General features: G+C 41.9%; 21 protein-coding genes and 1 long non-coding RNA gene across 39 annotated transcripts; 13 read left to right on the plus strand and 9 right to left on the minus strand.

The window, feature by feature from the left end:
- Positions 1 to 736: 736 nt before the first annotated feature.
- nat8l2 (N-acetyltransferase 8-like 2) lies at positions 737 to 7,289 on the minus strand. Its single transcript, XM_047584243.1, has 2 exons — positions 5,317 to 7,289; positions 737 to 3,590 (listed from the first exon to the last, which is right to left on the minus strand). The coding sequence occupies exon 2, from the start codon at positions 3,577 to 3,579 to the stop codon at positions 2,908 to 2,910; it is 672 nt and encodes a 223-aa protein (XP_047440199.1). The 5' UTR covers positions 3,580 to 3,590; positions 5,317 to 7,289; the 3' UTR covers positions 737 to 2,907.
- Positions 7,290 to 7,487: 198 nt separating this feature from the next.
- LOC125007414 lies at positions 7,488 to 13,768 on the plus strand. 2 transcript variants are annotated; one of them, XM_047584241.1, is made up of 6 exons: positions 7,488 to 7,766; positions 7,921 to 8,069; positions 8,183 to 8,256; positions 12,905 to 13,006; positions 13,102 to 13,200; positions 13,354 to 13,768. In XM_047584241.1, exons 1-6 carry the CDS (start codon positions 7,659 to 7,661, stop codon positions 13,521 to 13,523), a joined length of 702 nt encoding a protein of 233 aa, XP_047440197.1. In that variant the 5' UTR covers positions 7,488 to 7,658; the 3' UTR covers positions 13,524 to 13,768. The 2 variants fall into 2 exon arrangements, with proteins under 2 accessions (XP_047440197.1, XP_047440198.1); XM_047584242.1 differs by lacking the exons at positions 12,905 to 13,006; positions 13,102 to 13,200; positions 13,354 to 13,768 and adding exons at positions 8,504 to 8,605; positions 8,701 to 8,799; positions 8,953 to 9,367.
- Positions 13,769 to 24,868: 11,100 nt separating this feature from the next.
- On the plus strand, positions 24,869 to 28,821 carry LOC125007019. Of its 3 annotated transcripts, none has more exons than XM_047583573.1 (6): positions 24,869 to 25,090; positions 25,204 to 25,352; positions 25,476 to 25,549; positions 25,917 to 25,994; positions 26,169 to 26,267; positions 28,361 to 28,821. In XM_047583573.1, exons 1-6 carry the CDS (start codon positions 24,983 to 24,985, stop codon positions 28,516 to 28,518), a joined length of 666 nt encoding a protein of 221 aa, XP_047439529.1. In that variant the 5' UTR covers positions 24,869 to 24,982; the 3' UTR covers positions 28,519 to 28,821. The 3 variants fall into 3 exon arrangements, 2 of the variants coding, with proteins under 2 accessions (XP_047439529.1, XP_047439530.1); XM_047583574.1 differs by having other exon boundaries at positions 25,917 to 25,985; XR_007112638.1 differs by lacking the exon at positions 25,476 to 25,549.
- A 178-nt stretch (positions 28,822 to 28,999) lies between these two features.
- On the minus strand, positions 29,000 to 30,882 carry LOC125006523 (adenosine receptor A1-like). Its single transcript, XM_047582616.1, has 2 exons — positions 30,254 to 30,882; positions 29,000 to 29,977 (listed from the first exon to the last, which is right to left on the minus strand). The coding sequence occupies exons 1-2, from the start codon at positions 30,580 to 30,582 to the stop codon at positions 29,320 to 29,322; spliced, it is 987 nt and encodes a 328-aa protein (XP_047438572.1). The 5' UTR covers positions 30,583 to 30,882; the 3' UTR covers positions 29,000 to 29,319.
- Positions 30,883 to 32,994: 2,112 nt separating this feature from the next.
- slc12a5a (solute carrier family 12 member 5a) lies at positions 32,995 to 170,768 on the plus strand. 3 transcript variants are annotated; one of them, XM_047582607.1, is made up of 26 exons: positions 32,995 to 33,518; positions 128,588 to 128,688; positions 129,136 to 129,273; positions 141,017 to 141,163; positions 148,236 to 148,290; positions 149,201 to 149,331; positions 152,494 to 152,741; positions 153,463 to 153,674; positions 154,482 to 154,649; positions 154,787 to 154,885; positions 155,784 to 155,841; positions 155,937 to 156,111; positions 156,235 to 156,353; positions 156,654 to 156,752; positions 156,830 to 156,949; positions 157,528 to 157,632; positions 157,953 to 158,121; positions 158,527 to 158,722; positions 159,216 to 159,385; positions 159,610 to 159,741; positions 160,469 to 160,576; positions 161,032 to 161,157; positions 161,889 to 162,121; positions 162,331 to 162,345; positions 162,573 to 162,706; positions 164,481 to 170,768. In XM_047582607.1, the coding sequence occupies exons 1-26, from the start codon at positions 33,344 to 33,346 to the stop codon at positions 164,570 to 164,572; spliced, it is 3,525 nt and encodes a 1,174-aa protein (XP_047438563.1). In that variant the 5' UTR covers positions 32,995 to 33,343; the 3' UTR covers positions 164,573 to 170,768. The 3 variants fall into 3 exon arrangements, with proteins under 3 accessions (XP_047438563.1, XP_047438564.1, XP_047438565.1); XM_047582608.1 differs by having other exon boundaries at positions 33,001 to 33,518; positions 161,928 to 162,121; XM_047582609.1 differs by lacking the exon at positions 32,995 to 33,518 and adding an exon at positions 83,494 to 84,142.
- ncoa5 (nuclear receptor coactivator 5) lies at positions 170,759 to 178,629 on the minus strand. 5 transcript variants are annotated; one of them, XM_047582611.1, is made up of 12 exons: positions 178,475 to 178,629; positions 178,000 to 178,059; positions 176,443 to 176,712; positions 176,101 to 176,208; positions 175,283 to 175,346; positions 173,238 to 173,510; positions 173,024 to 173,148; positions 172,696 to 172,825; positions 172,327 to 172,562; positions 172,038 to 172,242; positions 171,803 to 171,894; positions 170,759 to 171,718 (listed from the first exon to the last, which is right to left on the minus strand). In XM_047582611.1, exons 3-12 carry the CDS (start codon positions 176,609 to 176,611, stop codon positions 171,141 to 171,143), a joined length of 1,980 nt encoding a protein of 659 aa, XP_047438567.1. In that variant the 5' UTR covers positions 176,612 to 176,712; positions 178,000 to 178,059; positions 178,475 to 178,629; the 3' UTR covers positions 170,759 to 171,140. The 5 variants fall into 5 exon arrangements, with proteins under 5 accessions (XP_047438567.1, XP_047438566.1, XP_047438569.1 ...); XM_047582610.1 differs by having other exon boundaries at positions 173,024 to 173,151; XM_047582613.1 differs by having other exon boundaries at positions 172,327 to 172,526; positions 173,024 to 173,151; positions 178,475 to 178,628.
- Positions 178,630 to 179,846: 1,217 nt separating this feature from the next.
- capza1a (capping actin protein of muscle Z-line subunit alpha 1a) lies at positions 179,847 to 184,403 on the plus strand. Its single transcript, XM_047582617.1, has 10 exons — positions 179,847 to 179,988; positions 181,824 to 181,887; positions 181,986 to 182,037; positions 182,125 to 182,188; positions 182,305 to 182,511; positions 182,602 to 182,681; positions 182,774 to 182,852; positions 182,935 to 183,006; positions 183,121 to 183,183; positions 183,458 to 184,403. The coding sequence occupies exons 1-10, from the start codon at positions 179,953 to 179,955 to the stop codon at positions 183,596 to 183,598; spliced, it is 858 nt and encodes a 285-aa protein (XP_047438573.1). The 5' UTR covers positions 179,847 to 179,952; the 3' UTR covers positions 183,599 to 184,403.
- A 1,366-nt stretch (positions 184,404 to 185,769) lies between these two features.
- On the plus strand, positions 185,770 to 197,734 carry mov10a (Mov10 RISC complex RNA helicase a). 2 transcript variants are annotated; one of them, XM_047584195.1, is made up of 22 exons: positions 185,770 to 186,182; positions 186,279 to 186,384; positions 186,536 to 186,714; positions 187,038 to 187,279; positions 187,389 to 187,635; positions 188,242 to 188,382; positions 188,476 to 188,632; positions 189,140 to 189,291; positions 189,364 to 189,534; positions 189,912 to 190,059; positions 190,481 to 190,642; positions 191,281 to 191,384; positions 191,483 to 191,580; positions 192,283 to 192,381; positions 192,562 to 192,670; positions 192,764 to 192,881; positions 193,692 to 193,883; positions 193,977 to 194,048; positions 194,162 to 194,287; positions 194,400 to 194,488; positions 194,664 to 194,782; positions 195,002 to 197,734. In XM_047584195.1, the coding sequence occupies exons 1-22, from the start codon at positions 186,058 to 186,060 to the stop codon at positions 195,064 to 195,066; spliced, it is 3,021 nt and encodes a 1,006-aa protein (XP_047440151.1). In that variant the 5' UTR covers positions 185,770 to 186,057; the 3' UTR covers positions 195,067 to 197,734. The 2 variants fall into 2 exon arrangements, with proteins under 2 accessions (XP_047440151.1, XP_047440152.1); XM_047584196.1 differs by lacking the exons at positions 185,770 to 186,182; positions 186,279 to 186,384 and having other exon boundaries at positions 186,575 to 186,714; positions 187,042 to 187,279.
- rhoca (ras homolog family member Ca) lies at positions 195,468 to 210,151 on the minus strand. 2 transcript variants are annotated; one of them, XM_047584198.1, is made up of 5 exons: positions 209,992 to 210,151; positions 202,678 to 202,835; positions 200,713 to 200,833; positions 200,109 to 200,239; positions 195,468 to 198,392 (listed from the first exon to the last, which is right to left on the minus strand). In XM_047584198.1, the coding sequence occupies exons 2-5, from the start codon at positions 202,831 to 202,833 to the stop codon at positions 198,219 to 198,221; spliced, it is 582 nt and encodes a 193-aa protein (XP_047440154.1). In that variant the 5' UTR covers positions 202,834 to 202,835; positions 209,992 to 210,151; the 3' UTR covers positions 195,468 to 198,218. The 2 variants fall into 2 exon arrangements, with proteins under 2 accessions (XP_047440154.1, XP_047440153.1); XM_047584197.1 differs by lacking the exon at positions 209,992 to 210,151 and adding an exon at positions 207,869 to 207,929.
- A 1,947-nt stretch (positions 210,152 to 212,098) lies between these two features.
- ppm1j (protein phosphatase, Mg2+/Mn2+ dependent, 1J) lies at positions 212,099 to 227,792 on the minus strand. The gene is made up of 10 exons (XM_047583611.1): positions 227,246 to 227,792; positions 221,170 to 221,287; positions 219,502 to 219,831; positions 219,005 to 219,117; positions 218,794 to 218,878; positions 218,240 to 218,358; positions 217,725 to 217,788; positions 217,338 to 217,445; positions 214,914 to 215,065; positions 212,099 to 213,518 (listed from the first exon to the last, which is right to left on the minus strand). The coding sequence occupies exons 1-10, from the start codon at positions 227,500 to 227,502 to the stop codon at positions 213,371 to 213,373; spliced, it is 1,494 nt and encodes a 497-aa protein (XP_047439567.1). The 5' UTR covers positions 227,503 to 227,792; the 3' UTR covers positions 212,099 to 213,370.
- Positions 227,793 to 235,442: 7,650 nt separating this feature from the next.
- tafa3a (TAFA chemokine like family member 3a) lies at positions 235,443 to 324,660 on the plus strand. 3 transcript variants are annotated; one of them, XM_047581798.1, is made up of 6 exons: positions 235,443 to 235,728; positions 235,816 to 235,953; positions 288,895 to 289,004; positions 312,651 to 312,800; positions 313,599 to 313,723; positions 323,896 to 324,660. In XM_047581798.1, the coding sequence occupies exons 3-6, from the start codon at positions 288,896 to 288,898 to the stop codon at positions 323,905 to 323,907; spliced, it is 396 nt and encodes a 131-aa protein (XP_047437754.1). In that variant the 5' UTR covers positions 235,443 to 235,728; positions 235,816 to 235,953; position 288,895; the 3' UTR covers positions 323,908 to 324,660. The 3 variants fall into 3 exon arrangements, with proteins under 3 accessions (XP_047437754.1, XP_047437753.1, XP_047437755.1); XM_047581797.1 differs by having other exon boundaries at positions 235,443 to 235,953; XM_047581799.1 differs by lacking the exons at positions 235,443 to 235,728; positions 235,816 to 235,953 and adding an exon at positions 242,707 to 242,915.
- Positions 324,661 to 443,850: 119,190 nt separating this feature from the next.
- slc16a1a (solute carrier family 16 member 1a) lies at positions 443,851 to 453,078 on the plus strand. Of its 2 annotated transcripts, none has more exons than XM_047583218.1 (5): positions 443,851 to 444,149; positions 447,841 to 448,088; positions 451,040 to 451,183; positions 451,355 to 452,128; positions 452,224 to 453,078. In XM_047583218.1, the coding sequence occupies exons 2-5, from the start codon at positions 447,872 to 447,874 to the stop codon at positions 452,457 to 452,459; spliced, it is 1,371 nt and encodes a 456-aa protein (XP_047439174.1). In that variant the 5' UTR covers positions 443,851 to 444,149; positions 447,841 to 447,871; the 3' UTR covers positions 452,460 to 453,078. The 2 variants fall into 2 exon arrangements, with proteins under 2 accessions (XP_047439174.1, XP_047439175.1); XM_047583219.1 differs by lacking the exon at positions 443,851 to 444,149 and adding an exon at positions 445,533 to 445,685.
- Positions 453,079 to 454,928: 1,850 nt separating this feature from the next.
- On the plus strand, positions 454,929 to 462,361 carry sycp1 (synaptonemal complex protein 1). 2 transcript variants are annotated; one of them, XM_047583905.1, is made up of 33 exons: positions 454,929 to 455,034; positions 455,344 to 455,473; positions 455,727 to 455,799; positions 455,895 to 455,938; positions 456,037 to 456,201; positions 456,384 to 456,451; positions 456,564 to 456,637; positions 456,768 to 456,826; positions 456,913 to 456,979; positions 457,119 to 457,192; positions 457,289 to 457,397; positions 457,740 to 457,834; positions 457,917 to 458,101; positions 458,192 to 458,259; positions 458,329 to 458,390; positions 458,489 to 458,605; positions 458,831 to 458,934; positions 459,034 to 459,151; positions 459,272 to 459,342; positions 459,425 to 459,506; positions 459,605 to 459,667; positions 459,762 to 459,824; positions 459,908 to 459,970; positions 460,062 to 460,178; positions 460,249 to 460,359; positions 460,440 to 460,532; positions 460,624 to 460,698; positions 460,787 to 460,873; positions 460,962 to 461,117; positions 461,246 to 461,317; positions 461,409 to 461,516; positions 461,625 to 461,690; positions 461,801 to 462,361. In XM_047583905.1, exons 2-33 carry the CDS (start codon positions 455,345 to 455,347, stop codon positions 461,939 to 461,941), a joined length of 2,979 nt encoding a protein of 992 aa, XP_047439861.1. In that variant the 5' UTR covers positions 454,929 to 455,034; position 455,344; the 3' UTR covers positions 461,942 to 462,361. The 2 variants fall into 2 exon arrangements, with proteins under 2 accessions (XP_047439861.1, XP_047439862.1); XM_047583906.1 differs by lacking the exon at positions 454,929 to 455,034 and adding an exon at positions 455,065 to 455,200.
- si:ch211-105j21.9 (sialomucin core protein 24-like) lies at positions 461,992 to 464,041 on the minus strand. Of its 2 annotated transcripts, XM_047583908.1 has the most exons (4): positions 463,848 to 464,041; positions 463,003 to 463,513; positions 462,752 to 462,904; positions 461,992 to 462,668 (listed from the first exon to the last, which is right to left on the minus strand). In XM_047583908.1, the coding sequence occupies exons 2-4, from the start codon at positions 463,499 to 463,501 to the stop codon at positions 462,541 to 462,543; spliced, it is 780 nt and encodes a 259-aa protein (XP_047439864.1). In that variant the 5' UTR covers positions 463,502 to 463,513; positions 463,848 to 464,041; the 3' UTR covers positions 461,992 to 462,540. The 2 variants fall into 2 exon arrangements, with proteins under 2 accessions (XP_047439864.1, XP_047439865.1); XM_047583909.1 differs by having other exon boundaries at positions 463,003 to 464,041.
- Positions 464,042 to 464,200: 159 nt separating this feature from the next.
- Positions 464,201 to 470,570, minus strand: slc5a8l (solute carrier family 5 member 8, like). Its single transcript, XM_047583907.1, has 15 exons — positions 469,835 to 470,570; positions 469,474 to 469,539; positions 469,275 to 469,326; positions 468,594 to 468,661; positions 468,258 to 468,412; positions 467,814 to 467,954; positions 467,601 to 467,730; positions 467,419 to 467,507; positions 467,044 to 467,156; positions 466,050 to 466,117; positions 465,854 to 465,940; positions 465,558 to 465,736; positions 465,118 to 465,227; positions 464,914 to 464,999; positions 464,201 to 464,826 (listed from the first exon to the last, which is right to left on the minus strand). Exons 1-15 carry the CDS (start codon positions 470,186 to 470,188, stop codon positions 464,713 to 464,715), a joined length of 1,812 nt encoding a protein of 603 aa, XP_047439863.1. The 5' UTR covers positions 470,189 to 470,570; the 3' UTR covers positions 464,201 to 464,712.
- A 1,253-nt stretch (positions 470,571 to 471,823) lies between these two features.
- tshba (thyroid stimulating hormone subunit beta a) lies at positions 471,824 to 473,303 on the plus strand. Its single transcript, XM_047583911.1, has 3 exons — positions 471,824 to 471,946; positions 472,057 to 472,253; positions 472,739 to 473,303. The coding sequence occupies exons 2-3, from the start codon at positions 472,092 to 472,094 to the stop codon at positions 473,015 to 473,017; spliced, it is 441 nt and encodes a 146-aa protein (XP_047439867.1). The 5' UTR covers positions 471,824 to 471,946; positions 472,057 to 472,091; the 3' UTR covers positions 473,018 to 473,303.
- Positions 473,304 to 478,017: 4,714 nt separating this feature from the next.
- slc25a55a (solute carrier family 25 member 55a) lies at positions 478,018 to 483,272 on the plus strand. Its single transcript, XM_047582121.1, has 10 exons — positions 478,018 to 478,169; positions 478,824 to 478,930; positions 479,248 to 479,373; positions 479,737 to 479,792; positions 481,057 to 481,147; positions 481,238 to 481,356; positions 481,456 to 481,651; positions 481,738 to 481,892; positions 481,976 to 482,051; positions 482,143 to 483,272. Exons 2-10 carry the CDS (start codon positions 478,911 to 478,913, stop codon positions 482,300 to 482,302), a joined length of 999 nt encoding a protein of 332 aa, XP_047438077.1. The 5' UTR covers positions 478,018 to 478,169; positions 478,824 to 478,910; the 3' UTR covers positions 482,303 to 483,272.
- Positions 483,273 to 483,434: 162 nt separating this feature from the next.
- Positions 483,435 to 492,793, minus strand: tspan2a (tetraspanin 2a). Its single transcript, XM_047582122.1, has 8 exons — positions 492,548 to 492,793; positions 490,213 to 490,315; positions 486,062 to 486,159; positions 485,488 to 485,562; positions 485,276 to 485,368; positions 485,107 to 485,178; positions 484,649 to 484,732; positions 483,435 to 484,545 (listed from the first exon to the last, which is right to left on the minus strand). Exons 1-8 carry the CDS (start codon positions 492,614 to 492,616, stop codon positions 484,480 to 484,482), a joined length of 660 nt encoding a protein of 219 aa, XP_047438078.1. The 5' UTR covers positions 492,617 to 492,793; the 3' UTR covers positions 483,435 to 484,479.
- A 5,128-nt stretch (positions 492,794 to 497,921) lies between these two features.
- ngfb (nerve growth factor b (beta polypeptide)) lies at positions 497,922 to 518,793 on the minus strand. Its single transcript, XM_047583966.1, has 3 exons — positions 518,674 to 518,793; positions 503,054 to 503,205; positions 497,922 to 500,063 (listed from the first exon to the last, which is right to left on the minus strand). The coding sequence occupies exon 3, from the start codon at positions 500,050 to 500,052 to the stop codon at positions 499,420 to 499,422; it is 633 nt and encodes a 210-aa protein (XP_047439922.1). The 5' UTR covers positions 500,053 to 500,063; positions 503,054 to 503,205; positions 518,674 to 518,793; the 3' UTR covers positions 497,922 to 499,419.
- Positions 504,633 to 549,680, plus strand: LOC125007265. The gene is made up of 3 exons (XR_007112666.1): positions 504,633 to 506,284; positions 541,865 to 541,951; positions 549,498 to 549,680. It is a non-coding gene; the product is annotated as an uncharacterized LOC125007265 (long non-coding RNA).
- LOC125007261 (potassium voltage-gated channel subfamily A member 3-like) lies at positions 543,824 to 546,307 on the plus strand. Of its 2 annotated transcripts, XM_047583965.1 has the most exons (2): positions 543,824 to 545,296; positions 545,397 to 545,619. In XM_047583965.1, the coding sequence occupies exons 1-2, from the start codon at positions 544,063 to 544,065 to the stop codon at positions 545,468 to 545,470; spliced, it is 1,308 nt and encodes a 435-aa protein (XP_047439921.1). In that variant the 5' UTR covers positions 543,824 to 544,062; the 3' UTR covers positions 545,471 to 545,619. The 2 variants fall into 2 exon arrangements, with proteins under 2 accessions (XP_047439921.1, XP_047439920.1); XM_047583964.1 differs by having other exon boundaries at positions 543,824 to 546,307.
- A 6,098-nt stretch (positions 549,681 to 555,778) lies between the features above and the next one.
- LOC125007125 (potassium voltage-gated channel subfamily A member 2) lies at positions 555,779 to 563,372 on the plus strand. Its single transcript, XM_047583729.1, has 3 exons — positions 555,779 to 556,491; positions 556,603 to 556,694; positions 557,610 to 563,372. The coding sequence occupies exon 3, from the start codon at positions 557,748 to 557,750 to the stop codon at positions 559,242 to 559,244; it is 1,497 nt and encodes a 498-aa protein (XP_047439685.1). The 5' UTR covers positions 555,779 to 556,491; positions 556,603 to 556,694; positions 557,610 to 557,747; the 3' UTR covers positions 559,245 to 563,372.
- The last annotated feature ends 12,004 nt before the right edge of the window (positions 563,373 to 575,376 follow it).

Here is a 575,376-nt window from a genome sequence, read left to right on the forward strand (position 1 = left end):
GATTAGAGCATGAAAGGCAGAATATGAAAGAAGATCTCTTACTGGTAAAATACCACAAGATCAGTAACATTATAACACTAGAAACAACATAATTAAGCATAATTACACATAATCATTACACAAAAGTCCATAATCTCTTACACACTGATATGTGATATGTAGGTAAACTATAATTATCCAACATAACTATAACTAAATGCAGCAATATACTCAAGTGAAACCCTTAAAGTCTGTTTATGCTCGAATAAATTACTGGTACAAACTAAATGACCATATGTTGTAAACACAACACTACAGGAACACTTGAATGGTGGTTTCAGTGTAACATAGATAAACAGCGCCCTCTGGTGCTCATCGCTAACAACCATCTATATAAATCGATTATTTACAATCTTGAATGAAATTAAAGCAGTTTGGAAAAGTGTGAAAAGTTGGATTTATGTGATTTTAACCAAAATATTGACTCCCAATTTTATAGCACACTTAGTACCAAACTGGCAGAGTGGTATACAATTCACAAACATGTGTGTAAATTGTAAAGATAAGTGAAGGCTGTTAAAAATACATTTAATTCATAATGAACGTGATATTGTCAGATTGAATTAGAAGTACAAGTGGTTAAATTCTCTCTGTGTCAGTTTCAGGATCCTGCTATTGCACAGATGCACGGAGTGGCTCAAACGTCACACTGTCATGGCTTAACGAGACACACTGAATAGAAGAGAGTCATTGTTCGTGCTGTTAGTAAGACCTTTTAATAAAGGATGTCGGCACACAATTTAAAATCTAATTTAATGATTTCCCCAAGCAGCATTTTATACACATTTCTTAAAGTAAGATGCAGAACAATCACATCAGACACATCAATTAATTTCAATATCGTAATATTATCGTGATCATAATAATCACAATATAAAATGCAATGCTGCTTTAAATCAAATATGAGGTATAGGTTGTATTTCCAGATCCACACTAAACATAAACAGACGTGTGTAAAAACATACCAACAAACAATCAAACAAAAAAACATAAAATCCAACGTGAGGTATAAGCTTTGTCTTTAAATTTATCTTTCATGTTCAAAAAAATAAGACCTTTAAAAATATTTTTTGACAAAATCCAACATGTGTCGTGTGGAGTGAAACATCCTTTGGTTTGTTGTTTCTTACAGCTTTAAATGTATGACATATCGTAGTTATTTAGTCAGTAAAACTAATTGCTCCATTGATTTTCTTCAATACGATTTACCCCTCTGACATTTCCGTTGGGTTTGTTTCATCTGTTTGGGTGCAAGGTTATTTCATCTTCAATCTTATAGATTTGTTAAGATTGTAGTTACAACGTAGATCTGCACAACTACAATTACCTTAACGAGCAGCTTCCACATTCATATTAATATATACGTTGTGCTTGTGTGAAAGGTGAGTTTTTATGGTACTTTTGACTTTGTGCTACAAAGACTGGACGCAGGCTAACATGCATCAGCCATCAGTCTATTGCTAAAAGTAATTAAACTGTAATTTAAGGGAAAAGAAGCTGAAAGTGGTCTGTATTTTTAACTGGCACACATCAAACTCTGTAGTGAAAAAAAAAACAATGTAAATTATACACCATAGCAGCCATTAAATTTTCTTTCTATTTTGATTTATTACAATTATTAGTTATATCATTATTATATTATTCTGAATTAGTAAGTAGTAAAATTTCCAATATACCAGCAACATTATGTGAAGTCTGCACCTGTGTGAGTGTACTGGCCTTTTAAAGAGTTGTAACGCACCAAACGGATGCCTGGTTGTTCTTCAGTTTTCCAGTTCCACCACAACTGCTGCCGTTAATCGTACCTCTGTCATTAGCTTTTCAGACTATTTGACAAGTTGAAATTCTCATGGCAACAAGTCGGTCAGAGACAGCTGTCTGACTGGCTGCTCAGCTTTGTGAACTAGTGCAAGAGATGAGAAAATGAGGTGATGAACGAAAGAAAAAGGTTCAAAGGACACACAAGCAAGGCTCTTCCTGTTTTACATCTTAATCTCATCCAAACATTCAAAAAAATATAAAAATATTAAAAAAATCACAGCATCATGATCATCTAGAAAGAGTGAATTTAGACCAGCGGATCAACATGACGTTTCCTCATTTGAACTACGAACATGGACTACTGCCACCTGCTGGTACCTGCTGGCACATACAGCTAACTTGATCTAATGTCAAGTCAGAGTTTACTGCTGGTGGATATGTGATGTAGGTTTGGTGTGTCTGTATCTAAAAAAAAAAAGGCATGTTTCTTAATAACAGTCATCATTATATGTGGAATGAAACAACAGCACTTGAAACTAATATTCATAAAAGCAGATATACAGAACAACAATCAACAGTCAGTGAATCTTGGTCCAGAGCACTTATAGAAGCAGCAGCATGTCACATTTACCAAATACGAGTTTATCTGAATGTCTTCTCTTAGTTCACAGCTAGAGATCGACTGATATATCGGCTGATATTTGTGGTTTTTAGTGGTATTGGCATCGGCCGATATGCGGGTGCTTTCGCCTATATATATATGTGTGTGTGTGTGTATATGTATATATACACACATATGCTTGTGCTCTACTTCTTTACACCTGTTTATTTTGTATGCCTAAGAGTCTTACATGTTCTTTGAGTTTTTTACTGGGAGAAAAAGCAGTATCGGCTCCAAATATCGGTTGAGAAAGCAGCACATATCGGGCATCGGCCAAGGCTGATGTAACAAAATCGGTATCGGCCCTAACAAAATCCATATCGGTCGATCTCTATTCACAACTAAAAAAAAACTGTGTTGTTGTAAAACATAGACGTAATGATTTCTGTCTGTAAAAGAGGCACAGAACGGGAACATCCGAGCAGCTGATTGAGGTCATTTTACGTTTAAAGGTGTTTTTCCATCCTAATAACCGCAGCCCTGGCCAGATAAACAATCCAACTGTAAGACACTGTGTTGGTGTGGCTGAGCACATGTCTGAAACCCAGTTTGCTGTACAGGGCCATGGCAGCTGTCTGGGCGGAGCTAGTCTCCAGCATCACCTTGGAGAAGCCTCGGTCCTTACAGAAATTGATGACGACATGAGCCAACTTGGAGCCCAGGCCCAGCCGCCTGCACTGCGGTGAGATGGACATTCGGAACAGTTCGCCGTACTTCTCTTTGCCACTGTGTTTGCAGACTACAGCCACCATACCGACGATCTGCGCCCTCCCGTCAACCTCAGCCTCAGCCACCCAGAAACAGTCGTCCGGTCTGGTCAGATAGTGCGCGGGGATGTCCCGCATATCTGTCTGAAGCTTCCCACTGACGAAGCTGGCGTACAACTGGTGACAGCAGTAGTAGACAAGGCCCACCCAGGCTGCCGGTAGCAGTGCAGCCCCCAACGTCGAGCCGAGGAGGTAGCCAGCGGCACACAGGACCAGGGTGATGGCGAGGTAGAGAGGGCTGCTCATAGCATTGTGAAAACACGGACGGATGTGCTCCCGGATGCCGAAGCTGAACAGGTTCTGCACCGTGTCCTTGTCTGAGGGACGGTATCGGCGGATGACCAGCTGCATGATCACAGGAGCTAAAGGGAAAATTAAAGAAAAAAATAAATAAAATAAAATCAGAAATCTTTGGTTATTACTTAAAGAAGAGGCATTAATTGTGTTGAGTGGTAATGAATATGTTCTCTATACCTACTGTACTGTACATACACCATGAAATATGAGCTTGGAAACATACATGTTTTACCACTGTGATATTCATTTCAACCACATTTCACAATTATTACAAGACATGTTTGCAGACTTACAAACATTTAATGAGATCTGCAGAGGAAAACAGCCGGAGATGACTGTGTTTACATAGTAGAGGTTTAACAATGTACTTATTTCATTGCAAACATTAGGCCATTATTTATAATGAGACAATGTTTTTGATCATAACTCAATATCTGAATGATTACTGTAATAATTTAGAAGGTATTTAAGTCCTTTATAAAGCAAAACCACCAACTATTTCCTATTTCCAGATTGTCTAATGTGAGGATTTGCATTTCATACAAGGGTAATATGAGCATTACTTTCGATTTTCTGACGCAACTTCCGACACAACAGCAAACCCATCAGTGCCTTAAATGAGCAGGTAAACAAATGAATCATTGTATAACTATTTGTGACATTTGTTTTGCCTTTTGAGCGTCACATCGACATCTTCTGTGAGTTCCACTCTCGTCTTTCAAACATTAACTCAGTGACAGTCAACAAGCTTGGTAACTCACTCACTTATTCAACTTCTCAACAACATGAAACAGACCCACTTTTGCAGGTACTCGTACTTTATTTGAGAATTTTGTTTTAATGTCACTTCTGTTGCACTGTGGTTGTGAGGGAAATATTGCACATTTTACTTTATTGTGATGTATTTAAGTGGCAGTTGCTAATTACTTGACAGAACAAAATGTAGTAAATGCGTTTTAATTTTTAATGCTTTGGTACGAGAAACTGACTAACAGTAGAAGTAGATTTCACTTAATTGAATGAGTATTTTGATCCTAAGTTAGGTTTTCCCTATAAAAAGTTATCCTGATTTCAGCTTCTCGGATGTAAAAATGTGCTGCTCCTCTTTTAAATACTGTTCATTTATTATATCAGTCACATGTAGTGCTTATGAAATACAATGAGTAAGGAAGGATTAAAGAGACTGACAACGATTATGAATTTATACTGAAGATTAACTGACTCGTTTGATTAAAGTTAGGTTTTATTGTTATTGTTATTATTATCCATGCATGAAAAGATGTGGACTTCATCAAAATGTGTTAATTCGACATGATTCAGTAAAATGAATGTGTTAATATATGTGTAATAGTATATCTATATATCTGGCGTGGATGGGCTACTTTGAATTTTGACACTTAGCCTCAATACACTCGGAGTCAGTGCAGGCCTTTTCACATCTAATGTAGTATTTATTACATTAATCTGAATACTTTCTCTTCTTTTACAGGGTCCTGTAAATTGGCCGAGGTTATACGTGATCACGACAGTCACAATTTTGTCAAACAAACTAAAATAACGCCATGGTTTTATCAAACATGATGCGTTAACCCGACCCATGTCCGGGACTGCGGTCACTGAGCTAACGTTGCAATAAACTCGGTGTTAGCGGTATTAACTTTACTTCAGCAGAAGTCTGTCCGTGTGCCAGGGGCCGACCTAAAAGCAATCCAACTAACCAAAAACACTGTTACACAACTCATCGGTCTTCTACAGTCTACCACCGTTTACTTAATGTCGACGCTCTTTTACCTTCGGTTTGACTAGGAACAGGTCCGATCGACGTCAGCGGCTCGAAAGACAAGAACTAGTGTAAACGTCAGTTTACACTAGTCGACAGGCATGCGATTATTACAGTCTATGTCATATATTATGTCGGGTCAAAGTACAACAGCGGAAGAAGCTGAACCACAATGTGGTCCACGGACGCCTTTGTAATAAATGTAGCATGGCCGGAATTCTTCACAGATGTTCCCGGGGCAAACGTTCGCTGTAAGGCCCCCGAGGATCCTACGTTAACGATTGCATTCAGTTTCCACGTATGTCAGCTGGCTCTCCAAATACAATCTCAGTTTTGTGTCTGCAAATAAACACTGATATAATTTGGGGTGCTGCACAGGCGCTGTCTCTAGTGGATCACTACTGCTGTTTCAGAACCAAAGTGAGCTGATATAAGAGGAAACGCAAAGTCCAATCAACGTTAGCGGCTGAAAACATAAAAACTCGCGTGAAAGTTAACTTTCAAACCGGTTACAGTTCACAAAAAGGTGATCTTTACGGCCTATATCATATTTATGTTGGCTCAAAGTACAACACTGGAAGAAGCTGACCCACAAGGCAACCTATAAAAGTAACTGTCTCCAACGTGGCTGGTTTAATGTCCCAGACGGTCCAGGGGCAAGCGTTTGTTGTTAGGCCGGCCTGGCATTAAATGCATATCGACATACCATATGTCTCTAGTCAGCTATCTAGATACAATCTTACTTTGTGTTCTATATGCAAATACACACCATCATGTAGGGGGAGCAGCTTTACATATGTCTCTGGTCAAGTCTCCAGATTGATTTCAGTTCCTCTGCAAATAGACTCTGACCTGATTTGGGGTGCAGTTGAATATTATGACAGCCGCTGTCTATAATGGATCCCTACCGTTGTTTCAGAACCAAGAACAACACCCAGTGCGTTTACATGCAGAGCTGAATCGAGCTAAGCTCAAAATTCGACTTCCTGACTACAGTCCTTGTCCCAGTTTACATGCAGCGGATAAAAATCAAATAACTCATGGGAACATGTCCTCCTCCTCTACACTAGGTGGCGATATATGTCATCATTTATTGACCTCTGCCCAGATGTCAGTTATTTTTGAGACCTGCACAAAACTCTCCAGATTATCTCCAGTGACAAAGGTACACAAAGACAATGCTATTGAGGATGTATACGTAACACAGATTCTTATACATTAATATGATTGCATCAAGAGCCACGACACATTATAAGAAATGACAGATTCAAACACAGCATACTCGTATTAAATACTTTCTTTTATATGATTTATTTATTATTTACTTAGTCAACACCTACATGGACGCAATATTTTAAAATGATCTTATTATTAATGAACACACATCATTTATGATGGCTTGTGACTGTGTGTAAAAATGGGAAAACTCTTTGTGACATCACCCATATGTTTTGAACCTGAATCTTGGCATCCTCTCTACTATTGTTGTGAATGGAAGAATTAGCTACAGACTAAAACAGGTTTTTCTACCAATTTATAGCTTTTAGATTTTTAATTCTGCTTTAAATATGGACTCTTTGGCAGTTTTTAGCAGTTTTTTTGGCTTCATTCATTAATCCCAGAGCTTGCTGAAAGGGAAATGGAACATCTGATCCATGTGGCTTGCATGCTTTTGATAGTATGATCGTTTTTTTAGTAGCTTTTTAACATTCAACATTAGTTTATGTGACATAGGCAGAAGTCCTCGAATGAGCCAAAAGGCCTAGTTAGTTTTTCCAAAGAAGGCCTGACAACATTACAAGATTCAACCAGCAGAAATTTAAGAACAATACTAAGTGTCATTTAGCGAGGAAGTAAAAGTGGTGTTGGGGGTTATATATAACTACAAGCAAACCAATGAGATAGGCTCAACTGAAAATACAAGCCCTAAAGAACAAAGTACAACAAAATTATTTACACTTGTGATTTCTAGGTCGAGTTGCATAAAAAATAGTCTACTGTGAAACCACAGCTTTCTCACATTTGACCTGATTTATTTCGTACAACATTGCTCAAAGATACATAAGCTTGCTTTGAAAAACACACAAGTTTACTGAGTGATTTCTGAAAACATCCAGGTCTACAGGAAAGTTTCTGGACGCCCCTTTACTCAACTCTGTTTGTAAGGTTTGTTGGCAGAAGAGTGTTTGACGAGTAAATATCGAAGCTTTGCAGAATGTCACCGGCTTGTTTGCGGTCGTCTCTTAGACAGGGGTGGGTAGATGTGGGAGAGGAATAATTGGTCAGTGATTTTAATAAAGGACTGAGCTAAGAAGAGACAGAGCGGGAACAGGGAATACCTCACCGAGCAACAATGAAGAAGTTGTGCGTTGCTGTTGTCGTGTTGAGTCTCGTCTCAGTGTGCCGGCCTGCGCCACTGACCTGTGAGAAGCTGGTGAAGCCTGTAGACCAAGGTCCAGATGTAAGTCTCTTTCTATTTATAACTAACACAGCAACTTTTTAAACAGCTTAATCAGACAAATTTGAACCTGTTGACCTTACTTGTGCGACATTTCTTTTTGAGATGTGTTAAGGGGGAAATATTACATCAGCAATACTCTCTTCTTTCATTTCAGTTGACTGGGAGGTGGTACTACATTGCTTTCGCAGGAAAAGTCTGTTTGGCTACAACACTTATTAATGGGTTATTTTGGCCAAGTATCTCAGAGTACATTGCCTCTATGAACACACCGAATATCTACAGTAGCACCATGAACATTAAAATGTAAGAAATGGGTTTTGAAAAATTATTAGCATTAAAAAAAAAGTAAAAAGTTTCAGTGTATCTGAGTATTTGTTCGTCTTTCAGGTGTTAAGTCTTTAATAAATGCTTTACAGATTCGATTACTGCATCAATGAAACCCTATTCAGTTTCTATGAGAAAAACCGCATGATGGATGTCGACATAGACAGTAAGAATTTCAGACATTAGAGATTTTTTTTTCCTGCAATGTGTGCACTGTTGTGCTTCTCTGCTTCTGCTTATCACTAGTTTAAAGTTTTACTTCCTGTTCACATACTTGTTCTTTCTCCTCCTGTGAGAAACAGATTACAGAATAAATCTCAGTAGAAAAATTGTGTGTATAGACTTCTAATCTTAATGTGTAGTTCTGCACCATTTCAATGATGAATTTCTATGCTCTCTTCTCATGTTTCCAGCGGGCATCCCAACTGGTGACCCTGATGTGCTGCTGCACACGAGTTGTCCTGACTGCATCGTTGTAAAGAGTAGTGATGTCATTGACAGTATTTTTTTCCTCAGTAAGGACAGCTGATCAATATATATAGTAAAGTTAGCTAAAATGATACGATGTCGTCACCGGGCTTTTATCTGAAATGTGTCGAATCTTCACCAGGTAGGAGAAAGGTCATCACCGATGCTGAGCTGAAGGAGTTCGAGATGCAGGCACAGTGTTTCGGCTGGTCTGCGCCGCAGGCCTTTAACACTGATTTCGGTGAGAAAATTAAATAACTCTCAAATATCCACTTATTTAGTACAGAATGTGACATTATTAAATGTCTGTGAACATGCCCATGAGGTAATCTTATTTACGTGGCTGATATTTTTACTTTCTCTGTAATTTACTTCTTCTAATCTCCATTAACAGACTATGGAAACTGCCAGAACGAAACTGATATCAATGATGATGACGCTTCAGACCTTCAATTCTTTCTCAAAATATATGAGAGACTGAGAAGCACAGGTCACAGCATAATCAAATGTTTCACTGAGGTCCTCCTGTCCTATTTTTCCGATCTTCTTGCCACTGACAGTTAAATGGTCATCACTTGCATGCCGAACCTTGTTTATACAGCAAGTCTACAATACACATTTGTGTGCATCTCTGCAGGTGTGAATGAACATGTCCTTTGAATTCATCCTAAAACAAGTCTCAGTCATTCTCGTGGTTCTGATGTACACAACAATCACAATTTGGATTGTACCTTCATATTTGGTGTGTTCATTTTGTTGGTTCATTGTGTTATATCGTTAGATTAAATAATATGCAACATGGCAATGGACATTTTGTCATATAATATCCAGTTTTTGAACAGAGACTGTGTAGAGCTTAGGGGAAGTAATTGTGAACACAAAGTGTAAATATAGAGCGCTGCCTAGGGTTATGTTAGGGTCATTCAAAAATCAAGATGCGTAATAGTAGGGGATTCAAATTACTAAACATTTAAGTCTAATAACTGCACTCGTTGAAAGGGCACCACCTACAGAAATACACGGTATCCTGTAAAAATGAATCCATTAATGGATCAATATTAATTATTAGTAAATAATCAATCTCATCATATCTGGAGATTCTGGAGATTTCTCCCAGTGATCAGTTTCGACCGGGGGAACCACGGCTTAGGTGAAGTGTCTGATTTATCCAACAATGAGTGAAACAAGAAATAATGGTCAACGCTGGAATAAAGATTATATGACATAAAACACACAGATAATGAATGAATGAATTTGACGATAACGGGGAGGGGTCTAGAAAAATGGAGAATGTAAAAAGAAATTAGTTCCCTAAATTAATCAACTAAACGGATTGAAATGAGATTCTATTAAATCATATGGAGCACCCAATTCATTCAAATGTTGAAGAGACGAGCCTACTTTCTGTGTGGCGCCCAGACTCACAGCTTCTGAGGTCCAGAGGTATTTCCGGTGCCGGTTACAGCGGGAGTCTCGCCTTCAGACAGAACGGCTGTGATGGAGCCCGATAGAAAGGCAAACTGTCGCCGAACTAATCGATTGATCGTGCAAAAGAAGTAAAGTACAAAGAACCAAGAACAACTGAAAACTCAAAACTTCTGCAAACTGAAAACAAACACTTAACAACACTAAACTATTCCCGGAGGGGTGCTGGTTTATAAAACCCTTGGTCGTGTTTTGGTGAAACCTCGCCTCAAGGTAATTTGCATACCGACGCTCCTATCTATCTAACTAAAGGGAATTAAAAAGTGAGAGGTTCGATCCACTTCCCGTTATGGCAAATGCAGTTTTCAATAATTCACTTAAACATTACATTACATAAATAAACATTTCATTATTGCTAATGTTAATCAGTAGACCTATACATGATAGCATTATTACAAGACAACTACACCCCACATCAGTTTCTAAGGCTTCCCAACTTATGTCTTGACTATTTAACAAGAAGCTAATAAACTAAATAAAAAGGGAAAGAGAAACACGATTAATTAATATTCTAAGCACTTTCTAAATGTAATATAATTAACCTGTTACTAAGCATCATGTGAACGGGACAAAAGATGAAAATTCCTAACCTCTAGATGGCAGTAGAAGCATGGTTACCACGGACTGGATGTCTGACAACCTTCATAGATATTCCTGTTTAATTTCCTTATAAATTGGCCCAGAGAATTGGGACAAGGACTGAAACTAACCATTTTAAGAGACTATTACAATGACGTAAACATAAACATTGAATTGTCCATAAAACATGGACATCACGGTTAGTCATACATTGGAGATTGAGAAAGTGAGTTCAGAGAGATCTCACTTAAAGAATGTTCCTTTTTTATGGTCCTGCTGATGCTATCTCGCTCCAGGTGGTCCCAGGCGCTGAGAGGTCTCTTTCTTATCTGTGGAGGAGAACAGTACTATCCACGTTGCTTACGTCCCAAGAAGTTAATTAATGATCAGAATTAGTGATTTAGATTGTTCTTTAAGCCCCTGGAATGCATCTGAGGTGACGTTTTTACCACCTTGGTTTGGGTTCATCAGTTACGGCAAGCCAACCGTCCTTTCTGGTTGCTGTGGGAAAGATTGGTCTCTGCTACAGTTTTAAGTTGTTCTCTCACATTAATTAATGCTCATGAATCCACCATCAGGGCATGGCAGAGTAGCAAAGACAAAGCTACTGCTTTTCACAAAGAACCTTTCTGCCTGTCAGCAATTTTCTAAACATCATGTAAGCCAGAAGACTAGGGCGGAAAATGTTTTGTAGATGGATGAGACAAAAGTAGAATTATTTGGTTTAAATGAGAGGCTCATGTTCAGAGGTTAAGCAACATTCATCATGCCTGCAAGCATCAGAACCTCATGTTGTTTCTCAACATAGACGTGGTAATGTCTTTGTTTGGGCCCGTTAATCTGTAATGAGTTTTGAATTTACCACAAATTCTAAAAGAAAATGTCAGTACATCTGTCCATGATACTTAAGAGGAACTAGGCCATGCAACAAGACAATGACCAAAATAATAGTTTAAGAAGAACAAATTGAATGTTTTGGTTATTGAAAAGTCAAAGTCATGATCTTAATCTATTAGAAATTTTGCGGAAGGACCTGGAGCAAACACATATAACGAAACCTCTCAACACACATTTAGTGGTTGAGGAATGAGCTAAAACACCCAGCCACTGTAGACCACTTATCAGAGGTGCTTAGTTGCCTTTATTGCTGTACAAATGGGTCACGTCAGAAAACAAGGGTTCACTTACTTTTCCAACTCACAGAGATCTCCAAATGATTAATTTCTTGAATAAACAAATGAAAAAACAAAAATTCTGCTAGTTTCTGTTAGATTCTCTATATCTTCTGCATATTTGTGTGTGGAAAAACTAAAACCATGGTCACATGTATTATGACCATCTATATTACTCTTTGCATCACATTCTCCAGTTTTGTCTGCGGCAGAGAAGACATGATCACGAAGGGCACTGACTTCATAAAAAAGGCTTGTCATTTACCTCCACCTAGTCATCTTTGAGAGCACTGACAATTCAGCTTAAGTTTATTTTACATGTTATTTACATGTTTTGAAGCCTATGGATTGTGACAAACAAACAAAGTCACAGCTGCAGTGACCTGCCAGTATATTTGGAATACCTGAGAACCACCAGTATTCATTAAAATACATTAAAAGGCTTTAAGTTAAGTTCACTCACATATTTTGTTCTTATTTGTTGCCTCGTTTCACAAAGTAAATGTCCCTCTTATGATTCAGTCGTTCAGCAACTTCCAAATAAATGATTTGTTTTAACTAGAATAAACTAGTTTTCTGTGTGAGTACTTGAAACCATCTTGGCTGTGCCCCACCGAGCAGGAACGGAAACGCAGCATCAGGCAACTTTTCGCACTACAAAAAGGGTCTACAGAGGGAATTGTGTACATCAAATAAAAACTGTGGAAATTTCACTGGGGACAAGGTTCATCAACTTATGCGCAACAACATTTTTGACACAGGAAAACTTTAATCAAAAACTTTCATTAAAAAGCGTTTAATCCTCCTTTGCACAGCAGCACCCTCTGGTGGGCCATGCAAAGACTCCACTAATTGAGTCTCATCTCAGTGTTTCAGACATTAGAGATTTTTTTTCCCTGCAATGTGTGCACTGTTGTGCTTCTCTGCTTCTGCTTATCACTAGTTTAAAGTTTTACTTCCTGTTCACATACTTGTTCTTTCTCCTCCTGTGAGAAACAGATTACAGAATAAATCTCAGTAGAAAATTTGTGTGTATAGACTTCTAATCTTAATGTGTAGTTCTGCACCGTTTCAATGATGAATTTCTATGCTCTCTTCTCATGTTTCCAGCGGGCATCCCAACTGGTGACCCTGATGTGCTGCTGCACACAAGTTGTCCTGACTGCATCGTTGTAAAGAGTAGTGATGTCATTGACAGTATTTTTTTCCTCAGTAAGGACAGCTGATCAATATATATAGTAAAGTTAGCTAAAATGATACGATGTCGTCACCGGGCTTTTATCTGAAATGTGTCGAATCTTCACCAGGTAGGAGAAAGGTCATCACCGATGCTGAGCTGAAGGAGTTCGAGATGCAGGCACAGTGTTTCGGCTGGTCTGCGCCGCAGGCCTTTAACACTGATTTCGGTGAGAAAATTAAATAACTCTCAAATATCCACTTATTTAGTACAGAATGTGACATTATTAAATGTCTGTGAACATGCCCATGAGGTAATCTTATTTACGTGGCTGATATTTTTACTTTCTCTGTAATTTACTTCTTCTAATCTCCATTAACAGACTATGGAAACTGCCAGAACGAAACCGATATCAATGATGATGACGCTTCAGACCTTCATTTCTTTCTCAAAATATATGAGAGACTGAAAAGCACAGGTCACAGCATAATCAAATGTTTCACTGAGGTCCTCCTGTCCTATTTTTCCGATCTTCTTGCCACTGACAGTTAAATGGTCATCACTTGCATGCCGAACCTTGTTTATACAGCAAGTCTACAATACACATTTGTGTGCATCTCTGCAGGTGTGAATGAACATGTCCTTTGAATTCATCCTAAAACAAGTCTCAGTCATTCTCGTGGTTCTGATGTACACAACAATCACAATTTGGATTGTACCTTCATATTTGGTGTGTTCATTTTGTTGGTTCATTGTGTTATATCGTTAGATTAAATAATATGCAACATGGCAATGGACATTTTGTCATATAATATCCAGTTTTTGAACAGAGACTGTGTAGAGCTTAGGGGAAGTAATTGTGAACACAAAGTGTAAATATAGAGCGCTGCCTAGGGTTATGTTAGGGTCATTCAAAAAACAGATGCGTAATAGTAGGGGATTCAAATTACTAAACATTTAAGTCTAATAACTGCACTCGTTGAAAGGGCACCACCTACAGAAATACACGGTATCCTGTAAAAATGAATCCATTAATGGATCAATATTAATTATTAGTAAATAATCAATCTCATCATATCTGGAGATTAATTTCTCCCAGTGATCAGTTTCGACCGGGGGAACCACGGCTTAGGTGAAGTGTGATTTATCCAACAATGAGTGAAACAAGAAATAATGGTCAACGGTGGAATAAAGATTATATGACATAAAACACACAGATAATGAATGAATGAATTTGACGATAACGAGAAGAGGTCTAGAAAAATGGAGAATGTAAAAAGAAATTAGTTCCCTAAATTAATCGACTAAACGGATTGAAATGAGATTCTATTAAATCATATGGAGCACCCAATTCATTCAAATGTTGAAGAGACGAGCCTACTTTCTGTGTGGCGCCCAGACTCACAGCTTCTGAGGTCCAGAGGTATTCCCGGTGCCGGTTACAGCGGGAGTCTCGCCTTCGGACAGAACGGCTGTGATGGGCTCTCGAGGCCGATAGAAAGGCAAACTGTCGCCGAACTAATCGATTGATCGTGCAAAAGAAGTAAAGTACAAAGAACCAAGAACAACTGAAAACTCAAAACTTCTGCAAACTGAAAACAAACACTTAACAACACTAAACTATTCCCGGAGGGGTGCTGGTTTATAAAACCCTTGGTCGTGTTTTGGTGAAACCTCGCCTCAAGGTAATTTGCATACCGACGCTCCTATCTATCTAACTAAAGGGAATTAAAAAGTGAGAGGTTCGATCCACTTCCCGTTATGGCAAATGCAGTTTTCAATAATTCACTTAAACATTACATTACATAAATAAACATTTCATTATTGCTAATGTTAATCAGTAGACCTATACATGATAGCATTATTACAAGACAACTACACCCCACATCAGTTTCTAAGGCTTCCCAACTTATGTCTTGACTATTTAACAAGAAGCTAATAAACTAAATAAAAAGGGAAAGAGAAACACGATTAATTAATATTCTAAGCACTTTCTAAATGTAATATAATTAACCTGTTACTAAGCATCATGTAAACGGGACAAAAGATGAAAATTGCTAACCTCTAGATGGCAGTAGAAGCATGGTTACCACGGACTGGATGTCTGACAACCTTCATAGATATTTCTGTTTAATTTCCTTATAAATTGGCCCAGAGAATTGGGACAAGGACTGAAACTAACCATTTTAAGAGACTATTACAATGACGTAAACATAAACATTGAATTGTCCATAAAACATGGACATCACGGTTAGTCATACATTGGAGATTGAGAAAGTGAGTTCAGAGAGATCTCACTTAAAGAATGTTCCTTTTTTATGGTCCTGCTGATGCTATCTCGCTCCAGGTGGTCCCAGGCGCTGAGAGGTCTCTTTCTTATCTGTGGAGGAGAACAGTACTATCCACGTTGCTTACGTCCCAAGAAGTTAATTAATGATCAGAATTAGTGATTTAGATTGTTCTTTAATCCCCTGGAATGCATCTGAGGTGACGTTTTTACCACCTTGGTTTGGGTTCATCAGTTACGGCAAGCCAACCGTCCTTTCTGGTTGCTGTGGGAAAGATTGGTCTCTGCTACAGTTTTAAATTGTTCTCTCACATTAATTAATGTTCATGAATCCACCATCAGGGCATGGCAGAGTAGCAAAGACAAAGCTACTGCTTTTCACAAAGAACCTTTCTGCCTGTCAGCAATTTTCTAAACATCATGTAAGCCAGAACACTAGGGCGGAAAATGTTTTGTAGATGGATGAGACAAAAGTAGAATTATTTGGTTTAAATGAGAGGCTCATGTTCAGAGGTTAAGCAACATTCATCATGCCTGCAAGCATCAGAACCTCATGTTGTTTCTCAACATAGACGTGGTAATGTCTTTGTTTGGGCCCGTTAATCTGTAATGAGTTCTGAATTTACCACAAATTCTAAAAGAAAATGTCAGTACATCTGTCCATGATACTTAAGAGGAACTAGGCCATGCAGCAAGACAATGACCAAAATAATGGTTTAAGAAGAACAAATTGAATGTTTTGGTATTGAAAAGTCAAAGTCATGATCTTAATCTATTAGAAATTTTGTGGAAGGACCTGGAGCAAACACATATAACGAAACCTCTCAACACACATTTAGTGGTTGAGGAATGAGCTAGAACACCCAGCCACTGTAGACCACTTATCAGAGGTGCTTAGTTGCCTTTATTGCTGTACAAATGGGTCACATCAGAAAACAAGGATTCACTTACTTTTCCAACTCAGAGATCTCCAAATGATTAATTTCTTGAAGCAACAAATGAAAAAAACAAAAATTCTGCTAGTTTCTGTTAGATTCTCTATATCTTCTGCATATTTGTGTGTGGAAAAACTAAAACCATGGTCACATGTATTATGACCATCTATATTACTCTTTGCATCACATTCTCCAGTTTTGTCTGCGGCAGAGAAGACATGATCACAAAGGGCACTGACTTCATAAAAAAGGCTTGTCATTTACCTCTACCTAGTCATCTTTGAGAGCACTGACAATTCAGTTTAAGTTTATTTTACATTTTATTTACATGTTTTGAAGCCTATGGATTGTGACAAACAAACAAAGTCACAGCTGCAGTGACCTGCCAGTATATTTGGAATACCCGAGAACCACCAGTATTCATTGAAATACATTAAAAGGCTTTAAGTTAAGTTCACTCACATATTTTGTTCTTATTTGTTACCTCATTTCACAAAGTAAATGTCCCTCTTATGATTCAGTCGTTCAGCAACTTCCAAATAAATGATTTGTTTTAACTATAATAAACTAGTTTTCTGTGTGAGTACTTGAAACCATCTTGGCTGTGCCCCACCGAGCAGGAACGGAAACGCAGCATCAGGCAACTATTCGCACTACAAAAAGGGTCTACAGAGGGAATTGTGTACATCAAATAAAAACTGTGGAAATTTCACTGGGGACAAGGTTCATCAACTTATGCGCAACAACATTTTTGACACAGGAAAACTTTAATCAAAAACTTTAATTAAAAAGCGTTTAATCCTCCTTTGCACAGCAGCACCCTCTGGTGGGCCATGCAAAGACTCCACTAATTGAGTCTCATCACAGTGTCCACTGACCTGTTCGAAGCTGGTGAAACCTGTAGACAAAGGACCAGGACCTTTCCATATTTATAACATAACATTACAACATTGCACCAAAAAACATAATTGACCACATCTGTGCAACATTTCTTTTTCTCTGTTAAAAGGCAAAATATACCACCAAAAATGTAATAATCTTCTCTACTTTAATTGTTTTTATTTATTGTTATGCCCCGGCCTAGGGATACCTTAACATAACATAAACATGTAAAGTAATACAGAACACGGAGAGATGCAGTCCAAAAACGAAGGGATTTATTTACCCAAACGAACATAAAGTCTTCGGGGTGAGCATCACCTAAAACAATAAACAAAACGAGCTGGGTTTGAAAACTGACTTGCCTAGCCAAAAGAAAAAGAAGTCAACAAAACAACAGGTTTTCTACCCTCACTCCCTAACACCAAAACAAGAGAAAAGATGGACAAAAGTAAAAGGCTACTCACCCCTACTAATATGGTACTGCGAACTATTTCTACTATTTACAATATTTACAGGAGAGATAACAGATCTCATCCGCAACATAAATGAATCACAAGAATCACAAGAAGGTCGGTATGGATTGCGTCGGTGAAGGTCGCGATGCGGTTTGCAATGCTGCCAAAGGCGAACCAGCGAGAGAGAGAGAGAGAGTGTGTTGTCGGCTCCACTTTTGAATCCGCGGCCTCCGGACTTCCTCCAATCAGCGGCCTCCACCTGCACGCGCCCATCCTGGAAACACAAGGACACAGCTCCCCCCCTGGACAGGGAGGGACAACACAACAGAAAGAACAAGACATGCAAATTATGACCACTACGGTCATAACATTATTTATTTATTTATTATTGCAACTCACATTTTATTTCACTAAAATCTTCCATTCCATACATACAGTACAATGGTACATTTTTACATTACACTTTTCCAGTTGTTTATTTAAAATTCAAGTCATGCAAGCACTGAACAGCCAGAGGTAAAAAAAAAAAAAGGTTTGGTTACCCAAAACTGAAAAATAATGTACATTTCAGAATTATACAAAAAGGCCTTTTTCAGGGAACATGAAGTGGGTTTATAATTTAAAGCTGTTCTGCAGCAATGAAGGTTGAATCAGCCTTGAAAGCTGGTGCTACTAATTCCTACAGGTGTTTCAAATACCTCTGTCTGCATAAAAGCAGTGTTGGAACACACTGTGGTACCAGGCACTCATGAGCATTAGGTGAACAGTATTGTACTGCAGAAAGTAGTGTGTTGCTACAAAAATGGCATGAAAAAGGCAGTTAACAATGGAAGAGAGACAGGCCATCATAACACTTAAAATAAAATAAAAACTAATACACTTCAAAATGTAGGTCTTTCCTACAAGGAAATTGCAAAGAAAGTCAAGATGTAAGTGAATACAGTTTTCTTCACCATCAAAAGGCACTCAGAGACTGGGGGAAACTCTGACAGGAAGCGATCTGGCGGACCGAAAGCCACAACTGAGTCAGAGGACAAGTTTCTGAGAGTTAATAGCTTGGGCGGCTCACAGGACAACAGCTTCAAGCACAGCTAAATAGTAGTCGTGGCAAGCAAGTCTTAGTTTCAACTGTGAAGAGAAGACTTTGAGCTGCAGGTTTGACAGGATGAGTTGCAGCAAGAAAGCCATTGCTAAGATGTCAGAATAAGACAAAGAGGCTTTCCTGGGCCACGAAACACCGCCATTGGACTACTGAAGACTGGAAGACGGTATTATGGACTGATGAATCGAAATTTCAAATCTTCGGTTCATCACGCAGGAGTTCTGTATGCCGTCGAGTAGGCAATAGGATGGTTCTACAGTGTGTGACATCAACTGGCAAACATGGAGGCATAAGTGTGATGGTCTGGGGCTGTTTTTCTGAATCCATGGTCAGTGACTTGTACAGAGTGAGCGCCGCCCTGAACCAAAACGGCTACCACAGCATTCTGCAGCGCCATGCAATACCCTCTGGTATGCGCCTAGTTGGTCAGAGGTTCATCCTACAGCAAGATAATGACCCAAAACACAAGTCCAAGCTATGCCAAAACTACCTCAGGGAAAAAAGAACGAGATGGTAAGCTTGAAAACATGGAGTGGCCTGTACAGTCTCCAGACTTAAACCCCATCGACCTAGTTTGGGATGAACTGGACAGAAGAGTGAAAGCCAAGCAACCTACAAGTGCCACACATTTATGGGAACTTCTGCAGCAGACTCAGGGAGAACTTTCTGAAGGATATTTGATTTCTATTGTAGAAAGAATGCCCCGATTGTGTTCAGCTGCTATATCTGCCAAAGGTGGCTACTTTGATGAGCCAGAAGTTTAGAATACATTTTGGTCTACAAATTGATTCCATGATTTCTTTTTCTCAAATTGCTTATTTGTTCTATGATCTCATTTCAGAGTTTAATGACACAATAAACAAAATAATTTTCAGTAAAAAAAAAAAAAAAAAAATGGAAAAAGTGTGGCGTTCTAAAACTTTTGACCAGTAGTGTATGTTGGTGGTTCCAGTTTCAGCCATCTTATTGTGATGCACTTAATAGCAGCCCCCAACAGTATCTGTAAGAGAGATTTTTGGCTCTTCCATCAAAACCTTCTGGGGTTGAACCAAGGAGGACTACCCTCGGGTCATTAGGGATATTTTGGTGAAATACTTCTCTCAGGACGTCTAACATCTCCTTCCAAAAGGTACTCAACTTTGGACAAGACCAGCAAATGTGAGTGAGATTTCCACTTTGTGGCCCACAGTTTCTCCAACATTTATCTGAGGTGGTCAGGACCCACTTTGTGGTTATTTGCGGTGTCTGGAAATATCTTATGACTTTCCATCTGAACTCCCTCCAGATATTTGCATTAGTCATCTGATGCACCTCTCTGCAAATCTCTGTCCAGGTGTCTAATGAAATAACTGCATTCATTTCAACTTTCCATTTCTCCTTTGTTTGTGTAGTGTTGTCTGGGTTCATTAACAAAAAAGTTGAATATAACGTAGAGATCACATTTTCAACCTCATTTCCAGCTTGTAATTTAAAAAGAAATTCTTCAGCTGGACTCGGATTCTTCACTTTTTCCCATTTCTTATGTGTTGTAAGAAAATGCCTCAGGTGTAAATATCTTTAAAAAAGTCAGTCCTTGGAAGAGTAAACTCCTGTCTTAATTGTTCGAATGACTTAAGCTCTCCATTATGAATGCGTTGATATACATAATACAGTCCATATTCAGACCACTTTTTGAAGCCCGCATCCATATGTGGATGTACAAAACTTTTTAAGTAACGTATTGAAAGTCCCACACCTCCATTTGGTTTAGCTAACTGCAATGTTTTCAATCTTACTCTTGGTCGTTTTCCTTGCCAAATGAATTTTGAGACTATTTTGTTTAATTTATCAAATGTTAATTTAGGAACTTCTTTGGGCAGCATCTGAAATAGATACAACAACCCGGGTAAGACATTCATCGTATACTCTCTACACGACCTATCAGGGATAGAGGAAGTGTCGACCATCTCTCCAGATCCTCACTGATGTGTTTGACTATATTTTTATAATTAGCTTCATAAAGTTTTTCTGTAGAAGGAGGAATAAATATACCCAAGTATTTGAAACGCCTCCCCTCCTCTGGATTTGTGAATAGCTCATTATATTTAATAACCTGCAAGGAAAACTGGAAGATGGTACCACATTGCTTTATCCACAAAATTCCCTTTTTCTTCAGTATTACTTAATGCTTTATTTTGGCCAAGTGTGGTAGTCAGTCTGCCAGTCAGTTTAAAGTATTTTAAAGTATATTATGAAATTTTATATATATATATAAAATGCATACATAGCAAGAAAGGTGAGACTCCTCTGGAAGCAAGGAAAAATCCAAAAATTTGGACACAAAGCTGCAAATTATTCATTAAACTGAATGGATCTCCAGAAGAGGCCAAGGTCTTGATAATCATTATTTCTTTCTTTTGTATGTATCACAACAGCATATATGGTAATGACATTAACAGTAGGAATTCTAAAAGACAGGTCAGTCAGAATCAATGTGTCAAAAGTGAAGTTATCGATGTTCTGTTCTGGGAACCCATGCTCTTCCACGCCCTTGCGTAGAAAGCCGGGAAGAGCACACCTTCCTGTGGGAAGAGAGGTCCAGAGTCCAGACCAGCAATGTCAGTCATGATAGCAGTTGGTTCCCAGCTTTGTGCTGGTTTCAGCTGGTTTCTGGAAGTGGAACCATCTACAAAAGAGAATAAGGTCATGTTACGACCCCGGCTCGTCAACAGTAATCAATGCAATCCAAGATACTTTTAGTGTAGCCCTGAAATGACAAACCAAGTATAAAAAAAAGTCAACAAAGGTGGAGGCTGGTGGCCTTACCGCAGACCCAGGCTGCACTGTGAGAGAAAGAGAGGGAGGAGCTACGCAGAGCCCTTAAAGGCCTTCCAGCAGGTGCCAGGAACGATGGGGAGGAGCTTCAGCTCACCTGTAAGACTGGAGAGACTGGAGAGAGTAACCTTGCACATAAAAGGTCAGAATAGGGGATTGGTTTATCCTTCAAGTCAGGTCTGATGGTGCAAACAAGGCTAAAGATGGTTCTCCATCCTCCAGGAGGGGAAGAAGAGAGACTAGGTTATATTTGTTGTATCTTTTACTGATGGCATTTGGATGATTCTACAGTGTTGTGCGATATCTGATATATGGAGCACTAGAGAAATGAGAGGATTTCTGATCATTAAGAAGAGTTATTGCATGTGGGACCATAAGAGTGACATCAGAGTAGGCTACACTGTGCACGAGGAGCTGGTGGAAAGGAGCTTTCACCTACTTTCATGTTACTTCTGCACACAAAGGAGGAGGAAGTGTAGGTGTAGCAAAGTGAGACAGCGAAAGTGTGCAGTAAAAATAAAAATGTAATTTTCCATTACAAATGCAGAATAGTGTTTCAGAGGGAGTCTGCAGAATAGCAGAGGTGGCTAAGCCCCGAGCCGTGCTTCAAACATGGGTTCCCCCTCCTCCGTGGTGAGGAACAGCTCAGCTGGCCAGCCTCCCAAGCAGCAGGGTCTAGTCCCAGGAGGAGGTGACACCACTTGAAGAGGGTGACAACTCTTTTGGCCAATGATTAATGAGGAACCCCCAAAGACCAGAACATTTAAAAGGTCAAGAAGCCTTAATATGAAGGAGCAGCCCTGAGGAATAACATGCATAGGAAAATAGAGACGAGTAGAAAGTTAGTTCTAGGACATGGCACTCATAGTCTATCTGATTCGTTTTAATGTTTATGAGTGCAAGGAAGCCCACATGAGATAGCTATCAAATAGTCACATCAAAAATATTGGGTTGACACAGGATTTTCAGACCCATGTTGAACAGCCTTTGCTGTGCTTTCACATTGCCAGCAGACCTGGTCTGACCTCCCGCTGTAAGAGCTGTGTGCCTGTTTTTTCCTCCCTCTCATAACGTCATTGTTACACATTTAGGCACGCCGAATCTCCTCTTTTCCACGGATGCAGAGCAGCTCTGATCTCTGCAGATCTCACGGTCTTGTCAGAGCACTGCCATGATTGATAAAAAAGTGTGCCATATCGCTATACAAGCAGTATATAAACACACCCGTGCATGTGCAGTTCACATCAAGATTCCCCGGTGCGTTCCGAACATGATGTAGGGTTAATTCACCTATGGGCTTCCATTAACGAAGTGTAACAACACATTTGATTTGTTTGATTGAAAAGATGGACAAAAATCTTTGCCCTTCAGAGATCGGTCTCCTATAAAAGTAGACCAAAGCTTTGTTCTGTTTTTGAGCTGCTCACGGCCCTGGAGCTTCTACAATGACACAGTCTGACAGAACGTCCAGTGACAAAATCAGAATGTGACAGGCAGGTACATCAATGTCATTGTGTAAAATTAGCAGGTCGACACGACATTCCTGTTTACAGCGAAGCCGAGCTGAGCCAAGCTGATAAAATTCCAGGTTGATTGCTGGGTCATTTGATGCGGGTCGAAAACCGTTTCACATCGTATGAAAATCCGGATTGACCCACTTTTTTACTGACCCCCATCGGGTTTTTCATTCGATGTGAAAGGGGCTTAAGCACGTGTGTGTGCACACGAGTGTGTGTGTACATGCTAATTGATTAACCATATAGTTTAACCCTTTAAGACCTAAACATCCACCAAAGAAAAGCTTGCTGCATCTGGATTACCGTCACACACCAACAAAATTCAAAGTGTGGCTGAACACTGGAAAGTTGCGCTTTCTGGGAAAAAAAGCTGCCATTAAGTAATGATGTCCAGTAATGATGTAATCTGACCACTTTTTCAGTAAGGAGTAATCTAACACTATTTCCAAACCAGCAATCAGATTAAAGTTACTTATCCAAGTCACTGTGCATTAGTATTTTTTCCATTTTCATGCATAAAAAGAGATATTTTGGCTTTCTTCTTGTGGGACTGACGTCATGTATGTAAGTCACGTTTTCAGCATGAGGACAACTCACGTGTAATACCATGCTGGGACACAAACGTAAATAACAATGGAGTGAGGAGCGAGATCCCGTTTTCTAGCTAGAAATACTGCCACTATTTTGAGTTTGTGTCAGCTAAAGACAACAATATCAAGGTTCAATGTACATTCTGTGCTGGAAGCAAAGTCCTATCTAGCTTCAAAAACACAACATCGAATTATAAGAAACATCTGGAGTTGCAGCACTGCACCATGAAGCTAACAGACCAAGTCCCACCAGGTGGTATGAAGCAGAGAGCTGCACCTAATACAGGAGGTGCCCTGCCACCAAACAACAAAGCTGGACTTTGGTGCAAAACCAGGAATTTCTTGGGAAGAACGTAGTTAGTTACACCCTTGAGTTGTCAGGAAGGTCTTCCAGACAAAAGAACAACTTCCCAGTGTTCAGCAACACTTTCAATTTTGTCAATAACCCAAACCATTGTGAGTTACGGTAATTCCAAACCGTGAGCTTGGTTAAAAAAATGTTAGAACTCGGCGCTTATGAATACTCAATTCCGACTGGTCAATCGCCAGTATTCAGTTTGTGTGTCTGCGAGTGTGTGCTCTCACACTTACTATCATACTCTCTCACAAACACTACTGTAGTCACGCACACTTACTACTATAGTTACACATATGCACAGTTTGATAGTATGTGTACGTGACTATAGTAGTGTTTGTGAGAGAGTATGATAGTATGTGTGCGTGTGTTGTTCGATGCAGTGTGTTATTTTAATGGTTACCTTGAAAAAGTAATCAGATTACTCACTGATTACTTGATTTCAAAAGTAACTAAATTAGATTAAAAGTTACTTTATTAGTTACATGCAGACGCTGCCGGGAACTTTGGGAACAACAACTGCAGATGTTTGGGGAAGCTTTGAGTTTAAAATATTAATGCCACAGGAAATGTTTGCTATGAGCTCACATCCTCATCTGATAGATGAGTTCAAAAATAAAATCATGGTCAAATGTACTATGACCTGGGGGTGGTGTTAACCTCAGTGGGTAGAGCACCCTCCCCATGTGTTGAGGCTACAGTCAGTCCAGTTACTGATTTTGTCACTGACAAAGTTTTCTGTGACAAGTTTTCTGCTTTCTGTCTTTTTTTTCTGAGTGATTTCTTCAGTTACAGTTGTAGTTGTTAAACATGAAAACTTCACTCACTTTTGGACGTCCTTTTAGTCCAGTTTGGACAGTCTGTTTGCAAAGCATTATGTTTGACAAGCAAATATCAAAGTTTAGAGGGATAACATGAGGTTAACCGCGTGTTTACCGTCAACTGCACCGCAGTCACACAGACAGGGGTGGGGAGGTGTGGCAGAAAATAATTGGTGAGCGATATGAATATAAATCAGAGCGTAGTGAGCGTAGACAAAGAGGCATAAGAGAATAACTTAATCACTGAGCAAAAATGAAGAAGTTGTGCGTTATAGTTGTCGTGTTGAGTCTCGTCTCAGTGTGCCGACCTGTGCCACTGACCTGTGAGAAGCTGATGAAGCCTGTAGACCAAGATCCAGATGTAAGTCTCTTTACGGTGTGTGTCCAATGTGTGTCCAATGTGTTCCAATGTAAAAAGAAAAAGTGAACATTACAGTAATCAAACAATATTTTCTTTTTTTTTTTTTATCTCAGTTGACTGGGAGATGGTACTACATTGCTGGATCCTCAAAAGTCTGTTGGGCTATAGTACTGTTTAATACTTTTCTTTGGCCAAGTATTGCAGTGGATATTACCTCTACAGAAACACCGGATGTCTACAATTACAACGATCAGTTGAAAATGTAACAAGTCTTTTTTGTTTAAATGTTTACATCCACACATATATATATATTGTTAACAAAGAAAAAGCTTGTATAGATTGCTATTTCTGCATCACATTTGAACATTTAATACATTTTTTTCAGATATGGACATTGCCTCAACAACTCTCACTTAAATTTCTATAAAAACCACAGCATATTCAGTGTTGATGGATACTGTAAGATTTTTGTTTTCTAAACTACTTGTGATTTGAGTTGCATCTCTGCTTCGTCTTCTAATAACTGTCTTAAATGTTTACTTCATGTTCACGCACTTTTTCAATTTACAAAATAATTTGTTAGTAGTGGGTGGAAATGGGTGCTTGGAATCAGAATTATGAAAATCACATTACTTTATTGAGCCATGGGTCAAAAAATGGCTTTTAAACAATGGATAGGATGCTCTAAAAACTTTTATGTAAAAAAAAAAAAAAATTACATTAACATTTTGATTACAGTTTGTGGGGTTATGATCATTTAGCTCTACATTTTAACCATATATATTAAAAATTTCTTTATCATGAACTCATCTTGTGTTTCCCACAGATGCGGAAGTGCTGTTGCACACGAGTTGCCCTGACTGCATCGTATTAAATGCTCACGACTACACTCTTGGTATCCTCAGTAAGGACAGTGGAAATTGTTATATTCAAGATGTTCTATATCAAAATGCCATAGTAATAGACAGCATATATCAGTACGTAATGTTAAATGTTGTTGTGTGAGATTACAGTGTTAGCTAAAATGGCACGAAAACATCACAAGGCTTTTTTCTGATATCTTTCTAATCTTCACCAGGTAGAAGAAAAGCCATCACTGAGGCTGAGCTGAAAGAGTTTGAGATGCAGACAGAGTGTTTTGGCTGGTCCAAACCGCAGGTCCTCAACAATGAATTTGGTGAGATTTTTAATTGTATCAGGCTAAGGAACTGAATAACAATATTATATTCGACATTTTCCCCCAATTAAAAATAGTCACTTACTTTGTACCAATAATAAATTATAATAATGAATGAAATTTAACTTTCAAGATTCAAGATTTCTTTTGTTGTCATTTTTCACACGGAGGACATACCCCACTTAACTGTCAGAAGTGGGGTATGTGAGGGTGTATGTTTAGAAAGGGGAGACAGTCCCCTGACTGCCTGAGGATAGAAGCTGTTCATCATCTTGGAAGTTCTACAGATGATGCTTTAGGTATCTTCTCCCTGAGGGCAGTAGGGAGAAGATGTGATGGGAGGGATGATGGGAATCTTCAATGATGATGGCTTTATAGATGCAGCTTTATGGATGCAAGTGGAGCACCAATGATCTTGCTGACTGTCTTCGCAGTTCTGTACAGCTGCCTTTTTTCTGTTTTGCTGCAACCGCCAAACCAGAAGGTGAAACTGTAGGTGATGATACTTTCCACAGTACCTCTGTAGAATGAGATGAGATGTGAGGTGGGGAGGTCGATTTTCTTGAGTCTGTGAAGTGGAGCCGCTGTTGTGCTTCCTGATAACTGCTGTGGTGTTTGAGGATGAAAATGCATCTCCTGTAGCTCGGTTGACTCTGTAGGCATACTGTAGTGGACCTAGATCTGCGTGAAGACATTCCTTAATGTGTTGCATCAGCAGGTGTTCAAAACATTTCATCACTATTGGTGTTGGTGCCACTGGGAAAAAAATCAGAGCCTTGTAGGGTTTGGCTTTTTCTGAACAGGGATGATGGTGGTGCTCTTAAGGCAGGTTGCCAGCACTCCTTGTTGGAGTGAGATGTTAAAAATGTCTGTGAACACATCCCTCTGTTGTTCAGCACGCTCCTGTAGGACCTGGGATGTTATCAGGTCCTTCAGCCTTGGCTTGGTTGACTCTGGACAGGGTTTTTTGCTGTGGAGAACCTCCAACAGGTTCTACAGCTCCAACAGGGTTGGATACACCTGTGCAGTGTGACTGGCCTTGAAGTGCACATAAAGAGTTCAGCTCTTCAGGAACAGTGGTACAGGTTTATACTCTGTAATGGATCGAAATCCCTGCCACAGACGGCACGAATCCTTTTCATTGACAAAGTGGCTGTTCAGCCATAGTGTCTCGTTGCTCCCTTAATTCCCTGGGTGAGTTTACTCTTTGCCGAAGCGTATGCCGCAGAGTCCCTGGATCTGAATGCTGCAGATGTGCTTTGAGCAGTGAGCGCACATCTACTGGTTTCTCCATTTGCCCGCCTCTTGATGGTCTTGACCACTGTCACATCCTCAATGCAGTTGTTTATGTAGCCGATAACAGACTCTGTATATTCCTGTATATCTGTATATCACCATCATGTGCTACTGTTGCTGCCTCTTTAAACATGTCCCAGTGAATGGTGAGAAAACAGTCTTGTAGAGCCTCAGTTGCTCCTTGAGGCCAAGTTCTGACCTTACACACTACTGATCGTCCCGTTTTACTATGGGTCTGTAGGCTGTGAGTATAATACCTTCATGATCTGAATTACCCACATGAGTGAGAGACGCTACATTGTATTAGTCTAGATCTCGAGTGTTTTTTCCTCTAGTCGTCACGTTTACATGTTGGTAAAACTTGGGCAGTACAAGAAAGACTTGCCTGATTGAAGTCTCCAGCTACATGTAGAGAGCATCTGGTTGTTCCTTCTGCTGCTCAGTGATGTTGTTGGACAACTCCAAAACAGCTTCCTCCAAGTTTCCGCTTGGTGTTACATAGATAGCTGATATGAAAACAGTATTCATCTCCCGTGGCAGATAGAAAGGTCGGCATTTCAGAGATAATAGCTCTATATTTTGAGAGCAACTGGTGGAAACGGTGACAGAGTCTTGTGCTATTGAGGACCAATATTTTATTATGACATACCCTCACAATTTTCCACTGAATGTGCATTAACACATTTGTAAAAGGGCTTTTATACAAATGAACATGTATATCCTGCAGATCCTGTTTATGTTGCTGATATTTTTACTGTCTGTATCATTTTTTATTTTTTTTTTATCTCCATTTGCAGACTATCAAAACTGCAATACTCTTGATGTCAACCCCACTGAATGGAGCCTCGCCCTCAAGATTTTTGAAAGAGCGTACACAATGCGCCACAGTATAGCCTCTTGCATCATAGACACGTTTCTTCCTTCTTCCTTCCAGCTGTATAACAGACATAAATAGCTGTTATTGGCTTGCTGAATCTGTGTGTCTCCAATAATCTTTTGTTTGCATTTGTCCCAAAACATGTCTTCAGCCATGTAAGTGGTTCTGTGATGCTCACAAACATGATGGCGCTTCGAACCACTAAATACTAATATTCTCATGCTCAACCAGATTTAGAAATTATGGCGCCATTAGGTGTGCAGTAGTGCACAATGTTCACTGGATTGTGTTTTGGTTTTAAGTCTGTTGTTTCACGTGTTTGAGCATCAGTAAATAGTTTTAGGTGTTGTAACTGAAAAGCAAATAAAAGATTAAAGTATGGTTTTGTTGTAGCTGCAATTATTCTCAGTTAACATTCACGGTGTTCCATAGGTATCAGCAAAAAAGGTTTGTCAAAAAACGCCCTTATTTTCAGTATATGTAACAGCTTTGTATATTTATATAGCTGCTGTCTCAGTTGCAGTTGTTGAACTTGTTAAACAGAAACTCTCAGTTCCTACTTGGTTTAACGCTTTTATTGCCAGATACTATGGCCACATAAAGTGATTCAGTGTGTAGCCCATGCCTAAAGAATGACAGAAAACAAATAAGCTTCTCACACACTCAAGATTTTAAAAGTGGAAAAACAAAGGGCTCAGCAGTGCACAAATTAAAACAGATATACTGGAAAAGGAAACTTAAATTGATTTTTTTAAAACAAAACACAATAACAATCTCAACAGGATTTTTGCAAAGAAAAGCATATGTGGCGTTGACTGTGTGCCTCATAAACTTGGTTAAAAAGTGCGATCATTACGAAACAGGAAACAAGCAAACACCTCAGTCATTGTTTGTCACAGTGATGATGTTACTGCTGGGATAGCTGTCTGTTGTCTGAATAGTTGGAGATATCTGATTTCCTGCTGTGCACGGACCATGCCGTCTCCAAATATCCACATAGGCAGCCTTGATCTTTCGTATTTTGAACGCATACACAACTGGGTTGACGGCAGAGTTAGCATGAGAAAGCAAAATGCCTACATAGAAAGCTGTACCTGGTACATCAGTCGGACTGCCAAAGTACACAATACAGTTCATTATGTGGAGCGGGAGCCAGGACAGGGCAAACAGAACCAAGACCAGGCACAGAGATCCTGCCAGCTGTTTCTCTTTCCTCAGGTACTTCCGAGAGCGGTTCTGGTTTTGAGCTCTGTTGCCTGTTTTTTCTCGAAGGTTTCCATGAATGCTGCAGAATATATAACTGTACAGCACAGTCATGACTAACAGAGGTGTCAAGGTACAGAGAAAAAAGCTGAAGTAAACCAGGTAAGACATGGGGATCACAGAGACAAACTGGCAGACAATTGTAGAATTGGACTGAGACAGGTTTGTGTGGTTGTACCATCCAAGCATGGGAGCAAAACTCAGTGGTGTTGCAACAAGCCAACATACTGCTACCACAAGGAAAGAGTGTCTCTGTGTTACAGTCCTTTTGTACCTACAAAAAACAAAACAAATCAATAACGATCAAAATTTAATCAGATACATGCATTAGAGTTTTCTGACAAGAGTAACCAGAAAGAATTCCAAATACTACAACTACAATTTTGTTTTAAAAGTGTATAATCATCTTACAATATCTTTGTGATCACAGCTGAGCACATACACCTTTTAGATACTTACTTAGGTAGTTAATTTTAGCACGAGTATCAAATATCTGACTGCTTCAATGTTTTTTTTTACACAAAGCAATAGTATGTGTGAATAATCTTACCTTAGAGGAATATACACCCGGAGGAAACGGTCCACTGCAATAGCCAGCAGAGTCAGAACGGAAACCAGAGTCAAGAGGACGACCACACAGCAGATGAAGAGACAGTTGTTGAATGAAGTCTGCACCCGTCCGTCCACCACCACAGCCATCGGTATGGCCACACAACCGACCATAAAGTCAGCTACAGCCAGAGACACGATCAGGCAGAAGGTAGGCTGCTTAATGTTCTTACTGACCCACAGTGCCAAAATGACCAGCAGGTTACCCAGACAGCAGCTAACAGCGATCAGCACTTCTGCCAAGGTGTAGATAGTTTCTCCCAGATCCATTATGCTTCCTATCCAGGTGATGAGTTAAGGCTGATGACTCTGCGTATCTAAGCGAATGTGTGGTGTGCTCTTGTGCATCTTTTGAGGAAGTCCCTTTTAGCTGTCTTATAGATTTCCAAGCAGATGTACAAGTGTGAAAAAAAAGTAAACGACGGTAGTTGCCTTGGTGTGAACATGCGCATAGAAAAACAGAAGAAACCACATCCTGCATTTGCACTGCATTTACCCTCTTGATCTTATCTCATCTTATCTTATCTCATCTTATCTTATCTTATCTTACTCATCAGTTATCATCTCAAATGCCATGTTGTGACTAAATCGTCAACCTCTCCATCACCGCGTAAAGCACACCCAACAATTTGACTGGCCATGCAAATCAGTCTGGATTTTAAAGACTTGACTCTTCGCATACACCACAATCTTGAGAAACAGCAATATACATCGCAGTATACAAGTAAAACATTATGACCACTGACAGGTTCCCTAGATCTAACCATGCATTTCTTTTCCTAAACATTACCAAATATGTTGTTTCCTCGCACTTGTCAACTTTGAACTGGACTTGTGTCCACGGATGAATCGATAGATACATGTTGTGACTATTTCACAGACTGCTGTGAGACAGTGTTGAGATATTTCATCTGAAGGCTTTGTCTTAGACATGTTACCTCTTTACCAGGTAGGAAACAACACTTGACCCTCACTGCTCTTGAGATGAAGGACTTTCAGACCCAGTGACCCTGCAGTTGGCTGGCACCAAACAGTCTGTAACAAACAGACTTTGTGAGAGTAAACACAAAGGGTCCATCAATCAGCCTCAAAATAGAAAGGACAGATTAGCCCAAAAAAACTTCTGATGAAGTCAGCCCGGTTCTAGGGCACCATTCTTTGGACAGATGAAACTAAGATCAACCTGTACCAATGATGGGAAGAAGAAAGTATTCAGAAGGCTTGGAGAGGCTGATGATCTGAAGCAGACCACATCTTCTGTAAAACATGGTGGATGCAGGGCTTCCAATAGTACTGGGTCACTAGTGTTTATTGATGTGCCAGGAGACAAAGCAGAGCAAATTCCAAAGCATACAGGGATATACTTTCTGCTTAGATTAAGCCAAATGCACCAAAGTTTATTGGGCAGTATAGATGGACAATGACCCAAAACATACAGCAAAAGCAACCTTTGAGTTTTTTAAGGCAAAGAAATGGAATATTCTGCAGTGGCCAAGTCATTGAGCAGATCTCAACCCAATCAAGCATGCATAAGGCAAAAAGACTAATAAACAAGTCACGATTGAAGACAGCTGCAGTAGAGGCCTGGTAAAGGATCATAAAGGAGGAAACCACGTGTTTGTGGTGTGTTTGTGGTGTATTTGTGGTGACGTGGCTTCCAGGCTTCCGGCAGTCATTGCCTGCGAAGAATTGTCAACAAAGTATTAAAAATTAACAATTTGTTTATGGTAATGTTAATTTGTCCAATTACTCTTGAGTCCCTCAAATGAGAAGACTGTACATTTAGGAATTACTGTAATTCCTAAACATTTCAGGAGATATTTTTGTTCAACCCTTGAATTAAACCTCAAAGTCTGGGCTTCAACTGCATCTTAGTTGTTTGATTTCAATTCTAATATGGTGGCATGTAGAGTCCAAATCATGAAGATTGTGTCACTGTCCAAACATATATGGGCCTAACTTAGTAGCAACCATCCCAAAGGTGTCTGCAGTGAAAGCACTGGTGGTGCAATGTCATGACATATTCAGCCTGGTCCTGGTATAGGGACCTGATACAGTGAAAGCGGTTAACCTGGTAACACGGCCCTTGGGCAGGAATCACGGGGATCCTATTGTACCTCCTATTTTTCTCCCAGTCTCTGTGCAATGGTCACAGTTGCCAAGGCAACTAACTGGCCACAGATTTGCTGTGAGGTATAATGTATATAATGTAAGTATAATGCATGTACATTTCAATTAAGACAGCATCAGGACTGGGTAAAACCCAGCTTGTATAATGCTTGATGATATTTGTGCATCATCTCACACATATTACTACAGCCTGTTTAACAGATATTACACTTTTTGCAGTGCTGGCTAGCTCATGCTGAAATTCAGGCCTGAGCGACCAGTTGCTTGTTTCTTATTTCTTTTAACAAGTGCTCTCCTATCACCACTTTATTTGTATTATTTAATAAAGGCAAAAAACAAACAAACAAACAAAAATAAAATAAAAACGTGCACTATAACTGAAGTAAAAAAATCATTGCAACTTTCTCCGTTACCACGGAGCGACCGCAGCTGGTTCAATGACTGACAGTTGATCTTTAGCTTATTCTGCGGTTGCCTAGCAACGCCAACTCAGCAGCATGGAGGGCTGCGCTGCCTTGAGTGTTATGTTTAAAAATAGTAATAACGCAAAAATTAAAGGAGGCATTTCTTCCCCCTTTTCAGGCACAACCAAGAGTGTTATTAAATTATTAAAGGGTAATTAAAATTGTCTTAAAACCGACAAAAATCGGGGCGAAATATCGGCTCTAGGACCCAGGTGCGTGGCAGCCAGCAGACACCGGTTGATGAGATGGTCCGCTCGGCGTTTCACGTCTGATTCACCGACAAAGAGCCGCGGTTCGTCCAGGGTAGAGTACTCGGAGGTAAACTTAGCAGACTGTGGCCGTGGACTGGCGAGAGCGTTTCCCCCCGTCTTTGTCCGTCCGCGTCACCCCGCACTGTGGCCAGAAGACCCCCGTCGCTTGTCTCACCGGCGACAACCATGAGCCAGAGGTTCACCGTCTCCAAGAGCGACGGCGACCGGCGCCCCTCGGACATCCAGGGGGAGGTGAACCAGCTGTTTGAGGGAGACGAGCCGCCGACCAGCAGCGACGCGGAGGGGGAGACTGTTGCTGGTGCTGGTGGTGCTGGTGCAGAGGTGGTGGTGGTGCTCAAAGGTAGGGAGACACTTACGCCGGCTTCATTCATCCATCCTGTGTGTTAGCTATAGGCTACATGCTAGCAGCCCTGACTCTGTCAACGTGTGTGACTTGAATTTCTAATAATCCAGGGGTCAATAACAGAGGCACGGCAGCGCCTGCATTTTTTCTACAATATTTGAGTTGCCACAAGTGCATTGCGTAAAATATTGAAAGTTGCATGCACCCTGTTGAGAAAACAATAGGTTATGTTTGTGTTGTGTTCATTGGGTCTGGTAAATTTTGCAGACATGTTGCCTCTACTGCTGCAACATGACTTCAGTTATGTGCTTGATTATATTCTTAATAACCTCTCCGTTTTCAGTCAGTGCCATAAAAGCGCTGATTTATAGAATTATTTAAGTTTCATTTATGATTTGCCTTTTGGAACCACAGTGAAACTGTTTCCTTGTCTTCGGCTGGTTTTTGGATTCAGAACTCTCAAATCAGATGCAATCTTGCTGTTTTGTTATTGCTGAATGACACCCCAGGTTAGTGATTATTTAGTGTATAAGACATAGGAGTTGTTTATTGTTAGAGGAAAATTTAATCAATTCTGTCTCTACTGTTGAGAAAGAGCAATTTCCTTCAGTCCCCCTCTGACAAGACCCAGCACTGCCCCCTGGGAACCAACACCATTGGGGTCCAGTCCTGTCACCAGCTCACCTGATTGAAATAATCATGGCCCTGTCAGTCACTGAATGAACTGAACGCAGCAGTGCGGAACCAAAGGTCCCATTGGTGCAGGAGTGGAAGTCCTTTACCGTTACCAATGATTGGCATTAGAAAAATATGCAATAATTCAGCTCCATTCAAGTGCAAATACAGATTTATCTGCAAATGAATCAATTCATTGCGTTTGCTCTGCTTAACCACTAAGGGCTGCTACACTAATGACGTTTTCATATTAAGGGGTCTGGCTCCTGCGATTCACTGTAAATGCCTTTAGTGGGGCTGTAGATTATTAGCTGTGACTTTGGTCTAAGTGTGATCTAAAATATGCATTCATATTTGATTATATTCTGCTGTTAAAACTACTGAAATATGTTAATTTTATTTCTGGCCGCTGAGGGCAGAAATAAAAGCGTTTGATTACCAGTCCAGCCAGCGCTCCTCTTCATTGCTTCAAGTGGCCATAGAAGCCCTCTGAGGTCCAAAACACGCCACTGACTCCTCCAAAGCAATGATATTAATACAGAGATGCTTACTCAGCATTTCTCCACTCAAATGCCCCAGTGTGTATCAATCTTTCATCTGGATTGAATGATGCCTTTGCTGGCAGTAGGAACAAATTTCTCCATATCCTCGTGTTTCCCTGAAGAGACAGGGAGCACTTTATTGAAGGACTTCTCCTCTTATGTGCTGTGCCTTGCGGAGACTGGTGTCTCTGCATCCATTTTGCTGGTTGCCATGGTGACGCAGTACATTTTCACTGGAGTTGTCTCACAAAGGGTCTTGCAGTGAGGTGAACACACTTCAGAATGAGCAAGTACTATTATGGACTCAATCTCTTTTTGCCGTTTCCTGGTTACTGGCTAGAAATTGTTGCAGTGAAACTAAAAGGTAAACTGTAGATGGATGTCAAATTTGTGCACACATGGGTCTGAGGATGATAACACAGATAGCTACACTGTGAATAAGGAATTTATTGCTCTTTATATCAAGAAATACGCTGATTGTGGTATTATTTGATGACCAACTCATTGATTAATTGACCAATTATCCACTCGCTCTTAATCGGATTAATTGCTAAGTGGATTTAGCAGCATTGATGTGCATCAGTTTCAGATCTTATGTGTGGTAGTTCAGCCGAAGCAGAAGGTTTGTGTGCACAGAGGAAGGGGAGCGCTGAATAAGAATGTAAATGTGTTTGTGTATGGGTTTGAATCTGTCACTTAATTATGCCACTGTTGGCATTGCAAGCATAAATCCAGTATCAACAAAAATCCCATTGGTCTTGTTCTTATCTGGCGCACCAGAGCAATATATAAATTCCCCCTCTTGGTCTGAACCCATGATCCTGTTTCTATTGATCCAGAGGGAGGTGGGAGCTCAGCCAGTCAGCGTGGTTGATGATGACTGGATGCAGCAAGGAGGGACCTCTCCGTCTGGCTGCCAAGTGCCCTCTCTGCCCTCGACCTTGCAGCTGTGCAGAGAGATATATCTTAGTTAGATCTGTTGGGCTCAGTGCAATGGGCCGCAGATTGATTCGTGATGGGGCAGAGTTATTCTGAGGCTTGTTTGTCATTTAGAACCATTATCAGTTCAGATTTTTCAACTCACGGTTGACGTCTGGAGCGCAGTATTATTTCAGTGAAAGAAACAACAACCAAAACCCTGTACCTCAGACAAGCCCTGGCGAGAAAACTGTTTCCATTTGACCTTAAATTATTCATTGTTATAATTTGAGCGTGTGTTTTTTTTAGCTTTTACATCAAATAAACATAAATTATTAATGATACAAAAACCATAAATCTCACACATATCCCCTTTTTAGGATTGACTACTCTCAACAAACAACTCCACAGAGAAAAAGCAATGGGAGTGGCAATTTGGAGTTATGTTTAAGCTGAGTTATATTTCACCTGACTGAGCTATAAGTCTCCCTTATAGCTCGGTCTACTCTCCAAACCTCCACAGACATAAGGTGCCCATCTGGTTTACATGGTAGCTGGTAAGTGTCCGGTTATCTGGCTACAAAGATACGTCGTACAACCACAAGAGACACTACATTTATTTATGGCGTATGAAGGAAAACAACCCCAATGATTGTGCCTGCTCATTTGTATGAGAATTTGGTACACGAGTCGAAAAAAGTCTTTTAGACTTAGACTTAGAGCTACCGACGACCTGCTGCCAGTCTTTCTTGCATTAGCTGGACCACAGCACACACGCAAACCTTATCCCTAGCAGATGACAGTAAAGTGTGTGTGTGTGTGTGTGTGTGTGTGTGTGCATGTGCATGTGTACGTGAAGGAGGTTCTGAAGCAAATGGCTCTCGAGCATGCAATTCAGATGACTCATAAATCCAGCTTATCTAATTTTATTTTGAACTTTGTGCTCCTTTTTGCATTGTGTGGTCAGGTACTGGTAGTGGATTCAAAGTCTTTTTTTTTTCCTCTTTTGCGTTTTTGCTTTAAAAAGCCGTCTGGCGAGACTCTGAGGTGGAGGGCCACGACAGAACCAAAACAGTTACCTGAAAAACTGTAGAGCATGGCAGTAATAAACTGTAGAAAAGAATTCATCTACTCCTAACATATAAATATATTGACTAGAGCAACTTTAAAGATGAGAGTTTTAGCTAGTTTGCAATTAATGTTAAATCAGCACAACTCTGTGGTGTCTTTTATAAAACAATCTATTATTGATGCACTCATTAGCCTCCTCTTGAGGTTTCTGGCCAAGCTTTGCCTGTGAGCATGTGTGTCTGCGTACTAATGATTGACTTTTACTATTTACAATTTTGTTGCAAGAGATCTTAAAAGACAACAACAACAACAAAACAAAGAAAGAAAGAATACCATAGACATTTGATAACTCAGCTGGTTCTCTGTGTTTTAGTCTGCGAGCAGAGAGGCTGACTTGACTCAAGTTTAATCTGTGTCAGGGTGCTCTGTTTCTCTCCAGGCAGATGCAGTCCAGAAGAGACACAGTGCGGGCGGAGGGTGAATACAACAGTCATCATCACAAAACAACACTTCCTATCAGCCTTGCGGCAAAAAACACATTGGTATTTGTCTTCACCCGAGGAGACAGCCCATATCTATCCCAGACATACATATGTGTTCTTCTTTTTGTCTCTCAGTATGTGTCACCACTAACTGCTTGACATGTGCGTAAATGAACAGTAGCATAACAAAAGTGTGCTATTCCCCATCCGCATCCTTTCCCTTTAATTTAACCTAGTATTACTCTGTCTTCCACTTATTGTTATGTCATCTTGTTATGTCGGCCTATTTCCACGAAACTTGGAGCCAAGCAGAGCAGAGCAGGTCTGCATCATTACAAGGATAAGGCCAACAGTGCTCTGTATATTTTTTTTTTTTACTGTCATCAGAATGAAAAAATGTTTCAGACCCGTTCCCAGTACTTGTCTACTTTTTTAGCCTGTCTGTTGAAGCAAAGGTTCTGCGAATAGCCCACAAATATATAATTTCATTTCGAAATTCAATTAAGTGTTCCTCTTTCATACTGTAGCACTGAGGGAACATGTCTACCATTGCAGCGAATCGCTTTGTACTGTTAAGTGGCTGTTCATCTTAGCGCATTCGCGCATGAGAAGAGAAATTGACGTGCCAAAAAGCAAGCAAAATTATAAAGTTTAGAGGTCACACACAGAACTGTCTTTTTATTTTACATCTCTTTCATCATCTGGGATAAATAAACTGTAGACCAACTGATCGTGGTTCAGGTGAAGCCAGCCTTGAATAAGGATCTATTTCTAGCCTCTCAGCTAATGGTTGTTCTTCCTGTTTCCCCCTTTTGAACAACAAATACAGACTAATGCCTCCTGCTGGTACAAAGACTTAAATTCCTTTTAAGCTTTTAAGATGGCCATTTACTGTATTCCCTGGGGTGTGTTTAAGTGCATTTTTTTGGCCCAGACACACCAGTGTATGGTACAGTCACACTCAACCTTTGTTACTGTTAGTTCTTTGATGTCAGTTTTGTGTGTTTGTACTTTAACAGAGAAGTATGTGGTACAGGAACAGTAAAGTTGTTATTGGTTTTGGTATTTTCATGGGTCAGTGTTAATAAGAAAAATAATATAACCAGACTTTTTGATACTTTGAGATACATTTTTATTGGGAATATTAACTCAAATTTGACTGAGCTCCTTATCTAGTGGTGGCTGCCGACAATTGTTCCTCATGATAATGGACTGTTGGCTGACGACTCAAAGGATTGTTTGTGTGTTTATTCAGTCATTTTCTTCCCCTGTGCTGTAATGAATCTCATGTAAATAATGTACAACCCTCTTTGATATAGAGCCCCACTCCAATTGTAAAAAAGAGACATTGAGGCACAAAGGCCTATTGTGGATGGCTGCTATTCTGGGATTAATGGCTGTTTCAGTCACTTCTGGGAAAAGGTCAATGTGGCCACCAGACTGGGATTTGTATTTATTATATCTGAGAAATCATTGTGTTATCACACTTATGTGTTACCCTGTCATGAAATTAAAAATGGGATACATTTATGCATTTTTAACAACATACTGAACATCTGCTTCCCCCAAAAGAAAGTTTAAGTTTAAGTTTAAGATGTAAGTGTTGTTATAGATTACCGGTATTTAAATGTGTTTGTTATTGAAATTCATTGTTTAATCATTATATTTACTGTCAGTTCATCTGCTGAGTATTTGCCCAATTAACATATTGCAAAATGGTGGTTGTTGGAGCTCTTTTCTGCTGTTAACCGTCTTTAACGATAAGTCATAGAACCACGTCAAGTTGTCTGATTGTTATTTCAAGGTTTATGTTCGTTTCCATGAAGTGTCGTCTTATTTTGTCTGTAACTATAAATGTCTATATTTTAAGGTTGCTGTAATGCATCATAATCATAGGATTCGTACAAGTTTAATTAGACTTAAATTATTAAAGAAGGTCGTTTTACCTTAGGCCAATGAGGAGAACATTTAAGCTATTCTCAGCAAAGCCCTGCATCAGATTTGTAGTGTTAAGCCATGGCTGCAGAGGGTACATTGAATTCAGGACAAAGTCTAATATTGCACTTCCCTGTTTATCAGGAAGAAATTAGCACGTTTTTAACTGTTGTACCTGTGTGTGTGTTTGGTTGTGTGAATGTATGATCATTATGTCTTTGTAGGAAATCTGTTTGTTTTGTAGCATCTGATCCATCCTTTTGTTACAGTGATACTGCTCTTTGACACCTGTGTCCCAATTCTGCATTGTACATCAAGTCAACAAGGTTTTACTTAAACAATGCAGCCAATCGACATATGGCTTTTTGTTGATGAAGATACTGGCCCTGTGTGGTTTGGATTGGTCGGTGTTTCCAGTACGCTTGTGTCTACTTCTGTCTATATAGTAGTATGCAAGATGACACTGAAGTTTGTTTTATTTGTATGAGTCATACTTTGTTTACTTAGCCATAAAGTGACATCTTAAATGATTTTATACTACACCCATTATAGTCAAAAACTATACTTTACACAGATCAGGCATAACTCTATGAGTCATCTGCCAAATATTGTGTATTCACAGTACTGTGCCTGCAGAACTGTTCTCATCAGAGAATGGACCAACAGGATGTTGTTAGTGGGGGGCCCTTGGGTCTTATGGGTTGAGGGGAGGGGCCTCTGGGGATCATCCCACAGATAATTGATCAGTTTGGGATGTTGGGAATTTAGAGGGCAGGTAAGAACCTTGTGTTGTCCATATTATTTTGAGTTACTCATAAAGAGATTTTGTGGTTGTGTCTGTGTCAGGCTGCATCCTGCTGGGGATGGCTGCTGCCATCATTAGTGGAGTGTCATTAGTGTCTGGTCTGGTCTAGGTGGGTGGTACATGCGGATGCCGTTCCAAAAGTTTCCCAGCAGAACGCTGTCACAAGATGGTCAATGTTATTTAATTCTCATGTGGTTTTAATGTTGTGGCTGATTGCTGCACATTTAGTACATTGTTATCATTTACACAGCTACTAGAAAAATATACCAAGAGGACAAGCGATCTATATGATTACATTCTATGCAGTATGTTTCTGTAGACTTGTGAAACCTCTCTAACCTTTCACTTACCTTTCTTTTTCTCTCCAGCCATCCGTCCTCCCCCACTGTAATGTCATTAAATTGTGGAAATTTTCTCTTTCAGAAGAACCATTGATTTGTAATCTAACCAGCCATTAAATGCCATGGCCTCTGCAACATCACTCACCCTGTTATTCCCTTTTCTGTCAGAGGAGGAACCATCAATACACTGTAGATCAATGCAACTCATACTCCATCACCTACGTATGTCCAGTGCCTATCTAATTTTCAAAGGGGCCATTTAAATGGAATGAAATGATCACAGAGGTTTTCTCAGGGGATTGGAAAGCGTGTGTTTGTGTGGTGACTTTGGTCAGACAGCAGAGGGCAGCCTCCTTATTGTTTTTTTTTTTTTTTTTTAAACGATAGACTCACAAGACTGCGACTGAATGTGTGGGAACTGGGTGCTGATGGTATCATCGTCAAAATTAGGGAAAAAATTAATTATGACTAAGTTCAACCAAAGTGATGTTTACATGCACACAATGGGTTAATAAAAAAATGAATTGGAAGGCTGCACTTGAGAAATGACTTGCTCTGCAGTAACCCAGACACAGGCATTTCTCCTGTGAGACAACAGGGGGCAGTTGCGTCCTCTCATTTAATCAAGACTGCAAGCATCTATGTACTGTATATTCCCTTCAGTCTGAATCATGTGGTAGAAAAACCCGATATGAGACAGAGAGAGGAAGATCGGGAGCCCAGTGAATTACACAACAGTCTGCGTTGTGTGTATGACGAAAAAGGCTTGTTAAGCATATGGCTGGTGATGAGATAGAGTGGGTGTGCTTTTGTGTGTGAGGATGAAAGTACAAGTCGCAAGATTCAGGGAGAAAAGAGAGCAGGGGAGAGGGGGTGTAAACCTCCGTTAGCCCAGAAATCCTCGTGCCGTTATGTAACTGCGTCTGCAAACGGGGGGAGGTGTGAGCATAAATGCGTGCGGTGGTGTTGGGGGATAGGTCCCAATTGATAGAAAGTGACAAAATCCTCCACACATGCAAGCAGCCTGCAGGGTAGACCTCAGTGACACAGGAAGAATGGGACAGGGAGGGGGAGGAGAGGAAACATCATCAGGGGAGAGGTAGAGCATCCCTCTCTGCCACGCAACTCTTACAACGACACATCCATCACAGGTCCGCGCCTCCACTAACTTGGCTTCTTACTGCGGCACATAGGCTGGTCTCAATCTTGACACTCAGGCTTTCTTAAGTGTGCACATTCCTTAGCATCGCTTTTGGTGCTGTGCATTGTGGTATTCCTTGTAAAATTTACCACAAATGAAATAAGTGTATAATTTCTAAAAAGAAAAAAAAAGAAAAAAGGGCCAAATATGACCAACAACGAAAATATTTGCTGTTTTTGTGTTGGTCTTGGTATTAAACAGGTGATCTCTTGGTTACCTTTCATATGTAGCTGATACTGTATATCTTTATATGTAGATATTCACAGAGCTGCATTGGTTGCATTAGTGCATAATTTATGTATATAATTCTTCTATCTCAGCCTCTCTCTTTTTCTTTTCACCTTGTCTTTGCCTACCCATCAGTTGTAAGTATTGTGCATTTGATTTCTCTTTTTTGTTTTTTTTTTGCATTGCACATTTCACTGTCACGGTGTTGCAGTTAGTTTCGTCATCCTGTTTTTATTAGTCCTGTGGGATCAGCCCTCAGCTCAGCAGCATCAGGATCAGTGAGCAGCCATGTTTAATAGGACTCTTCTGCTCACATTGAACAGCCGAACCCGGAGAGGTAGAGAAATTTACCCTAAAATTCTCCACCACAACATGTATGCTTAGTCATCTACATTAGTGGAGATAAAAAAATGGAGCAATGACCTGGGACACAGTTGTTTTTAATAGGTCAAGATGATTCTTTATCAGACATAGGCTGCCAGAATTAATCACCACTGCCGGAAAGTGAGAGCCAAACACACTGGATTTGTAGTGGTTGTGTGTTATTTTGGTCTGATTTGGAGAGCTGTACGCGGTCCATCTACACAGGCGATGGAGGCAGAGAGCAGCGGGCCAGAGATGCAGGTCATGGATTCCCATGGGGCTGGGCTGGTATTCAGGAATTATACCAGGCCTTCTGGTCCCTCAGGACAACTATACACTGTTCGCTCTCCATGTTCCTGTCTCTCTCTAGCTGGGAAAGAGTTCAGGGCTGGGGTTTGTGTCGGTGTGTAGCTGGGGTTTTGAAAAGGTGAACTGTAAAAGAAGCCGATGCAGGAGTTGTGCTGCTAGCTAAATGAATTTTAATTATGTACTCTGAATTTGTGTTTTGTGTTGTGAATTTTAATAATGTTTTTTTTTTTTTTTTTTTTTTTTTCCTTGGCTGGCTGGCTGGCCACCAGGCTAGTTGCCATAGTGCTGCAGCAGGCGGGAGGGAGGAGGTATGTGTGTGCCTGGCTGGAGCTGTGCTTTCCACAGTCCAAAGGTTCTGTCAGCTCGTTGCACTCAGTTGGGGGTACACGCTCTCTCCATCACCATTACCATGCGTTCCACTGCTGTGGTGCAATGTCATGAGGGTGACTGCAGAATTTGGAAATCACTTGTTTGCTTATCTGTCCGTTCGACACACATCATCAACTCATTTAGGTTTCTAAACAGACTAAATAATCATTGTTTGCAGACAGTGTTTGGGACTACTTTTTTCCACTGTGAGATGCCTTATCACTATTACTGGTTAGGAAAGTAATTATACGAAGTAATCTCTGTTTTGTTTTAATTAATTTACTATGTAATTGCTGTTATAAAACAAAAATTATCTAAACATTTCTTATCACCCAGAGTTGGCCTGGGTGATAATCTAGTATTAGCTTTTATTAACTTTCAGTCAAAATTTATTATATCGCCCATAATAATGATAGTGTCTTTGACCCATATATACAGAGCGGCTCAGAGATCCTTAACTGTGGTCCAAGCACCACCAACCTGCTCAGTGTTCATTGCGTCTATTTCAATATAATTTTCCAACCCATCCCCCTCTTCAATTTATGTGTCCCTACCTTGCCTGCCTCAGGCAGATAGGTCCCCCCTATATGAGCTGGGTTCAGTTTTTTTCCTGTTAGAAGGGAGTTTCTTATTTGCCACCAATGTGTTAGTGCTTGTTCTAAGGTCTTGTGATAATTGTGTTTGGCACTATATACATAGAATTTAATTAAACTACGTTAATTGTAAATTAAATTCTGCTGTTCAAAAATTTTTTTTTGAAGCAATCACTTTGGCCCGTTAACTAAAATTAGCTGGCCTGTTGGTGTTTATTTTCTTTTTCCATGTAGAATTAGTTTCCTGGAAATCACCCTTCCGCATTTTTAATTTCTCAGTAAATGGTGGTCGCCACAAAACTTTCTTTTGCATGATGCTTAAAAACACATTCACGTGTGTTGGGGAACTACTTTATGCGTAACAAGTAAGCCAAGAACTACTTTCTTAATTTTAACATTGTAAATCTTCAGTGACCTTGTCTGCCATCTGTTCTGGGCAGGGTGTGCATGACTGGTTTGAGTGGAGCGGGCTAAGTGTGTCTGAGGTTGTACTTAATGAAAAGCCCACTTGAAAACCCCAATGATGTACCACTTACTGCCTACTGCTGTTGGCTAGGCTAGTTAGCTGGTGTTGCTAGTGGTAGCTGACTGCTAGCCTGCTGGTTGGGTTTCAGTCGGACTGGGCTTCTAAATGTGTTTTGCCTGGGATCTTGGCACAAGGGATTGTAACATCTTATCCTGTGTATTAATGAATGATCTGGCGTTTTGTTGGCCTCCCCGCCTAAACCACCATGCTGGGTTAAACTGCAGTGTGAGGCGTTCACAGTAGGGTCAGCAATAACACATGAATCACAATATCAAAAACAAAAGTGAAGAAAAAAGTAGCGGTTGTTTCAATACATGAATAGTAAAAGAAGGGTGCACCAGATCCAGCAGGAGCTTTACATGCACACTCATCCTCGAGCTAAACAATGAGTACAAGTACCAGCACACAATACCACACAACATACACATACTGTATTCACACACAGCACACACAAGCATTACAATGCCACATAGTAAAAACATCATGTATAGATGTGCCACTTGCTACTGAGGATAAGTAGGAGATAAAACATGGGATGCTACATTACAGTTTTAGCTAGTCAACGCCTTAATATTAAAGAAGCAGCTGTTGTATGTGCTGCACATTTGAATATGTGGTTGTATAACACTTATGAACATAATATTTAAGTTGAATCACTCAGACTTAGAATCTGAGCAAAGAATCGTTAAAGTGCTTATTGACTTGTTTTTATGCATGTGTTAATTTTATTCAAATTATGCTTCATGGAATAACGGTATATAAAGAAAATCACTGCTAGTGTACTGTTAAAGTTTTCATTTTTTATGCACGCATTAGCACATTTATATGTACACGTATATGTACTATTCTTCAGTGTAAATACAGTGTTTAAAACCGCGGGCCGTGTCTAGATTATTTACTAAATTACTTTCTATCGGAACAGTTTGTGATATGGATGATGTTAACGTGTATAAGGACAATATGATGTCTTGCATTAATGTTACACATCATGTGTTTCACACCATCAGTGTCATGTGTGAATAGATCTTTAAGTGCAAGTTGCAATTTAAATAGTTCCGGTTTCTGTCACTGTCAAGCAAAAGACTAGAAAACTTACTGTGTGGGGAAACTGTGGCAAGTTTTAGAAAGCTGTGTTGTTATGAACAGTCGATGGCTTTTAAAGTGTTACAGTGCCTCTGATCCTGAAGAGCTTTTGTGTCCACATAAAGTACTTCTTCTCTAAGATTGCGTGCTGTGCAGTGTCTGATTGTGCCTCCAACTCTGCAAAACTTAACATCAGAGTTAAAAATATGTTAACGTGACTTGACACGCATAGTTCCTCTAAATAAATAAGTATTCTTTTTTTTTCTTTAACACTCACACCAAGCAACCTAACTTTGTTGGAACTGAAACAGCCAGACATGTCATTTCGTTTGTAAGGACTCAATCAAAAGTAAAGCAGACATTTGTGTCGTTTCAAATGTGAATCTGTAATATATCTGCAAATAACAGACCTCGCATCAGTTCTTATGTGGCTTCCAGCTTCTCCACACATCATAAATGTTACATCTCAGCAGAGGGCTTTGACATGCATTGTGTATTCACCACTTTAATGGGTTGTTCATGTGTGCTCAGCTTACACTGTAATTATGATATTTCTGAGAGTGCTTCCAAACGGGCCAGGCTATCCTCAGTGGGGCATTCAAGCGAGATGTGAAATGTGTTATTCAAGCTTTACAGTAAAGTTACAGTACAAAGTGACTGGACTGAAGTCGTCATTTTAAGATGCTGTATAAAAGACAGCTTAAAGCTACAAACCGTTCTTATGTGTGCACCATCGGTTCTTTGCGAGTTTCTGTATTTGTGAAGGCTGTTCGCACAAAAGAACTGATCAGATACTGAGCACCCGGTCGACATGTGTGTAGACCATTAGCAGAGTTGTGCTGCTGTCCATGTTCTATTTTGTTCTTGTCACAAATGACAGTTCATAAGTAAGTTCATGGTGATCTTTTTTTTTTTTTTTTACCACAACATACTCTCGTTCCAGCTTCTCAACTTTTTACTGTCCTCTAAATCTTTTGCAAGTGCATTTGCTAATATTTTGGCTCCACATAGATCAGTGGAACAATGTGCCACCTTTGATAGGAACGTGCGTTGCATCAGTTGCCAAAAAACAATTGACATTTTATACCCTATCTATCTATCTATCTATCTATCTATCTATCTATCTATCTATCTATCTATCTATCTATCTATCTATCTATCTATCTATCTATCTATCTATCTATCTATCTAATATTCGTCCGATGATGGAGGAGAATACAATATTCCACTTTTTCCTGATGTTTGTGCACTAATTGTCACAGCCCTGTCCCCCGTCCAGCCATCCATTCACGTCTTTTCCTCCAAGTGCACTTTAAGTTTCCACAGGCACATGGCCACTATCCATTTTGGGCGTCAGCCCCACAGTTGCTCAAAGAGTGGATTGAGTCATGACAACTCATTAATCCTCTTCCTTTCTTTCCTCCTCTGGTGTTTGCTCTCCTTCTCACCTTCCCTTTTCATGTCTCTGTGACCTTCGCTTTATCTACCTGCCAAGTGCCGAGTGTTTCTGGAGTTGCTGTAATGACGAGTATTTGAAGACGGCACATTATGATCCTCTCTCCCCGCAGTCATTTGTTTTCTCACCATGTGCTTGCTGTTGGCGAGGTAAACTGCAGACATTACATCGCTGCCGTGTGCACTGTCTGTCTCTGTCACAAGTCCACCTGATGGATAGTTAACACCTGCTTTCAATCATTTTAAGTAGGATTTTCACACAACGTACTTTTTCACCTGTGTCCAAATCCTCATTTTTCTAACTACCACATCCCTCTCCTTCTCCCCCTCTCATCTTGTGTTCTGTTCATTCAGCTCGGAGCCACTTTGCTCGTCTGGCCTGCTGAATGGATGGCGAAAATCACTAGTGTGTGAATGGATGTTTGGTCGGCTTGCTTTGTTAATGGTGTGTGGAAGGGATGATAGGTAGAGTGCGCTGCCTGCATTTCGTGTGTGCAGTCGAAGAACGTACAGGCGTGTGTTTCTAGTAGCAGCAGGGATCAGGGGCTGTCTGAATAACAAGGTGAAAGAAAAAGTGAAAAACTGATATCTTGGTTTTTGGCCATTACCACCCCACCGCCCACCACACACCCCCACCTCCCACCCCAATTGTCAGCATCATGAGCTAAAGCTAGATGGATGGCAAAAAAGCTTATTGAGCCTCTCTCACACACACTCTATCACACTCCAGGTCTGCTTGTGTCCTCTCCATTCACACGCGATCCTTCTTGTCCTTTCTCTCTCTCTTGACGTCTTTTTTTTGCCACTGCCGTTACCCCTTCTCTGTATTTTTGACTCCCCTCTTTCCTGTCTTCTCTCTATCTTTCTTTCTCTCTCTACCCACCCCCTCACTCTTACACCCTCTCTCCCCTTGGTTTTGGTGCATTGCAGTGGCTCCACCATCACATTGAAGACACAACAGCCTTGGCAAACGAGGTCTCTCTCTCTCTCTCTCTCTCTCTCTTTCTCTCTCTCTCTCTCATACACACACACACATACACACACGGACAAACAGACACTCTTTCCACATTCACTTCTCTTATTTTAGCCCCAATTTCCCATCTCTTTCATTTTCCTACTCTCCCAAGGCTTATCGGGAGCAAGAAACAAAGCCTTGAGAATGAGCTGAACAGCAGTCTCAACCATTTCCATATCAAATAGCTGCACAAGATTTCAACTAAAAGGCAGAAACACAATCCTCTGCCCTAATTCTTGCTAGAAAGACTCGCACAGTTCCTTATGCACACACCATAGCCCCCAGGCACTTCTCAAAGATTTGCAATGCAACCACCTTTTTCTGTATCTGTGATGGATTGCTCTATGATTTCTGGTGAATAAAGACACTTCACGGATTGGATGGCCAAGACTTTGCAGAGATGGGCTGTTTGTCATTCATCACACCTGAATAAAATACCAGAGGAGACATAGTAGGTGACTGGCTTTGTGGCGTAGCATCAGTCCAGCTTGTTAACTAGTGATCAAACATATTTAATGAGGGATCCTTCCACACAATCATTTATTCTCAGTTGGATATACCAACAAGCTAATGAGTGGCTTTCAATAACATGTTGAGAGTATAATGATCTCTCATCTTGATATGTTTTATTAAAACAAAACACCTGGAAATAATGACACAGGTTTTTATTTGACTTTCTTTGGTAATTTATTTTAATTGCAAAAACCAAGTTATAATGCGACGCAAAAATATCAATCACCTAATTTCTTTCTCTATTGATTTAAATAAGACTTAAGAGATACAAAATCATTCATAATGGTATATTGTATTATAGTGAATCCGATTGTCTTTTCACACTCACTAAAATGATAGTTTGTTTTCTGTCATACATTGTTTTTCTTCCTCAATCCCGTCTCAGCGTTAAGGAAAAAAGAAAGACGACTGGAATTTATGTCTTTCGTCCGGCCATTTCTGGCCCTATCTACACCACGCTGTGCACTTCCAAGCTGTTGAGATTAACATCAGCTGTCGTAATGGGGCTGTTCCTGGGCCAACGTTTAATATCGACATGATAAGCAGCCAGAACTTACTAATGGTCAGCTTGCACCATCACAACAGCTCCTGAAGGGGTTACCACCAGAGGCTTAATTTCCATTCAATTTAAGGTGGCATCTGCTGTACACTGCCACTCAGCAGTGTCAGAAATCTCAGTGGAGTTTTAATATGCAGCAGTTGTTTGTGTGTAGCTTTGTTGTGGTCATTCCTTTTCCGGTGGAAGCAAGAATACATTCAGACATATTTTGCCCGTTTGTTGCACTTAGTTTTGTCCCCAAAAAATATGAAAATCATTAATGACATTCCCAACCTCTAAGCCCATCCTACTGAAGATGTGAATCTTAAAAAACGCGAGTCACAGTTAGAAACCTTAATTTTTCTAAAAAGCTAATTTAAAAAATAAAAAAATGCTATTTAATACAGTTACTGGAACCATAAGTCACACTTGAGTAGGATGCCACATGTGGAAAAAAACTACAGTGAGTCCTCATATATAGAATAACTCATAATACTATTGACATTAGTGGTTCTTTGTCCAAATGTTTCTCACTCTCTAAGTAGTTAGCAGCACATTAGCCCACCCCTCCTACAGAGGCATGCAGGAGTGGATGAGGCAAACCCAGTGGGAAACATCCCCGTTCTGATCCAAGCTATTTAAGGGTAACACTCCCACTTGTGAAAACCCTCCGCCGAGCCTGTGATTTAGAATTCCTTGCATGCGTTACATAATGCTTTTGTCTTTCATGCTTGAACTCCTCTCCAGGCTTAGGAATAGTTTATTAATGAAACAGATTGCATGATTGAGTAGTGGCTGTCTATGTGCATGTGCATGTGTGTGTGTGTGTGCGTGTGTATCTGCATCAATGAACAGTAGTAGTGTATCTGGACATGTGTGCGTGTGTGTGTGTTTGCTGTAGGATGTGCTCACGTGTGTCAGTACAAGTGGGAGGAGATTGTGGGGATTCCTGTGCACTTGACATGAGAAGCATGGAAACATGGCTGCTCTTCACCATGAAAGGTCAGGGTTTGTCTTCCCTGAAGACCGACTGATGGCCTGTCACAGTTTGCACGGAATGCACACTTATGCTAGGCGACATATGTGACATGTTGTTTGCGCTGACTAAAATTCCCATAATCCGTAGCGATGTAGACACTAATAACCAAGAGTTGTTATTCACTATTGTTGATGACAAAGTGGGGTTGTGCTGCTGTACACTAAGTGTTGTTGTTCTGTTTCTTCTTGTGAATTATTCAGACATCCTGTCTTGTAAAACGGGATTACTCAGTGAGTAAAATCTAAAAGTAAAATATGACATCACTTGCTTTCCTGGTCTAAAGGTAATCCGTGGTTGGGTTTACCATTTTGTCTACACTTTGTTTTTAGAAGGTTAAATAATGTACATTGTTTGTGTGCACACAAACACATAAAATTATTTGGGGTGCGTGTTTCTCCTCCTCAGATTGTATAGCTGTAATAGTCGGAGATGGAGATACTTAAAGAGAGGGATTTTTGTAACTGAACTTGGGTCAGATCTTTGGTGTGTATTATTATAGCAATTCTAACTGTTAAATTCAGCATCTGATTAATGTCTTGCTCTTTTCAAAATCACTTTTCAGCTGTAGAAGTGAACGTAACCTTGGGAGGAAAATGTCTTTGAGTGTTTAGAAAATTACACTCACAAATGGGATATTTCCAATTTATTTCAGCCAGGTGTATTGCCCATTAATGTGTCTTTTATGGCCCTGTGGGTCATGCTGACTTTGCGCAAATTCATTTGGGTAGCATGGGTAAATGAAAATGCAGGATGATTAGGTCACATAGTAAGTATCCCCAGATCACAAGCACCAATCCAAACAGACTCAAAAACTAATGTTTAAAAATTAATGTATGAAAATTACACTGTTTTAAAAAGCTACAGTTAAATCACTTTTTTTCCCCCTCAATATATAATTGTGTTCTGAAGTGGTAAGTTCAAAGTTAGCATCGTCCATATAATGGAAAATATGCCTGGTTATAAGAAACTGAAAATGTCCTTTAAGATGATGCTGGCTTGCAATAGAGGTATATAATGACATCACTGCCGGCCGGGGCCACGCCCCCCTGAGTGGTAAAAACATGGTGAAGTGTAGCAGGAAATACAATGAGAGTGGTGGATTGTTAGACCAAATTAAGAACAGTTGGACTTGAGACTGATCCATATGCACTACCAAATAACAAATGGTCCACGAACATTGACATGTGGCCAGAAACCAGTTATCCTGATATTTATATGGACCTGAGTTCAATGCTGGGAAATACTTTACTTATACTAAAGTACGAGGGCTTTGTTCTAGAATAGCCCCTTATTTGGAAAAGTGGACTAGCCTCAGTTTCAGTCAATTTAAGTTTTACTTTTACTGAGAATTATCATTAGTCGCAGTCACAATACTGTAGCGTCTGCAAATATTACGTTTATTGTTTTATTGTTGGAACTCAAATAGTTAAAAATCGGTCGTAGCTACGCCAAAACAACAGCATCGACAAACTAATCTGACAGCCCTCCAGAACATAACTTAACAAGTAACTTAAGGTATTCATCAAAAAATACAGCATAAATTAATATTACCTGACACAAAATATGAAACACAACACCAGGGTTCGGTGCCTGGATTACATTTGTTTCTTAGTAACGCAGCCATCCATTTACTTCTCTTTTCTTTGGCAGTCAGAGATATCTGTAAAAATATATCTCTGACTGCTTTTCAAATCTGTAGGTACAGTCAGTCGCACAACAGCTCTTCCCCAGTTTTCGTATTTGGCTGAGACAGTATTAAAGTCTAACTAATGCGGCTAATCTCTATGCTCATTTGTCACTTTTTGTGGCTGTGGCCGTAACCACGAAGCTCACTGTGACATCACGCCATATGAATGCAGCCTCTCATTGCAGTTTCATAATATTAAGGGTAAATGTGGTCGAATGTAATATTCAGGTCACTGGCTGTGTGTGCAGTAGTACTACAATAATAATTACCTACATAAATAACAACCTCAGCAAATGGAAATGGAGATGATGGTAGAGTGGACAGGGAGTTATGATAAAAAATAAAGCTTATGTTACCAGTGCGTACTGGGTTGTTTCTGGCAGTGCAGACTTCCACACTGATCAAATTTCTTTTTCTTGTCCTGCTTGTTATCTGTATGGATTGTGTGTACATTCTCTGGCTTGAGTTGAAGCAATAAAAAAAAAAATGATGTGAAAATAAATAAAAAAACCGAGACAACCCTCTAAAGGTCACCCGAGAGGAAATGGATTGTATAAGCTTTGATCAATGGTTTACTGAAGCTTTAACCATGTCGCGCAGGTCCATGGCTCGTTTGCTCCAACTTGTGGGTCAAATTAATACACGGCCCGTGTGCTTGTCAGCAGCTTATGTTGAAGCTGTCGTTCGCTATCTCCAGATGTCTCTCAGGTTAGACGTGGGGGCCTGTCATGACCACATTTGGCTTTAATTGAAATTGATTTTGTCTCCAGTGAAGGAAGCCTCTATAATAGATCGGCAGTGTGGCATGGCTGCCTGCGAATCTCGCATTGTGTCTTAATGGGTTTTGAAGCCTCATGAGCCTCCGAAACCTCTCTTGTTAACATGCTCGTCTCACGGACGGATGAAAACAACAGTATTGCATTTATGTTAATTTCCTCACACTTATAACATGCGTTGCCTCACTTGCTGTGCATACATCGCCGTTATTTCGTGCCGTTCCTTCACTCTTCTCGCATTTCGTTACGCTTTACTTCATATCCCTCACACACGTGTTATATTGCGACTATTCAGTGTCTGTGGAGGTGTGTGTCACTGGAACGTTGCCTGCTTGCTTTCCTCTTTGAGTGGCAAAGAGGCGTTGAAGTGCACGGAGGCTTGTCCTTCGCCATTAGGCTCAGGTTGTTGAGGTTGTTTGTGTGCACCTCTAATTGAATTGAACCAGACCAATTGAACCCCCAGACTGTTTTCTATTGAGTCAGATGTGAAGGTGAGTGAGTTTATCACTTTTTCAGCCTCCCTGAAAAGAAAACCACTTGCTTGTGTTCAGGTAACAAAAGCTTGTCGACAACACAAGTATCACTACCGTGGAGTTGTGTCGCCATTGTCGGTTTCTCCCTCAGAAAAAAACAACACAAAACTACTCTGTCTTAACAGCTAAAGATCTTGTCAGCCCTAATCTCTGATACGAAGCTCCGTGCTATGGACTGAACTGTTGAGTCCCCACGTTGTGGTCAAACATTTTTGTTTTCTCATTCCCCTAAGAGGCTTTGAGCAGAGAGGAAAAAACCCTACACAGAGAGGCTCGCATGTTCTTCCTCTCTGCTTTTCTTTCCGATTATTCAGGGAAGCATCAACGTCACATTGTGCTATTATTGGATTTGCTTAGGATGCCGTGTAGTCAAGGAAACCATTTAAAATGAATGTATTTATTGTTTTTTTTTTTTTTTTTTTTTTTTTTTTTTTACAGTGCAAGGGCTTAAATTGAGTGATTTGTGTAAAAGTTAAAAATGATGTTATGATATAAACTTAAAGTTCTCAAGGAAAACCTGCTCAAAGTCTCATTAGCGCTTCGTGGCTTAACGGAGTTCAGTAAAGTTCCTTTGCTTCTGACTTGTGCTGGTGTCATTTCTGGCTTCTACTTGGCAGTGAAGAAGATGTGGGAGAGCAGTGATTCATCCCACTACTGTGGTATCTGGCTCAGTCACAGAGCAGCGGTACACAAGATAGCCTACTCTCATCCTGTGTGTAGGATCCCGGCTCCAACGTCACACTGAGAGCTGCACCTTCAGAACAAAGGATATTTAGTTCTGTCTGTAAATCAAGATGTCCTTTCAGAGTCAGTGTCTTCACCCAAGTGCCTCCTCTCGTAATGTTTGTGCTGCTGGCTACTAATCAAGAATACTGCAGTGTGTAACTGAAACGTGCCTGCTTTCTAAACAGTGAAGTTATGTTGTGCAGCATCTGTACTGTACGGTGAATTTAATGCCTCAGACCTTCCACCTCCTCCTCCTCCTCCTCCTCTGGTTTTGTTTATCACGCTTGAACAAACACGAGTTAATTAATGAAAGAATAAGCAGCGGCGTTAACGAGGGAGCTGTTTAAATCTCTGGGAGTGCGTTCGTCTTACTTGGACACCCGTCCTTCTGCACACCTCAAAATAATTTGGTATGTACTTTTTTCCCTCGTGGATCTGTAAGAGGCTTATGCATCCGCCAAACATTGATTTGATATTCTCAGCTGACACGTGTGGGCTGTGATGGTCATGCTTGTAATCCTGTTGGCAAAATATGCTTAGCTGTGAAAGCAGATTAAGACATGACTGTGTTTTCTTGGCCAGATATTCCCAGTGGCCTGTGTGATCTAAGCAAGAGCTTTAAACAGCTGTCCAGTGTTGTTGTGTTTCTGTGTGACCTAAGGCTGCTGTTCAATCAACCCACCATGTAGCTTCCTACAGTGTGAGACGTGTGACTATTACTCATTTTGTTGTTTTGTTTTCAGTGAAATTGGAATTTCCACGTTGCATTATGTACAAGTAGTTTATCTAAACTATTGTAATAATAATCCATATATAAATTCACTATTATTTACTACAGTAAAGTCTGTTTTGCTGCAATGCTGCCAATGCTGCCCCGACTCCATCTGGGTTCATCCAAAGCTCCAAGTCCCTCTATCAGCATGATAAATTCAGTGGTAGGAACCAAAGTTATGGACAGGTTTCCTTTCTGGTTAACGTTTGGGAAATTCTGTGTTTATGTCATACGTCATTCAGCTGTGTCACATGCTCCTGTTGTCGTCGCTTCAGTCGTGTTGCCCCAAAGTAAAGAGTTCAACGTGGGACCTGACACGTTGGTGTCACGTGCTATGTGATCCCTACAACACAGGGTTTCATTAAAACCCAATTTTCTCTAGTCGCCACATGGCTGTCAGTCTCCTCCTACGTGAACAGTCGTTCATGGTGCAGATTTGTCATGACGTAATATAAGACTCATGCCTAATCAGATATCCAGTGAACTTAATCCTCATTAAGACCCAGTTTTTGCTTGTCATCTGTCTTATACAGAACTGACTTTGAACGTTTCATCTGTTGTCCCCTGCATGTGATTGATAGGGTAGACGTTTTCTGACTTTGTCGGTGAAAAATTTCAGAAACTTACAAGTACTTGGGGTTATTTACATTTTATGCAGTCATTTGATGCCTGTTTTTGTTGTTGTTAACATTGGCTATGACTCTGATTTAATCATAAAAAGGAACACTGCGTACTGTCCTGTAATAATTTCACCCTTGAATGCAAGAAGGTGATGTTCCTCCGTGAAGGCAAATCCTGGGTTCACTGTGCACCCGTAAACTATGCAGTACTATGCAGCTAATTGCAAATAGTTTGCAGTCACACTGTATGATATGAGGAAACCTGCAATAGTTCTATTCATACAGCAGCTGAATAACGCTTTCAGAAAAAAACTTCTTAGGAGCGTGCCTTGTGAAGGCAGCATAAGGCAAAAGAAGGGCAGTGGACTGGAAGAGGGCAACTCTCTGGCAGTGGGCACCTCAGCCTGGTACATGAACAGCCAGCCAAGTGGAAAAGGGCAGTCTGGTGAATCTAGGACTGTGCTGTGAAGTATAGTGTATTGAACTGAACAGGCACCAGCACAAATGGGTTGGGGCCATTTGATAAATTGAATGAAGGAGGATCAAGAGTGAGAAAAAGTGGAACACAAACATACAGAATTGGTGCGAATACGTAGAAGTCACTGACGTCCCATTTTATTCTGTGTGTAAATACATGATACAGTCAAAGCTTATTTCGGCGATAATCTATATACATTTTCTGAATGATCAGTAAGCGCTGTATAATGAGAGTGCAAATGCAGCTAAACTCACATTTCTTCCCAGACGAAAATCAGATTATGCCCAGTGTAAGAACTGTCAATACATATCCAATTACTCCGCAAACTGTGATTGAAAGTCAAATGCTAATGTTTCATCAAGTCGTATCACATCAAACATCATTAGAGCCAGCACAAAGTAATATCTAAAAACATGTTTTAAATCCCTACTTACAGTACTTAAATGCACGGTCCATAAATATTGGCTGTGTGAAGCCAGTCATAGTCCAGCTACCAAAAAAAAAGCAAACATTGCAGCAAATCCATGCTGTGTTATTTACACACGCGACACAAAGATAAAACGAGGAGGAAAAGAGAGGGCGAGAGAGAAACGGAGAGAGTGGCAGACCCACTACTTGCTATATTAGACAGGAGTGCCGTTGCCACGGCAACCAGCAGCCCTCGATTGGTATTTGGAGCAGCGAGTGGAATTACTGCAGAGGATTTGATGTTCAGTACACATCTGGGGTCAGCTAATATGGCACTACAATCAGCTACTCCTTTGCTCTCTGCACACCGTACTCGCAATCCCTTGTTTGGGACACAGAGGCTGGCGCCCAAGCAGCGGCGGCGTAAAAACCTCCCTCGGAGCGCCAGATTAACCGACAGCTCCGTTCATCCTGACAGATGTTTCTGGTGCAGCGTCTAATGTCGGAGCGGCGGACATTAAACCGAGCATGTGTCGTTCTCGTTTAAATGGCACCCTTTATTGGATTTGTGTGAAATTTGACGTTTACTCCAGCCTTTTTAAAGCCGCAGGGTTCAAGGTTAAAACAAAGAGCGGGGATTGTCTTTTCCGATCTGTGGTCAGGCTGTTGTTGAGTGTGTGGTCTGATTCAACATGATGCTAATTCACCACTGGGAGTTTTCCTCTCAGGGAAGTATGTCGCAGAACAGGAGAGGGACATCAGGGCAGCTTTTGAAACCTTGAATGCTGTAGTACAGTTGGGGCTGAATGGTCTAGTACAACTGGGGCTAAAAGTCTGAGCTCTTTTGTTCCATTAATTATCAGAAAAATGTGTTTAGTGTATGCGCAAAAAGAAAATAATCAATATTTTGCAGTGCATATTTCTGTGCTTTTGTTCTTCTGTAAGGACAGAGCATTGTCATAACACATATGAAATTTCACCACACGGTTTATGCATTAAAGGGTCTTTCAAATATTTAATGATTAGGTTGCTTTTCTTACCCAAAATTCCAACAAAAATTCTGCAATTCATGTCCCCCGTTGTGTTGAGAAACTGGACCGAAAACCTCAAATGTTTAAGGATGAGGTTTCCTGACATTCATTCACGTGAAAAGGCCAAAACCAATAACATCTAATCTCAATAACAAGTCTGGCCAAAGACTAATACAGTGTATCTTCGCACCAATAAACCTCCCTTTGTACATATTTAATGCTAAAAATACCAATGAGTTATTCACTGCCGCATAGCAAACAGTTCACCTTTCAGGCTTGAGCAGTACATGACATTTATTGTAATGAATATGGATACTGTCATCTATTTAGTCAAATTAAAGTCAGAAAATATTGATCTTCTTCACTGGTTTTGGGTGTCTTCATTAATATCTTGTGTTTTGTTTCATCACACTAACTGGGTATCTTCATCCTTTGTACCTTCAAACATATGTTTCCCCACAGCCTCCTTGAGAGATTACAAAGGTGTTACTTAATGTTAAGAGTCACTTTTTTAGTCGCGTCACTAATAAACCCCATTTTTAAGTATTTTGCAACCACACCCTTTTTGCTCAGCCCACACAAGGAACCACAGAGCTGGTAGCATTGTCTCATAGCCTTTGCGATTTGTTAAACAAGGTTCACATATTTGTGTAATGACATTTTTTTTTTCCCGTGCAGGGCATGCTCCACTAACCAGAACTTCAAATAAATAGCTTTTTTAATTTCAGAGCCAACACTCTTATTTTCCCCATGTACCCACTGGTTTAAACTTTAAACTCCCTTCACTCTTTCTACTTGAGTTGGTAAATCTGCTAAAAGGGTTCAGTGTCACACCAGCATTGTCATTTAAATATTTGAATGTTGGTTTCACTTCCAGCGGTAAAAGGGGATGGCAAGCACTCTGAGTATATTTTTAGTCTCTGGTGGAAGATCCGCGCCACTTTAATGTCCTTCGCCACACACTTTCCCTGCCCTCATACACTTACACTCACATGTGTATATAGTACACAAGGGGGCCACACACACGCACCCACAAACTGAGAGGAGATTTTATGCAAGCCTTTGAAGTTTATGTGAGCCTCAAAATGTTCAAGAGAAAAAAAGGAGATCATTTAGCATCAGCCCAGCTTGGATTAAGGTGGTCAGCCTCGTCGTATTGATGAATTCTGTCCATCTTCAAGTGCTTCATAATCTACGTCAGGATGGGTTCACTCAAGAGTGGCCATCAGAGACCCGGCTTTCATTTAATACACTGCGGTTTCATTAAAGACGTTGTGATTACCGCGCACCACTTTCGTAGATAGGCATGGACACATTGCGGCTGTAAAATCTCTCCACCCCACAGAGCTGAATTGGCACTTAGCAAGGCATTATGGCCAATCTGTGAGATTGTCAGTCAAACAGCGGACAGCGTTGTTTGACTACCTTTTCACTGAGAGAAATTCATAATTGTTTTGTTGTGTTATCAAGAGACGGGGTGATTAGTTTAGAACTGTGTGGCTGCATCATCTCCCCCATCATTTTTGTAAACTGAACAGGGTAAACAAACTCATTCAACGACATAATGCTCATGGCAATCAATTTTCCACAAGTAAAGCTCAAACAATGCACCGCTGCTGCTGCTGCTGCTGCTGCTGCTAGCATTCAATAAGGAACTGGAACACACTGTCATTGTTGAATTTGACATGGTTTAGGCTCCCCAATTTGTAGAGTGATTTTTACATTTTTGTTTAAGGGGACATGAGTGGACTCTGACCATGCGCGCTCAGGTTGAGAGAAATTTCAACCCCAGTTTGATGGAGAAAGATGAGTAAGCAGTGTTGTATTTCTTCTCCTCTTTCACATGTGCTTGTGGCTCTGGAGAAAGTATAGTGTGTTTTGGCTGGTTTAGGCCACTGGAATGCAGCTATGACCCTAGTTTTTGTGGTGTGTCCTGCACCACTGGCATTAGTCGGACCATCCGTGGGCATATTTTAAGATTCTGCTTAATCGCAGGCGGGAACGTGTCTGTCAATGAGATGTCCTTTTCACCGGTTGTTCATCTTAGCGAGCCTGTGCACAAGAGCAGAAATGGAAGTGACGAAAGTAAACAAAAATGACATGGTTCAAAGGTCACACAGACTGCACATCTCCTTGTCATCTTCAACTCATCCAATCATTAAAATAAACAAATAATTTCACAACAGCATGGTCATCTAGAATGAGTCAACTGTAGACCAAGTGACCATCATTATTCAGGAGAAGCCAACTCTGTACAACACTTTGTAGTCGTTGCTAGCCTCCTAGCTAACAGCATCACTTCCTGTTTATGATTTAGAATGACAAATATTCATTACTGCCACTTGCTGATATGAAAATGGCTTAAAGAATGGAAAACATACAAACATATAAATGCAGCCAAGATGAAGAAATAAATCAACCAATATATAATAAAATTCACTACAAAATGTCATAATTACACAGAGAACACAGAGAGCATACCGTCGTCTGATGTTTAATCAAATTCCAGGTGTTAAGTGATGTGACAACACGTGTAGCGTCGTCACAGCAATAGAGCTAAGGCGGCGGTAATTAAACATTCAGTGGCACCGAAATGAAGCACCGGAATCTGTGTTGCTTTTCAGTCTGGTTATTACCAGAGCTTGAGTTTGAGCACCGGTGCCATTATGGCCATTATCGGCCAACCCTACTTAAAACCACTGACAGGAGAAGTAAGTAACATTGACCATCTTGTGGCAGTACAATGTTCTGCTGGGAAACCTTTGTTCCTGGCAATCACGCGGATGTTACTTAGACATGTACCACCCAGTGAGACCAGAGCCAGCACAGCAATGACACTCCTTGATGGTAGCAGCCATCCCCAGGAGGATGATTTATGAACAACTTAAAAAACATGAAAAACAGCACAAGGTGTTGACCTGGCCTCCAAATTCATTAGACCCCAAACTGATCAAACATCTGTGGGATGTATCATCCCATAGGACCCAAAGGCCCCCAAAAGGCCCATGTCCGTTCTCTGATGAGTCACAACTGTTTTGGAGGCACAAAGGAGACCTACACAATATTCTAATCATAATGTTATGCCTAATCGGCGTATGTGCCAGCTGGCCTTTGGCGGTAGCCTAGTAGTTCTCCGTTGTAATTTCGGTACCTTAACAGACTGACCACAAATCACTACTGCCTTCCTCAATTCATACTTTCTTGTCTGGATAATGGCCGTCTAGAAGCGTTAGGTAATCCATATTGGCACTAAGAGCTTTTTCACTGGCATTAAATGAAATTAATAAGGTTTCCCTTTGTTGAGTTTAAAGAACAAAATGTACCTGTATTTATAGACAGTACAAAGTGTCTCAGACAGATCCAGAGGGATCAGTGTTATACAATGCGTTTCTCCCTTGCGTGAATATTTGATAGAAAGAGCTTACTGCATATCCTCTCTCTATGCATATAGTGGGGATAAAAGCCCCATATTTCTCCGCTGACCTCTCGGAAACCTGAATGGTTTTGTAGTGCCCTCAGTTAGACAAACCCAGCGTAAGGCATGAGAGACCACACTCTCATGCCTTACGCTAGGTTTCTTGTCTGCTGCCTCCAAATATTGATTTAAAAATATATATATAAAGAAGTGCAAAGGAAGACAAATTTATCATTGTAGAAATGAGATGGGTAATAAGAAAGAAGAAGCCCTGTAATTAATTAAATTATTATCTGAGTGTACCAGTGCCCCCTCCGCTCCTCCTCCTTCCTCCTTTGTGTATTATTCATCACAGAGGACTCCTGCCCTGCTTCCCTGGGCTATTTTTACCCAGCAAGCCCGTCACATTAACTGAGAGCCCCAATCCCCTGCTGCTCCCAACACAAGCCTCCCTCCATCTGGATCATAGATTACATCCCTCCATTTCCACCCTTTCTCCCACTCCTGGTACCTCTGAGCCCCTCCATCCCTCCTTCTCTGTTTTTATCCCCACTTCTGTTTCCTCGCCACTCCACTAACCCTCCCAATCTTCGCTCTCAACCGCTTCCTTATGTCTTTCAATCATTCATATTAGTGTTACTCGGTCCTCAGGGAATACACACCACTCCAGAATGCGGTCACCGCCTGCTGAGCTGGTGTAACGGCATGGCTGACATAACCAGCTTCACATATCAGCCCCTATGCCAGTCACTCAATTTCACAGTTTACAGTTAAATTCTTACTGCAGATCCCAAAGTAAGATTGTGCTTTTACAATTACTAATAATTTCGCTACTACTGTGTATAATATTACTTTTGGGTTTTATTAGAGATTGGGATTTGTGTATATGTTGGCTGAGGAAGTTGCAGAACATCACCTCAAGCACCTTCCTTGTATAAAACCATAATGCAACAGAGGGTTTTCCCTCCTGGAAAAACTTTCTAACAACATGGATGCGCCTGCATCACCATTTGGACGATTTGTTTAGCTGGAATTGTAAAGACGCACTAGACACTCAGATTTCGAAAACATAATTGATTTTGTCTTTATCGATCCCCTGTGATCCCAAATAGACAGTAAAATGCAGGCAGGCAAAGGTGAAGTCGAAGTCGGAAGGAGTAGGGTCCTCTGACCTCTTGCAGTGTCAGTTTTATAGACAGAAATTGATCAGACGTTGATGGAACCCACCACTGAATAACTTCATGCTTGTGAGGTGTTACACTTTGTAAACAGTGTTTTAAAATTGTTTCCAAAGACACCAAACATGTTTCCGTCAATGCAAAAACTACCTTTTGCCTTAAATCCATTCAAAGTCTTTTGCGAAAGTGGGTGGGTACCAGGCTGAAATAATCTTAACTATAAGATGACGCAAGGGGGAAAACCAATGAGAGCGCGCTATACAGTTGACATATCGCTTGATGTGGGCAGGGCTAGTGTATACATCAGGTAAAATGACTAATACTTTCATGATAGGTTGTAATTTTATTATTATTTTTGATAACTATTGTCTAACATGCAAACACAATGCTCATCCTCCACCTAAGAGCAGAGCCGTTTAAGGTGTTGTGTGTAGCCCTGGCTATAACAGAAGAAATGCACTTGTTATATTTAGTCTGCACAAAAATAAACTCAAAAATTGTCCCACGGATGACGATATAGTAAAGAAAGACAGCCAAAATGCAGAGGTGGAAATGCATCATATTAATAAAAGCAGCGATATAAGGAGTTTCTGTTTTATATAGAGCCCCTGCCGATATCCTCCTTCTATAAAAGCAGTCCTCCCAAGCACATCTTGAACTTTATCTTTTGGCTCTAATGGGTCTTTCTTTGAATCTTTTTTTTTTGTTTTGTTTTGTTTGCAACCAGGTTTCCAATTGGGAATTATACGGGTATAAACAGAGCTTGTTTTTTCTTTGCCTATTTGTGCTTTAGCGGCGACAAAAATAATGTAGGAAAACTAAACCCTGCATGTGGAGATATGCTTATTTGCTGTGTTGCAGTCGGATGAGAAGATCAATATGATTTTCACTGGTCCAGGATGTGTTGAGACTTCCTAAGCTTTATAGACTCACAACTGAAGAAAAAGGTTTGCAACAATCCTGCATCACCACACAGTTTTTAGTCATGTAGCAGATTAAAATATTTATCAACACTTATTAGCTGATACTTCCTTTTCAGGTGGCTCCTTCAAACAAGGGCACATTCACCATCTCTGGACCTCTTCTCCTTTTCCTTTTCTTGTTTACTCAGTAGCTAATGCGCGTGCATTTGTTTATAATTACAGTTCAGAGAGTCACTTGTTTATATGCTCCATGCTGACAGTGCACATTACATTTCAAATGTGACATGCATCTATGAACACGATTATGTACATGTGGACAAATGCAGCCGTCAGTGTCGTTTCTCCAGTCATGCCTCAACATATCACGTTTATTTATGTTAGACCGAACCAAATTCAGGATATGGATATTAAATACAAAATATATATATCAGTTTTGAATGTTCCTAAAAAATTCTTGTGTGAGTCTCGGTCAGGCTGCATCCTGCTGGGGATGGCTGCTGCCATCAAGGGGTGACATTGCTATGGGGTGGGGGGTGTCTGGTCTGGTCTAGGTGGGTGATGCCTGCCTTTTTGAAACCTGATGTTTGTGCTCTTGATTTTTAGACCATGGAGATTTACAGTTATTTAAAGAGCTGTTCAAAGCTAGCTAAACTTTATAAGCGCTAGCTCGATTAAAAGTCAGCTGTTTACTATAAATTAGATTTATTCACTGATTCTTTATCTTAATCACACATGCCCATAGAATGCCACGTCTCAAAAGCATCTAGTATTTTAGTATTCATGTCGATGAGCTGCACAGGCTGCTGTTCAGTTAATAATATATATGTGCCATATATAGTATAAATAGTTTTCAATGATTGGGAAAGCATCATAATAATTAGGGGCTTTAATTAAGACAGGAACACACAGTCACACACACATAAATCAAAGAAAAAAAAACAGGACCTCATGAACTTTTACGTTAATTACTTGTCAGTGTTTTTAATGTAATAGATGCATGATGCATTTGCACAAAAAAATGATTAATGTAGATTGTGAGACTTTTTGACGTTGGCCACATACGTTAATAGGGATTAGTTTTCCAGGGACACATTGTGCATCATTTCTGAAACTCTTGAGTTACGCGACCCATGTCTCTCGTAGATTTTTCGCATAAAACCAATCCTAGGGAACGATGCCATTTAATTTCCAATGAGGTCGCCATCCCTCATCAAATAGGGAAGATGGTCTCCGAGAAACCAGGGTCTTCTTATTACTGGTGGGTGTGTTTCAGTTACACAAAAAGCGTAAAGAGACAACGGGGTTCTCCTTTTGCACAGTAGCCAGCTCTTACATCAGTTTATGTTATTTCCCCCCAAGGCAGCATAGTTAATATTTTATAAGACCCGTGCTGTGACATCATCTCTACATCCGTAAGAGCTCAAAACAATCTCTTGCGGAGATGTTTGTGCTGAATATAAGCAGAATATAACCTATTGTCAACTTGTTTTTCTTCCCTTTGTGATTGTATTCAGGTAGATGATTCATGCACTGCAGCACTTAAGATTTATAGAAGCATATTGTGCATGCTAAGCTGTAATTACTGAACAACCTCCTGAAACATGTGATGCTGTAATAATAATAATAATGTTTTCAGGCTCATTAGGAAAACGTGCGCAATTGTCACCTCAGTTTCTATTGATCTTGCATTGCAATGTATATCCTCTAGAGAACAAAGGAGCTGTCACCTTAACAAGAGGCTGACATGACCCTAATCTATTGTGTATCCAACCAAATCAGGCTGATTGACCCTGGTCCACCAAGCTTAACATATTTATTTTTCAGAGCGTTCCTAACATTTCCAGATGTGACAAAAAAGCTATAGAAACCTATTTTCCACACAGCGTAATTACATCAGGGGAAAATTACTCTCATGGTGAAGATTCCTCTCAGGTCAGTGTACTAGCACAAGACAAACTCTTCCAACCACTGCCAATTTTAGCTGTTTAAACAGACACTAAAGATGAATTCAGAAAAGACAAGTGAATAGACCATTAACCGATCGCCTACGATGGCTTCAGCATTACTCTCCCTTTCCCAAGGATTCACTCCACACATGTTGAGGTCACCTCCATTCCTAAACATCTCACTCGGTTTCCCATGCCGGGTCTACACAGAAAACCTTTCAACTGAGTGTTTCAGTTGTCCATATAGCGCTGTCCCCACAAGCCAAGCAGCAGCTCATGTTTTACCCAAAGTGTATTTTTTATTTATTTTTTGCTTGCTGCTTGGGTGATTGTGTATTAGGCTCTAAGTGCTTCCAAACGCAGGGGACCTGCAGCTCAATATTGCATCTTAATGCGCTCTGTGTAAATACACACAGGGCATCGAAGCTCTGCGAACGTGCAGCTCACACTATGCATAATGTGTAGACACTGCTTAACTGAAATGACACCTATAGGAGCGAAAATAAATAAATAACTTAGTTATGGAGTGAACCACACAAGCGAGCTTCCAAGACTTCATTTGTAATTGCTTACATTACCACGAACGGGAATTCAAATGAAGATCTATTACTTGGAACGGATGCCAAAAGCTCCTGTTTCATTTTGTCTCTCTAAGAAATGAGTTGTGGATTTGAATGCAGTAATACAAGATGTAAATTTGCCCAAAACTCTCCGGTGTTTTACGACACAACAGCACGTGGCCATGTTTTGTGACACACATTGTGTCCAGTGGCTTGCGCCTGCTACGGCGGTTTGTTGCTGCGTTGACTGAAATGCACTCGCAGTCCGCTGCTCCGGGAGCTCGGCGTACACACCCGCTGTGCTGTGACAAATGCCAGTGTGACCAATAGAAAGCATCCAGCCGGGCACAGAAGGAAAAATGGTGTAAGAGTTGATATTGTATGTGAATTCCACAACACAAGTTTTTTTGTTTTGTGTTGAGCACTTGGATGGAAACACGTTCCCAAAGGTGGGGCGTTTCTCATGTCAGTACACATGATATGATCAGATGTGTTTTAAGAGTGAGGTAGTTTGTTGTAGACAGGTAATGTGTATAAATATAGCTTAACTTAAGTTTATTCCTCTACTTATTTATAATCTAACTATATGTGACGTTGTACTGCTAAACATTAACAAAGTAAAACTCTATTGCTTTATCCTTGAACAGTGCACTGAACCCAGCAGTGAGCACAACACCTCTGAAAGGGCCATAATGATTTCTAACACAGCTTCACCAACATGAGGACCAGGCTTAGAATTCTTCTGTGCAAAACAAGGTAAAATAGAGGACCATTTCAAGGACTGAGGAAAGAGCTTCTAAGCTCAGAGACCAAGATACTTCTGATGTTAATATGGGGTTAGAAATCTGAAAGAAGCATCAAAGGTGTGAACTCAGTTTTTAATTACATCGCACCCTTTAATGGTACGTGCACCCTCCAATATGTGACAGACGCAAACACAACGAGGTAAGGGCTCTTGAGGCTGATGTGTTTTTCCTCTTAACACTCCCTCTATTACATCATCTTTTTCTTCCGCTGCTTTCCCACTCATCCCATTCCTGTTCAACCTAGATATTTAGCTTCCTTCATTGAGCCACCACCACCACCACTCTTCTGTCTTCTCTGTAATGCCCCCTCTCTGACGTCCTTTCCACTTTCCCAAACACTTCACATCAGCTTATCTTCTCTTCCTTTGGCTTCCACCGATGGTTCTGTCACCGCGGCCCGCCGCCTCATGCCTCAGACCCCACTGCCCCCCTTTCTGTGCTGACTTAGCAGCTGGTTACTGAGCTTGTACCAGTTTGTGTGTCAGGTGGGAACAGGTGACGCCACAGGGTGCAGGCCGACCTCACTGTGTCACTTTCAGTCCAACTCACATCAAGTTTGTCTGAGACGTTGCCTTTCTCCTTGAGGCTCCTTGAAGCTTGTCCGAGCTGAAGTGATGGACGGCTAAAGCTAGTTGTAGGGAGTAAATACTGGCACTGAGGTTTAGACGACTATAAAACTTAATTTATATCTGCTCCGTCAATTTGTGATCGTCTTTTTTTTCAAAAAAATGACTAAAAGTCATACAATTCTCGGATAGTGGTAGATGACATTTTCCATTTTCACATTAAGGTCCACAATGTGTATTCCTGTTGTGCACTCTGATATCAAAGACAGCTGACACAGATGGACTGCTACGCAGTGAAATAGACAAATATGGTCCCACAGTTTGATTCACAACCCAAACACACAAATGATAATAATGATAGCAGCTGTCTTTTCTGTCTGTGTCTTGACCTCTCTCATTTGGCACGTAACACAAAAAGACACACATGCAGCACATAAACACATAGTTAATGCAGTGTGACAGAGTGGGTGCTGACAACCAGGGCAGGGATCAGTCATCAGCTTCTCCTGACTGAGTATCAGACCCAAATGTAAAAAATGTAAGTGCCATAACGTTCATATTAGAGATGCATTATCTTCAGCTTCTCTCATGAAACTTTTATCCTATCTAAATATTGCATGTGTTGGGACATTTTCTACATTAATCAAACTTTTATGTATAACTCACCCCTTCCCAACTACCCCTCATTGTGCCAAGGGGTGGTTGACTCAGTTCTAATCAAAATCTGAGTCTGGTAATGCACAGTTTGCACATGGAGGTGTGTTTCTACAGATTCAGAGAACAAAATACCTCTGCATGGGTTCTACAACCAGCCAAAGTCATTTTGTTGTAAATAAAATCAATTCAACATTTCTCAACAAAATCAGTTCCCAGCTGAGTGACTCCAGACCACAGGCCATGACAGCTCCTCATAAGTGAAGCCATGGCATGTGGAGCGCCCTCTGGAGACTGACTGCAGTACTGGTCATAAGCTCCACCTCTTCCATGCTAGTGGATGGGCCTTGGGCCAAACTAAAGCACTGAAATACATGTGAAATATTTTTATTTTTTATTTTTTATTTTCTGATACATGTTGAAATTATCAGTAAAATTTAGCAAACTTTATTTATTTCAAGATAAGAACAGGATGTGACATCGTGATCATTTACAGTTGCCATTGACAACTGCTTTGTGAATAATTCAGCATTTGAATGTAACTAGTATGTAACTAGTAGAGGTAGAGCAGGGCGCGGTATTAATTGAAGTGACAGAAGTGAGTCTAGTGGCCTCATGACAGGACAGCTATGACCAGACTCTGGCTTCCTACCAGCACGATGGTGCGGCCTGTATCCCCAGGACACTAACGTCAGTTTGGCCAATTGGAGGAAGTGGAGATGTGTCATCCATTTTTCTTTTACAGTTTATGCTCCAGACCAACCTTTACCCCCACAGAGGTTTGGGTGAGTGCAAGGACTAAAATAGAAATGTTAAAACCAGTCCACTGTCTGGGTCTGGATAAAGGAAAAAGACTTCTATTCCAATTCCAATTTTGTTTTTCATTCTAGTACTTTCTATGTCATCTGCAGTATTTCACAAGAATATGTTGATACATTATTAGATATTCAGCTAACTATATGCATGATTAATAGTAAACTGAAGCTGCTTAGTACCTCTTAATAAGTTGAAGCCCTGCTTGGCTACGGTGGAGAGCTCATTAGTGTACACACCACAGGGGAGATTTGAAGCACCAACGTGGGACTGCCAATGAAATTCTCCTCAAAAAGCTTCACATTTCTGCACTGTGTGCCTCATGTCACTGTTCCAAAATAGTTTTAGCACACCACTTAATGTTTTGCCTGTAGTTTCCTTGCAGCATTTCTGAATGATTTTTAATAATAACTTTCCAGCTTCATATATCAAAATAGATATAGCTGCCACCAGGCAGTGCTGTCTGATATATATCTGTGGAGGGAAATTAACATGAGGGGATGAAGAGATGGAGTAATGTTCATGGATTTGAAATTATCATTATTATTATTCCTGATTATCAGCGTAGGAATAAATAATTTGCACCTCTGTATTGAATATGTTATTTATGAATGTATTTAATAAAACTGACAAAGGTTCAGCTGAATCTGGTAACACATCTTACAATTAGCCACTTTGTCTTACGTGTTATTATTAAAGGTGCAAAGATTAATCACTTGATTTGTTCACCGACGGGAGAATAATAAATAGGATGTAACTGAATAATTGGATTTAATAAATTGATAAATATTAGATAAACTGATAATAATCGTTACTTGTATATCTATAGAAAATATTCTGATACAAAAGAAAATGATACATGTAAACATACATATACTGTGATTGTGCACCAGCCTTGCAGAAACTCGACCACATCTTTTAGCCAGCCATGCGGAAAAACAACCTTTTTAAGCAGATCATAGGTCCCCAAAACAAGGCTCTGTTTTACTACTGTTTTCTTATCGTGAAATCTTCGCTCTAAATTACAAAGGCGGAGGAGGAGAACCAGAGAAATTCTTTCTCTTCACTTCTGGATGTCCAATAACTCTCAGGTGAGTGGGTAAGACACGCTTGAGATGGATCCTCTGTGTGCGACTGTGTGTGTTTCTGTGTGTGTGTGTGTGTGTCAGTGAAGCTCTTCCAAAGACGCCGGAGCCAATCACCAGAAGGGAATTTAGTGCCTCTGTGCTTCCTGCTCCAGTGGGCAGATAAGATTATAGCATTTAGATTCAGAGGCAGACATTCTCTCACTTCAGGCTGCCTAGATCTACACCCATCCTGTGAAAACTTGAGCATCGCTATGTCAGCAACATGCTGCGGCTTTTTTCCTTTAATTTGTGGAGCCTCTACACCAGACTTGCGGTACAACACGAGATCCCTCACTGTCTATAGCCTCGGTTCAGTTTTTTGCTGTGTGTGTCCTACGACCTGCTGCTTACTTAGCAGCTGTGTTGACTGATCTTTTTGTGACTTTGTTGGCCACAGAAAATAGAGCAAAACCCCATTCTGCATGTACAGCCTCGGGCAGCAGCAATTTAATAGTGATGACGGATGAGGGGGCAAAGTTTTGTGTAGGATCACGAGATTTAATCCTCTGCAGCTGACAGGGAATTGCATTAATGTTTAGAATTTAGTTCTGCAGAACAAAAGGGGCTGCGCCGCACCAAACACTGTGCGTGCGTGCTCCCTTTCAACACAAAGACAGTGTTTACTTCTGAAAATCTTTCTGTCATGTCTCAAAGACAGTATTACAATATTAGTGAGTATGTCATCCATCTCTTTTATGTCAGTGCTGTCCTTTAGATTCTTTCTTTATCGAAAAATTCATATTGATTCAAAACAAGCTAGATATTTGAACATTTTATTTTGACTATTGCAGGATCTTGCCAAGAAATTTAAAGTCCCTGGCTGTCTGTTGTAATGTAGTAAAATCAGTTTTCTTTGACAGTTAACTTCCTTAATGTCTTATCAACTTCTAATACCGAAAGCACAGTTATGCAGAAATATGACCCTGAAATGCATTTCATCATACTGACACTGCTGTGTGTTTTTACTCTGGATGCATGGCCACTACAGCAAAGGTAAGGTGACAGACTGTCAGTGTCAGAGTTTTTGTTCTTCTGAAGCCAATGGCGTGCTGTAACGTTATGCGATCTACTTCCTTGATATTGACGTAATTCTATCAGCGACGGGCTGAGGTGTAATCTTATTATCTGTTGTTAACAGAGTTGGGGTTGGAGGGGCCTCTGCGATGATGGGGATCTCCACAGGGCAGATTACCTCTGCATTATCCACTCAGAATAGGACATTATCACCTATCACAAGCCAGAGGTGTCAATTGATCCAATCACATTGTTCCTCCAGTGATGTGGGCCACTCCCATTGCCAGTTAATTATAGAGGTGATGAGACACAGCCTGCTGGTCTTTCACTGTGCTGCAAGTTGCTTCATGGCAGAGCGACTCTTTTCACATGCCTTTTACATAGTCACAATGTTTTCATGGCGTAATTTTCTACCACTTTCATTAGAAAAATATGGATCCAAGCTTCTTTAACAGTCTATCTGAGTCAAGTACAAATGATGAAGAGAGTATCCCTCGACAGGTTGTCAAATTGTGTGCAGGATCCCTTCCTACCACACCAATTGTGTTGTGGCCACTTGGCTTACTGTTCCAGTGGTGTGGCCCCAAGAATGTACACTCTGTTATTGATGCACAGTTTTCACATAGTATGTTGTTTCTAACCTGGGAGTGCGTCCTGGCCATTGGGTTGTTCATTTGGGCTGGTATGAAAACAGCAGTTGCACTCCTTCCTAGAACAAGTCAACCGAGCTGAGACGGGTTAGAGAAGGTTGTCCCGTTTACAGTCGCTCCCCAGAGTGATTTGTTTGCAGCGATAACACATGTTACCCACGGACTGAAACTGTGAATGAGTCGTTATATAACTCCAGAGTATCCTTAGGTTCACTGGAAATTCTCTAGACCCCAAACTGGTCAAGTATTGGGATGCACTGGAACGAGCCTGATCCACAGAAGCCCCTCCCCTCAACCCATACAACCCAAAGGTCCCCACTAACAACGTCCTGTTGTCAGACACCACAGGACACCCTCAGACAGCCCATGTCCATTCACGAGTCACAACTGTTTCGGAGACACAAGACAGACTGACACAATATTAGGAAGGTGGTCATAATGTTATGCCTGATCAACGTATGAGCCACAGACTTGCAGTAAATGCCAGTACACACACTCCTGATTATTTCCTGAAACCCAAATGTTCTGCAAAGTTCAGACTAATGACGAATCGGCTTGCAGCTTGAAAGTGTTGAGACGTATGAGACCTTTGCCTCAGTTACTTAATAAAACCCTGGTGTGTAGAAGGTGAGAAATGTGGACTCAAATGGCAGGAAATTGTGACCTAAAAAGATGGAATCTCAGCCCAACAAATGTCCACCTCCCATGGGTCGCCTTGGCTATACTTGTCGCTCGCTCTCCTACTTTCTTTGAGTCCACACTGAGAAATGAACGCTGGACGAAAGTGGCAATTAAAGGGCTATTGTTAACACAAACACAAGGCTGCGTTAATATTAGCAACATCTGTGACTATTTTCATGAGCCTCCTCCCATGACTAAGAATTGTTGGCTGGTTGTGCGTTTGCTCTCCTATAATCTATACTTAGTGTTGAGCCATTGCACACAGTTTATTGGTAGAAATTTGAACAGCTGCACATAATCATGTGCCATGGTTGTAAAGATCTTCTGAATGGTGTCTAAAGTACCTTTTGTGATTGTGACTAGCTTACATTAAATTCAGCAGGCTGTGAACTTTACTAACTACCCATTCATCGTCTGACTGTTTCTCCCCCTGAGTGGAATTAAGAATTTTTGGTGGAAATGTCAGCTTAGCACCAACTAGCATAGGTGCACCGTAGCAGAGCAGACAGAAATAGAAACAAAGGTCAACGTGGCGTAAAATTGACATCAAATCGCTTAATGTGAGAACTGTAATGAGGTGACCTTTCATGAGTAATGCGTATCTTGCGAGCTGTGGTTTTAAAGCAGGTGATGATGATGATGACGAAGGGCAAGTTTATCAGATGCATCATAAACAAAGGAGGAGATTTTCATCTTAAGCATTTCAAGAAAGTTTTGCTCACATTAAGTTAAACTGCAATTTAGTCGGTCGCGAGACATTCTCTCTCATAATCGTTGACCTGTTTGTGCATGCCCTGTAAGTGTGTACAGCTGCACACGAACAAAGCAGATAAACGATGGCCTTTTTAAAGCTCTCTAGCTCCGGGCCTCGTGTCCCGTGGCCCTTTTTATGAGAAATAGTGCGTTACAAACTGGGCAGAGATCACACCTGCCTGCTTAACATGTACGGTTGGATACTTTCTCATTGATATATTCAGTTTTTATCTCTTTAACACAAAACAACAGCAATTTTTTTTGTTGTTGTTCGTTGAGGATTCACTGATTTGTTTTTTCCTTTTTAGATTTCCGATTAGGTTGCATGCACAATTCCAAGCCAACGTACCTCTGAGTTTATGTTGAGGCATTATGGTAAGTAGTAGTTTGTTTTGGGGTGATAGTCAAACAGCTTGTAATTACTGGTAACTCGTACACAGATGCCCGTTTTTACAACAAGTAGATGCATTGCGACTTTGCATTTGCATTACATAATTTTGGCCAATAAAAGGCTTAGATGCACTCTCCTTTTAGCTCTTGTTTGCGGCTTTCTTGCTGAAATGACTCACTACACTTACAGTACATGTAAATGTACGTGTCATCAGGGGGAAAAATCATTTCAGCTGCATTTAGCATCTGGGTTGTGTAGTTGGCAGTTGTCGTTCACATTAACCAGTGATTTCATTCAACAAAAATAGAAAAAGTGACTTCTGGTTTATGCTGTGAGTTTTGGCTGAAAAAAACACAGGTGTAACTAATAAATTTTACAGTGAATTTAGGCCATGCCACTGAGCCAGTAACACATTAGCCATTAAGTACATGTACAAGCCATTATTACATTTTAAGTCGACTTGTCAACATCTTTGCCAAGATCAGCTGTATCTGTGATAAATATACATATTTACATATGTTGTATTTTCAGCGCTTTACTGGTATAAACTAAAGGCATTGGTGGTACTACCTCCTAAAGAGCAACAACAGGAGTAAAGGTATACAAACAAAACCTTCCATATTTCCTTTTTTAGATGATATTCTGCCTGTCCAGCATCTAACAAACTCACTACTGTGCACATCAAAATATTTCATATTCCGACAGCCAAACGACCAAAAATACACTCATCTTGAAGGTGATTGAATTTTATTTAATTATTATTTGTATTATTATTATTATTTGTAGTATCTGCCAGAGCTGAAGGCTATATACATTCTTAAAGCCCACACACCTTTAAGCCTTCAGTGACCCTTTAAAACCTCTGAACAAAAACACAAATAGCACAAAATATATGTCCAGTTCTTCAAATGAATCTCATCAGGGATGTAAAATGAGAATCATTTCATTATTTTTAAAACGTGTGTGTGTTTTTCCCTCTACATGTAATTTCCACAAATTTCCCAACTACAGCTGCCAGCTCCTTGCTAAAGATAATCCCTGTGATCATGTTTCTGTGCAGACTGAACCAAACATTGATTTGTGTTACACTGGATAAATGGCCCCTTTCCCATCTGAGTCAAGTGTCTCCTCTCTGACGTAAACAGATGTTCTGTGCTCTAAAGCAGCTTACATGGGCAGCACATAGAAACTTTCAGCATGATTCACCGGGGAAGGAATTGCCTACAGTGCCTCCGTGTTCTTGACACGATGTATCAGTATATTGGTGCACTATTTAAGGGGCTTGTATCATACAACGCCCATCAGGACGTTTCATTTGATCCCGGTACATAGTGCGATTACAGATGGTCGCAGATGGTGCTCATGTATCTCCACTGTCACAAAAAGTAGTGTTTGTTTTTTTCGGTCATATTGCCAGTCTCCTTCTTGCATACATAACTGGGTTGATTTTTTTGTGCTATTTTCAGAAGAAATATTGCCTCCGGTGTGACCACACTGGCGTGCTGATCATTGTTGGTAGGCCAGAAGATGTAGAGCCATGCATAGAAATGAGCCCTCATTACTTTCTGTTCTCATTCGGGCCAATGCTCCCCACTCCTCTTCATCTTTTTCTCTCTCTCTCTCTGTTGCTCCATCTCTTTTCTTTGGAGAAAATTAAACTGGGTCATAGCTTCCTTCCTCATGCACCCCCCTCCTCCTCTTCAGTGTCTTAAACGGAATAAATCGAAAAAGAAAAAAGAGAGGATGAGTTAATGCAGCGCTTGTGGATGTATGGGAAAGATGGCGACATGTGGATGACCGTGAAGTCATGGTGCTCCACACACATGATTTAATCCAAAAGCACTTCAGAAATATCTCTGCTCTCTCAGAGCCTCTAATCCACTATCGTGTGCCTTTTTCTCGTACAAGGTGCATCTCACCGCTGCTTTTCTTCCTGCTATGTCTTTATCTAACCTTTCAGGGGTTTCAGCGCGGACTGCCTGCCGCCACAGCTCAATAGTCCTGTCAGGTTCACCTTTTTAATATGGGAAGATGTCAGAGTCTCCCTTCCCTCACACAAACACACACACACACACGTGCACGGTGATAAGCTACATACAGGAAGCCACGGTGTTTTCAACAAAGGTGAAACCAGGATAACAATATGTTTAGCGACCCGTAATAAAATTTGAGAGTTTACAGCTGATTTCTTTAACCTAACACAAAACACTGTTAAGAAAGAATCCTTCGAGTTAAATCACTTCCAAATAACAAACATGTCTTTAGCATGTGTCTGTGGAGGTTCCCAGTCATCCAGGTCATGGTAATCCCAAAAGTGTTTAAAAAGGCAACTGGACTTTTGAGAAGATGTTCCGCTGCTCTTTGGAAGTTAGCGGCGTGTATTTTTGTTTTGTTACCTACATATTCAGTCCACTGAGAGTGACATATTTACAAGAAACTAGATGATTTATCTGTGTACAATAGTTAGCCACATAATAGGTCATGTAGCTAACACGGATCATTTTGTGAGGTGCATTACAGTACGAGGAGAGTGGAAATGAATTGTGTTACATCTGTGTTGTAATGTCAGCGTAGTGTCAGAACCTTAGAATATGTATCTGTCTCTCCTCCAAATTTAAGTCTATACAAATAGACTGAGGTGGTGCAACAAGTAAATGTGCTAGAAGGCTTACATGACCCATCCTAGCAAAAGCTTCCACAAATCAACAGGTAAATACAGTATACTGTAGTTTCTGTGCTTACATGTGCATCTTTGTATATCCTTGGGCATACTGTAGGAGGCTATTAGGCGGTTCTTTGAGCAGTCTGTTTTACAGTGGGACATGGTGCGGTATGTGTGTACAGTAAGTGAAGTAAGAAGAAGTCAATACCAGAAGTCAATACCTGCGGACTTCAATGGCCTGCAGACAGTTTGAAAGTTTGTAGGTTGGAAATTCAGGAACAAAGAACGGTCTGCATTCATCTTCTGCTCAGACCTGGGCTGTTGCTAAATTTGCCAAGTGTTGTATTCTGAGTTCAGGAAGGGTTGGGTTAGAGTTCAGCACAGCTGCTGGCTGAATTTGAGATGCGCTCGTCGATGAGCAACATAGCAGTCATGCACACAAAAGCACATTTACTCCAATATAATTTTTTCTTTTAATACCACTTTAATTCCCTCATCGTCCTGTAGACATGCTTTTAATTCATTAGCAGATACAAAATTTAATCAGTGATTCATGCACCGGTCTAATAAATATTAAGTATTTCCATTTTAATTAGTGCTTCTTATGCAACAGGAAATCATATTCATTAAATACGCCACTTTTACTTGATTTGTCTGATGCTACAAAATTTTGTAATTCGGCAAACAAGAATGTGGCGTCCGCGTGGCCGTTCGTGAAAGCACATAAAAGGGATGCAAATATAAGAGAAAAATTACAGCAGTTTATTTTACTGATGCATCAATACTACAAACACAGTACACAAGGGCAACACAACAGTAAAACATTAGGTCAAGTGTATCAGAAATATTTGTTACATGTTTCATCAGGAAAGTGTAACGGCAGAAGCATTTTGCCTTCTGGAGGATTTTCATGTAACAGCTTATTCTATCTGATATATTGAAAGTCTGTTGAAACAATCTGACAATCTGCTGCTTTCACTGGATTGAAATTAAAGGGATAGCATAGACTGATGTAATGTTGCACTGAAAATAATGTTGCCGTACATTTCGTGACACGCATGAGGACATTTCCTCCTGTACAATGCATTGCCTTTAACACACTTGGCACAGTGCGAGTGTTTATGACCTCAGTGTTTTTCAGTTTCAGTTTTTTGTGAGCTTTTTCTTCTGATAGCCAGAGGCTGCCGTGGAAGGATTATGCGATTAGAAAGACAACAATCTGAGATTGGCTGGCAGGCCTCATCAGATAAAACATGTTTAGAGCAAACAAAAGCCCGGCTCTGCGGTGTCGGAACATCGACAGGCCGCTTTGATCTCCTCGCACTCTTCTTGCCGAGGCTACAAGAATCTCTCCTGCATCTTCCAGATGTCTGTCTCACAGTCAAAGCCTTGTCAGATGCGGGGTTCATTTCTCGAGACTGCTGCGGCTATTCTCAGATTAATTACTTCACAGCCCCTCAGAGGGCTAAGAGGTTCTGCTTACCCTGCAGGTTTCAACCACTCAACAAATCTCTGACACTGTACGCCGCTTTGAACAACACGTTATCTTAAGTTATATGACGATATCACATCAACTTGCGCTAACAAGAACGCGTCTCCCGCTCGTATCCGATGACGATGCTCTGAGTAGTTCTTCCGTGTTGCAGAATCCTCCTTTCGCAAAGGACAAAGTTGTGATTAGATTTGTTTGTGAAGGACAAATTTCAAAAAAAAGAGGGGGTCGATCCAATAAAGAGAATTGACACAGTGGGTGTAAACGCGTTATTCGATTGGGCAGTGCCAGGTAAAGTGATGGGCAACAGTAGATGGAATTTACTCAGTCTGCCTGGAATAACATCTGTTATCATCCACAGCCCTCTGTCAATTACCTCTCAGGAGACCAGCGCTAAATTCAAATACTTACCATGTAATTTTCCTGAGCTCATCCTAACATAATCTTACACACGTAAACCGGTAAATATACCCTGTAGTGTTTGTGTATGCAAGTGTGCCTGTAATTGTCCTAGGGCTGGCTGTAGGAGGATATTAGGTGGTTCTTTCAGAAGAGGTTGATCAGATTTACAGTTGAGAGAGAGAGAGAGGGAGTGAGAGAGAGACAATAAGACACATGGGAAATCTAATCGAGCCAAACTCATCAGCAGAAGTGCTTGAGCATTGTCCTCCTCAAATTGTTTCACGGTGGCTCTGACATAACAGCGTGTGTACATCAGCCACGCAGTACATTTATGAGCATCAATTTTGATGTTTGCATATTTAATTCCCAAAATAGCTCTGAGAGAAAAAGACTAAATGAATTATTTATCACGACGCGGCTTCAATTAGATTTATTCCAGTCGTCGAGTAAAGATTTGAGGCTTTTTGAATGAACGCGCCTGTAAAAAATGTCAGAATCAGCCCGATGCTGCATTGGCGTGAAGCAGCCATCAACTCGTTTTAATCGCTGTACATTTGTCAATTAAAATAGTGGCTTGGATTTGTGCGACTCAGGCTAAGTGAGGCTGTGCTGTGCTGCTGCTGTTTAAGCAAAAGTGCCCTTTCTCAGTCATAATGTTTTTTTAATTTCAAAGAAAATTCAAAGACAATATTGCAAATGCTGCTTCATTTCATTTTTTTTTTTATGGCACTTCTAGGCGTCCACTTGGGAAGCAGTAGCAGAGAACTGTGATTCAAGCTTCCCTGATCAGTTTCGCCTTGGTCTCTTTCTTTATGTGTCCAACTGAAGTCATATCCAGTGTCCGAGGCTTTTGTTTTTTTAGATGCCAGATGCTGTAAAATGCTGCATGCCCTTGTCAATGTCTGGAGGTGCTCAGACAGACCATAATGATCTGGCTGGAGTCCAAGACACTGCAACACACTATAAGGAGAGGCGCTGCTACTGAAACTGCAGGTTGGAACTGGTTGTCCCCTGGCTTTCTCTCCTCCTGCAACATTCAAAGGAGCTTCAGCAGCGCGTCATTGTGAAGAGATGGAGTCTAAGGGATTTGGTACAAACCTCACCAGCTGGGCTGTGCTGTGGAGTGACTGCATGGGCTATTGTGGCTCCTCCTTTCGTGTACAGTTGTGGAGCACATAAGAAACAGTGGAAACACGTACGCATTCGGAAATCCGTTTTCACTCGGCATTCTCGTCCGCATCTCATCTCACGAGCGTCTTTGCTTGTGTACAGTGTTGACAATCAGGTGGACCAGCTCTCCTCCTCGAAAGTGTGATAAAATATTCAACGATGATATCAATACAAGGGCTCTTTCACACGAAGTTTCGGGAGGCGCTGTAAGTGTGAACACAAATTCACAGCCGTGAGCCGCCGATGACGGCGACGCGTGTAAACCGCTTTGAACTACTTTCCACCCGCCTCCCGCGTCCTCTATCCAGGCATTTCCCCTCATGGAGTAATTTCATCTGGTTTCATCAGCTTCAGGAAAACTTTATTGTTGTACTTCATGCAATGTTAAAAATGACCTGCACAGAAGGGACTCGTGGAGGAGGAGTTGCATAACCAGCATTCATTAGATTTCGCACAAATCAGTGCTATACTACGAGTGAGTTTCAGATGAGATGATTTAGTTTCAGCACCAGACGTGTCTTTAATTAAAGGGCTGCATGTGGCTGTAGTTTTATATTAACCAGTGTGATTTTAATCTTCTTATGTAACACTCAGTGAGCAATCCAATAAGCACATTTACCAAAATGAATTCAAATACTATTCAACATACAGTGCTGTAGATTATTGTACTTTTTGTTTTTATTTATTTAATTACTGAAAAATTTATAATAACCACAGTCAATCATCTCGATTACAGTGTTTTTTTTTTCATTTTAGTGCACAGTACAGTCTAGTTAAGCATCATTTTGGATGTTTTGTTTAGGGCACAATAAACCCTGCTCCTTGCACATCTTACAGTTCGTGCCAAATGTCTTCTCCCCCATTTCTTCTCTCCCATTGCTCACATCATTTTACTCCTTATATCCCTCATATTCACCTCACTCTCTGCCTCCTCTCCTTTCCCCTTGTGTCACTTTCGATTGTCATCAGTGGAGGTCAGCAAGACCTCTACAAAAACATAATTGAATTTCTTTTGACCATTGCCTGTCGTCGTTAAAACTATTGTGTGAGTTCCTCTTCTTCATTAGTGAGCTCTTGAGCGAAGCAGACCTTAGCAAGGATCTGTTTAGTGAAACATTACTCAGCAAAGATCGTCCCTTTCCGGCTCCTGTTCAGAGCCCCACTCGAGGCTCATGACATTTAAATGAGCCCGCAGTTGAACTCTTGAGAATGTAAATTTAGCCTTTCTGTTTCAAAACCCCTTTTGAAATAGTGATTAATTGGTAGGAGCACTCCTCTGAACAAGACATGACATACAAGCGAAATTGCACATGCACGCAGGTATATTGAAGCATGAATGCACGCTCACACGCATGTAATCAGGGACTGATAACAGGTACAACTTCAGGAAAATGAAAATCATACATCAACATTTATGCATAATAAGCTCTAATATGTCAGTGTCCCCTTCAGCTTCCTCTAGTTTTCATTCTATGTTTCCCTTTCTCTTTGCCACCTCTGAAGAGCTGCACAGGTTTTTTGTATTTATTTATTTGCCAAATTTGCAAGTTGCCTGTAAAACCTCAAGGCCTCCAGCGCACTTTGTCACTCTTACACACAGGCACCAAAGAGAAGGCTCCTAATTTTAGCAGCGTAATGTTGTGGTGTGCATCCACTTTTGTTTTATAAGAAACTCTTTCCACCGCCCATAGAGTACCCAGCGAGTTCCTTTTGGCAGCGTCTGATTGCTCTAAAGGTTTGCGCTAATCCAATAACAGGAACCTGTTTGTAGACAAGATACTGTTAAGTTGTCAGTGAGCCATGCCGCTTAAGAAATGAGAAGGCCTTTAAATGCCTGAGTGAGTCAGCAGTACATGCACAGAATAGTGCCCACAGAAAATCTGAACTGTATAATGAGAATTTCTGGCCTCCGCGATTGGTCAAAACGACAGTGAAGTGAATTGCAGAATTTGAAAGTTTCTCCAGAAACCTTGGACTTGAAATACAACAGCACACTTAAAGTATGTCCTCCTTTCTCTGAGCCAAAGCTGTGTCCAGACCATATTGTATAAATATGGACAGCATGTCCCCACGTCCTTGTGTTGGCCAAACTGATGCTATTTTCCCGGGGATATAGGCAGTCTGCCGGGAGTCTTTAAAATTGTTTTTACAACTCTCAACGTTGGCATGGCAACTGGTGGTCACCGTTATGTCACATCCTGTTTCTACAGTATTAAATAACTAACTAAAAAGAAATTTAAACAAAAAAAAAAGACCCTTGAACATGCATCAACATTATATTAACTTCCTGAAATGATAGACAAGAGTGTAAAAAATGACCTCAACCTGCTAAATAGTTAATAGCTGGAAATAACATTATTCTGTGCTGTTCAAGAATGCATTCTAAAGTCGACCTTTACAACTTCTCTGTGTTATATCCTAATCCTCCATGGATTTTCTTCAATGTTGAATATTGTATCTGAACCTTCTGCTCGTTCGTACTCTCCATTGGAAAAACAGCTGCTGTGCCAGCAGGTCCCTTTGCTCCAGTGCACTCGGTGCTTGTCTGCCATTTTACACGTACATTCCTCTTTCTAATTGGCTTGAAGAACATAAATCCGTCATCCAACGTGCATTTGGCCGTCGGTCTTTCAAAATGCGTGAGTTTTCTATCACATCAACACAATTCGAGTACCAACACCAGCTCTGTTTGACATTTCATGTGGCAGGTGACTTAATGTTTTGTATAATCACAGAGAGAGGAGAGGGTCAATGAAAGGCTCTATTCAAACATCCAGCAGAGAGGATGAATACGGTCCAAGTGGTTAGCGGACATCCTAAGGTTGAGGTATTTCTTCGCCATCAGCTGCGTGGCGCATCCATATTGTTTATGTGATGTATTGAGCACTCGGCATTTCAACCATCTGCAAATTTGTGGATGGTTTCCTGTGTATCATACTCAAAATGTACACATTAGTAACTACACCAAAAGTGAGTCAACGGAGAAGATCCATAGATACTTGCATGCCACACACAGCTGCCCTTTTTAAAAGATTTTCAATTCAATGCATTCTGACCTATTGATTTAGAAAATGCTAATGAATTCACCATGTCACAAAGCAGCTCCGTTTCAAGGTCAGCGTTGTCAAACAAGATCTAGCATTGCTCAACACTGTAAAACATGATATTTCTCAAATTTACAGTTGGCCCATTGCCTACGTTGTTCCGGTCTTAATAAAAAAAGAGATTTGGCAGTCTGCTGGCTAACGTCAGCTGGTTTGTTTTTGCATGGGAAAAAAAAAAAAAAAAAAAAAAAAGTCAGCCAGCTCCCACAGAGCAGCAATATCAATGTGCGAGCTTTGTACTGTTAATGTTTGGCGACATTTAAAAAATGCACAGAGTGAGACGGGTGGTGATGATCACACCGTCTCTTTTGGGAGGAAATGTGAGACTATATGTGGAAGCCAGAGTGAATGCGGGCTGATTAAATGCTCTATTCGACAGCCGCAGCAATGATGCAACTTTGTAACGCTGCGGCTGATTAGGCGGACCGGTGGAGTGAAAATGTTGAGTTCAACTTTGGGACCACAATCAGTATTAAGAAGACATGTTTGCGCAACTCATTTCACTCGTCTGTGTCCCCATTAAAATGTTTTCTTACATACTGTAGCTTGAGGTGATGACCCCTGGCACAGCGTTTATAGCTTATGCTAGTGTTGCTAGATGTTTATTTAGATCTACTGTAAACCTTAAACAAAAACAACTTATAATCACTGAGTATATGTTACAAATCAAATCAAACTTTACTTATATAGCCCCACACTCACCCGCCCAGTAGCAGTAGCCTGAGCTAACAGGTAGCGGAGACTCAGCGGGGTCGGTCGGTAGAGCTCATCCAACATCTTCAGGCTTCATTTTCACGGTTCAGAATCCAATGGGTGACATCACGGTCAGTTTGTTCGTTGTATATGCACATAAAGACACATATCAGCACATTTACACCTACATGTGCACGCAAACATACAGAGACACACACATGTACACAGTCACGCTCACACACACACACACAAGTTGTTGAGGACCGGGGCAGAGAGAGGCGGGCTCCACACCTAAGTGCGCCACGTCCGACCGCCCAGGCTGAAGGGACCCAAGGGACGGCAGCACCACAGGCAGACAGGAACAGCCCCAAGCGTGGCAGGCGAGGAAACAGGCTCCTGGCAACCACCATAAAGAATTAAGTTAACCATTTACCAGTCTTCCATCCATTGGAACGACAGCTGTAATGATCAATCGGTGGTTAGTAAATGAGCCAGCAGCAACTGTTGCAGGGCAAGACATTCATCAGTAGTATGGATTGGTGCTACATCTCTATATAGCAGCTAGTGTTTTACAGCAGCAAACTGCATAAACTAGAGCGCTTTATCAGAATTGAGAGCACACTGCTATTAGAATTAATTATGTAAGTATTGTGCACACATCAGCAAAATACTCATTATGACAGTAAACAATTAGCCTGGGTTATTAGTAATGCGTGTGTCCTGTTTACCAAACAACAGAGTTTGCCTTCCTGGTCACCACAAAAAAACAAAGTTGTCTGATATCGTCTCACTGTACCAAAGAGAATGCTGCAAAGAAGAGTCGGCTGGTCACGTCACAGTCGTAGGTCCTGAATGTTTCAAATCTGTCATCATCGAATGTCGTAATTTAGTTCACAGAGATCTTTTGTTGTTACAAACTGCTGGCTACGATGTTGTGAATACTAATGAACCAAGACAGAGAAATGTATCTTTACACACAGCTCAGTTAAGAAATTTATTGCCAAGCTTCGGGGTGCCGGTTCTTTGTCAAGGTAATTGTACCTTGACAAAACCAGTTTTGCATGAGACATCGGTAATAAATTTATTCACCGGGGCCGAGCATGCACTTATATTTTCGCCCTCTTATCGTTGAAATCTACACTGTGCATCAGCGTTACCATGACTAAAACCAAGATTAATTGCTTTCATATCTCTGGTGTGGAATTGCAACCACTGGAACACAAATATACACACACACACTCACACGCACAGGGTGTCTTCATACTACACACAAATTTGCGCAGAGTACACAGTGTACCACAACAAAATGAATCTGCATGGATCAAAATGAGATCGTTCTAATTGACGGTGAGGCTTCAGCGTTGAGTGGCTGCTATACAGTGTGCAGGTTTCGTCATATGGAACCAAATGTCTGTGCTCCGTGCAGGTGGATTAAAATTGAAAGGAAATGTGAAACATAAGGAACAGGCTTGTTTTTTAGTGCACGTACACAAGGTGATAGGAGTGTGTTTGTGTAGTGTGACATGCGACATATCAGGTGGTGTGATAGGGGTGTGTGTGTGTGTGTGTGTGTGTGTGTGTGTGTGTGTGTTGTGTGTGTGTGTGTGTGTGCGTGTGTGTGTGCGTGTGTGTGTGTGCACCTGAGTACATGGCTCTCCGTGTTTATCATAACTGCATACAGATGATGTTGATCGGGACGGTTCATCCCTTGAAGGAAAGCGGTGGTCTATTTGCATCTGACATTAGAGTAGAGGGTGAGCGCGGCGGCTTATTACAAAGCTGACAGGAGGAGAAGCCGCTGCATAATGCACCTCTGTGGACGGAAAACATGAGAGCAGCGAGGCTGCCGCCCGCTCGCTCTTCGTACAGCATCAATTCTGCTTCCCCAATCACCTCTAGGTCTGACAGGCGCGATGCGAAGAGGGAGCCAGGAAGGGAGGGGAGAAATAGACATAGAAGGGATTACACCACTGCTTGAATATGCAATCGGTTTGGCTGCTGCGATGACTGAGCAGCGTCATGTGAGATGGGGAGAGTGTTTTAGCAGTGGATGAGATTGAGATCAGCAGTGACAAAGACAGAAAAAAGGCAAAGAGAAGGAAAGAAGGAGGCAGTTGAGCAAGTGTGCTGCTTTCAGGCGTTCCATCATCCACCAAACTCCTGCAGCTTCCCTCCTCCTCCTCCTCCTCCTCCTCCTCCTCCTAGTGTAGAGGAAGAGAGAGAGGGAGCAACAGAGAGAGAGTGAGAGAGAGTCACGCTTACAAGCCAGCGAAGAAGAGACGTCAAGAGGAGGATCCACAAAGAGAGGGAAAAAAAAAAAATCCTTCTCTCTCTTCTGCTGCCTCTCTCCGTGCATCCTACCGGCAGCGAGGAGCGAAGAGGAGCGAGGAGGATCCGGCTGGCATATTTTCTACGCCGCTTCCCCACATATTTCTGTGGCTGCATCACAGTGCGTGGAGCGCAGGGAGAGCCGCCGAGGGCTAGATCGGTGACACCGCTCCGCAGCAGAGGAAGAGGACGGTAGAGGAGCCGGTATGCTTAACAACCTGACCGACACAGAGGAGGGGGACGGGGGAGCGCAAAGCCAGGGTGAGTGATGGGATGTGTCACGCAGTCACACAAACACATGACCTGATATGCATAAATAGGGTAATGTTCACATGGCGATGCAAGACGTGCAGAGGCTGCCCACACACGCAGCGAGCGCATGTATGTTGCACAGAAATATTTCACGAAACATGCTTGATTTACGTACGCGCACGCCACCGGGTCGAAGTGGGTTGCGTGCGTTTGTGGGTTTTTCGAAACTGTTCGGTGGTCGGCCCGCTTGCCTCCTCTGGTGCTGCTCTTACTGCAAGGCTGTTGTGACAGGAATAGTAATGGGCTCGCTCCATACCATGGATGGTGAGCATAAGGGCATTACAGCTCTGTCCAGCACACGCACGTGCACTCGTTTTCACTGACACCCGCACACATGGACCCCAGCAACACGCACATTCACACACGCGCGCAAATAAACATACGCACGTGCACAATGTGTATAGAGCGTTTCATGGTGCAGCCATGCAGTGGTTGATCTGTTCTTCATTGCAACGTAAATATCCCCGCCGCATATGGCACTCTTTGAACGGGCGGTGTGGTATGGGCGATCGCTCGCACGGGCGCACGCATAAAGACGCACTCTAAAAATTACCGATACCAAGCCGCCATTGCCTCTAATCCCATCGACCCCCAGCTGTCAAAATCAGACCTCCGTCCAATCCCCTGCGCTCAGCCCAGACCTCGGGCTCTGCAGGGTTTCAGGAGAGAACCTGTAGGTTGCTGGTCGGCGCAGAGAGCTGTGTTGCGAGAGCCCTTACACCTACTGCACATATCTCAGGCGCAGGTTAAAAAATTAAACCGGCTCATCTTGGTGCCTGTGGCGAGTACATTTTAGAACAAATCATGAATGCAGTTTTAGTCTCTTGTAACTCCAGTTCTGGCAAAATAAATAAATAAAAAAAATAATTCAGGGAATCGTTGAAAGAGAGGATAATTCTGCAGATGCCCGTGCAGGTGCTCAGCAGAATTTCTTATTATTCTGTCTATATGTCACAGATTGTTGTAGCTCTGCACACATCTCTCTTTTAAGAATCGACTCTCTCCTTCACTGCCCTCTTTTTTCCCCCCTTTGCTCTCTATATTTGCCTTGACTGTAGTCTCGAGCTTTCATCTCTCCCATTCTGCACAAATCTCCCAGTCCTGGGTTCTAAGGGACAAACTGGAGAGACAGGTTGCAGATGAGAGAACAGTCACTACACTGCTTTTCCTACCTGTGAGGGCTTAATGATAAAAATAGACCGGCGCTGGGAACATGAATATTTAACTTAATGCGGGCATCTCTTTTTTTCCCCCCTTTTTTTTTTTTTTTTTTTTTTTTTTGGTAGTGGGGGGGGGGGGATTGCAATGGTGCGCAAAGAACCGCGGACAACAGTTGTGAGAGGTCGGCGGCGGGTGTGATGCATGACCTCGTTTATAAGTGCGACAAATTGGAGCCATCAAGGGCAGGTTAGCGAGCGTGACATAAAACCACATAACGGCGTGTGCAGAGTGTTGAGCTAATACAATTACTTGAGCATCGCTGTCTCTGTGTGCCTCTACCGAGTGTGTAGGCATCCATGGGCCGTTGGAAAGTTAACACATGTCCATACTGTGTCCTGTTTGTGGTTGTAGCTTCATGAAATCCCCAGCTACACATAGATGTGAGACTGTCCCCTTGACTATTTGTAGCAGGGAAACGCAGTACATGTAACATGCACAGAGCCATGTTGAGACTACCACCTCCTTCCAAGTCGTCTGTCTCCGTTTCTCTGCATGTCACTTTCTTCCCCGTCTATCTGTTTTCGTCACTCTGCAGTGGCAACATCTCTCAGGATGGGGCCTCATTCACGCACACAAACACAGACACACACACAGCCCCGTCCCCTCCAACTCTTTCATCTGAATCACAGCTCCGCTAAGCTAGCTGTGCAACAACCTGAATAAGGGTGTTTAGTCATCAGCGCTATGCAGGGCAGCCCCTGATAGGGGGGCCTTTTCATCTCTTCACAGTAGGAATGTCAGAGGCTGTCGCTGTCCGCTGCCCCTCTGTGCTGAACATGCCCCCCCCCCCCCCCCACCTCCTCTCTCTCTCTCTCACACAGGGCTGCGTAGCGCTGTCCAAGGTGCTGATTTGCAGCCTTCATTACATGGTTGGGTTACTGCCTGGGAGAGTTACACGCTGCATCAGGGTGGAGGTGTTTGTGTTTATAAAGGTCTATTTTTGCACCCTATAGGCAAAATGAAAGGGATAATTAAAATTTAAAAAATACAAAAAGTATGTAAGAGAACTAAAAGAACGGCATGAAAAACCACATTTACATATTCATAAGTTGGTGCGCTGCCCTCCCACCACATTGTTCATCACGTGCAGATCCTTATCTCTGGAGCAGAGGAATGCAATCGAGAGTTCAAAGGAAGGTGAGTCTTTAGTAGTCCTTTTGCAGTGGCGGAACGGTTTAATGGCAGAGCGCTTCTGAAACGCAAGAGGGGGAAGCTGTTGCTGTCTGAAAGATGGAGTGATGCAGAGAGATGGGTGGCAATATGGGTTGAAGAGTCATTCATCTCCTTCCTGGCAGGTGTAGAGTGATACTGTGGTATAGTGTGTTTAGCTTCCTTTTACTCAGTAGTAAGTCACTTTACAAATTTGCAGCACTGTGACAAAGAAACTACAGAAATGTGTAACCCTATGTTATTGTCATTATTACAATGATAGGCTGGTGTAAACGCTGTCTGTGACTGGCAGACCACTCACTGGTCATGGTGAACTATTGAGAGGAGCTGTTAGTGTTCAACTGCCTGGATTCTTGTTAGCAAGTGGTAGTGATTTCATGTTACTTCACCAAATGTTTGCTAATGTCTTTTTGCTAATGACTTTTCTATTTATGTATTTTTTATCATTTTTTATTCATTCAAGTTACTTATAACATGTCAGTTCATCGTATTCGGTGTGGGTTAATGAGTGCGTTTAACGTGGAGTGCATTTTTGTTAAGCGTGCATAATTGAATATTGCTGACGAATTGTGCCCGGAGAACGTTGTTGGCTCAACAGGGCTCAGCTGACAGCGGATAGTTGGCTCAGTCCAGAGGGGTCACCATCCACTCTCCAGAGAGCCATTTAGTAAACTTTGGAAACGTTATTGCTTCTTTTAGACAAAATACATTTTATTACTGCTGTGCAGAGTAGCAGCCTGTACATACATAACTAACTTTACCGACACAAAAAGGTATGGTCGATGTGTCTGTTGAAATATCTGTTATACTTCCTGTAGACCTTCCACTTGTAAATGTAGCCAATAATGAGATGTCACTATCAGCCTCATAGTTTAATCTCCAACGAAGCCTAACATATAGGTCTCGTATAACACAACTTGGAAACTGAATATCAAATGCTGAGTATAGAAAATTTGAGCTTAACTTAATGAGAAAATTCAGGATTATGAGTTCATATAAGAAACGTAAAAAACACAGCTTGCCATTAGTGTTTAATCAGCTTCACATATTTATGATGCTGTTTTATGTAGGAGGAGGCTGAAAGCAATCGTCTGTGAAGGCTAACATATTTAAAATGGATGATAAAATTGTAGATTAAATATGGAGATATTGGTGTTAAATGCATCAAATCTAACGGTAGCTCTTCATGTTCTTCTCCATCTACTAGATCTGCCCATTCTGTCCGGTTCATAAAGAGCAGGAGGGTTTAGTTGATTTGAACAGAAAATGAATAAAAAGTGATTCTAGAAATAAATTAAATTGCCAACCACTGTCTGATCCCATTGTTCAGTTGTGAGGAATGCGAATCCATTGTTGCACATGGTGGTAAACGCTTTGAGCAGCGACAAATTATAAGTGACATTTGTTTAACAGTTTTTCTGACATTTAGTGCAAAACATTTGGAGATTAATTGAGGAAATAACCAGAAGATTATTTGATATTGAATTAACCATTAGCTCCATCCATCCATCCATCTTTTCATCTCCTCTCTCCGTCCGGTTTGTGTGCTCAGTCCGGGTTGTGAATGGGGTTGTAATGATGTTTTAGTTATGGCTGACTGCATAATACTGCAAAACACTCCCTGGGGCTTCTCTCCTCGGGAAGCAGTTGTTGTGCGCGCTCAACGTCATTATTCTCTGTCTACGCACTCTGCGACTTGTCCACTGTGAATGGGGAGAGAGCGGAAACAGAAATGCACTGTAAGTGAGAGAGACTGCTGGCTAATACAGAACCACAGGCACTTGTTACTTGGAAAGGTAGCTCTTTGACTGCACGCACACACACACACAAAAAAAATGCATTTTCTGTAGTTTGGTGCTTAAGTGTATCAGCTCCGCATGAGTAGACAAACACATAGACCTGTTAGCCTGCAGTGTAGTACTGTATAGGTCAAGTTACCATGTTAACCAAGCAAATTGCTTAGAAGGACACTACTATACACTGCATAACTCATTAGACACTGCCTTCCATACAGAAAAACTCCATGTCATGCAGAAATAAATGGAACTGAAAATTAGTTTTGCTTGTGTTACCTCTCTGTTTTGTTTATGTTAAAGTTATTTACCCTGTGCCACACTCCTAAAAATCTGCTCATAAGTAAGTGCTGTTTTGCATCATCCACCATGGTACAAGTGGCTCATGAAATCCAAAGATAGATGATAATTACGTATTGCTTAATTGAATTTAATAAAGGTGGGTATTAATGAAACATGGATACAATGGCTTACTTCACAATGAATGGGTATTCTTGCTAATTAGAGTACGCTCGCCATCAGCAGTGGGTGTCCAGATATAATGGATGGATATTCATTCATTGGTTTGTCAATTAAAAAGCAGGAGAGTATAATCAGCGGTGAAGGGCTCCGCTCCCTCGAAGCTTGCTGTTGACTCACGCCGTTGTGCTGAAAAGCTCAGACAAAAGCAAGTACAAACGGCGTGCTCACGCGCACGTGCACGCTCATTTTTAAGAGGCCAACCATTACTCATGCATATTCCGGTGAACTACATGTTTTTCCATATTTAAAACATTTTGTGAGGACATTAAAACGTTCATTAAAAAATTTTTTTCCAACAATTATTAGAATTGTAATATCACAGAAGCAACAAACCTTCGTTTAACTACAGCCTCCAAGGTTTCCTGAGGTAAGATATTTCAACTGGATGAATGATCTTGGAGAGAAATAGATTGCCGGTTTTATGGAGGGGAAGAAGAGGTCATCTGACGTGAAGGAAAGAGATGAATCACACGAAAAGAGGCTCAACCAAGCTGAACATAGAAACCTTCATGTTCTCTGCCATCAGTCCCTTCTTTACCGTCCTGATACAATAGTTACTAGTAGCAGGATCTTGCAAATCGCTAAGTGGGCTACAGTACAGTTCAAGCAGAGTCCAGACAGTGCAGAAGTTTAAGGTTCAGAGAGGCTGAAGACATCCATTTATGGCTTATTTTTAAAGTGAGAGTCCTTGTCCTGTTGCAAAATGCATTTCAGAGTTAATCCGAAACCAAAATGAAGCTTCAGCTCTCTCGGTTAACCAAGGTTACCACATGTGCTTGTGTAAACCAGAACTATGTTCAAAGTATCCCAGTCCTGCAGCCCTTCTGGTTTAACTGTAGGTGATAACCTTCAACACAATCACCTTTTATCTTTTAGGATGATTTGTTGTTTTTTGTTTATTTCTTTTTGTTTGTCGGGGGCTCAACAGGGAACAGATTTCTGAACCGATATTAAAATTTGAGGGTTAAACAGGTGGCTTTAGGAAAAAATCTTTTGTTCTTTTAACTAAACTCCGACTTAGTATGAATCAAAAGGAGGCAGTAATACGTCCTTTAGTAAGAAGCATTGAGTTTTATTGAGGGGAATTTATTTCACTTCACAATTTCTCACAAAAAGATATGCCACATTGAAGACAAGAGCAGTGCAACAAAATACAAAAATACTGTATACCATTACAACATGAAAACGCCAAGTCTTTTGAACACATTACATGCGCTGCGGTGTTATAAACTGATGACTTCACGGCTTAACTGCAGGAGTAAAATTTATTTATATGGTCTTACAGATGTGAGGCTCCATTGAATAGTCGTGGTTTGTTCTTCAAAACGTATCCGTTTGGTTCAGGTGCACCAGTGTGTGACTCTGCACACAGCAGATAAAGTAAATCAAACGCTGACAGCGCACACGCTGCACCCATGGGGGCCTCTGGTGACACATCCCCGCCTTTCCTATGGCTCGTTATTGAAGAGGCTCAAGTCCTTGATGAGTCTCTCAATTTCCACACTATTTGACATTACTGTGAACCGACCTGTGCCAGGAGATGGAACCGTAATGAAAAGCCACATATTGATTTTCTCTCAATCATCAAACTATTTGTAAGCCGGTGTGTGGCTGAGTCCAACCTCAGAACCCACTCAGCAACGTCCACGCTGCAGTCAGCGCTGCATTGACTCTGAGCAGGAAGACTGTTCTCTCACTTGAGGCAAAATAAAAGCCACAGAACCCCTGTTACTACATCTGTGTCTGTGTAAGTCAGGGCCTGGCTTCATCCCATTTTATCAAGCTGTTTTCCTTTGGCTCAAGACAGAAAAACAACCAAGTAGGTAATGTGGATTGCCATGGTTACCGTCTGGGCGGTTGGAAATGTTCCATATGTTGACTAAATATGCACCCTGTACACCGAGGTTAGATATGACAAACAAAACACAGCGCGTAGTGCCAGTCATCGGCCTGAATAGTTTCTGTGCTCCGTTGAGTTTCACGCAGAATATCCACTGTTTCAGTCCGGGAATCTCCCTGGTGAATTAATCATTTGAATTTCATGAAACGCAGAGAGAGAAGTCACGTTTTCCTCTTTTCAAGCTCTCACACGTTTCTTCTGCGTCACGGCACACTATTTTTCTCTCTCCTTCTTTCTCCTTCCATCTCCCAGGAAGGCTAAACAGTCCTCTCAGCTCCATCTTTAATTGCCTAGGTAACCACCAGCCAGCTGAAAAAATAGTTTTTCTCTTTCATCTTAAAAGTAGTTATTATACATAAGGTGCTCGCATGCACGTGTGCACTTGGCCCCGGGCGTCTGAGTGTGCTACGATTCTCATATGTGCGCACGATGCCTTTTGCATTTTGCATTACTGGAGAAAATCAAAGTGTCTCTCATTGGCTGGAAATCAAAATTGCCGGCATTGAAGTCCACCACCAGCATCAGGGGAGAAACTCATTATCACGTACGTTAGAGGAAGTGAGGGGTGGGGCGATTGGACGCGCAGTTTCTACTGTGGAAACCCTAGTGGGTGTGCGTGTGTGGGAGGATCCTCCGTTGCACAGCCGAGCATTGTGGGATTGCTGCTTCTCTATAGTAGTAAGCGGCTTAATTGGTGGGTATGAGTGGGCAGAGACGGTGCACGGCGACTGCGAGGGCCAGCGGTGGAGGTTTCTGCGCCGCCACGAAACGCCTTGGATCAAAATCAAACACGCTGCCTTGTAATTGGGCGGGAGAGGGACGTTGGAGGAGGGGTGCAGAGGGGGATCAAACCCTCCCTCCGGCCGGCAGTTCGCCACTGTGCACACGCTCCGAGCACATGATGTTTGGAGCTTATAGGAGCCACTAATGAGGCAGATGGTCACAGAGCCGCACTCGCACAACTTTTGCCTACGAACTTCAGTGCACTGAAGTTCTGATTATGCAAACGATGTTCGCTGATTAATTACCAATACAGGGAGGTGAACAAGTTTGAGTAATGAGGAAATGAGGACACGTGGAATCGCAAGAACGGTGAATTCAAATAATAATAATAATGATTCAGAAGCAGGAAGTTGGCAGTTGTTTTTTTTTTATCATCTATGAGAACTGCACAGCGTGTTTATTGGCTTCATCCACTTAGTAACAGTAAGATTGAGTTAAAACAAAATGGACCGTGGTACCAAACTGAGTAAGTTGCAATATGAACATGCATACTACAGATCTACACAGACTTTAGGCTTAATATACGACAACAAATGACACTTCCCACAGACTTCAATGCAAAATAGCTGTACAAAACAAAACCAAAGAGACAATCACAACGATTGAAGTAGTTTCTAAATGACTCGATACACTACATCCAGTGAATATGTGTGCGAGTAAAAATGCAACACATCTGTCATCGTATCACGTCTACACCTTTGTGTGCTCTTCTGATCTATTTAAGGCTGAAATGATCTTGAGCCTCGTTCAGAATACCAGCTGATCGATCAAAGTTCTTCTGCCGGATTATACAGACTGTTTGTTTGCTTACAGTAAGAATTGTTTCAGTCTTCAAGTATCATCTTCACTATCTTATATCAGACCATCACGGTCACTGTTATTGTGTAAAAACATGTCAAACACTGACTATTTATTGGAACTACTCTTCCAAAATGCATTCCAATATAATACAGTACTGATATTGGTTTTCAGCTCGCCTACTTCTCAGCTCGACCTGGCTGAAGTGAACTGTATTGTGAAACAGTTCCAGGATTTACTTATCGAAGCAAACTCAACATGATTACACAATAACGTTTGGGAATTAAAAAGACAGTTTTATGATATACTTAGCGTTATAAAGCCTACATTTATATTAGTATACTAGTCAGGTTTACACGCTGTCATTTATCTGTTTTAGGTAACAGCTTGCTAATCGTGGAAATCAAAATTGATAGGGTTGTTCCCACTGATAAAAATTGATATCTTACAGGCACTGCAGCGCACATTCATTACAGCAGCGCACTGTCCAGATACTAGTGTCCTATAAAACCGATTATAAATCTTTCCACTTGCATGGCTGACCACATTAATGCCCAATGGTCCGTTTGTAACTTTAGGTTTTAGTGGTGAAATGGCCAAAAACCAGTGATGAAGGCTTAACTTTTGCTGTCCTTCCACATTTCCTGTTAGTTCCTGTTCATTAGGGTGCCCTGAGCAACATTAGAGGATATTAAGTTTTTTGTTTTTTTTAGTGGAAATGGTTTTCCTGGGCTTTGGGGGAGGAATGTGGGTGGAAGCATAATGAAATGTTTCTTTCCAGGCCTCATAATGCGGAGAACAGCAGGGAGCCTCGGAAGCACCTCTATCATCAGCCTTTTCCACTTTATTTTAAGCATCCGCAAGGTGATCCGAGGCCTGATCTTCCAAGAGAAATGTTTTTTTTTATTTTATTTTTTTGCCCAAGTGAATTAAGATTTCACTGCCGTAAATCAGATTATGACGCTGTATCTTCCCAGTAAGAATTTGTCAGTAAATGGTAGATTGTCCCAACAGATAACGACAGCTTAGTTGTATCCAGAGTTTCCCCTTTTTCCATTGCTTGAAGTGACACATAAATGTGCAAGGTCATTACTGGATTAGGGCCATTATGACCGGGACACAAAGAGCAACACTATAATTTGAGCATTTTCAATGGCAGGGCTATCAGCTGAGTTGTTTGGGAAAATAGTCATTCATTGTAGAAACAGGACACTTGTCCCCCCCCTCTCGCCAGAACAATGTGGAGATGGTTTATTCTATAAAACACACATACACACACAAAACAGGCTGATTACATATAATCAGCTAAATGGTCCGATCTGTTTTTAACGGCCTACGGGTCTCATAGATTTTGTTTGGTGTCTACAGCTGTAGTGGAGTGCGCGCCCACAGACTCTTTGATGCCACAAGGCTATTTGAAGACATTGTCTTTATTAGGGATCAAATGGACCCAACAGAGAGGAAAGGAGACACATGGAGATGTGGACTGAGGCATTCATACCATTTTTTTTTTTTTTTTTATCACCTCTCTGATTATGGCTAGAAGTCACCAGACGCACTCTTCTCAGTGTCTTGCCATAGAAACTGTAGCATAATTACAGTAACAGAAATAGTAACGCATGCTATTCGAGTTATTTAAAAGCTATCACTAACCTACAGCAACGCTTGCTGGTGTCAGCCATCGATGAGTGTCTGCAGTGCGTCCCCCATCGTTGCTTCCACTCGAACCCCTCCCGGCAGCTTCGTCTTATCTTCAAATTAACTAATATGACGCACCAACTGTCAGACTACTGCCACCTGCTGGAGTGAAGACGCTTTTTCTTTCATGAGCTGCAATTTTTGTGTTTTCACGTGTAACATTTTTCTCACTGCCCTTCGTCGCCGCTAATTCTTTGATAGCGGTCCGGTGTGTCTGGGCCTTAAGTATATTATTAATATTTGACTATACTTGTAAATTCATACATTTATATTTCAGGCCCACTTTTCATATAATTTAATCTGGGCCGATCACATACACAGATGAAAGCCCTCAGCAGCCACTCTCTGCCATCTTACTCAGTCCCTGCCTTAGACATATAGATGTAGTGTAATCTCACGATCAAATATTTATGTCAGTATGAATTTCACACACTATTCCCCTAAGTATACTGTCGCCTTTGGCTAAGTTGACCACTTAGCTCACAGCGCTACCTCCCCCCCTCCTGTCTATCCGTCTCCCTCTTTCTCTTTGATGGCAGCTTCGCTGACATGTCTGCATAACTCTCAGTCAGGCGAGTGTCTGGGACTGATATGCCTGTATGAATAGTATTTCCTATTTTGCCACGGCCCACGGAGCCTATCAGCATCCTCACCAAATGGAAATAAACCGTCTGTCTGGCCCTTTCTACAAGCGGCGGAGAGCTGTGCCACTTGCCCCGCGTCCCATCTCGCCCCTCAATAGGAACCCATTTAGCTATTGTCACATAGGAAATGGAGCAACTTAACTGGAGAGCTGTGGGATTGGTGTTGTGTGCGCTGCAGAGTAAATATAGAGAATTTCTCAAGGCGCTCTCACTGTTTGATGTTTTTTTTGCTTGGTGCTTTTCTGTCTCCACGGATGCTCAAATTACAGAAGTATTAGTGTTTGACTCTTTCCCCTTTTGTTGTTTTATTGTATGTAGAGTCTTCGGTTAGGTCATGTTTGCAGAAATTCATGTTTTTTTGTTTTTTTGTTTTTTGTTTTAACACTGGGCCGTAGGTGCAGCATGAAAGGGATAAGTCATACAAACCCACAATTATGAACCAGCTCTTTGTCAAGTAAATAGATCCTGTTATATAACGTGGTTTGTTCCAGTAAACATCCAGCAGCTCTTGACGTGCAGGAGGAAGTTGATAAAAGTGACCACTTTTCAGATTTATTCTCACCTGTTCTCAGCGCCGATTTCAACAGATGCTGTCTTTTCCTGCAGATGCGCATGCTGCAGTATTCAAATAATGGTAGTGACACTTTCCACCATTTTAGCTTCCCTATTAAATGACTGTATTGTGTTCTTTGGGTCTTAATGGACATATTAGGTCAATAATGCATTTTCAGACTCCTGCTGAGGGACATTAAACCCCCCAGCTTCCTAAAATAGAATTTTGCCTTATAATTCATGATCCATCAGTGTTCACACATCACCATGTATTCCACAAACGCCTGAAACAGAAAGCCCTTCTCGGTGGCGCTGCAGATATGATCATTTTTTCATGTTTCAATAAGCGTTGAGTGAAGTCTTTGGCCTGAGGTCCATTTGCTCTGTGCTCCTCGTCCTCCTCTAAGAAAGAGATTTCTGCATGTGTGTGCGCTCCCATCTGTGAGGGTGAGAGCTTTCCGTGACCTCCATCCAGTAATCCCTGGACCTCTACTTACACGCTGCTGATCCCTCCTCATTTGCTGTCTATCGCCGTCTTCCTTTCCCACTCTGCCATCTTCCTCCACGATGCTGAGATTATTGAACTCAACACGTCCTAATCCCCTCATCCTCCGATTCCGCAGCTGCTTCCCAGATTGGTCATCAGACCACTGCTTTTTTAGCGCGGCCCAGCACGTTGGTGCAGCAGCTCTTTACCACAGCAGGGCCTTGCCCCGAGATCTCTGCGCTATCCAGTCAATTAAGAATAATCGTGGTTCGGGTTCTTTCGAATTCGCTAATTATGCTGTTAATAATAGTGCGTTCGTCTTTGACAGCTTGTTTGTCCTCCAGTTAAAGTTTTGAGATGATTTGTTTGGCTTCCTGTTTGCGGCACTCGTTATCTACTCGTCTCCCTCTCGTCTTTCTGCCTTTCCTTCCTGAATCCCAGGTGCGGTTTGGACTCCTCTTGGACGTGATCGCTGCAGCTTGTCACACATTCCCTTAATTTCATTATCGCTGGTGGTGCAGAGGGAGGGACCGGAGGAGCCTTTGATAGTTGGGAGGCACAATGTGCAGGGAGAAAGAAACAGAGGGGCTCATGGGATGGGGGGGCTGCCATCACTGCTAAGGCACATCAAAGGATTCCTCAGCAGATGTCTCCAAACAAGATGGCTGCCAGGTCAGCTTAGTCAATTACCTCAGTAATAAAAACAGGTTGGTGTTTATGCGGCATGCTCGAGTCTGTGCACAACTTTGAGGGTTGTTATATGCTGCAGGCAGTTGTTTTTTTTCTCCAATCTTTGAACCGCTCTTCAAAATCGGAGTGAGGCTTTTTATTTGGATGGGCTGAAGTATTTCTTGATCACACGGGGAGAAGTGAAGGGCCTGGTGAATTGGTGGCTGTCCCTGCTTTTATTTAGCGGAAGAAAAAGAGAGTTAAAAAGCCTGCCCATGGCTTTGTTGGCCTCCCTCTATGGCAGCTGTCATCCTGTGTTTCAGAGGACGAAGCAACAGGGAGTAATAATCTGTGTTCGGTATGTTTGGGGCCTGAAGCCCTGACAGGCCTGATGGTACAGGGGAGACCAAACCACGTCTGACTGAATGAGGCCATCAGATTCATATTTGGGATTTTAGCACGGGAGGCTATACATTAACGCCGTCGCGCTGAGGTGACAGTGAGCTAAGTGTTGAGTCCGTGAACATATACTCGTTCACCGAGGAGCCCTATTGTTACTGCAGTCTCACTACTTATGCGGCTGCTCCTCTTTCATCTCATAAATATGGACACAGATGGCATCAAACTAAATGTTACGTAAACATCTCCGCAGCCTCCAGGGCTCCCAAATCTAAATGTTTTCGTCAGCCTCAGAATCACTCGGTGCTCATTGACTGAAAACAGCTCCTCTGCACAGGTGCATCCAAATAATCAGCGTTAGTAGTAATAGTGTCAGTAATAGAACGGGTTTAAATGTCATGAATGGGTATTGCTGCTCTTAAATTATTTCTCTGAGCTTCACTGCTGCTGTAGCAACCAGCCATCTCCCTGCCTCCATTATTCAACAACGCAGGCACTCTCCTCTAAAAATGATATAGGCAGCAACATTGTCTCATGCATACAAATGGGAAGGTTAGCATGTGATCCATCCTGGAATGGATCGCGCTCTCTGCATTTGGCACCAAGAAGAAGCATCGTGGCGGGATTAAAGTGCTCCCTCGGCCCCCGTGAGTAAATGTGAAGTGACACAGTCAGATGGCCGGTATACTTGTCGTGTTATCTGTTCACCAAAAGCATAAGGAAGCTTCTCAGATGGTCAAGCATCGACTCGGCTCGTGTGTCTGGGATGAGAGGGGGAGACGGAGGAAGAGAGGAGGAGACGGAGGAAGGAGCTGCATGCAACTCCAGCCTTTATCCTCGGCTGCATGGCTTGTTGCTATAGCAACATGACTTCGCATTCCTTTTCACCTGCCGTTTTTGATCAATTCTCACTCTTGCCTCTCCCTCGCCAACCTTCCTCTGTCCTGAAATGGCTCGCCACTGCGGCTGGCTAACCACTCCGCTTTTAGGGCGGACTGGTGCCACGTTACTAATACTCGCAATATTGACTTCCCCCAATGGCAGTTAATGCAGTCCACATGTCGTCACAACGCACTTACCCTCATCTTCAGGCGTACTTGTGACTACTAAGGTATGATACAGTGTCGGAGTGACTCCCCCCTCCACCCCACAAATTCCAATGGGGAAATAAAGCATCCTATACACCATCATTATCTCCTCACTAACAATAACTAGAACCTCCTTTTAATTCAAAGGGCCGTGTGTCAGTGTGGCAGCAACACTCCTACTGAGTTAATCATGCCCCAAGGTAATGATTGATCTGGAGTGTGCGCGGACCACCCCGGCTAACAATCCAGTCCATCATCATCTGTCCGTCCTTCAAGACAAATGACACGTTACAGGTGTTGGACAGATCCTTAACAAGCCCTGCATTTGAGTCGTCTGTTTGTGTAGCTGGAGGTTAGACCAATTAAATGCCACACACGTACCCTTTATTGCATATTTGAACTGCGCGTATGTGTCATGGGTTCCATCATTTGATGCCTTTCATCCCTGGAACGGTATTTCGATAATTAGCCCGTTTTAATCAGGCAAGTGAAAACAAAGAGTACTGTGCAGGGTCTTGTATAATGGGTATATAGATGGATAGTGACAGTCAGTGCTCCGTGAGGAAACCAGGCACGCAGAGAGGAAAGCCTGAGCTGGAAGCACTGAGGCATGATAACTTATCTCTCGTGTAAAGCACCATTCCTCTGTCGTGGTATCTGCTTATAGTTCTATTTGTATGTCTACGTATCTACTCATCTTCCGTATGAGTAGATACATAGGAGTAATGTTAATCATACCAACGTCACAGATGCACATTGATTCCTAATTTCCTTCTGTCTTACACATGCGCCCGCACGGAAAAGCACAAATAAATATATGGCGTAAAGTGCGCGGAGCAAAATGCTCCATCTTCCTCCACCGTGCTCCTCGTGTGTAGCGCAATCATGCAAGTGCCTCTTCTCATCTAATGCGCGTATAAATTTCTGCGGAGCCACTGATCATTACCGTGACGCATTATGGAGGAACGATGTGCAGTGGTTTTCATAAAACGTTTCTGATGACTTGGTTGTGGAGATGGGTAATTGGATCCTACATATCGCGCTCTCGGGATTGTGCACCGAGGTGATTTCACCGGGCTATTACAGATAAAACTTCGGCGTCGTTATGAGGAGGGAGAACAAACAGAAAAAGAAGCTTTGTTACTATAAATTAATGTATGTGGTGTGACAAGGCGACACTAATGCCCCAGATCATTAGCACGACATCTGGACTGGGTCACATGATCCGGTAAGAAAGCAAATAGAGGAAGTGACAGAAAAAAAAATGTAGTCTCGTCTATCACAAGGGAGCTGTATTTGCCACTGCATACATATATATGCATACACAGTCTTAGGGTTAGGGTTAACACACGCATGAACGCAAACACATCCTTTAAAATGGCCCTGTCTGCAGTAATTTCTGGGTTTCCAAAGAAAAGAAAAGAAAACGCAATTGTTGATGCCTGTGCAACTGCGGACTGTGACTGACAAGTGCAGGTACAGAGCAGCGGTGAGAAAACACAGCTCAGGAATGTCTCCTGTGTCATTTACACAACACCTGGTTTGCCCCAGGACAATTTGAGTGAAGACCTGTGCGGTGTGTTTGCGTGTACAGCAGGCGAACTCAGAGGGGGATTAATGAATAACCCTCCCCCTAAGTGTTTTTTGGCCTATATGTCTGAAAGGATGGACAAGATAAATTATATAGGCGAACAACAAAGCTGCGGAGGAGCTACTTAATGCTGAACCCTGACATCCCTGTGTTGCTGGTGTGGTCGTGCTGTGGGTGGTGTGAACTGAGATAAACAGACTTGGGTAAAAAAAAAAAGAAAAAAAAAAGTGGCAGGTTTTTATACTAAACAATTTAGTACCTCAAAGAATAAGAAAGAGTTCTAGAAAGTAAAATTTATTGCGGTCTACTATGATGAAAGATTGGCCAAACTCTGACAGAACTTCCTTCATTGACCTGATTGGTCAAGCACACTGGAGCAAACCAGGCTAACCAACCCCATGTGACGGGTTTCTGTACAAATTATGGACATAATTTTTTAAGACCATATTGGCTTATCTTTGTTTTTTGCAGAAAGTTATGTTGTCCTGGTGCCCATTAATGAGTTTTGTTGGCAGAACGCGATATAGGGAGTAGGCTTCCTTCAAATGTGTGGGTGCGAGAGACAAATTGTACGAGGAGTTAAGAAAAATCAACTTAGAAACGTTTAGTAAACCTTTATCAATTAAATTATTTCCCTTAAAGAGATACTGCGACTTGTTTATCTGATTATATGGCTAGTCAGAGATAGCTTTACCTGAGAAGCAAACACATACCATCCATCATTGATAACTACTCATCCTGCAGGTTGACAGGGGTTAGATGTCCACCTTCAGAAAGAAAAAAAGGAGAACGTACTACGCAGAATATCTTGGCCTGCTTCTTTTTTCCTCCCAAATAACTAGAGGCAATCCATTTGCTTTCCTTCTCATTTGATTCAACTCTCAGTTCATGGAAGATTTTGCATTTTCTGTTCCAAGAATGTCTAGCAGACCTTCCAGGAAAAAATCCTCAGTAAACAGGAAATTATTTCTCTGGTGAAGCATTTGAGATGAATAAGGGACAGTTTTCATTAGCAGCGATAGCCCGTGTGATTGAACAGACAATGAAGATTGCTACTTACATATGGACAGACAAATGAGTCCACCAGATTGCTGTTTTCACACCCAAGCGTCCGACAATATTAGAACCTGAATTAAATGGTCTGCTTTGAGTAAATGACCTTGATGATCTTATTAGAAAACCAGGGGACGTACGTAATAATGGATCTTGAATTACAAAGAGAAGCATTTCCAAAATGGACCAAAAAAATTGAAATACCCCTGCGGTATAATTTAAATGCTCCAGTCTGTTAGCAAGCATTTCGTTCTGGCATATAATAATACATTATATCTGATATTGGATTTTCAAAATGGAGGATGTTTAATATTGGAGCTAACATCATCATTTGTCCTATTGCCATCTTTTTGCAAGGTCAGGAAGCATACAGATTGGAAGGTGAGTGGTGAGTCTTTGTTGGCAGTGCCCGTCATGGGAGCCTCTCTGATGCCTACATCACTATGCCAACTCTCAACCATGCCAGTCAGCAGCAGCAGCAGCAGCAGCAGCAGCCCCGCTAAGTAGGTCACACTGCAGTCACACGAGCTTCACAGCTAGAAAAAGAGAGAAGACGTAGACAGGAGAGGAAGGCGAAGCAGAGGAAGGCTAAAGACAGAGGATGATGGCAAACTGGAAATGATGCAGAGGAGCCAGGGAGGCAGAGGAGGTGATTTATAGGAGAGCAATAAAAATTCAAGATTGCGACACGGATTCAGAGGCAACAAAGGTTGAGAGAAGAGTGTCAGAGCAGATGAAAGGAAATCTTACATATGCAAACCCAATCTGCACGGACACGCCAAGCTAATGATCTCAACCAATAAGGCAGCAGTGTTATTATTCCACTTGTATTGGTGCAGCAAGAAGCGTGCAATCGTCCCGAGCTCTCTTTTTTTTCCTGCAATGAAACCACTGAATGAGAACATCAAGAGCCCGTGCTGCGGCTGCTGCCTGCAATATCAATTTCCAAAATACTCTTTCTCGATGAAAATTAGATTAATGAAGTTCATAATTCCAAAATGGGCCGTATTCAGGGCTTTATTTTATTTTAAACCAAAGAGTTTGTAGGGAGTAATGGTGCTAATGGTTACATTTTGTGATTTCTGCGACATTATTCTTCACATTATTGCAATGATTTGCTATTTAGGTATCGGTTCAATGTCATGTTGAAACACTGCAGAGATGACAAAGTGTTTCATGTTGTATTTAGGAATGGTGTTCATCCTACATTAATCTACATCATGTTTTCTGAATTTGTTAATTAACAGCTAATTATTTTATCAAATAAATTGCTATGTACAATTTGTGAGAACCTGTTTGTGGCTGGTATTACTGACCATTGCGTAAAAGTACCAATTTGGTATCTACGAGCCAAAAAGCCACAAGTTTCTACTTTTCATTAAGTCATGATCTTGTTCTAGGACAAGATTATAATCAAGCAAATGCATGCACAGATACTGTTAAAGGTATCTTTCCTGTTATACAATGAGTAACTGTTCAGTTCATAGTTGTTCGGTTGTTTGTAATAACAGCTCTGAAAGAACTACACATTATCACACACTTAGATGGCAGAAAAAAATGAAATATTGAACTGTTTAAAAAAGGTCCATCAAAAATGAAGTGAAGCCGGGATAGACCAAAGCATGGAACAAATTTGAAGCTTCTGGAAAATCTTGAAGACTGGCTACTATGACGCTAAACAACACAATAGCAAAAGGTGTGGTATGACCCCACAAACTTTCAGAATTGAGCTGTTACTTTGATAATAAAACTGTAAAAACAATAGGAACTACTGCTGATTAGACGACAGATCAGTCACGTGATATTTTCATCGATCTAGGTATGTCACACATCTGTAAAACAGCTGTTGCTATTAAAAGTAGTGGTGCATGTCAACATCAGATCGGAATAGATCACCTCACATGTGAACAGTTGACCTGAAACCTTCAATCGGAATGAGAAAAAAAGTCTCCATGTAAACCTGGCTGCTGTCAGTTCATTAGATGTCTCATTACCACACTGAGACGGACGTATTACAGATTCTCTGACTTCAGCTTGAAAACTAATATTCTGCCTCTTAATGGTGGTACGTCAGAATGTTTATTACATACGACCTTTTATAGTGTGACTCTCAAAGCTTGAAGAACATTTGACTTTTGTGAAAATATATATATATATAAATAAAGGTTTTGAAGAATTTCTCAACGTATAACGAATAGATGAGATACAGCAGGTATAGACTCAGATAATAAATTATACACTTTTCTTTCTCTGGATCGGCTTAGCCTCGTTAAGGGCACTAAGGATGAGAAAACGTAAAGACTGATCGTCAGACACTTTGCGCTTGGACATCGGAAACCGCGCGGATGCATATCTGTAACAGTGACCTTACTATAGCTCAGCTCCACAGCTGTGACGTCTGATAAGCAGCGAGACATTTTTCTTCTCTGGGAGATAAACCTACCTCTGATCCCTGCAGATAATGCAGCATCATTTCTCTCCTCACTCCTTCTTTCACCGTGTTCTCATCACACGTACATGTGGTCAGACTTTCGCGGGACAGACCTTTCAGGAACACACGCGCGCACACGAACACAGTTTCACACATCAGATACACACAGTGTGTCAACCAAGCCCACTGTGACAGCTTAACACCCTCATCGTGTTATTAATACCTGTGGCCGTGTCAATAGCCTCTAATGCCAGCGTCAACGCCCTCAGATAGAATCACTTATTTTAGTGCTGCGTCTCACCTCCTCCTCCCTCTGCTTGAACTGTTTGCCATGCAGAGGGCGTGCAGTCCTGGAGCCCACCCACTCCGCCAACAACAGGGGGCAGGATCAGGAAAGAGTGATGAGGGCAGGAAGACAGGAACAGAGTGAAATTGTCTGCCATATTTCACAGATGCGGTTTGGATTGTTACAGCCGAAAGCAGACTTAAGCTTTATTGCGCCAGCTGTGAAACGATCTGTTCCTTTTCGAAAATGTATCGAACTTCCTTGTGATCACCATTTGAAACATCTGCCGTCATGCGCCTTCGCTGCGTCTGCAACTGCTGCGTCAAAAGTGGAAAGATAGTGTACAGTACGGTGCCGGAGCACAAAAGTCCTAAACGGTGATCTATCAATGGATTGAAAATGTCATGGCAACAGCTTCTCCATCCTCCTCACTTCCCTCCTCTTCTGTCTTTGGTCCTTCTGATTAATCTCTAGCCTTGAGCCCGCTGAATATTCACCAGAGATCGTGACAAGTGAAGGGCTGTTGACACATCAGTGGAACACCTTTTCTCGTCAAGATGCTTACTGCCACAGGCTCTGTGATAGCATCATAGGATATCCAGTATTTTTCTTTCTTATATCTTGTTTCTACCTACACTTCCTCTGGTGGCAAGTACACAGGTTCCTACTGGAGACGTACAGAGTCACACATCTATGGATTTGCTTCTTAAAAAGACTTCCCCGCAACAACCGGGCAGTAGCTTTCAGCGAATGTGTACTCAAGTAAATAATTAATGCATTCGCTGGATGCTCGGCGGCAGATTAATACACAGTTCTTCTAGTGAGCATTTATGGCTGCAGGACAGTGTTTGCCGTCCGTGGTAATAAAGGAGCACGTCGGCCAGAACAGCGGCATGGTTCACTGATGCGCCTCTCTTTGCCTTAATCGTCTGGATTAACAGATGCCAGAGCGAGGGGGAAAGAAAGAGGCAGCTTAGTCTTTAGACCTTCTCTCTTCGTTTCATGTTTCACCATCCCACTGTTGGTCTTCAGTACAGTTTGATCCAGTTAAAGTGCTCTTGGATGCCGGGATCCTAGAGCCTTCACTTCAGACGGTTTTGCCAGTTTACACCAGCAATGTATCAGCAAGTGCAGGACCATGGCAGCTCCACTCAGTGCTTCTGCTGTTCCAGTAGCATCATCTACCAAAATGAAACTGGCTTTTGAAAACCATGAGGAGCATTTTTCATCAGCACAGATTCTGTAGCAGATTTTTCTCTGAGTTGTTAACGTTCAGATGAACATCCCAATTTCTGGCAGAGCATGTAGTTTTATTTTTTTTTTTCAGCTGAGTTAAGACAATTCGCAGGTGGACAGGATAAATGACAACAGATGCCTTGTCTCCAGTTTAGTCTTTGCTGGTCTTTTACCCACCCGGCCTAGGTCTTCACTCTGTGATGCAGAGGAAGACGAAGGTTCAGATAGGCATGCATGCTGATTTAGAATTTGACACCCTACCAATACTTTGGTTCCAATTAAGGATACTGTGTATATGTAATTGTATACGTAATTACGTAATTCTCTTTTCTCCTAACTGCTTAACATAGCTTTCATTTTCATACGTCAGTTCCTTACGCACACATGTTTTGTATTAACTTCGAAAGAGTTTAATAGTAGATTTTTGCAGTTTATCTTCATTGATCTACTTGTTTCTTCAGACTGAAAACTGAGGGGCCAGCAGGCGATTTGCTCTGCTTGAATTGGCGACACACTTCAGTTAGAGTATCTACAGGGCTATAGACTCGGGCCATGTTCACATGAACCGAAACTAACTTTTTTTCTCTGGTTTTCCTTGGCGTCGTTTCAAGAATTTCTCCGTAAAGATGGAGCCATTGCAGAAAGGCTGTAGTACATATCCCCGGCCTGTTTCTACTACAAAGCTCAGCCAAAAGACAAAGAAGAAGAGGCGGAGCATGCATCAAACCTGCACGCCGTATACAACCATACAGTCTGCATCGCAGTCCATTATCCGTTTTAGCTCATCATAGTGACGAAGTAACAGTATATATTTCCCTAGCGACCCAACAAGGGGCAATGTATATTGCCGCGTTTCTTATTAATTAGAGAGTTGACACAGGTATCTAAAAAAAACACGGAATGATAAAATATTTACTGAAAGGAAGGAGCCTGTCTGCTGGATGGAACGAAGCTTGGAGATGAAACTAGACGTGATGCCTCATCCCGACATCACTTATTACTTCAGTCACCAAACCAGGACAGGATACAGCCAAGAATAGCACAGTCAAGCCTTTTAACCACATTTGAAAGTATTCCTTGAGTGCCCTTTGGTCCACAGACATGTCATATCTTCAAGCAGGATGCGATACGGTACAGGATGTGAGGTTGTTCCTTGACGAATCATGTCGGTACAAATCATTTTATCATGTTTTGTATTTTGCGTCTTCATGTGTTTGTTTGTTTTTTCTATTAATGTCAGAGAGTAAACTGTCATTCGAAGCAAACTGGTGCAGTTTCTTAAGGCACTGATTGATGACACCTCAAGAACCTAAGAGGCCGCCACACTACAAGCCGTTTTTCGATGCACTCAACACACGTTCATGCAAACGGACACGCGTGCACATTTTGTCAAGAGCAATGAAAATGCAACCAGCAGTAACTTGTTGGAACATTCAGGGGTGATACATCAAAATCCCCCCTCAAATGCAAACACTTGCAAAGCCGACACGTTTCATAAATCACCTGAGGAGGCAGAGTTGGTGTGTGTGAATATGTGTGTGTGTGTGTGTGTGTGTGTGTGTGCCCCTGAATCCTCCTCTGTTATCCTCCTTCAGGAAGTGACCTCTATTTACCTGTCATACATCGTTACCTCCCCCAACACACACGCAGTTACTGCAGTGCAGTGCAGCGTCAAGCCATTGCCATTCATTCCAGCTGTGCAGACAGTGCCAGCTCAAAACCCGAGGGACTGAGTCGACGCTATAACAAAAACGATGTTCCAGCAAAAGATTGATGAGGGAATGAAATAAATAAATAAATGACAAAAAGAATACAGACATCGAGCGGGACATTTTGGAAGCGAGGTTGTATTACTTTCGAAAGGACATCACGCACAAGCAGATGGTGAAAGAGAGCGAGCGTAGCTTTCAAATCTGCAGCATCATGGAGACTAAAGTGTCTTCCAATGCACGGCCACTGAGGACAAGAGCCTCTCATTTTGCTATGCTTACAAAAAGCATATGCACTCAGAGGCCCCCACACAACTACAAACACACACAGTCAGTCATAACCGCGCACTCTAGATGTATAACGCATGTAATGAAAGGGGTAGAGAGGGTGTCTCCACTGAGGCATCGGCCTTCGGTAGCTGAAGAGCCTCAGAGCAGAACAGATTCAGTCTGCCGCTTTGAGGTTCAGCTGCAACCGGCCCACTCTTTGAACTGTGCACGCGTCCAGCCTCGTGGCCCGGGCTAATTAGCATTTCACCGGCATCCATCTTCAAAGGCAGCGGGGAAAAGCAACACACGCGCCCATATCAAAAGGGCCCCTGTCCTCCGCGCTGAGTCCTAATGTCACAGTTTAGAAAGCTGCAGCAGTTAAACGCGGTCAGGTCATACAACAGACCCTGAAAACAAAACAAGACAGGGCCTCAAGGACAACAAGACCCAGGGGGAATGGCACTGTATATTTGTATTTATGTTGTTTATAGTAGAGACAAAACAATTAATCAGTCAGTCGATGGGCGTAAATGGCCAATTATTGTGAATGTCATTTCTGGCATTCTGTAAACTAAACAATTAATCTCTTAATCAAGGAAGTTGTCAGCAGATTCATCGATAATGACAGTAGTCATTAATCTTCGGGGTTCAGTGTATAGCTTTTGCTCAATTTAATGATTAATGAATCAAGAGAGAACGCTCTATGAAAAATGAGTTTAGTGTGAATAGTTTGATTTGGTTATATCATTAGTAGGCTTTTCAACAGTTGCTATGTTGGTTTTAACACATTTTAGAAAGGACTCTGGTAATGTTCTTCTTTTTCCTTTGTTTTTTCTATGCTGACAGGTAGAATTATTCTTAGACAGTTAACTCATTGGATCATTAAAGAGCTTCTTTTTAACATTTCTTTTTCTTCTTTTAAACAAATCACATTAACAGCCGCACCCTACCTAAAAATATTTCCTGGACAATGTGTATTAATGTGCTGCTGAAAGTAGTCCCCCCACATGTTTTACTCCTGACTGAGTAATGTTGGTAAGTAGCACAGGGCTCAACCCTTTCAGGAAAAAGAAACATATATAAACTGTATTGTGTCTAATATATTGTCACATAAACAGTGTTTGGATTTATTAAGAGTGCTGAAAATGACAGAAAATACCCAAAACCAAAGGTCACAGAGTGTGGGAATTCTTTAAACAGAAACCTTTCTAAAGTATCACCACCTCAACAGAAAAAAATGTCCGCTCTCTGAAGTCACTGAGTTTTGTCTGATTGTTGGTTTGTGTTCGGTGCGTGGATGACTCGTATATCCATACTTTCCAGCAGATTTGCCAGTTGGAAGCATTTTGTTTTGCACATATAGATCTGTTAAACTTCCATGCATGTTATACTGTTTAGGTATAAGCAGCCATTTGCAGATAAATAATAAAGGTACATTTTCACATATAGAATCATCAGTGAAGTTAAATCATGCTGAGTGCTTTCTTTGCTAATTAATGACAGAATGGACAGATTTCCTTTCCTAGGTCAGTCTATAATAAGCACATCTTAACTTTTGTAAAAAAATATTCTATTATGTTAAAATATGTCTTCGTGATGTTTGAATAAACTTTTAAAAGTTTAATAGGAACATTATGTCTATTATTTAGTCGTTAATCAAAGTAATAATACATTTTTCAGAAGAGATTCATTCTTTTAAATAATAATAGTTTGTTGCAGTTAAAGTCATACAGCCTCAAAGTCCAAACCCAAACAATAGTCTTTCCCAATCCCAATGAGTTAACTCTCATAAAATCACAACACAACATTATTTTGGAAGGCCAACTTATGGGGATAGGGAAGGAAGCAAGTTCAGTAAAATGTAATAATCATAAAATGAACTGTCTCCCGTCTTTGAAACAATCTGATAGCAAATCACTTCATTCTGCTGATTGGCTGATTGGCTTTTTGATTCAAGTTAGAAAAACGACTTGACTGCTTCATTGAAGATTTCACTCATCTTGTTTTTTGTGAAGGAGCCAACCTGATCTGGTGTCGGCGCCCTCGCAGTAATCAGTTGGCCCAGTCAACCTGCTCTTTGAAGGCTTCTGTCAGACGTGTACTTAAGTGAAGCTCAAGTGTACTTAGGGGGAGTGTACATAACACCAGGAGCACATCTGCCAAGGCTCAGTCAGTGCCAGGGTATCATCAGTGGGAATCCACCAACGGAGTGGCTAACAGGAGACCACCAGCTGCTTGTGACAGACAGGAAAGAGATGATAGATGGGGAAAATGTGAGGAAAAGTGTGAAAGAGGGGAAGGGGAGAAGAGGCCAGGGATGAGGACGTGAGGAGGCAGCTGGGGAATTGAAGAAGATGAAGTCAAAGGAGATTAGACCCAGAAAACCTATTGGTGAGAAGATGTTGTCTCATGGCTGTGGCATGGTTAAGCTGAGAGACAGAAGTAGTCATACATATCTAGCTGGAGGTTGTATATTTAAGGGCATGTTGATTTTTTTGTTTGCCTTGTGTGTGCATTTCTCTTCCCCGAGGTCTTATTTTGAATGTAGTGCATCTTGATGTTCTGCATATGCGCCTATATACAGTTTCCAGCTGTGTGCCTTATTACTGCACAGACTCATGTTTCATTTCACTTTGAGAACATCTGTGGCGTTGGTGGACTGGACTGCAACTAAACATTCATTTTAATGTTCACAGTGTAAAAAATATAGCTTAAAGTTCTTTGGGCACAAGTAAGGGCTAACAGTGAGTTGAACTAACAGTGTAACACAGACGGGGGTGAATTTTAACTTTGCTTTAAACTGCGACAAAAGAAAACTGTGAATCGTGCAAATGAAATGTCAACATGAACGTGCTGCATATTTAATATATTCCACCACATCCATAGTCACGGTTAGCATGTTAGCATTTGCTCAACTGTAAGCACAAAGTGAAGGTGATCCTGACACGAATACTTGCTTATAAACCAATATACTGGACAACCTTTTTGCCCAACATTGGCGCTAGTGTAGAAGTTAGGGAATCCTCAACGCTATTACAGTTCATCCCAGCGTTGCCATGGCAATATAGTCAATGTTTGTAGAGGTTATTAAGTTTGACGTTTTGTGCATTACACTACAGTCACAGTGTTAGTGTGGCTGAAACTTGGAAGAAGATTACGTCTCAGAAGATGAAATTGTCAAACTTTTGTAAATAAGCAAATGTTAGCGCTTTTCCTGGGTGTCGGAAAAGAAAGAAATCAAAATCTTTCGATGTAAGCTCATGAAGAAGCTGTTACACACGTGTGAACATCACGTCATGTCATCCTGCATACGCTCGTGTCTGCTGACAGTCTGAATTCATGTTTTATTCATCGTGTCTCCCTGCCGTCACTCAGACCGGCTAAGAAGATGTGCTGTGGATAGTCAAGCATGGACATCAGTCACATCCTAACTCAATCTGCACACACAATCATGCTCAAGGACACACACAGGCACGTACTCTTAACATACACACACTTTAACGGTACAGGGTGATTCGGTCTAAGACTTAGTATTCAGGATGCGGCGACAGGCGCGTGCACGCACACAGTTGGACACTCAGTATTCATAAAGCACGCAGCTGAGGGATGGGAATAAACTCAGCAGTTACGACAAGTCACTGACAGGCTAAATTCATCACACAGCCCCGATGCTTTACAGCGGCGAAAGAAGGTGGCAAAATGGGGGATCACTGACATCCAGAGCTATCACAGCCAAGGACACCTCATTAAACATTTTGATTGTTAAGGGCCAAATCGACACATTTCGACACATTTTGTCTCGCTGCATGCCAGCTGCTTCGCATTTTGAGGCACTTTCGACTGAGCCTGCAGGGACACTTACGGTGAGCAACTCTTAGTTTAGAGGGCAAAACAGTCCCAATAAAATATTCAAGAACATTGCGTCACTGACTGTCCCCTTTCTAACTAAGCGCTGTTCAAAGTAAAACAGACTTGTTCCAGTAAAACTAATTTATATTTTACCAGCAAACTTAGAGTTCTCACAAAAACTCTGCGTAGACGTCTCTCGAAAACCTCATCCCACTGTCTGGTATTGACTACAATCACGCTGTGTCATCATTGTCCATAAATATAAAAGAATCGATTGCTGATTGAGTCACTGACCTGTGAGCCATTCCCACAGACAGGACTACGCAAAATGGCGGCCTGGTTAACTACCTCTTGGTGGGAGTCCATTATATCTCACAGAGGGAGCCTCGCAGGCGGCTGTGCCAGTGCTGCAGCTGAAGGCTGGGAGCTGGCAAAGGTGGCTTGTCAAATGCTTGACAATACATGCAACCGGGGAGGACAGAGGGAGATTAGCAGCCCGCTGACTGGTCCAAACTGAATGGTACAGTCGGAGGAACATGAGTCGTATCAGTGGCCAACAGGAAACATCATCGTTTTGTCTGCTTTCTTCTTTTTTTGATGTCTAATGTACGATGAGGTGATGATATGCCTGTGTACATGTTCCAGTATCAGTATATAGATAGTTTAAGGGTTAAACAGTGAGCTGATGTACCTTAGTGCTATCTTAATTGAAAGCCCACTAAGTAACTCATCCACAGACAAACTAAACAAACTCCAGCCAACACTTTCAGCTTGAGTTAAACTCGGATTTTAACACCTCGAGGGAACCTTCAGTTTTCATCTACAACAAATTTTTACTTGCACAGGGGCTTAGTTTGTACTGTATATGAGCAGGAAAAAAAACAAAAAAAACAAAGGTGGAGGCCAAAGGTCGAGCTGAGTAATCGAGTAGTTTTACCAAATGCATTTGCATGAAAATGCAAATCACACCGATATTTTGCAGTTGGTTGCACTATTTTCAGCATTTAAATTGAAAGCCATTTATACCTAATAGCATTGCAGCATTTATTAAATATTGATCTCAAAATAAGACAAGAAATTAAGAAAAAGTTACATAACATTTAATCTTTAAAAGGTCAGACGTGTCCCCGTTCTCAGTCCGAGACGAATCTATGGTTTCTGCAACTGTGCAAACTTTGCTGTGTTCCAGGCTCTGCAGAGGAGCAACAACACAGTGTTCACTGAGCTCACCGCATCTCTTCCGCCTCGCTGCCAGTGTTAACCACATATGTGGCCCCGCTTCATTTCTGTCAGTTTGTGCGTTTGTAAGTAGTACGGAATTTAGTTTTTTTAAAGACTTGTTTACTCGCTTCTCGCATTTCGTAAGATGCGTAACATTATACAGGAAATGGTTTAAGTGCAAGGAAATGAACATACATCCACATCTGTTTTGCAATTAGAGCAGAAGTAGTGCGCGAAAGGTTTCAAGCTGATTATCTAACCTTTCTCCCCCTCCTGTTGCGACTGAAAGAATTAAACCATGGGAGATAGTGAGAGGGACGACAGGTGTGACAAAGGATGTTCAAACCTATAACCAAATTAGAGGGCTGACATTGTGCGTGCTGTCCCCTGCAGAGCTGCCGGGACAACTCACAGCTCTATATCTCAAAGACTGGATCTTTTATTCACTGTAAATGTGGTGTGGGCTGAAGAGACGTGTGCATTGTGTCTGAGATGGATGGATCTCGATAGCAGCACATGTCTGGACTGAATGGATTCTCTTTGTTGATCTCTTCCTCAATTTCTATCTCTGTTCTGGCTTTTCCCCTGAGCTCATATCCTGTACTCCATCTCTCCCTGCTACTGCAGCCATTTTTCTTCCACAACTTTGCAGTTAACCTTCCTCTCCTTTTATCTTTATCCCCAATATTTTTTACCCTTTTTGTATCTTTTCCACTTCCCCTCTGAATGTCATGTTGTGCGTACACAGATATTGTAGTAAAGGAAGGCAGAGTCAGGTTGCAAGAAGAACAGCAGAACAGTGAGAGGAGAGACAGCTGGGCCGATGCATCACCTGCTAGCTTGTCAGAAAGAGGTATGACTACGGTGCAACCAAGCAGCTACAGTATAAACCACTGCATATTTCAAAACATCCTGCCTTACTAATTCGCCTGTGCGCTCAGCAACCACCGTCTAGAGGGATTTCCTCTACTATCAGTGACGAGACTCTCCCTAATGTCCTGCTCAGCGGTGCGGGCCTCCCCCGGGCCTGAAATACGAGATAAGATGGACGGATGTGGCGATCTAACGGTGGCGGCTGAAGGCCACTTGATATAAAGTTGTTATCAATAGTGTGCTGAGTCAAAATACTGAATTTAGACCGAGGTTGGGCTGTAACTCTCATGTGGTCAAAGAAAAACCCGGGAATTAAAAAAACACCCTCTACCTAGTTTTGTTTGCTATGAGTAACCTATGGAAAGGCTTCTGTTGGAAATGGGCATAGTACATCAGTGATCTGAAGCAAAACTTCTGAAAGACAAAAAGACAATTTGTCAATGAAGATCCTTTGCTATTTATCCAAGTAGCTTCTTCGTGTTCTTTCTCTAGTGACAGTTTCAAACAGTCTTCTCCAACAACAGGTAAGCATCTAGTCATTAATAGTGAGTTTCTGTTGGGAAACACTGACAGAGTTTCCTATTTAAACCCCACCTCCCACTAGTCCGTTAGAACTGAAGAAGCTACTTGAATGAGTGGCGAAAGAAACTCTTCTTTAGCATTTTTTGATATGCAATGACCTGGAAGACTGGGAACCTTCATAGACACTCATGTTCTGTGCCTGCATTAAACAAAATAACTTATAGGTGGCATTAGTGTGTGTGAAGAACTGGTACTGGCTAAGAGTTTATGTCTAGTGACAGGTGCCATCACAAGTTGCTAACTTTCTACCTAGATGTTAGGCACAGCTTTTTTCAAGATGTCGATCACTAGAGCATCCACACTGAGCTTCAGTCATCTGTGACATTACTACAGGACGTCAAAGAGGCCTCATCCATAAACAGCGTGTAAATATGAACAGTAGTCAGGTTTAGCTAGACGTTCACGTGGCGTTATTGAGATATTATGCTAACATTGAAACGCTTGTGTGTGATACAATACCGCATTTACCATGTTTCGCTCAGTTGCAAGGCTCGACCTTGCAGCTAGATTTCTATAATGAACTATGTAAATAAAGAGTCATTGGTATAATATCCAAATATACCCCAACAATTCAGCACCTCATCTTTGTTTAAGAGACAAATAGGTTTCACATCGTGAAAAAAACCAACTGCATAAAGACTAGATGTGTTTTTATTAAGTCCCTGTATTTGCAGGCCTGCTGTTCATTGGGAATGTGTTCAGCCACAGTATATGTAATCTGAACTATCTGTGTCTGTACATCGGTGTCCAATCTGGGCTCATACCGTGAGTCAGAACTAGTGTGGATGCAATTTAATCCATTAGTGTTTGGCCAGAAAATTGATGATTTCAGTTCATTTCTGGCACTGATCACACAGAAACAAAGAGATTTGCTCGTGTTACTTGTGGCTCTGGGAATGTGTGGGGGGTTTGGACATTTTTTGGACATTTATATGATGACACTTTTTTTTTTTTTCTCACTAAAAATGGATTCTGTTTCAGTTTTTTGAAAAAGTCTGACAGCCTGAAAAATTGTACCTCTGACTCACACCCCCAGTGCAAATTAAAGTAATACACCTCTGTTAGTTTATTAAAGTAATACACCTCCATTACTATGTTACTTAAAGTTTTGGCCTTCATAGAAGTTCAGGATGTGATCTCTGGGGGCTAATGTGAGATGGGACAGTAAAGAACAAACAAGGACACGTATCAGTCACTAACTGAGTTTCTTGCTGTGTATATACAGTACACTGGTGTGTGTCGGTGTGAAAATCCATGATTGTATGTGTGTGAGAGAGAGCGCAGAGAAGGGCAAAGCAGCATCCGTCACTGTCACCAAGCACCGCAGTCTCTGGCTCGGGTCCACGCGCACACACTCTAAGACACACATGGACACACAAACAGAGAGGTACAGGATGCATAATTCATAGAAGTAATCAAAGGCAGACAAAAGCCACAGTCTTTGAGTCTGTGCGCCCACCAGGACGCGGTTTGACACACACACACACACACACGCATGCACACACAAAGGCACAAACACTTTATTCAATTGAACAGCAGTTCCTACCAGCCAGGCTGTAGTCTACAAAGGGAAGGGAGAGAGAGAGAGAGGGAGAGAGAAGGTGGTGAATAGGACGAAGAGATACAGAGAGAGAGAGTGGATAATTTTTCACATAGGCCTTTCACTTTCTTCCTCAGCCCAGAGGCCCTCTCTAACAACTTCCTCTTCCTTTTTTATTTAAAAAAAAAACTGTCTAGACCAAAAGAGACCAAGGAGTAGAGATAAACTCCCCAAGCTTTCTGGATTCAACTTCTGTTTCATTCGCCCCTCTTTTTACTTCTGTGCCTTTTTTCAGAGGGAGTTGCAACTAAGGATCCAAAGCAACAACAAAAAAAGTTGCATATCAAATGAATATTTTACAGAATGCAAATCGCTAACACCCATAAGAATTTGATACGCCGTCTTTACTGTTGATATTATTCTGTACAGCGATTCAAGGTATGTTACCAGGGCACACGATGCGGACTGCGGTCCTGGTTGTGTATCTTTGTTACATGGTTCCACATTTCTCTTTCTGTCACTCTGTCTGTCTCTCTCTCTCTCTCTTGGGCCACAGCTGTAAAAAGCTCTTAAAGCTTTCATCTCTGTCTAAATTCAAACCAGTGTTCCATTATTTATTTATCTTCCAGAGACTAGAAATATCCGCTAAGATCCGCCCATCCGCGACAAAATGAGCCTCGGTCTTGCGGTGGGTGTCTGGGCACAGTGCGCGCACACACACACACACACACACTCACACACACCAGTTCACATATAGCGTACACTATCAGTGAAAGACTGGAACTGCACTCAGCTGGACCAGGTAATGCACCTGTACTGAGGCACCTGATAAATCCCAGAATGCTGTAGTCTTATCAGCCCGGACCAGACTCGGGGAAAAAAGCTCTGGTGTTTTTGTGTGTGGCTCCGTCTGTCCGTCTGCCCCTCTGTTTACGTCCGTCCCTCTGTCCGCCTGCTGCAGTGCCTCAGTCTGCAGTCTGTCTTCCCTCCATTACTTCTGCCGTTGAAGTTGATAGGCTATAAACTCAGCTCATTACGGATGGTCTCTCGCTCCCCCCTCGCTCTTTCACTTCCTGGCGCTTTTTATTTCTTTTAAAATGTCAGGTGCACTGAGGCAGAACGACGACGCTCACAAGCTGCGGTCGAACCTGACGCTTAACTAATCAGTGTTTTGATTTCAACTAAGGGTCGGTTTATAATGATGAAAGGTGTCAAAACCTACAAAGAACTCCTTAAATCTGTGGAGGGTTTCAGCACGTTTCAGCCCATTGTTTGGGTTTACTGCAATGCAGCTTTAATATTTTTTTTATCAACCCTGCATCCGCTAGCTGCATGCAGTCACCACAGACAGAGTTAGCAAGGAGCTGTTGAACAAAGTGAATCGTTTAGCTGCTTTCAGTTTAGCATAACCATGACTATAATTTGCTGGAGTTAGCCATATCAGCAAGGTCTAATAGTCTAATCATTTCAGCAAACTAAATGGCCGATATATGAGGGAGTACATTATTTGACGGACTTAGTATTTAAAAATGTAATTGCTTAAATTAAGGTAAAAACAAAAAAACTCTTAGATAAAACAGTTCTGTCCTGGACTAACAGAATCGAAGTAATTATCATCAATTATTTGTGCATTTCATTATATTTCATAGTCAGTTGGGATAAAAATACAAACTCTTATCAACTTTAAAGGTTGAACATAAAGATGGAGGGTGAAAAGTGACTAAGTCATTCATATCCACGCTACATACTCTGTTGTGATGGTCCTGGTTTGGGGCAAATTGAAAATGTCACATGCCTGAACAGGACTGTGATAGAGTTGCCCGCATGAGTTTTATGACCCATACTGCTTGTTGATGTTGTTGCCTTGTAAATCAGCTGAATTTATGCTGTTAGTCCCTTGCAAATTAACTTGATGTAGATTTATGCCCCTCAGCATTGACTTTCAGAGAGCATGGTGGAGTACTTCACTGAAGTTATTTTTGGCCATGTTACATAATAAGTCTCTTTTTCTGTCTCTTCTGGTATGATGTTCAAATCATCAGCAAACTGTGGTGTGTTAGAGATTCAACATTTAAGGACTTTTTGGTTCAAACTCGCTGCTGTCACTGAGCCGTACTGGAAGAATTTTACAAAGTTTCTAATATTCTTCCATTACGGCTCACTTCTAATAGAAACCTTTTGCTTTTGTTAAACACAACGAGCGTGAAACTGACTGGTGCCAGGATTTGTGTTTAGTGCAATTGGAAAAGGAGAGCTTTAGAGTCCAGCAGAGGCAGACAAACCATCTGGGCTTGTGGAAGTTTTCCTGGTAGAGTGAGCCAAAGTTTCATGCTGGTAGGCTGATTTGGATTATTAGCCAGCCAGCCAGCTCAGTGATCATGCTCTGCGTAAACAACAACCGTATAGACCTAACAAATTCAAATTATTTTGCCTAAAAGCTGCCTTCTGCACATTGACCTTACTGGAATTTAAATAGATACTTTTACAAAAGGAATCCATTCAGTCCCCATGTACTGTACATATACTCTAATGTTTTAATCACCTCTTTTTTAATTTTAATTTTTTTTTTCAGTGGGGAAAACATTCCTCTACATAGCCACAAAAAATCCTCCAAACAATAAAGTTGAATGTCCAAAATTTACATGGAAGGATTTATTGCCGGTGCTATAATCTGTCTCTTTGGCAGCAACATAGAGCAAAAGACCAGACAACACAGGGGAGCTAAATAAATTAATAAATAAAATAAAAAGGGGGTTTTATTTAGAAAATTCTGGGTGGAGTTTGCATGTTATACGTGTGTCTGCGTGGGTTTTCTCCAGGTTTCCACCTGCCTCCGAAGACGACCTCATTAGGTTCATTGGTGACGCTAAATTGACCATAAATTTGAGTGTGAACTGTTGTTTGTCTCTGTGTTAGCCCTGCGATAGGCTGGCGACCTGTCCAGGAAGTACCCCGCCTCTCGCCCAATGACAGCTGGGATAGGCTCATGCAACCCCTGCAACCATAGTGAAGATGAGCGGTAGTAGAGGATGAGATGAAATGTTATTATAGAAAAACGCAAGACAAGCTCAACCCTATGGTGAGCATCAGCAACAGTCTCTTGTCTCTTTATCATTCCATGTGTGGACAATTAAAACATTTAAGCCCTTGCAACACCTGAAGCCCAACAACTGACGATAAAGTCATCACTGATGGTTTTCTGCTTGTGTTCATCTTTACAGCAAACTTTTTGTTTTTCTATTTCTGAGAACCCTCCCACTGTGATGACGTTTTCTGGCCATTTATTTATTTTTTGCTCCGGAGAAGAGAGCAAGTTTAGCAGAGAAGACTTGGGAGGTGAGAGTAAGGGCACAGAAGAGAGAGGTGGTGGGAGAGAAATGACCGCAGAGATGTAGTATCACACCTGAGAGGAGAAGACGAAATAAATGAGGAAAGTTGCTGTGAGAGGAGAGGAGGACGTGCCCTCCCCCTGTTTTCCTCTGGGCTTCGGATAGATTGCTTCCTCTCTGAGCTGGAAGAACGAGGTGGGGCAAGATGGGGAACACGGCCATAGCCCGGGGAGTCGGTCAGCAGAGAAGACTCTCGAGTGTTAATTTGCACCTCCATTCACACCTCCAGCGTTCCATCAGAAAGCCGAACAGCTGCGAGCCCGGCGAGATGATAGCCTTGTCACCTTCGATCAGACCCGGCGATCGAATAAACCATCGCTGCCATCTTTAAGGCTTAGCCGCGGTGGATTGGATCCCCAGCCGACTCTGTCCTCTGTACCCTCTCTCTCACGTTCTGACTCGGCCAAGATACCTCTCTTGTCCTGTCACAGGCTGCTGAACCCTCTTAAAGAAGCCCCCTTGTCCAAAAAAAAATGTGCCAAATGTAATAAAAGTGTGATAGCGCTTGGCTCCACAACCGGACCTGGCACCAGAGTACCCAGAAGGAAATTATGTTTCCGAGTTAAATTGCTTTCCTGGCATGTGATAAGTTGGGGTGAATTTATAATCCATGACCTCATGAAAATGTGTCAGTCTCCCAGCTGCTATCATTTCTTCCATCCCGCCGCGTCCCGTTCCCTCCTCGCTCCCATCTGCCACTTGCCCCTGTGTCCGTCTTCGCGACTTCGCTGTTCTCAAAAAAGTAAAAGATAGCAGGTGTTGGACACCTTTGCTCCTCAACCAATTACCTCACCAGTGTATAATCCCAGCCAGCCTCACCTCTCTTCCCACTCTATCCTCTTCCCTCCCCGCCGCTCTCACTCCCTCACCTCCGCCCACGCAATTCTTGTTTTTTCCATCTCTTCCCTTCATCCCTGCAGCACAGTTAGGCTTCGTGGCTTACCAATTACAGCAGCAATAGGCAGCCGGTTAAAGTTATTCCCACAGGCAGTTTCATGCATGCAGGAGGCATCCAGCTGACTGACATGACACGGGGTGTTCTCCCATTGCCAGCCCACGACCGGAGGAAGTCTGATAGCCAGGCTCCACTGGGGCTCACTGTGGCTGCCTTTACATGGCTAGCAGTTTGCTGCACCTCATGCCAGGCAGCCTGCTGCCCGCCTGACACTTTTCCTTTCAAGCGAACGCGCTGAAAGGTCCGCGGCTGTGCAAACAAGCCGAGGTACGGCTGCAGAGAGGCGTCGGGTTCTGGTGTAAAAGTTTACACGCTCCACTCCAGCGTGGTCTTATTAAATGAGGGTAAAATGGAGTGGATTAACTTTAGGGAGAGCAGCGTTTATACATGTTGGTTTCCTTATCCAACGCATTTTGCAAATTTGCTCAGTTTTATAGCATTTGTAAAATGCATAATTAATCGCCTGCTGATCCATGTGAAGGCGAAGCTAGCGATGTAAAGAAGCCTGCCTGTAAACCATCTTCTTCAAAAACACAAATCTATTATCTAAAAGGATTTCACAGTGTAGGAGTGACTGTGTCTGTCTCCGCCAGTTATTCTACCTCCTAAGATCTGATGTATCGAAACACAAGACCCTTCCACGGGGCTGCTGAAATGTTTGTCTAATCTGTGTCGTCACGTCAAATGGAAGGAGATTCTTATCCGTCAAAAATATTGCGGCCAGAGATTATTGAACGGTACACAATGATATTGCGAAGACAGATGCCATAACATAAACTGAATTATGTCATGCAATGATGCGGCTACTGAAAGTAGAAAATGTTATTTGCAGCGAACACAGTTTTCAGTCGGCTGTTGGCCATCTGCATGTTCTCCTCTGTCAAGATATCCCCGGTAGTCGTAGACATTAACAGGCGAAGAAGGGAGGGACAGCTTAGTTGCATTTGACTGTCAGTCTCCTCCTGCGCACATTCACCTCCTATGCCTGGTGCCAGATAGAGAGGCTGCCGCTTGGAAGGCGTTGCAGGGCCCTGCCATTTAACAAAAATTAATCCTGACATGCACAGTTACAAGGGACTCGGTGGCAGCGGAGGGAAATTGGACCAAATCCACCCATTCATCATCCGACATCGGACTGTGACATGCGCAGGAGGCCCGGTCAACACGCTAAGAGCCGCTCTCATGTGCATGTACAGGCATCCTCCTGCCTCCCTCCACTCTCAGCCAATCGGCTGCCGCCAGCTCAGGAGCCAATCAGGAGCGAGGATCTCTGCCGGAGATGTTGAGGAGCCGAAGAGAAGGGACCGTGTCAAAGTCGTACCCTGTGAGGCAGCGCCGCATTAAAATTCATACGCCGCTGAAGCACCGAACTGAATACTGATCAAGGCGCAGGTCCTGTCCTGCAGCACAGCGAGAGAGCGCAGCATTTTCACATCCACACTTGTGTTCCCCACATACATGTAACCATAAATACCCGTCACAGAGCGAGCAGGTGGAGAGAAGAAGAATAAAGACGGTTGGATAGTGGAGAGTGGGAGACGGAGAAAACGCAGAGCGTGAGATCTCGTTATACAAGGCTGTTGTGTCTCTGATGTGGTGCTGGAGCCACGATCGCAGGGAGGAGAGTGAGAGAATATCTGTTTATGACGGTGTGTGTGGGCAGATGTGGTCATGTAACCATACAGTGTTGCTATTTTTCCCCTGTACATTGTGTTTGTGCTCCTGATAGTGTGTAAATGACTTGTGAATGCAATATTTTAAAGAACAGGCATGCGCTCACTCCCGCCCGCCTGCCTGCCTGCGTACTTATATAGTTATAAATAGATGTCTACAGAGGTGCGAGAACATGATCGATAATTATGTCATAACCTGACAAATGTGGAGTTTACAGTTAAATGAATGATGTAACATTAAATTAATTGAGAATCTGACTTTGTGCTGATGAAGAAAGTGCATTTGATTTCAATGAAACATCACCCCAGGGTCATGGGTTGATTTGTTTTTTTGTATTTTTTTCTGTCTTTCAAATCAGTGACAAAGAAAAAGATCGATACAATTTAATAAAATTGAGAACATGTATAATATATATTTGCCAGTTCATTAGTTGCAGTATTAAAAATGCATTCTAATAAAACAGGCTTGCACTAAATACCTCTCATACCTGATATGATCTCATCTGAACACTGCTCACATCATCTTTAGGTCAAATGTCCTAGAGCTGTCAGACAGTGTCACGTTATTGTAGAAAAGTTTTTATGATTTTGGCAAAATTTTGCACACAAACCCATTCTTCATTCTTTTAGATTCTTGGAAGACAATTATTGGCTGTAACACAACAACAATCTGGGACAAAGATGAATCTTACTTGACTGGAAACTGAAAATTACCCAAACACACTGAAACCCAAGTAATAAGGTGGTGATATGAAATCATTCCTCCCTTATATCTGCTTTACATTCAGTAACACACTGACATGAAATGAATAGCTGTAATAGACGTGTTGGTGAAACACTTAATATTTAGGTCAAGGTGAATGTGATGAGCTTGGTTCTCTTTATGATTCTCTGACTAATCAATCAATGAAGAAAATCATTATTACAGACAGACATAGACAGTTGTGTATAACATAACTTTAATGATTTCACGCACTGGAACTCCTGAATACATGCACAGATGTGTAGATTACTAAAAACAAGTAACTTTATCAAAAGGGTCACAATCATCCATACAAAACAAAAGATTAAATGTATTAATCTAAACTAAATAATGTGAACTAGTGGAAGCTTCCATGGAATATAAAACTAAATATTGCACTTAAGTATAAATGTATATTTATCAGTACGATATTCTTCTTATTATGGCAACATGCAGTAGATTTAAACCACATTTGAGATAGATTCTGTTTTAATATGATGTATTTAAGGGTCAGTGAGCACTGGTGTGCCCTATCTGTATAAAATTAAACTGCATTTTAGTTGTAAGATTTTCCAGGTCAATTTTAGACAAACTTTGTTTTATTGATTTATTTTTATCCTGAACGGCACATGGATGTGTTTGTGTACATGTTAAATCGCTGCCAGTCCTGATTTGACTGGAATTTAGATCACAGTGACCTTAATCCTTCACCTGACTCCACCCAGTTTGTCCACAGGCCGAGACACAGAGAGAGACGGAGACAGAGAGGCCGATAGTGCTGATTGCTAGACATGAATTAATGTGTTAGTGTATTGACATTCAGAGGAGACAAGAGAATCAACGAGTGAACTCCTGACCTGCCTGGATTTGGCATCGCACCAAGGAACAATGGCAGGGGAACGCAGCCAGAAAACAAACTTTGTCTTTCTTTAATTGTTCATTTCCGTCCCACTAATTTCATTTAAACTCCCAGGATATAAAGAATCTTCCTCCAGATGGAAGCTAAAGGCATGGCCTGTGTTTACTTTAGTACATTAAGCAACTGTGAATAAATTTAGGACATGTACGAAAAGCCTCATTTTTTTTTTTTTTTAACAGCGCAGTGAGTAGTTTGTGTCCTTAAAATGGCGGAAACCCAGCCATCTCTGCCCAGACTAAGATTAATTAGCCGCTCTTCTGCTGCTGGACAACCCCGTGGGGTCCGAGCCAAGGATACGCACCATCACACATATACACACACGCTTGCACGGCGATACACACTCACCAAAACAACAGGTGGTCCCAGAGCCTCTGCTTAGTCAGCTCCTCAAGAAGGCAGAGCATCTTTGGCTTTTTTCCCCCTAAAGTCAGTCTGCAGAGAGAACTGGAAGCAAAGGCAGCGTGACACAGCACAGGCAGAGAGGAGAGAGAGAGACGCCACAACAGACTGTAAGAGAGAGAGGGAGCAATAACTGTGACTGTCGCCACCTCACCGTCGTACAAGGAGGATCAATAAAACAAAGTCAAATAGTTCTCGCCAAGTAATCCTCTGTGGCTCTGTTCAAAGAACTGTCGGAAAACTGACTTGTCGGAATGAGAGCGGAGGACCGGGCGTCCACTCGTTTGCACAAGAAGTTATATTTACCCTCAAACACCGGACGCGTCCCCGCTCTTGGTGCAGCTCACGCTGACGGACAAGAAAAAAAAGCAGAGTACAGAAAAGAGACATGTGAGAGACACCCATCAGCCATAACATTATAACCACTGACACGAGAAGTAAATAATATTGAACTTCATGTGACAAAACAATGTTCTGATGGGAAAATATTGGACCTGGCTTTCATGGGGATGTTACTTAGACATGTACCACCCACCTAGACCAGACCTGGCACCCACACAACATAGCAATGACACTCCTTGATGGCAGCAGCCATCCCAGCAGGATGCAGCCTGACACAGACACACACAAAACGCAAAACATGAAAAACAACACAAGGTGTTGACCTGGCCTCCAAATTCACTGGACCGATCTGTACTGATCATGTATCTGTGGGATGAACTGGAACAAGTCTGATCCACAGGGGCAACAAATCTGTTTTAAAAACTTTAGCCATTTAGGAAGTAGGATTTCAAGTCTATGATATTCTGTAATTTTGTGTTCCAGTATCAGATTTGTGAAAATTTCCCTTGTCAACTAAAAACAAGCCATTTAAAGGCGCCATTTTAAACTTCAAGAAATTATCATTGCATTGTAATCTGTATTTAATCTGGGAGAAAATCTGGGAGAAAAATAGTTGCACCCTTAATATAGTTTACTTTTTGTCAGTTAAGAATAAATAGTGTAAGACTAAAAACTCTGATAACTGACCAAAACCTAAATCCATTGTTTTTCACGATGAAAAATGAGCACCCGTCCAGCTTTAGGAGAAAAAAAAAAAACATTATTTGCCGTGTTCTTGTAGAAGCAATTATTGAAACGTTGAGCAGATCAATATAGAAATTGTAGGAAAGCAACAAAGAAATCTGTCTTTTCTTTATTTAATAAACCACGGAAAACCCCCCAAACCCATTTAAAGACTGCGTCCATCCAATCAAACACAAATGTTGGCGAATGATGTTCCCACAATATTCAATAATAATAATCTACTGATAAACAACGTAGTTTAAGAGTCAAACCCTCACATTTAAGAAGCTGCAAAACATATTTGGCGTTTTTGCATGAAAAAATACTTGATTGTTAAAATTGCAACAATTAATTTTCTATGTAGAGTCTAAACCTTTGATAGACTGACTATGAGAGTCAGACTGTGATCACGCATGGGATGGGGAACTTGATGTATTTGGACTCAATGCCACATAATTCCTCACTGTCAGGTGAACACCACTGCACTCGGATAGCCTTGTGCTGCGTAACGATAACAGAGCAAACCGAGACACAATTTTAGTTCACGGTGAACATTAAACAATAAAATTTTGAGGAAAGGAAACCAGTAAGTGTGTCCAAATACCAAAGTACTTGTACTGTATAATCACAGCTGTAAGAAAACAGAAGAGCATGCTCAGTGTTTGTGTCTAGCAGAGGATTTGGGGACCATCACATGCTCAGTAAATGAAGAGTAAAGCTGTGGGTTCTGACCACGGATAGAGAGAGGCTTTGATAGTGAGAGCCATTGTTGGACAGATCCCATCAGATTGTGGGAGGATAAGCTGCTTGGAGGATACGGTCAGAGCGAAACTGTCATTTTTGCAAATCGAGGGTATCCGTCATTCCTTTGATGATGGAGTTTTAATTATTAGATGATGAGGAGAAATGGGCCATGTAGAGATAAATGATAGGATTGAAAAGTTGTCTCTGGGGCATTAACCCACAGATATACGACTTTAACTCTGTTAAAGAGACAGAAAGAGGGAGATGTGGTCAGTGGGTTTTATGAAGCATGGTCATTTTTAGCCGCCATCGACAGGTGTAGCGTTGCATTATGATAAATTAGCGTGCTCGCTAAGCTGAAGCGCTGCATTGTGTGATTTACATCAAAAAGTGGAACGTGGCATTTGTTCGGGCCGAGGAGTAAACTTGCGCTTACGTCAGCTGACTGTCAGTTAATGTGATGTATGGTCACGGCGTTGCAACACAACTGAAACACTCTTTTTAGTCTCGTCACTCTTCAGTCTTTTTATGTGTTACATTACAGCAAGTACGAGAGTTACTGCTCAGGCACAGTATGTTAAGGAGGATATGCTCTCCAAGCAGAATAGTACATGGTAAATGTACACTTTACTGCAAATATGCTTCTGCATTTCAGTCATGTAAACATCATAAAGATTTAATGGAGATACTGCAGTGACGGGGAAAATGATTTTGAACCCTTTTAAACACAAATAAAGAAGGAAAAGTCAATTTTATTACATGAGTGGTTTGCCCGTTTCACTTTTGAGGAACGCTTAAAGCTGTGGGGTCTACATTTCAGCCGTCAGCCACACAGATATGTGTTCATAATTTTGTCAGTATTCTTTTGTGGGGTTGGTCACTTGGTCTGAATTGTCCTCCAGATGAGTTTCAGCCCGGTTTTACGTTGAGCTCCGAATGAAGAGATTAATAATTAATTGTGATTAAGATTAACGTAGTAATATAAGGTACACACATTAGATACCAGTAGTGATGTGGAAACAAGAACCCATGAAATATTGATGAAACTCTGAGTTGTAATTATAGGTGGAAAAAAAAAAAAAAAAAAAAACTATGCAAAGTGGTACCAGGCTGAACTGATCTCAGGTTCGAAGTAACTGAGGCGACAACCAGTGAGAGTGTACCCCCCAAACATATCATATATCCCCACACATTTACCACAAGGAAACGCCGTCCTCAGCTTCACCACGCTGGCAGCGGTGGTTGAACACATGTGAAGCGGCGCATATTTTCCTTTTAAATGTTAGAGCTTCAAATTGTGTCGATGAAGCTTAAACAGCACATAGAGAGTGTCACGTCTGTTTGTGTTCATGCATATTGAATTCTGTACTTTTATCTGTACAGCTCTTCCCCTATAAATCTGCTGTTTGCCTCCGGTGCTGCACAGAGTCGTATCTCCTTCACCCGGTCTTAAGAGCTGAAAACACAACAGCTAAATAATCCAGATGTTCTGAAAGCCCTCTGTTGGCTGCTCTGGCCTCCCTTTTAACAACTGTGCATGTTTTAACCTGCAGGTCAAAGTGAGCTGAACCTTAAGTGCAGCAGAAGCTTTTACATTTTGCAGCCGGAGGTACAGCGTGTGTGTGTGTGTGTGTGTGTGTGTGTGTGTGTGTCTCCCTCTCGCCTCTTCCTCTGTCCCTCTGCAGGTTCCCATTTCAGATCCTCGTCTTTGTCTGTATCGTATCTCTCTCCTCGTCACAATTCACTCTCACCCCATCTATCTGTGTCTCTCTCCATCTTCTCATCTGGAGCCTCTTTCCCCTGCTTTCTATCTCCGCGTATTAACCTCTCCACCGCCTTTTCCTTTGCTTTCTCCCCGAGCTCTTTTCGTGGCCCGAATCTTGGTGCTCGGCCCCCTTTTCTCGGCGTACCCCACGAGTGGCCCTATTGCTCCGTCTCGGTAGAAGAGCGTGGCGACTGTCAGCGACGCCCCGACGTCATGGCACATGGCTGCGGCATCCTGGCTATAAATAACCCGGTCTCGCAGTGCTCAGTCCAAGACAAGGCCGAGAGCCAGAGGGAGAGCAATCTGCTGTCTCCCTCAAGAGACGCTCAAAGGAGAAGGCGCAAATAAGACGGCTATACTCGGCCTTCCCCGCCTCGACTTCATTGTACTTGCAGAATAAAGTGGTTGTGAATTTAATTATTTTTCGGGAAGCAGTTCAAGTACTAAGGCAAATCAAAGGTTAAGGCTCTAAATATTGAGGTTTAATAAAGCAGACAGTATACTTCTTGAATTTCCATGAGGCTGTGCAGCGGGTCACCGGGGTTAAAGCCATTACAGTCAGCTGTTTTTATTGATTGTAAGTTGTGTGTGAGTTTCATTAGTCCTGTGCTTTTAATTCTAGACATGTTTAAGAGTCGGAGGACTTGCCTGTGCAGTAACTTTTCAGAGCTCAGAGTGGTGACAGTAACACATCAGTCTCTTACAGTTCTCTGTGGAGCAGATGTTCATTTTACAGCATCGTATTTACAGCACCTTATTTACAGTTGGACTCAGAGTTTCACATGTGCAGATCTGTTCATTTGGTCTTAACCGTAGAAAAAGCATATGTGCTCCGCTCGCTCAAAGTACCCAGTGTAACGCTGTTGTCGTAGCTCCTTTTCACTCTAAATTATCAGAATAAAGCCATGCACCATTATAGTCCTTAACAAATGCATCACCATGGCAACCAGTGGATCTTTCAGGAATAAAAAAAATAAACTGGAGCCATTTTTTTTTCTTATTCACTTACAAGCTCGTCAGCCACAGTCAGCTAACATATCGGCCTGATTTATTAGCATTCATCTGGACAATTGATCTATCTCCAATAAAATCATTATGTTATGATATATTTTATAATATAGAATATTTATCAGCAACAAAGATGACTTGCAACTATTTAGTCAGAGTTTGACTGCTTCACTTCAGCCTGAATGAACCAAACTAATGGTTGTCGGCTGCACCGAAGCGTTAATGACGAGTCATTGTTAACTTTTGTTTAGTTTAGGTGTTACTGGTTTATACCGCCTTTGATTGTGTTGTTCTCATATTCTTTGCGTCATAAAAAGAAGGACTGGTTTGGTTTGTTTGTGGGTAAGGCAGGATTATTTTTTTCAATTTCGACTTTTCTGCGATGAAATATATCTGCAGGAGAAAGATGACGTCGGGCAACAGGACCCTCCGTGTCCCCACTGAGACACCGCCGATATCTAATACAAAAACATGATTAAGCTCTTGCAATTCCAGATAAGGGAACCATATTTCTTACCTTAGTGATGTGTGATTCAGTTAGTGTCTGCAATCAGGTTTTTGATTAAAAAAACAAAACAAACAAACACTTGAGTGAGTGATTAAGTAAGTGTTGTTTTGATGGAAAAATGGATTGACTTGTACCCGATGCTGCCTGCAATAAATTGTCATATGTCAATTGGAAATCAATGATCTTGGAGAACGAGAGTCGATAAATCTGCCCTAGGGCTAGGAGCTGCCCTTTCGGTGCTTTGTGTTGTGAGGGTTTGTTTGTTTTGGAGCTTGGCCCTGCATCCTGAGCCTGTGAACTCATAGACAGATGCTTCTCGATAGAGTCACAACGCCTTCAGCGAGCTGTCACCTAAATAACATCACGCTGCTCTGTATTTGAGGGGTAAAAAGAAAAAAGAAAAAAAGACAAGAAAGCTGTCGAGTATTTTGAACATTTCTTATTATTTTTAGTCTTTAGTGATGTCGTCGGTGTAGTGAAAACCTGATTGAGGTGTTCCAGTTTGTGTTCTTTCCGTGGCCATATGGAATATATAGCACTGCACATATTGTGAGCGCACAGTCCATTAGGTGTGATTCTCTTTCTCTGCAGTTCTGAATGAGGGCACGTTATGGAGACAACAAGCCTCCTCTCTTTTGTTGGCAGACATCCTCTGCTTAAAGCTTTCTGTCTGTGTCTCTTTCTTCACTTAAACAATTAAATAATTAATAAATAAATAGTCATTCATTTTGCCCTACAAAAGAGTTATTTTGACACAAAGAAACTTGCATGAATGTGCGTGAGTCTCTCCGCTCTTGTGCTCTTTGTGTCTGCTTTATTTTCAGTCCGGTCTAAAAGTAGAGGTGTCTCTCGTTTCTTCCAGGCGACAGTAACCCCAAGGAGAGCAGCCCCTTCATCAACAGCAGTGATGCTGCCGCAGAGAAGAGCCAGCAGTATGACGGCAAGAACATGGCCTTGTTTGAGGTACAATCCAATATTCTGCTCCGCGCACGCACAGACACACACCCTGTTTGTTAGCACACACAATCAGGCATAAGAGTAAGAAGCAGAATGCACTCATTCACACAATTCGCGTGATTGAATGGGGACTCTGACATCGATTAATGGGGGTAATTACTGTGTGAAGGGCATCTGGGAACTTCAGGTTAATGCAAGTAAATCTCACACATCCGCCGGAAAGAAATTCAAAAAGGCAATTTGCCTCCGCTTTGCACGAATGTGTTTACTTTGTGTTCTCTGCGGGATTGTAGATTGAGATACAAAACGGAGACAAATAACGTTTCATTACATGAGCACACGTTTTTTTTTGTGGTTGAGTGTCTTAAATATCTTCAGGCGTTATACAGTTCAGTTGACTGGCTGAGATGACGGCGATGACCGCATCCGTCCTGTCTGTTTTTGTCCCTGCAGGAGGAGATGGACACCAGCCCCATGGTGTCGTCACTTCTCAGCAGTCTGGCCAACTACTCCAACTTACCCCAAGGTAGCAAGGAGCACGAGGAGGCTGAGAACAACGAGGCCGAGTCATCGCGCAAGAAACCCGTCAAGGTATTTACCAAGACTCACCAAAATACAGGACAGGAACAGCAGCTTTCTGTCCCTAAATCAGTCATTAATTCAGTCATGGGCTAAGTTTATTGTAATTATGTTAATTAGGGAACTTAATGAGGAGATATGCAGTATAAACAAACTTGATTGTAAAAACACATTTGTGGGCCAATAACTCACCTGGTTGAGTGAGGACCTCCATGAATTCAGACTATAGTCCTCACTGCAGTGGTGTAGGTTCACTTCCAGCCTCCACCTTCTGCTGAGTGTCGCCCCGTCTGTTCCGGTTCATTTCCACTATTCCCCGTCAAAGGAAGACATAAAAGGCCTGCACATCTAAAGATAATCACACGTCTCTGCATTCGGCCGCGTTCGTACCGCTCTCTCGACCCATTTCATCTCTCTGTTCCACGGATCCTGTCAATTAATAAACTTATTTGCATATCTAAAGCACGTAAGGTTTGTTGGTGAATTGTGGACTGTGTGTGTGTGCCTGTAAACCACGAAGATCTGTGTCCTCTGTAGCAGGAAACGTAATAACTTCTAGAGCGAGATGGTGCAATCTAGGTGGAATTTTACATCAAGCTACTTTTTAAAGCATATGCATCCTGTATAGATATATGACGCCATTTAAATGTACTTTAAATGCGATTGGATATATTTGCTATAGAGAGTTTAACGTTAGTGTAGCACAGATACACAATTAAAATTATTACTTAAGCTGTCTGCACAAAAAAGGCCAGGTTTATGAAAAATTATCCCTTCTAAAAAAAATCACTAAATGCAATTTACACCAATATAGATACATCCCGTTCCTGTGCAGCAGTAATATTATTTATTATGCGCCCTGGAGAAAGGGCTGTCTCTGTAAATTCGTTGCCAAGGGATGTCCACTAATTGTTGCTAAATATAGATTTGGACCTTACATAAGATCACATAATGAATGCCTAACAGTGCAGTTTTTGATTGTTTTGCTAAGACTCTCACTGGAGAGCCAGAAAACCTCCACCAGTTTAGAGGTTGTCAATCACACTCTGTTGATGTTATGAATCCCCTGTTCATGTTACTGGATTGCATCTTAAATGTCACCGACTAATGAGTTCCATCCACATCATCCCCTGGTATTTTCTGCTGTTGGGTGTTGAGATGCCAGCAGGAAGGAGTTTACTTTTCAGCCTTTTTCCTCAGCTCTTGATTGACAGTGAGCTTCATTATTAATCCTGTGAGAAACTGTGATTTTAGCTGAACAGCGAGATGTGACATAGCGAAGCCGAAATGAAAAGAGATGATAATAGTGAATAATGAAAGAAGTTCTGACGAATTAATATGACAGGCTGCTGGATAAATTACCGATCCGCAATATATTTCACACTGACTTTTCAAAGTGCGTGACTTAAGAGTCAGCCCGCGCGAGGTAAAACAAATGTTTAGACATTGAGAAGCTGCAGCGTTGACAGCTTGACGGCTTTTCTGTGACCTTCGACCCCGTCTGTCCAATCAGCTTGATATTTTCTCTTCCCCCTCTTTCTGCTTTGCTCTTGGTTTGTGTCAGCCACTTCCCACTCCTGTCCTGTTTCACTTTCACTCAGGTATTCCAACTCCCTTTTCACCTTGTAGCAGATCAATGACGACGACGACCTGCGAGGCCAGCGTACCTGCTACTTTTCTGCTGTGGTTCCAGATGAGTTAAGGAGATACAATGTAAAAGATACTGAACTCACAGTAGAGATAAGGGTTATAGGCACAGCTGAACTCAGGATTAATTGCATTGGTTTGAACAAAAAACAGTATAAATGAGACATTAAAATTGAAATTTACATTCAGATTTTTCCAGTAGAGTTTAGCCTCATCTCATCAATTAAACGAGTTTTTTGTGAAGATGGTTTCGTTGTCCAGTTAAGTGTTCTACTTTGGTCTTAGGGTTGGGTGTAGCAGCACCAAACTTAGTGACATTCATGGTCTCTAGACAATGTCACACTGATTTCCCCAAACATCCAACCCCTCTTCCAGTGCTTTTATAACATTTAATTTATTTCATTTCCAAAAGCCTCAGCTCTGCTTTGTATTTAGTGCTAATTAAAAAATGTCTTTGAAAAGTCTAGGCCTAAATGCGGGGTTTAAAAAGCCAGCTTCTCAAAATGACTGGAGAAGACATTTGGATGGTTGGTGAAATGTTTTTATTTTTTTGTTATTTTGGCTAATTAAACATGTGGGCATGCAAACACCTTAAGAGACTAAGCATCCCCATTTCAGTATTGTTATTGTTAACATGGCGCTGACATTATTATTAAGGCCAAAAAAACTCTGCAGAGCACAAAATGTGATACAGTAGTTTATATATATATATATATATTGATATATATATATATATATATACACTCATATAGATATGGTTTTCGAGTTAGCTATCTGAGCTTTCTGCCTTCAAGCACAATAGGATTCAAATTACTTTTTAAAAGCTTCAGCAGCTCCCTTTCTTTCCAGCAACAATTCCTCAGTGGATTTAGATAATCCTTGGACCTCACTGCAGATGGGCTTCACTGGAACTACTTTCTACGGAATAAATTTGTCCCATGAAAATAGCCGACAGCGAGACTTGTTTACTATCAAGGGTCAGGGCAGCACTCTTTCTGAAAACAAATGTAATTTGCTTGAACCGACCTCCAAACTGGGTTTATAGCTTTCTCTTTTAACAGTCCAGGTAGCAGTTTTAGAGAACAGTTGCGCACACATGGGAGTTCACCGTCGGCCGACCGTGTGGCAGTGTTATATTGGCCCGTCATCCCGCCCCTCCCCGTCGTCCCAGATGTCCGTGTATGCAGGTATATTTGTCCAGCTACCTCTCAGCTCGGTTAACACTGGGAGCAGACCTAATCTCCCCCCTGTCACCCCAACCCCTTCAATACTTTAATTAGTCTGCACGCTACACCAAGCTGCTGCTTCACCAATCAGCAGCCCATTCCACAGGCAATCTCTCCATCGCCATGAGAGGCTTTTCATTAAGGCAGCCTGTGGCGTTTTATCGCTCACACAGCGACCTCTCTCTCTCTCTCTCTTTCTCCCTCTCTCCCCCCCCTCCGTCACCTTCCCTCTCCATTTGTCGCTCCACTCCCCCTTCCTCACTCTCCATCTCCTTCATCATCGGTCCCTCGAGTGAGGGAGTGAGTGAGTTGTGAGACTGAGGCGGCAGGCTTTCTTTGTCGCAGTGAGAAAGCCAAGATTAGAGATTTGGCCGGTCTGTGACACGGGGGAGCACGCGGGAGGTCACGCAGGTTAAGACGGAGACCTCTCGCAGCAAATCAGCTGCCAATTTTCTCTTCTCTGATTTTCCCACTTTCATATATAGGAAGACAGCAGGTTTAATTGCCGAGATTCAATTCATAGTGCCTACATTAAGTAAATGAATGCACCAGAACAACATTTAAAGCTGCTGTGATCAGTGTTTTAAATTATCAGACGATCAGATGATCACTTTTATCTCTTGGTTAAGGTTTTAGAAAGAACTTTATCTGCATAAGAGACCCCTTAATCTTAACTTAAATGTTACCCAATGATTTGGACACACCAAACCAGCCACGGTGTCGCTCCTGTCTGGACTAAAAAAGTTGCTACCAGCAGACGGCCAACTGTCAGCTTTGTGTGTCACAGCCTTAAACCACCCCACACACCTGATTATGGAAGTGCTTCTGGTTCCAGCTTCTCCTCCTCTCATCCCTTCTCTTCCCTTTCTCTTTTTTCCTGGCCTCAAGCAGCTGGGTTCCCCCACATGAGCTGGGTTCAGCTGAACGTCTCTTCCTGTTGAAAGAGAGTTTTCCCCCTCGCTGCCTTGAATCGATTCACTGCGGCCAACATTTCCTACAAACAAAACCTCACTACGGCTCTGGCGCGGTCATGCAAATGAATGTAGTGCATGTATCACTTCATTCGCACAAAAACATTTCACAGAAATATTTCAGTACAATAGATGTACCGAAATTGAAATGGCTGAAGGCAGGACACCTGTGTGAGGCTAAATGCATCATCGTTCTTTTGGGTTTCTAAAGACCTTCTAGATTTAAACTGGTAAATGTTAGAAATGCTTTTGTCTTTTTTTTTCTGGTTCGCAAAGCCAATTTGTTTCGTAGCTACAGGAAGCCAGTGGTAATATTCAAGAACAGGTGCTCACTGTCCTTATTAGGAATCTGACAGCGGTGCTCTGAATGTGTTGCAGGTGTCTAATGATCTTTACAGGAAGACAAAAAGAGAGACCTTTGCAACACCTTTAGCTTCTCTAAATCGTGCCTGAACACGAGACCTTCAATTCCCGCTGTTTGTTCAACATAACGAGAAGACAAATTAGTTACTGCCTTCACATATCTGCTGAATCCGAAAATTTGCATTTAGAACTCAAGTAATAACTGGGACTCTTTCTTGTTGCCAGACACAGTAATTTATGTCCTGTCTTTATTTGGGCTATTTATTATTTTTCATCAAATCCAATAGCAGTGTGCAAAATGACAGCGAATGGGAATTGAAGGTCAGTAGCCTTTTATATTCTGTTCTTCCAGTACAACCCCAGATAAAATATGCAGCAGCATTTACTTATTGATATGTTGTGTACCAACGAAACTGAACCCAGTAGAAACAGTGAACCCCTTTACTTTTACTCAAGTCATTTTCTAGATGAGTGCCCTTGACAAGAACTACAGGAACATTTGTCCATACACTCTACGTCTCTGCTTTTTACTGCACAGTGTTCCGCTCCTAGTTATTTTATGATCCCTGCTCTTAGCTCTGCCCTCTCCCCCCTCACGTGCTCCCCGCCCCATTAGACCAGCGTATCTGATCAGTATTCCCATCAGCAGCCCTCTGAAGGATGTGTCCTGATTAATGTCATTTTGTGTTATTTATTACAGCTGCCTGCACGTGTTCACACCGGAGCTAAATCGAAATTTCACAGCTCACATATTGATCACTTAGCAAAGACACAAGGCTAACAGGGTCAGCAGAGGGTTCTCTGTTTTCCCAAATGGCTATTTTTTATTTTCGTCCTGTAATGATCATGAGATAATTTATTGATCGCTAGATCGATCATTTAGTCTAATGACAAAAAAAAAAGCTTCAAAAAGGTACATTTATTCAGTTTGTGATTATACAGTACATGGTGAAGAATAGCAGCGCTGCGCCTCATCTCCAAAGCTGTCACCTTCAAAAGAAACAGGAAATCTAATTTACAATAGATGCAGCTGATTTCTCTGTGAGTCTGTTCATGAGTTAACCGACTAAGTTTCTCAGCTCTACAGCGCGTCAGAAGCGACACTACAGTATATAAATTACCATCTTTAAGAGCAAATTAAGTTTTAAAAAACCTACATTTCTAAAGCCTCACTGCATATTCTTTACAGGTTCTCAGGTCAAACGGTGCTTCACTGATATTAAAGATATTAAAGAAAACTATTTGGTCCACTTCGCTGAAAGAGTTTGTGTTTGATAGCATCGGGCTGATCTAGATGTAACACTATTGTGGTCATTTGTAGGTGAGTTTTTCTAGAGTACAATTTCAGCTCACCTGTCCTCCTTTCTGCCAGGTTCCCATTAACCTGAATTTTAAGAAAGCAAAGAGACGGTGCAGCTCCTTTTCAGCGAAACAAGTGCATCAGTGGAGAAGGACTCTTTGAGCCCAGAACCTGATAGTGCAGCTGAACAGAGGTTTTGACAGCTGCTGATAACACATGAGACTTGGTGGAGTCTTTTAACCTAGAATATTCTAGTAACACATGTAGGTGCTATTTCGAGGTAGTGAGCCTTCAGCACCGCAAAGGACATTTGGACGCTGCTCTCTGTGTTTTACATAGAAGCACTGGCTTTTTACACACGGCATGTGCCGGTGAACGTGCCCACACCCGGCTGACCGCAGAGCGACTGGTTCATCCGCAGCCGGTCAGAGAGGCTGATGTTCGCCGGCCTCTCCTCTTGCTGTCTGTTTAATAATTCAGCACACCTGAGCAGAAACACATTTGCCCTATCAGCTCCGGTTTGGCCAGCGGAGCGTGGAGATGGCGTTACAAGCTCCCAGTCTGCCTCCCTCCCTCCCTCCCTCCGTTGTTGCCCTCCCCACCACCGACCTGAACTCACTCGCTCCACTTCACGCCTCTGTCTCTGCAAGTAATGAAATAATGAAACGGCGAGATCTCCTCTCCTTCCCTTCCCCCTTCTCTTTTCTGAGTTTGTTTTTTTCCTATCAGCAGGCCTCTAAAAACACGTCTGACATGGATTTAATAACAAAAAAAAATCAAGCTGTTTTTACTTGCAGAACATACTGATCCTGCTCATGAGCATAAGAAAATTCCTGAAACTAGCGATTTAAGAGATGATGCTGGTTTTGTCAGCCTCAGCAGGTTGGCAGGTTGTCCCAAACCCCGAGGGCCTGGACGCTTCATCTTCTCTCTCTCTAGTTACATGTAGTGTGCTATGTGTCTCCTCCCACATCCCTTTTTTTTCCTGGCTTCATTCCCTTTTAATCTCTACGCTTTCTCAAGCTCCAGAGAGAATTGCTTACCTCATCATTTAAGGAGATGTCCATTACATTAAGAACTTAAATTGTCATTGCGCACAAGTTACAAGAGAGTTTTTGTTTGGCAGCGATCTCTGGTAACAGCTTGAAGTCAAATTAAAATATACAGAACATCTACAATATAAAAATACTGCAGTATTTCAGATGGCATTTGAAATATATTCTCTGCTTTATACTGTGTAACCAATAATCTATTCTATGAAAATGTGGTTTAAAAGATGGATATGGAGTATTTATATTATATCTAAACAAGAAATGTGGTGTTCCTTGTGACAGAGTTGTGTCATGTTATGAACATGTGACAGAGCTCTCACTGAACAGACTCCTGTAGCATCAAAGTAGTCGAATCAACATACTTTTGAAGAACAGAAGAAAGAACCGTGGTGTTTGGTAATTGCTGCAGCGGGTTTCCATGGTTTCGACGCTCACTTGATTATTTGAATAAAGTGATGGAAGTGGAGCTGAAGAGACACACAGAGGTCCAGTCTGGTGAGAAGCTAGTGGTAAGTGGTAGGGCAGCAGGAGGCAGCGAATCTGAAGTAGGTGCCACAGCAGATGTATTGAAAGGTCCTGTTGTGCGTCTGGCACACCTGAGCCACGCACGCTGTGGGCTGACTGCACTTCCCAGGGGGTCGGTGGGCAGCTGTTGCTTCCCAGTTCAGCGGTGCCACGCTGGCCTACCTGTGGCTCTGCAGCAGTCAGCGTTCCCTTTGCTCTCGGTGGCTCGATCTCCAGGGAAATCATCACACCGCTGGCTCGCAGCCCATTAAATAGACACTCAGTCTGTGTGTTGGTGTGCGTGGGAGAGCGCGCGTCCGTAGGAGCAGACGCTAGCATGGACTGCAATCCTCGTCCACGAATGAACTAATGAAACACCAATTGGATGAAAATAGAAAAGCACTGCTTTCAATAAACATCCAGCCTTTTCCCCCAACAGGGTCACTGATTCGATGCATACGCAAGCGCTCCATCTGTTTTAGGCAATTTCTCAATATAAAGTCATTACAAGCATTCATTATTTTGCCAGATTACTGTGTTTGGTGACTGTTTACCAAACCTGCAGAGGTGTTTCATCATGTTCCGGTTCTCACACTCGGCTCAAGCCCTCTCACTACCTATTATCTGTGTCTGTACATCTTACGTAACAAACAGGATTTCGAGCAAACACTGTTCTTCGTAGCCTGCCTATTGGTGAATCTGGATTATAATTTGTCACTCAGCTGCGAGCTACTACAAACACTTGTGTAGCGGGCCAGCACAGAGGGTCTGCTTGATTGGGGTTCTCCATTGTGTGGGGGAACAGGCGTGGGAAAATGACATTTCGTCGTCTTTAGAGGGCCATTGCCTACTTTGGTTTTGTTCCTCTCCTGTGGAGTGTTGTGGGATGTAAACACCCTTTTTGTTGTGGTAATGCTGAATCGTATTTACACACCTTTTAAGGCAGATTACTATAATCTGCATTATTTTCAGCCAACATGCTTCCAAGCCTCCCTCTAAGTCTGCAGATGTGTGTGAAAACCATCAAACAAAAACCTTTTCTAACAAATTCTTTTGCCAAGATGTTATCAGTCTATGGATCCCACAGTGTAGCTATTTGAATTTACAAAGTTGTCCTTTTTCCTTATCTGTTTTTGATACAATCAACAGTCTAAGAAGTTGGCCACTTCCCAGGCAACTCTTTTCTGTTTTGATCTGCTGGAAGTCAATACAACAAACTCTTGAAAGGTGTTTGTGTCCTTTTAGATTAACTTCAGGTACCGCAAACCAAAATCATTTTGGAAATCCTTTTTAATCAGAATCACTCACCTCGAAAGGGACTTCCACGGCTCCATCCTCTCTGATGTGTTTCGTCTGTTGTTGTTCACTACTGTATGTAAATGCGCACAGGCTTTTCTTTAATAACGTACCTGTTATTACAAACTGACCTCGTCCCACTTTGTGCAGCGGCAGCAGTTTTGTGCCTAACAACAAAGTGCTGATGGCAGGGATACCTTTCAGCTTGTAACACCTGACTGCTAATGTATATTACACACCAAGTCCCTGAAGGGCCTGCCAATGGAAACTCCGTCTTTTTAATTACAGCATTGCCTCCGGGTGGCAAAAACGTTAGTTTGAGAGGTGAAAAAGGTGACATTGTCAGGTTTAAGAAAAAACAAGGACCAGTAACGTTATCATTGTTTTCTTTTATAGTCTGTTTTTGTTTCATCTGAGCAATTTTTTTGTTTAAATTAGACCCCCTGAATTTTTTATCTCACCAAGAACTAATGAAGGAAAATTGTGTTGCCGCCTCACATTGCCTGTGTTGCACTCGAACCCACCATGTGTGGCAGTAGTCTAGTCTGTATTCGCCATTCAAAGGGATGCTAGTTGCTAATTTCAATGAATTGATGCTGACAGACGGACAGGACAACCGTTGATTTGATGCGTCACAGCCTTTAGATTATTGGAGAAACCGTAGCCTGGCAGTGATACTTTACCACTTGTGTGATTGACAACATAAATCAACATGATAGCATTGGCGCACAGATAGTAAGATAGACAACACATATGTGGTTGTATACAGATTCATAAAAAAAACATTATTAAGACCCTTGACATGTGGACGATGAAAACGAGTGTCTGCCACACACTGAAGGGCAAAGTCACACAGAGTCACTATCTGATTTACATACCTTAGACAACAGACAAACAGTGCAAATCATTACTATGTAGTAGGGGTTGTGACAGAGATGAATGAGGTTTGTTCTCGGCTGTGTCCCTCGAGCAACCTGTGGAGGCCAAAGGTGTGCATCTTTGATTAAAGCACTGTGAGGCTGAAGGTTGAAAGATTCCCTGCTGTGAGGATTAAGTTGTTGACGGGGTGAAGCTGTAGGTTATGTTTCAGCTCTATGGAAAACGATCTTTATATAAACAGTCACTCAGAAACTACCAAAAGTGTGTTTGTGGCAAAGATTAAATAGCTGTCAGCCAACAAGGAATACAGAATATTAGAAAATCAGCGCAGTTTAAGATGTTTGTTGTTTAAGAAGAACATTTTTCTGCAGCAAGAGATGGTTCAATACATGGAATACTGAACTGGGACAAATAATAATTGTTTTCATAATCAGCTAATCATTTCTTTCTCAATTAATTATTAATGAACAAAACCTTTAAAAGTATTTTAATAACTTTGTTAAGCGCATACAAGCCTAAAAATAATTACTACAAATAACTGCAAAATAAAACAGACATTTAAATGCAAATTACAAAATTTGTAATTACTTACTTAAACGCAGGGAAGAAGACTGCTCAATACACTACGATACGATACGATACGATACGATACGATACGATACGATACGATACGATACGATACGATACGATACGATACGATACGATACGATGCGATACGATACGATACAATTGATTGGGGGTTCTTCCGAAATGATAAGCTTGCCAACTACAGTTCCAGGAGTGAGCTCTTCCTCTGTTGTTTAGCTAAAGTAAATTAGATGATAATTATATTTGTAAGACCTGTTTGGACTCGCCCTGTCTCTGTTATTCTATCCAGCGCTTGCTCTCTCTTCTCCTCTCTGCAAACATTTCATTATTAATGCTGGAAAATGAGTCTCTCCAAACAAATCACCTGCTGTAGCGTCACATGCAGTATTATTCACTCGATGTCAGCCACTTGTCAGAATGATTTGATTAAAAGTTTGGTTGATAAATTCAGCATCTGCTGTCACATCCCAGCGTGGGACTTTTTTTTTTTATTAATCATCCATCTTGTATAGTGCTCATGCTGTTTCAGCAAACTTAATAACCAGTGTTCGAACTGTACATAAGTGTCCCTGACTTATAACTGAGGACCATTTAAGGCCATCATTTTTCATTATGCACTGTAGAACCAATGCTGATAATGGGACATTTAATGTGCATTTGAAGAGCTCTTAATCCCTGTTTGAACGGACGTAAAGTAAAACATCTTCACTGAAATAAACTCAAGTTAATTTGCCCTCTGTTCATTCTGTTGGTCTGTTTGCAGTGGAGACATTTTGCCCATGTGTTGTCTGTGATGTAATGAGGTGCCAGTTAAGGTCTGTGCTCTTACTTGGTAAAATGGGTCACGGGTATTGGCATAATTACTCGTCACTGACTAAGCTGTCCTTGAGCAGGAAATGAATATTTCTCACTTATGTACAGGGTCAGCTGATGTGTCCTTCAGATTTAATACATGCCCTCAAGATGATGCACACACACACACACACACACACAGAGGACACATTCAGCACACAGACAAATAGGTGCAAACACATTCACATAGAGAACATATAACAGCAAGACAAACCTCCTATTAATCAATAAGAAGTGACTTGAACAGAACGGCCTTGAAACTGATTTTGGTGCTGTCCAAGGACATTCAGAGCAGCTCTCTCTTTGTCCACTGATCCACACCAGGGACGGCGGCACTGCAGCAAAACCTACTCGAACAAGTCAAAGCAAGCTGAGCCTGTAGAGAAATACAATAATATTCCATCCATCCATTGAACTGAATGAGTCAGAGGCTGCCTCCTGATCTGAGTGCCATCTTGGACTCAAAGTGGCTGTTATTGAGTTCAACAGAGTGATGTACGGACAACCTTAGAATAAAACAAGGAAACGAACAGTCTAGTAGTTTATAAGCTTTTGTTTGAGCTGTTGAAGTGTCACATACAGTAGAGTGTCTTTTGGAGCTGTGTTACAGTATAAAACATGATAAAAAACACATGTTGATAATACATTAAAGTAAGCGGAGCCAGTAATGTTGCGACAGCAGCTAGTTCAACCTAAATCACCCTTTTATAATTACAAACTGGGCTTTTAAAAGTAATAATGTGTGAAGTCCTCCAAGTAAATGTCTGCTTTGCCTTAGTGGCAGTATGACCATCTGGATTGTTTTCCCCATGCTCTGTTGGTTCTTTGCCCTCGTAGAAAAAAAAGACACGAACTAAAGCAAAACTGCACACTGTGTTTCCCAGCGTGCACGTCTGGCGTGTCGACTCTCATTGATTCACATGTCTGCCAAAATGGAGCGGAGGTCGTTCAGTTAGTGCTGCACATCTGGCGTGTCGGGCTTATAGGAACATTCGCAGAGATAAACATTTACCTTCTGTGGTCTGATGGCTGTCCGAAAACTTTGTCTGTTGTAACAATAACTTTTCCCTCTTCCAGGCCCCCCAGCTCGGCACTCTGATGGGCGTCTATCTGCCGTGCATCCAGAACATCTTTGGAGTGATCCTCTTCCTCAGGATGACCTGGCTGGTGGGAATCGGAGGAGTCATCGGGACGTTCATCATCGTCTTCATGTGCTGTGCCACAGTGAGTGATTTTTTTTGTTTTTTTTTTCTCTTTACTTCTATTTAATATGTGGTGGAAATCAGAATTTCACAGGTTTTTCTGAAGGTTGACCTTAGTGGAGAGCAGAACATTGTTATAAAGCATGCAGCAATAAAAGATGCCAAATATTATAACAGATATAAATAATTAGATAATATAATAACGTAACATAATACATAATTAGACACTATGAAAATTATATTAGATAGTATGTTACTAGCCCTGGCCTTATATAGGACATCCTGATTTAATTACGATTATATTAAAATTTATTGGTCATAAAATAAGATTAATAAGTAAGTATATTTTAACCTTTTGGAAACCTTTTACAGGTTATGAAACATGAAAAATAAAAGGTTCAGACCAAATCTAAGGTTATTTTAGCTTGATGTGTGTCTTGACTTAACCTTTGTTAATTATTGCGATCCATCAACTTCAACCTTGATGGTGCTACTGAGTATTTACAGCAGTAGAGCCGTGATGTGGGACCTCCTCAAAATAAAAATCCCCTCATCGTGACCCTTAGTGCGATGGTGAAGCTCTACAGCTCAGAGAAATAATTTATTTCAGATTTTGGATAAATAAACAGTAGTTGTTAGTAGGATTAGCTAATTATTAGTTCAGGTCTATTTTCAGATTTGTTGACAACCAGATAGAACTGAGAATATTGAGAATATATTTAACATTATTATTAAGTCACTAAACATCAAAAGACTAGTGAATGCGATGAATGTAATTAACCTCACTGGGCATATTACCCAGCTTTAAGCTGAATGACTCATAGGTAGGAAACTTCATCAATGTCTGATGTGTAGACCAGCATTTGACTATGTTTAGTTTAATTTCTGTTTCACTTTCTGTTTATTTTTTACTTGCCAGTGTTGTAGTATTGAGCCTCCATTTCAAGGGAGGATATTTTTAATTGTCTTAATATCTCCAGCCAGTTTGAGTGTATCATAGACAGCACACGCTCAACATGTGGAAAGAACAAAATGGATGACGAGACGCTGTGATGTTCTCCGCTCCCCATTTATGTCAGTGCCATGTAGCTGTAGCCATGTGTCAGAGTGACTTTGGACTGACACCCTGTCGTGGCCTTGGAAGTTGAATTACAACAGACACTGTCCCACAGGATGGACGGTGCTGCTGTCAGTGATCTGAGTGGCTGCTACGAACTGATTGTGTTTGACTTGTTTGATGCATTTGATTGTCAGGGAACATATATTGTGTCTCTTCCCTGAATGGCTAACAACTTATCTGGTCTATAAAGAGGATGTTGATTTATTTTGCCTGAACTGGGTCTCTGTTGAAAAACATGACAATGTCCCGTCACGGCTCACAGACACATTCAGTATAAATTTTACTTCTCAGTAAATAAGCCAAACGAAATCCTGTTTATTTTATTGTAAGTTTAATTCAAACTACGCAGTCTCTCAGCTGTCATCTTTTCTCAGACACGAATGTGCACTTGTTGGTGTATCTGTGTGTTTGTGCAACCTAGATTCTCCTCTAGCGCAGAGTGTATCTATAGAACAACTCCCTCAAATCCTAATCATGGCAACGTTGCCTTCACAGACACACACTGCTTCCCAATCATGTTTCTCTGTGACGGTATGAAGGGGTCTTTGAAGCAGCATACTGAGGGAGGTTTTTTTGTAAATGTATTTTCGAGAATAATATGTCATTGCCTCTGAACTAAAGATATTCAAAACGTATAGTAACTATGAAATTGGACAGTGTGTCGGTTAGAATTTAAAAAATAATAATGAGTTTAACTTAATTGGTGCATTTACTTCCTGTAAGATAAAATACAAGTATTGTGAAGTCTCTGGGGAGAGATAAAAAAAAAGAAAAGAAATGGCCCTCAGTTTTGTGCTAAAAATAGTGCAGGAGAAAAAAAAAAGGCTTTAAAGATCAAAGCTGGTTCGGTTTGACAGGAAGCCATGCAAACACACACAAACGCACTGAAATTTCCTGTGCTCCGGTTCTTATGCTTGCACGTACGCAGCACTACAATTTCCTTATATGCATATATACCGATGAATGCAGACATACACCCTCAGAAATGCGCACTCCTCCTCGGCCTCATTTTTATTTTATTTTTTTTCTCACCACACACACACACACACGGACACATTTCTTATCAGTCACACCAAGCTCATAGCTGAGCCCCGGGGCGATAAGCCTGAGCGTGAACGGTGTGAGAGAAACCCCCACCTCTCTCCTCCTGAGCTCCTTACATAACACGTAACCTCGAGAGGTTGCCTGCCTACAACACACCAGAGGAGTGCGTGTGTCTCTGTGTGTACATACATGTATGCGGCGACCCCCACCTGAGTGAAACCCACAGGACTTAAAGTGCAAAGCAATCAAACGTGCTGTTGGGCTTGATAATATGCAGCGTGACCCCCATGTTTTATTCACATGATGGGATCCCATTGACGGCGCACTTTTTCGTTAGATGCTCGATCACAGCTGCACATATCTGTGGCTGTCAGACACTTACACTGCTATTATTATTTTTCCGTCACGCAACATTTTGACAGCATATTAACAGGGCGGCGAGCTCTCAGACATTCGGGGAATCTTTATTAAATGAAGAATGTGCCTCCGTGTGGAACAGCGCTGACACATTAAATCATTAACCATGAAATTATATACCCACATCCAGCCATTTCAAAAGTCAGTATTTTGCCACGGACTGCTACATTCTCCATTCAGACATATGCTGGGAGTATTTTTATACCAGATAATGAATGCAGGCTTGTCACCAAGATAAAATGAGGTTTAATATTCTGGATGGAAAGTCATCTGTTGTTTGGCCTTCCTCATTACTTCCAGGTCCTGAATCAAAACGCTGCGAGGGGAAGGGTGTTCTGCCCTTCTGTCATGACTCATTTAAATGCTAAGGATGCTTTTCTCCCTTCATCTCTTTCATTTTTTACTCTCATCTCTTACGCTTCCTCAATTTCTCCAAGCCTTTCTTCATTTTACTGTCTCATTATTTTCTCCCTCGTCCTCCTCCCTCTCCGCTTTCATTTTCTTCTTCGCCTCTCCCTCTGTCTCTCTCTCTTTCTTCCCACCTATCATCCTCGCGCACGCAGCTGCGTCTCGTCCTCTTGCGCTCGGTCTTCATGATGATGTCAGTCTGGAAGTAAAAATCATCACCACCATCTCCCTCATCTGACACTTTTGCCGTCCACGGCGCTCCATCCACAGGGATTCCGAGTGATGAACCGCGCGCAGAAAATAGGCGTCTACTGTACGACTGCGTGAGAACTGATGAAATTGTGCTTGACAAAACTATTCTGCATTTGTGTAATGAAGCATGCTAATGGAGCACACTCTCGGGGCAATCGCAAAAGTCCCATTCCTGTCAAAATCGATTTCTGCTCGACTCTGAGGTCAGCAAAGGGCCAATTTGGAGTTTGTGTGTATAGCTTTCAGGAGAAACAGACCCAAAGCGTCCTTTTCAGTCAGCGTTAAGGAGTCTATTGGCTTAAAGACTCTCCTTAAAAATGAGAATCAGACTTTTCAGATACATTCCTCTTTTACTCGTCTGTAATCATGATGACTTGGCAGTCACTTAATCTTTCCCTGCATTAGTGCCGCCTCTGAAGGGAAACGTCTCTTTTTTTCCTCATAAATAATCTGTTGTACCTCATGTGGATGAGAGAGGTGGCAAGGCAGCATAGTCTGGCGTTTTGAGGCACTGACTCCGTGCTCATGGACTAAGACAGACGCATATTCTGTCACACAGTTTTAGGTTACCCGCATCGCTGGAAAGTGGGACGATAAAACAGGCCACAGGCTCTGGGTCAGTAGGAAAAAAAAAAAAAAAAAAGATGCTTCATCCCGCCTGCTACGGCAGAAGACTGCTGCTTTTATTGACAGTCCACCCGTCGGCCGCTGGTGCAGACGTGAGGTCATCAGGAAAAGGAAGGCTACTGCCCTAACCAAAACAATAGATACAAATCTTAAATTCAGTTACTGGATCTCCTACATGTCGTGTTATGATCCATTTAGATAAGCAGCAGACAGAAGTAAGACTCCTGAGATTGGTGCAAACTTTGCAGGGCAGTCAGCTGGAGTGATGTCTGTGTTCCTGACAGCAGCTGATTGATGATAGTTCTGCAGATGTCCTTGTGTAGAGTGACACCCAGAGGGTCGTATTAAATACAAGCTGGGTGCTGGTGAAACTGAAGTTAAAGTGACTGAATGGATGAATGAAAATGACTCACGGACAATCAGGAATTAACCTGAGAATACAAGTGAAGTCCCCAGTCTGACTGGAATTAAAAGGATGAGTTGTGAGAAGTTGTCAGCAGGATTCTGTGGTCCAGACAAAAATATTTCTGTTCCTTACATCTGTTTTCTGGTCAGATGCAGGTGAATGTGTTGATATTGCTATATTTCCCATTCAAAATAAAAAAGTGGGTTCTTGTTTTCAAAAAAACAAACGCATTCTTTCGATTTGCAGCCAAACACTGCTGATAACACCAGCCGAAGTCACATCTTACACTGTGATACTGAGTCTGTCAGCTGTAGCTAATTAGAGTTAGCTCCGTGAGCACTGGTTAAAATTGAAGAGCCTGTTAAAATATCTTGAACATGCACTTGATGGTTGCATAAAAGACATGTGTTAAAGCTCCAGCGTCCTGAAGCAGACGACACTGGAATAAAGGTACAACATTGTATGGTGTTATATTTTGCTCTGACATTTTGTTGCGCACTATAGCAACCACCTGAAATGAAAAGGAGGAGCCACTCAGACATGATAATCTTTGCAGCTTATATTCTGTCAAACCCACTGATTAAACGCGGATCTATAATTGAAAAATCACCGCTCAGGATTTAGTAAAGTATCAATTATTATTCTGTCCATGTGTTTTAAAGACAAAATCAAGGCTCTTAGTTACACAATACCGGTATACAGCGCATTAATCCTGTTTGACCGGTGTAAATCTGATGAGACCACTGTCGGCTCCTCTGTCGTGTTTCTGTGATTGGGTATGCGACACACTACCTCTGCGTGGCTGCTGCCCACATCAGATAAAACACTTAAACAATTACTGTCTTATCTGCTGTGGTGGGAGAAGAGCTTGTGGCCTCATTATGACCAGATTAGAGAGAGAAACAGGGCCCCGCTCACTCTTCACTCCCGACCGTCGGCCACCGGGCCCTCAGGTGACACTAACCACATTACAGTCTTCACAGATACAGACGTAATGACAGTAATAAATGTGAACACGGCGGTGACTTGTACAGTCTTTCTTCCAGCGTGGCTGATAACTACGCATAAAGCATTCAAATAATGTAAAAGGTGCCAGCAGTCGTGTGAATTTTCTGCTTCCAGAAATGCGGCGCAAGAAGCCACACTAATCACTGAATCATAAGTTATATGCAAACCCTTTCAAATCTTTTGTGAAGTTACGTACTGAGCAACAACCAGTAACAATTGTAAAATGTTCAGAGGATAGTGAAGCATTGACTTAAACAAAACAAAGGGAAAGTAACAAAGCAGAAAAGTAAGATTTGTTTGAGAGGAGGCCATTGTTTACTTCCCGCCTGCTCTCGCGTCTCCTCCTCAAGCTTCTCCTTCTGTCTGTTGCTCTCTTTTATGTGCAGACAATGCAAAAAGACACTCAGAAATTCAACAATAGTTTTTGAGGGAATAATAAATTCTTTGTCCTTTATCCTGTCGTCAGACACTCTGGCTCCGTCTGTCTCACTCTGACTTTGGCTTTTTTTATTTTCCCTCCCCTCGCAGCGTGCCTTTCTGCCTCCCTCCCTCTGCGGGGCGGTCAGGGATGACTGCTCGTGTTGCAGGAAACTTTAGACTCCCCGCTAGCCTGCCCTTACATTTCTTATGGTGTTTTCCCTCCTGCTCGACTCGTAACAAATGTAACTCCAGAGTTGCGTCGGAGTTGTCATTAATTGCCTGAGTGTGCACTGACGTCTGTCGACAAGGCCCCGTGGCGTTATTACTTGTCTCATCAACAAGGCACAGGCGGCTTTAGTATTTAGTATTGCTATAAATCAGTGCCCTTGCATAAACTCTGTGCCATGGTGAACTAGTACATGACTTGTTACAAGTACCACAAGTACTGGTGCTGTCTGTAGGACAACACTTGGAGGAAACTAGAATATGGGAAATTTACTTCAAAATGTAAACTCTTTTTAGCCATGCTAGTGGCTCAGTGGAAAGGCAAAGTCATATCAGTCCAGACAGAAATATCCCATCAATTGGTATCTCAATAAAGTGAGACGAAGTGCAAAATAAACATTTATGAGTAAAGTGTTTTGGCGTTAGAATCTAAGCTGAGATGCTGAGTGACAGCATCATGGTCCTGAGGAGAAGGTGGAGATGGGGAGAATTAATGAACAGGGACTTGGGGCTGATTCATCCAGTGGTATATTTGCTTCCGTCCCCTAAGCTAGAGTGGTGACGTAGACATGGAGACTGAAGTGATTTCGTCAGTGTTGGAAAGCAGAAGAGGGGAAGGGTAACCAGTATTTAGGAGAGGAACAAACCTTAGCTTCATGAGGATCGTCATGAATTTATCCACAGACGTTCGTGGTCACCAGAGGATGAAACCTGAACTGTGTAAAATGTCACATTTGGTTCCCACATTAATGATGACGTTGGCGACGATCTGTAATTGCGTTAGTGATTAATATTTCCTCTGGCTTTGTCATCAACTTCAACACTTAATTTGTGTGATACTTTGGTTTCCATCCAAATACCTGCAAAACTAATTCCATTCCCATCAGCCTCAGCTTTAGTGCTGATCATCAAATGTTCAACTCAGATGGTGCGGAGCCAGGATAGAGGTTTCCACTCTTCGTGCTAACTTGATTAACACTGTACCTGCTGCCGTGGCATCATGAGAGTGATGGCAGGCACACACACAAGCACGTGGTCTTGTTTTTACCCCCTTTTTAAATTCTTGTTTCTCCTCCCATGCTTCAACTTACAATCCACGCTGGATCTGGTAAATACGATCTAATTTTCTCCTTCTCTTCTGTCATTTTCCCCTCCCTCTCTGTGCAGACCATGCTGACTGCCATCTCGATGAGTGCCATCGCTACCAATGGAGTAGTGCCAGGTGGGTGAGCAGACGCTGGCACCACACAGTCATCACTGTTTGAGGCTGTCCGCTTCTAAATTTCTCCTTTCGCTGATTGCTTTTGGCACATTAGACCCAGCGCAGCTTGATATCTCCAGAAACATTAAAAGCTTTCGTCTGGGATCTCGTGCACTTTAACGTGTCGCCACACAACTTTATTTACACAAAATAAAGCATCAGCCAAATGCCTGTCACGGAAATCTGAGTCTGCATGTTTGTACCAGGATGCAGACACATTAATGTACATATGCAGCATTTTATAATGTGAGTTTACATCATAATGATGGCCTGCGTCTTAGCAGTTGGTGCGCATACAGCAGGGGCCAGAGGAAATTATAGGCTTGTAGAGAAGTGTGGAAGTGTATGCCAATTATAACTGTCTCTGTTATAACTGGTACCAGCCTTTATGCCGCTGCAAAGTGCTGATTAAGTTCTATTTATTTATGCTCTGTTAATTTGTTTCCACTGTTATACACAACTCCTCAAACAGTGAACAGTAAGATACAAAGACCACAAAAATTCTGCAGCAATCTCATTTCACGTAAAGCTGTCACTGCCAAAAGCTTGTTAAGTTGAATATTTTTTTTTAGATTTTTAGACAGAAAGCTGCACAAATTCAACATTTATCTTAAATAAAGCTCTGAAATATCTTAAGGAAAACTTGCCTTCGTTTTAGCTTGTTATAGATATACTTTGACATAATTCAACCAAACGTTATACACTGGTTTTATTCACAGGAACCAAGATGGATAACAACATTTATTATAGGGAAATAATTGCTACATTAACTGACTAGTGTTGTCACAGCTGACTAGTGAAATGTGACAAAAATAAATAAACCTTTTTGATACCGCACATATTTTTCCACTGACCACGTGTTTATGTGCAGCTGGGGGCTCCTACTACATGATATCCCGCTCGCTGGGTCCTGAGTTTGGTGGAGCAGTAGGTATCTGTTTCTACCTGGGAACCACCTTCGCTGGAGCCATGTACATCCTGGGAGCCATCGAGCTCCTCCTGGTAAGACGCATCATGTCTACTCCTGTCTCAGTTGTTGCTTTGAACATCAGGGCATTTCGGGGAGTATTCACTTTTTTGCAGTAGTGTTAATAGACAACTGGAGTCAAGAGGAATGTAGTGTGAGGGTTCCTGGACAACTATTAGTCTCAAACAGGAAACAGAGTCTGGAAACAAACCTTCAAACAAACACCTCAACCAGTCAACCACTGATTCTAGCTGAACAATTTGTGAATTGGTAAATTGTCAATTTCATTATTCATAATTTTGTTGCGTCCCTGTGAGCAAAAAGGCAAATCTCTGCAGTCCACTCTAAAACCTCACACTTTGACACTTTTGTCAAGGTGATGCTGCTGTCACATTTACAACTCTGAGAGGAAGTTGATGTCATTGTGCTGCAAGCGCAGAACTGCCGCCATTGAACATCATACCTTAGATTCGATTATGTTGGCAATACATCCAAGATTTTCACTCCATGCTGCTCTGGTCCAAGGAAATCTGGAGCCAATACTGGAAACGGTCCAAAGATTAGAGGCAAGGAGCCCAAAAAAACAGCAGTACGGAAAGTATTTAAACCTCATTCACTGAGAATGTAGCTAATATTTCTGCTTTTTACCGGTGAAAGTAAAATTAAATTAATGTTTTAGGTCTCTTTGTTCAAATTGTCGAACTATTCCTACAAACGTTGTCATGTCAGATGTAAAAATACATGATGTTGATTGAAGTGTAACTCCTGTTGCATGTTCTACATGCAACAGGATGTCAAATTTTGAACATGGCTCGATTGCATGTAGAACATGCAACAGGACATCCAAATTTTTGTGTTTTGTTTTGATTTTTGCTCAGCAACATTAAGACGACCCACCCCTTCATTTTTTATCCTGCCTTTAAAGCTCCATTGGCTCATTATTTCCTTTCCACGCAATCGGCCATCAGTCAGTGCGTTTACATGCTCGTAAAAAAACAAACAAAAAAAAAAACACAAATTATCGCTTTAATCAGACTATAACAGGACAACTCAAGTGCAGGCAAACATGTAACTCTGATTAAAATCGGAGTTCTCATTATCTGATTAAGACACCCAGATAATGCGATTGGAATTCGATTTTCTCCGGTATGTTTACAGTGAATCGCAGTTTTCAATTGGATAATGCGTATGCGCATGCTCCACAACCACTGCGCTGGCGTGTGACCCCAGGACAAAAAAATCCAAGAAAGCCCATTGCAGGAGAAGAAGAAAGTAAACGGAGCTGCTGGAAAAAACGTCTGAGGGATAGCGCACAACTTATCTGCGTCAGAAGTAGCGCGAACATTACGTACGAGATTTAAAAATGTACTACTGTCCCTATGGTTTTTGTTTGAAATGCTGGTCTGCTGCAAGAATGACTCTTGTTTATTATATAACGTAATAGGTCAACCAGAAAGTGAGCCGTATTAACGTGGTATTAACCTGCTTAAAAGACACATATCGCCACCTAGTGAGGAGGAAGAGGACATGTTGCCATCAGTTATTAGATTTTCTTCCGCTCCATGTAAACTAGGACAAAGACTGTAGTCAGAAAGTCGAATTTTTCTCGATTAAGCTCTGCATGTAAACACACTGAATGAGCACAAGAGGTCTGGAATTGGTGTGAATCTGGTCAAACGTTAAACCCTCCACGTACTGCATGGGCTTCAGTTAAAACATGCAATCAGGAAGCAGTTATCGATGCTCCTGTAATGATTGCAGTTGGTGCAAAGTCAAGAAAAAAACTGCAAGTCAAACGGCACCGCGTGTCACATCCTTTGGCGGAAGCAGAGTTCTTCTCCTTCAGGTTATTTTCCTCCTCACTGTGCTTTGAGGCTATTTTCTCACACCGTGTTCTTCAGCTTGAATTCTGATCAGCTGACACAATGCTGGGATCTTTCATCTCGATCTTCATTCCTCTCCTCCTCCCCCTCCTCTTATTCCACACTTCTTCCACTGCAGTCCCCTAATGCTGCATGGAGTATTAGGTAATTATGCAAAAACTGCATTAGCAAAAGATCAAGACGGTGGCAAGTAACGAGCCCATTCCTTGAAACCTCTCTTCACTTTGGTCCACTGTTATCAACATAACGTGTTTGTGTGTGCCTTTGTTTGTTTTCGTTCTTTTGTAATTCTCCTTCTCAATAACTCTGATGGATATGCAGGAGTTTGATCACACCTGGGGGTTAATTCTGTCTTCTGGGTCAAAGCTGGCTTAGTTTCCATTGTAAAATAACAATCCCTGCAGAATTGTAAGGAGCGGATCTGGAGAAGGCTGATTTGAATATGTTTCATCCTTCCACCCAGGCCAAGAACACAAACTGATGCTGCTATTTTAGGAAGCATGAACCGTTCACAGTGAAGCAGGCGGTTTGTTTGCCTAGTGATATGCTGTTCTTAGCATCAGATCCGCTTCTCCAGCCAAATGACCAAACTGAACCATGACCGCTTGCTTATTCCTCACATTTCTCTCGCTGCTCATTGTGATTTGATGCGGAAGCCGACTGAAGATTTAAAAAAATAAATAAATAAAAATAAGAGAAATTCCCATGCTTATGTAACTGCTCTGTCATGAATCATCTAAAGCTGATGACAGATACTGACGCGCTAATTAGAGGTGTACTGTTTTATATGTGATGGAGCTCTTCTTAGATGGAGCTATAGTAGGAGTGTAATAGTGCCAGTTCATATTGAATATTAATACCATGCCTGAGTTTTTAATGAAGCTGAATTAACATTGCAGCCAGTATTGTGTGTGTGCTGCTTCAAGCTCCAGTAGAGGACTGTTAATTAAGAGCATCACATGTTTTCAGGGTTGTCCTCGTTCCTCATTGCCTTTCTCACAACCTTTTATTATTATTTTCTTCATTTTTTCTTCTTCTCTTACTCAGGGTGACATATATTAAATTCAGCAGGAGTGAGTGTGAGCTAGATGAGCAGGTTTGTGACCTGAAATCTGCCAGTTTAAGTCCCCAGACACACCAGGGGAAATGAGGAGTGAAAGTGGATGAGTAACACTCACATTCCCTAAACAACTACCACCAAGATGCCCTTGAGCGACAAAGAGAGTATATGGAACTTTTATGTGAAAGATGGATGCGTATTTTCTCTGACTACCTAAAAGTGAAAAATAACCATTCAAACCCCCTCTACTTCAGATCTACATAGCGCCCAAAGCGGCCATCTTTCCTATAGAGGGCCTGGAGGGTGCTGAGGCGGAGGCCGCCCTGCTGAACAACATGCGTGTGTACGGTACCATCCTGTTGACCTCCATGGCCACCGTGGTGTTTGTCGGGGTGAAGTACGTTAACAAGCTGGCCCTGGTGTTTCTGGCCTGCGTCATCCTCTCCATCCTGGCTGTCTACGCCGGCGTGATCAAGACTGGCATTGAACCTCCCATCTTCCCGTAAGCCGTTACAGAGGAGACAGTCCAACAGAATACACGCTGCTAAATAAAACTTCAAAACTCAGACCAACACACATCTGAGCACACATAATGTAGTCAACGTTATATTAATGTTGGGTAAAGTTCATGTCAGTGATTTTATGGTAAATGCTCTTGCATTTAGATTATGCTTTTCTACCTATTAGTACTCAAAGTGCCTGATAGTCATAGTGACACATCTGCCCATTCAGTCACCGGTTCAAGCACTACCTTGCTAAAGGACATTGTAATCTAGTTTTAACCCTCTAGTTTTACCCACTGAACCATAGCCACCCCCAGTTCTCTCACAAAGTATTTCTAACCTGCTTCAACAGTGAAATGTCATTATTACGATGCTGATGGATTTGCAGTTATAGGCATCCCGGATGTCTATTTTCAACCCACTTTAGCAAATGTTTAATCCAGACGTCTAGACATGTTTTGACCTGAGGAAAATCACTAAATCAATGCTCTCTAGGGAGCTACTCTAGTCTGAGACCAGAGTGTCAAATTTAAAACAAAAGACATTCATTGACAAGGCTCTTCAGTGTTTATTTTACATTTAAGTGTTTACATATGTTGAATTGTTGCAGCGTCAAACCACAAATTTAGTGATTTATTATTTTCTAAAGATGTAAAAACTATTTTCTTGCTCACACTCGCCAGTGCTTCAACAGACATGTTGTGCCTTTCTTTCTTCCAGTGTGTGCATCTTGGGAAACCGCACTTTGGTGTGGAAAGGCTTTGATGTTTGTGCCAAGACGCTTGAGACAGCTAATGGGACCGTCACCACCCAGCTGTGGCGCCTTTTCTGTGATTCACCTTTCCTCAACGCTACATGTGACAAGTACTTTGCCGCCAACAACGTGTCTCAAGTGCAGGGGATCCCTGGGATCGCCAGTGGAATCCTGACAGGTGAGTTCATCGGCCTGCCACTGCACTGTCTGTATAAAGTGAGCACACAAATCCTCTCTTGTGTCTTGGGCTTTTACTTCCGTGTGTCACTGATAATAAAGTTTAGCACTGTAGCAAATTACTGTTAGGTATGTCTATTTTTACAAATATCTGTAAGAGTAGCTGCTGATTGTTATGGAGAAGGTACACGCTGAATCAGATAAGTTAAATGAAAAGAAACAAAAAGATTAAACAGAAAGCCGGTGTCAATATTGGTTCTTCAAAACTGACTGGACGCACCTGTAAAGACTGTGTCCCATTTAATGTGTGAATATGTATGCAAATATGTATTTTATATTTATTTAGATCACTGTGTTGTAATTTCTTTTCTCTTGAATTCTGTCTCATGCAACATGAAATTCACTCACCTGTAATTAACACGATATTAACGTGTGTGTGTGAGACATATATTTAAGTATTGATACTGATTTGTCTTATTGGTATTTAGACGTTTTGACCTTAGGACAGAGACAAGCAAGCTATCAATGAGTTAAGCTAACCGGCTGATTTAGTCATCACTTCATCCTTGTGATCCCAATATCATAGATATATTCTTTTTGTGTGTGTGTGTGTGTGTGTATTTAAAAAGTTACAGTTTAAGCACTATTTTTTGTTGGAAGAAGGACATGCAGTATCCCTTATTAATATTTCTACTTGAGCTAAGTTCGGTGTCTAACTCAGCTAAATAACAGCCAACCCCTGTGTTAGAGATTATATTTTCTCTCTTTTTTGCCTTACTTTGTGTTTCTATTCTTTATTCCAATCCAGAGAACCTGTTTGGGAACTACTATGAGAAGGGCGACCTGATTGCCAGGAGAAACATGGAGTCAGTGGTAGATCCTGACGACACCCTGACCAACTCTAACCGCTACGTGTTGGCCGACATCACCAGCTTCTTCACATTGCTGGTTGGCATCTACTTCCCATCTGTGACAGGTGAAACCCTTCTTTTAGCAGTGCCATTGTTGAAGTTCTCATTCATTTAATTACTTTTGACATTTGATTTCGGCACTGACAGACACTTCAGTGTAATACTGATGTAATGTTTACCTCCTGTCTTTCTCTTCTCTCAGGGATCATGGCTGGATCCAACCGCTCAGGAGACCTGCGTGATGCCCAGAAGTCAATCCCCATCGGAACCATTGCAGCCATCACCACCACCTCCACTGTCTGTATCCTCTCACTGCTGCCCTCCTCAGGAAAACACAAGCCACTGCACAAGTTATTCTAAACTGTTTTAAATAGTAATCGTTTGTGTGAAATATCATGTTTCTGGCCCCATTTTCACAAGAATTGTTGGGAGTAAATTAATTTGTACTGATATTTGAAAAAGATCTAGTGGCAACATTTCACAAATGACACTGGAAGAAAAGGTCTAAAAATGTTTAGATTTTAACCAGGATGCTTTCTCTGCTGAGGCAAACCCCATTGATTGGACTGCAGGGAGACTCGTAATTAAAGTAATCAAAGGACGGCCTTGTAAATTCTGAAAGGCTCATTATAGTACCGGTCTAATTCTAAATAGAAGCCTTCTATTTAAAAAAAAAAAAAAAAAAAATGATGACATGGCTTTTGAATCATGTTCGTCTCTTCCTTTTAAATTGATATATTTTATATTTCTCTTTTAATACGTATTTTCTTGCTGTAGAATTACTGATCAGACATCTTCTATACTGTAGGTCTCCACCACTGAAGCAGCCATCTTGAATAAGTTCTGGTACTCTATTCTGAGTAATCAGCTCAGAATCTGCACAAATTTGATTAGGACTTCTAATCGCATCATTGGGCTGCCTGTGCAATCACGAGTTAATAAAGCCGAAGGATATTGTTTACAATGTCACTGAATGCCGGTGTTATTCTAAACAAAATCGACAGATGCATTTTCTCAGCAAATATAGTTAACTGGTTAATCAGGTAATTAAGTACGTCCTCAGGAGGAGAGGTTTATCATTTTTATAATAGAGTCCTGTCACTCATTAAATGTTTGAATATTCAACCTGGCCGAGTGGGTATTAAATATCCACTCGTTTCTGTTAAAGAACTTTACTTTCCTGATCTACAACTGCTCAGACATGTCCAGCGTGTTTCTGTTTGGTGCCTGCATCGAGGGAGTGGTCCTCAGGGACAAGTAAGTCTGTCGTTTTCTTAGCTACCACGACTCTTGATTTTAATAAAGACTAAAGATGTTTGTATTATACTAGTCACTCTGTAAATCTCCTTCAGGTTCGGAGAGGGTGTCCACGGGAACTTGGTGATCGGCACATTGGCTTGGCCATCACCATGGGTGATCGTGATTGGCTCGTTCTTCTCCACCTGCGGGGCGGGCCTTCAGAGCTTGACAGGAGCTCCCCGTCTCCTGCAGGCCATCGCCAAGGATGGCATCGTGCCCGCCCTTCGGGTCAGTCTGTTCTTCTTTGCGTACTGCGTAGCGTCATAATGTAGTTACTCGGAACATGCTCTTCATGCAAATGTAGTCCTTAGCAGCAGTGGTGTTACTGTGTCTCCTGTGTTGCCTCTCCAGATTTTTGGCCATGGGAAGGCCAACGGAGAACCCACATGGTCCCTCCTGCTGACAGCTTGTATCTGTGAGAGCGGGATCCTCATTGCCTCGCTGGATGCAGTGGCTCCCATCCTCTCCATGTGAGAACTGAAACAAGCGCTCTAATTTATTGCCATTTTTTAAATCAACAGTGGGAGATTTCAGAGCAGCCAGTACCCTGCTATTTTTTAAGTGATGCAAATGCCAAATGTTATGGGCTCAGGATGTAGCTCGTCACACAGAGGGACGGTCCACTTTTCTGCCTAAGTATTACTCCCAGATTTCACTTAAAGAAACAAATAGTAACACAGCATTTGGTGAAATCTCTTCATTTTATTACAGTACATACGAATTGCCGTGCTTTGGACTGACGTTTATGTGTATCTGTGTTTGCCTTGCAGGTTCTTCCTGATGTGCTACATGTTTGTGAATCTGGCCTGTGCCCTCCAGACGCTGCTGAGGACTCCGAACTGGAGGCCGCGCTTCAAGTTCTACCACTGGTCAGTGTCAGCAGCCGATCTGTCGCATAATAAAATCAGGCTTCTGTTTTAAAACCTGTGTCTGTCCCTCTCTATAGGGCTCTGTCCTTCCTGGGGATGAGCTTGTGTCTCACTCTTATGTTCCTCTGCTCTTGGTACTATGCCATTGTTGCCATGGTAATTGCTGGCTCCATCTACAAGTATATCGAGTTTGCAGGGTGAGTGCAACGCAACCGCAGTAGATGATTGGATTCACTGGTGTGTGTACTGTATTGTATGTGTGATGTTTTCAATTTGCCACCTCTGGTCATCCTGCGTCAGAGCCTTGAAGGCAAGTTGGTGTTTTCTTGCTTTTAGTTACACTGACTGGAGCTCTTGCCACATCCTGTCAAATCCGATTAGTAATTCCTGACAGACCAAATAGTATATTGTGATTAAATGTTACCGTGCGGGTTTAATAAGTAAACTTTCTTACCTCAAACATTAATTTCTAACAGAGACTGAATCTCAGTTTTCCCCTGACCCCGTGGGTCTGAGTCTGTTAGACCTGTTCATTATTCAATCTGTGTTTATAAAGGAGTAGCACAGAGCCATGCTCTCTGAGTATGTAGGTGGTGTGACTCCCTGTGGCGAGTGACATTTACATACAGTGATGTCTGATATTTAATCACACTCTCATCTAAAAGTGAGTGTGCATGAGTAGGCCGGCTGTATCACTGTCACTTTTTAAATTTAGAAAAAGGCATTGTTCACGTTTTGACGGACACGTATTGACTGGCACCGCTCTGTGTCACAGTGCGGAGAAAGAGTGGGGCGATGGGATACGAGGTCTGTCTCTGAGCGCTGCACGTTACGCTCTCATGCGGCTGGAGGAAGGTCCCCCACACACCAAGAACTGGAGGTATGACACACGCACACGCAGACACTCTGCGTGGCTTCATCGTGACACTCATTAACATAGAAATTAGCAACATGTCTGTGCATGTTCAGTTTCTCAGCAGATATGATCCTTCTTATCCCTCCCGTCACAGCCGCAAAACGAGCCGTGTTAGTGAATTCATATTAACATCATTTCCTGCTATATTTCTCCATCGCCCTTTTCAAACGAGAACTTGGGCCATTTCTTTCTCCGTGGCTTTATTTGACTCTTCATCCCTCCCCTTGCACTTTTCTCTCTTAATTGCTCTACCTCTTTCTGCTCCGCTTTTTCGCCTTCCTCAGGCCACAGCTGCTGGTGCTGGTCAGTACCGATGCAGAGCAAAATGTGGAGCAGCCCCGTCTGCTGTCCCTGACCAACCAGATGAAAGCAGGCAAGGGTCTAACCATCGTTGGGACGGCTCTAGTGGGCACGTACCTGGAGAACTATGACCAGAGTCAGCGTGCGGAGCAGGTGGGGAGCCTTACACCGTCTGATGAGAGCCTGGAACAGTTAGATTCCCAGGACGCCATCACATATTAATGCTGTGCAGCACAATGAATTATTTCACCAGAATCAAAATGTTTAATTCATGTTACAAAAATGCTGCATGACTGTCACTTAAACTTAAGTTCTGTTCATCATAGGTTAATCCAAGGTGGTCTAAACTTTCAGTTATTATATCTATGTGGTGTCAGTGAGACTTTGCATAAATTCAGTTTTTAAATGAAAAATGCTGTAAATCCAAATATCAGTCAGTGTTAATGTGGTCCTCTAATCACAGTCAATGGAGGATTTTATAAACTGCTGCTGGTTTGACAGCGATCAAGCTCCTTTGCACCTCAGTGACAGTGATTTTTCTCCGTCCTACCTTCCTAGGCACTGCGTAAACTGATGGAGACCGAGAAGGTGAAGGGCTTCTGTCAGGTGACCGTGTCCTCAAACCTGCGTGACGCTACATCCCATCTGCTCCAGGCCAGTGGTCTGGGCGGCCTGAAACACAACGCTGTGCTGGTCTCCTGGCCACGCAACTGGAAGCAAGGGGATGAGCACCAGACCTGGAGGAACTTTGTCGGTGGGTTGCTGGGAAGGAAAAGTAACTGAAAATCACGTCCCACATGGCTGACACAACAAACGTGTTCTCTCCGCTTAAAAGCTGCCTCTGGCAAATATTCAGGCGGACAAATGGCACGGCGCTCAAAGACTCTTTGCTACAACCAAAAACTGCTGGTTTCAAGCTCTATTTGTGTCCAGCTGGTGCATCTCAGCATGCCAAAATCCCTGTCAGCTCCAGCGTTTGAGTAGCTTATCCTGCCTCTTTGTGGATGGAGGGAAGTCTGTGTTATAGTAAACACAATTAAAACCATGGAGGAAGCAGACCAGAATTGAATGAGAAGAGTCATTCACCTGTGATACAAACAGTGCTCAACGGAAACAAACTTATAAAACCCTCAGAAACACACCTCCAACATAAACACTCAAAGTTCGTTAAAACGGAGCTATAATAAAACCTTTGTTAAATGTGGAACAGCTAACTCCTCTTCTCCATGTATCTGTTGGAACCACAGAGTTGGTGAGAGAAACCACAGCAGCTCACCTGGCTATGCTTGTCCCGAAGAACATCGCAGCGTTCCCGTCCAATGGCGAGCGCTTCACAGAGGGTCACATTGACGTGTGGTGGATCGTCCACGATGGAGGCATGCTGATGCTGCTGCCCTTCCTTCTCCGCCAGCACAAGGTACCGTCAAATAGTTACTACTACGCACAAAAGAGGGTTGGAACAGATGTGCACTACTGGAAGACTGCAATCTGGTAAAACCCTGCTGTCAGATCTAGATTCCTCCTCTTCAAAAGACAGATTTCCCCCCGTCAGTGGCATCATATGAAATCAAACTGACTCACAATAAAAAATCTACATACAGTATTGAGAGAGCAGTCAGAAGTTACATTTGTGCCCTTTAGGTTTGGAGGAAGTGCAAGATGCGCATCTTCACCGTGGCCCAGATGGACGACAACAGCATCCAGATGAAGAAGGACCTGACCACATTCCTGTATCACCTCCGTATTGACGCAATGGTTGAAGTTGTAGAAATGGTGAGTTTTCTCAAGGCAGAACTCGCTCTTTTAAATATCTACTGTCACATTTGTATAAGAAAAACTAAACGACAAATACCTCATGAAAGTCCATTCATAATCACATTAACGTCAGCGTCACTCACAGATGGATACATAATCAGAAAGCACAGCGACGCCTCGGGCTTGGCTATTTGCTCCAGTGAGCACGACAACTTCTACAGCATTGTTTACAGGCAGGAAAGCAATTAGGATGCATGACTGCTGTCATCACTGCACTTCTGCAGCCCACTGAATGATGTGAGTGGCGGAATGAAATACAGATTGTTAATGCATCAGTGTGTTGCTTTCAGAATAAGTGTCTCTGCTATCTCTGCGTTCACGTCAGCTGCTCAAAGTGAGTGTTCAGGTGTACAGAGGTTGAAAACTGTGTGAGGATCTAATTAATTCTTCACCAAATTACTCACAGTTTTCCTGTGTATAACTAACTAACCTGAATATTTTCAAGGAAAGCCTGTCTGAAAGTCTCGGCAAAGTCGTTTGCGTCGACCGAACCTCAGCCTTTACCCTCACCAGATGAAACTTGTCCTTGTTAGGAGAAAAGATGCACCTGGTGACTGCATGTGTTTCTCGGTGTCAACAGAGGAAGCGGCAGCATTACGAGGGAGGAATTTGTCCATAAACATGCTGCGAAATGCAAAAACAAATAAAAAGCTCTTAAAATAACCTTTCGATCTCCTCTTCATAGCATGACAGTGACATCTCCGCCTACACTTACGAGAAGACTCTGGTGATGGAACAACGATCGCAGATGCTTAAACAGATCAACCTGACCAAGACTGAGCGTGAGAGAGAGGTAAGGACGGTTTTTAAAGTTTTGTTTTGCTTCGAAGGACACTCGAAGATGCACTCATTAACATGACATGACTTGACAGGCCAACTTGGCGTGTCTTGGCTTGATTTGACTTGGCATGACACATAAGCGCCTCCGGACAAAAGCATATCTACCGTTAAATTAGAGCAGTAGGGCACAATATCTATCCTCTCTATCAGCGCTCACCACGTACACAGTTTCCTTGTGCTGCTTTGTTTTTGTGTTTGACAGCGTGGTGACGTTTTGACGGACAATAAAACATATTGATCTCTTTGTTACTATTAGAGCCTCGATCAAGTTCATGGTTAAACATATGCACCGCTTGAATCCACAGGTCAATAAATTTAATCACTGTTTGTGAGTCATAGCAGTGATTTATGGTAAATACATCGAAATATAAATCAAGCAAATCTTTCCTCTCATCTGTGTAACAACAGATCCAGAGCATCACCGATTCATCCCGTGGCTCTATCCGCCGCAAGAACCCGGCCGCCGTGACCACCCAGCTGAGTGTATCCGAGGACCCGCCCGTAGCCAGCAAGGAGGAGAAGCCCGAAGAAGAGGTGGGACCAAGTTTTACACTAGAGCACATCCGGGTCTCCTTGTGGGGCGTAAGGTTAACCTGTAAAGTCATAGCAAGAAGAAAATGCAATGAAATGAAAACAACAACATGAAGTGGATAACACCACAATACAAACTAAAGGAAAACTAAAACAAGTAAATAATTCACAAAAAAACTGCACTCACTTGCCACAACATGAGGTACCCAAGTGAAAGCAACTGCATTCAGATAAAACATGACTGTTATAATGATCGGTTTATGTTGAAACAAGATAGGAAATGTGCTAACTCAACTGTGTGAAGGACGATGTATCTATTTTTTTAATGCACATGTAGATTGAGTCAAGCTAGCTACACATGCTAAGCTAATCAAAGCAGCTGCTAATGGTGTCATATTTACCACTGAGATATGTGATTGAAAGAATATTATTAGATCAGGGGGAACCAGCAGGAATCGTCTCTGTGTTTTTTGTGATTTTCTGTTTTTAAGCTATAACAGGATTCTCAGTTTAAGGTAAAGCCCATTATAATATTGAACTGCTGTTACTGACGAGGTAATGTAGACATAAGGCTCCTTAATCACACTTGTTTCACACTTGCTTCCTCCCCCTCTCTCAAACACTGTGGCTCTCTGTGACTTTACCTGCATTCCTACATTTCCACCTCAACTGTGACTCTTTCATGTAATGTACATGTAAATCCACATCCGTCCTCTTTTCCTCTCGTCTCATAGTCAAAGTCGGCCTCTCCCCCTGTGTCCCCCCCTGCTCAGGTTCAGCTCATCCATGACAACACCACTCCGGCCAGCCCTGAAACCCCGGCCACCCCGCTGACCCCCGCCGAGGGGGCTCAGAGCCCCGGGGAGCAGGTCCAGATGACCTGGACTGAGAAGTGTGATGGCGAGCCAGCCAAGCCGCCGGGAGCAGCCACACCAGAGGGCATCAAAGACATCTTCAACATGAAGCCGTGAGTGCTTTGCGATGCTCGTTGAACCTTTAGCTGTTGTAAAGGTGAACTACCTTCTTGTTTCTGACTAAAAAGCACCACACACCTCAACAATATACCACCAAAGAAGTGACAAGAAAGCACAAGATATTTGGCGTGTTTGAAGAAGGAGAAAATAGGTTTACTGTTACTCCTGATAATGATGTGTTTCTCTTCTTGCCATGCTGCAGTGAGTGGGAGAACCTGTAAGTACCACAGTCCATACAAACCTCATTCAGTCCATTGACGTCTTAAACCAATTAACCACATGAGCAGATGAGGATCACTGAAACGTGCGTGAATGAGCATCTGTCATCTCTGTCATCAACTCCTGGCATCACAAAAGGCTCTGACACCTGCTTCTAAACACACCTAGGGCCTTATTAATGTCACTCAGTGTGACCGCTTTGTCTTTTACTCTGTCTTCATTCAGGAACCAGTCCAACGTGCGGCGTATGCACACAGCACTCAGGCTGAATGAAGTAATCATGAAAAAGTCCTCGGAGGCCAAGCTAGTCCTCCTCAACATGCCGGGACCGCCCAAGAACCGGACAGGTGACGAGAACTGTATCCTTGACAAGGACGGAAGCGTCAGTCTCTAATATGTTAGTGACCGTTCTGCCCTCCATTCAGAACACAATTAACTATGACACTGTGCGCTCTGATCGTGACACTGTTTGTGTCTCTGGTATTATCTTGAAAATCTCATGATGGTGCAACTGCGGTTCTTCTGATTCAAAGATTTACCAAAGACACTGGAGGTCTAAAGGGTAGCTGTATCAGTCTGTATTAGTGAGTTTTTAGTTTCTTTCTAAATTGATCCTTTAGAGAATAGAAAGGTTTATACAAAGGTTTATATCAAATTGTACACTGGTTTCAAATTCAATCTGCATTTAATTGCAACGCCACAGATTTATACTGACCTACAAACATCAATGTAAAGTGACATTCAGGTGGTGTGGAAAGTAAAACGCTTTACCAATACAATTAAATTTGGTTTAGGCCTCCGGACTCTTTCTTACTCCAGCAATAAATCGTGATTTTGTGTTTCAGCAGTAAATGGTAAATTAATTGGCTCGGCTTTGTTTCGGGAATAGCTCTGTGATTTGTTATCTGTAAAAATGTCCACAGAGACAAAAACTAATTAGGATTTGTAAGCAGACAGTAAGTGCGTATATTCTCAGTCATTTGGGTCATGATAATCCAGAGTGCTAGAGAAGAAGGCAACTGGACTTCTTTATGAGTGACAGTCGAGTGAAATGTGCGTCTGAAATGTTTTATGTGCTGACACAGCATTAGGAGGAATTGAAAGTATCTCCAGTCACTTCTTCTAGTTCCTGTCATTTATTGACAGTTAATTTAGACCCGTTAAAGGGTTTGCTTTAATTATCATTGTGACATGTGATCTTGATTTCCATCTTATTGTGGTAAATAGACAAGACGATGTGTGGAAAAGCTCACAACTGTGTAATAAGATCCCAAAATCTCACACTGAATGTCATGGCACCAAACCATGGCGTCCAGGAAACTCTCGGCAGACCTCTGTGATAAAATAGAGGTGAGGCTGCGGGACAGGCCGAGGGCAAGGTTTTAAAAGCGTTTCTTGAGCTTTGAGTGTTCCCAGAAGCCCTCGATAATTGGGACATGGAGCTGACCAAGAACCCAGCAGTCACTGTAACACGGCAGAGATGGAAGCACTCACTGGAAGAGCAGCTCCTCATCAGTCAGGCCTTCATGGTGGAGCAGATACTGAAGACGATGCAGACAGATAAAGAGTCTAGACACTGGCGGTGGTGGAGAAGAAGAAGAAGTTGGCAGGAAGAAGGCGGGCAAATAGTTAATTGGATAGAAGTAGTGACCTAGTAATTGTGAATGGACTGATTTTAAAAGTGTGGGAGAATGAAAGAAATTAAGGGACAGTCCAGGTGGTGAGGGGACAGATCTTCCTAAAAAATAATTATCAAAATCAAAATCAAAAAAAAAAAAAATTTAACTCCATGGGTGGAACTTGAAGCACTATGTCTAGCTGGATACTACTACGAGACATGGTGGTGGCAGCATCATGCTATACGGGTGGATGCCACTAAATACAGAAAGGTCCTTGAAGTAGTCTCAGAGTGAGGTGACCTGAGATCCACCCATCAGCAGGACATCAGTAGGTTTGTTTTGCAGTGTGTGCCTTTTAAATGGGAATATTTCAGCTTTTGATTCTCAGTATTTGCTAATATTTTTAAAATCATCCACCTACTTCCTCCTTATGGGTTGTTATTGCGTGTGTGAACTTTCTGAACTGCTCGCGCTGCACTCTCTTCCTCCAGTTTCTTTAACCTTCCGCTCCCAGACATGGAGTTCCTCGAGGTTCTCACTGAGGGCCTCAACCGGGTCCTCCTGGTCCGCGGAGGCGGCCGCGAGGTTATCACCATCTACTCCTGAAAGAGCAGCCCCCTCCCCTCCCCTCCCCCCCATCACCACTCCTCCCTCAGCCCCGTTCCTGTGTCCGCTGTACTCCCGCCACCTCATCAATGCTGCTCCATTATCATGTCGTCCTTACCGTTTATTTCTATGAGATAGTCCTCTCACACTCCAACAATGACCCCGGCTCAGCTTAGCACCTCACCCTCAGCTCCATCCCCAGCAGACCGATGAGCAGTGTCACACATTCAGCTACGAATCCTTCCACTCTAGTCCAATAAGCTCCTATGACTATTGTAGGCTCTAGACTAAATTAGAAGCTATCTAGATTTGTTCTTAAGGAAACTTTTTTTTTCTTCGTTGCTCGTCTGTTATCTACTGTAGTAACTCGGTCGGGAGGTGGCGGTGGCGGTGGGCGCGGGTCGTTTGCTGAGGTGTGAGTCCACATGCATGCATGTGTGTGTCTTTGCTTTAATTGTTTTTATTTTTATTTTTTTTCTCGAACACAAGTGTGGCATAGACGCGGCTTCTGCTCGAAAAGAACGAGAGCCAGCTGAAATGAGCTCAACGTAGGATTGTCTGTTAAGTTCCCTCGTGGTGATCGGACACCTCCCACAGCGTTCCAGCCTGTAAGGCAAAAAGACACTGCTACCCACGATCAGGACCACCAGCTGGAGGAAGGAGTACAATGTAGTAGTTAAGTATGGACTGTGAAACTCACATCGATAGTCGAAGAAGACTGAAAAGGGGCGCGTGGATCCACCCGGCAGTATTATCTTTAACCTGGTCACCACATCACATGACATCCTTACAGCTGTGTGTGTGTGTGTTTCTACTCCACTTGGTTTCCCGCCTACCTACCTACCTTCCTTTCAACTCATTTCTTAGTGGCTGTTTAACCCTGTGGCCACTGTTAGTGCCAAAAAAATAAAATAAATAAAAAGTACGAGGATAGCTTAGTTCGTAGAGGTTGACACGTAATTAAACTGTGAATAGTGCGTTTACTAGCTGAAGGCTGGTATGTCAGCGGAGCGGGGTGACAGTACAGCGCCCCCACCCCCCTACCCCCCACTCCGGAGGAGATTATCATCGCCAGCACCCCTCAAACCCTCGTGTGGATCACTGTAAATAATGTACAAGCTCTGACGCGTTGTTCAGTATGAGTGTAGTATTTTTGTGACATACTAAAAAGCTTCTAGTGGAGAGAAAACGTTCCTTCGCTCGGAGGGACAGCTCAAAAATGCTGTTTTTAAAACAACTACACATGGTTGATTTATTTATTTATTGGATTTATTTATTGGATGGCATAGGCTCCTGTCACTATGGTAACCGTCATTGTAACCTCAACAAAGCACTGCACCTGCACTGTCCACCACTGTGCAAACGAGTGAAATTTTGATGATTTCATCAAGTTCATTAAAATATTTAAAAAAAAAAAGTATAATAATATTACTAAATGTTATTTTTTCATCTAGAGAACAAATATGTATTTATGTTTATAGACAGAAGTTACACATAATGATAAAATAGTTGTCTATCATACTGATTGTCACTCAAAGCTATATCATTGTTGTTTTGCCAAATTTAGATACATTAACTGTGCCATATCGACATACTTTCCAAATAGGGGGGAAAAAAATAAATTTTTATTGATTCAAATCAGAGAGAACAAAGTGCGCCGAGTGTCTACATGAAACTAGTATGATGATGACACTGTAGTTGGAAAGTCGCCCTATAGACGATTGAAGAATGCAGGTTCAGCCCCTCCATTTAAAAAAAAAAATAAATCGTATCCACCCAGGAGAGATTTTGAACATGTGTCAGTTACTTGTTTATAGGGTTTATAGAGGACAATGACTTCTGTAGCTGCCAAACTCGCTTTGTCCACAAGAATGAACTCTATGCAGTAGACTCTCCAGTGAGATTTTCTATCCTCCAGACTGATTGAGATTTGAGCCACACACGTCCCCGACTGAATGACTTGTGAGCAAAATCATGTTTAGGTTTGAAAAGTGCATTTTGGAAGGAATGTGCAATAGCTGAAATCCGGACTCATGTGATTCATGTTATTTATTTTTTTACACATATATTTTGTATATGTAGATTTCGTAAGTCTTATAAGAATCATCTCACTCTGACCAAGGACAGCTGTCACTTTACGTTCAATTATTCCTGTTTCTTTTCCTGAAGAAACTATTTTTTGGTCATTTGCACTTGTAGTAGAAATATAAATAAACACGTATATATATACAGTATATACAATATAGGGAAGCAAAAGTAATTAGTTTCTAGAACTATTTAAAAAAAAACAGTATTAAATGTTTTTAGTGTTGCTTGAATGTCGGATCATATGTTGTGAATGCTGCTAGTATCTATAGATTTATTTGTACTGTAAATAGAGATGATGAAAACTTTAAAATTAAAGAAAAAGTGAAAAAGGGTATAGACATACATATCAGCGGTGGCGGCGGTGGTGATCTAACAAGACAAGGCTGTACCTGTATCCATTTGGCCTGTGATCTCTGGACAGGGTTTGTGTTTTAGTAGAAAACTACACTGAATACCTTGATGCAATATTAAAAAAAAAAAAAACAAAAACAAAAAACAAACAAACAAAAAAAAAGACGAGAGCAAATCCTGCACCCTTTTGTTCTCTTTTTACGAAAAAAAAAAAACCTCCTCCTCTCTTGGTTATCTTAAATCCCTCGAGTAAAGTGAACAAATTTTAAGGTAACAAGTTTATAGCGCACGTAGTGTAATTGCCAAAAGGTCTAAAACGCCGAGCATTTCTGGTTCATTTGATAAATGTTTGCAAAATTTTTAAACACAGCTACCTTTGACACCTGCGACACTTAACGAGCAGCCACTCCTAGTTTTTCGAAGACGCTTTGGGGGTTTGTTTTGAGGGACACGGTTACTTTTGGGATCGTCTCTACAACATTGCCTGCATCAACTGAGCCTTTTAAATTGATTCAAGAAGAAGAAAAAAAATAATGATTATCTGATGTTTATTGGAGACGTTTATTGGAAATTTGTTTATTTATTGAATTCTAAATGTTTTATAATTGCTGTTTGCATGGTACTCCGTGGCAATATTTGTTTTTGTTTCTTTTTTGTTTTTTTTTTAGTGGTTTCTATAGTGATGACTTACATGTTCAAAGTGCAGAGCGGAGGGAGAAGGTGGCCAGAACTCGGGAGCGTTGCCGTAATCTCAGACCTTGAAAACAAGTCTTTGCAAAAAAAAACAACAAAAAAAAAACAAAATAGAAAAAGTATGAGTTCGCTATATTGTTACTTGTTATATTTGCTCAAATAATCTTGCGTACTGGGCGATTTTAAGTTTGTGAATAGATGGGCCTTAGGAATGGTCATTTCACCTTTGTAAATATATTTATCACTTAAGTCAGAGACACTGTAACCTACTAGTGTTGTCTTTTGTTGTACACTGTTCTATCACTGTGGACAAAGTCTTAGAGTTTTGTAAGATTATGTGCAATATTGTTCTCGCATTGCTTTAAAAAAGAAATACTATCATTTATTTATTTTGTCACTCTTGTGTTTTTTTTTTAATTTTCTTTTTTTTATTATTATTATTTTTATTTATATGAATACCTGGAGGTGTAAAGCAGTCACTTACTTTATAAAAATGTCTGTCACCAGGTCTTATGGACCATAAAGATCTAAAGTGTTCAACCCAAATGTGGCTGAGACAGCAAAGCACTTTAACACCGAGGGGGCGCTCTGTGACAGGATCAGTCTGCAGGAGCTGGAGGGTCCAACACCTGCTCTGCGCAGACTCTATCCCACAGCGGCCCCTGGTGGCTCAAGAGTGTATTACAGTCAGCTGTAGACTATGACATAGGATCGACGCCCGTCGCCCTGCAGTTGTGAACTGCAATAATTCCGAGAACCCGCCTGCTGATTTCGTTTACATCATTCGCGCATTTTTTTGGATATTTTAAGCATGCATCACCGTCTTCTTTCGTTTCTCTTGCCAAACTTCTTTTAAAAAAAAACACTAATAATAGTAACTGTTAAATTTATAGTGCTTGTCACTCAATCTGTGAGGTGAGCCTTCCCAGACTCCCCGTCCCTCCCCCCTCCCCTTCCCCTCACCCCCTACCTACCTACCTGCCCTCTGGTCTCCTCCATCCCAGCCACAAAATCCACCCCAGCTCTGTATTTTAAATGTGATTGCAGTATAATTCTGAAAAATGATCAAAGAATATAAAACTCGCGCTTCCAATCCTGGTACAGGCTCTGCTTTGACCACAAGAGATAGTCGACTTAGAAACCAGCACACCCCCCTCCCCCTCTCCCATCAAACTGATCCACGATCTCGATCGGATCCTTTCGCCTGCACAACTGTAGCATGAGACAAAACTTGCCGGTGATCATTACTCAGTCTCCATCCTTAAATGGATATTAAGGGCTCTGAAACACATCTGTTACCGGGTTGAGGAGGCTGTCCTTATAAGACACCAACAGAGAAATACAGAACAAACCCCAGATCACTGCAGAGAGGGCGCGCAGTCTGTAGCTGGAACAAGATCGTACCCTCCGGTTTCTCCTCGCGGAGGCACCGGACAGACGTGCCTGAGGTGATTCAACAGCTGCACTAACGTTTCAGTCGATTTCTCTCTGGGAGTCAGACGAGGAGAAAAAAAAAAAGAACAAAACTCAAGTGGCTATCCATGCAGTGCAAGCAGAGCCCCATTCCAGTTATGTTGTGTAACTCAGTGCATGCATGCAATTACCCTGAACAAGGTGTATTGAAAATATAATGGGTGTTTGTGGTATACAAGTATTTTATTTCTATCGTTTAGAGACTTTCCTTTTTAGTAGTATATTTTCTCTTTCCTTAGGACTGGCCAATCATTGTATCCGAGTATTATAGTACAAGAATCTATTTTTTAATGGTAGATCTGTTGGGACTCTCATTTGTGTCAAATTTTATCTGCAGATGAAACGATTACCAAAGTATATTTCAGTTGACTACATAAATGAGTGTGAAAATGCGTGCTCCAGTGAGTTAGACGCAGACCACGGTGTTCACCTTTCTACAATTTGTAGCAGTTAAGTTTAATTAAAAGTAAAAAAAAAAATATATATACATTTAGTTTCAAAGAACATTGGACGTGCCAAAGTATTTTAATGGAAGTTGCTTGAAAGTGCAGCGTCTGACGCTGTAGATGTACCTCTATTCTGTCACCAGCTGTGGTTTTATTCAGTGCGTTCCTCAATATTCACTTTTTTTCTTCTCGTCTTGTCAAGAACTTCGCAAGCACGCAGAGTGGAAACAAGTAGCCATCCTCTACCCAAAAGGTTAAAGAAACCCCCTAATAAACACACATCTTCTTTATTCCTACTAAAACAAAAACAAGTCTATTTAGCCGACCGATACCTTGGTGTTAGTCAATTATAATAAATTATCTGATGAGGAACGCCTTAAAAATGTTGTATTATTTAGATGAGATCTCATATGTTAAGTATTGTAAAATTGAGGTTTTAATTTGAACAAATTGTTTCCAGTGCTTATGCTAAGCTAACTTAGCCTCCTGTGGCTCCTTTAACCCCAGAGACACGAGCGCCTTTAATCCCATCATTTACCCAAAATGATTATCGTTTGATTTAAGAACCTGTGCCTCTGCCAGAGGAAGCTGATCACGGTCGACTTGTGTCTAACTCACTGGACTTGTGGGAAACATTTTGTATGGATGCTTGAAAACTGTAATGGATGTAGATGATATATACAGCATACACACAAAGACACACCTGTATCAAATTTCGCAAAATATGGAAATGTTCTTTCATTCTGAGCGGTTCATTACTTTTCCTTGATACTGTACCTGGTCTTATGGTAAAGCTGTAGTTCGTTCCTTTCAGTTCTGTGGGAGTGTGTATGTGTGCGTACACTTGTTAACTGCTGGGGGGCGGGGGTGGTTGTGGGCGCGGGTGGGAGGGGGCTACATGTAAATAAATGAAATACAGTTAGTGTGGAGGTGTTTATTTTTTGTGTCAGTGTAAGTTAAATATTCTAAAATAAAAAAAAGACATGTATTATTCTCTATTGTGATTCATGGTACATTTAAAAAGAGGAAAAAAAGTAGTTTTATCTTACATTTCAAATGCTTATCTCTATGGCTTCTGGCGATACCCGTTCCATTTTATAGATTTGTCAGCACAAAATGCAATAAACCAATACCATTTTATTACAGCAACTGTGTGTCGAGTTTTTATTCCCGTCTCGTTGTGACAATGGAAACAGCGTTACAAAGTAGAAGACACTGTCCTAAACGGTAAAACAGAACGGACCACTGTCGGGTAAGAACTAAGGAGTCACCAGGATCCAGGAGGTAATACAGAACTTCATTGTTAACTCGTAAGAAGACTATCTTCTGGCAAACAGTCAAAAAAAACGCATTATAGGGAAGTTTGAACAATCATCCAAATAATAACAATAATAAAAAAAAAAAATGTTAAAAGCTTTTACAAAACGTCCCTACGCTCTACAAATACAACACACAGAAAAGGATGCAGTGTCTAATCAGGAGGAGAGGTGGAGCTCCCCTCCACCCTCCTCATCCCCTCAGTAATGTCGGGGATACATCGACATCTGTGGGACCTGGCCCACGCTGGGCGCTGGCCTGGGGGGCTGCTGCTGCTGAGCGGCCCCCGCACTTACCAGGTGGTTGAGAGCCGGTCCGCTCTGGATCAGCGTGTCCAGAGCTTTCTGGACGCTTGGGTTGTCGAAATTTATGCCGGAAGTAGCGGCGGGGGGTCTCTGCACGGCCGGGGCCATCGGCATGCGGCCCTGTGGGGCGCCGTAGCCCTGGGGTGCAGCTGTGGGGGTGCCGGGCATGGCCGGGCGGGACGGGTTTTGGGAGGGAGACTGGCCGAGGGAGGTGTAGGAGTGAGACTGGGTGGTGGCGGAGGAAAGGCCCCCGGCGCCCGCTAACGACCCGGCGCCACTGTTAAATAGACTGAGGATCTTGGCCTGGAGCTCCTGCTGGTGGTTGGGGTTCGCTGGGGCAGCAGAAGCCGACGTCAGGCTCAGGTGACTTGGCTGTGAGGGGGTGTGAGCGGTGTGGGATGAAGGAGGGAGCACCGAGGCCGAGGGAGGGATTTCATGGTGCACTGGTGCAGGAGCTACAACGTGACTTGAAGCTGTGGGGAGAATGACTTTAGTTAGGATACATCACTTCATTCAGTCAAATAAATAAGACCTCTTCAAAATAAAGAAGAGTTTACCTGTGAGGGGATCTGCTGTGCTTCGTACCAGCCGAGCTCTTTTATCCTTGAGATACACGATGAGGCTGTCCAGCTCCTCTGGAGTTACAAATCTACAGAACAAACACAACCAAACATTGTTAACATTATTTTAAAAACGCTGAAAGTTTTCTTTGTGGCAAACAAACGCTGAATCTAATGACAACATTCAACCTGTGCCTGTGGAGCAGTTATAACTGGAGAAAAGCATTAGTACCTGTTTTCAGAGAGCAGGGTGATGCTGGTGAGGACAGAAACGGGATGGGCCTCTCGGTCCGGCTCCCTCAGCAACACGTCGTCTGCCATCTTAGCAGCTTTCCTGGCGATCTCCTCGCGTTCTTTTTCACGGTTTTCAACTTTGTAGGTGTCGTAGTTGTGGGCAACAAGCATCATGGCGTCCTGCATCGGCATGTTTCTATGCTCTGAAGACATAAGTGCACGGTGTTAGCGCCTTAAATAACAATTACTATAATAAAAACAATAATGTCTCATCCAGTCCTGTTCACCTTGTGGCGTCCCAAACAGGATGTTGACGGTGCAGGACCGGTGGACCTGGTGCTGCTGGGTAATGATGATGGCGAAGGGAGTACGGGCTCGACCCACGTCCTCCAGCGCCTGAGTTAGAGACACCTCCGTGTTGAGGAAGATCAGATCCACCACCATTCCTAAATCACGGACTTTCCTCCCGACCGTCTCAGCATACTCCCTACAGTAGTTATTTAAACAAGTACAAGCAGACAGGCAACACACACACAAGCGCGCACACACACACAGGAGCCATATGAAATAAAAACATGCCACGTACTGGTTGAACATGAACTGTGACGTTCAGGATCTTTGATCATCACCGTTCCCTGAACAGAGAGTGGACCTACTTCTGAGCCTTGTTCACGACGATGACGGAGCAGTCGACGGGACGATCCGTGTCGTGGCGCCGCTGCAGTTCTTCATAGTACTGTCGGTACAGCTCGTTTCGCCGGCGCTCTTCTGGTCGAGCGCGATCATCTACGGTTGGGGAGATTTTTAAATCAGCATCATTGTCACTGTTTCACTACAATTTCAAATAAATATAATGAAACTTTTGTCTGTCATAGATGTGAAACTGTAAAACTATGTCTAGTGACTTGATGAGGAAATATCATGACTATCTATGAAACAAGGCAACTTTAAAGTTTGAACATGTTCACTGTTTGGTCCACATACCCTCTGGCCCACGACGTCCATTCCAGGGGTCTCCATAAGGGTCCCTGTAGGACTCGTCCTTCCTCCGGTAATAGTCATCTGCACCACTGCCGCTGCGGTAGTATCGGTCATAGTCTTCTCTGCTGCTGCTGCGTGGAAACATTTCACATTCAGTTCAGACACATTCACGACCTATTAACTCTGGAACCCATGTGAACGGCTCTGTGGTAGTCACCTGTATGCAGAATCCCGCGGTCCACCCCTGACGTCCTTCTCTCTGCTCGTTGAGCTGCGGTACCGGTAGTCGGGGTCTCGGGGGGGATCCCGAGGGGGGTCGCGAGAGGGGCCGCTCGGCCTCGACTCTCGACCCGAATCCCTCCCGTCGCGGCTGTCCCGAGACTCGCGCCCGTCCCGGCTGTCGCGTCCGTCACGACTGTCGCGCCCGTACGCGGGCGAGCGGGACCGATGTCTGGGCTCTTTGCTGTCCCCATAGCTGCTGTATGGGGCCCTGGGAGAGATCGTGTCAATTAGTGCAAGAACAGACACGAGGTCAGGCTTCCTAGGACACACCACGAACGGTCCTGTCCTCAACTGCTGAGGACAGGACTAGAGTTGGTTTTGTAAATTGTGTTTATTCGAGTAAAAATGTGTTCGCAAACCAAAGCACGGAAATGGACGGCGGCTTTGTCGTTGGAAAAGGTAGTTTGAATCCAGGAAGTGATCCCGATAAGTCTCAGCAAAGAGAACGTCCAACGATGTGCGAGTGCATCACTATTCACTGTCTGAGGTTCACTGAGCACAGATCCAGCTCTAAAATGAGACCATGTCATGGCTGGTACTGGAACAATGTGGTATTTTTAACAGTTAGCTCAATGCGCCGACAAACCTTTTCCGTACACCACATTCTCGTACCACTGAGCAAAGTGACCGGAGTCAAATTCCTTGTATGTGAACACATACATGGCCAATAAAGCCGATTCTGATTCCCATTCCCCACATCTTTTTTTTTTCAAATCAGATTCTACTATAAATGTTATTTTTTTCCTATATTGTAACTAAGTTGTTTTCATCACGGCCGACAAGTGTTTGGAAGGATATTCATGTCACATATTTACGAACCGAACTCAAATGGGTCCAAAAAGAGTTTCAGGGTGAAAAAGTTCCACAAACAGAATTGTCTTGCTCCTTTGAAATACATTACCTTCCATAATGTTTCGCTTTCCTTTGTGTTTGCACTTTGTTTGTTTTTTTCAGTGTTGTAATAGCGTCCCATCATTTCTGTTTCCTGTTGTACCTGCATACTACACCAACACACCAATTGTTGAGATGGGTGAGAGGGGCCGCAAAAGCAATCTCGAAAAGAAATTCCCCTCCGTGGCAAAACCGCGCATCGCCATCAAAATAAAAGGCAGCTACATTGTGGAAAACAAGCTTCATACACATCGCGTGCACGCTCCACCCCGAGAAATAGTGTTCTTAGTGATGGGATGTTTTTAGCTGTGGGTGAACATTGTGTCAAAGTGGTCACGTGATCTTTTTAAAGCACCAGAGGACAGAGATTTCACTGCTAAACCTTCAGTTTGTCAGAAAATGCCGGCATCGGTTTTGTGCTGTAAAACAAAAATAGGAGATTTGAGCACTCAAAGCGCATGGAGCAAAGTTTCTGAGGATCGTGTTCACGCACGCGGGTAAAGCGACGGTTTTTCAGTGTTCTACCAACTGAGCTGTTGGTTGTAGCGTGTTAAGAAATGAATCGATAGGCAAAGAAAGGCAGGAAATGGTAAATGAAAATAAGTTGAGTCCCGAAGGCGCCTTGAAAAAGGAGTTTCATTCAACGTGGTTATTAAGACTCAAGGAAAAATCTAAATATACATTTAACAAAAAGTTCCAGAGCCTGTTTAGATGAAATTTCACTAATTTAAAGAATGTGGTTACCTGGATATGAAGTAGTGTGTGGTTAGCGTGACATTTATTTCCGTTGGAAAAAGCAAATTTTAGCTAAAAGAAGAAATTTGAAAGAACAAAAAAAGAAGCTTTTGAGACGACACTTTAAATTACATCCATGCCTCTTTTCCTTTATTTATTTTCTTATTTAAAATGCGTTACTATCAATAAACCATCACAAATCCATCTAATGGTGCAGCAGCTTCCATCAACAGGACGTCACCACTGGTGGAAATTACAGGTGAGGAAAAGGTTAAACACGCCTTTTTTTTTTTTTTTGTTACCGACACCTCAGAGGCGATGGTACTTCTTCACACCCATTTCGCGTTACTTTACCTTCGTGGAGGGCTCTGCTGGGATTGAGGTTTAGGTTGCCGTCGCTCCACTGCCATATTTACATCTGAAAATAAATCAATCCAAACGTTGAACATAACAGTGACATGTAGATCAGCTCATGATGTTGATCACGCAAAATCGAGCAGCCGCATCAACACTTTCACGATCCAAATGAAACGGGAGGATCCAAATCTGAAAATCCATAGCGGCCCGAAAGATCAAAATGCAGCAAATTGAGTTGCCAGATCTGTTGAATGGAGTTTAGCTCGAAAAAATAAATAAATTAAAAATGAAATTTAAAACAAAAAAAAAAAATGAAGGAATTCTTTTCTCGCATTCAAAATTTGCTAGAAAGTAGCAACGCTTTCTTGTGTAAATTAGATATTCACACAGAAATTGGGTTTTCTGAAACTTTTTCTTCTCAAAGTTCTTCTTAAATGACACATCTGAATCCACGTAGAAGGAAATTCCAAAGAAGTGTTGGAAATAAAACAAGCAATTTCTGAGATTTTCCCGAATTTGTGTCATTCGTTTATTTGCGTTGTTTGTTCATAATCGTACAATCCTCACAAGGTTCAGCTGTTGGCTAGAATAGGGTCCGCCTCCATTATACTTGTAATTAAAAAAGCATATTTACTTGTGTGTCTTTGCTGCCATTTTTAATGATCAAATTAAGAAAAACAGACGAGAGCATTCATCCTGCATGCAAAGGTTCTAAAAGAAATTTGCCCTTAATCTTAAATTAACTTTGTTTTATTGTTCGCTCAACACGCATCGTTTTTAGCCATACAATCACACCTTCTGCAATCAAGGCTTACCTATTTTATAACCTTTATATATTCGACCCTTTTGGGCCGCCTTTGCAGCTTCGGCTTCCTCAATGCGTTCAAATTGTACAAATCCAAATCCACGAAACATGGATACGCCTGGAAAAGGAATATTTTAAGTGGCACAAACTTTTTCAGAACATTTCGGACACCCACTCATAAAAACCTATAAGATGTAACATTCATGAATTTCATGAAAAGGCTTAGCTAAGCTAATGTTAAACATTTTAAATACTTTTTATATGTCAACAGCTGTGACATTCAGGGACAACCATCTTGAATCAACGTGTCATGAAGTAAAACTGGCATATCGCGTATGTTGCGTTTACTGACCGACTATCTTCCCGTATGGGCTGAACAGGTCTTCCAAATCCTTCTTTTCCATGTCGGAGGTCGGCAAATTCCCAACAAAAATTCTTCTTTCCAAATCTTTAGGGTCATTACTGCTGCAGGAGCGCGTATAACGCCCTGGTGATGAGCTGCGGCTTCTTCTGCGAGACATGACTCGATCCCACGGTTAACCAGTTTCTTTCTTCGTGCGTCTCAAATGCCCGAACGGGTTTGGTTTGTTTGCTATTAAGCGCCTTTAAATTGTCCACAACCCTGCAACATGTCAGTAAGTTAAGACATCAAACTCCTTGGAAGGAGAAAAGAGTTTTAGTGGAGCAAAATTTGCAAACCAAAATCACAGAGATCAGACAAAGCAAACGTTGATTTTCCACATGCATCGTATGTGAAATAAAAAGTGCTGCTTAAATCACGGATTCTCGTCGACAATTTTACACACGAATTCTGTGACGCGTCCTTTGTTTTAGTTGTGCTCTTTTCCACAGCAGATTGTTTTTAAAATGACGATGTGCATTTGCTTCACAGTCGGTATTTCGTATTAGTACCGCACATGAACCGTCCTAACGTCTGGTGTGACTAAAATGCACACTTTTGCAGTCGGGTAGCTATTGTGGAAACTACAGGTTCTCCTCGGATACTCACAGAAATAAATTCCGGGAAACATTTTAATACTCTAAAACATTTCGACAGGTGGAAAACTGTCTCACTTGGCACATATTATATGTCTATTATATTACATAGCGAAAACAAAACAACCAGTAGGCTATATGGCAGAAAGGTAGTGTTTACGCCTATATATGAATTAGTCATTATATGCTAAATACATCTAGATAGATTTCTCAGTGGCTTCGTATATAGAAGCATGTTACTTGAGTTTGCGCGCCCACTTTCTGGTAGACGGTATGTAAAATGTCCAATGACAAGAAACGCGTTTTTTTTTAAAGAAATGAAGAAACAGAACCAGTTGATCACATCCAGAGGAAATGTTTGAAAAAGAAGAAAATCCTGTGGTGCCAGGAGTAGCTCTAATGTCTGTATAACAAGAAAACAAAGCTGCTTCAATCGCTGGTATTCTGAATAAATGTGTTTTGTAAGTTAATGAGCACACGCATTTTTCTGTATTAAAGCTGAAGGCGCAAAAAAAAAACAAATAAATAAATAAATCCACGACATTAAATTCCAACGTTATACCCGGTTGTTGTGTAAATGTAAATTCAATGGCACAGTGTCAGGTGTAATAAGCTGCTCTGGAGACAGTGAAATGAAATCACAGGCAGATTTCGCTTTCTGCTCAGACGCTCCTCTTCTCTTAAAATGCTGCAGACATCTTGAAGGAAATCGCATCATTTGAAATGAAATCACGGGTTTATTTTCACTTTCAAAATGCCAAAATCAACATGAGTCATTGGAGTCAACTTGATTTTCTCTGAGAGGTTTTCTGTTCCCAGCCCTACACAGCACACACTAATAACAGAGAGGCACATTACATCCAGAACAGAGGTAATTTATGAACTGCTTTTCAAGGAGCAGCACCTTACATACCTTAACTTGAACCTGGGTGTCCTGGATTCGGTGTCCGCATAATTTAGAAAGGCCAATCGTCTGAAACAAGGGACAAACACATGTTAAGTTACTTCAAGTCTGCATGTGGGGGCTTTACGTACTGATTGCCAAATGAAAAAAATGGTCGCTTTCAACATGGATTCAAATTAGCTTTGGCGTTGCAAATGGCGCTCCTTATCGTCGATGAACCGATCACAATTGAATTATATTAAGATGGCATTCTCGTAAACATGCGCTGGCTGCATTTTAACCATGCCATTTCCCGATGTGTTAATGATTACACGACCGTGGGGGTCGCTACACGTATCTAGGCTAATGCTAGCTGTTAACCATTAGCGGCAAGGAGGGGAAAAACAAACGCACAATTTCGCAGTTACGTTGCCAAATATATTGGTTTACACGATAAAATGTATATGTTGCTATATGTGGTGTGACTGGGCAACATTTTAATTACCTTCAAAGTGTATTTTATCACCGTTTTCATCCGCAGAAGAGCACAAACAAACGGAAGCTTTAGCGCAAAACCCAAGTGTGTCCGCTCTTCTTCTTCTTCTTTTTCCGTTCAGTGGCTCCTCGCAGGGGCGCACAGCGCCACCTACCGCACCAGACTATCAACAACAGGGAGAATAAAATAGAATAATATAAACGCTAGTTTATTTCTGACATTTAATGTGTTCACCACTCAACTTGTTTTTAGCTGCGGTTATGCAAAAATGTTCATGGTTGCCACCACAGACTGTGTTGTCATCATACTGCCTATGGTTCTCACATGTTAAATAGGATTTACTTGACATAGATTATAATTATTATTAATAAATCATTTTAAACAACATCACATTGTTAGAGTCTATCAAATGAATTTTCAGAAAGAGGATAGGAAGGGATAAGGATAAGGACGTTTATTTGTCATTGTATTTCTACAACTGAATTATGTTGCCACTCAAAACACATATGTCTACACACAACATTTATCTTGAAATAGCAATAAAGTGGGCATATATATATATATATAAAAAAAGTGGCTTAAATATTAAAAGTGTAAAAAAAAGGCTAGTGTCAGCTTATGAAATAAAATTGGGAGGGGGTGAAGGAGGCCACAGCTCTAGGGAGAAAGCTGTTTCTAAGGTGCTGAAGGTGCAGTATCTCTTCCCTGATGGCAACGTGACAAACAGTGAATGTCCACGGTGGCTTTTGTCCATATTGATGGACCATGCTCTCCTCAGGCACTCAGCATTAACAGAGTCCAAGTCCGTGGAGCTCAGCTCCCACGATCGCTGCTGTCTTCACCACCCGGGACCGACCCAGTCCTCCACTGTACAAATTCTGTGCCATGGCAGAGGATGATCCAAGTAGCTCTGGTGGAAAACAAGAACTTTTTCTGTCAACGGTGGCTTGTAAACAGTCCATAGACACAGTGTGCAACATCTCTACATCTTAACAATGGCAGATTCTGTGCGCTTTCACGGTCCCATGTGAGGGTGGCCCACAATTTATTTGCCGTCAACGTCGTCTCACTATTATTTGGATGTTTCTCTGTTCACATCATTTGATTAAAGATGAAAAAGACACTATTGATACCCCGGAGAGGATGTTGTTTGCCCCACTTTTGGCCCATGTTTCTGTATTTTTCAATCACTCTCATAGTCTGTCAGGTTTTTTTTTTTTGTTTTGTTATTATAATAACCTTGATATAATGAAATGAGCTGTTGGTGAGAGTTGGTGTTTTTCCACAGGTGCTATATGTTGTGCCCCAAATACTTTAATACGTCCAATTTCCTCATTCCGACTGGGTGGAGGAGGAAACAACCGACTGTGACACAAGAGTTTATTTTATTTTCCGGATTGGGGCTCTGGTTGTGTTGGGAGGAGGAGTCACACAAACCTGGCAACATCCATTCACCGTCGCTTTTGTTAGCAGTTCATTGAGCCAAGATGGCAGATTTCGAGGAGTTCAGCGAGGAAGACAAGGTATTATCATGCAAATTTGATCTCATAATTGCTTTGTTACCTTTAACATTTGCCTCGGACTATATCGGGGCTCTGTTAAACCCCGTTAATGTTGCATAAATCTTGTCAGGGGCCGTTTAACGTGTCTCTTGTCGGAGGCAGCTCAACCGAGGCAGTGTTGTATTTGACAACTCACAGCTGAGCATCGCATTTTTTTCTCTTTTTTCACAAACGCAAAATGCGAGTTGTACGTCTGCGACTCTCTTGTGTTAATTGCTACCTGCGGGAATTTAGCATGACTGTGCGTTCAGGGCATTTTGTAATGGTTGGCTAACGCTAAACCGAGGGAAGTCGAGCTACTTCCTGCATTTACAGTAAGGATAACGACAGACCACCCACACCCATTTCACCTCATTTAATGTCGCTTCACAAACTGCCCCTGATAACACCAGGAGTTCAGGCTGGACGCGCGCACTCCAGCGTGTGCAGTCATTTAGCTTCGAGCTCTGTAATTTCTGTAACTTTTCACACCGGCCAGACATGGCAGATGGTGTCTCCCTTCCTGCGGTGCTGCTGGGCCTCGCACTAGATGGGGCTTCTGCCTGCATCATGCTACAACATGTTGGGAGATAACACTTTGCATTCCTAGAGCTGGAGCTGTGGACAGGAGCTTACACCTCCCTGTAAAAACCCACATTTAAAACGAATGCAAACCGCCCTTTTAACTACTTAAATATTTTTTTCAGATGCAAGCCTGCTTTTAAGTGACACGTTGGAGAGGCTGCGTCTAGCTGCTCTCTGAATGGACCGCAGTTTATCTGGGTTACCCACTGTAATGTCCTTCTGCCCTTTCAGCAGGACATCCCCTTTAGTGGGTCAGAGGCAGCTGCAGCCCCCAAGGCTTTAATAACCCCTGTCTGACAGACAGACAGACAGACAGACAGCATCACCGGTACACGTAAGCGTGGCAGTGACATTGGGATGCAGGGCTGGTTCGGCAGCGATTGTCATGGCACAGTGAATTGTTGTATCATCTACGTGCTGCTTAATATACATGTACACTCGGTTGTCAGTTCATTTGGGGATAATCAATGCGCTGGTCTTATTCGTTTGTTTTAAAGTGACTGTGTTTTCATTTTGCAGTCCGTGGTTTGTCGTACTATTGCACTATTGTACTATTATGCTGTATTGACACATATTATTTTGACCAACTCATGTGAGCCAGTCGGCATCGCAAACTACGTCCTCCTCCTAAACGATCCCACAGTTGAATCACCACCTTTCTCGGCCCGTTTCAGTCCCGTCCTGAATATTGTAACAGCGTTGAATGATTTAATGTAGGGCTATTTAATCACCTGTGAACGGAACATTTTGGTAAGTGAGTTTACGCCTTAAATAAAAAAAAAAAAAAATTACCTCATGGTCCTTGCTGAGTCTTAACTTGTGAGAGAGAGCAGTAGTGCCTCTGCAGCTTCGACACCACATGCGTGCACATGCATACCGCCTGCTAAGAAAAGCCCTTGGGTGATACATATTGCCTGCCATCTACGGAGTGGCCAGAATAGAGCTAACAAGCCTTCAGCCAAGAAAGTTAGCTCACGTCTCTCTGCTTCACTCTAGTGGCTATTTGCAGGTTTATCTTTTTATACTCCTCACAGACATCACCTGCTACATCTTAAACTACGTGCAGCATATTTCATGGAGCAGACTGTTTTAATTTTTCTCCACCGAAACTTCTTGGAAGGGAACCAAACCCTTTATTATCTCTGTATAATATGATCAAGTGATTCGTCTCACTATTTTTAGGTTTAATGAGAAGATGTTTTTGTTCGTTTGTTTTTACTTTTTGTCTCTAGATCCGCATCGCTGCTAATTTTGTGATGCACGCTCCCCCTGGAGAGTTCAATGAGGTTTTCAATGGTAAACCTTCTTTTTTTTTGTGAATTACATGTTTGGTACCACATGCAAATAGTGTGTGTAGAAAAACAATAAAAATTCTCATCTTGTGCCGTTTTCAGATGTGCGAATACTGCTCAACAATGATAATCTTCTCAGAGAGGGGGCGGCTCAGTAAGTTTTTCTTTCTTTCTCCAGGATTTTAAAATGTCGTTACGCAGTAGATTGTCATGCTTGTGGTTCTTTTCTTATTTCATGCAGTGCCTTCGCCCAGTACAACATGGATCAGTTTACCCGTGCTAAGATCGATGGATATGAAGATCAGGCAAGCTTATGTTTTTTTAAACATATTTATTTACGGATTGAATGTAAAATAATTAATCATAATTCTAAATTATTATTATAGCTGAATAACAGCAGGTTTGTCTGCATTGTCTGAAGGTCCTGATAACGGAGCATGGAGATCTGGGTAATGGCCGCTTCTTTGACCCTCACAACAAGATCTCCTTCAAGTTTGACCACCTGAGGAAAGAGGCCAGTGACCCCCGGCCCCACGAGGGCGAGGCGGCCCTGAAGTCATGGAGAGATGCCTGTGATTCTGCTCTGAGAGCCTACGTCAAGGAGCACTACCCCAGTGGAGTCTGCACGGTAAGATCCCTCTCTCACTTCGCTCTCTCGCTGCCAGGTTCAGAATGAAATACAATGAGTCATCAGCTCATCCTGTTTCATTTGCCTCAGGTTTATGGGAAGACGATCGATGGCCAGCAGACCATCATCGCTTGTATCGAGGGTCATCAGTTTGAGCCCAAGAACTTCTGGTAAGATGATACAATAATGCTCATTCTTTTGAATCTCCTAATCAGATTCACCCAACACCGTTTCACACGTTCACGCAATTTACTGCTTCCAGGAACGGTCGCTGCCGGTCTGAATGGAAGTTCAGTGTCTCGCAGTCTACGGCGCAGGTGGTTGGGGTTTTGAAAATACAGGTGTGTTGTATGATTATTTATTCAGAACCTTAGCTATTGAGTCAGTTTTGCTTTGTATCATTCAACTCTTAATTTATGTCAGGTACATTACTACGAGGATGGAAATGTGCAGCTGGTCAGCCATAAAGAAATCCAGGAGTCACTGACTGTGTCTGTAAGTATTCTGTCTTTGCTGTCTTTGTAGGTATTTTTAAAATAAAAGTAGAACGTCTGTTTAGATTCTTTAGTTGGTTTAATTAACCCCAAAATGTTTTTTGTTTTTTGACAGAACGAGAGCCAGACTGCAAAGGAGTTGGTGAAAATTATTGAGGATGCAGAGAATGAGTATCAGGTACGTAGGAGCTGCTTCCATATATGAATAAAATCCCAAAGCAGCAAGTTTTACATACTAGTTGCAATATATCCTCTGCCAGGTACTTTTTTTAAACTTATAAATACAGTTCTGCAATAAGATTCATAAGTCACTGAAAAGTAACAGTTGAAAAATCTGAATAAATGCTAATTAAATAAGACGGATTCTATTTGAACGAGGTACAGTCGTGATCTTTTCCAGAATATAAACTAATGAACCTAGAGAACATGATGTAGTTATGCTTGTTTTTCAGGTGGCCATTTCTGAGAACTATCAGACCATGTCAGACACCACATTCAAAGCCTTACGTAGACAGCTCCCGGTCACCCGCACCAAGATCGACTGGAACAAGATCCTGAGCTACAAGATCGGCAAGGAGATGCAGAACGCTTAGAGTACGGAGTCTGTCTGGGGTTACGACAAACTGTTTGGGGGAGAAGCTGATGCTCGTGCAAAGATGTGTGAAGCAGCATAACGTACTGTATGTCCTTCCAGAAAATTACAGTTTCTGTTGAGCACTAAGAGGGGATGCCTTTATTTTAAAAAGACATCAAGTGGTGTATCTGTCGCTCATTTATAAACATATATTATTATTTTTTATGAAATAACGCCTTCAGTGACACTGTGAAAGTTGACTCAAATTGTTACGTACGCAAATTGTTACATACACATCACACACACAGGGTGTCGGATCCCTCTGTGCTTCAGATGGACAAACAGTCTCCCAAACCCCCCCCCCTTTCATTTTCATGTAGCGACTAATTTACTCTTTCTATATAACATAACTAATATGCTTTGAGTGCTTCCACTATCTCTTTTTTGGGTGGTGACAGAGGGAAGTACTATATGCAATTCGGTGCGTTTCATGACTGGAGAGAGCGACAAATTATGCTGTTTTCAGTCAAAATATCCCAAATATATTTATGTATTCCTATGGTTGCGGAGTTGTTACCAGCAGCCATGTTAAAGCATAAATGTCTTTTCTTTTACCATCCATTTTGTCTTCCCTCTTTGAATTTATTTCCTTTTTTCCTCTCTGCTGGAGAGAGAAACCTTCACAGATCATTTTCCTATATCCCTCGGGACTAATTAAGTATTGGTGTTCTCTTGCCGGCTGTTTGCCTTGAGCTTGTGCTATATTTTTTTATACAAACTGTAAGTACATTTAATATTCATGAAATAAAAAATATTGCACCAGATATGATCTGTCAAGCAGTGGTGATCGTTAGTGTTGCATCAGATGTGTGTATTTAGAGAGCATCGGTGCCAAATGTTGAGTGGAGGATGCACTTTGTATTTCTGGGAATTTGAGGCTATTGATTCTATGAGTTCAATTCAATTTTAGTGATAACTCTGGTTTTTATTTTAAAAATTCAGTTTTTAGAGAAATCAAGTAGTCTACTAGATGTGTAGGATGGAGTTTGATCTGATTTTGAAAGTCGTGGCTACATGGCAAAGCTGTTCGCTGTATGGACCAAATAAGGATGGACAAACATATCCATAACCAAATATTCAATCAAACTTTATTTATATATAGTAAGTAACATTACAAACTCTCAAGATGCTTTACAGAACCCAAGGCGACGACAGCAAGGAAAGAACCCGTCATCCGCTTAAGGCCAGTCAGTGGAGCGACAGAAAAAAAGAGGATGTGAGAGAGACGAGAGTAGATAAAGACATAAATGGGACAAAATATGCACCTATCGGCCAAAACGGGAGAAGTAAATAACATTGGCCATCTTGTGACAATTCAATGTCCTGCCAGGAATCTTTTGGACCTGGTATTCATGTGGATGTTACTTAGACATGTATCACCCAGCTACACCAGACCAGACACCCCCACCCCATAGCAATGACCCTCATCCTCAGCAGGATGCAGCCTGACACAGACACACACAAAAACAGTTTAGGAATAACTCAAAAAACATGAAAAAAAGCACAAGGTTTTGAACTGACCTCCAAATTCATTAGAAGCCAGACGACCTGTGTCCATTCTGACATGAGTCAGCAGTTTTAGAGGCACAAGGTACAGGTACACAATATTAGGCAGGTCAAAAATTCAAATATGAAGATTTATTAAATTTTAGTACCAACTTTAGCTATTGAAAAAAAATAATGTGAGGAATTCAATAAGTAAAATGGAATAAATGATTAACTATGAAACTGTGAGGCACATAACTTGGGGTGAAAAAAATCTGTAAGTTGTTGGAAAGACTGTAAGTTGTTTAATGACTCGTTAAATACAGCCACCAATGCATATTTATTTACATATTGACAGGAAGCTGGCCGGGTCGTTTGCAGGACTACACTTCACACAGTTCAACGTGACGGTGTATGACAGTCCAGGGAGTGTCAACAGTAACATGTCCGAAGAAGAGGACATTGGCCAGCTGTAACTTACTCCTGAAAAAAATGCCTAATTTTAGTCTTTGAAGAGCATTTCACGTCTGAATAATTTCGCACAGGAGTTGTTCGTCTTTCTCTCATGTTGTTTCTCTGTAGTGGAAATGTTCCCCCTCTCGGTGTGCAACATATTTACACGCATTCCCTAAACTGGGACAGTTGGGTAGCGTTCACCGACTACAATTTTGCGCTACGTGCGCGCAAATATAGTAGATTTATATGCAATCTAAAAGCTGTTTTGGGGCAAATAAATTAATGATAAATCGGCGCGTGGCTTCCAAACTCTGCAACCGTGCGCTAAATACACACAACAAGCGGAAATGTCCTCTCAGCCGCATTACTAGCTGAGGGTTAATGGCAGTAGGCGGGTAAACTTCCTTCTAGTTTCAGTCTGTCAGTCGGGGACAGTCAGCAGCAGCAGCAGCAGCGGCCCTGTAACAACACGTCGACATGCCGTCTCTCAGAGAGTCGCTTGAATCCGGACTGGACTTCATTGAATTTCTGGGAGACAGAATATCCAGCAGCTTTACAAAAAATGAACTCCGACACATCTATAACTCTGAGTTTAAGGGCAGGTAGGCGGCAGATAAAACAAAAAGTGATGTTTAAGACATGCAGTCACACTGTGTCTGTTTGTACAACACCCCTCATTATCATGTCCGTGTTTACAGAGAAGGAATTAAAGATGCAAACTTCTCCAATGTTATCTATGCTTTGCTGAAATTCAACAAAGCCCACATAAGACAGGGGAAAATCTACATAAGCGTCAAGCCCGAGGTAAGATAGGATCTCTGCCATTTATCATGTGCTGTTTGTTGTTGAGGACTCCTGTCAAGTTAGGAAAGATAAAGGCTGGACATGTTTTAAACTTTGTCAACTGCCAGAAGACTGAGAAATAAAATGAGGAAGCATGGTGTTATTTTTGTAGGTCCGAGTGTACTGTGACCAGTGGAGGAGGCCCCGGGCCCCTCAGCCACACACCTCTGGTCCTGAGAAACCTCCACCCTCCTCCTCCTCCTCCTCCACCCCGGCCACCCCTGTGATCCCTGTACTTACTCCAAAGAGGAAGCTGGCTACAGAAATCATTCGCAAGCTGAAGGCCAACAGGTATATTGATAAGACATGATTCATAATGGAATTTATTCGTCTGTCAGAGACGACGCCTAAATTCTTGGCATGTGTGAGTGTGATTTGAGTCCGTTTGTCTTAGGGACATTTTTTACAACTGATAACAAAGATAGTTCCCACTGTGATATCTTTTCTTAGATTTAAAACCTGTCTGGGAGGCTCCCTGTGCTGTTCATCTGTACCAGTATCATTAGTCTAAACAAACCACAAATACTTAATATATTATTTTTAGATCATTAAATACCCAAATATTAATGTCAGCATCAGCCTCAAACCCTCGATCACGTGTCTCTCTCCGTCAGGAAGGACCTGACGGCTGACAAAGGGGGCGTTGAGATCACCTCAGAGCCTGCGGCGACCGGTGGAAAGGTTCAGTTCACTGTGGCCTGTCTGAAGGAGCTGTTCGTTGTCAGGTTTCACATCGAAAACAAGGGCCCGGACTGCGTCCACTTCACCTACTACACTGCCCTGCATCGCATGCGCTGCTTCACCTTGGAGGATGAGAGGAGAGTGACCAGAGCCTGTCCGCTGTACCTCTGTCCTGGTGAGAGGAACAAATGCACCCTCCTCTGCTTTTGAATGGCCACGAAAACAGTGTGAAGACAGTGCTACAGACTCTTCCCTGCTTTTCTTTTTTTATTTATTTACTGCAGGAGAAAGCTACGAAGTTGTGGTTCGGTATGTGCTCAACCACTATGGGTATTTCCCTGCCACCATGTACTTTGAGTTCTGCCCGGATCTGCCTGGATCGGCCCCTTTCTGCATCGTCAGGGAGATGGAAGCTGCAGCCCAGACGCCGCTGGGTGTGGAGCTGGGGCCCGTGTCTCCTTATAAACCTTTTCGGGTGGTCACGCGCAGGCTTGTTGACACTGTGGTAGTGGAGGGAGTGCCACCTGAGAGGTAAGTTATTGAAGACCTATTGCTAAACAGATTTCAGCGAATAAACCGATCAGCCAGAACGTTATGACAGGAGAAGTAAATGACATTGACCATCATGTGACAGTTCAACGTTCTCCTTGGAAACATTTGGGCCTGGCATTCATGTTGATGTTACCACCCATCTAGACCGGATAAAACAGCCCAACCCATAGCAATGTCAGCAGACATCCCCAGCAGGATGCAGCCTCACACAGACAAAGAAAAAAAAACGGTTCAGGAACAACTCAAAAAACATGAAAAACAGCACAAGGTGTTGACCTGGCCTCCAAATTCACTAGACCCCAAACTGATCAAATATCTGTGGGATGCACTGGAACAATCCTGATCCACAGAGCCCCCCTCCCTTCAACCCATAGGACCCAAAGGCCCCCAGGTGTTACCAGACACCAGAGGACACCCTCAGAAGAGCCATGTCTATTCTCTGATGAGTCACAACTGTTTTGGAGTCACAAGGGAGACCTACACAATATTCGGAAGGTGGTCATAATGTTATGGCCGATTGGTGTATGTGTTTTTTGTTTTTTTTTAACTGTTCTTGAGATCAACAAATTTTGTTCTTCTCTACAGTTCTTTTGCCCAGCCGCTAAAGATGACGGTGAGATTAGGGGACTACAGGTACCCTACTTACCTGAAGGAACTGGCTGACCGAAGGATGGAGGACTCCGACTACCTCTCTCCAGCTGCCAGACAGAAAGCTGCATCAGTGAGGTGAGGGAACAGCCTAATTTGTAAACCAGCTAAACATTTTATAGCTTTGACCTACTCTTAAAGGCAATGTTCTTCTCTGCACTCCATGTCCAGGGGTCTCCTCAACTGTGCCTTAAACATGAAGAACTACTCCCACCGATTTCACCTCCTGCTGCACCTGGAGGAGATACAGATGGAGGTGGACATCAGGAAGTATGACCTCCGAGGTCAAACCATGACACGAGACCAGGGGAAACTCCTCACGCTCAAAGTAAAGCCTACAGTTGTGTTTTGTGTCGGCTCTGTTTTTGTTGCATCTCACAAGCTTTGAAATCACTTGAGAACGTATATACATGTAATTTTTTTTTCTTGGTAGTTGACCTAAAATACATTTTAATAGCAGGGTTCTTTTGTTTTTGATTTTGTCTTCCCACAGTTAGAGCTAAAGTATTTACTGGGTTACCCTGCTCTTATTATATCAGTGGAATCTATGACACGGTCGTGCTCGTGCTCAGAAATGTTTTAGTTTATCTTGGCAAATATGATGTTACATTTCACGTATCATCATAACATCAACAGAAAAAGAATACGAAAACACAGATTATCGGAAGAGCCGCGCTGTATTTATACAAGCGAGCCAAAAAGAATCCGTCATCGTGTCAGAATGACTTGCAAAGTTAAGGTTTATTTGTTAAACCTGTCGTAAAATCCACTACTGACTGACTGAAAAGAAATAAAACACCAGGCAAGGGAGACTAATGATAATGTCTTCCATCAGGTCCCTGGTGTTGCTGAGAATCGTCCGTCCGTACTTCGAGGAGATTGTCTGAGGGTGTCCAAATCTGAGGACACTGTCGAGCCGATCACTGTGTACACTGGATACGTCCACAGAGTGGAGCTGGACAGGGTGAAGCTGGGCTTCTCCAGAAGGTAAGAGCAGCGGTAAGAAGGACACTCGACTGACAGGACAGAGAACCATCCTCACGTGTAAACACATTTCAGGTTGTTGGAGACTTTCATCAGCAACATGAAGTTCGACGTGGAGTTTACTCTCAACCGCTTCCCTCTGAAGCTGCAGCATCGAGCCGTGGACCTGGCTGTGAAGCATCAGCTTGGAGAGGTGCTGTTCCCGTCTGGTGCGGCAGTGACTAGTGTTCCCATGCCTAAACTCAGGTCTCTTCACATGTACACCGTCATCAACAAACACACAAAGTACTGCTTAAAGTACTGCATCTCATATGTGAAAGAGGAGTTTATAACGATGGCCCGAATACCCCGGCATATATCCACCATATTACACAACAGTGGGAGGGAGCATTTTTTGGCTTCAATGCCATGAACACTCAGGTGGAATATGAGATAATACGAAGGGGGTTGCTTTGCTAAAAAAACACACCAGGCAAAATTTATTGCATAATACACGTGGTACGAATAAGATTTTTTTTACTCAGCTGATTGGGTTCAACCTTATTCGTGGTTTCGGAAAACATTTTAAAGTCTTCCTCATGTGTTCAAAGTCTAAAGATCCATTCCCCCCTTCACTCTTTCAGGATGTTCAACCGTCAGCTGGAAGGAAACCCAGAACAACACGCCGCTGTCCTGCGGATCGTGGCCGGTGCGTCAAAGCCTGCTCCTCATCTCGTGTTCGGGCCTCCTGGAACCGGAAAGACAATCACTCTGGTCGAAGCCATGAATCAGGTACAAGACGTGATGTCATTTGTCGGTTGAATGACCCGGAAAACAGGTTCACGCAACCTGTTGACGGTTGTTGGTTTGTTTGCTTTGGCTGCCGCGGCAACGATCAGCATTATCAGCGGACCACACCCACAGTTTATCAATAAAAGAGGAGGCAGTCACTAAAATAATGCTTGTCCTTCGAGTGTAGGTTGCACTTTGTAAGAATGAGCACATATTTTAGGATTAATTTGTGTCCATAGAACAATGGTTACACTTATAAAATATTAAAATATCTCTGTGATGGAAGTTATTATGCATGACTGTATGATTGCTTCCCAGAAATCGCTAGCTCAGACTACGCTTCTAGTCATATGTTCTCACCAGTGTACTTTGTGAGAGCGTCATCATTAGGTGATGACGTGTGCTTTGTTGGCATTGTCAGGTCAGCAGGAAAGATCCGTCAGCCCACATCCTCGCCTGTGCGCCGTCCAACAGTGCCTGTGACTTGCTCTGCGAGAGGCTGATGGTACACATGGATCCTTATCAGGTTTACCGTGTGTACGCCAACAGCCGAGACCCGAGTACCGTCCCCAAGAACTTAAGGGTGAGCATCATCCAGACAGTACAGACAGAGATGATCGGAAAAACGACACGAAAGTGTGTGTCACGTAAATACTGCACGCAAACCGAAAGTTTGAATTGACTTCTTTATTGTTTAGATCCAAATTACACGAGTGACCTGATGAAAAACACACATAAATATACCGATCAGCCACAACATTATAACCACTGACAGGTAAACAACTTTGACAGGTACCACCCGCCTAGACCAGACCAGGCACCCTCACCCCTTAGCACCCCTGGGTGCAGCCTGACACAAAAACGGTTTAGGAACAACTCAAAAACCATGAAGCACAGCGCATGCTGTTGACCTGGCCTCCAAATTCTTTAGATCCCAAACTGATCAAGTATCTGTGGGATGATCCACAGAGACCCCTCCCCTCAACCCACAGGACCCAAAGACCCCCCAATAACAACATCCTGCTCCCCCTGGTCTGTGTTCATTCTCTGATGAGTCACAATTGTTTTGGAGGCACAAGTGAGACCTACACAATATTACGAAGGTGTTGATAGTGTTATGTCTGGTCGGTGTATGTGGTTCACAAATGTATAGTTGTAATAGACAAAAAAGACATCTGGATGGACTTTTTCTTTTTTTTTTTGCCTGTCATGTACTTTCAGAAATACAGTAACTGGGATGCGACACAAGAGGGCTTTGTGTGTCCAGAGAAAGAAATTCTGATGAAATACACAATCATAGTTACAACTATGGTCACAGCTGGCAGGTTGGAGCATGCTATTTGCATATATTACTCGGTTTACAGGACTAGTACGAGGCTCTACCTGATACTGGGCACGTCGAATGTGTCGTTTGTGCTTTTAGACTCGTGTCTGGAGGGATCCCAGTTGGCCACTTTTCACACGTGTTTGTAGATGAAGGAGGCCAGGCCGTGGAGCCCGAGTGCATCATTGCTATTGCAGGTAAACGCTGAATATCCTTTCCTTTTTTTTTTTTTTTTTTTTTTTTTTTTTTTTTTTTTTTTTTTTGTTGATGATAAAAACACATAAAATCCATCACAATTTCTTGGACAATATTTTAGTTTAAGTGGGTATAAACTTTGATGAAGTCTGTACAGTCATAATTCACAATCGTACAATGTGATGTCTCAGAGATAATTTCAGAGAGCATATGAGACAAGAAAAGTTTGACAATGTCCACCACATTGTAAAATCATAAAGTACTCTGTGAGAAAACGTAGTTATGATGAGGACTATTAAACATTGAACAGATTTGTCCACTCCCAGATTGCAGCAGCACACATGTCTTTATCGATGACAAACAGCAGGTCGATTCAGGCCAATAGTCACTAGTGGGAACCTGAAGGAAACAATGTGTAGCTTTGTCCATTTTGACAAAAAAATGCAGCAAAACACGTGCATGACTCCCGCATTTCCCCAAGTAAAAAGAAAATGGTAACCACTGTATAAAAGTCTGACTGTAACCCTGTACCGATTCCAAAGTTGTACAGTAACCTTTTGTCAGAATAGCAGTAAATCTGTAAGACTTTGTTCTTTACACTCTTTAACGGTGAATCTAGTGATGAAAGGTCAAAACCTTTACGCACTACATTAGTAGTGATGCTTCCTATTACTGACTGGCTGCATGTTTACTGTGTTTCTCAGGTCTCCTCAGCGTAGAGAAGGGTCAGTTGGTGCTGGCAGGAGATCCAAAGCAGCTGGGACCAATCCTCCGATCTCCTCTCGCGTTGCAGCACGGACTCGGTAAGACGAAGGTTTATGATTTTATTATCGTCCTCAATAAATTCTTTTCCATTACATTGTTTGTGGTGCACTTTTACCTGATGCAAGTCACAAATGTAAAAGTTAAATGTTGTTCCATTATCCGTTATTAGATTGCGTCTCCAGTCAACAACGTGATTTAATAATGTAAACACTCTCCAGGACTGTCTCTGCTGGAGAGGCTGATGAAACACAACTCTTTGTATCAGAAAAGCACCGACTCCGGACATTTTGACACCCGCTTCGTCACCAAACTGCTAAGAAACTACAGGTCAGTAACTTTTTTGCTTATTGGGAGTGTTGGGTGCTACTTTTTGGATTGTTGGTAACCCTCCAGGTTTTTTGTGTGTTTCTCTTCTTTCAGGTCTCACGCAGCCATTCTGAAAATCCCCAATGAGCTCTTCTATGAGAATGAATTGCAGGTCTTTGCTGACCAGTGGGAGCGCGAGACCTACTGTCAATGGGAACACCTTCCCAAAAAGGTGTGGCCGCGGAGACACGGTTTTATTTTTTTAATTACTAAAAAAAATCCATATTTTACATGTATGTATAATAATTTAACTAAAAACACAGCAAAAGATTGGGAGTTGTAAAATTAAATATTACCGTGGTAACATGCAGGTACGCTTAAAAACGTAGGATTTTTGTGTGACTTTCAATAAGAAATCAGTTTTATCCTAGGCTGATGAACGCATGCATTTCTGATCTACTACCTCTGCCTCTGTCCTTAACTTTACAAAAGTTGCCAAAGTAATCGGTGCCTTTAATTGTCATTACTGCCATCAGGCACAAACATCTATCTCAATCTAATTAATTAGGACAAATTACATCTTTTTATGGAAACCAGATAATTTGGAAACAAAGTGGGGCGAAAATGAAAAAACTAGGGGGGAAAAAAACGAAAACTCATGAGGATTCAAGAAAAAAGTGCATAACGACGAAGACTTAAATGAGCTGACGTGATACAGCAAAAAGTTAGGGGTGAAAAAGATAACTAGCTAAAAACTATTGTGCAATAATTCTCATTAATAATATATAAAGACAACTTTATCAAGCACAAATATCAAAGCAGCTGCTCTCAACTGGGTTTGGTTTCGTAATATTTTACTTGAAGTCATGTATCTTTTAGACGATGTGGGGTATGTGAACAGATCAGACTGAGCTCTGAGAACTTGTAAAAGACAATATTCAAGATACTATAGAATTAAATAGTTTGAGCTTCATTCTCAGCCTTTAAAGCCTTCTTCACCGCAGATTAGTGACAGATAACTGCTCCCTGCCCCTGAATACAGGGCTTCCCATTGATCTTCCACGGAGTGATGGGGAAAGATGAGAGAGAGGCCAACAGTCCGTCTTTCTTCAACGTCTCGGAGATTGAGGTCCTGATCGATTACCTCACCAAGCTGATGGAAACCCAAGGAAAGAAGGGGCTCCCGAAGCTCTCCGCAAAAGACATCGGCATAATCGCCCCGTACAGGAAGCAGGTGAGCGTCGGTTGCGTTTTAAAGGTGCGGAGAGGTAACTGGTTGGATTTATTTATACGTGGTCATCAGTAACGCGCTGACTCGTCTTAACAGGTGGAGAAAATCCAAAAGGCCCTGAAGTCTGTCTCAGCCCTGAGTCGGTGGAACGATCTCAAAGAGCTCAAGGTGCTGTCGAAAATACAAAAAAACGTCCTTATTTAAAGTCCGATGAAAAGTTTCATCATGTTCCTGGTTATATGACGTAATGCTGGATTACATGTTTTCTCTTGGTGGGTCAGGTGGGCTCCGTGGAGGAGTTCCAGGGACAAGAGAGGAAGATCATCATGGTCTCTACCGTCCGTAGCAGCATCAACTACGTCAAGATGGACCAAGACTTCAATATCGGATTCCTTTCAAATGAAAAGGCTTGTCACGTTCATTCTTTCCTGAAGTGGCTTTAAAACCTGCTGCATCTTTAACATTCCTCAGGAACTTATTAGTCTTTTTGTTTTTTTAAATGTATACATTTACTTTTAGAGGTTCAATGTGGCCATGACGAGAGCCAGGTCTCTGCTCATAGTCGTGGGAAACCCTGTGATCCTCAACAAGGACCCCACCTGGGAGAAGTAAGACGCATCAGACACCAACACATCATACCAAATGAGGAGGATGTGACTGTTGACTTTTTTTTTTTTTTAGTTGACATTTCAAATGTGTGAGGTTTGCTCAGTTGTGTTGAGAAATATCTCATTTGAATTTGTCTAACTTGTGTTTTATTTTATTTTTTTTCCCATTTTGCAGGTTCATCAGCTACTGTGTGAAGGAGAAAGGCTACACTGGATTTGACTTCAGAGACGCAGAAGGAGAGGAAGAAATCGTGTCAAGACTGGCAACCCTGAAGATCAGCGTTGCTTCTGAATGTTAGTGCAGTTTTTATATCTTTGTAACATTTACATTTTTGGGTTTTCATCCGTCGTCTCTTAGGAAAAAATGAAGATGTTGAACTAAAACCGAACAGAGAAATGAATCAGTGATGGAAATAACTGGTAGTGGAAATCTAAAATAAACCTGCGCAAAACATTTTTTCTTTTTTGATGCAAGAAACTACATTTTTTATGTCTTTCTGCTTTTTTTCTTAGGTCCTGCACCAGAGGAGAGTGCCCTCCAGCAGCATGTGGACCCAGGATGGAAGAACGAGCATTAACATGGCCTTTAGACACAACTGTGACATCGTGACAACATCATTACATTACAGTACATAAGACAGTCTCAGCCTAAGTCTCAGCTTAAATATAATTTAAGAAAATATACTTTTCTATAAACTTCTGTCAGGGCAGTTTGTATATTTTGGTGCAGTGAACTGAGCTCGATTACGATACCAAAAAGAAACTGTAAATCTTAATCACCATACGTCTTACTGCTGTTCTCACAGATCAAGATCTATTAGCTTCTTTCCAATAAAAGACTGTAAAAAACTTTGATTTAAATCCCATTCTGTGGTACATCATGACTGACCTCACCTGTTTCATCATCATCACCTTCTAAATGTTTAAAAAAGAAAAAAAAAACATCACGTTTCTTTAAGAATTGACAAGGAAGCTCATCTGTCTCATCTCAAAAATAGTTTATTAACAATGTTCATGTTCAGGTCGAACATTCACTACAACACTCTCCGTTTACAAAGCATTATAACAATGAGCTTTTATATAAATCTGGATACTTTATAAGTTCAAATAATTCCAGAGAAAGAAAGGAGAAAAAAAAAATACGTTACACAACAGTAGCTGAGCAGAAGCTGTTCCCAAAGAGTTTTTGTGCACATTGAACACTTGTGTTTTTCTCATGCATGCATCACCATTGTTTATAGACACTATTTTGACTTAGCGGGGCGTTATCTGCATACACATTAACGGCAGAACAGCACATGCTCCGAGTGAGACCTTCAACACCGGACCTGCTCTGTGGGAATGCTTTCATTATCGCGCCGTCCTTCCAGCTACTCCACGATCTGCTGACATCTTAATTCCCGAAGAATTCCTTGGCACTGAGCCCGTCAAGACCCGTGAACATCATGCCGTGACTAACACAAGGCCTATGTTTTCATTGATAAAAATTTGTAAAGAAATATCTGTTCAGTGTGCTTTTAGTCTACAAAAAAATCCATGGTTAAAGTAAAGATCCCCCCCCCCCAAAGGTTTGAGGTAACAATATTAAGATGGTGCTTGTGAACTGTGCTTCCTAAACTAAACGGAAAATGCTGATGAGCTGAAGAATTAATAATTTCACCCTCTCCGCCGGCTCGCTCAGTTAAATGATTAGAACGGACTCTGTTTGCTTTGCCAGCAGAGGGCTTTCATTACACACGGCATTACGACTGAGCATCCAGTCCCGGCCAGCTGGTGCATTTGCAGCCTTCACGTTTCGAGAACGTTGCCACGTAACATCAAAGACGCTGTTTGGCCACAGGTGTTTCAAAAACCCAAACTCCATCCCACCGAGCAGACATGCAAAGCACATGAATGAGCGACAGAGGCGCAGAGAAGGAATGATGTGAACAGAGTGTCTGAGGACAGCCGCCGCGCCTTTTCGAGCCATTATAATGTCAGGTCACAATCGAGCGCTCCGAAAGGACGCGTGGGCCAACACTCGGGGGTGGCGGACGGTCCCTGACATTTGAGAAAAAAAATAAAAAAGCCAGCACATCTCAGTGCACACCTTTGATGGTCCACTTTGATTCACACGTGTTGAAGTTTCTTGCCAACGAGACAAATGAGCCAACTTCTGTCGTATTAGATTTACATAATTTCTGGCAGAATCACACGGCTCAAAATTAAATATTCGTGGCTGCTGACGGATGCTTTCCTAGCAAGTCTGAGGATCACCATTTTGGGATTTGCCCGTGATCCATTCTTGAAAACTCCACCATGTAAACTGATGTAATCGTCTACCAGCGTAATGGAGATAAGGCTGCATTCAGAGACATAATCTTTACGCCGTGATGGCATTCACTTCAGCAAACTAATGACGTCCTCTGTCTTTTCAAGCCCTGTCAGGTTGGTCATGCAGCGGCCGGTCCATCTGGTCTATGGGAGGGGAGGGGGGAGAGGGAGGAGGGGGACAACCAAAGGCACGCCAGAACACAGAAGGCACCACGGAAAAACTAACTCCTCACACACATCTCAGGTCCTCTCAGACACGCAAAGCATGCCGTCTGACCGGTAGCCTCCACACGCAAATATCAGGCCGACAGCCCCGACGAGACACGCTTTCCCCTGACTGGGCGAACCAGTTCCGACGCAGATTCAGACGGCGGGTGTGACCGGCTCGCTTGTGCTGTAGCAAAATAAAGAGTTGACTCATAGCAGTCACTCATAATAGTCGCTCACTATAAACAAACAAGGGAGGTTTCACCATGGGATTTCTGTTTCAGCTACGTCATCCCCCCGTTGGTCCTAACAGCTATTGTGCATAGTTGAGTCATATTCTTCCATCTAGGACCACTGCACAGATCAGCAGCAATGACGGGTTCATGCGAGTAATCTCGCAGAGAGGACAGGGAGCTCCGTCCTCCGTTGTTACCATTTACCACATCACAGCAACGCCCCGTCTCTGTCCTCAATATGTGACCGTGGCTGGACTGACTGTGGAGGATGTACAGGGACGGCTGATGTTTCATGCGGGTAAAAAGACATGACACCAGGTTGCGCTTGACAAGTTGTCACCAACACTGAAGGCCTTACTTACGGCTTCGCTCAGGTTTCACAGCGGCCGCGCTGTGTAAACCGAGCTACGGCACAACGGAGAGGTCGACAAGTGAAATGTTAGCTGGCAGACGAACACAAGACGGACACGGCGGCGTAGAAACTTAAAAACATAAAAAAAGAAAAAGGCACTACCTCTTGCGGTTTGTCTCAACTTTCGTTCTCTATCACAACGGGTACTGTGATGAATGTAACGGGGGCGTCTGGACGGGACCTCACTGTGAAGCGGTTTTAAACAAGCGAAGAAGCTCGACCGAGCTAGTGAAGGACAACATTACATTTATGTGCACCTACCTACCACTGCCATGTAACACTACAGATATGAAGAAAAAGACGAGAAAAATGAAAATAAGGTGTACAGACTGAAAAAAAACAACAACATCGATTTCTGACCACAGCTGTATTACAGACCGAATCCATTTCCTGTATTGGGTTTGTTTGCATTCGATTCTTCTACCCGCCTGTTGTCGTGAAACACATGATACAGTACAAAGATCCATTTGGTAATAGGTCAGTCTTTTTTTTTTTTCTTCTTTTTTTTTGTACGTGTTGATTTTCGCATGTTGGTCGACGGATTGGAGGACGGTTGGACCGCTCACAGCAGGGTGCAGCCTCTTCCCTTCGGGCGCTTGCGGACCTGCAGCGCTGCTCTGGTGGCCATCTCGAACACTTCCCGCACGCCGTCCTTCGTCTTGGCGGAGCACTCCAGGTAGCCGAACGCTTGGATCCTGCTGGCCATGTCTCTGCCTTCTTCTGTCTTCACTGGCTCCTGCAGGGTTAGATCAGAGGATGTTAGAAGCTGGTTAACAGTGGGGAGGGAACGGGGCTGGTCAGTGTAGCTTTGGCTGATTAACCTTTTCTCTGAGACAAAAGAAGAAGCCTTGTTTTTGTGAGAGAGCTGCGCTAATAATTTTATTTTATTTTACTCACTGACTTATAAATTGAGACAATCTGCAGATAAAATAAACACTAGCAACAGCTGTGATTTACAGCCCTAAATGCAACATTTTGCAACAAAACACCTTGAATTTGTCCTATCTGAGTTTTTATCTTAACTTTCAACAGCAAATTCAGCCAACAGGTGAAAACTTGGAATCGGGGCATCAAGCATCGGGCACGTTTTCTGACCCACGGCAGGTATCGGCTCAAAACACTTGAACTGATGACTTGGTGCTACTCTTTGTCAAACAGTTCCTGATTTGGACAGAAAGGAAAAGCTGACGGTGGAGTCTGAAAGAGCTGGAGAGCTTTGTCATCGGGTTCCTATTATCAGCTGGACCTGGAGACAGAGGCCTGCTGTGCCATTGTGGGACGTAGTGGACAAACATGTGGCGGTCGGAGCAGAACGGGTTAAAGGGCAGTAAGAGCCTTTCAGATCAACTGTCGGCAGCTGCGTTGCGGTACAGTTTGTCGCGAGATAATGGCGATGTTTGAAACTTCGACTGAGCTTTGTGAAAGTCGTTGTGCGAATGAGATGTAACTCATTACACGATATCCCGTAGTGACTTCACTTTGAGGATGGACTTCAAATGAACTGGTCACATGACCCCCTGCGTCATTTCATCAGTGACGATGGTGATGAAGAAACGTCTCCATTGAACTTCTGCAATAAACTGTTATATACGATACATCTAAAAAACCACCTCATGAGAGCGTGAAAGTGTTTTAGTGATATATGAGAGTTTTTTCTAAGTGCAGCATTTCCATTACCAGTTTTTTATTGTGATATTTGGGTTTTTCACATTTCTAGGGGCAATGGAAAGGCAGCAGTTGTTGTTGGTTTCTGGGGCAAGTTAACTTTTAGTTACAGAGGACGGTATTATTGTAATATCTTTTAAGCTTTTCTTAAATAAACCATGTACATCTTCTTGAATCAGTTCCTCAGAAATGTCTACTGTCTGCTTTCCACTATTGTTTTATCTTTATATTAACCCGCTGTGCAGAGTATCAGAGTCTGCTAAGCCTTCACGGATGAACTGCTCAAACCGGCTCCATCGAATCCCATTTTATTGTCTAAAAAAACAGTCCCCTAAATATATATGTCCCTGAAAAACCATCTCTGGTGTGGTTAAAAATATTGAGCAGACTGATCATAAGCTGTAAATTGTGAGACGGATGCTGCAGTTTATAGACCGGTGGTGTAATGACTTGTAATAAACACAGGGATGAAACCCAGCAGAATAATGAATTTTTCCAGTTTTACACACAGTGCATCAGTGATTCTATCATCGGCTGTCAGTCCGTGGGACGAATCGTTCGGACATGACACCGAAACAAGAAATGTGTGATTCAAGTTGTTGAGCAGACTTCTCTAGAAGTGAAGGGAGATGCTGCTGGTATTTACGATCCGGCGGTGCCATGTGACATTTATGAACAGGTGCACGGACACGTGAGAACCCTGACAAATCACTCCACGCTGCATAAACCATCAGCGACGTCTCCTTGTGCCTTATTAGCCCGTTCTGCACGTCAGCGACCTTCGTACCTGCTTCATCTTGGCCAGCTCCCTCCGTGTGTGCTCATCATTCCTCAGGTCCTTCTTGTTCCCCACGAGGATGATGGGCACATTGGGACAGAAGTGCTTCACCTCAGGCGTCCACTTCTCAGGGATGTTTTCTGTCCCGGGAGAAAGCGAGAGAAAAGTGAGCTGAATTACTTGAGAAAGAGAGAGAGAGGGGGGACTATAAAAAGGGACAAGCAGCGAAGAGTCATGGCGCGGAACACTTCTCATGATGGATTGCCCTGCAGACTGCCCGAGGCAAAGATGTTTTTAGCTGCGCTAATCCTGCTCCCCATCAAGTCCATTAAGGCATTTAACAAGCAGCTCGTCTAGCTGATATGAACCGGCTCGACTGTGAGATAGGACGGATCAATATGTTAACAAAGGGCCGCTTTTATTCAGCACAAGTGGTGCATTTTATTATTTGTCTTATTGTGTTACTATTCCGGGACTTGAACTTTCAGCGTTGGCCGGGTTCACCCATTCTAAATGAACCTCTTTAAATAAAATGCAAATCTAAATTAACCTCTTTAAATAAATGCAAATCAGACATTTTCACACAGGCCACTGCATATCAGCGGCGTCTTACCTAAGCTGTCTGGGCTGTCGATGGAGAAGCACATGAGGATGACGTCCGTGTCGGGGTAGGAGAGGGGCCTCAACCTGTCGTAGTCCTCTTGGCCCGCAGTGTCCCACAACGCCAGCTCCACCTGCGAAACGCCAACAAAACACGTTCACTACACACGAGGCCGGATTAATCATGGTTTCAGAAACGGAGCCAGTCTCATTTTACTCCTTATTATCACCGTGACTCATTCAGACGGGTGCTTTTGCTGAAAGGAAGCATATGAAACCTCCTCAAGGGCTAAAATGAAAATCCATTTAGGCCGTCTACTCTGACACCATGTTGCTCACTGAGCCGGATGAATACGCTAACATTTAACTAGTCACGACATCATTAGCGATAAAGTTTCCGCTCTTATCCACTCAGACTACGTGGACAACGGCGTATGAACCCTGTGATACGTCTGAGTAATGCTCCCAAAGGCCAGGGCTTTAAATATGAGGAAGCAAACAGTGTTATTTTACTTGGACACTGTTCCTCCTCTGGGCAGCCTCTGTACCTTGCACCTTGATCATAACTTGTGATTTGTTCCTTTAACTCATGCTGCTTTACTCGATTATAGGAAAGACATTTGCTTATCGTCAGAGCTGCAGCTTTGACGTTAGCACAGCGGCGTAAGGCTCGTTATGCTGTCAGCGCTGAGGAAATGAACTCAGGGACTTGCCTCATCCCATCACGCCGCTGATTAATTCAATTAACGGAAGTGGGAGATTAACGTGCATCACACCAGTTACCTTCTGTCCCTGTATGGGCATTAACAGCCAGCCTTCATTCACGTCTGCTCTTGAGCTGAGTCACTGGATTCAGGGGACCAGAACTTACTAGAAAAGATTTTGGTATGCTCATAGAGAGAATCAGTCAACAGTCCCAAAAATAGAGGTCTGCAGAGGCAGAGGGTGGGAGGTGGCTCGACGCTGTGGAGACGACATGAGCAACATTATGTTCCCACTGGACTAGTCGTAAGCTACAGAGTTTGGGGAGGGAAGGAACGAGGGGAAAAAACTGCTATTTATAAAATCTACCCAATCCTCTGACGGTGAGAGAACTTTTTTTTTTTGGCCTCAAGCGCTTAAATTAAGGTGCTGAACACAAGTCTAATCCAGCCTGTTGTGTAAGATTCTCACCGGACGGCCATCTTCTCGAGAGACTTAAAGATTTAAGGACGCTCACATCCTTTCCAAAATTATCCCCTCCTAGGCCCGATGTTCATCACGGAGCCCAAACTCTACATTTCCTGCCTCGGAGCGCCGCAGTTAACCCCTCCCTGCCTCCCTCCGTCCAAGTGCAACCAGGACAAGGACAGGAAATGAGAGACGTTTATCGGGCGAGAGCAGGAGGAGGGTCCCTCGGGGAAGGATGGGGATTGCCAGGAGACATCCCCGTTCCCTGTCTGAACAGGAAGCTGGGAAGTATAGTCATTTCCTGTTTTGCCAAGTGGCGATCCTGCAGCGATGGTTTTGAGAACAAAACCCTTTGACAAAACAAGTCATCTGCAGCTCGGGCTAGAGCCTCTCTCACCGACTCCCTGTGACTCAGATCCAAAGGCCTACACGCATACAATCTGAAGCAGGAACCTACACACTGGACACCATGAGTGTGTAGGTTAACACAGAGTTCTGTATTTCCAAAAACAAGGGTAAGAAAAAGACAGTTGGGCTTTTTGGGTCTTCTCGAGGAGAATCATCCAAGCAGCTTCTTCAGTCCAAACTACAAAACCCCCTTTGTTTTATCTTATTTTTGTAGATGCACCATAACCTGGATGACTGACAACCTTCAAAGATACAGAGTTCAGACTTCATGTGCTGTGAAAGAACAGGAAGGCTGACAGACGTGGCAGGGGGGCAACTGTGGAGGCCGGGGGCTTGAGCAGGCTCATAGGCAAGACACCATCACTTCCACTTTGCTTACTTTAGCGTCAGCGGTACAAACCTGTTTTCCATCAACCTCGATATCAGCGATGTAGTTCTCGAACACTGTCGGGACGTAGACCTCAGGAAACTGGTCTTTGCTGAAGACAATGAGGAGACATGTTTTCCCGCAGGCTCCATCCCCGACGATCACCAGCTTCTTCCGAATGGCTGCCATGTCTGCGGAGAACGGAAAGAGTTGAAGACGTTCAAACGAAAATGTGGAAAATAATTAAATACGTCTACGTTGTCTGGGGGGACTGCCCTTGTCATCTCTTTGTGTGTTCTGTACTGCAGATATTTGAATTATTGGTAGAATTTCAACATAAATCAGAATCCCGGCTCCAAAGCCGCCCCTCCTGACTGACGGGACGGGATCACACGAGGGAGGGCTCTCTGATCTGCGCGCTGTCACAGGCAACCGCAGTCACAGACCTTGAATCCCAAATGCCAAATCTAGACTACAAAGCTGCAGGAAGAACAGAGGAGGATGAAAGAGGAGAGGAGAAAGAGAGGAGGGGCGCCGAGGCAAGCTAGGTCATGAAGGAATGTTCTATCAGGCTCCTGCTCCGCCCTGTTTGTTCCCCCTCTGCAATATGTGCGGAGGAGAAAAGCCAACAGGAAATTAGAGCAGCTGGCGGAGTGTCCCAAAACACACAAAACGCTCCTCTGCTTCTGATGTCTTCATGTGGTTTAATTAATTCTCTTCAGGAATATGAAAGACAATCAGAAAATTATCTCACGGTTAATTTTCATTACAGGAACAAGAGCACAAGCCTGTCCACCCTTGGCGACTTCCCCGGCGAAGCTGCATCGCGTCGCGCAAAATGGATGCACCCTTGTCAACGTCGTTTAAAGTTTACAGCTACTTTGCTAGTTCCTCGTGCGCAGAATACATTCTGCTCAACTGAGAAACCTTTATGAATTATTATGTTATCATTATTATGTAATTATGTAATAATTACGTCTTATCTATTATCAGTGGGTGGCTGGTGTGTGTGTGTGTGTGTGTGTGTGTGTGTGTGTGTGTGTGTGTGTGTGTGTGTGTGTGTGTGTGTGTGTGTGCGCAGGCTGCGTGGTAGGAGTTAGCAGTGCAGCTGATGGATGAGATGGAGCCCTGCTGCCTGCGAGCAGCTGTGCATATAGTCATTTGGCTGCTCACCCCATCCACTTTCTGCCAGACAGTCTTGACAGCAACCCTCTTCGTGAGGGCACCCGCTTATCGGGGGGGAAATTCATCTTTCGGCGCTGCGGCGAAACTTGAGGGTCAAGCCTTGCCCAACGGCGCGCTTTTAAGCCGCGCGCAGACGCGTAGCAGCCACGGTACGTGCAAGAAGAAGCATCAAGCCGTCACTCAAAAGTCATCAGAAAACACCGATTATTACCGGTTATTACTCGAACCACTACTGTTGGTCTGGCGCCATAAAAGGTCATCTGGGCGGCTTGCAGACGTAACTTATTCCACATGGAGCAGAGCTGAATTTGTTAATACGCCATTTCTATAAAATCCTAAAAAATATCAAATAACAAGCGCGACTGGTCTGAACTGAGTTTATATACAAAACAAAAATGAAAAATAGATGGTATTGGTTGCATGGGTTTGACTAAAGGATTAACTTGGGGGAAAATGCATATTCAGGAAGTGTGATATGTCTCTGGTGTGTTATTACTAACAGCCCATTAGCTTAGCCCAAACCTGGAAACATTGGGAAACGATTACAGAGCGCTGTCAGAAAGATCAACAAACTACAACATTTGACATCTCAGATTTCAGAATTTGGACTTAAAAGCAAGCGACGGACGACCAAGCACTCAAGAAATAGCTAATAAATATGGACAGTTATACCCAAGCATATAACTGAGACAATATTAATTATATGTTGCTTATGTATCTGAGTTGCAGTGAGCAGAGAAACACTGGAAAGACTTTACTTCCTAGTTCTATTTCCATGCCCACCGGGACTTGGCATCACCAGCCGCTACCCTGGAAACTCTGGGCGTATGCTTGTTGGACAGTTTTATTGACATTTTGGTTTCTTGTTCTTTCTTATGGAAATTGTGGTCATAGTGTGATCAGATTTTCTGTCTCCTCACCGAGCAGTGCGTTAGAGCTGCAGAGGTTTTCCAAGAAATTGCTTACGTCTTGTATTTCTGCGCCATAAAAGAATAAACCAATGGGATTATCCACTTCAGCTGCAGTGTATCCAATAAAAACTCAACTTTCTTTTTTTTCTTTTAGACAGTCTAATGTATATTGATTCCAGAGACCTTGCACGGCATCTTTTGTTTTCCAGATACTGCCAAATGGAGCGGAGAGAGCCTGAACTAGATGATGGGTTCAAAGCCAAGTGAGGGGGAGACAGCAGAAGCTCGCTCTGTGAAACAAAACAATCCACTTCCTGTTCTGTGGAGCCTGGGAGGAGCTTTTGGCCACAGTCCTGTTTGGACAGGCCTCGGTAGAGTTGGGACACGGACCGAGGAGCCGAGGGCAACGTAAATCGCACGGCTGTTTACTTACACGTATGAAAACCCGTACACAGACAGCCGCCGTCTTTTTCTCCGTTTCCTCCTGGCGGCAGTGATACTGGGAGCCTGCGAAGGAACACCTTGACACACTGGCAAAGGAAATTGTCCGTGATAATGTCCCGCATCATCACAAACTGTGCCCAATTCTCAGGCCGCGTTTGACTGATGCCCTCAATTTGGGTGCTAATGGTCACTAATGACAGGAAAAACTGAAGATGTGGTTCGGGTGGTTGCCGGTAGAAACCGATCTTGTTGTGACACTCAGACAACCTGGTCACTTTGAATTAGCCAGCAAAACCTTCTGCTAATCCTCCCCACGTACACCACCAGTCAAAACCAGGACACACCTTCTCTTTGAACTGAATGAGAAAACTCCTGAACAATAGCGTACATGTCAAATTCTGATCTCAGCCTGATTCAATCCAAACATGTTGACTCATCCGCCACCAGCATCAACCGGCTGACCTCTTAACCTCCACACTACTGAAAACAAAATCAGGGTTGGTTTTACATAAATATCCTGCCGCTGTGACTCTACACACGTTACAACATATCCAAGAACTACAGAGATGTGCTGCAAAATATGCACGAAGCTTTCTATTCTTAGTTCTTCTGTCTGAGAACTAAGTGTGACCAGGCTGGAACATTGTGTTCATTTTTTTTTTTTTCTACATCAAGCCGCAACCTCCAAGGCTGAAAGATGAATAACTGTGCAGAGAAAAACAAAACAACTCTGCAATTCCTCAAGTGGCCACTTGTCAAGTTGGCTCCAAAAGGTTGTTAAGTTAATTAAAATAATCAGCTTTACAGCAGAAAAAAACATGTTTCCAGACTGGTTCATAAAAGTTTCTTTGTCCCTACTCTAATAGCTAACGTTCATTTTTATTCAACCCATTTGTTCGGCTTGTATGAAGGATTTTTCCTGCTATCTCCACCACATCTGCCATCTCATGTGAAGGTAAATTGAAAGTTAGCTTTAGATTTGAAGCGGAGGGTGGGGGGGGGGCGACTCACCAGCCTCTCAAAACAGCCACACCCTTATTTATCCATAACTTTAAGCCTGTTTTTATATTTGCACTACTTTAGTAATTTGCTACCACCCAAAATTGTGTTATAAGACCAATTTTTTTTTTTTTTTTGGACGTGTCTGAACATGTTTATTTCCGACCTAATTTTAACATGGAGGTCTGTGAGGTCTGACCTGCTTTTGGAGCCAGCGTCAAGTGGACATTTGTGGAGTTCTCACGATCATTTAAGTGGTCAGTGAACACAAACTAAACATTCATGACACCATCTTTTAAGTCAAATTTCAAAACACTTGCTTTTGCACACTGCTTTTGAACTGACACAAAATTGCAGATTTGAGAACAGTTGGTGCGACTAAACCGAGGAGATCAAACCAGTCGCCTTTTAGTTTCTAACTGAGAAAGAATCCACAGATGAACTCACGATGTGAGTAAGAGGCAGCAAAAAATGGAAAAAACGTTTCAGTGTGTGTGAGTTTCATGTGCCACTGCATAATGAGGTATGCAAAGGGAACGCTCCCAGGTGCAGGGAAGCAGACAAAAACCTGCTCTTAGAGTAACCATTAAAAGGCAAAAGAAAGCAAAGCAAGCACCATTACTTCCTACAACTATTTGAGCAATGCCTTGGGTTAATGAAAACACCACCTCTCTCCCTCTCTAAGGAGGTTTCCTGGGGCTTAAGGGCCAGCAGGAGTTATGCAACAAGCTGAGCGGAGTTAGAGGTAGAGCTGCCTCTTACTTCTCATCCGCGTGTTTAATAACAACAATTCTGAGCGTAGACAGAAATCCAACCAATAAAATACCTGTTGTTCCTGAGGTGATGATGACAACTTTTTTTTTTTTTTTTTGTTCTGATGTCCTCCAGACAAGTTACAGGAAATGAGATCAAGCAGAATTGTTTTGCTCGTCCAACAGGCTGCGCCTCTTTCTTTTATATTTAAAGCACAGACTTTCAGATCAGCTGATACCAGCATTTAAAAGTTTCCTGAGGGTTTTTTTTTTGGGTTACTACAATACACCTGAGCTGTCAAGGAGCTTTATGCAACTCTGTTTGTAGATAAAGCCTTCATAACCAACAGAGCAACAAAAAGCAAGGCTGTTTTGGATTTAGTCTCACAGATAAACATTCAGAGAAATGTTAGATTCCACTCCAAAATCTCCGGGGAACAACAACAACACAACTAGAAAATAAAAATTACTTCCGTGACTTGCTTCTACATGCATGTCCCCCAGCAACTTTGGCATCGCCACCCCAATTCATTTCTAACAGCCAAGCTTCATTTATCAGTCTGCTGCTGTTTTCAGAAAAGAAACAAACATTTAGATCTCATGGCAGCCATGATTTAGAGTGGGTCATAGAAATGGGGCAAAGTTCATAAACTCACAGGAGCTGCGGCTGAGACTGAGCAGACGAGCTACGACATCAGCGGTCTACACCGCCTCAACTCGGACATTAGAACGTCTTATCTGACTAAATCTGACAGGCAGCGACAGGCAACAGACCAGTTAGAGGTGCAGACGTTCGGTCACTGCTCATAAACTAATCTTGCAAACAGAAAAATCTTCAGGGATCAGACACTTATGGAATAAATGCAGAGATTCCCCGACTATGAGCTGCTGACTCGTGTGTGAAACCGAAATGTGAGCACTGAGGTTCCTTACACAACAGCTGGAACGCACAGAGGCAGATCAGGTCAGTCTCTCGCATTCTTAGGAGGCATGTTAGAAAAATGGCAGTCCTTAGACCCACTGACTCATGACTTCGGCTGGTACACCCATGGAAATGTTCAAATGTGCCAACAGTCGGCCAGTCCTGGAAACAAAATCCAGATACCATATGTTTCTTAAGTTTCCTTGATGACAAAAAAAGACATTTTTTCAAAAAATTCGCACACAGATTAAGCCACAGCCAGATTGCTTAGTTAAGCTATAAAAAGCTGCTGCTAACTTCCAGGCCTCCACTTAACTATGGCACGACTCCAGGAAATCACTGCAACCCTGCCAAGGAATAGTTTGGCAAATAATTACCAAACAACTCAAAAACCCAATAAATTTTTTATGCGTAAAGTTAATTTAGGAGCTTGGTATGTGGATGTTTAGCCGGTGTGGCGGGTTCCTGATCTTTCAAGTATTTATAATACGGTATGCTAACTAGAGCTGTGACTTCCTGCCTTCATTTTTACCCTCAACGCATGAGTGCACCGTCAATCGTGTCATCTAACTCTCGGCAACATGTCACACTATTCCTTTTATGCAGGTGGCTGCGGTTTGACTGAGAAGATTCATGTGACTGCAGCTTGTCCATCCACCACCATCCACTGGCCTTTTTTCAGATAACGACCCGCAGCACGCTCACCTTCATGGTTTCTGTCAAGCAGCCATGATTTTAAAAATACACCAGAGGAAACGCAGCCGAAGCATTCTGGGAGGAAGTAGGGCAAGACGAGAGAGTCAAACCAGCTGGTGGCACCAAGAACAAAGGCAGAGGCGGCGGATCATCCACTGCACAGCTACGAGAGAGCAGACGCTTCATGACTCACCTTTTGTTCAATTACTCAGGTCACGAGCAGGCACATAAGAATGACTGGCTGAGGTGTCCTGGCCTGGTACAATTCTCTTCAGAAAAGGAGCTGATGATTAGCCTACTTTCTCAAATAATCTAAGCATCTATTATTATTATTTATATTTTTTTCATATTTATTTCCCTACATTTGATGACACTGGACCAGTGAATGCTTGGCACCAACAATCCAGCTCTAACAGCTTTAGCGATGCATAGAATAAATAATAAGAACAATAGTCAATAAATTGACAAGTTGGTAAATTATTTACGCTCAAGCAAAAATGTCAAATATCTGTCTCGAGCTTAAGTTTGTTGCCATTATTTGTTGTATATCATCTTTCCCATACGCAAATTTGTAGCTGCAGAAAAGAGTTTCGCACAAAATGTTCTATTAAGGCTAAATGTTCTGTACAAAATCAAAACGTTTTCTCAAAACTATTTCATTAATAAAGACATGAAACTGTACACTATTTATCACCACATAGCTACATCAAAAGCCAGGTCTTTTGCTAAAACAGACAAATAAATAAATAAATCCGATCGACCGACTAACTTCCGGTCAACCGGCCAATCGATTAATTGAAGGAATCGGCACGTGCATCCGGAAATTGGCAGGTTTTCGCCAGACATTTATTTTATTTTATTAAACATGGGAGAATAACTCTGATTTATTATTAAAAGATTCCTATACGTACTATACGACAGGTTTGACTTTTACTTTCAGATTCACTGACATTCTTCGTCTGGGCGCATTTCAGCCCAATATTACCCATCACGTGTTTTTGATGTGTCTAACGCTAACAACCACTGTCTGCAGTTCTTATGAGTGCTGATAGCGAAGAAATAAAGTGGTCCCGGGTATAGAAACGATTCATTGGGAGAGTTGCCATGCGGAGTTGCTTATCGAGGTCGCAGCTATTGGACACACACCGACAGTCAGGAACCGATCAGCTGCCGTCACTTTTAAACTAACAACCACGAAGCTATCAACAGTTGTATCAGCAAAAACACCCACTGACAACGGCGAACCACACCCGGACATACTTTACTTTGAATCAACAGCAACTCAACTATCACCAAAAGAGGAATAAAAAGTGTGTTAGTAGGAGGGCAAAGCCACCACCTCGCTCCTTCACCCAACTAAGTGAGCTATACCTGGACCAATAAAAAACATTTAGTCAAACTACAGCCCCTCGTTTATTGTTATTTTTTTTATAATTACCTGTCAACAGCCGGATGAGAGGTTTTTATGAGTATTAATCCCCGCTTGCTCTGTCCTGGTGGTCGTGACACACACTTCTTGCTGCAGTGTTGGCTAATTTTACACAGAGGGTGCAGACTGAGAAACGGGGCATCGAGAGAAGATCCTCCCACCGACGCGATGACAAGTTCCACTAGATCATCTGGAAACTACTTCCGGTCACGCTGTTCAAAATAAAAGCAGCAGCAGTTTTTATCTTATTCTTTTTTTTTTTTTTTACAATTCTGGAAATTAAAAAAGACACAACTTTTAGACACAACTGGTGAAGACGAATCTGATGTAACACTCCTGCAGTTTTGCGTGGCTCCATGAAGGTTTGCAGTCTTGAGGAGTTGTTTAAAATAACTGAGCGAGTTGTTGATTCAACTGTGTTTTCATGCTGTGGTTTGTAATCCAGTTTAATTGAATTGTGTTGTGATAAGTGTTTCTGTCATTTTAAGAGCCACATTTTAGTCAACAGTTCAAATCTTGTTTACCAGCAACACGAACTATGTCCTCCAAACTGATCATACATCTAATTCACTTATCTTTCTGACATTGTTCCAGCATAGTCTGAACCTTATAACAGTTATGGAGGGGGGATTTTAAACATTAGACTAATTGATCTATTTATTTAAAACGTGTTAAAATGTGTCAGAGAATGTGAACCAAGTGCAACACTTCTGCACGAACACTATTTCTTTGCATTATTTTTGTGAGTTGATCTTGGAAATTTCACATCTGACTGAACTGAAAAACATTAATTTCAATCATCTTGTTCTTTCAGTTGATCTCTATTCCCATTCCCAGTGTTTCATTTCATAAATCTTCACACAATGTACTGAAGGCCTGAGGCAGTTACACCCTTTCTCAATTTATAATCTAGGCCAGCTAAAACAAACAAAACCAAAAACACATAACTATACGACTTAAAACCACGTTTCATTGACCATGATAAGATCCCAGCGTCATAATTTATTCGTATTGATTATTTATTAATCATTAATTGTCCTTAATGATTTAGCATCCAGTGCGTTCACGTTTTAATTTCAGTTTACTTTGAAGGCTGATGCCTGCATTTCCGGGTTTGTCATGGCTACCTCCAGCTAACTTGACGCAGCTGCTGCAGCCGCTGGAGTCACCCAGGTCCCTCCCCCCCTCCCCGGTCAAAGATGACATCATCCGTAGTACAAGAAGACTCATGCAACAGGAGGGATGGGTGTGGATCTCATCAGCAGAGTGATCCTCAAACTAAACAAGACAAAAAACCTGTATTGTAGACATGCTGGATGAGATTCTAAGTATAATTGTTCTATCTAAAGGCCACACAACAGGACGTGCAGCTCTAAAAATAATCTAGCTAACAATAATGGGTGGACGAGTATTGTTTTGAATGACCTGTGTCGGAAGCTATTTAGAGGAAAGGGAATAATGTTACATTCAGTGCTCTGTACTGGAGTAACAACAGCAAACAAACAAAGCATTGCAGCCTTTAGGAAACTTCAATTTAACTTACACTCATGACAGAAGCCCAGTTATGCAAATGTGATGGAGAAAAACATCCTGTGACTGATTATAATGAGAAAGTGTTAGGAAAGTTTTGCTATTTTATAAACATCTTATTATTTTGAGATATAACATTGTTACTTTGATAAAACTGCTACTTATTTGAGACATTATCTAATTCATTAGACGCGTCTTCTCATTACTTTGAGATACTCGTCATTATTTTGATAAAGTTACTTATCTTTGTGAGACAGTAACTTATTAGTTTTTGATACCAACTTATTATTATGTGAAATGTTACATGTCAATAACATAAGATGCAATTTATTTGAAAAAAAAACAACTTTTCATTTTCATTTCAACATCATACCGTAATCAATCCTTTTATATATTTATATCATTTAATGTCTTTTCATCACATCCACAGAAAAAAAAATAGTAAACGTATATATTTAAATGAACTGAAACCATCCACTATGTCCGTGTTATTACTCTCTAGACTATTATTGCTACTTTTCCAGCTTAGTTTCATTTCCTTCTGTCAAACACACGGGAGTCGCAAGTGAGTAGATGAACACATTCATAAGAAATGGGAAAAATCTGATTTATTTCTAAACTGGAACACATTATCCCCCTACCACGCATGTTGGTAGCTCACACATCATCTGTCTAAAACAAACAGTTATGGATAGAAACATAAAAATAAAATCTGATACTGCTTACAACCAAAGTCGTCTCCAAAAATATATGGATAATAATCTAAATAAGAACATAACAAAAACGGTACAAAAGAGGTATGCGGCACATTCAAGGGTGCTATGGTTTTTGCCTCTTCGAAAAAGGGATCCGATTTAGTGCATCTGGAGGGAAAAGCTCCAGAGTCCCTTTCGTCTTTTAATAAGGCATATTATGTGTGAAGTTTATCACATCTTACTATACCAGGACATTTATAGCAAACAATTTACTTTCTCTTCTGAGGTTTTGATGAAGTAAACATGTAGTTAAATGAAAAAAAAAGAAAAAAAATAGATAAAATCATCACCCTCCGTTTCCTCTGCTGTTATGGTAAAAATAACACAAGTCATGTATGAGCACATTCAAATCAAAGATACCACACGTCAACAAGCTACCACAGAGCATGTGCAACTGTCTTCAAGTGCCTCGAGTGTCTTCATTCATCATTAACAAAGGAAATACTGCAACACAGACTCCACTGATTCTGTTGGGGAAAGGTCCTTTCCTCTGCTTTTTTTTTTTTTTTTTAAACTTCCTCCATGCTCCTTAAATGTACAGAAATGAATCTTGTGATTGTTTTTGTCTGACGGTTCGTTTTCTCCTATCTTCATGCCACAGCTGCATCTCTTTGGTTTCCTCACATTCTCTACTGTTACAACAAACCGTCCGATTCCGAATCTGTGGAAGGCTTTTTGCTTCTTTTCTGTCCTTTTCTTTTTTTTTACAAAATGGAGTCACGATTATGGGAATTACATGGAAAGGAACAATCCAGCGGCTCGGCCTTCGACGTAAACGAGAAGAAACAACAAAAATACTACGAGGAGTTAATTCTCACTGGCAACCGTTACAAAACAGCAGGTTTGGGAGGAAGATGGCGACGCCGCTTACAATGTTGGTGGAAAATCTTTTGTCGCGAGAATGAGAGCAACCGAAGGAAGGAGATGGGAGACTGGCCCCGGGTTAAGGTGACCGGGTCGATGAAGGCGCTGCTCAGACGCGAGCCTTCTCTATGACAAAGGTGTCTTCGTCTCCCTCCACCCCGTCGTCGCTCTGGGGTTTAGGGGGATTTAGAGGGACCCTAAAGAGTCGGCCCCGTCGTAGCGGCCGCTGCGACGCCTCGTCATGTCTCTGACTCTTGCCCCGCCAGCGGGATGACAAACACGGTGATGTCATCCCCCGAGCCCAGTCTGTCATTGGGTAGCCGCCAGCCGCGCTCCTTCAGCACTCCTCTTGACCTCATCAGCAGGTCCTGAGCTGCCAGGGTGTATCTGAGAGGAGCAGGAAGCATAAACAGTCATTACAAAAGTGAGGTGCACTCGCTAATAGGCCTCTTTCACAAAGGTCATTTTGACTTATCACAGGAGGGCGAGCGCATGGGTTTTAATAATCATTGCACACAGAGCGCGGTCCGGCTTCGGTGTAGGCTGGTTCACCGTCACGGCTTAATGGGGCACATTAACACAACCCTGCCATCGTTAATATACCTCTGCTTTCACTACTGTGACAAATGAAATGTCAAGTCTAATTAAGGACAATCACAGAATCCGCACTGACATTAAAACAGACAAAAAACATCCTGTTTATTAGCCGCTCTTCAAGGGGAAGAAAGGCACAAATCCTGGTTATAAGCAAAAGAAATGATAAAACAATTATGTGAAATGAGACATGAGACCCGGCGTCCTCGTATGGAGACATTATGTTTTAGGTTTGTTGCTTATTCTGCTTCATTTAGACCTGTTGTCCTCATAAGGAGACACTTTTGTCTGCCATATGCTGGCAGCAAAGGGTGAGTACACTTGTTTATTTATGCTTATCAACTTCTCTAGTTTAATATGACTCGTTGGAAGACATGGGGCTTTCATCGGTTCTGCTTTTGCTTTAAAATTAACGTTTTTTTATTCTGGTACACACTGATGACTTAAATTGTAATATACAGTGAAATAATCCCTGTGTCAATATATTTTTTTTCCCCAAAAACTACTTACAGTTCAAAGATAATGCTTATTTTGTATACTTCTCAGGTCCTACTAATCCCACATACCTAAAGATCTTAATATTATCTTAAAGGAATTCCAAATAAATTCTTGGGTCTGAAGAGGTTAATGGTGAAATGTACCTAAAAGGTATCTGAAACATTACAAAGAGCCCCAGTTACACACAAAGGGCTCATACGTGTACTGATGAATGAACTTGTTCAAACAAATAAAGCCGTCGAATCAACATGAAAGAAAAACATTACTCTCTAAGAAACAGGAGTATCAGCTGACATCAACGAAAGTGCATGAAAGCAGCACTTAAGTAGAGTCTTGAGGAAAAATACTCGCCACACCTAGTGATTCATTCTGACGTAATTATTGTTGTAGTGTATATGAAATCCAACCTTCTTTGAGCAAATAATCAATGGCATGAAATGAAAACTTTAATGAACCCTTAAAATGTCCTGAAATCTGCTTATAACCACATTACAATGATAATTTGTTATTTCATTTATTATAAGTCTCAAAGGAATAGTTCTACAAAAACTATACCTCTGTCACCACCTAGTGGACGAACTAGAGAATGAACAGTGTTGACTTTCTGCAGCTTTCCTGACCGTGATCTCACAGCGCATGACTAACATACAGCGAAACCTAACGTAACGGATTATGTAGGAGGCCGCATACCTCATGGGATCAGAGGGGTCACAGCAGGATAAGTACGATGACACAGCATCTGCCACTTCCTTGTCGGTCGTTACATCCCACAGTCCATCTGTGCCCATCACCAAGACGTCGTCCGGGCCATGTTTATTTTCATCCAGGTTGTAAACCTTCACCTGTTAACGACATAGTTATTTTTAATAAACTCAAAAAAGTCACCATTTCCTGTATGTGTGCGTGTGTGGTGCTAGAAGATTAGCAAATGTTGGCATGCAAGGGGCATGACCTCCATTTGCTGTAGTAAAGCTGCTCATGTTAAGTAACATGTTTTTTTTTTTTTGGTTTGGTTTACATTAAACTGAGTCAATAATTGAGAGTGACTTTCACCCAGTATTTTGTGGCCAGATGATACAAGCTAAAAAAACAGAGGTTGGCCAACAACCCTGTGATGTTGAGCTGAGCAGTACTTGAACAGGAAATGAGAAATAAAAGTGCAGCAAGAGGAAGAGAATATATTTAACTCCATAATACAAAAATGAGAAGTGATGTGATTTAGTCTAAAGGGCAACCAAGTGAGAGCACAGAAACACACTCTGTGAAGTTGAGATGAAACGCCCAAGGGCAGCGCAATGTTGTGTTACTGACCGATACCAGAGGAAGCAAACATCGGTGTACTGCTGATTTATCAGCTTATGATGGGAAGTTTAAAATAATGCAGCGCAACAAGAGATTCGGGTTTTGTTTTGTTTGTTTGTTTTTTTCGGCTTCATGCGTTTCACTTCCTAAACAGCCTGGAGCTACTAGCCTCAAGCTGAGATGAGGAACTGACTGCAGAGCTACCATCTCTCCAACTCAACACACTCTCCACGGACTCAAGGGACGTCAGTGAAGGTGGAGCGCCGCTTAAGGGAAACATTTTTAGGAACGGCTGAATTCCAAGAAAAAATCCTTGACTTACAACTGGTATTGGATGAAACACGGACTTAAAAAATAAAGGCAAATAGAATATGTATACTCACTTACCACTTTATTAGGTACACCTGTTCAATTGTTTGTTAACACAAATAGCTAATCGGCCAATCACATGGCTGTAATTCAATGCATTTAGGCATGTAGAGGTGATTAAGACAACTTGCTGAAGTTCAAACCGAGCGTCAGAATGGGGAAGAAAGGGAATTTAAGTGACTTTGAACGTGGTATGGTTGTTGGTGCCAGACGGGCTGGTCTGAGTGTTTAAGAATCTCCTGATCATCAACCACCCTTAGTGTTTACAGACAATGGTCTGAAAAAGAGAAAATATCCAGTGAGCAGCAGTCGTGTGGACAAAAAAATGCCTTGTTGATGTGAGAGGTCAGAGGAGAATGGGCAGACTGGTTGGAGATGATAGAAAGGCAACAATATGTTCTACAACACGCAGAAGATGAGCTACAGCAGCAGACGACCACACCGGTGCCACTCCTGTCAGCTAAGAACAGGAAACTGAGACTACAGTTCACACAGGCTCACTACAATTGAACAATAGAAGAGTGGAAAAACATTTCCTGGTCTGACGAGTCTCGATTTCAGTTGTGACATTCAGATGACAGGGTCAGAATTTGACATAAACAACATGAAAGCATGGATCCATCCTGCCTTGTATCAACGGTTCAGGCTGTTGTGTGGGGGATATTTACTTGAAACACTGGTACAAACTGAGCATGGTTTAAATGCCACAGCCTACCTGAGTGTTGTCGCTGAGCATGTCCATCCCTACTTCCAGCAGGATAATGCACCATGTCACAAAGTTCATATCATCTCAAACTGGTTTCTTGAACATGACAATGTGTTCACTGTACTCCAATGGCCTCCAGAGTCACCAGATCTCAATCCAGAAAAGAAAACTCCTTCCTGCCAAGTGTGCATAATTCGTTATGGCGATTGTCGACTGTTCCGTCTTGTTTTTTTGTACTCAAATTTCCCATGGAGAGGGCCAACGTGCTGTTTAGTGTCTATCATCTTTGTCGGCTGGTTCTGTTGCCCGTCGCTACCAGATCAACTGCACATTTGCACATGTGCGACGGTAACTCTATTTGGACAAACTGCCTGAAATGCATTGCCAGAGTCATTCTGCACTGCAGATGGGTTAATTGTATTAAAATAAATTTAATCAGATTAATCATAATGATGGATTAATCTGCATTAACGTATTAATTTTGACAGCCGTACTTTAAATAGATAAAAAATATTTAAAAAAATATATCCCTGAAATAAACACAAAATTCCTTTCACATATCTAAGCAGCACATCTGTATCTGCAGCAACACTTTGGGTGATGTAGAAGAGAATCGCTCTGTGTGGCAACTTCTAAGGGTGGCTACTTGGATTTAACCTAAAGGCCGTGAGGTGGCTGAGGCAGCGATGTCCAGGCAAAGCTAAAAGCCAGCGCTGCTTTCGACTCCTCACACTCACCTCAGGGACGCAGGAGAGGAAGGGCTTGATGTAAATGTTGGAATTGTACACCTTCAGGTCGTGATCGCCCAGCCCGCGAGTCACTCCGATTGTTGCCATGACACGAGCCTGTACACACATTCACAAAAACACACACACACACATTCCGTAAGGACAAACGCTCCTGGTTGTGCTTCTGTTTCTCAGAAAATCCACTTATGAGGGATTATTAAGTGAAGACCATGTCCTCTCAGACAGTAATGAAAATACCGAGCAGGTCTCATCTGTACACGCACAGACACTACAGTTAGCAGACACCCTGAGGATTTCAGGTAATCTGCGGATTGAAGAGAGACAGCATCACCGAACTACTACTGCGGACAACTTCATCGCAGGCTGTGACCTTACCTTTTTTCCTTCTCCATATATCAGGGGGAATTTCAGATCATCTTCAACAATCGTCTTATAAGCCCTAGAACAGAAAACACATGTACAAACTTGAGTCCTCATCTTCTTCAAAATCAAAATGCTGACATTTTGATTTCTCTGGGTAGATAAAGCTGCACTCCTCTTAGGGGAGGACTTGCATTTGTGCATGTAGGTTTACTGTCATGGATCACAGGGACATTTAATGGAACTAAGACATCATTGATATATATATATGTATCTGCATAGAAAATGGTCTATAGTCCCAGCCTCTCAAATGTGACTATTTACCACTTCTGTCTGATTCATATAACCGTGAAATGGGTACTTTGGATTTTGAATAAAAAGAATCTAAATGTCAACTTGAATCGGAAATGGTGATAACTGCTGCTCTAAAACTGTCCTGAATACACAAAGGGTGATCGACGCAGACAGAGTGAGGCGGCAAAAAGTGACGAAAGGTCAGAAATGTAATTAACAAGGATCTCCAGATTTACCAGCCGGTCATGGTGTGGTCTCTGTAGAGCATCTTTTTGCCCAGCTCGCTGTGCTGGATCCTGCGAGGAAACTCAATGTGAGTGAACTCATTACCCAGGAGCTCAGGCCTCAGGAAACCCTGCAGGGACACACAAAAGTGGGCCGTCTGTCACGTCACGGCCGGCTGTTTTTTTTTTTTCTTTTTTAAACTTTTTTAACACAGAGGGCAATAAGATTGCTTGTGTGACAGAAGAGCTGCATTGCAGTGCGTTGTATACTGAAGACAAAAAAAAAGAAAGAAAAAACGTCTCCCTGTTTTAGCAGCAAACATCATCCACCCACTCTGTGACTCAGAGCCACAAAACAGGCAACTCATGACTCAATTTATTTCAGTGCGATACCGAACTGTCAGTTAAACCTTACATAACTGTGCCTGCTCATAAAATAAACTCCTCCTTATAGAGATGGATATGAACTCACAAGCTAAAGACGCCTCTATGAAGTAAATGTGCGTCTTAAAGTAAAAAAAAAAGAAAAAAAAAGTATTTGTCATAAGATAAAGGATAAGTAATACCAGATACTGTAGCCGCTGTCTCTCTGACTCAGGTGTGAATTCATTAGTCATGGGAATGACTTCATTATTCCGTATGATTATGGCCCTGCAGAGAAAAAGGAGAAGAAAGAACAATTAACTGGAAAAATGGTTATCGGGAAAAGATTATATGACGCAAGGGAACCCCGGGTGGCGCACAGAGCTGTCACATGATAAACCACGTCGCTCTCACCTGCTGTCTCCAGCATTGGCTACGTAGAGCTTTCCCATTAGGTGAATGGCGGCTAAGGCACAGCACCCACCGGAAATGGTATAGGACCCCTTTTCCTTTTCAATTAGGTCGTCCTGGAACAAAGCGAGAGAAAAATCAGAAAAATCTGAGCTCACTTTGCTCCTCATCAACATGACAGGCTCATTATTTCATTTATTGTTTTTTAACCATGTGTTTTCATATTAAACAGAAACAATGAATGAGTGAGTGCTGACTAAAAGATATCTGCCTCCACTGATCCCTGCAGTACCTCTGCGTACCCCCCAGGGGCTGCAGACCCCCTGTTGAAAACCTATGACCTAGACTGTGGGTTCTTTGATACATAATCTGCTGTGTTGTTGCTCAAAGATAGAAATGTGCAAAAATAAATAAATAAATAAAGGCCTGGTACAGCTGAGAATATGCAAACTGCGGTTTATTTGTTTCTTCACATGCATTGTTTGCCATCATCTGCTCACCATCTGCTTGAAGGCAGTCTCTATGACTCCCATAACCAGGCTCTCCAGACTAACCACCTTCTCCATGTAATAGCGCACTGAGGAGTCGGTGACAGCATCGGGGTCCTCCGGTTCCTGCGACGCTCCTTTCTTTGAATCTGCTTGGTACGGGCTGCCGTTCTTGGCCAGGCAGATGGGAGGCGCACTGTTGGGGTTCTCCAGCAGGTGGCAGATTTCTCCCAGCCGGTCTCTGATGAGGCGGTGGAGGAGCTTGGAGGCCATGATGGCCGCGCCGGAACCTGCGTGTCCATCGAACACCCCCCAGAAGTGAAGGGGGATTCCTGTGCCATCCTAGGGAAAAGGAGATAGACGTGAATACGCGAGCTGGTTAAAGATAATGTAAGGACACATGAAATAACACAAAAGTAATTCCTATGTTTTCCTGATTTAGAAAAGCTCATGTGGGATTACAACTCTGCAGAGAAGGCGCAGCTTTGTGAGGGTTTACAGGCTCTGGGGCTGAAGCTGGTGACATTTTAATACTCCGCAATATGTTTTTTTCCATTTCAGTTCTTACTGAACAACAAAAACAGTTCTGTTTTATTATAATATCATAGGAAACTCTTGTGAGACTTATTCCCATGATTTGTATGGAAATTTTTGCCACGTAGCCCAAATGTACCTTTAGCAGCAGTGCATCCTGCTTTATATTTGATAATAATTATTGAAAAAAAGTACTAAAACCATGAAATTGAGGTATATTAACCCTCTGTAAAAACTCATCCCGTTAAATACGTTTGCTGCACTATTATGACACAATGCGTAATGGGAAGGCGTTTCCACTGCAGTGTTCACTGGGTTTGGAGGCATGATTACAGGCCAAGTTGGCCGGCCGGGCTAACTAACAAACAAGCACAAGACATCTGCTTACCGCTCTGATGCTCGACTAAAGTGGGGGAAGGGTGCAACGAGGGATGATGTCATTAATTTACACCAAATGGAGGGCGTGCATGTGCACGAGAGCTGGACTCAACTGGAGCCTCAAACTGATTCTCTGACCTGAGGTCTGTGGTGTGAATACATATTTTTGAACTGACCCTTGGCAGCTTGTTTCCACAGAGAGCAGCGGAAACCCAACCCTGACTGATGTTAGCGTCAGCTTTTTAATCTGATGAGGCAAACTCAATTTTAGCTATTTTTTTTTTTTGGTGTGAAATATTCACTATGTGTTCATTATGTTCTGCTTAGATTTCAGCCTCAACGTGTTAAAACTCACAAGGGAACCGCAAAGGCGGTGTGTGTAGACACACTAAGACATTGAGTCATTGTTTCAGGGAAATAAAAAAAAAAATCTAATGTTCAATGACAAAAAACTCGAGTTAAAGTCATTAAATGTGGTTATAGGTCTTTTCGACGCACATTTAAATGTCGAATGTTTCAGACACAGTAACAAAACAAAGAGGATTAGGAATATATCATGAAAAATGAGAAGTCCAAGAAGTAGGGAAACAAGGTGTGTCCGTCAATTTCAGGTAAGATGAGTAGACAAAGTCACGCTGTATTCACGGATAAGGTGAGGCCGTTCGAATGCACTGCTGCTTTGGGCAACACGTCAGGAATTTAAAACACCTTTCAGTATATAAAACACTGCTATCACTGATTATTTGGAGCCACCAGCCCTTCACTCACCCCGCCGTTGTCCTCTAGCAGAGTGGAGTTGCGGTGTTTGCCACTCGGCTTCTTCACAAACAGTTTCTCGCACGAGGCCTGGTCCTCGTTCAGCATGCTCTTCCCCGCATTGATCACCCTGTTAGAGGAAGACGCGAGGACGAAAGGTGAGCCGGGTGATTTATGGTGTTTGCTCTCGTTCCTCTAACCACATGAAAACACAATAGCGGCCAGAGAGATGGAGAGAGGGCCGAACAATGAGGTAGAAAGCGAGGCAGGATGGAGTCATGTCCCCGCGGGAGTCTGCAGGAGGGATTAAGTGTTTTTATTGTGAGATGATTCCTATGGAGGGTAATGGCTTTAGAGCAATGCACCTAGCAACATCATCTATTCTGTTGCAGCAGTGTTCAGTGAAACTACCAATGCACAAGAGTGTCATTAAGACACTGGCGAGGTTACAGCACACACTCTGACGGCAAAAGGGCTAAAATTTAAAAATATCCAGGAGCACATTGACATCTGCAGGTATTTTTCACAGGTGCATTCTCAGAACCATCTCATTACACAAACAGCTTGGCCATACAGGTACTTTGGCTTGCTCCATGATTACAGGTCGTATTACTCTGTATTGTTAAACATTTTAAATGCATGGCTTATGGTTCACTATTCAGGCAGCCACCGGTTTCAAATTGCATATTCACCCTGACTGCAGCTCGAGTTTCCATATAACTTAAGTCAGTGATGGATTGTAACACTCTTCGGGTCTATGGTGCAGACTTTTCTTTATGCTTCGGCTAAAGAAAAGTCAGTATAACCTTATGTCAGACAATGTCTATGTCACAGGCAACAGTTGTGTAATCACACATCAAGCAGACACAAAGGTGCATTTGCATTACTTTTGAAGACTTGTTCACTCTTTGTTTTACGAAGGAGTATAAGGGCCAGCCAAGCAAAAAAACAAAAACAAAAAAAAACATCCGGGCAAAACAATAAATAAATATCAAACTACAAGCTATAGTCAATGTCTGCCTCTACAAATGACTTGATTAAGCAATATTTCAGAATTGGCTTCAGTATCAGGACGTTGAAGAGACTGTGTCGGAAAGTTTGTTTATTCAAGAGGACAAACCAGACAAACATGGAGGAGGTGGCCGCATTCATAGAAAATCAAATAGCTGGAAATGGACAGATGCGGGCATATTGGTGGTTGCACCTGCAAGCAATATTTTTTTTCTCTTGTGCCTGCCTTTTTTTTTTTTTTTTTTTTATTGCCGGCCCTAATACTCCTTCGCATTGTTTCCACCAAACCCTGAGGGAAACATCTGCCTCTTAAGTCGAGTTGAGTGAGATAATTCTCTGTAAGTTAATTGAAATCAACACGCCATTATACATACAGAATCTGATCCATGGCTAATAAAAAAAGCATTGATTAAATCTGCTTTAGCTTCGGCTTAAGCAAGTTTTAAGAATCTCCCGGGGGAATGGAAACTAATGGACGTCTGGCCGAGCAGGAAAACTACAGCTAAAAGTCTACTCAAAGTGGTTGGCTGTGCCGCGATGTGCACGCGATTTATGGACAACAACAAGCAAACATCCACTGGCATGGCCCTTTAAGCTGCCACATGAGGACGACTGGGAAAGGCTGCAGTCTGGACGTCATGCTGGCATATTACTTAACATTTTCACTTTCAATTATAGATAAATGCCACATTAGCTGGATAATACAGCATAATGCCCGGTGTGCAATTCCAGGAATTCAAGTATTGTCGTTAAAATTCCTTTGGAAACCTCTACAGAAGAGGGATTAGTGCTTTATCAGTGAATGTGGGGATCATCGGAGGAGAAGAAAAAGACAGACTAAGAAGAGTAGAAATGAAAAGGATGAGCTCAGGTCAAACAAAGGAGATGAGAGAAGTCTTAAGTAAAAAATCTTATCCGAATAAGATTTCTGACTTCTCGCTTTCCACATAATTCGGCTGATTACAGTCATTACAGAAAATGGAGGCTGGCAGGCCCGGGCTCTGATATCAGCGAATTACAAATATGAGGCTCAAAATGCAGCGACTGCCCAAATCTGGATTATAAAAAGCCCTTTCAGTTTCTAATCAGCTGAAAGCAGTGGACAAGCGCTACAGTGTCCCGCACTGTGCTCCCTGCATTAGGTCTAATGACAGCGAAGAATTTCACATCACCTCTAAACATTCTGTCAAGACTGAGACGTATTCAGAGTGGACGCACGGCTGTGGGAGGAACAAGTCTGCATCTGTACTGGAATATGATCACAAAAAATACACAATGTTCTGCCAGTAAACCTCCTTTTTAATCTTTGGCCCTGTGTGCTGCTTCGTTTACTGGAGCTTCCCTCTGAACTGTTTTGGTCGCTGTCATGTGTTATCTGTAAAAAGCTGGCACAAAATCGCCCAGGTCCTGCAAGGCTTGGATGAAAACTGGAATTAAATGTATGCTTTTTATTTCCTGTTATTAAGTGGCTTTGTTCTAAACGCCGCTAAAGGCCTACAGTATGTTGGGCTAGCTAAAAGGTCACGTACAAGGAATGATTAGACCATCACTTTTAACAGTAAGAAACAATGAGGCTGAATATGAAAGTAAACTGTTTCATTTTCTCATGCAACAAACTCCCACACCCACGCCCACGGTACAGACTCAGCAGTCCCTCTGTTTTGAAAGCAAATCACATGAGCTTAATAAACCATAATTGAACATACTGTTCGCTGCGTGGGAGGATGCTATTCTAAACAAAGAGCTCAAGCCCTCCCATTAAGTGACTTTCACATATCTGTCTTTCGGTCATACTGTTCCCCAACCTGTGACTGAAAATGATGTTGGTCATGTTTGGTAAAACACTCCTCCTGTATATTATGCAAGGAAGGCCTAAAAAGGGGAAGTTGAGAGTTCCAGTGAATTCTCGAGTTGCGACTGTTTGGCACTTTAACGTCACTTGTTTGATGAAAACGTTCCACTATGGACCTCATCTCTCAGTCTCTCAGGGAAAATAAGGCAAATTCATGCACTAAACCATAAAGCTGCGGTATATATAATAAGAGAAGTCTCTTCTCCATGTTTCATCATAACCGCCAAGGTTGCTTTATGGACATTTTATGGTTCAGTCAGAGGCAGAGCAGCCGTGTGTGTATAATCCACTGAATGGAAACATGTCTGAAACTTTTTAGACTTTGAGTTGCTGCTGATCTAAAACATGGACGTAACCTTGGTAACCGTGCAGCGTCTTTGTTCCTCATTAGTTCAACACTATTTTCACATAACTGTTCACCACAGAGTTTCAAATGTACCTGCCTGGTCTACACTGGGTTTGTACCTAAACCCTCAGCTTGTGGCACAGGCACATTTCAAAGAACAACAGCGAGCACTCTGAGTGAATATTTTAGAAAGAGAAACTTGGCTGCTTCCGACTGAGGCTGCCTCAGGTAGATATTGGCAGGCCGACAAACAATGCAGGCCCAATCCTGCGCTCCGGTAAAGTCTTCATGAGGATCATTAAAGAATTGGGCAAGTCATACTCTGAATTCCTTTTCGGGGAGAGGAAGCTGCTGATCACGTTTGTGCGCCACGCAGTGAAATGAAGAAATGAAAGCTTAGAGGTGAGACACGACAACAACAAAAACAAAAACAGGCACAGCAGCGACATTGTTGAGATGGAGATACGATAAGTCCTTTCATCAGTTTAGAAGCTGGATAATTAAAAAAAAATATAGCCCATCACACTATGAACCCTGCCTGGGCCAGATCGGCAAAGAGGAAATGAATTATTATTATGCAAATTACATGTACAACTAAAGGATTACAAACAACTATTCTCATTTGGTTATTTTTCTAAATTCAATGATTATTCTCTCTATAAAAGGGTTGACAACTGTAGAAAATATTAAGAGAATGCCTTCAAATGCTTCATGTTATCCAACATGGTGTCTAAAGGTCAAATATGTTCAGAACACATCAAATTAAAATCCTATTTTTAACATTTGAGCTCACAAACATTAAAAAAAGAATGACATCAGTAACAGGTTAGAAGCGGTTCCAAATCTCTTGAGAGTTTCATTTTTACTACATCACTCAAACATTATCATGTCCCCATTTCTCAGAAGGATCAGTTCGGTCTGTTCTCTAGACAAGCACTTAAATCTCTCCGGGATCATGAAACTCTTCTCATTCTATATTGTGCTCTTTTTTTCCACAAACTGTTCACCACATCACACGACTTCTTGTATGCATGCTGTACGATTTCTTTTGTACTCAAGGATCTCTCAGCTTAAAACCAAAAGCATCCCAAACATTAAAGTGATAATGACCTCAGCACGAGGGCCTGGAAACGTGCCTCCATATTAAACGGTGTTAAATAGGCCTCTGACGAAAGGACTTTGAGGGACACATATTTATGCGGGCACAGTGATGCACAGCATCAGTTAAGACTCGTTATCTCCAGCATCCTGAATGGTAGACGTACTTTACGTTAAAAATCCACTTTGGTGTGTCTAATTTCTGACAAATTAAGAAAGTGTAACTGCAACAGAAGACCAGAATCTGCCAGATCATTCTGACACCAGGCCAAGAAGGCCTAACCAATAAATCCTCATTACCACCAGAGCGACAGAAGCACACTAATTAAGGGATATTAAAGTGGAAAAGTTGTTCGGGGTTTGAATGAAAGCCAGCAGGGCAGCCTCCAACTGGACGGCATCCACTTGCCGTGTTTGGCCATGATGGTTCCTGCTCATTATAGCTAAAGGGGAGTAAACTCCACGGGACAGAGGAGATGGCGCTGATAGATGCTCCAGTACATACGTTCTGCTCTGTGAAGACAACACGTTCAGCCCGGTGATATGAAGTGTTCCTTTACAGATAAAGCCTTCTAGTTTTGACCAGTCCACAGATAGGGGGGCTGCCTTATCCGAGGGTATCAGCTGTGTAAGAGTACAATAACTTCTCTTATCAGTCTTTAATGCCAATTATACTCGTCTACTCCCAGTGTAATGATTTAACACTGATGGACTTTGGGATTTTCACACTCTGCACTAAGTACGCTTTGTGATCTGACACGTGAACAGATGATGCACTGTAAACAGCACCGCCGTGATTACAGGTTCGGTGACTCACGTCAAACTGCTGCAGAACGTGGAGGGATTTCACTGATGACAGTGCAGAGTCCCTAAAGAATATACCCTCACTTTTTTTTTTTTTGCATTATCCTCAGTCAACCTTTCCCATTCAACCTTCTGAGGCTGTCGTCATCACTAATCTCAGCCCCTGTCCCCTTGAGACTTTCTGCGTGAGTCAGCTTCTTTTTTTTTTTTTTTTCTGGGTCCAGGAGGACAGGCAGGAGTGGTATAGTCCACATACAGCTGAACCGATCCTATTCAGTCCTCCATGACTCCCCCCGCCATCTGGGGTGGTGGAATGTCTGACAGTGCTTTTGCTCAGCAGGAATCACCCGGGCAGCACAATTTGGGCCAATGGTGTGAATGAAATTCTGCTGCATTGTTTCTACCTGTGAGAGTACTGCAGGTGTACTGGAGCATGAATGCACCATCAGTAAAAACCGAGGACGGGAGGAGTGCGGTTCCCACAAATGTGAATGGGTCATTTAACAACAAAACCTGTCTCCTGTTATTCAGAGAGACGCTGAGACCTGAGCTCTGTGGTCTTCAATATTAAAAACATAGTGAATGCAAGTATTCACCCAGACAGGTTTAGGGACTAGGTATTTCCTGCCACCACTTTTGTCTGGCCTTGCATTGCCAGCGTAAGTCTTTAGAATTGAGATATCTGAGGAGGAGCCTGAGATATCTTAAATGCCTGCGCCTTGATATAATTACAGTGGGAACTGCTCCAGATTCACATCATTTACAGTAGCACAGAGGAGGAACACTGAGGTAGAAAATGTTGAATAGAAACCAAAAAAAAGGGGGGGCCGTATTGGCCATCATCTGGTTGCTGCAATGCACTGGGAGCCGCTGCAGCATTAAGAACAGTTCACAGGCCTGGCAAGCACAGGGCTCATGAAGACACTTGAATCAGATCGATTAAATTAATGAGGGATATGTCACTGAATGCCACTCACTCTGCGTATCCCGTCCGCCAGTGAAGCCTGCTGTCTCTCTTTAACGTGAGCACCGGCCGCGACGCGTGCTCGGTGGAGTACTGCAGGAGCTCCGGGGTGAGGTCCAAGAAATCCGGCCGGCCGTAGGGGAAGCGCGGCGGCAGGCTGTCCGAGCCGCAGGTCTGGCCGCCACCTGAGTGATGGTTGTGGTGGTGGTGTCCGTGCGGCACCATCCCTCCCACCAGATTGGACATCGCGTTTCTAACTTTGCTAATCATAATCGGCGCTAAAAACGGGGGGAAAGAATGAAATAAAATAAAAGGTCCGGACGGAGGATTAAACGCGACGTGATGTTGCGTCGGGAAGAAAAAAAACGAAAACACGATGCATAGCCAGTGACGAGGATCATTTCAGGAAGCGATGTTTTTTTTCCTTCTTGTTGGCCCCATGTGACAGCTTTCAGAAAGGCAGACGCGATGTTTTCCTCATTCACACTGAATAAAACCTCACTGGCTGCGTATGCAGGCTGTAACCCGGCAGGAGGCTGTGTCTCATCTCGGAAGGCAGGGCTTCACGGGGATGTGCCACCAGCCATCATACGCGTCCAAAAATAATACAAACATCAGCATCTATGAGAAATATATATGTACTGAGTATATTTAGACGGAATTTCAACGTGAAACGCCAGTCTTTAACAATACTGGGCGTATTCATTTGTCAGCATTCACGTGTCCAAACATACAATTGATTACAGTAAAGGACTGAATGTAATGGCAGGCTGCATTAATTGTGTGATTGATTGAAGATTTATCTGAAAAATGTATTAAACTTGAGCAACGCCTTCATCTAAGATATGAACCCTTGTATTGACTTTCTGTCTGCTATGCAACTGTTGTCCTCATTAGCCAAAACTGACCAGGTCTGTCTGACTATTTATAAAGCCTAAAATAACATAACTACACACACCAATCAGCCGCAACATTAAAACAATTGACTGGAGAAACAAATAACATTGGCCATGTTGTGATAATTCAGTGTTCTTCTGGGAAAGTAATGGACCTGGCATTCATGTGGATGTTACTTACACATGTATCCTCCACCTAGACCAGGCAGGCACACCCACCGAACTACTAAAAAAAACATGAAAAACAGCACGAAGTGTTGACCTGCCTTCGAAATTCACTAGATCCCAAACTGATCATGTATCTGTGGGATGCACTGAAACAAGCCTGATCCACAGAGGGCCCTCCCCTCAACCCACAGGACCCAAAGGCCCCTACTAACAACTTTCTATCGCCAGACGCCACAGGACACCCTCAGAAGGCACTGACTGGATGACATCCACTAGTTTGGCCATGATTGTTCCTACTCATTATAGCTAAAAAGGGAGTAAACTCCACCAGACAAAGGGAATGGGGCTGATAGATGCTTCAATAGATACGTTTTCCTCTGCAAAGACAATAGCCACAATGATTTGGAGTGTTCCTTTACAGAAAAAGCCTTCTAGTTTTGACCAGTTCACGGATGTCAGTCTTAAATAAACATAACCATTCATTCACACACATGCACGGCCTTTGTAACCTGGCAACAGCAGTCATTTGGTATCTACACTGGCATCTATTTTATAATGGTATCGGGATGCAGTCTGACACAAGAACACACACAAAAATGATTTACTAGCAACTTAAAAAAACACAAAAAGGTGTTGACCTGGCCTCCAAATTCACTATACCCCATATAAGGCCAGCCATAATGTTATGCCTGACTGGCGTATGATTACAGTTAAATTTTTTTGTTTGTTTGTTTGTTTGTTTTTGTTTGCTTTCACCTGGTAAACAAAACCTTGTACAGACTGATATCTCTGATTTACTTAATGATGAATAGTTTTGTAAATTTGTCTTGAAACAAATCACATAGTTTATTGTTTGTGTCCACCTCTGCATTTTCACCGCACCATGCAACAATTTATGCCTCCTGTCAAAATGAACATCGAACCACCGTTAACCTTTATATGTTTGTACTGACTGATCTATTTATATGCTTCAGTGATGTAAAGAAACTAGGATCAGTTACTTGCTCCTCTTTACAATGTGCTAACAACAATAGCAGACTGTTTATTCTACATTATTTGACCCACTAGCTACTTACAAGTACTCATTTTGTACTCACACTTAAGCAAATGTTTAAATGCTTCTGTACTGCCCTGGCCTCTCAGTCATCTATGTCATTCAGACATTAATTTTCTGTAACTTCTTGTCCTCTGATGGGTCGTGGGGGTTGCTGGAGCCTTTCCCAGCTGTGATTGACTGAGAGGTGGAGTTCACCCTGGACAGGTCTCCAGTCTATCGCAGGGCTAACACAGAGAGACAGACAACCATTCACACTCACACCTATTTAGAATCACCAATTAACCTAACGAGCATGTCTTTGGACGATGAGGGGAAGTCGGAGCATCTGGAGATAACGCACACAGACACAGGGAGAACATGCAAACTCCACACAGAAAGACTGCAGTCAGAGTAAAATGGGGTAAGTGGGGTTGAGAACTGACACAAAAGAGAGGGAGAGGTTAGATGCACTTACACAGCTATGGGCGACGGTAATTAAATTGTGTGGGGTGATGACTTGTTCCTGAACCTTGTCCTCTTAAGTTAAATAATTTAATGAAATCTAGGGATTCACTAGTTGCACTTTTTGTCTTACTAAATATGTAGACAACCAGGTACAAGCCAATAGGTAGTGCATACCAGGATGTTTTGAGATACTCCAAGCCTGATGCAGCTGCTAATGCTTATCCAGAATGCAAACCCTGATGCTGCTGTGCAGGGCTCTGTGTAGCACTGAGGTAAATTTACCTGATACTGATTCGTATTTGGTTCAAATATGAAGATGAGGCGCGGCACAGTGGCTCAGTGGTTAGCACCGATGCCTCCCAGCGAGAAGGTCCGGGCCTTTCTGGGTGGAGTTTGCATGTTAACCCTGTGTTCGCTGGTTGATGGTTGTATGTCTCAGTGTTCGCCCTGCGATAGGCTGGCGACCTGTGCAGGGTGCACCCTGCCTCTCGTCCAACTGGAGCCAGCTGGGATAGACTCCAGTAACCCTCACGACCCTAGTGCAGGATTAAGCAGTACCGAAGATGTAATGCAACAAATGTAAAAATGTAATCTAACATGCAATGCAACCACATGTAATGCAAAAGGTTGCTGATGTGCCTGTGCAGAGCTTCATGCAGTGGAAATTCTTGGGAACGTACTGACAACAGATGGTCACCAAGCAGCGTACAGGGCGAGAGCTTATTTTTACAGACTGTGGGTCGTCTCCAGATATTTTCTCTCACTTTCTTCAGTGCTAGCTTCAAACTCTTTGCTCATATGAGGTGTCATCCAACTGCTCGTAAAAGAGCTCCTTTATGCAAATCATAGTTTGCGGTCTGCTTTACATTTTTCTTTTAATCATCATCCCGTACAGCTAACGAGAGGTTAAGATAATGTTTGCAATGGGTGTGGTTGTATTTGGCAAGCGCGAGTACATGAGCACAGCATGGACCAGTACTCAAATTGTGCAAACTGACATTTATTTGTTCCTAATCATAACATGCAAATGAATCAGTTTATTCACCAGTGAGTCATTTTACTCTTCCTGCTAGTACCTTCTTAAAAACAGTTTAACATTGTTCACATGCTTCTTTTACACAAGTACATAATTTCAGGGCTTGGGCCTTTACATCTGGAGTTTGCATGTTCTTCCTGTGCCTGTTTGAGGGTTTCTCCAGGAGTTCCACAGTTCAAAATCATGCATGTAAGTTCAATTTGTGCTTGTATATTTGCTCTAGTTTGTATGTGAATGTGTGAAAAGCCATTTCCCCGTGTTTGCCCAGTGATTGTCTGGCAAACTGTCTTCCCTCCAGATGTCAGCAGAGATATGTTCCAGCTTCTCTACAACACCTTCAGATAAAGACAGTAGATGACTGGATTTCAGTACCTGGGTTACATGCGTGATTTAACAAAACGTAGTTAATGGACATCGTTTGCCACCGTGAAACAGTGTTTGAGAGAAGTACAGAAAGTACAGATGAGTGTTTGTATGATAAAGATGTTTGCACATGTGTATGTTCTCCACTAGGTGGAGCCAAATTACTGCCAGATGAAAAGCAATGAAATGTGAAACTTATGAAGATGCACATTATCTTCGTAAGCCTCTTAAAAAAGATGTATAATAGAACGGACCCAGTTTTCGTGTTTTTATTCTAACATGTTTTATCACCCCTCCGTGACTTACTTTCGCAACAACGCCTGCTCTGTTGCCTGGCAAGTGGTTAAAAGAAATTTAATGATTACCTTTGCCTCAAAGGATGGATTTTTCTTCGCTTTTATTTCCTTTTCCCAAGATAAAGTACTCCCAACATCCAGTATCAGTGGATGAAGATTTAATCTCTCTCCTGATGTATGACCCACTACTTGTCTGACAGGGGCTTGCTGAGGCGCACTGCTCTAAATCCAAAGGGAAACAGTGAAATGACGGGAGAATTTGTTTCTGTGATTCCTCTTCCTTACGCCCTGTGCTTGTGTGTGTGTGTGTGTGTGGTGGTGGGGGGGGGGGACGATGCAGATGGTGCAGACATTGCTCCCCTTTTAAAGAATAAATCTCTGGTGAGGGGTGACATTTGATATGCCGTCAGAAAACAAGACATGGGGAAAAATCAAACATCTCCGGCTCATGTTTCTTTGCGTGATAATGCAAAATGAATGCAGCGAAGACAGATGCTGTTTAACAAGGTTTTCATCTTGTCTTGTGTTTTGTTTTTATCAGGTTCAATTGATGGAAAACATACACACAAACACACACTGTATTGGTGCTTTGTGTATTGGTACATGGTGCTAAATTACAAGTCCACATCAGACAAAGGAGAGGAAGAAGTCTAATTATTACTGCAAAGTATAAAATTTAAGGTTTGTGATTTATTATACTGCTTCACTGCATTTTCACAGCCAAACTTACTTGGGTACTTCCATTTCTCTATTAAGAAGATAACACTGTAATCTTTGGTTTGCAAAATCATGTTGGTTCAGGTCAGGTCATGGTTTTCAGCATTTATTTAAAATAACTGAGAGAGCTGCTGATTCTCCTGTAATTTAATTTTGTATTTCTATTGTATTGTTTTCTATTACTTTGGCCATGTTAGTCAGCGGACTAGGCTAAATAAAGTTAAATACAGTCTAGCTGTTACCCGAAGTGCCCCCCTTACATCTCCATACAATTGAATTACCACGACCACTAAGACCGAAGAATAAAACGGTCATGATGGAGGATTTAGTGCAGGACTGTCACTAGTTTACCTAATGAAGTGCCCATTGGGCCCGGGGAGCCCTACACTCTTGTAGGGCTCTGTACTGAATGGTGAATGAAGGTAAGCAAAGTAAGATGTAACTTAAAGATATTACTAGTGTATGTTAGGTTTTCTTACCTTGATTGAGGTCTTCGGCTGCGTTAAACTTGGATGTAAAACGTGCAAGACAATATACAGTAGGTCATTCAATATAAGGTCATTTCTGCAGTGTAAAATTGCCTGTTTCGGTGTTGCCCTGCTTTTGTTTATAAAGTGTGTACCCTCACAGTTCACACTAAATTGAGCTCATATATTCTCACTTTATGTGGACATTATTTCTTTCTCTGTGGTTGCAGCTCCCCGCTAGTATCTGAGAGTGGTGGAGAAGTTGGAAAGTCCATTAGGTTAGGCAGCCCCCTGATGAAAACCCATTAATGGCCCTGCAATCGGGATTGAGGTCGGAGAAGAGACCTGGCAGTGCAACCGCACGCAAAGCCATAAAGCCTGATGTAGCTGCTTCGCATCGAGCATCTGCAGCTGAGGAAGAATAACCGTGCCGCTGTCTGCAGACCTGTTGAATTAAAGGGGGGCATTAACTGCTGCTTCGTCTGCATTATTGATGGGGCCCTCCATTCCTGAGGCCATAATGCATCCTATTTTTCCCCTTGCAATTTTCTGGTAGACGTCTCTCTGTCTTTCAAGCACACTTCCACGGTGAAAGCCGGCGAGGGTTCAGGCAGAGTGCTTGCGCTGCACCCTGCAGGTTGCTGTTATTTTAAGCCCAACATCCACAATCAATGCTGAGCCACGAAGCCCCCACAACTCTCGTCCCCCATGTGAAGTGAAGATAATCACAGGATGACAGGCATGGGTTGATGAGTGTTATGCAAGGTGCAACCTACAGCAGCAAGACCTAAAGAGGCAGCGAGGTTTTTCACTGTGGGCTGCCAGCTCACATGACGCCTCAAGCCCAGAGGATGTTTGTTTCTGCCTGTGGTTTGACCTCAAAGAGACAAAACCGGTGTCTGCAGACTCTGATGCCAAGCGCTCACTAACGGGGATTACCTCATGAGTCACCCCAGCTGCCGTCGACAATGCATGTGTTGCCGAGGCCTCTAACAGGGAGCTGCTGGCTTTATCTGCTCTCGCACAGCTTGAGACACCTTACCTCACAGCTGACCTCATCCTGTCATATGATTTAATGAGCAGAGCAGAGTCACAAACCACAGTGTCAGGGGTTTGACGGAACAGGTCTATACAATGCACTAAAGATTAATGAGGTCATCTCCGCTGTCAATGTGCGCGTGAGAGACGCGGAGGGAGGAAGAAAGAAACTTGATGACTTTGGGTATCACATTACATCAGTGACGCAAACGGAATCAAAATAACAGCTTCTCTTTTCGTGATGTGGGAGTGATGCGGAGTCTGGCTCTGGTATCTGATTTGAATTTTATGGCCCAGCCGGGTCAGCGATAATGTGTTGACATGTCGTTTTCTGCTCAGTTTGCTGGGATTTCTGCTTGCATATTTGTTTGCGCATGTTTATGGAGCTTTCCATGAGCTAGATGGCTTTGGCTTTATGATGATAACACTCGGTCCAAAATCAATCAAATCCAAATCCAAAAGCTTTCCACCCATCTCTGCAGGCCATTTCAAAGGTTGGTATTGATTATTCCACCCATTCCTTCCTTTCGGGTAGCCAGACGTAAGAGACTGCTTCAGAAATGGAGAGATGATAATGCAATTACAGAGGGGAAGTCTTTGTAGACTGGACAGTAATGCTCGAGCAGAGTGGAAGTTGAATGTCAGAGACGTACAGATGTGTCATCATAAACCCAGTGAGTGGTCAGGAGCCTAATCCATGTTGTAATATTCAAGTTGTTCAAAGGGGGTTTTACGCAGGGTGCGTGTGTGGATGGTGTAAGAGAAGGGAGCGGGTTTTGTCATTTTTTATTATTGCTGGTGGGAGGGGAGTTGTCTTTGTGAGAACAGAGGAGGATCTTTGTCTCTTTCCTCTTTCTTGTGATTCCATTTATTTCTGTCTTTTATAATAAGAAGAGATCAAATGTGTTACAACAAAAGATGGTGTCCATGTACCCCACACACAGGTGTGTTGGCCATATGTAGTCAGTGTGGTTTGAAGTGGAGAAGCCCTTTAGCGCAGGGCTTTCGCCTTTTCTCTTTATGCTCAAAAAGAAGACAGAGCCCTCCGCATTTTTGACAAAACAAGGACTTGTGAGGATGGGACAGCAAAAAGGCAGACTTTAGCATTTTGTACAGCACAGACTCAGACTTATGTCAGATTTAAGGAACTGAGAAAACTGACAAACAATTTATTGTTTACCCTTGTGGATTTGTTCTCAGAGTGGCTGCCTTATCATCATTTACAACCCCATGTTGAGATGTGGTTAGTGTATTTCCAGTTGTCTTTTACATATATAGGATGTTTTTTCACTTTGAAATATTAACAATGCTGTGGAGTTTCTTTGTAAAATAATTCAGGGCCATCTCTGCGCAAATTATTTCCACACAGTCCCTAAATCTCTTTTCACCCACTGACCCAAAATATCTATAATAAGCACTTCCATCAAACTCATAAACTGGCCTCTAAGAAATGTTAGTTCCTTGACAGTAGAGCTGAAAACAAATAAAACAGCATATTAAATCTATAATTCAGTCTAAAAAGTCGCAGATAATGCACTCGAGGAAATAAGGACTCACGCTCTTACACAGATTGTTTTATTTAGTTAGTTTGCTGCTGCATTCATCCTTTAATTACCCTCTCAAGATAGAAGTCTGCCCTCCTTCCTGTCACCGACGCAGAGCACCGCTGGATGGCGCTGAAACACAGGGGCAGCGCCACGGCTACGCTCCGCACAAATAGACGCGCGCGCACACACGCACACGCCGTGATGAATCCGGCGTCTCCCTCACCGCTCGGACACCTCAAACCCATTTCTCTAACTGCGCGAAGACGTTGCCATAACCCAACCGCAACCAGTATGTGGAAGGAGGATTGTTTCAAAAAAACACACATGCCATGAATCTTGAATCCAGAAACTATGAGCGGCCGCGCGGCGTGCTGTCCACCTGCCGTGGCGCTCTGGAGGATTGGAAGTTGTGAGTCAGAGCCGGAGGACCAGCAACTTTTATAGACTTTCGAGTCCACCGCCTGCAAGTAGGCAGCAGCCTCAGTTTAGACTCCTCTAACTCGGGGATTGTGCGTGTGGAGAGCTTTGTCACTAGACCAGGGTTTTTTTTTTAGGTTATGTGTTGTCCTGGGCGTCTTGAAGCGACGAGGAAATGGCATTTCCATAAAGAAGAGGTCCCTGGGTTTTGTGGCTGACAATGGAGAATAAATGAAAGGGACGTTTCCCGGGATTAACTGACAGAACAACGACAGGTATGTAGACATTAAAATGTATATTTTGCTCACTGGGCCGAGGCAACTAAAACAATTATTCTCAGGTGTGTCTGCAAAACGCCGCCCGGCCAGACCTTTGATTAACTGGGCTTATCGATTGATTTATCGATTGTTCCCACTATGATAAATTGCTAGTAACTCTTGAGGCACCAAGCGGGGGCTAAACGCCTTTAAGGTGTCGTGCAGGTGAGGCTGCAGGCTGGCAAATGTTCAACTTCATGTGGGGGGGGAATTCGTGCGCAGCAACGTGAAAATGAATGAATGACTGAACAAATGAATGAACAAATGCTTAAATCGGACAAAAGTTTCCACTCTGTGAAATCTGGCCACTTGGGTGCACTACGGTACAAAATGTATTCCATTCTGCGTGCAAATGTGTGAATAAAACTCCACTTTTAATGTTCAAAACATAATATATGGATGCTGAGAAACTGTTGATGCATTAAGAAAATATCTATCTATCTATCTATCTATCTATCTATCTATCTATCTATCTATCTATCTATCTATCTAAAGGTGATGTTTATTTGTGAACCCTACCCTTCTTCCCTAAAACGATGCCTAATTCTGTCTTCATCCCATCACTGGTAACCTCACACATACTAAACAAGGCTGCCCACAGTAAAGCCTCTACACAGGTAATCTGGAGCTGGTGTCTCAGCAGGGCCCCCTGTGCTTCCCCCCCGACTCCAAACTAAGACAAAAGCGGCTCCAGCTCTAAGCGGCTTGTTTGCGACTTAAGATGGCTCTGTCATCATGTTGTATTCCGTCGTGACAGACTGAGAGAACTGGCTTCCGGCTTTGCTGTCTTTGAATATGAAGTGTGAATACTTCTCTTTCCATGACCCCTCGCCTTTCCACCGCTCTCACCCTCCCTCTTTCTCTCTCCTTCTTTTTTTTTTCCAATCCCAGTCCATCTCCTTGTTCACCTCCTTCTTTCATCTGCCCTTCATCCCCTTGACAAGTGTTGTGCGGTCAGCTGTTTTTTTTTTCTCCCCCCCTTCCCCTCAATTAGTGCTATCATCGCATTTCATCCTGCGGAATACGGGGATGGTAATAACCTTACACTCCTACTGCGGGGTGATACAATTCTGCTGTGATTAATTGAAGTCCCCTCAGAGAGTCAGAGGAGGCGTAGATCTTCCCTTTCACACTCTCTGACAGGCAACCCATTATATTGTTTTATAGATCGCCGTCAGTAGCCCTTGAAGCTGCCTGCGGCCCACTGTTGTTCTGGAGGGTTTTATTGTGCAGGGTTATTGGTTGGTATTGCTGACAGGCAGAGCAAAGGCCACGCTGGGATTACTGGAGATGGGATCCCTGTGACAGTTCCACTGTATTTGACAGTTCCGCTGGAAACTTGAAAAAGATTTGCTGCAGTGGCTGATGTGAAAATTGGGAATTTGCCACGGCGCCGGAGACTAAAGTTTAGCCAGCATAACATTTGCCGTGATGCACCTTAACGCAAACGTTTGCTTGTGCTGTTCGGATGCGACAGAGCACACTGCAGTCCCGCAAAATAACCACCATCAAAAGGTGAGACAGATTAGCTTCCTTTTTTTAAAAAAATAAAAAACAAAAAAAAGCTGTCATTGATACAGACATTGAAGCAAAAAAAGCAGAGCGCATACTGAGGTTTGGAGAGTGCACTTGATATACATGAGCCACCAGGTGATTTCCAGAAGAAGAGAACACCACGGATAAGAGGCTTGTCTCTAGTTTTAAGGAGCCACCCCAGGCAGTATTTGTGTTCTCTGCCAGCTTCCTGCTCATTCTGTCAGCTCAATAGAGCGTGATATAAGAGACTGGACTGGGTTTGCAGCCATCAGACAAAACAATACCTTTAGTTTTTAACTTTATACATGTTCGCACAGCGCCCTCCCGCATGCCTCCGTGTAATCCAGGCATGTCACTTTATGCAGGGTGCATCTGCTATACGACAGCCCGGAGAGCACAGCGCGGCGGCACCGCGAGTTAACCATAAAATCCCGGGTGTTGCATCATTTCAGAAACTCTGTATTCACCGCCAGCCCTGCAGATTTGGTTTAGCGGAACAATAAAAAGTCAGCCATCTAGCATACGTGATTACACCCGATTTCAGCACCTCAAGACTCGCTGCTTAGCGGCGCTCATGGGCTAATGTGTTTAGAAGGCACGGTTTGTTCCACCTCTCAAAGCGGCAGCTCGAGCTGCTGGGGTGAATCCGTCGGGGTGCTTGAAGGGAAATTCAAAGCCCCACCATAGCAAATGAAATGCAGCATTGTGACGCTCGTGTGCAGCTCTGTCATGTACAGAAGAGGAGGAGGAGGAGGAGGAGGAGGAGGGGGAGGAGGAGGACACAAGGAGAGCACATCCCATGTTTTATAGATGCCATTTAAAGGAGCATACCCAGGACGGGCTTGCTGAAATGAACTGTAACCGCAGACTAAACACCAAGACAATAAACAAACAAATTGGTTTTCTGGAAGCCAGCAGTGTCCCACTCATTCGCTGATCCTTGCCGATGCGGCGAGCTGCTTTTTCCTGAGAGATTAGGCTGTGAAGCACAACTCCATCTCTTATTTATTCATGCTGATTTGCTGTGGGTGTGTGTGTGAGAGGGAGAGAGACATCGACAGGGTGTATGTGTGTACGGCCGTAGTGCAGCAGTGTTTGTAAAACTGCATTTATGTGAATGATTTGTGTGGGCACGTCATGCGTGTGTGTAGAAGCTTTTGTGTCTCCTACTGCTCAATTAAAACTGTGTGTGCTGCGTTGTTATTGTATAAATCCAACTCCTTCTGTTGCCTGCTCAAGTACATGACTGGAGTAACGACGATCAGGGAAAGTTCCTGCGATTCTTCTGTGATACCAAGAATAAACAACTGGTATTGCCGTGTATTTAAAAGTCATCGTTCCAGCAGTGGATTTCAGTTGTAGTGTTTTCAAAAGGACTTGTTTGAAGAAGTCCAGTAGGTGGGTTTACAAGGACGCTACTGTTCAGCCGCTGATTAGAATTACACTCCAGTTCAAATTAAAACGCCTCATGTGCCCACGGCAAGAAGAATGATGAGTATAAAAGACGGCTCTGATCAGCACGAATTTTCACTCGGAATGGGAATAAAAACAGTGTGTGAGCCTGATGACCTGTTAAATCTGAAAATATTACTAGCACATACTATCCAAGCAAACGAGTGTCGTTGAAAACGTGTGTTGCCTCCGTTCACCCTCTTCTGCTGAATGAATTAAGTGTTTAAGTGTCGACAAATTTGCGAAAAATGACTTCTTCTCCTGTTACATTTCCAATAAAACACTGCACAGTTGGCAGAGCCCCCAAACCCCTCTGCTTGTGTCAAAAATGCAAATTCACACACACACGGCTTTGAGTTATTTTATTTATTCCACCCCATGTAAACAGTTAAACTAGAATTTGTAAAAGCGAGGTGAAAGATGATCAAACCACTGCCGCTAAAACAAGATTCATTACTTTCACGATGCCATTATCAACCCCAAATTTGTAATGCGCACCAGTGATGCTTTGTGGAAGCTCAAAGTGATGCTGATCAACGGAAATAATTATGAAGTCGTCAGCTTAAATTAATTTGCCATTGGTAATAATTCATTGTTTTAAATGAAGGAGTGGACAGTTTTGTTTTCCATCTTTTAATATTAACTATTTCGAAAACACTGCTACAGAATTTCTAAGGGATTATTTCATCAGAGTCAGAATCAACGTTATTGGCCAAGTATTTGTGCACATACAAGGAGTTTGACTCCGGGCACTTTGCACAATGGTACAAGCACTTAAATAAGCGTAAAAATAAAAGCGTAAAAAAATAGAAAAGCTGTACAGCATAAATAAGACTTTCAGGATAAAAAGAATTTGGAGAAAAAATAAAGGGCAGAGTCAGATATGTACAAAGAGCTTCAATCCTTTCCTACAGTGTTGTGGACATAGAGAGTAGTAGAGCCTCCATGGTGGTAACTTCCAGATTTGTCAGCCATCAGGCTTTCCTACCAACCCTCCTTCCTCTCTTTCCTCTCCCAGTCCCTTCCACAGTTGCCTTTCCTTGATGTAGTCAGTATATGGCAGCTTTCACTCTCAATATTGTGCCATTGTGCTGAATTCCCATCAGCTCCTTCTCCTGCACAGCAGCAAATAACTCAATTCTCCAAGCCCTTAACCATCCGTCCAGTGAAAAGCTGGGAGAATTGCAGATTTTGTGAAGCCCCACTTCTAAACCTCGGTTCCTAAGGGAGCAAGGGAGCTCTGATTTTTTTTTTTTTTCCTCCTAGATTTTTTCCTCTCTCGGTCTCTTGTGGTGCCCGAGGGTCCTCTGCAATATGGTGTTTTTTTTCCTCCTGTTGCTATCAGGCTCCGCCTCATGCCTGTAATCATTACACTGCAATTTGGGGAAGGAACTGCAATTACAGGGTTTAAAAATGGGCCTCTTATTTTTCTACGCTTGTCATTTCTTTGTTGAGAACGCCGGAGAATGACTACCCTGTTGTCATTATATTAAGCCTCAATCAGAATCAAAGAAACTGGCAGTTACTGTCAAAGGTCTCTCTAGTGCTTCTTGGAGAGGGGCTGGTAAAGATACTTTGTAAATTGAAAGTTGGACAATTTCCTCCAGTTGTTTGGTCACACTATTATTTTTCTATCCTTCTGCTCCTCAACATGTAAACAATCGGAGGAGGGCTGGGTGACCTGACATGGAGGCCAGTCATGTTTATTTGTTACGAGAGGCCCAACGACAGAAGAGCAGAGGACTCCTATTTTCAAAATGTCATTAAGTGTGTTGTTCAGGATTCGGCATGTGAACCTTGATCTAATGTACAATGTGAGGATGGGAGACATGAAACTGTTTTTTTCTTTCTTCCGAGACAGAATTAGCTCAATGGTGGCAGCGGTTCACACTTTCATCCAGTCAGTCACGCCTTCTCCAACAGTCAGTCAGGTACTCTTGTACTATAAATACATAAAGAGCATTTCACTTATAATTGTTCCCGTGCAGTTTTAATGTGACTAACTGAAGAAGCACCGCTGTGTGTGTTTGGGAGAGTTTTTGAGTATGAGCCAGCATTGTCAGGTAGGAGTTCAGTTGGCCTCATTAGTGCCTTTCTAGGTGGCCACTGCTCCATGCACAAGGGATAAACAATTACCTTTGAAAGCTGTTTTGTAACACCCAGCGGTAAACCCATGTGACGTCTTGTTTGAATCATTGCAGCAATGCTGTCAGGTATTCATTTTAGCATGTAACTGTGGGTCCATTTGCCTTTTAATTAAAAGTTTCTTTAGTAGGATGTTACAGATGTTTCAGATTTATTCATTCTGTGTAAAATGTATTATTGAGTGCTGTGCTACACAAAAAACTAATAATGCAATGCAGTAAATGCAGTAAAAAATAAACAAACAAACAAAACAAAAAAGAAAAAAAAAACAGTGTCTGGTGGTATGTAATGGGATAAAACCCTCAAAATGATTTAATATTTGGTAGTTTTGTTAAGTGCTGAAATGTGTATGCAGAAAAAGGAAAAAAAAAAAGTTTTTATAGCAGTTTTTTGAGAAGTGGACATTTTTGTCCTTTATGACTCGAGGGTAATAAATTATACTGATGCTTGAGGGTTAAGGTAAATGGTCTTGTATTTAAATAGGTAAATGGATGGGTCCATTTAACTATTTAAATACAAGACCAAGACAAACCAATGTCAAGCACTGGGAGCAGCTCGAGGTTCAGCGTCTTGCCCAAGGACACTATGCCATATTTTCCATATAGTGGGCATCAAACTTCTAACCCTAGGGTTTGTAGACATTCGTCCCTACCTACAGAGCCACAAGCGTCACAGTCAATGGTAAGTACAGGTAGATAACAGTCCATAGGCGCATTCTCGTATTTGTTAACTGCAAACACAAGCATTTGTTTATTATGGAGTTTCCCTTGACAATAATTTTCTTTTACAGTTAAGCTAAATTTGGAATCAAGCTTCTCAGAGCTACACATCAACAAATGCATGCACAGATTGGGGATTTAATGTGTCTTTCACGCAGTGTCCAATTAACAAACACTACAGCAGTGGCCACCTAAAAAGGCACTAATGAGGCCAACTGAGTTCCTACCTGACAACGCTGGCTCATTGGTATCAAGCTTCTCAGAGCTACTCATTAATAAATGTTTGCACAGGTTTAATGCGTCTTTTAAGCAATGTCCAATTTTAACACACACTGTAGAACATGGAAACATAAATCCGTCTTACCCTGTTGACAGTGCTCCTACTGTATGTGTCAAAATGAACTTGATGAAAGTAAAGTACATACAGGATATGACAACCATTGCTTTGCTAGAGGACCACTTCAAGCAGTACTGTTCTTAAATGTATGAGCATTTTTTATTATGCATACATTGATACAACTCAGAAATCTATAAAAGCAATCTATCAATCAATGATCCCAGCTGACTGGGTGGTTACAGTAATTGGCCTTGTAATGTTTTAGGCGGGTCATTTCTACTGTGGCATGTTGTGGTTCAGACCTTTTATAAGCCTGTGTGACCATTCAAGTTAAAGGATTCTCTTATCACTTTCAGTCCTTTCCACATGTAGTACAGAGAGACTTTCCCCTTGACTACAACCCATTTCTGATGCTTAGATTGATGTGCCTTTTACACCACGGCATCAATTTTCGAATATCAGGCGGAATAATAAGGCTCTGGATGAAAAACTATTTTGTGCTCTCCCTCCCTCTCCGCTCTCCTCCGTCTGCCTCACACTCTCCCTTTCCTTCAAACGCGCACTCGTACGATCACACGCCGCAACTCCCTCGCCACAGCGTGCGGGGTGACTAATTTCTCCCGGGCTTTGGACTTTGGCGTGAGAGAGGGTGAGAAGGAGAAAATGAAAGGGAGAGGAGAAGCAGTGGTGCCTGGCAGTTCAGAGGAAGCCGCCCACATCGAAGGAGTCTGGTATCACCTCTCATGTCGCCTTTTCGGCTGCCTGTCTGTCTGTTTTGTCTCATAAACCAGCACGAGCGCCCTTGCATGTGTGTATCGGCTGTGGGACTGTGTCAATTTGATCACTGTTTACTCCCGAGTTTCAGGTACTGGAGACAGATCACAGGCAGTGTGCGTGGTGCTCCCATCTGTGAAGAGAAATTGAAATCTAAGTGTGTAGTTTTTGCATCCAATTTGCGCTGTCTTTGCTGGATTCTGTAGAGTGGAACGGCTCCCAATCAGTGGAGCTTTGTTTACTCTCCGCGTCCTGCTTACAACTGGCTGGTACAAATATCAGCTGCTGTAGTGTCACACACTGTGCTTTTGTACAATTTCATAAACCACGAACTGAAGTGGGTTACGTGGCACTGATATAGCTGACGTGTGGCACACATACGTCAGCTTGTGTTGTTTTAGACCTAGTAGTCATTCAGGGAATTGATCCAAACATGGATTCATCATCCGATAAAACAATCAACACTCTTGAGCTAAGCTCTTGCGAAATAAAGGCTCTTTCGTTGAAATATATCACAAAGACAGAAAGTGGCTAGAAATGAGATTCACTTAAATTTCACAGACAAGAGTGCTTTTTTAGATCTGACTGAATGACTCGGTGTTGTTGAAAATCTCAGAGGCAGGAACATTAAACGGGCCCAGTACAAAGACTTTCCCACAGAATTGGAAATGTCTTACTTTTCTATGTTTTGCATGCACAGTGAATTTTGTTCAGCACTTCAGTGATGATTGATGTAGTGCCATGTGTCATGATTCACTCGTTTAATTACTGTGTTGGCTTTTCTACATGTAGCCATGTTTTCTGAATAGTTCATAGCTTAAGTGATGCAAATTAGGCGGAACTAATCTCTGCTTAGAGGCTCCGCGATTGAGACGACAGCCAGTGGCTGACGCATTTTATTGACATATGTCACAAGTTCCCCCAACATATTACCACAAGGTAACGCGGTTCACCGTTTCTACCACCAAATTCACCATGGTGACAGCGCGCTTGGAGGGTCGGGTGGACCCAAATGGAGCACCATTGTCTTTTAAAATGGAGAGTAACGGTGAGAAGAACTAAAACAAATGGGACTGGTGTTGCCTCCATTGTTGTATACATGAAACATGCCTATCACATGGTGCAATAGTGTTTGCCTTTGTTGTCTACTATTGCTGCACACGGGTATTGTTGTAGTCTATCAGTAACCTGGTGTGTCACTGCCACAGGACACGTAGCGAACGTTCAAAGCACAACTGCAGGTTGTGAACTTATGATAAATGGTCTTGTATTTAAATAGCACTTCTTTTCTACCTATTAGCATTCAAAGCTGTTTGCAGTCACAATGTCACATTTACCCAATCGTTCACACGAGTGGACACACATTAACACACCAATGTCAAGCACCAAGAGCAACTCGAGGTTCAAGGACACTTTGCCATGTTGTCCACCACGTACTGGGCTTCCCTATGGTTAGACATTCGATGCAGAGCCACAGCCGTCACTGAGCACTGAGTAGAGGGGGCTGACTCACTTTGGTCTTTGTTAACCATGAATACATTCATTTGTTGCTAACTACTATGGAGTGTACCATCTTTTCACCTAAAATGTTGATCACAGTCCACATTTGTTAATGACTGCCATGAAGCATGACTGTGATTACTATGAAACTAGAAAGTAGTGCCCACCATTTTGCCTTTGATGTTAGTGACTGAATACTATCCTGATGGAACTGGAAATGTAACAATGCGTTGTGGAAAGAAAGAGAGAAAGAAAAGAAAGAAAGAATGGCTGTCATCTTAGTGGTTGTGCCTTCACCCACTGGGCTGCTGTGGCGGTCAGGTTGGTCTGTGATACTGTGATAGGATGCTATTGTCTGCCTTTAATACTGTGTGGTGGGCCTTTGTATCTTCACAGAAATCTCCGCCCTCTGTTAATGGAATTTTGGCACCTCACTGCTGGTCAGTACTCGGATAGTCAGGCTAAACTCTTCTGACAAATCTGAGAGATTAAGGTCAGTAATTTCCAGAATTTGTGCACGGACAGAAATCTGTCTTGGGCCCTACTTGGATGATCAAAACGAAGCACTGCGCCCAAACCTGTACTGTGCTGGGTTCTGAGCAGAGTTTATGCCTCTCTGGGACTAAATGCTGTAACCTATGAACGTAGTCAATGCTGGTGTGAGCCATTTATACTTGTGTGCTTGTCAGTCTGTCTCGCTCTGTAAAAACGCCACCAAACACTAGTCGGTGTTGTGTCTTTTTTGTCAGTCGGGTTAATTTGTGTTACTAATTCTGACTGAAACTTTAGCCGAAGACATATCATACAACTGCTGAACGTTCGAACCTCTTCAGTCAGTCTTTCTTCAGTGTGGTCCATTTATATTGATCAAAAATTGCAGAAATGGAGAATCCGCCAGAAATACTGAAGCGGAAATATGCTACCAGCAAGAAAACCAATCACTGCTCTTGCAGTCAGCTTTACTCGCGTTCCTGGGGAGGTGCTCGTCAGGCTACGACATTAGGGTCTATAGGGTCTGGGCTATCGCCGTAGCATCTGCATCAAATTGACACTGTAGCATAAACTGCCTGTTAGTGTGCACTGACTTCATCCCACTGATGACTTGCAAGTTTTACTTCTGACACGGACCACCTTTCTGCTTCGTGATTACAGACGTAATGGAAATATTTTGCTGCAATTCCCCTTCTCCCTCTTGTACAACTCTTAACACCTCGTCCCCTGGTCCCCCTAATTCATTTAAACATTTAAAACAGGGACCTTAATTATTCATGTCCCCAGCAGTCTGTGGCCCTGGTCTGGCCTCCTGTGGGCACCCTGGTGCCGAATGTATCTGGATGGACACGTTCGAGGGCTGCTCATTAATTGATGCCTCAGTGGATGCCAGAGGTCTAATGCACTCTCACTCTCTGCCTCTGGCTTTCGCTGCGTGTCGTCTTTTCACTTTCACACACGCAAGGTGTGAGGGGTTTTCACGGAAAACCTGATGTTATGAAGTCGTCAAAAAAGAGTCAAAGGGTGTCTTCACCCCACCAGACCACGAGGAAAGACTATGTTCAACAAGACTTTACATCTAAAGGAAAGGAGTGTGTGAGTGGACAATGCACCCTCCCTAATCGTACCATCTCGGTCTCTGGGGCCGGGACTCACGTTCATCGTCATTCTGCTTAGGTGGTTACATCTTCCCCTGATTTAAAGATCGGTCTGCAGCAGAAGAGCTGGTTCAAAGGGGTCATTTTACTGAACTTTCGCCACAAAGAACAGAACACATGAAGGATGCAACAATGTGAGGAGTAATTAAGAGCTGCAAAATCATACAAAAAAGAAAGTGTTGTTTCTATGCGTTATGGAAGGATGACAGGGGTAATGGCTTTGGGTGAACCAAGACTATATGGTCTTCTTCTCTGCAGATAATTATTGTATTTTCATTTTGCATTACCATCCATTGTACATTGTTTGGCTTATGACTCTGTAAAGCAAACTGCTTTCATCTTAATTTGTTATTCATTGTGGTAGTTTTGGTAGTGTGTTAATTTAAAAAGCTTTACACTGAATGCCAAGTTTCAGTGAAAATCTGTCTTTTTTTTTTATCACGAAGAAAAATGAAGCGATCAGCGACATGCTTTGGGAGATGCTATGCTTCTTCTCACTACCAGCCCTTTCAGTGGTACTCTTGAGACAAATTAACTAAAAATCGAAACCTCACAAACACCCGATAGCTTCATTCATTATCATGTCTTGACTCAGTTTATAATACCTCAATGCACTAATCCCTGAACTTCTCGTTCTTCCTCTCATATATTTATTCTGTTTGTAAAAAAATTCCTTTCATCTTACCCTCTGACATCTGCATTCTCGATTAATGTGAAAATGTAAAACTAGTACAGAGAAGTTTACCACTGCAGACTACGGTCTACTTTTCTTTAATGAAACATAATAAAACATGGTGAGGTATTCGATGGGCTGGAAGCCGTAAAGGCCAGATGTGCAGCACTATTTGCAAACAAGCCCAATAGTGTCTGATAAAGGACATGTCTGCTCGCAGACTCTAAAAGGACATATGCTACTGTGGGGATAACATATGTTATCGACTGATTGGGCTACACGTCTGCTCATGCGGTTGTTTTAGTATGAACTTGTGTTGCTTTCCACCACCAGTCGATGGGAACAGGCACCACCAAAAACAACCTTATTGTCTTTAGTCATTCTCCTGTTTTCTGAAAGATGAAAATCAGTAGTTGGTCTAATATGTCCCAGTTACAACTACCAGGTCTTTTAGTAAATTAATAGTGCTTTTACCCAAAAACTTTCCTCCACCAATCACTCATAGCTGATGTATTCCTCCAATCACATAAACCTACTAAATACGATATTAAAAATGCACTGATTTGAGAAAGTTCAGAAACATTGTTTTTAGAGTTTACTTCATCATCTGAGTTCTTCTTTCCTCTTTCAGGTTTCAGGTATACAGTATATTAATAATCAGATACATTAGCGTCCTTTTCACATCTGCAGTCGTTTATCTGCAGTTGCGGATTTTCAAAATGAAGTGAAATATCTGTGCTGACTGCTAAGGCCTGACCTTGATAACAAGTTGCATTAAAGCAAAAAAACAAAAAACAAACAAACAACAAAAAAAAAAAACGAAAAACTGCATTAACTCTTGAGTGTTTCTTTTTCTTGGAATACAAAGCCTGCAACACAGGAGCCTGTCATGGATGCCTGAGTGCGAGCCCGACCACTGTATTAGAACTGCACAAGAAATCAATTCAGGAAATATAGAGGCAATTATTTTGTCTCCTACATTCGCTGACAAAGTAGCAGCTAAGCGAGCCAAGAAGAAAAAACAGAATTAAAGAGAAGAAAATAAATACGTCCACTGTGGGGGTCTGGGGACCATATAAAGAACACGTGGGTGATTTAAAATCTGCTGTACCCCTGCAAAGAATCTGTAATTAATGAAAAATGAATGATATTGATTTGCTGAAGGTTGCACTGATATTTTATCGTGTGCGGCAGGAACAGTAAAAAAAAAAAAAAAAAAGAAGAAGCAAATTTAAGGTCAAGATTTTGAGTCTTCAGTGTTTTGCTGTACTTTGTGGTCTATTATTGTGTTGTTTATAGAGCTAGTGCTCAGTAACTAGTCTTTTGGGTATATGACTCATGCCCACTATATCTGTGTTCATGCCCATCAAGTTCATACAATGTCAGGCAAGAACATACTGCAGAAAATAGAGGTGGTTCTCTTTGTTTCCCTCTTTTGGTTTGCTGCGTACATTCTAAGCTTCTTACAGTGGCAAACATTCAACAAATTTGAATGTTTTAGAAAATATCTTGAGTACGGCTACTTACATCATTGCATTATCCGTATCTTGTGACTTCGCCATATGCCTCTACAATAAAATCAAATCCGATCACTACTGTTGTTGTTATAAGTTTTATCTGAGGAGTCTGATTCCTAAAAACATCCTGATCAGTGTGCCTCATTGTCTGAAATGAAATCCTGAGTTATTCCCCCTTTCATTGCCGTTGTTAACTGGGCAAATTCTGAGATGCACCTGCTGATCTGATCTCAGAACGTTACTACCTCACAGGTTTCCCGTGCAGAGCTTTCTGCAGGGCTTTTTATTTTTGCTGTCAAATGAGGTGTGCAAAGATCAGCTGTTAGCCATCAGTAACAGAGGCCAAATGGAAGGGTAATACACTCATCCTTATGCAAAGATGCACAGCTGCTGCGCCTGCATTAGCATATGGGAACAACTCAAACCTCATAATCCTTGGGATAATTAAAAAGTGCACTTTTCCCTCTGTATGGTGTATTATCTGCGAGAGAGAAACGAAGGGTGGAAGGGGGGCAAGATGATACCTTGACAGTTAACAGTTTGTGGAGCCTCCGCAGAATTAATGATGTGAGTCTTGACAGACAGTAATTCTGTATTAGGATATGGCACATCTTGGCCTGAAGCCCCCTTGGGCACCACTGGGTCTACAGAGCTGCACACGGACTTAGACATTTGCATTAGGGTTGTGAAGGCATCTCCCCTCGTAGCTCGGAGAGAAGGCTCCGCTACAGATCGAGCATGTTCATGTTCTGTGACACCACTGTAAGAATCTGACAGGAGATCATCCTGGCTGCTGTGAGGAGAAGAATAAATGTTCACCGGAAAAGGGAAGAAAATGAAATGGATCCGGCTCTCTGCTAATGAACTGTGATATGTTATAGAAGCTGTCCCTTCCATCTGTCTAGGAAAAAAAAAAAGAAAGAAAGAGGAAGACTCAGGGAGAGTAGTCTACAGTATATGTGTCTGGCTTGTCTTCCCTGCAGGTTTTTAGTGTGTATAGGAAACGCAGCATCACTGAACAAAGGACGACCTGCTCTTCAGGCGTGCCACAGATGAATAAAGGTTAAAAAACACAAATATTTCCAGTCAGAAAGCGTCCGGCTCCCACTTTAAAACCATAATGTCTGATAGGAGACAAGAGCTCCACAATTTCCCTGTTTAATCTAAGTGTGGCAACAGTATTTAAGCCGCAAGTAAGCATTGAACATTAGCATTAGCTGTTGTTATGCAGCTAAATGTCTGAAAGAAAAGAAAAAAGGTAAACAACAACCAAGCACTGTAGTACTGGAATAATTACACTTTTGAAAGGCAAAAACTAAATAACATTTTCACTAACATCATCTTATTCAGCGTGGCAGCTTTGTACAAATGGTAAATAATTTAAGGTCATGTCCAGTTTTAACCCTTAAATCCAGATCTGTAACAGATCCTTTAAATTAAGGAACAAAGTAACATGTCCTGTGATAGTTTAAAGATTTCTTAACAGTTTTATCCGGTTCTGTGGTTCTTGAATCTTGAGACAATGTTACCGATAAAACTCCTACCACTCAGCTGCTTCTCAAAAAGAAGATACACAGTGGAAGACCTACTTGAATCAATGAGTGAATGAGGGTGTTCATTCGTTTAGTAGCTCTAAAAATTTGACTTAATAAATATCAGTTTAAATTAAAGATTCAGAATCACCAATCAACCTAACGAGCATGGAGGGGGGAGGAAACCAGAGCACCTGGGGAAAACCCACGCGGACACAGGGAGAACATGCAAACTCCTTCATTTTAGAATATGATTGTGATGGGGAACTACCTCACATCAACTGTGTATATGTACCAAATACTTAAACCCACCTAAGCCCTACAAATACTACAGTGAACAACCAACTGTACCTTCATACCAGAAACAGGGAAGTGTTCTGTATTCCTCAGTCAGAAGAGGGAAATGGAAGAGCTACTATTTGCCCAGGAGGATAGGAAGCTCGATAAATCTACAAGCTGCTGTAAAGGAGCCATTGTCATTATCCACGATTGTTTTAGATGATCATTTTGCTTTCGTCCCTTCTGCTTCTTCTCTCATGCGCTGGTTTTTTAGGCTGACGAGCCAGTCGGAGATCCCTCTCCAACTTGTCCCGGTGCCGAGGAACGAGCATGCTGTATAAGCCGAATATCACCGATGATGGTCTAACACTGGAACGTGGCCGGCACTTTATACTTAAATCTGATTTTCCCTGACTTCCCATTGACAACCCCTTTTAAATTTTGTTTGAGGTGTGGAAAGCTTTTTTTCCGACGGAGCCCCACCTATATACTATTTACTTAAACCATGAGTTACGGGAAATAACCATAACTGATCTAACAATCTCTGTTTCAGGCCGACACATTAAAGTTCTGATCATGAAACAGTGTTTTTATTTCAAGCTGCAGTAACGGTAGACTTTTCTTTACTAATTGTCTTCGGGGTTCGTGTGTGGTTCATGGTGATGCTAAGATGCCCTTTCATTCTTCAGGGTTTCTTGTTTGCCAAGCGTGGCAGTTTTAGATTATTTTTCCCCCCCTAAGAGTACTGCCGCATTGATTATCTGTATCTTTTTATGTGAATACAAATGTCTTAGCACGTTCATTATTAGCACACATGAGCGTTGCCGTCTATGCACGGGGGAGACGGAAGGCTCCTCTTACGAGCGCCCTGGTAGTCGAGCCCTATGAAGGGGTGGAGCAGACACTGAGCTCAGACGCACCTATTCATCACTCTGAACTAGGGAGTTCATTAAAATAGCCCACGCAGCCTTCTTTGTGGAGGCTGAGCCAAAGCCTGCCTTCAGTGCTAAACAAACAGGGTCAAAAAGTGATCGCACCACACACTGATACAGTTCAGCAATAAGAAATAAGAAAAACAGGCCAAAGATACAGTATGAGACATCACACACAGAAAGATTTTGATTAAAATTATAATTGTCTCTCCATTTTCTCTATAATTATATTTATGCAAATGTTATGCGCGACTGTTTCTAATAAGGTATTGTTCTCATACTGATATCAAGTAATTTAAATGACGCACGCCTCTCATTCGTTAATTAATCTTTTTGAGGTCACTGAGCAGGTTTTTGTTTGTTCCAAAATAATGGACATACCTTCCCTTCGGTGCTTTGAAGTGTCTGTTTTAAGTGTCAAGTCATAGCATCACATTATCATATTCCCCACCTTGACCCAGTGTTCGACAGATTTAAAGACGGAGAAGTTGCAGAGAAACCAGTGCTGCGGTGACCTTTTGCTGCCAATTCAATTGCTTAATTAACGAACGTCAAAGACCAGAGGGTCAGAAACTGCAGCCCTCGGCGACCTTTTTAATAATACTTCACACGTGATGAATCACAAATCTTCATCAGCTGGCGAGTGTGAGGGAATGGAGGAAATAACTGTGTTTTATGATGAACAAAAAGCTTCTAAAAGTTAAATCCACTGATGATACATAGTGTATTGTCACAGCAGAACAAAAACGGCCCTAATAAGTAGTTAAACCACTAATCTGAAGATCCAATTATTTCAAAAAGAAGAAAAAAGAAAATACTGCGGAACCCAATTCAAAGGCTTCTTAAGGCTATCATAGTTAAAGTGTACCAGTTTAATTAAACACTGCATTTTACTTTTAAATTTTACTAATTGTTTTTCTTTTGTATGGTTATTATCAAGACCTCAGTTGGAAATAAAACAAGCAGCACAACTGAAATCTGTCTTATATACATGTTACACATATACTGTATATATACATGAAGCGCATGGAGAACATCACTGATAAAATATTTGCTGCAAAAAGTGTACTCTTACCAGAAAGCTTCTATGTTTTTTTTTGTTAACTATTATTACTATTTGTGTGCCTCAATGTATGTAGACCAGATCATGTGTATGTACTGCACAATATTTCAAAGGGACACAGGCAAAGGCACAAATGATTTTCCGCCAGCAGCCTGGTAAGGTGCAGGATGTATGTATTCCTCCATGTGGTTGTCATAATGCAGGGAAGCCTTTGAAGATGTGTAATGTCATAATGTAATAGTGTCATCTGCTGCTGAGGCTTTTTGCAGCACTTGAACTTAGCAGCATGGCACATCATGACATTGTTCTCTTTATGTTTGCCAGGAAACTTTTTCATCCACCTACGCAAAAAAAAAATAAAAAAAAAAAATAAAGAGCCCTCTTATGGTGGCCAAAGCAGCCAGACAGAGGGATCGAGAGCGGGCAAACTGAAACCGCACGTTGTAGTCTGTCACCTAATGATCTGTGGAATGCGTCACATTATTCCCTCTTGTGTAAACGTAAAGTACAGTGCAGCGGTGTCAGGTGTTTACCCATTTAAGAATAAGAAAAAATGTTATTGTGTTATTGGAAAAACAACGTAATAAAGTTAAACTGCTCTCTGGTTCTGAAGCAATAAAAATGAAAAACTATAGCACCAATACACGATAAAATACAAGCGCACACAAATTAGTGCGGTGAAGATTAGCAGCGTTTTAAAACGGTAAACAATAGTCCAGATGTGTCTGTAGAAAACTGTTGAAAACCTTCTTTTAGTAATGATATACAGTATTTAGTTTAATGCAGCAGTTTTGATGCCACTCTTGTGCATTCATGGTGACCCTGCCGCATAAACACAGGAAATGGTGGAATCAGCTAGCCCTATTCTGTCCAAACACAATAAAATCTGCCCACCTGGATCTCTTGTCTAGCTGTACGCAGCTGTGTTAGCCTCCTTGCGTTAACAGAGAGAAATGTACAGATCAGTGTAAACAGCAGCAGACTTGGGAAAGAAACAGAATAGCACAATAAACAAAGGATTAGCCAAGATGCTCTTAGGGGCTTTGTTTGATTTGAAGTGTTTTACTTTATGATGATTGCGAATGTGGTTGCAGTGGCCACAAAATCCACTGCGCAACCCTTAGCATAAGCAAGGCGGAAACATCAGAGTTTACCTAGGATTGCTGCGGTATAGCACCTGTTCACTCCAGTGCAGCCTGGTTCACGCGGTGAGCCGACCGAACATAAACGCTTCACAAACACTCACATTAGCTTGAACTTCATGTTCAAATTAATGTGAGTGCTTTTGGTTCTTGGTGAATGCAGCCAGGGTGACCTCTAAAGTTATTCAGCCACTTCTAAAGCACATGGCGGCTGCATATGCATCATTTGGCTCCATGTATTTTATTTTATTTTTTTGAGGAAGTTTCTTTCATTTATATAGCACCTTAAAAGCAAAGAGCATTTGCACCAAAGGCAGCAGAGTCCAAGCTCCCAGTAGCTTCTGGCAGGCTGTTTCAGAGCCGAGGGGCTGCGACAGAAAAGGTCCGGTCCCCTGCCTTTTATTTCCCCAAATGTGGCACAGCCAACACACCATGGTCTGAGGATCTGAGGGTTCTGATGGTGGTGTAAAGGGTAGGAAGTTCAGAGATATATGAAGGGGTGACCATGGAGGGGTTTATAAACAATCAGAAGAATTTTGAAGTGTATCCTATGTATCCTATCCCAGTGTAATATGATGCAAGAATGGGAGTGATGCGGTCTTGCTTCTTTGACCTTGTTAATAACCAGGCTTGGACTAGTTGGAGACAGGGAGATGGTGGTCTGGGTAATACCTGAGTAGAAGAAGTTCAGCCTGTATGATTTGAATGCATGAGTAACTGTTTCTAGGTTGGAGGGTGACAGGAAATCATCTTATTCTTTTTCCTTTTCCAAACGGTTGTCATGTGTCTGTGTGAGTGCTCCACCCATGTGACTACAAACAGTGCGTGCAAATGTGCATTTAAAGGCTGGATATATACATACAGGATGTATGTGTGTGTTCTGGAAGTGCAGGCTTATGGCGGCCTTTGGTGTTTTACAGCGGGCGGATGGTCGAGCGCTGGAGCAGATGTGGCATTTAAATGGCCTTCTTTTTGGGAAGCAGGTGGTTGAGTGTGATAGATCATAGATGTCATCTCCGGCTCTGCTTTCTTCTGCATTAGCACGACCAGAATGAGTCTTCGGTGCTTCGGTGGCACACACACATGCAAGGACGCAGAGCCACACACAAACATATGTACAGCATCCTCATTCGCATCAAGGCAGTATTAAACCTTTCCTCCTCTCTAATGACCTGTTTAAGTCCAAAAGCACAAAGAGCCACAGTGTAATGTGGCTTGATATGGAAAACGTCTTAGCTATGAAATTGAAACGCTAACATTTTCACACGATTTTCTACTTCCATTGTGTGGGTTTTTCTTTTTTCTTTTTTTTCCTCAGAATGCTGCAAAATGACTTAACCCGACTGTAACAAATGAAATAATTAGGTTTGTATCTGATTCTGTTAATGATGTGTACGTCTGTGCGCGCTCTCCTCGGGCCCTGCTCCATTTCTCTTCTCACGCGGATGCTCTTTATTTGAGAGGAGGAGAGATGGCGTTTCGAAACGAGCCCATAGCAAACAGGACTAAAAATAATGATTCTGTGGCTCTGTTTGAGCTTTGCTGCTCTTTGCCTTCCCCTCAGGAATAGCTCTCTAAATACACACAGCGCTGAAGCTGCGGCACAGCTCTGGGCTGTCTGCACGCTTCTTCAGTCATTTTCTTAAAATATCCAAAAGCTTTATTGATCTGGCCCGTGTCACTCTAAGATGAATGCTCGCTCTGTCTCTCTCTGCTGCCATTTTTAATGTAACGTTTTTGTGTGCGCGTCTTGTTTTTTCTGTGTGTCTGACGCTTTCGGGGTGAGGAGGGGGGATCGAGCGGAGAGCCCGACGCAAGCAGCTGAGAAAGTGTGCAAAATTGTTGTTATTATTAGTGCGTAATGACATCATCTCTCAGAGGAATCCTGAGCAGAGTTTGTGAACAAAAAAAACAAAAAAAACATCTGATTTGTCGTGCCGCCGCCGCTGCTGCGTGTTCTGACAGCACTCCCAACTGCTCAATTAATTTTAATCAAATGTTTACAATGCACTAACAGCTTGGAATTTTTGTGTGTAATAACGATGCAAAATGAAACTTTGTTTGAAATTATTGCCCCAAACAAACATCAATTAGTTCGCTGTATGAGGTGATAGATTCACGCTGTCCAATCACAGGCGGGGAGAGAAGCAGCAGGAATTGTGGATAACTGAGCTCCTACTGTTTGCTCTATCAGCCGCCATAGATCTTTGTGGCATACATTTATTTCTTTTTCTTTTTTCTCATTTCTTCTCATTTCATTGCGTCGTTTCTATCCGTTTCTTTTCCCCCAAGAATTTCTTCTACTTTTCTCTTGTGTTTCCAAAACATCTCATCTCCTCCTGAGTCCTACACTCTCTCTCTCTCTTTCATCCCTCACATCCCCAAATTCCAGCCGTCCTCCTCGACGCTCTCTTCCCGCCCGTTTCGACTTCTCCATTTTCCGCCTCACCTTCCTCGCTTCCCCGCTCCCTCTTGGCTCGGTCAGCCTCCCCCTGCGCCCCCTTGAGTGTCACTCCTCCAGCTTCTCCCGCCTGTCTTCGCGGAGAGGCGCTTGCGCATGGCCCTCCGGTCTCTGCTCGAGTGTGTGTGCGTTCTGTTCCCTGGCGTTTATCTCGGAGGTGACTTCACCCCGGGATCAAGTCACCTGCAGCCGCCCAGCTAATCTGGTGTGCGCAGGTGCCGCATCCAACTCTCCACCTTAAATAAATAATTTCGGAGAAAAAAGAAGAAGAAAAAAAGAGCTACACCTGCATACTGGAGAGTGCTGGGCTCTCTTATGAAGTTACTTTTGCCTGTTATCAAAGCAACAAATTTGAACCAAGAGTTTAATCAGACTTCACTTTAGAGAATATTGAAAGGTAAGCTGTTTTCCTCTCTGTGAGGCGGCGTCCTCTTTGCATGAGTGGTACGTATTCATCAATGCAGTGGAAGAGAAAGTGACGTGTCCTTGGATTGACTCGTAAAGAACCGCCACGAAAGCATTAAAAATATTCCGAAGTTATCCCAATGAGTTTATCGGTTCTGCGGTTAAAGATCGTTTCAGCCCAGTAAAGCAGCCGACCACAAAGTATTTGATCAGTCCAGGCCGGTTCACACAAATGCTTATTCTTCAATCATCAAAAGTTTAATGCTAAAAGAAACAAATAAGAGTTAAATGTCTTAGTAATTAGACAGTCTATTCAAATCTTACCGTGAAACGTGTTTTACCGTGACCGAGCGGTTCTACTGATGGGTGTAAAGGGTATAAATATATGCAGCTTCTTTCTTTTTTTTTTTTTTTTACTTTCTATAATTATTTCAGCGTTTTCTTGTCCTGCCAGATGCCCAGTAGATACTTTAGTAGATGTGCAGAACATTTTCCCGGCTTGTCTCACAGAGCAGCAGAGGAACATGAGTGTGGAGATCTCACCTTCACTGCTGAATTATACTTGTTCTTTTAAGTTGGAGGTTGTACGAGTGGGTGGAGAGGGCGGAAGCACGGGGATCGCATAATAAAGGTAGAAAAGAAACTTTGCTTCTTTCCCCACAAAGAAATAATAGCGGTGTTACTGTGAAACCACCACATCTCGTGATTGGACGATGTTGTGAGCTAACAGGCCCGCGGGGGGTGCTTCTGGGGAGACTAGCAACTCCTCTGCAGCGTTTCAGTGTCGTGCGTGATAAAGTGTTAAGCCGCTGAGTTTGGCGAGAGAACCATTTGCTTTGTGATGCTGAGTGGCTTACACCTACTTTGAATCGGATGTTTACTGCTATTGTTATGTCATTTTCTGCTCTCAAACTAGTTTGCAGCCGCAAATATCTAAATGTCATGTCACTTCCGTTTTGCTAAGAAAACGAAAAGGGAAATAGACCGCCAACGATGAACTCAGTGGTGATGCATAAAGGCTGCACTGCCAGTAGCTTATTATAGTCACTGGTAGGTGTTAAAAAGTGGACCGAGTTTATTTAAAAAACAAAATAATAAAAAACTGCAAATAGACTTGGATGCGATACGTTTTTATTCAGTTTTCCATTCATTCTCATCCCCAAGTCCCCATATGCCTTTTTATCTACTTCTGTTTTGTTGTTTTGCTAAAGAATTGTACTGCTGAAAATCACCGGACACAAATTACTGGAACAGTAGAGAAAACAATAATGCTAAATTCAACATAATAAAAACACCATCATCCGCCTGAGACAGCTGTTGAGCCCAAGCCTGATTGGCTAACAACACATCTAGGCATATAGTGTGATAAAAATGATATTTTTTTAAATGCTGTAAGAACCAGATGGCCCATATTTTCTGATTTGAAGGTAATAAAAGTTTTCAGCCGTGCTAGTTTTGCTCTGCCGGTTGGTCAGTTCATTGCTTTGGGTCATGTAGGATTGTGACAACAGCTGCTGGTAGAAATTGTCATATGCATATTGGATCATCTGATCACAAAAACTGTTTTTGTTGGTTTTTGTGAAGTGGCATTGGTTTAACTGCTGGATGACATACATTTAAGAAAGTTAAGGCATTTATTTCTATACTCAACTGAAGACATGACATGAACCTACTTGGTTTGGATACAAATATATGTACATATCACTTACGATACACGACAATTTAGAGTCTACGGGAAAGTTCCTACTGCACCGACCTTTGACACAATAATTTTGTATTATTTGCTTACGGGTAAAGCTTAATGTCCTCGCTGTGTCTGTCTCAGTGGTAAAAAGTAAGCACGAGACATTCACCTGACTGCACCCTGCCAGCATTTCTCCTGAGCTAATTAGAAGCATATACAGTTTGGTTTACATTTTGCACTAGAGCCTGCTTGTCCAACAGTAACGTCCGAGTTCATCTTCATCATGTACTAATTACAGAGAATTAGTCTAAAGTCCTGAGTGTCAAATCCCAGCAATTGTTATTGTGAGTAACATCAAACATCACTGCAAATGCAAGACTTTGGTGTTAAAATGAGGAGATGTTACTATTATACTTGTTATTGTGATTGTAGGATGCAGATTGGTAAATTTATGTGTATTTGCTTATTTACCCCCAGCAGTCGACTGCATTTTTATTTTTATTTATTTGGCAAATAGAAAATCAACTAACTCCTCTATCCAAACCATGATGATTTTAAATAAAACAAATGTTTACTAATCGATTTTTTTTTTTTTTTAATCAGTATTTTATAACACATTTGGCCTCCTCTCAACTGGACCTTGTTTTTAACTTAAATGATCTGCAACTAATGGCATTCGAGGAGCCTGCTTTGTGTTTACTGCTTATTACTGTTTCTGTGAGTAGCAAGACTCCTTGAATTTCCCCCTGGGGATCAATAAAGTATCTATCTATTTGGAAATTTTGCACACTAAGATGTAAACATCGTCAGCGTTATACTTTCTTAAGTTTTTTTTGGGGCTTGTTAGCACGATAAAGGTCATTGACCGGCCGAACATGGCTGCAGGCTCGATCCATTTCTCAAATCCTCCAATTCTGCGTCATTGGGTGTCTTATTAGGGAGCTGCATCCAGTCATCCTGGTAACAACTGCATGAAAACAAATATTAAAACTACCTGAGAACAGCTGGGACGAAGCAATTACGTCACGCCATGGATGCGATTGCGTTATTAGCCTTGTAGACAGCTGTGCTCATGATTACTTAACTAGAAGGACGGAACCATGGCGCTGTATCTGGGGGCTGATTGAATGTGTTTATTTAATTTCTTGTCCAGAAGCGAGGCAGGCAGCCGGATGTCTGATGTCGCTCTAAGATTTGAAAAACTGCGTGACCTCTGGAACACGGGGCGGGCGGCAGGAATAGCAGAGCAGTTTCACTGTGATGTTGTGGAGGTTATGCTTCCTCTGGGTTTGATCCTTTTTGCACCATAATGAATCCCTCTCATGTCACTTGTATCGCGGATGCCTCCTCCAGGTGATTCACCGCCGCAGATCAGACTTTCCCTTGGTGCTCTCTCAAGCAAGACCAACTCCCTTGAACAGATTTTTCACACAGAAGATAGTCTGACAATAAAAGCAGATATTCATGCCCCGGCATAGCATTTTGTCAAAAGATAAAAGCTTTCCTCCCCTCTATCTCCCTTTTCATCAACACAGAGGAACACAGTTTGAAGGCAAACCCAATTTTCTTCAACTCTCCGAATATCTCCGCAGTGCAATGTGGAGGGTGTCATTTGTAATGAATGGCCCTGAGGTAATTAGAAACACGCTCCTCTTCCAGGAGGAAAACAAGATTGTGAAAAAAATGATGATGAATAAATAAGAAAAAAGAAAAGGATGAAAGAAGGACGGCCCTCCTGGCTGAGGAACAGATGCCAGGGCTGTATTGTTGATAACTCTCTGCTGTTTGGCGGAGGACACAGGGGGGCTTTGCCAATTCATTAACCAGTCTAGCGAGGAGGCTTCACACTGTCTCCAGAAGCCCTCAAAAAAAAAAAAAAATGCCTACTTGTCTCGTCACTCATGTGCAAGTTTGGGTGATAAGAGGGTGTTTGCGTGTTTTGCCGTGTTTGTGTGCGTATTATGTCTGTGTTTGCACAGAGTTTTAGTCTCGGTGAAAGGAGCTGAGATATGAGACAGGAAATGACTTTGTGTAATTGAGAGCTATGAAGAACAGTGCTGTATCATCCCTACAAAGTGCGTTTCTGTTCTTCTGCTTTGCTTTGTTAAGTAAGTTTTGGATTAGTTGCAGTTGCTGCCTGTGCCGCCTCTTCTTGCATTTCAGTGCAGCAGGTACGATATTGTTGCACAAACAATTTGGTTTGCGACCATGAAGATCTGTATCAAGAGATGCACCAACTCTGCTGCTCCTCTGTTCTTAACTTTTCTAACCATCCAATGTGATAATATGTTGTGTGTTTCAGCTTGTCCGTGGATGGTTTCTATGACAGTATACTCTTTAAACATTCCCTGAGGAGTATTTGACCTCTAGTAAATAGGGATGTCCAGTAATATTCAGTGTCGACCGATCAGACCTTAAATAACCACAATGTTCTCTCCTGAAGATCCTTGTAAAGGCCTTTCTTTTCTTACTTGTGTTCTCCCAGATCACGTATGCTTTGTGTGACTGGAATAACGGTGTCAGAGCTAACGTATCGAGCAGAGGGTAGCTCCTCTCCAGAAACTCCAATAGATGAGAAAATGTGTGTTCTCCAACTCCATAAACACCGTGACCCTCTCTGTGATATTTTTCGCCCTTAACCCTGTCTCTAGGAAACTGTATGGTCATGCTTCTGTGCTGCTTTTCCCTGACTTTTTTTTTTTTTTTTTTTAATATTTTGGTGGCACCTCTTGCTGCCATCTCATGAAACATCTGCATTGCACAAGTTACAAAATTCTGTCTGACTGAATTATTTTCAGTCGCTGTAAAATACTTTCACACAGACGTGGTTTTGGTTTATGGCAGACCTAAAATAAATGACTGCAAAAGATCAGGCTTGGCTAAAGCTCGATACCTCAACTGGATCAGCCCCCAGTACTGATCATCAGATAGCGATCAGGAACATCCCTAATACTAATAATAGTAACACTACTCAGATGTTTTTCTGTGAGTGGGTCACTGCTTTATGCTGCTGCACAAGCATGAAGAAAGATCTGCCTACATTTCTGATGTTTTTCACACATTGTAATGATCAACAGATGCTGTTCATTTGCCTGCAAACACTGGTAAAAGGAAGGCGAGTTAAGATGAAAACAGTTCTTGATTTAAAATATGGTTTATATGGTATTGATTAATTTAGTATCTTTTTTTTTCATATAGCATCAATAACAACAAATATCGTATCAAGATGCTTCACAAAATCCAGCTTGAAGCCTCCAGAGCAAGCCTGAAAGCGAAGGTAGCTAGCAAAAATTCCCATTTAACGATTTAACAGGAAGAAACCTTGAGCAGAACCCAGCTCATATGGAGGGACCCATCTGTCTAAAGTCAGCCGGGGTGAGACAGAGAAGAGAGAGAAGAAAACAGCAGGAGAAACAGGAGAAACAAACATCTGTCATAGATACGTACGTCTGACTAAAGCAAACATGTAGAATCTGATTAGGATACAGATACAAGATGTAGCAGATGATGTTACATGACTGATTTGAGGTAGACAGGTTGGAAAATTGTTCATCCAGGTAGGAGTGGATGACTGCAGGCCATGATGACTGGGCAGGTGGATGACACACAACAACAGCAGATGTAGTATGGAGCTCCACAGGTCAGAGACACACAACTCCAGCCCAGAGACGCTTGCAGGAAGATGGAGGAGAGGAGGGGGAAGAGGGGAGAGGGAGACACAGCAACTAACATGCTACACGGTAGTAGCACAGAATCGCATGAGTAATATAAGAAATTATACAAGAAATTAGAAGACAGGAGCTTGGTGCCAGAGAGAAGAAAGTAGAGGACATGTCCTCAGTGCATCGTCCACCAGCAGCCTAGGGGCCTGAGGGGTGGTTAAGTCCAGCCCCAACTATAACCTTTGTCGTTAAGGAAAGTCTTGAGCTGCACCTTAAAATGGCCTCCCGAACCCAAACTGAGAGCTTGTTCCACAGGAGAGGAGCCCATTCTTTTTTTTTTTTCAACTCTAGGAACCACAAGTAGACCTGCACTGTGAGAAGATATGCTACACATTTCAGATATGATGGAGCTAGGCCTTTAAGGGCATGGTATGGAGGAGGAGAATTTTAAAGGGAGCCAACAAAGAGAAGCTTCATTAGCTCTTGCTAATTCCTGTCAGTGCTCTTCCTGCAGCGTTTTGAATCAATTGGAGGCTTTTTAAAGAGCTGTTTGGACAGATAGATATTAATGAATTACAGTAATCCAGCCTGGAAGACACACATGCATGAACTAGTTTTTCAGCATCACTCTGAGAAAGGATGTTTCTAATTTTGACGATATTACGCAGGCGAAAGAAAGCAGTCCTGGTCACTCGCTTTATGTGAGAATTAAAGGACGTATCCCGGTCAATTACAACACCAAGGATTTTCACAGCAGTACTGGAGCCATCCAAAGAAACCAGGTGATTAGATAATGAACCTCTGAGATGATTACAGAGCCCCAAACCTACAGGGACAGATTATAATTTTGGTTCAACGTTTTTTGGTTGAAAGTTGTCCTGAATGGGGACATACAGAGACCAACATTTTTATTTTTATTTTTTACTGTAAAGTTGATCATTTTAACAAAGAGGTCTGCTGCAGCCTGCCTCTGGTTGCCATTCAAGGTACTGCCCCAGAGCCGCTTGATAATTGCTACCTAGTTGCTGCCTTCGTCTGTCTCCTGTTTCCTCATGCCAGTAGTGTGCAGTCGGCCTCCTGCAGCTAAACATGACATTAAGAGAGTGGTGGAGAGAGCCGGGCAGCTAAACAATGAGCCGAGGGCCCTGTAAATCTGAGAGGGAGCTGTAGATTTGTGAGATAACTCTCGGTTGGCTAATTACCGCGAGCAGCACCTTTCACATGGTCACATTATCATTTGACAAACCCCACCAAGAGTTTCAATACATCACCCTACCCAGCCCGCTGCTTTGAGCTGTCATGTTGTCAGACAGATTGATCCCACCTCACTTAAATGCAACATAAGCTACAGCCACACTGACAAGGGGAGGGGAGCACTCGTCACTGTGACATGCACGGGGGAAAAAAGATGCAGACACTAATAGAGAAATCAATATTCACCATTTTGAATGTCGAATCATGTGCCTCGGTCAAAAGATGGCTGACTTGATCCGATAACAATCTCAGTGTTCACTCAGTTCTTTCCAGATGTCTGGTGTCAGCTGCGTTGCAGGGCTCCCAAATCAAATCTGATAACCATTATAGACCAGGTATCTACGGTGCACACACTAAACAATATGTACCTGCACATTTTTCCCCTTTTGTGTTGCATGTATGTTGATTATTTTGCACTGTGTTAAGATTAAAGGAAGATTTAGGTATGTGAGAAAAATATCACCATCACACACTTGATGCCTGTGTGCTTTGCCTGTGTGTCTGAGATGATAATTACATGCAAAAAAATGTGTATGAATATATATATATGGATTATTTTAGAATATGTATCATGCTATTTTGTCCATCTTTTCACTTGACAAGTTTAACACTTGGTAAGGTGTTCTTTTATCAAATGCTACTCCATTTTCTCTAAACATACCTTTGGTGATCGTGGCTAAAGAGCTTTATTTTTAATGTTATCTACCCACAGCACTTCCAGAATGACTCCACTCTATCCAGACGTTGCTTTGTAGACTACAGATGTTGCCATTTGTGATGGAGTTGCTGGTACTTACCACTCTTCCACGTTGCCTTTATTTGCCTTCCTGCAGCCACAGGAATTTACTCTTGAAACTTGGAATCAGTTCTCGTTAGCGTCACAGTTTCTATAACCACCCCGTGCTTTATATGCATCGATTTGCTTCATGCTTTCAGTTCCTCATTCAGTTGTACTGAGGAGCCTGTGGTTGTTGAAGAATCTTTTTGACCTGCCTTGTCAGTCCTAATGATTTAAATCAGACCACAGAGGTTTCTTTCCCCTGTCTTATTCACCCTGTACATGTCGGACTTCAGGCTCAACACAGAGCCACCTGTCACCTGCAGAAGTTGTCAGGTGACACTGGAATTGTGGTGTGTATCAGGGATGGACAAGAGGACGAATCTGCAAGAATCTGGTGAACATCTCATGTTGCGGAGTGAACAACTTTCGGCTCAGTACAGCTAAAACCAAGAACATGGTACTGGATTTCCGGAGGACCCACCTGTACATCTGGATCACAAAGTGGGCTGGTCAGAGCCGTCTCTATTTCCCCAGGAGGCTAAGGTCACTTAATATCTGCTGGAAGCTGCTGAACACGTTCTACCAGACCATTGTTGCCAGCGCCCTGGACTGAACTGATACTGAAGGCGGCCTCAGTGGTGGGGGCAGAGGCAAGTGCGCAGAAACTGGCTGAACTAATTCTTGAACTAATGGTGCCTCGCTCGTTTGGGCACGACTGATACGACTTTCCACAACAGGTCTAGCCATTAATGGAAATCAATTCAAAAGTTCAGTTGCTTTTTTTAAAACATTTTTTGGATTATCATGACCTGGATTACTGTGAACCTTCTCAGACATAATGTCCAACGCCCTCTACACACAACCCTACATGACACTGTGGTCAGACAGAGAAGCTCGTCCAGTGACAGGCTGCTGTCTCTGTCCTGCTCCACGGACAGGTTGAGGTCATTTATCCCTCAGGCCATAGGGCTCTACAATGCCTCCCTGTGAGTAAACAACTGGACTGTATTTTCTATATATTTTTTATGTATTAATATTATTATATAACTCTAATCTAATCTAAGGCTCTGCTTAGGGGAGAGATAAATGCAGATACTTTTTTTCGGACCGTTAGCTTGTTATTGACTGAAGCACAACAGTACCCTAATTACATTCACTCGCGTTTTTTTTTTTCCCTGCACCTGCTCTGCTGCAGACATCTTTGCTCCGCTGTCCCTTTAGTGGGATGATGCCACCATCGCTGTCACTGATTGACAGCACTAGTGAGCCCAGCGCTGTCTTCTGTGTTTCACAGAATATGACCTGTCAAAAAAAGAAGTCGCCTACCTGGAAATAAGTTACATGAATGAATTTTATGAAGGCACGCTGTCACTTACATTGGAACAGAAATATCTGATGGATATAGAAAACATACTGTATCGAAAATCTAAATAAACCCTGGGTAAACAAGAGGGTGCAACAAACCACTCTTGTATAAAGAAGCAAGGCTGCTATTTGAGGCATGCAGATTTTTCAGTTGGTGTAATCTCTGAGACTGAGCACTGGCACGGTCGGCGCTGCGGTTGTTTGGTGGTTGTCGGATTCTGTCGGTTCCTTTGTGAGCATGACAGAGATGTGCATGACTCGGTGTGACAAGCCTCTCGGGTTGCTGGATGATGTCAATAGGCAATCACTACTCAGATTTATGACTGAGAGATGACCAGTAAACGTGCCAGGAATCCGTGACTGACATCATCTCCTTTTAGTAAATGAATACAGCCTGGTTATATTGGTCAATAGGAAGTTTCTGACCTTCTGGATATAGAAGGATAGTTTCCACTTCCAGCTACCTCTAATTATGTATCTAAGGACATACATACATAACATAAGTAAGAAATAATGTGAATGGGTCAAATACTTTTAAGAAAAGGAAAAACTGTTTTTTATTTCCTTCTCAACTGATTCCTGTCTCATTTTCAGTCAGTATTTGTTTGTTGTTTTTTTTTTTTTTTTGACCTGCCTCTGTCGTCAGGTTGTTGCACGCAGATGTGTTTTGGGTCATGTGAAGTGTGACTCAATTTTGTTCAGATAATATTCCAGCAGAAGTGCATATTGTTTATCTGCGCGCCTTGTTGGAGAAGAAGTGATTGTGCGTCGCTCTCCACGAGATTTGAATGCAGGGACGACAAGAGAGAAACGCTGGAGGTAGAGAGGATACGAACGGGAAATCTGATGAACGAATGTGGAAAACAGAATGAGCCGTGATTTTCGTGTATAGCCAGAATATTGTGTTCTTTGAAGAGAGCGCCTTTTTTCTGAACTCCTGTGTGCATAATTTACACTCACGCATGCAGATTATTCACTTGCTCCGTGCTAATTCTTTGGCGTTCTCTGGAATTAAAAAAAGGGTCACTCTCACAGCGGTCTTCTCCTTTCCCTATCTGTTGTGAAACAGTAGCGCAGAAAAGAGGCTTATTTTGGTGAGCTGCACGGAACACGTCCTCGTCTGGAAGGTGATACTGTACGTGCAGGTAGCTGAACAGACAGCTGCCAGGGAGGAGGAGGAGGGGGGGGAGTAAAAGGGATGAGGATGCTATGAGGAAGGAGGAGATGAGAGGAGAAGCGAGGAAATGAGGAGAGGTAGCAGTCAGCAACATGTCAAACTGCTCTCTAGAAAGAGGGAGGCAGCTACAGCAACACATTTTCTTTATGTTATTTTTGTAGACAAACACACAGTGTCAGGAAATGCCCGCTTACGGTGCATCCAGTAAAAACTACAACAACAACAACAACAAAAAAGTAACACGCCATCTAATTGGTAAGTAAGCTCGTGGATCAACTTAAGGTTTAGTGTCTGTTAGCAGCGTGAGAGTTTGTGTGTGTGTGTGCGTTTTGGCATGCTGCGGTGCATATGCTTACACCTCCGAGATTATGCTAAACAAGATTATACAATCCACTTAGCATACAGGCTGTAATAAAGTATTAACATGCACAGTCACAGGCCAAATAAATCCAGGATTCAAAGAAAAAAGGGATGACATTGTGGATGCTATTTTTGCCATACAATGGAAGGGTGATCAAAGAGGAATCGAAAACAAAGCCGAGTCTTCGTCTTCAGTTAAACACAGTGGAAATATAAAATAGCTGGCATCAGCTGCTGATCAGAGGCGTCGTCTACGCCAGAGAATGTAGCAATTATCATACGAGGCAACGTGCAGGTCCTTTCCTATAGATGCAAGGATGCATTTTCATTCGGTGAAGCATCTCATCACTGACAAGTACTATGATGAGTGTCATGCTTATCTCTGCCTCAAATCGGGCTCTCTGAAAAATGTCAATCATTTAGGCGACTTGAAAAACACATGTAGAAATGAGCCTCCATTAACTTCCCATCTGCTCAGATCAGCTGTCATCAGCGAAGCCGTCAGCACGTTCTGTCACGTTACACTTTACCACTGTTGTTGCTGCACGGATTTCTTTTGTCAGGCTAATCTTTCCATCATTACCATTTATTATATTATCGATCATGTTGACACTACACACGGCATATCTAATGCGGTATTTGTGTGTTTACAGTGTACAACAGACAGATGAGGGGATGTGCTGGATGCATCAGTAGAATTTAGCTCACAACGAAGTTGCACTTGGTTTACAGTAGCTGATTTATCTCCTCAGGGACTCTCGGCACAATGAGCCCATGATTTAAGATGCTGTTAGACAAAGCTGTTGTCATTTCAAGTTGTCAGCTGAGACCGTAGCCTGTAAATAAAGATGGATGATGGGACAGCTCCTCAAAAGTGAAACCAAGGCAAGTAGAGCTCCCCCTGGTGATTGGCTGCAGTATAGGTCATAAACTCCACCTTCTCTAGAGACATACCTGACATCATGATGGTTACCAGTTGCCATTTTAACCGCTCTGTGAAATGGTCCTGTAGGACCATGAGAGTTGAGAAAGAAAAGAGTCTGGCGGAAGTGTGGTCAGCTCATCGATAATGTGGCTCTCCGTTGCTCCACCTGAGAATTGCATTGCACAGACTCCGGCTTCAAAAGATGGCGCCGTCCTTACCACCGGGAAAGTAGGATCAGTTTGGCCAGCGCAGGAGGCGGGGACGTGTTATTCATATTTACAGAGTCAGTGTGTGAAACCAATGATCCGTGGAAAAAATAAAAAGAACTGAGCTTGTTAGTTTTACTAGTATAATTATGGTGAAGAAACTGGAACTTCTTCCGCGTACTGTAGATCTGAACTTGATCTGGGAATGAAAACAGTTCAACTCCGGTGACCTCACACTTAGGATTCCTGAGGAGCAAGTTGACTTCACTTTCCAGTCCTGAAATTTTCCGTTTGTAAATTATTCTTTATATCAATGTGAACAATCTTGGATATTTTTGGAAAGCCAAGAAGAGCTGTATGAATGTTCTGTACTGCTCATGAAAATGAATCATTTCCTTTTTTTTGTGGCTTATTTATTTATTTTTATTTTAGAAATTCGAACCTACAGCCTACAAAATGACTCAGTCTTACTGACGTACCACACTGCTTCAGCGTGGGGGAAATTCGAAGCTTGACCGACACTCTCTAACTAGACATTATCCTTCCTAATATTGTGTAGGTGTCCCATGTGACTCCTCAAGGAGTGAGCATGAGGGTGGATCAGGCCTGTTCCAGTGCATCCAGATACTTGAATTTGAAGGCCAGACCAACATCTTGTGCGTTTTTGTGCATGTGTCTGTGTCAGACTGCATCCTGCTGGGGATGGCGGCTGCCAACAAGGAGACTCATGGCTATAGGGTGGAGGTGCCTGATCTGGTCAAGGTGGTACATGTCTAAGTCACATCCACACAAATGCCACGTCCAAACGTTTCCCAGCAGAACACTGAATTGTCACAAGATGGTCAGTTTTATTTATTGCTCCCCTCCATAGTCATATAGGTAGTGACTAAACTGTGATTGGACAGTAGTTGTTGGGGGTTGTGGTTTGTCACATTTGGTAACGAGCTTTCAAAATAAATTGTGCACTGGTTTGGTAGTGAATAAGTTTTCCCCACAGCATGTGAGCAAGCGTCCACTGACCTGAGGACTCCCGGTTACTGGTAACCTAATGATCACAGCTGTTGCTACATCTGCACTGCTTGCTACTGGCTTCGGGCCACCAGAGAAATGTAATCACAGATGCCATTTCGAACTCACACTAATACAGCATGTACACAGTATAGTGTATATATTAACTTTGTAGTCGCTTCTGTTTTTAACTGCAGAACTCATTCAGATAAGGGCTAACTGTGTTTGCTCCAAAACAACAACATCAATAAAAAGTCAGACACAACAACACATAAATCCATTAAAGGATGTGAAAGTTTATTTAATATCGCCTCCCCTCGGCCTTCCCCTCTGCTCTCTCCTACTCTCGGCTATAGCGTTTTCTCTGTAAACAGTGCGCAAACTGGATTGATTAAGCCTTCCTTCTTCACTAAATCCCATCTGCTAGGCCAATCAGTTCTTTCCTAATGCATGACCCAGTCCCAGAGCTGTGTTAATCCGGAAGCTTACATAGAAGAGCACACGTAGAGTGGTGCTTCTCTGCACCCATCACCACCGGCAGCACAGATGTGTTTTAAAAGTGGTGCTTAGAGGAATTAATGAGAGTCATGCACAGATCTGAGGCAGACTCCGGACTCTTGATTTTGTGTTTAATTGCCGGTGCTCTCCCTCCTCCTTCCCCTCCTCCTGTCCTCCTGTCCTCCTGTGACGTACAGTAGGTGCATGGCTCATTCCCGGAGGGGGGCTGGAGGGAGAGGGGGAGCTGGGGGGTGCTGAATGTGGGCAACACTAAGTAGAAAAGAGTGTTAAGTGTGGTTAAAAGGGATAGAGGGGTTAGGAAATGGGAGAGGAGTGGAAATCAGCTTCCGCACAGTGAACAGTGTTGTTCGTATGTGGTGGTGCAGTGTAAGGTAATATTTTAATGTGTGATGCTTTGTAGATCGACCGGTCAGAAGAGGAACGCTATAAAGATATACTGTCACTCAGAGAGGTTTTTCATGCTGTTCGACAGAATCACTCCCCGTACTGTTCCTTAGATGACATGTTTCCATTTCATTAACTCCTGTGTTGACTGTTTATTTTTAATGTTGCTGCCTGGCTCAGAGGACTGGTACAAGCAGTTTAAATACAGTGGATGTTAGTGTCTCATACAGTTTAAAGGAACGTTGTCTTTGCTCATCCTCTATGCTAATGAGACCTCCAAGTCTCAACACCGCAATGGAACAATACTTTAGAAGTGTTTGGGGACCGCACACCACCCTCCCTCTGCTCTATTACCTAAGCATGTGTCCGTGATATTTTTGGAGCATAAATCATGCCAACAGCTCCGCCAGGTTTCCTATATATTTTTAAGATTGCTTAACATAGCGGTGACCACAAGGCATATTTTATGAAACAGAACTTTTGGGTCCTGTGAGGCAATGACTCAAGGCAACGTTAGGATTCCTCACATTTCTGGGTCACATTGCATCCATAAATCTTTGTTATTGAAAATGTCATTACTGCCCCACCCTGTCTGCTTCATTCAAAAAAAAAAAAAAAGTACAAAAAAACTTTAAAACAAAACGGGAATAATAAAAAAGATTGTCTAGACATATGTTGTGGAGAGGCTCTCCGTCCTTGATCAGGAGATTAATTTTTCATTTACGGAATAAAGTACAAAGCTGAGGAAAAGCCTTCAAAGAGTCTCAGTGAAACTGATAACACAGCACATATCAACATTCACCTGACGTTAGGTAGAATACCATTATAATATGTGCTGCGCTATCGTTTCAGGCCAAACGCAGTGAAAGCACTTTTCAACCTTGGGGCCTTGAGCTCGTCTTGCAGGCTGGAAACTGTGCTGCCAATTATTTTACCACAATGTCAAGGCTGCATGCTTTTCACATTTTGAGCACCTTCACATGCTAATGACTGCGAAATACGCTCTATTTAAGATTCATCATTTTAATGTTTGATTTTATGATTTTATGTTACAGACACATTGGTACTTGTGTCGTTTACCTTTTTTTTGTAAAGTGGTTACAATCGGTGTTCAGTCTGTAGGATCAGACTGAGACAGTGATGAGTAAGCAGGCAGGAGCTTCTAATTAAGTGTTGCTTATGCCTCAGAATACAGTTTCATGTATCAGTAATCCTATATGACCTCAGTCACTGGAGAGCAGGGATTGTTGCCTCAGCCACACAATGCTCACTTACATATAGAATGATGTAATAGATTTCACTTTGTCCATTAACAGATCATTTGACACTGTAATTAAAAACAGCTTGCAGTGATGAATTAATCAATTCCCCCAAGTGGGTTTGTAAGATAAGCTGAGAGCAGTTTCTTCTCACTGAGGGTATGTGCAGTATTTGGATACTTTGGAAAGGAAATTGACAGGGACGGTGATTCAAGAGGCGCTGCAGCTGAATGAGAAGGGCGAGGCAAAGTACAAAGAGCGGAGTGTAGGGGTGAGAAAGAAAGCAGGAAATAGAGGCAGCTCATGCAGGCAAACACTTAACCCGTACTCACTCACTCTTATTCTCATCAGATATTGGTGGAAAATCCAGTTGTCAGATTTTTTTACACATAGTTTAAAATCTTTTCAATATCAGAATAGTTGGCATGATACCCCTCGTCTTAAAAGGTGGCGTGTAAAGGCAAAGAAAATCAGATACAAACTCGCTGTACCTCTGAAATGCGACTATGGAAGTCTTGTTTTTAGGAAGCAAAACACAGGGCACCTTTTTAAAGTTGAACATTTGTAATGTGCAAACTGCTTAACTTACACGGCACAGTCTCATAAAACCTTGGTTCATACTTACAGAGGCCAGGCAGACAGTCATTCCTCCCCTCATACACACAATTTTGCACGGGAAAGTTGGTTTAGTCCAACTCTGCTGGAAACTGATTATACCATGGCAAATGTGTGCCTCTGATTGGTTATAGGACTATCAGTTGCATGCAGTGGTATTTTTATTCTGTGTAGCGGTTGAAGGATGCCCCATAATGAAATCCAAATCTTGTGTTACCATACTCATATTCTGATAACGATTGTGTCTGGCTAAGCCAGGCAGATATCTTGCCATGTTATTTAGCTGTCTCTTCTACATATGCACTGAAAAAAGGGAGAGGTTTCTCCGGCCTCAACTGACTGTGAAAGTGGGAAATTCACAAGGTCGCCTGGGCCAGTCTGCAATTTTAGCCAACCGCCATCAGGAGGGTTGAGATTTTTATGTTTTTCCAATAAACTGTCTCATCCTTTCCCAGTTAATGCTAGTTACTACTATTCACACAGTAGTTACCTAGTTTTGTGTTACCTGGGTCACCCATGATTTTGGGGGTTTGTATTTACATGTCTCATATTGACCAAATATTTTTAGGTGCCATATACCAGTGTTGCATCTAAAACATTAAATGTCAGATGTCTGTGATCTCATCAAAACACTTGGAAAGATAATGGTTGATTTTCGGTGCTGAAAATGAGTTGGCTTTGACCAATGAACACCTTCCCCTGAACCTACCAACATGTGGAAAAGTAGGACCCATTGTCTGTGGTATTGTGTGTAAAGTCATGGTACATGGTAAAGTCTACCCAACCATCCACCCCGAGCTCCTCCCTGTATAGCATCAGTATGAAGGACACTATCCAGGAAACAAGTGTTTATCATACGTGCAGACACTGTAAATCTTCACAGAATTGTTTTTGGTTATTGCTGGAATTAGATTGTAACTGGGTTTGTAATGAAGAATCTGCAAGAAAGTTATAGCAAGTTCCACTTCAGTAAGTTATGGATTTCACTGAAATCTGTAATTAGATGCAGTATTTTCTCTAAGAAGTCAGTAGAGACACAGGATTGTTGCTCAAGTGACTATAGGTGGAAAAAAATAAACAGTAAACTCTATTCCCACTTGCAATTGTCTGTGCACTCACCAAAAATGTGGCCTCATTTATGCTTTAAATTAGCTTGCATAAATAGGCTGAAATGTGCCCGGAAAACACAAACACTAGACTCCCTGCTGGAGAGGCACAAAGGAACAGCACTGAACAAAATCTTTTGAAGGGACTCTAAAAGGGAATTAAGCAGGCCTGTCAAAAAATTAAACTGGCTCTAGTTTGAAAAGGGATTCTTTTAGCTCCTCTCTTCTGCCTCGCCATTCCTTCCCCCAGAATACATGGGGCTTTGCCAAGAGACTGCAGTCAACACTGCAGATCTTTCTGCCATGGAGGAAAACCTCACACGGAGTCGGTTAATATGACTCATTGTCTCATAAAACAAAATCCTCTTGTTTTAATCAGGAATTTAAATGTGGAGCATGAGCTTACGATGAACCAGTTTACTGCGTATTAATATAAATTCTTATGTAATGGTCCAAATGGCTGAGGCAGGGCCGGATTTCCGATTTGAAGCTGAAATGTCATACATGTTTTTTGATTGAACAGTAATATTCCATTAACATGTTACTGTTGTCTATGAATATATTCATACAGTGCAGAAGGGTTTCCTGCAGCGGCACAGTAACATTCACCAGTAAGAAATGATCATGTTACTCTGTCTCAGAAGCCTGAGATGCAGCTGTGCTAGAGCTGAACTAAATGTAGTTTTCTATAATTAACAATAATATCAAACCTTTAAAACTGAAGGACTTTTTTTTTTTTTTTTTGAGCTTTCAAATTTGGTTTCCTTTACAAACGACTTGGTTTTCTTTTCTTGAATTTCTTGGATTATATACAAAATGTTAAGCTATTTTTTCAAACTTGATAGCAGGGATTGCTGAGTGAGCTGCATATTAATCTCATTCTGTAGATATATTCACACGAATATGCAAGAAATAGGTAAGGCACTGGACTGTGGTACCTTTCTGGTTTTGTACCGTTAGTTTGAGTAAAATTGACCACTTGTGACCAAGCTTTGTTTTTATAGACGTGGAAGGCATTGTCATACCTTGTAGCATCTTAACAATGATTTTGAAGAAAATACTTGCTGTTAACTGAGTGTAAACCGTACGGCCTGAAGGCTCAGATACACCAAACTGACATCAAAGAACAGCAAAGGCCGACTGTGTTGTCTCCTCCTGTGTCCTGTGTCTGGACACACTTGAAATCAAAGACTAAAGCTGTATGTTCTGCATCTGGAATCAACTCTCCATACCCGCAGGTAGCAGTAGTCTGTGTTCGTTATTCAGAAAGGAATATCAGAAAATCTAGGTCTAGCCAGTTCAAGCTACGAACTGATGTAGGGAGATGATCTACACTTTTTTCATTCTGCGTGATCATGTTAGATGAGATGGGAAAAACCAGAAGAGCCTTCTGTGTGTGGTCTCTTGGCTTTGTTGTTTGCTTTCTATCGTCACTTCTGTTTCTGTTCTTCGTGACTGGTTGTCTATACTGAACAAACAGTCAGAGTGATCTGTCTTGTTGACGCATCCCGCTGCCGATTCATCATGCTGTATTGGCTGAAAAAGTTCCTCCTAATGGAAATGGTGCAGGACACACACAGCAAAAACTGGCAAACGTTGGCTTGGTGTGTCATGGCCCTTAGGTCAGACGGTAAACGATGACTAGCTCACAGAACAGACAGTCCCAGTCCGGATATGTGTTATATGAAGGAGGCAAATAGAGACTCTAATTCTTATGATAACACTGTCATAAATAGAAACAAAACTGTGTGTTAGAATGGAGCAGCTAAGTTGCCACGGATATATATCGTCTTTAATAAATGAAATGCTGCCACTGAAACTCATTCTGTGCATCTCAACTATTTTCAGATACACAGTTTGGAGTTAACCAGTCACATCCATTGCTCTCATGCAGTGACGATGAGCCTCAAACAAAAACACCTTATATAGTTGTACTGAAGACAAATTAAACATTAATATACACTGTATATGGAGACTGTATGTAGTTTAGGTCTGTTTGAGGCAGAGCTTAAATGTAACCGTTTCTTTAAAGCATACTTTCACATTGTTCACGATATCAGGTTGTTATCGACCTAACTACAAAAGTAGTAAAAAAAAAATAAAAAAGTTTCCACCTCCAACTGTTGGCTACATTTTTTTTACTCCCTTCCAAACTAAAAATGAACAGACATACTAATACACTGTGTATTAGTTCAATAATCTCTGCTGTTTTGTGATGTCATTTAACTTTGGTGGCGCTATTTATCTACGCTTGTTGGACTGTACTGGGCAACTGCACAGTTAATTTGCCCAAAATGAAAAATGACCATCCTCAACAAAACCAAAAGTGAACAAAGCAGCATGTGACAAATGTTTGTCTATGACTGTCAGGAGAACACGGTGGCAGAGCTTTGCATGTTATAAAACTAAAGTTCTAAATTTCTCTGAGAATTAGCTTTTCCAAACTTGTCAGAGCACTCAGTTAGACATCCAATTACGGCTACTGCTCTCCCAGGGCCGCGGAACAACTTTTATTAACTACTCTCTTATAAAAAAATGAACCCAAACATTCTGCAAATCCTTACTAGATTGGCGAGGGCTCGGGGTTGACTTCTAATCCCATTCGAAAGGTTTGTTCATTTCCGTGGCACTAGTCACGACAATCTTTGTGGTGCCCTGTCCAGCAGCTTAAAAGAAGAATTAGGTAAGTGGCAGCTGCATAGAAACATGCAGTGGACCATGTCTCAATGCATTTCAGCTTAGCTGTCGTAAGTGTCAGAGAAAGCCTCTCATTGCAGATCTGCTTCTGTCCTCCTGCCGGATACTCATTAGATCATTCTAGCACAGTGGCCATGTGCCCAAATGCCACCACAGATGTAAATTTAGTTCTTCTTTTGTTGCCTGCTCACCCTTGTTTTTCTTTCTGCATTTTGTCATTTGGCGTTTAGTTGTCCATGAGTGATGTACATGCGTGGATGGTGTTTTACCGTGCCCAGATTAAGTGCCATTGTTCTCTTTCCTGCTGTGTGACTGGGCTTTTCTTCATGCTTGCATTTCCCCATTACCACGCGTTGTGCAGCATGTTTATTATTCATGAATGCATGCAAAGCTACTTCTACTGAAGCAAATAGAACGGGAACCCTGCATTGCTCCAGTGTAAATAATGCATTTGGCGTGAACTTGCAGTCTTTCAGAGGTATTGGTGGGCCACTTCGTAGTGAAGCACGGTGTCATCATGGAGTACTACGAATACTGGGCCATGTCCCAAAAAACTGCCCTTTGGAGTCACTGGCACCTACTCTCCTGTCCTAAAGGAGGGCTAATGAGGTGCGCTGCAGTAGTTTCAAGTTATTCCTTTGACCCTACCCTTATTATGATGCAGAACAATCTCCACCAGCAGCAGCAGCAGCAGCAGCAGCATAGGGACTCATTATTTAAGTGGTACCATGGCTAGTAAGGGTGGCTTGTTTTCCTAGAAAGCTCAGCTCTGCAGTCTTTCCACAAACATGACAATTCAGCCAAATTTTGCCTCTGAGAACAACAAAACAAAGTTTCTACTCTCAGCAGAGAACCATCACGCCATTCATCGATGATCCAGAACTGATTCATATGCAATGTGTTCCACAGCCGTAGCCTCTGGTCAGCATTTATTCAGAGGACTGCTCCCTCTCCAATCCACTCAGTATCTCACTTTGTTAGAATCTTCTTTATTCCTACATTCCTCATCTCAAGATTTGAAAACTGACCTATTTAAAACGTATTGGGAGGCTGAATAAATAAAGAAGCGGCATCATGAAACTGTCTTTTTGGAGACGCACACCCATCACTTTAATGTTGGTGCAGAATGTAGGTCAGAGACAGTTTGGGAGCCACACACAGGACCACACACGGGAAGGTTTTGTTGCAGGGGACGCAGATAAACCAGATGATATGCAGCAGATGACACCATATCGTCAATTTATGTGGTGTGAATAAAATCAGATTATTTTTCTAACACCTTCTAACATTATGCCACTTATGATTCAATGTTGCCTCTGACAATAAAAAAAACACGTTGGACTACAGGGTTTCTTGCAATGACAGGATCAGACGAGACAATTTCCGAGATTTTCACAGCATCTGTTTAGGTAACGATCGCGTCATACATCTTCCCTCTGACCTGGCAGGAAAACATGACAGACTACATGCTTGACTAACGTACAGTGACTGCACCCACTAGCAAATATTTATGCATGTAATCACAGCTTTATGACTGTAAACGAATATTGATGATCTGTGGTGAGGGTGAGTCTGTGAGTGTGGTGCTCCCATAAACCTACCATCAGTTTCGTTCCTGTCACTTCCACTAGGCACTGTTGAGCCGGTGTTGTGTGAGAACTATAAACAAATTACTTCATCACAATGAATCCATGTTTGCTTGTTGGTGTGGGTACATAGAATAAAAACGAACAATGTGACAACACAATGACTCTCTCTTTACCTATGATGGAGTAGATGTCATTGGCCCAGAAGGAAATGTATTCATCCAACGTGCTGGTACAGATATTTCAATATGCCAGTAAATTAGTAAAGAACAAAAGGCAACAGCCGGGGGCAGGAAAATGAAGCCAACGTGATAGCGCCAACAACTGCAGTACCTCAAATGGCCACCTGGTTCCAAAAGTGACTCAATCCCCACAGACCTCCATGTTAAATGCTCAACTTTACACTTTACAGTCTGGTACAAAAAATAGTTTTGGTGAGACGGGACTTTGTTTTGATGCTGCCATGTTGGAAGGAAAATAAACTGTGCCAGCGCTGATTTCAGGCTTTCAGAGTTCACTACACTTGAATGACCAGTACAAGGCAATTCTCAACAGGTTACATATCACGGATTCTTATCATGCCCCAGGTGTGATTTTTTTGAGCATTTGAACAGCCGGCGGTGACAATGTTCCTGACCTGGAATATCCAGATATATAGAAATATCTCATTAACTTTCCTTCGTGCTACTTCGGAGTCACTGAAAGCATTTAGGAGCCTGGAGGGGTCTAAATGGACGCAGTCAGGCTTCATGATGTACGTCTCATCGTCATAACAGCAGCATAATGTAATGAGCTAATGACTGAGCTAAATAGTCTGTTGTATGCTTATCTTTTATGACGTTAGCACAGTTTAAATTAATGTCTAAATGCACTACAACATATACAAATTATTCTTTTATTTGTTATACAAGTGTAGCTACTATGCATTGTAATGTAATCACAATAACAAGTAACTGTTCCAAATTTCTTTCTCATTGTGAGCAGTTTTAGTGCTGAATGAGCAACATCCCTTTGTAATGTTATAAACATTAGCCTAACTTACCTTTATGAAAAGAAATCTGTTGGATATGGTGTTAAAAACTTGCTAAATAAACAAGACATTACGCTTGGAAAACGTTGGATTCTGTCCCTGATAGAAAGTGATCGTGACACAAGAGAAATCTGTTTCTCGAGGGATCTCACCGCTCTGTTTTATTGCATTAATCCACATCTGCCATCTAGCGGGATCTTTGGGAATCTTATTGATTTCCACTTTGCTTTCTCCCGACTATTCTGGCGTCCTGGGGCACAACAGCCCCATGTTAAATCGTTAGTTGCTCACAGTTGTCAGTTGAATAGTCAATTGAAGAGCGCGCTTTCCCGCCAATATGGCGGTGTTGTGATTAACGGCGCAGGTTGACGTCAGCTCCTGCAGCTCTATAGCTAATGTCCTAGTTATTATGACTATGTGTGTGTGCTGTTTGCCTACACACCATTCTTGATTTATTCAGGAGGAGGAGGAGTCAGTCACTGCCGTGATCACAATGGCGATAACCAGAGCCACCACACTGAGCTTCAAAACCACACTACAGGAACTCTCTGGGTGATATCGCAAAGGGTTTCCATCTTTGTATACAGTCAATGGTGAACACCACACTATTCTGAGCCATAACTTAAAAATTGTCTGTCGTTTTGGTCTAAAATCTTCATCACTAAAGGTCTTTTGCAAAGGTCTTTTAAAATAAAAATGCCCCAATTTTTAAAATCAAGCCATAAAACACGCAGTATTGTATGACAGTGCACAAGGTTGTGCATACATATAAGCATAGCGATATTAACGGGAGTTTTAAAGAGGGCTGCAGAGAAACCAAGACTGCATTGTGTTAAACTAGTTTCATGTGGAAAAAGGCAATGTGTTAAAAATGTTTCCCTCACCCCCGAAAATTGTTGAAGAGCACACGCACAAGAGTTGTTGGACTGCTGGTTTATTGCCATCATTACTCACTTTACTTTGGCATCATTTCTTGCTAGTTCTTATCTGCTCAGTCAGTCGTTGGAGCTTAATTGTATGAGCACGAGGACCCGAGTGAATACTGTTTATTCTGGAGTGACTTATATTGCTTTAAAGCAGCAGCATAATTTTCTGCTTCAGCAGACACATTGTTGGATGAAATGTGGAAATAAAGCTTGAAGATCCACTTAGCATTACTTTGATCTTATTACAGCTTATGGCTGGCTCACACATTCAGTTTATGTCAAAATACTTTTCACGGTTTTGAATATTCATTTAAGTCGGCGGTACGCGTGCAGCACGCGCACTTCTAAACAACATGTTGTGACTGACTCGATATCCGACATGACAACACTGCTGCTGAGGGAAAATAATTGAGGAAAACAACCTAGGAAATTCAACAAACCTGTTGTAGTTTTAAAATGCATATTACTCGACTTTTGGCTATGAGATCTTGGATTCTGTGTGAGTGCAATGCTATCAAGAAGGCGTTTATCAGTGTAATTAGTTTTTTGAAATCTGGCTGGGTTTTAGGTTTTGCGTTTTATTATTCTTTTGCAGCTCTGCCAGGGGTGGTGGAGATGATCCTTATTCATAAAATGCTTCAGAATTAGAAACTGAAACCAGTTCAAAGATTAAAAATGTAACCTTGGACGTTTTAACCAACAGTTAAACTTGAGTTTTTTCCTCTTGACGATAAAAAGATGACTTCTTCCAGACTGGTAAACTAAACATTTTGCATTACTATTCTTACCACCCATGGTATAAAAAACACTTTTCTTTCATTTTATAAACTGTATTTACGCAATTATTAAATGCTTATAACATGTCATAGTGTAGACAATATAATATGTATCTATACTGTTAGAAAAACATTATATTTACACATTTACACCTACATTGGGGTTGTGAACATAATAGAAACATATGTTGGTACAACACAAGAACATTCAAAAGTACCACAAGCCACTGCCTTTAAAATGAAAACACAACTCTCAGCTATTTTAAACCAATGCTGAATACTATAACCTTCACAAAGCTAAGATTTAGTGCAGGACTGTAATATTGGAATGCAATTAGTTTTCACTGGTGTACTTAATGAACAGGCCAGTGAGTGTGTAATTGTCTGTAAACAGCTACAAATGCTGAATGAACAGCTTATATAACAGTACAACATAGCTGCTATCTTATAAAAGGACTTTAACTGGTTGTTGACTATGCTCATACAATTCACAGGTTTAAAAGAGACGTTTTCAAATGTATTCAAAACCTTCACCTGACCTTACTCACCGTTAAAGTAGGAATCTTTTTATGAGCCGTTAGCAGGTCATGTGGTGTTTTTAAATGCTAATGAGTGGGGAATAAAATAAACCGTGATCAGTAAATATTTTCATGACCAAAGTGCCGTGTTTTCATCTTGAATTTTTAAGCGGTTTCAGGAAGACACATTCATCTCTCCTTTGCATATTAAAAAGCACCAAATGGTGATTTATAAATATGAATATAACTGCGCCGTAAGTCAAGATTTCATTTTTTTTCCCCCTTTGAATTTTCCTCCGGCTCTCATTGTGATGCTTGGATGGAGAGCTACAGTGTGCCGAGTGCGGTTTGGTGCCCTATTTGCATAAAATGGGACTGAATGGAACAAACAAAGTGTACTGCTCTTATGCTGCACTTTACAGTTTGTACTTGCAGCGGCTGACTCTTCCTCTGTTCCCCTTGTGCTGGTGCGGTGTGGTGATGCAGTAGGACAGCTATCTGATCCCTGCTGTGTTGCACCGTGTGTCCGGTGGCACAGAACATGCTGTGAGGACACGGGATGAGTCAGAATCAAGCGGAGCCTCGCCGAACCACAATAGCGGAGGAGATAGAGAGATAGAGAGGGACAGGGCGAGATAGAGGGACTACCCGAGTGTGTCAGAGGACTCCAGCTACACTGAGACGACCTCTGTCTCTGCGCCCGAGGGGATGTTTTCCAACAGGTCTGAGCCTAATGTTGGCTTCTGGAACTAAGTACTCTGCCTCCTCTGGTCCGCCTCCTCCAAAATAACACCCTACCAAGCCCAGCGGGGAGTAAAAGCTGGAACGAGGCCACAGCCCTCCACCCCTGCCCACTAAATTTACCGCTGTTTTTCATAACTCCAATTCTCTCTGTCAGCATTAGGCATGATGCGAGCCCTCGAGTCACATAGAGTTTGATTGTGGCAAGTTATTGAAGCAAAAAAAAAAAAAACACAACAAAAACACGAAAGTCCAATTTTTATTCAAGAGAATTGGAGATTTCTTTCTCTGTGTTTATAACATTCATGGCAACAAACTCGTGCATATACACCGATCAGCCACAACATTAAAACCACTGACAGGAGACGTTGATAACATTAACCATCTTCTGCTGGGAAACCTTTGGACCTGGTGTTCATGTGGATGTTACTTAGACGTGTGGTACCCACCTAGACCAGACCAGGTTGTGCCTGATCAATGAAAGTATATACTTACATCCAGAAGCCATGCTTGAATAATGCGGTCTAAAAGATCTTCGAACATTGTCGCCGTCATCCCTGGGAGCACCTTGCGGCTGTGCACTGTAATTGATTGGTTGATACCACTTCGGTAGGGGTGATTGACCGGAGGCATCTTTGACCCACATTCTCCCAAAGTGCCACCTCTCCTTCGCTGCCTGTTTCCTCCTTTTAATTATGTTTTATAGTTATGTCGCCATCTGTACTACAAAGAGCACCACAGTCTGCTCCATCTTCATCTGCATAGTAAATAATTAAATTGACTGATTTTTTTTTAATCCATCCCCTCACCTTTCTGTGTATAATCAGCCCCAACCTGCAAGTTGAAGACATTTTTAATTTAATTTATGTGAGACTTTTCACTTGCAAAACAAAACCCCTTCCCTGTTTAACGCTTTAAGTATTTACATACTTGCACCGTCTTGCCAGCTGAGCCATATGCTACAGTGCTAATTGCACATTTGATTGCATGCACAATCTCCTAACAAGCTATCATTTCTTTAGGTAATAAATCCCGCTGACTTAAAGCTGCATGATGCTCGCATGTCACTTATTGTGTGATTTTTTTAAAATGTTTTTTCTCCCTTAGCAGTCAGTTGTGTAACGTGCAAATCTTTTTCTTCTTTGCAGTTATCTGTAGGATTGCTCGGGATTTGTGGGTGCAAAAACACGCTCTGAGCAAATTCCATCACTTTATGGAAATGGCCATTCCCTCACTCCATTCATCTGGGGATTTAAGTAGTGCCCCCCCTCCCATCCTGTCATTACAATCCCTTTGTTGAGCAGACTTTCCAACTGCCTTCTAGATCTGAAGCTTTTGTTTTCTGCATTTCAACACATCATTATTATCAGGGAAGATCTTTTTAAGGAGCAGAGCCACATGTCTGACATCTGCAGGGGTAAAAAAAATGGATAAATAAGTAATTATTATCACAGAAAAGCTTACCTCTCATGTTACTGCTAGCAACCCATCACAGGCAGTAAAAGTGCAGCAGCTTCCTTCAAACTTCCAGACACTCCAAATGAACAGTGTGTGTGTTTTACAACTTCTGCTTTCTATGCATTTTAAATAACTGAGATTGGGGAGTTTTTTTATTTCATGTGCCTGACATACAGTAAAATGAATACAGCCTGTGTTGTTGTGTTGATGCAATGAGCAACAGCTTAACATAAATAATTTGGAGGATTAGCACTAACACCAGTGCTGTGCTTGCTGTAGTGTATTCCTCAGGCGAGCTGGGCTTATTGTTGAAGAATAAGTGTCTTTTTTTGACTCTAAAAGGAAACTGATTTTGTAAACAGTAACGAGTTAACCTCGGGGTCAATGTACTGAATACATGAGTTGATTAATCAATTTCGAAAAATTTTGTATTTTTGTAAAGTTTAAGTCATTTTAGGGAAAAAATAGAGGCAGATTCATAGGTCTTCAGCAGGGGGCCCGCAACCCCTAGAGCTCTGCGGAGGTACTGCAGGGGGGTCGCAAAATCTTTTATTGATTAGACTTTTTAATTTTTTTTTACATTTCCCCCACCAATTTAAATTTCATTAAATGCACATTAACCTGAATGCAAAATATTTTAGTAAAGGCATAAGGGATAGCTTAATATTGAATGCGAAATGATAGTAATAATGTATATTTATAAATGGCTGAGTTTAATGTAGAACACATAGAGTAGGTAGGGGGTCCCTACTTTATCTCTCCATCAGTTTGGGGGTCCTTGGCCTGAAAAACGTTGAAGACCCCTGGGCTAATTTATCATCATTATAAACAGATTCTCTGTCTGCAGCTGACATTTTAAAATCGCTGCACAGAAACTAGAAAGAACATTTTCCACCACCGTCCGACATTTTACCAACCGAATAATTAAACGACAGTAATTGGCAAATTCATTCATGCAGGAAATCATCACCTCAGTTACCACTCCACCTGTAAACTCATGTATTCTGTTACTTCCTAGTGAATATTTACCCCGTCAAAGAAATGATACGGTTATGTAACTTTTGTGGTTCTTTTGAAAAGAATAAAATAAAAATTAAAATAAGAAAATAACAACTGTTGTTATGATGTCAGCCGCTGAAAACTCACGGTGTGCAGCCAAATTTACTTCAGCGCTGCAGAAAGTTCTTGTCGCGTGCCCAGAGATTCTAATTATTCATATTTGAGAAGATGGAGGCACAAAATGTTTTGTATCTTTGCATAAAAATAGTTAATTAATTTATAGTTAAGCTTATAACAAAGCTTTTAGTTTTGTTCAGTATTTAACTACAGGACAGTGGATGATGTGAAATTAGATGACTTAAAGCTTTATTTAAAAAAGCAAAAAAAAAAAAAAAGACTAAACAGATACATTTTATGTGTTTTACTACAGCAGCGCCAGAACTTCTGATTTATTGGTCATAACTGATTTACTGTGTTTCATCAGACTTTGTAATTTTACCCATGTTTTCTGTGTCAGTGTAATGGCTGTTTATGTAACTTAAGGAATGCTTGGCCTGAGGCGTGACTACAGGAACACCAGCAGTCATATTTAGACAAGGGGTAAACAGAAACGTCCAACTTAAACAACAGCGCTGCTTTCGTTTCGCCCTCCAACCACGGCAGCCTTCTTCAGTTCGTCCACTCTGTGTCACGTATCAGCTGCAAACACACTTCTCTTTCTTATCGGTCCCACTGACTCACCACTGCACCAAGGTAATATGTGCTCGTGAGTTTGTTGTGTGAAAAATATAGTGTGTGCGCGCGTCCATTATGTCGGTCCATCACGCTGCAATCAGAGAGATGGCTTCATTTCACAATCAGCAGCAGTGAGAATCATTAATAACACATAGAGCAGCGGATCAAAGGTTGCAATGAGTGCTATTGTCCTGCGGTTGCTATGCAACACAAAATTTACCATCCACATGTAAGATATCTGTTAATTACCAAGTGATTATGCTGACATGATAGTTGTTAAAAAGTACAGGGGGAAAAAAAAGTGATGGACAAGATGAGTCAGTAGCTATATCTGGTTAAATAATGGAGTCAGCACCTGATCATCACCCAGAGACCAATTTAAATGGTGTTCATACTTAATTTAGTCGGTGTTGCTGCAGTCAAGCTTGTCAGCTAAAAGTCACATTCATATACTACTAAATTATTTTATATATTCTGTTTTGGAAGAAACATCAGTTTGTGGATCGGCTCCTGCCAAATCTCTCAGGGAGGGCAGCATTGGCAATGTTGTTTAACTATTTAACAGCATGCTAACAAAACATTCACACTTTGCATGGAGAAATTGCTTCTTTTTTTATTTTTTTTTTATTTTTGCTGCTCATATTTTGATGCAAGGCCTGCTGCTTTAGCGTTAATGCAAAATGAACCGACTCCTCATAATCTACTGGTTCATGAATCATCACTTTTAATTTAAGGTGCGACAGAATATGAAACGGCAGAGACGCTGGGGTTTATAATGTGCAGTAAATTAAAACATTTACCTAAACAACCATTGCTTCTCACAGTTTGAATGAATTTGTGCACTGATTTTATCTGTTGTTCAAAGCAGCAAAAACGATCAGTAACCGAAAGCATGTCTAGTGCATTCCTGATACATTGTCTTCCATTAATATATTGACTCTTAATTAACTGGCAGGGCAATATGATATATAGATGCAAACAGTAATATTACATATTACATATGTGAAATCACAGGAACTAGCTTACATATGAGAGTCTATTCAGGTAACAGCCAAACTGAAATAAATTGGCCTTCAACATCTTCATGGACACAGCTTTATGGTGCATTTAGAGGCATGAGGAAAAAATGTGTACAGCAGTGACGGTCACAGATACCTATTGAATAATACTATGGAAAAACTTGCTTCAGCATACTTTCCTATTCTACTACTCCATAAAGTCATAGCGAAGTAGTAAGGGTGGATGTGCATTGTCCAAGACTTTTTGTGGCTTTCAGAATATTACTTCTCTGACTTTAAAAAGATTACACGAACAGAATCATAACTCGCACAGTAGTCGCTACAAGTACATCTTTGCCTTCGGTATATATTCATTTCTTTGTAGAAAAGAATGTAGAAAGACATGAAATTTGAAAAAAATAATCTTTTATATACTGTGCTCTGCTAAAAAGGTATTCTGAATGACATTGTGTATTACACTGCACATGTATATCGATTCACAGCTAAGCCCTCTTGCAAATTGTTAGCCTTTTAAAGCAGTTGTTAAGGTACAGGGTTAACAAGCAGGCCCAGTCTCAAAGCATCTGGCCAATCGGTGAGTAGTGAGAGCACATTCACATTTGCATGCACCTTGTCTGTATGCTCAGACCTTACATGCGTACTTGGACAGCGTGTAACTGCGTCGTGAATTAATTGCAAAGCTGATTTACGAGAGGGCACAAAAAGGTCCACAGGTTGGAGAAGATGTGTCCCTGAACATGACACGGCTGCATCCAAACTGATCACCAAACTAACTGTTCAGGTGTGCTTCCAACTTGTACAAATCTGCCTTAACCTATCTCCCCAAATAGGTTTACTCCATTCGGGGCATTTTGTGATGAGCCACCTGGTCTCAGTGTCACGTCAGTCAGGTGGAATAATTTTCCTGTTAAGCAGCTTCAATAAGCCACCTGAACACTACCAGACACAAGATGGAAATTGCAATATACGATGCCTGAGTAGATTTAAATGTGGAATAAAACCTGGCATCCTACAGCCCAAACCATGAGTCTACAGTCACAGACTATCTGCTAGACATTTCATTTTCAATAGGCACAGCGGCGTGCACTCAAATTCCAATTATTTCTGGAGTTCGGCTGTCAGAACAGATTTACTAGTTTTCCCTCGTTCTTGTTATCGGTAACTGCAAATATGTAAAAATATGATTGAGAACAGAAGATTAAATATTTAATCTGGGTCTAATATTTCTTTTCGTAACATAAACAGAAGTGGGAGAGATGAACATACTACACACGCTGAGGTGGAGCCTTGGAGCCCGTCTGCAGAGCAGGGCACCATTAGAGGTAGTGTGTTTTGCCACGGAGCTCCAAATCCGCTGTGGCGAAGGGAAGTATCTTGTTAATCATGTTACCACTTCGTCTGGTCTGGAGTTGGAGCCGGCGCGTGTTGGTGTTGTGCCAAACGACTGGGAGTGCAGACGAAAATTCGTTTTCTAACTCTGTGGGAGTTCATTTACCTGGTCAGTCCCTGCAGAACAAACTAAACGATCAAATAAAGCACATCGCTTAAAGTAGACGCAGCACTCTCTGTTATTTTGTCCTGCAGTAGCCACAAATTGTAAGTGTGTAAAAACAAAAAATACAGCCCATCAAGTGGATTTTAGAAGTAAGTTGTACCCTTTTTGTAGAAACATACAATATTATGTTTGTCTTTTTTGTGTAAAACTCACAGCCATTTTATTTTTCCTAGCTTAAAGTCTTCTTCCTGTTGTTACATTTCTCGGCAATTTATACATTGATTCACAAAACACATTTTCATCCAGTGAAGTTAACATTTAACATGAGAAGCCCTGCTTTTGATTGATCACGAATATATATATATATATATATAAACTTAGAACAAAAGGTTCATTAAGGTAAAGCGTCTACAGCCTGGTCCACATATTAATCCACTCACCTGTTGCAGTTTGCTCTGTAGCTGACGTTCAAGGCTCCTGTTGCCTAGGTAACCTTCTTGTATGTTTCCCGTCTGAATATTTGCGGGTAAATCATCTACATTTACCTGACGATCCAAACCAGAGAATTTGATAGCAGCAATTAAAGAAGCTATAAGCAGCGTGTCTTTGAAGTGATCGTTTGGGAAATTCTGCGTTTGCTTCGTATACTAATCATCGATGTTGAGGTGAGAAGGAGTTTACGGCCATGTTGTTATATTGCTGCTAGTCTCTTCCTGTGTGGTTGTCTGCAGAGTTTGTCTTGATTGAATTCATTTACCCCTGGCTCCTCTTCTTTGTCCAAATCTGGATTCGGTTTCATCACCTGACCAGACGACAGCAAGTGTAAATCTAAACCCCGGGCTGCAAATAGTCCCCTGATGAATCTGTGGGTGACATTTCAGACACTGTGTCTAAGTTTTCCCCTATAGTCTGTGTTCTCATAACATCCTGAGTGCGTCAGCTGTCTGAGCCTGTACAGAATTAGAGCGTCCCGTTAAGATCTCACCGGCTCCGGCTGTCAGTACAAAGGCAGTCGCAGCACAACATCTGCCTCATATGCAAACCTTTGCCAGATAAGCAAGAGTTGATCTCTTTGCACGAAACCAAGCATTTTACTAATTTGAGTGGCTGCATTGGAACAGAGTTCAAAGCGGAGCTGTGATTTGCGACGGCTTTCTCGCGGGAGAGGAGGCCAGCGCTGTTGGCAGTAAGACGAGCCACTGATTGCTTGTTCCACTCTCCACGGGCCTCTCAGATGGAGATGGAGAGTATTACCGGACTACAGTCCTCTGAAAGTACATGAAGATTACTGAGCCGAACACATTAAGACGGGCCACACAAACAGCATTACTCACCTCCCAGGTAGTAGGATCACAGCAAGTGGGACAGAGGAGAGCATAAACAGACTCCATTTGTTTTTGTGTGTCGGGTCTAAATTGGGATTATAAATTGCAGTGTAGTTGGGCTTCTTCTATCCCTGAATGTTTCTGCACGAATGCAGTCAGATATCCGCACATCATGCATCATATATATATGTCAATACATTTTGTTGAATGCATTTATTTTGCTCAATACGGCTTATAAAAACTATAAATACTTACAGAAGACCGTAAGATAACAAAGGCTCATCCGCCTGTTTAGTTGTAGAGTCTTGCTGATATAGAGGCTGCTTCCTACCCGCAGAGATATTTCATGAGCTGCTGTTGCCGGGCAGCTAACATCTAATGCACAAAGTAGTCTTTTCCTTTCTCTTCCGTGACGATAATCCTGCTGTCTGCAAATGAGTCCCCTTGACGGGACCCACCTGTCATTCCATGCGGCCTTTAATTGTGCAGAAGTAGAAGCTCTAACATAAGTTAAAAAGGTGGATTATATGAACTGCATTACAGTTGTAATGAATGGGCAAAAAAAGATATAGAAACTGAAACGTTTTTCTAATGGGGTGTAAACAGGTTTACTTCTGCTTTCAGCCTGGTCATTTTAATCTCGCAGCTAATGGGGATTGACTCACTTCTGGAGCCAGCCGTCTACTGTACGCGGCCATTCACAAAACTGAAACTCTGCTTTTTAAATATCCAGTTGGTGGAGTATATTTAACGGTGATATGTACCAGAGTTGGCCTCCTTCTCTCTGTTCCCTCCAAGCATGACTCGTAATTGGTCAACAGCCTGCATCTGCCAGCCAGAATCCACCGAAGTTGAACCAAAGTGTGGATATTACGGTGCTTAAGAAGCCTGTAACCACATTATGTGCGGCATTGCTTACCCCGTCGTGTGCTGCCCTTAGTGGGCGAATCCTTCACACAGCAGAAATGTCCAATATACCCAAGCTTTGTTATTTTAGGAGTCACACTAATTGACCACCTGTGACTGCCAAGTCAACGCTCTGGGATCTTGTTGGCTCGAGCTCAAGTGAGCCAGCCAGCAAATCCAAGTTTTCATACGATGAAAATATGGCTAACTGCTGCAGCTGCTGGTGGTGATGATTTTTTTTCATTTATCATGTATTTTGTCTTCCAGAATGCAGGAGAGGGACCTACAGAGCACGTGCAGAAGGGCGCTGCTGCTGACCGTCTGTATGGTGTCTCTCTGGGGACAACTGACCAGTGCATCACACAGAAGCCACATAGGTATGCTGTGCATGCTCTCCGCTGACTGAACATACCGCTGTCTTTCATAACGGAGTTTTTCATTCATAATATACAGAAACACACGTTCACACTAGGATGTACTATTCTGGGCTTCTTGCCCAGAACAGTCAAAGACTGCTACGACTGGCTGATCAACATAGCCACTTAGGAAGCCGAGGACGAGTGCTTTAAACGGTCATTTTGTTCATTTATGCTTTTCCCCATAACTGTTATGATGAAAAAGTCCCATCCTTTGACAGAAAGGGACTTTTGAAAATAATGAGAACTTTTGGACTTCCAGGAAGAAGCTGTGTCTGACTGTCGGTTAGATATCTCATGACTGTTAATGGCAGCAAGAGCAAAAATGAAATAAACACACCGACACTCTGGCATTATCCCTGAGAAGTCTAGTTGAACAGAATTTAATGATAATTTCCTGAAAATGGAGCACTGCTTATTGACTTGATTTTTTGAATGCATTTTTAAGTTAATTTTCCAGGACTTAAGCCATTAACCTGTCAGCTATCCACCATTTACTCCAGTTTATGTAATTTACAAAACGAAAGGTGCATTTCCAACAACACAACCTTTTAAACTCCTGAAGACATTTTATGTCCATTTGTCAAACTATAATAAATAATCATAAGATAATGTAGTGCAGCATAACAAATGCAATAATAACCCTATTATCAGTAAACTGTAACACATCGTGCACAGGGTGATGTGGAAGGATTGCACTTGACGCATTTTGAATAAATTGGTACAGCAGTCGCAGTTTGTCACAACCAATTCTTTTTAGGAATCACATGTGTTGTTCACATTTCACCTCGCCGAACTTTTTGAAGAAGACATGATATAACTAGCTCAACTTCCTTGGTTTTAACTCGACTGCAAGTAATTTTGTGCACATGAGAATTCAGCGGTTTATTAGACATGCAAGTCAAGCCTCAAATGGAAAAAAAAAAAGTATTACCAGTACACCAAGTGTGCGCAGGCATCTCTGTGTGTGCATGGTCAGGGGAGAAGACCTTTCAAAGCAATTTTCCTTAATGGAGAGACGTCCTGAACCCTGGGTGTAACGGTAGAAACTGTGACTACACATTGTACTAATGAGTCTTATTCCACTGGTGGACAAGCAGCACACACAATGGCTGGAGGGAAACGGCTCCACTTTGAAGATAAAAGCGTGGCCAGAAAAAGTCTACAATACAACTATTTAAACATTAAATGAAACAAAATGGTCCACAGCATGTTCCTTGTCTGGGTCAAATCAAATCAACACTAGACGGCAGAGAACTGGCAACTAATTCTGAACTAATTCAGTTCAGCTTCCCTCGTGGACATGAGAAATAAAATGTTGTCTTTAATTAGGGTATATGTGTGTTGTTCCAATATTTGTGAAACAAAATTTGCAAGGGTGGCACATTTCATTTCTGTTGCCGTTTCCCATGTCTGCACTATTCACTGTAACTTTTTATCAGCAACAAAATAAGTTTTTCTTTACATACATTAATACCAAGGAGAAGTATGCTCAGAACTGCAAATTATTTTGAACAGACTTAGCATGCTACTGTTGCTCTAGCGAGCTCTTATTAATCCAAAACAATCCTCATGCTTGTAGTTGTGATGGAGTTTAATTTGCAGTGGGATTCTTCACTTGTCGTGGTTTGTGTTTATTAAATTTCTGTTTTGTACAAATGTCACGTGTGCAGCATAGAGCTGTGCCCATCAGCAGCAAAGTAAAGCAGGTAAAGTACATTTGGTATGCGTACTGACAAATGTGTGCATATTCATACAATCACCTTTAGCTGTTGAATATAATATAATTTAATACAGTAAAGTGAATATAAAATTCACTATATAGCCAGAAGGATGCAAACTCATCTGTCCACATACTTTTGAGTAGCTTTGTTATTAGGCCTTTCTTCATAGTTTGATCACTAAGACTCAAATTGCTAATTAGTGAAAGAACTCAAGACTGGCCTGCAGAGGTCTGACCTCAACTCACCCAGTAGATTAACTGCAAGCCAGTAATGACCATAAAACTAAAGTGTGGTGCTTTTATACACAACTGAACGGCTGTTACTGGTGCTATCAGAAGCAAATAAATCTCTCTGTATTTTTCAGACTAACAAAATTTTAAATCTGGCACCTGTAGAGATTTGTTTTACGTCAGGTATCGATTTGACCTGGGCGGAAGAGGAGAGCAACCATGGCAACCAAGACAGAGCAGCCGACAGCAACTTGGGGGAACCAATGGCAGTAAAAAAGAGTTATGAATATAAGCAAGGTTCCCCGAGTTTATCATCTGTGGCGATCAGGAAGAAGGTGAGGACGAAAAAGGATTGCTATTGCCTCGGCACTTGCTCACGGGTGCACAGTGAAATGAATCCGCTACCAGAAGGGGGAGACAAAAGGTCCGCACAGTGGCTTTAATGTTACATGGCTGAATGGGAGAAAATTATTTTTTATTTTGTCAATCACATACATTCAATATGAATGCAAATCACAAAATCTTTAGGTATCCACATATGTTTCCGCTTGGTGCATACTTTATTTATTTATTTTTTTTAACCGCTGCAATTTCATATAGCAAATCACATCTTCCTGTGATCCAATCACTTTATTCAGTATTTCCTGAATATATTTCGTCAGGGTAGACTGACAGCATTGTACCGAATCCCATTTGTTTGACTGCAAACATGCTGGATAAACCGTTTAATCTTCAGGCTTACACTGCACTCTCTCTGGTTTTGCATTTGTCCCGCTCTTGTGGTTTGTGCACTTATTCCCGTGATTTATTAGGAGAGAGAGAGAGGGCCTACACAAGTAGCCTGGCCCCGTTCTCCTCGGGCTGCGCCGACACTTCTGTAATCACGCAGCCTGTCCCTGAGCTACGGAGGTCAAGCCAAGGTGGGCCCAATAAACAAACCTCTTTAGCCCTTCTGTTTATTGAGGTAGGGGCTTTGCCAAAGCAATTGAACCTTTCACCATAGCCTGACTGCAGCATGCTGAGCTTACAGCACGCACACATAACCCCTATAATAAGACCACTGCATCCCCCAGAGCACCATCTACATTCATTAGCTAGTCATGAAAGAGTGGAGAGGGAGAGGAAGGACGAGAGAGGGTGCGAGGAGGGAGTGGACTGGAGAGAGAGCGATAACAAGTACCTTTCGGCTGTACAATTTGTTTTGGGCCCATCGATAGGATTTAGACTGATGATGTGACCGGGTCAAATGGGAGCCTCATTACTCTGCTATTTAGATACTTGGACACTTTTTCCCTTCACAGTAACTCACTCTGTCTAATTTAGAAACGGCAATCAAGCTCTCTGTGGTTTGTTGGTCAGTGTCTGCGAGGGCAGATGTGGTGGAGAGGGAAACGGGTGTGAAAAACACATTTGCCACCGAGGCCGTGTGATGCGACGTGGCAGCAGCTCCCTCTTCTCGAGATGAAAACGCTCTAAGCTGCGCTGTTTACAGGTCGTAAACTCCGTTAGATCCTTAAATGTAAAGCGTTAAATCACATGGTTCGTGGATCGCTCCGCAAATTGCAAATGCAAAAATGACTTTAGAGATCAGGTTTACACTCCTGTCCTATATCGGTGCGCACACACACAGGGCCACGCAGCCTTATTAATGAGACCGAACGGCACACTGGCTCTCATTTGAATTGAGGAGCATATTTCCATATTTGCTTGTGTTAGAGACTTTCTAAAAACTGTGCAGTGCACTCTAATAGCTCGTTCTCAAGTTGATTTTCATGCTTCAGGGGAATTTTTTTTTTTTTTTTTTTTTTTTTTTGGATTCTATGTAAATTAGTAGTTTAGTTTAACTTTTTTTGCACTTCATTTTTTAGTGTTTCATATTATGAACAAACTGATTCTCCAGAACCCAAATTAATGGCTGAATCCAGCAGTACAGTTCTCCGCATGGTCCCAGACAGATTATTTAAGAAAGATACAGAATATTTGGATGTGTTACATTAATAAAAAATTCTAAATTAGAAAATGCTTACTAGTATTGTTGCCTTATTCCAGCCTGCAGGGAAAAAAAGCCTATGAAGACAACTATTCATGCTTGATGGGTCTTGATGAGAATCAGGCAGCAGCAGCAGCAGAGTGCCTTTCTTAGGGTTTACAGCTTGGATTATTTTAGAAAACTTGTGAGACTCCAACTTTGAATAATATGGGGAGGTTTAGTCATTGTGTTTTGAACAATAATAGTTATTTTTTTTTCTCCACAGCACTAGGGCAAAGAAAGTGCTAGATGATTGGAAACAGGAAGTGTATTTTTTGTACTGCATAGTAGTCTTTTGTGCTTTCCCGATATCTGCTCCTCTCTTTATTCACACTTTCATGGGTCATCAAATAGAATACAGAACCTAAAAAGCTATCTTCCTTAGCATCCTTAGCATATACGCCAATCAGCCACAACATTAAAACCACTGACAGGAGAAGTAAATAACATTGACCATCTTATAACAAATCAGTGTTCTGCTGGGAAACATTTGGACCCGGCGTTCATGTGGATGTTACTTAGACATGTACCACCCACCTAGACCAGACCAGGCACCTCCACCACATAGCAATAACACTCCGTGATGACTCCTTGACACTCCAACTCAAAGAACATGAAAACTGCACTAGAGGGAGCTACACGATATTAGAAAGGTGGTCATAATGTTGTAATTTTTAATTTTGGCCCACCTACACTGCAGTTGAGTCTTGAGCTAACTCTGATTAAATACATCAAACTTTAATGTCACAGTCTGTTGATGACTTGGAGACTACTTTCTGTTTTGCCGTATATGAATCACGGTTTTCCAAAGAGAAGCAGAGTGCCTGTGCTGAGGGCGTTTGTCTGTCCTGAAAATGCTCCCGGTGGTAGTTGGAGACGTTACACATCAGCTCAGCTTTGCCTCTACTGATGTGTGAGGGCAAATGAGAAACACCGAAAAGCTTTGGGTGCTCATGACAGAAAAGTGCCATGTAAGTGCAGCCCATTTAACTTCACAGGAGTTTGTTGTTGCACAATACTTTGTATCCAACAACAGCAATATGTTCTTTAAAGTAAGTAAAAAGTGGGATTTCTTTATATCATTATTGTTTTTAGTTAAGCTAGTTAAGCTAGGTAAGTTAAGCTTCTCTATGACCACACACACAAACCTGTGACATCACTGTATGTATTATAAGAACCGGATACTCAAAGACGGACCTAGTGGCTTGAATGATTAATGTTGACTGAGTGCAAGTTTTCCTGGTTTGCGTCTGTGTTGTGCGGCCCGTGTGCGCACATGCATTATTGTTTCTCCCACTGGACCCATACGTGCGTCACCCATCGGCCTTCGGCCTTTCGACTGTGGTGATGTAAGTCCAATTTAAGCTGCCGTTTTCGGAAAGCCAGCATATACTAATATGAAACCTCTATGGATTAAAAAAGACACAATACAGAATGAGTACCTCAAATGGGCTATAACAATAGTTGACGGGCCAAACACATTTTGCGCCAACTGTTTTGGCACTGAATCCTGTTGCCTTAATATATTAATCTCTCTGGACGTGCATGGACAAATCCGTTCTCTCCATTAGTGTCTAGGAATGAGAGAAAGAGGAGATATTTGTTAGAGAATATAGGTATCATTCATGACCAAATAAATAACTAAACATCATTTGAGCTTGTGAAATACAACAGATTAGCCTTCAAAGCAAAGCAATTACTTTTAGTGTATGTGTTCGTACTTTGCATTTTAATCACATAATATTTCTACTTCTTTGACATGCTTTTTTTTTTTCAAACTTACTGGGTTACCTATTGCAAAAGAAATATTTCTGTTCTAGTGGTTGCATGAATCAGGGGAGGGAGTCACTGCCAGAGGAAGAAAAGGGACCACAAGTGACAAATAGAAGAGATAGGAGACCCGCCAGATAAACTGTGCAGACTGCAAACAAGCCATTGGTTTTACTGGCAGCTCCACGGGTCAGTTTAGTGCCTCATTTGTCAGTTCACCTACAGAAATTAAGGAAAAGGATTTCAAATGAAGCGACATACTGGGGGATCTCGGCCAAGATGGAGCCACACTATCTGTGCATTTTCTACCTCATTATTCCTCATCAGGATCTTCCTCCAGTTTGCTGGCTTGTAAGGAGCCATGTAATGCAGTGCATGTACTGTATCTAGATCTATGTTGTTGTGCGATAGCATGCATTAACCCGGCGCACACTCCACATCAGGTCAGTGTGGAACCCTTGCCCAGAGATTGCGTGACATTATACCAAGCGGCCGCGAAGCAGGTCACCCCCCACCCTGGGGAAGAGTGGGGAAGCGGCTGCGGAGCATCCGTCCTGACATTTGGAGAGCAGGTGGACGACACAATGGTGGAGAGCTCACAAGTAGAGAGAGATTGAGATGGAGATGCGGGGCTGTTTGAGATGCGCTGTGGGGATGACAGGGGTCAGCTCGCCCCCATCTCCCAGTGGCAGCTACGGAGATTAGAAAACCATCAAACGTCCTCTGCTATACGCATCTGAATGGCAGCTGTATAGATGAGCCATGAGTGGCTGCGTGCGGCCTTGGTTGTATCCTCTGCATGTGTGGTTGTGTAGCCAACAGAGGGGCGCCGAGGGACAGTGTATGTGCGGAGAGAATATCAATAGTTCTGTCCACATAGCATGTGGCCAATGTTATGGTGATGAAAATATAAATGATTTCATATTTTACTAAAATGCAAAAATTAAAGAGATGGTTTTCTAGACGAGTAATATATAATATGTAAATATTTACAGAATAACTTCACGGTCAGACCTTAATGAATTGCACACATGACTCTGTTCATGCATACTGGATGCACACAAGAGTCAAAATGAAATATGAAACAGTGGCTGTGGTGGTTCTGTGGCTACATCTACTGTGAGAATCTGGAAAAGTCAGAGTCATGTCTTGTGCATGCTGTACAATGCAAATCAACCGGACAGGATCTCAGACACAAACCTCTTGTTCATGTCATTTTAAGTTTAAAAATTAACACTTTGTCAACACAACCAGGCAGATACATTGAAAGGCTTTCTGGTGCTGAAACTGCTAAAAATAGGGAAGTTGTGAATGAACCAAAGTCATCTGCAGCATCTGTGTGTGGACTTGTTTCTCATTTCTGATCGATGTGTTCAAGAAAACAGTGCGTTTTTGAGGAAACACCGCCTGACACAATAGCTTAGTAAAATCTGTCCCGGTGTTTCACTGCAGCAGAAAGGATCCTCTGCCAGAATAACACTCCCCAGAAGCCTTCCATCTCCATTCCCTCTCTAATTACAGCTCAAATGTAAACCTATTACCCCTCACCACATTATGAGTTACCTCTAGCTATTCTGAAACGCGCAGAAATGAGGATTTTTGGATTTTGATAAAAATCGAAGGAGAGCCTGGTGATAACAATTTGAACTGATGAAAGCAATTAGTGAAGAAGTGCTAACAGCATGGCAGTAATTGGGTCTTACAAACTAAAAGCCTGCCCTAACCCAGCAATTAGAGCAACCTCCTTTAAAGTTAGTCAATTGTATTGCTTTTAATGGCCTATGCTTGGCTGAAGCTTAGCACGAGGAGGTACAGTCCCCTTTCAAATTGGCCACAGCTCCGCTCCTCATCACAAGGTTTCTGTGCTCTGCTGAAATTTTAATGTGTTGAAAAAAGGCTTGAAGTGATTAACTTGTTTGTGATGGTGATTTACCGCTCCACAGACTGTGTTATATGGGAGGCTGTTTGATGCATTTTGCTACATGACATTAACTTTGGAATTTGTTATATTACTTATAACTTATTGCAGTTTATGTTTCATAAAGACGAATAGTGCCGTTGTTCAGCTTTCAGACATATTGTTCTTAGTGTGCTGCCTGGTAGTGTTGCTAATATTAAATGAAGGAGGCGAGAGCGGCGCTCTCATAACTCTGACACAGTTGTTTTAATTTGCAATTACACGAGTTAATGTTTTGGCACATACTGCAGCTACTGCAGGACGTGACAATTCATTAAACAAATTGAGTCAAAAAACAAAAAACATTAATCCAAATGATCCATTTCCAATTTATTGTACAGAAAAAGTGTCATGACTTTTTCTCTTAAAATTGATATCAAGACATTCAAAAATCGATATTGTATCGGAAGAAAGAATATTGTGATATATTGCCATATCGATATTTGTTCTCACCCTTGCATTGTTCTCAATGATCCAAAAACTGTCTTCCCAGTTTTTGTCAATAAAGTACTACCAGCATGTTTTCCATCATAACGTCACAGATTACACTTTAACCTCTCTGATGTCAATTTTCAAAGGGCATTTCAAGGACACTCATATTGACGCTGTGAGAATAGAACAACTCAAGATTTGAGTTGTGTGGTTTGGTCCGCGTCTGTGTGAGCAAACTGTAAGACTGGTTTGATTTTGTGTTTAAGTGTGCGGGTCGTGGTTAAGTCCTGTATCCTCAATCTCCATCACCTACCTGAACCAGGGACTGTATCCTCATCCCACCTCTTCTTGGACTAGCTTGGACACCCGACTGACACAAATGTGTATTTTGGTGAATATCATTAAAAAGGGCTAAGCTAATCTTTCGGTGGTTAAAAGTCACACGGTTGTGTGGTGGTAGCATGGAGGGGGGTGACTCCAGGACGCTGGAAGGCTAAGTCTTCTTCAAGTGTCATGGGTCTAACTTAACAAAACATCAGTGAAGGGAGGTGCCCCAATTTGAAAACCCTGATGATGTGCCACATACTGCCTACTGCTGTTGGCTAGGCTAGTTAGCTGGTGTCTTCTTGTTGGTTGCTTTCTGGTAGCTGACTGCTGGCCTGCTGGTTGGGTTTCAGTTGGACTGGTCTTCTTAATGTGCTTTGCCTGGCACAAGGGATTGTCACATCTTATCCTGCACATATCTGCACAGTTTGATAACGTTTTAGGCAGGGATGTCGCTGAAGACGACAGGTGCAGCCATACTTAAAGCAGCCTTTGTCCAATCCAGTGGAGAGGGAGAGTCTTTAAAGGACGCCTTCTATATCTATATCATACATTATAATTAGTGCATCCAAGTCCAACATGCAGCATTTTCATGTGTATCATGTGACACAGAAGTAGCAGATCTGAAAATCGTCAGTGTGAGGAGATGTTTTGGTAGTTAGAGGGGTTTTCAAACTCAGTCGCAGCCACGGTGTCTGACTCCGAGACCGATCTGAGCTGCCGCTATCTTGTCAGATATATTTGATATTTACATCCCGATGTCTGCATGGTTCCTGTGGTGCTTGAGGATTACAGACCCAAGCTCTGGGTCTATAGTGATTTGAAGTGAAGGAAACATAAATGTCTGAAAGATTGACAAAACATGTGAGCATTTTGCTATTATCCCATATGTGTGTTACAGAAGGTGAATTTGTGGTCATGTATTGGAACGTGGAAGCATCTATAACATAATTCACTGACTCTAAATAGCAGCACTATACTGTCTAGTAACAACCTTAGAGCATGTTTTTGTCTGTGGCTTGGGTCATAATCAGATTTCAAAAAGCCTTATTTTAAACACAGTTTAAGTAAAATAATTTGTTTTGAGTGTCTCATCTCTGATCAATTGCAATTCATCTTAAGGATTCTCTTTCCTCCTCCAGGAGCCGGTTGTTGTAGCTTTCCCATCATTAAGGCCGGCGCAGCCTTTCCACCAGCTCAACATCTGCCTCTAAATTGGCATATGCTATTATTTCAAGATGTCTGAGAACACGTTGGGAAAGTTTAATGTTCTCTCTAAGCGCTAATTCCCCGTTCTTACTATTACAGATTTGCAGCCCGCAGTCGTAAATTCTGCACGTTTGCCTTAAAGACTGTCCCCTGAAACCTCCTTTCCATGCAGTTTGATAATATAAATCCTAACAGACATTTATGAGAGCTCATCTGTAGTCAGGCAATGTTGGGGAGGAAGTCGAAGAGAAACCCGTCTTCTGTTCAGCCTTGGGTAGTTTCCTCTTTTCTCTTAAAGTAATGCTATGCTATGGCCTGGTGGTTTCCCGACGTTATTCACTGGAGGCTGGATACTGACTGAGCAAAGTGAAATATAAGCTTCTGAAATGCAGTCTATCAATTCCTTTCCGCCATCTTCCGGCTGCGCTCCATGACTTTTTCGCCTTCTGGCTCACATTCTCCCCAGGAATGAAGTGCAGTGTTGAGTGTCCACATCGGACCATAAAAACAGCAACCGAGGCTGAGCATCAAGTTTATGTGAACAGACTGGAGCATAAAATGTAATGGGTGGGACCGTTGAAGTCCTCCTGAAATGGCTTTTTTAAAAGGTTTGTCGACATATTTTTCAGCAAGATGGTCTATTAAAAAGAGGAACATTTATATTGAACTGTCATGGGGTGGACGGGTCAGATGCTCCTTTAATAGTGTCCTCAGGCGGCCCGCAATTCAACAGGGGATCAGTGCTGGTGGCTGCCTCACCACTAATGAGATAATATTGTTTTCCAGGTCAAGGTTTGATTTAGAGCAACTGGTTAAATATACCTCCCAGTTAGCGGCACTGTTAATGTAATTACATGACAGTTTGATTCAGATGAGAATAATCTCTTATCCTCAGCTGTGAATAATTTGAAGCAAACCATTCTTCTTATTTTCAGGCTGTGCTTGTTGCTCCACTTTTCACGCAGTCTGTTGCCCGCTTCTTCTAATGAAGACGGATCTGTCTGCTGTTCAGATCATTGCGGTTCTGCCACTGGTACAGAAAAGTGCAAGTTTTACCGGGGGCCCTCACCTCCTTTCTGTCGAACCGTCCCTCTGTGTTTCACGGCATCGCCTACCACTCGGCTCTGAAAGACGTCAGTGGGATCTGCTCGAGATGAAAAACACGGGAATCCAGTTGGAGAGCAGAGATGGCAGCCGTTTAGAGCAGACATGGCATCCGTTTGACAGATAACCAGCATGTGTGCATGTCAGATGAGAGGCCAGAGACAGAAGTGGAGGATCTGTGGCTTCTCTTTTGTCTGACTCTGCCAACGCAGAGATGGCGGAGCTTGGCGTAGAGAGCCACTGGAAATCCAATTTCAGACATACCATAATGTGATTTTGATGCAGCTCACCACGTGTCTGAAGGTTTACACACAGTTTAGTGTTGAGTTTTGGAAAAGGGGATTTCGTTCATGTGTATTAGGATCTGATTTGTCTCAATCTGTATAAATCCTGGGGTCTTGTGTCTTGAGATTTGGTCGCTGATGTGAACATAAGACACAGCATTTGCTGCTGAAAGCCTCGTTGTGTCTCAAATCCCATTCTTCGGTGCTTACATTTTCTATTTTGAATGCATGGATATGCCAAGTATGGCAGCATGCAGTTCGCTCAGAGAACCAAAATGCATACTAATAACGATGAGAAATTTGAATCTGAAATGATGCATCTTGTGCTGGAAAGAAATTAAACCACAATTTTCAAACCTGCAGAAAGTGGCAACAGAGGAAGTTGAACATTGCGCCATACCAGTGTTATACAACAATTTATTTTTGACTAAGAGCCACTAATATGTTGTTAATTTCAAGCACTTCACAATTATGTAGCCCACATAGTCTCCACAGTGTACTAATGGAAGCATCCAAAATGAGACACACAGTTTTTTCTCATTTGCAAAATATTTAATAGATTTATGTTTAGCTCACTTAAAGTTCTTATTATGTAGCTTAAACCTTGATATCTACTGAGGGAGGTTCTCATTGACAGAGACATACACCCCCATGTTTTGATGGCCACCATAGGATCTCATCTTTGGTTGGTATAAAGCTGCAGTCTCACTGCAGTAGTCTTGAATTGTTTGACTGAGCCTCTGCGCTCTTATGCTTCCATATGAAGAGAAGCAGGGGACCTATTCATCAAAGTATTCCTCAGAAGTGCTACTACAAACCAAATACTCCAAACCATAATGGGACATACCTGCTGTGTCCAATGCTCAGGAACAATCTTTCCATTAAAACATATTTTGCAAAGCAATTTTACAAACAGAATTTGTAGAAGAATGTTGTCTGCATAGAATAACATTGGAGAAATATCTCCGTGTAAGATGAACGCTGTGCAGTGAAGTAACACTGCAGTGTAGAGTAGAATAGGCAGATAGAGAGAATAGCACTACTCAAGATTGTTAAATGAAATTAAAAATGCATTGAGACAAGAAACAAAATGGAGAAGAAAGTCTGTTTTTAACGTCGGAAAGAGTTTTTATTCTGTTTGCCATTTCTTTGGTGTCATTTAAATCGTAGCGGCACAGAACACAACTAAATACATTTAGTTGCACCTGAAAGATGATATGAGGTTGTATTAAGACAGACAATATAGACGCCAAAAACGAGGCCTGTTACTAAATGCTGATGAGAAACACACAATTACATCTAAGTTTGTTTTTATAGTTGAACAAAGTGGAGGACGGTAATCGGATCTAAATGCTGGACTGTTTCATTCTTGCTGCAGTGCTTTCAATAGAAAGAAGTTCCTCGTATGGGCTCTTGCAGTGTCAAGATGGGGTGATGAAAAACGAACATACAATATCACAAAAGTGCCAGAAAATCACAGGTAATGAAATGAGAAGAAGACTATAATGGCTCTGTCTGAACATCCCTTATTACAATTTCAGTGACTGTCGAGAGAATGAGTAATCGTGTCAAGACAACACTTTCTTTGCAGAAAGCTTCGAGTCTGTGTATAAGTCTTTTTCTGCGTCTCTGCGGCTGCTGCTGCTGCCGCTCTCCCTGGATTTAATAACTTCAGTAGCCTTTCACTTATAAGGCTGTATGATTCCTTGAGGTACTCCAATTGATCAGTCAGTGGTGGGCTCTTACATTGTGGCAGCCTGATGAATGGCACTGACACAGACTTCATCTAAACCACTAAAGCATACACTCTGGGGATGGGAGCGCACACTCATCTGTTTCTATATTCTTCCTCTCTACATATCGTCCTCAGTGAGTAAAATATTAAATGATAAAAGGAAATTTGTCCATTTTTAAGGGGAAACTGGTCTATGAGGGTAAAGACTGATGAGCAAGCAAAACCGGCACTTTATTTTAGCAGCTGAAAATGTTAAAAGATTTGTCGCAGCTGGGTCATGATTAGGTGGAATTTTGTGTTGGAAATTCACTGGAATACTGAGTTACTAAATGTACCAAGTATGCTCTAAAACAAGGGAAAGTCTAGGATTTGTCAACTTGGGTGTCACGCTAGCATTTTTTGTTTGTTTGTTTCTGGTTGTTTTTGCAGCTATCGCCATTAGTTCATGTCATTTAAATCCACAGATGCAACATTATTAGCCGCTTTGACTGAACAAAGCCGGAACAGCAGTGTTTCCATTATGTATTTTAATGCACTCTCATTAGACATTAATGTAAAAGACAACATTTGAAATTACTTCCTCAATTGCTGCAAAACAAAAAAAACAAACAATTTTGTCTCCAGACAGTATGAAACATGGACAATTACTAGCTGGTATGAAAGAATATTGTATATCCTTTCATGCCAGACTTACTGAAAAATAATTATGATAAAACAAATATTATAAAACAAAAACGGTTTTCCCTCATGATTGGCAAAGGTGTCTGGATTTTAATCTACTTTGGGATTTTGTTTGCAGTGCCAGTCCTTACTTCTCTTATTTTAGTCTGCAACAACCATGGGTACATTATTCTACAACCTTCTGATGACATTAATCAAGATGACTGAAAGCTACAAAAAAAAAACTAAAACAAATAAATAAATAAAAATTGGTATGGTGACATGTTTTAGAAAGCAAATGTTTTCCTATTCACACATTCACCAGACACGAGTCTATATATAGTCTTAATTTAACTTATGCACTGCAGTTCCAATTGTGTTGTTGTGTATTGTTTTTTTTATGTATTATTGTTACTGTAAAATTTGATTGATTGACTGAATTTTTATTTTTATCTCAATCCCCTTGTTAATATCTGATCTTACTATATTCAGCAGCCAGGCTCATACGTTGTCTGGTGTTTGGTCCTAGTTGGGTTCCTACAGTATCTGCCTGTTGCTATTGGAAACAATGATCATGAGTTAGATCAAAACTGAAACCATAAAAAAAGCTGAAAGATGCTTATCACAGTAACTGCAGAGTTCATTGATAATTCTCTAATTCATCGCTTTGAGTGACTTTGAGTGACACTTATTAGGCGTTTTCTGTCTTCTTTCCAGAGTCCACTTTTAGTTTCATCTCTATGTTCTAGGAGGAGAGCTACATGTTATCTTGGCTAGTATTCATCAGAACAACACCCAGGCAGATTCCCACTGCAGTCTCTCTTTAAACTAAACTCCTACTCCGTCTCTCTCAGATGTGAGTGTCTTTCTTGGACTGGGCTGGGCCTGATTGTCAGCTCAGCATGTTTACAGCTGAGTGGAAATGAGTCAGTCTTTTCTGAATATGGTAATCGAATTAAACTCTTGTCTAGTGAGGGATCGCTCTCTGTGTTTCTCACTATGCAGGAGTATTAAATGTTTCATAAACTAATACCTCTGTGTGTTTCAGGTCTCTCTGCTGTCACATTATTTATTTATTTATTTATTTATTTAATGTGGCCATTTGAATTGTGTCACCTGAATCTATTTTTAATGCCCGCTCACGTCTCTTTTTAACGAGCGTCTTGGCCGTGTGAGGTTGGCAGCTGCGGTATTTCGCGTGCTTTGTTTTACCTGGAAAATGTGTTGCAGTTATTTGTGTTCAGCGCGTCGGGGCTTTTGAGTCGACCGAAATGGGCTATCAGCGTTTGGAGCAAACAGGACGATTGGAATCATTATTAATTCATAGGGTGTCTCTATTGTATGGCCTACAACCTGAGTTTTTATGGCAGCTGCTGTTTCTGCGGTCGGGCCCTGTGGCCAGGACGTGACAGTGTTTTGATCTGCCTCCGCATCCAGAGACTGATAAAGGCCGCTGCATGAGGTGGGATTGAAACCGAGAATAAAAGCTGTATATCTTTTGCTCTCTGTCCTCCTGCGTTCCGATCTGGACTTGCGGATTCATGCTTTGGTGCATGGAGAAGCTTGTTTCCTGTCAGGTGGATACATCTGTTCATGTCAACTTGATACCCAAGAAATAACATCTGATTTGACGTTAATTCAGCTGAACATTTTTGGGCTCTGCATTCGTCCTTCCGGTTGCAAAGGTCTGTCAAATATGCTTCTCTTATCTCTGCGCTTGGCATAGAGGTGACCGGGTTCTGCGTCACGCTGAGAGTTGATGTGTAATTATTATATTTAAGCTATAATGAACTTCAGTAATTTTATTTTTCCTTCCACCAACAACAGCTCCTTGAGCAGATGTGTTGTGAATTGATTTTTCCTGTTTTTGAACTACCACAATTTATATGATAAAAAAAAAAAATACAAAAATGATGCAGTGATTCACATTTTCATTTATTGGTGCTCTTGTTGCACTGGTTTCCCTGAATCAGCCTCAAACTGTTGTATCTAACAAGGAAACAACCCTACTCTGAATATCTCCCCCATGTGAGGTTTTATCATTGGTATTCAGGACTGCTATCTTTTCTTATTTATCATGTAGCTGCTGCTCGATCAAATCCACCTTGAAGGAAGACCCGGTAGATTTCACTTTACACTTGTCTAAACAATACTTCATATTCAATGACTTTTAGCGCGTGCTCTGACTGCGTAATGAAGGACTGCACCTTCAATTAAGTATTTATTTTATGTTAATGTAGTTCAGTTTTTATGAGGCTGAGTTTTGCTGCAGTTGTGCAGAAAGTAAGCAGCAACATCACGGGGAAGAGAAAGGATCTCAGCGTTTAACCCATTCGTCCGTACTTAGAAGCAGTAGCGAGGAGGACACTCAGATGAATGGGTGTGCAGCAGTTCAGAGGTGCAAGTGTCCTGCTCAAAGGGGCTTCCACTGTGGCTGTTGTGTGTCAGTCCGCTTGCATCCAGTCCAGTGATTCAAACCCTGCTTCTCTAAACATGAGACCAAACTGATGAAGTCGTTTTAGTCATAATTGAATTCAGGGATTATTGCAAAATAACTGCTACGAGCTAAAATATGAATTTCCTATTTACTATGAACTCATCCTGTACCAGACTTAATGTGGAGGTCTGTGGGGAGTGGCTTCTTTTTGGGGCCAACCTCAAGTGAACATTTGAAGAACTGCAGTTTTTGTCACTTTAGTGTTGCTCCCCTCGATATTTGATAATCATGGACATTTGACTATGATGCAAATGTTACGGGTTGGTGAATGATTTTTGCAAATATATATATTTAGTTTTGGAGATACAAAAGAAGGCTGACATCTTCTGGCACTGTTTGAACCAAGCTTCGTTCAAAGCTTAGTCTAAGCCTTTAACATAAATATTGCAATATGGATAGTTAAGCACTTTGGAAATATACAGTTCACTTTCTTGTCAGGTGACAATAATGAATATATCCAAATCCGTGTTGGAAGGTGTCGCCTCTCTGCAGCCATCTTGGTATTCTGGTTATCAGTTATCTGGTTTAGCAACCAAAAGGAACTATAAAAATGAATGGGGGGACGAGATGATAGAAAGGCAACAGTAACTCAAATAACCACTCGTTACAACCAAGAAATGCAGAATACCATCTCTGAATGCACAACACGTCCAACCTTAAAGAAGATGGGTACAAACTGAGCGTGGTTTAAATGCCACAGCCTACCTGAGTATTGTTGCTGACCATGTCCATCCCTTTATGACCACACTGTACCCATCTTCTGGCGGCTACTTCCAGCAGGATAATGCACCATGTCACAAAGCTCATATCATCTCCAACTGGTTTCTTGAACGTGACAATGAGTTCACTGTACTCCAGTGGCCTCCACAGTCACCAGATCTCAATCTAGTAGAAAACCATAGATTCGCATCATAGATGTGCAGTCGACAAATCTGCAGCAACTGTGTGATGCTATCATGTCAATATGGACCAAAATCTCTGAGGAACGTTTCCAACACCTTGTTGAAGGTATGCCACCAAGAATTAAGACAGCTCCAACGGCAAAAGGGCGACCAACCTTTTACTAGCAAGGTGTACCTAATAAAGTGGCCGGTGAGTGTATATCTCAGTCCAGAGTTCTGTAATAAGACCAAGTTGTCTATGTCATCCTGTCAAATCAATTGATGAAACGCAAATGTTGGTGAAACTGCCGTGAACCTCAACTGTGTGCTTGTGTCAGAGCAGCGCCCAGTTTTGGCTGTGATAAGACAGTGGTGATAAGTGTGTTTCCCAATACATTTCTGCTGAGGATTCTTTGGTTGCTTTGTCTCTCTCTTGCAGGTCTCTTCTCTTCTGAGCTCAAACCATCAGTTCCTGAGCTTCAAACGGGTGTTAGACGCTATGCTGGCTGTGTCCAAAGTTGGCAGAATTTGTCTGCCAGTGCCTCCATTTCTGTCTCTTGTGCTAAAGCTGGTTTGTTTCTTCTGTTAAATGTTAAAAATGAGTCGACGCTGTGTGCAGGAATATTTCTTGGCTTAATAACATAGAGACTTCCGTGAGCCTCTTCTGGTTGCCTTGCATCATTTTGGCAATGATGTAACCGCATAAAGTCACTGCTCCCAGCGAAGAAAAAGGCAAAGTCACACTTGTTTTCACACTTAGTTGTGATACAGATTAATGTAGATTCTGTTTGACATTTCTGCACGGCAGTTTCCTTCAGCTGGCGTGTGTGCAGAAATAGATAGTTTTGTTAAAGGCTGCCAACGCATGACTCGGGAAAGGCTCTTCCACTCTAGCTGCAGACACACTCCTGCTGTTCGGAAGTGTTCACAGGGTTTCATGGGTTGCACCTGTTTTATTGACAACAACCGCAGGCATCAGTATTTAACACTTAAATAACAGAGTGAAGGTTTGCGGATGTAAATGCTCAGTGTGCTGGTAAGTGAGTGCTTTTTGGTGTGAAGTGATAATGTAATGTTCCAGGTGGTTTGTTAGTGTGTCTAGTTTCAGGAATTTTCAAAAAAAAAAAAGAAGAAAGTCATTTCGGGAAGATGCTTATAATAACTGTACCACAGAGAAAATTATCCTATTCCAGGAGTTTATACATAATGTCATCTCAACTGCAGACTGATAATAGACAAAATAACAGACTTCTAATAAATGTCTCATTTTTGTCTAGTTGTTTTTTAACGAAAAGCTCCTCAAAGTCACTGTGACAAATGAAAGATCCTGTGTTTCAGTCTTGGCACAAGAGGTATTTTTGATTCCGGTTTCATTGCGGTAAGTGTAGTCTCCTTGTCAGCATTAAGAGTGAACACCATACTCCTGTTCCTCATGTATCCCCTGTTGTGCTTCTATTACTGTATGTTGTGCTCGACTGACCAGGTGAACCTGATACGGCCAGTCATGCAGCTGACAGCTGGAACAGCGTGTTGTTCTTTGACGCTTCCCTACCTGCATGTTAGATCAATTGTTCGATTGCTGCAGAAGCCTAAAAGCAACCTGTGGCTTTGTTCTAACCCAGCTCTGTGATGAGGACAACAGGACAGCACTTTGCCCAGCGACTGGCAACAAGTTTCATGACAGAATTGAATGTACCACAGTGTCCCAGAAGGTTTGGTCTCCAGTGATATTTTTCAAGGGCGTTGTTAGTTGAGACCTGGTTTATTTTTGGGTTGTAGGTCAGATTACATCCTATATTTAATGTATACGCTGCTTATATAAGCGATTTGCAGAGATCAGCAATATTGTACAAACAAACCTAATGTCAGATTGACCCAAACAGTTTTCATTATAGGTTATTTGTTCAGGTTTCTTTATTATTCATTTATTTTGGATAAATGTAACAACTTTAAACAGATGATTCAGTTTTACCCTCTGACAGACTGATTGATTTACCCTGGGAAAATAACAGTGTAAATTAAAAAATAATAACAATGATAAATAAAAATAAAACCCTTCTAATTCTAAGAGTGTAGCTTCCCCTCTGAACACATTTTATAAATAAACTTTGGGTTTATGGTCTCTATCTCTTTTTGCCGGCTGCCTTTCGTCATCACATCAGCAAATATCTGCATGAAGTCAAAGCCACTGGGCAAAGTGACAGCAGAGAATACACAAACCAAAGGGATAACATGTCTGTCATCATTTACACACCTCGGAGGCTTTTGAAGTGAAATGGCCTATACCCTGGTTAAAAAAGAAAAAGTAATAAGGGGCCTATAGTTTGTATTTTTAGACTGTGAATATCACAGTGTTCATAAATGTGATAACTGACTGCTTGTCAAAAACACGGCATTACATACCGACTCCGGCTGTAATTTTAATACTTGTTCAAATAAGGATTCAGACGGAGCACATGAAAGAAACTACCGCATCCAGTGTGCTGTATTCATACATTTAATAAAGTAAATAAATAAAAATACACATTACTGAATTGTAATTATTGACTCAGTAATGGATTCATCTTTAATGTTAATGCAAAGTATATAGATAGATAGATAGATAGATAGATAGATAGATAGATAGATAGATAGATAGATAGATAGATAGATAGATAGATAGAAGGATTATCTTACTCAGATCTCCCATGGGGGCCATCGTGCTGTTTAGTGTCTTTCATCTTTGTCCGTTGCTGCCTGTCACTACCCGATTAACTGCTTTTTAACTTCACGTATATTGAAGTAGTGGCCTCATATACTATATAGCTGTGCTAATTTAGCAGCAGAAAAAACAAATAGAGGACACAATCATAAAAAATATGTGAAAATGCTGTTTCAAACACAAAAAAAACAAACAAAAAAAAAGGAATAAGTAAAATAATAGGACCATTCAAACAAATTATTGTTTAACTATTAAGGGCTACTATAAAATGATATTCACCAAGTTTGTTGTGTTGCCACGACTCAGTAGTTTAGTTACCTCCCACTGTGTTCCTGTATTACCTCGAATGACTGAAGTATTGATATTTTGGTCTGAGAATCGATTTTAGAGCATAAAGACCTGGTGTCGGAAGTATCGATATTTCAGTATCGATTCCCGCACATCACTACTGCAGATGAATTAATTGCATTAAAAAATCTTAATCAGATTAATCATGATGACAGATTAATATGTTTACGTGTCTCGTGTCCAAGTGTAAAGGACACAGCTGGGACACAAGATACAAGACAAGGCTTTAACAAGATAAGTTTCCCTATCTTTTCCTTGCTAGTTCTGTGTAGGCCCTGGTTGCAAATTGACATTTATCAATCGGGGATCAATGAATATGATTGTCGGGCAGAGTGCTTCGCTTTAGAGTGGTATTGATTGGCTGAGGGGTTGGGCCTCGTCCTAGTTCTCATTAGTGGTCTCTGTCCTTTCACCTTTCTTTGTCTCTCATCTCTCTGCCACTGACGCGGGGCCCTGGTGATTCCAAGCGATGGCCGTCCTAAGTGCTTTAATGGAAATGTATTGATCATGGGCCTTATAAGCGGCCTATGCGGCCACCTGGATATTCACGCTCAGAGCAGACTCTCTCGGCCTCATGTATGTGTTACGCTTTACAACTCTCACACTCGGTTGCTGCCTTGTAAAGGTTGATTTGCACCGTGTGAACACTGTGACAGGGTGACCCTGGTGGTTAGACAGACCATTTTACAACAATAAAATCAAAGGTTCAGTGGTCATCTTGAGACTGCGGAGGTGTCCTTGAGCGAAATATTGACCAGCTACCTGTACCGCAGCAAGTGTAAGTGAAATAAACTAATTACTGTAAAACACACAACAGGGGTTGCTCTGGAAAAAAAAAAGGCCAGGCTAGCTGTTTCCACAACTACATGCCAAGTTTCTGCCCAGTGTAGACATTTACTAGTCTGGTGTACATACTGTATGAAACAGCAGTTGAGAAAACACTCTTTGGTTCAAGTCATGTAACCTTTTACATTAACTGCTCATCACCAGCCCAAATTAAACTGAACATATCGTATTGTCCATTGTACATTGAGAATCACCCGTTTTCCACACTTTTAATGTGTAGGAAAAGTGAATTGTTGTATTTTTTATTATTGGTGCAGCTCTAATGTAAAATAAAGATTAACATCCTCTGTATTACATATTCACACTGGTTCAACACTTGTGTTTCAATTATGCAATCTGAGTGAGTGTTGGAGTGTTGAACTCAATATGCTGTATAAATAAAACTACTATACGAGATACTTGGTGAATGTACAATCATGGAATGGCCGTTACACAAAAAAAAATGCATATCACAAATATTTAAGTGGGGTTTTATGAAAATCTTCATGATCATAGCGTTCTTTCATTCTTTCCGCACGTCTTGAAAACACTTCCTCCACTTCCCTCCGAGCCGACACGCAGCACGTAGCCACAACAGCAGTCAGACAGTTCACGGTTGTTTCTTCTTATATGGATCGTTACTGGTCTGACCACCACCTCGCCCTGCTCTCTGACCCCTCACTGCATGGTGTTTTTGGGTCCAGCCTCAGAGTCAGCGACCTTGGCCGGTAGCTCCACTTTTAATCAGCAGTTCGCTCCACACGGGCAGCCCCATCCAGCCGCTTCCTGCACCTTAATGAGCTAAGAGTCCCGGACTGGATTCATCCGCCACGGCCAATACTGTAGCTTCCCTAACTCCTTTTTTACATCGTGGCCGGGTGGACGTACTTACTTAGAGGAAAAAATACTACACGAACAAAGCCCGTCATTATGCAGGACATACAACCAAGGCATCTCTTTTCTTGAGCCCATTCGCTTGTATTGTTATCTTACTACATTACAGTCTTTATCTGCGGTTTGTGATGGCATGTCCGTTTAAATTGTAGAGCACTCAACAATGGCGACATTTGTTTGCCCTCACAATCAAGTGATGTACAATGATTGTCTTTGCTCACTGCACCTCGTGTGATTGCCTATTGTCCATGTGCAACTATCTCTTAAGCAAAGTCTGAATATGCTACCCAAGCTGTTCCAACTTTTGAAATTAACTTTGACCGGGGGGCGTGCTGGTGGCTTAAAGATAATCACATCAAGGGCATGGAGCCTGACCTGTTTTTGCATCAGTAAGTTTCTGCTTGCTGAAAAGCACTCAATCGGCAATTGTTGTCTTGCCTTTTGTGGGAATGTGAATAGCACCTTATTGATTGGAAGCAAAATGTTTTTAATGTTGTAGATGAGATTTCTGGATTGCTAGCTAATGGGAAGATGGGAGCACGCTGCAATCTATTTTCAAGTCAAGTCCCAAATTGAAAATCTTTACAGGCATAATTAAGGCTCATCAGAAAGGAATGTCAGAACTTTTGAGATGCTCTTTTATTCCCCCTCCCCTCGACCTGTCCAATCCTGATTGTTATGTGTAAATACACAAACACGCTCAGAATTGTGATGGATCCACGCACAGAACTAATGAATACAAAACAGAGAGCAGTTATTGATGTGTGATCCAAACAAATGGCGGTGAAAACAGTGCCCTTGTAATTGACATTGTGATATTCTTTCACATAAAGAAGCAGTTAGGAGATGTTAATCAAGTAATTTTCTCAAAGGGTGCACATTTGGGATGTTATGTAGTTAACTATATCAGCCAGTGAAGAGCTGCTGTATTTGTCCTCTGGTTGGGCTGCAGGGTCAGTGGATTACATGTGTTGCTGAAGAATATGTGGACAGGTGGGGCTGCACAGGGGTTCAGAGCCGGGTTCCTCCACCTGGGGGATGACCTGGATTTCAAGTAACCATTGTGTTTAGATGTTTGAAACAAGACTTGACTGAGAAATTACTCAAATGCCCTCAAAGGACTCTCTTTACACCAAAGGAGACGTGGCAGCGTGCCGCTCAGGACACCTTGTCCGACCTTCTGTGGAGCCAGATTTATGTGTATAACGAAACACGATGAAGCCCAGTGATCGCCTCTGTTGAAGATTTTTATTCTTCACTGTCTGCGGTTTGCTGTATGAATAGTTTCTTCTTGTCTCTGCTTAATACTAGGGTTGGACACTTTATGTGGGAACATTTGAGGTTCATAACAGAAGTGATATATACACTTTATTAGCCACCCCACTTCATCCACGTCAAAACGAGCCTGTCCAAAGGAATACATTGGCATTTTGTTAAATATGTTTATTTGCTACCTTGCAAAATTGATATACCTGTCACATCTCTATATTAAGTATGAAGCTGCTGCCTTGTAGCTTGATAAATTAGTTTAGCCCAAAGGGTTGAAACAGGAGAGGGTATGTAGCTAAGTACTTTTTCCCCTGGGAATCTCAGCAAATCCCAAGAAAGACCACAACCAACAATCAAGTGATTCATCTCTCAACTATTGTCTGCGTAGCATAAGCTTGATCACGTTTAATGTAGTGTCAGAGATCTCTGTCTGTCCACTAAATCTAAAAGCCATTTTGCTGCTCCATATTCATTCATCACCATGAACTACACCCTGTAGTTTATTATTTATCCATTGTTGTTAGCTGATTGCACATACTGTACAATGGTGTGAGGTATTTGCTGAAAGTTAATGTGTCCGTCTGTTGTTGTTTAACATTATGTGGTCTTTATTAATTACAAATTAAATCACGTATCGTACATGTGGCTAGGTGCAGGTACAGCTGGATTTATGTTGCTAAAGGCTGCCACATTCACTCTAACCACTGTGTGTGTGTGTGTGTTTGTGCTTCCAGTTCATGTGAAGGCAGGAACCTGTGAGGTAATTGCTGCACACCGATGCTGCAACAAGAACAAGATCGAGGAGAGATCCCAGACTGTCAAATGCTCCTGCTTCCCCGGACAGGTGGCGGGAACAACAAGAGCGGCTCCATCTTGTGTAGACGGTATGCCAGGCTTCTCATTACAGTTTTGGTAATGATTTGAGACCGACTTCTGATTAGGGTGCAGCACTGTCACACCTGTCACTGTGCCCCTGGTGCATTTTTCCCCACTGATCCTTTAGGTTTGAGAAATTTATGGTATGAAAGGAAAAAGAGAAAACTACGGTGCTGTGGAACCGGAATTCTTCATAATCTTCAAGATCAAATCACATACCAGTTTGTTCACTCAGCTCTTTGTCTGTTGTCCGATATCAGACACGTTCAGTGGAGTCGACAGATGGCCGGGTCATTTAATATCATGTCAAAAGTGGCCTCAGTTATAGGTGAATCGATCCCTATCTCCTCTCTTCGCTGTTATAGCTCTGACAGGAGCATCCTCGATTTTGACAGTTCTTTCTTCACTTTAGAAATGTCAGGGGAAGCTGTTTCTCCCCTCCAGGCCTCCTTGAAGCAATATAAGACCTTGACGCTCCAGCCTGCCGTGTACTTTTCTTACTCCCCCTACATACAAACAACCTCCTCACACTTTACATACCGGCACATAGCACTCACTCGCTTGACATTGACCCGCACCCTGAAATTCAGACCTGAAAACACACCAGGGCAAGACTGACAGGTCTCACAGAGATCAAGACACTCCCTTCAATCACTGTGGTGTAGAAAGAAGCCAGAGGCGCTCGTTGTTTCTTCAGCCAGGGCTGATCCGTGCTACTCTTTCAAACAGTATGCTGTTAATTGCTTCCAGGGCTTTCTTTTATTTGTCTGATTTTTTTTATTATTGTTCTTGTATTTTTCTTGCAGCATCCATAGTTGCTCAGAAGTGGTGGTGCCAGATGCATCCCTGCATGGACGGGGAAGAGTGTAAAGTGCTGCCAGATCTTAAAGGATGGAGCTGCAGCACAGGGAACAAAGTCAAGACAACCAAGGTGAGTTAAATTCACGAAATACAAGCAAGTGCCACCACCACACCGACTACAAACACACAGCCTAGAGTAATGCTTGTATCAAAGCGTGACTGTAGAATAATGGAGGAGCGTTAGGTAAAAGAAAGAGCTAAAGAGAGCACACTGAAAGATTTTTTATTAGCGTCAGATGAGTGCAGGAGGCAGCAGAGAGGGAGATGTGACTCACGGGGCGAGAGGCAGCCAAGTGTGCTGAAGGGATGGGATTACAATGCCAGAAAGGGTTGAGTTAAGTTCAGCTGGCTATTTAGCTACAGTCCCATTTTGTTGTAGAAGTCTAACTACAGTGGTTTTACTGTATTTTACTTAAGCTGCTGATTTAGTTGAGCTGTGAAGTATGAGGTAGACAACAATCCAGGAGCCTGAGGGACGGAGCAGGATTTTCTGGTGGACCTGCTCCCAAACAAGACGTCCTCACTGGTGCATTATGATCAAAGCCCAACAATTTATCACACCACAAAAGAAAAGTAACAGAAAAGTACTAGTATATGTGAACGTGTTGCAGAACTTTTTCAAAGCTGTGCTGTTTAGACCAATTATAGTTGACATGTTGGTACCATCTGTTTACGCATTTGATCTCAGCAGTCGGATTTAATTCGTAGCAGGTAGCCAGAGAATTAAACTGACCCAGTAGCAAGAATGTATGATGCATTCTTAAAATTTGGTAAATAGTTGCTTCTGCCCTCAGTTCCCTTCTCATTCTCAGCCCAGACACATCCAAGGGTCGTGACACACCAAGCTGACAGTGGGCTGTTTGCCAGTGTCGGACTGTCATGAGCGTCTGTGGCCCTGGTGGTGGCTTTTCAGTCGATTCTGCGGGGCATGTTGAACTGGCAGCAGAACAAAACGGTCAAAGACATTCACTGTCCAGCGTAGAAAACCAGAGCAGGAGAAGAAAAGCAAATGTGACGAAAGTAAACAAAACAGTGAACGATGAAGTCGGCATACACAGACGGCCCTTCTCATTTTACATCTTCATCTGATCTGAACACTGAAAAACAGAAATGTGTGCACAGCAACACATCACAAAAATAAACAATGGTCAGCTGATCAGCAAGATTCAGGAGCCGGCGCCTCTGTATGGCAGTGCGTAGCTCATCTTAGCCTCCCAGCTAGTTGTGGCTCATTGGAGATTCCTTTTTGAATGACGTATGCAGACTACTGCCACCTGCTGGAATAAGAGTTATCTCTCACACATGCCAACCATTGACTGTATCTACTAGGTGCCAGCTGGCCCACTGGCTGTGGTATATTTTTAACTCCTCAAAATGAAAGTAAAGAGCGAGTACAGCTCCCCCTGGTGACTGGCTGCAGTATAGGTCATAAGCTCCACACCCTCGATGTTGGTGGGTAGATAAAATACTAAAATACATAATTACATCATACATCATTGACATCATTATCACTGCCAGTTGCCATGCCAACCTCTCCATGAAGCAGTCGTGCGGGGCCGTGAGAGTTGTAAAAAAAATATATAAGAAATATTGTATAATCCAAGCTTTCTGGAGGAGGTAGACCAAAGTGCACTATTAATTATATGAAATGTGAGTGAGTCTGGCAGAAGTGTGGATGGTGTGGATGGGTCGTCAATAATGTGGCTCCAAACTTGTAAGATGGTGCCGGTCGAATCCCAAGGATACTAACATTAGTTTGACCAATGGAAGGAAGTGTTTTTATTTAGAGTATATGGTAGAGACACAGACATGTATGCATGTTTCAGACACTTAGTATGAGATACATTGTACATGCATACATGAAGCACGCAGCACTCAGATTTCTTTATTGTCAATTTCCCTATATGTTTTGGCATACAGGAAAACTCTCTCTCTCACACACACACATAAAATATACAGGATAAAAATCTAAATGGACAAAACGTAAACATTCTGGATTGAGAGAAAGGTGCAGTAAGCCGTAAGGTGCAGACACCTGTCAGGTGTCTCGGCGTGTGATGGGTGGGTTATAGTCTGTGGGCGGGTGGTGGAGGAGATGGGCAGAGTTCAGCACCCTGACAGCCTGGTGTACGAAGCTGTTCAACAGTCTGGTGGAGCGGGGCCGCGGGCTGCGGTACTTTTTCCCCGACGGCAGGAGACTGAAGAGGGGATGCGCGGGGTGGGAAGGGTCACCGGCAATGCTGATGGTTCTGTGTGTGAGGCGGGTGTGGAAAATGTCTGTGAGGGAGGGCAGAGGGGCACCTATGATCTTGCTGTCTGTGTTCACTATGCGTTGCAGTGTCTTTTGGCAGGAGGCAGCGCAGCCTCCGTACCACGTAGTGATGCAACCAGTGAGGACACTCTCAATTTTGCCCCGGTAGAATGAGCACATGATGGAGGGTGGGACTTGTGTTCTTCCCAGGAGAAAATAGAGGTGTTTTTGAGCTCTCCTTGCCAGTGATGGTATGTTGTTAGTCCAGGAAAGGTCTTCTGAGATGTGCATCCCCAGGAACTTGGTACTGTTAACCCTCTCCACAGCAGCACCTTGGATGGTCAGTGGGTGATGCTGAGGGTGACCTCTGTTGAATTCAACAACAGTATCTTTGGTTTTCTCCACAGTGAGGATGAGTTTGTCGTGTTTACATCACTGTTCCTATATGTTAATGGTCACCATGTAGAGTGTCTGTAATCACTGTAATTCATCGGTGACATCAGATTCATATTAACAGAGATTATACAGTCAGTGGCAGCTTTCACTGACTGCTTATTGGCTTTTGACCTGAGATAAATACTGAATATTCATGCCTCAGTGTGGTGTCGGTTCACAGCAATTAGGCATCATTCAGAAGTAATATGTTAATACTTTAACGTCACAATTCTTGTATAATGATATTTTTCTTTTATGATTTTATGACATCAACTAAGATTGATTTCTCAAACTTCCAGTTTGTTAAACTGACAAACTGTATCATTTTCCGAGCAATTAAATGACAGTGCCACGTATTTGTTTTGAAAAGCGATGAGTACTTACCTAAAATACAATCTAATTTGATTCCTGTTGCGTTTTGTCAGTGTTCTCATCAACAATCGTGAAATAAACTCAAGAGTCTTCACCAAAGGCTGACGTCTGAGCTTGTTATAAGACTAAATGCAAAATATGTGTCAGAATTATGCGTGGATATGCATAAATTGCCACAAGAATATATATTTTCTTCTGTATAATAACATAAAAATCTGAATTTGTGCCAAGTATAATCTCTTGAAGATGATAAGATCAAAAGCAAACATTCAAAGTGTCAAGTCATACGTGGAAGTAGATTAAAAATAGGAATTAAATTAACATGAGACTGTCTGGTTTTGGTGAGAAATGAGATATGGAAGCTCACAGCATGTGACTACTTTGTAAATGGAAAAACAATTATCACTTCTATAATAGACAGTGTGACTGTACACCAGTGAGTTCATTGGTACAAGTTGGAAGTTGCAGCCTCCGAGGAATCGTAAGAATGTTTCTGATGACTGAGCAGAAATCCAGCTCACGCCTATCCATTTCACCCTCAAGCTTTTTAGCATTAAGGCAAAGGGAGAGAGAGAAGGCCTCCTTTTGAACAGGCTCGCATACGACTTCAAAAACACCAGAAAGAAGCAAGACAAAGGCAAGTGAAAGCAGAAGAAAGACAAACAACAAACAAAAATCCCTCCAGAAAATTGTGGAATGGGATGTGCTGAAGCAGGGCAAGAGGGCTCAAGTGGTAGCACTTCTCCACATTAATAGAGGTTATCGGGACGCTTGTTTGGGGTTTCGGGGTGTGGTAGACCTGGAGTGGATGGTAGGTTAGGAGTGGAGGGGGCACAGTAGGCCCTTGGCCATCCATCACGGTCCACTGTTTGACTCACCAAACGCCTGTAGTTGAGCTGCCTCTTCCATTATTCATGGCTACAGGAGGCCTGGATGAAGCAGAGCTTTTTATTTTAGCCGGGTTAATAATTCATGCCCTCTCACACAGCCACGGGAAAGCAGAAACAGAGGCACAGACAAGCAGGGGTCCAGGTGGCTAGTAGAACCCGTCAGAACCTCGACTCTTTTTTTGATTAGGGAGTCAGCGGGGGTCGCTCCATGCTCATGGCCTCGCTGCCTCCCACAGAGAGCCAGCGAGGGACGCCTTGTGTTTGCTAGAGGGCTCTGTGCCCAAGCTTCCTGGACAGTTAACATCAATATGAGGAATGGACGAAGGGATTTCTGAGGATGGAGCTCTCGGGTTCCTAAGTGTGCTGTTGGTTCAGTGACCGTCTTTCACTCACCAAATAAAAAGCCTTGTTGAGCAGACAAAAATAAACCTTACACAAAATAGTGTAATAGTGTGTAGAGTACAGCGTTACCCCTCTACCCTGTAATCAAACCCATGAACATTTAGCAAATCAGCTTATGCCATAAAATGATAAGCGAAAAGGGTCAGAGGCTTATTGTTGCCCTGACAATCAAGTGGAAAGCTACTGACCCTATTAACAATCTGAACAGATTTATGTAACTGAGTCTTGGGGATCAAGAGTCCTGTCCTTTCACTGCAGAGACCTAACTATGTGTACCAAGATGTGTGGATTAAATGACTGTATGTAATCTTCCATTTTTCAGGTTTTCTGCCCTCCAGCTTTGGTGCTTTTAGAGCTCTTATCATCATCTTTCCTCAAACAGCAGGCCAGCAGATAAACCCAATGTTCTACCAGCTAAGCACTCACCTGCACAGAGGCGTGGGTAGCGAGTAGCTGTAAAACATAGTTGAGCATGCTCAAACTCAAGCTCCCTTTTCTGCTGCAGTTATTGGAGACTGTTCATCTCAAACTTGAACATCTAAGCTTGTCCTGAAAATTGCAGGGAGTAAGTAGGGTACCTATATGTGTTCTATATTAAACTCCTCAGTCTAGTGCAAATTATAAATACAGATTATTATTATCATCCTACATTCAATATTAAGCTATTCAAATAATACACAGGTTCAAATATTCTTTTTTTTTTATTATTTCTTTTCTATTTATTTTTTTGTTCAAGCGACAAAGCGATCCATTTTGGCCTCAGTATTTGGCTGATGGGAGTGAGCTGCACTGTTAGCTTCTCTTCTGCCACTATTGCAGCATGCCTCTGGGATTTTACCTGGGGACTGAATAGACTCTCAGAACCTGACAGTCAGCGTGTAATATGCAGCCTCGTGATTGGCTCAGCATTGATAGGGGTATTGTATTTAAATAAATTTAAAATTGTGGGGGGAAATAAAAAAAAATAAAAATTATTTTGTGACCCCCCTGCAGTACGCCCCCTGTTGAAGACCTATGCTTTATTCTATTTACTTTTACTTTATGAAGAGATACTGATACAGTATGTCAACGTTAACATATATAAAATGTCAATATGTGTTTTTACAGTTCTTTTAGTCTGAACTTTAGAGGTAAAATCACCCTGTTAATATTTTCTCATAATGGATGGTGCAGATGTAAACATATACCCTCCCTTACAGTCCATGCCTCAGACAGCGCTATAAATCCTTTGTTCTTTGATGTCCAGCGGTGACGTTGATAAAAAATTATGTCGTTTCACCTCATGATGAAGTCACATCAGTAAATCAGACGTCTTTACGCCCTCTAGACCCCTTCTCAGACAAGTCCAGTTGTTCCATCTTTCTCTTCATGTCCACGAGCAGCTAGTTTTATAGTCCTGCTGGTAATGTCAGGCATTATAACCCCGACGGCTCCTGCTTTTCACTTCCTATCAATCAGAAGACAGAGGGCAAAGGAACCACCGAGCCTTTCCACTTGACGGGTGCTGTGACGCTTATGGAGAACGCAGGGGAAGTTTGATGATGGATAGCTGTCGGAGAAGGATTTCTTTTCGAGAAAATTTGTCTTGCACATAGCATGCTGCACCGCCTCAGTACCATATGTATTGAGGCTTCACACACATACTGCAGGTTTAGTTCAGTTTCTTCATAAGAATTTGGCAAGTTTAGAAGATAATTGAATAAAGGAATCTGGTGTTTTTTTCTCATCTCATTCTGATATAATCTTGAAGTCTTATTCCAAAGAGATTTAATAGTGTTTACTGAGCATTTGTCCCCGCTCAAAAAACATCTAAATGTCACTTCTCACTCCATCCATGTGACTGAAGTTTTTCTCTAATAGTGAGATGAATGCATTAAAAATGTCAACAACACACAGAGTCGTCCATTTGCTGTCTGCGGTCATTTTACAAAAGAGTGGTAATCAAATTCAAATTCAAGTTTGATGGACATCACATTATGCATTGTATTTTCTTTCTCATTCTGAGAATCACTTGGTGATGATAACTCACATGGACTTCCACTCTACTTCTGAGCGTTTTATCACCCATTTCAGAAATAATCTCAATTCGTCCACTTTCCAGAAAATGCATGGTTCCCAAATAATGCTCTTATAACGCTGATGGACACAGAGATAGTCGAGAATCCTCCGAATAAGAGTGAACATTACAGTTTAATAACTACCAGTATGAACAACAAGGTCAACAGTATCTGTGATTTGGTATCCACACGGTCACTTGTAGTTAACACGGATGTGTTTGTGGTAGGGGATGTGTAGTGACCTAAAAGATCCAGTGTCTGTGTCATTGTTTTCAAAAGTCTTTCTTAAACTGAAATACAACCCAGGATTGGCAACATGCCATTCATACAATGGTGTGAAAGTATTGGTTTGACATTCTCCTTCAGGGTGCTTTGATAAACATCATAATCCATGGATCCATTTATCACAGCAAGTCTTCCAGGTCCTGAAGCAGCAAAACAGCCCCAGACCATCACACTACCACCACCTGATGTTAGTGTTGCTATGATATTCTTTTTCTGAAATGCGGTGTTACTTTTACACCACATGTAATGGGGGGGGACACCTTCCAAAAAGTTCAACTTTTGTCTCGTCAGTCCACAGAGAATTTCATCAAAAGTCTTGGGGATCATCAAGATATTTTCTGGCCAAACTGAGACGAGCCGTCATGTTCTTTTTGATCAGCAGTGGTTTTGGTCTTGAACTCTGCCATGAGGCCACATTAGCCCAGTCTCTTTCTAATGGTGGAGCCATGAACACTGCACTTAACTGAGGCAAGTGAGGCCTGCAGTTCTTTGCATGTCGTTGGGGGGTATTTTGTGACCTCTTGGATGAGTCGTCGCTGCGCTCTTGGGGTAATTTTGGTCGGCTGGTCACTCCTGGGGAGGTTCACTACTGTCAACCATGTTCTCTCCATTTGTGGATAACGACTCTCACTGTAGTTCACTGGAGCCCCAAAGCTTTAGAAATTACTTCATAACCTTTTCCAGGCTGATAGATCTCAATTACTTTCTTCTAATTTGTTCCTGCATTTCGTTGGATCTCGGCATGAGGTCTAGCTTTGAGGATCTTTTGATCTACTTCACTTTGCCCAGCAGGTCCCGTTTAAGTGATTTCTTGATTGGGAACAGGTGTGTCAGTAATCAGGCCTGGGTGTGGCTAGAGAAATTGAACTCAGTTGTGATTAACCACAGAAGGTACATTTTACCAGGAAGGGCACTTTTTCACACAGGGCCATGTAGGTTTGGATTTTTCTCCCCTTAATAATAAAAGCCTTCATTTAAAATTGTTTTATTTGTGCTATCTTTGTCCTGTATTTAAATCTGCTTGATGAAGGCTGCACATTTGCAAACGTGTGTTAGGACAATGTCAGGCATCCCAGACAAAGTCCGTCAACCCAGCATGTGAATGAAGCTGGTATTTAGAATTAAAGGCAGGACGAAGGTGTGAGGTGTTTATTCCATGGGTAGCTTTTAAAGAGGAGCTAACTCATTCAACTGATGATTGATTTGTTTTTAAGGCATTGCTGGAGACCGACATCGACTGTGTAATTTGGGATTTAAGGGCAACAATGAAGACGGAAAAAAACATCCAATAAACCGGCAGGAGATTTAAAAAAATACATAAATGACATGTAATAGATCTATTCTTTGAAACTCTGAGGGTTCAGAGATAATTCCTAATTTTGTTTTTGATGAGTGTGAAGTACTTGCAAATGTGCACATGGACCCGCACGAGTGCTTCAGTGGCTTTCCATCAAAGGTAGGGTCTTAGTTTGTTTGTCAATGGGACTTTGAACCTACAGCTGACCAGTCAAGTGTGGTCTTTCATCCTGTAGAGGCTTAAGCAGCAAACCCTGAGGAGCTGCCTTCTGTTTTGCCAATTCCCCTTTGTGCGCTAACTCACCGATAACCCTCATAGTGAAACCCACAACACCACAGCATGCTAATTGCCTTGATAAGGGTTTGCCAGGCTCCGAGGTGTTGTTGCCTCTGACTTTTTTTTCTTAATTTGTTTCAACGTTGTGTGTGTCTAAGCTGTTTTCTCCTTCTCTTGTTTCTAGCGAGAAGCCCCTTAAAAGTGGTCTTACAGCTACAGCTGTATTCCTTTGAAGTTTTCTTTTACAATAAGAAAGCTTGTACATGTTTAAAATAAGCTCAGGTCATGAGTGAAATAGAAAACTTCAGCATGTACATAACAAAGTGTGTACGGCTTGTAAATGGATTATTGCACTGCTGCAGCAGTAGAAATGTACCAGAGTTAATGCATGAATGTACTAGTATGTCTACATCCTGCTGGCACGACTGTAGCGAGAATCATTTTCATATTCTCCCTCACAGTCTCTCTCACACCCGTGATTCCTGAGGATTGTCACGCGGAAGTGAAAATTAAATTGTGCCTCCCCAAACAGCAAGCGCCATGCCGTCATCTGCAGCTCTAAGCAGCAGAGAGATCACACTTCCAGGATATTTAAGAATTGCATTGCTCTGAACACTGTTGGTGCGGGGTTAAGCAATCGTCGATTCGCCCAGCGAGTCCCACTGCTAACTGAATGTCAGTAATAAGCAAACATTCGCACAGAAATCGTCTAATCTCATTTCATCTGCGTGAGAGCTTTCACAGCCTGTGATGTCCTACGACATCACAGGCTGAGTCAAAAAGTTGCTTGTGCTCTACTTTTTTTTTAAAGGGCAAACCATCAAGGAACAACAATTCACCTTCCAGAGTATTTTTAGAGTTATGCTTAGAGTGAGAGTAGTACAAACTGCGTCTTTCAATCCTCTAGATTAATATTCATGAAACCGTCTTAGAACACTTATGCCGGCAGTATGCCATCATGAATAATAATGTTGCCCGTGTTTTCATGGAAATTATCGGCCATGATGTACGTTGCATTACATCTGACTTCGAGAGGTTCACTGTCTTCCTGCTTTTGCTACATAACGCCACAGATGTTTGAATTATAAACACGCCAGCTGGGAATATGAACACCTTGAACCTGTCACATTCATGACAGATAGACTATTGCTGGATGTTCAGCAGCAGAACACGAACTTGCTTTTAAATAAAAATAAATAAATACCTTTTAAATAAATTTTAACCCTTAATTGTCCTTGGGGAAATGGGGAAATTTCAGTTCCTGCTGTTTGACCCATCCATTCGTTCACACAGTAGCGTGTGCAGTTAAATTATTGATTAAACAATTACTGCAGTCGCCAAAAAAGCACATGTCATTCTCACAGGAAAAAAAAAAAAAAAACTACTAACTTAAACTGCTACTTTGTTAAATTCGCTTCATTTGCTAAGTAACGCCAGACAAATCACAGCATAAACACAACGACTGAAAATTTAAGTGATCAAGAACATTATTACACTTTGTCCCATTAAGCACATAATCCAGTCATTATTATAATCTTATTATAATAAAGTCACATTTAGTTTTTGCTGGTAAAATAAATGGTTCAATTAAGTGTAGTGGCCAGTTTTACGATGTGTTAAACCAAACATTTAACCAAACATCAATTGCAGTCATAGTGGGAAGGAAGGGATACCAGCTCTTCAAAATAATTCATGGTACAAAGGCTATTTATGGCTTTAAAGGAAGCAAAGATGACAAAGCCAAATACTCAGATTTTAAACACATTTTTTCTTCATGCAATGTTGCTAGTTACACTTCTGCTTACCAAAAATAGATTTCATTTTTCAATACCTCCACCCCAAGGTTTCTGTCAGACTTATCAAATATCAGATAGCACTGGTCTGGTTCCTGCTGTTATCATTTTATGAGTGAAATCCCTTTTTCATCCTCAGCATCCTTTCAGTAATTCCTCTGCTTCTGTTTCCCTTTGTTTCTAGGTCACCCGATAGTCGTCTGTTTCGAGGATAACCTTATTTCGGAGCCAGACGTTTCTTTGACCAACACCGCAGGACATTTGGATATCATGCGATTTGAGGATTGGTGGAAACCACGGACCAACAAGGACCTTAATCATGGACATTCCAGTGAATGAATGAACGGGGAAAAAAAGGAAAAAGGGAGCTTGAAATAAGACTACATATCCAGATTCCTGACTTTTGATCCAGCATCAACAGTAGCTGTCTCTGAGCTCTGCTGCCCACCAAATCTCTCTTTGTATTATAGTTTTATTCCTATGGACTAGAAGACTCGACCATGAAGATATCTATTGACTAAAAGACTGTGGATTACACCAGAGGGGGGAAAAAAAATCACCATTAAAAACAAAATCATGTGATGTGAAACTTTTGTGTTATTTTCCTGCCACAAAGAGCCTCTGGACTCTTGATGCATATCTGTGTTGAAGAACATTTCAGTTCCTTTTAGCCTTATGGAACAGATATCTCTTCTGTTTCTTTTAGTTGATTTGAAGGTGTCTGGATTTCTTTTTTTAAGTTTGTTAGGATGTCAAGTCTTATTTTCAAAGAAAATGCCACATCAATAAAACCAAGAAAAAAATGTACTGATGTTTGACTACAAGTCACCAAGGGTCAACATAGCTAAGTTCTGCCAAAATGTTTTGAAGGTATCTGTTGTTTTCAAAGCCTGGTGACTGCTATTCATTACAAATGTCAATATTATCTCAATAAATCTAACTCAATGGATATCACTGTTAATTTAAGTTTGTATATTTCTTACAGGTTATCGGGCCATGGTGCTGTACGGGCAGGAGCTGCTGATTTATAATGAGCAGATCAAGTAAACAATCTCGCATAAAATAAAAAAAAAAAAAAAAAAAAATAGCAGGAGGAGGAGAACTCGCAGCTCATCAAGGTTGTTTCTATGGTGGAATTGAAATGTGAAAATCAGCAAAAATGCAAAAATAAGCCATGTTCAAATATACAAAAGGGAAAATCTCTGCACAGTTTTTCTTAAAATGAACAGACTTCATAAAAAGCCATCTGAAACATGGTCCGGGGAGAGATGGATAATTAGCTCTCACCCTCAAACAACCCTAATCCTATTTTACTCATTTCCCAAACTAGATGTCGGTGTCATTCAAGTCTGCATTTACTGCTTTAAGTTTAAATTAATGCTACAAACCAAACTATGCCCACCTTTTTGTTTAGTTTTTTTCCTTGTGGTCCAAGTAGTTGCCCGTAAGGCGTTGTCTATCAGGGATCCAAAAACCATTGTTACTTTGTCATTAAAAGCTTATAGAAAATAAATCTTCTGAGGGAGTTGGGCTCAGTTGTGTGGAATATAATGGATTAAGAGAAAGGATTATTTGGCCCTAGAGGCCATGTGAATCGCTGGGGTCCAAGAGCAAATAAAATGCGCATCCATTTTTACACATGTAATGTAGACATCAACATAAACCTCCTTTCCCTTCTCCACAGAGGCCAAACAGGTTAGATGCAGACCTGTGTGAGGAGGCAGGAAACAGCTGGAAATGTATATTTTTCACCCACATGTGACATTCGCCTTAGGGAACATTATATAACGCAAGACCCCTCCCGCTTTAAGATATTTTTGAAATGCAAATTGTCTGTATAGTTGTCATGTACATCATTCCAAGGCAAACGTAATCTGTGTGAGAGTGACAGCTGAAGAAATTTAGGATTTTCTTTTTTCCATTACCATAAAGAGAGTTGCTACCAAACTTGCATATATTCACACAGTGAAGCAGCTTAAGTCGACTGTAAAAGTGTCTAGACTTCAAACAAACCCAGGCTTTATGGGGAATTTCATATTGTGTATGTCAATTTCCGTCTGTAATTGAAACCGTACATTCGCCACCGAATGCTTCTTATACTAAACACAATTAATTAAGCAAAAACGTAGAAGGCTCGCCCCCAAAGATCAGCCCCGTGGGACTGGCGTCGAGGGGAAGCAGCGTGGAGGGTTGCCACGGTTAGCGGCCCAGGTTGCCTCTTGTTTGGTTAGAAATCATTAAATTACAGTAATGACTAATTTCTCATTCCTGCATGCAATTCGCCCGAGACCACCATGGATTTAATAAAGAGCTGGCGATGAATTACAAACAGCAAACGGCTGAGGAAAGGCTACGTGATTATACAGAGTAATTCAAAAGTGCATTAATAAAACAATAGAGAAACATTGCTAAATCATTTGAGATAAAGGCTATTTGCATAATTCATTAAGATTAATCAGACCAGGCAATCTACCACAGTGCTCTGAGGAACAGGGAGAGAAGACATGAATCCAATCCCCTGGAAAACCCCTTTCTATCTACAAACAATGATACAAATCTACCCTTGGATCAGAGAATTAACCTCTGTGCACTTTACAGCCCCTGCAGTGTTGGAACACAATCCCTCAGTCGTTCACCTTTATGTGGGGTAATATTCTATTAATAATGAAAGATCTTTTCATACTATAGCTCCTCGGGGTTTTGTTGCTCCGCCATAAAAGAGCCTTCACAAAAGTTGAATGGAAATGCATTCTGCGTGCATTCTGAGGTCTTGGCTGTGTGACAGTTTTGTGTTGGGCTGTTAACTTCTTCGCTTCATTCTCGGCGGTGGAATGAGGTGAGCGGGATGCACACGGGATGAGCAGGGCAGTGGTTTACGTATTGCATGCTGTCGATGAGTTGCCTTGTTCAGTCGGAGATCACCTGTGACCCTGTGCTCTCGGTCATTATTGGCTCAGGTTTAACATGCGTGACGCGTGCATGGCCACTTTGGTGCTGAGCTTCAGATCAGAAGGTTGATGTGACTTGATCTAAATTTAATTTATTTAACTCATTTTTTTCTCTCAAGGAGTTTACTAAAGCTGTCGGACCTGAAAGATAATCCATTAATTCTATTTTGAGTGATGGATGGATGGATGGACGGATGGATGGATGGATGGATGGATGGATGGATGGATGGATGGATGGATGGATGGATGGATGGATATACAGATAGACAGTTAATATCCTTGAATGTCTTCAAAAGATAGGGAATCTATTGTTCGACTCAACAAAGGAATGACAATAGCCACAGTAATGGGAAATACGCCAGGGTAAAATAATTCTCTTTTCATATCTGAGAAAGGCATTTTGCTACTTTGTAAAGTCATCACAGCAGGAATAAATTGCAGAGGCGAAAGCAGAAATATAGCGTGGCCTTGCAAGAGTGAAAGGGGAATGTGCACTCGAATGCACTGGATGGCATGATGTTGTGCGGCATTGCAGAGCAGCAAATAAGTCATTTTAAACTGTTTTGCCCAACAAACCTGTTTTTTTTTTCTTTTTTCTACCACAACCAGCATCCCCTGCTGCATAGCCAGTGTGTCCGTTCCTTTCCTTCACACAGGGATGTCATCTGTTGAAACAAATCCTTTTAGCTGGTGCTCAGTTTAAAGCAAACATAGGCTTGTACCAACACAATGAGCGGTTATTAAGTTCAAATTCCGAGCCATTTGTCATCGAGTCGTGATTAGTTTTGTTGTTTTGTCGCAATATTTTCAGTCAGCAGAGCCAGTTGCTACTGATGTACTTGAACACACTAGTGCGCCACTGAACACCTCACCTCTCAAGTCTGTAGAGTAAATATGATTCTACAACCAATAACATTTCGTTTTCCCACAGGATATTCTTTAAATGCTTCAATTTTCTTGTCAAATTATTCGGCATCATCCTCATTTTTATTCTCATCAGGAAAGAAAACAGCCCACAAATGGCATTTAAATCATGCTGTGCATTAAACTTATACAGTGTGTCGCCTACTAATGGAATTCTTTGAGGTGTGTTATAGCATGTTGGTTATTAGTTTATAGCTGATTTCACTGCAGTTTTTACAGACTGGTGCCTCTGAAGCTGTTGATTAAAATCCTCCTATGACTCCTCCCTGGAATAAATTCCCTGGTCAGCCATCTAAAGTTGAAAATAATATTAGTAAAATGGCTTTTCTGGCTGTGGTCAGGGAGGTGCACACGTCTTATTGGAAGTGGATGACAGACTTACCGATCCCATTTTTATTGGGCAGCCAATATTAAACTAACATTTCAGTTCAACCTTATCTCTGAGTTGCAGCTTTCCATTTGCAGCATTTCTACTGAGTAATAACTAAAACTAATGAAATAATAAAACAGTATCATGTGAAAAGAACCAACGGTCCGTTTGTTTGGGCTTTAGGCTTATCTAAATCAAACACAATGGAAGTTGGAGATTGGCGGAGACAGTTCTCCTTCTCCCGAAAAGAAAAAAAACAAAAAAAAAAACAAACAAAAACAAATTAAACACGTATTTAGATGTGAATCAGGAAGGGTCTTACACTTTGCGAAATGTGCGCACGGAAAACAAAGCTTCCAGTTACACAAACACCATCTGGTGGGTTTGCCAGGCTTTTATCTTGACAGGATGAATTAGTCTGAAAAACTGTCAGATGCACCCGGCAAAATTAGATTTTCTCATTTCATAATAAAAGCTGGCAGACTCTAATGAAAGCCCGGTCGATCTTGAAAACGCCCTACATGAATTCTTAAAGTATACCTGGAAAAACTTTCACACTTTTTCTTTTTCTTCGTTTCTTTCTTTTGCAAATCGAATTATTTTATTCTGTCCTTTCAATATCTGGAGTCTACTTTCACTTCCCTACATTGGTTTTCCTAATTCGGTTTAAAGTTATTTCTGACGGCTGTTTGTGTTATTCTTGCAAACTGTAAGCAGTTTATTTTGAAGAGAGTCGTGCCCCTCTCCCCGCGCGTGCACCGCTGTGACCTGCGGCATAATGGGATTATCCCGCTCAAGGCGAGACGTAGACGCCTTGAATCCTAATATCAAAGTATTCCTCGCTGTACCTGACACCTCCCCCTCTCTGTGTTTCTCATGCCTCACTGGATTTTAGTCCATGCGATTAGTCCGTGAATCACAACACAGCCCCGCAAGCTGCTTCGCCAAGTCATTCACACATTCTGTTGAGGCTTCCTATCCAACGTTTCCTTTATTTATTTATTTTTTTCCCAAGCTATTTACAGCGGCACATACTGTACTTTCACATGCACTACCAACAAGTTCTGTGTGAAGTAAGTGTCAGCTGATCGTGATGGCTTTCTCCGAAGCCTAAAAAGCTCCAGAGGGTTCTGACTGAACGGCTCTGCTCAGCAAGTCTGGGGCTGCGCCCGTGTCCTATAGGTGCTCATTTCTGGTGTTGACAAGACATTAGTGCTGGCCAGTGCATCTGCTCTCGCCTCTCATCAGAGACGCTTTCAGCTCCCACACTGCATTATCACAATGCCCTCGGGTCAGTGAAAGGTCCCGCCGTAATTTGAAAAGGAAATTATCTTTTGTGGAACTTACTCAGACGCACCAAAAGCAGGCGAAGAAGGCGAGGGCGTGCGAGTGGGTGTCAACAGGCGTGGGGGGAGGGCGCTGATAGAAAGGTGAAAAATTCAGCTTCCGCCGTTCGGCAGCCTGCAAACGGGTTAATGGGAGCGCGGCTCGCGATGGGCTGATATCTATCTGGATGGGGAGAGGGGGAGAGGCGGAGACACACAAAATGACATTCTGATGGATTTCTAACTGCCTTTTTTTTCTCTCTCCTTGGCCCCATTTTGCCGATGCCTAACTGTGCAGTTATTTATTTATTTACCTAATTTCTTAACGCTCCATATAGAATCCATTTCTTTGCAAATGGTTACTCCGCAATAGGAGCAGGGCCAGCCTCAATGTGACATTTGATGAGGAAGGGGGACTAGAAGATGATGCTAATGACATTAAAGTATATTTATTTTTTCATTTCTTGTGTGGTGAGGTCAGTGGGCTGTCATTCTGCTCAGAGATGCAGCTGGAATGTTTGTGTTTTTGTAACTCACGCAGCGCCTGTTCAAGACGTTCCTTCCCCGGTAGGGCACTTTGCAGCTCTCTCAAGAATTGCTAAACCAAATAACGCGGCATAAGATTTAATAGATTTAACATATTTTATAAGCTGCCGCCGGTGAACTGCATCCTGCTGATGATGCTCCTCAAATGATGTAATCACAGCACGAACGAATGATAATTGTGGCTTTATTTGAAGAAATACAGTTACAGAAAACTGTAGTGAAACCCCCCCGATGACGTAGCCTGGCTTAGGATGAAGACGTACTGTTGTGGAAGCAATGGTAACAACTCTAAACCAAAAAATCCCCCCCGAAAATTCCCAGCGATGCACCTGCTAAGCTTGAAGTACGTTGGATGAAATGTTTTCAAGGAAAGTTAAGAACAGACACAGACGGGGGTTCACCGAGACCACCGTTTTGGTCCAGTTCCAAACAACGTTATTGGTGCTGCTGTTAGATGGATTTTCTTAAAATCATGTACAGACGTTTGCTGCTCCCAATGGATAAAACCCTCTGACCACAGCGAGGCTCTGGCTCTAGCAAAATTTGGATTTCATTATGGGCCATGTTTCAACCGATACAGAGAGAAAAAAAACAACTCTGCAGCCAATCACAGCTATTTTGGCTCAAGTTGCAAACAAATTAAACTCCATGATGCTGACAGTCGTCGCTGTTACTCTTATGTCCATCACTGCAGACCGGACGTCCACACTACCCGAACAGCATAATCAGTTCCCTAAAGCAGCGACTCCAGACCAATGCTCCCCGACAATAAAATAACAGTTTTGTAGATGGGGAAGTTATGGCTACATCTAGCACCATGATGGTGCCACATACTGTATGTTCCTTGGTGAAATGTCTTCACAGTGATCGGATGGATTGGCATGAGCTATGTTGCAGACATGAATCTCTTCTTTTTTTGCACTCCTTCCTTGCGTCTGTGAAGTGTGAACATATCAGCATTCAGAGCTGCTAACTTGTACTATTTTTTTGTTGTTTTTTGTAACCGTCATTGACACAGTTGTGAAACGATGTTTATGAAATGGTGGCAGGGAAATACAAAAGAATCCAATTCGGTACAGCTTCATTGTTGGTTTCACCCTGATAAACACACCATCTAACACTTGCTCAGGTGAAAATCGCACCCAAGTAGGAAAGTGGAAATCAGTGGAAACTCACTTTCCCTGGCGTTTGATTCAGTTGGTTATGTCGGCGTTTTGCGCTCCTGAAGCTCAGATGAGAGACCGAACTGCCAAAAACTTTCTAACCATATCAATGACTTCTGAGAGAGTTGTTTAAATGCCTAATTAAGTTAAATCCTGTTAGATATTTAGGTTAGTTTTCCGCCCCACTGGGACTGATGGAAGTTAATATACAACCATGTCACAGCCATATGGAAGTGTACAGGTGGACCTTGGCGATTAATACAAATGATTCATCAAAGTAAATAGCTGGAGCGGCTCACTCTTGACTCCAAGCCAAAGAGTGATTTAAGATCTGTGGTCTGCAAGGTACAGGGGAACTTCCTCCAACAGATGTTCCTGACTAATTATCTATTGTTGCACAGATCCCACTACCCCTCAGTTCCTCAGTTTTCTTCCGGTGGGAGCCTGGTCATCCCTGTTTCACATCCTTGGCTTGGCTTCCACTTACCTGGGGCACTCCTCTCCATCTGTGAAGGGAACCAGAGAGACGCGCGCATGAGCCCACCAGCAACATACAGCGCTGTACGCACACCTTAAGCTGTCATTTTCAAGTGCAAACATCCCTCTATCCTGCTGTTTAAGCTCAACGGGAGAGGAGTTATATAAAGTGCAACAGTCCACAGCTGTTATGTCCAAGTATGCTGTGCAAAACACGGAGCTGAGGTGAGCCGTGGTGAATCCAGGTGGCTATTTATGGGAACAGAGCCTTAAAAATGCAAAATTGCCTGGTTAGGTCATTTCAAAGCAAATTTGTATTCTGATTCAATTCATCCATTGTATTCAACAAGTGGAATTAACATGCAAAAAGTGAAAAATAAGAAACGCAAAGACTAATATAACGATAATTAACATTTTTCCCCTTGAAGTGGACCCAGTTCAAAAGGTACTTTATTAGCAGAATGCTAAGTTGATACGACGTGAATCCCTCTTAAAAGTAGTTCAGCATCTGGGATGAAAATGAGTTTTCTGCTCTTAGCACCGTTCTCCACAATGAGAGTGTTTGCACATTTAGCCTTGATGAATAATTTAACAAAAGAGCATTTACGAGGAGAGCAAACCGAAGCAGTGTGCACGCTCTCACAAACCAAGGTCAGTGAAAATCGGAGGGGCCGAGCTGAACAACCTGAATCGACTGAATGCCTCTGCTTCTGTCTTCTGAATCTTATCCAACCTTTACCGGCGTCCTCCGTTTGGACAAAGGACTAGCTGGGCCTTCTTATGCACAGGGAGAACCTTAGACAACCCAGACCGGAGTAGAGCACAGCTAGAATGGATTAAGATATGCCTGGCTGCCTTTCACAGTCCTGACAGTGTGGGCTGGGTGTGTTTGCTGCACAGATCAGAGAGACACAGGAAGGTCATCGCCGCTGGGAAAAAGAGGCAGTGAAAATATTGTCCTGACAAGATGTAGAGTGACTTCTGCAACCCGAGGCTTGTGTTTCAGATTAAACCATGTTGGCTGATAGAAGAGGTAGAGTCAAAGGAGGCGTAAAAGAGGGAAGGGTGTCGACGCCGCCACCTCTGAATTCGCACTCCCCTACCTCAAACGTTTTTAAGGATGTATGACGAGAGATTGTTAAATTTTGTTAAATTCTCTGCCAGTTATATGTTAAACGATGAGGGATCTCTATGTCCTTCACTAAAACAACACATTAAAAAGCATACAGGTTATACATATGAACTGTGCCACAGTGTGCGAAGGGTTTTTGTCATTTTATTATTGTTCTCAAAGCTGCTCTCATAACACTGGAGTTTATTTTCACTGTTACTGTTTGTGATGACAGGAAATGCCCCCCACCGCTCCCCCGGCACAACAAGGTAGCTCACCACGTTTTTTAATAGTTTTCTGACATTGACTGACACTGATAAGCTACACTGAGCTTTGGCTACGCAGAAAGGTTCTTGTTAGTTTTCCTGTTTTTTTTTTTTTTGGCTCTTTTCACATTTTTTTGACAACAACAATAATAATAATAAAAAAAAGAAAATCACATCCTCTCCCCGATGAATCTGTGATGAGCGCCGCTGCCCCAGGGGACGTCTTGTCTAACATTTAAAAAGAGATTTTGAAGTGTTGTTGTTATTGGAGCGATCAGCTCCGAGATCGGCGTCCATGCGGCACTACAGTGACTGCTTTCAAAGCAACTCAGCAGAAATGAAATGATAAATTTAAACCACGCAGATTCATTATAGATAGACTGCATCCGATAACAGGCCAAGGGAATGCCTTTCAACCAAGTGCCGTTTCATGCTCCTCGCTGCTCACTCCGGTTTTGTTTTATTGCTCATTAGTCGTGCTGGTCGTGGAGTCCTAATGCAGGCCTTCCTTCCTTCCTTTTTTTTTTTTTTTTTTTCCTCAGCTCATTGGCAGTTTAGATACGGCTCTGGCATGGTCCAGAAATACCTCGGCAGCGCTCTCCATTACTTTGGCTGATTCAGAGATGTTAGCCATTTTTAATTTCCCATTAGACCTTCAAAAACTGTATTCATGTCCTCTCTCAGGTAACTCATTAATTCACTGTGATGCATGTGAGATGGTGAGTGAGGGGCTTTTGCCAAGAGTTGGTTAGCGTTTATGCATAAAAGAAACACAGAGCGGAGCAGATGGTTACATTAGGGACTGATGATTCTGACACAATGCAGCGTGTGAATATGCCCGCGTGTTTGCATGCAGGTGTGAATAAATTACATGCTTGCAATGTGCATGTTTTTATATTAGGATATTAGGAAGCGATGATGTGTGCAGAGCCCATATTTCGCGTCTCTGGCAAACCCGCGTGTGTGCATCGGACGTCGGATGTTAACAGTGTACCACTGTCTCTTCAGGTGAGGAACGAATTTGTACAACTGTGGAGAGCCGAAGCAAAAATCAAAGGCTGAGCGACGCATCACGTCCAGCAGTGTTTTGACCGCAAAGACGGGGGAATGCTCGCTCACGGAGGCTGCACATTTTTTGCCTGTGGTGTCCAAACAAGTGAGGCCTGACGGAAGGCTCGGCTGACTCCACACTGCAGGACTTCACATTCATTAAACTCCATGTGAGCCTTTGTTCAGCCTGTTCTCCGCGCAGCACCACCATTTTTCACTTAGCTATTGGCTTACCACTGCATGACTCCGGCTTATGAATGTGCTGCGAGATAAGTTGGCGCCTTTAATTATGCGGTATATTTTCGCAGCAGCGAACAAATCGAAACAAACCTCGTAACTGATAACGCGCCTGTTTATGTGCCATGGATCAACGGCTGCGATAAACGATCATTATTTGGCATTGACTAATATTGTTAAGATCTTATTATCTTAATTTGTTTAGAGTTGGGTGGCGTTTGCAATTCTTAGTTTATACTAATGTGAGAATGAGAAAAGCAGCACCTTTTAAGAAGCTGGAAACCATCGGAGGCAGGAGGGGTATTTCATTTACAAACAATCTGATTTGAATATTTTCTCACTTATCAAAAAATTGTTCTTGATTAATTATTGTCTGTGAGTCAAAAGATCAATTCACCGTCAGATTTGTTTGTTTTGGGTCAGAGGAGCCGGGTTTGATTGACACAGCGCCTTGTAGGGAGCTGTCAGTATTTTTTAAAGGCACCTGCTGGATGACACAAAGTATTGGCACAGCATATGGCCCTCTGAATAAGAATTTTATATCAGTGAACAAAAACACCGCTAGAGACAACGACAGACAAAAAACGAGGGATCAAGCAAGTGACTGGCTGATGGTTTATTGACTCATTCGAGGATGCGCCTGTCCATTTAGTGACAATTTCCCAAGAAAATTGTGGGACTGCGACAAAATCTAAATGAAAGCATCCACTACAACCCCAAACAGTTGAAAAAGTTTTTTTTATATCGGTGCCTCAGTTGTAACATTATTCTAATTAAATGCATTCAAGCGGCACATGTTTGATCAAAAGGTCAGTCAGTATATTCAAATTATTGTCCGCAGAATGAAACCGCAGCGTACATTTACTGTCTGCTCCGTGTGCTTTTTTTTTTTTTACTATTAGTAAAATTATAGCTTACCTAAAATAAAGAGTCATCCCTAGCTGAAACTGGACCAAAGCGAAGTGTTATTTTCCAAGCGATCATGCAAACACCCTGCCCAAATGATTAAACTACATCCTTTCATAATGTGCGGATCCTGACGTTATCGTTTGCGAGGGTGGCAAACATATCAGACATGAAAGTGGTAATCAGTGTGAAGATGAAAAGAAGCAAAGGAGCCCTCATGGAAGAACCTCTGAGGGGCTGGAGACATTGCAATTATAGAAACTATTGACTTGTGTTTCCCAAGGTATGATCAATTGCAGTGAAATAATGACATCTCTGTGTTGTTTTGACCCATTCATAGCAAAGGCAATTTATTTTGTGTGACAGGAGGCTTGCAAGGGACAACTCAGCTGATGTGTGCCAGAGATCAGGCAGAGCAGAGTTCTCAGCCGGAAACATGGAGAAGAAAATCAGAGGAAGGTCATTACGTTGTACATTGGCCTCTTTTAAGAAAAGCAAAACATTTTCCTTCTTGTTTTTGTTTTTTAACATGTCAGTGTTTGCTAGCCACATAATTGATGATGGAGAACTGATCTCAAAAAGCATTGTTGCCCTCTGCAACACACACACACACACACACACACACACACACACACACACACACACACACACACGTAAACGTGACACGTGTGCTGTCAGATGGAAGACGACTAACTATTCACTGTGTTCCCAAAGATACAATTATTAAAGTCATTTAAGATCTTTGATTAGACTTAGACCTTGTTAGACTTAGACTTGGCCACAGTAGCTCAATTGCACATTGAAAAAAAATTAAAAAAAAAACCTTGAAGAACACTAGTAAAAGAAAAACAGGTGAGATGTTAATATATATATATATATATGAGCAAAGCAAAACATACAAGATTTGGATTTGTACAAATTGACAAGAGATTAGTCATATAGATTAATGGAGCTCAAAAGGAATCACTCATATACTGTACATGCTGATATAAAGCATGTGACGGGTGCTTCTAGTATGATAATAATATTAATAATAATAATATTAATAATAATGCTCCCAGTTGCAAGGGTCGCTCCCATTTGTCATAAATTGTCATTTTTGAATATATTTTTTATACTTTATATGTTGAAATGCCATTTTATTTTTAACTGCATAACCAATATTTGTATATTTAGTTTAGCTGCATTTTATTTGTTGTTACGTTAACTTCTTTAGTTTACAATGCTTAATTTTGTGACTTAGTTTTGTATTCTGTTGTGGAGTTAAAAAACAACAACAAAAAACAAACAAGATAAATACATTTTTGCACAATACAGCACTTTATCGAAGTTGTCAGGTAGCCTTTAGCTTACCTCTGTTTTGCTGTTTTGTTTTCACTTTTAACTTTCATAATAAATGTATTCTGCTACGTCTGTTGGAAGAACAATCAAGCAGAGATGCTGAGGAGAAACTGCTCTTCAACAAGGTAAGTGTGCTCCTCGTGTAGCATGTCCATACTGTAGCCTACTGGTCTGTTACTAAATATAAGCAGCAGGCAGGGATTACGTGTTCACTGTAGAGAGAGGCCAATTTAAGTACATAAATGCCGCGTTAAACAGTCACTGCTTCCTTTCAGTGTGCAAACGGTGTGCGCTATTATCCCACATGATAGGCTTTTATTTTTTGAAAACACAGCTTTTACTCGTGAGATTAATATATTTTGCATATGTTAAGTGTGTAGTAAGGAGCTCTTCAGGTGCTTTTCGTGTACAGCACATTGCTCTCTATCTGCTTGTGTTTGATGTTTTGGCTTCTGCGTGCTGCTAGTTTGTACTTTCGTGATTGTATTTATATTTAATTTGCTTTGCTTTTTTTGAAATGGGCTGCGCTATGATGGTTTGTACCTGCATTATGCTTGTGTGGTGTTGTTTGTACTGTTGCCTTTTCTTTAGAGGCTTCCTACCAGTTCACATGACAACTGCTCCATTAGTCGTATAATTTCGCCGACTGACACTGGGGACATTGGCACAAGCGTTCTGTGGCTCGTGGCAAATTCACATAATTTTGTCACTGTTTCACGAGGAAACCCAACATGGCATTTGTCACACGCACAAGTGATAGTTACATACCTATTTTCTCCACGCACTTCACAGTCTGCCAAGCAATCTTCAGAGAGATGTTTTACTTCGAAACGATGGATTCATGTGACAGCTTGTTCTAATTTTACTCTTCTGAGCTGCTGTTCTGTGCTTTACGCTGCTTTGGCTCAGCCTCTTTTAAGCTCATATCTGCACCGATGGTCAACTGTAGCCCCAGCTCGTGCCTCTTACTGTATGCATTAGCATACATTTGGGTAAATTCAAAGCAACCAGTCCTTTCTCTGGAAAATAATTAACCAGTGATGATTGAAAATCCCAGAAGGTCATTTAAGCATTGACCTTAGTCACTGCTATGAAGGTATTTTCAGAATCATCAAAGGCATGTCTAACCATGGATGGAAAACATAATCAGTCCCTTGAAAGTTGATGCAGATTCTTAACCCATTTCCCAAGTTGCGTGTCTGAATCAAACCACAGACTTGAATATGTTGCAACTTGGGAAATGGGTTTGATTTGGAAAATACTTCATACATACCTACAAATCTCATACCCAGCAACAGTGGTCGCTCTCACTTTTCAGTCTGATTCCCTTGTAGGTCATTGCTGTCATGCTATCGCCTCTTCTGTTCAGGTTGTGATGTTTAGCCAGCAAATACCTAGGACTCAAGGGAAATGGAGTTCATTATTTAAAGGGTACCAGAAACACAGATACAGAATAAACATTGACTGTGAAGGACATACTGTTGAGAAAGGCTCTACTCGAGGACTGTTCTTATTCTCTGTTTATGCAACGTCGATGGAATTTTGAGTGAGGTTTTCTTTCTTCTTGAACAGAACCTGGAAGTTCTGATTTCACTTTTTGTCCCCCACCTCTCCAGGTTGTTATGGTAGAAGAGTGCTTGAATATTTTGAACACAGAGTCAGTATATACATACAAACAACCTTCTGGGGTTTTCAGGCTTGTCTTTTATGGCTGTGACACACCAAAACGACATCAAAGAACCTCAGGCAACGAAAGCCAAACAATTTGCACTTGAACACACCACAAAGGCTACAGCCAACGGTGAGCTGGCACGTACCACAAAAGTAACGCGTTACCGTAATATATTACGTTTAGGCAGTAACGGAGTAATATAACGCGTTACTAGCTATATTTTGGTAACGCGTTACCGGACTAATATATTAGTCCGGTAACGCGTTACAATCCGAGCTGTCGCACAGGCGGAGGTTTCGAAAAAAACAACACAGTTGCAACAGCCGTAAATAAAGAGGAGAAGAAGAAGACGGTTTTAAATCAACAGAAGAAGAAGACGGCGGCAAGATGGCAACGACTGAACGTTTTCTAAGTGGTTACACTCGCACTATTTTGAATTTGTCACAGAAATGGATAAGAACCTGCACTCTATTTGCTGGTTAGAGGCCGAGGGAACTATCTAAGGCTAAACATAGTACAAACTCTTGCTAGCAAACAGACGGAAGATGACGGCGCGAGCAAATCTAAACAACGAAAGTTGGATTTCTCCAGACCAGAGGTGAAGATGTTTTACCCAGGAGAAGTGAAAAGGCTGGGGGCTGAGTGTGTCGTGGAGGATGCGTTACTTCTTTTTACAGGTGAGTCGCCGGCGTTTCAAAAGCTTGTCAGCAAAGTCCCTGCTCGATCAAGTGACAAGGTAAAAACAAAGCTCTAATGATATAAACACATTTCCACAGATAGTTCATTTAAGATGAGACACTACAGGTGGCGTTAGAGGTGATTTAATGATTAAAAATGGTTTAATTTGTTAAGTCAGTTGTGTTTGCAGAGGGATACTTTAACAGTAACAATGATACTTGTCCATGTTTTACAGTACTGATAAATGAGACTGTGGGTGATAATGAACAAAGCTCTAACTAAGAAAAAGTATTGATAGAAATGTATAAAGTTATGAGTCAATAGAGATTTGTGTCTCAGTGTCTGAAGAAAAATCATTCACGGAAGACAACATTTAAAACTATGCAATGTAAATTGCAATTCATATTCTTGTAGTAGATTAAAAGAATAAGGTGAAAATATCAAAAGGACTATTCGCCATGACAAAATATTGCCATCATTTTTTTACGCCTTGTCCTGAATGTTTATTTCGGTGAAAGTAACTAAAAAGTAATGAGTAACTTGTCACTCTTCGCAGAAGGTAATATTGTAAAGAAACTTATTACTTGCTTCTTGCTACTTATTTGCTACTTGATTACTTGCTTCTGTATCTTTTTGCGTGCACTGATTTTCTAAGATGAACAGCTAATCTGAGTCATCCGGGGGTTGTTATCAGTTCACGGTGCCTTGCTGGAGTCATTAAGGGAAAGTCATTTACCATCATCATACACCTGTTGCTTGTTGAATGTGAGGCGATGGGAGCATGAACTTTGTAGATAGATCAAACTAAACTTCGGTAGTCTTCTGTGTGGCAGATTTTCATGCTGCTGGTTGTCTGTTTATTAAATGACGCTATGTGGGTCCTGTGTAGTAAATTATGGGTGGGATGGCTGCAGGCACAGTGGCTGGTGTGCTTCTATATTTAATACCACTGTCACGTAGGACACGTTTGAGTCCCTCATCCCTCTTCCTGGCATTACTCCATGAGTTCCTTTTTTTCTTTTCTCTACTAGAAAGAGTAACATGTTGGAAATCATTCCTTAGGGCTCTCACCTACCATTACACCGGTATCTCAGAATGAATGCTATAATGATTTATTGACAGTAAAATGCTGCATGCAGTACCTTTAATCAAAACTAAAATGTTTACCATATAAATAGAGCCTTCCTCGTGGACTCATGATTCCTCGGTTTGGGTAGGGTAGAATCTTGAAGTGATCATCTCTTCAAAATGAACTGTTCGACCCTCACATATGTGTATTTCACCGTGACACAGACAAATGGGACAATTGGGGACAGTAGAAAAAGTACTCCAAGTTCTCTCGCCTGTTCACAGAAAACGATCCATCAGGCACCCGCCGACCCTTCTGTCCATGCCCCTGCCTTGTCTGCAAATCGCTTAAATCCCAATCCCAGTTCCGCCCACACATCCATCCTCGCTTTATTGCTGCCTTCTCTCACGACTGAATGGCACATCATGTGGACAAGGACCCTGTAATCCTTCTACAAGGAGGGCTCCAGGATAAACTGTGCCTGACTGTATTAGATTTAGTTTAGGTTAATATTCACCATCATTGCATTAGATGAATATTCAATTTAAATGAAGAAATTAGAGGACAGATGCTCAGTACATCACCCCTCAGCAGTCCGGTGTCGTGATTGTGTATGTCTGTCATTTTATGATGAACATGTTTTGAGTTTCCTGTTTTATTTTGTTAAGTTCCTTGGTTTCAGTCTGGTGTTCCTTCTCGTGTCTTCCCTTGAATGCTTCTCCTTGTGTGCTCTGCCTTCATTAGTTTCACTTGTGTCTCGTTATTCCTCTGCCCACGTGTGTGTATATAGCCCAGCCTCTCCCTTTGTTCTCTGTTGCGTTGTTTTAGTCGTTATGCTGTGTTCTTGTGATCCTGCCATGATCTTGTGTTTCACTGACGATTTTCTTTTCTGCCACCTGCAGCGCTTTCTTTTCTTTTTTTTTTAATTGTTTCGATTGAGTACTTTCCGCTTCATCTCCTGGTGTCGTCCTCACAAACCCTTGACATGTGGGCCCATACCAGCATCACTGAGGGATGAGTCAGTGTCACCTGAGTCGGCCCAAACTATAACCTTTATCAAAAACTAAAGTTTCAAGCCTAATCGTAAAAGTAGAGAGGGTGTCTGCCTCCCGAACCCAATCTGGGGGCTGGTTCCACAGGAGAGGGTGTTGTTATAGATGAAGGGTATACTTCCCATTCTACTTTTTGAAAATATGTGTCAAACAGATCCCGTCTATGGAGCAAGTGTATTCACATTGTTACAGGCAAAAGTTGCCAAAATATTTAATCAACAAGGATTAAATAATTGTTGTTGCATGACACTATCTTGCAGCATCAATCAATTGGTTACTTTCCACACATGACTGCTGATGTCAATGTGTCTGTCAGATGTTGTCAAGAGTTTAAAGCAACACTCTTGTTTTTCTTTTCTGGTTGTGACGCCTGTCCTGCAAAATTCTCACAATTTACTCAGCCCACAATCTACGCTCATACTTCATGTGAGCACAGCTGCTCTCTGCACTAGTTGAACACTGGGTAAACGAGCTAGCTAACTTAGCCACTGTCAGAATGTCACAACAGGGTGCAGTATGTGTTGACAATAAAAATATTAATAATACAGGATAAGTCAGATCCTTTTTTTTTCTACCTGTTTTATTCTTACATAATGAAGAAGATGCGGTTACACTATTCTCATGTTAAAGTCACAGATACTTTGCTCCTTGCACTTTATGTACTTATGAAGTCTCTGCTTCCGGCTGATTTCTGTGTCTGTGATTCAGAAACTGTGATGTGTAATTAAACAAGTGTCACATCACCCATCCTCTTCATCAGAACAGTTTAAATTAGATACGCAATCAAGACTTAATTCGATTTGTTAGACTACAGCAGATACATCTCACCCTTTACATTACGCCTAATGCGATTTAGCTTTAGAGTTGGTATCTACCACCAGCTGTTTCATATAATATCCATCTGTGCATCATGGTGGGGATTAATCATAATTTTTCGCACTTTCTTGATTTTCATATGTGCGAGAAACCCTGCAAGGTTTGCAAAAGGTTTCAGCACCAAACACCAGCAAGTTGTCTTCTCGTAAGTGGAGCAGTGAGAGGGAGCGGGGGGCTCTCAATCACTCTTTTTTTTTTTTTTTCTCTGCAAGGTTTCCACAGAGTCAAATTCAAGGCCTTAAAAAGTCTTAAATACAAGCATATTTTGCTTAGATCAAGTCTTAAATCTACCGCATCATTCCCTTTTTGTTCAATACATTGTTGCCATTCACAGTTAGTTGCATTTGTAGTTCTTTAGGAAATATTATAACTATTTGCGATACGCAGAAATAAAATTACATGTGAGACCTGGAAGTGGAATCCAGATCTGGTTTAGAATGTGTTGCTGCACTGGGCATCGCACGCAGGCAAGTGAAACTGTGATGTTCTTTCCTATCGTTTGTTAGTCTTACGGATTTTCATCTTTTGGATTTGAGACTTCTTCTGTCACATGGACAACTTAGGAAACAGGCAAATGTGACTTTAATGATTGCTGGCTTGAAATCATTTCGTTGATTGGCTGAAATGTTTGCTGAATAATCCTTATGAGGCGTTGATGTTGTTAGTTTTTTGATTTCTTTTTTGCAGTATGCCCTGCGCGATACAGGCTTAAGAATTTATCCCAATATTTCTGGCAATAACGATAAAAATAATGATAAATATATCATAATCCCAATCCATGTTTTTGACTCAGTCTGCTACTACATTCTGTCTTGAGAGCCCCACTAGCAAACTCTAAGATGATACTGACTAGTTATGGTCAAATAAGCTGCTTAACTAGAGCTTTAACTAGGAAGTTGTGGAGAAAATTGCAGTGACTAATCAAACAAGTCTGAAATGTGAAAACAGTTTCAGCATATATTTAAAAGTACTATTGCACAGAGAAGACGGCAGCTAAAAAGCTTGTGCACCACGTGCATGAATCCTACCGTCTCCATGGTTTGCAGCGGCAACATGTCTTCCACCAGGCAAAACGCAATCACTTCGAGTTTATCTTTCCATCACTTGCTTTGCCTATCATACGGAATGGAGTAACTGAATGCATTGGCAATCTTTTTTTTTATTTATTTATTTACTGGAGGTTGTGGCTGCTTTCTCCTGACACGTTTGCTGGTTCTCGTCACACTCCAGCTTGTGGTTGTGATAGTCATTATCTTTGTGTGTGTGTGTGTGTGTGTGTGTGTGTGTGTGTGTGTGTATGTATGGGCCAAGTTTGTTCCACATCCATCCATTGTATTGATATCCGAACTAGTTCAATGTTATTGATGAGGAGCCCTATATATGTACATGTATATTTCGCTCTGCACATTAAATGCTACAGGATGAGCTACAGCTGCGAGTACGTCGAGTTTGGCGATCACACTGGGCATGTTGAGTTTGTCACATGCACCTATGTCATCAATTGGCGCTGGCATTCAACGCAAGACGCCGAATTCTCATCGCGGGGATTGTTTTTGGCGGCGAAACCTTTAACAATAAGTTTTCACCCATTCCTGATATAACCCCCTCTGGCCCATGGCCTATTATGTTTATGTTCCTAGTGGAGTCCACCCCAGGGATGTCCTGAGCTGAATTGACAGTAATGACAATAAATTTTGTGGTTTTTAAAGTAATTCTGGGTCTCTTTTCCTTATTTTTCATACTTAATGCAGGTCAGAAATTTAACCCATAATGGTCCTAAAAAGTCTTAAATTTCACTCGTTCAAACCTGCAGAAACCCCGCTCCGTGACGAAGGACTGAAGGGTGAGAAAGAGGAAGCACACATTGCCTGATACAGTTTCTTTAATTAGTGTCGGTCTCGAGTCTCGATAAAACAGGAAAAAGTGGAGAGAGGGGGAAGGAAGGCGAGATGGAGGGAGATGAGGTTGTTAATTCCAATGCTGTCTGCTCGCGTTTCAGCGCTCATTAATCCGAGACGGGGCGCACCCTGTTGTCTTGCTGAGCATCTTTTATAAAAACCAGCATTAGCACTTCTGCCGCATTGAGAAATCGTCAGTGATGTTTCGCAGCAGAGATGTGCTGAGGGGGAGCGACGGATGCCGTTAGCATACTGAGGTTCTCTGCTCTCCCTCCACACAACACTGGAGGCCTCCTCGCCAGCGAGTGAATCCATAACGCTTTTCCACACAAGCAGAGCTCCTGGACTGTGACCTTCAAAGTTTACTATGAATACTAATCAAGTGTGACCACTTCGGCGTTAAATGTATCGTATTACAGTTAATTGAGTTATCGTTGGCAAAGATGAACGAGCTCGCCCCATTTGTTTTGCCATTAGCGCTGATGTGATATCAGGAATGATTTAGACACATTTTCTTTTCCCTCAATTAGAGTAATGTAATCTGTGTTTACAGAACACATCTCCATGCACCGAAATATCCATTGTAATTGGTACCCAGACTATTAATTAAGCCCACAATAAGTCAATGAAAATTAAACAAAGGGTTATGTTGGTGTCATTAACTTGGTGCAATTGGCAATTCGTGTGCTCTGTGTCGAGCTTGTGAACATCATCTATGCGCGCATGCATATTTATTACCATGGCTACTCAATTCGCAGAGCAAGAAGTCTGAATAAAGGTGAATGAGAGGCTGAACCTTCTAACCATCCATCATTATGCCTGCGAGAGTTACTCTGGGAGGGGTGTGTTTGTAGCCGTTTTTAGAGTGTGTGTGTGTGTGTGTGTGTGTGTGTGTGTGTGTGTGTGTCGCCTTGTGGATATGGGTGGAGAGAGTTCGTCCTCTCCCAATCCCTTCTCCACTCCACCCGAGGCGCTGGCACCTCCGCTTCTCCTGCAGCCCTGTCAATACCACCTCTGCTGCCTCTCGTTCTGCCCAGAGGGGACCACCACTCGGCTGGGTCCAGCGTGCAGCCGAGTGCCAGGCCCCCTTCTCCTCCTGCCATTAATCCACTCCTTCGGCAGACAGAATCCATCTCCCCTCGGCACCTGTTTGACAGAGGGTAAAAACAGGGATGAGATAGCAGGGCGTGGATCAATCCCTTCGATCCCTGTCTCCATCTCAGCAGTCATTCATCAGCCAGTGGTTGCTGTTGTTGTTGTTGTTGTTGTTGTTGTTGTTGTTGATGTTGGTGTTGTCGTTTGGCACTTAAAATGGAGCAGCTAAATTATGGCCGAGGTGAAAGATATACTGTGTAGTCCATTTTCTTCTAGACTTAAAAACTGACTGTCAGTTGCCTAATCGGTAAAGTCATCCATTAGTCATCATTAGGCAGTTAATAGAAATTATTATTTTTTTTGTATTTGTCTTGTCTTTTTTGCAGTCTGACTACTTTTCTAATCCAAATTTAAAAAAAAAAAAAAAAAAATAGAGGAAATGAGCCTATAAACTCCAGGGCATTCGAAATTATGGATATATTGGTGTCACATCTTCTCTTTATCTTTATATGGTGGTCAGGCAAATCTCTGATAATGCAAGGACTCCACACACCTTGTGTTAGAGGTGGTGTGAGTTTTGCTCCGCTGCATGTGTGTCGCAGTAACCTATATGCCCTAATGTTCCAGTCCCTGTCACTATGCCCCTCTCTTTTAATGATACAGGACTTGATGCAGTGCAGCTACTGTTGGCTTTGGGACCTTAGCTTTGACGTTTGTCCTTTGTTTCTCCCCAATAACACATTGCAGTGTTAAAGTGATTGGTGAAGGGTGGGGCGGCCGCTCTCCTCTAACTGGACTTCAAGGTGGAAGGGAAAAAAAATAAGTAATATCAGAAAAAGCAGTGAGACATGTGATAGCGTAAGACTGGACTGATGAACTGCATGTGATGTAAATACATATATTTACACACCATCTTCATAATATTGTCAGCCTAATGCCTGCAGAACAGAGAATGGACATATTCTGGGGATTTTGGGTGAGGGGAGGGGCCTTAATGGCATCCCACAGATACTTGATCAGTTTGGGATCTAGTGAATGTGGAGGCGAGGTCAACACCTTGTGCTGTTTTTCACGTTTCTGAGTTGTTCCTGTGTCCGGCTGCATCCTGCTGGGGACGGCTGCTGCCTTCAGGAGTGTGAATACCAGGTCCAAAAGTTTCCCAGCAGAAAAGTGAATTGTCACAAGATGGTCAATGTGATTTACTTCTCCTGTCAGTGGTCATAATGTTGTGCCTGAGATCATTAACAAAAAGAAAAACTATTTCACAAGAGTAACAGTAAATATCGTGTATATAGTGTATTGTGTTTTCCTGTTATATAGTATGTATGGTGTTGAAATTTCCCAGTTTGGGATGAGTAAAGCATCTATCTATCTATCTTATAACCAATATGATTCAAGACTCCGCTTGCTTCCTCACTTGCATCGTATGATGACGACACAAACACAAACGCCAGACAAACAATTGCACACAGGAAAAAAAAAGAAGAAAAGGAATGGAAGATCAAGTCAGATTAAAAGCCTTGAGCTGTACCCTGCAGGGAGGATGACTCCAGTGATTCTAATGCCTGCTGTGCACATTGCAACACAAAGATCTGCAACGTCTTGATGAGCCGCAACAAAACAAGCGGCAGTTCTGCTGCACATCATCAAACAGCAAGTAGCAACGGCTACAGCCAAGGCTGGACCACACATCAACCTGAATGACTAAAAAAAAAAAGGGGCTGTGAACCTTAGATGGAAGTCTTTGTTGGAGGGATAAAAGGGAACATTTGAAATTTATAAAAAACAGCACCCTACAAGTGAATTCTGGTACTTTGCTGCAGAGAGGAGTTAATGAAAGGCAGCAGTTGGCTCTTTATTCTATACCCTCATGCTCGGTGTTTGTGTAGAAATACGCGCTGGTCAGTACATCTACCATGTCTCAAAAATAAAAAAGTTTTTGTTGCACAAATTTCATTTGTCACGCAGGTTCCTGTGAGTCTTGCGGAAGGAACATCAGAGTTTACTGTCAAACTAACACCACCTACTTTTACTTATTCACTGAGAGGTCTGTGCGTTATCCCCTGCGTCCGTGTTCTAAGCACGGCTGAACATGAATGATATAAATATCTATCTTCTCCTCTGACTGGGGCAGATGGCGTATTTTCCGTAATGGTCTGCTAGCATTTTTGGGATATGTTCTTTACTGCGTGAGGTCATGATCTGTATTTGGAGGCAGCACCACTGGGTTCGGAAATGTCAAAATCGTGGAGTGTAATCAATCCAGTGAATTGGGACGCTGCAGCTATAGCTCAAAGCACCAGGAAGCAGTAGTAGAAGGTCTTTTAGCGGTGGGACTTGTTCTTTCACTGGTGAAATGTATGCTAAGGAAATAAAGTCATTAATTCTAGTTTTAAAGTAAGGGCGTCAAAGTATATTGTTAGTTATATGTATATCTTCCTGCCCTTCAATTAGAAACCTTCTAGTGCCACAACAAATCAGTCCTTTGATGAGCAATCCTACAGCATGTTACAAGCTTAACTGTTCATTACAATTTTGCCCTTAATGAACAACTCCTTATTTCCCTTCCTTTCTTCCATCCTACCATCGATGTTCGTTGCTTGTGACGTCCAAGCAGGACGGGAGTAGGATAATGAGTAGGATGATAAGTGGAAGCTCCGCTTTAGTGTTAGAGTGGGTCATTTATTTATTGTAGGTTCGGTGCTTGAGCATTGTACTGAAAGCTAGAAAGAGCACTGGCTAAATGAAAGAAAGTAAAATGGACGAAAGGAAATGGAGTTTTCGTGATGGGCGCTGGTTCAGACAGATTGTTCGGATGACTGAATTAAGAGAATTAACTGTGGTGTGTTGTGTTTTTAATGGAGTGACTGCATGTACCACGGTTGTCCCGCTATTACGGTGGAAGCTGAAATGAGCACTAACATTTGCGAAATGAAAGAAGGGAAAATGGATGCGTTTTTATGGTGCGGTATATTGTGCTTTTAATGGATGGACTTTGTGTACCTCCATTCTCCTATTTTAAGGTGCAGTCTCTCAGAGCTTTTGCACAACATGTAATACAAATTGTGAAATTATATTAACGTATGTGGTTCTGTGTTTAAACAAACATGTCATGGTTTAGTTTACAGTATATAATTACATACTGTATATACTTCATCAACAACCTCGTGGCTCTTCAAAACCAGATCCTGTAGGTCAGGGGTCTTCAACATTTAATTGAGAGATCAAGTAGGAACCGCCTACCTAGTATATGTGCGAAACTCAGCCTAGCGCTATTTATAAATATACATTATTATTATCGTGTTGCATTCAGTATCAAGCTATTCAAATAATACACAGGTTAAAATTTTCATTTCCTCATTTCATTCCTCATTGCGACACTAGAATGGACGTGCAACTGCCATAAACCTAAACATACCTCGCTGGTTTATTGACAGATAAAGAAAATAGCTGATAGATTCAAGTTTTAACTTTAAACATAGCTAAAGGTGGAAGGGACAGTGAATCACAGAGCCATTTTGGTCTCAGTAGTCGGCAGATGTGAGCGGGCAGCATAGTTAGCCTGTCATCTGCTGATATTGCAGCACCTGTCTTGGATTTCACTGGATTCAAGTTAATGTGTATTTAAAGAAATTTAAATTTGTGATGGGAAATAATAATAAAAAATGTATATAAAAATGTCTAATCAACCATAGATTTTGCGACCCTCCTGCAGTACCGTAGTCTACCTGCTGAAGACGTACGCTGTAACAGATTCTGTAGAAAAAAATAAGAGGCACTTTGTCTTGTCATTTATAAAAGCTTCCATACTTTGGATTGTACTGACTGTGACTCATTTGAACCCAAATCTGCCAAATCCTGATGTACTTTGCTCTTGATAGTAAACAATGTACATGTTGCTTTAGACTGTGGGTGTAAAGGTTCCAAGAGTGGAAGCAAACCTAAATGGTAACTGACTCCCTTTTACAACACGTCATTTAGCTGCTACATGTGTTTTTATGGTTTAATTTATCTGTCAATAAGACATTATTAACTGCATAATTATCAAAACATTTTGGAGGAATTTGAGAAGAATAATGAAAAATAAATAAATAAATAAATCACACATGAATATATTTTTTTCCATCTGCCCCAAATGAAGCCGTCTGTTTCCTGGGTCCTGCCGGTATTTTCTAGGTATTATATTGCCTTTTAGAGTGAGGGCACTGACAGATGCACAATGTTTTTTAAAATCTTTTCGGTGCAGCGATGTTTCTACTTTGTGAATGCTAAGCCACTGTTGCCGAGATGCCCTTGTGTGACTGTGAGTGGGCCATCATCACACCCCGGTGTGATGTGCAGGCTTTCACAGTGTGCAGTGGGTAAGGTGAGAAAACTGGGAAGTGCTATGATGTACCGTATCAAGAGTGAGCTCAGAGGGCAGCTTTGAGCCATGAGATGAGAAAGACGACGGCTGAGATGAAAGTGTTTCGGTGTATTAAAATAAAAGTTCTGAATAAAACAGCTGGTAAAAGAGTTTTTAAATGTGCCTTAGGAACTCTGGGTGGTTTGAGCAGCCAGTGTTTCATCCGATTATTCGGAGCATTCGTAGACATAAAATAAAGAACCAACAATGAGAATTCACAAAAGCAGAATAAATCATGTGGTATATCACACACTAGAGGCTAAAACATAGTTAACATAAGTTAGCGGAGGACCTTAAGGCGTATATTAATGTCCAGTATTAGCGGTGGGGATGAACGCAGGCTGCACCGAGGATGTGATTCTGCTCTTTAGTAACTCAGCTCTGTGTTTTTTCCTCTGTCCTCTAGCAAGAGATCATTATTTCATTGAAGAACATAAAGGGAATATGTTACCGAGCTTTTAATGACTGGAGCAGTCTTGTTTAAGACTTGACAGACTTGTTGGTGTCAGTGATAAAAAGTTGTGATTGCTCCAATAAATAGAGACCACTAAACCCAGAGGAAAGGAGTTAAATAATTGCACCAATAACTTCTGCTGAAGTTTCCCCCTCTCTCTCTGTACCATTTATATGCTAACCATGTCCCCGAGGGTCCCTCCCTTTCTGTTTAATTTCAGCAATCCCCTTTTAATCAATTTTCTTTTATCTCACAGCGGTTTGAATGCAGATACATTCTATTTAATTTTTTTTTTTAATCAAGGGTACATGTGTGTGAAGCATCAATTATTTGATGAAAAAGGACCCACGGAGCAAGTTCACATTGATTAAATAGCCTCTCAGACTGAGAAGATTATGTTTTCTTAGAGTAAGTGAATGTGATGCTTTTGCGGTTCATTGGCTCATAAGGTCAAAGTCAAAAGAAACAGTCTCCTGACTGAGAAAGAGAGAGAGAGGGAGAGATGGAGAGAAGCAGGGCTGGACTTGCTCCTGGGGTTAGAAAATGAAAATACAAACGGCAAGGAAATGGAGTGAGAAGACGAGCTTCGGATGAAATCACCTAGTGTGTTTTCGCAGGGCGACACAGAAGAGATGTGTAACCTTTCTGTTTTCATGATCTGTGAGGATGGATCTTATACTGACTCTAAATTACCCAAAGTTGTGTGTGATTCAAGTATCAAATATTCTCACTTGAGCATTGTGTGGTAATATATATATATACAGTACACATATATATTACTTTACAATGGCAAAATAAAATCCCTTTGGTCCTTTTTGGGTGAAATATTTAGAGTTGTCGTTACCGAGACAAAGGCAGCGGCCAACACAAATCTGCTCTCAGGTTGCTCCGTAGCGGGTTTAGGGGCAAACCACCCACACTCGATTCGCTTCCTCCCAGTAATCAGCGCTGTCTCGTTTGACCCATTTAGTGTAACATTATGCTTACCCAGCTGGTATGATTTCAGCCTTCTTTGCTCTCCCCTGCTATTTCCTCCCAAGCAAACTACCCAGATGAGAAATTCAAGGTACTGATGAACAGGCAGGCTGTTTAAAAAAAAAAAAGACTTTATATTAAGCCTTCAGAACATTAGCCCTCCTCTACCGCGCTGCTGTTCTCCCAGCGGAGGTGCCGGAGCCTTGGTTTGCGATGCAGCAGCTGCACCAGCCAGCTGTCTCTGATCTGCGTGACCCCCAGCGAGAGGTCCGGGGTCCCGGCTGCCTATGGAGAATACAGATCAACCTCCTACATGTCCTGAACCCTGCCCTTTCCACTCATTACTGCTCACATTCACTTACCAGGGGATGCCGAATAAACCTCCCCCTCAACCTTGCCGGTGCGAATGCGGATGGTGGCTGATGCCGTTGAAATGCACAACTTTGATGTCATGTGATTTCAAATCTGTGTTTTTAATATTTTGTGATATCGACTCATTCGGCTGCTCCAGGGTGGAGTTTTTTTTTTTTCCCCCCTGTTGTAGCCTTTAATGTAAGTTCTCCAGTGTGTCAGCTGCTGTAATGGCCTACAGGATGACTAATTCCACAGTCGGTCAAAGTGATGGTTTATTTTCATCATTTAGGAGATATAATGCATCAACTTGATAAGAAATGGCTACGGGCGCCCTGCCGAAATCCAATCCTCCTGCAAAGTTAACTATTAATGAATGACAATAAATAACAATGAAAGGGGTGATTTGCCCATAGCACCTGGTTGCTGTGCGTTAGTGGGTCAGCTTTGTCTTGGGACTGTGAAATGTTTCCACACATATGTAGTTGTCAGTTACGTCTTAAAAACAGGCGCAACGAAATTATCGGTTTGGGAGTTAAAAGTCACTCCTCAAATCTTGGCACAGAAGTCTAGAGTAAAGACTTCAACCTAGTCTCATTCTCGGTTTACTGCATGTCATACATTTAGTGTTTTACCAGGATATGCCTACACAAACAGGGTCTCTCTGTTCCAGGTATCATGGAGCTGTGTTTAGGCGGTTTGGCAGAAACTAAAGTCATAGCCAAAGAACCCCCCCACCATGCGTATTTCCTGTGTGCCAATGAACTGCTCGTGGGTGTGACAAGCTGCTCCTTGGTTGACACTGTTACGTTCTGTTCGTATCCTACACGTGGCCTCCCATAGCGTGACGCTGCTGGCAGTCATCTTCAACATATACCTATCCTATTTCGACTGGATTCTTGTCCTGCAGATTGGGGATAAATCATTGTGGCGCGCCTGTGCACAAAGGGACTGTTTCAAGCCAGCTCACCTCTAATTTGAATACGGACCAGCGCAGCCTCATCACCTCCCGTCAGTTAACACCCCGCGCTGCTGTAAGGGCCGTTTTCTCTGAGCATCTGTGCCCCCAGTTTTTCTACTATGTTCCACAATATTAGCGCTAATTGGACTTCTTCGCTGGCTTTTTAGCTGATTCAGCAAGCTGAATTGGCAGTGGAAAGAGTCTATGAAAGACATTTCTTTAAATAAACAAAAGTATTATTAAAATGTAGAATGTGTGATCAGCATGATCCAGAACAGGCCAACAGGCCTGTAAGTCTTTTCAGTTTGCTTTTGCGTTACAGAACTGGGTTAGTTTGTTGATGTCTGATTTCTTTGACTTCTTTTCTTCTACATTCCTCACATTTTTTATTTATTTTATTTTATTTATTTTATTTTTAATTTGGAGTATGAACTGTTTTGACTTTGTTTTCAAAGCATGTTTCGTATTCTGTGTGCTTTTATCAAACCATTTAGTGACGGTATGTATTTCAGTCTTAACTAAAATAGGTCCTCAAGCGTGGCATCAACACACCTGCAGAGGTAGACCGACTCCGCATTCAGATTGTCCAGCTGTGCAAGCTCAAACAAAGCCCACTTCATCATAATGGAGCTCTGTCACAGTGGATTGAAGGCCCTTGTAATGAATAATTATAGCATGGGGAAGGAACATGGCAGAATACAAAACAAAGGGTGAGTACGGGAGGGGGCAACTGTCGAGAAAACAGGTGTGTGCCATGAATTATACATCTGGTGAAATGCCACCACACTTCAGATGAATGCATTTCAGATTGTCTTCTGCTTACTTATGTCCGCAGCCACAAACTGCCTTATGTTTAGTAGATGAAGCCAAGACAAAAGACAAACATGGCAAAATATATGTGCTGTAGAACATGGCGCACTTTTATGTTTTAGTTAGCGATGCAGCCCACCTTTGGGGTATTTCCTTAATTATGCTACATCGAGATTAATTAGAGAGGACACATGCACCAAGTGCAAATGCTGGCTAGTTTGTACAAAGAGTCTGTTAGTCTGCTAATTACACACAAACACAAACCGTAAGCGTATCTACACACACACACGCACAGCTCTCTCTGGTGTCCTTGCTCGAAGCTATGTGCCCTGTGCTGCGGGTCGCAGAGGTGGGAGCAACAAGCCGTGACGCAGGGACTTCCAGCTTGACAGTTCGACCGACCGCTGACATCCCCCTCCGGCCCTGATAATAAACCAGCAACTCCCAGTCCGAGGGGGATCCGGGCCAACTTATAAAGAAATAATGACCCAACAACACTTGTGTGTCCTATAAGCATCGTTACAAATAACAGTCACATTAAACGTCAATTTCTTAAAAAACTGAATCATGCAAAATGATACCGATATCGAAGCCCTCTAGTTATGGGCATCACTGTTCTCTAGAACAGCAAATCTGATGATATTATGGAAAACTTGCCTGGACTGTTTGTTTGAATAACAGTTTTCTTCATAGCTCCCTCATAAACATGGGTTTGCTTTAGGGATGTCCGATAATATCGGCCGGTATCAGCCTGTTTCTGTAATATCTGTTCATATCGTTATCGGTTTTACCACCGATAATGAAAACCGATAACATAATGCCCGTGTTGTGCTGCTGCGAGCTCCTGCTGCTGCTGCTGCTTGTTTGGTATTGAGACATTTACTGGCACGTGATCAGGAAGAGTGTGATGAGCCGCCATGTTGTTTGAGACAAAATGTTAATAAATATGGCACTTTTCCATAAGTTGAAGCAGTGTCCTTATTTTTTATTGACGGTGTTCATTTGTGGAACGTATCTAGTGGGGCATCACAATAAAAATAGGTGATGTGTTAATTTCACAACAGGAGATTTATGACCGAAAATGAATCTGGGTCAGCAAAAAGTCAATATCGGACATCCCTAGTTTGTGTTATGCTAAAAGATGTTTATAGATTAATCAGATTCTTAATATTATTTGGCACATTTCTGAACCACAGTCACTGGAAACAGAACAAAACACTGTTCTTCTGTTTACAGCAATCACAACAATGTGTACTATACCCCCTTGACTTAAAACACACATACACTGATTAAATAAGCATTTAACGGGGAAAAGTATGGATAGATAAATTAGCTACATTTAAATTCTACTGGATGGTAAGTGACGAGCAAATGAGTCACTCACCGGAAAACTTGACACCTGAGCCAGATCAGCACACTGTTGCTTTTACGTGATGAAAAAGGCGTAGTTCCTACTGAAATGTAAAACTTTATTGATAATTTGCTGTAAAATGCAAAAGAATGGAAGAAAAGTGCAGCACAGCAATGTAAGATCATACAAAACTTTATAAGTAAGCAAGTGATCTTGCTTTTTTTTCTCAGCATAATTTGAGTATGTGATGGACTGAACAGGGTGGTAACAGTCTGAGATATCAAATATAGCGGACAAGGCAACGTCGTTTAGCGAACCATCCTCCTTATCATGCAAGAAGACACACTTTGCTTGCTTTAGAAACTTATTTGCTTTTCTTTTGATAGCAAATAATCAGAATCGGGCTCGAAACGGCTGCTTGCTTGAAGAGAACTCACATCCAACCATTTAAGAAAAAGGCGGCGGTGCTAGAAACACAGCTGTTGGCCACATATGCCACGGTGTCCTTACTTACCTGTGAGGTAAGGTAACGAGGAAGTCGACTCCTTGGCGTTAGGGTGATCGCAACGGTATCTAACAGTATTCGATATATTATGTTAATCGGTGATTCATTTACGAATGACAGTGATGCAAAGTGACACCGATGAAAGGTGACGCGCACAAGTGTCTGCTGTGTACGACAAACCCAGAAGGCAGCTGTGTGGAGGAGTGCAGTGACTCACATTTCCTATTTCTGCTCTCAGGGATACCTGCACAGAAAAAGGTGCAGTGCAATGTCGACGGTGTCAGTAATTGGTAGCCTTTCAGTCGTTTTTGATTCGATTTGAATACGATCGTTCATCCACGATGCCCTCACATAAGTTTCCAGGATAGAGGTCTTTAATCCCTCCGATTGTTGAATTGGGGAAGAACTTCATGCGCTATATGTGCATGAGTGTGTGTGTGCGTGTGGTTTTGTGTGTGCACCTGCGAAGGACATTATGCTGTGGAAGGCTGTCTCCTGCCTTAATTCTACCATCCTCTGTGTGTCCTTGACAGATCACATGGATATTGGCTGCCTGCTTAAGAAATAACACCTCCCATCAAGTTGATAGAGGAGCTCTGAGGATCCAGCTCCTCTTTCTCTCTCCCTCCTTCTCCCTCTCTCTCCCTCTCTTTTCTAAGATGTTTACATCCAATCCTCCAGGTCGCCGTCTCAGCAATGATCATGTATTCAGTGGGGGATTTGGAAAGGTGGAGGGAGACGGGATATAAGTGCTCCGGTGGGAAATAAGGGTCACCTCTTTAATCTCCGACATGGGGGGATCTTTCTAGCCTCTGCACAGGAGGTGTGTTGTTGTTCTGCATGTTGTGTGGCCCACCTGCCAGCCGTTAACTGTATGTGTTACATGTGTGTTGGTAATGTTACTGTTGGAATCCACCTGTTGATTGAACAATAAGGAAGGTCACAGGCTGCTGGTGTGTGATGCGATTCTTATCGATTATCACTTGCTGGATATGTTATGAGAAGTCCACTTCAGACGTGGATTGGGGAACTTTTTGGTTTTATATTATGGTCTTGAATTAATGTGTCGACGTGAACGAGCATTTGCTCAGATGGGCCCAAAGCAGCGTTCCTATTAAAATGGCTAACTAATGACTAAAACACATAAAGAGGCTCTTCAAATAAAACGGTCTCTTCTGGGAGGCTGTTTTTGCAGAGACGACCCTCACCAGTAAAACGTAATTGTTAAAAATTGCATGAATGATTGCATTCAGTAGTGAAAATAAAGAGCGCCGTCACGTCTCGATCTCTGTTCTGAAACAGGGAGCGTTCGCCCGCAAGTGGGTGTATTTGGGCTGGTGTGAACAAGCAATCAGCGCCGTCTCAGGAACGAATCAACTGAGCTAAGGTTGTCTCAGCTCGCTTACGATCGCTCCCCAGAGCGATTTATTTGCGACGAGAGTCCATGTTAACCACAAACTTATACGGCTTCCCTCACAGTCATATAACCAAGCAGTTTACCCGATGTTGAATAGGTCATTGCTGCTTCTGTCAGGCATCAGTGAAGTAGAAGACATGCTCTGGAGGCTCACAATGTCCCTTCTCAGCATATATTAGACACTCAGTAGATGTTCACGTACAAAATAATGGGACACGAACCACAGAACAGCAGATAAATGGACACATTTTCTGCTTGTGCTCCAACGTGATTATTCCTTAATTTCCAAATTTTGGGATTTTTATTTCCCGAAATCCAATTTTCCCGTAAAATCAGGAGCATTTACAGAGCAGTTTGTAAGCGTGTTTAGCCTGTGAACATGAAATAAATCACATTACAATACTGCATCAATTAATCCCTGAATCAGAACAAAATGCCATGTGAAAAATCTTTGAGCTGTCTGACTATAAAGAGGAGGCGGATGGAAGAGGTTAGAACGGATGGATGTGATCAGAGATGTGATCAACACGCCAGAGACAACTGTTAACTTTTTATCGTAAAGATTGTTTCTGACCTTCCCTGACCAGAGATAATTATTGCATAAAGACTGTGAGTTAATTCCTTCCTAATGCTGGACAGACAGTGGAAGAACCTCATTAACTTTGTTTTAAACGAAGCAAATAAATAAATAAATAAATAAAAATCCACATAATTATAGCAACTAATAACTCTGTCAATAAACCGCTGATTTACCACCAATGTACATTTACCAGTGCTTTGCTTGTTGTCTGGATGACAAGTTTACAATGACTTAAGGTCCATATAATGTCCTTATGTGATCTATGATACCGCAGACAATGATTTATTTATATCAATAAGAAAAAAATAAGGAAAAGGGAACGGCAGCTTTGTCTGTGTCCAGTTGATTCAGGTACAAAAAAGCTTATCATACAAATTTCTATCTGCAAAATCTTAGATATTGTACCAAAACCAGTCTGGGCATCGCACTGCATTTTAGTCAGTTTGTCAAGTTTTCCAGGTTGGACAAGGGGCCCCCTAAAAATTATCCTTCACATATTGTACATCCAAAAGACTAAGAAGGAAATAAGTAAGCTAAACCTAGAATAGTGTCGTTAAATGTAGTGTGTCAGTGAAAGTGGAATAATAACTACTGAGATAACAAAACGTTGGCATTGTTGCGTCTCCATACTGTAATCTGAGTGAACAGGAAGTGTCACTAACGGAAAGTTTGCACGGTTATTTCTGACTTCGCTCCCTCAACCGCTTTGGCAGCTCCAGTGTGAAATCCTCGGGGACTTGTTTCTACAAGAGTTACCAGCTTTTTAGGGTCGAAGCTCTTAATTATGCCGGGTGTAAATGAGAAGACTGAAGAGAGAGCTGGTGTGGCTGGCCGGGGGCCCCATGTGAGGGTGACAAAGCTTATAGCGGCGCGGTGGCGCTCTCAGCCTTCGGCTCTGTACAGATGAAAGGAGGACAGAGAAAAAGACAGAGCATAAGGCATGTATGCTAATGTGTCAACTCGGTAAGCTGGCGAGAGGATGAATAAAGCTGCTTCATCTCCAAGCGTTGCGAGGCAAAGCCGATGCCGTGAGACGCACCACACATTTTACTAATTACACACTGTATGTATGCTTTTTGATTTATATAGCATCATGGTAAAGAAACATGCACTACTGGAACTAAAATATACTGTATTTTTATTTTAAGAGTGATCTTGCCTTATTGCCTCCTGGCTGCATTTCTCTACACGTCTCAATGTGCAAGGATCAAACATGACCACAACACATGACACAGTTTCAGTGAATCATTACACTAAGTACAGCAAGAGGAAAATTATATAGAAGCATAATTAAAGGGTATTATTTCCCAACACATATTTGTAAGCCTTTTTTGAATAGTGTCAATGATTTCACTCACCTCATATTAATATTAAAAACTATTTCTTACAGAGGGTTAGATGAAAAGCCCAATACATGACTAGTGTTTCCTTTAGTTTAACATTCATCCATAACATTAAACATTAAAACCTAATATTGTACTACTACTACTACACTGACCCGTTGGGGCTTGGACGTACGACCTCTGAGGGTCTCCTGTGGTGTGTGGCAGCAGGTTGGTGCGGGGCTGCAGGGGACAGACGGCCTGGGCGCGCCACAGAGATCTGATTTGGGATATGGAAAACTTGGAGGCACCGCCAACGCCATCACCTCTCGTTTTGTTCGAGCGGTCTCGACAGTGTGGCCGTAAATCAGGGAGTGCTGTTGCCACAGGGGGTGCTGTCTACAAAAATGCTTAATACACCGTGCTCGCCCAACATCGTCGACATCATTATATACATGATCATTTACGTTACATATATGATGACGAAGATTTGCCCATTTTTACCAGAATAAAGTGACTCGATGACCAGGTGAACTCCCTCCCCTACAGCATTTATTATTAATGCAATAAATGGATTCAGTCGGTTATAACTTGGGCAGTTTTCGCCGCATGAATCTGGATGTCTCTTTTTTTTTTTTCCCCTTTTTTCTTTTTTAGGTTTTCTTCAGAGGTCTTGACAGCTAAAGAGTGATCTAGACCAACAAACACACACCCTGGATAACAAATTCTTTTCAGATAAGTGCTGGATTCAAAGACTTTGTTTTCACAGGGCTGAAGGATGTGTGGAGAAGGAATCAGTCAGTGAGTGGGTGACAAAAAGAGGAGGAAGACGCGATGGGGAGACGGAGAGGAGACAGAGGGAGAGAGAGAGAGTGAGAGATGGAGTGAGAGATAGACATAGAGATGCAAGAGAGAAACTGAGAAGTTGAGAGAAAATGTGATTTGGTCTGGGTGTTTTGGGCTGCATGCTCCATTTGCCCTCCCTGACAGAGAGGGAGAGTGACGGGCATTGGCAGGAATTGAATCAGTAGATTAAACACCCCCTCCTCCTCCTCCCCCTCTCTTTTCTCATCTCCTCTCCTCTCTGTCCTCTCACCTCCCCTCTTCTCTCCTCTCCACCTATTCTCCCGTTCCATTGACGTGGGAAATGTGGTGGAGATTGCAGGCAGAGATGTTCTTGCCAAGTGTAGCTAAGGACCCTTTGTCACAGGTAAGATTGATTGGGTGATTAAATATCCAGCAGTAGAGTATTAGTAGCCACTCTTGACCATTAGTGCCAGGCGGCGGCAGAGATGCATTAAGAAACTGTCTGTGGCAAAGGCAGAACCTCTAGTTCAAGTGATCAAATCCTCCCTGTTATCGTGATAGAATTCAATTCCATGTAGCAGCAAAATCGAAGAGTCAAGATAATAGAAGCAAAACCCTTACACCATATCTGCACAATAACTCTCTCCACCTGCAGAAAATGTACTGTATGAATGCATATATATATATAGACACACGTATGTATATATATATATATATACAGCCACCCTTTTCATATATGTCAAATACAAAGATCTGCATGTTGATTTGAATGACACAAACCTTTATAGATGAGATATCTCCTGTTAGTGGTTCAACTACTTATGGTGCCCATGTAGGACTGCTCTTATGATCCAGAAATAACTTTGGATAATTACAAATATTAGTTGAGTTAATAATTCCAATACTGATACTGAGTTATCAATTAAACCTTAAGGGGACATCGAAAATGTGTTTTTTCTTCTGGAATAGATGCTTTAAATTTACTGTATTGTCCCCAAATGTGAGAAGCTGAAAATGTGAAGCTTTGCATCACATCAGCAAGACTTTATGATATAATAAATTGGACATAATGAACATTTAGTGTTACTGCACAGCCCTTTGTTCTCATTCAACAGACACTTGACCAACTCCCACAGTTATTACATTGAGTATATTCATTCATTCATTATCTTGTCCTCTAGTCAACACACTCTGTAAATTAGTCACAAGATTTAATGTGTGTGTGTGTGTATATATATATATATATATACATATATATATATATATATATATATATATGTATATATAATCAATCCTGGATCTGTATGCTGTATCCTGATGAAACCCCCCAGGTAATCATGTATTGATCACGCTTATGGTTGAGACTAAGTAAAACTGTCATCAGCTGCCACCTGTCATTGTTGTAGTCTTTGTATCTCAGTTGACTTCCGACATAATCTCTTGATCGTCATCCCCTCAGTCCTTACTGTAAATACTGAACATACCCGAAGTGCATGTAGAAACGAGCTGCAGTTTCCTTTTCATGTCCAGCCAGAGTCGACTGGGTAGATTGCATTAATGAACATGGCTTCCAATCCTTTAGAGATATGTACCCACCTAGGCCTTTATGTTTCAGTTTTAATTAAATTGACATTGCCATTACTATTCTTAAGGCACTGCCGGATCATTTCGTCACTCATGCTGTGATTCAACATCGTGGTGAAATGATTTGCAACGGGATTTTCTTTCCCACTCCCTCGGGTAATCCTACTATGAGATTTAAAATGCTGTCAGCCTGCTTGGCTGTCACATGAAATGTTTACACTTTGCATTATATACCAGTGTGCTCACACATACTCTCTAAACGGCAAGTACATAAATGGCTCTGAGGTTTAATTTGTACTGAGCTTAGTTTTTAACTTGTGACTGATGTTGTTGCATAATAACTCCAATTAAATGCCTGTATCCATTTTTGATGAGAGCAAGAAATGATTAGAAGTAAAATTGCAAAACGGAATCTTGCATATTTAGATTTTAGCTTCCCACCTCTGTGGTTGCAATACATTAGCTATAAGCTGAAGCAATGGTGGATAAAATTCACCCGCAGTCGTCACCGGCCTTTTCTCCCATGTGGCCTTTCATCACTGCTATCGCTGCTTTGATTTCTACGTCTGTGAGGCGGACCTGGACCGCAGATACACAACTATTGATGGAGATCAATGGAGCCGTGTCGGCAGGGTTGAGTCAAAAAGTCGCCACCTTCAGTTTTTTGACCTTTACTCGGCAACACTTACTTCAGAAGCACTTGTATTTGCAGCGTGACTTCCTGTTCGGCGCGGAGGCCGTGGTATTTGAGCGTACAGTGCACTTCAAACGAAGGTGAAATTGAAGTGTTACAGAACCTTGTTACATGCAAATGGGCAACAAGTTAATTTAAGTTTAGTTTCATGTGCTATTTTAAGCTAACACGTTTATTAAATAGCACATAAACAGATACATTAATTTGTGATACTTCTACCCTCTGAATGGATCCTTAAATATTAATATTCTGTTAGAACCAATGTTTTCCATTGTGACAGAGTTGGAGAAGCTCCTGTATTCATGGGTTAGTTTACAGTCAGTAAATCGTTCATCTCTACGAGTAAATAACAATCAGTATTTCTCGTGTTGACGGACTCGTTACAAATACCAAGGTGCTTTTTTCCACAGTCCGCACCATGTGTATCAGCACAATCTGAATTGAGGTTGACACCCTCTGAAGCAGCACTTTTTTTTTTTTTTTTTTTTATTAAGATAAAATCCCCTTTTCCTGCAACCAGCAGTGCTACAGCTGACTAAAGTGGACTTAAGCCACACTGAGGTAATATGTCATTTGCCAGGTAGATAAACCTCTTCGCCGTGCACTGCCTCCAAGTAATCGCAGACCCTGGATCCTCTACACTGACCTTTTGCTTTAAGGTGGTTACGGTGACCTGGAAATTCCACAGTGCTGATTGGTTTAGAAGCTGGAGATGCAATCTGGTGATGAATACTGAAAAGGTCAAGGAAGCCTCTCCAAAGCAAAGCCGTTCCGTTGGGTTACATGCTGTCTAGAAAGCATCTGATAATGTTTCTTTCTGTGTGTGTGTCTCTTGCGTTTGTTTTCCTTTATGATTGCTGAACATTGTGTTTTAGCTGAAGCTTGTGTATCTCTATCCTCTGGCGACTACTCATTAGCCTCAGAAACGATGTTCAGGAAGCACAGAATATGGCGCTTGCCATGGAGCCTAGTTACCTTACATATTTAGAGTTTAGTATGTTCATACAAACTGAAGAACTGCTAATTATGTTCATATGATACACCTTCTGTAGAAATATCTGAAAACATGTTTATTTTCAGTCTTATTTGCTGAATGCGATAGGTGGAATAACAACAGTGGAATGATAGCTAAAAAGACAAAGGATGTATTTTTGCTCTGCTGAATATAAAAGTAAGTAAACAACAATGTTTTTTGAGGGGTGGGTCTTAGCTGGAAGCAAAACATCTCAAACACCGTTGTTTCTAAATGCCCGTTAGCATATTTCAACAGACTGTTTTGGCAAGAATGAATGAGAAAAATGCATATTTTAGAGAATATACTGATCACTCACTCCCCAAGACAAAGAAAAAAGAAAAATAAGAGTGTTATTTTAAAAAGTTGACTCTGACTGATGGGAAGATATTCACCGACCCCTACACTCTCACTCACTGGACGGACAGTTTGACCAAAGGAGGACACAGAGGGGACAAAGTCTGGTCTGTCTTCATCAAGTGAAGCCCCTCCAATAAAGATATTCCCTGAAATAAGTGGAACTACTGTGGAGGGTAACATAGCAAATGCAACTTCTGCTTGAACAGACCTGAAACATACAACTAATGTTGCTGAGCTAGCCTAGCCGGCTAGCATTAGCACAGACATGTAAAAAGAATCCCCCAAATAATGATTAACTTAACATAATTTCAGTCATGATTTAGTCTAACCTATAACATTATCCAGGCTGAAACTGATGATGCACTATATATTCATCTTACCTGATATCAAGTGTGTGCTGCAGAGAGTTATTGTTGATAAATCCTTTCTCTTAATCACGTTCAACAAAAGGGCTTTTTCGGTTTTGGTCCCAAAAAATACACCAAGACGACATTTTCCTGGTCTATAAGGCTGGGTTTAAAACGATGACAAAATTATTTTGTCATTTGGGAGATCCGAAGCATTTCAGCAGCGTCAAACCCTATGATCACCGTCAGGCCTCAAAGCTGATTGGATGACGACAGAGAAGAGCTGAACGAAAGCGAAGCTGCATGGAAGACGTGTCAACTAGAAAAATTTGAGTTTTAGGATTATTGCTTCCTCTGAGGAAGCGAAGCAGTAATCAGGCAAATAGTGACCAGTTCTCTGTAGTGAAGTGTGCTTTGAGTTGGTAGCAGGTCCATGTTTGTGCTGAGTTTCGTAGTGACAGCCACATCCGCTGAAAACGCTGAAATAATAACCCGCTTGGTCCAGCTTTAGATGAGTGTTGGAGGGCGGCTCTCTTCCCCACTGTGCTGAATATTTGCTCAGTGGCTGCGCATGAAGCACACGTGCAGAGTTACATCAAGCAGCTACAACATTATGACTGTATTGTATCACAGGCTGCATCCCACCGCGCCCAGACTGTTGTGCACTTTGTATTATTACATTAATAGAACGTGTCTGAGTCAAATATCATGGTACACTTGATACTACCCAAGTGTAACTGCCCCTTTACACGGTAAAAATATGTTAGGGCTTTGTCTGTTAGCTTGTTTTGAAAAATATACATAATGCATATTTAATTGGTAGTCTTCACACAGTCTCCACGCAGTATCTTACGCCAAAATCTCACACAATTCTAGATATAATACAGGGAACAAAAACACTATGAAGTAGGAGCCCCGCTTGTGTTCTTCTGTTTTGAATTTCCACCCACTCTGTTTTCTTAACATTTCCATGAAGGCAGAATAGATATCGGCCCCCATTTGCGGCGTGTAATGTTGATACAGTATATCTCACTCAGGGCCTAAATGTCACACGGAAAAGTCGAGGCCTTTTTGGTAATGGCGTGTGGTTGCAAATGTCAGGAAAGGTGCATTGCTGATGAGTGACTGTTGTCTGGCAACCTATGTGGCTCTGATGCAGCCACACCGAGCGTCTTTGATATGGGAAAATAATGGTTCCCTCATGTGAACCGGGTGCATATCAGGATCAAAGTCAAACAGGATCTGATGCGTGCACTTCATCATGCGGGCATGCTGGTGAATCGTGCTGCATGTGCGCCGGGTTCTGCTGATCCCTCTGAAATTGTGTAATGATGGAAATCCCGGCGTAAAGTGTAATATTCAGCGCATGCACCCGGCATTTATCAGGTTGCTGCCGTTGTTCACACACGCCAACGCCAGTGATTTCATACGGTTTCATACAATTTCGAATTAAGCCACCAAACGAAGGTGTTTTAGGTTTCAATCTGCCATTAAGTGACTAACAAAACGACAGTCACAGTGATAGATGGAGGGGGCACATTGGTTTTATAACAAAAGAGAATGATTGATATCGATGTTCTGGTCAGACCAGAATGTGAAACAGCAAAATGTATGAAACCCAATGAATTATTTGGCTGCAATACATTAGCTTAAGCTCCTGAAAATAGAAAGCCCTGTCTCTTTTTGGCTAAGCTTGATCCTTAATACTAGTATCAAGTTAAGGCAGTTTATTTCAAAGATGCATTTACACCATCAGCTCTTGTTACATAATGGTCCAAATTGTTCATTTCATCGTGAAACACTTTATATTCTGACTGATGAGGTGAAATAAAAGTTAACTTTCCTTTATGTTGTCCTCCTCCTTTTTGTTAACACTTCAGTGTCAGAGTGACCCATTACTGATCTGTACAAGTTTGTCTCTGCAAACAACCCAACAACTATCAACACATCTCGTTTGTTTCGCCCATTTAAATACTTTGTGAGCCTTCCCCCGCTCTGCCCTGCCTACTTCAAACCTGTGACTGGAGCTTACAGTTCACAATTCTTTCGCACGAAATCACAGATTCTGCTTTAACTTATTTACCCCCGCAATAAAAAGTTGATTAAAAACATGTTTTCATAGCCTTTTTCTGCCTTGATACTGTGAAATAAAATCTGCATCATTATTGGCTGAAAAGCCAAATGTGAACTCCGTGAAGCAGTTACTTTCATTTAACTTTTATCGGGTAAAATAAATAAATAGTGCAACGCATTCTGTGCCATCTTATTTTTGCTGTCAGTTCCTAAGTCCCACTATCTTGACTTTGGACCAGATAGGATCCTGTAATGCTAGCCAATCCTCTGTGACATGCATTGAGTCCCACCTGCCACCTTTTTTTGTGCGCGTTGGGCCTCCGCTTCTTTTCCTGCTGCTCAGTGAAATTCCATAAGATTATTATCTTATACGAAGAATTTTTCGCTCTCGGATTCTCCCTCAATTTATCTCTCTCTCCCCTCAGTACTCAACTTGCCTCCTAAGGCCTGAGAATGATTCTGACTTCAGAAGGATATCTCCCCCTCACATCCGTGGCTCGCGCCCTGCCAATGCAGAGTTAGCCTTTCCTTTCATGCCGTGCCCCTGGGATTATCATATCAATCTGCGTGACCTGATTACGAGGCCGCGGTTCGCTGCCAAAGCACTGGATCATGTGATCCCTTCATTGCTAATGTCTAATTAACGCTAGTGTGTCATTGCCTCGCAGAATTCTCTTCAAAACGCGGTTTGGCAGCTGAGCTCAATCAGAGGGTTCTGACAGGTCACATACAGCAGAGTGGAGGACTTCACCTTCAAATGTGGACCATGTGCCTCGGTGTGGAAGAGCAGAGATGATTTGTGGCTTGGCAGAAAGCTACAGTAGCAACACGCAAATTAGCAGTCGGCTTATTAATCTTGGAGTTAACACGAGAGGCTTGGCTGCTTTTCAGAATTTTTTATCGTATTGTGTCCTCATACATCATTCGCCAAATTATTAACCACTAAGGAAACTTGCCACTCCAATGAACTGTTGAAGTAAGTTAGCCAGAAAATGCCAAACCTCGGTTATATAGCTTTGTATGTTTCATATCATTGTAAACCCTCAAAATTTTCAACAAAACAACAATTACTTCATCGTTGTTTACCGGTCTGTTTCCAAAAGCTTCATAAACGTCTGAAAAATGGCAACATCTTCAAGTGTAGTTTGCAGCAACGGTCCAAAAACCAGTGACACCAGCAGGTATTTACAGCACCGCCGCGTAGCCGCGTAGCGCTTTTACTGCTCGTGTGAGGGGGTTTTGATTCCCTGCCCGTTTAGAAATGATGTACGTCGTGGCGGTTAGTGCGATCACAGGAAGGTTGGTGCGAGTTTTGATTACGAAAAAGCAGCAACCGCCACAACATCATGTGATCGGGTGTCACGCCCAGATGGATATTAGCGGGAACGGTTCCAGTGGCCTGCCATTAACAGGTGTTTAATTAATTCCCCATGATGGGCCACCGTGACATTAATGCGGGTTGACTGTGTGGCGGTCCGCTCTGTGGGACTTAAATGACGACAGCCAGCCAGACGCGTCCTTGTCATCCTTGTGTCTGTGTGGCCTCATTACTCCGGCCAGTGACACTTCTTCTTCTCCTCCTCCTCCTCCTCCTCCTCCTCTTCCTCTGCCGCACTCTTTTTCCTCTTCCATGGCACAACTCTCATGGCTGCGTCGACTCCGTTGCCACTTTATGGGGGTTTATTTGTGGAGTTGTGTGCCGGGGCCGGATTTAGTTTAAACTGTCTGAGGAGAGACGGCCCGGGCCTTTTTATTGCGATCGTACTCTGTAACAATGAATCATTGCCTTTCAGAGGAGAAAAGGTGTGTCTGCGTGCGAGAAGAGGACAATCAGACATCACCTCATTAGGTTGCCGAGGTTATGCATTGCACTGAGGACAAAGTCATTTGAGATGTCTGCCCACACCCAATAAATATTTGAATTATTCATAACAAATGGAGAAATTCATAATGTCCCCGATTAGCATTTTAGCATAATTGATTCTCAAGAAAAGATGGAATAATAAATCACTGCCGTTCTCCTTTTACATGAAAGATCCCCCCCCCCGCGTCATCCGCCCAAGTCCTCTCCTTTCCCAGCAAGGCTTTTTTATCTGCCATTTGTATGCTTTTCATTACCTATCTGCTCCCTCGTGACATACCAGTAATAGCCTTGGAGGCATGCTGGTAAACAGTTTTGACAAATTAAAATCACCCAGCTCAAGTGAAGAGACTGACGCCGTAAACCGAGGGAAGGAGGGAGGCGCTAGCTCTGTTTTCCGGCGACAAGGCCGGCTCAAGTGCACGCTGTGCACTCGCCGGCCGCGCTCGCAGCTTTACCCGGTGAGCTGTGGCTACGCAATTATTCATTTCCGCACTGTAAGCTTAAGACAATTGCCCACTCGAATGTGTCATCTGTGTGAACGCGGAGATAACGCGGCCATGTTAAAAACATGAAATTGTTTTAATGAATCGTGTCGCGTCCCTCGCGCGTTCCAGGGTTTGTCCCGGACTTCTCCGTTTGTTTGATGGCAGCACTTCAGGCTCTCGGGCTTTCATAAAGGGTAGATGTGTGTGGCAGTGATAAGCACGTTACGGAGATGCAAGAGTAATCCAGTAATGATGAAAAACGCGATTAATCCCGCGAATCTAAACACATTTCTTTGTGACAGGCGTATTAAACGTACAGCAGGCTTATTAATCCTCAGACCACCGTGTGCTGTTTCCTCATATAGATCTATTTTGAAACACTCTCGTCCCGTTTTTTTTTTTTTTTTTTCAACAGTGGATATTCCCGAACATGCAAAATGAAGAGCTATACATAAATATTAAATCTCATCTCTGGGAACTGCGATCTAAGCATACATGCAGGCCTTTGATACGCACGCATGTAAACAGCAGAGCGAGTATAATAAGCTGCGAACATTAACGATTCTTAGAAAAACCTAAAGGAAAAACGCATCTGGCTCCAAACAAGCGTCGCCTGCTGTTTGTCCTCGGTGCCTCAAAATGCTGCACTGCAGGCGGTTGTTGTGCAGGATTATCACTACAAAAATGTTCTTAACTTCCCGCTCAACAAAATCACTTCCCATCCAAGACGCTATCCATCTTCATTTCCTATCATGGCCCGCTGACAGGGGTTTCCATCATGTGTCATTATTGGTGCATGAGACAACTCAGCGGAACAATCCGCCACTCTGGGAAACGCATCAATCACCGACTCCTTGTCCCGCCCTGACAGCTCAGCTCGGAGACAACGGGAGCGGTGTCCCGCCATAAGGACCCACTTGAACCCGAGCTTGATCGGTCCAAAGCGGGCTCAGGCTGTGTACGGTAGGTAATTAAGATTAGGTGGCTGAATACATGACAGCAGTAATGCATGCCTGAATGGCTGTCAGGCTTTACTCTGTCTGACAGTGTCGACGGATGAAGTAGGTATGACTGTCAACGCGAAGCCTGAGCCGAGATAACAGGTCACAATCCGCGGTGGGATGGGGAAACACTGGAGTAATGGATGAATGAGGCTGTTTACCCGGGCCGCATTATATGGGATGCATTGCGGAGACGAGCGTCAACAACACGCCAACAACATTCACGTCGATGAATAAATTTTAAGATCAGAACCGAGAAGACGTTTCTGCCGTGTGGTTTGATCAGACGGGTCCGAGCAGAACTGTGATTGTTATTGTAGTATTTGTTGTGACGGTGTGCGTGTCACACCACACACCTATTTATACATATTTAAATTTGTTGGTAGATCATTTCATTTATTAAAACCATCCAGCGATTTAATTTCTTCTTTCTAGTGTCATTTTTATTTAGTGAAGAAAATATGTGTGAAATAAAACAACAAGCATCAAGAAAACGACCGGAGGCAGGTTTTTCTTTTTTAATGCATCGCAGAGCTTTTCAACAATCAGACATAACATTATGACCACTTTTCCTAATATTGTGCTTCCAAAATAGTCGTGACTCCTTCTAAGGGTGTCCTGTGGCGTCGTGTTGTTAATAGGTCATGTGGGCTGAGGGGAGGGGCCTCAGTGGATCATCCCACAGATACTTGATCAGTTTGGGATGTAGTGAATCTGGAGGCCAGGTCAACACCCTGTGGTGTTCTTCATGTTTTCTGAGTTGATCCTAAGCAGTTTGTGTCCGGTTGGATCCTGCTAAGGGCGGCTGCTGCCATCAAGGAGTCAGGTGGTACATATTTAAGTACCACCCACGCACTCCGTAACTACTGACAATGTAGTGTCAGGTCCTGACTGAGTTTGACACGTTATTATCACTCCTTAATGAAACTGGTTTTCTAACCGACCAGGAACCCACCGTTAACGAGACATCCTGACTCAGAGACGTCTCGCTGATGCAGTCGCAGTCGGATATTTCAAAAAATTTTTTTACTCATCCGCCCTAGGCCCGCTCCCCCTGAGCAACGTTCAGGTGCAGTTCAATCAGACGAAAGTAGCACTTCAGCAAGACGTGCCCCCCCCCCCTGCGCCCACACGCACACCACATGCTAGCTGCATGTAGCACGACGCTGCAGTCTCTCATCAGGCAGGAGCAGGCTGTGGGTACATCTGTGGTTACACCCTCGAGTGCTGACGCGAGCTCCCCCACCGCTCACAGGTGGACACTTCTAGGAAAGGCTCGGTCTGCTCCTGCTCCGTTCGGGGGGTTAACGGGCGGCTGTGACTCCAAGGCGTCGGAAGAATACCGTCAAATCAATGAAGTCAACTTTGAAGGTGTGTCGAGGTTATACATGTATGTAAATGAATTTATACCTCCTTTAAATACGTAGCCGCGCTGAAGCCGAGACCGGCGGTGACAGCTCAACGCTGCAGGTGTGAAGGGCTGCCAAGGAAAGGAAGATTGCTATATCTGGATGCTGTGGTTTAAAAAAAAAAAAGTTTTGAGAGCTAAAGTAAGATATAGCTATTGCTATCACATTACCGGGTCAGTTTGCAGACAGTGACTCATCTCTGCATCTCTGCGCTGCCATTTATCATTGTTCAGCGGCTGTTACTCGTGGCCCCTTTTCTGTAAAAGTTGCACATTTTCGTTATAAATTTAGGCTCTGTTGCTGTGGGAGGGGCTCCTTGGTTGGATGCATTATTGGAACTGTGAGATCCAGGAATTGTTTCATAAGAAGAGCTGCATTGTTTGTTGTTTTAATTAGTATGTGCAGAGACAACATATGTTCATGTCAAATGACAGTTACACAGTGGACAGACAAAGGACCAGTGGTAACAGGGATTTGGAAAAGGTTAAAATACTAATTGTAATTCTCAGTAGGTAGTTTAACCGAATTGTATATCCAGTATGTATGGATAACGTTTCTGAGGACACAAGAGCCTCATGGTTACAATATCTCAGTCTATTTGTTACATATTAATCATATCTGTAATGTGTCCAAGCTATTACATTTTGTTTTGTTTGCTGATGACACCAATTTACTCTGGTAAAGATCTGAGGCGCCTTCTGGAAACATTATAGAGACAACTTATTAAAAAATTAAATAAATAAAAATAAATGGTTTGACAGCTGTCACTATGCTTAAATAAAACTAAATATCTAATATTTGGATACCACACAAAATCAAACACAAATTATGGTGGATCATATAGAAATAGAAAGAGTTGATGAAAATACATTTTTAGGAGTTGTTATAGGCGACAAACTAAGCTGGAAACCACATATGAAACATACAAAGAAGAAAATATCAAAAGCTATTGCAATATTAAAGAAAACAAAATCGATCGTTAGCAAATATTCACTATTGTACCAGACTTTTGTTGAGCCATATGTTATTTATTGCATAGAGGTCTGAGGACAAACATATAAAACAATTAAAAAAACTATTTTAATCATATTAAAAAGAGAGCAATAAGGACTGTTTATATTACTCATAAACTCACAGGCCTTAAAATTCAGTGATCTTGTGAACTATAAAAGCTGCTCAAATTATGTGTAAAGTAAATAAAAATGTGCATCCAGATGGTGTCCAGAGGATGTTTCAGACTCGATCCAATAGACATGAACTAAAAGGGAACAAAAGCAGAGGTACGAACAAAAGTAAAACATAGATGTGTATGAATTCAAACTACGTATGAGTCTATGGAATAATTTAGATGCCAAAACCAGTGCCTTTGGTTTTGTAAATTATACTTGTAACAGAAAAAGAAAGAAGTAAATTGCTATTTTTTTTGTTTGTTTGTTGTTTATTTACATGTGTACATAATTTTACATAATTTTGTGTATTGATGTGTATACTTGACTGAAATAAACCCAAAAATAAAACAAAACTAATATCTTTGTTGTGGTAGGATCATCACTAAATCACCTTGACCCCAAGCTTTAAAGACACCTTCACATCTTTAAATCTGCTTCTTTCAAATCGTGTGCAGTTGAAACTGCAGCTTCCAAACACATCATGTTTAACAATAAAAGTGGAGATTTATCACGAAGCATCTTGCGTTTCCAGCGAGGCGGATCAATGAGGGGACTGAAGCCAACAAGGATCCTGGTTGACATTCAGACTAATTTCATGGACGCTGTGTATTTCAAAAGATAAACAAATAAAAGTGTAGGGGAGGCGGAGAGGCACGCTGATAAAAATAGAGAATGAAAAATTGAGTGTTGCTTGGGTCATCTTTTAAATCTAAGATGTTGTGACTTGGTTTGACTTCAATTAAATCCTGGGGGAGGCTTCCCAGTCAATCTGTGATCTTTATCAAGACACTGCCTCTCAGATCTCTATCTCTCTCTGCGGCCCATGGGAAATGGAGACGACTTTCATGACAATGGTTTGGAGTCCATTCTATTTCTGGCCAGCTCCTCTCCCTCCTCCACCTAACAATGCTGTGACTCTCTTGACAACCTCAACCTTGAGCGCCTGTCCCAGGTCTGACGCGCCCCTCCTCCTCCCCCTCCCCCCCCTCGGTTTATAGTTTCCGACCAAGCAAATACAGGGACTGAATTTGTCTTTTTATGCGGAAAATGACAGGTCACTTAGGAAATTCAGCAATGCTGCTTTAGATAATTTGTTACTGAAAAGAAAAAAATATTGAAGCCCTCGAAATAGCTCCGTTTACGTTTCACTTTTATAAAGACAAGCCAAGTTAGGGCTTCTAAAAGACTGCATGCACACACACCACGTGACACGCACCGAGTGCCGGAGCAGCTGCTGCAGAGCCGAGTGCCTCGCTTTTTCCGCACAGCCACGATCGGTGCCATCCTCACCGGCTCCCTCGGTCTCTGGCTCTTCTCCCCGACTGGAAACCGTTCTCTGACGGTTAATTACATGCTTTGATCTGGGTTTGTTCCATCTGCGCGATGTTTCGCGTGCTGTAATTGTGATGAATATTCACAGGGCCCGTCTAGCTGCAGAGTCCCAGCTCTGCCAACCTGCTCTGGGTGCGTTTGTTTAGGTGTAGGTGCAGACTGTCTGCGTTTAAGGCCGAGGAAGCGCTGTGACTTCCGGCTGCGACCAGGGATGTTGAATCCTGTGAAATGCTCCATATCCAAAAAAACAATGTTTCCATAGCGGAGCAGGAAGCAGGAGGGGACAAAGTCTTTTCTGGACAAAAACATTTAGTTGACCGTTGCATTACACCCTTGCTGTAATGCAACATGTGCAGAGAATCTCCAGCACCATTCCTGCTCTTAAGAAACACATTATGACTCATATTTTTCAGATCTTTATCAGTGTTACAGCTGTAGTGTACAGGAAATTTCACTCTCTCTCCCATTGAAGACCCCTAGTTTAGAGATAAACCTGCGACATGTGTTCTTTGAATCTATGAATGAATCCGCACTCATTTAAATGCGGGAAAATTAAAACAAAAACGACATAAAAATGTGTAATCAACCAAAGATTTTGCGACCCCAACGCTGAAAGGCAAAGCTAATTCACACGCTCTATTCATTCCATTTTCTTTTCTTTTCTGTTCAGGAAGCAAAAGATCGGAAGCTGCTCCGCACGTGCGAAAACACGACCCATCAATTAAATCGAACCGCGCCACGAGCAAACCGAAAAAAGCCGAGGCCGCTCGCGCGTTGTTACTCGGAGGGACAGCGGCTCCTCTCCATCAACGCTCCATTCGTAGGTGGCGCATGATGGATTCGAGAGCAGTGCTCTTTCCATCTCCTGACTGCAGAGATTGCTTGGGGATGCTGGCGGGTCCCTGACAAGCGGGCCCTCCTCCATGCCTCACCTTGATCAACATTCAGCGTTGCCCCCTGAATCCATCACGGGCTCTGACAACACGCCCCATTTTGGGGCTTTTTATATCATGGTGGATGATGTGGCCGTCGCTGCTCGCTGCCGCCGGTAGTGATGACTGTGATTATGATGTAGTGGTGGCCTCAGAAATGAATAGGGAACCTTTTTTTTTTATTGAAATTCAATGTATACAGTATCTTTGATTAATAAATAAGGAGATGCACTCATCATTTAGGCTCTTGTCAGGGCTGTAGCAGGGCTGAATAATGTATTACAGGAGATTGGGCAATGCCCTGAAGCAACTGCAACAGCATGGAAGACCTTTTAAATTTCCTGCTCTGGGGAATAATCATTATAAAAAATGGCTGAACGGGAAAACTCGCGTCCTTTCTGCGCCCTGCTGGGAACCGCATAGTACATTTTACATTAAAAGGAAAAAAAACACAATATGTATAAAAAAAAAAAAATGGAATCTGAGAAACATTGGCACAAACAAACACCACTTCCACTGTCGATGGCGCTTTGAGACATTCGCATCCAGTAGTTGCACATTAATGCACACGTGCTTGCATCATCATCATCATCATCATCATTGCTGCTAAGTGGTTTAAAATGGATTCAAGACGGATGACCCCAAAAAGCTGATGACGCTCCGCTGATAATCACTCGTTTCGTCTGACGTAATTATTGATCCTAATCTGCTCGTCTGCACGAACTCGTCCCGCGTAAATGTTTTCGCAGAGATTAACTGTCACGGTTTACCTCATTAAGCGCGACTTGTCAGATTGCTTCGTCATCGGCGGGGACGTGTTGCGAACGAGGCGGCGAGACAATTAAATATAAATCAACGTCGTGCAAATGCTGTTCGTAATTGTGATGGTTTGACGTAAAGATAAATAATAAATAAAAAAAATTGCATGCTATTATGTCATGTCCCCCCCACACACACAGACTGGACCGTTGGGGCGATGGGATGAATGACGCTGCTGCTGCTGCTGCGGTAAACAAAGATCTGACGTCTGACACATGAGCTGTCATCAAACAGTCATTTAGAATAACGCTTTAACAATTCCATTTTATGTAGGAAGGTGTCGCTGTAAATCACCTCCCCATTAGCGCGCTTTACGCGGCACCTTGGTGAGAAAATAAACCCATGATTAATGAAACGTTTAGGGAACATTAAATCATTGTGAAAGGGGGGGACCGGCCTATTTTAGTCAGATGTGATGCGTGGAGGTTACAGCCTTAAAAAAAAAAAAAAAAAAAAAAAAAAGCGTGTCGTTCCCACCTCATCCAGCAACTTGGAAGCAGTTTTTTTTTTTTTTTTTTTTTTTGCTGCCTTTTGAGCACGAAAACCGCTTGAAATAACCCAAAATTTCTTCTGTAAATACCATTGACATCAAAGACAAATTTCACTCTCCCTCTGTGTCTCCGTGCTCCCTCACTGCGGTGTCGGTGCCATTCCCTCCAGATGACTGCTTTTATTTGATATCAAACTAATGAGATTTCCATTCTCAGAGCATATCCTCTCGCTCCCTCGTCTTAAAGAAGATCCCATTTATGTATATACCCCGGAATAATATTTGTTTAGCATATTTACATAAGACATATCCACGCCATCTATATGTTTTCCAGATGCCGATGTTTTATTCATACGTTCCTCCTGTCATTTGCTTTTCATAACCTCTGCCACTTAAACCGCATAAACTGTCAAAAAGAGTGATACGTGTTATTTGTGTATTGAACGTATAATTTCGTTTTGGAGCTCGTGTGGGCGGAAGCTCATAGGCCTGAATATGCAGACGCTCAGTCAAATAGAGCAAATATAATTGATGCTCCGCGAACAGAAGTTATTGAGAAATTACTTTGCCCGGTGCTTTTTCAGGTGGCTTGTTTCCATCCGTGTTTGGAGAAGTCATGAATTAAAACCGCTGTAATTAACCGCCGACGCTGCCGCCTGTTGTACTGTACTATACTTAGGCGGCAGGCAGCGCCTCCTCGGAGCCGCGCTGACAAGTCGGCGAGCGCAGTGAACTTCTACGCCGAGGGTGATTGACATCCCAGTCGAGAACATGACAGCGAGCGCTCAGGCAAACTGGCAGACTCTCGCGCTCAGGAAAACATCAGTTTGTGAGCTGCAGAAATCGTCTTTAATATTCATCTTTCTCCGGCCAAGCACACAAAGAGCGTAAAAATGCACGCGCGCGCGCGCTGACATGTGACACTGAGCGTCAGACTGAAGCGTTCAAAGCATGAAGTGCGTTCGTAGTAACCGCTGGAACACGTCCAGGTTGCGCTCGACTCGCCTCCTCGCTTTGTCTGCGTCCGTACGTCTCCTCTCCTCCTTGGCACATCGCACGCTCTCCCTTTTTATTTTTTATTTTTTCATACAAACGCGCGCACACACAAACAAGCGCTGAATTATGGATGAACCCAGTGACACTGTGATGATACATTTGTCACATCTATACAAAGTCGTCCTTTAAAGGCTTGTCCCTCTTTATGCCGCCTAGAGTTCACATTTTGTCACTTGACATTTACAGAGAGGCTTATGACGGCCCTGAGCCCTGACGTCTCACTGCCGCCGACACTGAATCCAGGCTGCACAGACGCAGACGCCACCTGAGGGCCTGAAACGGCGCAGGACACAGTCTCCGCATTTGGACTCCGCTTTGAGGACGAGCTCAGCAGTCCTCTATTTAAAGGAGCTATTCAGACGCGCGCTCAGTCCACACTCCTCAAAACTGCTGCAGGTTATTTTCAAAGAATAGCACGAGTCACACTCACAAGTGGCTCACGTATTATTTGAAATGTAGAACTTCCACCGTCCTCCGTTGCACATGAACATAATTATGACACCTGTTGACTGTGTCATACTGAAGTGCTGACATATCGTTGTTAATTTGAAAATTGTAATATGTCTAACTACTAACCAGATGTAAAGGCTGACTAATAATGTGGCGAATAAAAGCAGTTTATCTGCATGGAGATTATGCAAATACCCATAAAAAAAAAAAAAAAACAAAGCGAGGAGAGGTGGAAATGTCATTGCCCCAAGGTAACAGAGATGGCCAGTTGTTTTTTTTTTTCTAACATTCACATAATAAACCAGGTTAATTTCTTGCAATCCGCTTTTTTTTTAACAGTAGATTCCTAGTTTGCCAGGTACATATCTGGTAGAAAATCTGTATTTCTTTGAAATGTACATGGACAGGAACACAAAGGCATATCACAGTGACAGCCGCGTGGCAATCAAGGATTCAAAATCATTTTAATCGGCACTACAACAAACGGCACGGTCAAGAACTTGAATCATTGCGCTGCTGTGCGATTTCCACAACCGAGCAGTCGATTTTAAATTGCTCTGTAAGGATAGTAAACAGACTTGGTCTTGTAAAAACACAATCGTAAAGCTCTGAGCAAAGACTGGAAAACTAAATTATTCAAAGAACAAAATACTCCAGGCAGAAGTTGAATAAATTTGCATACTATCATTAACGAAAAAGCAGCATTTGATTCGCCCAGACTTTGTTCAACAATAGGTCTGCCATAGCAATGAGATAGGATTACTTATCTGCCGCGTGCATGCGTGCCATTTACAATAACTAGGTTATTTCAATGCTCCGATTGTTAACTGTATGTTGGCGCTGTCAACCTGGCTACGCGGATGAATGAAAAGTCAAAAGAGAGTTACCTTGGGTGGCCCAGAGTGAAATCTCAGTAAAACACACAAACTAATGCACACTCCACACAGTAGGTGAGAAGTGGAGAACTGGAGGCAGAGGAGGATGGAGCAGCTGTCGCCATGACAGAGTGGTTAAATTTAAAGTAATCACATTTTCAGACATCCATCCTTTTTAGCTCAGACCCGCATCAAGTATAAGTCACTGTGTGGGTTTGTCTGGCACATAAATTTTACTCGCTCGCACGTGTTCGTCACAGGGCGCAGCTGCAAAAGGTCTGCAGCTCCAGTCTGTTGAATCAACAGCTCGAGTTTAGTTCGTCATGAGTACCGTTTGGTGTCGTTACAAAATCGAAAAAGTGCTTCCTCTCCTTCCGATGCTAGGATTGTTGAGAGTCTACACGTGAGTTCTAAAATCTGAACAGTGACATATCTACAGTCGTATTCTTTGGTATTTTGGGCTCATAGAGAGCGTAAAGATAGATGGCGGAACTGCCTCTCAGAAGTGAAGCCAAAGCAAGAAGAGCTCCCCCTGGTGGCGGACTGCAGTGTAGGTCATAAGCTCCACCTCCTTCATGTAGGTGGATGGGATTTGAAACTAAAACAGTAAAACATTCGTCATTTTTTTAAAGATAGTTTTTATCATTTTGGGTGGATGATATTTTTTTCTGATATGTAATGTTTTAGTTTTTTTTTTGTTGTTGTTTTTTTAGTTTATTTGACTAAACTAAACAGGGATGACTACCGGTTGCCATGCCAACTGCGCAGACTCTGGCTTCAAACTGGCAGGATGGTGGCACCCGTATCCAGGAAACGGAGGGTCAGTTTGGCCAGTGCAAGCGAGTGGAGACGTGTTGTCAGTATTTATATACAGTCTATGTCTGAGCCCTGCTTGATTGTGCGACCCCTGTGGTTACTGGTTGAAAATACGAGCCCTAGATCTTTCAGTAAAGACTCCTTGAATTGCTACAGTACACGTACAGTGCAGCAGAAAAAAATAACTTGTGTTGGTTTAACAAAGGAGCATGTCAATAGTAACAATAGCCTTAGTTCTCCCATTGTACCTTATGCAACCACAGTCAGGTTTTGACAGTTTGATGGCACGGTACAATAAAGGTTCAATGCAAAAAATGATTCCTGTAAACAGTTTTTTTATGTGCATGACTTTATTGATTGACTGTTTGCACCCACGTGAGGAAAGTCACAAGGCAGCTTTTCTGCAACTCACACAAGAGCCTTGAAGCCTCGGTGATAAATGTCTGCATTTGAAAAAGGTCATGATACATGAAAGGGTGAAACACTTATCAGAATACGAGTCTGATAACAAGCCTTTCTGTTCTTATTCATCAAACATTTCAACCAATACAGAGAAAAAAAATGTGACTCCAGAAAGGACTAGAAAATAACATGGTTTGGTTGAAAAAAAAAAAAACGTGTTGGAACCAGCGTAGTGGCATTGTGCAGTGTTTTTGTCTATAACCTGTCGTCCATATCCAACAATCGGCATCTGCTGTTATTTGCGCAGGAGACACTGAAATATTTTATACATTTTTCCACATTTTATTGACATATATTGTGGACCAATGCTTTTCTGTTGATTTTAATCTTGTTGCCCAAAGAAAATACTCTAGTGTTTGGTATTAAAGTTGAGCTTGTTAACAACAGAAGAGGTAATGGAGGATTCTTTCCAGTAATTTTGAGGGCTCCATTTATTTCATACAAACCTTTGCTTCAGTTGACCAGCTGTGCATTTCCGTGTGTCAACAAACTGTAAACGGCAGCGTCCACATAACAGAGGTTGCCGCGGAAAGAAATTAATTAAACATGCCCTCTGAACTCCGGTTTAATGGTTTCATTAAACACAATTACTGTGATGAAATATTGTGCTGAACATTGACCTTCGCTGCTGTACGCGCTGTCGCGTCTCCTTTCTCGTATCTTTGCGTTCGCGTGGAAGGACTGGCGTGCGATTAGTGTCACCATGTAAAATCGGATCTGCTTTTATTTCGGGAAGCATCGCGGTTTGCGCGCCGCTAATCCGCCGGTGTGTGTTTCTCGTTTGACGGGGGGTTATCAAACAAAGCTAAGAGATCTAAGGTTTGAGCGGGGAAGTCTCTCGGCAGCTTTTTCCCTCTAGAGGTGATGTAGCTATTGTGTCATTCTGTCGGCTTGTTAATGCTCTGACATAAGCAGGTGGGAAAACGCAGACAGACATTGTTTTGCCGTAAAACAACAGCAAAAACATAATAAAGCCTCGATTTGGAAATATGAGTCGTGCCGAGATTTTTATTGATATTCAAACTGGCCAGACGAGTCGCAGCTAAAAGACAAACACTGTGCCCCAGCACTGCAGCGAAACACGGCGGCCCACAAACCTGAGAATGGAACCGGAGACCAGTTTCCACGTCTTCACGCTCGGCGAATGTTTGCATTTAAGAGCGGTTTCCTTCAGTTTGCCAAATGGGGCCCGTCTCCGTCTCCGTCTCCGTCTCCTGGCTCACACAGATGGCCGGCGTGGCTCCCGGGCCGGCTCTGCGAAAGGGGCGTTGATTCAAATGAATTTCCATTACAGAAAACTGGCTGGCTCGAATAAATCATAATAAAAATGGGAACTTGCGGCCTGTCATCTCTCAAAGATCGGCTACCTTGGGACACTGCAGAAACCTCTCCCATCATATGCCCCAGTGAAGCAGACACGATGGGGAAAGAGCACGGAGGAGGCGAGGGTTTCTGCGCCAGAGGGAAAGATTTTCAAAAGAGATTAAAATGCAGTTCACTTTTCTTTTTAAAGGCTTCCTCCTCTTCTGAGCGCCGAGCGTACGCTGGGTTTCGGCTGTGGATGTGTCTGCTCTTTCCTGAAGAGACACCGCGGACCCTTTCTCTGCGCTGCTTTATTACTGCCACCATCACCCCTGAATTAGTCTGATAAATCATCTGTGTCATGCGGGAACAGCCGCACGCCCCGGACGCTTTAAAGCGCCGTTTCATGTTTAGTCGCAACATCAGAGGCTCCGTCCATTGTCTTAAAGTCGAGTAAGGGGGTGAGTCCCACTGAATTGGTTATCAATTAGGTCGGGTGGGGGAAATGTCAGGCTGAGAGACCGTCTGTCCCTTTTGTGAATATTGTTTGTCACTTCCCGCAGACATTAGGCATGTCAGCATGTCACGCTGCAACTCGCTGCCTTCTCTCAAATTGGTCCCCTGGGTATGGGTTTGTGCAATTTCTTTTCTTTTTTTTTCCTTTCTTCAAATGTCAAGACACTGGCCAAACTTCATCAAAAAATACATCCATCTTCGCCTACGCAGCTCGCTGCGTCCTCCGGAGCCAGGCGAGGCGGACCTGCAGTCCTTCTGTGTGTTCTGCAATCCGACACTGTTGGCTACTACAAACTGTGGTTGCGCGAGCTTAAGGAGCAACTAAACAGGTCGTTTTAGATCGTACATGTCGCTTCATTGATTCAGACAGGGTTTACCATGCAATGTTGACACTATGGGGGCTTGCCGGGGCCTAATTCGCTCCGACATGGTCTCATAATGAATCAGAAATACAACTGTGCTGCTTTTTTCCTATTGCTCCTAAAAGCATCTCTCCCCCCAGCCCCTAAACACACACACACACACACACACACACACACACACACACACACACACACACACACACACCGGCCGCTCACCTGTTCTGTGCTGAATTTAACCTGATGGAGAAAATGGCGCGGACGACTCATGTTGTTCACTATTAAACATTTACAGTACTGGCACTTTTTAAAACCCGATGTTTGTGGTCTTGATTTTTTTTTAGCCCATTTAGGTTTGTAATTATTTAAAGAGAGTTATTCAAGCTGGATGGGAAGACTCCAGCTGCAACATGAGCTAGCTAAATTGATTGAAAGATTGAAAGTCCACTGCTTGCTATAAAATAACTGTATTTTCTGATTCTTTTTAACCATGGCATAAATAAAGTATAAATTGAATCCAATCGAATTGAATCGAATCCAAAATTCTCCATGCCAACTGCACAGACTGCTGCTGTTTGACAGTAAATGTAATATTCGTGTTGTTACGGTAATTTAAAGACAGACTGATACAAAACATATGCTCTTATTTCATTTGCAGACATTTCAACGCCACGCTTTTTTGGATCTCATGAACTTTTGTGGGAAAGACTGATTCAGATCTGTTACACTGTCGCCTCCATCCCCTGATTCTCAGTAACAGTTTTTTTTTGTGTTCGTCCTTGTCTGGCTTTACTACATATATAATGCAGTATTATATATGCAATATATTATAAGTTTATATTTACTTCAACGGTGGCCATGAGATCTGTGGGCGTTCTCGGATGTGCAGACCCAGCGCTGACTTCAAGCCAACTTCAAGCTGTACGGTTTTATATGTGATGAATATTTGATATTGACCAAACACCTGCAACATATTTTCGGTCAAGTAGCGATATCATAATATTTGAATTTTATCTTGAGTCATGATATTTCCTTGCGACTCCACCTCATGTACTCCCTCTCTCTCTCTCTCACACACACACACATTTTTATTCACTGTTGTAATGCACCTCCTAATCATTGTCGAGGCAAAGACAACAACGGACGCTGCTACAGCGACAACGACAAATCTACTGCCCCCTGTCGTCACCTTTCCCGGCGTCAACGATTGTGGAAACCTTCCCAGTAGCTCTCTCTAGTTATTTCTTACTTGTTTTTATCATATTTGCTTTGGTAGTTCAAGTCTTACATGCGATGTGTATTTTTTGTGTCTATGGTTCAGGGACTTGTGGAACATGTATATGCGGGATAACCTGGACGCCGTCCTCTACCTGCTCCATCAGACTCTCTCACACTTGGACAAGGGGAAATGCTGCTGTGAGGTTCGTGTTTTTTGACTTTTCCAGCGCATTCAACACCGTGCAGCCCCTGTTACGGAGGGACAAGCTAATAGTGACGGGAGCGGACTCACACTTCCGTTCCTGGATAGTGGACTGTCTCACTGGGAGACCTCAGTTTGTCTATCTGTGGCAGCACTGCAGCACCACAGGGGGACCGTGCTTCCCTCCTGTCCTATTCACCCTGCACCGCTCGGACTTCAAGCACAACACGGAGTCATGTCACCTGCAGCAGTTCTCAGACGACACTGCAACTGTGGGGTGAATCAGGGATGCGAACCACCTTCAAGGAGGTGGTATTGTATTTCCGGTGGTCTAGGCGCCACCTGCAGCTCGTAACCATCAACGCGGAGTGTGTAGACGTGGTTCAGACCTATAAGTACCTGGGTCTGCAGATCTGGACTGGTCGGCCGACACTGACTCAGTATACAAAAAAAGGTCAGAGCCGTCTCTATTTCCTCAGGAGGCGAAGGTCGTTTAACGCTGGACAAGGTGCCGGTGCCCTCTCCTACGCTGAGGTGTGCTGGGGAGGCACGACTAAGGAGAAGGACGCCTCACGGCTGGACCAAGTGATACAGAAGGTGGGCTCTGGAGTAACGTCAGAGCTGGAGTCCCTGATATCGGTGGACGAGGAGAGGACTTTGAATAAATCATCACGAACAATGTCCACCGCCGTCTACGCGACACCACAGTCAGGAAGAGAAGCTTGTTCGGTGACAGGCTGCCGTCTCCACCTCTTCAGCCCGTCTCCACGGACAGGGTGAAGAGGTCGTTTGTCCCTGAGGCCGTAAAGCTCTACAACGCCTCCTTGTGAGGAAACGACCGGACTGTGGTCATTGCTGCCACTACTGTATATTTTGACACAGCATTGTACATTTATATTATTATGTATCTTTCATATCTGTTTCTCTGTGATTTCCCACAGGATAAATAAAGAATCCGTCCATCCATTCGTCCATGTCCTCACTTCGCACAAATGTCCTCAGTCCAGTGGTGTAAAACTAACAACCGGTCCTCAGAAAGATAGCTGTAGAAGACATCACAGACACAGCTGGACACTTGTGTTTTTATCTTTGTGACGATCTCTTGACATAACGTTGTGCTACGTTCTGTAGCCCCGTACGTTGACCTAAACGCAACCTTTGCCTTAAAGCTTTCTTAAAAGGTTTTAACCCTCCTATGAAAAGTACGGCCCCTCAGCTCAATAAAAACAAGACCACACACGCTCCCACACACACTGGCTAAACTTATTATTTATTTTCTTTCCAAAAAAAAAAATGAAAAGATGCCATGCAAACAGAATTTAAAAATTAAAGATGAACACACGAGAAAAGCAAAGTGAACCGCTCCAGCAACACACTTTTGCACTTTTTTAATGTTAATTACTGTTTAATTTCTGAGTCTTGTATTGTTTTATAAGCAGGCTCCCGGTTCCTCATTTTCCGAGTGAAAACCACTGATGGGTAAACGTAGCCTTTGTGCAGCAGCTTGAAGCCGACTGTAAGAAGCAGGGCAGTGATGGACAGGTGCAGGTGTTACTTACAAGCTGTCATAATGCAGTGGCTGCAGATGCCACAAGATGAGACAGAACAGGGGCTGGAAAGAGAGAGGCAGTGTTCATCCCATTTACAAACGCGTGCATTTTCTCCTTCACTTACGTTACTTGACGTGTAGCCAGACTCGTTTATTTATGCATATTCTTTGTCAAACAACCATGAACATGATGTTAGACTCAGTATTCGGTGTTGAAATCACAAGTACATGGATTCAACCTGCCTTTGTATCTATCTGTGAATGGGAGATTGGCGGCATATGTGTGCATCATGTTAATATGGAGCAAAATCACAAAGAAACGTTTCCAACTTCTTGTGAAATCCACTAACAACTGAGCCAGTTTGAAAGAAAAGGGCCTGAGCCAGTGTTGGCATGTCCCTCCCAGAGTCACAGTTGTACAGTCGACTGTTCCCGTGCCTCTGAAAGTATTTAAATCAGTGTCAAACTGTGATCCACGATGTGTGTCTGTCATTACACTCTCATTTGATTTCTAATGAGTAAACAGCGAGTTATTCCTTTGCATGTCTTGTACATCAAGTGCAACTGGTTGAATTATGCATTTTCAGATTCATTGCACATTATCAACCCGAGTGGAGAAAAAAAAGGGGAAAAAACGGATAAATCACTGATCTCAGTAAAGCATTTGTGCATGGGATGCACTCGTGTCTCATTACTTTTCAGAGACAGAAAGCGAAAAAGTGAGACTGTGCTGAGTTGAGTACAGATTCGCCTCTGGGTAGATCAGCCCTTTCTTATTGAACTCCGCTGTGAAAAGAGGAGCTCATCGCTCTCTGAGAAAGACAGAGCAGTATGACTCGTAGCTGGACTGATTGTGGTCGTCTTACAAGTGCTGCAGCAATTTGACTCAAACATACTGCACGCACACCAGTGTGTGCCCATCACGAAGAGGATGAAAATGAGGCAGTATGCGAAGTACGCCCTGATTGCGTTTGCACCGGTTTAATGATGCTTGGCAGGTTGACCATACAGCTCATATGTTACAGCTGGATTTTAATGCAGTTACCTGTCATTAAAAAAATAAAAATATACATCACTCGAAAAACTTCAGTGAGCCAGTTTACTCCCTTCATAGGTGCTGGATTTATTTATGGTTTATTTACTACCTGCTGACCTAATGTGGAATTAGGTGATTCTTCAATTGTCAGGATAGATTTGTGCAATGTTAAGAACCATTTTTTTATCTATATTTTTTCTTAATCAGTTGCCTTTAACAGACTTGTGGCAGCCATTCAGACTCTAATAAATTCAGAATCAACTAACCTCACCTTAGATATACTGTATATGCAGATGACCAGTTACTTTCTTAGACTTGACACTAACCTTCCAGGGCTGGGGTAGAGTGGGTTTTAGTTCGAGGTAAGAGACACTGAGCACAATAGACTTCAACCGTGGACTGTATATAAAGATGGGTTGAATCTCTGTTGTCATCTTGCCAGAGCCTCACTCCGTCTAACTATCTACTAATTTAAACGAGGCTTAAGAGGGTTGAATGAGTGGAGCTAAGGTGATGCCATGCTACACAGCTAGCACACTGTAAAGTGTCACTGCCTTTTAATTATGCATAACTTTTATGAACAGCTGCTTTATATGTGTGTGTGTATATATATATATATATATATATATATATACAGTGGGGGAAATAAGTATTTGATCCCCTGCTGAATTTGTAAGTTTGCCCACTTCCATAGAAATGATCAGACTCTGGTTTTTATGGTTGTTTACTGGTTATGGGTATAGACAGAATATCAATCGAAAATGCATAAAAAACACACAATCTAAAAGTTATAAATTGTTATGTATTTTATTAAGGGAAATAAGTATTTGATCCCCAACAATTCACTTAGAATTCAGGCTCCTACAGATTGGCTGGTGCGCATGTGGCACACAGCTGTGCTCAGTCAACTAATTACCAATACTCCTGATCTTAACTCGTCATGTATATAAAGCACACCTGCTCTAAGAATCAGTTTCTTACATTCCAACTTCTACAGCACCATGGGCAAGACCAAAGAGCTGTCAAAAGATGTCAGGGACAAGATTGTAGACCTGCACAAGGCTGGAATAGGTTACAAAACCATCAGCAAAAGGCTTGGTGAGAAGGTGACAACTATTGGTGCCATTATTCGCAAGTGGAAGACCCATAAAAGGACCATCAACTGTCCTCGGTCTGGAGCTCCCCGCAAAATCTCGCCTCATGGAGTGAGGATGATGATGAGAAAGGTGAGGGAGCAGCCTAAAACAACACGGCAGGAGCTTGTTAATGATCTGGAAGCAGTTGGGACCTCCTTCACCAAGAAAACAGTTGGCAACACACTGCGCCGTTATGGATTGAACTCTTGCAGTGCCCGCAAGGTCCCCCTGCTCAAGAAGGCACATGTACAGGCCCGCCTTAAGTTTGCCAGTGAACATCTAAATGACTCAGAGAAGGCTTGGGAGAAAGTGCTGTGGTCTGACGAAACCAAAGTTGAGCTATTTGGCATTAACTCGACCCGCCGTGTTTGGAGGATGAAAAAAACGTGAGTATGACCCAAAGAACACCATACCCACGGTTAAGCATGGAGGTGGAAACATCATGTTTTGGGGCTGTTTTTCAGCAAAGGGTACAGGGCAACTTCACCGCATTATGGGGCCAATGAATGCAGCCATGTACTGTAACATCTTGGACAAAAACCTTCTTTCCTCAGCAAGAACACTGAAGATGCCTCGTGGGTGGGTTTTCCAACATGACAATGACCCAAAACATACTGCCAGGACAACAAAGGAGTGGCTCAAGAAGAAGCATATTAAGGTCATGGAGTGGCCTAGTCAGTCTCCAGACCTTAACCCGATTGAAAACCTGTGGAGGGAGCTGAAGCTCCGAGTTTCCAAGAGGCAGCCAAGAAACTTGAAGGATTTAGAGACTGTCTGTAAAGATGAATGGGCCAAAATCCCTCCTGCGCTGTGTGCAAACCTGGTGACCAACTACAAGAAACGTCTCATCGCTGTGCTTGCCAACAAAGGTTTCTACTACAAAGTACTGACTTGTGTTGTGCTTGGGGATCAAATACTTATTTCCCTTAATAAAATACATAACAATTTATAACTTTTAGATTGTGTGTTTTTTATGCATTTTCAACTGATATTCTGTCTATACCCACAACCAGTAAACAACCATAAAAACCAGAGTCTGATCATTTCTATGGAAGTGGGCAAACTTACAAATTCAGCAGGGGATCAAATACTTATTTCCCCCACTATATATATATATATATATATATATATATATATGGCTGTTAAATTTAATTTCTGTAGTAAAGTCGAACATTTTATTCTGACTGCAGTCATGGAGATTGGAGATTGCCAATTGATCCGCATAGTCCATGCATGGAGGAGATTAGTGTAGATTCGTGCTTCAACAACAAAACGTTCAACATGGGGCCGTTTCCTCATTTCCGATAATAATCACCCTCTAATCCTAAACAGACTTAAGTGTAGACAATACGCAGACAATACATTCTGGCGCTGTTTCTGACGCCTCTGTGTTTCAGCCTCATTTTGACGCTTCTGTACTTTACTGCAGTCGAGCCAATGCCATTATGATGGAATATCCTGTGTCAGGTCCTCGTATGAGCTTTACAGCTCCTCTTAGATGAAGGTGTAACACAATGTGCAGATGATTCACTAAAAGAAGCATTCGCAGGACTGTATCCCTAACGTTTTAAAGCTAAGAGGATAATGGAGGTTCGTTCACTTGTATAGATCAAAGATTTCTCGATTTATCTTGCTCTTCTGTGTCCGGCTGTAAACACGGCCTTGAAGTCCTCGGGGCTGGTATCACAAAACGCTGCCAAAACAAACGGGTCCAGTCCTTTTTCCACGAACATTGCCAAAAACGCAACAGAATTAATGATCTTATTATCGTAATGGCCATAATTTCATGCACAGCTGGCCACTAATGTGTTGCTGTTGTTTGTTGTATTGCTGAGTCGACAATCCCCTCTCTGATAAATCATCCGACCGTGCGGGTAGTTCATCCAAAAACCAGTCGCCGCGCATGTCGTATCGTTATGAATACTCTCAGACGCGTGTCATTCACGAAGCACTCACACTCAATTATGTGATTCCGAGCGGCACAGAACTGAAGGGGAGGCAGCTCTCGCAGGAGACCGCTGACCACATGGGCCTCTGGCCAAGATGTATCATTCCGTGCTATCATGGATAATTGAACAACAAAATTGTAATTTCAGGGACCAATGCTCAATGTCCACCCTGCTCCCCTTTTCAAAGTGAACAGCTGATTACACGCATCTGCCGCAGTTTCACTTTGCTTATCGTTCAGTTAAAAGAATTAAACTGAAAACGGATTACTGGACGAAAAAAAGCAAACAAACTTGAGGTTAATGATGTTCCTTCCCTGCGTGACTTACTTCGCAAGTGCACCATTTGCTCCCTTGTCTCACATCGACTGCAAAAAAAAAAAAAAAAAAAAAAAAAAAGCGGCTAAAATCATGAAACAGTGAACGAGGAACATTCTCGCCCAAGATTTATTTTTTGTTTGTTTTCTTATGATTGCTTCGACTCAATTTTCACAGCGGTTTCAAAGAGCAAATGTATTTCATCTTCTTAGTGCTGGCGTATAAATCACTTATAGCATGCAAAATAAAACAGAAAAAGCGAGCGATTCGAATGAGGTACCGCAGCGCGTTTCATCCTTCCACAACAATGGTCACTGGAGCAGTGCACTTGGAAATCCTTCCAATAACATTAACGTGGCCAAACAAAAGTCTGCCTAACAGCACTGACTGTTGCACACGACAAATTCTATTCTCGTCCGTCACGATGCGAGGAAGGTTCAGAGAGACAGGCTTTGTGTTTCAATCATACAGTAAATGTACATAATCTTCCCGCTGTAATAACACTAAATTATTTCTTGAGACGTCGTTGACCAAAGATGAAAAGATGAAAAAAGCATGAATGCGTTTCTGAATGTGTGAGGTTACGGAGAGTTCAAAGCTGCATGAAACTCTACAGACAACAATCCTGAGATGTATTCACAGTTCTCCATCGTGTCGTATTGTTCTGTGCAGGGCTGGGTGAAACGGTTAAAAAGAAATTTCTCCATCGCCACATGTGTAACTTTATATTTTGCTGTTGGAATACGCCATCAGATGCAACAGCAACGTTGAGGTAAAATCAACTTTTTGATTAAAAAAAAGGAAGAAACATCTTTGGTTAATGCGGCGTTGTACTGTAGCACAATGTACATAATGGTCTAATGCATCCAGACACGTTGGACGGCTGAATACCTTATTACGGTAACATAAACTGACACATTGTTCCAGGCGTTGAATGGGAGACAATTTATTTATTTATTTATTTATTTATTTAACTTTGCTGCTGTCACTGGAATTCTGCACTTTTAACTTTACTTTACTCTACACTTTTCTAAATTTAGCGTATTTAATGAAACCGTCTACTGATTTGAGCCCGCGATCCTGATGTGATGGGCGTGTGACAGGGCTGGCTGTGGGAATCTCAACAGTTTATATACTGTGCCTTTAAGAGACAGTGGCGGCTTTTACATCGACAACAACTTGAAATGACACTGATGAGATCTGTCGTATGCTGTAAAACGTGTGGTTTTGCCTGCTTTGCTTTGTATCACTGAATCTGACAGAGATATAAGAAAAGAAGATTGTTTTTCTAATTTTAATGACATGAATTTATCCTATTGTAGAGAATGACCAGACAAAGTCACATTTTAAAGTCAATTTAAACATTTTGTTACCTCCATGTGTTTTTGTTTACCATGATTTTACATGATTATTAGGAAATAATATTCTTGTTGAACAGATTATCAGGTGAGGTAGTTACACGAGGCATTTTTGGTTTAACTGATCTATTATAGCCATTTCTTAAATTAGTGCTTAGACTAAATATAGACAACGTGTCAGCACTCCCTTGCATTGGCTAAACTAATTCTGTTTTCCTGGGGATACGGGTTGGGCCGTCTTGTTTGGAGTTTTGAGTTTGGGGCCAGACTTTGGGCAGTATCGTAGCACGAGAGTGGAGCCACACGGATTATTGATGACCCGCCCACACTTCTGTCAGACTCACTTGCATTTTCCTTTAATTAGTCCTGCGCTCTGCTCTACCTCCACCACACGGTCCCGTGGGACAGCTGCACAGAGCAGTTGGCAACTTGTAGTCATCCTGATGTTGCATCGTGTTTCTATAGCATCAAATAACTAACTAAAACGAAACATCAGAAAGTTGGACACTTGAATATGCATCAATATTATATTGACTGCCTAAAATGACATCCTTGATTCAAAATGTATCACTAACATGGAGGAGGTGGAACTTATGACTTATACTGCAGCCAGACACCAGGGGGAGCTCAACTTGTTTTGGCCTCACTTCTGAGTGGCTGTTCTGCCTCATCAACACAATATATGATGAGGAAAACGCACACTTTAAACTGGGAAAAAAATAGCCAGAACAGGAGAGGAAAAAAAGTTTGTTGTACCGAGGGTTAGCGTCTGGGTCGTAGTTAGCAAGAACAAGCATCAGGGATTCTGCCAGGGTCAAGACCTTTCATACATGGAGCATGTTATTTGAGTTTCACAGCGTGTTGTCCCACCACGGAGGGTGCAGCGGAGTGCAACCTGCGTCGACTGCCAACAGCGCGTTACATAATGTTACTGTTGTACTTTTCAGCACCTTAAAAGACCTGTGAGAAACCGAGCGAGGCCTCTTGCTGCTGCCGCTGCAACAATCTAGGATAAACCCATTTAATTCTAGCCTCTTCAAACACGGTGCCAGAACGAGTCAAAGGTTAATGAAAGGGCACCTGGTTGGGAGGATGAAGACATGGCAGCCGTCAGAACTAGAGGGATTAGCCCTGTTCTCATATCAAAGGGATCCCCAGCTAGCGAGGCTCAATTTGGATTTTGTGTGGAAATCTGTCTCCATCACAGAGATATTGGGCCCGTGAGCAGGCTAGCTGGGCTCCTCATCTTCTCTCACACCCTCCGCTCCCATACTTACTCACACTAACGCGCCGTTAAAAGTTGACTTTAGAAAGTTGTTGCGCGATTCGTTTAAATTTTGAGTTCAAGCGTTCAAACGTGGAATGCAAACGCTAAACAGCAACACAGTTTGGTGCAGCTTCGCAATAGCTTTTAGAGAATCTGTCCGAAGCGACAGAAAAATGTGGCCACTGTTTGTAGCCACACCTGAACAAATGCTTGCCTGTGTATCAGAACATTCGTTTTTGTCGGCGCCGGTCTCATTGTACCGAAAGAAAAATACTGTACCTGACAGATTTGTGAGTTTCCTGAAGGGCAACTTACACCGACTTGTACAGTGATCATCGCCGATGAGCCCAAAAGTTAGAAATTTGAGAAATAAAAATCCATCACATTTCCCAGAGGCCACGTTTGGCATCTTCATATTGCTTTTTCACTCCGCCGTAGCAATCCACAACCCAACAATGTCAGTTTGTGATTGTAGAAGCCTGAAAGCTGTATGAAATATTCCCATCTGCAGGAGTAAAAACAGACAATTTCTTTGTATTTGTGTGTGTTTTGTAAACCCGAGCTTTAAAATGGTGCTGCAGAAGCCGGGCGCAAAGTTTCACCTGTCTGCTGTAATTACTTTGATTTGTTTGTTGTACATCAAATGGACTTTGTAGTAATTGTAGCCATTGTTAATTATGCAGTCAGTAATTGAGGTCTAAACCCTCTAACATCAGCAAACGCTCTGTATCAGCCCTGATAATGCTCCGTCAGCCTTGTAATGTCTTTACTTATTGCGCCTCGATGGCGAGTAAAGAACGTTCATCTGTTTGGCACTAAAAGACTCTCCAGTTTCTGCGGAAACGCACATTCAAGTGAATTTTGTCAAATTTGCCTGCCTTTAAAAGGGCTCGCTGTTCCCGCACAGATTCTCCTGCTGCCAGCAGGAATGATCAATGACCACAAGTGAACCAAGTCCGCATGGCCAAGCCAAAAAAAAAAAAAAACCACGACAGTCACTAAGTTTCCCAGATAAGACTGTGCCTCAAAACACAAGCTGTTCCTTTTTATTTTTTGCCATATCTTCATTTTTCTAGGACACCTCAATCTTAGATCTGTTCAAAACAGCATGTTCCAAAACCTTCAAGCAAGTTTCTTTTAGAACTTTTTTCTTTTTCTCTTTCTCTTCTGGAGGCAGGGGATCTGGTCGCGATGTTAGGAAAGGAATTTACTTTGCTGTCTTCTGTGGTCAAACGCGTCGTTTGTGAATGCGGAGCTCGGTGGATCACGCGAACGTTTGATGTCGCCTCGCAAACATTTTTTGGCGTTTGCTCTGAAGTGATATTGTGGTTTGCTGCCACTTCTTTGGCACCAACGAATGGCTGCAAATACGCGCGTCACAACCAGAGTCACCTCTGAACCCAAGCTACTTACTTACACCTTTCCACCTAAAGCAAAGACGGCGTGAGACATGCCAGCCCAGGCGACACCCGAGCAGCCAATCACCCAATTAGTTTGGATCGAAAACGGTCACAGTTCCTACGTCTGAGCGTCCTTTAGATCAGAGCTGAAAGTTTGGCACTTTAACCTCCCATAACATATTTGACATGGTGTCTGATAATCTTTGCGCGTGAGTCGGTCTAAGGAGAAGTATATGTGCGTTTCTGTGTGTGGAGACTGAAGGGAATTGTTGTGGCAGAGATGGATCGACTGCTCCGCAGCCATCTTTATAAATTGGATACGGCAGCATAATACAGAGCTACTTAAACACTTCGCAGGCACTCCCTGTGGTCCCGCTGTGTGACAGCTTTTCTCCAATGTGCTCTTTAGAGATAGGCCTACCGGATTTTCATAAAAGAGAGCCCTGTTGTTATGAAAAGATTTTAATGGATTTACAGCAAGTCATTAACACTGGGCTTCAGTGTTTTTCTAAGGTGCTATTATCACGGGATGTCAACGGAATAATGAATGTCTTTCTTATTTATCTCTCCGCGAGGTGCCTTGTGAAAGGCTGTAAGTCACACAGAGATGTGTATTTGTATCTTATGTTTCAGATGCACTGGCCGTTTTGTGACAGTTTAAATAAATCTTGTTTGCTCATAAATATATATTGACAGATTACTTATGCGGGGCTGGTGTTTAATCAAGCTAAATTCGTCATTAATTTCCGGTCGCCTATATTGCCGTAATCCTCGGGCAGCTACGAAATGAGCGTTAAGTCCAAAGAGTGTTATGGTTTGTGGAAATTAATTTACATGCATCTTCACGTGGAAGCTTGAGTGAAGTTGACTAGAACCTAAAGCGAACACGCCTTATCTCCGACCTTTTCTTTGACCTGTCCGACTGGATTAAATGGTTAGAGGCCACGTCGCGGAAAATGAAACTGAGCTAACTGTCAAAAGTTTGTTGCATGATTAAATAATGAAGTCAGACACGGTGTCAGTGCGGGCTCACGCACTGGTGTCCATTTGTGTAGCGCTTTGTCTTTTCCAAGAGAAGGATTATAGGCATGTAATCAAATAATGTGTGTCTATGGAGACAAACAATAGCGCAAGTACGGACAAGAGTAGCCTGCATTTCTGTTTTTTTGACACTGGCCCCAAGGAATACTGCTACTACGTGTAGATGTGCGTATGTTCACCCCCACAAATGTACAAAAATATGACCTTATCAGGAGCACTGACCAACAGAAGGGCCCTACACTGCAGAGTGAATCAGCAAAGTGAAGGTCTCATTTTACTTTTACTTTCTTTTTTCTAATTTCTAAATGTCTACGTTGTGTCTCATCACACAATTTTTAGGTGTAGAGCATGATTGTAGCTGGAAATAAGCAGTTATCTGCCATGTTGAATGTTTTGTTGAGCCATCCATCTACCCTGATCTTCTGGACTGTATGGATCCATCTCTGGTCTCCATTTGTCTTTGTGGTTATTCTGCTAACAGCTTGTAGAAAATAATAATAATGTGCATTGTTATTTTATTATAAATTCATTTAGTTGAGGCTGCGTGAAAGCTCATGGTCATAAACATTGTTAAATGAACCAGAAACGAATCAACCCTGAAACTTCTCACTGAAGGAATACAAATTCAGTGTCAGTCAAAGCAGCTAGAAGCAATTTATTACAGTTAATTTGTCAGCTCCACAGATGTATCACGTTTTGCTGCAAGGTCTCTTCATTGTTCTGTTCGGGTTTGTAGTTTCCTCTCTGAATCTCAGACTCATTCATAAGAAAGTAGTGATTTAGAGCGAGAGGACCTTGTTGTAGCCCCAATGATCTGAGTTATGACGTGGAGAGCCGAGAACAAAGAATGAGTCTGACGAACAACGGAACCGGTCATTAAGACGCGATGCATTTCAATCATCCTGCGGGACGACAGGTGATCTTTCAGCCGCATCTGACATGTTTCTCTCTAGTTGCCTTATTAGTGCTGTCGAATCTTCGTCCCTCATCTTATCTGTGTGTTTGCAGGCAACACACAGTATGGAGGTTTATCTCCCTCGAAGGGTGCAACGTACAAAGGTGTAGCCCGGAGGACGAGAGGTGTGATAACCCAGAAACTCATTTTAAAAGGCAGGAAATTGCATATAAAGCCAACGCAAAAGACGAGTGGATGGACGTTCGCCCAGGGTTGGCCGCAACCGCGCACAAGTTAAAAATTAAGATAAAAATGTCCGTTTACCCGAGGCTGCGTGACCCGCTTAATTAATGTGCAAAGAAGAAGAAGTGGGAGCAGGGAAGCAACAGAAGAAAGCGGAGTTCCTGGTGAGTCCTTGGACCGGCCACGTCTGAGCTGCCACACGAGCAACGCATTAGTGCGACTAATGGCCGTACAATTAGCACACGCTAAAAACGGCCTGCGTTGCTGTCCTACTTTTCTAAAAGATCAAAACGTCCTGTGAATTTCTCTCGTTTCTTATGTTAATATTCAGGAAGTTGCAAGAAACAGAAACCAGACAAAGTTAGTTGGTCGGCTGTACCTGAAAACACCATGAAGGAAGCTGTGTATTTTTGGGACAATGGTTGTGTTCACAAAGTTTGGCTGCATCCGTGTGGGATCGTTCCGCTGTATTCTGCCTTAATGTGTGGATGTGGAAGGAGGCCGCTCTTAAATTTAGGTGCAGTTGTTTCCCTCTCTTCCCTATTCACTCCCACACTGTATTTTCGGTGACGCCAGACTCCAGATAGGAGACACTTTAAAGCTGCGGAGGAGCTACACCTGTTATAGCCCCCTGCAAAGTCATTCTTGGAGGGCATCTGTAACATCACCTCGAATTCTCTTTCTGCGCTTTCAGCCGAGTGCCAAAACTGGCTCTAATAATTGCTTGATGGTTTGAAGTATAGGCAGTTTCTCTCTGACCCCCTACAGAACATGGAGGGGAGGATGGAGAACAGGTATTGGCCCCATAGATCATGTAAAATTAGCAGCAGGAACCCCTGTCAGCCGAGACATTGGCACTTAATCTTGGACTTTTGGCAGACTGTTGCCTTAACAGGTCAAATGATATCTATAAATCAAGGATCCCCTGGCGGAGAGCGAGAGGGAGCCGTGGAGAGATGGGGAAATGCATAGAGCTGGCGCGGAAAACTCGAGGGAATTAAATCCTGGTCATAAAGCCTAACCCAGGGAAATAATCCAGTCTATTTCATAAAGGATTAAAACCTTTAAAGAAGATTGATTGCCACCTTTTCCGTCTCTACCCGATGTAATCCTAGATTATGGAGACCACTTGGGGTTAGACTTAAAAAAATATTTGCACAGGATTAATTTGGGGGGCGGGGTCGGATGGGGGGGCGTTCATTCTTTACATTGTTCTGTTTCTTTGTCACAGGAAAAAAAAAGAGTGTGGAAGAAGGAGAAATGTTTTATTTTTGCTTGTTTTTGTCTCTTTACTTAAATCACACTGAAATTGAGATTTGTTTTTCATAAAAGACCTGACAACAGGAAAAAGAATTAATAATTCAAAGCACGACCACGCAAGAGTTAGGACTGTAGCCTAACTTCTGGCAGCCTGGGGGGGTTTCTACTGTATGTGGAGTTTACATGTCCCTTAAATGTTATAGGTGTTATTTTAGAGTCTAACCTGGCTGTAGGTGGCATCTGTGAATGGTTGTTTGTCTGTCTGTGTTAAACCTGCAATAGACAGACCGGTCATTCAATACCAGCTGGGATAGACTCCAGCTCCCTGTAGATGGATGGATGGATGGATGGATGGATGGATGGATGGATGGATGGATGGATGGATGGATGGATAGACAATTGCAGGGTTTCAGATAGTAAAATGTAAAGATGCATCTGTGACTTCGGAGGCAGCCACAGAAATACCCTTTTTGGTGTTTACTCTACTTAAAATGCAACCTCTCCGTGATACCTGAAACCATTTGGGTTGCGTTCAATACCCAACATTTGACAACCATGAATCTCCGTGTATTGTATATGTTAAGGCTCCAACAACGCGTCATCTAAGAAGGCGCCCAGATAAAACGCAGAAAGTCCCAATAACTGTTTAAAAAATACTGCATCTCAATTCAGAAGATTCACTCTCTGACTTCCATACACAGCATCAGTATTTGGGCTGTCACTGTGAGCTTTGTGTTATTGTTGATCGGTGTTTAGAGCCTGTCAGTCTCCGCTGTGTTTATGTCCCTTGTGTGCACAAGAACTCAGCGACTCCCCAGAACATTCGCTAGCAGTGAGTTATGGCTACGCTGCTTCCCAGTACACTTGCAAATTGTAAACCAAGTATGACACAAATTATTAACTGACTGATCAGAAAATGATCAGGATTTATATTGATGCATTGATGCACAGGCATGCAAATATAGTTACAGGTCACTTCTATAATATGTGAAACATAATTAGGAAACTAAGTTCTCGTCAAGCATAGAAATTGTAGGAATACGAACTTTCCAGCCAGAGCGTCTGAGTCGTGTGAATGTCAGCTACACCACTCGGTCACACCCTCCTCCTGACAGCTGCTGGAGCACTTTTAATCAAATGCTACTGTGTGTGTGGCACAGCTATTGATCCCAATGCTCCGAGAGACATATTAGTTGTGGTCTGATAATCACGTTTTGCCAAACTGCATTATGTCCTTCTTTATACTGATTGCTTAATGACTGATCCTCAGATGGTAGACTGCACACCTCAGAGCACTCTGCTGCAAGCTTTTCTTTTCTGTTTCCTCCAGTCGTTCTTTTGAAATCATGCGCTGTGTGACTGTAGGATGGAGTTGATGTTTTCATATGTGCATCAATCAGGCATTACATAACATCATAGGTCTCACTTGTGCCTCCAAAGCAGTTGGGTCTCATCGGAGAATGGACATGGACCTTCTGAAGGTGTCCTGTGGTGTCTGGTGACAGAATATTGTTAGTGTGGACCTATGGGTTGAGGGGAGGGGCCTCTGTGGATCAGGCTCATGAGTTGATCTAGTGAATTTGGAGGCCAGGTCAACAACCTGTGCTGTTCTTCGTGTTGTTGTTTCTAAAGTGTTTTTGTGTGTGTGCCTGTGTCAGGCTGTATCCTGCTGGGGATGGCTGCTGCCATCAAGGAGTGTCATTGCTATGGGGTGTCTGGTCTGGTCTGGTCTGGTCTGGTCTGGTCTGGTCTGGTCTAGGTGGGTGGTACATGTCTAAGTACCATCAACATGAATGTCAGGTCCAAAAGTTTCCCAGCAGAACATTGAATTGTCACAAGATGGTCAATGTTATTCACTTCTCCTGTCAGCGGTTTTAATGTTGTGGCTGATTGGTAATAAATAGATGACCAAACAAAGCCATAATAAGATTTGGCGTCACTTCAGAGTACAGTAGCCAAACAGCTACCAATATTTTTCATATATGTCCTTTGTCACTTTGTTCTTTCCTTCATTTCGTTCATGGAAACGTCATCTATAGGCAGTGTTACCTGCGCACATGATGGTAAAAATGTAATTCAAAGAGACGAGGTTTCGATTCCAAACAGAATGAGATGTGAGGTATTAATTATCAAGACAGTTGTGTTTTTGCTACTGAACCGTGGGTCCCCCTCAAGGTGATTGCGTAGTGTCCTACCGTGGGACAGGAGAAGAACGGTGACGGACAGACTGGAATATCAGGTGAAGAGAGCCATTAATGATATGTAATCACTGGTCTGCGGCGGCAGTTGGAGCAGAGGAACCGGAGACGGTGATGGAAATAGAGGTTTTTGGAGTTTGCGCGCGTGTGTGTGTGTGTGTGTGTGTGTGTGTGTGTGTGTGTGTGTGTGTGTGTGTGTGTGTGTGTGTGTGTGTGTGTGTGTGTTTGAGCAGAGCGGACCTCAAGCGAAATGCTCCACCACCCATGGAACTAATTTAAAGTCCTCGTTTAGAGGCTGTCACGCGAAGGGCTCTGACGACCACTGATCTCTGCACATTTAACGGCACAGGCAGCTGTCAGGAGGTTGACAGACAGGCCCCACCACTGACTGATTACATACAGGGCCAGAGTGAACTGTGATCTGGTGAACTTTATTTTCCCTGGCAGGTCCAACGTGCGGTGCATGCCTCAGCTTGGTGGCCATTCTCGAGTCTGCTCCGGCTCTGATAGACCCCTCCCTCCCTCCTTCCCTCCCTCCCCCCATCTCCTCCATTAACACCACATACCCAAACACTGAGAGGCTATGATTTATTAAATCGGATGATGGGGAATCTGTAACACCTTGGAAAATGAAAAAAATAACACTTTTTGGACCCTTTTAGAGGCACCAGAGATAGAAGCACAAAAACTCTCCTCCGTGCTCTTGTCTGGGTCCTGAGCTGCAGTATACAGGTATTAGCAAAATAAGCATTCTGCAAAGACGGAATATTATCTTAGCGCCTCACTTATCCTTAAGTCTGCATATTTTATACGACCGTCCGAACCTCTGAGTGTTGAATAAGATTCAATTTTATCAGAACCCGCGTGTCAGGAAATTGCAAATGAAAAGAATTGTGCCTTCACCTGCTGTGCTGCTGCCCGTCTGAGCGGGGGAGGCTATTTTAAGGATGCTCAGGCGCCGATTTATCTGTATCCGCCCGGGGACGGAATAATCTCAACTAATTTCAAGATTAATCAGTAATTACCTCAAAACTGCGCATTTCCCAAGTGGCTTCTCTCGAATCATTAAAGAGATTTCAAAGAGGCAGCCTCCTCAGTTTGACATAAAAATACCGGATGGAAATTTAAGGAATAATTCCAGGAATGCCTTTTTTCTTTTATGTCATGTGTTCATAATTGGTTTAGTCCGCCTCCAGCTTAAGACCTTATGTTTACTGGTATTTTAAACCTTCCATGTAGGGGTGTTTGGGTAAATAAACCTACACACCTCACCTCTCTAAAACTCTCTTTTTTTAATTGAAAGTGTTCCTGTTGTGGTATTTTATAGGCAACACAAATTAGCTCAATACGTAAAGGTTAAATAAGTAAAGATAAATCTGTATTGCAGCAGTGGCAACCTCAAAATTACTGTTTCAATAAACTTAGAGCTGCATATTCTGAAATCTTGTCTGCCAGACTTTTCCTCTAACTGCACAGAGACTCTGTGACATGTTTAAATATACTGGAATTTAGAAATAGACACAAAAATATACACCAAGACCACCTGCTTAAATTATATCACGTAGGTCTCCCCCTCGTGACTCATCGGAGAATGGACATCCACATACCATGAGGGGGCGCTCTTTGGGTCTGGGTTGAGGGGAAGTGTCCCTGTGTATCAGGCTTGTTCCAATTCATCCCACAGATCAGTTTGGGATCTAGTCTAATGTTTTTGAGTTGTTCCTAAACCTAAACCTGTGCAGTCTGCATCCTGCTGGGGATGGCAATAATAGCCACATATATATATATATATATGTGTGTAACAGATTTTAAATGCAATCTCTGGAGCGAAAAAAAATAAAGTTTTAAATCCTCTCGCATTACGTTGCATCAATTAACTCACTGGGAGTCATAAGTCGGGTCAACATCCGTCCTCAGAGAGTTTCAGGGCTGAAAATCTTCTGACACTTTATGAGCTTCTCTAAGCAGCCGACTGAGGATCTGAAAATGACGCTAATTGGTGCCTACAAAGCAAAGATAAGGATATAAAAAGAAATCAAAGCACTTCCAGCTTGCCGTTTCCATTGTCTGAAACGTCATTAGCGGGCGGCTGTTAAGGGGGGGGACAGTGGAAGTGAAGACGAGCTTTCAAAGAGCAGGAAAATGCTCAAATGAAACAGCGTGTACGCCGGGCGGAAAAGCCGCGGCTTTCCGAAGCCGAGGGCTGCAAATGAGCTGCTCGACGGTTTAGCTGACACAGGGGTGGTGGTGCTGCTGCCGCTCTGCTCGACTGTGCGGGGTCGACGACCGGACCGGGTCTAACGCGGACGAGCGATCAGAGGAAAACCTCACCTGCAGCCTCATCACAAAAGTCAACATCGATTTATGTGAATAAGTCTTCTCCCAAACACTTTGTCTGACTTCATTTGTCGTGGGCAAACAGCGTCGGACGTGAGCTCCTCTCGAGGTTTCGCGCAGAAGAAACGGGGACGCGTTGTAAATATAAATATTCTCCTTCGCCGTTGTGTGGCGGCCAGCAGGACAGAGGGAAGAATGGGTTCGTCTAAATATCGGCAAATCCTGAATGCAAATCCCACTTAGTTTGAACACGACACAGTTACTGTTTTTTCTTTGTTCCTGAATTGTTAATGTCTGTTTACTGCAGGGCTTGTATTTCTTCTCGCTCCATAAATCAGCGAAATAAGCAAACAACTGTACATGTTTTCTTTGTTTTTTTTTTTAAGTATCACTTGAGGTCAAAACAAATTCAGCTTTTTCTTCATCTGTCACCGTGTAAACCGGGCCGCTGATGTCTCTCTCCGCTCGGGAAAAAAAAGAAAGCCATCAAATAAGAATTCCAGCCTGTCTACCTGCAAATCTCCCTCCATCTGCGGATTAGACTTAAGTCCTCCAAAATCTTGGGCTGGTGCTACATCAGAGGATGTGCGGTGCCAGGGAAGTTACGTAACTCATTAAGACCTCACTGCTCTCTCCTGGGCTGCCTCTTTATCCCTCTAAACTTGCAGCCTTTGAGCAAATAAAGCCATATAAGAAGGTTGAACTATAAGACCCCCGCAAACTCCGCGAAACTTTCAGATCTAACGGCGCGAACTGAACTCGGGGGCAGCCCATTTGAACTGCCTCATTAGGCGTCATTACACCCGTTGGTCTGCTGTCTAATCAGCGGTGTTATTCAGATCCTACGCGGTATGGATTAACAGTCGCGGAGGAAATAACGACAGAGGTTTCGGTCGGGTTTTAAATTGCACTGTAATGGAAGCGTTCATTTTTTTATTTTGAAAATCTTCCCAACCCGCGGTCCACCTCGGCCGGCCTCCCTTCGTCCTTCAGGAAATTCCTCCGTCGCCCGTCGTTTGCACGGCACATTAGAACAACATTGCTATGATTGGCATTCTGCATTAGCAATCCCCTCCGTAGCCCTTTTTCCCATTGTCATTCCGCAGCGGCGCCGGGGCTGCAGTGTTCTCCCTCACTCTCTCTGAACCTGCCATGACAACGTGCTGAAAAAGCCTGACGAAGCCCGAAGGCCTCCTCAGTCAAGAGGGCTCCGCTCGCCTCTGCAGATGACTGCGCTGTTTCATTTATTTTCATGAAGGAAAACAAAAGGCGAGATTGAACGGGGGTGGGAGGAGGGGGGGGATAAGGCGGGCCGGGCTAAACGCGCCTCAGAGACTGACCCCACGTACTGTAGCTGGCAGCGCGCCGTTTGCCAGAGGAATCCGTGCCGTCTGCGGAGACCGAGAATGATACAAATATTTCAGTGTGGGTTTAATTACGCCCTCCGCTCGGGGTCCTGGAATGATGGCGGAGCTCTCAGCTCGGTTCAGCCAAACTTGGCAAAACTTCTTGATGAATATCAAAACTGCTCATTTAGATATGGATCCCCTTGGTGGATTTCACATTTCTTTTTAGTGCTCTTGTTTTTTGTTTTCTTTTTAAGGGCATTTAAAGGGGATGTTGCAATATTTCGACAAGTGAATTTCAAATTCAAAATTTACATCCGTTTAGACAGAAACTGGAGCCAAGCCGGCTCCGTCCTCCATGGTTTAAAAATGAAGCAGATGAAGCCCAACTGCACGTTTAGGTCCCTATAGCCACGTTCTTTATTTATGACAACTGTACGGGGATGAATATTTTAGACGACAGATATAAATTGTATTAAGGCTTAGGGTCATGCATAATTAAGGACAGCGCTGCTTTAAGTTACGGGCGGGTGCCATCTCAGATTGCTATCTGTCTGCGTTGGCATCACCCGCCACTCAAACTCAGACTTCGCCCATTTTTGAATCTGTTGCGAGGAGAATAGAGGGGTGCGCACGTGGCATCACAGCAAGCGTAGTCTCCGTGGTTACGGCCGCTGAGTTTGAATCACAGGCTTTAACAGCATCTAAATTGTAAAATTAATTTAAAAGACGGGGAAGGGCTGTTGTGCAATTGATTGTACCATCAGATCTGAAAAGCAGTCAGAGATATATTTTTTACAGATATTTCTGACTGCCAAAGAAAAGAGAAGTAAATGGATCACTGCTTTATGAAAAAGCCAATTGGAATCCAGGCACTGAAACCTGGTGTTGTGGTTCACATTCAGTGTCAGGTAATATAAATTGACGCTGTATTTTCTTTTATATGAAGTCATACCTTAAGTTACTTCTTAAGTTACATTCTGGATGATGTTGTTTCGGTGTAGTTATGGCCGTAACTATTGCAGTTCCAACAATGTACAACAATAAAACAACACGGGATATCTGTCATATTTCCTTTTAACGTTCAGTCGGACGCTACAGTTTTGTATGGCTAACGTTTTTACCCTTTCAGTAAAGCTCTTAGCGTTAGCATCTTTAATCTAGCTACATTTATCATAATTAAAATTACCTTAAACTAACTTAAATTAACTGAAACTGAGGCAAAATCACTTTTCCAAATCCCACTTTTCCAGTCTCGCTGTATTTACTGCTACCTTTCACCCTGTTTTGGTGGCAGCGACGCCAATGCACAGCCTCTACATGTCAAGATGGCGGCGGCCGGTACTAACCACATTGGGCTTCCTAACAGCTCTTAAGAAAACCTATGGATGGAGAGTTTGCCCATCTTGAAATATACAATAATTGGAGCCAACAGATGATTAGCAGTCAGTCTAGCAAACAGTTAAGTGGAACAAATCAGGAATGTCATCACCCACTCTCTTTTTAGTCAGTTTTCGCCGCACATGGAGTATAATTGTCCTCATTATATCCTTAAGTATTTACTCGGCTACATGTCTTCATCTGCATTCACTTTAATCCTCTACTTTGGTTGTCATGGATTGTTTATCTTATTTACTGTATACGACTCTAGCTGACAGTCTTGGCACATCTAAATTAATGCGCCACTTTCAAGTAATAAAAAGAAATCCACACTAAGGAAATGTCATGGCTTACGTAATGAAATAACACTTTAATTTATAAAAATACATATGTATTTTTTTTTTTTTTTTACAATTACCTTAATTAAAGATAATAAAATAAAACGAGAGAAAGTGGCGGCAGCCAGCTCTCCTTTGGAAGCCTTCAACCACTGTTCATTCATGCCCACTTCTTTATGCTTTGAAAGTGCTGCATCTGCCACAGCATCAGAGGAAGCACACAGAGGAGGCCTCCCTTCTCTGGATCCTTCGCCGCTTTGATGCCTCAGCAGACCCGCGGCCAATAAGACACTAAGAGAGGTGGAGAGATTACTGATGCAACATATGAGTTTTTAGCTGGCTGTTGCACTTCGGGGCTGCGGGGGAAAGTCAGACGCTCGGTCTGAGAAGAACTTTTGCACACAACCTCCACGTTTGTGGAAGCGGCGAGATTTCGTTTTTCTCACAAATTACCGACCGTCCCTTTTGTTTTCAATAACTTTATTATAGCTTCCTTAAAATATATGACAAAAAAAAAAAGCTGAAGTTTGTATGCATGCGTAAAATATTTGTTCTTTTATACTGCCGTGGAAGTTTCCCTCTAATTCCCTCCTAATTTGCATGCACATTCAGTGCGTGGGATTTTGTAAAGGCTAATTTGTGCTTTTGTTTGTCTTGTATGAACAAGGTTGTTAGCGGAATTACTTAGAATTAATTATGAGCAGAATTAGCAAATCTTCTCTTCGCATTTCCTTCGGTGTGCTCGCGTATCTCGCGTTTAATTAGCCGGAGATCTTCCCGCGCGGCGAAAAGGTCCGCTTTACTCGAATAAAAAATAAATGTCCGTGAGATAAAAGGGGAGAGTGGAAAAAGAAACGGGGTGAGAAGTGCAGAGGATGTATGAGTGTTACTGTAGATAATCTTGGGGATATGGCTGTGGATGTGCTTTTAGCCCGTGTACCCTCTACCTCAACCTTGCCCGGAGCTAGTGTAGAGTTAGGGCAGCGTGCCTGAGGCCTGGCCATGTCTGAGTGATTAGATAAAGCAGGAGAGGCCAAGCGGTGGGAGCCGCCGCCAAGTCTATGCTGCACTGACCACTGTGAGACCGGCATCACATCAGCGGGCACGGCGGTGGGCTGCTTTCATCCACCTTAAAAGGAAATAAACGCCGCAAGTAACCGTGTCGGGTTTTTCTTTTGTAAACATTTTACCGATTAATCCCCCCCCACCCCCTTCAAACACAACATTCGTGCTCATTTGTGTCGCTCGTCATGCCCGGACCAAGAGCTACGACGGCACAGCTGGCCGAGGGACGCGGTTATATATTTCATGCTCCGCAAACGTGGCTTTTTCTCTACCCCGCTTTATGGTAATGAGATTCACTGAGGTGTCAAATACCGCTCTCGGCGTATTCCCATCTTCCAGTTCAGGTCAGAAGAGACCGACGCTTTTGACAATTGCAGATGTAGCCATATCATGTTTGATATGTCAGCAAGGTTTGAAAACACTGCAGGAAAACAGTCCCGGCGTTCTCCTGCACAAACAGGATGCCCTTTAAAAAAAACCTGAAACGAAAATGGCCTCTCATTTTTTTTTTTTAAAAAAAGGCAGATTTTTTGAATCCATTAAACCCACGTCATGCATCCATCCATTAAATCTACCCCCCAGGTGCTGAAACGCATTTGGGAAAGACGTGAAAACCGACAACAACAGTGCGCGGTTCCGTCGCGAGCCCCGTTTTATTTTTTCCCGAAAGCTGACTATCAAGCGGCGAGGAATGTTTTTTAATGGGATTCACACTGCACCAAATCAGCAGTCACGGGCCTCAGAGTTGTCCACAGCGGAAGCTCGGGGGACTGATGGTAGAAGGCACGAAGAAGCAGCGCTTGCGCGGCGCGCCTCTCCTCTCGGTCCGGTTGTGGCCGCTGAAATCTTCGGAGGTGGCCAAACGACTAATTGCGCCGGGCGAGTCCAAGGCTACAGAAAACTCCACAGCACCGCGCAAAACCCCGCATCCCGTGCGCTGCAGACACAGACGCCAGATTTCCCTTTGAGAAAATGCGATGCAAGAAAGCTCTACCTTTGATGCAATAGCTTCTTCTTTTTGCATTTTTACTCGGGTGATTCATGAAAAATGCAGAACTAGGTGAATAATCTTTTTAGGGAAAAAAAATGAAAACTCCACAAATACAAATCACAGCGTGCTTTGACACATGATAGGGCGCCGTTTGTGAGAGCCTACAGTTGTTGCGCAGATGCTCAGCCGTTTCCGAGCTAATCGACAAGTCATAGTAATAGAAAGTGATTTCTTTGAATTTCGGCCAAAGTGCTTCGACGTTCTGATGGCACAGCAGAAGCGCCATCTGCGCAGCATTTTCGTGAGCCATTTTCATTTTTGGACAAATGCGTCAGGTGCGAGCAGGTTTATGACCGACTCGGAGGTTTCGTCCCGCAGCTCTATCATCACATTTCCAGGGAGCTGTCGGTTCTGCTTTGTGGAGGAAAACATATTAATTCAAATGACGCTCTGATTCCTGCCACGAGTGTGATTGATGGCTTTGTGAGCACCGTGTAGTTATGGAGTAGAGGGATTATCGAAGAAATTAGCCATATAGGTTCCCGAGCCTCTGAAATCCCAGGTCTTTTATTTTGCAAATGCCTCTTTTCAGATTATGTTTCTCTAAGGTATAGCTACATTCTTTTTAATCCCCTTACCTTGCTCCCTGGCAGATGTTTGCTTTGGCTGGCTTGCGCAGCAGTAATTTATTTCTTTTAGAAGCCATAATAGCACTGAGCAGGTAAACAACAAGCACCTCTTGAAATGGTAAACATGAACTGATACGGGGTCTAAAGGTGGATCAGCAGTCAGGCTCCGACCGGGACACACTTCACCTACAAGCAGCACGTTGCCCCCTCCCCCCTCCCACACCCCCGCCCATTTGGAACCAGATCATGGACAGTGCCCCCTCTACTTCACAGATGGAGTTTGCAATTGGATACCTCCAGTGAATAATCCTCTCATTACTTATCATGATGAACTGTGGCATGCAAATATCAATAAGGGACTGTGGTGAAGCAATCCAATTAAGGGCCAAAACCGGGAGTCTCATTAGTGCTGAGTCTGTGATAATGCAAATGACACAATACAAGTAATCAACCTGTAATATAAATGGCCCCGGCAAATCCACCGCTACAGGAGATTTGGTCTACCTGCGTGTGATTAAGGACTCGAATCAACACCGCTCTGTTTGAGATTTTGGAACAGGAATTAGCATACACGCACACACAGACGCACACGCACACACACACACACATACACACACACACACACACACACGCACACACACACACACACACACACACTCACACACTCACACAAACCCATCGAGTGATACAGTGGCCAGAAAGCTGTGTCCTAAAGGAAACGGAAATGTTTTGCATATTAAATTTCATTCTGGTCATGAAACTTTTGCCTGATATCATCTTGAAACAAATCGTCTGACTGAAGCAGTAATAATCCTAAACACCAGACTGTGTTCAAAGTGTTGGGAGGTGGGACCAGGTCCAAGTCTTACACTAAAGTTTTGAGTAAAGTTGCGATTGACAAATGTGAACGTCTGCAGCTTAAGCTTTGTATTATTTCTAAAAGTAATTTAAATAGATATACATGTAATTTTGGTGTTAGTTTAAACAAGCTTCATTAAGGTGTCACTTTGGACTCTAACTGTGAGCGTGTCGTTGAGACGGTTAAATTCAGTTTGGTTCAGTTTTACTTAGATAGCATCAGATACAAATTGTCTCAAGACGTTTTGCAAAACCCATCCTGAAACCGCCCCAGACCCACCAGAGGCAACAATTGGAAGGCAAACTCATCATAGTTGCAGTCTTTATAACCTTTCATTATATTAATAGTCTTGGTTGAAGTGCAGCTCATTTAAAACTATAACGTATAATAGCATAACAGTCACAAGGCGACAGTTTTCTTCTTTTGCCTTTGACCCTTAAAGCTTATTTTCTTGTGTAAACTCGCATGCAGGGTCTTCACTTGCAGCGTGGTATTAGTACTTAATCCTTCTTGGAGGAGCTGAATGTACTAATACATTTCTGATTGATAATTGATTTTACTGTATATTATGTGATTATGGCTACCATCAGCATAGCCAGCCACATAACATCTCTTGGATGTCTCATCGTTAGGCTGAAAACACAACCGGTTTGATTAAAAGACCATTTTCTGTGAAGGAAGGAAGGAATGTTATGTAAGGTTACGGTCACGACCCTACAATGTCGTTACTACGCCATTTGCAGATCGCAGTCATCTAATTTGGAAGATTTGTTGTCTTGTTACAAGTGAATATAAACTAGTTAGGGACCCAAATGGAGCCTGGTATAGAAAATCTAGAGGGGAGCTCTGCAGTGTAAAAAAAAAAAAAAAAAAACTATTTGCTGTGTTTGCAGTTTAAACCATCTAAGACCCTGACTTTGCACATTACTTCCTGCAGAGAGCACTACTTCCTGTTATCACCTGACACTAATCCACCTGAGTGTAATTTGTGACATGTAAAAATCATCCAGTTCTGGATTCATCTCCTGATCTACTGGCCTGTGTCCTCCATTCAGACTAAATGGCTTTCCTTACACTGCAACAGGGTTAACAGCTCCTGCCTTCAGGGGTCAACAAACATGTCCTCTCCTGTGATAACACAGGAAACACCTCCACATCCACAGCCCCGCTCTGAGAAAGCGGTCTTCGTCGGCTTTGAAATGGTTAATGACGTCTTGTTATTGAGACGTAATGCGGTGGGATGGGTCAGCTCAAGCTGCTTCTCTGTACCACGGGCTCCGTGTGGGCCACTGAGAGGCAGGAGAGACATGATGCAATAAAAATGCAACCTGACAGAGAAATCCCTCTGAGATATTAAAGTCTGGGCTGACGCTCCCTGTGGCTGTTTCGCGGCAGCTGTGGAGGCCTCTCGGACTTCAGGCACACAGACAGACTTGAGGGCTCATCTCCACGTTGTTAACAGTTAATTGGTTGACAGGCTGCACACTATATATAGTTTGATGAATGGTTTGGAGACAACTTGAGCTCATTTATTATCATTTTATGTACTTATATGTTATATCGGTTAAATCCATAAAACAGCAGCTTCTCACTTTACTCGTCTGGTTTACTGACTACTTTTTATTGTATTTGGATAATGTGATCAAATCAGTCTCTAAAATAAGAAAAGAAATCAGGTCCATCTGAAGAAGTGAATACCAGAATAAGTTAGATCTGTTTTGGGTAAAGTTCTTCTCTTCTTCCCTAAACAACTTTAAGACCAAGACTTTGCATCATGGAGAACTTCTCAAATCCCCTCTAAGACCTACTGGGCAGTAGCACTTTCAGTAAGAGGCTTTCTTAGCTCTGCAGTGACAAAAAAAAAAACAAACGTGAGGGAATCCAGTACAAGTCTGCTGGGTTTTTATTTAATACGTTACCCATTACCTTGGCTACTTCTCAGAATAATTTGTTGATAATTATTCAAGCACCGTCTGTGTACAGCACACAGTATGTGTATGTGTAAATTATTCATATATTCATGGTAATCTTAATGTGGATTAACATATACACTGTATCCATACGCGCCTGCAGCTTTTAGGTTAACCCATGTGACCTGCACTAATATGCAGTGTATTATAGCATGTGACTACCATTGTACAGTGCACACTGAGCACATATTATTATGGTCTGACCTTAGTCTTCCTTCCTCTTATTTACTCAGCGCAAATTTTACATTATGTTTTTATATGTATTTTATCTTTTTAGCTATGTTGTCATTGCGGATGTTTTGCACCTCCTATTCTCTCAGAAAGAAACAGCTGCTACAAAACACAAATGCTCCTTGTTTAATGCAAAAATGTACACTGCTCTCCTACAGTGCAATGTGTCACAGTTTACTGATCCAAAAACTCTCAGCATCTGTCAGTGACTTTGCAAAGAGACGATAATAAGCAAATATTTCGAATTTCAAATTGCTTTTTATTATTGGGTTACCTCCGTGTTATAAAGGGAGCAGTTAATAACCGAACAAGGGGGTGATCTGAGCCTATTACATAAACTCTTAGCCATCCTATTTCCAATTGTCATGCCAAAGCTTCCCAAAATATACACCAGACCATCTGTCTAATATTGTGCTGGTCTCCCCTGTGCCTCCACAACAGTTGTGACTCATCAGTGCATGGACAAGGGCCTTCTGAGGGTGGCCTGTGGTGTCTGGAAACAGGATGTTGTTTGTGGGGGCGGCCATAATGTTATTAGAATTTGAACTAGAAAACTTTTATTCGTTGGGGAAATTGTAGTTTGCAACATACAAGTATTGGCCTATACACAGAAAGTACTGAATTGATTGTGAGATATTGCACAGGGTTGTGCACAGTACATATTAAAGGTTAAAAGTATTGAACCTTGACGTGTAATTGTATTGCACACATTACGAATGTTCAGCCTAACAGCAGCAGGAAGGAAAAACCTTCTTTCCTTCACACAGCGAGGGTGAAGCTGTGTGAAGGAAAGAAGGTTGCCTGATAGGTGCATGCCACCTATCAGCAGATAATCAGTGTTTTTCACTTGACCTGTGATCCTGAACAAGGGTTCTTAATGTTATGGCTGATCATTGTATACAGTGTGGTATTAGATTTAGGAACTTCAACATTTTGAGAAGCTTTGGCATAAAATCTGCAAAAACGGTTGCTTAATCCATAGACAAAGTGCTAAATTACATTTGCATTAGATTTTTGGAGGTGAGTCATTTAGTTTCCCAACAGAACATTGAATTGTCACAAATGCACTGCCTGGTGTCTTCGCTTAGAAGGAGATCATATGCAGTCATGATGCTGTTGCCGTGCGTGGTTTGCGACAATGTTCAGGTGGTGGTAGGTATGAAAGTAAATGCCAGTAAATGAAGCATGTTTCCCAGAATCACATGAGACATTATAACAAGATCATCAATGTTACTCACTTTACCGGTTTTAATATTGTGACTCATCATCTGTAGCTAATCAGCCAATCACATGGCTGCAATTCAATGCATTTAGGCATGTAGAGGTGATCAAGACACCAAAAACCGAGCATCACAATGAGGAAGAAAGGGGATTTAAGTGACTTTGAACGTGGTACGGTTGTTGGTGGCATGCTGGTCTGAGTATTTTAGAAACTGCTGATCTACTGGGATTGTCACGTAAAACCATCTCTAGGGTTTACAGAGAATGGTCCGAAAAAGAGAAAATATCCAGTGAGTGACAGTTGTGTGGACGAAATGCCTTGTTGATGTGAGAGGTCAGAGGAGAATGGGCAGACTGGTTGGTGATGATAGAAAGGCAACAGTAACTCAAATAATCACTGGTTACCACCAAGGAATGCAGAACACCATCTCCGAACACACAACACGTCCAACCTTGAAGAAGATGGGCTACAGCAGCAGAAGACCACACCGGGTGCCACTCCTGTCAGACTGAGACTACAGTTCACACAGGCTCAACACAATTGGACAATAGAAGATTGTAATAACGTTGCCTGGTCTGACGAGTCTCGATTTCAGCTGTGACATTCAGATGTCAGGGTCAGAATTTGGTGTAAACAACATGAAAGCATGGATCCATCCTGCCTTGTATCTACGGTTCAGGCTGGTGGTGGTGGTGTAATGGTGTGGGGGATATTTACTTGGCAAACTTTGGGCCCCTTAGTACAAACTGAGCATGGTTTAAATGCCACAGCCTACCTGAATATTGTTGCTGACCATGTCCATCCCTTCATGACCACAGTCTTCTGACGGCTACTTCCAGCAGGATAATGCACCACGTCACAAAGCTCATATCATCTCAAACTGGTTTCTGGAACATGACAATGAGTTCACTGTACTCCAGTGGCCTCCACAGTCACCAGATCTCAATCCAGAAGAGAACCTTTGGGATGTGGTGGAACGAGAGATTCACATCATAGATGTGCAGCCGACAAATCTGCAGCAACTGTGTGATGCTATCATGTCAATATGGACCAAAATCTCTGAGGAATGTTTCCAGCCCCTTATTGAAAGTATGCCACAAAGACTTAAGACAGTTTTGAAGGCAAAAAGGGGTCCGACCTTTTACTAGCAAGATCTGTACTTTACTGTGTACTAGTGTGTCCGTCTCTTTCACATTTTCGATTGATGAGTTTCTATAGCTTCCACTTCTTCCAATGATGAAAGAGGAACATGTTCATCCCCCTCCATGCCTCCCCTCACGTTCTCCATCACATATAGAAAACACAGCCAAGCCCCACAGCCAGTCGCAGACAGATTTGAGCATAGCCCTGCCACAGCTTCGCTCAGAAAAGAGCAAATATCTTGATCCTTCCTTGTCTTCCCAGGACCCCTCTTCCTGACTTGTCTTGGGCCAGATGACTTGATACCAGCCTGACCTTAACTGTAAGATTTGAAACATGATTTTTGTCAGGTGCATGAGGTGAAGATTTCCAAGATTTGGCAAGAGTGGCATCAGAAAGTCGTCCTCGGACAGTGCACAGCTCAAGGGGGAGAAAAAGACAACGATCTGCGGGAAAGTCATTGTTAACAACGTCCCCCTTCAAATCCGACTACTCCTGATTTATTCAAGAGCTGCAGGAAAAACCCGTTCACCAACGGCGTCGGTGTAGATGTTTGATATGTCTGAGGTCTGCTATCTTCCAGTGCATGCCTACGCTGCCCTCCGTACGGCTGATCCAAAAGCCTAATGTATAATTGTAAGAAAACACAAGTTTGACGGAGCACAGCTGGGAGAGAAATGATACATTGCGGTAATGGTGTGTCGCACCATTACAGAAATTTTCCAAGCACTCTGGATTGGCAACACTTCAGATTATGGCTACTTTCTTCCATAACTGCAGTGCTACCATCTGGTTAGACATCAGAGATATAGAGCAGAGATATGATGGAGTTTCACACGCTACAGTCACTTGTTAGAAGATCCTGCACATCTGTCTTAAAAAAAACAAAAAAAAAACAGTGTCAACAATTTGTCCTAATTTGCGCCAATTATTAAAAGCACAGTTTGCACAAAGTTCACATTGCACAGGGAGACATTTGCTCCGAAGCCAACTTTCTTCTCCGACCGATGCATTTTCATGTTGTCCGGCAGATTAATTGAAGCAGCTGTCAGTGCAGCATGTAACACGATTATTGAATTATTCTTTGTATTAAAACTTAAATCAAAACTGCAGCTGTAAGCTTTCAGGACATGTTAGGAGTAAAGTGGACCTCATTTGCATGATTCACTCTGAGGACGAGGGATTTGAAGTGTCAGCGTTCGGTCTTCATGTTTGATGCAACCTGTGATTCTCCTCCAGCTCACTGCAGCTGTTTTGTTAATATTCTTTTGGTGTCGCAGACTTCTTTAGTAAGTGAAGGATTTCTGAGCCCCGGACTGCTAACTAGTAACTGTTGCTACGCCCACTAAGCTTTCTAGTGCCTTTTCCAGTAGAGCACTGCTGCATTTACATGGACAATATGAGTCACATAATAATAAATAACCTTAATGATAGTAATCAGAGAAATACGAACACCTCAGTCACCACAGACTGTCTGACCAGAATGAAATTTCAGTCTGACTCAAAAGGTGCAAACATTTTGATTATCCATTCAATAGGAAAATATCTGGGCCCAATAACCATGCAAACTGTTGATCCGTTAAAGAATGAGCGCGTTTGTCCCATACGGAGAGAACATCAGATGATGACAAGTTTCCAGAAGGAACAGAAACACGATGATACCAAAACAAGGTCTAAACGCCTTGATGAGCGACTGATGAATGATGCGGGCTCTTCTTGATTGTCTTCTTCTTTTGAACAAATTCGGCGTTGTCAATAAAGTTGAAGATGTGTCTGAAAACGTAAAAATATATATTTCGGGCAGATTTGATTTGATGCAGCAAAACCACTTTGTTCTAATCAAAATGTTCTATTCCGAATAAAGTTGCGGGGTGTGTGAACGCACGTATTGCATCTGTTCTCTATTTATTTAGCACCAGCGTCAACAGTTAAATGAGGAATCTGTGATCAGAATGATTTCAGTCTGGTTGAAGAAATATTATCTGTGAAGGCAAAAGCAAACTTCTCATTTCTCTCTGGCTGAAATGATGGCTTGCTAATTAAGCTAATGTTAGCTCTGGGAGTTGGTTGAAAGCGCTTTCTGTGTGTTTCCAGCTGAACATCATAAATTATATCGTACCGAAAGAGACAAACACAGTGGTGAAATGCCGGCATTAGTGTGGTGAGAAAAAATAGCATAAGATATACATACTTGTCCTTACACCGAACAGCTATAACATTAAAGCCGCCGACAGGTGAAGTGACAATTCCATGTTTTGCTGGGAAACCTTTGGACCTGGCATTCATGTGGACGTTACTTAGACATGTACCACCCAGCTACACCAGACCAGACACCCCCCACCCCAAAGCAATAACACTCCAGGATGTAGCCTGACACAGACACACACAAAAACATGAAAAAGAGCACAAGGTGTTGACCTGGCCTCCAATTTCACTAGATCCCAAACTGACCAAGTATCTGTGGGATGAACCGCAGAGGCCCCTCCCCTCAACACAAAGGCCCCCACTGACTACATCCTGTTACCAGACACCACAGGACACCCTCAGAAGGCCCATGTCTATTCTCTGATGAGTCACAACTGTTTTGGAGGCGCATGGGAGACCTACACAATATTAGGAAGGTGGTCATAATGTTATACCTCATTAGTGTATTTTTTTTTTCATTTGAATTTGAAACATTATTTGAAGATGAGGACTAATTGGTTTTGCAAACGTGTGAGTATTCTGGCTGACTTTGATTTGTGCTGCTGAAGTAAAAACTTTTACCCAAATGCAAGAATGTGCGGAACAAAGTCACCAGACGATGCTCGAGTGTTCCTCGTACTACGGCACCATATTCACCGCGTCCGCATGCAGAGACATCAGATGCCGCATAACCAGCTCTGTTTGTGAAGTTAAGACTCGTGGATTAGCCGTCTGTCAGCTGAGCCGCTCGGTCCTTACGAATAAACCCATTTTGTCATGTATATATTCGCTTTGTGGTGTTTTATATATGGCTGCTCCTCCTTTCTTTCTTTCTTTCTTTCTTTCTTGTCTTTCATATGACTTGTATCCATTGAAACAGTTAAACCTCGTGGGAGTGTTTTTTTTTTTTATTTCCTGCGACAGCGCAGTCACTACAGTCTGATTTAAGTTATAGGCGGCACCTGTGGAGGAGGCCGTTCTTCACCGAGCTCACTCTCAAGTTCAGTCGGCTTACAATCATTAATATGATAGTGAGCTGAGACTCCGAGAAGCTTTGAGCAGCCTTGAAGAAAATCCAATTATGATCTTTGATTCCTCTCCAGAAACAGATTACCCATCTCACTAATGACATTTTCCTTCCCATTCATGCCCTCTCTAAATGCAACGATTGAGAGACTGTGTGGGTGTTCCAAATGTGCAGGGATGATGATGATAATCTATTCCTTACAGGTCTATCAGATGGACAGCTCGCGTTATGTAGAAATGCTTATCTCGAGATTCCCCGCTGCATGAGATGAACTTCATGAGGATTATTCGTACTTCTCCATATATTAAGTGGGGGCAAGAGGGGAAAGGGGATTTTTGTCTGTCTTTGCAAGGACTTTAATTCAAATGAAATGAGGCCAGACTGTCATCCAGAGAGATTTTTATTTAAAACCACCAGCTGTAGCAGATGGGGCAGTCTGTCGGTTCTGCAAGTGTCTCTGTAGGTTCAGCTCTCGGTTTTTGTTTATGCCAAATGCGCAACTTAATATTTAAATATTATTATCGCGAAACACTTTCACGGTATTGGTTTGCTTTGTAATTGCAACTTACTTTCCCCCCCTTTTTAAATAAATAACTTTTACTGTCTATTAAGTTATGAATAATCCATGGCCACGCAGCTTCCTGCAGTTTTTAACAATATTAAAACCCTGAGGGCATCACACTGATAATTAGACCATGGAAATCTGTCCTCGCAGCGTTAGATGCTTCCAAATTCACATGCTACAATCAAACCCTGCAGAGTTTTGATTGTTGTGACGTTTTTAGTGTCGCATTCAGGACGTGTGTGATATCAGTACGGTGATTTACATGACATATGTTGATCCACAGGTAGGTGGTTCCAACTTCGAGGAATGTTAAAAAAAAAATAAATGCCAGAGAAAACTCTCATCTGAAACTGGTCTGATTGTTGATTTGTGTTCAGTTTTTGTTTGTCGTCGTTGCGTAAGACCCTCTAGAGCTAATGGCTAGTTGGACATGTTTCCGAGTTGCAAACAGTTTGTTTTTGTGTAAAACAACCTGTAAAACGAAAACGTCTTCCATTAACAAGTTAATTAACGTTAATTAAGTGGGTGTGAGCAACCTTTTAGAAATAAATTATACAGCACAAACCATTTAATGACGGTTAAATTATAATCAGCGCTGTCTTTTCCTAATCAACGACAGAATACACTAAACGACACGTTTTCTAATTGGGTCAAACCCGGAGAAATCTTACCTCTTGTGATACTTTATATACAGAAAATCAGCCACAACATTAAAACCACCGACAGGTGAAGTAAGTAACGCTGGTCATCGTGTTCAGCTGGGAAACGTTTGGACCCGGCATTCATGTGGATGTTACTTAGACATGTAGCTCCCACCTAGACTACACCAGACACCCCCACCCCATAACAATGACACTCCTCGATGGCAGCACACACAAAAACGGTTTAGGAACAACTCTCAATAAACATGAAAAACACGACAAGGTGTTGACCTGGCCTCCAAATTCTCTAGATCCCAAACTGATCAAGTATCTGTGGGATGATGCACACAGGCCCCTCCCCTCAACCCATAGCACCCAAAGGCCCCCACAGAAAGCACATGACACCCTCATAAGGCCCACGTCCCTCCTGAATCCTGATGTCAACATGCATCACCTGCAAATACTGAACTTTGAGATTTTTTTTCTTGAGATGATAAGAGCTTTTCTGTTGCCTTGTGGGATCTCGTGTGTTACCGTGTCGCCGGAGCATCGCACGTCATTCACCATGTAGGAGCGTGGCGAAATGTAAGCACAGCACCTGCGCAGTCGTTCCTGCCAGCGTACCTCTGATACTATCTCCAAAGCACTGGCAACGTTGGGAGCACATTGGCAGTCAGGAGGAGTCTTTGCTGCCAGCCATTAGAGCTCCACACCTGAGGCTAAGTGAGCAGCAGTCACACAAGCCCCCAAAAGAAACCAGCTCAGCTTTCCCAAACAGTCGCTGTGCCTTCTCCGTGCATTCAGATCACACCGGGTATAAAGTACAGTATGCGCACCATTGTTAACATGAGTGTTGCAAGAACAGAAACTTAACAGACTTTTTCTGCGGTGAATGCCGGCAGTGTTCATCCCTGATTTGGAAATCTTTCTAAGAATGACGGGAGCACGTAGATTCAAGGGGAAAAGCGGGCAGATGGTCGGATGGAGGGATGGACAGATCGACAGGCAGGCCGTGGCCAGCTCCTCTGTTCTTCCTTGTCTCGAATGATCAGAATCTTCATTGGAATTCGCCGACGTACACGGCCGGGTAGTTAGCATGTCTCCAAGGTTAAAATTTTTAATGCAAGACTGAGGAATTTAGAGAAGTGCTCCTTTGAAGTTTCTTGTTGGAGTCAGGAGGGAGGCTGCGAGGCTGCTGAAGACTGTCTGCGATATTGACATTAAAACTCAACACATAGAATGATGCCAATTGAAATTTCATAGTGTTCCCTTCGGGAAGCTGGGGAGTTGGGCATGCCAGTGTGAGATGAATAATGAAACTTCCCTCACTTTGCTCATTTTTTATTTAATGTGGAACTCTCCTTTGTTGCTCCCCGAAGCTCCGCGGGAGCCAGTGTGCACGTAATACAGGTGTAGAGTCAAAAGAAAGGAGTCAAGTTCTTATTTTATATATGCATGAAATTGGGCACAAAGGTTAAATGACTGTGAATGGTCTTTTGTTGCGGATTAATGTATCACTGCTGGCTTTCACTATTGTTTGTCATCACATGCCGGACGTGTACAGCCGGCTGGGGAACGGGTTTGGATTTATTTTACTTTTTTTTTAAAGGATTGACAAATATACCTCAGAGTGTTATTGAGTCTTATTATTCAGCGCACAGACGCAGCCTGCATTTGCATGCAATTTGCTCCTTTCAAAACAGGTCACATGTGCTTCTCATTTACTTACTGTCAGCTTAGCCCACAATTTAATAGGAGTGATGTCACTTTCCTGCATTTATCAAGAACTGTATTCACCAGCGTCGACTCGCCGTCTTCTTTCCAGGTCGTGGACGAGCGTTGCCTTGATTTTAAATTGCTGCGTCTTTGCCTGCCTGGAGTTTAGCGTTGCACCGTTGTAAAGCATGTACATAAAGAAGGAGCGCAGCGATGTGACGACCGAAAGTGTGATTATTTTTTATTGGAGTTAAACACTAGCAGTGAAATGGAGATCAAAGGTAGATTTATATGTTATGGTTAAAGCTATAGTGAGGGACCGAGAAGGCTACAACAACAACTTTTGCCTTCAAATGGATTTAAAGTGGTGACATCATGTAGTAAAAGATATAATGAAAGACCGCTGGAATATCCACAGTTTTATAGAATATAGACATATAGAATTAAGACGACTACGTTGAAAATGTATCAACTTACATCCACCATTTCTGAACACGTTAACAAATACATCACACTTTGTGAACTGTGTCCACTAACAATATTATAGTCCACAAGAAGGGAATTTGTCTGTAACACAAACCCCTTTTAAACGCAGCATATAGCAGAGAATTGAAGGTTACAAACGTAACTTGGGAGGATTACATGACAGGGAAAATCACAGATTATCACTGATGTCATTTTTCCTCGTTGGAAATCATTAAAATAAGAGAATGGACTCCCAGTCCCAGTCAAAAATGTCAGTTATGTTTGTCAGCTTACTCACATAGTATACACATGGATGGAAGGACGATAGTTGTGTGAAGTTCTTCCAAGTTCGTGCCCTTGTATTTTTTTTGAATGATTCCTGCTGCTTCCGTAAGTTAAGTTTGGGGCGGATGTATTAACCAGTCGGATCTTCTTTTTCGTGCCGTTGTTTTGTCTGGTGAAGCTGAACTGGTGAGTTAGCCTACAGTGTATATGTTTGAAGTGATTATAACTTGTTGTTGAATGCCACAGATATGTTCATGCATGCAGATTGTACGGTGGATAATATGCCCGTGTTATGTATGTTGCGATTTCGTTTTGTGTTTGTGTCGTTTCAGTTGATTACCTGGCGAGCGGCACGGATACGGTTCATGCAAATGTAAAAATAAAACATGTGAAAGACAGTAATCGGAGTGTGTGCTTGAGTGTGTCACTGTTTCACCAGTTAAAAACACCCTTTAAGGTGGGAGTTATTGGACTAAAGTAGTTAGTTTAATAAAACTGTTCAACTGTTTCTGCACTAAAACTTAAAACTGAACCCAAATTAGTTTGAAAAGCAGGTGTCTTTTACGTGACATGTGAACATGTGCGTGACTAGATGCTGAAATGCTGCCGGTTCTGCGCTTTATTAAAATGAATAAATAAAATAAATCAAGTACAACTAGACACTGTAGCTCAATCAGGAGAATTCAGGTGTGGTCTGACTCGTCATTACTGAAACATGTCACCCAGTGCAGCACTGGGCCTTATGGCTTGTAACAGTTTTTGAAATCCAATTGAAAACTACAGTTGTTTATTTTGTGACAAAAAAAAAGATAAAAGATAGAATAACACCTCTGCCTTAATGTAGCTTTCGTGAACTTGAGAACACAATTTCCTGCGATGTCCTCTGACCCTCATGAGAGATTTCGTGTCTATCACGCCGGAGTAAGCTGGGATGTAGACTTGGCAAAGCATAGCTAAACCTCCCGGTAAAGTAGGAGAGCTCTTCGCTGCATTAGAGCCGCGCGGCTGCTCTGATACTAGGCTGATATCCAGCCGGGGATGTGTGATACTAATATCTATCCGGACGAAATAGCACATTTAGTTTTCATTCCTTCCGCGAACAACAGTTGTCGGCTTTGTGCATTCAGACGGTGATACCGGGGACTCGGCGCAACGAGACTTTTTAAACATCTGCTGTTTTCCATTTGTCAGAAACACCTGCCCCTACCTGCCCTCTCCCCGTCCGCTGCTCCCTCCCTTTTTCTCGTTACATTTCCTCCGCGCTCTTCGTCTGAATCATCAGGGCTGCGTTGCGGCGCAGCCTCCGGGGACTCGGTGCCCACCTCTGAATCATAGCTCACCTCCTGAAAGGTTAATAACCTAATGAAAAGTCAAGGGCATCTGTTTGAGTCGTGCCACGGCTGAGTGCTGGGTAAAAAAAATAAATAAATAAATAAAAAAAGCACAGAAAGAAACTGCCAGGGCATTGTATTGGATTTTGATTTAAGTAAACAAACGTGCTCACCTATTGCAGCCCCGGGAAAAATTGACAGCGAGGGCAGTGAGTTTGGCTTTTTTATGAGATCATGGGGTCAAGGGGCAAGAGGGTTGTTTGTGTCTCCCATTATGATATTGTCTCTGAAGTATTTGATGGCTGTGTGTATTTGATGGCGGGCTGTGCCACCGGATATCTGCCGTACCGGGGAAATATGATTTCTGGACGGACCGTCGAATGAAAAATGATTCCGTTAACCTTCCGTGACTTGGATGGAAACTGTGACACTGCCAGGTGTGGGCCGGCCCAGCGTAGTTAAGTGCGCGGTTCTACATCATGAGTCATTTTTTTCATTTCAGTTAGACACAAAGAAGTAGGTGCTATCACATTTTGGAAAAGTTGATAATCGTCTAATGGCTTTGTTCGGGAGTTTTCTCGGCTCTTAAAACCCTCTGAGGGTGAAAATGATCCACCTGTGAGACTGGAGAATCAGTGAGTCATGCTAATTAGCAATTACATCCACAATCACCCATGTTAATTCACTTAGGAGGAGGTCAGTGTAATTCATTCTCATTTTCAGAAACTAGAACAGACATTAAATTAATGCACCTAAAATAAGTGGCATTTAAGAAGCAGTCTTCTCCTCACACGGGCAGCTACACTCAGCGTTACCTCTGTGCCGCTTTATTCTTTCATCCTAACGTCACTCTCTCTCCGTTTGGATCTTTAACTCTCTCAGGTTCTGCTGGAGGATAAATCTGATTTCCTCTCTCTCCTCTGTCTGTGTCTATGTCAACATGTGGACAGTGTCTTACTTGATTTTCCACATGTTTCTTCACAAACGTCATCTCACGGTTGCACAGTAATGACCTCTGGCATTTACATCAAATTCAAATGCAATATTGAATAAAAGGGAGATTTAGTGTTCTGAGTTATGTAAAACAGTGAAGGATTGACACGTCACGCGAACTGTAGCAAGGACTATAACAATATATCAATATTTGAGTTATGAATCTCAACTCATTGTTTTCACACGGAATCATTAAACACTTTTGGAAATGTACATATTCTCTTTCTTATTAAGTGTTATAAGAAATCACATACGATACCGCCTCCATCTCCAATTTACATACGAAGCCGGCAGTTGGTTAACTTAGCTTAGCATAAATACACAGACGGGGGCATTAAGATATGATTGGCTCAGCTTGACCCACGCCTGAAGCAAACTCATTATCATGATGGACGTTGATTGTTTAAAGACGGACTGGTTCGTGTACCAGCGCACTGTGTTGACTGTTTGCACAGTGGAATCTTCTGACTCTCAACGGTCGCCATCAAACAGTTATAGTTATAGTATAGACTGTTAAACACTGAAACTTCTACACATCTACACAATTTTTCACTTAGTAGCTCATCAGTGTCATTACATTTATTGGGTTAACTTCAGTCTGCATTGGTGAAAATAGCATTAGCTCTGTAGATTAGCAGGTCAGAATGTGCTGTTGTCACTTCTGGTGACTGCACATCTTGCTGTGTTTGACTTGAAATGTACACTCTGCAGAAGTAAGCATATGGTGCACTCAGCATGCTACACTGAAGTTCTCTAGTAGAAGTAGGTGAAATGAATCTCGCTGTGTCGTGCCATTATTCTAAGCTCGTGGGGTGGGTACGCCAAAAGAGACTAGTCGGCAAGAGACCGAATTATAATGCAATATTGCATAGGTCTTCAACGGTGCTGCTGGGGGGTCGCAAAATCTTTGGTTGATTAGACAATTTTTTATGTATTTTTTTAGTTTCCTCCTGCAAATTTAAATTTCTTTCAATACACATTAACATGAATCAAACATATTTTAGTAAAGGGATAAGGGATAGCTTCATTTTAAATGCAAAATGATAATAATAATGTATATTTATAATATTCTCCATCAGTTTGGGGTCCATGGCCTGAAAAACATTGAAGACACCTGCAATATTGTAAACTGTAGCGCTAATATTTGTTGTTGGTTTCCATAGATATATATTCAGTATATTGTATTTCACGTGTTCATGTTGATCGTCTCATTTAAATTTATTTCATTTTAATCAGAAGTTTTGCCAAAATGCTGCATTATAGACTTCTAGTCAAATATTTATTGAAAAGAAATATTTTACAATCTCCTCTAGGGAACAAACTATGTTGCTGATCTTTGTTATTGTACGGCAAGTTGTAGCCACCACATACTGAGTCGTATCTCGACATAGGAGAGTCAGCACAAGCGAAACACACTTCTAACGTATACATCAGTTTGTCGTAGATTAAGGATACAGTCGCTTCTGTGTCATTTTATATTGTTAAAGAGGAATGCAAACTGTCTGCAACTTGATTCATTCGTTCATAATGAACATCAAAATATTGCTGGAGCAATGGAGCGTTCACGATGTCTCCTTTGTAGCGATGCCTAATTGCAAGGAGCAATTAGGAATAAATTTAGAGGAAACAAAAGACAGCACACAATTCATCAAACTGGTCAGATAGCCTATCAAGAGATTACTTGATAAGTTACCCTGCCTAGTCTAGTTAACATGGTAATTTTTCAGATTTTACTGATTCATTTCCTCCACACAGCCTTGTCTGAGGACACTCCTTCCAGCCGCACTGATTGTATCGAAACACAGATTGTTCCTCTCGATGTTGTCACTGCATCGGGGAAAACAGCCCATTAAAACAAAGCCTAATTGCACAAGATGCTTTTTACATTTCATTAAATGCAAATGTTTGTGCATATCTCTGTTTTCTAACCAGTCAGCGTAATTGTTTGAAGTACCCACCGCCCTCGCCTCGTCCCATCTACATTTGTAGATAAACAAGAAATCCAATCCACGGGCTTTGCTGTTTGAGCCCGGTTCAATTCCAGCAGACGGATTCAGAGGAGATTTTCTTTGCAACCTGAGCTTTCACCACTAACTACAGAATGTGCACCAGCAACCCTGGACATGGAGTAAATTGTATCAGATGCTATCATCAATCTCTATCTGTTGGCAGCACGTCTTATAAACTTGCCGGAGTCAAGGAGCTGGAGTTGGCTGGAGCTGTGTTGTATCTCGGTCGCACAGGTCTCCTCGGAAAGCGTTGTGTGACAAGCCATGAACGACTTGCTTGACAGATCCTGGGTGTCCCTGAGATTTTCAATTAATCCTGGGAGGGAGGAAAGAAAAACAAAAAAGAAGCAACATAGAGACAACTACTACTAACACAGTGTAAGTTAGTATGTTGGAAGAGAGAGTTAAGAAGAGATAAAGCAACTTTGTGCATGCGGAAATTCCAGTCTATAATTTACTTCGCACTTCTTCTCTTATCCTTATTTTCTTTTCTTTTAGATTTGTGTTTTGTTTTTGTTTTTTTGTTTTTTTTTTACATATCTCTTATCACACATTTAACACATTAGTAAGACAAATAAAGATGACATATGGCGCAGAGTGCAGGCTGGTATTAAACTGGAACCACTTCTATGAGCAAGGTGAGCTAGGACAGGGGATATTTAAAAAAACAAACAAACAAAAACACAAGAACCTCTGGGACTGAACAGTGTGTGTCCAAACTGCAGTTCCTTAAATTGCCACTTGAGGCAGCAAATCATTATAGACCTCCGTGTTCAAATGTCCGACTTTAAAGCATAAATGTTTACAGGCTGGTACAAAAACAAAATGTTTTGGTACTTAATCTGTTCATGTCAACTTTTTTATATAGTCCAACTTGTATTAAAGATTAAAGTTATGCATAATTAAGGGCGTGGCCGCTTTGAATGACAGGTGTGTGGTGTCTTGGGTCGCTAGCTTTGTGCTAGGTGTCACAAATTCAACTCAGCTCCACACACACACACTACCTGCATTATTATTAGAGGCTATGATTAAAGACAATTCACTTTTAAACCGGGATAAAGCGAAAGCTGCTGCTGACAGAATGGTGACCGCCGGAGTCATCGCATTGAGCTTCAAATCCGTTCAGGAATCCGTGACTTCTCCCACGACGTCAATCTTTTGAGTTTGCCTAACACACAAAAATCTATTAAAGCGGAGCTTAGGTGATCATTTGTTTAAAGCTCAAACTGCAATAGTCTCGTGTCCTGTGTCAAATGGAAACGGCTGTCGCGGCGTAAAGCCTGCATGATTTATGTGTCCACTTTAGCTTAACAATGTAAAACCCTAATCTTTTATCAACAATTATAGGGGGGGAAAAAAATTATTTTCCCTTAAGTCTCTGCTTTAGAGAATAACAACAACATTCTTTTTAATCAGACTGACTTTAAAGCCCTTCACAGCACCAAAACAGCTCCCCATAAACTCACTAATGATGTTCTGCTGGCTGCCAGTGTGGAGTATTGCTCTATTTTAATCCCTCTGGATCCTAGCACTTCCTTTGATATGGCTGATTGCTCCATTTTACTTGACAAAAATACGAGTAGACTCCACTGGCTCGGTCTTCATACATACTTACAAAGGAGGTCTTTTTTTTTTAAAAAAATGTGTAGATACATTTTCACTTTTAACACAATACGTGCCAGGTGTTTTCTGATTCTTCTGTGATTGTGACCTGAGTATCTCTGGGTTTTAGAATCACTGAGAACAACAAACTGTTTGAATTGTCTTTAAACTTTAGGAAATTCAGAATGTAATTTTTGCGCCATTCAGTTCTTCTGCAGTCTGATTTGCAATTTTATTAATTTACTGGACAGAGTGTTATTTCATTAGCAAGCTAAGCCCTCCGTATGCAAATCACCATTCATCATAAGGTCCCACGATAGGCGTTATCGGTAATCGCTGAAAGCTCATGTGCCGAGAGCGCCAATCAATACGTGGAAAGTTTTCCCTGCTCGTTCCAAAGGGCACATCTGTCCCCTGTTTGACAAACTGCGTCTTAAGATTCTCAAGCAAAATATGAGCAGTTATTCCTAAATTCTTTTTTAATTATTCATTCCCCCATAGATTTTCTAGCGTGAACTTTCTGCCGCGCCGTGAGTTGGGCTAGAATTTAGGCGCCCAAACGGCCGCTGTGCGAGTTTCGCCCGCGACTGTCTCCGTGCTCCCTCCCAGTGAATTCGGGCTCAGTTCAGCAGCCGCTACCTGCTCCACACTGTTACCCCGAGAGGATCAATATCCAATTCACACTACACTGGCTTTTGCAATAACCACCTCGCAAGCTGAATCACTTGTCCTAAAAGTCTGTCGCATCTCCACTGGCTTTGTCTGTGTCTTGCCGGCCTAATTAGATGTCTCTATGACAACACGCGCTCGTGACAGCGTCGCCACCTTCACTGCTGCTGTCGCCCTGTCTGCAAAGCATGACAAGTAATAACAATAATAATAATAATAATAAAAATAATAATACAGATTTCATCCAGGCCATCTATGGGATCTTGTTGCGCTTTAGATTCTGTGAGTTATTAGTATTGAACTGAAATGATTCCAGAAATAGTGACTGGCTTTTTGAAGGCTTCCAGCCGTAAAGTCACAGGAGAGCCGAGCAGATGTAGGCGGCAGCAGAGTCTGATGAATCTCCGCTGTGACGGAGGCTCGGTAAGACACATCTGGATATCTATTGTTCATCTTGTGGTCATTTGTCAAAACATACATAGAGGCACAGCTGGAATACTCATAGTCTGCTAAGATTCATCGAAGGGTAAATAAAACTCAAATTTACTTACAAACTTCTGGAGATTTAGGGATATATTGATGCGTAACTAAGTCTGCGGCTGCACGGTAAAGCGTTTATGAAGCGAAATCAGATTATTTGGCTATTGTCTCTCCAAAAGTATTGATTCTCATACCGCCGCCGCACCTCGTTCTGCCTTTATTATTTCTCAGCGAGCTGAAAAAAAACAATCCGGCGTCTCTGAAACAGATTGCGGCGTCTCCTCGGCTGCTCGTGCACCGTGACACCGCGCGTGCGAATCGAGATGCAAGACGCCCGCCGCCGCATCATGTGCCGTGCGCAGAGCAAGCGGTGGAGTGGACTTTTGCGATTTTCTCGGCCGACCTAGGTCACGCATGAAAATGGGAGTGGGAGAAAACCTTCTCCCACCAGCAGCTGGCTTCTGTAAAAATTTATTTGCTGGAAGAAACTGCTCATAGCAAATCTCTGTAGCTCTGATATAACCCTAACCACATACTGAGACACACATTTCCCTCCACCACTGTTGGTATTATATAGGCGCTATGACTGCAGCTTTTTTTCATTCGAGGAACAAGTTGCTGCTGAAAAGCTCAGCCACTGTATTAGTATCTGCTGGCAAAATGATCATTACTTAGTACTCATTTAAAAAGCAATTACCATACTTTAGTAATTACGCCACAGCAAGTCTTCACATGTTTGTTTTTGCTTTCATTAGTTTCATCAGATCTCTTTTAACAAAAACACCTGCACACACACACAAACCTCGCATCTTCTCTCTTTAGCATTTTCAGAAGCAGAAATGAAACAAGACATGGCGGTTTGGCAGCCCACAATTTGGAGGGATTTACTGACCGTTCAGCAGCACCTGGTTTAGCCTCGGTGGCTGCACACAGCTCTCCAGACGTCTCAGCCGAGGCTGCAAAGTTCACACTCGGTTCAACTCTAAATACAATTAGGTGGCTCCTCCTGAATGTCAGCGTACCTGTGGTTAATGCTGACAAGAAGCTAGGAAAACACTGAATGCAGACAGTGAAGCTGATTTCAACCCTCTTGTGTACTAGCCCCCCGCCAGACAGCAAAGACTGGGGAAAAAAACACTGATTATAGTTTATCCTTATGACTGAGCTTCTTCTTCTTTTTCTTCTTTTTTTACAATACATGTCTCATAGACTAATCATTGCCTAGCTAATCACTGAAGAGCTCACCAAAATTCGAAAATGGCAAAAATAAGGAGAAAAAGAACTCAAAGTTCACAAACAATGACGTGTAAGCACTCTTAAAATCAGCTGTTAAATTTTATTTGAGAAATTTGACGAGTGGTTTGTTGAGAAACAAATGAGACAAATGAGGGGCAAAATAAATGTTTTGACCTCAAGGTGAGAGATATCAGTGCCACAAGGGGGAGACAGAGCGCCATAAACATCCATACACTATATACACTATATATATATTATATAATTAAAAGTGATTTGTAGCCCATCTATTTGGTTTATGTGAAAATTGTTCCTGGTGAGGCTTTAAATAAACTGTTACTGTCGCCACATTAAAGTCCCGTATTTATGTGTACACACTGGGGAACTCATCAGGATCTCTTGGCACCTCTCTGCATTAAAGAAAGACATAACTGTTGTGAGCTTGGCACCATTTGAGACGTGGAACAGCTTCCTTACAGCAGCGAGCAGGCGACTGACGCTTTTATTGTTTCCACTGGACCCGCTGCAGTTGCCCGACAGTATGCAAGTTTTGCATCAGCGCTGACATCTTCGGCCAGCAGCACATGACCTTTTTAAACGAAGCGTCTTTGGTCCTAAAACAAAGCTGTGGAAGAAAAATTGCCTCCAAACGATCAAATGTCAGCGTTTCCTAAAGCAATGCCCAATTTCAAGATAACACGTTTGATATTTTAGTTAGGAAAGGCAAAAACTTAAACTAACTTCACCCAGAAAACTGACTTTAAAGCAATAAACATCCCATACGTGGCCGAGCTGTTCGTAAAAAAACATTTCACTGTGACAACCCATGTGGATTTGTTTGTCCTTTCAGATAAACAATGAGTTATAGAATCATTTTGGCATTTTGAGAGAGCAGGCCATCATTAGATCATCTCCTGTCTGTTCTTGGTTTCAAAGGCTTCAAAGCACATGCTCATCTTTCCACAGCTTTACAACAGAGGACTCAATATATATGCACATGAATCTTCTGTCATTTCTCTCGACTCTTTGAAGAAACTGTGGTATACTTTCACATAACAGGCGCTCGTCTCACTACATAAATCAGATGTTTTGCATCATGGTTCCTGATGCCTTCTTTCCCTGAATCCTTCAGAATAATCTGTTCATGGATATATTTCTGTATTACAGAAGTTATTTGTTGTAGTATATATCTTCACCAAGGTTAAATCACACTCTAAACTTATTAAGAATATGTCTCTTATACATGAAACCATGTAAAAACATATGAAAAAACTATTAGTTTTGTCAAGCCTACCTCCTCTAATATTTCTCTCATGACATTATCAAGGCCACCACTGACCCAAACATAAAAAGAAGTTAAAAAAAAACAAAAAAACATTGTTGTTTCTGAACTTGGATCCAACTACAAAGGTTTTTCCGACGTTTTCATTGATCCGTAAATCTACAGTTCGGGTCACGCCGACAATGACCCACACCAGTGGTAATTTGTGATTGTCCTCGTCATTCTTTCTCTGGATGTGGAGTTTCTTTTTGATCTATCTTTTTTACTCTGTTTCATTGTTCCTGATTGGCAGACACAGTGACATTCATAAAGCTTTACTTACAATCGGTGGCCCACTCCATCGCCGTTGCTACAGTTGTGAACAAACTTTGATGCTGTTGATAGAAAATGTCAGAAGGGCACATTTCAGAATCATAGAATATTTATAAATGGGCTGATGTTTTACATCCCCAGCGCCCCTGGTCTGCTTTCATTCATTTAATTCTTGTAAGTAATTGACAGGTGTCATGTCACACCCCTGTCATTCACTGATCATTTGGGCTAAAACCAGACGCCTTCAGGCCGCTTGTCAAACAATGTTCAAATAACTCAAAGAGACAAACGACAAATTCGTAAGTTTCATGTTTCTTGGTTTGAAAGAAAGGAGTAGCTAGCTAGCTAGCTAACTAGCTAACTGCAAGTGTAGCCAAGAATTCACTTTTTGGTTTTCCGTGCCTGCTTTTTGGAGGAGATGCAGCATGGACCCAACAATGAATTGTGAATTTGAAACATTTGTCAGACAAAACTAGAAAACACACCGTGCAGCATAAGTCGCATGGAGCACAAACTTGTGCTCCATTTTCATCAGACACTGGCTTCAATTTCACGGCACACGGGAGGTGGGGTTTCAAATCCTGTTCAGGGCAGAACATTATTTTTTCCATTGTGTACTGTTGGTTGTCATACCTTCAGTAAGTGAGCATTCTCAGCTAAACCTACACTATTGTAGTTGTATATATGTATTTCTTAGTAGCTGCACATTTTGCATGAAAACAGTGTTAATTCAAATTTGCCTTCAATAGATTTGGTGTGATGGCGGGTCCTGAAGCCACACCAGTTGAGAACCACTGATGTAGAGCACTAAAAATGTATAGTGTACCTGTTACTGATGTAACTGTGTGTATTGTAGGTGATGTTTCTTTTGCTGCTGTGTCAACTATTAAATCTGTATTATGCATTTGTTAGCCCACCCACTAAATTTCACCACCAACTGCCACTGATTTGTATGTAAAAGTCAAACACTACGGCTTTAAACTGCTATGGAAGCGGTTTTCACAACTACTGAGCTCACACGTCCTGCCACAGATCCCAACTCTAACTCCCAGTGACAAGTGAGCAAACTAATGCCCCCATGAAGACCATGTGATATAGTTGAAAGAAACAGCTTGTTGTAGGCTCAGCTTCCAATGTCAGGCTCCGCTAAGGAAGAGTGGTTTTAAAGTTGGAATCCACCAACATATCATTTGTAGGCTAATGTTTGTGAGAGAAGTTAATAAAAGCCTGTAGATAATATGGATTTAGGTATTAGTTACTGACTGTATGTTAGAGGAGCTTAAACTGAAACAGGAGAATTTAACTGAAATAAAAAATCTCCTGCCAGGTTCTTGAAAGAGGTCAAAAATAAATTCTCTGGTAGTTAGCATTTTGTTGGTAGTCTTTTTGAGCACCATCTGCTTCATGGATAATTTTGGCACAGATGTATCTGCATATGGGAGAATCTTTTGAGTCATTTTTACTCATTATAAATGTATTTCCTCTGTGGTTTAAGTACACGCTACACAACCATCCAGAAGCCCCCGCAGGTTAAACTAGGCTAACGAAACACTTTTAAGCTTGACTAACTCTGAAAGACAAACGTACCCTAGATGAACTTGAAGGCACTTGCAGGCCCCGTAAGTGTTTAAACAGCATGTAATATGAAACTCTCTAGGAGACGCTTTCCATTACACAAGAATGTCAAATGTTGGGAATAAAATGTCCTTTAATATAAATCAAATATAAATCTTTTTTTTTTCAAAATTTATTTTTTTCTGACAAAAATAACCCATTGTATTGTTTGGGGGGAAATGCATTCTTGTTGTATACGAAATAAATCATATAGTGGGACAATAATCCATCAGGTATACAGTACATAGGGAGTTGGATATTAATTAAATTTTCTGCTTGTACACTTATGGTCTTTTCATGTGTCAGATGTTTATCGCAATCAGATTTTTTAGTATTCATCAAATAACTCAGACTTCTATCTGTATTTTTTAAACTGATGTCAGAGACCGAAGTAGACTGAAATGGATTTATGGTCCTTCTGTCGTTTGATGGCATCAGATATTGAATGGATTTAAGGTCACAACATAATTGCCGGATGGAAACTATCCTCTCTAGACGGTGTATCTTATATGAGCATTAGGCTCTTAATGTGACAAATGTGTAAAAATGTGCATTTTTGTTACGGTGACCTTTTGTGTAGTAAGTTCAATCAAATCCAATTCTCTGGTCCATCTCATACACCTGATGTCAGCGAGCTGTGAAAAGCAGGAGTCATCATCTAACACCAGCAGCAGAAAGCCAGACCCTGACATTTAAATAAAAGATGGCGCAATTCATAGAAAATCTGATAACACAGAATAGCTTTTACCCCGTCTTCATAAGGAGGTCCTCACTTGACGGAAGCATTATTTTTATCTACTGTGCTACATTGCCAGGGAATTAAATATTCATGGCGTGGGCCCCTTATTTACATACAATGTGTTTTATCTCAGTAGGTGAGCCTTATTCAAGGGCACTCTTCTTTTTTTATCGTGGTGATTCACTAACCTTTCGTTTAATTGTGGTGTTAAATTTCAAGTGTCTACTTTGCTTTGGCACTTGAGCGCTGAATGAAACAAGCAGAAATTGTGTAAGGTAAGTTCCCTTTGGATTTGTGCACCTCAGACTTTTGAAAGTGAGACCATTGTCGTGTAGCTTCATTGTCAAAATACAGCAACTGATGAATATTTCATCCTTCCTGCCTACCAAATCTTTCCTGCCTGCATACAGATGTTCCCTGCATTAAAACACTGCTGTGGACGGCAGCATTTGCTGTATAGAGGGAGGGGATTGGTCACTAGTGCAAGTCAGTCCGAAAGTTTCTTTTAGTCACACGTTTGTATTGTAATTCATTGTACAAAATAGAGTGACAGTCATGTAATATTTTATACCTCTACAGATCATAAATTGAAATTTTAATAAGCAATATTATAAAGTGTTATAAACTCTTACTAACTTACTTTATTAAAACTATAAATATTATACTTAAAGAGCTTGTGTGTTGGATTTAGGGCAGAAAATATGTATCGTTGCATCGATTAATTTACATCTATATGGGGAGTGTGGCCTCTTCTGCATTTTTCTACAATAGCCCAGAATGAACAAACTAAACAATGGCTCTAACGATGGCATTTTCAGCAGCCAGTAATCTATAGTCTCACCAGTAGATGTCACTATATCGTACACACTGGTCCTTTAAAACCACATGATAGTATCTGGAATTAGTCAGATACTATAAAGAGCTACGGGAAACGTGTGCCGTCTAATAAAACCATCACTTAGTCTCTGGCCTGGACTTCACACTCAAACTGAACATGGTTAACCCAAAAAAAAGAAAAAGAAAAAAAGTTTAAAGACATATCGTAAAGTCAGTTAAAGTCTTAATTAATGCACTTTAATCATCTCAATTTTTAATTCATACAGTTCTGTAAAATTCAGTTTTGTGCTCAGAACTATCTAACATCACCTGAGCCAATGCCTCTTCAGTGTAAAGACACCGTTGGTATCAGCTACCACCGCGCAGTCATGTTGTGTGCTTTTAGTACACACTTTGTGTTTTTTGGTGAGCTTTTTCATGTTGTGAAATCAGTCCATAGCCCTGACCATCTCATTTAACGTTGTGCAGTCACATGTTTTCAGCCTAATTGCTAAATGTTCCCCGTGATGTGCTCACACTACTGATAATCAGGTACCAAAAATAAAAGCCATTTTGAACAGACAGCAGCAATATGAAGGAACAAACGGACGCCCGACACTTGGGCGTCATGCGCTACAAATCAAAGCTGAGTCACCTTCAACTTCATTCTGTGCACCAATGGAGCATCAACCAGCCACGCCAGTATAAATTTGTCATAAAATAACATGTTTGTGTAGAATCACACCCTTTATGAGAAGAAGCTGATTGAAGTTTCAATGCCAACTAATCATTGTCATTAGTATTCCCGCCAGCAGCAGTAGCAGCTTTATAATGTTGAATGAGTAGAAGTCTCATGGGCTTCTTATCAGCGCATACAGTATGTAATACACATACAGCGCAGCATGGGGTGCGTTCACTGTTACTCTGTTCTGCAACCCCCCCGCCCACTCTGCCGCCCTTTTCTCTGGAGGCCACTAGAGCATTATGAGGCATGAGAACCGCTCTACCCAAGTCATTTGGACTCTTGCAGAAAGGTTGCCACAAATGCATCGGCTGGAGACGCTGTAAAGTTTGCCATGATTTTACTAGAGATTTGTTCATGTCATTGTGTTTGTTTTGTGTTTCCTTTAACTTTTTTAAAATTCCTCAGGCTACAAGCTGTTGTCCCGTGCACCCCCCACCCCACTCCGATGAATATTGCATGGACTCCAGCTTGACTGGCTAAGCAGCTCCAGCTCTTAATAAAATCACTGTGAAATGTTGAGGTAAATTATGGCACCAATTAATTATTCATTAGGAGCTTTTCAAACAGTCCAGGCCTATATACCTTTACTGACAAAGCTTCTGACAGCACGGTGGAATTAGCATTCACAGGAAGTCCTGTTGGGCAAAAATAAAGGATCCCTGCACCTGTCATGAAAACAGATGTATGAAATGCAAATGGAATTGTATTACAGGCTTCTTCACTCTCTCAGAACTTTGTTTACTCTGTGTTTCTCCAAATTATCATGCTTATTTTCTGAAAAACATGAAACTGTTGATAGATGTGGCTGTGTTGCACGCTACCGTCTAAAGAGCAGAAGCACGCACACACACAAACAAACTGGTGCATATTTATGTAGAAAAGTGTTTATGCATTCGTGGTTTTAATCAAATAACTATGCTGACACGGGTGTAAAGGGTGGGCTGTTTAAATAAAGGGCATTGTGGGAGTTTGCTTATAAATCTAGATTAGGGTAAGAACTACAGCTACATGTACAGCAAAAGTTTCCCAAGGAGACCACGGTTGCACCTCAGCTGCATAATCCATTATTTCACTCGAGCATACGCAGCAATTTTTTATGTGTCCCTGCAGGAAAGATCCTTAATTCCTGAACACTCTTCACAACATTAAAGAGAGCATGGTGGTTTTTTATTTTCGACATGGACGCTCTGGGTCTCTTGTTGAAAACCATGCATACCTGCTCTACACTCCGATACCTTGTGTCTAACCGTGTGAATGGAAAGTGCTACTTTGCATGGAGCAATTCTAAGTCAATTTTCCCAAACCTCTCGACTGGAAAATGAGCAGAGCGCAGATAAGATGCAAAAATGCATTGTCGAGGTTGTGGTATATCTGCTTTATGATGGCATACAGTGAAAATCCTGTAGACTATCACCGGGGAACCAACTGTAACTCGAATCGCATTGCATAAATATTCGCGCATTATCGCCGCGGTAATGTATCCAGCTCATCCGACCATTTCTGGCTCTGATTCAGTTTTGTTGTCCTTTCATCAGTTATTAGCCCACAGAGCTGTATAGTTATGGATTCCTTGATAAATGGATTTACTAAAGCCAGGATAAATGCTTGTGATGCAGTCACAGCGCTGCAAAGAGCCTAATGGATGCAGCTAATACCAATACATGATTAGAATGAATGAGTCATTGACCCAAAAGTATACACCACTAGGATGGACACTTCATCACTGAAATTACTGCCAGAAAATGTAAGATCTAATCTTTTTTTTTTTTTTTTTTTACAAACCAGTCAGGATTTTCTCTGTTTTCAAGCAGCACTAGGGCATGACTTTGAAGTCGCCAGTGTTAGTCTGCGGATTGTCATGAAATCAGACGTTCATTCGTTCTCGTTAATGAAATCTAATGAGTTTGCTGATCCCCTGACCGCTCGTCTGCCGACACTAGTAGGTTTCTATTATTTCTTCCATTTTCTTTTTTTTTTTGTCAGTGACATCTGACAAACGTTGAATGAGTTACAACGTGTGGAAAAGAGGATCTGCACACTTGGATCAGTGCAGGTTTCTTCAATAAGCCAAGCTTTAGGTGAGAGGATCTTCATCAGGGTTACAACCCAATGGGTTACCATCAAATGAGCTACAAACTTAACATAATTTATATACGCTCAGGCCGCCGATATGTTAATGATATCAGCCTCTGCGTGTCATGCATTTATACATGCTACTGGTGTATCATCATGCATGCATGTGTGCTTTTTAGCATGGAAAAGCATGCCTCCCCTTTGTCTGCTACAGAGCATATTTACACCAGGGATGCATCCCTCTACAATGCTGTACATAACATACACTTCTGCACAAATTGTGCAGGAGTACCATGACAGCAAGCCCACAAGCACACAGACATGTGATATAAAGCGCAGCTAATGTTTGGAGGTTTGGATCAGAACCAGCATTTAAAGGAAGGGCAAGTTGTTTAGGGCATGGGTCTTCAACAGGGGGTACTGCAGGGGGGGGTCGCAAAACCTGTGGTTGATGAGACATTATATATATATATATATATTTAATTTTCATCCACAAATTAAAAACATCTTTAAATACACATTAACATGAATACAATATATTTTAGTAAAGGGATAAGGGATAGCTTAATATTGAATGCCAAATGATAGTAAGAATGTATATTTATAAATAGCACGAGGACAACTTTAATATAGAACATATACATAAGGTAGGTTGTCCCAAACGTTGAGGACTCCTGCTTCAGAGTCTAGCACCAGTGAAAAGCTTTGAGACATATTTTGTTTTTGGATTTTACTAATCAACTGAATTGGCACGTTGTGCAGTGCTGTGCTTAATTATATGAATTTGGGAATGTAAAATGAGATTGAATGCAGACTTTTGTCCTTATTTTAGTCCGCCGGTTTTACATTTGGAACTTGATGCATATTTAACTTTGTCCACATGATGTCACCACTCAATAACATCTTAATTTTATGTTGTTTTTTTTTTACAAAGAGAAGATTTTACTCCCGGAATATCCCAGCTTCTACTCAATAATCCATTCAGTTTGTTGACGTAATATTTATAACTCCTCTCCATAATATTACCCTGTCGCTCTGTAATAACTGCGAAACATCTGAGCCAGGCTCAGTCCGTTGGCCGCGCAGGAGGGGGAAATAATGAAAGAAATTCAAATGTTGTGCCGGAGTTATGTGCTCATTCCAGGCTCCACTGAAGATGGGGCCCGAGCCAAAGGGTCTCGTGGTGTAACAGTGCTCTTGTCTCCCAAAGTTTATCACTCAATAGACCTGCCATCTGGCCAGTCTCAGAGGTGTGGAGAGACAGTGATCCAAAATAGAAGCAGTAATAGAAAAGGTCAGACACAGAGTAAAGGCATCTGTAAAATTACCCTCTTGGCATCATAGCGTAGCGCGCTGACAGATTTAGTGCAGGTCTTTAATGTATTTTCTTCACAGAGGAGGAATATGCCTTGGTCACAAATGAGGGTATTCATTTTTATTACTGGTAATAATAATAACATTAATGCCCATATCCCCTAGATAATCACCTGCTCTGTGTCCTTGATATGTAAAATAAATGAAGGGAACATTGAGAAATTGCCTCTTAAAAAAGATTTGATTTGGACCGGAGCCAGAGCAGCAAGGCCACAAATAGGAAAGGATAAATCTGCTGATGCACGTTTTCCTGCATCACAAATCCTCGTGATTACCCCACTCTTGTATGTTTTGTGCGGATGATTTGTGGGGTCTCGATCAGCGGCTCACTCACTCAAAAATGGATCTGTCCTCACCTCTCCACGCGAAGGCACGCTCGGGCTTGAAAACTCTGATCTATGGCACTGCAGCAGGAATTGACCCTCATCGGATAAACCGCTCCAAATTGCCTCCCTGATATATAGCTAGCCCTTGTTACCGCTCGCCCCCTCTGTCAATTTCCCCCCATTCCCCTCAAGGTCAGCTCTCCGTGCTGTTGGACAAAGTGGCAGAACAGCTCTCCCGTTACTGCCTGTCTGCCCCACATCCAGCTCCCCCCGGCTCTCGAGCCTCCTCCCCCTCCGCCCCGCGCTCCAATCACATCCCAGGTACGTTAATGGCTGCAGCCACCTTCCTGCAGCGCCACGGGGGTTAGAGGGTAAATATGTTGACAACACCAAATGGCTCCAAATCAAAGAGATACGAGGATTAGGGATGCTATTAAGCCCCACAGGCGTTCACATAGAAAATAGTGATGCAGAAAGAAAGACAGCAACAAAAATCCTACTTTTCTCCTTCTGAAAATCATAATTTTTAGTTCGGATTTTTTGGCAATAAATAAATACAGTGTGAAGAAAGACGAAAGGTGAACACAGTGACACTGACAATAGACGAGCTTCAGTTTCTAACTCGAGACTTCACTTACAAAAAAAAAACTAAAATATGGCAACCTGCTGGTCCCAGCAGATTAGAGATTAGGAGATTAACTAACTCATTTGGACTCTACAGGAAATCCAGAGTCAAACCTAACTCTAAACTCTTTGAAGCCCTGCAATTAGTGTGGTTTAAAGCGGAGAAATGTGAATGTTGTCACAGAGATTATTTGATTAAAGGATTGGTTGATCAGCAGAAAAATGACTGACTTCCCTTTTTTTTTTTTTAAGTCATTAAAACATACATTCCCTATAGTTGTGCTCACTAACGGGCAGTAGTTTAACATTTCTTCACACCAGTCATGTTTCACTTCTATGAGGAACAGTACAGCTCACTAATTAACACTGTTTTATCACCGTTTACAACATGTGGCATGCTCTTTGTTGGCCAGGAGGCACAGTAACATCATGGAGTCTGCGTGCTTTCCTTATGGGAACCAAGAAAAAAACCCCCATGAAGCAGGAGTTTGTTGTGTTTACACTCGCGTCTGTGTTAATCCAGTCAGATACAATGTGTTAATTAGAGAGCTTTAGAGGAGCTGGTGGGCCGGTTCTCTGACCTTTGGACGGAGCCAGGGTAGCTGTTTCCAGCCTTTATATTTACTGCAGTTTGAAATCCAGTCATGTTTAGAGCGGGTATAAAAAAAAAAAAGCAAATGCCCCACAATGTCAAAGTATTACTTTAATGTACGATGTATATTTTCAGTGTTTGACATTACAAGAAAAACTTTTCTGTCGTGAAAACTGTGCAGTGCAATACTAACTATGTAGTCAGGAGGAACAATTACAACCTAATTGTGAATATGTCTATTAAAACCCATTGAATTAAACAAGGGTGCAACATTTTCCTTGTGTATGAGGGAGAATGTGTGATTTCTTGCTTCTCAAGTTCCATTCTTTCAAAAATGATTCATGATAAAGACTGAACGCATTGTTGTTATTGTTCAAAGACAAACCCCAATAATTTACCCGCCGCATAAGAAGAGGCAGGAAACACAAACTCAAAGGGGACTTTGTTGCCCTCTCCCACTTGTTCACTCTGCATGATCGGCATGATGGCTTCATCAAACAATGGGACCCCTGCCACGACGGAACATGCCCCACCATAGGTACTTTATCTGTTTACACAGGAACTCGGCGTGCCGAGCGTTTGATGTGTGTGAAATCTACACAAAGCTGTACGTTCCCCAGCACAAAAAAAAAAAGAAAAAAAAATATATAGTCTAATTAATTTCTGTTTAACTTAACGTCTTAACTTGATTTATTTTCTCAAGACAAACTGTTTGTGTTGTGTGGGGCTGTCTGTTTAGATTGTATTGCTTTTGATTTTCATCATGTGAATCTGTAGCGATCCCCATAGGAAAATCTGGGTCGTCCAGGCTGCAGGAAATCATCCATAGATAAGACTGAAGCAACAACGGGGCGTTTTAAAGGTAGCACAACAATAGAACACATTAAAGAGAAGATAATAAAGGGCCAAACAAACATACATGGTCTTTGTTCCTGGTTTGAGGCCTCACTACATTTCCATATGTGCACAATGACTGCGTGTCCTTGAGAAGTAATCATCTATTGCTGACACATTGATAGGCCTTATTTATATACGTCCATCTAGAAACGCGTTCCACCCGTTATGAATCAATAGTGAGGCCGGAGTCAGCAGTACTTTCATATTGTATACTAGTAGCTATAAAAATCCATGCAACAATTTGCTCAACATTGTGTAGATTTAAGGAAAATTAAACTTAAAAATAAAATGTTAAATATATATATATATTTTTTTACCTTGAATGTGATTTGTTATCAAAAGGTTTGCGTGCAAACTCTACGTTAAGACTACGTGATCTCCCTGAGTTTATGGAGCTGTTTTCATTTTAAAGGCTTTTCTGTTGGATATCACTTCGTTCTGAAACAAATGGCATCATGTGTCCCAAGTGTGGACTGACTTTATGATTTTATCGATGCAACGTGCAACTGATCCTCACTGAAGCGCTGCGAGATCATTCCGATGCCCACTGGAGCCTTTGACTTACAACACCATTAGGGAAGCATGTTTTTATGAGAAGGGTCCATTCATTTTTCAGCTTAGCACTGAACATGGTCATATATATATATTAAAACTTCATCTAAATCAAGGGTTTTATGGAAAGATGTTTTAAACACATTGGTGTCAAGGTGTTTTCTTCCACAGGATTTCTTAAATTTCAAATGGAAACAATGGATATTTGAGTCAATATCTAATTTTGGTTTTTGAACATGTGCAATTTTAATTTAAAAATGGAATTACGAACATAGAAACCAAGACAAAATTAGAAAATAAGCTTAATAGTGAGTCAAACCTGGAGCCCTTATGGCAGAAAGTATTGTGTAGCCGGATATCGGTCAGCACAAAGGAGTGCTTGAAGAGAAAACTGCGTGTGCTGTGTGTGATGGAAAGGGAGGAGGCTTGTAAACAAACAAAAGATCAAAACAAAGCTTGTGTGAGGTATTTGTCAGAAACCTCTTCAGCTTCCTATCCTTTCACCGGCTACTTTTTGCGGCGCCCACTGGTGTGTGTCCCTCTGTGCCATGTGTGTCTCCAAATCTGTGCGATAACATTGAAAGGCCCTCTGACATGAAACGATGCATTCAAATACCACCCAGAAAGTGCTTTGTATTTAATGAAATGCGTCGGTGATGGATGCAGGGACCCTGGCACAGAACTGCTGGTCTGTTTGTTCACATTAGGATGCAAGGCCACCCTTGTGTTTAGCGACACAACACAGTACAAATTAGCAAGATTAAATTGTGTTTTGACATTAATGCAGTCAGGTGTGCCTAGAAAAATAACTGAGGGCTGTCGCTGTTGGAGCAATTATCCAGGACATGCACCACCAAATGTAGACACAGTTGAGCAGATGCAGAATCAAATTTCTCTTGTCTTTAAATTTGAGTTTAAGTTTGTGTTAGTAATTATCATTGCACTACCGTCCCAGATTTGTTTCCCATACTGTGACACTGAAACGCCCACATCTGCTGAGATAAATTAACTGTACGCTATCATCAAAGTTTAGTCTAGCTAGTTATAGCAATAGTTTCAACTTTTACAAAGTTAAATGTAATAAGTGGTTTAGACTTCTGCGTTAATTAGGCGACGGCACAGAACATACGCAGACCCTGCACAGAGCCTATAGTATATGCTAGTGGCGTAACTGCACCTCCAGAGAAACACTTGGTAGTAAGGCGTTTCCGCTTCAATTTCTGGCTGCTGTTTCATCTTGGCAATTTTCGAATTGATTGTTGTGGATAAATAAAGATGGAACACACAGAGCAAAGGTTAATTGAGGAGGATTGAAGATACAAACATTTGTGTGACTCTTCACCATTGTTGAAAGTGAGGCAGGAAGTGAAAAATGAAGCAGGAAGTAGAAACTAAAATTAAGTGGCCGGCTATGTAAAGTATGAGTGGCTGTCACCGGCATAGGGTGCATGCGTAAGTTACAGCATCTATGTCTCGCAGTTCTCTAAAAGAGCCTTAAGATGTAACTAATATATATATATATAAAACGTCCCTCTCCCCCTCACGAGGTGGTTTCTGTATCATCCTCAAGCCCGGGTCCTCTACCAGAGGCCTGGGAGTTTGAGGATTTCGCTGTGTTCTTCTGGACTGAGGCTTTGAGGAGTTGTTCCTGGAATCTGTTGGAGCTACTCTCCCAGTTTGGGGGTCACTGCCCACTACCGACCTGCTCCCACTACCACAGGGACCACACTCGCCTTAACCTTCCACACCTGTTCCAGCTGCTCTTTCCACCCTTGGTACTTCACAACCTTTTCGTGTTCTGATGTTGCCGTCAGATGGTATCGCCACATCTATCACCACGACCTTCTTCTGCCCTTCGTCCACCACCACTATGTTCGGTTGGTTAGCGAGCACCTGTTTTTCAGTCTAGAAGCTGAAGTCCCACACAACCTTGTTCTTGCTGTTCTCAACCACCTTCTGTGGTGTGGTCCATTGGGACATGGGTACTAATTCCATACTGGATACAAATGCCTCCATGTACGCTGTATTGTATATTCTCCACAAGTGGCAAATATCTGTAAAAAGAATCTATCCCCTTGTACTTATTTATTTTTTACTCTAAATTTACCACATATATATTCATTTTCTAACCTGCTAAAAAGGAGGTTTGCTACCAACTGGACAGGAAGGGTGGTTTTTGATTGAGATGGCAGAGAAATTAGGTGGCTTTGTAGCTGATCAGAACTGGAACTATTAAATACCAGTGACAAGTGCAGTCATCTGACCCAAGAATAAATGCTGGTTTTGCCCTTTCCATCTACTAAAGACCAAAGCCAGATGCTTGTGACTGTCGGACATTTAACCATGACCTCAGCAAACAATCAGTGCTAACAATATAACTCGATAGTTGTTGGTATTTTGAGTTCAATAGAGTTCACAGCCATAGTTCTGCATAGGATTCAAATTTGCTTCCACAGTTCTGGGTTGAAAGCTCTGAATCCCAGTGTGATTGTAGTGAGTGCCTTCCGTCCCAAGGAACTAATGAATGTGTTATATCCTTTACTAAGCTATTCAAGAGGCTAATGTCCCCTGAAATGCCTTCTCGAGCAAATGATGAATTGCTATCCAAGCCAGACCTTCAGTCAATTTCGGTCTCAGTGTCACAGTGACTCCATTTCCTGGCCTCAGTCCATAGTAGAAAAAGTCTGCCAAAACAGTTTTTCTGCCCTGGACAAAAACACACCTTGGCTGTATACAGTATGTGTGTAATGAGGTGAGCAGCAGTGAGGTTGCAGTGTGGCCTTTTTTTACACATTGAACCAGGTGAGCGCTATCCTGTCACTGCAAATGGTATGTGTGAGCTAATTGGCTTTTGCAACATTATGCCCTCACCCTGACCCTTATGAAAACCTTGCTCTAGCTCAGTTCACCAAGCCGGGATTTACTCCACTTTCACCTGGAACACTTTCACTGGCCAGAAGGTAATTGCCACTGACATTTGCCCTGTGAGTGTCAGTTCAATGGGCCACAGTAAATTACATTCAGTCCCGTTGAAGCTGGAGGTGGTGCAATATTTATTTGGTTCCTGGTTACACTGCCGGTCTCTAAAACAGCCATCTTGGTCATATTTATCTGAGTAGAATAAGGCGTATACTGTACATGTTATGACGTATGCAGCAAGCAAAGCAATGCGTTTGAAAACGAGGCAGGAGTAGTCGACAAAGAACACTACGGTGGCAAACAATGTCCTCGCTTGACTGATCACATATAGACCTTTTACTACGGCCTATTACAATGTATAGGAGCTGTGTTTCACGTAGCTGAGGTAAGCTAATGAATTTTAATCCTTCTTACTATGAATAAGGTCTTTTGCAGCACTGGTTCCTAAACCCTAATCTCCGGGTGAATTATGTATCATGGTTCAAAAAAGAAAAACTAAGAGAAAGCCGAGTTGAATACTTGATACTTATTATGTAACCTCTGTGTTTGTCAAGTTTTTAATTTATTCCCACCTGTCAATGAAGTCGTCTTTGAGGTACAGTGTGCTCCAAACAAAAGAGATGATTCAATATTCACGCTCTTTTTTGGTCAGAACAGAATTTAGACTGCTTATGTCTCGTTTTCTTCATGACACATCACACATCTATGTCCATCATACTGTATGACACAGAGTATCATCAACAGATATGAGTTCTGGGTGTTACTGGTTGGGTGCAAATCTTTCACACCGTCCCACTGCACCTCACGGCCGAACGTGAAAAGTATTTTTACTTGGCCGCTCCTAGCCAATTTGTCGAACCTGTAGCCTCTCTAGTAACCACAAACCCCCCCCCCCCCGCTTAAACACACACCCTCCCCCATGCAACGTCAAACGCTCTTCCGGTGCTTTACTGCTTATATAACAGAATTAGAACAATTAACTTGCGAGGCAACGACAGGTCTGACACGTAGACACGAACGGGCAGATTTTCGGGGCGGTGGGATGGAAGAGGGGGTGACATCATTGTTGCTGAGTCTTTGAATTGAACTGAGAGTTGGCTCAGTGAGAGTGATTATGCTGAGGCAGGCTCCGTACCTCCACTGAGCAGCTGCAGGGGAGAAAGCGCTATTATTTCCTCAGAGGGACTGCGTAAGGAGACAGAGCCGGAGAGATTGGACGGACCATCGCAAGAGACGGAGTCAGAGAAACAAGAGAAAGGCATGCTGTGATGATTTGGTTTAACACTGAAGCACTTGAATGAAAGCCGAAATGGCAGCTACCGGCAAAATTTCCATCAGATTCTTAATAAACTATTTAGATGGACACAAATAACACATGTGTTTCGTAGACCTCAAAACATCACAGAAGAAGAAGACGTTTTTCCCAGTTTCACTGACAAAGAAAAACAAGGTATAGGTGGTTAAAATTGGTCGAATCCACCCATTGTTTTGCTGCCCGCCGTGTCTCTGCCCCGCTCGGAAACATCACAGGATGTTTACCCCACATGGAGTAAAATTGGATAGAAGGAATTCATTTGCTCTACCCAGAAAGGAACAATTGAAACCAAGCGTTTACGTGGTTAACAGACAATTATTTCTTTTCCCCACAGAACACATTATCAATATTTTCCACAACATTTACAATCCACTTTACATTTCCTCCCGATTGGGACAGTTTACTATGATTCAGGCGGTCGCTTGGGGCATTTTTCTCACTTCCTCCCACAGTCCAAAGACACACTCGTTCCGTTAACTGGTGATTCTAAATTGGTCGTCTGGCTCTGGATGTGAGCTTCGATGGTTGGTTTTATTTCCACGTTAGCCCTGTGATGGACTGGCAACCTGTCCAGGCTCTCACCCAGTGACGAAGAACGAACGAATGAATGAATGAATGAATGAATGAATGTTGGTGTCGACGTAAACATAGCCAGTGACTTTCCATGCAGAAACAGGATTAAACACAGTCATACAGTAGATGAGATCGATCATTTTGAAGATAATGTTAGCTTGGTGGTTTTGGGGATGTTACGTGTTTACCACATTTTCCATTTAAGTTTTATTGTATTGTTGTGCAAATTAAAAGAAGGTAGGAAGTTCGGTGCTCAGGTGGTTATTTGTTAAGCAGATATTTGGCCATAAACCACAGTAATGTCAAGTGTCAAGTTGGGATAACTTGTTGGGACAATTCAGTGAAAAAGTAAAAACCGCTACGATAAAAGTTTCATTATCTAGAAACTATGAATGCTCATTGTGTAAAACGTCCGTGACGTCCGCCTTAAAAACACAAGAGGCTTGACAATAAGCGCCGTCGTTTATATTTTTTTATGTATTCAGAGTTTGTGTGAAGTGGCAGATTGCGTGGCTACATGCTTGCGGCGCGTGTTTTTGCACAATACAAGTGCTTTTGTCCCAAATCCATTTCCATTCTTCACACTTTGCACTGGTGAATAAGCACCAGCCCAGGAGGAAAAAAAAAAACAAAAAAACCACTGGATTGTAGGTGTTGCTGTATTGTATCCTCTGTTTGAAAAGCAATAAAAGCGTCAGAGCAGGAAAAAAAAAAAAATATGAGGCGAACAACATTAAGCAACATAACAAAGTAATAATGTTTCGAGGGTGTCAAGAATTTGAAGGCACTTTGCGCGTACATGCTGTTTCAATAACCTCCTGTACGCCTTTCCTTTCCCAAGCCGTGATATAGACTCATTAATAGCTCCTCAGGGAGTTTGGGAAAAAAGGCTCAACCGGTACTGACCCCTCAGGAGTTCAAAAGTCTTTCTTTCAGGTGGTCGGGGTGAACAATGTCTGTTGTTTAGGTGTAACGGATTTCTTATAGACGCAACGTCCAATATTCAGTTGAATAGCTCAGATAAATCAGCTGGAACAGGAAATCGGGAACTCTGAGAGCATCTTATCTCCTGGCGCGCAGACGTTATTCCGTATCCTCTGAGTCCACGCATACTATAGTTCTGTGCAATCACTCTGACCTTGTGTGTGTGAGCCTGGCTCATGACAGAGGGGAGGGGAAAGGCGTTGCAGGGGCATGGCGCAAAGTCTTGCGCAGCCAATAAGAAGTTGGCTGACCTCAACAGTTAGCACCATCGCGTCCAGATCGTCCAGCTGTTTGATCTGGGCACTGAATGAACTCAACTTCACAACTTTACTTTATTTGGTGGACACAGATGCGGCCTGACGCCGGGGTACGGCAAGCAACCTTTGGACTGTCGCCGTGGATGGAGACACTTAGGCCCCCGCTGGAGTATCTGTGAAACATATGCGGTGACTTTGTTTTTATGCCATACACATTCGAAGCCGCCCGGTCCCATCCGATGATGCCTGCGCTGTGCTAACACGCCTCCTGGTCTTTATCTGCCGAGCTCGTCTGTCACCGTTCAAGAGGTCCTGCCAAGGTAAGAGGCCTGACTGAATGTTAACCATTTAGGTAGACACCACATTAAAGATAATTATTATTAATCATTATTATTCAGATAAACAGCATGTTTTCTGATGGATATTCATAAAAAATTCATTGGTTTGTCAAGTTTTGACGATAGACTTATTATATCGGTGTGTCATTACCCTGAGCAAATATGTCTATTCACGTCTATAATTAGCCAGACAAATTCACTGGATGTAAATCTGAAACCTGGGGGTCAGAGGAGACCCAAAGTGAGTCTGCACGAAAGAATGAATGGAAGCTCTCTGACTGGAACGGAAAGAAATGAAAGAATGCGAATGTTTGTGTTGTTTCAACGGCATTCAAGCCGCTTTTGTGGTGATTCCTCTCAACCTTGCAGTATATTGTGACCATTTAATTAATACTCATTTATATTTAAAAATGAAACCACTAAACCAAAGAGAGGTTATGGCTTGATATTCATCTATAGAGGAGCCAGAGAAGCGGGGCCCTTTGATGATATTTCTTTTAAATAAGCAGTTTAGTGGAGCAAAAATAAATGAATTAAGACAATTCGTCCTCTGCTGAACCAGCCTTGCTCCGTGCTGGTGTGTGCATATTGTCTAGTGAAACTTTTAAGCCGCCCACTTTGATTGCTTTATCTGGATCTATAAAGTGTTATAGGGTTTGGGTTCACACCTTTTCTCATTTGTACACTTCTTCTACCTGTGGTTCAAATCAACCCAGTTAACTTTTGACTGAACCATTTGATAGTTTGCTCTCTATATTAGAGCTAAGCGGTCAGTCCTTAATTGGAAAATTATCCGCTTTATTCAGTATTTTCGCCACCTTTTCTTTGCTACCTGGGGGGTTCTCGTCTGTCTTAATTCTCCCATCCATTCATCATGCCAGCCACTGATTTTTTTCCCCATTCTTTAAAGATACAGACAACGCTGTCTCCGCTGCCAGTTAAGGACATCTCCCCCGTACACTGTCCTATTTTAGTGGCGTCCTAGTGGAGTTGCGACGTCTGCATTCGCACAGCGAAAATCTTTTAACCGGCCTCTCTTGTAATTTTGAGGCGTTCGGTTTTCAAAGCGGGAAAAGGTGACAACGGTGAAAGGAAATCCAGAACAAAGGTGATCGCACGTTTGCACATTGTAACCCACAGGACATTAAACAACGCCAGTGTCGAGTAAAAGTCTGCCCGCCCTTCACAGCAGTGTTAGAGAAAAAACTCCTGGCTGCGGCTGCAAGGTTTAAAACCTTGGTAAGCTGATTGCTAACTAACATGAATTAGACTTATGCTGTCACAAGTTTAGACACTGAGCTTTTGTAAGAATTTATTGCAGCACCGTAGCCACCATACAGTGAGATGTGTGTGTAGTAATGACGTTAACTGGCGGCAGAACAGAGAGTTGCTGAAGACTGAGGGGGAGCTACTAGTTTACAGTTATGTTACGGCCTGGACAAACCCAACCAACATCATCAAAAGGTTGACTGTGACATCACTTCCATCCATCGGCCTGCTGGCACATACACCGATCAGGTATAACATTATGACCAGCTTTCTGATGTTGTGTAGGTCTCCTTGAGGGGAGGGGTCTCTGTGGATCAGTCTTATTCCAGGGCATCCCACAGATATTTGATCAGTTTGGTATCTAGTAAATTTGGAAGCAAGGTCAAGACCTTGTGCTGTTTTTTATGTTTTTTGAGTTCTTCCTAAACCATTTTTGTAGGACTGTCATTGCTATGGGGCGGGGGTGCTTGGTCTGGGCTTTTGCAGGTGAGTGTAAAATGTCTAAGTAAAATCTATATGAATGACAGGCCCAGCAGAACATTGTATTGTCACAAGATGGTCAATGTTATTTACCACATTATTTACCACCATCGTCAGTGGTCATAATGTTATGCCTGATCAGTGTACATCCTGTGCCTATGAAAGGAAATAACTGTTACACACCTGCAGGTGGTGGTGTTCTGTATTCATCATTTAAAAAGCATAACTGGAAGAGCTACACAGATTATTAGACTGGATTTACAATTCATTCATTTGAAATTTGTTTTGTTGTGAAACCATTTGCATTTGAATGCTCTGGTTAGATATAAAGTAAGAGGAGCCCCATAAACTTAGTTGTGCACTTATTTGCTGAGTTGATCAGCCAGTTAGTGATTTGTCTCACCAATGGACTCTCAGTCACAACATTAACCATAATGGACCTTGCTAATTGTGCATAATAAAACTGGAGGCAACATGTGAAAAATTAGCACTTATTGGTTAATTATCGGACTCTTTGTGTGATACTGAGAGTGAGGTAGACGGATCATAGTACAGAGCGGCAGACGTGTAGTTTAGAAGGATTTAAAACAAGGAGATATTTCTGTTTGTGTTAAAAACAGCAGATCTATGCATTTCTCATTACTGAGAATAAATTTACCCATAGCACCACATGCCTGCAGCCACTTTAGGCTGATATATCTTTTCTTTATATGTCATCTTCATGCAAATTTAATTAGTTTCACCCGAGTGGTTACTAAATTATCCAAATAACCCACTATGAATGAATAAGAGAGATACTGTAAGTCCTTATTTCTCTTCTATTGCATCTGTAGAATAACGCAGGAGACACATTTACAGCTGCGCAGCAGCAGCTTAAGTCCCAGCTCAATAACAAAAGTTCTTTAATACATTAAATATTCACCACTAGCTGCACACAATTGGCTTATCCAATAAGTTTTCAGAGCACTAAACCAATTCATCAACCAAATCAAGTCCTCTTCAGCTGAAAAACACTCTATCATCACCTATTCCAGAGCCAAGCCCTGAGCCACTGAGCAGTATGAATTCAACCTGTGTTCGTGGTCTGATCGATGTTCTCTCTGGATAGTCTCCCCTGTGTAAACAGTACAGTAAGTTGTTTGACTCTGCAGATGGACTCTTATTCATCACCCCTAAAGTGAGGCTGTGGGAGATCAGCAGGTGGGAGCTCAGTGAATACATGCAGAGAGCAATTCAGGATGAAGCACATGGCATCCTTAATCCTAAACTCTGCTCCTGAGTTAGGGTAATATTCTTCTTTTTAAAAATTGCATTTCTTTTCGTATATACACATGAGGTATCAGCAAAGCGGGTGTGCTCGGAGAAACTTACAGGTCGGTATACATGGCTTGTACAGAGTGTTGCAATTTATACAGGCAAGAGGCCTCCCGAGAGTGGGAAAGCCCAGGAAAAAGAGAGAGCTTAATACTGCCGGGTTTGTATAGCTTCAACAATGTCTTGCCACAAGACACTTATTTAGAATAAAAAATAGTGAAAGAGGTAATAACTGGTTTCAAAAACAGTCCTAGTTCACTTATTTATATTTTTTGTGCAAATGTTTGGCCCCATTAAATTATCTGTTGACAGGAATGATATACGATAAAACCATGAAAAGGGGTTCTTGCATGGTCGTGCATGACGAGATCATCTCCACAACAACTGCTCTTTTCATTCACAAAATTGGCACCAAAGTGTTTAGTTTCCGTCAAATGTTTCAAAGCTGACGACAAAACATCGAGTTCAAAGTCAAGATGACCGTGAAGGCGAAGAGAGTGTCACCATGTTACAGTAGGACAAACGACTGAGTTCTTCTAATTTTCCTAGAGTTAATGAGCTAATCAATGAAGAACACTAAGGCTTTGTCGCTTTGTTCTCTCCTCTGCAGTTTTCCCGTCTAAAACGTCTTGTGAGCAAACATGGCGCCCGCCGTCGGTGGCCCCCAAGGCTACACACCACCTGAGGGTGGCTGGGGATGGATGGTGGTGATCGGGGCCTTCATCTCGATTGGCTTCTCCTACGCTTTTCCCAAGTCCATCACCGTCTTCTTCAAAGAGATCGAGGTGATCTTCAACGTGACGAGCAGCCAGGTGTCCTGGATCTCCTCCATCATGTTGGCGGTCATGTACGGCGGAGGTGAGACGCAAAAGTATCACCCAAAACACAAGCGACCGAACGTGGTTTGTTAACGCCTGACATTTAGCACATTGAGAAGATTTATAGATTGAATCAATTTCCAGCTCTTAGAGTGACTCTAAAAGATTTATTCCCACAGCGTAGCCCCTCAGTCTTATTTCGTTCACAAAGATTCTCATAATTATAGAGCAGATTAATATTGAACATTTCATACTGAGCCAAAACAATGCTGCAGCTCCTGTATTGAAGCGATGTTGCAATGTTATCTCCCTCTGTGGTGCTAGCATAGGGGTTTAGCCTCGTACACCTGCAGAACCCACATTGTTTATCCTTGTGCTTTGAGAGTGGAAGACCACCGGGGGGTTTGGATGTGTTCCCGCACTGATGAGATGAACGAGGTGATGTCACACATGTCTGGTCAGTCAGGTGATGATAAGGCTCTATTCATGCGCGGGATATTCTACACGGAGAGAACAGAGTTCAAAGGAGTCCTCCTCGTCCCTAAAGACCGTCCGCTCTGAAATCTAAACACTGCAGCTTTCTCATGTGTGATAAAGTGGAAAAATGATGACTTAGGCATCTAGTCTCAGGGAAGTTTCAGGAAAAGTTGCTTCAGTCGGCCAAAATGAAGTGTAAATAACACCACCGTACGAGAATAGTTTCTATCAAATTGTCTATTCTGATCTGAGTGTTGAATTTATTTGTAAGCGCTTCGGATAGCAAAATAATTTTCTCTTCAGGATAGCATCATCATCTAGTGCGTTCCTACATAACTGCTCCACTTGTGTTGTTAACTTACAGCTCTACAGCATGCAAAAGATGAGCAATACACCACAGTGAAGTTAAGCTGTTTTGCTGTAGAGGAGAACAACAGTAAATCTGACGCAGCCTCACTTTGATAAGAGCAGCCATCTAGTAAAAACATCACCTTAAATAAGCTCACCATCACTATCTTTGCTGCCCAGGTGAGGAGGGCACTAAGGTCACACTTCATATCATCCTCCAGCCCATTTTAATGTTTAGCTCACATCTAGAGAGGGGCCCTGTGTTGCGTGGAAGACGTTCTTCTTGGTCTCTAATACCAAAAAGGCCCATATTTGTGCTGCCTTTATTGGATCACCCTCCAGTTTGCACATCTGCTTTAGGAAGGGCAGTGTGATGCCATCATGTACCCGATCCACTATCCCTCCTACCCCCATTTGGACAGGACACAGCACAGGATCATCTCCAGTGCCCCCTGCAGAGAAAGGAGTCCATGCTCCTTCAGGGTCCTGGATCATGAACCACCTTACCAGGTGTTCTCTAATGTGTCCAAGTACCAGTGGGCTTATAAAGAGTTTTGCGACTTAACCTCAGTAAAACTAAGCAAAGTAGCGGTGCAGGACTTCAGGAGATCCAGACTCCTACTTTTAAAATTTCCATTATGGATGAGATGGTAGAGATGACACAGGCGAGAGAAGACTTAAGACAGTGCTGACTGCTTTCATATCGGAGCTAAAGACTACCTGTTTGCCATGGCTTAAATTTCTTTTGAACTTATTTATTCATTGGTTTTATTAAATTCTCCAAGCTTTTGTTTTGCTTCACCGTTTTTCTCGGGGCTTTCACCTTCTTGCTTTATTGTTTTTAGCATTTGTTTGTTGTGTTGCGCCTTCGGTGTGAAATATGCAACGTAAATACATTCATCTTGCCTTACCTACAGGAGTACAAACACATGGGAGTGACGCGCAGGCAGCAGTAGCAGCGCTGGGGAGGCAGTTATTTTACAGACTGTTAACGCATTTCTTCTGTAGCCATCAATCCTAACAAACTCCAGTGGTCTCACTACAGGTGTTCAGGTGTAACACTGATAATAAATGCAAATGTTTTGGATGTAAATAAGCGCAGGTGAAGGCAAGCTATGCATGGTAATTGAGAGTCTCGAACGAGTGGGGGAATGTTTGTCGGTGCTGTGAATGGATGACAGCCGGGTCTGTTGCCGCATGTGTGTTAAACAGTCCGAGCACATCAGCGGGAGAAGTTCATTAACGGCCTACTGTTGCGTACCTCTGTACTCCTTCAATTTTTCATTCATTACATTCATAATATTCTACATTGGTTCGTCTCCAACCTTTTTATCCTCAGCAGCCCTCCCTGCAAAGCAGAAGGAAAGAACTCATTGTTTGTGTGGAGACTGCCTGCATTACAATTTAAAAACCCTTTGTCTTGCGCCGTGCTGGCAAATGAGTCTGGACAACCTCTAAACAAAAACTGTCAGTTTCCATTTAGGCTCATTGGGTAGTGTGGGGATTTGGCAGGGAGGCAGTCTTGTCGTCCGTGTGGCTCCTCATACTCATTTAGGTCGGTTGATATAAGCTGTGGATGGAGATGGCGCTCTGTGACCTGAACCCTCCTGCATTTTAGTGATTTGTCTACAAGTCATAGTAATTTTTTTGGACTGATGTTGAATCCAACCTGCATCTACATCCTAACAAGATGACTTACTGTTGCCTGACTCACTCAGTCAGAAACCAGCGCACCAGGTGCCAAAAAAAAAAGGAGATTTGAGGTGTTGTTTTAACCCCCACACACATGTCAGTTCCAAAATATCACCCAAAACACTCACGCTGATGCACACATCCAGTTTTCAGAAATGATCACTTGTAATGTGTTTGGATTGGAAAAGAATTCCCAAACAAATGAATCTCTGGAGCAAACTAATTATTATTTCGCAGCAGATTTTTAGGTTTTTCTGACAGATCACATTATCAGTGGCATGAGAACACATCTACTGCAGTGCAGTACTGACAAAAATGATTGCAGGAGTTCTTTCTATCTGCTGAGCCACAGCTGTGACACCAGAGCCCTCTGGTGGAGGCATGTTGCACTATGTACGTGGCTGGATGGAAGTGCCTTCTGCCAGCGTTTTATATGTGCGTGACTATGCATTGAGGCTTTTTTTTTTTTTTCAGGTCCTATCAGCAGCATCCTGGTTAATAAATATGGGAGTCGTCCTGTTATGATGGCGGGAGGATGCCTGTCCGGATTGGGCCTCATCGCTGCCTCTTTCTGCAATTCTGTTCAAGCACTGTACTTTTGCATTGGTGTGGTGGGAGGTACCTAATTGTAACTATTTTCAAGTTTAATCATGAGTCACCCATTTTTTTTTTTTTTTTCCTGTGCACTGTTGCCATCTAGTGTCTTTCAAAAATAGGAACACTAAGAAGTACTTTGTTTGGCCCAACAGTTTTGTTACACACTTAAATGTGTTTATCTTATTCTTCTAGGCTTGGGCCTGGCCTTCAACCTGAACCCTGCCCTCACAATGATTGGAAAGTACTTCTACAAGAAGCGACCTATTGCTAATGGCCTCGCGATGGCAGGCAGCCCTGTATTTCTTTCCACCATGGCTCCTATTAACACCTGGCTCTTTGACAAGTTTGGCTGGAGAGGAAGTTTTTTGGTCCTGGGTGGCCTGCTGTTCAACTGCTGTGTCGCCGGTTCCCTCATGCGACCCATAGGACCAAAACCCAAACCTGCAGAGAAGACCACTGAGAGGAGGACTGTGTCGCAGGTCATTAACAACTTCATCGACCTCTCTTTGTTCAAGCACCGTGGCTTTTTGCTCTACATTATGGGCAATATCATCATGTTTTTTGGTCTCTTTACACCACTGGTGTTCCTCTCGAATTATGCCAAGAGTAAAGACATTCCTAAAGAGAAGGCAGCTTTTTTACTGTCTGTTCTGGCTTTTGTTGACATGGTTGCCCGGCCCTCTATGGGCATGGTGGCCAACACCAAATGGGTCCGCCCCAGAATACAATACTTCTTCGCTGCCTCAGTTTTGTACAACGGTGTGTGTCATGTTCTAGCTCCAATGTCGGTGGACTACAAAGGCTTCATTATCTATGCCATATTCTTTGGGTCTGCTTTCGGCTGGCTGAGCGCAGTGCTGTTTGAGACCTTGATGGACCTGGTTGGAACTCAGCGCTTCTCCAGTGCTGTCGGACTGGTCACTATTGTGGAGTGTGGGCCTGTGTTGTTAGGGCCCCCCCTGCTTGGTGAGCATGCCATCTACAGTAAGGAACAAATTGAATGCATTTCTGTGTGGCTGACGGACGAAAATAAGAAATATGCCTCTGCTCTGTTTTCACAGGAAAGTTCAAGGACATCTACCATGATTACAAGTACACGTACCAGGGATGTGGAATCCTCCTCATTGTCTCGAGTGTCTTCCTGTTTGCGGGAATGGGAATCAACTATCGACTGCTGGACAAAGAGAAAAAAGAGGAGGAGAGGAGGGCCAGGGTGGGAGCTAGAGAGCAAAGGTCCAACAGGGACCACGCGGCCAAAGAGGTGGCGGAGGCTAGACATTCAGAAGACACAGTCTGATGCTCCGCACCGTGTCAGCTTACCTTTGTGTTGACTGCGATGTCAGACAGTTTAATATTCATGACCACATCATCATCATTGAGTTTTATTTTATGGAGAATTATTCCTGAAGACCACAATAGAAATTATAACCTCACTTGGAATAAAAGTATTGACACTCCTATTAAACTCCCTTTAAACTCTAATAAACACTCCACATAAAATACCTCTTATACCTTATTTAGAGTGGTAAATGTGTTGTGAGTACTATTCAACTTTGCTTTTCCTTTCATTTATATGATTTTATGTCAGGCAATATCTATATAACTTTTGTAACTTTAGTGCAGCAGGTAATTAAAGTATGCACCTGACTTTGCTTGTCATTCCATGTCTAAGACTCATTGTGTTTTCCTTATTATTAAGGACCTGATAGCATAGTTTAATTGCTAAAGGCTTCCAAACCCCCTCCATGCCACTTTGATAAAAGTTGTTTATTCCATGTATTCATACTAATTTTAAATTTCTCCTTTTCCTTAACATGATAGAAAAACCTTTCACTGCCTGCATGTTACTCTGTGCTGTATATATGGAACACATATCAGGAAGTCAAATAAACAACAATTTGACAAGAATACAAAAAGTCCCCTGTGTTCTGTGATTGTCTTAAATCTGAAAATCTCTTGGAGATGCACTGACGCAACATATTCAAAGTGACACCATAATATATCTTATAGTAATTAGATTAGACGGAGGAAGTACGTTATTAGATTCACAGTATAGGCATTTGTGACACGCGTATATGAAGACAAATGAGTCTGCTATATGAAGTCAGTTTATCAGATCATGCTGTTGTTGGTCTATGTTAGGATAGTGGCTGGATATTAATAACTTCTGATTATTTTTTTCCACTGGAGTGAACACTGTAATGTAAACATGTACCCAACTGATTATTCAGTGTAGGTGTTTAAAAAGGTCTAATTAAATTGAACCAGCATGTCTCTGTGCTGAAGTCTTACATCTGTGAATAAGATTCATAGCGTGCATCATCTTATGGTAATATTTGAAGCAAGATATATGGAATTAATGTAGAAAAGAAAAAAAAAAGTTAAATAACTAGAAATATGTTTTATATTTTAGATTCCTCAAAGGAGTTTGCTTTGTTGAAAGTGTGTGACCTTATCACCTGAATTGGTTTTCACTTCACAGATGTGTCTTGTCAGGGTTCATTTGACTTCTTGACTTCTTAATGGCATTGGGATCAGTTTTGTTGTGCAGAAGTCAGGTTAGTACACAGCTCTAGTTGACTACTGTTAGAATTCATATTATGGCAAGAACCAATCAGCGAAGTCAAGGGAAATGACAGTCCATCATTATTTTAAGAACCAAAGGTCAGTCAGTCCGGACAATTGCAAAGACTTTGAATGTGTCCCCAAGTGCAGTTGCAAAAATGAAGTGATATCGCAAGTTAACACCACCTCAGATTAGATCCCAGATAAATGCCACACATAGAGTGTGTTGCAGATATCAACTGTTCAGGAGACTGTGCCAATCAGGCCTTTAAGCCACATAGCCAAGGAAAAACAACAAGCAGAAGAGATTTGTTTGGGCCTGACAAATGAGGATTAGACCAGTGGAAATCTGTGCTTTGGTCTGATGAGTCCAAATTTGCTTTCCACCTGCCGTGTCTTTGTGTGAAAAGGTGAACGGATGGTCTCTGCATGCGTAGTTCCCATTGTGACCTAAAAGGAGATGATGGAGCGCCATGACAGATGAACTGGCCTCCACAGTCACCTGACCTAAACCCAGTTGAAAAGGTTTGGGATGACATGGACTGAAGAGTGAGTTCTCTGGGAACTCCTTCAAGACAGTTGGAAAACCATTTCAGGTGACAACCTCATGAAGCTCATCGGGAGAATGCCAAGAGTGTGCAAGGTAGTAATAGTAAAAAGCAAAGGGTGGCTATTTTGAATAATCTGAAATATAAAACATGTTTTGAGTTATTTCACACTTTTTTGGTTTACTAATTCCATGTGTTCATTCATAAATTTTAATGCCTTCAACGAGAATCTGTGAGTAGTCATGAAAATAATTATAAAAAAATCATTAAAGGAGAAGGTGTGTCCAAACTTTTGAGTGATAGTATTGTGATATATTTTCACCTTTGAAAAGCCCATAAATTAAATCTGTAATGTGTCTCATGGGCACAGAAAGAGTAGTATTATTAGGTTCACTCTACATATTCTATATTCAGAAAGAAATGACTAGGAGATAGGTTAAAACTATAAATTATTATTATTATTATTATTAATAATAATATTATTATTATTATACTAATATTAAACACGTCACAGACTCACACGTCACAAGCAAGGTCCTTCAATTTTCATTCTTAGCACTCATATATTGAGGTGTATGAAAATAATATTTAACTCGGTGCTCAATGCTACTTGGCGGAAATATAATTAATTCAGACTAATTAGGAGGAAAGACCGTCGACGCGCTATCCGTTAAACGGACGTTCAAAAAAACAACCGTTGACGTTGCAGGAGAAACTGTCCGTCACGCGCACATAGTCCGATTAGAAACGTTGAACCAGGTAACGTCAATGCAAAAATGTTTATCAACTGTTAGAAATAGTAATATATTAAATTAACGTTAGCCGGTTGTTTTTAATGAATAGTGCCCCGGCTTAATGAATATTTTTCTAGTCTTTAGTGGTATTACCAAGAAGGCCGTCGTAGTTATTTAGGATAACATCAACGGTCAGTTTCTTAGCTAAACTAAGCTAACTTTTGCTAGTCTGAAATTTCTCTGGATTTTGATTAAAACTGGGATTGCTTTAAAGCGTTGCTGGTTGGTAAGTTTAGGCACCAGCTGCCATAACGTTGTTTTATGTCAATTTTAGGATGGAGAGAGACCGAGGCTTTAACTTCAAACTGTTGGTGCCTCCGAGGGTGAATACCGGACAGATATCCGCGGTTAGACCTCAGCGTGTTGTTGAAAACTGTGGCGATTTCATGACTTCAATGCAGCAGGTAAGTTACTTAATAAGCTAGCCAACAATTAGTAAACTGTTAGTCGATAAATATTAACGAATTAATACCAAACATCATGACGCCAGCTCAGCATTTACACGTCTTTAGTCAACATTTTAAAAATACAGGATGTCTCCGCACTTGTTTTTCTATGTGTTGGCTGGAATGTACACATGAACTGAGGTGGGACTAGATTAAGTGGCAGTAATGATTAACACCTGTCATGACTAACTAAGCGTTTTTATTCTTCTAGGGTCTCACTGAATGCTTTGACATGCCGTTGCCCAATACAAGTGTGGTGGCACCAACTAAACCAGTCAGGCCAGGTGTTTATTTTATTTTATTTATTCCACAAGACTGGTACCATCATTTCAACAGCATTATCAACATTATATTAATTAATTATTGTTTCTTTCTAAAGACTTTCCCAAGATGAAAGTTGTCCCACCAATGGAAAAGGGCGAGGTAATATTTTCATTGTGCCGCATGAATAAGGCACATTTGGCATTTTTTTGTCAGTTTATTCTCATAGTTTACTTCCTATTATTGTGACTATTACGCAGAATAATTGCAATCCTGGTCAGCTGTATTCCAAGCTGTTTGATGAAGTTGAGAAAATTAAGTGTTGGAAAACCAAAGTCGATTGTGACACTGTGCAAAAGGAAAGGAGGCTCCAGGATAACAAGAGAACAATTGAAACTCAACGCAAAGCCATTCAGGAGTTGCAGGTGTGTATACAGTGACACAGTTTGTTTAATCTGTATTCATCCAACCACATACAGTACCTAAAGTATCCTCTAAAAAAGCTGAAACAAAGGCAGTTGGATAAACCATGACCAGTATGACTGAGCTCTTTCACAGATGTTCTGTGTATGTATGTTTTTCTGTTGTGCATGTTCTGTCTTTACAGTTTGGAAATGAAAGTCTCAGCATAAAGCTGGAGGAGCAGATCAGTGAAAATGAGGATCTAAGGAACAAGTATTGGTTTTGTTTGAAGAATTATGCAAATACTCACAGTTTGGGATGTTATTGTTTCATGTTTGTTTTATATGTGGAATTATTTGTATACAATTCCCTGTTTTGAATACAGAAACAATGCAACAAGGAACTTGTGTAATATACTTAAAGATACTTTCCAGTGGTCAGCAGACAAAATGCATTTATGTAAGTAAAAGATATTCTTTTTGTAAGTAAAAGACAGTCTGCCCATAAACAGTATTCTTAAATAGAAAGAAATAGAAAAGAAAAAATGCATATTGATGTATATTTTATGGCCATTTTTTATGTATTGTAGTTGAATCTGAAAGAGAAGAAACACATCACCTATTTCTGGAAAACAGTGAGAATGTTAAGGTAAAAACCACAAAATTTGCTATATAATATAAAACAACGGGGAACGAGCTTTGAATGTCAGTCTGCAAATTACTGTTCTCTTCCAGAAAATGATTGCAGCATTTGAAAGCCTTCGTATTCGAGTTGAAGCCGATCAACAAGAGATGCAGAAAGGTATATGTATTTCTTTGTCAAGGACAGTTTACGACATTTAGGCAGAAAGAAAGAAAAAGAAAAACATTTGTCACCGTCTACATTAATTGAATTTGGTGTCCAACCAGCAGGAGAATTAACCATTTTATCTATTTTTCAGTCAAAGAAGAAATGCTACAATTTGAAGGACTAACAGAGAAATACCACCAAGCAAATAAGATGAAAGATGAAGAAGTTAGTTAAATATATATATATATCATAACTTCCTATTTGGTTACATGAAATGTCAAACATGTTGCCATACGTTTTAAAATGACTCTGTGTTCAAAGGTTGTAGTGCTTCAAACTAAACTTAAGGATAAGGAAAATAAACTACAAAAACTCCAGCTTGACCTTGATGACGCTCACAAGAACTACAAACAACTTCAAGAGGCATCAGGTGAGACCATGACTAGATTTTATGATTGAGTGCAAATTGCTGTGTATTTGTAAATTTCAAACTTTACAAACTAATTTTTTATGGACTTCATTATTGAGCATTGTTAATTTGGTAGCATTACATAGTTCTATGAGTGAAATAATGTTAAATGTCAGTATTTTTATACACCTTTTTGTCAGTGCCTTCACCACAAACAAAGTGTTTAATATCTGCAGTGAGAAATTGAAATCCATTTTTCTTTTATATGCAGTTTTCTGCTTAGTAAAATAAAGTTGAATAGGACATACTTTAAAGTAGCATTGCCAGACCAAAGGTAGGATTTTGCTTTTACCACCCTCACAGAACAACAGTTTGAACTTCTCAAAAACTTGACAACTGAAAATGAATCCCTTCTGCAAAAGCTGAATGCTGCTGAGGAGCACTGCAAAGAAACAGTGGTGAGTTTGTTGAGATTCTTGACATTTCCAGTGTTTCTTGTGTTTGGTCTACTTCGATGTTAATGTTAATGATTCCTTGAAGAAAAATCAAGAAACTATTGCTGCAGCCCTGGAACAAAGTAAAACACAATATGCAAAGACCATCGAAGACAAAGACCTCAGCTTGCAGGAACTCAACAGAGTTAAAAGTCAACAAGCAGAGAAGCTGGAGCAGCTTCAGTCAACTATTCAGGATCAAAACAATTCATTGGCGTTAGAGATACACAGGTATAATTAACTGTAAAATTCAAAGCACTTTCCAGATTAAATCATTTTTTTCCTTATGTCGTTACACTCTTGTTTTAACTAATTTTGAAGGGCCCAAGAACTTGAGGAAAAACTCTTGTCAAAAAACAATGAGCTTGAAAGGAGGAATATACTATTAGGTAAACATAATTGGGTTACATAGGTAGATACAATGTATTTCGAGTTAATGAAAAGGTTGTACTCTACAGGAGAGACCATGGAGCAAGTTGCACAGAAGGATGGGCTGATCAAAACTCTTGAAGATGAATTGGTATGGGGGATTTCAATATATCTGAAAAGTGTTTACTATTCATTGCAACAGGACGACCACAGTGATAATGTGACTACACTGTATGTTGTTGTTTCTAGGAAATAAAATCAAAGTCCATTGAGTCCATGAAGGGTAAGACTGATGTCAGTGAAGCCAAAGCGGAGGAACTTGTAGCTGAACTTTCAAGGAAAACTGAAGAAGTCCAGTCATTTAAGGTGATACGATTAGCTACTTCATAAGGAATCATGCCTGTTTACCACCTTAATACAAATAATTAAAAACACATGGCCTAGGAAAATCTTTTTTACTGATACGGAATGAGTAAACACTATCCACAGTTGAAATCCCTGATGGAAAGTTTATCCTTTAAGTATATTCAATGATATGGCTTAATGTATAGAATACTTAACACCATGGCAATGTTATTGTAATACCCTCAGATCAAAGTGCAGAAGCTGGAAGAACAGTTATTTGCTGAAATAAAGCAAAATAAAGAAAGGACTGTTCAGGTCGAGCAACTGAGGAAAGACATCCTGCAGCATGAGTGAGTTCTCAGTAGCCAGCAATTCCATCACATTAGCATGTGGAATATTGTATCAATCTGTCCAATCTTAATGTCTAATGTTTAATTTATCTCTCTAAGAGCAAAGTATGAAGAGCTGTTATTGAACTTTAATGATGTGCAGTCTGAGAAGATAGCCATTCAACAGCAGTTTGAAAATGGAGACTCTAATATGAAAGCCATCGAGACAAACATAAAGGTCTGAATTATCCATTCATACCAAATAGACCTTTTCCATGTGTATAATACGCGTATTCATTTGTACTATAAAATCATATGGAAACTAATTCTGACTAATTCAAAAACTGTTTTGTCTCAGGTGAGTGAAGAGAAGGCAGTAAAACTCACAGCAGAAATCCAAAGACTGGAAGATGAAAACCGGTCTTTACGGTGAGTTGACAGTTCAGAGAACTGGAGTAGCTTGACATTGTGTAGATGTCAATATTAAAATGTTTGTACTTTCAATATGAAGTGGGGAAGTACAGTCCATAAAAAACAGAGTTCAAAGGAAATGTCAAGAAACTGAAACTCTGCAGAAAAAGATTGATGAAAATGTAAGTCTGATGACTAGTTCAAAATACAGACACAAGGATGTATAATTATGCAGTTCTGAAAGTGTTAAAACTGGATTCCTTGTGCTGTTTGAGTACAGTGTGAGCACCTGCAGGAGAAAATCTCAGAAAAGGAAAAACATATAAAATCTGTGGAAACAAAGGTGACTGAAAAAAATACAAGTAATCTTACACTTATTGCTTATTCAGTGGAACTAAAATGAATTAATGAAATTGTTTCTTTTTTTTTTTTTTTAGCTGTGTAACCTCAGGAAAAAATTTGAAATTAAATTTAAAGCCCAAGAGGAGTACAAGAAAGAGGTTTGTAATGAGCATGAAATACACTACATGGAAAATCACTGTTGCTCATTTCATCTTCATTTGTATGTCGTTTTTTTTTTTAGAATAAAATACTTAAGAAACAAATACAAAAGGAGATTGAAAAATCCAGCGACCTTGAAAAGATGGTATGGTGATGTTTCTTTTGTATCTTCCAGTTGTTACTAGTGAAGTATTACCAAGTTCACCAGTTTAATGTGGATGGTTGTTTTTATTTAGATCAACTGTCTGCACGAGGAGTCCCAGAACCTTAAAAGCCTAAAAGAGAAAGACCATCCGAAATTACTTGAAGAACTTGAGTCAAAATCCACCTTCGCAGCAGAGCTTGAAAATGAGGTTACTTCTATAATGTAATGTTATGCAAAGCATTCGTTCCTAAAGTAGAAAATAATCTATTTTGTTACAGGTAAAAAAGCTCAGAATGACAGCGGAAGAGTCCATTAAGATAAAGGAAGACACAGAACTAAAGTGTCAACACAAGATAGCAGATATGGTCGCACTGATGGAAAAACACAAAGTAAGGTGATAAAATAGTTTTGTCTGCTGTAAAATGGTCCCATACTGTTTAATGTATTAAACATGACTTGTCATTACCAGAGCCAGTATGACCGAATGGTTGAAGAAAAGGATGCGGAACTTGATGAGAAGAAGAAAAAAGAAATGGCGATGGTTGCTGACGTGAAATCACTGGTATGTTGCTAAAATATCAATAAAGTTAACTTTAGTACAATTAAGTAATAATTACACAATGAACAATGAAGTTCTTTCTTTTCCTAATCAGGCGTTGGATCTCTCAAAATATGAGGCAGAAAATGATCAGCTGAAGAAACAGCTGAAGACAGAAACAACAAAGACGGTATGGTCGAATATGAATCAGTTGCAGTTACTGAATCATCTTCTATGTTGCCTTGTGTGTGATAGTTCAAGAAATAATTTACATTTAGGAAGACCTGCAGAAGCAACTGAATGATTTCAAGATAGAAATGTCTGCGGTGAAAGTTGCTCAGCCGTTACAGGAAAAGAACAAGGAGGTATAGTAATATCAGAAAATGGGCTGCCATTGGTGGTCTGGTTTGTCAGATATTGCACTTAACTGAGAATGTGTCTTTAATCTTTCAGTCAACTTCCTCAAATAATAAGCAAGGTAGAAGTTCTGAGACCCCACAGGGGAAGTCTTCAAAGGGTCGTGTGTTTGACCTCTCCAAGACCAGGACAGCTTCATCCCACAGCAAGGAAGATGGGAGAAAACCATGTGGAACAACACTAAAGACAAAGGTAGACAGTGGTTTAATCTGTTGTTAAACTATGTGGTCATAGAGACAATTTTATCATTCATCAATGGTCACCTCATCTGTACTGTAGCATTTTCAGTATCTCTGACTGACATTGACTTTGCATCCTAGCACACTGAAAATGAAGTTATGAAAACCCCTGGAAATATTACAAGCAGGATTGTGGGAACATCAAAGATCAAAGTAATATACTGTCATTAATCTGACATTTTGAAAAATGAATAAAGCAGTAAATGTCAGCCAAAGACATTTACATTTTTTAATGTCCTTGCAGTCCTACAGAATAAGGACACCCCCTTCTGCTGAAAAGGCAGCGCAGTGGGAAAAAAGTACCGTTGAGCTTGACCCCAGGTCTGACAGCTCTGATCAAAACGATATCTTGGTTAGTACTGTTTTCATTGATGTTTTTTCGTGAATGTGATCTGTATATTTTCTCCAAAGTTGCCAAATTTGAAGAGATGAATAGACCTTCTGTTTCTTGTCTTCATAGACCTTTGCAAATGTACCTGAATCCACTTTTTCTGCTCCACTCCGGAAACTCGACATCTTCAAAAGGGTAAAATCACCACAGTGTTTCATCATGGTGTGATGTAAAATGGATTTATTTTGCATGGATAAAGTTATTAATGGACATGTTATTTTGATTTTTCGGAAAAATATTTTCAGGTTCAGAGCCCTGTCCGTCATAAATCACCAGGAAACTCTCTGAAGCTGGCTGCAATGAAACGGATGAGGGATGCTGGTTGGACTGCAGTTACTGGCTGTGACAAAAAGAAGAAGAAGACCATTGAAAAGATCTTTGCATAAGTATTGCTATTCCAGGTCAGATTAACAGTAATGATAATATTAGACAGGTGTTGATCTTAATGGTTTAATGTTCAAAAAACATACAAAAACATTAATCATTTCTTCGTTAACATGCATAGCTATTATTTCTGTGAGGGAGATCAGCTTCTGCACAACAACGATTTCAGTGTTTACATTTCAACTTATTATTCAACTTAATATTCCAAGTTCTTTTCAGGTTTTTGGTTCAGTTTTGAGCTTCACATACTCTGCATGAAATTCTGTTTGCTGTAGTGCCGTTGTATGGATTAACTTTTAATGGTGTTCTGATGAAATGAGTTCATAAGTTCATTCCACACAAGTTCATTTTGTTTTGCTAATTAAATACATGTGTTCCAGTTTTGAGAATTCTACAAGTAAATGCAAAGTTCGGATCAGGCAGTATTGTCCTTGTTTGAATGTTCTGGCCATTATCATCATCATCATCATCTTCTTATTGTACGTCTACTTTCACATGGGTAATAGTTCAGCCTTTCAGTTATACTTCATGATGGACAGTGAAAACTGCTTTTCTGGGCCTGACAAATACCAGAGAAGACATTAGAAACTGTAGAAACTCTTCAGAGGAACTCAAGGCGAAATTGTGACTGGTTTTCAGGAGCTGAAGGTATGTTGTCATAGATTGGATGGCCGTCATAAAGTCCTCCAGAAATGACAAGGACGTCATCATCTGCCACAAAAGTATCTCCTGGAAATTAAATTGGTATTTTTAAGTGGCAATAATAGATGAAGTAGTTTGCACTGATTGTGTGATTAAGGAGAACTCCTTACCTCTGTCGTCTGTGTTGTTAAGAGGCTGATGCAAGAATTGGATTTTCTGTTTGTATTTGTGAAGCATGAACATAACCATTGTCACGATAAACACTCCAAGCGTGGCACTCAAGACTATGGTTATGTACTTTTCAGAAATGTTAAGGCCCAAACCTAGTGGCACAGCAAAAAGGAACAAGTTCAATCCATTGAAGTGTTAAATAAAAACACACAGCGGGCAGTGAAATTTTGGATAAAACACTGGCGCTTACCTGGTTTAGTTGTACTCACTGAACCTGAGGTTGTATTGACAGGATGAGATGAATTCTCAGTAGCTGTAACTGGACTATCAGGTGTACTTATGTTACCTACTGTGGAGCTGACTGTTGGCACAGTCGCATTGGTGAATGTTGGAGTTGGAGCGCTAGGTGTCGTGAGGCTCGTCAGTGACGTACTATTTGTGTGAGGAGTCGAGGTGGTTGTTGACAGAGAAGTCTCTGGCTGACTTGTGCTCTCGGCTGTGACCACCGTGGTGTTGGATAGAAGTCCACCATCCGTGGTGGTGCTGGTATATTGTGTTGAGTTCTCAGTCATGTCAGAGGTAACACTTACAGTAGAGTTAGACGATGTTGGCACAGTAGTAACAAGTGTCAGGTTTGAGTCAGAAGTTGCTGATGGAGGTGTGATGGTCGAGATCCCATTTTGTGTTTGTCCCATAGCACAAGTGAAAGCAAGAATGCAACAAGCCAGGCCGGCAGACTTTGTATCCATGACTATTAAGTCCTGAACAGGAAACAAAACATGGACACCAAAGTAGAGTGACACTACAATGCCTGTATCAGTAAAATTGTCTGATTTTCCTTTATCTGTGCTATGCTATGGAAATAATATTTTAATCATGTTGCCTTTGTCGGGAGCTCGTATTCAACACATTTCCACCGAACTACATGACTGCGTACACAATAAGGAAGCACGTAAATGCTACCAGCTCCTTGACCTCTTGTAGTTACTTTCAAAGAGACGTATCTATTCTCCCTCTCATATCAAACCTTAACTAAGCAGATCAGTACCTTTTACAGAGGCAATGCCGTAGACAAACTTTAAAAATCTAGCTCACCTTGTTTTGTAATGTTTAAATGAAAACAGTAGCTTAGTTCAGATCCCCGGTCGTGAGTCTGCCTCCATGCCACAGTTGACTCTGTACTTCCTACAATGTGAACAGCTAGAGGACTGATTTTCCTGGCATAGTGGCAGATAAAAGTGGGCAGGGCAGTGCTTTGTAAACGTCCTCTATTGTACGTTTCCAAGGAGACAAAGGACAACTTTGTATACTAGTCCAAAGCTCAAGCTCAGTCTCTTCCTCTTAGTTCAATGAAATTGTACAGCCCTGTTGTTGCCAAAGCATTAACGACACATTAAATGTTTATGTATCTTTACTCTTACTTGTAAAAGTCAAACAACTGACATGAGTTAAACTTGAACTTTTTTTATTATTCTTGGCAAGTAGAATTTGGCAGTTAGTATAGGTTTTCATATTCGATTACACAATTTCAATATAAAACAACATAATAAACAAATAAACAGTATCTCAGTGTGGGCAGCAACATGTAATGACAATGCTCATGAACAGTTGAAGAAAGAGCAATAAAAGTTACACAATGTTGCCACATCCCCAGTAAATAGGAAGTTGTGATTGTTCTACACAAACCGAACCGCAAACATTTTATTCTACCACAAACAGAACGTTTTCCTTCAGCTCTTCTGTTGTTGACGTACTTAAATTAGCAACATAAATATGCAGATTCAGACTCTCACTACCAGCTTTTAAAAAATAATAATAAAAAAACATTTATATAAAGAGTAATAACTAATATCGGTATAAATATGCAACTACTGATAATGGATTTACAGTTGCTTGTTTGCAAAGCAGCTGTATATGTATATATTATTATATAACTTATCTATCTGTCTGTCTGTCTGTTTTACAGTTTTGTGAATGTTTCACCCTCTTTGCTTGTCACTTTGAAGTCTGAGAACGCGTGGTTGTCGACTCCCATGTGAAAGTCTGTCGCTCCCTTCTCTGTGATGTCTGATGCCTGGGGTGAATGAAAAACAGATATATTTAAAGTATATCCTTCATTTGGTACCGATTACCTATCAAAGGTCTGAGGGCGTTGTCTCACCTCTGATTTACTGCCACAGCTGAAGCAGATCAAATCACTCTTCCTCACGAACAGATCAGAGTTCAGCTTCTCTTGTTTGCATCCGCCTATAAAAGACAATGACACACACATCCTTGTTTGTTTCACGGTTGATTTTCAGAGTAAAACTTTAGATTGTGAAGATTGTGCATCTGCAGTAGTGGAGGTTAACACGTGATTTCTCACCTGTGATCATGCTCACTAGCAGGCCACTCACTATTGTGGCCAGTGTGCCCAACACAGAAAAGTAGACGTAGGACAGGGAGTACCAGGAGTCTGCTAGAGATGGCCTGTTGCTGGAAGGACACCGTCAATACATTTTTATTATTCACGTCAACTCAAATTTAAAATGCTGGAAGTACAGTTTTAAAGAATATTTTCAATTCATAATTTGTCTCTGGATGTGCTCTCAATTAATTTATTCTTGCTTAGCATTTATTATGAATTTATCATGATATACATTTTAAACTACATTCCAGAAAACTCATATTTATAGTATCTGAAGTAAATTAGCCAGGGGGAAAAAAATCTTTTGGCCAACATTTTTCTACAAAATGCTAATTTACTGTGACCACTATCGCTTGTTTGAGTAATAGTAGATGGAACGTAGATGTGAAATAACTCACTCGGGTTGTGGAGTGGTCCAGGGGGCTGCTGTTGTGTAGTTAAGGCCCGTAGTGCGGTTGCATCCTTCAATGCTGACTTCGAGAGGATCTGTACTTTCACTTGTTGGTGGGTAAATTTGGCTTCCAATCCCCACCCACAGGGTCAACACTAGACCAACGGCCAGCCCCACGAGTCCCCCCTGTGGAGTAAGTGTGACTGCAGTGAGCTACTGTCTCAGTGAGTCAGATTTGTGTTTTCACTGAGTGCAGTTGTGATATCTGTTTTATTGAATGTCCCAGCAGTAGGAAATACTCACTGTTGAATTTGATGTGCGGAAAAGCATGCCTAACAGATAGAGGCCGAGAAGAGGCCCCCCAATCATGCCAAATATGGACAGAGCTGCCTGAAAATAGACAACTGTGAGGAGACTTGTAGTACTTAGCATTGAGCTTGTGGTGGTGCTGCAGAGCGACGGACTGCTGCAGTGGGTCTGTGCGTGGTGTCAAGTTTACCTGCAGTACGCTTCCCATCAGCGAAGCAACTCCAGCCATCCCAATACACAGCGCTCCAAAGAGTACACCTGAGAGTTGGTCATGTCAGCGTCAGTAAAGGTAACTTTGCATATCCAAAGACTCATGTTTTTAATTGAAAAATAGTGTTTTTCAGTTGAATGTTTTAAACACAGTATTTGAACTACAATTAAAAAGTCCTAGATTTAATTTGAAGTTTGCACATGAAGACCCAGCAACAAAAATGACAGCATAGATTAAGGCCTAATGCCAATAGTAAACAAAAACATAAATTCATTGTTGTCCATGCTAAAGAAATACTAAGAAAAAGGTGGGCTGTAGAATTACATGTACAGAAAAACAAGTCCGTCCACAGGCTTCATTCCAAGAAGAAGAACAAGGAATCAGCACACGGACCTGTCTGTGCAGGTATTTCTCAGTAAATCTACCCCTTGGTACAGTTGAGATAATTCTAGCGTGAGCTTATACTTGTAGAGAAATCTGCTTATGGAAACTTGCCAAATACATGTGAATGATTACATTTTGTTGCAACACAGGGAAGTGAAATGAAGATAGCGTTTATGGACATATCTCAGGTAAGCTATCGTCCACCCATTATAACATGGCATCATGAAACTCAATAAAACCATTAATGAACTAAGAATAATGACGAGATAATGGTCTGCTGGTAGCTCAGGAAATTCAGTGGTTCTGTTGGCAATAGAAGTGACTACTGATTATAAAAATTTGAATTGTAAAATATATTATGTTTGAGGGCTTTCCCTTAGATTTGATGATTTTCAGCCTGACTGCTGGACTTGTTGGGTTTTCATTAAGATATTTTGCCCCTCACCCAAGCGGCTTATGTCCTGTTTTAGAGATATGGAAAGAAAAAATACAGGACCGTTTTTGCTCTATGTTTCTCTTTGCCTTTTGCTTTTTTAATGAATTCTCCTGATTCTTGGCCTGTTACAGGTACTTTTTTTACACTACTTACTCAGGCCCATGTTCATCCAGTGTGTTTGCTTCTGTGTGAGGTTTTTGCACGCTGGAAGGATGAAGTCTTCCATCGTGACGGCGACGAGAGCATTAATGCTGGAAGACACTGTGCTGAAAAACATCCAACGGTAAAGCTTTCAGACCATGAACGGAACAGGAAAGCTTAATGAGATTGCAGAGAAGATCAGACAGTGATATGCAGATGCTATAATTTTGCATTTATGCAAGAATATGTTGTTTTTCAGTAGACTCTGGCAGCATAACAAGCAACAACTAAGCCCAGGTATCGGCAGTCCATCGTTGATTATATGCTAGAAGATTAATGCTAGATTTTTGTCTGTAATAATATAATATGCCTTTTTTCCTGTCTCACCTTAGAGTACCACTATATGCTGCAGCCACAAACAGGCCAGGGATTCCAGGGTAGTCTGCCAGAATATCCATCACAAGGTAGGGCAGCATCTAGTTGACAAATGTAAATTCTTTGTACATAAGCATCTGTTATATAGCAAAGTAAGTGATAATGACTTAAGAGAAAACTGCAGCCGTATCTACCTGGTCAGAGGTAGTTATATCACCGTTTAAAAATGGGTCGCAGTCTTTGTAAATGGAGTACATGGTGAGGCCAGCAAGCATAGCCAGAGTCACCGTTACCCACAAGCCAACCATGTTCACATACAAAGACCTGGGAGATGAAAGAAGACGTGTCAGCACATGAAACCTATCTCACAGCAAGCACTGTATGGTTTACGCTGCAGGAATGCTCACATCTTGGCGTGTCCTAAGGTTTTGCAGGAGATGTAGCGTTGCACCTGGGACTGGTTGATTGCGTAGATAGACGACCACATTATGCTTCCACCCACTACTATGGTCCAGAAAGTATGGCGCTTCAGAGGATTTGGGTCGAAGCTGTGGTGAACATTTTCAAATGTGAAAGAACACACAGAATTATCGTAAGAGAACGTCACCAATACAAAGGTCTGATTATATGCTATGACATTCAGTAGGCAATAATTAGGCTCTTCTCCCCCCTGGATACTACGGCAGGTAAGATTCACAAGAAACAGTAACAGCAAAGCTGATCTGACAGTTTTTTGTTTGTTTTGGTAACAGTAAACAACAACAATCCCAACCTGTTGCTGGAGGACAAGCTCTTTTATTTTGACACACTCTTCCACAGTTATTTTGACACAAGTCTGCTTGTGTACTTACTCAAACACAGATAGTCGCCCTCCTTTCTCGGCATCTTCCCAAATCTTTGTCAGGCCTCCCTGCAACACAGCTCCTCTGGCTATAACAGCCACGAAACCAACCAGCATGATCACCATCTGTATCACGTCTGTCCAGATTACTGCTTTCAGACCCCCCTGGAACAAACTCATGTTAGTCTCGGCTTTTGAGTTAGGTACTTGGTGAGCGTTGTGCTGAGTTAAAATAAACTACTGTATGTGCACATCTAATACTAAAATATGCACTTGGTCATAAAAATGCTGATGAACCAGATAAAATATAATACTTTTTTTTTTTTGTGAATTAAACAGTACTAACCAGAGTGCAGTAGACGATGCACACTGCTCCAGTAGCCACGAGCACACCCCACAGATCAAGTCCGGTGACTGAGAAATAAAACAAAATCTCCATTATTGCTGACAAATACAAATGACTATGCACATATTTTTTTGGTTTTTCCCACATATCTTATATTTCTATAAGGATGTGGGGAAACTAATCGCTGACACATTGAATGTAACATTTGACTTCACATTCACTTTTTTGTATGACGGAAAAAAGTCCAGAAGGCGTCAGCAAAAAGGGCTCTTAAAGATTTTCATGGAAGCTAGTAAAAAAAAAAGCAATAAGTAAATATTGACCCCAGTGAAAAACCCTCCCACCATGAAGCTCTTTGTGAACATTGTGACCTTTACCCTGCGGCTGCAAAAGGAGAAAGGGGATGAACGATGGGGAAAATGGGATTGTTATGTCCCACACAATGACTCTTAACATCTTATTCAAGTCAGAGTGCACTGTGTTATGTAATATACCTGTACCTATGCCAAATTTTAATTTCAGGTTTTATTTCCTGCCGAAACTGTACTAGCCTTCATTTGATTTGTGTCAGCACAAATGTAAAACATAAAATAAAAAATAAAGTATAAAACAACAAACACTGAAGTGAGAATAATTAACCATATTAAGTCAGAACAAATTGTTTTATGAGCTTTCACTTACTTTGATTTAGTGCAAGAGCTGGAGCATAGATGACTAAGCCTGTGTACAGCGCCTGAGAAAAGACCATTAGTTGATTAAATGGAAACATAGCAAGTGTGTGATTCATATTAACAGTTTGTTGAGGCTGCGTTCAAGAACCAGCTTTGCATAAAGTCAATGAGGAGAAAGGGTAGATGTCGGTTCCTCAGTGTTTGTTTACCGTCTGAACGATGTACATTGTGGTCCCAATTATCCGCACTGGTCGGCTGAAGCGCAGCTCCAGGTACTAGAAATAAAAAACAAAACTGATCATTTGGTCCACATGTACAGTATTAGCATCCATTTTCACTAAATTACTGTGTTACTTTCTTTCTTGTATGTTTCTCTGTTTTCTTTGTCTTTCTTGCACCCTTTCGAGGAAATATTTTTCTAGCAGTTGTTTACCATGCTACCTGTGATGTCCATGTAGCTGCCAAGTATAGTGGATGAATCATTAGCTGCTTTAACTTTAGTTCTTTACTTGCCGCATCTTTCCACCAATGTTTAAACCAGCATTATTATGAGTTGTTGCATCTCCATACCTCGTAGGCACTGGTAATCGCCAGTCGATAGAAAAGTGGGACGAAAATCTCAGCAGCGATGGCAGACATGATGGCATAGGAGAAACCAAAAATCCAGTATTCAGCTCCAAACCGGTAAGCCTCAGCCGGGCTCCCGATGACTGTGATGCCAGACATGAAGCTGGCTGTGAGCGACATGGCAACCGGTACGGCTGTCATTTGCCGCCCACCCAACAAGAACTCTGCACTGCTGGTCTCCTTTCGACCTCGGATGGCCTGGAAGAGACCGATGCCGGCTGCCCCCAAAATTATCCCAGCGAACACCACATAATCCCACACAGAGAAGGTGGCCACTGGCCCTCCGGTACCAACCATGGTCAAGTTCAGCAGTCCTAAATATCCTGTTTACTAAGAGCAAAATCAGTCTCCCCTCAAGTGTTCAGCAAATAACAGGAACCTATTCCCGAAGATTTCTGATTCGAGTTTTAACGCTCTGCTGCTTCCAGCTTCGCTGCTTCAACTATCAGTCAAGTCTTCCTCTGACAACACTCTTAGCAGTGGTCTAATACTTACAACTGACTATAAAGGCTAGTTCACTTTAGTTAATAATCCATCAAGGACACAAAGTAACAACACCTGCCATAATTTCAGCGGCTGTAAAAGAGGATCCCGCGTGTGGTCTTAGATTATTTACCTGAGATTTTCTGTTCTAACGGTGTATTTTTCCCTTTTAAAATAACCTGACATAATGAAGCATTCAGGAGGGGCCTATATAGAAATTCAGGTTACTCAGTACTGACTAGTTATGTCAGGAATTTCAAGAGGAGGGTGAGTTAAATCTTTGGTCACTTCTCGTGCTGTTACACTGTGTTTTATTCACCGCACAGTCACATATGATTGCACTCAGATAACGTTTGATCTCACCGAACCCCCAAGGTGTTACAGGGAAACATGCAGTTATAAGAACGACATGTTGCACATGAGATAGAACAGCAGGCGCGGGCTTCTACTCTTGAACTTTTTGTCAGCACTGCAAGTAATATATAAAGATTAGAGATTTTATGGTTGATTCATCACTCTCGTTGAGGCAATAAGTTCTCAAAAGGTTAACGTAAAACGACACATACTGTTAATGTTTGTAAGCAGCAGAAATGAGCCGTACTGTCGATTTAATGAACTTATATATAATAAAGCTTTTTTTATACAGTCGTATTTTTGTGGACACTAAACTTTGTCACGATAAACTGAAGGATGACAACATCTGCCAGTCAGTTAGCATGCACATTGTAAAAGATAACCGTCATTAGATAATGCCTTATTTTCCTCAAGAGGAACTGGGAATGCACATTGTATCTGCTCTTAAGGACCTATTCAAAGATCAGTTTATGGCGCAGCACATGTCTCTTCGTCTAGTGTACTTCCCAGTGAAAGATAAATATTCACAATCGCCACTTGTCTGAGAGACCTTGACTATCCTCAACAATCATTAAACAATAGGAGCTCACTGTTTGCGCCTAAAGACTTTTGGTGCTACTGTGGGGTACTGAGCTTATGCTCTATGGCATCGCAGGATATTTTTATGATTATTTTTAACTACTACAAAGCAGATTAGATAAACCCGCTCCAAATGTTGTACCTGTCCGGCTGTTTATTTTGCTTAATCGAGTGGCTTACTTTTTATTTTATTATTATTATTTTTTTGTCTAAATTTTTAACCCATAATGCACCGAAACATCAATGAAATTTTGAATTAAAAAAGAAAAAGAAAAAGAAAAGCTTTGCTTATTTTTATGGTTAAATGAGAGACAGGTTTTTGGAAGGGGGAGTAAAACTCGTGTTAAAAATGAATGACTCCTTGTTAAGCAGAAATGAGGCTTTTGTGTGTTTTGTGACATCTAGTGGACACTGGTTTAGACCACATTAGACAGAATTAGATGGTTACTACATGAACCCGTTATTCATGTCATCCCCGTAATGGACCGAAAGTTTTTTCTTCAATTTTCGTCATAGATAGCAGATAACAGTTAGCTTGGATAAAGGTGGATTATATATCGTTTGAATAAATACCATTCGAGGGGGATAGTCAGACTCAGACCATCATCCGGCCTACAAGTGCCTGCACCTCTCGAACAGGTGACTCACTCATGCAGAAGGGGCGAAGAAAAATCTAGTTTTATTTTTAAAAGCAATTCTCCTTTTTACGTTGCTATTAATTCCTGTCTTTGTATTTCCTTCCCACGCAGGACCACGACTGATCGGACAGAAAACCTCGCTTAACATGGAGACCGCAGTGTTCACCAGCTGGCTCCTCTTTGTGCTGTTCAGCCCGGCTGTGCCCATGTGTTTACCCACTGACTTCACCCTGTATGTGGAGAAGCCGGAGTGTGACTTCTGTGTGGCCATCAATACTACTATCTGCATGGGATTCTGCTACTCAAGGGTACGTATGTCCCGCGTAATGGGAAGAATCGTTGTCGATTCCTTCAGGTGGAAAAAGGAAAACGAGGAAAATGGTGTACCACCAGAAAAGAAATTGTGTAATAATTGACCATGTCTAATGGAAATTTTCTGGAGATTAAGATGTAAATAAAAGATTGCCCTTTTATTAACCACTCTTTTGAGTAAAAATATCATAAACCAAATTTAAGGTAACATTCAAACTTTTTGGGCATCTTTACAAAATCAAGTTGACATTCTCTAAAATTAAAGTTCCAGTTAGTATGTGGATGATTCAGTCTTATTTTTTTTAACCAAAATAATGGTCCCCACTTGTCCTTTACATCTATGTAATTTACAGCTTGTTGTGTGTGTGGCTTAACATTTTGTTTGACATTAAGTAGAGAAATTGCATAAAAATGAGCCGCTCCGGTACACGGTTCCCAGTTTCATCTGCTGTTGCGGCTGTGTTTGTTATTGACAACCCAGGACAGCAACATGAGGAATGTTCTCGGCACGCGCTTCCTTATCCAGAGGAGCTGCACCTACGATAAGGTGGAATACCGCACGGCCATCCTGCCTGGCTGTCCCATCGACTCCAACCCTGTTTTCACCTACCCGGTGGCCCTCGGCTGCCACTGTGGTGCCTGCAGGACTGACACTGATGAGTGCGCACACAGAGCCAGCACAGACGGAGCTAAGTGTACCAAACCCGTTAGAAGGATCTATCCGTACCCTGGCCAGAGCAACTATGTGATCCCTTTTTGATTCTTACGCACTTATTCGGGTGGTTATCTTGTTTTTCTTGTAATGGGCGCACTGTTATGTGCACTGTCTGTACTGTTACCTTTTGTACCAGCTTCTTTCACTGGCCCTTTGTTGCCCAACATGTCTGTGCCGCAGCTCTGCTTCTCAGTTTACAATGGGGGTTGATCCCGGCGTGTATTTTTGTCCGCATCATTATTCGTCCTTTTGTTCGCTGCCAGACTTCATTATGTTAAAGGATACTCTATAGAGAATACTACTCAATTAAAGCTGAGGTCTCTAAAAAGCTCACTGACTAATCCGTGCTTGAGATAATCACATCCTGTGTGGGAGTGTAGCGTTTATTCCAAAACAAACAGAAGGCCATGAGCAACAGCGTCGCCTCGTGATACTATATTTATCTCTGCAGTCCTTCTGGAAAGCACGTGAATGGTGACACAACCCTTCTTATTAAATGGATTACCTTTGTTGATGTTAAACTGCAAAGATGAGACACAGTGAATGCTGAAGACTCACCAACCATGCCTGTGTTTCTTTTAACCATGACTCTGTGTCATCTCAAGCACATATCTGTGCAGTTTGCATTCACAAAGGGAATTTTGGAAGACAGCTGGAGCTTATTAATAGCTCCACAGTTCAGAGCGAGAGAATCTATGATAAGTCCATCATGTGGATCTCTGTCACGTCTTTCGTCACGTTATATCGTGTTCAGCCTCTACAGAGAATACGTTGCATCAGATTTCTGTTTTAGTGACAGTATCCGCATCAAAGTGCCACTGTCTCCATAACTATTTTTCTTCTTATTTGTTATTCTTACATTTTCAAGCATTTTGATCAAAACATAACAAACACGAGCTAGAAAAGACAGCCGGTGACCTTCATGGTTGGGAAACACCAGATTTAAAGGTCCTCGTAGCAGGGCTCACTTTTATTATGTCTGCACCAATCCTCAAATCCTCAAAGCTTTGAACCACATGAGCTGACATGTATAAAACCTTGAAGCCACCTTGGGGCAAGGTGTGTTTTGGGGTCAGAAGTGGAGCCAGATATGGCCCAACTAACTGTACGAAGGGAGGGGACAACAAACAGGTTTACAAAACGCTGACATCAGTTCACTACTCTTCTGAGACTCTATTGCCTTGAGTATATACAACTTCAGGCACAATGTTCAACCTTGAAAACAGTCAAGTGGCCCTTTGTAGTCCTTTGCCCATATCTCAACAGTCACACTATGTGAAATAGTACGCTGCATATGACCGTCTTTCCTTTCAACCAAAAGGTTTTGTGTTTTTGTCAAAACAACCTTCATGAGGAATGTTTAATTCTTAGAGGATTTCCTGGGTACAGATGGTTCATAGGGTCAGGTATTAAATTATCCACAAAGCCACACATTAATAAATTACTTATACAGTTTTTATATATATATATATATGTATCATACAATTTGACTGTAAAATTGTCAGCCTTATACAGCACAATAGTTTGAATTGCCCAGCTAAAATTGTGCAGTGGTCTTCTGAAAATCATAATACGCTTATGGGTAAAGCAGTGGATGAAATGGAATTTGCTTTCGTCAGCTCTCCAAGGGAACCAGCTATGTGGGGCACATACCAACCACTCTTTCATTCAGACATACCGTACAGATTTGTTTGTGTTGTGTTTATTCAAACAGAAAAAATGTGAGAAACTTCTCAGCCACGGTGGCAGCATGGCTGGAGGGGGGTCAGGCTGTTGGTTGTCGTTATCCTAAAGACTTTGTAGATAGCCTGAACACGAGGTTCATGTATGTGGATTTGGCTGAGCAGTTATTTGAAGGATTGCCCTGAAATGTGTTACCAGGAGGGTGAATAGTTTTTAAACTCCAGTTTATAACTAAATGTTAAAGAACATAATCACAGTCACACCATCTGCAGCTGCCATTTATTTGAGTTTGCTACGATAGAAATACGATATAGAAATTATAATATTAAAATATTTGTAAGCACCAAGTTTTAACAATTCAAACAAAACCATGCATATACATGTCTAATCTCTCAAAATCTCCCTGACAAGTTCTTCTAATGGACAAAATATAGCTTTAAACCATGATGTTTAGATTTAGACCATTTCTATTTTTTCCCAAAATCATACTAAAAACTACTAACTTTTGTTTTGTGCACAGTACCACTGCCTTTATGACTGAAACTAATATTCTGGATATCTAATTACGGTTTCAGCTTCACCTTTTCAGTGAAAAGGCCTCTAATATGATGTAACAGAGAGAACATCTAGAACACATACGGTGATGAAAAAGTGTTGGACCCCTTCCTGATTTCTTATTCTTTTGCACCTAAATGTTTCAGATCACCAAACAAATTTAAAGACAGAGAACACAAGTAACACAAAATACAGATTTTCAAATTAAGTTTTTCTCTTTTTTATTAAGGGTAAATAAATCCAAACCTACATGGCCCTTCCTGTAGTTTATCTCACCTTAGTTTAATGCATCTAAAGAAAGGCAACTGAACTTGTTCTACAAGACTTGTTCTACAAGTCCAGTTGCCTTTCTTTGAATGCCTTTTGGATTACCATGGAGTGACCAGCCCACCAAAGTTACCAAGAGTGCAGCAACGACTCATCCAAGAAAATGACCCACAACAACACCCAAAGAACTGCAGGCCTCACTTGCCTCAGTTAATGTCAGTGTTCATAACTCCACCATAAGAAAGAGACAGGCCTGCATGGCAAAAGACCAAAACCACTGCTGAGCAAAAAGAACATAAAGGCTCGCCTCAGTTTGGCCAGAAAACATCTTGATGATCCCCAAGACTTTTGTGCTCTGTGGACTGACGAGACGAAAGTTGAACTTTTTGGAAGCTGTGTGTTTCTGTTACATCTGGTGCAAAAGAAACACAGCATTTCAGAAACACAACATCATAGCAGTTAAATCTGGTTGTGGTGTGATGGTCTGGGCTGTTTTGCTGCTTCAGGACCTAGAAGACTTACTGTGATAAATGGAACCATGAATTCTGTTGTCTACGAAAACATCTTGAAGGAGAAAGTCGGGCCGTCTCTTGGTGACCTAAAGCTGAAGAGAACTTGGGTTCTGAAGCAGGACAGTGATCCAAAACACACAAGCAAGTCCACCTCTGAATGGATGAAGAAAAATTAAATAGTCAGAGTCAAAGTCCTGACCTGGATCCTATTTTAAGGCACGACCTTAAAAAGGCGGTTCATGCTGGAAAACATATCTGCCTGAATTACAAGAATTCTGCAAAGTTGAGTGGGCCAAAAATCCTCACGGCGCTGTAAAAGACTCATTGCAAGTTATTACATGCTTGATTGCAGTTTGATTGGCCCAACGGGTTATTAGGTTTAGGGGCAATCACTTTTTCACACAGGGCCATGTAGGTTGGGATTCATTATTATTATTATTTAATAAAAACCTTCATTAAAAACTGAATTTAGTGTTATCTTTGACTAATACTCAAATTTGTTGGATGGTCTGACACTTTTCAGTGCGAGAAACATGCCAAAGAATAGGAATTCAAAAAGGGGGCCAACGCACCACTGTACAATTATGTAAGTTTGATGTGCTGCCTGCCCAAACTACATACCTGATTTCCACATAGGCCACCACCCACTGTTACATAACGTTTAAGCTTCCCATGCATTAGCAGTGAAAGACAGATATTTATAAAGTCTCTAAAAGTGCCTGTACCACCTCAAATGAGCCATCTATTCTTTGGCCTTCTCACCTTCTTTTATTTGAGTTTATTTGGACTTTCCCAGAGAGAAAGAAACGCACCGTCTGCAGCTGCAATTGAAACCTCTCTGGTAGAATGTACTAGATGGTCTGACTCAACCCACAAAACATCCAATTGAGTAATTCAGTAGGTGTCTCTTTGTTCATGGTTTAAACCATAAACATAAATACGGTGTGAACTGTATAAACCATTAGGTGTGGTTAGCTTACCACACAAAATACACAAATTTTACCTTATTATTTTAAAAACTCAACTCAGACTTATCGAGCATGAAGCCTCCTCTTCTGTGAAATCCTTCTCCACATTCACACAGCTGCACACTCAATCCTCAGCCGTGACTAATAAGAGAAGTGAAACCTGCCCTCTCTGAATGGTAGCAAAGTGACAAAAAGCTAACCAAGAGCGGAGGAAGTGTTCAAACGCTCGAGCCAAATAACTGCATTTACCTGTGATGGAAAAACACTTCATTGCAAGTAAAAAGATAATAATAATAAAAAATAAAAAAGTAACGCCATCATAACCTCACTTTATATGTGTTGTAATTGTCTTGCTGCATTAGGGGAAAAGTGAGCAAGCTGACGTGGCATGCTCTTGGGGATTTCCTCTCTTACAAGTTAACATATTTACAAAAAATTATAGAATGGTTTGTGTTTAACTTTATGTGCTAAATGAAACTGTGGCTGACTGGGTGGAGTCAAGGGTGAATGTATGTTGAAAGCAAATGTCCCTAAGCTGCACAAAAAAAGAAGAAAAAATAGTAAGGGTTTACATTAGAGCTTGTTACTCGGTTTTGTTACTTCACATAACTGGGACTAATATATTTACCAGAATAGAACAGAACAGAATGATGTCATACAGTCACTAGTGCACAGCACAACGGAGCCAAAAAGCTCATCTGAATCATCTTCATGGTGTTACGTTAACCTGTTCTTTTGAGAAAAATGGTCTACACCTATTTGCCAATCCTGGACCAGTGCCATAGAAAAAAAAACCACACAGATAAACCTTAAACTCCGAGCTTTTGAACTCGTTTATTTCAACTTTCAACCAAATAATATAAAATATGTGCCGTCGAACAACGGTTCCTTTCAGCGGAACCGTGGTGCATCCTTGAACATCCTTCTGTCTCCTGATTGGTGGAACAGCTTGATTGATGGGTGCAACCTCCAATCAAATAAAGGAGGGGAAAGTTTAGCCAATCAGCTGCCGGTATTTTTTCCAGATAACGATTGGCTGTCATCTAAAAGGGTGGTGGTTATACGTTAGCCACGCCCCTTAACTCAAACCCAATGGAAATTTCCAGTCGCTCGGCTGAACCTTTATTAACAGACTCAGGCGCCCAACGCACGGAAGTAGAGATCTTACGGCTCGAAGCAATCTTGACAGAAACATTACAAGACAATCTTTTGGTGAGTACAGCATATTTTGTGTATTTACACATGTCGCAAGCGTTTTAACTCGTCGAGTTATTTGTGTTCGCCAACCTTTTTTCTTGAGGCGGTATTGGTATGAATGGTGGGAGCGAGCCGGCCTTTGAAGTCGTGTATGAAACTGAGGACATCACTATAAATGGTTCTTTCTGCTTCTAACTAGTCGCTTTAAAGTATTGTTCAAGATTTCTGCAGCACGTCGAACTGGATAAATTAGTGCGTGAGGTTTTTATTTTGTAACAAAAATGAAGGGACAAATGGTCATACGTGCACACGAGCGCCGTGTGAATAGTTTCGATTGACGTTTTGACAGATTCGATTAGTTTGCATTAACACGAGCCGCCTGGACGGTAACTTAATTTAGAAACGATTCAACTGCTATAGATCGGTATCACGGTTCGATAGAAGTCGGTGATGCCCATACAAGGCGTTCCGGTATGTGAACTAGATAGAGCACGCCCACGGGCCGCATTACTGCATCCTCCGAGCCACCACGCCACTGTCCCGTGACTGTACGTCAAATAGATAAGTCAAAGCTTCTCCCGTGAGCGGAGTAAACTCTTAAACTGCCTCTACTCAGAAACCCTACCTACTCATACGCCCTTGATAACAGTCCCTGTCTTCTCTCTCTAGGACTCCGTTCTTTAATTTGACCGAAACACTCATCACTCAGTCTACATCACTTCACCTTGAGTCTTCTACCATTTCTTCAAAGTCATCATGTCTCAGCAGCAGATCAGGTGAGTCTACAAAATATTCACTTTCTCTCTGTAGAATCTAGTAAGTTGTCAAGTCTTTGGAAAATGGCTCGAAGTGCTAATTTGCAATTGTCAAGGGGGAAAAAAAAAAAAGATGCTAAACCTAGATTGAGGATTTGTGAGGAATAGTTTGACAGCTGTTTGGACTCATCAACACAGTAGCTGGCTGCTTAATTAGTGATTAATGTTACTTATATATGGCTCCTCGTAGCAATCAAAACTACCTATTAAATGTTTAATAATACATTTTCACAATTCTGTGTTGTTATATTGACGCGTTGCCTTTTGTCTCCTTTCAGCCTCCCTGCCAAGCTCATTAACGGTGGTATTGCTGGCATTGTTGGGGTTACTTGCGTCTTCCCCATTGATTTGGCAAAGACCAGGTTACAGAATCAGAGACCAGGCCAGCAGGTTTACAAGAGCATGTGAGTATTTATAGCTGCTCTTTTCGGTTTGCCCTGTATTTGGCGTCATACCTGCTGCATCCATGTTTAATCAACACTCTTTCTCGGTAATCCCAAAGTGACAGATGCAACGCACTGTGACCAATGCGTAGAATTAGAGGCATTCCTGACTCGATGTACTGTGACGTTTGTTTATCTTTTGCAATCCTCTCCGTCCAGGAAGTCTTTGTCCTTCAGCGTGCCTTTACAGAGTGGAAATTCACAGCTCTATTTACCCTCCTATTCCCCGACCGACATTTATTCAGTGCCATATTTAGTTTGGCTCCTGTTAGAAGTTTTAAATTAGGTGGCGGTGTCCTAATGACGGCTTTACTGTCTTTGCAGGATGGACTGCCTTGTGAAGACAGTTCGATCTGAAGGATACTTCGGGATGTACAGAGGTAAGACTTACGCACGTCTGAATATTAAGAAGCATTAGGCTAACACGGTTAGATATCCAGGAGGATTAAGTGTGGGACAGGGTAAGATGTTTCTATGATGCGGTTGAACATTGATTACTACTGGGTGCATTAAATCTTAACTGCGTATTCAGATATCATGTTTAGTGCATGAGCTGCTTGATTTACTTAAATGTGGTTAATGCAGTTAAAGAGAAATGATCACAGCCGAACTCATGCAAAGTGTTTTTGCAACTTTTCACACTAACTGTAAGAATATGGATATGTGTTATATGGCATACATGTAGTCAAATGGAGAACACATGTACTGTTGTATTAGTCCACCAGTTGATGTAGAAAAAAACAAAAGTTGAATCAACAAAGAAAATGGAGGCCTTTTAATGTGGGTCTCTGCCTTTGTGAGGAATGCTGTTTGTTTGCATCTGTGTTTTTCATATTACAGACGTGGGTCCCCCTGGGATATTGAAGGCTAGCCGATAAGGCGCAGCCACGCTGGAGGCAAATCATTAAATGGTTCTTACAATATTGCTCTACTTAAAACTTTAGGCACAAGTTGTGTTTTTTTTTACCATCTGTTTGTTATGTAACTTGACCCCTTGTCAATAACTCCCTGTCTGTCTCATCTCTGTCCTGTCAACTTGTCTTGGACTGTCATTCTCTAGACTATGAATTGTGTCCTTGCGGACTTGGGATGCATATTAATCCGTGGCGAGCTCAAGTTCACTTTTTATAGTGAATATTCCCACAGTTGCTCGAAGTCTGCTCACACAGTGCATAGTTCTAGATACAGTCGGTCCCTTCACTAACATCTCTTCATTTTTCTTGTCTGTTGTCATTAACCGACTTGTAGCCTTTCAGTAGACACAAAGATTTCTTTTCTTGGAGCTTCGTCCACACAAAGTGGGCCCTGTTGTCGTACACTGACTTATTGTACCTCACAGACTTTTTGCATCTTCTCGATATTCATTCGTTCGTTCATTCGTTCGTTCAGTTCTGTCTTGTGTTTTGCTTCTTTCTCACCTCCTTTCTGAAACTACTTTTAATTTCTCTCTTCACGTGATCCCCTCCACCATTATTACTGAAGCTACTTTAAATTGAGCATTTGTCTTGTGTGTAGATTAGCTATGCAGTTGACTGATTACATTCTGATGCTGTAATAATAGTGGCAGGGAATGTGTTTTGACTTGTGCTGAATGAAAACAAAGATTGCGACTTCAGAGCTAATTGTGCTGTTTTTTTTCCTCAGGAGCTGCTGTAAATTTGACATTGGTTACCCCTGAAAAGGCCATCAAACTGGCTGCCAATGACTTCTTCCGCCATCACCTTTCTAAGGATGGGTAGGCATCATTACAACCTGACACCATTTTATCTGAAATATGCAGCGTTCCCTCAGTTTATTTACTTCCTGCTGTTGTCTCCGTTAACAGGAAGGGGCTGACGGTTGTCAAAGAGATGCTGGCTGGTTGTGGTGCAGGTATGTGCCAGGTTATTGTCACCACTCCCATGGAAATGCTAAAGATACAGCTACAGGACGCAGGCAGACTCGGTGAGGAGAAGAATACAAACATATTGTCTCATCTGTCTAAGTTTTTGACGGTTAATTTGCTTATTTACATTTATTTATTTATTTTTTTTTCCTGTGAAGCTGCCCAGCAGCAGAAGCCGAAGCCGGTCATGATGTCTCCCACAAAGCTTGTGGCCACCAACGCCGTCCTCAGCCGCTCCTATAACTCCGGCAGCGTGGTGACCGCACCACGCACCGCCACACAGATCGCAAAGGAGCTCATCCACACGCAGGGCATCCAGGGCCTCTACAGAGGCCTGGGGGCGACGCTCATGAGGTAAAATTGAGGAAGCAGATATAAACTTGTCACACCAGTTATTTGATATGGGTCACTGGTCTGAAACAGCCTTTGTTTTCTTTCAGGGACGTTCCCTTTTCTATCGTTTACTTCCCGTTGTTTGCGAATCTGAACCGCCTGGGTAAACCCAGTCCCGAGGAGTCGTCGCCCTTCTACTGGGCCTTCCTCTCCGGGTGCGCCGCGGGATCCATCGCCGCCGTGGCTGTCAACCCCTGCGACGGTGAGCCGCACGACCGGTGCCATGAGTCGTGTTGTGCGTCCATCGCATCGCAGAGATGCTAATTCTGTTTCCTTTGTTTCCAGTGGTCAAGACCAGACTGCAGTCGCTGAACAAAGGGGCTGGTGAGGAGACTTACCGTGGGGTGACGGATTGTGTAAGGTGAGTCAGTGAGTCAGTCGGGTGATTCATAGCCGCTGTCATTTGTCCTTTTGTCTGTCTGTATAAATAAACAATGTTTCTGTCTCAACAGTAAAATCCTGCAGAAGGAGGGGCCCTCTGCATTCCTGAAGGGTGCGGGCTGCAGGGCTTTGGTCATTGCGCCTCTCTTCGGCATCGCGCAGGTTATGTACTTTGTTGGTGTTGGCGAATACATCATGGACAACTTTCCTCTGAGCCTCCTGGCAGCGTGAGGCCCCGTCGGCTTTTCCGGCTGGCTATGCACAGGACCTGGTGGAACAAGTGGCAGCTACATACCACCATCAGTTTACGAAAAATAATTGAAAGACCTACGATTTCATCATCTGTATCATCTGACAGCTTTGTTGCACTTGAACACTTTTGTGACTTATTCTGAAGGCTGTGGCCGTTGTTTGCACTCGAAGCTGTTGGCCTTACTGAGTCGGGGACTCAGAGTTGCAGTGTTAATTTTTCTTTGTCCCCAAACAGTCATGTTCAGTTTCCCTCTGTGAGGGAGGGAGCTCACTCCATCAAAAAAAGACAGACCTATTTTTGTGTTTTCTTCCATGATAACTTTTCTTTTGTATGGATGTGTATGCTAGTTTTATTTTAAATTGTGACAGAAAGTAGCTCTCAGTACTTTAATTGTGTATGTCCTTCTCCGTTGTTGTTGTTTCATGTTACAGAGCCTTTAACTTGGAACCAAGATTTGAAATGGGGCCTAGTTTACGCAATGTGTTTGCAAAGGGATTTTTTTTTTTTTTTTATCATTATTTTTTTAACTCACATTTTCAGCAATAACCTCGTGTACTTGTTTAAATTGACTATGAACCTTCCAGTTGACCTGGGACCATACGGTTTACCAAACCGTAGACCGCGTCCTCGTACTTAAATGATTGTTGGTCCTTGAACTGAAATCTTGATATCTTCAAAAACTTGAGAAGCATTTGTGCACATTATATACATGTATATGTTTGTCCACACGACATTTGTTTCACATTTCGTTTTACATATGCATTCGTACAAGTTCAATCATCAGATCAGTTCTGGCTTATGCCTCTAACGGGGCAGTTCAGCATCTCTCCTCGGTTCTGTCTGAGTGGAGCATCATTATATTTACTGTGAACAGAAACAACTGTTACATACTCTGCTTGTGATGGCTGTTTGTACATAACTTATAAATATTAAACATTTGCAATGCAACTGGTTACTGTTTGTGTTCTTTGACTGATTGCTCTCATGAGGCCCACACATACTAGGCAGAGGTTTCTGCTCCGAGTTTTGTAGTGTGGCCGTTTGGTTAATAAAGTTCTATAAACAAAACCAAAATTAAGGAAATGAATTCAGGAAACGTCGGACACGGCATTAAAAGCACCCAATTGTTTTTTATTACGGTTAACAGTGTGACATACTCTATATTATTCTATAATTCACATCTTATTGGCACACCAATAAAATTTACATCCACAAAAATTCACACGCACACACACGAAAGAAAAAGCAAACTAGCTCACTGTTACAGTTCAAACGTGCTCCAGAAGAGCTCAGCACGACGTGTTATTTACCTTTCAGGTGAATTTGGGAGATTTACAAAGGGGCAGTTCATCATAAGACCTTCCTAACCCTTTGGGTTGATATCGCGTCTACACTTCCTCTATTGTGCTTTACGGTAGAAATACTTGAGAGTGGTGGCAGGGAGGAAGCACGCTTTCAGTAAATGTATTCAAATCAGGAGCAATAGGCAAATAGTCCCATAGCTGGAGGCTCGACTGTGTGACTCAAATAGGCACATGACGGAAATTTACTCTGCAAAAAGGGTAGGCTAGTCCTCAAAACGCTAAAGCACACGAAGCTGGATCGGTATTAGGCCTAAAAAAGGGGCGAAGAGAAGGGCGCGGAATAAATAACGTTAACGGGCAGACGTATAAAACATATTTACAGCAATACTCCTCAGTCACAACATTCCTGCGTCGAAGAAGGCTTCGCGTGCTGCGTTGTAGCTACAGTCGCCTCTGCAGAGCACCAGCGGCCTGACGAAAACGTGTTAAAAAGCGAGGAATGTCACGGGGACGTGCTAAAAGCCGAGCGCGCGTTACGATAAGGGAACGTAGAAATAAGCCGGCGTGTGTGTGTGTTTTGGTGCTGGTGGAGTTCGAGGAGAGGCTGCGGAGTTAATGGTCCAGCGTGAATGTGGTCCGTGCGTGGATGACTGGGACTGTCGGGGTTTTATTGTTCTCTCTCTTTGATGTTCAGTGAACCTCCCCACCACCACGTCAGTCTAGACTACAGGGGAATGACATTGAAATGTGACTTTAGTGTCGCCCTTCCCGTGTGGATGGGTTGATTATGAAGGGCTCGTGTAGTGGTCCGGTCGGCGGATGGTAGAGGAGGAGAGGGCACGGTTCACCAGCTATATAACCTCCCTGCTGTTCCTGATGGCACAGCACAGCACCATACTGAAGATCATTCCTATGATCTGAGATCAGACAGGGTGTTTGCACCATGTTAAAGCATTTAATATACAGCTGTGAATCCCACATACGTGAGGACGTTTCAATTAAGATTTTGTATGTGCTCACCATGACTCCTGAAATGCCGATCCCTATGTATCCGATGATGTGCAGCTTTTCGTTGAAGAAATCTGTTATGGCAGTCAGACAGTCCTGCACGGAGAAAGACATTCACGTTTAACTCATCTCACACATACATGTTTCTATGGCTGTCTTTGTGAGGACATTCATTCACATAATTATTCCCCATCTCAAATAAATGCCTAACCCTAACTATAACGGAACTGTAACCTTTACCCTAAAACTGAGTCTTAACCTTCTTAACCTTCATACAGCCTCATAAAAAAGTGAGGACCAGCCACAATGTCCTCACTTTGCACAAGTGTCCTCAATCAGACGGTGTAAAACTCACTCTGGTGCTCGGATAGATAGCTGTACAAGAACAGACGGGCACACACACTATTTTAAAACGCTGTTATGCTGCCACCGTGTGGACATGAAGTGTCGCTGCAGGCCGGAGGGATTACCTGAGTTTCCTCCGGGACATCTTCACACAACGCAGTAGCCATGTCCGATGTGGAACCTCCACAGCAGTTCAGCTGTAAATATAAAAAGGAAATACGGCAAAATGCAACAACGAGGGCTCGCCGCCGCAACAAATATGAAAGAAGTAAGCAGCACACCGGCACAACTCACAGTTTTGTGGTACTGTAGTGCTATCGCGGTGCTGTTGGCGTCGCTGGTGTCAGCAATGGAGCTACTGTAAAACTTCTGCACTTCCTCTGCGATCTGTGAAAAACAATAACACAGACGTTTATTTATTGATGGTAGATTTGTATTTTGGATGCCGAATTTGGTTTAATTTGGTTCATTGAACTATAAAAAAAAACAAAAAAAAAACAGCCTACCTGTTCCTTGTTTAGGAAACCAAACACACCAGCAGTGATCTCTGCTCCACAGATAATCAGGAGGCAGGCGAAGAACTGCAGAGCAAGGAACGAGGTTTATTAGTGCAGAGGTCTGTGTTTATTACAGAAATTTACTTCAGGGTCTGATCGGTTTATTCTAGGGATCTGAAACGTGATAATCGTTTTCTAATATTCAAAGTTCATTGTTGGACTTGAAAACAGCTCTTGGCTGTTGGTGTTTCTTTTCTGAGGTCGGAGGGAAATAAGAATATCATCTAAACTTAATCTAAACCAGAAAAAACAATCTCATTTCTCATTAGAAAGCCTCTATCCTCTATGTCTGCTGAACAGTGAGACTGTCCGCAGACAAATTTCACAATGCTTCCCGTGCTGGCTGCTGATTAAAAAAACTGATTGTCATTGTTTGTCATTTCCACAAAACTTCATATGAAGATCTAAAAAAAAAAACTGTAGTTCCATAAAATCTAAAGTAATAAATTTAGATGTAATCATGGTCAGAAGATTAAAAATAACAGCTTAGGGGCACTAAGCACTTTCGAGCACTTGAACTCACCGACGCGAGAAGACACTGGGACTCACGCACGGCCCCGAAACAACCGAAGAACCCGACGACCATCATCAAACCTCCTGCGCCAAGGAGGATGTACACAGCTGAGGGGAGACGCAAGCAGACAGATTAGTCCTTTAAAATAAATAAATAAATAAATGAGCAAAGGTTTTTTTTTTCTTGTGCCCATGAGATAGTATCTCATGCGCGAGGTGCCTCCAGGGGGTGCATGGGATAAAAAACAAACAAACAAACAAACAAAATTATTCACATGGGACTAGTTTTGTTTCAGATATTCTCCTCTGCATCCGTGTTTATTGTGGGATGATGCTGCTGCTTTCCTCCTCACTCCACTGCGTGTCAGAGGGCAACTAACGCTTTTTGTCAGGTTTAGTTACTTTGTAAATTACAATGGATAATACAAAATATATTATTGATACCACTGACCCCGGGTGGAAGAACTTGCTAGTATTTAAATCAGCTTCACCTTTGCAGATAAACACTTGAATTTAATGATGTGGTGACCTCAGAGGCACAAATGACTGCAGTTCACAGTTTGAGCTGAGGGTGGCAGCGTGATCCCGGCGCTCTCGTCTCTGTGGAAGCAAAACATATAAAAGGACTGCCTGTGTTTGAGCAGCAGCTGGGAGGAGTAGGTGGAAACTTATTTAGTAGCCTAGAACATCTGAATCGCCTCCCACGGTTCAGTCTGATTATCGGCCTACTCACTCACAGAGGGGGAAAAAAAAGAAAGAAAACCTGACACAAGCGCACTGTGGTATTTATTGTTTGGATTATTGCCTCTCCTTAAGAAATACGTATTTAGTTGCATTATTTAGGAACTGATGTATCTGTGCGGTGGTGTCCAGATGGAGCTTCTTGTTGCTGAAACTGATGAAATCAACTTGCAGAGGGTTCAACAAAACACAAGACACTCATCCCTGGTCCAGGCAGCTCCAAATATAGCTCTTAGTCCTGCCCAAATATAGACTAGATGTCCGGGCCAGGACCAGAGTCTGTTCAGAATCATAATCAAATCTGAATCAAGACACTAGTCTAGAGGGTCTCCTGAGCACCAAGCTGCACTCTTTTTGTTGCATTAGTGTTGGTTTCCAGTTACTCAGACTTGGTGCATTCGTGGCCCTGGAGGGAAAAGCAGTAAAAAACTGATGCCATCTGTCTCATAACACGGCAAATCAAATTTTGGGGAGGTTCGATTGCTGCAGAAGGTCCACAATCTCCGCTCCCCTCAAAGCCTAGCGGACGTCATCACCCCCCCCCCTCGCGTCCTCTCCTCCCCCCCGTCCTCTCCCATCGCTCACTACCGAGCCCTTTACACTGTAACTATACACCAGGCTGGTCCCCGAGGTCCATGCTAAGGGGCCTAATCAGTGACATAGACAGCAACCGCTGCAGCAATTTAATTAATCCACAAGGAGCCGAGGCAAGCTGTTGTTTTCCTGCTGTCGAACAAAAGGGGAGGCAAAGATGAGGGGAAGAGAGCGCCGAGCCGGAGGGAGCTGGGAGCGAGGGATGCACAGCTTCAAAGCAAATTGTCCAGGGTGGGCGATGGAAAATGTAATGTGCAAAGAAAGGTTGGACTATGTATATACAAAGCGTCCACACAGAACGGACCCACATTACTTCCACCACTTAATTACTGACTTTAACGTTCACTCTTTCTGCTGTAGCGCCTACTCTTGGGGAACCCCTGTGACATGTTGCAGACAACTGGTGAGGACACTTCCTGTTTATTAAAGCTGGTAAAAGGAATCAGTTCTAAATGCAGATTGGTCACGTGTGGCGCCCCTCACTTTATATAAATACATTTACGCAGATGTAATGGCTGTTTACGCACGGAGAGCGTAGCAACAAAGGTGACCGAATGGAAAGTGAATCACCCGCAGGGAATGCTGCCAGTTTGTCTTCTTATGGTATCACTCTGTTTAGTCTCTCCGCTCGAGGTGAACGCAGGCAGCGCTGCTCTTTCACTCCTTCGCACGGCGGATGCTCGTAATGATATCAGCCTTTCTGGCTCCTCTGGAATCACATGTGTAGATTAATAACTTGCAGTGGTAGCCGCGTTTAAGTTAACTCTGTGGCGTGATCACTGGGTTGATATTCATCGCTAAATTAGAACGCGTTGCAGCTTGTGTTTAAAGGTTAGCCGGTTGTTAGTATTTACATCGTCACGCCTCCGAGTGGAAAATGTTTTTTCCTGTTTGCATTAAGACGTGACACTTAATTGTGGCAAAAGTCATGTTTGGCGTCTCTCATGGAAACAGGATAAGAGCAAAAACAAGTGTGCATAAAATGAACAGTTAAAAATGTTAAAAACGTTAAAATTTTAAACGATATAAAAGCTTTTGCACAGATCAGATACAAAAAAGGATGGGTGCAAATCAGCTAAAAGCATACTCAAAAAAATTCTCTTTGTAATATTTGGGTTTATAGATAATAAATAAAATTCATGATCATAAATGTTCCGTGGTTCTGACGGGTTTATGATGAAGGTGAATCAACACTGATCAAACCAGGTAATAAGATAAACAAGATTAATAACCAACTCTAAAGCACATTAACTAACTAACTAACTAACTAACATAAAGGTGGAAATTTGAATATATCCATAAATTTAAGGGAGGTACAGTGAAGTACAGTATGATAGAGAATTTAACTTCTTCTAAAATCGGGTGCAGCTTTAACTGAGGAGTCCTGCAACATTTGAATGTCAAATTAAGCCACTCTGAAGAAAAATAATCTCACCTGCTCTAGTTTGCGTAAGTTGATAAAAGAGATGTTTTAGATAATACTTAAGCGATTATTTCTATGTCCAGTTTATGTTTTACATTTCATGTTTGCTAACGTGTTGCAGATGTGTTCTCACAGAACAGGTTTAAGTCTCGGTGAGACTTTAAGCGCGATGCGTCAAAGTTTAAAAAACACAGTCCCCGGCTGCTCAGCGCCTTTTCCCCTTGACATTCGCACCAGCCCCTGTGTGAAACGTTGCTTTCGTTATGCGCCGGTTGCTTTGCAAGATATTACAGCGATTACAAACGGAGTCTTCAGGATAGTCTCCTGTCACCTGCCCCACCCAACCAGCCGCTCGTGTCCCGAGGGAGGCAGCCAGTTCCATGAAAGCACAGCAGAGAGCTGATGAAGTGAAGTCACCATTTTAGGTCATGGTCTGAACGGGAGTAACAAGAATAGGCTTCATTCTAATCATCTGCTCCAACGCAGAGCCAGAGACACGGAGACACAGAGAGAGGACCTATTGTAGCGAGCGCTGAACACTGCCGGCTGTATGTTTTAATAACCTACAGTGTGTGTGTTAGCTGCGTGAAGAGAAACTCTTCCTTCGGTATCAATGAAATGCCAGCATGGTGCGAAGTGCTACGAGGACATTTCTGCAAACGGACAGAGCAGCGCGTTAATCAGTCAGAGTCCATCCGTCATAATTTGTCTGATCGATCAGCTCGTGCTATTCCAGTCCGGCGGAAATCAAATCAGCGTTTGTAAACACAAAGTAAATTTCTCCGGGGGCGTGGAGCACCAACACTAATGGCGCAGTTCAATCACCGTTTGACATTTTCCTCGTTTACTTCCCCTCGGCCTGCGGACCCACGAGAGGCCGCTTCCAGGGAAGGAAGGCGGGGTTCTGTGGACGCATCTTCCTTTAAACTAGCCTGAGAAATTTGACTGAGATTTGACTGAAGATGAACTTCCTTCCTTTGTTACTTGCTGAAGATGAATTGCGCCTGGCGAAGCGTTCATCACCTTTCAAGGGCCGCAGGTGTTACTGGAGGCAGATGAGCCCCCTGGGTAAACTTAGCTGGTGGAAAGATGATTACGTCGCACCATGAGAGAAAAAAAAATCACATCATGTGGTCGACATAAGCTCTGACTTGTTGTATGTGTGTATTCACGTCCTGTAACCGTGATTCATTGGACAGTTTTACACGAGACGTCTGAGAGGAAATTAATCCGAGCTGCTTTTGTGATGGATGAAACCCACATGCGACCTCCTCGTATCGTTTGCGTTGCTGTTTGTGAGCAGCGTTTCAAATGATTGAGAAGGCCTCATGTGAAGAGTGGCATCGTATTGTGTGTTCGTGTTTGGAGATCACATGTGTGAGGCTGTAGAACGTGGGACGTACCTATGTAGAAGGTGTACGGGGCGGCGTCGCCCGTCAGCAGCTTCCCTGTGTCCGAGTCGAGCCTGAGCCACAGTCCCACCGCCAGCACCAGCAGGCCCGCCAGCTGAGGAGGGACGGACGGAAAAGATCAGCGCTCGTGTCATGGTTTCACACTTTTCCCCCCCACAAAAAAACAATGACACAGCTTTGACACCCGTGAGGCCCCTCGTGTCTGTTTCTTGAATCATCAGCTGATTAAGATTCTGCAGGTGGCGCTCTCGTCTTTGTGTCATCACATGAGAACCCGCTGATGCTTTTTATTTCCCCCTCTTCATTCCAAACCAACTCCAGCCAGAAATGCTAATGCTCCTGTTGAGTGACGAAAGGCCTTTCAAAGGAATCCACCAAGCACGCACAAAAAAATAAATAAAAAAATAAATAAATGAAACCATTCCTCCCTGGACAAGCTCAGACAGAAATAAACCAATCGATTTAAATCAGGTGTCACCCTGAGAAAGTTAATCCTCACGACCTTCTGCGTAGATGGCATTATTTGGTTTGTGCAGCCAAGAAAAGCACCTGACACATGAGGGAGTCTAATGTGTATCAGACCACAAATATGTGCGTTGGCTAAAGGATAACATGGTTTTATATCATCTAAATGGGTCAGAACGCCAACAAATAACAAGCTGAAAAAATTTAATCCAGATTTGCCATAGCAGAGCTGCGTTAATGACAAATCATTAACCAAACCCTGTGTTTCATCTGTTAGATTTTTTCCTCCTCTTTATATTCATCCAACCCAAAGAGTGGGAAGCGTCTGCTGCCAGGGAGCTGCTGTGAGGCGAGGAGCACTTTGCATCGGCAGCTCTCGCGCGTCCTCACGGGCCATCAAAGTTTCACTCCCGAGCGCGGGCACGAGTGGCCCGTCTCCCACGGTGCATCTCAGCCACAGGCTGTGCCAGCCTCACGGTGCCTGGGTGATGTAACTCGCGCTGGCATCGGCCGCTCGTTGGCTCCGCATCCTGAAGTGACAAGCGTACTGTACGCCCCTTTTGGCTGCGACCACAACAGCTCTGCTTTCAGCCCCAAAACGGGACAAAAAACAAAGGGGCCGCTGTCACTTCGGGGGTGACACAAGTGATCGTCTTACAGATCACAGATGAGCAGATGCAGCCGCCGGAGCCCCGGACGTACTGTATCATTTGGCAGTTAAACGGCGGTATCCATCGCAGACAATCGAGCTGGCCTCAAACATCCAGTCGGTGGTGAAAATGAGGTTCAGCCCGTGTAACTGCACCCTTGTCGAACCAGGAGCTTTGCCTTTGATCCTTTCAAAGATCACACCGTGAAATGCAGCTCCAGTTCTAAAGCAACAAAAGGCACCGGTCGTCTCACAATCACAAGAAGCGGGGGCATAAACAAAAGCTGATTCCTACACAAAGTTCACAAGAAGAAAAAGTGAAAGCACAAACTTGGACTTTGTGTTATTCTTTGTTATTTGAAGTGATTCAAATAAAACTATCTGACATATCCTGCATGCGCACTACAGGCCTGCGTGCACAAGCTGTGGACATTAAGGTTTAAAACTCCTGTTCTGCTGCATGCTTAAACAGTCACCAGTCGACAACACGTCCTGGAACTGATATCAGATGAGGAGCCACTGCAGAGAAAATCATGAATGAAGTCACAACAGCCGGGAACCACAGGACACCCTATCCCGGCATCGCAACAAACCAAAACTCTGCATGATGTCCCCAAAACAGATTCACTTAGAAAAACACAGGGAAAAAAATAAAAAAAAAAACAACCCACTCCTACTCACTCCCAGACCTGCAGCAGGAAAGTCACAGCACGATGCCAGATCGTGAAAGAGGATCTGTGTTGGAAAAGTAGCAACACACTGCAGCTCGGCTCTGATGTATATGTGCTGCATTACACGCACACACACACACACACACACACAATAAATCATAAAGAGTGTTTAACAGGCGTTAGTGGCTCTGATTGGATTTGCTCATTAATTATTAAAACATTTTGTACATGCTTCAATATTCACGATGATGGACTGAAATGAGAAGTAAGAGGACCAGTCACATCGTTTAGGAGAGGTCTCAGTGTTTGGGGAGCCAGACGAGAGTCAGGGGGAGACGTTTGAAAGGGCAGGTGCATTTCTGAGTGCCGAACAAACACAACAAGAAGATGGAGCCAAATAATCGACTAAAGGAGAAAAGCGAAAGCAGTGTCACCTGACCGGACACAAAGCAAACAGAATGAATAAATAAATACATGCAGCTAGGTTGATTTTTTAAACAGCCGTATCCGTGCACACCGTGTGTTTGAGGAGCGGACTTACCCAGAAGATGAAGTTGAACACGAAAAGCAGATATTTCACGCATTTCATCCCTCCCTGCACTTTGCCCATGGTGCCACCTGATTTGTCGATACCACCGATCTGAAGAGCGATGCCCGCTTGTTTTTATTTCAGTTTTGTTTTTATTTTATTTGATATTTGCGAATCCTCGCTTCCTCCAGTTGGACGCACAACCCATGCAATGATGAGGACCTGCGCACGAAGCCGCCACAGCATCCGCGCACGAAAACATGCGCACAAGCCGCACGAGCTGCCCGTTGGCTTTGCACCGCCCATTTGTATTTGTGTGTGCGTGTGTGAGTGCGTGCGTGCGCGCGCGCGCGCGCGTGCCGTGGTATGGGCGGGGTTCAGGGACGATCGGGGGACTCTCGAGGGAAGCCCCGGGAGGTCTGCCTGCGGCACGAGGAAGTGGTGATACAATGGTTTCTACAGCATTACATCTAAGATAGCAATTTCCATGCAAGAGCTCGGTTTAATCAGGTTAAGTCCGGTAAAGCTCATTTGTAAAGGAAATTAGTTTGCAGATATGGATGAATACCGGATTATCCAACCGTCTGTGCGGCTCTTAGACTACAAAAACAAGAGACACTTTCTCCACCTATACCTCCAGAACTCGTGACCTTTGCATTGGACGTTGTCTATCGGACGTCCTACATGAGTCACTGATATGAGTCTTTATTGTGGAAACATGGCACGTGTGTTCACCAAAAACACGAGCCGAGATAAATCCCCTACGGACTCAAGTTATGCCAAGATGCAACGGAGCCGGGGTTTTAGGGAAAAATAAGATAATCATTTCGACAGCTAAAAGTGTGCAATTGTCTGCAGATGTTTATGCTCCCCAGAGGATACATCCCAGTGTGTGTCAATTTGTTACCGCTCCAGCGTTTGACATGTGTGACTTGTCTGTCACATCACTACATGCTTTCACTTTAAGGGCGAAATAGCCTTTGTCATTCTCTCACTCTTCATCTGAAGGATTTATCTCACTGTTCATATGTGTGGATATAGGGACTGTACACAATACCACAAATAACATATAACATTACATGTCGCAGTCATTATTTTGATTTTATTTCATTATGTTCTTTATTTGTAGTGAAATCTATAACTGCTCTGCAACCATTTTCTTTGAGGTTTTTCTTTCTTTGGTGACAAAATGACAAAAAAATAATAAAATAAATAAATAAATCTAAAGAAAAAATAAATAAATCTAAAGATACCTTTAAAATATTAGTCCACTACTAGCCAACCACTACTTTAGTTTTTGGTCTACTTGCAAAAGCTTCTGACATTTTCATCTTCCTCGTGTCTATTTATAATGATGTCACACATGGCCTCAGCATGGTGATTTGTCTCAGTTAATTAATCGCATTTAACTGAATACATTGTTGCGCAGTTCAGACAAGAATCAATGTGGGACATGATAAACATTTTATTTTTAGGATCTGAATCCCTTATTTATTTTCCATTGGCCCTACAATACGACTATATTAATATGTAATGTAGCCGCGGTTCACCCTGAGCAGGTCTGTCGCAGCGCTCACATAGACAGAAAGGCAGCCATTTATGCTCACATGCACGTCTACAACATCTACCAACAAAGAATTTCCAATTGTATTTAAGTGTATTTAAACTAAATATACGTATTATAGTCTAAAATTAAATGCACTGTCTTTTAATGGCTACCTGTAAACTCCCCCCATATTGCTTTAAAATTAAAAACTTAACAAATTAAGTCAAACAAGAACATGACCTGAGTGACCCCGACCCCGACCCTGAGTGCTTGCTTATTCTCCTGTTACACACTGAACAACCTCCGTACAGTTATTCTGCGCCTCACTTAGCATATGAAGATAATGTGTGAGCATTGTTGTACTTGCGCCCTGAATGTGCGCCTGTGAACGGAGGACGTGTGTGAAGAGCTGCCACAGCTCTTCTGTGTCTTCTCTGCGGGCCCGAGGGAGGTCAGCTCGGGTTCACCAGCTCCAACATTCGAGCTTCTCATGTTTGTGCCGTCTTTGTTTGCTGTAGGGATGTGGGAGAAGAAAACAGCGACGCCCCTGTTTGTCTGCCAGAGTATCGGCGGGGATCAGTCATGAGACACATCCCATCACTGCCTACGTCTTCTGTTTCTGTCAGATTACTACTCTGTGAAATATGAACTGACAACATTCCTGCATAGATAGATAGATAGATAGATAGATAGATAGATAGATAGATAGATAGATAGATAGATAGATAGATACTTGCACTAAAATTATTATATTTCCATGTGAAGCACAATAAGATCATTGAACCGCATCAATGTTAAGCTACTATCAGCTGTAATTATTGTGGTGGAGTGTCAAGTGAGTTGAGATCTCGGTTGACCAACAGCCTAAAGCCCGGTACTGAGTGTGCAATCGGATCTCGATCTAAGTAATTTTGATTGAATGTGTTGATTCTTAGTGAATACATGTTATACACAGAATGTAAAACGAATAATGGTTGAGGAGATGTAAGTAATGATTGTGAAATCAGGAGCAGAATGAGAAAAACAGGATATAGCTGTCAGGCATCGGGGCAAAAAGGGTAATCGAAAGACCAGCAGGCCTGGGGACAGGTCAGGACACGTCCAAACGCACACTTACTGGAAAAGTACAGAAAATGAAAGAAAAATGATCTTGTTATGGTTAGTCATGGTGATGTGATGGAAATAGGATGTTTTTCCCAAAATTAAGAGTATGAAAGATGTAATGCAGAAGAGTATTGCAGGATTTTCACCTCGGACACGGACCGTGTTGCATGTGGACTGAGCCTGCTCCCTTGCAGTGCCATTTTGGCTTTAAAAGTTCTGTCTGGAATCCCCCTGCCTAGCAGTCGAGGATTGGATTATCTTTCGCATTTTGGATTTCTATAGGCAACTTGAGAGGTAGCTCCGACACCTAACTCTTGGTGGTCACACTAGTCTAGTCCACTTAGAACTGTTTTATGTCCCTTGGGCTTTCTGCCTAGCCTGTAAATTATAACCTGGCACGTACCAAGTGCACAGATCCATTAGGGGTAAGCCACCACAACTGACGGGACTCAACTTCGGGCCCAGCTGCAGGAAGCCTCCCTGACTGGTGGTTCCGGGCGACGTGAGGAAGTGGGGCAGACGTCAGGATTAAAAGTGGTCAGAAGCCAGACGAGTTACCCTGCCTACAGCTTGAGTAGTGCTACCATTGAATTCAGCTGGGGTAATATCCTGCTGATGTGAAACTCTGTATAAACGGAGGAGCTGTTGTACCTGTAGCTGTGGGATCTAACAGAAGGCACACCCAGCCTGAAACCATATCCTCAGGGTGTAATGGAGTCAAAGTCCCATTATGTCTCCGCAGCTGCCCCTCCTCACCCTCCCCTGCTGTGCTTGATATGTAAATCTGTTGCAATAATGTCGCCTGATCTCCATATGGTGCATCTTTTATTGAGGATGGGCTGATTTGCTATAGTGTCAAGCAACAAATTCGGAAATGCTGGGCCTAGAATCGAAATGATAAACTACAGAAATGTATATATTTCCATGGTTTGTAACATTTAACATGTATCATCAAGATGGTGAAGCCAGCACAGAACTTCAAATGTATTATTAACGAATTATTGAGTGTCTGAAAGTGTTTCATTGTCTCCATCAAGTGGACAGGCTGAGGCATGTCGGCTTTGGTTTATATACACAAGTTAATGTGACAGAAGTGGCTTTGCTGCGGACTTATTTGAGTATTATACATACTTTTTTTCAGAAAATGTCCTTTAAACTTAACTCTTTGAAAATTTATACAATTCTGGACTTTTCAACTCATCTCAGAGTCTTGAGATTATTACGTAAAATAGGACAACTGTACCGCCAGTGTTAGGATTAAATAATAATATTCACAATACTGAACATATATAAGTGTAGTAAGCAGCCATGTGCAAACTACGTAATTGTTGCTAAAAAAGAACAAGCCACTGTCCCAGGTGTAACTGATGTTAAAGACAGGCACTGCACTCTAATTATATTTTTTGGTCTCACATTGGATATCTCAGTAGCACAAACACACGTATTTCACTTTTAAGTACTTTTCTGCCTGCAATTTAGAATGCAGTAGATTTTACTGCATAGGGTCTGTGTTTGCCACCTTTAAAGACCTAATATGCTGCCTCGGATATCTGTAAGTCGAATTCAATTATTTATATTTCTGCGAGATTGAGTTTATATTTTCTGCTCTTTTTGAACCAATGCGCCCCACTGACATCAAGTAACATTAGACAAAATGACAAAACTTAGCGATAGGCTATCTGTCTTATACTGTGATTTAATTCAGTAAAGAACTACAAATAAGCAGAACCGGATAGTCGTTTTTTTTCCCCTCGAGGACCTCTTCTATCCTGAAGTCAACACAACGCATGCGCAGATAAACAGTCGCTAGTTAGCTTGTAGCTCTCTGAAGCTAACGCTCATTAAACGAGTTTAAGTCGGTTAAAGTACATTTTCCTCTCACCAAAGTGACGTGTATTTATGGAAACCGAGTTTGTAAGAACGCCTTGTTTATATTTTGTGCGTTTTATTTAATTAATAAAGCCCCGGTGCCTATTTTAGCTTGTTAAGGTATGATGGTGTAGTGGATTGTTAATTTTTAAATGATTAAACACATGATCTACATATTGCGGTGTTATATATTTATATACTGGTCCGCATGTGATCGTATCAGTGTGTTCGCAGTTTTTATTCATGACTCGTTTTACTCGAGGACTTATGAGGAATGTGTTCCAGCTTTTGGCCTCTAGATGGGGATGTTGCATCATATTTGGCAGAGCCGTATGTTAGACATGTGTTGTCTGATATTTGGGGTCTTGACGTTTAGGTTGAGGTGAACGAACACAATCAACCAAATAAGCTTTCTTTAAAACTCTGCACTCACTGATACAGATAGACAGCTCAAATAGCCGTATTTATCATAAAATGAGAGATTTCTAGAAACACAACCACAGTGGCTGCGCTTTGTTTTTGTTTCCATGTCTTAAATGCCAGCTGTGACAACACAAATCACTACTGATACTGACTGAAAGTCTGGAGAAAAAAAAATAAAAAAACTGTTGGAAGCTCACAGTGCTGAAATGTCACTGCCAAAGCAAGCCTTGATATTATCAGCCAGGAAATCATATTTATGTTATGTCCTTTTGTCTCAGAGGAAAACACAGAGCAAAGCCAAGCCAATTAACGGCTGTAAAATGAAACCATGTGGGTTTTCTCTTAATTTTTCCATAAAAGCCAAAGTGAGGACTTTTATTTTTATGTCAGGGATTATCTCAGTCTTTGCCGGAGCCTTATTAAACCTCATTATAAAACACATGGTGCATGTTTGTAAGTGTTTAATAAATAACAATACCAACGACAACATTTTAAGAAAACCTTTGCTTATATCAGGCCCGGGTCAAATTGTATTTGCAAAGTTTGTTTGTTGCATTTCTTGCAGTGAGCGGGGTGTAAAATAGGACAATATGATGCGTGGCAGAAATATACGATGCAAGAAGCTTGTGTTTCTGTGCCAAAACTCCCAGGGGCTGTTGCTCTGTCACTAGCTTTGCTGCAGTTTAAGATTACGACAGGTTTAAGCCTGCACTGTCTGAACAAGATCACTGTTTTAAAACAGATGCAGTTTAAAATCTTTCGGCTAATCTCAGTTGCGGAGCCCAGCACAGTGAGTCAAGTGAATACCACTAAACTGAACGTTCTACAAAGAGCGAACACTGGTTTAAAATCATCATACTTTGCCTATAAGCCCTTTTATACGTGAATATTATCAATTAGCTCAAACTTTATTCACTTCTCAGAGTTTATACGGCATTATCACATTCAAAATGTGTTTATTTTGGAAAAGAATGGAGAACTGATTACGTGGCATAATACTGCAGCCCAAGTCCAATGTTATATTTATCAGACTAGATGGAAAACGATCTAACCCATACTGTATATGTGGTGGCATTTCTAGATTCTTTCCTCAGCGGATTGTAATTAAGAAGAATTAGGCATCTGAAACCAGTTTGCTTAATTACCATGGTCTGAGTTTGAATCACCTGTGGCTGTTTGGGCTTATCATATAATCATCATGCGTCTTCTTAAGAAGTGAAGTTTAGCTGAAGCTTTTATCGCAGCATAGCGTTATGACGTGTCATAGTCGGGAAAGCGTGAGTGTAATAACGATTTATGCCTTCCACTTAGGGGTTGCCCTGCCTTCGTTCCCATGCTGGTTCACTGTCGTACTGAGACATCTGATGAAGCGGAGCCGGCATCAGTGCAGCTTCCTCTTTTGTGACGCGCCGAAATGTCCCATATTGTGAGCAATATCTAATTGTTAATCCTATAAAAGCACATTTATGTACAATTTTAACAGCGCTTAAAACAATTTTTTACTACACGACTGAAGAACCGGCAAAATATCTTGCCTGAACTCTTTAAGATTCCGTTTTTGCATCTTTTAGGGGTTTTATTCAGTTGTCATTCATATTAGTTTCTTATCTTTTGGACTAATAGTTCTTATTTCACACACAAAACAATATATTCACGCACAAATTGCCTTTTTAGCATCATGCTAATAATAGAGCCACCTTAGCAGCTACATTTTCAGTAACCAGAGACTGATGACTATAAACCACAGCTGATATTGGTACTGACACAGCTACAGCCCCCTAACACTTTTAAAACAGGTAAAATACAAACAAACAATAGACACAATAGCTGCAAACCACATACTCTTTGACCCAGGTCTGGTGTGTATACATGCAGTCCTGATACTTTTACATATACCAATAATTTACTTTGTGCAGAGGGTGAGAAGTCTTTGGTGATAAGTTCACTGCCGCCATGACTTGCGGCTGAGCACGCACACGCAGGCCACGTTGATGCGTATGAGCCTCCACGCCACCAGGTTCTTAAACGACGTCAGCGCCCTCACGAACGTGTGCGAGTTGGTGCAGTAGGAGTTCCAGTGTCTCGCGTCGATCCCCAGACAGCTGGAGCCGCCCGATCGAGCGTTGTGACACGTCGTCTCGAAGAAGTACTGCTTCTTGTTGACATTGTTGATGTTCACGTCTGGGAGCACTGTCACCTCGTTGCCCGAGATGTCCGTGGCCTTGGTCTTGTTGCCCACCCAGACGCTGATACTGTCACACACTGAGTACACCCCACGGTGCTGCGACTGCCCCGCTCGCCTGCGCGTCCTTCTGCTGCTGCTGCTGCCGTCGGCGCCCTGTGGCCCTGCTGGATCTGCATCTGGGGGCTGAGAGCTGAAAAGCACCCGGGGCGAGAGGCGGTGGCGCTTAGTGAAGAGCTTGGGGTCCACGACGGGGATGGAGTCGGGGTTGGGGTTGGGGTTGCTGCCCGGGTCCTTCTGCTGTGCCGCTGTGGCGGTGCACGAGTCCCCTCTGATGGCGGCCACAGCCTCGGCACTGAAGAACAGGAACAGGACCAGCACAGACGACCTCATGGGCTCACAACCTGAGGAGGGCGTCGACAAGACAACATAGGACAAACCTCAGTATATTCGTGAACAAAGGCTTAAGGCGAACTTTTACGTCTATGTGCTTTATCAGTTGCTGTAGGTGGAGATGAAGCAGGATTTCCATTCATATTCATTTGGAGAACTTTTTTTTTGATTTCTTATAAATCCAGAGGGACATATCTGGTACATTAGCTGCTTAAACTTTCTTCTGCTTTCACCTGATCGTTGCCAGAATGGTGAACATGAACCAAAGCCGGAAAGTTGCAGGGGAGGGAAAATCGAAATCAGCGAACTGAAAGTTGTTGTAAGGCTCTGTAGAGCTGACAGTCATAATCAGTGATAATTCTCTGCGTACCAGGAGTGCTCAGCGAGGTTATAAATAATATCCTTTCATTCCAAGTGAAGTCTTGAGAGCTTTAATCCAGAGAGCAGATACTCCCATGATTTCCTCTTATAGTTTTAAGGCCTTGAACTGTGCGTTTAACTTAATTCAAACTCAAGTAGTGGTTGATTATCTCTGAAGTAGGAAAATAAATCTTCCCTGACACTCAGCGTTTAATGGCTTATCAGTAACAGGTTTCACAAGTACAGTAGATAAAAATTTTTACTTGGCACGAGTAAATTTAGAGTCTGCCAATCCCAATTAAGTAGGCAGGATACTGGAATGAAGAGGGAAACAAAGTGATTTATATAGTGCATGTAAACAGGAATATGAAATCTACTTTGACAATAATAAGTTTATATAATTGGTTGTGCAGAGTGGATGGTGGACTTACAGTTTCTGGGGTCGATGGATGGGTTAATGGATGGATGGGTTAATTTTGTTCATGTCCCGTTTCAAAACAACAGTCAACTCACTTTGTTTTAACCATGACTGTTCCACCACCTTAACCACGTGTCTATTATTGTAACCATAAACCATAAACCTTGATTTTTCTCTATACACAAAGTTGTTCTTGTTCTTAAACCAAACAAGGATCAAAATACAATATCTGGGCTTCATTTAATCCAGTTATTATTGGTGCTTATTCAGGTTCCTATGGGCTGTATATCTATATATATGATATGGACAGACATTATACTGTATGTGGCCAGTCATGGTAGAGATACTGGACAAATCAGATGCCTTGTTGATCTTATTTGCGATGTAAAAGCATCTAAACATTTCAGGTGTCTGAGATTTGCACAGTGGACTTTCTCAAATTGAAATAAAAGCTGCACACATCCCCTGAAACAGAGCTGAACATCACACACACATTTATTCATGGAAACAGGTGTCTCGTTGTGGCTGTAACTCACACTGTTGTGACACCTCATCAGCTTAATATAATTTTTTTTTTTTTTCATACTGCCGTGACTCACGCCGCAAAACAAACAACAGAACATCTGTCCTTACTGGCTCGCATAAATTGACAGTGCTGCATTTAACACAGTACGACAGGAACCACGGGCGTGTTAACACCTGCGACGGCTCCGCTAGCAGGCTCTGTCAGGTAGGCTTATTATATGCCGTGTTTGCCTCGGGTGTCAGGGTGAGTGCTCGTGGATTAAAACTGTTGGCACAACAAATCAGGAGAGAAATCATAGCCTGTACAAAGGAACATAATGTGAGCTATGATTACGCTAATAAACGCTTGTCCAATTCAGGTTAGTGTCTCCCCAGGGACCTCACCCCTTGTGTGTGCGTGTGGTGCAACGCGTGGACACAACAAAATCATTACTGTATCAATTTTCAGGTCGATTGCTATAATTACTACGAAGACAAGACCACTGGAAAAAGAGACTTGTGTTTAGTTTTTTTTTTTTTTAACATTATGTGCCAATCTCGATCGCTTTAGGACACACTGGATTGTTGCTTTACTGCAGGAAGGAAGAAACATTCATCCTGTTGCAAAAGAGAAAAACACTTTTGAAGTCAAGCAACAAGGGGGAAAAAAATAAATAAATGAAATTGGTGCAGCACCTCCCCGGTGGAAACATCTCTTTCGCTACAGGAAATGAAAGGCTCACAAAAACAGACGATTTAACTGATGAGACAAAAATGAACGGTTGTACGTCTAGACCATGTATTACACTTTATAAGCCAAGATGTACAGTGTCATCACAGAGACCTAGTGGAGATTTGGGGGTGAGAACAGTGCTCATTTGCAGTAGCTATTTTAAACACGTCGTGATCACAACGCGCCGGCTTGGTTGAAAACATTAATGATGGAGTCGGTTCTAGTGGTCGCTCACTTGCACGTTGGTAAAATTCATCAGCTCAGTTACTATCAGCTCCTGCAAGATGTTCTTATACGTAGGAGCTCTTGAGGTCGAAGAGGGGAGGGAAGCACCTTCTGAGACATTTAAAACAAATATTATATTGTGTATTTCTCCTGTACAAACTATAAAACACAGCTCCCTTTACATGCATCATTGTACAACGTGGTAATAAATTCTCCTTAGTGCAGACTCCATGTTGCACTTTGACTGTTTGACAGAACCAACTTCCAATCATGTATTCTCTATTTCTGCATTATATTTATTTTTTGCTCCTGGAAATATAAAGATACAAGCATTACATGTTTTGTGAAAGTGGCTTAGTGTAAGAGTATCTAAGAAAGATTAAGGAAGCTGATTTGAAATTTCTTTTTTTTAATTTTTTTTTTTAGGCCTCTCCAGTATATAACTTGGATATTGTGTCCAGTGTGAATCTTCAGTAGAACTCAAATGATAATATTAGCTTCTAAATAAATAAAATGACTACTTTCACCAGCTCTTTGGTACAAAGGGAGCAATGTTGTGCTTGGCAACAATTCTTTTCATGTGTGCCCAAGTTCCACTGCAGTGTTGCAAATTTACTTTGTGAGTGAAATATAAACATGAATGTGAAACAAAAGCACCACTAAGATGTGTCTCCCTAAAATTAGATAGAAGCCCGTTCTCTCTTCAGCCTGTGTCATTTTTCGTTGGCTCAAGGCTAACATCAACCCCTCCGTTTTCGTACCTTTTCAGTGTTTCCACGTGAACTGTATCACCCCTGCGACTCCTCTGGGATGTGATTAGAGTTCAGTGGGTTCTGGGAGGCTCCTGCCATCCGGCCGAGCTGTGGCCTCCGTCCAGCACACCTCAACGCTCCTCTGCCTCCACTCTTCAGCCCTGTTGAGAGACAAGCAGAGAAAGCGCCTCGACCGGCTCGTAAACCCACTGTAAACACATTCTTCGTGAGACAAATACGGGAAGAGAAAGTTAATATGTTTTTCCCGCTCACCAGATCGTCACATAGTGAACATACCAGTATCAAGCAGCAGGGCTGCGCGATGCAGACTATCTAGAGAGGAAGTGCGCTGTGTAGTTTAACATTAATGCAGCAAGTTTTGCTCTTGAGATGCATGAGCTTGGACAGGTTTGCCGAGACTGAAACACTCCCATGCCTTCAAAAGGAGACATATAGCAAAAATATTTAAAGATTATGTAGGAACACACAGAAACCAGATCATTTTGGAATTTGGTGTTTTGTATACGAAGGTGAACGTATACACAAAAGAGGGTTTAGGAAGGTGTCAAGACATCATAACACTGCCTTAAATCACACGCCGTCTGTTTCACGTCTCTCTGCTCAATTATGTTCAGATCAAATAATAATTCAGTTTGACTTCCTGCAGAATATGATGCTTCATTTGCGGTGATGAAATATAGTTTAAACACATACAGATACATTTGTACCATTACCATCATGTTATCTCACTGTACTATTCCTCATTTACTGTGTCGATCAAAAGGAACCCACCAAAAGACAAAGAACATCGAAAAGATTGGCCACTTATAAACTGGGTAAGACAGGGCCAGCTTGCCAAATGACAGGAATGTGAGCTACATATAAACAGAAGTAAATGGGTTGTTAATCTCAATGACTGCGGTGTACTCCTGTAAAGAATCGACGCTGGCACAGGAAATGTTCGGCATGTCAACAAAGGTGGTCTCCAGCTGCCATGGGGTTCAACTTTTAACTGAAGATGCTCTCACCTGTAAGGCTACATGGGCTGAAAAACTCTTCTTACACATGTAAATCCCCCCAGACACAAAGTACAGTGCGTTTGTCATGGAGCCAAGCTGAAAATTATTTCTCACCTTTTCAACGTAACAAAAGTCAGAGAGATGAAGATTGTAGTTGTAGTAGTTGCGTTACATATTTTGGGCTGACAGTCACATGATTGAAAAACTGCCTCCATATGTCCAGAGCATTTGCAACATGTACACTGGAAAATGTTTAACAACATACTATGAGATGTGTAGCATTTTTTAGTTGTCTTCCAGAGTAGAAGTCCTAAGACTCCTAATTATAATATTATAATGATAAAAAATTAATCATAGCAATTGCAGCAGAGCTACCGTCTATACATTTAAGCAAACTCCATTACTAGAAGAAATAGAAATAGGATGATTTAATGAAACATTGCTCATTCTGTCTCAAGTGAGCATAGAGTTGTTGTCTCTCCCCCCCCCCCAAACTATTACCATTAATTTTATATAAGGATAGTTTAAAATCTTACTAGTAGTGCATGCGATAGAAATATGTTCTTCTGGGTGCAGAGGTTCAGTTATATTATGTTCATTTGGACAAGAATGAACAAGGAGACTAACATTAAAAGTGATCATCGAAAAGTTTTTGCTGTTTATCTCATTCTGACAGTGCATTCATGCATTCACAGCAACAACCTAAACTGAAATCCAGAATAACGCTTTAATAACAAACTGTAATAATAATAAAAGAATAACTTTATTTTATACTACTGTTTGTCATCATATTAATAGAAAAAAATGATGTGGGGGTTTCCTGTCCTTGACGGCTACTCTGTGGTTAAGGAACATACCACCATAGGAGAATGACAACATTCATTCAAGCTTCTAGGTGGGCTAGAAATATGCACGTAACACAACTGTGCAACATTAGCGTGCACTCGAGCATCGCGCATTGCGCTACTCATCGGGCCTTGAAGCAGATGGGCAGTGGCAGCAGATGACCATGTTGAAAAGAGACATTGTGTGCATGTGGTGACTCATTACCACCCGATGACTGACTAGAAACATGTTGCTTCGGCACTAAATGCTGACACAGTGAAAAATAAATAAATAAATAGCATCCTGACACACTTTAACTCCTTCGTATAAACAGCTAGATGCTTTCCGCCGGGTAATGTGCCATGTCATGAAGCAGATACTGTGCCATGTTATTTTGATGTGACTGGAGCCTCCAGAAAAAGTCTTGTACACTTCCCAGACCTAATCCAATAAAGCTCCACTGGAATGATGTCGAGCAGGATGTTTGCAGCGCAATGTGCCAATGAAAACACTACAGGAAATGCTGTTTAGTCAGCAGGAACAAGATTCTTGTGGAACATTTCCAGAATGTTATTAAAACCCTGCTTCATAAATCTGAAGCTGTTCTGGGGTTGTGCTATCTCTTTTTATTCAGGATAAAAGTTAAGCCTCTTATTAAATTTATCTACATACATACATCTAACTTGTGGTTGTGGGATTTTCTCGTAACTGTTTTTGTTGGCGTGACAGTTAATGTGACTTTATTGGGTAAACTGTTGTGTGATGTAATTAGACTACTAGACCTGAAACAATTAACCTTTTCCAGTCCCTGACAGTTGCCACATGATTTTGGTGAGATTGTTGATATTTTCCTGCTTAACTTTGAAACTTGTGTCATTTCTAAATGGAGCGCAGTGAAGACTAAATAAATTGTGAATTCACGTTCAAAGGTGGACATAAATACTTGCGTTTGTTTCCATCACTTTACGACAGTAGTTAGCGAAAGTCGCTACACCTGTGACTTCGTCTCCATAGCAACGGCGGCCGAGACTCGTCGACGGTTTGTTCAGTCTCAAAAAACGAATTAAATAAAAAAAAAATATATATATAAACGAGTTTAAGACATTGAATTATCCGAGAAACAAGCGTCTGTCTATATTCAGGAATTATATCATCAAAATAAATATTTAAAATTGAAATTTCGGAATTGCAACTTTTTTTTTTTTTTTTTTTTTTTAGCATTAACCAAGTAGGCTACTTAAGAAACGTGCACTGCCATGGCTGTCGTTAATGTAGCACGAAGCTCACCTGCCACTCGGTACGTGGCTTTATAGGGAGCCACTTTATAACTTAATTCCTACAGGTTGTTTATCGCTGAGATGCTACTGATCACTACGTCCTCACTTCATCAAGCTAAGTATGTGTTTATTTTGCTAATGCGAGTCCCTGTTGAGTTTGTTGGTTTGTGGTTGGTTGTTAGGCTAACCGTGGCTAAAATGTTTGTTTCTGTATTAGTGTTGTTGTGCTGACGTGCTGCCATCATTTACATGTTTTGTTGATAATTGTGAGTAAATTGTTTGTTTTTTTTTATGACGGACATTATTGTTTTTGTTTGCTTGTTTTATTTTGGTCTCTGGTATGTGACATCTGCCATGTGGTGTGGTTATGTAATGTTGATAGATGATCATGTTCCAGTTTCATGGGCTGGATAGTTTTGCACCATTTCCCGTTTGGTTGTTGTTTTTAATGGATATTAGGTTAACAATATAGTCACATTTTGTCAACACACTTAATCGGAATTATTATTATTGTTTAAAGACGTATTTAGGTAGTCAACAAAGAACAATAAAATACCTGACACATTAACTTGGGACTTTTTGGAGGTTTAAATTGATAAAAAAAAGTGTTAGAGTATTGGAACTGCTAAATACCTTAAGCTTTGTGAGTCTAATATTGAATTTATATATAAATGTGTTCTTTTTGTCTGCCCAAAGCTTATTTTTGTTGCTGCTTGTTGTGTATCGATACACCACTGAGCTGCTGTGCATAGGAACAGAGAAAGCAGCTAAGTTTACCTGGAAAGCAGCCATGATTGTTATTACTTACACGTGCTTCTCTTGCTACGACATATCAATGTGTCTCTCTTGAAATCGCTGTGTTACTGGGTTTCAATAAATCCATCTCACTTTACTAGATACCATTTCCCCTTAGGGTAGGCTGGATATGCTGTGGTTTGGCAATAGCAGCTGCTACTAACTTCTTTTTCCATATGCCTATTTCCCCATAGTGAGCTTCCTACAGCAGTTTGCTTCTGTGTCTAATGAGGTTTTGGTTGTCAATAGTGCTGCTCTGTCTCTCATGTATTGAACAAAGTATCTGCTGCTGTCTTCGCACAGTTAAGCTGTGTTTGCGTGTTAGCTGACTCAAGTGGGACATGCTTTGAATTACAGCTGTAGAGTAATATAGATAGATATATAGATCTATATCTATATTTAAATCTGCCTTTGAGTGATGCTTTTGCAAGTTCTTGTAAGTCCAAACTCCGATGAGCCCAAACTTCAATCCAGCATCCACCTATAGGCTGCATGTGGACAGAAATCATTACTATACCTACAGTCTATTCCTCTTTGTGATTTGCCAGATAAGAATCTAAAACAGTGGTGTCAAACTCAATCTGTGAGGAGGCCAAAATAAAGAACCGACTCCAAACCACAGACCAACCAGAAGGATATTTATTTAAACTGTGACACAGTTTGTCTTTTCAGATATATAATCAGAACAGAAACCACGCGTATAGAAATATTAATTTAACTTCTTCCAAGCCAAAATGAAAAAAATAGAATAAAACCAGGATCACTGATTAAGCAAGTAATGATAACAATTTTCAAATAACAGACACATCTGTGTGGTTCTCTCCATTGGCAGATTTCTCTGGACTGTTTTACCGACTGGGGCTAATCGGATGCTATTTTCCGTAAGACATTGTGAGATTAACAGTCCACAGTATGGTTTCCTAACGTTACCTGTATCTTGAACCGTGGAACAGTAGGATCCATTTTCCCCAGTGTCTGGTAATTGGTACAGTGTTCATATTTTAGTGTTTAGTGCTTTAATGACTGTGGCTTGAGCTTTTCATGGGTCAACCATATGGACTGATGGAGCTTCAGAGAGCTGCCGTACTCTGCTCTACTCTCTGAATATGAACGAGATAAACTAAACTGAGCTAAAACTCTGCCGATATGCTGAACTGTTGCCCACGCAACCATGAGACTCTGATGAGTTTCTCAATAAAGTTGGGAGGCAGAGCTGATTGATGCACCTGCCTGATGCCAAAAGTTCAGTTGTTGCTATGCAGTCTGGGATTTGTAGCATCAGTAGTGCACATGCAAAATATCTGTGGGCCAATTCTGATAGATACATAGAAGTATCATCTTGGGGCCATGTATTAGTGCTACTAGTTTTTTTTCACACGTTGCTGCATAGTGGTCGAAATTCCTGTGTCTCCGCTCTCTATTTTAAAATAAAATGCCTTTAGTAATGGCACTGCTCCGTGTCGTTTCACCCAATGCTCTAAGCACTTTATTAGCACTGCGACTTAGGCTCTTTTGCAAACTCTTTCCGTCATATGTGATGATGATGATGAAAACCCTTTACTGTCACTAGTTACAAGTACCAGCGAAATTAGCCATCAACCTGTCCATACATATATAAAAACATATATACATATTTTTGACAATGGGGGCTAGACAGGACAGGAAGACAGGGTATGAAATAGAGAGATGCAGGTGACATGAGGAGAGGTGAGGAGAAAAAACGCAACCCTCAGTCAACTGTATCGGTTGCTCTCATTGGTTTTCACGTTAATCAACTTGGTACCGTCGACTTTGCATGGTTAAAGTTGTTTTCATCAGTCACCACTACAACTTTCTCATTTTTGTTAACATCACATGGTGTCTTGTTGCCACTTGTTGCTCTGCTGGTCCCTCCCTGTTTGTACACTCCTTAAGGATGACTTGTTGGCAGTTTGGTGTTTGGGTCCACAGCTGAAGAATCCCAGTGTGGATTTCCAAGACATTTGAAGGATGAACTCCACAATGACTTTATTTTCTTAAAAATTCCACGGTCTGTTGTCACCACATCACTGCTAGTCTCTTCCTGTATCCACACACCTTAAGGCTACCATATACTCAGGTATGCAGTGAAGCAGACAAAGCACTTCTTCACTTGACAGTGTGGATTAACTGAATCAGCAAGGCAGTAAGTTATGTGGTCTGTTACTCCTGAATGGAGAGGCCACCCATAACCACCGACCCACAACTCATTAGCTCTAATGGAGTCAGTTTAATGAACCCTGTTGTGGTTGACTGACAAGCAGCCTGGGGTGGCACACAACCCAGGCCCACAGACCAGGGACAATCTACCTCTCTCTGAAAATAAAATGGCAGTGGCTTCATTCATATGGTAAAAGTCACACAGCCCGTGTAGTAACCTGATCCACCAGAGTTGGATCTCATTCAAAGAGGAGGGGAGGTGCAGGCGACTTTATCTGAAAGCCACCAATGGGCTTTGAATGACATGCTGCTCATTACGTTACTGTGGTCATTCGTGCAAAACTGCTCACCAGGTTGAAGCTGTCTTTGTGCTGAATGTAAGCCCTCAAACTCCTGGAATGATGTCCACAGTGAAGCCTACGGATCGTGGGGTAGTTCTCCATTTAATGGTTGATATTCAAACCTTATTAATCAGTCAGTGTAACTGTTGTAATTTCTTCTTTTTCTTTTTTCCAATTGCAACAACTACACACAGCATCATCAGTCAGTTTGTCTTTTCATTTTAAATTATGTACCTTAGGGTTTTTTAAAGATGGCTACCATGTGGTGAAAATCGAGTCGACGCCAACTAGTCGATGATGTCACAGATAAAAACACAGTAGAAAGTAATGCTTTGGAACAATACAATCTATAGTGTAGTGTTTCACACAAAACGGAGGATTTTCTGCGAGTTAAGTGAAGCTTGTACTACCGTCGGCCGTACATGACGTCAACAACGTAAACATGGTCAGTTTGACACTTGTAATAATTGACTCTCGCTCAGCCAAAAAAACTAACAAAAAAAACAACTTCAACTAATAGAACACAAGAGAAATGAACATAAACACATGAGCTCATCAATACTGTGATCTGCAGGTGTGTTTAAACTATATAAATCGCCACCATCCATCTTATTTAACAGTACCTCGCAGTGTGTTATAAAATAATATAATGTAGCTGGGATTAAAAACAAAAATCAAAAAGAAGCCTTTTCTGTATATTGCAGCTAATAATTTTAGATAATGAAAGTCCCAAACAAATTTTTGATGTGCAGCCACCTTATTTTAATTTCCGGGATCTAACATCTGTTACCACAGGACATTTTGTAGCATTGTTAACTGGCTGCTGTCCAGAGGATTTGGACCGTTCCTCTAGTAGCGTTTTCAGTCTTTTTTCAGAGTGTGCATTGCAGTAGTACTTTTGTTGTATTTCAGGACTGATTAAATATTCTGCATGATGCACTTGATGAAGCGCTGCTAGTTTGCTGCAATGATCCACTGGACTTCTCACCTGTGGGTTGCACATTTCTCTGTGATAAACGATTCGACATGCATCTACATACAGGTTAAGATTCGATTCAAAAACGATTTCCTTTTATTACAAACCGATCGATACAAATCGATTCCATACAGTGTAAGAACAATACGATTTGATTCTATGTTTAATATTTGTTGTAGATATTTTATATAATAAAGAAGCCAAGTCTATGAAAGTGACAGTACGATTTTTTTCAAATATGTAAAAGACTGGCACTGGCACAAAAAACCAAAAACAAAAAAAACTAAATTTTTTAGGTAAAAGTATGCGCTGCACAGTTTACAAATATCATGGCTTCTGCCGAGCTTCCCTTCCTCCTTATAAAACCCAAAAAGTCCACACTTTGGATTTTTTTCCCCCGATGCGTTGAAATTCTTTCTCGGTGCATTATCACCTTCGGTCACGCTGACGCTTTCGTTCTCCACCTCCTCCATTTTCCGTGTCGTCCCTCGTTTATCACTCATGCTAATACCAGCTATACAGCTGCGGCGTTTCGTGAGAAGCTTCAGCTACCGCCAACCGATTGAAAGTCTCACGATACCCAATCCATGGCTGTATAACCGATTCATCTAGGAATTCATCGATAATTTGCATCGATTGAGGAGGCTGCTACTGATGCAGCCGTATCTCTCACTTGTTGAACCGAATATCCGGTCGCATCGGTTTATCGTTCACAACCCCACCGTCTAGTACCCTAGTACCAAGTGAATTTATGTATGGAAATACAGTTTTTAGACAGAAGTTTCATTTACACATGGATTTCTAACAGTTTAAAATAAGTCACAATGTGACACTACATGAGGTCTAGATCAGATTAAACTGCTTGACTTTTATTTAGACTTCTGTAACTTGTAAAATGTTTTTTTTTTTTTTCTCTGTAGTTGTTACAGTATGTCCTGTTTTCAGAGACGCTCACATCTTAATTGATAGATGGGAATCCCTTAATTAACCATGTTTGCTTCCTCTAACTCAATGTTTTCATGGTTACACAAGGAGAGGCAGGAAAACACAGCAGTGACAGTGTGTAAACACATCTGAACTTGTATAGTGCTGTCAGTCAAAGGTAAACGGCATAATTTTGTTGCCATTGTGAGTGACTGTACAATACATTCCTTCCTGAGGCTATTTTGTACGAGAAGAAAAGGGAAAAACTAAGAAGAATGGAAAAGAGATTGCCTGCGTCACTCTGAAGTAATCTTTATCTTTTAGTACTTGAGGTACTCTGTACTGGTTTACTACAGAATAAAGTCGAGGTTTAAAACCGAAGGAAAACTATGGACCTTGGTTCTGATCCAGTCAGTTCTGTCCGTTTCTTGCACTCTCACCGATACTCCCTTTGGTTCCCTCCAAACACAGATCTTGCATCAGGCCGCCCACTATGTATTTCATTTGGAGCCTTTTCCCCAAAAAAACAGCACAGCCACACAACAACACACACAGCAGCAGCAGCAGGTGGCCATGGACTAAACACAGTAGACACTGTAACAATTTTTGTGTAAAATCTAATCTGCAGAGAGGTCTATCCGTCTTGTGTATTTGGTTTGATTAATACAAAATTCCCTGATCAGAGGGAAGCAGCGAGAAACTCTTTGGTTTGGGGTGAGGTCAATAAGTGTCAGCGGAGATAACTTTGGAAGTGAGCATAATCTTCTCCTTTAGGCTGTTGGAGCGTGAGTTTGGATTTGTTTATTTTCTTCAGTCCAGATGACTCAGAGCTGACTACAGGATGGAAACATTAACTTCAACTGTCAGGATTTCAAGGCTACTATGTAGTAGTATACTATACAATCCAAAATCCCTAAAACATGATGTGACACATGTAGAATTTTGAAATATAAAATTTTGTTTCACTGCATTGCTTCAAAACCAGTACGAACGTTATTAAACATTTAGAGTTTTGAAGGATTCACATTGAACTTATTTATGGGAGGATTTCCACCTTTGCTAACCTGCCTCAGCTTGTCCATGAGTTGAAGCAAAGCGAAATGTCTTATTTTTTCTTTTGGCAACGAGTCAAAGGAAACGTTTAAAGAAGGATAATAGCATGCAATTGAAGCCCATAATTTCCAATTTCTCTTGACTGCTGTCCTGTTGCATCTAGTTGAGGCAATTTTCTGTTTCACTGTTATCAGACAACTATGTGGGAAACCGTTTCAAAAACAGCATGACCTTTGGTTGGGAAAAGGGCCTCTGCTGGCAGTCGGCAGTGATTTAACGCAGATGTGTGGAAGTCTGCCTGGCGCTGAGACCCAAAGACCTCATCGGGTCCACACTGAGACCGCACTGAGTCAAGCCAAAGCAGATCAGTGAGGGCCAGTCAATCAGCAAATACTAAACACTGCATTCTAGCTTTCATCCCAAGCTTTTAGCGATGCAACCGATTGAAACGCAGAGTTATCACTGAGAACAGGCACTCTTGATTGCGACATCTGGATGACAATCGCAGCCTATTGTTTATGCTCATGTGATAAAATACACAAACTGCCAAAATGATACTGCAGCGGCATGATTCAGTATTTACAAGCTAACCAGTTCGCACAGGAGGGTCTCGCCGTAGGATTTCCTGTTGACCGCTCAGTCTGTGCTGCAGATCTAACATCTGTACACGCATGCAACAAAATCTGTTGGAACTCTGCAACATTGAACATAAGTGAAAGCAGCCTCAGAAAGAATGTGCCATAAAATGTACAGCATCTTTCTTTATATTTTCCAAACCCAGTGACACACAAAAATAAAAAAGCCAGCAACTACAACAGAACGAACCACATGAGAGTGGTAAACGACAGATTTAACAAGGACAGTTTCATTACTCACTGATGGTTGTGTTTGGTCTCAGTGCACTGAGGAAACGCAGCTGACCCCAGTCTCTATACACAGTGTAACTAAACAGAAAAGGCCGAGCTAAGACACACACTCTGCTCAAGTGCTGCGAATGAGTCAAGTATACTCTTACAACAACAACTGGGGGGGGCTGGCATTTGCGTTGTTTTTATCATCCGGTGGCACCTGTTCAACAATGCAGTGGACGTTTGTGCTTAAACCTTGGCAGACCACGTTTGCCTGAAATCAAACTGCACGTCACGATCACGTCCTAAACATTTGCTCACAGAAAAGAGCCGAAGTTAAAGACGGTCCCTGTGAACCGAAGCTGTTTTGCTGCTGCTGCTGATGGTTGTAATCACTCAGATGTGGTTTTTCTTGCCAATTCAATTATTGGAGGACACTGACAGGGCAAATGCCAGATCAGATATGGCCTTCGATGCTTGGACAGAATGGCTTTTTTCCTTCCTCCATTCACTCACGGAAATGATGTGGCCAGAGCTGTACATCCTCCATGTGTCCACACTTGGCAAATGTTGACATCAAGACTATTACTGTCATTACAAGAACTATGCAGAACCTTTTAAAACAGACCCTTCTTTAAAAAAATAAATAAATAAACTGATTGTTTTGCTACTTACACCTTATCAAGGTCAGATCAAGTCCCAGATTGATTGGTTGATTTGTAGCCGTTTTAAACTGTTTCTCCATCCACTTTTGGCATTGGAGCAATCCAGCTATTCATGTGTTTGGAAGCATATTAAGTTGTGTTGTGTTTTGTTGTGGTCTTAAGTATCAAAAATGTAATTTCTGTTGGATGAAAACCAGGATTCAAAGCAAAGTACAATAAGTTACATGTTTGCAGTAAAAGTACCACAAGCTTTGCTGTGAACTTCTGCCAGCATCCACCCCTCTTTCAATACAATAATTAATTTCTTTGCGGAGCTGGTCAGACTTCTCACTATTGTTTTGCCACCCTGTAGAAAAGGGACTGTGTTTCCCCTTATGACATTTCGTGTCATCTTCTTTTTGACATATTGTGGTAAATTCTTTCCAAAGTGACAGTTAAACACCCTCTAACACCTTAGTGGCTCTGTCACTACGTTGGTTTCATCAGTCCTATTGTCTGAATCCCTGTATTATGGTTGCACCTTTGCCAAATATATATATATATATATATATATATATATATATATATATAATGAGTAATAATGATAAGGCATTGGTTTTATATTGCGCTTTTCCATTTTAGATGCTCAAAGTACTTACAATTGGATGCATTATTCATTCGCTCACACCCTGGTGGTGGTGAACTACCTCAGTAGTCAGAAACGTGGCTGTTAGTCTGCGCCTACGGCCTCTCCAACCACCACCAAACATCACTCACTCACAATCACACACTAGGGAGCATACACCTGGGGGGAAGGTGGGATTAGTGTCTTGCCAAAGGACACGACGTACCGACCAGGGGTAGGGCTCAATCGAACCGCCAACCTTTCAGTTATTGTAAACAAAGTACGGCCTCATAAGGTGCGGTACATATGTTAAAATGCATGAATCAGAATCAGAGAACCTTTATTTGTCCCACAAATTTGGGAAATGGACGCAGTGCTGTGTTTTTTTGACATTTTCTTGTACTGTCCCCGAGGTCTGACTGTTTTAATATCACATCATTTAAAATACTGGGGACGAATCGTGCAAAGAAGTATCCAGTGTATATTAATTAGTTGAAAAGAAGTTGGTTAACAATGTACAACACCAAATTAGGTGATTTTATTTTAGGCTTAGAAAGAGTCAAACAGACCAGATCGCACCCTGACCTGGGAGGACAAAAGTTGTGTTCATGGGAACACAACACAAGATTTATTTTTCTGTCTGAATCAAAGAGAACTCTTCCTTCACACAATTAGCCCATAATATATGAGACTCATTCAGTCTAATTCGTTGAGCTGATTAAAAGCTTGAACTGGACCTAGCAGTTAGAGATTATAAAATGGACCAGCTGTGTTAGCAGTTTTCCTTCAACCACTTCAAAAAATACCAGAAAACGGTTTTCGTCTGTGTTTTGTCTTATTTAAATGTGAGTATTTGGATATTTGGCAAAATGGAACACAAGGCAATTAATATGAAGTGGATTGTGTCTGAAAAAGTGGAAGCTGTTGATGGACAGCTTGTTATGTGTTGAGTTGTAGTTGGCATGCTAAATGAGGAGAATGAATCACAGTTTTCACACGCTGCATGTGTGGCCTTATTGTAACTCGCACTCTGGGATGATGAGGTTCTCCCGCTTCCAAGGGCACTTGACTGGAGAGAGGCAATGCAGTTCAGTCACAGGCCTGTTGTATCTGTGCTGCTTATCTCCACAGTCACGCTTACACTGTTTATAAAAAGGCGTTCAAAGCACTGCTCATAACTATAGATTGTAGGCAATTACAGACTCTTTTGAGGGACAGGATAAGAGAAGGGGTATAGAAATACTTGTCTTGTCCTAACGCAATAAAATATAATAATATAGGAATAGTAACTAAATCGTGTTTTTGTAAGACGATTTAGTTGCTGCCATTAATTATTCCAGGGAAAGTTTTATTACATGAAATACTTTATAGAAAAACTTCTCATGTGAAGCCCTCCTCAGCTGCTCACCATAAAACTTTCAGGAAGGACTGCTTGCTTTGGACATAACTTAAAGTCGCTGAGATTTGTTATACTTTGATAAATTTCAGGCCGCAAAACTGTAACTGTGTAAGTGCACACGCCCGAGTGAAGAGCCTTTCGGATTTGTTCCCTATTGGCATGCTTTGAAAGGAAGCTTTAGCCATGATTCACTTGTTCATGAATCAAGTGAATCGTAGTTTTAAGGTTGTCTCTACTGGACACACTAATGTGAATCCAGAACCTGGAATCCGAACAAATGTCATGCACCTCAGAAGAACCATGTTGGTTGGGTGCGTTCAATAAGATTTCGGCGTTGACGGGTGGAGGAGAGGTTTGATTGAATTTTTACAGCTCTGAAAGTCTCAAAGCACATGTGCATGAGAACTTGATACGTGTGTAGAGGACCGTATCCACGGCAGCAGATCTGCTGAACATGCTTCAGTGCCGTTTGTGCTGTATTCTTTGCATTACTCGCCACAAACTATTCACTCTCGTGTGATTTATATGGAACTGGTGTTTTTATGTAGACATTCAGTCTCTAACTTCTAACTCTAGAACTACTTATTTTTGTCTGTGGCTCATTTTGAATAATCGTAGATCTGGGCCTCATTTCGTCTTTAGCAGGTAATTCACAGCAGCGACGAGAAAGTCATTGATTAGAAACTCAGAAAGGACATCTTATCTTTACAATGGACACTGTTTGCTCCACCTTCTACTCATCTGGTTAAGAAAAAGGTGCCACCAACAGGTTTGTTTTCAGGACCATACAGCATCTGTAACCTGTCTAGAGAGTTTCAGTCTGGACTCAAACACGCAGATCGTTACGCAGTGAGGAATAACAGCTGGTATGAAACAGGAGCAGAAAAGCTTCACCAATCTACACTTTTTATGCTGCATACCAATAAATGGAAAAAGATTCGACTCAACGTTGCACACCACAACAAATAACAGCTTTCTGTTTCTTCCACTCAGCACGTTTTTGCCATTTAAACATTTCCCCTCATAACAACCCTCACTCCTGTTACTGCTGGTTCAATGAGGGAAGGTTTGAATCAGTCCTGGCTTTGTATTAAATATCTTTAAATTGCTGATAGCGGGGTTTTGAAGATGTCATCTTGGCACTAGTGCTGGACATGTTTTCAGTTTCCATTTTCTTTCTGAACAATTGCCCAGTTAGTTCAATAAAGATTCAGTAGGTGATTCAATAATTAAAGTGTCCATTACTATTTAAGTAGCCCATTATCAAATAAAGGGTCAAGGTGTGGACAAGCCATGGGGGTATACTTCACTCACTCCCACTATATTAATTAGCGCTTTAGTTGGAAAGTTCATAACTTCATTACATGAGTAATTGTATTCTGTCCTCCCAAGCAAGATATATAGGAACATTTATATGCTCCAAGATATGGCTGTTGAGGGCGCAACAAGTTTAAGCGCTTCTTATTGTTGGCAGGAGTCGTTGTGCTTTTAATCCAATATAGACCACACAGACATACACTTTTTTTTTTTAATCACCCAGCTAAGGTTAGTGAAACTACTACTGAACAAGCAATTGAGCATCAGTTGCACAGAACAAACGACTTCTCATTCAAAGATGTTGCAAGAGACCAGACCACCAAATGTAAAAATGAGGCTGCTATTGCTTTTGCTGTTTCCAATTATTTTCAAATCATGCATTACTGAATTGAGTACCACAAACCTTCCGATAGCTCACCCACCTCTTAGTTCACCGGTCTCTTTGTTTCATGGCTGTAAACTGACTACTCTCTCAATTGTTTGAGTGCAGAGAAGCCTTCTGTCAACTGTGCATTTTCTTTTTCATGACAAACGATGATAACCATGTGGTTCAGTGCACAAATGAGCTGCTGTGTTCCTGTATTTATTTTACTGTGTAGCTCAAATGCAAACTTGCTTCCTCTCAGTACGCTCACCATAAACGTGGAAATTGTTAAAGTCTACACCCCAGCAATCATTTAGAGGACGCATGATAGATTTGTGTCAGTGCTGGAAAGGGTTAAAAAGAGAGAACGCTCGAAAGAGTTCACAAATATGCCTAAAAATGAACTGTATATTTAAAGCTCTGTTTGAATTGCTAAAGGTATTTTTCATGGCATGGCAAGTTATCTCGACTTTAATCACCTGCTTTTATGTCAAGAATGCAATAATTTGTCTTAACTCTGCGGTACACATAATTTGAGAAAACTACCCTGCAGCAAGCTCCTTGTTTCCAACCCAACATACCGTACAAAGACACACACTCTGCAGGAATGCTTTGAGAACATTACCTAGCCCAAGGAGATGAGAGTTGGTCTGATCGGTGCTATTGTAACTTGATGAGGCTAAGCCTCAACAGTTTCTGAGGGGATGGAGCAGATCATCAGCTCCTTGTTAAGACTTATCTTCAGTGCTAAACCCTCACCAGAACTCCTAATGCACAACTACTTTCTAGATGGTTAATTATCAGAGAAACAGGAAATATAAATAAGCCCTGGGTGTGAAAGTTTACCATCTAGAAAGCTGTACACTATCCATTATCCCACTGATGTTCTTTCCTTTCAAATTGGAAACACAAAATATCAGACTACACTGTACTACTGCCTTTTATACATCAAGTTACTTGCAATGTAGGTAAAGGTAAAAAAAGTATTTTCTGCATCTTTAAAAACTCTATCCCTCTCACAAATATGTGACTCCTGCGACTTACCGAAACATATTCCAGTTTACGTCCAATTCCAGAAGATGTCAAGGAGGAAGAAGAGACGATTCTTTCGTGAATTATCCCAAACAGTCCTTTCTGAGGCTTGCACTTGTTTGAAAATTGTTCTGAAAGTAAGTGAGAAGCTTTCAGAGGCTGCATGCGCTGTGTGGCAGCGGAGAGCTGCAGGTCCTAGTGCCCGCCCTGCCGAGCAAATAAGGGAGGCTGAAAATTCAAACTTCATATTCAAAGACACTTTTATGAAATAAGTTGGCACTACAGCTTCTACTTAAATATGGATGGTCAGAAAACTGTTGTCACATTTTTACGCGAACCAGTGGATCTCTCTCTACTGCTGTTCATTTCTGGTTTAACTAATGCTTGTGGTGTGCCTGTCACTTTCGTCCAGAATGTGTCAGCAGTGATCATATGGATGACTTATGGTTGCCAGATTAATCCAGAAATAGATATCAATCCAGCCTAGGGGCTAAATTCTAATGACTTGCCTTCTCCTAATTTGTCATATCAAAAAAAAGGTAAAAATGTTCAGTCGTCCAGTGAAATATATCAAAATCTCCAAGGCTCATGAGCACACAAGTTTGGTTTTCTTTTGACCCAAAACTAATAACATTTCCAGTCTCAGCTGTACTTTGTGTCAATGAACACAACATCAACATGTTAAACCCCATACCTAATAAACATGACAATATTAGATCTTTAACAGTCATGGTTAGTCATGACTGGCATTAACATTAAGCTCAAACCACCACTGTACATACACACTGTGCTGCCATGGCTGTAGATGATTGTGTGGTGATCATTGCTACTCTATTTTTCTATGGTTGTCATTTTTATAATTCCTCTTTCTGTATAGTTATTTCATAGTAATGTTATCCAGTTGCAACTTGCACAGTAAAACAGATCCACTTTATTTATTCTTCTATATAATCCGGATCTGTTATAATTTGTTACTAGATTTTGATGCTTTCTTTCCTAGATCTGTGACTGCAGAACATTCATATACTAATTATAATGTAAGAAATTGGATTGTGACAGGACATTTTTTTTATACCACGAGTATTGTTTTAAGCAGTTTGGCTTTCTGATTAAGTTTCTTCTTATCAAAACAGCAGATGTCACACAGAGACAGATGTTATAATTTTCTCGCAATAAATTTCAAAGATCAGAACCTTCCTTTGAGTGTTTTTAATTTAGCCAATATTCTAGTCTATCCTGGCAAACTTCTAATGCCAGAGTTGAGGATTAAAAACATCTGGCTAACCAGTATTTTAAGAATGAATATATTCCTTAATTTCCATTCCCCTGAGAGTTCTTGCCAGCACACGTATCCCCCCCTCAGATGTTAAATTGGTGAAATTGTTCGGCTTTTTTTAAAGTTACGTAATTGTCGACACCAGCTCTTACACGGGATAGTGTTACAGAGCGTATCATGTTTGAGGCACAGAGAGAGTGTGTGAGTGAATAGTGCTAATGTTTCCAGAACAGATTTAAGTGTAGAGGTGAGACGGCATAAACTAATCCAGGTGTGGGAGAAGAAAAAGTACATATGTGATTGTGAATGTTTCTTTGAATCTGTTAGATCCACCTTAACAAGTTTAAGTCAAGGTCACTGGGCAGTCTGTAGTTTTTTCTCTTCTCATAAATTAGATAAATGTTGAGATCACTATTATTATTATTATTTTATTAAATATGGGCTTCAGTCACTATCAACTTTGAACATCTGGATCCTTACAGGAACATATGGAGGCAAAATAAGCTCACTATATTACACTCTGGTTTCGATTATCGCTCTAAACTCTTCATGACATGGCCGGTATTTTTAAGAGTGGTCATGGCCATGTTTTTTTTTTGTTTTTTTTTGAAAAGATACCCTTGGGTTTTTTCCTAGCATGTTTCAGTAGGAACCTCATCGTAGCTTTTCCATCCAGCATAATGGATTGGGACTCAATTTGTCATCTGTGGGCGTTACAGTAAGTCTCCTCTTTGGAGAATCTGAATGGCAAGAGGACGCTGAGGGACGAGTCAGACTGGCAGCTTCTTCCAGCTGTGGGGCTATAGGGCTTCGGGGATTTGAAACCTGGCCTCAGATTAAGGTGCTGTGAAACTCATTTCTAGGAGCGTATTTAGTCAGACCAGACCTGGGTCATCTGCTGTACATCACTAGTGTTGCATATCTTCAGACATGACTAAAAAAAAAAAATTAAAAAATGATGAAGCCTCTCTGGGAATAAAGTAATTGTGGAGAACACATGGCTGTTAAAAAATGCAAGGTAGGTCATTTTATTGTTACCTTTGGTATTGTTGGCATCTCATGGTTTTGAAATTTTAACTTGGCAGTAGCATGTGGCCTGTCCGTGGGAAGCTTTGCGTGTTATCGGTTCTTCCAGTAACTCAAGTCTAGATGAGATATACTGTACATTATTACTCTATCCTATGGTCAGTGTAATTTGAGAATCCAGATTTATTCTTATGTAGTATAATGTTATGCAGGTCGCCGTGCTGTGATGTGTCTTTTGGGGCAGGGGGTAAACTCTTCAGCATGTGCACGGTGCATGACCGCAGCAGCATTACTGCTCATGTTTACTGTAGCTCCGGAGGGGGAGGCAGTAGGGGTTGTGTGGCAAAAAAAGGAAGCGATCTTTCTCTTATTTCAACCTGCGCTCTGATAGTAAAATAACAGATATGTAATGTGAAAATGAAGCCCCGTCTCTGGTAGAAACATGGATGCGGCACCCGTACGTGAACCCTTTTAAGTTCTGTAAATAGAATAACATAAGTGGTCCCCAGATCCATTTTGTGTGTTTGTAAAGTAACACAATAACTCTCATTTTCTCAGAAGAATGAAAGTGTGTGTGTGCTGTGGCAATCCACATCTGGGCTTCATCAGCCACATCAACTCAGACCCAGCGTTTGAAACGACAGCTGACTTTGTTGAACTGAGCAGGAAGTAAGGGCTTAATCTTCCTACTATGAAACATTCAGATTTGATTACCACAAAGACAAAGCAGGCACGATGCAGTGCAGGTCGTCTTCTTCAGCCAGCTTTCTTGGTCACTAATGACCTTGCACTCGCCATAGCAAAGCACCATTAAATTTGGTATTCGAAGAAGAAAACGAGGGCCAGTCAATCTACAGATGGCAGCTTATACTTCTCGCACCGTTCGTCATAGAAAAGAATGGGTTGTGAAATTCATTCAGAATCCATATCACAGCCAGCAGAAGCCTGCTTCCTCTAAAACACAAATACTAAAGAAAAGAAGAAAAGAAACCCTTTGAAAGGTAGGCTATGTAAGCTCCTTTGTCAGATTACCTCAAGCAAATTGAGCACCTGACCTAAGAAGTGATCTGAAGGATCTGCGCTCAGACCACCAGCCAAAACCAGACTAAGCATGTGCCCTGTGACCTCCACCCGGCCCAGCTCAGATTAGCCCGGGGCCACCAGGCAGATAGCCTTTCAGGAAAGGCTCCCTAACTTCCGAGGACAATGGCGGTGTTGTCTGTGACAGAAAGGACCATTTCTGCGTTGGATTAAATTTCTTATTGAGCAGAAGAATTCTAAAAATGTCCCCTCTATTCTATGTAATTTCATGTCGGGCAGTCTTGGCAGCGCCGTGGTTCTCAAATCCATAACTGCACCAGATGTATAACAGCTGTGTTTTAAGCTAGTTATCCACTGTTTGCTTTTATTTAATGCGTATATGTTTTATAGGCTGCATTAATCCATGCATGTGATGTTTTTAGAGCCTTCTTCCTGTTCGGCAATATCTGGTTTAGTAACTTGACATGATTTTCAACACATCTGTGTTTACAGCTGTGAGATGATGATCGAGGGATCTATTCTCCCCTCATGGTGTTTGCTCAGAAAGGGTTTGGTGCGTGTGTGTGTGGTTGGTGGGAGGATGTTTCGCTCTGTAAGAACTAGCTACTGACAGATGAGCTCTCATTTACCACAGTCATGTGCCGATGGTTGAAGCTACCACAGCAGTATTTATTTTTAAAATTTACTCTCGGCCTGATCTGTATAAACTGTAAATTTGCTTCCCGTCCTGTTTACCTTTTAGTTTCACTATTTAAATTGCATGATTAATGTTCGAGGAATTGAATATATTGCGTCATACGGTACACTGGACGTAGTTTAACATTCATTTTTAAATCGATAACTTATATTTTCACAAAAAAGTAGTGTTTTTGGGATGTACCACGTCTTCATTTAAATCCTTAAAGAGAACACTGCAGTGTACAGATCTCAATTATTATTTATGTTTGCATCAGTATAGTTTTATAAATCCACTTCAAAAATGGATTCAAGTTATTTCAAGTGATTTCACCTTTGCTCTTAATAAACAAGTTTGTCATTTTTATAGCATGTTGGTATCTCTAATTCATTAATGCAAAGTAGGGATGGGAGATATGAGCTAAAAATGACAAAATTTGCCAACATGGCGATAACAATAAAAGTCACAATAAAAATATTATAATTCCAATCCATATTATTGACTCAATCTGTCACTACGTTCTGTCTTCAGAGCTTCAAGATGATACTTACCAGTTATAGTCAAATAAGCTGCTTAACTACAGGTTCAAGTAGGAAGTTGAGGTTGTGTAAAATATTGTGCAATTTATATCTAAGTCATTAAACCACAAAATAATAGAAGCATGAACACATACTGTACAACCAGTCGACGTTTATGTGTACGTAGTCCATGATACTAGGGATTTGAACGTTGTCAGTGGTTCCAGTGAGGTCTCTGTGCCAGAGGATGTACGTCAGTCAAAGTAGCATTTTGCTTCAAAAAGGGGTTTTGGACAGAGCTGTTCTCTGCGAGGCACTTTATCTCGGGGCTTGGCTCAATTCCCACCACTGATGCCCTGCGGCATTGGTTCAGCGGCACTGGCCGGCACTTTTGTGCTCAAGGGTGATATACAGAATCAGTGGCAACCACAGTTTGACAGAGAGGTCTGCTGTCACGTACGCCAGGATTTTTCCAGGAATCTCTGTCCGTCATCCACTTGGAATGCTTCCCTGTGTCAAATCTACTGTAGTAGATTCAGTGTATTATTCAGTGCCATTTCCTCATGTTTCTGCAGACGTTTCAAAAAGGCATTTTCAAGAGAGCAACCCTGGTAGACGCTGTTTTTCACTGCTTTTACTATAAAAAAGAGTTTTTCAGTTAACTTCCACGGTGTCTCAGTCTTGTAAACAAGAATTCTGAAACCAATTAGAGTTTTAAATCTGTGCATAAATTCTAAATTACTAAAGCCAATTGAATCACCAATTCTAAATTGCATAAACCTTTATAAGCACTGACAGATACTTTCAGTGGGTGACCCAAAGCATGAACCAGAAAGGACCTTCGTAAGGACGTCCCTCGATCCCAACAGTTGTTGCTGATTTTATACTTGGCTCATAATCAGTCTGCTGATAAAAAAAAATTGGGCAAAAACCAAGTAAATGGTAGATACATACTCTTTGAAAACTGTGCTTTCCGCATGTCAAGTTTGTCTTTTCTTGGTCTAAATGTTGCTCGTTGACCCGAACCAGTCGCGTTAATTGTATAATTTGGTGAAAACCTTTCCAATCATGATACAAGCCCGACAGTGAAGAGTTTGGAAAAGCAAATAAAAAGAGCTCTCACCCTTCCTCTTCGTACCTGTTCTGAACCCATCAGTTCAAAGATTGGCCCTTGAAATCAAATATGGCTGAGGCGGGACACTTTGTTCAGGGGCTGGAGGGGGTTTGGCCCCTGGTGTGGGTCGGTTCCTATTATACCATTGCCCCAAGGCACCGAGGACCCCACACTACCACACACACACAAACCCGAAGGATCAGGTGACCCTCCAACCTTTGAAACTTTGTATGCGATCAAACCTTCCGCCCGTGCTAAGTGAGTCTGTGTCTCTTTAGAGAGAATATTCCTCTCCTGTCATGTTGTGGTTACAGATACTTGGAGAGCATAAATACAGTAAATGCTGCAACCTCAGAGCCAACAAAGTGTCCTTGCTTTTTTTCTCATTGAGGACCTCCGTGTGGGAGAAAGAAGGGCATATTTTGTCAGCGGTAACGATGAAGGAAGCCAACTTGGAAATGATTTCCTAAATTGTAAAGCAATACTTTATTGTTGTACCAAATCTGGTAGACAGAAGGGATTCTGTCTTGATTATTTGGAGACCGCCTGTAGTTGTTATTAGTTCACAATTTGGATATATCTCTTTATTTAGTTAGAATTCCCCCATTTCACTCCATCATCAGATTTTCTGGAACTAGATTCATATTTGATCTACGTCCAGGGGCCGAATGCGGGAAAGTAGTTTGTCCAACATGTAGTGAGAGTAATAATGTTTTAACACCAATTCTGTATTTGTTTTTTTTTTTTTTTTATGCCTCCCAATGAAACCATCACATGCTGAGACCCTGAACACTAAGTCAGATGCACTTTATTGTTTAGTTTATTGCGAAAAAAAAAATAATAATAATAAATCATTGTTGGACACTGAGGATGATTTTGTGGTATTTTCACTTTTTAAAGTATAAAGAAAATATTGGGGCCATCCCATTCCAATAAGATGTCAAGACCAAGGAGAATTTCACCTATGAAGAGGCGGAGGAATTATTGTGATTATTTCCAGGTGTATTGTCAGCGGTGTAGTTTTTTGCACTGCTAGGAAAACCACACATTAAAAAGAAGATATATACGCCTGCACTGCACTGAGGCTTTGAGAAGACAAAAAAGCTTTGACTGATGTGAAAAAGAAAAAAAAAAACTCCACAGGAAATCAAGTCCTGACCCATGATTGAGGCGATGTCCAAAATTGTTCCACATGTAATAGTAAATATAACCTGACAATAGATGGAGACTTGGTGGAAAGGAAGGTTGCAGAACATGAGATTTTATGATTTTATTTGCAGTAATAATCACTACCAGTCAAACGTTTGGTCACATCTCATTCAATTCAGTGTGAAAGTGCATTCAAACTCGTAGTTACTGAAACCTAATTCTACCATATGTGCCGTTGCTATGATCTCATATTACAGGCAGGCTTTATATTCAATGTGGAAATGTGCGCTGGTCCATAGTTTTATCTCTTGTAAGTGTGATGGTCACAAATGTTTTGTTTTTCTCTAATTGTCTGGCAGGTCTTTAGACCGTGTTTGATCCTGGGCGTTCCTCCTCAGTCCCCGTTCACTGCTGCAGTGTTGGATCTCTCACTTGGAAATGTTCTGTGATTTCTTGCGGAATATCTCACTGAGCGGACGCTTTCTGTCCTCCCAAATACATCTGCACTCTGACATGTCCAAACTTATAAATAAAAAATATACACTGCATCTGTGAATTACCTGTAAAGGCTGTGAAACTGATGTTAATCAGCAGAAAAGCTTCGGGTACGACATCTGCTTTCTGCAATATAAATCTTTAATTATTTTGAGCCGCCAAATAACTTAATTGTATAACTGTGGACACAAAATAACGCTGTGACATATTTTGTTAAACTACTATTGAGATCCACTCTATGGCGCTTCATTTTCTCTACTAAAATATATTCCATAGAAACACGTGAAAGTGTAGAGAAAGGTGATTCTTTCAAAATCGCCAAACCTGATCTCACACATCTAAACTTAATTAGGCCCGCTTGCAGCATGAAAACTAAACATGCACAATGGTTCCCAAATATCTGGCAATCTGGACACCAGATGTGTCCAGTCTATATCACAAAATTCCCCAACGGGGGTTGCACTCAAACCAAGTCTGAATCATTCGTTCTCAAAAACTTAACGTACTGTGGATGATTTATGGGTAATCATTTACTTTGGTGCTTTGGATGGAATTTATAGTGTCCCAGTGGTTGTATTTGTAAACCAAAGCAGGTTTTCTTCCTCGGTGTGACCCCCCTTGAACGTATATAACGCCCAAACAGGTGCTACCAATCACTTAGTATTGATTGCATAAAAGATGTGACGATATGTTCACTCTTCAGTTTGTGACCTTTAGGGAATGGTTTAACTTTAAGAGCACAGACAATTGTGCGCCGTGAAAAACTGCAACATTTGTGTCCTTGTCTTCTGAGACTCCCAGCTTTTGAGGTTTTAGCGAGCATGTGATTTTCACTTAAACACCCTTAATCCACACTCAGGTGGGCGGGTCCGTCTGCCACATGAGAGGGCTGAGAAACAAAGCACTGCCGATCTGTTGCCGTCATTTTCATTTAATCCGACCGGTGTCTGTTTCAGTCCAGCGGTGCTTCTGCTGATTGTTCACACCATTGAAACAAGATGGCTAAAAGCTCCTCACTGGTGCGCCAGGAGTGTGAGCAGTGTTGGACGAGCAAAATCTATCTGCTGCCCTCCTGTGGCTTCATAGCGTCACTGTTCAAATGAAGACCTGGTTACTGATGGGTGGTTTTAGCATAAACGTGGCTTCACTGAATGATCCGACTTCCATACATTCACCTTTCCTGTTATTTTTGTACACTTCATTTCAGTGTAATGTTTCCATGCTGTGGATTGATGTCAAATATTATTTATAAATGTAAATAAACCCCAAACATTTTATCATTTTCATGTCCAAGCGGTGGCTTTGCTTTTCATCGTCCGTTGTGTATCTCTCTTGCCAGGATGTGTAGCATAACACATCCTGTTTTTAATGTCTACAGTACATCCTCAGAGGAGCGGTGACAGGGCAGGTATGCCCATCCAACTGCTCATTAGAAGAAAGAGCAAATTAACTCTCCCAGGGACCTTTTCGCGACATAGGGCCAACAACAACAGATGCACAGATCGGCTGCTGGAATAACGACAAATTATTTGTTAATTAGCCTTTTTTTTCTTTTTTTGTGAACAAAGGTTTGTGTGGTATCATTTCACGGGGACTCATGGCAGTAGGCAAAATGTCAGCAGCAGCAGCAGGAGAATAAAGCCCTGGAGGCAGGAATGACTTCATCTTTGTGACAGTCCAAGACTTAAATGTACTGTATTCTGCAGACGGGGTGTAGGACTCTGTCAGATGATTCACGGAGTCTGTTCACAAATGACACAAACGGCTTTACAGGCTGCCGCTTTACAGTGAATGCTTCACACGTGCCCATGCATAAGGTACTCCTGCATAGTAATGACGACTATATATAGATGGAAGCATGTACACCACGCTGCTCAGAGCCTTGGAGGAGCGTAGTGTGAGTCGGGGTGTAGGAGTGGTGAAGGTAAACAGCAGTGTGCTGATGTGTTGTATCAGCTGTTTGAGCATCATTCTATACTAATTACTGTACAGCGATGTACACTCACTTGCCAGTTCATTAGGTACGCTAGTGAAGATGAATGCATTCAGCCCGTCACTAAATCTTAGCTTTGTGGAGGTCATGGTGTTCAGCATTTTTTTTTTTAAAATAACAGAGAATGTCGTGTTTTTATTTTAGAGACTGGATTGTAATATTAAAATCCACTGTGCTCTACCATCACGTGTTTCTAAAAATTTTCACAGCCTCATTTTATTCAGTGCGCTAGGCTAAATAACATCACCACACACTGCGTCTTCCCGATCATTATTGATCAACAGGACTATTCTGTCAGGGTGCATTGTTTCGTTTTCGCTCGTGTACCTAACGAGTGGGCAAGTGAGTGTAAAGATAATGTATAAGCTACCTGGTGTGTGTTCCAGTGCCAGAGCCCCCCGGGGGCTGTTGCTCTGTTACTAGCTTATAGCTGCAGTTAAAGATTAAGACAAGCTGAAGCTCGCTCTGTCTGTTACCACATCGCTTGGTCCTTCAGTTTAAAACGCAGCTTTAAGCTCTGAATCCATCCGTCTTCACTGCTGCACCTAATGTTTCATGTATTCAAAACATGAACAATAATCATTTTTATACGCTGCATCAGTCATTAGAACATAGCATCAGTCGTAGCCTTGCTTTGAGTTCTTCCAGGTTACATGCAGACAGACCCCCAAGCAGACTGGACTTTATCGTCAGTATTGATGGAAAAGTGCTGCTTTGCTTTCAGTGTTTTGTTTTTTGTTTTTTTCCCGCAACACAGAAAATTGCTTTCAGTTCTCCAGGGTATCCTCAGACACTAAAAAAAAAAAAAAAAACACATGTACTGATGTGTTGGCTTGACAATCTGCCTGGCTGGATCAGGTGCAGCCAGTAAACAGCTGTGGCTGTTGTGAGCTACCACACACAAACACAATCAGATCTCATGGAGAATATACAACGTGACACGCGGCTGATTCCTGCGGCTCAATCGCTATCAGTCATTGGAAAATGATTCCGTTCGGAGTCGTATTAAAGTTCAGAACTCAAACAGCCACGATTGATGAGCTTAATAGCTTCGGAGCGGCCCTACGTTTGCTTTGTGTTTTTGCCATTTCTCTCTCTTTATTAAAAAACGTTCCGGCGCCTCATCCCGGCGCAGCCCCAATCCTCCGCGCGCCGCGTTATAGATCACCTGAAGGTATGAGCAGAGTAGTGACTAGTCAGAGTATTTATATCTGTGCCCCATCTGTGCGCAGATTGTTCTCCTTTTCATAAATCATTGAGCTAAAGCAATTGCACAGGCAGGAAGGAGGGAGACCTCCCCTCGGTGTGGCATGAGCAGCCACTGTGTCCAATATCTCTTACTTGTTTGTTTAGCGAGATGTGCTGAGGGAACAAATGTGAGCGGTATCAAACGTGACACGTTTAAAGTTGGAGCGGATGTTTCTGAATAAATGTGTCGCTCTCGCTCTCCGCTGTGAGCATGAATTACTGTATCTGGAGAGTGCAAGCTCCGCTCGCTCCAGTAATTGAGCCTCAACACGCCTCGTATTGTACCACATTCGCAGAAACACCGTGTGCGTGCTCAAAGATGACAAACGGTCGACGCTCCGGAATGATGCGTGTGTGTTTGTGTGCGTGCTTGGCTGTTTTGTTCGCTTCGCCCTCTGCTTACGTCTCTTATGACCCGCCCGTCTTGGACTCATCTGAAGAGACGTGAAATAATTAGCTCGCAATCAAGTTGAATTTGTGGGTCAGTGGTTATGGATTAGTGCCATGCAATCAAACGCCTGAGGCCATTATTTTGAATGCAATGAGGATCAAAGTGTTGCTAAAAATACCAAACAGATCGGGCCTCATTTTGGTCAAAATAAACCAAAAGGCGTCAGTAATGTTTTCATTTGATTCAGTGGTGCAGTCGAAGTGCACTGGGTGTGAATACAGCATTGAAAGTAAACATTTGATTGAGAGCTACAATAAATGTAGACACAAGTCAAGTGTCTTTAGAGGGTAGAAAAAGGTTTTCATTTGATTTAGGTGAGATGGAAGACGGCGAGCCTTTTTCTGTTTTATTGCTTATTGCATGATGATTTAATGATCCTTTAATGGTCTGATGTCTTTTTCCCGCTGGACAAATCATGTTGGGAGAGCGTGTTGTTTGATAAGCAGCGACGCACTTTCTTGTGTTCATTGTGACGTTGATATTGAGTTGAATTGTTAGTAATATTTCTCACCTTGACACTGTCACAAGGAAACTTTTCTTTTCTTTTTTTTTTGTAGGTGCCAAGTTGGTGGTAGTAAAACACACACACAGCCAAATGCCATTAAAACAAGGGAGGAACATGCTTCAGAGATGTGGTTTTGGTTTACGGCAGACCTGAAACTAATAAAAGCTCTGCAGCTTCCCTCAGCTCCCCTGAGCTTTACAGTGTCCTCTCATTGTCTGACCTGCTCCTTGTTTGTTCTGGTTCACTCTGACGGTTCTCAGGACGTAGTGGTCTCTCAACAATATGTTGACACATTTGAAACCACCAGACTGTCTGAGTGACTTTGCATCCGTTAGTTTACCACACTCTCACGGCTGTTTCCAGCCTTCAAGCAAACAGTGACTTGATGTTGAACTGTGAGGAATTCGGTGATGGAAAAACCCTGATAATTCATTAGATACGTACGTATGTATTAGATCAAAACAGGGCTGAAAGAGTGAAAGTAAAGATATGTAAAGGGAAGTAAAACGGGAAAGAGCATGTTATGGATATTCCATTTCATGATAGACTACGATGTAATATATTCTGCAAACGTTGACGCCCTCATTATATTCCTTAGCACAGTTACAAGCCATTTAGAGAAACGGTTTTATTTAATTGGTCCCTTTTTTTTTTTTTTTTTGGCCCAATTAATCTCCACAGTCTGGATTAAGTGCAAGCTCCGAGCCAATAAACAGACTTCGACAGGATTTACTGCCGCACGTTGGCACTGCTCTCGTTGCCAGTGGCAGAACTGATTGTGCTGGTCAGCGACAGCACGCGCACTCGCAACACTTTGCCCGTCGCGGGCTCCGCGTACACGACTAATTTAAAGCCAAAAACAATACTTCCAACTAATGTGTTTATAATTATGGGAGCCCTGCTGGGAGAAAACCAGCTTTTAGAGAGATCCATCTGTGATTTCGCACTGAGGATTGCTTGCTCTTCAAAGGCGTATGTCTAATGAGGGCTCACGCTTTGAAGTCTGTCCTCGCTCAGTTTTCTGCTTTGTTTGCTTTTGTTTGGCTTTTTAGAAAAGATGAATTACTGCTCCATTAACATTAAAAAGAAATGAAGGGAACCTTATCTCATTGCCGACTGATTGAATTTGATTGTTATGGTTCAGAATTGCATAGTATGTGTTTATGGAGAAGGGCCACCCTTTGCACCACGTCTGCTCAGTGTGCGGAAAAACATGAAGCACTTTGAAAGGCACTTCCTGTTAATGCATGTCATGTACTCTGTGTTATACTCTTGGGGAAAGGAAGATTAAAAAAACAACAACCTAATTTTACACCCCTGCATCGCTGTTATTAGACATAAATAAATAGTCATGATAACACTGATTGAATTCGCACTGCGACGTTGTCATGAATTGTGCCTGTGAGCTAACGCTGGCTGCGTTTTTCACCGGCTCTTTTTCTACAGCTGTGCACAAGCTGTGATCTCCACTGACCCGGATCGCTACCCCAGTCAGGCCCGCACAGCGCTATCGGTAAATATTTCAATGCGAACCGATGGAGGGGAGGGCGAACGGTTCCGTAACGCCGTGTCATGTGAGGATGCTGTCGCTATCGTCGACCGCGACATGTGGTCGTGGTTTCGTATCTGTGGGCCCATGTGGCTGCCGCAGCGCTGGGGTTTGGGAAATAGCCGGTCCTGATAAGCATCGCTGGAAAGCAATGCAGTGAATGCTAGGAGTGTTTTCCAGGGAAAATATTTTCACTTCAGGCACGAGAATGATTGCAGCTCTCCAACTCTGAGCTTCATCATTGGGTGTTTTATCCGCACTCTTGTTTTCAGTGTTTCCCTGTACGATGCACAGACAGCACCATCTAGTAAAAGCACGAGAGTGTGTGATTTTATGCTGATATGAGGGTCTGATGGACTGTATAGAAATGCTATTAAAAATCATGTATTTAAAAAAAAAAAAAAGGTATTGCTTCTTCACATTACTGCAAATACACAGTAATCCTGGAAATGCAACATTTCCATAAATTTCCAGCACTCCTCATTGTTGTGGGATATTGTGGATCTAATCCACCGTGCTGATATTGTTATATATCAGCTCCTGGAGACTGTGCTATAACAATAGCAGTGTTGGTGGTTATCTCAGTATGGGATTGAAGAGTATGTATGAGATGAATGAGAGAAAAGCTTTGATACTTGTTACACGCTGTGCAATGGTTTGGTTATGTTCTGGAAATGAATGGGACTTTGTATTCCTCAGTATGTCTCTATTTAGGTAGAGAGAAAAACAACATGGCCTTCGTCATCATGGCTACAATACTAGCGACTTGAGTGTGAAGGAATAACGTGTGCAGGTGCAGCTACTGCAAGAAGAGTGTTTTGAAACCTGTGATTTTCTGAATGTGCGTGTAATTTGTCCCATAAGACTTTTTTTTTTTTTGGAAACTTTAGTATGTGCTAGTGCTGGAGTTTTGTTTAACATTTGTCTAACAAATGTATTTTGCCAACAACCGTAAGTTTTAATTGGAGTGTAAGTGATGTTCCTGTTAATGTGCCAGTGTTGAGACACTTAATCGCAAGATAACAACATAATAAGAACATCCTTTACCTGTTAGGCTGCGTTCAACATCTTCTCTAGCAACATAAAAACAGCCGACACATGTTTGTATGACACTTGTGCGTGGTGGCTGTCACTTCTACAAGCGTGCATGACACTATGTTGGTGAACTCTATTTGCATCTGTGCATGTGAACAGGCACACGCGCGCCATATATTTCCACTGTGTGAATGCACAAAGCCAAGTAAGTAGGATACGCCTAATCCTGCTCTGCATATCTCCCTACCTATATGTGTATAAAAGCGTCGGTGTGTGTGTGTGTGCGTCTGTCTACATGTTGGGATTCAGCTGCTTTGAGTGCGTGGTGGGCAGCAGGCTGTGAAATTAACACTCCGAGATTAAATTTCACAGCCTGAAATACTGGGCAGGCAATTTCCCATTGCATCATTGAGGCACTGGGATCCCCCCTTTTTACAGTGGTTACTATGGTTACCACAAGGCATGCCTAAATACCGTCAAAGCGATGCCGCCATCTGTCTGCATGCTGATATTAGTTTGACGAGGCCAAATATACAGTATACAGTGTTATTAGGCAGCGGGACCATGAGGGGTTTTAACCGACTTTTGTCGGAATTTTTCTTTCTTAACATTAAAATATATTAAGGTAGAGGACTATAGTTCTTCAAATCATTTAGATATATATATATGTTATATATGTGTGTGTGTATATATATATATATATATATATATGTGTGTGTGTATATATATATATATATGTGTGTGTGTATATATATATATATATGTGTGTGTGTATATATATGTGTGTGTATATATATATATATATATATATATATATATGTGTGTATATATATGTATTAATTTTTGACACAAAACCCTAAGAAAAATGCAATACGTGTTAAAACTTTGAAACTAGGGCTGGGCGTTATGACCAAAAAATGTATATCACAGTATTTTTCAAAATTCTCACAGTATCACGGTTTATCACGGTACGAAGTTAAATATTATCAAGATGAAATGAAAAAATGGGGACAATTGATTTGTTCATTGATTTTGACTTTTTTATCCATATTTAAACATATTTAAACTGCAATGTCTGTCAATAGAGCAGGAGCGGCTACCGTAATAATTGTAGTCTGAGCGCAACATTTTTTTTCTAATTCAGAAAAAAAATAGAATTGGGGACATTTTTGGGGACAACTTTAGCCAGGGGACAGGTCATCCAAAATGGGGACTGTCCCCAGAAATCGGGGACGTCTGGTTACCCTCACAAAAAACAACAACAACAACAAAAAAGAAATGGGTGCAGCAAAACAAAACAAAAAAATAGCATTATGAACCGGTACACCGGCCCAGCCCTATTTGAAACTCTCACTAATATTTGCCTCATTTTAAGATTTCAAGTGTGAGATTATGATTAATGACTTTTTTAAATTGATTTTTAATATTTAATGATGGTCCAAATAAATATGGCTTAATCTTGACCAGCAGAATTTTTCACTACAAACGCTGATGGTCACATTATTCAATTAGTACATATTAGTTATTCAAACTACCTCTGTGATCCTCTCCTCTGTGAGGCTATGCCTTCATCAATGGATCTGCCATTGAACTCTTAGGTAAGAGACTTTGTTTAGTGCCAAATAACAAAGATAGAGTGCTAACAAGCTAAACTAAACAGTTAAACGGTTACCAGTTTGCATTCAAGACTTTAGCATTTTAGCGTAAAGCACCAACAGCCACAAAAGAAATGCACTTGGTGCAATTAAATGTGACATGAACGATAATGAAACAAAAGTCATAATATTTAAAACATCTTGATATCGCAGTATAAAAGGAAACTTTATATTTAATAGGATGAATTCTGCATTGATATAAATATTGTAACTGAAAAGCCTAAATGCTGTAATTATGATTCTGTTTTTGTTCTAAAACACTGCATATCATAACATATATACAATGCATGGCTGCAAATGGTTTAATTTTACATTCGAATGAAAAGGTTTTGCTTGTCAGGTGTTTAAACATTGTGTATTCTGTAGGTTACTGGATGCATTTTGCCATGTAACAGCCACATGAATACCAGTAGGAGAACCACTTAGTTAGAAACAAGTTAGAAAGACAGAGAGCTGTGAAATGAACTGGAACTTTTAGAGTTACTCAGTGCGCAAACAAGGGTCAGAATTAAATTGTATCAAAATAATTTTAGCACCAATAAGTCCTAGCTTGGGAGGTTGAACTCCCAACTCTGGAGGTGAACGTTTCTGAGTGGTTGAGTACTTGTAACATTTTATTTCAGCCACAAGGAGCAATATATACAATTAAAAATCTGATACTCAGCAGCACAGCTGGAAACTCTGCCCACGCCTGCCCAACACACATATCATGTCAGCACATTCATTTGCCAGACTTTTATACCCCAGTGAAAACACACAAAGAATCGTCTGAAGGAACCTTGTACTGTCTAAAAAATATATGAGTACCTCGGGTTGAAAAGCAGCAATAATCTCAAAAAATAACACTTTTGAAGGTAAAAATTTTAAGGTCTTGAAAACCGATTTCTGAAATCTTATCTATAAAAATATTTTTCAAATACTCCATCGCAGACACTTATTGTGTATTCTCCTCGTTCCTGGAAAGGTCAGTGTGCTCCGGGGGGTACGGTTCTCTGGAATACATGATTTCTCCCTAAATGGCTGCACGTCGTGTTTGTCACCAAAATGAGCAAGTTGCCATCAGTGCAGACGTAGTCACACTGTTAATAATAACCAATCTTAATATACTGGTTAAACAGTCAACACATCAGTTCTAATATAAACCTTCACATTTCCTATAATAATCGTCTTGTACTCGAAGCTTGAATCACGCTTTGCGTCATTGTTCTTGCCTTGAGGTACTTGGAGGCTCCCGTGTCTCAGAGCTTGAAGCGAGTCCGTAATAACATCAAATTGTCAAATAAACGAAAGAAGTGATCCGGCGCCCGTGAAGACAGAAATTAAATAAGCATATGCCTGACGTTGTTTATTGTGATTGCCATTTTAATTGAGTCCTCGCTCCCATCCATTCTGGTGGCTCCTGCTGCAGCCGGCTACGTTCCCAAACGAGCCGCTCTGCCATCTCTCGCTGTGATTTGGCAGCGAGGTGCACACGGCACCAGTCAGGAGTTACATTAGTCAGCCCATCTGCTCCTTATAAACTGTGGTTCACACTTCAAACATGTCTCTCGCACTGGCTAGTGCAGGGAGGTGATAGGAGCCTCCTAATTTGCAGAAAGGATGTAGCAGGTTGCTGTTTCTAAGACGTGTTCAAATACTACTTTATTACTGCGTTATTGACCAAACTCTGACTGTCGCCTGTTAAAGGTACTGCCTGTTTTTAAGTAGCAGCTAATCAGTCACTTCCCTGGCTCTTTCATTGGTCCGCTGACCACCAAACAGAGGGCTCTTACCCTTTGTCAAGTCCCTACTTCCTGGGTTACTGTTGCTAGGTTAGACAAAAAAAGCCATAGGAGGGTCCGTTCACGTAGAAAAACACTGAAGCGTTGCTCTCTGGTTGGTCGTCACAGATCTATCAGGACGTCAATGAACTGCCGATTGTTCAGTCAAGCAGATAAGAAATTGATTGTTGCAGCTTCTCAAATGAGGATTTTTCTGCACTGGTAGCGTGGCAAATTGAATCTCCTTGGCTATTATATTGTTGGTCAGGACACTGAATGTCATAATGCACAAAAACAGCCATCAAACATAGCACATGTAGGGACGTAAACCCCAGAGGGCAGCAGTCATCTCACTTTCTTTAACCCCGTCTCAACCATCTCATCAACCTTTTGACAGAATGTACGACCAGGTTCAGTACACAATCAATTAAAGAGGCATCTGCCATGACTCTGGTCACTCCTGAAGACTTCCTCCTCTGAGGTCACATATAAAGCAATAGCCTCCCAATCTTCCTCCCAATCCATTACAGTGACAGCTTGTTATGCAGGCCTCGTTCTCCCCGAGGATCTGTAATCCAGGAGTTTGGATCCTTTCCCCTACACATGCCCTCCTCCGGCCTGGGGATGGCGCTTGGAATAGCAACGACACACGTATCTCATCACATTCCTCGCTGTAATTCTTGGTACGTGGATCACATTCGGTCACGTCCCTGTGGACAGTGTGCCTCTGTGATGCCAGTTTGAAGCCACACCCTGATAAAAATCCATATTTGATGGTGTCTTGTGTTAAAGGTCAGATGATGCTAATCACAAGCATTCATCATTCATGAATTCAGTTATGGGATTTGTGCCTTGGAACAAATATTTAATCTCTCTTTTTTTTTTTTTTCTGCACTTTCAGAGATTGTCCTGGAAAAGTTTCTTGAATGGGCCTCTGTGTGTTTGTGTGTATGTGTCAGATCCGTCATGCCTGTTTTGTGCATCGCTGTGGCAGAAGTTGCTTTCAGTTTTCTCACAGTGAGGTGGATTTACTGAAGCATGCAGCGTGTCCAATCCAAATTTCTTAGGATCAAGATACCAAAATTGTGACCCATACAAGACCCACTCACCTAGAAATCATATTCGGCTAGTAAGAAATCTGAAAGAATGTTAAGACACTGTGATAAGACTGACCCACTGGCCAAGTCCCATAGGTTCACGCAGAACTGTTTTTTTTGTTTTTTTTTTCCCACAATGTCTGTTCACACCAACTAAAAAAAATCATAATACGTATTTTTTTTATGTTTAAGTACTCACTTAACGTGGTTGACGTTAGGGGAAGGACATGGAGTTGGTTGAATCCCGGCTGTTAATGAGATGAAACTTAAGCATCGATATGATGTAAAGAAACAAAACAATAATCTAAAGCAGCTCATTTTGGGTAAACTTTGCATTCCCAAGCAGATATTAGAAATATATGTTCATCACTATAATTATTGCATCTTCAAATGCATTGATTAAAAGCTCCTCTGGGAGTGAAGGGTAGAGCTGGTGCCATGTAGGTTCCACTGTGCTCTGTTATTGAAGTGTGTGGCATCATCATGCTCAGATCTAAGGAGCTGTATAAGACTGTCTGCTTTAGAAATGAAGGGTTATGTAAAGTGTCAAGGAAAAAAGAAAAATCCAAGGTTATCTGAAAAAAAAACTCTTTGTGCTGCAGCTCAAGAGGTAATGGAATAACGATGGAATACAAAGTATTTCTTCACACACGTATTTATACGCAAAATAAAGGCGTACAGGATTAGTGGTTTAGCTAAATGTCTTGTTCAGGCCCCTGACTCTTTGGATGTCAGTCTGCAGCAGGTGACTCTGTATTATAGCAACTTTTAAATATAGAACATTTAAATATAGATTTTTTTTTTTTTTTTACTAATAGAGTTTGCCTCCCAAGAAAGTAGGTCAGAAGCTTATTGTCATACACCGTCATAATGTTTTAGCACAAATGTGTGTAGATTTGCAAAATAAAAAATTCTAACTCGGTGTGAATTTAGCAGCTCATTTAACGCGTAGCTCGGCTGCTTGGAAAATGTTGCATTATTTATAACCTTGGCCATAACCTTGACTTACGATGGCCGTGGCAGTGGACAGTGCGAATGTGTAATGATTCTCCGCTGGCAGGGATCACAGCCGATGCACGGCTGATCGATAGATGCCGGTCTCTCCCTCTCTGCCGGTATTGATCTGCCAGCGTGTGCCTGTGAACCAGACTGAACAGTCAGACAAAGAGCTTTCCTCCTCATTACTCAAAGAGCGGCCTAAGCGCCGTCACATTTGATGGAAACCATCCGCCTTTTCCCTGACACGGCCACAATGTTGGAGGATGAAAAATGCTGTTAAGATCTTTGGGAGGGGATTATTATATCAAATGTCCTCATCCCCCATTCACACCACGCACACAATGTCATTTGTATTGTCTCTTAAAAATCCAACTTCTGCCAAGTCATTTAAAAACTTCCCAGACTGATAAAAGACTATCTTTTGCTGCCGTTGGATATATATATATGTGTGTGTGTGTGTGTGTATAATAGGTCTGTTTTATCCTCAGCCACAGCCAAAAGAATAGGGCAGAAAATGATGTGATAAATGGGCTGAATGACCTTGAGGAATAGAAACGCTATTATACGTTTAGGAATCCGTGTGAGTGTTCACATAGGCATGTGCACAACAAGGTCGTCACTTACACAAAATTCTTTGGCCTTGTGATATTAAGCCGGGCAACTTCTCTCTCACACCAGGGGGATTTATTCATTCAGCATGGCTATCTAGATTCTTTTTCTTTTTCTCATGAACCCATTAATTCTCATAAGGGTGTAATCAGGGCAGCACCACACTTTCACTTTGTCTGCCGCTCTCGCCATCAATTTATTCCTTTTCTCTCCCTGACCTCATTTGTGGAAGCTGCAGAGAATATCAAAATAAAGTTTTTCTGTGGTTTAGGGTTTACAAGCTAAAATACAGCAAACGCGGTCATGGGGAAAAAGATGGACACAGTGTGAATGACCAAAGGCTGTTTGATTATCTATGTTATTACAAAGTAAAAGTGTTTCTCTTGTTCAGGGTCAAAGCCGTCTGCCTGTCCTTTTATGTGAAGTCAATTCTTCTGAGTTTGATAAGTGGCCTTGAAGACACAAACACACACAAAAGCAGTCTAGTTCATTTTCAGTTTCTTATCAGGAATGAGAGAAATACTCTCTGGTTTATGGTTCTTGGACTCTAACTTTGTCAATATAACTCCCTTTCTCTTTACAAAACACTTGTGTGTTGTGTTGCCATGGAGACAAAAATCCAGACAAAACTTCCCATGCTCAGTGATTTGCCACCGGTGGGGGGATTGTTAATATCAGCATGAATTTCTCGCTGCAAAGGACACATTTCATTTATTTCTTTTTTAAACATTAATCACACTTATATGGGTGTTAGTTGGTGAGTTGACAGCGTTTCCACCACAATCACCTGCACACTAACACACCTCTAGAAAATTAGTTAGGCAGCATGAATCCATATGTGTCCAAATGTACCCCGCCTACCATCAGTCTTTGGAAATTAAATGAAGGCAATCAATGACTGTATTGACGAGTCTGTCTTTAACTCCTAGATTAACATTCCCTGAACTCTCCCACACAATAACGTCAATGTATAAAGTGGAGTTCAAAAAATACATTACTACTAAAAAAAAAAAAGTAATTACCTCAAGGGCTTTTCAATCAATATGACTTCTGTAGCAATAAGTAAAGGGAAGACAAGCATTTGAAAATCCAAACATTTGCGTAAAGCATGTTTAGTTAAAAGAAAACACCAAATATTCATATTATTTTATCTTGAAGTGTCTTGTTTGTGACCATTCATGATTTATAGTCTTTTGTTTTTTTCACATATTATCAATTCATTTACAATTTTTTTCTTAATTAATCAGACAAGTTGCCCCAGTCCAAGCTGATTTTGTCAAATACTCATTTTTATAGATGTTCAGTTCACATTTGTGTAGCTGGAAGCAGAGAGTGATCGCTGTTCACGTTCCATAAAAGACTAATTATTCACTTTATTAACAGATTCGTTTTCAGTCTGAATCTTGAAGTAGTTTCATTCCCTTCTGACTGGTGCGAATTTTAGGTTTTTATCTGAAACACCTTTGCTTTAACTTTGCTTTTAACTTTTTTTGGGGGAGGGGGGGTCTTCATAGACAATATCTTAGATTGATTGTCAACTGTTTGTTTTTACCTGTGATGCAAAACCTGAGTCATGTGAGAGATCTTCTCTGCGCGGTGTTATCAGGAAAAGGACTGGCATGCTATTTCTCTCTAGTTTCTTTAAACTCTTATGTTAACTGTCTCAAGGCACGTCACAGTACCCCCAGCTCATAACATCCAGAGCAAGTAACTCCCTTTCAACAAGAAGAAACATTTAGCCCAGATCCTACGAGGAGAGGGGTGGGGGGTGGGGGGGTCCATTCAGCCTGAGAACAGCCAGGTAGAACCACACAAAGGGACCAGATGTCCTTTCTATTTAATGAGAGCTTCACTGGAAATAAACCGTTAGCTTTCTCATGTTTCATCTGCGACTTTCTCAATTTCTATCTCATTAAATAGCCAATATTTGCAAATATTTGAATATACACATTGAGTCACTATAATTATCACAGTAAGCAATAGTATAATCACACCTACACTGTGGCTTCACTGCCAGTCAGGTGACTGTATTATAGCGGTAAGCTGCACTAGATAGAGTACTGACCTGTGATATTTACAATGAAATGCTCTTCGTGTGTTGTGGCATGATGTTATAGAATCACAGCATAAGATGGAGGAGGATGTGGAGTTGTAGACTGTGAGGGAGGTAGAGAGAGAGAAAGGCTCAAATCTGATTGAGCAGGGAAAGGTCATTTCACATCTGCAGAGGGGAGACAAAGTGAAACAAAGCTGGAGTGAGAATGATGATGTCCAAGTTATGAGAGGAGGGAGCCCAGAGCAGAAACATGGAGACTAATCGTGTTGTTTATAAGCTGCGTGCTCACACATCAGAGTGTTATTCTGAATTTGTGAATTAAGCTTTTAATTTAATTTAATTCGCTTATTTTATATACAATTACCAGGCATAACAATATGACCTAATATGACGTAGGTCTCTCTTGTGCCTTCAAAACAGTTGTGACTCATGAGAGAATGGACATGGTCTTTCTTTCTGGAAACATTATGTTGTTAGTGTGGGGCCTTTGGGTGCTGTGGGTTGAGGGGAGGGGTCTCTGTGGATCAGGCTTTTTCCAGTGCATCCCACAGATACTTAACCAGCTTGTGATCTAGTGAATTTGGAGACCTTTGTGCTCATTCATGTTTTTTTCCCCCAGTTTTTTTGAGTTACTGTATTCTTACACAGCTTTTGTGTATGTACCTGCCTATAATTTTTCCTTTATTTAGGTAGGTGAAGTAACATCCACATGAATGCCAGGTCTAATAGTTTTCCAGCAGAATATTGTAATGTTACAGGGTGGTCAATGTCATTTACTTCTCCTGTCGGTGGTTTTAATGTTATGGCTTATTGGTGTGCATTTCCTTTACTAAGCACATTTTGCAGTTCCTGTGCCCAATTAACGAATGGTTGAACGGATCCTTGATTCCTATTTATGTTATCACTTTAACGTACATTTCCTCTATACTTTTGTTGTCATTTAATGCTCAGGGGCAGGACCACAGATGCAGCCCAGGACACTAAAGTCATCTCTGACGTTCCCGAGGAGTTGAAGATGAGACTGGACCTGAAGACAAAGTAACTTCACTTACAGTTTGGGGCATTTAAAGGCTTATTCTGATTAAATCCAACATTATGAAGAACAGACACATCTTTGAAACTAGTAGTAAAGTATCTGATTGATGAGACAAAGTCAGGCAATAAGTGAACATTTAAATGCTTTTTGTGGGTAAATGAAGATTTTAATAAAACTCGGGACGTGCACGTCCAGCATAAGATCATTTAACAGTTACTAATTAACCTAGGTAGGTTCAGGCAAAGTTGTTGTCAGGCCCATGACCTATTCAGATAGTTCCCCCTATTCTTTACTTTTCATAGTTATATTATTCTTATGTGTTGCAGCAGCAGTATTAAAATACATGATCCACGCAGATTTCACACTAGTTTTCTGAAGTAAATTTTCTTCTGATATTAAATAACACAGTTATCAGATAATCATTTCAGGTATTTGCGACATGCAGGCAGAATAGTTGACCACCAGTTCTCACTCTGCTTGATACTGTGATATTTTGTTGAATGGGCTGGCTGTGGTTGTTTTTCCATGCTCAGGCTTTTCTTATCTTTTTTTTTCCATTCTCTCTGGGCTACGTCATGGCCTTCTCCATTTTATCAGCTCGTAGTCATCTAAATTTGGTGTTGAGAGGCCTGCCTCCTAAATCTTGCATTTTTCCTCTGGTCTCTTTGACAGTTCAGATCCTTATGGGAGAGGAGGTTTATGTAAATAAGTTCCAGCAATAGTTTCTTTATGTAAACACAGGCTAGTAAAGTCTATTTTATTTACACAGATTTGGCTATAATGGTAGTCTGGCTGTCTTTTTATATAGCGTGTTCCTCACACTGAGAGGTTTTTCCCATGCACTAGGACATTTTTTTAAGGCAGCAGAAAAAAGCTCAATAGGTCATTATGGATCAGTGTCATGTGCTTTAAGAGGATTTTCTGCGTATGTCCACAGTTGAGTGCTAGAAGTTTCCATAATTGGAGGAAAAAAGAGACTCATGGCTTTTCCTCTGGGTTTCACGTGTTGAAATTAAAACCTAGAGAAGCACAATAAAAATAATAAAGGAGACATTTTAGCCTTGAATCCCATTTGACCTTGTTAATCCCGTGGACCTCGTCCCAAACCGCAGACAGCCACAGACTCCTTTGATGAAGGCTGTCAGTTTTAATTATAAGCAACACTGATTTTGCATTTCCGTCACTCTTCTTTGAGGCGCTTCTACAAACACATGAAGTGTTTTCTTTTCCCCCCCAAGTGGAAATAAGGTGACTGATCCTGGAGCTTGTTTGTTATGTTAGCAATATGGAGGGAAGCATCTTTTGTCGAGCACACGCGTGATGAGAGCGCGCATCGATTTACAAACTGGTGCACGCTTGTTTTCAGCACCATGGAGAGCAACACCCCCTCAACAACAAGAAAGAAGGACCACAACAGAAGCACGTGCATGTTAATATTACGATTCCTTCTATTGCTAAAAAGGGAACTTCTGTGGTTTGTTACATGTTGATTCAGATTATATAGCTCAGGTCTCTGATTTAGTGAGAAAAACTGAAGCCACAACTAATGACATCAACCCTCTGTCACAACAGCAAAGCAGGCCAGAATTCAGAAAGAGAAAACACTACCTTTCCTAGTGTAAATTTTCTTATGTGTTGCAGCAGAACTGTTCATCGTTGTCTCTTTTTTGTTTGTTTGTTTGTTTAAAACAAAAGAAATCTGTTTTAAGGTAACACTGCTGATCTGTTGTCATTCCCACTGATAAAAACGTCGTGGAAGTAAAATGCAACGTGAATCAAACAGGTGCGAATGTGATTGCATCAAGTGTTTTTGTTTCATCGCACAGGGGTCGGTGCAAGGCATCAAGTGTAAAGTTAATCTCCTATTGGGCGGGTGGCGGACGTATGTCAGACATATGCGCGCCGTGGGCGGGTGTCGACGTATTTGTAAGGGGGGAAAAAAAAGAAAAAGAAAAAACACAGAGGGGAGTGCAGCGCTTCAGCGCGTGGATACGCAGAAATATGTGATGGTTAGGGGAGATGTGAGTGGCGTCGGTCTCAGCTCTCCAAAGATGTGAGCTTTGGCTGGGAGTGGCGTGGCGCACTCTGCCCCTCCAGAACGACAACCACCTGTATGGATGGCCAGACCTCCAGCGTGATCCGGTCCCCCTCATCAGAGAGGCACAGGGGCAGAAACGCGACTGAAAACAGGGGGAATGCCGAGGTGCAGAAGGGCGTCATGACGGTAGAAAACATGCTGGAGGAGTCCGTCGTGCTCTCGGCGCCTCACCTGTCGGCGGATCGATATGAGCGCGGCCGCCAGGGATGCTGCGAGAGGGTGGTCATCAACATTTCGGGTTTACGCTTCGAGACGCAACTTAAAACTTTCAACCAGTTCCCAGACACTCTGTTGGGAGACCCCAGGAAGAGGATGCGCTACTTTGACCCACTGAGGAACGAGTACTTCTTCGACAGGAACAGACCCAGTTTTGATGCCATCCTGTACTACTACCAGTCAGGGGGGCGCATACGGAGACCTGTTAACGTCCCCATTGATATTTTCTCAGAGGAGATCAGGTTTTACCAACTCGGAGAGGAGGCCATGGAGAAATTCCGCGAGGATGAAGGGTTTATAAAAGAAGAGGAGCGCATACTCCCCAAAAACGATTTCCAAAAGCAGGTTTGGCTTTTGTTTGAGTATCCTGAAAGCTCGGGACCAGCGAGGGGAATAGCCATTGTTTCAGTGCTGGTTATTTTGATTTCGATTGTTATTTTCTGCATGGAGACTCTGCCGGAATTTCGGGATGAAAGAGACCACACCAAAGTGACCCATACAGTTAATGGCACTGCTCTATACGTGCCAAGCCCGTTCACAGATCCATTCTTTGTGATAGAAACGCTCTGTATTATATGGTTCTCGTTCGAGTTGCTGGTCAGGTTTTTCGCCTGCCCCAGTAAAACTTCCTTCTCCAAAAACATCATGAATATCATTGACATCGTTGCCATAATCCCCTACTTCATCACCCTGGGGACTGAACTGGCAGAGACGCAAACCAACGGCGGCCAACAGGCGATGTCCCTCGCCATCCTGAGGGTGATCAGACTAGTGAGGGTGTTTCGTATTTTTAAGCTCTCCCGACACTCGAAGGGACTTCAGATTTTGGGGCAAACCCTTAAGGCCAGTATGAGGGAGCTCGGGTTGCTCATATTTTTTCTTTTCATCGGAGTTATCCTCTTCTCCAGCGCGGTTTACTTCGCAGAAGCAGACGACCCCGCGTCGGGCTTCACAAGCATCCCAGATGCGTTCTGGTGGGCAGTTGTGACCATGACCACAGTCGGATACGGAGACATGCATCCGGTGACAATTGGTGGGAAAATAGTGGGGTCGCTGTGCGCAATAGCAGGCGTGCTGACCATTGCCTTACCCGTGCCAGTGATTGTGTCCAATTTCAACTACTTTTATCACAGGGAGACTGACGGAGAGGAGCACCCGCAGTACACGAACACGAGCAGCTGTGAGCACCTCCCCTCAGAGGAGCTGAGGAGGTCGTGCAGCTCCACGTCTCTCAGCAAGTCAGAGTACATGGTGATAGAGGAGGGCATCAACAGCGCGTTCAAACAACCCAACTACACCACGGAAAACAACCAGAACTGCGTCAACATCAAAAAGATTTTCTCGGACGTGTAAATGAACCCCGCAACGGATCATGTGTGAAGCATGAAGGAACAGTAGCTGCGATGGTTTTTTATATATGTATACATATATATATATATATATATATATATACATAGCCAGTCGTCATGTGTTGGTGCATATCTGTGGATGAACGCTGCAATTGTTCGTTTTAACAAGGCATTTATCTTTTCATTCAAGCAGATGAACAACAATGTAGAATTTCTCAGCGATCAACAACTATTAAAATCGCCTGAAAATCGTTTGCACAGAGGAAAGTGACGGCAAATATTAACAAAAAGTTACTGGCTTGTTAAAACGGATGTCTGTTTCAGTGTATAGAGCCAGTCGATGCCTACATATCTTGATGTTGTACTGCTGGTGTTCATGATACACGTGTAGCGTATGTTGGATCTACCAGTCAAAAGCGACGTCTTGTGGTCTGTGGAAAGAAGAAGTCTCATTGTCCAGTAATGTAATCAATAGACTATGGTAACTTACATATAGCCAAATATTATCTGTTTAGGTTATATTTAATATCATAACCTGTGGAGATGTTGGATTAATATTCAGGTAACACAGCGCCGAGTGGTCTATCATCACAATTTGTGAGTTGAGATTTATTTATTTTTCGTAAAGTTGTATTTTTATCCAGAACTGCCTATATAGCCTATATATTAAATACATTAAATACATGTTAAATGAGTGATTCGGGCTCAAACTGTTTGTTCCGAAGCGAGTAGTTGGATTTGTTTTTATTTATTTACTGCGACACGTTAACTGTGAATGTTTGAGGTCATGCGCTGACATGTGATGACAGGATGAGAGAAGCTGGGACGTGCAGCGCGTCCCCGCCTTGTGATGCAGTCTCCATGGCAACGGTGGTTTCCTGGGTAACCCCCTCGAACGTTTCCATGGCATTGTGTTGCAATTTCACCAAGACTTTCCAACTGTGGTTGGTTATCACCTTCTTTGTCCTTGGACGGAGGAACAGTGGTGCAACCATAGGATATGCATCATTTTATGATATTTATTCAATCATTTTATACATTTGTCAAAGGTGGTTTATTCAGTGAATTCAAGAGAAGTTAGCATGGGGACGTATTAAGCAATATGAGCATCATGAAAAGCGGTAGCATCAGTTCTCTCGTTTGCTTTCACTAAAATAACATTGACTGCTCTTCAGATGTGAGCTCCATTCTCTGAGTTGGCATGCCAACTAGGTTTGACGTCAGCTACCTTTCATCACCTCCAGCTGACGCTCGAACACGACGTGAGCTTATAGTACAAAGTGGCTGAAGTGTCACAAAGAAACAAGCAACAAAACTCAAAGGAGCCTGGAAATCAATTAGAGCTGTACCTCCTTTCATTCATCATTCTTGCTTGGAGTGTATTCCAAGTGTCACTGTACTTCTATTTATGTCAGAGCTACTGTGACCAGGAATTAAGATTTATTGTAGATATATTATGGTTAATATTTAAAAATTAACACATCTTGTCCTTAGAATGCAAGAAGTGTGGAAAAGTACCAAGGGTGAACGTGACATCTTCAGAGCTCTTCTTTTATCTGGTTAATGGCGTAAAACCTGCAAAGACATTAAAAGCTACAATAACCACAAACCCTGCTATTTGAAGCCAGTTTGTCTTTCTTTTGTTTTTTTTTTGCTTCAAAGATAGTTGCATAGTAACACTCACAGCAGCTATATTATCACATTGATATATTATATCAGCTCTAACTATTTTTATTTGGAGTAATTAGGAGTGTGCTTCAATTTGTATTGCATTTGTTTGTATTCATAAGTTGTAACATCAGAGTTTGGTTCACAAGCAAAAAAAAAAAAAAGACAGCTCAGACTCTATAAACTACTCGATGTATCATTAAGCAGTTGAGCTGTTGTTCGTAATGACTCTGAATTGCAGGTTTGTTTAATTTCAGTCTGTTGTTAAATCCAATGAGAGTTCATTGCTCCGAGCACAGCGCAGTACTTCCCTCTACTGGCTCAACTATATTACTGCTGTTAGGGATGTGCCTGTGTAGGACTCAGTCATCCAGGTAAATCCCAAACACAAGCTGAGACAAGGGCAACTGGACTTCCAGACTTCTAGGAATTAGTTTAAACTAGAAAATTAGTGAAACAAAATAATTTTAACATAAGATTTAATTTTGGAGGCTGTGGTTTGTAGCGCTGCTGAATTACACATTTCTATTCTACCATCCCCATTTTAGTCAGAGGAACAGGCCAAATAATGGAAACAGTGGAGCTTTGTGGCTTCTTCAGAACTGAACTGAAGAAACTACTTGGATGAGTGGTGAAATGTCTTCTTAAAAAACAAACAAAAAAACAAAAACAAAACAAAACTCAAAGTCCAGTTACTTTTTTTAAAATGCTTTCTTTTGAATATACCATAACCTGGATGACTGAGAACCTTCACATACATAAAATCCAGTCCAAGCACAAGTAATTGCCACCTTTGTGATTCTGTTCCAACATGATCTGAACATTATATCAGTTGTGATAGTGGGTGAGATGTAGGATATTAGAATGCATTTGTTTTTACTGGTTCCTAATGTTTTGGCAAGTGAGTGTATGTTGAGATTGTGACGGTAATACTTAGCCCCTTATCCTAATATTTCCATGGTGCCTTTATAAATGTGCTAGTAGCAAACAATTTCTCATGAAGCCCATGTTTTGTTTTAACTAAATCATCTATAATAGAGCCTCTTTAATAACTCAAAATAAATAAATGAATAGTTTAATTTATTCACACGTAATGACCATCCTTGAATTTAATGAGAACTGATGGTATTCAGATAGTCAGAAGTCCACTACATATAGTTACGCGTTATTTTTGTGTGAAGTCTCTGATACCCAAGTCTGGGCGTAACAAAGGTTCTCTATCTGACACAGGTACTGGTGGTTGCAGGACGTTTATGCACCACTACCCTCCACTACCATGCAAGTTTTTCCCTTTCCAGTGCACGAGGAGGCCAGAAATGAATTAAAATACTTGATAAACACCACAGAGAACTTTTACAAAATAAGAACAGTATGTGTCATAAAAGGACGGTTTTTGGAAAAGTGGCTCCACAGATATAAAAAATAAAGTGGCCTCCAAATTGTGTCACTATATCAGGTTGCTGCTTTTTTAAGACGTGTAAGCCCCTCGCTTAAATATTTATTAGGTACGTACGTAACATGTCTGCTCAGGCCAGAAAAGAAGAAAACTTAGGTTACAAAAGAAAAAAAAACAATCCTTTGGATGCATCCCCATTAGCTGCTGCCTTGGTGACCTCTAATCTTCCTGGGGTCTGTGTTCCTATTGCTGTGTTTACACATGCAGCATCGAGGAAGTGAAAGGTTTTCTGTCCTACAGCTGGCCAATGTGACCGTCTGGTATTTGTCATGCAGGTCAGGAAACTACCTTATAACTCTACCCAAAAGCTTTTAGCGTTCCCCTTGATTCTTGTGTTTCCAATGTTTCCAAACACGAATTATATTAATGTGAGGCAGAGATAGATTAAAAAATTTACATGACTTTGAACAAGCAGAGAGATCAAAATGAAGGTTATTTGATGATGAAACATGAAAAGGAACAAAGATTATTAATGTGTTTGCTAAATTAATGGAAAGTAAAAAACAACAACATGCAGAATAGTTGCTATTATTATATCAGGAAATAGCAACATTTGTGTGGTTATCTCTAGCTTCTGCTTTGGCAGTTGAATTTACAACACAGCGTAGAGGAAGCCAGATCTGTTTTGTTGTGGTAAGTCTGTTGTGAAATACAGCACACACAAAAACAAGGTTTGAAGAATGGGAGTCTGTAGAAGTGGGTCAAACTAATTCACACATAGTCAGCTTCTTCTCTGCTGAGTTTTCTGTTTTTCCATTTAGCTCCACTGAGGCACAAGTCCCGCAGACCAGATACCATGTGTCCCACGGCTCCAGGTGGGTTGCTTCAGAACTGCTGAGTGGCTTTGTACCCTCTGTCTGCAGGAATTACGGCCCTTCGCCCGTGTATTTTTAACCAGAGGAACGTGAAAAGGTGCCTCCAAATCACCCAGCGCCGTTAATCACCCCCCCCCACCCCCCCACCCCCCCACCCACACGTAGCGTGACGGCAGCACTGGCCGGGGACACCTGCTGTTCGTTCGGCCTTCCTCTGTTCTGCTTCGTGGAGAGGTAAGGGTTGCAGCAGAGGCAAACTTGTTAGACACAATAGGCCAGAATAGTTTGGTCTCAAGAGGAGATGAATGATGCTTTAATAAAATGTGTGTTGCCAGTTGTTCCTGCATTTGGGTTTAACCAAACGTATTAGGATATCACATACTGTAAGAGCTTGGGCCCAGTGTTGTAGTTCCTGTCATGACTGCTGTAGCACCGAGGATTAAAAACATATAACTGCTGGTGTTAAAGCTGCAACGTTTCAGTGTCACTAATCAATCAGGGTCCTACACATACAGTAAGTGATTAATCTATAACTGATGCTATTTAATAATCATCAGTTAACTCTGTAACTATCCTCAGGTGCCCAGAAACGCAAATCCAGTTGTGTTTTAATTTTAAACTCCAGCCATTAGCAGGATGTGTCAATGAGCAGTGGTTTGTCACAACGTATAAAGGTCTAACATGTCACTGTTAATGCTGCTTTAGTTCACTGGTTACATTTGAAGCCTTGTTTGATTGGATTAGACGGACTGAATTAAAAAATTTAGGCTTCTGCTGAGGCTACGTTTATTCAACAGCAGTTTGCATTTGGCAGAATTTAGCTTTTGAAGACATCAGCTTCTTCCTAAAAATAAGTTTTGTTCTAGGGCATGTTTCTATAAAGCGGATCGTCCTGTACTGAAACACGTGTTGTCTTTTTTTTTTTTTTTTTTTTAAATGTACCTATTCCTGGGTATGTATTTATGAGACATTGTTGTCACTATAGGTGTAAGAAAAAAAACTACAAAAAATTATTAAATAATCATTAACAGTATTTGTTTCATATGCTGCAGAGGCTCGGCTCCACTGTCTTTTAGTCTCTGTCACGTCCGTAGCAGAGAGGATTGAAAACCTATCACAACCACAGGAGGTAGCGGAGAGGGATGGCGCACACACATGAGCTTGCGCGCACGGTACGTGAACACGCACGGAGACAAAGACCGCCGCCATCCGTCAGCTCCACAGCTGGTCCTCTCTGATGCTGCAGCTGCAGGCAGATGTGAGAATGCAAATCTGGCATCGCGCGCGGTCGGGGTGGGGGTAAGAGGAGACCCCGGGCTTCCCCCTCTCCTCTCATCTCCTCGCTGCCCTCATCATACCAACATGCACCACATGAGAGGAGTCATGCCTCGCAGCAGCGTGCTACCTCTCATGATACTCAGCACGCCATGATGGGGAGTGTCCGCCAGGAGACTCGCCTCTCGTCATCCTTGAACTTTATTGAAGCGCGCTCGTAATAAATCGCCGAAGGGAAGGGCTCGACGGCATCCGGCGCAGTTATTCACAGGGCTGGACATTCTTCTTCCTGATCTGATGATATTTTTATGTGGCACAATATTTGCCCTAAAACCGTAACTCAGCACCGCCGAAAATAGAAACCGTGAGACATATTGCCATTATCTCTCTGGGTGCCATTCATCCATCTGCTCTTTGGAGAACATGTAATGGCACTCTGGGGGCTATTCATAAAGTTCACTCTTCTGCATCAAGACGTTCCGTTCAAAGCTTTCAGTGCAGAAAGCATCTCAGACAAATCACACACCCCTTCTCCCAGAGTGAAACCACCGGCAACCATATGCTGGAAAACATGTCCCAGGTGTGAAACAATGAAATTCATTTTTCTTTCGTCTTTTAGGTGACACGGCCGACTGCAGGGGAAGGAAAAGTGCTTCGTCATCGTGCTGTAACTTTACCTGAAATATCTCACTGGCACCAGAAACGCTGTGGGCGTGATGTCACCGCGCAGCCTCCTCCCACTGCTGTCCTCAGAAATGGTCTCCACAGCAACCAGATGAGGCTGAGCAAGAGAGTCACCCAATTATGGGGACAATGCTGACTTGGGACATTTTTGAGCACTTTTCCAGCGTGTCAGTTTTATCTCATACTTGACAATACAATATTTATTTCATTTATGAAGCCTGTGGCCCTGGAAGCTGCTTTAACCCCGGCTCAGCTCTCAGGTGTCCTGTCAGAGCGGCTGGAGCGCAGTCGACTGCAGATCAGGCTGCTGCCCAAGGCGGAGACGCATATTTTGGCTCCAACAAACAAACAAAAACCAGAGCGTTCTATCATCACACTGTGACACAGGAGCTGTCACTGTACATCCCACAAGTCCCATGACGTGCGTCTGCGCTGGGGCGAAGAAACGCCACAGCCTATTCTTTCTGAAGCGGCGTGAAGAAGACTTGGCTTTGATTAAAGACGCCGATCAGCCACAACATTAAAACCACTGACAATATAATGTTCTGCTGGGAAACCTTTGGACCTGAGATACATGCAGACGTTACTTTCACATGAGGCACACACCCAGGCACCCCCACCCCATGGCAATGACACTCCTTGATGGCTGCAACAACATCTTGTACCCAGACACCACAGGACGCCCTCAGAAAAAAGACCCATGTTCATTCTCTGATGAGTCACGACTGTTTTAAAGGCACACGGGAGACGTGCACAATATTAGGAAGGTGGTTGTAATGTTATGCCTGATCAGTGTGTTCAGAGGAGAGATGTAAGTCACTGAAGTGTGTATCCCTTTACAGAGCCCTGCTGCGTGTGCAATGTCCGGTGCACGTCCTATTGCAACCGACACGCATTTTTTCTTTAATGTCTCGCCCTTGTGCAATGAGTGTCTTATTTCTAGCATGACCTTGGTGTAATATAACCTGGTGTTCCTGAACCACTCCCTTACCCTGAATTGAGTTACACTCACTCATACAGACACACTGTGTAATGCAGCATAGGGTATCCCTGCAACGGTGATACTGACTCACTCACTGACTCACGTACAGCTCTTCCCCTCAGCACCAGGACGGCTCACTGAAATGAAGACTTTTTTTGTGTTGTGTTTGTGAGGAATGAAGAGGCTGCGTTGTACACTCTGCATGTGCGTCACGTTTCAGCCAAATGTTGCACCGTGTCTCTTTTAACTTCCAAAAAGAAAGAAAAAAGCAGCGTATTACTCAACATACACAGACTGTAATCATGTGTAAAACGTCTACAGGTAGCTGCTATTCTTTTAGGGTGGAGAATGAGCTAACTCAGTGGGTGTTTGTGCAGATTTCTGGGAGGTTGTCTGGCTGAGTGAGGTGCAGCTTGGCAGTGTACCGCATTGGACCAGCGTCCTTGTGTCTCTCCTGGTGTCTGGCTCTTTTCCAGCTCCTGCCCTCATCCTGCTGGGCCTCAATCTGACGAGCTCGACTCCCTCCTCTTGCTTTTTTTTTTTCTTTCTTTTTCTTACTCTCTTTACACAATGCTCTCTCTTCCCTATCTGCTCCTTCTTCCCTCTTTTTGTCTTACTCTTAGATGTAACGCTCCAGGGGACACTAAGGACAATATGGCTTCGTATTTGTGTACCTACACCACTTATTTATTGCATCCACTTTCCTGGTCCCACAGTTGCTTGAATGCGTGTCCTGGACCCTTTGCAGGACACCTCAGCTTCTATCTCCTGAGCAGCAATGCTGAAATGACTCATCTCCCCGAGGGTTAAACAAATTGAGACTCAGTGAAGATGCATTGGAAAAAAAAAAAGTGTTTAGCAGTAAGGCTGTGGGATTGCTCGATACCCCGAGGAGTAGGGGGAAAATAATAGAAAATGGAGAAATTGCCTTAGAGAAAACAAAAAGGAAAAAGGATGAGATTATTTTTAGCATGTTTTCAATATGGAGGATTTAGCAAGAGAGAATTTGCTAATTACACACAGGAGAGAGTTGAATCATCACATCCAGAAGCAGACAACCTGTATTACGTCCTATGCAGAGCTCATCTGCTCCAACTTATCACATTACGTTGGCTATTACATTGAGCTTGTAATAGACAGAGTCTCTTAAAGGTGAATTCTGGTGGAATTTGAACCTTTTTGTCTGAAACCTCATCCCTATTGTGTGTGTGTGTGTGTGTGTGTGTGTGCGTGCATGCGTATGTGTGGGCAAACCTGTGGCTGCTGCAATGCAGTATCAAGGAGCAAGGAGGCACGGCAGACCTCCGTTGCTCATAAACGATCACTGCACTCCAGGGACTGCAGGGGCTGAGCTGCACTAGAATTTAGCATTGATAAACATACACGGTGCATTTTGAATTGACCTTGAACACATCTAATTTTTTTCTCATTTCATAGTTACCTCTCTGTGATAGATACTGATACACTAATAATAAATGATGGACCTTTTACGCACCAAAATTGAGCTACATATCAGTACTAGCAGGCTAAATATTTCAAATGAAAAATGGCCTCTGGTCAGATTTGAATTCTACTGATCACCTTGTTCAGAACATGCAAAGTCTGTATCCATATATGTGATAGAGATCAGTTACAGACTTTTTACGGTGAAACATGTAGGACTTTTCTTTCTTTCTTACTTACTTTCTTTCTTTCTTTCTTTTATTGGACAATACAGTACAGACAACACAGATGTAGGACTTTTCTGTCGTATGCAAAGTGACACTAAACTAAAACATTAGGTCCAGTGGGTTTAAATAACATGCATAACGTACACCCTCCTCATTGCACATGATTAAATGGTTTTGAACTTAATTTGTACTTTTTTTTAAGTCAAGTAAACATTAAGACAGTCTGGACTTGTCATTCATCTAACAGATCAATGACAATGACTCTCAGTTCCCAAGTTCATTTTCTCTGCTGCCTGTTCCTGCGCCAAAACATCTGATGGAGATGAAGAGAAGTCCTGAAATCAATACCTCTTGGAAACACGCTCCCTGTCGACACCCTCATCTGCCAGCTTACACAGCCAATCGTTTGTTTGTTTTTTGTTGTTTTTTTTGTGTGTGGCCGTATGATTTAAGCAGGTGGATTATTTAGAGTGCTGGGACCTCTTGTTTTTAATTAAAGGAAGCCACCAAATGCACAGAGAGCCGAGCATTAACAGTCTTTGTAACGGGCCCTGGGCTCATAAATAATGATTGTGCTGTCATGAGGAACCGGGGAAAGCCATTAAAAGAAAGTGAGATGGATCTATGCGTGTGGCAGCAGCAGGCAGGCAGGCAGACAGACAGAAGGGACGAGGTCGGGAGCCTTGATGCTCCTCGGTCTGCCAGGAGTAACCTTGGCAAAGCTCAGTCTCACACAAATCATCCTGCTGTCTTCCCCATCCCCCAAATTCCTGCTCCTTCACCTCCCTCCTGTCCGCAAACAAGGGATTCCCGCTGACCTTTGGCTCCTCCGGAGGTCAGTTCTTGACGCGGTGCCTTCCTTTCCCGTTCCAGCTACAGATGACAAGAATCGCTATTGATTCGTTTGTTTTCCATTCAGAGTATAGCTGGGTGCAATGATGGGAGGTTTTGCTCTATTTTTGTCCCCCTTCCCATCTATTATTCATGAAGCTCGTTGCCAGGAAAAATTACGAGTATGAATGCTGTGGACACACAATGAAGAAGAACTACAAGGCAGAAAATGCATAATAATGATGAGTGCGTGATTGTTGATGGTTTAATACATGCTAATGAGCTTAGAAATACTCCTGTAAACTGGATCACTGCAGCAACCGTAGATGTTTCTCCAGACCTGGGTTGAGATGGTCTCTGGACAAATTAACATGCAGAATTCCCCCAAAGAAGCTCAATGTTGACAATATGATAAATATAGTATCTGGGTTACGGATTGAAAACATGAAATAAAACGTGGTGCTCAGCAATGCTGGAGATGTGTACCCCTTTAAGCTGCCCACACTGCAGATAAGGTAAGTAGTGGTTTCAATGCGCCCTTTCCTTCTCCATCACCAGCGCGTCTCTTGGTATGCATAGCAATGCTTGACTGCAGGTTTGACTAAGCTTTACGTACCAGCCCTGCAGCCGAGGCAGAAACTTTTCACCCACAAATGTTTCATTCAGCTGAAAAAAACAAACACATCTCTGCCTCCTACCGAGCTGAGACCATACATGGCCAACAAAGGCCGCTCATAAATGTGTGTTTTGACACGTGTGCGTGGGGCTGTGGCTCCGTGAAATTGCTTAATCTCCTCCTTGCCCACGACGTAGGGTGATTCTTTCATGCATGTCGTTTCAAGTCAGTGTCTGAAGACGCTGCTCTGCTCGCCATGTAGACTGTTAGGAGACTCTCCGAGCTCCCTCTGCGCGCAAAACATTGGGGCGCACGACTCTGACGGAGCATATCTGCAGCTCAGACCCTCGGGGAGATTTTTTGTGGCGAGAGCACGTCCAAATGAAAATGTAAACTGGGTGACACATGAATGGCTTACATTTTCTGAGCAACAGATTTATTCCCACGCACGCGTCCTGGAACGCGTCCAATTATTAAATCTTGTTAATACGATTAGAGTTTTGAAGCCTTTCCTCCACCTCGCCTTTTTTTAATCTTTTTTTTTATTATTATTTATTTAAATCCACCTCTGCAGATGTTGCCTCTCTGAGCACCTTATCAGGACTATTTACCTTTGCGACTGTCTGCAGCCAGCAGCTCGCCACACTGTCACCGTGGCGAGGAGGGGAAAGAAGGCATATCATCATCTGCTGATCCCAGCACCTTTTGGTTATTAAGGGAAGCACCAGTACCTCCTTGATCGGTTCCTCCCTCCTCCCTTCTTGCCAATCGCCATCCCACGACAGCCTACCCGGAGGAAAGGAGTCAGGGAGGGGAAAGCGAGGACACACCCGCACATACTGTACCCGGTGTACATGGCGAGGATGCTGCAGACAACATGAGGTGAATATCATCGGCTGTCCCAAATTGGAAATTCATTTTTCCCCTTTTTTCTTTTCTTTTTTTTTTATTATTATTATTTTTTTTTTTTTACACCTGCTCTAAATACGGAAGACGTGATTGTCGCAGCTGGTTGTTCAGCTTCTAGATTCGAGCGTCCAGCGGGAGCATCAACTCGCGTCCAGATATGAAGATGATGTCTGCAGGTATGTATAAAATGAAGATAAAGCAGCTTCACCCATCATCTGGATTTAAATTAAATGTGATCTCTGGATCGTGGCAGTTTGTAGTGAACTGTTTTGCACCTCAGTGGAAGACTCATAATGATCATTAAACCTGCAGTTGTGCTTTTGTTTCATAATGGTTTTATTTTGTAAAACAGTGAAGATGATGCAGAGAGATACAGTTTTTTTCCCCTCCTGGAACCTATTTCCTTCCAAGGATAAATTATTTATAGATGTTTTTGAATATTTCAGAGACAGGCACCATTTCAAGACCGAAATGCTCCATCAAAACTCAGCTGGTGTCATTTCATATGAGATAATTGAGCGTTCGTTTGGCACAACAATGTCATCTGAAAAGCGTCTCATACATTTGTGCTTAGACTGCAGTGGTTTTCTGTGATATTCTAGACAGGATGCTGTCTGTGTCACTTTAGTGTCTGCTGCAATGCCATATGCATGCATGGCTTCACAGAAAAAGGTAGTTCCATTCATATCAGCAGATATTGTCCACTGCAGCAGATCAGTGTCCTAATTTACGAGCCTCTGTTTTTTTTTTCCTCGGTTTTCCTGCATTGAAGCAATTTATTTGCAAGACAGACTGCTTATTTGCATATTAATTTTATGAGTGCATTAAGAGTGTCAGCCTGAAGTTTCCATGTACTGATTCATGTTAGTACTCACTGTTTTGTGTTGACAGCATAACGTTACATACATCACACCTAATTACCTTTTTGGAAGATGGCTTCGTTTTCCTTTACTTTGAGTTGATTGATCTTCTTGCTGCAGTAAATGCCTGAGATCTCTGAACGTATCACAAGTTGTGTTGAATGCTGAATCATGTCTCAGGTTTACCTGACCTTGCTGTGTCTGTCTTTGCTTTATCTGTTCTACATGCAGTCAGATCCTAGGTGACATCCTGTGGCCGTCAGGTCTTTACAGTGTTGAGCCCCCTCCCTGTCCTGGCCCCCCGCCTGCAGTTCTCCAGGCTGCAGGACCCAGACTCACTGAAAAGTGCAGGCCTCCTCCCCCTGCAGAATGACTGTTGCCACTGGCGACCCCTCTGACGAGGCGGCGGCACACCCGGGGCACCCGCAGGACTACGATCCAGAGGCCGACCATGAGTGCTGCGAGAGGGTGGTCATCAACATCTCAGGGCTGCGCTTTGAGACGCAACTCAAAACCCTCTCCCAGTTCCCAGAGACTCTGCTGGGGGACCCCAAAAAGAGGATGCGGTACTTCGACCCCCTGAGGAATGAGTACTTTTTCGACAGGAACAGACCCAGCTTCGATGCCATATTGTATTATTATCAATCAGGAGGCCGGCTAAGACGGCCAGTGAATGTCACCCTAGATATTTTCTCAGAGGAGATTCGCTTCTATGAGTTGGGAGAGGAGGCCATCGAGATGTTCAGAGAAGATGAGGGTTTCATCAAGGAGGAGGAGCGGCCTCTTCCCGACAACGAGTTTCAGAGACAGGTGTGGCTACTCTTCGAGTACCCAGAGAGCTCAGGTCCTGCTAGGATTATTGCCATAATCTCTGTCATGGTCATCCTGATATCTATAGTCAGCTTCTGCTTGGAGACGCTCCCAATTTTCCGCAACGATGAGGACGAAATGCACAAAGCTCACGCGGAAGTCTTTTCACCCGAGACAAACACCACCATCATCAGCTACACATCCACCTACTTCACTGACCCCTTCTTCATCCTGGAGACTCTTTGCATCATATGGTTCTCCTTTGAGTTTCTGGTGCGCTTCTTCGCCTGCCCCAGCAAAGCGGGCTTTTTTGGTAATATAATGAACATCATTGATATTGTTGCCATCATCCCTTACTTCATCACTCTCGGCACAGAGCTAGCAGACAGGCCAGAGGATGGTCAAGCAGGTCAGCAAGCCATGTCCTTAGCCATTCTCAGGGTCATCCGGTTAGTGCGAGTCTTCAGAATCTTCAAGCTCTCTCGTCACTCCAAGGGGCTTCAGATTTTGGGCCAGACCCTGAAAGCCAGCATGAGAGAGCTCGGCCTCCTCATTTTCTTCCTCTTCATAGGGGTCATCCTGTTCTCCAGCGCCGTCTACTTCGCTGAAGCAGATGAGCCAGAGTCGCAGTTTGAAAGCATCCCGGACGCGTTTTGGTGGGCTGTGGTGTCCATGACAACGGTCGGCTACGGCGACATGGTCCCAACTACGATTGGTGGCAAGATTGTGGGCTCCCTTTGTGCCATTGCAGGTGTGCTGACCATCGCCTTGCCCGTGCCTGTCATTGTGTCCAACTTTAACTACTTCTACCACCGTGAGACCGAAGGTGAAGAGCAGGCACAGTATCTGCAGGTGAATGTGCCCAAAGCAGACTCAGCTGAGGAGCTGAAGAAGAGCCGGAGTGGCTCCACCATCAGTAAATCTGACTATATGGAGATCCAGGAGGCTGTGAACAACAGCAACGAGGACTTTCAGGAGGAGAACCTTAAGACGGCCAACTGCACGCTGGCCAACACAAACTATGTAAACATCACCAAAATGCTCACAGACGTGTAGTCATCGGATGTTTTCCTCCCCGCCGCAGCGGGAATCGTGACGCTGAGCAACCGGGTGGGACAGGCGTAGACCCTCCCACCTCACATGTGCTGGAAAAATCAAGGCAATAGAATTCAGGATGTAGATGTTGACTGACTGAAAAATATTGCAAATAACCATTCACACTCCTCCTGCGCTCATCTCGTCTTCACTCTTCACAACTTGCCCTTAAAACTCCTCATGAATGTCAGAGTGAAATTTCAAAATTTTGCATTACTGCATGGAGGTGGCTACGTCTGTGTGGCTTTTTTAAAAAAAAAAAAAAGAAAAGAAAAAATACTACGTTAATTTCCATATCACAGCGGTAGCCAACAATAGTGCACAAAAAGAAAAGAAAACACAGTGAGGGGAAAAAATTGCTTTAAAAAAGAAGAATACGCGTAACATAAACCCTGCTTTAGAGCCCTTCGTCCCTCATTTCCCAAGGCACACTGCTCTGCCATGCGCTTTGTGAAGAGCCCTACTTGCGCGCTACATATGCTGCTTCCTGGAGCCAATGAAACAAAACTGTCTTATGCTTCACCGTTTAGAAATGAAAAAAAAAGGATGCGTAAGCATAAAAGCAAGCCTACTCCGGCGTTGACACGGCCCGCGGGTGACTTGTGACGAGGTTGGTGGTAAAGTACACCACTTTATTTCAAGGATGAATGACAGCCATCGGCCCTAAGCTTATGGTTTGACACCTTTTTTCCCAGTAGACATCAGTATCTGATGAATGACTGAGAATGGCCTTGAATTTTCACTGCTTTGGTCTTACATGTACTGTATGTATTGCAATGCAAGCTTCCCCCCTCCATTCACCCAAACTGGTCTTACTGCAGAGCTTTGAGGACAACTTGAATGTTTCTTCTTGTTTTGTTTGTTTTTCACACTTGCAGAACTTATTCATATAGATAGGTTAACTGTGACTTAACTGATAGCCAATAGATAAGTAGGTGCTGTTAGTAATAAACAGAGTAGATAATTGCATGACATTTTTAACAGAATGAGAATTTCCACTTGTTTCTCGACTGCCACTTGCTTCATCGCACCACTGTATATTTGTCTGTACACTGCCTTTCGGTACAAATCCACACTTTTAACAGGATGCCTGCAGGTAGCTGTTACAAGAAGCTGTATGTTAGAAGATTTCTTAAGGAATAGCGCTCATAAGGCCAAATCCTACAGTTAACTGGATGCGGTATCCTTGTCAATATTAACATTCCACATAGACGTCATTGCCGTTTAATGTTTGCCAGGTCGCTGTAAACTCAGCTGTGAATTCTGGGCGTAAAACTCGCACTCTAGTTTTGGACATGAATCCCAGCCGCCGGTGTGATAGACTTGCGGCTCCGTCTCTTTCACAGGTTTGTCACACGATCACGTCCTCATGATCAAAATAGTAAGTTTTAAGGACTCGTGTATAGAAAAAACAAAAAACAAAACAAAAAAAAAACGCTTCCCCCCCTTTACTGCCTTTTATCTGGGTTTACGCTACTCTCCTAGTGTTGCATGACCTCAAAAACATTCCTAGCATGCATTAAAGTGAAAAGAAGAACCTTTTAAGATGAAAAAGCATAATAATTACAATAGACATATTTATTTCTTCTATATAAAATTATATGTATACCAACAGAACACATATACAGTACACATATACCTTTATCAGAGGATTTAAGAAAAAATCTAAAATAGCAATGTTTAAGAGAAAGCAAGAGCCTTTCCACAAATGTGCAGATCATTGCCATGTTTTTACTTTTAATAATAATATTAATTGTTCTGAGCACTGTTGTTGTCCTGTTTCAGAGCCTATTCAGAGAGCCAAAGACACACTTCGCGCTAGACGTTACAAAAGCATTCTCTTTACTTCCTGGTGAGTTTTCAGAAAACCTGACGCGCATCCCGGATTTTAGACACGACTACGTTTGTTGCTCTTCATTTCAAACTGCCTTCTGTGAAGTAGTTGTTGAAGGGGCAGGGTGTTGTTCGCAACTGTAAAATCCAACCAGAGTCAGTAAGGAATTGGCGTTAAATTGGCTGGACTTTTAAGAAGTCTCCGGTGTCGATCGGTTAATCAAAAGTTGGCAAAAAAAAATGTGAATTAGGTTCTGATTCTAGGATTGTGTCCAGCTTATATTGTCCACTGTTTGCTCAGCACTGCCAAGGTAACAGTCGAAGGCAGTTACATCAATATGGGAAGTGATAATTAGAAGCAGTGTAGCAGATATTGTCTAACCTAGGGGTCTCTGGGGGTCTTTTGCCTTTCTGCATCTTTCAACAGATGTCTTATGTAATTATAAAGGCGATGGGTTAGGAGAGGGTCTGTAGCAAGAACTGTCTCGATGAATTCTGTCATGCCAGGATGTACATCTTAAGTCTTAGAGTTGCATTCTGCTCACTACAGCCTCAGCCTGCAGTAGCAAAATGTTTTAACGCCATCGCTGCCAATATGTCCTCAGGATGCCTCGTCCAACTGCCTGACATGAGGCTTCTGAAGTCGTCTCTCTGTCCAAAGTCGTGTTCGCTTTCATGTATCTTGAAAAGATTTTTAGAGAATTTTAGTAAGCGAGCTGGAGCAGGTATATTTGTTTCTATCCCAAGAGTAGCTTGAAGATGGATTTAGATGTTAATATTGTCAGTAAGCTGACGTAGGGGCAGATTAAAAAGTTGTTTAGCAATATACACATAATCCTTTGGGGGAGGCGTCGATGTGGAGCACATATATGGAAAAACAAAAGAGCCTTCATGGGCCTCCGCAGTCCAACCAAGGTCTTATCGATCATCAGGAGAGTATTGGTTTGGCTGTGCACAGCGAAGAATTGTGTGTGCGTGTGTGTGTGTGTGTGTGTGTGTGAGAGAGAGAGAGAGAGAGAGAAAACCACTGAATGTCAGTGTCTTAGCCTCATTGTACAGCTGCATTTATGCAACAGCCATTTGCATAACTGTCTATGAGAAAGAAGAAAAAAAAAACACTCACTGTCTGACCAAAAATATTCGTCTGTGCATGCAAATGCATTGCAAACCTTGTGGTCTTCATTCCACTTCTTTGGACAGAAATTAATGATAAATGTTGCGACGTTGACATTTATCGGTTTCGCTTGACATTGGCCATGTTACCGTACCTCAGCAAAATTCACTGTAGCGACTCATACACACGGAGTTCACATCGTTGTAGTTGAATATCTGCGATATTCTTCTGCGTAAAGCACAAAGACGAGTGGAATCACCCTCATCTGTATAGCCGCAGATGGAATCTGCGCAAAGTCAATTAAAAATGAGGTTGTGTTGCTTAACACGGAGCGACGCAACCTCAAAAAAAATGTCATCTCTCACCAGCAAATCCACTCCACGGGAACGGTGTCCAGTGGTGAATACACTGAGAAATCTATGCAGAGATTGATTTAAGCTGGTAGTTTTGGGTGAAAATGAAGGTTTAAGTGCGGATTTTATTCTTTTATCAGGCACCAATTCCACGCTGATTCATAGAGCTGGCAGAGCGTTTCAAAGGAACCGTAAAACACGTTGCAATATTCTGCTGCTGCACACGTTAGCTGAATGTGAATATGAGCTTTCTGAACTTTGGGTTAGTTTGAAGTGCGACGTCAGCTCTTTGCAGCAACGCTCCGATACGAAAACTCACATGGACGGGAAACTAGATGATTAATATGCAATCTGTGTGCATGTGTGTGTTTGCGTTCTTTCCATTCGATCCCAGAGCCCGATAGTGTGGCATCCACTGAAACAATATGTACAGCTGTTCACCTCACCCCCACACCCCCGCCCCCACCCTTCCCCCACCCCACCCGTATCATAGAGGCCTGAATACATCCATCAACGTTGGTGCAGTGGATAAAGCATTTTTCTTTCTGTGAAATGAAATGTGAGAGAATAATGTAAATAATAACCAATGGATGATGGAGAAAAAAAACAAACATGTGCTATATTCTGTATGTGAAGTCTGGATTTAAAACATAGTATTATCTGCACTTTACAACAAAAAAAGGACAATCTATGGACGAGACAAACATGTGGAATTAAAAATGCATATAATCCTTCCAAATGATCATATCCCTGGAAAGTAATATCAATAATGAAGCCAATAATAACTCATCTGAAACTGTGTGGAGTGTTTATTTCGTGTCTTTACTGCGCTTCCTCTTAAAAACTTCTAAATGCTGTGATTTTTGTTGCATCCTTGGCCGAAGGTGATTTTCAAACGTTATGCTGCTCCTTTTTCTACCTCACATCAAAAATGTTTTGCGAGGTGTTCAGTCAGCAGATGAGGAGCTAATTTTAGCCGAAGCTGATACGAAATGCCATGAATCGATCAAAGGCCTCTTTGTTGTTATTCTTAGGACGGCCAGCGTCTTTGTAGCCTCAGGCAGTGCAGAGGACATTTTAAATTGCCTCCCGGTATCTTCAGCTTCTGCCTCCGTTTAAGTGCACGGTATATGCTCCCTGCAGTTTAAAAGGGAGAGCGGGGTGTTCTATTAATAGCCTTTTTGTTGCAGAAAAAGATAGGAGGAGGAGGAGGAGGAGGAGGAGGAGGAGGAGGAGTGTGAGCTGGGAGTGAGGAGAGGAGAGGAGGAGGAGGAGGAGGAAGGTGGAAAAATTCTTGAATTATTCCTTCACAGTGAACTTTCTGTGGCATCCATGTGTAACAAGCCATGACTAGAAGTGCACTTTTTTTTTTGTTTTGTCTGGGAAAAAAAAATGCTGCTATATTTATTTCGAATGCACACAATCTTTTGCCGCGACTATGAGATGACGTTGTGCTGCTCGGGGTTTCATGTTATATTTTCCTGAGCTCCTTCCAATCACCTGACCCCTCCACACCTGAGAGCTCAGTTGTCGTCTGCCGCCTTGTCTTCTGCTATCTTTAGTCCGCCTGTGGTTTAACTACAGCACCGCATTGCGAGCGGGAGCACTTGGGGCCTCGGTGCTGTAGCCACAGCTCTGCTGTAGTCATTAGTCTTGCTTTGATCCAGCGATGCAGTGCAGCACTCTGCAGCTCGCTTCGCCGAAACCAGGGCAAACGGGGAGAGGCAGATTGGATCGAGCAACACAATCAAGGACCTAGGCAGCGGGAGCGCAGCCCGGCGCCGTTGTTGTTGTTGTTGTTAGGCGGGAGCGAGTGAGTCTGTGCCTGTATGTGTGCGTTGTTTGTCAGGGATGGTAGCATGCCCACAGGAGCGTGACTGAGTAGTCATACAGGCTTGCACTGTGCTTACCAGCTTGTAATTAGGAGACGAGCGTTGTGGGAATTGGAACTAATCCAGCAGGGCTGCCCTGGCTTTGAACCACACCCCGTTATTAGAAGGTGTTCAGCTTTACGCTCATTACCTCCTGTGATACCTGAGAAACACCGCAGTGAGCCCTGAAAAGGTTGACTAGTGAGCTTTAGTCGTCGGTATGTTTTATAGGCTTTTGGTTTGAAGTAAAAATGGAAGTGATGCTGGTAGATGATGATAAAGTGAAGGATTTACTGCCCTCTAGAGGCGTTGTTGTGGAAACTACACAAAAGACTTAAGTTTTTATTGAGTTTATATTGAGTTTTTATTGCAGATATATAGATGCATAACCAGGGTTACTGGTTGAAGTGCACCTTTCACCTCACAATAAGTTGTTAGTTCAGCAGTTTCTGATTTGTTGTCGGCCCACCCTTTAACATCCAACAAAACAAATCTAATGGGTGATAAAAGCTTTTTTTTTATTGTCATATAATTCAGAGTAACTCATAGACACGTGAAATGTGACAAGAGATCCCAGCCAAGAGTGGGCGCTGCCTTTCTGTAGAATTCGGGAGAAAACTGGCCCCGTCACCACTAATTCGGCGGCGCCTTGTGGCGAGATAAGCAATGGCTTTTCAGACACAATGGGACACGTGTGCTCCTTCTACAGTCATGTGGAGGATCAATACACACATGCATTGCTAGCACCCTCCTCCACTCCTCTGGTAGTGACAAATGGGCCCGGTTAAAATCAGCCATCCATGAATCCCATCCCGCGGGGACCGGCGAGTCTGTCAGAGAGCGCACGGCACGAGCGACGGGCAGATGCTCATAAACCTGCACAAAACCAGGAGACATGAAGTAATATAAAAGAGACGAGCAGCGTGGATTGGAGAGACAATCCTCTTTTATATAATGACACGGTGATCTGGGAAACAAGAGGGGTAGAGGTCACAGGGAAACCGGTTATTATAAGGCTGAAGGACTCAGTAAGCTTCAGTGGCAGGTGTCAATTTATTTAGTACACGATGCCCTTATGACCTGTATGATATGGAGGAAGTGGTAAACACAATGAGCCATCTCTGTGGTGTGGGTTTAATCTCGGTTATGGAAGTGGGTCATTTGAAGAGGCGACATATGGACGCACAATGAAGCAAGTTCACGTTTAGTGCCCCGGAGCTGTTTACACCTGAAGGGTAAAGGGCTGGATGGGAGAAAGGCGAGATTTATGAATGAAAGGACAGCAGCAACAATGTCTCAACAAAACTCCAATTGAACTACACAGGGCGTGGTGTGTTAATGCGGAGCTGGCTGTGTCAGAAAGGCTGGTTCCACTCTTTGTAACATGACAGAGCCTAAGAGTTGTAACTAATGGGAAGAAGATCAACACAAACCAATGACGCTGGATTTATCAGGGACAACTTTTCAGCACTTTGACTAAAATCTGTTAAATGACAACTGGTTTGACATTTAGAGAAACTTTAATTCAGTTTTCAGTTTATTTATGCAACATCAATAACAAAACATAGCAAACCTTCATAGTGTCCTGGTCTCCCTGCTAATGGTGGTCCTCAGTCAGTTTGTTGAGCCCGTACTTTAACTGTTTCCCATTGTGTTTATGCTTTCTTTACTTAGCTAAGTCAACCAGCTGCTATGTGCAGCATCATAAATATTCATCATGTCTTCTGTCAGCTTGAAAGCAAATAAGCAGATTTCCTACAAACATTTCTACGACAATTCGTCGATGCAGTTCATAATGGATTCATGACTGCATTCATAGAAAATAGAACACTACCCGGCAACCCTTAAGCTGCTCATGCTAATGATGATAATATTTTAATGTTTTAATTAAGAAATAGTCAAAGATGATACTGTTATTTAACTGAGAGGAGTTTATTCGGACATATTAATTTAGCGACCGTTTGAACACCAGAACAGTCGCAGTGGCTTCAAGATTTGCTTTTTGATCGGTCAAGAACGCAGCACAGAGAAACACTGTGAGCGTAAAACATTCAGAAATAAACGCAATTCAGTGAAAATTCATGAGGATAGTGGAAGTAGACATTTAGTGGGTTAAAGAGAACACTTCCTATTGTGTTTTGGTGGAAAGAGCCATTTAACCTTCGTGCTGTGAAAACACTGAACTTTGTGTCACCCCCCCACCCCACCCCTGTGTTAACAGAAGTCAAACTCAGCCCAGGACATCGCTGATCAAGCTTTTTTTTTTGTCTTTATCATCGAACCTAAAGAGAAAACTGTCTCCCTGCTGGCATCTTCATACGTATCTTGTGGCTACCATTTCCAGGGAAAGAATGTCAGATGCTTTAAATATCCTGTGTGAGTTAATATTTTATCATCATCTCAGTCCCAGGGCTTCTTCCCCCTTTCACATCCCACTTCCACCTCTGAGATTGTGCACAAAGCAGTAATGGGCCAATCCCTGCAGTTCATTTTTTTTTTTTTTTTTTTTTACAACACATGCATTTTGTAATAAAAAATATTATTTGTGCTTATCAGTTGTAGAACGTACAGAACTGAGTATTCCCTCACGGAAAACAGTGGTGTTCTTATTGCAGGCGATTTGAATAGTAGCTTTATCACAGTGGTTAGAAGAAAGCAGAACATTTGGAGAAAGGAAAATCTTGATAAATGAGGACATTCAAATGTGCTGGATAAGCAGTTCTAATTCAGAGATGCAAAACTACCTGAGCAGCAGAAGAAAGCTGCTCCACGTGTCCCACTGCATTCACTGAGCTCATTCATTATGTATGCGATGATCTCTTAATGAAGTGACGACCTCTTACAAAGCATCCTCAGCACTGTGTGGAGGATGATGACGCTGCTGGTGCACAGTACTCTAAAAGAAGTCCATATTACTGTTTTTAGTGCAGTACTGATTTCACAATGCATCCTGTAGCAGTAGCCCTGCAAAATGTGTGTACCGTTTGTTTTAGAATATTTTGACAATGAATTTCAGGCTTTATTTTCACATCAGACACTTTTCACAAATGTCCACTGGGGAGCAGCGACGAGCTCATGTTCAAGTATTCCCTGAGCGGCTTCTTCTTGCTACAGTTCCTCATGTGACTGGCATGTATTGCGTGTACCAATCCTGTATTTGTCTTATTATCGGCTGATTGACCTGCCTGGTGTCCGGGCAGGGACGTGCCTATTTATTTATCTTTTATAGGGAGGGTCACAGGGGGGCTTGAGCCTATCCCTATCCCAGCTGTGACTGGGCGAGAGGCGGGTATACCCTGGACAGGTAGAATATTTATAATGTCCTAGTATTTTAAATACAATAGCCACCGCATCAGCAACACTCTGCTAACCTGCCTCCGCTGTAACCTAAGTATTGGTCATCTACTGTGTACATGAGTACATGAGTGTAGTATTGGTGTAGTGTAGTATTCCTTTATTATCCAATTACCATCATTTAAAATTTACTTTTACTGTATCAGCTGCCAAATATAGTGGATATTCTGTCTAAACTTCCTGATCCACAAATTTTCTTGCCCGTTTCTTCTCAAGACATTTTTCAGAAAAAGACACACACACACACACACACACACACACACACACACACACACACACACAAAAGGAAATATCAGTTGCAGGTTTTCGCCACTTGAGGCAGTAGAGCAAGCTGTAGAGTGGCCCAGTGATAATTCATGGGCTGTAAAACCCGAACCACATATCTGAAAGGTGCTAGTCATTCCTTACAGGAGTCACGTTACACGTGACACCCTTTATTGCTCTGATCAGAGTAGAAATTAGTGCATTTTTAACTGTAATGCACGTAGGTGTTTCCTGTACTGCCTGATCCTAAATGTTTGCATTGTCATCTAAGAAACTGGAGCTCGGTTATCTGCTGACATAAAGGGATTCCTGGGAGGAGCGTTCCTGTCAGGTGCAAGAAACGAGGAGGTGTAGCAGCTTGCCTACATCTATTATTCATGTTTGATCAAAGAGAGGCATCCAGTAGAAACCACAGCGAGGTAAACAGTCGTTACACAATTGAGTAATTATGTTTGATCATGTCTTTTATTCAGCAAACTTGTTCCCGCAAGGGTAAAATTTTACCTAAAGAGGAGAGTCATTCACTTACATGACAATAGGCAGCTGGAGACACAATAGGAACACATCTACTTTTCAATAAACCACCATTAGCCAATTTGTTTGATTATAGGCCCATGGTGGTGTGGGAAAACCAGTGATCACTTCTGCATTCTTAAAGATTTATAGCTGCTCTCTTCTCCTGACGCAGCAACCCATGCAACCACACCATGGCAACAATGGCCAGCAGTATTCCACTGGATAAGAAGATACCCACTGTTTAGAGTTGAATACCTCTCCGTCTGTCTGTCCTTCTGTCCCCGACTACATGGCAGCAACCACGGCTTTTCAGCACCTCTGAATTCACCCGCCGAGGTATCTGGTTCCTACTCATGCCAACACAGGGAGGCTGAACAAAGCAACCAGAGACCACGGTACGATCGAACACATGGGTTTGGTGCAGAAATATTTTATAAGCTGACAAGAAATGGTGTTCGAGGAGGGTGTACTGGCAGAGAGGGAGTCTGCCTAATGGGTGCTGTGTGTGTATTTAAAGCTGCACCCTGGTGATAAGGCCCATAATGGCCTCTGAGACAAGTCCCAGGAATACGTGAGGCGTAGACACTGAGTGTTAATCATATATATATATATATTTGCAATGAGTTACAATCATTACAAAACTTAAAATCTGGAAGTTAAAATAGATTTCCAAATCACCTTTATCTAAAATGGGGAAGTATGAGTTGCAATCATGTTTATACAATAGTCATTTAAGTAAAAGTAAGTTTCTGCGCCATTTAGAAGGAAGAACTGATACCAGATGCCAGCAATAGAAACCCAGTTTGCTTCCATGTATTGTGGCCCAGTGCACATCCCTTTACCCACTTCACCCTCCTGGATTGCTGGTCTTTCTCTTGACTTTAACGTAATGATGATTAAAATAATTATTTGATAGGCTGAGGGGACGTGAAATTGAAAACATCATGAATTCAAAATGCACTATGGAAAGTCTATATCCCAAACTTGTTTTCAGTTGGAGGTGTTCTGTCAAATGATTCACAGAAATCTGATTCATGATTTATGCAGATGTTGACGCAGTACTCAGTGATTATAAAGCATAGTTGTCCCTTTATTTTTCAGGTATTGAGTCATAAACGTAAGCCTTGAAAAACAACAGATGCAGTAAATGAACCACTAAGAGACATTTGTTTGAAACATGGACATGTTAAAGCATCGAGATAATGTAAATAATCAATTATGTTATTAGCATGAACTTATTAGCCCTTCTAATATTTGTGGTGGAATGACCCACAGACCAACATCAAGATCCCTGGAGTCACCCTCGGTGCATGGCCAATAATGTATAGCTTTATAATGCTATGTCTTCATGATGCATCAGGGGTAAGGATGCATGACCATTTGTGTTGTTTTTGTATCCCTTGCACCTATCAAACTCCGGTGACTTTCCACAAACGGCAAACGAGCAAGAGCGAGGGCGAAGAGGTGAACGCACAGGCCAGTGAATCCTACACACGAGTCTGAAATATGATCAAGAGCCAAGCAAGAGCACCTGGCAGGCGGACGGACGGGTTCAGGACTTTACCAGCAATGAGAAAAATGAGCCCCATGTTGCACAAACTCACTTAGACAGAGGACAGACAGACAGACAAGCAGACGGGGGAGACGGACGAGACGGACAAGTGAGGAGAGCGTGCTCCTGCTCAGAAATCACAAAGTTTCACTGTGAAGTCTGCTGTCCTTGTGGGACGGTTATTTAGCTGCTGTTGCTTCACTACTATAGCCCCCTGAGTACATATACACGTGCTTTACTAGCTAAGAACAGGCAGCACCGTGAGGATTTGTTTATTTGCGTGTTGTCCAGACTGACTGACTCGACTGAAATCTCGTTCCAAACATCTGTCTTGTTTGGGGCGTATTTAACTGTAACTGCCCTGCCTTCTGTCAAAAGCTAACGCTTCAGAGAGATTTACCACTGCTCCTTAAGACTCTGCCATCGCTTGGTCACACACTTAATCTAAAAGGATGCGTGAGTGTAGACAAGCTCCTTCCACCGCTGGATTATGAGGTAAATTCATTATCCTACTTTTAATTTGAAGACAAATACAGTAGGTTCATAACAAAGTGCTTTAAAACAAAAAAAATAAATAAAAATAGGAGATGCCTGGATCTTTTCACTGTGTTTAGTTATATATATGTATATATGTTTTTATTTGCTCATCATAGTTAAATGTTAATGCAAAGAGTCTGTCAAGAATCTCGCTCATTGTTATAATTTCTACAGCACAACAGGTTATACAGGAACATGACGAGGAGGCTCCGTGTGACTCAGGAGGCTTTGGTTGAACTCTGAGCGCCTGGAGCCGTGGAGTCACCTCCCTGACCGACGGTGAGCAACGTTCACGTCTAATCGGTGGCGGGTGTGTGGCATTCCTACTGTGTGTGTGTGGTCATTGGCTGGGACATAACTTGTCCCTCTGCATGTCATTGTGCTGTTGAAGAATCTAAACGCTTCAAAAACAGCATTACTAGAAAGAAGCAAATTATTCTTATATTCACTCAAATCGTCTTGTATTAAGAAGAAAAAAAAATTGCCAATGGGTGAAGTTTTTTTCTTGCTTGACTAAAATTCTTAAAATAAGTTCTTGTCTCTGAACAAAATATAAGATGTGTTTCTTTGATACAATGATTTTTTGCTTTCTTATGTGATAGATTAGGGGGGGGGATGCAAACAGGAAATAGATGTCCGCAAAAGAAAGAGTAATGTAATCAGGGACTTTAATCCACTGAGGATTGAAATGGAAAACGTCGCGGTTCCATTGTCTTTGATTTGTTTCTCACCTCTCGCTCACCTCACTCTGCCACCGTGAGTCCAAGGAGTCAGCCAAGATTGGAGACACTGGAGACAATCCAGACATTTCAATTAAGTCTGTAGCGTTTACTCTGCACTGTTCATCCATAAGGGTGATGCTGATCTCATGCGTTACATAATCTCCTTAGTGGAGTCACAGTCCTCAGAATGAGCACAGGCGTATCAACTGCAGGCCAAATCCTCAGTCCAAACTAGTGAGGGGACACTGAAAGATACTCTTGGTGCCTGTTGTTCTATCATAAATGTAGAGTCAAATTCATTTTTTTAGAAAAAAAGAAAAAAAAAGCTTAGGGCTAATGTTTTCCGTGCAAAAGGCTGCATGTGCAGAGATTTGTTTAAAAGTGTTCATCTGAATTTTTGGTATAAATTAAAAAAGAGTGACAAATACAAATGCATCTGATGGAAAGTACTGACTTTTTCACCGCTGACAACCTCTTTGAAAAATCCGTCACAAAAGTTGAATGAAACCACAAGAAAAATTAGCTTTTCCAGTCGTTTATTCAACTCTTGGCTTCACATTTTCTTCAAGGACTGCTTGATGTGATGCAGAATCCATAGTTGAATTGGCGACTTCATGATGCTCAGTCCCTGTGACAACGAAAGCAAACACAAATCATAACATTTCCACCGCTGCACGTCACAGAAGCTGCCATACGTGACTACAGTAACTTTTTGCTAAACAAGTCCTCCTTTGATTGTCTGTCCAGACTTCATTATTCCAAAAGACTTCATTTGGTAAAACTGTACTTTTGGACAGCAAAGATGCGTGCATGTCTCTCTGATGTAGCTGCTTGAACTTTGTTGGAGTCCTTGCACAGCTTGTTTTGTGCCTGATGGCTTGCCATTTCTGCTGGGGCTGTCAGTTCTGGATAAATTGGCAGCCATTCAAAATCTATTCCGCTTTTAGTTAGTTTTCTTTACAATGCAGTGGTTTATTTTCACACAGGAGATGTATTAGTGGCAGGGCCAAAAATAAGTATTTGTGGTGCATTACAAGGAGGAAAAGAAACTGACTCCTGCGTAGTGTCGCTGGAGACTTGCTAACCAATCGCTTTAGAGACCTCTGTAGGTCATGAGGATACCCCTCAGTAGCAAAGAGAACATCAGACTCTAGTTATCAGAGGGTTAAAAGAGGCACACGTCGCTTACTAAGGAGGAAACCTGAATTTAATTTAATGTGTTTAAAAGTGTGATGAATACAGACGTGTACTGACAGTTTCCATGGGACAGATGTGTTTCTTTTTATAATGGAAATGATAGCAAAATATCGATTTTACATGCGTCATTTGTTCATAGTAGTATATCAGTCCTGTATTATCAGTATCTGTGTCCTTGTTTAAAGGGGATCAAGTGTTTTTGCTTGTTTGGATAAAAACAAAAACAAAAAAAAACTAACCGACACAAGTTTGATGCTGAAACCTGAAGCCTCACATCAACTTACACTGAAAATGTATTTGTTACCGGGCAGTAAAATGTCACCGTATCAGACACATATTCCATTTTCAAATGCTTGGATGGGCACGTTATAGTCTGTGAGCACCTATGTTGCAGTCAGTGTTGAAGGTACACTCAGGTCAATGGAATACATTGTTACATAATATTGTAGAAATGCATTTTTATTTGTGAGATGGTATTTGCTGTTTTTATATATTTTTAATCTCAGTGAGGCCTTCGTGTTAAGGTAGCTGCTAAGGGGTTCATGTTATGCCCTTGCATGCTCCTTAACCTCGTACATTATTTCCACTGAGGGGAAAACCTCTGCCGCAATATATAGAATTACTGGAGCCGGAGTAACCAGCCGCCTTTACAACTGATATAAGATTACGAGGCTGGAATATCTAATCCGTGCTACCTGCCATGCACTTTGAAATCCTGTCACCCTTAATGGATGACCATATGGGCTTTTCAGATAGAATGACCGCGTGCACAAGATGAGTAGTTCACAGGTTTTGGTTTATTTTCCAGTGACGCTGCCATCTACAGGCAGCTAGGTTTACAGTCAGTTGTATTATTTAAATACTGTATTTGTTTGAATAGCCTTGTGGCAGAGTTTGCAATCGTGTGACAAATTTGAGCAAAATGAAAACCCACACAACACACATGCAATAACATCCCCGAGATGACTTGGCGTGATGTGACTAGTTTCACCTCAGCTTCCCCTTTTACACAAACAAATGTGAAAATGAAGTTGGTGGTGGGAAATGGCTGAATACAAGCAGATGTGATCAATATTTTTGGATCAATACTGTAAAACAAATAGTTACTAAAAAAGGAGTTGGAGGAGACCAAACACTGAGCCAAAAGGGACTGATTCAGAGATTATTTAGGTTGGTTAATTCATCAATTAAAAAACACTAAAAAGCACAAAAAAAAAAAGAACAACAATTGTTGTGGGTTTAAGTCATTTTGAGCTATATTCCTCTGCTCTTCCGCCACAATAGACATCCACTCCAGAACATTTATTTGACGTCTTTATTGCCTGATAAAGGAGCATCCTGGCGGCCGGGAGATTTAAGACATTGACCACTGACGTCTGGCGAACATTTGTTTTAAGCTTTCCTTCCTCTCTGGTTTCTAACTTCTACAGTCAACAACAAATATCAGAACAATCCGTGTAGTATTTACACTGTCTCCAACTGAAATTGTTAAAAATTGACCATTTATCAGCCACTTTTCAAACTAATATACATGCAGGAACTTGACATACACTTTTAGGTACATGCACTTTGGAAACTTTCTGTAAGTGTAATGGTTAAAGAAAAGTCCCTGAAAAGTCCATGTTAATATTTCTATCAGGTGCCGATGACTCAAAGTCAAGCTCCGTGAAGGTGTTGATACCTGTGCAGTGTCAGTGATGGGGAAACTGCTTTGTCAACACAGCCTGTTTACCGCTAAGGTGAGAGTGTCATCGGGGAGAGGGCTGGACGCGGGGGGGAGGGAGGAGGAGGGATGGATGACGGATCGAGGGCTGCACAGAAGGACGGAGGGAGGGACGTTATCCCTCTTGTGCCCCTCCGGAGGGCTCCGGAGACGAGTGACACTGCAGCAGCCGCAGTCTACCTCACACTGGAGCTCATATCTCCCCATATCATCTCAGTCACTTCCCCTTTCCCACTTTAACTGACACACGTGGCTTTGAGGGGAGCACGGATCGATTATTTACCCTCTCAGCCTGACTCATGTAGTCTATGATCGCCTCCCTCACTGTCCGTCTTCCTGTCCCCCTGCGCCTGTAGCAAACTCTATTATGAGGTGTTTAACTGACGGGTCATGCCTCGACTGACTGCGCTCTCAATGGCACGTTCAGGACATTGCAGGCGCGTACGAGAAAAACATCCCCGCATTTGGAGGATGTTGAGTCAGCTGAATGACGTTTACGTGCACACGCCTGTCACCGTGCGCATGGACTTTCCTGTAAGTGCACCGTGGCTGAAGTTTACATTCACGGATGCACACGTGGACAGTTGTCACATGAGAATACGTAATGAGATCCCCGTAGATGGCTGCGCGAAGATATATGGGAAAGTCTTAAAACAGTTTAGTGTGACCTTGAAGCCATGCGCCTGCAGTAGTCCAACGCCGCAATGTTACGGGGGAACCAGCATACAGCTGCAGAGGGGCGAGAGTGAGATGAGGGAATCGTTTCAGGGTTTAGGCAACTGGTCCTCTATCGGGTAACACAATACGCATCCTATGTTGCCAAATTGTCCGCCCTTTGGAGGAAAAAAAAAAGCACCAGCTTAAAACTGATTAAAGCTGTCACTTCCTGAGAGATTCAGCAGGACAAGAAATAGAAGTGTAGCATCTCTGTGATTAACCTTTTAGCTAGGCTTGTCGCATTTCTTCAAAGGCAGAGAATAAGTGTTTTTCCAAGAATTTCCTGCAGATGTGTTTCATCTCAAACAAACGTGCCCTTTTTAGTTTTAGTGGAAGGTTT

Source organism: Mugil cephalus, chromosome 4 (genome assembly GCF_022458985.1).
Source record: "Mugil cephalus isolate CIBA_MC_2020 chromosome 4, CIBA_Mcephalus_1.1, whole genome shotgun sequence".
In the NCBI taxonomy this organism is placed as follows: Eukaryota; Metazoa; Chordata; class Actinopteri; order Mugiliformes; family Mugilidae; genus Mugil; species Mugil cephalus.

Bases quoted from the DNA above. Each gene is read 5' to 3' on its own strand.
- nat8l2 (XM_047584243.1), bottom strand. From the start codon at position 3,579: ATGCAGCTGGTCATCCGCCGATACCGTCCCTCAGACAAGGACACGGTG.
- LOC125007414 (XM_047584241.1), top strand. From the start codon at position 7,659: ATGAAGAAGTTGTGCGTTGCTGTTGTCGTGTTGAGTCTCGTCTCAGTG. The intron at 8,070-8,182 runs GTAAGAAATGGG...AATGCTTTACAG, and splicing joins AGCACCATGAACATTAAAAT to ATTCGATTACTGCATCAATG. The intron at 13,007-13,101 runs GTAAGGACAGCT...AATCTTCACCAG, and splicing joins TGACAGTATTTTTTTCCTCA to GTAGGAGAAAGGTCATCACC.
- LOC125007019 (XM_047583573.1), top strand. From the start codon at position 24,983: ATGAAGAAGTTGTGCGTTATAGTTGTCGTGTTGAGTCTCGTCTCAGTG. The intron at 25,091-25,203 runs GTAAGTCTCTTT...TTTTTATCTCAG, and splicing joins CTGTAGACCAAGATCCAGAT to TTGACTGGGAGATGGTACTA. The intron at 26,268-28,360 runs GTGAGATTTTTA...CTCCATTTGCAG, and splicing joins GGTCCTCAACAATGAATTTG to ACTATCAAAACTGCAATACT.
- LOC125006523 (XM_047582616.1), bottom strand. From the start codon at position 30,582: ATGGATCTGGGAGAAACTATCTACACCTTGGCAGAAGTGCTGATCGCT. The intron at 29,978-30,253 runs GTAAGATTATTC...TGTTTTTTGTAG, and splicing joins CGGGTGTATATTCCTCTAAG to GTACAAAAGGACTGTAACAC.
- slc12a5a (XM_047582607.1), top strand. From the start codon at position 33,344: ATGAGCCAGAGGTTCACCGTCTCCAAGAGCGACGGCGACCGGCGCCCC. The intron at 148,291-149,200 runs GTGGGTGAGCAG...GTTTATGTGCAG, and splicing joins TACCAATGGAGTAGTGCCAG to CTGGGGGCTCCTACTACATG. The intron at 157,633-157,952 runs GTATGACACACG...CGCCTTCCTCAG, and splicing joins CCACACACCAAGAACTGGAG to GCCACAGCTGCTGGTGCTGG.
- ncoa5 (XM_047582610.1), bottom strand. From the start codon at position 176,611: ATGTCTCGCAGAAGAAGCCGCAGCTCATCACCAGGGCGTTATACGCGC. The intron at 173,152-173,237 runs GTGACTACCACA...GTTTCCACGCAG, and splicing joins CCGCGGGATTCTGCATACAG to CAGCAGCAGAGAAGACTATG. The intron at 171,895-172,037 runs GTACTAATGCTT...TTTGTTCTGTAG, and splicing joins ACCCTGCTCTCTGAAAACAG to ATTTGTAACTCCAGAGGAGC.
- capza1a (XM_047582617.1), top strand. From the start codon at position 179,953: ATGGCAGATTTCGAGGAGTTCAGCGAGGAAGACAAG. The intron at 181,888-181,985 runs GTAAACCTTCTT...TGCCGTTTTCAG, and splicing joins GTTCAATGAGGTTTTCAATG to ATGTGCGAATACTGCTCAAC. The intron at 182,512-182,601 runs GTAAGATCCCTC...CATTTGCCTCAG, and splicing joins ACCCCAGTGGAGTCTGCACG to GTTTATGGGAAGACGATCGA.
- mov10a (XM_047584195.1), top strand. From the start codon at position 186,058: ATGCCGTCTCTCAGAGAGTCGCTTGAATCCGGACTGGACTTCATTGAA. The intron at 192,882-193,691 runs GTGTGGCCGCGG...CCCTGAATACAG, and splicing joins GGGAACACCTTCCCAAAAAG to GGCTTCCCATTGATCTTCCA. The intron at 194,489-194,663 runs GTAAGACGCATC...CCCATTTTGCAG, and splicing joins AAGGACCCCACCTGGGAGAA to GTTCATCAGCTACTGTGTGA.
- rhoca (XM_047584197.1), bottom strand. From the start codon at position 207,914: ATGCGAGAGACTGACCTGATCTGCCTCTGTGCGTTCCAGCTGTTGT. The intron at 202,836-207,868 runs GTAAGGAACCTC...CGTTCTCCGCAG, and splicing joins CTGTGCGTTCCAGCTGTTGT to ACATGGCAGCCATTCGGAAG. The intron at 200,834-202,677 runs GTTTGTACCGCT...GGCGTTTCGCAG, and splicing joins TCGAGGTTGATGGAAAACAG to GTGGAGCTGGCGTTGTGGGA.
- ppm1j (XM_047583611.1), bottom strand. From the start codon at position 227,502: ATGATTAGCAAAGTTAGAAACGCGATGTCCAATCTGGTGGGAGGGATG. The intron at 218,879-219,004 runs GTGAGAGCGACG...TTTTCTCTGCAG, and splicing joins GCCAATGCTGGAGACAGCAG to GGCCATAATCATACGGAATA. The intron at 215,066-217,337 runs GTGAGTGTGAGG...TGTCGTTAACAG, and splicing joins TCCTCTCCTGCGTCCCTGAG to GTGAAGGTTTACAACCTGGA.
- tafa3a (XM_047581797.1), top strand. From the start codon at position 288,896: ATGCAGGAGAGGGACCTACAGAGCACGTGCAGAAGGGCGCTGCTGCTG. The intron at 289,005-312,650 runs GTATGCTGTGCA...TTGTGCTTCCAG, and splicing joins ATCACACAGAAGCCACATAG to TTCATGTGAAGGCAGGAACC. The intron at 312,801-313,598 runs GTATGCCAGGCT...TTTTTCTTGCAG, and splicing joins GGCTCCATCTTGTGTAGACG to CATCCATAGTTGCTCAGAAG.
- slc16a1a (XM_047583218.1), top strand. From the start codon at position 447,872: ATGGCGCCCGCCGTCGGTGGCCCCCAAGGCTACACACCACCTGAGGGT. The intron at 448,089-451,039 runs GTGAGACGCAAA...TTTTTTTTTCAG, and splicing joins GGCGGTCATGTACGGCGGAG to GTCCTATCAGCAGCATCCTG. The intron at 452,129-452,223 runs GTGAGCATGCCA...CTGTTTTCACAG, and splicing joins GTTAGGGCCCCCCCTGCTTG to GAAAGTTCAAGGACATCTAC.
- sycp1 (XM_047583905.1), top strand. From the start codon at position 455,345: ATGGAGAGAGACCGAGGCTTTAACTTCAAACTGTTGGTGCCTCCGAGG. The intron at 457,193-457,288 runs GTTAGTTAAATA...CTGTGTTCAAAG, and splicing joins ATAAGATGAAAGATGAAGAA to GTTGTAGTGCTTCAAACTAA. The intron at 459,971-460,061 runs GTATGGTGATGT...GTTTTTATTTAG, and splicing joins CCAGCGACCTTGAAAAGATG to ATCAACTGTCTGCACGAGGA.
- si:ch211-105j21.9 (XM_047583908.1), bottom strand. From the start codon at position 463,501: ATGGATACAAAGTCTGCCGGCCTGGCTTGTTGCATTCTTGCTTTCACT. The intron at 462,905-463,002 runs GTAAGCGCCAGT...CTGTGCCACTAG, and splicing joins AGTGAGTACAACTAAACCAG to GTTTGGGCCTTAACATTTCT. The intron at 462,669-462,751 runs GTAAGGAGTTCT...TTTAATTTCCAG, and splicing joins TAACAACACAGACGACAGAG to GAGATACTTTTGTGGCAGAT.
- slc5a8l (XM_047583907.1), bottom strand. From the start codon at position 470,188: ATGGTTGGTACCGGAGGGCCAGTGGCCACCTTCTCTGTGTGGGATTAT. The intron at 468,662-469,274 runs GTAAGTGAAAGC...TTTATTTCTCAG, and splicing joins AGCTCTTGCACTAAATCAAA to TCACCGGACTTGATCTGTGG. The intron at 466,118-467,043 runs GTAAGTAGTGTA...ACCAACTCTCAG, and splicing joins CTGGATGAACATGGGCCTGA to GTGTACTCTTTGGAGCGCTG.
- tshba (XM_047583911.1), top strand. From the start codon at position 472,092: ATGGAGACCGCAGTGTTCACCAGCTGGCTCCTCTTTGTGCTGTTCAGC. The intron at 472,254-472,738 runs GTACGTATGTCC...TTGACAACCCAG, and splicing joins TGGGATTCTGCTACTCAAGG to GACAGCAACATGAGGAATGT.
- slc25a55a (XM_047582121.1), top strand. From the start codon at position 478,911: ATGTCTCAGCAGCAGATCAG. The intron at 479,374-479,736 runs GTGAGTATTTAT...CTGTCTTTGCAG, and splicing joins CAGCAGGTTTACAAGAGCAT to GATGGACTGCCTTGTGAAGA. The intron at 479,793-481,056 runs GTAAGACTTACG...TTTTTTCCTCAG, and splicing joins ATACTTCGGGATGTACAGAG to GAGCTGCTGTAAATTTGACA.
- tspan2a (XM_047582122.1), bottom strand. From the start codon at position 492,616: ATGGGCAAAGTGCAGGGAGGGATGAAATGCGTGAAATATCTGCTTTTC. The intron at 486,160-490,212 runs GTACGTCCCACG...GTCTCCCCTCAG, and splicing joins CCCGTACACCTTCTACATAG to CTGTGTACATCCTCCTTGGC. The intron at 484,733-485,106 runs GTAATCCCTCCG...TTCTCCGTGCAG, and splicing joins ATGTCCCGGAGGAAACTCAG to GACTGTCTGACTGCCATAAC.
- ngfb (XM_047583966.1), bottom strand. From the start codon at position 500,052: ATGAGGTCGTCTGTGCTGGTCCTGTTCCTGTTCTTCAGTGCCGAGGCT.
- LOC125007261 (XM_047583964.1), top strand. From the start codon at position 544,063: ATGGATGGCCAGACCTCCAGCGTGATCCGGTCCCCCTCATCAGAGAGG.
- LOC125007125 (XM_047583729.1), top strand. From the start codon at position 557,748: ATGACTGTTGCCACTGGCGACCCCTCTGACGAGGCGGCGGCACACCCG.